Here is a 550,906-nt window from a genome sequence, read left to right on the forward strand (position 1 = left end):
ACAATGGGATTTTGTTGTCTCATGGTTCCGGAGGCCAGAAGTCCAAGATCAGGACGCGGACCCGGCCGTGTTCCTTCCAAGACCTGTATGGAAAGAATCCCCCCCTTGCCTCTTCCTAGCTTCGGGTCGTTTGTCGCGACTCTTCGGCCTTCCTTGGCTTTGCAGATGCATCACCGAATCTCCCCATGTTTCCACGGCCTTTTTGTCCCTTCGCTTCACACTGTGTGAGTGGGTGTCCACATGCCTCTCTTTTTTTTTTTTTAAACGTTTATTTATTTTTGAGACAGAGAGAGACAGAGCATGAACGAGGGAGGGTCAGAGAGAGAGGGAGACACAGAATCCGAAACAGGCTCCAGGCTCCGAGCTGTCAGCCCAGAGCCCGACGCGGGGCTCGAACTCACGGACTGTGAGATCAGGACCTGAGCCGAAGTCAGACGCTCAACCGACTGAGCCACCCAGGCGCCCCTCACATGCCTCTTTTGATAAGGACATCAGTCCTATTGGACTGCGTGCCCCTGAGGAACTCTTGTTAGCCCGAGTACCTCCGTGAAGGCTGTTTCCAAATCAGGTCGCGTTCTGAGATACCGGCGGTTCAGGCCTCAGCTTTTCTAAATTTCTGATTCAAAGGATCTGGGAGCATCGTGATGTGGTGGCTGTTTTCCATCCCAGGTTTCGGGGCAATTTGGTATTCATCCATAGTAACTGCAACAGGTGTTCAAATGGAAAGACTGTGAGCTCAAGCCAAGCACCTCCCCTTGGTGTGTGTGTGTGTGTGTGTGTGTGTGTGTGTGTGTATTTTTTTCCCCTCCACTTGACATTTTAATCCATCTCATTGACTTCTCTGAGCCTGGTTTCCTCATCAGAAAAATGGGCGATTTTCATTGCAGGAATATCTCTCAAGTTCCTGGCATCCTAGTCGGCCTTCGAGAAGGCTCTTTCCTCCCTAGGCTCTCTTCCTAAATTACCCTCCACCACAACGCTCCTGGGATGTTTGGGAGCACATCTTGAGTTTCTGAATTCTGTGGGAAGCCCCTGGGTCCCCGGAACCAGATCCTTATTTCATGCCTACTTGGAAGCCCTTCTCCGCTCCGACTTTCAAGACAATTTAGTCTGAGCTAACCTTGGTTTTTTGTTACCAACGAGACCCAAGCCTCCTGCGAGGGCTCCTCCGACATCAAACGGCAGCGGCCCTACTGCCTTCGGAGGGGCTGAGCGTAAAGAAATTGAAACCATACCCACTCCCTTTCCCTGTAAGCGCACACGCGTAATTTCATTACAGCCGGAATGATGTGCCGCGGGCCAAACGCGTTTGGGGCTTGGCTGAACCCAGCACGCTCTTGGAGGACCCGGATCTGCGGGGCCAACAACCAAGGGGAAACTTTGTTTGGTTCTTTCCCTCCGCCCTGATCGCTGGGTGATCCGCGCGCACGGCCCGGAGTCAGGGCCTTTGGTGTTAGAACGCGTGCCTGGGTGGTGGACTTTGTTTTTTTATTTTTTTTTTCACTTAAGGAAAAAAAAAAAAAAAGAAAGAAACCCGTGGTAAGCTACATACGTAACACAAAATCGATCATTTCCATTATTTTTAAGTGTTCAGAGCCGTGGCCTCATTCCCATCGTTGGCGGCCGTCACCGCCCTCCGTCTCCAGGACTTTTTCGTCTTCCCAAACCGAGACTCTGTACCCACCGAATGCTAATTCCCCATTCTCCCTCCCCGGCCCCCCTGGTAACCACGGCCTTTCCTTCCACTTTGTCCCCGTGAGTCTGATGGCACTAGGTCCCCCATATCTGTGGAATCATCTGATGCTTGTCCTTCTGTGGCTGGCCGGTTTCGTGTAGCCTGGTGTCTTTGGGGCCCATGCACGTAGCAGGTGCCAGAATTCCCTTGCTCTGTGTGTGTATACCGTTCTGCTGTATATAAACACCACGGGTCGTTGATCTATTCATCTGTCTGTGAACGTTTGGGTTGTTTTCCCCCTGTGGGTCATCGTGAGTCATGCTGCTGTAAACATTCGTGTGCAAATACCTGTTTTGGGTTCCTGCTTTCAGTTCTTTGGGGGGCATATACCCAGAAGTGGGATTTCTGGATCAGGTACAGATGGATATTTTGAGAGTGCTCAGCAGCATTGAAGATCCTGGATGCCCTTGGAGAATTGGACAGTAGCTCTGTGAACTCCCCTCCTCTCTCAGTGATGCCACCATATGCACCCGCTCTCCAAATGTCATGCAATATTCGTGGCCCAAAGTCTCCCTGAAGCTCAGGTGCAGATCTCACGAATTGAAAAAGCCATGGGGCACCCGGGTGGTTCAGTCGGTTGAGCATCTGATTTGAGCTCGGCTCGGGTCATGAACTCACGGTTTGTGAGTTTGAGTGCTGACAGCGTGGAGCCTGCTTGGGGGATTCTCTGTCTCCCCCTCTCTCTGCCCCTCCCCACTCACTCTCTCTCAGAAATAAACATTAAAAAAAAAAAAAGAAGAAGCCAGGATATTTTTTCAATGATTAAAAGAATAGTCATATAGTAAGAGTAATAATACGATCTAACGTGCATTAAGTGCACTGGGTAAGGCAGTGTCCAAACTACTTTCCATTTACCATATCATTTTATCTTCACGACAGTCGTATAGGGGAGGTACTGTTAACACCCCCACTTTACAGATGAAGAAATGGAGGCCATGTAACTTACCCAAGGCCTAGAATTATCGATTTCGATCAATTATCGAAAGTCGGAGCGGAGAAGGGCTTCCAAACTCACATCTGGCTGATTCAAGGGCACCCTCTCCGAAACACTGAACACTATAGTTTCCATCATGGTGTCAGAGACGCTCTCATGAAAGTGTGAGGTGACCTGCTACATTGAATGTTGAGCATCACCTTGACTCCAGAAATTTCACTCGATAACGCTAACTGGCGACGCCTATGCGCTATCCCTTGGGATGTAGTGATGGATGGGACTTGGTCCTTGTCTTCAAGGCACTTAAAGGGAGACAAGGAGGCACAAAATCAAGTTATTTCAGTTGCACACCATCGGTAGAAATGCGGATCCCGCCGGCTTATGTCTGAAAACTGCTTACACACCTTGAAAGGAGAGTAGGGCCCCTTACATGATAGAAAAAAGAAAGACAGGAATCAGGGCCTGAGACTGAAATCAGGATTCATTGCCTCCTTTTCTTGTTCCCTCTCCCCCTCTTCCTCTCTCTCTTCCATTTGCCTCTGTCTGAATTATTATCTCAGGCCCCCACAGTAGACACCACCCATGTTCTGGAAGAAATGGTTTCGAGCATCTTCAAACAGCATCTTGATCCTTGATCCATGTGGGAAGAGAAAGAGCCTTCCTCCCAGCAACAATATATGAGTCCCAGGGAAAGGCTCTGATTGGCCCCAGTTTTGGTCATGTGACCTTCTTCATCCAGTCAGTCTCATGGCATGGAGTTCTATGTGGACCAGGCATATGGAATGTGCCCATTCCATGGTCAGAGAGCCAGAAAAAATGGGAAGGAAAAGATCCCTGGGCAGACATAAAGCTATGGCACCCTGCTCCAGAAATAGTCCTTAATATCTTCATTGAGGTTTCTTGTTTGTAAAAAATAAAACCCTCTAAGGGCACCTGGTGGCTCAGTCGGTGTCCGACTTTGGCTCAGGTCAGATCTCACGGTTCGTGGGTTCGAGTCCCACATCAGGTTCACTGCTGTCGGCACAGAGCCCACTTTGGATCCCCTGTCCCCCTCTCTGCCCCTCCCCTGCTTGCACTCTCCCAAACATAATTAAATATTTAAGAAACAACCCCCCCTCCCGCCGTAAACTAATGAGTTTGTAGCAAGATGAGGCTGTCATTGGAAGGGATAAGAATGGGGAACTGTAAGGCCAGGATTAGATGTTACTTTCTCTGTCTCTGTAGGATCATACGGCATCTGATCTTTGTTTCTCTCTGTACATCTGTTTGTTTTTTCTTGTTCTTTCTTTGAAGAATAGTTTTCTCTGGTTCAGCACCTAGCGGATGGCAACGGCCGCTCCACCCCTCTAACTAACATTTGGCTGTGTCTGGAGACAGTTTTGGTTGTTACAGCCGAGGGTACTCTTGACATCTAGTGGGTAGAGGCCAGGGATGCTCTTAAATACCCTATAATGAACAAGACAAGCCTCACAATGAAGAATCCTCAGTAGTCATTAGAATGATCAATTATCGATAATTATCAATGATCAAATATCAATATCAATGATCACCATTGACCAAAATGTCAATAGTGCTGAGGTTGAGAGATCTTGGGTCAAAAGAATACCTTAAGCAAAGGGATAGTCATGAAAAATACGGTGGGTTGGGAGAAGTAACAGCACAGTAGTTAGAAATTTGGGTTCTGGTATCTATCAGTCATGGGTTCAAATCCAGCCTCCTCTACTTACTAGCTACGTGACCTCTGGTGAGTTGCTCAACATCTCTGAGACTCCTTTGCTGAGAATAATGGTAGAATCCACTCGGCACATAGCCTGACGTTTGGAAAGTCTCAGCCATGGCGGCTGTGTTAGGACCATTTACATTTTTTGGTTCAAATCTAACGAAGCGTGTCCATAAGAAGCACATCTAAATGAGGAGTATACAGAATGGTATATAAAAATATATAAGCAAATACAAACTAAATAAAGCTGGCTTACTCGTATTGAGAATACACGACACAGACTTTGTAGAACCGGTGTTATTAGGAAGGGAGAGGGCCACCATAATGACCATTTCCTCTTGTAACTTAAAGTGTCTGAAGCATAAAGGTGAGGGTAGCCATGGGAGATGTGACTGGGGAGATCGGGAACCGCCAGAACTTGGACGAGGGAGGGGCAGTTCTTGAACACTACCTATGAGAGCTGACTTTTTGAAATTCAAGTGAAATTCACCTAACATGGCGATTTACCATTTTATTTTATTTTTTTTAACGTTTATTTATTTTTGAGACAGAGAGAGACAGAGCATGAACGGGGGAGGGGCAGAGAGAGAGGGAGACACAGAATCGGAAACAGGCTCCAGGCTCTGAGCCATCAGCCCAGAGCCTGACGCGGGGCTCGAACTCACGGACCGTGAGATCGTGACCTGAGCCGAAGTCGGATGCTTAACCGACTGAGCCACCCAGGTGCCCCACGATTTACCATTTTAAAGTAGACAATCCAGTGGCATGCACACAGTGCATCCATCACCTCTCTGTAGGGTCCAAACTTCTTCGTTATCCCAGAAGAACACCCCATGCCCAAGTGAGTAATCACTCCCTATTTCCCCTGCCCGCAGCCCTAGGACACCACAAACCTGCTTTCTGCCTCTATAGATTTCCCCGTCTCCAACATTCCATGTAAGTGGAATCGTACGCGACCACTTGTGCCTGGCTTCTCTCACTTAGCATCGCGTTTTCAAGGTTCATCCATGTCGGAGCATGTTCCTTTTTTATGGATAGATAATATTCCATTGTGTGGACGAACCCCGATTTGTGTATCCGTGCATCCATTGACGTTGGTTTGTCCCCACGTTTTGTCTCCGAGAAAGAACGCTGCCACGAACAGTCGTGTACAACGCGTGGGGATATGTTTTCATTGCTCTTGGGCGTGTACCGGTGGGTGGGCTTTGTGGGCCATGTTACAATTTTATGTTTAATTGTTTGAGCACCTGTTACACTGTTTCCCCCAGGTTTTGAACTTTGTCTGTGCCAGGCACTGTGCTAAATGTATCAAGTGACTCCATTCTCATAACAGCTTTGTGAAATTGGTTACTATGTGGGGCGCCTGGGTGGCTCAGTCAGTTAAGCATCCGACTTCAGCTCAGGTCATGATCTCGCGGCTTGTGAGTTCGAGCCCCACATTGGGCTCTGTGCCGACAGCTCAGAGCCTGCTTCGCATTCTGTGTCTCCCTCTCTCTCTTCCCCTCCTCGCTCCCCACCCCCCCACGCTCTGTCCCTGTCTCTCAAAAATGAATAAACATTTAAAAAAGTTAAAAAAGAAAGAAATTGGTTACTGTTATCATCCACACATCCTAATTAAGGAAACTGAGGCACAGAGAGGTTAAGCAACTTGCCCAAAGCTGCACAACCGGTAAGGGACAAAGGCCGGAAAATGGGAGCCATGGAAGTGTTTCGCTCAGAGAAACGAAAGAGTCAGATTTAAATTCTTCCTTCTCCTCTCACTTTTCTTTATTTTCAAGGACGAGCGCTGGGGTGGAGGGCGGTGGAATTAGGTTGGTAGGGATTTGAGGGCCGAAAAAAGAAAATCATGTCACCCCTCCTGGAAGACTTTCATTTCCTCTCATGTGCTGGGACACAGACGCCCGGGAGGTGTGCAGATAAACATGGGGAGACCTTGCTTTCTTGCTAAATCACCAGGCTGTTTGACAAGGCTGGGAAACAACTCGGGGCCCGGACAGAGCCGCCCAGTCAAGGCAGGCTCACTCGGGGAGGGAGTGACGTCACCAACACCCCATTTTCCTCTGCCTGTTTATAGTTTCCCCCTCAAGAGCCCCCAGGGTGTTGGGACACTCCTCAGCTGTGTGGATTTCAGCATGTGGATTTGCGTGCAGATGTGGGAGGCAGGCGTGCACGGAGGCCTGGATTCTGTCTATTTCCCCCAGGGTGCAGGAGAGTGGGGCTGAAGGGTAGATTCTTCTAGTTAATGTTCACGCATGGACTCCCTCACCCCCTACCCCTGCCAGACAGAGCCATCAGTCACTTGCAAGCCTTTACTGGGCGCCTGCTGTGTGCCTGCATTGTTCTAAGCACTTGGGGGGTCAACAATGACGGAGAGTCAAGGTCTCTGCCTCCTGGCATCCCTTCTTGCGAGGGAGGAGGGAGACTGACGCTAAGCAGGTAGGCAGAGCTCCAGGATGCCCGCAAGGTGCCAGGTGCTCTGGAGCATACGAGGAGTGAAGAACGAGAGACGGAGGGAGGATGCTGGTTCGGATCAGATACAGGCATCTTCTGGTAGGTACAGTGATGGCCCTGAAAAAATATCCAGGTCCTCATCCCTGGGATCTGTGACCGTGTTCCCTTCCAGGACAGCAAAGGGCTTTGCAGGCGTGATTAAGTTAAGGGCCTTAAATGGGGGGATCACCCTGGATTATAAGGAGGGGAGCAATGTCATCGGAAGTTGCTTACAAGAAGGGGGGACAGGGTGGGTCAGAATCAGGGGAGATGTGGTGACAGAGGCAGAGGTCATGGTGATGCAGGTCCGTGAGCCCAGGAGAGCAGGCAGCCCGTAGAAGCTGGAAAAGGCTTCGGTCAAACAGATTGCACCCTGGAGCTTCTAGAAGAAATACCGCCTGGACAATCCATTCTAGACTTCTGATCGCCAGGACTGTGAGAGAATAAAGTTGTGTTGTTTCGAGCCAGAGCAGGCATGGGGAATTAACACAGACTTGATTGAGGTGTAGGCCTAAGACTCTCTGGAGAAGAGCATTCTAGGTAGAAGGAGCAGCAAGTGCAAAGGCCCTGAGGTGCAAAGTCAGGTAGCACAGCAGGTGCGGCGTGCCGTGCCAACACATAGGATGGCCCGTGCATTTAAGAGTGGGTAACCCTGGGGCGCCTGGGTGGCTCAGTCGGTTAAGCACCCGACTTCGACTCAGGTCATGATCTCACAGTTCGCGAGTTAGGGTCCTACATTGGGCTCTGCGCTGACAGTGTAGAGCCTGCTTGGGATTCTCTCTCTCTCTCTCTCTCTCTCTCTCTTTCTCTCTCTCTCTCTCTGTCCCTCCCCCTGGCTCTTGACTCCAGTTGGTCTGAGTTCCAATCCCGGCTCTGCCATTTATAAGTGGTGTGGCCCCGGGCAAGCCACCTTCTCTTTTCGACTGTTTCCTGATCTGTTACAAAAAGGTTAACAAGAACACCTCGTGGCGTGGTTGGGAGGGAATCAGGCAAAATCCTCAGCGCTGTCCGTGGCACATTTAGGTCCCCAGTTCACGTCTCGGTTCTTGACGACGGCCAGGATGACGAACAGGGTAGCCAACTTGGTTGCAGGGAACAACATGGGAAAAGACCAGGAGGTGTGACAGCACCCCTGATCCCGTGGTTAAATGAATTTGCGATGCATCTGTAGGTCTCTCTTCTCTGCTTTCCCATCTGGTGGTGTTCACGGGGTCTGAGGCTGCCCTCACGCACCTGCCCCGGGAGAGAGGTTTCTGGCGGGGCGGGGTGAATGTAGGAGGAGCTGTTGCAAGCCGGTCCCTAGAGAAAGGGCGAGAACGTGGGAAGGATTCCTTGCAACCTGGCCCTGCTGGTGAGGGGAGGGCCAGAAGCATCGTTGACCAGGCTGTGCCTTCACAGGCTGGCCACCTGCCCCAGGCCCAGGGCCACCAACCTCCGAGCAAACTGCCCGCCTGGAGGGCAGTTTGGGTCCAGGCAAAGGCCGGCCAACTGTATGCAAACATATTTCAGCCCTTTTGCCGCCTTTGGGCTTTTATAGGCAAATGCTGTGCCTTGATCCTACTTTTCTTTACAGGCCTTGCAAATACCCCTTTTGAGATGCGGCCCTGTGGTGGGTAGATGAGTTTGTTGGTGTCCCACAAGGACAAGGGCAAATGTTGAAGGTGGGTCTGCAGGTGGCGGGGGGGGGGGGGGGGGGGGGGGGGGGGGGAGATCCAAGAGAGAGGGTGACTGAATTTGAGGAGGGGACAGTGTAAACGACTTTCGTAGCCCAGCTACTCATGGCCAGTAGCACTGGCCGCCTGGGAATCCGAATCTGCCTTTTAGCAAGATGCCTCGGGGTTGTGGGCACCTGTTAAAGCTCTAGATCACAGCTTCTGGCGGATCACAAACTTCACGGCTCATTAGAAATCCCCAAAGAGCTTTGAAAAGTACTCACAGGTCCTACCCCAGAGATTCGGACTTCATCGGTCTGCGATGAGGCCCTAACATCAGCATGCTTCAAAAACTCACCAGATGGGGTGCCGGGGTGGCTCATTCGGTTGAGTGTCCGACTTTGGCTCAGGTCATGATCTCACGGTTTGTGAGTTCGAGCCCCACATCAGGCTCTGGGTTGACAGCTCAGAGCCTGGAGCCTGCTTCGGATTCTGTGTCTCCCTCTCTCTCTGCCCCTCCCCCTCTCATGCTCTGTCTGTCTCTCTCTCTCTCAAAAATGAATCAATGTTAAAACAAAAAACAAAAAGACTCCCCAGATCATTCTGAGAATCCCTGATTTTACTCAGAGCAGGGGTTCTTAAACCTTTGCATGTTTCAGTCACTTGGAAAGCATCTGAAAGCACAAACTGGTGGGCCCCACCCAGCATGGTAAATGTCGCTAACCACAGGCCCTCCGGGGTGGGCACGGGTTGGGGGGAGAGGACCTGATCTGTGGCCAGTTTCCGTGGTGTAAATATTCCCACGGTGGCTCTCGTGGCTCTCGTGGCTCTCGTGACCCAGGGCAAGCGGGCCCCACTGGCCACACCAGCAGGTTTCCGATTCGGTAGGTGTGAGGTGAGACCTGAGAATTCGTCACCCCGAGAATTCGCATTTCTAACAAGTCCCCAGTTGATGCCCATGCTATGGGATTGCCCCAGGGGCCCCACTTTGAGCACTGCTAGGTTAGGTGACAGGCTGGAAACATGGCACCCCGAGAGCCAACGCTAATCAGTTTATAGGTACTTGGAGGGCGATGTCGAGTAGGATCCTGAGGCTGTAAGAGGCTTTGTGAGGAAAAAAGCTCGGTGATCAATTAGCCATGTCTGCTGCGGGCACACCTTGGAGGCACGGGCCGGATCTCTGCGTGGGACTTTAAGATTCTTTCATGGAAAAAAGAGAGCGAGTGAGGGGGTAGCTAGAGTTCCATTTCCCAAGGACACTGGGGAGTTAAGAAGGAAAGCTTGCTGTGTGATAGGTCATATAGGTGCTCATGAGTATCCGAGAAAGCATACCCAGAAAATCAAGTTCAGAGGTGCCCCGGGAGATCTGTTGTAGTGAAACCCCTTTCTTTCAGAGAAACAGCCTCGCAGAAGGGACGGGCTCCATCCAGACACACAGCACAGCTCATTTGTGTGGATTCATGTGGGCTAAAGCCAACCTATCTCCAAAAAAACGCGGGAGAAGACATTTGCCTAGAAAATCAGGCCTTCAAGTGCACCAAGCCGAGGAGGGGAGAAGATCAGGCAGAAAGCGTACAGGAAGTTTTTCCAGCCTTGGTGGGCCGGGCCTTGAACTCCTAAGGCATTCCAGGAGCAGAGAGCTGGAAAAACAGAAAGGGTGTGTGTGTGTGTGGGGGGGGGGAACCCCCGAAGGCGGGGGTGATGGGAGATAAGCAATCCCCGATTTCAATCTCCTTATTTCCTCTGCTTCCTCAGACCCAGGCTGTGGATACACTGTATGCAAATGTGTTTACTTTACATTTTATTTCAATCCTCGTCACTCAGCTGTCAGGAGCTATATCAACATGTCAGTGGGGTGGAAGAAACAAGGGTTTTGAGTGGAAATATTTCAGATAAACAGACACAATGTTATGACATATCAAAACTGCCCAAACATGGGAAGCGGAGGAGGAAGGGGGGGGGCGATGGTGGGAGAAGGAGCGGAAAGCCGCAGAAAGGGTATCTGTTTACCCTGGTACACGCTCTGTACGGTCAGCTGAAAGCAAAGTACGTTTTTTTTATTACTTGTGTTGCACGGGGAGGCAAGTTTCCCTCCTCGGTGGCGTTAATGCATTTTGTCAGCTGAAGGGAAGGCCTGCTTGGCCGGTGACCATGCACTTTTCTCTCTGGTGTCCCTGCCGATTCCGAGGGAGGAAATCAGGCAAGAAAGGAAAAGACAAACCCATCGGATTAACTTAATTAGCGATGGGGCGACCAGTTGCTTGGCTAAATCCGACAGCCTGTTCCAAGGGTGTCCTCACTCCTGCCTCTCACTTGGGCTCTTGACAAACGGAATCGAGAGGAGGCACACAGAAATGCCCTCTAGCTTCTGGTCCCGGGTAGGGGCGGGGAGGGGCACACGGAAGAAAGAATGATCTGGGCCCCAGGCTGTTCTCCCAGGTCCTGTGTGCTTTGTAATTCCGTTTCCGGAGGAAGTAATACCCTTTGTCTGGCTTCAGTATTCGGAGAGATGTTTGCTTCTCTTTCCCGGCCCACCTGTTTTTCTGTCTCTTACCACCTCCAAACACACACACACACACACACACGCACACGATTGTATTCTGTCAGCGGTGTTCGTGTTTTAGTTCCCACGCCATGGGTTGATGGGGGCCTGTCGAAAAGAAGAATCGTGCTTTCCTTCAAAGACGAGTTCCTATTTATTGAGCACCTACTATGTGTCAACTGTGATGGGCTTAGGTCACAGCCATGCCCAACCGTAACTCTGCGAGGTTGGAGTTACTCAGGCCGGGCTGGGGGTGAGGCGCCTTCGCTCTCAGAAAGGGGAGGGGCCACAGCCATGGCCACACGGTAAGCCGAAGAGCCGGACTCAGCAGGTCTGTCTGGCTCCAAAATCTGGGGATTTTGTGTGTGTGTGTGTGTGTATGTGTGTGTGTGTGTGTATTTTCCCCAGCTACATCACGTGCTTGGCTAAACTTGAGAAGGAAAGGGGGTGGGTGGCAAGGTGGCTTGGCTTCCCCCGGCGGGGGGGGGGGAGGGGGTGGCTCAGTGGTGTTGGAAGCTGTCAGCCAGCTCAGCCAGGCTGAACTTGTCCACCCCCGAAAGGAACTTGCTTAGGAAAAGAACCACGTGCTTTTCCAAATGTGGGACAAGCCGGCAGCTGCCTCGGGGGGTGTGCTTGGAAGATGTTGGCAAGGCCCCCACAGCGCAGAAATGTCTCCCCCTGCCACCTGTCACATGGCCTCAAATTCCAGCCACCACAGAGGTATGCCCCCGGGCTTCAATTAAAGCCTTTTTTTCGGCACGGTTTAAGTGTAGACACTTCCCCCAGAGAGGATACACCTACACCGTCCTCTTAAACTCCCGTGTCTGAAGGGCAGCCAGCCAGAACTTGGCCTTGCCGGGTGGCTTTGTGGTATAGGTGTTCTGAGGGGCAGGGGGGACCCGGGAAGAGGTGAGGGCCGTGGGGAGGTAGGCAGGCCAGCGATGGACCCCAGGGCTGCTGGCGACCATAATGTGGATTGTGGGGCCATTTGCAGAGCAAAGTCTGCGTGTTTCCAAGAGAGAGGGCCTCTCAAGGCCACACCTGTCTCGTTGCCAATCCCGACTGGTGCATTTTAGGCTGGAACCCTAAATAACCGTGCTAGGAGCAGGGGAAGCCCAGAGTTTGTCGCCGGGTCGCAGAACGTCACAGCTGCTGTTCAGCAAGTCTTGAACTCCGGCTAGTCATGTTTTTTCTTGGCCTTTTTTCCTCATGATTACACCACCTGTAGGATTATTCTCTTAATATTTTCCTCTAAAATGACTCACTTGAAAAAAAAAATAAACATCTATTTTAAGGCTGGCACGTATGAGTTTCCTCACCAATAAAGGATGCCGACGAGTCTGAGCCCTCTAGCTTTTGTGTGGCAAATGCAAAAAAAATAAAAATAAATAAATTTTTTTTTTTTTGGAGGAAGACACACATTTGTGAAGCGTTTTAAAAAAGGAGCACATTTGTGTATACATCCTGGAGTCTGTATTGCTCACGGTTTGATTTGCAAATTGTATTTTTTTTTAAGTTTATTTATTTATTTTTATTTGAGAGTGCATGGAGGGGCAGAGAGAGAGGGAGGGAGAATCCCAAGCAGGTTTTGCACCCGCAGCACAGAGCCGGATGCGGGGCTCGAGCTCACGAACCGTGAGGTCAAGACCTGAGCTGGAATCAACAGTTGGTCACTTCACCGACTGAGCCACCCAGGGGCCCCTGTAAATTGCTAAAATAACCTGTTAAAAAAACAACTGTTAGAATAAAAATTAACTATTTTTTACATTAACATCCCATCTGATGTATGGCAGATACGACCATACATCATATGCTCTGGGTATCTGTCTTGCCCTAAACTCCGATTCTGTGTATAGAGAAACTGAGGCTCTAAGAGAGATAACTTATGCAGGGCGCACAGCTGACTGGGGGCAGAGCGAGAGGTTCCAGGAGCACCCTGGAGAGATGTCAAAAGAGCACTGGACAGGGAGTCCAGAACCCTGGCTCTAGCTCCAGATCTAAGAGCAAAAGCATCTTCTGTTTCCCGTCTGGGCCTTAAATTTCCCCAACCATGAAAGACCCGAATGATGTTCTTTGGGGTTCTTCATTTGAGGGTCTAGGAAGAGGGGCCCCCTAGGAATGAACTTGAAGTTCTCGGAACTTTTTTGGTTTTTTAATTTTTTAATGTTTATTTATTATTGAGAGACAGAGAGAGACAGAGCATGAGCATGGGAGGGGCAGAGAGAGGGAGACACAGAATCTGAAGTAGGATCCAGGCTCCAGGCTCCAGGCTCTAGCCTCTAGCTGTCAGCACAGAGCCCGACGTGGGGGTCGAACTCGCAAACCGCGAGATCATGACCTGCACTGAAGTCAGATGCTTAACCATCTGAGCCACCCAGGGGCCCCAAGTTCTTGGAACTTTTTTAAATCAAGGTAAGATTCGCATCACATAAAAGTCGCTATTTTCGAGCAAACGATTCAGTGGCATTTAGTGCATTCACAATGCGGTGCGTTGTGCTACCCTGACCTCTGCCTAGTTCCAGAACAGTCTCATCACCCCGAGAGGAAACCTCGTACCCGTGAAGCATTTAGTCTGCATCCCGCCCTCCCCCAGCCCCTGGCAGTCACCGGTTTGCTTTTATCTGCACGGGTTTGCCTGTTGGGACCATATGTGGCCTCTTTTGATAGGCATCTTTCACTTACCATCATGCTTTGGGGTTCATCCACATTATAGCACATATCAGGACTTTATTTCTTTTTGTGGCCAAGTAATATTCCATTGCAGGGACAGACCACGTTTTGTTGGTCCATGCCTCTGAACAGTGGCTGGTCCCCACTGTTTTGGCTCTGATGATCAATGCGGCTATGAACATTCCTACACAAGTTTTTGCGTGGACGAATGTTTTCGTTTCTCTTGGGTGTGTTGCTAGATGTGTTGCTAGGTCCTGTGGTAACTCTATTCTTATTTGTTTTTTAATTTTTTTAATTTTATTTTTGAGAGAGAGAGAGAGAGAGAGAGAGCGCGCGCGCAGGGGAGGGGCAGAGAGAGAGAGAGGGAGACACAGAATCCGAAGCAGGCTCCAGGCTCCGGGCAGTCAGCGCAAAGCCCGACTCGGGGCTCGAACCCACGAACCGTGCGATCGTGACCTGAGCCGAAGTTGCACACTTCACCGACTGAACCACCCAGGTGCCCCTGTCGTAACTCTCTTCTTAACTTTGGGAGGGCAGCCCCTGAGAGTTTTGTTTCTGTATTTGGGCGTGTGAATTTAAGGAGATGGGTCTGAGTTTTTTGTGTTTTGTTTCTGTGTTTGGTTTTCTGTTCTTCGCTTTTAAATCAGATGCTCAAGAAAGGGCAAGCAGCCTAGGGAACAGTGAGCCCTCTCGACCCCCAGCTCAGCGGCTGCACACGGAGAAGCCCTCCTCTTCTTTTCTGTCCCGTTTTGCTGGCCTTAACCAGCCTCCCCCTACGCCAGGCAGCGTGCTGGGCCCGAACATACGAATGGAAGGGCTTCTTTCGGCTTCTTTCGGGAGCAGAGGTGGGAGCGCCGGGGTTGGGGAGGCTTCCTGGAGAAGGCCGTGCCCGCAGAACCTAGTGAGAACCAGGCAGGCGTTTCTGAGCCTGGAGGTGCTTCCCAAAAGTCTCCTCGGTGGGGCTGGGGCTGCCTTTCCTTTCCCCCGTGGCTCGGAGATTCTGGAAGCCTAAGTGCTTGGAAACCCACCCGCTCATCAGTGTGGCAGATGCGGGCCATTACTCTGATTGCCGCTGAAAGCGGTGGCTGGGGCCCAGGGCACGTCTGAGGATTACTCAGGGCCCCCGGGGAAGTGGGGGCCCCCGCGGAGGGTCTGCCCTCATGCACCCCCGAGGCAGGTGTTCCGCAAGCTTCCCACACAGGCCTGCCAAAATTGTCCTCACGCTCTGCGGCAGGCACACACGCACACAGGCGTGGTATTTCATCCCTGGGTCTCCCTCCCCTCCCCACCCCCCGCCCCCCGGAGCAGCTGGCAGGGCCACTGGGTGACCCGCCGGTGCTGAGCGGGGTCTGCTGGGCCCCGGCTGACCCTTGGGCCCCACACTTCTCCCGCTGGCGTATCCCGCTCGTAGATTTGGGGGGGGCCACTTTCTTAGTCGAGGACAGGCAGGCTCGGGTTTCGCAGAGACTTTGGAGGGACAAAGCCTCGCGGTCCCCGGCCGGACGCCTGGCCCTGCAGAGTCGTGTGGTTAACATGTTATTTATGGCGCCCTCCTGACTCTGGTCTCATATTAAGCCTCTGGGTGGGGCATTGTGCCTTGACCAATCAATCAACCAACCAACCCTCCGGGCTGATGAGCCAGGGTCAGCCAGCTAGTTTTACGTTCTCATACGGAGGGCCAAGTGCTGCTGCAGAAGCTATGGCAAATGGGGCCGGTCCATATATCTGTGTGTGTGTGTGTGTGTGTGTGTGCGCGCTGCTTTATGAAAGTAACTTTTCATGTGGCGTGTTTGTTACTGTGGATCTTCCTTTTTATTTATTATTTTTAAATTTCGGTAAAAATCACCAAACATGAAATTCACCGTCCTACCCGTGGTCACATGGACAGTTCAGGAGTGTGGCATCTATTCCCCTAGTCGTCCAGTGGATTTGTACAACCGGCCTGCAAAACTTGCAGTACTGAAATCGCACCCGTTGAGTAAGAGTGACTCCCTCTTCCTCCGCTCCCCACCCCCCCACCCCCATCCGGCCCCCAGGGGCCATCATTCTACCTTCTGTGTCTATGAACCGGACTACTCCAGGTACCTCGGAGAAGTGGACCCCAGCAATATTTCTCTTTTTGTGACCGGTTTATTTCACTGAGCACAATGTCCTTAAGTTTCATCCACATCATCGTGTAGGATAGGGTTTCCTTCTTCTTCTTTTTTTTTTTTAATATTTATTTATTTTTGAAAGACACACACACACACACACACACACACAGAGCGTGAGCAGGGGAGGGGCAGAGAGAGAGGGAGACACACAATCCGAAGCAGGCTCCAGGCTCCCAGCTGTCAGCACAGAGCCCGACGCGGGGCTTGAACTGGCGAACTGTTGAGATCATGACCTGAGCCGAAGTTGGACACCTAAGCAACCGACTGAGCCACCCCCAGCCCTCCCGGATTTCCTTCTTAAAGGCTAAATACTCTTCTAGTGTATGGATGTACTACATTTTGTTTATCTATTTTATCCATCCATCGATCTTTGGGTTCCTTTCACCTCTTGGCTGTTGTGGATAACGGGGCTGCGAACTGAGGTATGGAAACCGTGGATCCTTTTCTTAATATGAAAAATTTAGCTGCATAATTGATGAAATTCATAACACTTCTTTTCAATTAATTGATTAATTGAATTTTTGTTGAGGTCTAATTGGCAACAATATGTTAGTTTTGGGTCTATGACATAATAATTTGATATTTGTACATACAGTGAAGTTTAATAGCCCTCTCATGAAAAGTTAAATCTATACAGATAAGACTGAAGTCCTGTTAGCTAGGACCTTCTCCAACCACCCCCCTCCCCCCATGCCAATGACAAAGTAACTGCCATCCGTTTATCGGGCTTGATTCTGTTTATCTATCCACCCACATACACACACATCTATGCATATAGATGTGTGTGTTTGTGTGTGTATCTTTAGAAACAAATACCACGTGTGCAGTCAATTCTGCTATACTGTGACATCTGTATTCTTTTTTTTCTTTTCTCTAGCTTACTTTATTATAAGACTATGGCATATAATACCCATAACATACAAAATACGTGTTAACCAACTGGTTATGTTATCAGTAAGGCTTTTGGTCAGAGGCTATTCGCAGGGAAGTGTTTGGGGAGTCAGAAGTTACACGTGGATTTTCTTTTTTTTTTTTGTGATATCTGCATTCTTCAAATCACCGCAGTAGGCAAAATGGCACAGTAAAAACAGGGCTTAGGAGAAAAGTAGGGTGAAGGGCAATACTCAAAAAAAAAAAAAAAAACCAACTTCAGTGACACACACACACACACACAAAAGGAACCTAATAAAAACAATACCGCCATTTTCTACATTCCGTGGTTAAGAAATAGATAAATAACACAAGAAGTATGTCATGCGACTTTGGAGAAGTCTTGAACTTTTCTTGTGGAGGTGGCATCAGAAGTCTCGGAGCTTGTCAACTCTCCGGAAGTGATAGGAGATTGGTCTGAAATCGGAACACTGTAAACCAGGTGGGGAGGGGTGTGGCCCAGCACACACGGATGCTCCGAGGCAGCTGGTGCCCGACGGAGGGGGGTTTGTTTTGTGTATTCCTGTGTGGTCAGTTCAGCTGGGTGCAATTTTCTGCAATGACCCCCGTGTTTTGGGTGGATGAAATCATGCATGAGCAAACACAAAATTTGCTTAGGCTCAGATTGTTCCCAAATGTATCAATCCCATTGGTACGAATTTATGTCTTCAAAACAAACAGAGCTGACTGCATCCACCTTCACAAACAACAAGGACAAAAGCGATACGTTTTCCGGGGGGTGGGGGGTGTTAGTATTTTTGTGTAAGTGGATTCATACTGGATGCAGAAGTCTGCGACGGGTTCTCTTTTCTTTTCTTTTGCTTACCAGTATTCCTAAGAGACTTTTCCATGTCAGTAACGCAGACCCACTGGGTTTTCTCTGCTGTATAGCTTTTCCGTGCATGAACACTTTCCATATGGCTGTTGCCCCACGGAGGGTCACGGGTATTGTTTGTACTTGCTGGTTAACACTGCTACAAGTGAATTTGCTGCGATATACCCTTTATACTCCTTTTCCTTCAAGAATGATGTCTTTCATTAATTATAGTCTGGTGACATTTACATAACAAAATTTACTATTTTAACTACATTTTAAGGGTGCATTCGCATTGTGGTACAACCATTCATCCCCAGACCTTTTCCTTCATCTCAAACTGAAACTCCATACCCATCAAACAGCAACTTTTTTTTTTAAGGGTTTCTTTTTTGAAAATTTTTTTACATGTTTATTGTTTATTTTTGAGAGACAGACAGAGAGAGAGAGAGAGGGTGGGGGAGGGTTAGAGAGAGAGCGAGACACAGAATCCGAAGCAGGCTCCAGGCCCTGAGCTGTCAGCACAGAGCCCGACACGAGGCCCGAACCCACGAACCGTGAGATCCTGACTCGAGCCCCAGTCACATGCTTAACCGACGGAGCCACCCCGACGCCCCAAATAACTTCTTGAGTTCAAATCCTGGCCCATCACCGGACTTTGGGTAATACCCGTGCCTCCCTGAGCCTCAGTTTCTTCCTCTGGAGGTAGAAACTAAAAGTACATAGCTCCTGGATTGGGGCTGAGGATTCGTGCAGTGACACAGGTGATGAGCCCGCTGTAGGTTCTTAACAAGCAGCTTTTATTATCCTGGGAAATTGACCACGTGCCCCTGCGCGCTCCGTGCGACGTCCAGTTCCCGGGAGTGGGGACGTGGCAGGGCATGGTTTGCTGGGACCTGGTGGGCGCGACGTTCACCGCCCACACCGCTCTTCCCGCTAGCGCTTGAGGAGGCCAGTTCCAGGCCCCTCCCTGCTCACCCCCTGCCCCAGCCCAGGGCCCAGGCCAGTCCTCGAGGCTCTTGGGAGTGACCCATTTTCAGCCTTGGTCAGTGCCAGCCGGCCCGCTGGGGCTGCCACTTGCAGCGTGCACGGTAGCCAGTGCATTGAGGTCACAGAACAGATGGCAGTAACTTTCGGTTGAGATCTGCCAGGCTGCGTTGGAACCAGTGACCCGGAGGCAAATGCACGTGCGTCACCCTTTCTCCCCCTTCGGTCTGTAACCCTGGGACCTTGCGCCTTTCCAACGCCCGCTCAGGCTTCGCCCAAGGGCACCCGAGTGTCCTTTCGGGCTTCCTGGGCTCCACATTCTCTGGGGGCCGCGGCCACATCCCAGCCCCGCCCCCCACCAGCTCCTGGCCCCGCCCTTTTTTCCAGGAAGCTCAAAGCACCTTGATCTCTTCCTCTCGTTAATCTGCTGCTGCTCTCCTTTTGGGGGGTTGTCATGATCCCATTTTATAGATGGAGAAATAGAGGCAGGAGGAGGGCGGCCCAGGGACCCATAATGCCTGTGTGTCAAGAGGAATTTATGTGACTTCGCCTAAGCACACTGCTTAGCGCATGGGGCAGAGGAACTATTAAGCCGCATTCAATCAAGGAAAAACAGCGGCCAGAAACAGTACTCTTAAGACATGCTTCAAGATGCAGTGTTTTTCCGCCTTGTAATATCAGAGCCTCACAGCTTTGTGTCCACACACTCCTGGAGAATCTGAAGGAAGCCGGGACAGTCTGCCCACAGATCCATCTTGCTCTTGACTTTATCTCCAGGGCCTACAGCAGCCCTGGACACATTGTAGGTGCTCAGAAAACCTTGAATGAATGAATGAATGAATGAATTGCTAAAGCCGTGGCAAAGCGTCCTTAGCTGGATGCAATTTAAGCAGGGGAAATTAAGAGAAAGCATTTTTCTCATGCTCTTAATCTTTTTTTAAAGTTTTTTTTTTAAATGTGTCTTCATTATTTTTGGAAAGAGAGAGAGAGCGCGAGCAGGGGAGGGGCAGAGAGAGAGGGAGACACAGAATCCGAAGCAGGCTCCAGGCTCTGAGCTGTCAGCGCAGAGCCCGACGCGGGGCCCGAACTCACGGACTGTGAGATCCTGACCTGAGCCGAAGTCGGTCGCTTAACGGACTGAGCCACCCAGGTGCCCTCCCCCCCTGCCCCGGGCCTCAGTGTCTTGACCTGTAAGTCAAGTCTGGGACAATAGCACCGAACCTTCAGGGTTGTGACTCCCGACGGGACCTTAGACACCATCCCGGGGAAGTGCTGGGCTCTTAGGAGGTATCTACTCCTGCTGGTCCAGAGGAGTCTGAATGCTGGACGGGGGCTGGAGCTATTTGGGGTTACGACCATGAGACTTTCTTCAGGGTGCGGTGGAGGGCACTTTTATGAGCAGTCCTCCGGGTGAAGGCCCAGCAAGCTGCTAATCTGAGGCTAATGATAGTGCTGATTAATCACAGCTTGGCTTTGTAGGCCCCCTTTCATGCAGAGGGCTCCCCAGGTCTTCTGCAGCCACTGGCTGTGGCCGGTTCTAGCTTTCATCCCGGCATCAGGCAGAGCTTAATAATTATGATCTCTGCCCCCGGCTGCACCCCAGCCCCAAGTTCAGTGACTGCATTGTTAACCTTGATATCTTCCGCCCTGGGGGGATGAATGAGGGCATCAGAGGAGCCCTGGGACGCGCCCCAGGCTCTGCTGCCAGCCGGTCCCAGAGTCTGGCCCCCAAATCAGCTCCTTCCAATGCCCAGCCTGCTACTCTGTGTTGTAGGCGCTCCCGTGGGAGGCGGAGAAGAGGCAGCTAATGGTGCTTTTTGTACACGCGTGATTTTATATGTAAGCGTCATTACTGGGGTTGTTTTTGGTTTGCTCTATTGTTTTTTATTTTAAACAATTTCTACAGTTTATTCATTTTGAGAGAGACAGAGAGAGCGAGCGGGGGAGGGGCAGAGGGAGAGGGAGAGAGAGAATCCCAAGCAGGCTCTGCACTGCCAGCCCAGCACGGGGCTCGAACTCACGAAATGTGACATCACGACGCGAGCCGAAACCAAGAGTCTGAGCCACCCAGACGCCCCTGTTTTTGTTCTTTTTTTTTTTTTTTTGAGATTGATACAGCTTATTTAATTGCTTACCTATTGATTCACCTTCTTCCCTCTAGTAGATTTAAAATTCTGTGAGCTTGGGGACCTCATTACTCTTATTCTCTGTATTTCTGACCCCTGGAAGTGTCACCGGCACACAGCAGGTATTTAGTGAGCCCCCAGATTCATGAGGGAATGAATGCAATATAGACGTTCCTATGGGCCAAGCCATTGACAATGGGGAGCCTGAAGGGAGGAGAAAGCATCTCAAATAGGGTTTGAATGTGGACGGAGTGCAGCAGATGGGAGAAGTCTGAGCATTGGGCAGGAGGGGACAAGCACTGGGAGGTGTGGCTTGAAATCTGTGTTAGGTCCAGATTCTTCAGTGGGGAGCTTGGAGTTTGCTTTGGAGGGAACACAGAACGGCATCGCCAGATCTGAATTCCAGCCACACCTCTTGGGCTTGGGTGGTGTTGATCACTTGGGGCCCACCGCAGTGGCCCAGGAGAGAGGTGCCGAGGCTCTGAGCCCAAGGCACTGGCCTTGAGAAAGGGGTTGTCTCCAAACTCTGTAAAATTCTAATCATCCCATGCACATGGGGGTCCATGCTTGTGTGACCTCAGTAGCCACTGGCTTGCAACCATTTCTTTTTCCCTTCTCTGTGGGATTGGAAACAATGGTTGGTGACTTTTCCAAATTCCATGGTCTTTCAGGGGAAAAAAAAAAAAAATATATATATATATGCACTTGTCAGGCATTTAGTCTATAAGCACTGAGTGAAAAATAAAAGATACCCTTCTTTATCTTTCATTTCTTGGAGCCGAGCTCCAAGGCCATTGGGCAATGGCCAATGTGGTGGAAAGAGATGGGATTCTGGTATTCTAGCTCTCTCTCTGTTTGATGTATGAAGGTTCCCATCCCCTCCCTGGGTCTCAGTTTGTCCATCCATAAAGTGAGGGGATTGGGCCACCACTCATTTTCTGAAGTGTATTCTATGGACTGGTTCTTCTGATAGATACTCCATAAAAAGAAAGGAGAAGGGTTGGTGATCCGTGTTGGGGACACAGCGCATTTGCTCTTTCCCCACTGAAGTTTGTGAAAGATCATCGGTGTATGAAAAGCTCCCAGATCTGAATCCTATAGCCAAGGAACCCTGTTGAATTTTGTTGAAGTCACCGTTCTTTAGCAGTGGGACAGTCAGACCTCAGCACTGACAGAACTCTAAAATCCTACAGGGCTCTGGTTTTGAGATGCTCTGGTCGTGTCTAGAATGTTCTATCAGTTCAAATAAGCTGAGATTCCGTGAGCAGTTGGCCTGAACTCCTGTTGGTTCTCTGTTGCCTGAGTTTTACAGAACGAACAGAGTGGCCTTAAGGATCTGTCTGTCCCCAAACTACAAGAATTCACCACTAACCACGATGACCATCTACGGCCAAGGAGGGAGGTGAGGGTTACCTCACATATCTCCATTCCAGAATCTCTTGGTTTCTCTCTTGATATTTCAAATATGAGTGTCTTTATCAACCCAAGTCTGTTCGGGATAAAAATAAATGAGAGATCGTATTCTGATAATGAAGTTTTCTCTAATAGGGCTCCACCCCATCCATAGTATTCCCATATTCTCCCAACATCTGATAACAACTTTCCTTTCACAGATCACTAAGGATGGGGACTGTTACATGAAAAATGATTCCATAGTGAATAAATTTGGAATTAAAAAAATCTAGCAGGTTTTGTTTTTTTCCTACAGACCTTTTCAGAGCCTTTAGTGTACCAATGTTTAATATGAATCTCTACAAAGGGACGTGTCAAGGATGCAAAGTTGACCATGCAGCCTTTCGTCCCTTAACAGAGTATCAGAAGGTGCTGGTTAAATGGATGTCCATTTTTGGAAACTCTGCCTTCCCAGGATTATTTAGATCTCTAATGCTGATTTCTTGTGTCTTTACTCTTCCTCGTCTACCAGTAAGAAACTCTGCTGAGGGCAGGGACCAGCCTTATAGTCTCGTATCTTCTTCCGGAGCTATTTGTTCACAAAATCACTCATTAAGGGTGCTTTTGGGGGGTCTGTGTTCAGGACTAGTTATTTCTTCACTGCATTGTGCATTTCTTATTTGTTTTGTTTTGTTTTTTTGCTATTCCACATCTAAAGGTATTTTTTTTTAAATTTTTTTTTTAACGTTTATTTATTTTTGAGACAGAGAGACACAGAGCATGAACGGGGGAGGGGCAGAGAGAGAGGGAGACACAGAATGGGAAGCAGGCTCCAGGCTCTGAGCCATCAGCCCAGAGCCTGATGCGGGGCTTGAACTCACGGACCGCGAGATCGTGACCTGAGCTGAAGTCAGACACCCAACCGACTGAGCCACCCAGGCGCCCCTCTAAAGGTATTTTTTATTTGGGAGAAGTCCCAAAATAGGAGGGATGTAGTCCCCATCTCTGTCTACGTAAGTCAAAGGGGACAGATTCCTTCTCGCCATCCCCCAGAAGCTAGGGGGGATGACTGTCAAGTGATGACTGTCGTGTTCATTAGACGTTCCTGCCCAGGACAGAATTTTGGAACAGCATTGACCCTGCTTCGCGTTGACTCCAGGGGCGATGGCACCGCTGGTGATGGTGAGAGCTGGAACATTCTGACTTGGCTATTGCTGTGCTGAAGCATTGTTTGGGGTTTTAGCCTGCCAGCCTCCCTTGTGTCTTACCCACTATCCCTGCAGATCCTACGAGCGATCCAGCATTCCAAACATATATTTTCTGCTTCAGTTGGAGTTAGTTGCTTGGAACCAAGACTACTGACCATCCTGTCAAATCCATGCATCCATCCACGTATCCATCCATCCATTCAGAACATCTACCCATCCATCACTGACCCGGCCATCCTTCTAACATAACACCGAGCTAGGCACTAAACATATGCAAAGCAGCAGGAAACGGCAAAAACAGATGCTGTCGTTAAGTCTGGGAATCTGAGCGGAGTTTCACAAAGGAACAATGAATGGAAGTGTGCGCCGGGTTTAGGAAAAGGAGGCCTTGGCCTGAGGGATGAGGGGAGGGAGTGGTTTTCAGGATCCGAAGATTATGTGGTGAGGCCTCCTGATAGCAGCTGTGGGCTTAGGTAGAGGGACACAGTCAACCTAAGGCGACCTGGCAGGAAGGAGACAGGAGGATAAATACCTCGTCAGCACACTCCTCCCTCCCTCTGATCTCCTGCCAGCGCAAGAGAAGATAGTGAGTTAGCTTGTGCAGGTCAGCTTCTCAGTTGCAGAGCAGGTTGGAGAAGGGTGGAGAGTGCATCTGGAGGGCCAAACAGAAGACCCCAAGTGCATCAGTGTGAGGAGGTTCGTGTCATTTCTCTGTTCAAATCTTTCTTGTACAGTATCCCAGACATTTATTTTCTGCCTCTGTTAGTGTCAGTTGTTTGCAACCAAGAATCTTGACTTCTGTGGCAAACCCATCCATCCATCCATCCATCCATCCATCCATGCATCCATCCACCCATGCATCCATCCACCCATGCATCCATCCACCCATGCATCCATCCACCCATGCATCCATCCACCCATGCACCCACCCATCCATCCCATCCATCCCATCCATCCCATCCATCCCATCCATTCATCCATCCATCCATCCATCCACCCATCCATCCACCCATCCGTCCCATCCATCCATCCATCCATCCACCCACCCACCCATCTATCCAAACATCCATCCATCTCCAGTGGATTTATACAACACTCACATAAAAGCCAAAGTATTCATGACCCATCAAGCCTTCCATGACTCGCCCCCCGCCGCCACTCCCTCCCCCCCAACCCCAGCCGCCCCACACTGCCCGCTTGTCTTCATCTCCCTTTCTCTTCTCAGTTTTCTCCATCCCAGCCACACTGGCCTCCATGCTGCGCTCTAGATAAACTCCTGCCCCAGGACCTTTATGCATGATGTTCCCTCTCCCTGGAATACTCTACCCTTACACGTCCACTTGGTCCCTCCCTCCCTCCAACTTTTTACTCAGATGTCATCCTCCTTGTCCTCTGTTCATCAGATGGTGACTTCTGTCTACCACTGTCACTTACTTTCCTCCTTGGTACTTTACACTGTCTCACCTTCTCTAGATAATGCTTGTCCATCTTGTTTAGTGTATATACTGTCCTCACCCCGCCAACTGGACCCTCCAGCGGAATAGAAATTCTAGAATGAAGGGTTTTTTGCTGTCTTGTTTATTGGTGTATTCTTAGTGCTCCAGAGAATCCCAGCATACAGAAGGTGTTGGATACACATTTGTTGAACAGATAAATGAACATACGGGAGCGGCTCTGTGAGAGTTTCTGACCCATTCTCGGAGGGGAATTCAGCCCAGCTGCGAGTTTGTGCAAACTCATTTTATCCCTACTGTTGCACAGGCCAGGACGCACGTAAGAGTTAATATGCTGCTTGTGCCCTCAGGAAATGTCCTGAACGTTCCATGCAAGCCGTGGACTTGGCTCTCGGTGACTTCTTGTCCTGCTTAGGAAAACCTGAGGGCAAGGGAGGGAAAAAATGAACACTTTACACATTTCATCTTCAAAGCACTTACTAAACGCTCAAGTAATTAATTCCCCTGGCTCTCTGGGAAGTGGATTTTATTGTCTCTGTTCTGGCAATAGAGGCATGGGTGTGCTGAGAAGTTCCATCATTTCCCCAGGACCACAGAGTGAGCCACGGGTGGTGCCAGAACAGCATTGACACGCTTGGAGTTTCTGGCCGGGAGGCCTCCTACTTCCCCTGCTGGCGGGCAGGGCAGTGGACTCAGATGGGAGGTGGCGGTGTGGACAGTCTTAGGGGATGACTTTCTTCCCCTTTCAGAGGACTTTGGGAACTGGGCACTTGGGGGCTGCAAAATCACCGGGGCCCCCTGGGCCCCTCTTTCTTCCAATGTTTCAGGTCCAAGCTGAGGCTTAAGTGTAAACTGAAAAAAAAAAAAAATCTGAGGACGTGAACTCTTTCCCAGTGCAGGCTGGGGCAAAATAGATACGTCAAGACTGCCTTTGGTTATGCCCGGCTAATCTGAGTCTGACCACGGTCCTAACTCCTCTGCTCCAGGCTTTGGCTTGATCCCTTCTCCAGCAACACGATCCCGCCTGATTTTCCATATGGTCGGTTTCCTACTCTCTTGGAGAAAGGCCAGCGGAGAGGATAGCTACTTGATATTAACGATATTGATGGGTGCTCCAGGGAATTAACATTCTTACCGGCTAATTATCTCCGTGCCAATATTTTCCTGTAGGCTTTGGACCGAAAGTCGGAAGACCTGTGTGTTCGCTTCTGCTACTAAGCTGCCACGGATCAGGTTGGGTCTTGGTTTTCCCATGTGTTGAATAAAGATAATAAGAACAGCATATATAAACACTTACCGGGTATTAGACAATGCTCTATGTGCCTTAAATATAGTGTCTTATTTGAACCTCACAACTCAGGAAGTGTTTTGCTTCCGGTTTTGCAGGTGAGGAAACTGAGGCATAGAGAGGTTAAACGATTAATCTGAGACCCAGGGCTGGAAGGGGTCAGAGGTGGCAGAATCTAGGGGGTGTGGCCCCCGAGTCTGGGCTTATAACCACTAGAGCGGTTTGAACCAGGCACAGGAACCGACTTCAGTGCCAAAGGCAAGTCCAGCGTAGTTTGTATTGAAATTACCCTTCCTCCAAAAACACGATAAAAGCTGGACAGAAAACCATGAAACAGCTACGTATAGAAACTGGAATGCACCAGCACAGATTGAATTTGGGACCTGAAAAAAAATCTCTGAAATATTAATTGCACATATGGTTCTTTTTAAAAAAAAATGTTTATTTATTTTGAGAGAGAGAGAGAGGGAGAGAGAGAGGGAGGGCTTGTGCACACAAGCCGAAGAGGGGCAGAGAGAGGGGGAGAGAATCCTAAGCAGGCTCCACGCTGTCAGCTCAGGGTCTGATGTGGAGCTCGAACCCACGAACTGTGAGATCGTGACCTGGGCCGAAATCGAGAGTTGGATGCTTAACCGATGGAGCCAGCCAGGCGCCCCTGCATAAATGGTTTTAATAGCTGATTAGACTTAGCAGAAGAGAAGATTAGTAAACTGAACAAAAGCTCAGTAGAAAATAAATACGCGGGATTGGAGCAGAGAAAAATAGCGGTGAATAGCACAGAGAAGGGCGTAAGATTCATAAGGACACAGTGGAGAGGTCTAAGATACGTACCATTGGACTTGTAGAAGAGAGAAGAGACAGAATGGGACAGAAGCAACCTTTGAAGAACTGTGTTTTCCAAAGCTGAGGACAGTAAGCCCATTTGAGAAGCTCTGGGAAACCAAAGCGCATGAAACACAAGAAACCGCATTAGCACGCCATAGTGAAACTTCTCACGACCAAAGACAACGAGAATATCATAAAAGCCGTCAGGAAATAAGAGACATTACCTTCAAAGGGACAACAGCGAGCCTCGTGGCCGACTTTTCAAGAACACGAAAGCCAGCTGTGATCAAATGTTAGGGGGGATTCTCACCTGGGTTGGGAAAGATGCCAGGCTCAGACTGAACTCATCTGAGACGCCCTTGGTGGTAGATTAGTAATGTCTGCCACGTGCATGGAAGGAAGGCGTGACAGCAGCCATGCCACCTGCTGGCTTTGGCTTCGACGTCTGCCGCGATTTCCTCCCCTGGGTAATCGCAGAATGCCTCCTCCTTCCGAACCACTTTTCGGGTACAGGGAAGGAATCAATCCAGAGACTTAAAGAAGATTCCAGCCACTCAGTTGTAAACCCGAGTAGCAGAGTTTTGGCTATAGGAAGGTTTCATTTCATATCCTAGTGAATTCTGTGTGACCTTGAGCATGTCCCTTTACCTCCCAGAGCATCAGTTTCTTCAATTTTAAGGTCGTTTCAGTAATGGTACTTAATTCACAATGACATTGGAGTTTTCAAGGAATGAATGCATGGAAAACATCAGACATAGAGTCTGAAACACAATAGGTCCTCAAAACCAGTAGGTGCTCCTATCTTCTGCACAGGGGCCGTGGGTCCCTGGCTGGCTGCTGAGTTCCTGCTCCTACAAGGGACACTTTTTCCTTGTCAAGCGCCTCCGTCGTTGAAGGAAACATGTCGGGTGGTGGGGACCGCGAAACCCATACAGTTCTTGAAATGCATGGTTCTTAGCATCGAATGGGCTTTGAGAACAGCTGAATGAGGCATCGGAGTGACTGTTTTTCCTTTGACTCTTGGGGTTTTAAAGAGCCAGTGGCACCTCTTGGGGAAGAGACATTCACAGGGACTGCGTTTTCCTTCGGTGAATTCAGATGTCCTCCTCTGGGACACGTTCAGCAGTAGCCACCAGTGTCCCAGACTTCTTCCATCGAGGAGGCCAGGGTCTGAGGATCCAGAAGGATTCTTCATGCCTGAGACCCATTTGGGTTATCACCCAAGGGGATTGCAGTCCATTCCTATCCCCAGCTCTGCCACCCCCACCCCCACTGCTTATGGGGCCTTATCCAGTATCCCCTTCCCCCTTACAGGTGTAGTATTGACCAAAGAGAGTGAAGGAGGACATTCCAGTTTCCCAAAGGGCCTGGAAAGCTTGTTGGCAAACGGGGAGTTTTGCGATGTCCTCAGAGTGGGATGACAAAATGCCCCAACGCGTGGTTAACTTAGAGAAAGCGTCGTCGTATGGGGAAGCGAGAGGGGGCTTTGGGTCGAATCCCGGCCCTGCTCCTGGCCGAGGGGGCTTTGCCGGTTCCCCCCCGTCAATGAAAATGGGTTAATATTGCAGCAACATTGTGAGTCAGAACAAAGACGCGTCTCGAGCGCTTAGCCCAGTGCAGGGCCATATTTTTGTTATTAGTCAGCGTTGCATGTTCAGGGGATCTGGAAATCCCTGCCTCGGGAAGGCCTCCCCCCGCCCCCGCCGCCCCCATGAGCTCTTACCCAAAACACGCATTCATCCCCAGCCGTGTAGGGACTTGATGTAAACCCACCCACTTTCCTGTGAACAGAAAACGCTAACAGAATTTTGGCCCCGAGAGCCGGTTCCGCAAAAGTAGTAAAATTGTTGTGGTTAAGCCCCTAGAACTGTTTGGGAGGCCTGAGAGGTCTTTGGGGGAGCCAATGGGAGTGGCTGGGCCGACCTCAGAATGGGGCAGCGGGAAAGCTGTGCTGGCATTTTGCACTGTCCGGCTGCACCCGGCTGGGCTCCGCTTCTGGGGGACCAGGAAGTCAGGGAGGACGGTTCCTCGACTCTGCCGGGGCTGGGGTCGGCATCTGGGTTTACAGGTGTGCCACAAACCGGGGTGTGGCAGAGTTGGCTGGGCGTCTGACAAAAATCTGTGACCTCTCGCCGTTCCCTTAGCAAGGATATGTCAGTTGGAGGTGACTGCACAGGCAGGGACAGTTGTCCGGGGCTCCCCGCAGCCTGGTAGGGCCATGTGACTGATCCTGCCCGTGCAACATGAGTGTGTCCCTCCTGGGCCGGGGATTTTAAAAAGCAGTGGGATTCTTTGACGTTCTCTTTCCCCTTTGGCCATCGGCTGCCGAGGACCTTGAGGTCCCCAGGGGAGGGGGAGGTGACCCACAAGATGTAACCTGTCTGGGTCTCTGAGTCATCATGGCGGGGAATACCCCCGGACCTACATAAAAAATAAATTTCCGGGGCGCCTGGGTGGCTCCCTCGGTTAAGCGTCCGACTTCAGCTCAGGTCACCATCTCACGGTTCGCGGGTTCGAGCCCCGCGTCGGGCTGTGTGCCGACAGCTCGGAGCCTGGAGCCCGCTTCCGATTCTGTGTCTCCCCCTCTCTGCCCCTCTCCCACTCGCGCTCCATCTCTCGCTCTCTCTCAAAAATAAATAAACATTAGAAAAAAGCAATAAAAAAGAAATTTCCGTTGGGTCGAGCCACTAGAAAGTTTTGCTGTATTTGTTACAGCAGCTCGTGTTGCCCTGATACACCATGTTAGGTATCCTTAAATTCAACAGATACCTAACCCTCCTGCTCACGGTGACCCGGGGCTTCTGGGATGGCAGCTCCAGTGCCCTCTCCCCCACCCCCCTACTCCATCGGCTGTATCTTGTCTCTCTACATTTGGACGAGTGAAAATACCAACCGCACCAGCTGTTGGTGAAGATGTGGAGGACCTGGAACTTTCCTACGCTGCCGTAAGGAAAGTAAAACGGTACAACCTCTTTGCAAAGCCAGCTGGCAGTTTCTGAAGCATACACCTGCATTAGGACCCGGTCACTCTGCTCCTAGGATCTACCCAAGAGAGACAAAGGCATGTGTGCGCACAGAGGCTTGCACACGTGTTCACAGCAGCTTTATTACTAGTCACAAACTGGCCACGGGTCCCCCAGTATTCCCCAAAGCCCCGCTACATGTCCTGCCCGCAGTTTCCACGAGATGTCCGAGAATACCCCTGTCTTTAGGCTGCACTCTGCATTGAATCCTGTAGAAAAAGTCCCGAATCTTCTGGCCTCTCTCCATGTCCATCTTGGCTTCTCGTCGAAGCCACCGACATTTCCCGAAGACGGTGACCACGGCCTCCTCTCCGGTCTCCATGCCTTCCGTTCCCCGCCTCCCCCACCCCCGCCATTCCTTTCTCAACACAGCGGCCAGAGAAGTTTCTTTCAAAACAGATCCAATCGTGTACTTTCAACTGCTTTCCCGTCAACTTAACGTAAAATCCCAAGTCCTTGACGTGAACCTCAGGGCGCAGGGTAATCTGACCGTTGACTCCATGGCTCCTTCCACTCTTTCCTCGACCACTGGTTTCAGCCACACTTGTCTCCTCGCTTTTTCTCAAATATGCCAGACTCCTCCCTTCCTTCAGGAAACCATGCCCTTGCCATTCTCTTTCCTTCTAACACGGTTCCCTCCGCCTTTCCAAGTAGCTTCTTAATGGCCTCTGCTCAGATGTCACCCACCCAGAGAGGTCATCTCTGGACACCCCCATGAAATAACCTTCTATCCACATCTTGTTTCTCTGCTTTGCAGAGGAGTGAGGGCCTTGGCTTCTTACTCACTGCCAACTGGAGGCCACTCCCAGTTCCTAGAAATTCCTAGAGACTGTCCACATGGCTGCCTTTACTTCATCAACTCAGCAAGAAAGGTCTTTAGAGAGAGTGGCCGGCAAGATGGAACCTTACATAAAGTCACAGAAATGACATTCCACCACAGCCGCCATATTGTATTGGGTAGAAACAGGTCATAAGTCCTACTGACCCTAAAGGCAAGATGGGGATTCCACAAAGCTGTGAATACCGGGCGGCCAGAATCACGGAAGGGGTAACTTAAAGTCTGTCCATCACAATGATGTTCTATATTTATTTAGTGGGTGGTTTATCCTCTGCCTCCGTCACTAGAACATAACCTTAACCTGTACAGATTAAGAGTACAGAAGAGTACAGAACCTTAATCTGTCTTGCTTGTGACTATGTCCCCAGCACCTGGAACAATCCTTGGCACACAGTAGGTGCTTATAGTATATTTCTTGAATGAATAAAATAAACTTGTTATTATTATTTATTCAATTATTTTTTACATTCACATCCAAGTTAGTCAGCATGTAGTGCAACAATGATTTCAGGAGTAGATTCCTTAGTGTCCCTTCCCCATTTAGCCCATCCCCCCTCCCACAACCCCTCTAGCAACCCTCTGTTTGTTCTCTGTATTTAAGAGTCTTTTTAAAAAAAAATTTTTTTTTAACATTTTTTATTTATTTTTGGGACAGAGAGAGACAGAGCATGAACGGGGGAGGGGCAGAGAGAGAGGGAGACACAGAATCGGAAGCAGGCTCCAGGCTCTGAGCCATCAGCCCAGAGCCCGACGCGGGGCTCGAACTCACGGACCGCGAGATCGTGACCTGAGCCGAAGTCGGCCGCTTAACCGACTGAGCCACCCAGGCGCCCCTAAGAGTCTTTTATGTTTTGTCCCCCTCCCTGTTTTCATATTATTTTTGCTTCCCTTCCCTTATGTTCGTCTGTTTTGTATCTTAAAGCCCTCCTATGAGTGACGTCATACGATATTTCTTTCTCTGACCGACTAATTTCACTTAGCATAATAGCCTCCAGTTCCATCCACGTAGTTGCCAATGGCACGATTTCATTCTTTTCCATTGCCGAGTGATACTCCATTGTGTATAGATACCATATCTTCTCTATCCATTCATCCATCGATGGACATTCGGGCTCTTTCCATACTTTGGCTATTGTCGATAGGGCTGCTATAAACATGGGGGTGCATGTGTCCCTTTGAAGCAGCACACCTGTATCCTGTGGATAAATGCCTACTAGTGCAATTGCTGGGTCGTAGGCTAGTTCTATAAAATAAACTTCTTTTCATTGAGCTATTTTCGTGAAGTTTCGTTCCTTGAAACAAACAAAATGCCACGTTGAGATGTATTGCTTTGGGGTTTAAAATGTGATATCAGCAAAAAGTGGTTTGTAAACTGTAAAACATCCTGTAAGGGCTAAGCAGTCTTCTCTTTATGGTCTGACCAGTTTATCTCCTTGGAAAATAATTTTTTAAATGTTTACCTACTTTTGAGAGAGAGAGAGCGCGCGAGAGAGCACACGAGCTGGGGAAGGGCAGAGGGAGGGGGGACAGGATCCGAAGCAGGCTCTGTGCTGACAGTAGACAGCCCGAGGCAGAGCTCCAGTGCAGGAACTGTGAGATCGTGACCTGAGCCGAAGTCGGACACTTAACGGACTGAGCCACCCAGGCGCCCAGAAAATATAAATATTTTTTTCAATTAGTGTTGTCTAGCAATTATGTCTCATTGTGTCCCTTCTTGGGCACTTGGGATGGATTCCCGGTCTCTTTTAAAAAAAAATTTTTTTTAACGTTTATTTATTTTTGAAGGAGAGAGACAGAGTGTGACTGGGGGAGGGGCAGAGAGAGAGGGAGACAGAGAATCCGAAACAGGCTCCAGGCTCTGAGCCGTCAGCACAGAGCCCGACGCGGGGCTTGAACTCACGAACCGCGAGATCATGACCTGAGCCGAAGTCGGACGCTCAACGGACTGAGACACCCAGGTGCCCCTGGAGTCCTGGTCTCTTAAAGTGGCCATGGACGCGCATTGGCCACTGGAAAGCAAGTGGCTGTGATCCCCATCACTGATGGATGGAAGCTCTGAGAGCTGGTGTGCAAGATGACATTCGTCATGGGGACCCGCGATGTGTTTGGCAGTGGCCTCTACTTTCCCACTTCCTGTCTCAGCTTGGGTCCCTGACTGTGGATGATGCCAGGCAGAGTTCCCAGCTGAGTCCCAGAGAGAACACAGGTAACGCGTGAAACAAACCACCGATGATTTAATCCACGGGGATCCGGGGGCTGTCTCTTACTGCTTCATAACCTGGCCCATCATGACGGAAGCAGTACCCAGCCTTCCTCAGACAATCAGCTCCTTCCCGCTTCTCAGCCTAGAAAGACACCAAGGAACACGGGAGAAGTGATTTGATTAAAAAATCCACGTCTGGCCTTGGGACCGTGAGTTTGCTTTGTTCAAGGTTTCTTAACAGATGTGTCGGTTACGTGGCCTCACTGTGCAGCGGTTTTATTATTCTGAAGAATGACTTCCCATCCCTCTGCTCCTACCACCTTCCCAAAGTCAATTTTGGGCATCGTCACGATGATCGTATTCACCCTCTCGCCTCCGACTGCTTGCGTTTGCCAAGCAGGTCCCTTGAATTGCAATGCTTAATGCGGTTCTAAGGGACACTTTGCACCCACCTAAGCTGAATTCTCAGGCATCACTCCGTATTTTAAGACCATCCCCGACATCTCCTTCCTTAGTTTTCAGCGAGAGCTGCAGTTGTCCAACAAACGGAACACAGAATGCCGTTTTCCAAGAAACGCGGCTTGGGATAAGGCAACCTCAAAGTCGTCCGAAAACTCGTCCTGGCGGCCGACTTGGGGACAAGAAGGACCCTTTCTCACTGTGGCCTTTGTGATGAACACACCAGATTCATAAATTCGCATATGTGTTATCCACACATCCATTTCATATCAATAGCAAATGCTTTCCAGATGTGTGTTAGAGGTGCTAGGCGTTGCGTTGCTGGCTTCGTATTTTCTCCGAGGTCTCTGCCTGGCCTGGCACCCGGCCTGTTGTTTTTACATCAAAAAGATGGGTCGTACCTGCTTAATAAGCCGGAGGAATTCACAGCAACCTGAAGGAGCTAAAGGAATGTGGTTTTCTGATCCGTTTAGAGAGATGTGGCTGGGTCCCCAGGGTTCTCAGGTTCAGCTGCCCCAGCCTACAATGTCATTCATTGTCTTCTGGGCCGTGTGCGCAGTGATTCGGGTTTCTGCACCCCCTTCTCTGAAGCCTTGTGTGCACAGCCCCGGAGCTCACCCGGAGTTGAGTTGACCACTAAGCTTTTTCTCTGTTGGCTTTCCGTTCTTCTGCCCTTCCTGCAAATGTTCTCTGTGGTGGCCTTTGTAGGGGCACAGAGAAGCGAGCCCCAGGTTTGAGTCGTTCTTAGGGTAGTCCAAATCCTCCCCACGTTTAAGAACCTTTTGCCTTTCGCTTGTGGGGGTGGTGGAGAGTTCTGGAACATGAGCTTTGAAGTCAGAATCCCGGTGTGCCCGTTTACGAGGCTGTGTGACCTTGGGCAGGCCTCTTGACCTCTCTGAGCCTCCGATGGCTTATCTGGATACTCTAGATCTTAACACTTCATATCGCTTGGGTTATTGTGAAGCAGAAATGAGCTAATGCACGCAAAGCTCTTGGCACAGAGTCTGGAGTATAGCAAACCCTTAATCGCTGGTAGCTAATATCATTATCATTATTGCTACTACTGTAAAAAAAATTTAACGTGAGCCTGGACCCACACTGATTTTCCCATGGTGGAATGCCTTCTGGAAGTCCTCCCGGGCCCCACCTTAAAGTTTCTCATGAAATGTCCCACTGGGCACAACCCACAGAGCTCTGGAAGCAAACATTATGGCCTCATGTTCTGGACTCAACCTCGAGGACTTTGGACTCTAGGTCATTGTGTTTTCTTTCCTTTTCAGAAAGAGCCATGCTGAGTAGGGTGTAGACCCAGATCAGAGATTTAGAGTGAAGTCCTGGGCTTTGGAGCCAAGGCTGGCTCAAGATTCTTCTTTGGTGTGTGCCTTCCTCTTTCCCCAAGGTGGGCTGCTGCAGGGCATGTGGTAGGCGTTCAACGCGTGTTGAATGAGTGGCTGGAGAAGGGACTTAACCAGTAGTTATCCTCGAGGAAGCAATAACACGATAATGGTAATGACTTTGATCTTGGCTATTTTCTGGGTGCTTAGATCCTCTGTGCCAGGCAGCAGGCTAGCGTATCTGAAGTTGTTCACTCACTACTCAGGGAATAGCCTGGCGGGTAAACACGCAGGAGTCCTTTTGAGAGGTAAGGGTATTAGTGATTTCGCCTTGGGACCTCATGAAGGCGAAGGGGAGAGCCTGGATTGGGGGTCAGGGAATGCGGGGACAGAGTTCTTGCATCCGCCCATCGGGTCACAGCCTGCCTGGTTCAGTTGTCCCAATGCTCACAGTCTGAGTCGGCTTCCTGTCGAAGTCCCCAGGGAGCTCCCCCACCCCCTTCCAGTTTGGGACGACACAGGCAGAAGCCTGAAGTTGGAACAGTGATGTGTCAATCCTCTCCTTCATTTTTTAATGTTTTTATTAAAGTTTTTTTTAACGTTTACTTACTTTTGAGAGAGAGAGAGAGAGAGAGAGAGCACGAGCACGAGTGGGAGAGGGACAGAGAGAGAGGGAGACAGAATCGGAAGCAGGCTCCAGGCTCCGAGCTGTCAGCACAGAGCCCGACGCGGGGCTCGAACTCATGAAACGTGAGATCGTGACCTGAGCCGAAGTCGGATGCTTAACCGACTGAGCCACCCAGGCGCCCCTACAACTCCCTATTTCTAAATGCAAAGAGAAAAAGTCTACAAGAGACACAGCCACATACTGAAGAGATAAATTTTACGCCTATCATTTTAGTTCAAAACCCTGTTACTTTTATTTTAAGTTTACTTATTATTTTTTAAATTAGAGAATAAACCAGGAAGTGTGAAAGGATATACAGCAAAGACTCCCTCGTTCCCCTGTCCAGAGGCACCCACCTCTTCTCCCAAGGAGCAACCCAGACTTTCAGTTTCTTGCGTGTCTGTCCAGAAAGGGTCAATTATCAGAGGCTTCAGTAAGGTTGGGCAGAATTTTCCTTTTAATGCATACCTGGTCTGTATCTATTGTTTGAGCTTTTGGCCACGAGCTCGGTGTAAAGAGAATGAAAGGCAATAGAAGTCATTGTGAAAGGACACCGGTACCTTCTTTCGACCCTGTCCTCTGTCCCAGCTTCAGAAGCAGACACTAAGGGACTGTTCCTCGTCCCACCAAGACAGCTGACCGTGTTCTCTGGTTCTCCAGTTGCTACAACAATTGAACCTTCAACTCCCAAGGCAGGAGCAAATCAGGGGCAGGCCTTTGATCTCTTGTCCCGTCACTCCCCTCGGTCTCCATGGCAACCACTGTGCCCCAAGGGGTGGAGAATACACCCCATTGTTCTAGCCTCCCTGCCTTCATTCCATCTTAATTACCTGTGCCCATTGGGTCCCGTGTGGTTTGATGAGTCCCTTCCCTCCTCAACCCTTTCCATTTCTTTATGTACCTACCCTCTGGGGGCACGGGACGCCTCCCGTGGCTCCCACGGGCCTGGGTCCACCTCTCGGTTATGTGAGTCACTGAGTCCTATGAACTCTGTACCGGGAGTGAGTCACTTTGCTCCTTAAAGCCTCGGATTTCTCATCTGTACGACCGGGATAAAAGTGGTCTTAGGGCCGAAAACCCGAACACCTTCAGGGCACAGCATATAGTAATTAATGAAGGCGATGTGTCTTTATGAAACGTGAGTGGCTCAGGGGCCTGGTGACTTCTCTAGATTGGGTTATGGGGGTTGACTTCTCACTGGTGATTGAACCTTTACTGTCAGTCTTGGACAATCCATCCATCCGTCATCTCTTTATTAATCACCCATCGTCTATGTATAATAGCCCCTTGCCCCCCGCCCCCCATCCACGGTTCCCGCTTCCTGCCGTTTCGAACCTGCTCGTCAGCCGTGGTCTGGAAGCCGATGAGCCTCCTTCTGACATCTGGTCAGGCCAGTAGTAGCCTAACCCTTCATCACATGCCTGTATCGTCCACTGCCCTTCATCTTGTCCCGGCTGTGTTTTGTCATCTCGCATCATCACAGGAAGGAGCACAGCACGAGAAATTGGGAGAGACCACATTCACATACTTTTATGATAGCATGTTGTTAGAATTGTTCTATGTTATTATTGTTGTTGCTAATCTCTTACTGTGTCTCATAAGTTGAATTTTATCCTAGGGGCACTTGGGGGCACTTGGGTGGCTCAGTCAGTGAAGCGTCCGATTCTTTTTTTCTTTTTTATGTTTATTTTTGAGAGAGAGAAAGAGAGAGGAAGAGTACGAGTAGGGGAGGAGCAGAGAGAGAGAGGGAGACACAGACTCGGAAGCAGGCTCCAGGCTTCGAGCTGTCATCACAGAGCCTGAGGCGGGGCTCGAACTCACGAGCTGTGAGGTCATGGCCCGAGTGGAAGTCGGACGCTTAACCGACAGAGCCACCCAGGCGCCCCATGGACGTTTCTGATTTTACCCTTTGCTTGACCATGTGATTAGCTCTCAGAGACTGGTGGGTGGGGCCTGGTCTGGGGGATGCTGGGATTATCCAGAACCATAGAAGTGACAAGTGACCTGGTGGTACTTTTAAGATCCCCCCGCCCCTGCTGCTAAATAACACGTACATTGCTTATTAACAACACTGATTGATTTTTCTGCGAAAAGAAGCATTCCTTGCCCACAGAGAGAGTGTTTAAGTTTTGTTGAGAAGCAAACATTTATGCTATTATAGACGCACAACTGTGAAATTTTTTGGAGGGGGAAAAAGGATTTATCCAAGGCTTAAGAGGCGGTGGGGATGGGCGTCGAATAGGGAAACAGAAAGAGAAAAAGCTGGGCATGGGCTCTCCTTCCCCTGTGGGGCTCGGAAAGACCCCATCCGTGGCCACAATACTTTGCACGATTGCATTTGGTGAGAGCCCAGCTGTTTTTCTCCTGTTTATGCAGAGACTGTCTTTCCGAAGGGGGGCATTCTGCCCAGAATCCAGGACTCCTGGCTCCTGTTCCAGTCCGTCCTTCCTTCCTTCTTTCCTTCCTTCCTTCTTCCTCCCTCCTCCCTCCCTCCCTCCCTTCCTTCCTTTTCTTCCTTCCTTTTCTTCCTTCCTTTTTCTTTCTTTTTTTTCCCTTTCTTTCTTTTCTCTCTTTCTTTCTCTCTTTCTTTTCTTTCTTTCTCCTTTTCTTTCTTTTTTTTCTTTTCTTTCTTTTCTTTCTCTTTCTTTCTCTCTTTCTTTCTTTTCTTTCTTTCTCCTTTCCTTTCCTTTCCTTTCCTTTCCTTTCCTTTCCTTTCCTTTCCTTCCTCTTTCTTTCTTTCTTTCTTCCTTTCCTTTCCTTTCCTTTCCTTTCCTTTCCTTTCCTTTTCAGTGCTCTTTTCTTTCCTCCATGTAGTCTTTCGACCCAAGGACATGATTCCAGACGTTGCTTTTTTTTGTTGTTGTTGTATCAGAGTTGGTCTTGTCAGTCCTAGTGGTAGGGAACAGAGTTGTCTGAGAGCCCTGATAAAGTCACTGGGCTCCTCTTGTGCAAATTAACTCGAAGATCTCCTAGGGCTGGGCAGCAGTGCAGGTGAATGAAGCTGTTCAAGGACGCACTTGGGGTTCTTGGCAGGAAACCGATGACATTCTCCAAGGAGGCCTTTGGGTAGGAAGTTGCTCGAGGGACTGGTTGCAGGTGTCTGGGAAACTGAGATGTAGGGAAACTGAGGAGGCAGAGGGAAGCCACGAGGAATCGCACCCGTTGGCTAGTAGTGAGGGAGCACTCACCTCTCCTAGGTGGGAAGAGACGTACCTGAGGACAGCAGGGGTGTGGAGAGGGGCTGGACAGGAGCCCTGACCTTGGGTGGAGGGACTCAGCCGGCTGTGGGGGTGCAGTGACCCCCCCCCCCAGGGAGGGGGCTGGGGACTATATACCCCGTTTTCACTTCTACTCACATTTCCTCTTGTGTCCTGTTGGCCAAGTTCAACAGGAACCCAAAGAAGGCACCTGACAGATCCATAAGGATCAGCCTCAGAGGCAGAGAGTAGGGTGGGGAGGAGAGAGGGGGGGATCTGCAGGGACACATAGACGGTGTTTAAGGTGGTACATAGGACAGGTTTCGTTTCCATGGAGAAATGTATCCCGAGTTCCCTGAACAAGATGGACTTCTGTGTTGACCTTAATTTCTCTGTGTCTCACTTTCCCTTTCTCTAACACGGGACTAACGACCGCAAAATTAATCAGAATTACAATCACATTACCAACTGTCATGAGTTGTTGTCAGGATGTAATTCATTAATTCACGCCATGCTCTTAGACTATCCCAAGTAGTAGCTTTTATTTCAAGATTACACCATGACGATCCTTTGTTTCTCCTCTTTTAATTTTTTTTTAATGTTTATTTATTTTTAAGAGAGAGATAGAGTGAGAGGAAGGGAGGGGCGGAGAGAAAGAGGGAGAGACAGAATCCGAAGCAGGCTCCAGGCTCTGAGCCGTCAGCACGGAGCCCGACGCGGGGCTCGAACCCACGAACTGCGAGATCATGGCCTGAGCCAAAGTCGGAGGCTCAACTGGCTGAGGCACCCAGGCGCCCTTGTTTCTCTATTTTTAGAAACAGCCGTGGGTACAAGGCCTATTTTACTGTCCCTTTAATTCTTCTACGAGTAAAATAACAGTGAGGTCTCACTGCTGAAGAGCCAGTGACCCTGAGCACAGTCTAGGGAGACAATAGACAATAGGCGGGGACTGTGGCAAAATCACAGTGTCTCCCCTCAAGGGACCACCTGCCACTCAGCTCTAGCAGATTATGACCGTTTAGGAATGTAGGCAGCGTTTCCAGAACTTTCGGGTTTGCAAGAAAAGCTGAACAATTAGAATTTTTATGTGAAAGCTTCTGATTTTTAAAGGTTGGCAAATGGTTTCAAAATTTTTAAAAAAATACATCATTTGAGCCAACACTCTGCGAGCCAAGCAAAACAGATCTTGGGGCTGGATTCAGCTCACATGTGGCCAGTTGTGATCTTGGGTTAAGCTTATGCCTGGGGACCAAAGGAAGCTGTTGGCTTCTTAAGGAAGACAGGACGTGACCTTGGCTCCTGGAAGAGACTTCTTCAGAGAGGCCTCAGCTGAAACCCCAGACATAAAGCAAAGCATCCTTGACTTAAGATCTAAGAGCTGGAAAAACGCACAGGGCAGGGGTGGGGGCGGGCGTTCTCATTAAGGGGACCCGCGCGTGGGATTTTATAGGAAGCCAGGACGGTTCTCAGATCACATTCACGAACCAAAGGTAGCCCGAACCCAGTTGCCTCTGCATCGCGCCTCCATGAAGGGATTTTCGCTTTGTCCAAAGTTATCTAACCTGCTTTTGGGGCCAGGGAGAGAAAAAAACCCAACTCCGTGATATTATATACATTCGAGGAATTAACATCAGCACGCATCCCGGGATTCTTCTCGGGAGAAACCAGGCTGCGGGTAAGGCAACCGTGTATTTCGGGGCCTTCCCACTTCTTACGCCCCTGGCGTGGGTTCAAGCTCTCCTCTGCTTCCTTGCCTTTTAAAAAAAAAAAAAATACAAACGCCGATTCGAATTCCCCATCTTTGGAGACAGCCCCGAGCACACAAGCACGTATAGACACCCTCTCCCTGCACACACATCTGTTATACACATTGCCACGGTATCCTCTGGTTGTTCAACAATGAACAGAATTATTTCCTCTTATTACTTCCCATGTTGCCTCAAAACCACACTCGGAAAAGTAAAACCACTGAAGGGGGCTCGGCCAATCGCGCTGCACGGCTGGCTCTTCTCGGCACATAGGGATTGGGGGGGTGGGGGGGCAATGGGGGAGGTGCTGGGGTCCTGAGGGGCGGCTTTGGGCCGCGTGGAAGGGAACACGGCCACTGTTGCCATGGAATCCACCGCGGCCCGCGTGTCTCTGTGCGTGCGCGTCCGTGCGTCTGTGTCTCTCTGTCTGTGTCTGTCCGATCGTCTGTCCGTGCGTGTGGGTCTGTGCGCTGGGTGTCGCTGGTTTCCTTGCACTGTATCTTATCGTTGTTTTTCAAGCTTTACTGAGATCTTGTTGACGTAGCACGTGTACACACGGAAGGTGTACCATGTGATGATTCGGTGCATGTATGCGTGGCCAAACGATGCCCACAAGAAGGCAGTTAGCACTTCATCCCCTCATCTAACGACCTTTTGGATGTGCGGTGGTAACATTGCAGATCTATTCTCTTTACAATTTTTTTTTTTTTTGGTCGGTTTTAAGTTTATTTATTTTGAGAGAGACAGAGAGTGGGTGCGAGCAGGGGAGGGGCACAGAGAGAGGGAGACAGAATCTGAGGCAGGTTCCAGGCTCCGAGCTGTCAGCCCAGGGCCCGAGGCGGGGCTCGAACTCACGAACCGCGAGATCATGACCCGAGCCGAAGTCGGACGCTCAACCGACTGAGCCACCCAGGCGCCCCGTAACAGCCTTCAAGGACATAATACAGTGTCATTAATTATAGCCACCAGGCTGATGATCGGATCCTCAGAGCTTACTTATCTTACAGCTGGGACTTTGCCTCTTTTGGCCAACCTCTCCCCATTTCCTCCACCCACCAGATGCAGGCAGCCCCCATTCTCCTTCTTCTGGGAGTCTGGCTTTTTCGGATTGCACATATAAGGGAACCTGCAGGATGTGTCTTCCTCCGTCTGCCTTATTTCACTTCGTGTGATGCCCTCAAAGTTCATCCACGTTGCTGCAAAAGGCAGATTTCCTGCTGTTAATTATTGAGCAAGATTTTTCTTTTTTTTAAATATTTCTTTTAACGTCTATTCACTTTTTGGGAGACAGAGACAGAGCACGAGTGGGGCAGGGGCAGACAGAGAGGGAGACACAGAATCGGAAGCAGGCTCCAGGTTCCAAGCTGTCTGCACAGAGCCCGATGCGGGGCTCGAACCAGCCGTGAGACCCTGACCTGAGCCCAAGTTGGACACTCAACCGACTGAGCCACCCAGGGACCCCCATTTTAAACAGCACCTATTTGCCAACTGCTAATGATACACCAGGCCCCATACTAAATGCTTTAGCACACACAGGCTTCTCTATTTAATCTTTACAGCAAGCACCTAGTGGAGACCGGAATCTTAATTGTGCGGATCACTAAAGTGAGGCTGGCTTGTGCCTTCGTCCCTTCATTCAAGTATCTATCTGGCACCCGAGAGCCAGGCGCTGTCCCGGGCATGGGGAAATGACAGTGACAGCGATGCGGCCTCTGGAAGCAGGAATCTCACATCCGAGTGAGGAGAGGTGTGTTATAGATAAGTAACAAGCACATTTTTTCGGGGCTCGTGAGTGGCTCTGCCGGGCGTTCACAGAACTCGCCAAGGATCAGGGCTGTCGGCTCAGTCCCTGAGCTAGCATTCGAGAGACCTGGGCAGGTGCCCGGGTCAGGGCCACCCTTTTGCAAAAGGCACATCTTTTCCAGGTGCAAGGGGGGGGCCCGGTACGGAATGCTCCTTTGGGGAGTCGCCTTAGTTATTTGCCTGTAGGAAGGATAGACCCTTCAGGATCGGGGTCTTGGAAAAAATTACTTGGCTCCAAACGGCTGGGGAGAAGATGCTGGGTGGGACCCGCTCTGTGCCTCTCGCTGCAGGGGTGATGGTTGCATGTGTGCAGGCACAGACCTCTCATTTTCTGTCCTGGATTCCGTCGGGGCGCCGCCGTGGGAAGGCACGGGCGTGGCCACCACACGCTTGTGTTGTGTTGGAGCGTTGGCTCAGCCCCTCGTGGTCGTGTGCTCTTGGGGTGCAGTGATCCGGGCATTGGGCTTGAGGTGGGTAGAAGGCTGGAAGGCCTGGAACGAAGTCCTGGCGGGACGGAGCCCCGAGCTCTCTTGGGGCTGGTTCCGACCACAGAATTCCTTCACCAAAGCCGAAAAGCAATTGTGTGTTTCAACAGCAGGCGGCTAGTATTTATGGAGCCGCCGGGGTATTTTCTTAGCACGCTGGAGGTTCTGCCTCCCAGAACACCCCACGGCACGCGGCAATCCTCTGCTCTGGTAGATTCGGGGCATTATGGGGCTGGGAGTAGCCCTCGGAGACTGGCTTGGCAGGGAACCTCCGTGAGTTCTGGTATCATTTCATCTCTTTAGGGCAGACATCACAGTGTTGACTTGCGCAGACACATCTGTATTTCTTGTGAAGCACCAGGGACGAGGCCTCCTGTTTTTTTCTTCTTAGTTCCAAAAGGTGAAGGAGGGGCAACCCGCCCCTTCGAACCGCTCCAGGTACTTGCAGTAGTGAGCCTCCCGTCCCCGGAGGCATGTAAGCAGAGGCTGCGTGATTTCCTGGAAGGGAGTTTTCTATTGGGTAAGAAGCTGGACTGAATAGTCTCTGAAATTTTCTGTTCAATTCCAAGTTTCTGGGACATTAAGGAACTGGTTATGTTCAGGGCAAATCAACAGAGATATATACGCAGCGTCCACCAGGTTCTCTGAGGCTTGACCACTCAAGAATCAGTTGGTAAGGTTTTTATTTATTTATGTCTGCCTTGAGTCTGACTCGAACTTCTTCCTTTTTTTTTTTTTGGCCTAAATTTAGGCACAAAGGTCAGCATAGTCAATTGATGAGGCGTTTGATTTCTAGGTAGTTGTACAGTGGAGATTTAACTTCTGAGCCAGAGTTAAATCCCGCTCTCCCACTCCCCAGCTGCGTGATTTTGAGCAAGTGATTAAACTACACTTCTCTGAGCCTCTGTTTTCCCATCTGTAAAGTAGGACGAGTAGTAGAACTTACCAGATAGGATAGTCGAATGAGATATCCCAGGTAAATAAAGAATTGTCATAGGGCTTAACACAGAGTGAGCGCTTCGTTAACTCTGGTAATTGTTCTTACTCAATAGATTTTTTTTAAGCTTATTTATTTTTGAGAGAGAGAGAGAGAGAGAGAGAGAGAGAGAAGGGGACACAGAATCCGAAGCGGGCTCCAGGCTCCGAGCTGTCAGCACAGAGCCCGACGCGGGGCTCGAACTCACGAACCGTGAGATCGTGACCTGAGCCGAAGTCGGACGCTTAACCGACTGGGCCACCCAGGCGCCCCCTCACTCAATAGATATTAACTGAAGGTCCATTAATTGTCAAACCTGGGGAGTCGTGGGCAATCTGTAGGAAGACAAAAGATCCTTCTGCTGTGACTGGAAACTCTTATATTTTCTTACCCTGAATGGATGGCACCAATATGGATGGAGGAAACACACACATGCCTCCTCTTGGCTTTCAAAAAAATCTTCCCACGAGGTCACATTTGGATGAAATCCAAGGCTCGGGTGATGCTCGGGCCGTGATTTTATCAGGATCGGCTTTTCCCAACCAGACTGCACATGCTATTGATATATAATATAGCGTTATTTATTACTTGTTGAATACCTACAGTCTGTTCAGCCCTTTACAAGAGATAAAGAAGATAAGCCCGGGCCTCGAGGGGTTTGCGATTTGGTTACTCAGATTCAAAGTGCCCCAGATGAGAGTGAATTTGGATGCCCATGGCACGTTAACTACAAATTCGTTGATTCTTCCCATAAAGAGGACAACTGTGAGAGGCTGACCTGAGATCTTCACAGGTTTTCTCCATGGGGGGGGGGGGGGGAAAGACAGCAGATGGTATTAAAAATTAATTGAAAAAAGAAGAGCTCTTTCTAAACTCAAAACCATGGAGCAGGAAGCCATCACAAACCATGAAATGGACTGAGTTTGCGTTTCCTGGCTTCCTCTGTTAAGACTCGGACTTAAAAAGAAGTTGTTTTTTTTTTAATGTTTATTTTTGACAGAGAGACAGAGTACAAGCAGGGGAGGGGCAGAGAGAGAGGGAGACACAGAATCCGAAGCAGGTTCCAGGCTCTGAGCTGTCGGCACAGAGCCCGACGCGGGGCTTGAACCCACGGACTGGGAGATCATGACCTGAGCCGAAGTCGGCCGCTTAACCGACTGAGCCACCCAGGCACCCCGCCCCCCAGTAAGCCTCTGACTTAAAAACATTACCGGCCAACTTACTTCCTCTGTGGGGGTGGGTAAGGGGTGGCCGATGGCCTTTTGAAGGCGGAGAAGGAAATATAGATGGATGTCGTTTTGCCTGGAATTTCGGCATAGTTAGGAACATTTCCTTCTGTTCTGGAGGCCCCACCCCGAGGTCCCAGTAAAGCCCGGGTGCTCTTACTGTCGCCCTTGCTCAGTGAAATCATGAAGGCCCGACGGTAAGAACACATTGGCTCATCATCCTTTCATCCTTCTGTTTCAAGAAGGGAGACAGACCCCACCGACCCAGTGAAAGAAGGATCTGGATGTTTGCTAGCAAGGTAATGAACTCGGTCCCCAGTTGGCCGATTCTGTCCAGAGTTGCGGGGAAACTGGACAGAGGAGTTCTTCTGAAATGGGAGCCTCCCTTCTTGCCGTCTGTCCAATCCCACGCCCCAGAGAGGAGCTGGGAAGTTACCCTGGACTCTCTCCCTTCCCTTTTTCCCTCCTGTCCATGCAGCCACGGCACTCAAGATTCTAGGTAGTTCTTCTGTCCGTTCTGCTGACACCTGGTCGAGGCCAGCCTTCTCTTTGCATCTAGAAGGCAAAAGCGACTTCCTGACGATTTTCTTTGCTGTTGCTCTGTTTTCTTTTAGATGCTGTTTTTATCATTGCGTTCATTCATTCCCAGTAAACGTCTGCTTGCAGTTTGACGCACGCAGAGCAAAACGCCCTGATGGTAATTTCCACGTTTCCACCAAAGAAAACCAGCCTGTGAGCCGTGCCCCCAGAAACGCGACATTCCCAGCCCCCTGGGGGCACCCTGGTTGCCCCTGTCGGCCATCACCTTCCCCCACCCAAGGGCAACCTGACTTCTTACACCCAGACAGGGCTCCGTGTGGTTCTGAAACTTCTATACCATGGAACCCTCCAGAGTGTAGAGGCTGTTTGGCCACAGCGCGGAGTCTGAAGATGCGAGTGTGTTCCGTGACTGATCCATCCGGGAATGACGGGGACGTCGTAAGGCAAATTTTGCATCGGCTTGCCCGTGGTTTTGCTGTAGACAACAGCAGCCAGTTGAACCGTATGGTGGGTCTCCAGCATCTGCCCCCTACCCGTCCGCACCTGGCGTTCCGACTTTCTCATCTCAGACACCCCCCTCCTCCGCCCCTGCGCCAGACCTCACGGCTGCAGCCCTTCTCCCGCTGCTTCCATGGGCAAACCGCGAGACTCTTCTCGAGTGCCCCCGTATTGCAATATTCCTGTGGGTCCCTGCTCAGTGCGCGTACGACCACGCTACCCTTTTCATTAGTTTTGCCTTTTTTTTTTTTTTAACGTGTCACCGACAGAATGTTCGCGTGTCGTCCCCCGACCCCGTTGTCTCCCGAAGCCCTGGGGGTCTCATGGAGCAACTTTGCACAGGGCAGTGATCTCGAGATAGGAGCGTATCTGCCTCATGGCAGAACGGATTGCGCTCTCTTGTGTCTGGCTTCCTTCCTTCGTTTGTGCCTGCGTTTGTGAAATCTGGCTATGTTACAGCCCGCGGCTGTGGACCTGTCCTGCTCCGGGCTGTCTTTTACGACATGGTTGCAGGACAACGCTATTTATCCGTCTCCCCATGGCTGGGCGTTTTGGATTATTTCCCATTTTTGGCGACTGCATACAGGGCGCCTATGGATGATGGATTGTCTTTTGGTGACCACGTGCGTCTTGCAAGTGTTGGCTCCCGGGGTAGGAGTACAGGCAGCTTTAGTAGAAACTTCCAGTTTCCAAGGTGGTTGTACCGATTTGCCCTCCCGACAAAAGTTAATGAGATGTCCTCGGTTGTCTGTGTTTTGCCAACTCTGGTATCCCCAAAAAATAAATATTTGGTCTTTGTCCCTGGTGCTTGGCACACAGCTCCTAAAACCCTTGGAGTTTCCCGTATGGTGATTGTCTTTCTGGTGAGATGGCGGGTGGCTGGGGAAGCTTCTAGAATGGGGGATGGTCACCAGAAAGACCGAGGTATGATTTTAGGGTCGGGAAGTTCAGCCCCCCTCCGACCTCTGGGGAGGGAAGAGGGGCTAGAGATTGAGTTAATCGCTCATGGCCGGCGGGTTAATCCATGCTGCCTTTGTGATGAATCCTCCATAAAAATCCCTCAACAATAGGGTTCTGAAAGCTTCTGGATTGGGGAACACATCAGGATGCCGGGGAGGGTGGAAGAAACAGAAACAGCGTGGAAGCTCCACGGACCCCCATCCCCACCCCAAACCTTCCCCTAAGGTGTCTCTTCTACTTAGCTGTTCCCGGGGTGTGTCCTTTGGGATAAACCAGTAAATGTAAGTAAACTGTTTTTTGAATTCTTTGAGGGATTCTAGGAAAGAATCCGATGAATGTCTCACTTCTACTCTTTCTCTCTCTCTCTCTCTTTTTTTAATATTCATTTATTTTTGAGAGAGAGAAAGTGCGAGCAGGGGAGGGGCAGAGAGAGAGGGGGAGACACAGAATCCGAAGCAGGCTCCAGGCTCTGAGCTGTCGGCACAGAGCCTGACGTGGGGCTCGAACCCACGGACCGCGAGATCGTGACCGGGGCCAAGGTCGGACGCTCAACCCGTTGAGCCACCCAGGTGCCCCTGACCTCTACTCTTGACCTATCCGATACTATCACCCTGCCCAACGGCCAGGATGAACTTAAAATATGCACCTGTAATCATGTCCCTTCCTTATTAAAAACGCCTGGTCACTCTAGGTTGCCCCGATGACAAAGTACAGACCCCTAAGGAGCCCCTGACTTCCGCCTCCTGCCAGTCTCCATGCTGGTTTCACTCCATCCTATCTGGATTCCTTCAAATTCTCTGAACACGCTTGACTCTGTCTCGTAACCCCATCTTTGCAATGATGTACCCCTTGTCTGGCACACTATGCCAGCCCGCTCCTTTCTCCGGAATGAACTTCTGATCGTCCTTCATGCGTCCTGTTAATAAAAGCATCCCTCCGGTGGCATCTAACTCACCTCTCACGCGTGCTTACGTCCGGTGGCAGCAAACCATGACCTGTGTGCCGAATCCTGTCCACCATCTGCTTTTGCAAGTAAAGGTTTATTAAAACACAACTCTGCCCTTCGAATATATGTTCCCTGTAGCTGTTTTTGTGATACAGTAGCCAGAGTTGAGTAGCCGAGACAGAGACCATGCAAAGCTTCAAAAATGTATTATCTGGCCCTTTGAAGGCGAAGTTTGTCAACCTCTGGGTTAGGTCTCCCAGTGTCTGTGCTCCAGTGGCCCTGTGTATTTTAGAACGCTTTATTACACATGATTTATCAATGAATTACCAAAACTACCCTGAATTGCTAAGGAAGATGTGGCTAGTTGCCTTTACAAAATCCTTTCTCTTAGGGGCGCCTGGGTGGCTCAGTCGGTTAAGCGTCCGACTTCGGCTCGGGTCACGATCTCGTGGTATGTGAGTTCCAGCCCCGCGTCGGGCTCTGTGCTGACAGCTCAGAGCCTGGAGCCTGTTTCAGATTCTGTGTCTCCCTCTCTCTCTGACCCTCCCCGTTCATGCTCCGTCTCTCTCTGTCTCAAAAATAAATAAACGTTAAAAAAAAAAATTAAAAAAAAAAACAACAACAAAATCCTTTCTCTCCTATTTCCATAGAAATAGACCCCGATCTCATGGTAATGGCCACGCACCGGTTAAAAAGCTCTGTTTCTGAACTTGCCTTGTCGCTCATTATGTTCGTATGACTAAGTTTTGACCGTTGGTAGGTAAGTGGAAATGTGCATGATGCCTTGGGAAAACGGATTCACACAAGGGACTCAGCTGCGAATGCACCTTTTTTGTCCTCTCCTGACTAATTTCTGTACCGCAGTGTGGAATACTGATGTGATGGCTGGACCTCCGGCAGCTACCTTAAACCATGAGGTCACTCAGTTATGGTGGAGAAAGATAGAAGGAGCTTACCTCTGCCTCCCTGAGAGCTTGCTGGAATTGCCATATTGTTCCTGATCACCCCCTTCAGGGATTCTTTATGCGAGAAAAGGTGAAATCTGAAGGATTTAAGCCGCTTGTAGTTGGGCTTCAATACCCAACCAATATAATTTGGGACCTTATTTCCTTTGATTTCTTTCCCTTTCTCTCCCCTCCACCTGGACTTCTTTTGGTAAGACAAATCTAAACATGTCCTTCCTTCTGTGATAATTTTTCCAGACTTTCATCTTGGTCTGACACTGCATTTGAGCTCCGATGTTGCAATGAACCTCTATCTGACAGACTACCAGCAAGGCTTCTTCTTTTTCTTAATCCTGCTTAAGCCTCCCAGTTTTTGACACCTGTCCTCTACCTTTCTTCTAGAACACTCATAGCTTGGAGAAAGAAGTGTTGCTAATGTTTTTGGGATGGGAATCAAGTTCCCTTTCCTTCGACCTTTAGTTGTTCACTTAGGAGACAGAAACTTACTAGCCCGTACTAAGTGCCAGGCATCAGGCGCACAGCCCTCAGGGGGCTTTCACTGTAATATCCCAGATGGACAACAGCCATTTCTTTTGCTTAACCGCCCCCCCTCCCCCCCGCCCCTGACACCACCAATTTTCTACCTATCGATATACATCTGTCTACCTGCCAAGGTTCTAGAACGAAGAATGGTTTTTGCCCTTTTCAGTGGTTGACAGTAAAAAACAAAACGAAAGCAAAGGGAGATTAGCATTTTGGCCCGCGTGAAATGCATATGAAACTCAAATGTTAGCATCGCTAATAAAGTTTTATTGGAACGCGGTCACGTCCATTCGTTTGTGTATTATTTATGGCCGCTTTTGCATTATAACGATTGAGCTGAGGAGCTGTGACAGAGACCATAGGGCCCACAAAACCTGAAACATTTACTCTCTGACCCTTTGTGGGGAAATTTTTGCTGGCTCCTGATTTGATGGAACCCTCCCCCCACCCAGCCCCAAATACAGTGAGAAAATAATCACAGGGTTTGGCACAGACACTAAGATGCCCGATGGTTCTTTGTAAGGGACTTTCATAGTGAGTAGTATTTCCCCCATCATTCAGTTTTCCTCCTCTAGCTCCGATCCTGGGGAACAATACCATGAGATCCTCAGTTCTAGAACCTTCACCTGGCAAAATTCAAGGGACCTCCCCAAGGCGAGATGTGATTCTCTCATGGGGGAGGAGAAAGGGACCCAGGGAAGGATCGTCAGTCAAGAACTTGTGCCGAGGACTCAGGGAGCTCAGGCAGATCTTTGGTTTCGCCAAGGTTGAGGAGTTCACCAGTGATGGGAATGTCCAACTGCCCAGCTCTGGGAATGGGGACGTGGAGGGAGCCCAGGGGGACTTGGTCAGCCCCCGGCTGCACACGCTCCTGGGGTGGCCGCGGAGGCCAAGGGTCGTAAGCGCACCAGGTATTTGCAAAGTCAAAGTCCCGGATCCTAGTGGCGTTCCATGGGAACTTGGTGTTTTTCACTGTAGTTGAAGTTGATTTGTTTTTTATTTACCCCGTGAGGTCAGGGGAACCAGGATGCAACATCAGTCCATGCCCTTTCCCTAAGTGTTTCTAATCCCTCCGCCACGACGTGAATGCTCCGTGCTTTCTCCCTCCCCTTCGCACCCTAAATTTTGTTCCCGCCGTCAGGCCAATTTGGAGGAAGCCTTCGCTAAGCCAAAGAGGCTCTTGATCATTGGGTCTGCGCCTGAGTGAGGCCAGCCAGTTTGTTTGACTTTAGGACCCTCCGTATTGCTGCCTTTATTTCGGTAACATCGTGTACTAATAGAACCTAGTATTTTTCTTAAAAACAAAACAACCGACAACTTACTTGTTTCACGTTTGCTAACATCAGTGAATGGATGATACCCGTCTCAACTAATGAATTTTCTTGGGACAGGAAGTGCAAATGTCCAAGACGAGAGAGCAGGGAGGGGGCTATGCTTCAAGAGGGTGGTGGAACAAGAAGCATTTTATTCTTTACTGAAACGGGAGTTCTGGGCTCGGGGTTGAAAAAATGACGCAACGTTTGCATTCATTCTTCATGTGAAAGATTTATATGATACAGAAGAATATTGAGTAAAATGTCCAGAGCTCTCCTTTTTAGTTCCCACCCCTCAGGACCTCCCTGAAAACAGTGACACCAGCAGCCTGGTGTCTGTCTTTGAGCTCCTTGATTTTGTGATGGATTTTTTTTCCCCATGGATGGTGGCTTATCGTTGGCCATGATAAGCAACATGGTGGGGGGCATACTTGTAAATATGCAAGCAGTTTTGCAGGATGGAGTCCTAGAGGTGGAAATGCTGGGTCACACAAGACGAATAGGGGTACTTGGGTGGCTCAGGTCACGATCTCACAGTTTGTGGGTTTGAGCCCCGCATCGGGCTCTGTGCTGACAGCTCAGAGCCTGGAGCCTGCTTCCGATTCTGTCTTCCTCTCTCTCTGTCCCTCCCCAGCTTGCACTCTGTCTGTCTGTCTCTCTCTCTCTCAAAAATAAACATTAAAGGGGCGCCTGGGTGGCGCAGTCGGTTGGGCGTCCGACTTCAGCCAGGTCACGATCTCGCGGTCCGTGAGTTCAAGCCCCGCGTCAGGCTCTGGGCTGATGGCTCGGAGCCTGGAGCCTGTTTCCGATTCTGCGTCTCCCTCTCTCTCTGCCCCTCCCCCGTTCATGCTCTGTCTCTCTCTGTCCCAAAAATAAATAAATGTTGAAAAAAAAAATGTGACCAGCCCTAAGGGAAATATTTAAAAAAAAAAAAAAATTAAAAAAAAAAGATGTAGAGTTTAGATTTTGATAGAGAAGTGCCGATTTGCTTTCCAGAAAGATATTCCGCATTTTAACACACCCAGCAGTAATGGTCTCCCTGCACTTTCACAAATATTGGATATTATTATTATTATTATTTTTTAAATGTAATTTATTGACAAATTGGTTTCCATACGACACCCAGTGCTCATCCCAACAGGTGCCCTCCTCAGCGGCCATCAGCCACATTCCCCTCCCTGGATATTGTTAATTGAAAAACCAACTGCCCCTTAGCCAAGAACGATGGCTTACTGTTATTTCTTTTAGAGGGAAACTTATTGGAATATAATTCATATACAAGAAAATTTACCCTTCTTAGGATAAAGTTTGATGAATTTGATACGTATCCATTGCCACAACCAAGAGACAGAACACTTTCATCACCCAGAAGTGTTTCCTTGTGTCCCTTTCTTTAAAGTTTTTATTTATTTATTTTTGAGGGGGAGAGAGAGAGAGAGCGCGCACACAAGCAGGGGAGGGGCAGAGAGAGGGGGGCGACAGAGGATCTGAAGTGGGCTCTGTGTATACAGTAGAGAGCCCGCTGTGGGGCTCGAACTCACGAACCATGAGATCACGACCTGAGCCAAAGGGAGACGCTTAACTGACTGAGCCGCCCAGGCACCCCCCCTTGTGTCCCTTTCTAATTGGTTCCCTTCCCCCACCTCCAGCCTCTGGGAACCACTGATTCATTTTCTGTTTGTTTAGACTTAGCATTTCCAGGATGTCGTAGAAATGGACATTGTATCACGGAGTCTTTGGTGTCTGGCTTCTTTCACTTAATAGAATGAATGCCTTTGAGATTTCTCCATGTTTCTGTATGTGACAGGGGTTGGTTCCTTTTTATTGCTGTGTCGTATTCCACCCCACAGATATACCGCGGTCTGTTTATTCAGCCATCAGCTGATGGGCGTTTGGGTCATTTCAATAGCGTAGGTGATAGTAAAGGGTTACGATGGAAATATTAATATTCATTTTTAGGTCTTTGTGGCAATACGTTTGAGTTTCCCTCGGGCGAATGAATACCCAGCAATGGAGTTTGTGGGTTTCATTGTTAGTATATGGCTAACTTCATAATAAATGGCAAACTTTTTATTTATTCTTTTATTTTTATTATTTTTTTAAGGTTTATTTATTTTTGAGACAGAGAGAGACAGAGCATGAACGGGGGAGGGGCAGAGAGAGGGAGACACAGAATCAGAAGCAGGCTCCAGGCTCTGAGCCGTCAGCCCAGACGCGGGGCTCGAACTCACGGACTGTGACCCGAGCCGAAGTCGGATGCTTCACTGACTGAGCCACCCAGGTGCCCCTGTCAAACTGTTTTTAAAGCGGTTTGTAGCGTTTTGCCTCCCCACCTTGGATTATTGGCTGGGGCTGCTGTAACAAAGTACCACGGGTGGGGGGCTTCGACAACCAAAGTGCGTTGTCTCACAGCCCTGGAGGCTACAAGTCCAAGTCCGAGATCAAGGTGTTCGCAGGGTTGATTTCTCCCGGGGCCTCCCTCCCTGGTTTGTAGATGACTGTCTTCTCCTTGGGGTTTTACATGATCTTCCCTCTGCGGGTGTCTGTGTCCAAACCTCCTCTTCTTATGAGGACACCAGTCATTATAGCCCACCTCCCGTGACCTCATTTCAACTCAACCACCTCTTTAGAATATATATATTATAAGTTTATTTATTTATTTTGAGAGAAAGAACAAGAGAGCGAGAGCGGGCAGGGGCAGAGGGAGAGGGAGAGCGAGAATCGCCGACGTGGGGCTTGAACTCAGGAACCAACTGCGAGATCAGGACCTGAACCAAAACCAAGAGTCAGACGCTCAATTGACTGAGCCACCCAGGCGGCCTTCATCCACCTCCTTAAAGAGCCTGTCACCAAATTCAGTCACATTCAGATTGCTGGGAGTTAGAACTTCAACCTGTGGTTGGCAGGTGGCAGGGTGGGGGTGGGGGGACGACGACACAACTCAGCCTGTGACGTCCATCATCAAGATGTGAGTCTTCTGGTCATCCGACACCTTCACCAACACTGGGTATCATCGGTCCTTTTACCTTTTGTCATTCTGGGAGTGTGTCGGCCTCATTGCTTTTTTACTGTGCCCATTTTTATTTTCTTTGCAAGCCAAGAACAGCACTGGTGTCTGTAAGTTAGCTCAGTGCTGTTAGGGAGAAGGCCAGGGTCACTGTTCTATCCCCATAATGACCAGCCGGTGTGCCAGACCGGGTCATTGTGTGGAGTCCAAGGACGTGTGGATGGTTCAGTGCAAACCTGGTGCCACTCCTTGAAAAGTGAGCTTTGTCTGGCAGACACTGGGAGGCTCTCACACATTCTTGGACTCAAGGAAAAATTGTGAAAACATTAGAAGTCAGATGCGGTCAACGCTTGGCGGGGGCTGGTGGTTTCGGCTTTCTCAAGATAACACTCCAGAGGGCAGACTGGCAAGTGGGAGGTTCTAGAAAAATAGAATCCGATAAAATGAGGGAGAGATTTATTACCTGGGAGGGAGCTGCTTTGGCTGTGGGAGGGGGCGGGGCAGGGCAAGTCATAGCTTACTGGATTGATTATGATCAAGGTTGCTTAACCGGACACAGTGTCATTCAAGGTGACGTTAGACATTATCCTTGGACGCTGGGCTTCAACCGAGCAGAATGAACTGATAAGTGACATACTTCTTAATAATAACCCTTCCAAGTGGTAGGGGATGTTTAGATACAGATATAATTATCTATCTATCTATCTATCTATCTATCATCTAAGATGTCTATCTATCTATCATCTAAAATTATCTATCTATCTATCTATCATCTAAGATGTCTATCTATCTATCTATCTATCTATCTATGTATCTATCTATCTATCTATCTATCTATCATCTAAGATATCTATCTGTCAATCATCTAAGATATCTATCTATCTATCTATCATCTAAAATTATCTATCTATCTATCTATCTATCTATCTATCTATCTATCTATCTATCATCTAAGATGTCTATCTATGTATCTATCTATGTATCTATCTATGTATCTATCTATGTATCTATCTATGTATCTATCTATGTATCTATCTATCATCTAAGATATCTATCTATGTATCTATGTATCTATCTATGTATCTATGTATCTATCTATCATCTAAGATGTCTATCTATCTATCTATCTATCTATCTATCATCTAAGGTATCTGTCTATCATCTAAGATATCTATCTATCCATCATCTAAGATGTCTATCTATCTATCTATCTATCTATCTATCTATCTATCTATCATCTACCTAATTATAGAGATAGATAGATAGATAGATAGATAGGTAGATAGATGAATTGATTATCTATGTGATGTGGGACAAGTGGCTTTACCTTGCTAAGTCTTAAGTTTTCCCATATGTTAAAAGGGAGGATATTTTGTATTTCTTTTTGGGTTATAGTTTTAACAGGTAGGTAAGTAGGTAGATAGATAGATCGATGATAGCTCGATGATAGCTCGATCGATAGATCGATAGATAGATATCTTTTGTAATAGAATCTGTTCTTTTCTGTGTGTGGGGATGCTTCCATTTCAGAATCAACGCACAAAAATTCTCTTCCGCTCCTTCATCTCCCCGTTGCTTCCCCTTGCCCCCGCCACGCCCAGACCCAAGCCCACAAAAGCGACTCGGAAAGATGTAGAGGGATATTACAATTGATTGGCCTCCCACGGATGGTGCGTACATGTCTTGTCGTTAGTGGGGAGGCTGACAGGGGGCCGAGTAATAGAATGATTCGGCCTACAAGACAGCTCCTCCTTGATGAACAATCAGACACAAATGTCAATAACAATTAGATTGTCTGCAAGCTACAGTCACTTAGGGCTCCCCGAGCCTGTCCACAGGGCCTGGATTGAAACCCTCAGCCTCGTGAACTCCAAATCAGGTTTGGCATCGGGAATGAAAAGCCATCAGCTGTAATAGCATTAGGAGGCTGTTGGTCGAAGACGTGCAAAGGGCTTCGAATCAGGCTCTGGTCCTCGTGGGTCGCAAGGGCAGAGAGCGACTGCCTGGAAGGAGGAGATGGGAGGGGAAGCCGGAGAGGGGTGGGGCAGGGGGCACCCAGGCGCACATGGGGGCTGGCGAGGAGCGATGCCGCTTACCAGCGAGGGGTCCAGAGGAGCGGAGTCCTGAATGTGAGTCCTGACTCTGCCATTTGTAAGTCGCGTGACCTCGGGCAAATGCGGTTTAGTGTCTGAGTTTCTTCATCTGGAATTAGGGATGTCACAGGACCTAAAAAGAGGCGGCGTCATGTTACAGGGTTGTGCGCTAAGGAATCACCACAATGAATTATTATTATTGGCAGAACAGCAGGTGGTCGATAAAGTTAGCTTCTGCGTGTCTGGTGTGGCCCTGGTTTATGCGCCAGAGCTCAGAGTCCCCACGATGCCCCACTTTGACGTGGAGCAGACAGCATCGTGTATATCAGGCACTTAACTCCGCGCCTGGCATTTAATAAATCATGATTATCTTCACAAAACCTCCCCCTAGGGTGGTGCAGGGGACGCCAGAAAAAGAGAAAACCAGAGAGCGACATGGCCCGGAAGATTAAAAACTCGATTTTCTCAGTCCCTAACCTGTCGAAGGGCCCCGTCGTTCAGGCAAGAGGGAGACGGACATGGAAAGTCATGGGCAGCAAAGGGTTCTGCCCTCGTGTCTGCTTCCTCGGCGACTCACCTGTGTGATTCAGGCTCTGTGTGTTTGGAGGAGAAAATCTGGGAGCAGAGGAGAGGAGGGGGCATCAGGATTTCAAAGACAGGACCCCTTCCGGGTTGGAGGAAGAGGTGGGAGGGAAGAGATGAGATACTTCGCAGTCACGCAGACCTGGCTCTGGAGTGCTGAGCAGTGGGTTCCCTTCTGGTAATTGTAGGGCGGGGAGCACCCCTAGCTGACCCAGGTAGAGAGTTTGGCCTTGAAGGATCTTAATTTCCATGGCGAATCTGCCTGTTAATTTCGGCGCGCCTGAAGCTCATCCCTTGGCCTGTCTCTTCCACTGTGTTCCATTCTTTCCCATCTCAACCCACACCCTTCGCCTTGACCTGCTGACCATCCCGTCCGCAAAGAACGTGGATTCTGAGGTTGGACAGACGTTGGTTCCAATTCCGGCTGCAGAATGGTTAGCTGTGTGATGTGGGACAAGTGGCTTAGTTTTCCCATAGGTACAAAGGGGGAAAGTTGCGTATCTCCTGGTGGGTTGTAGGACGTCCTTGGGCTCTTGTCGTCTGCTGCTGCATAACCAACAGGCCTGCACCTTAGTGGGTTGAAATGGTGAGTCAGATTTGTTTTGCTCATCAGTGTGACGTCAGGTAGAGCTCACTGGGGACACCCCGTGGGCTCCACTTGGGGACCATTGCAGTCGTCACCCTGCTGAGAGGCTGGGGGCTGTCATCATTTGGGGGCTTGCCCCCCTTATGTCTGCTGATTGGTGAGGCCTCTGTTGGGTCGGGTGGCCAGAACACCCACGTGGGTCTTCTCCGTGTGGCGACCTGGCTTCCTGACAAGATCAGGGCCAGGTCCCCACGATGGGCATGCACAGAGAGAAGGCCCGGTGGAAGACACATTCACTGCCTTTTATGAGCTCCCCTGGAGGTCACAGAAGGTCCCTTCTGCTGCTTTCTGTTCATCAAGGCAGTCACACAATTCCAGCCAGTTTTGAGGGGAGCAGAAAGACTTCATCGGTTGGTTGGGGCGGGGGGCGAGTGGCAAAGTTCTGGAAGGGCATATGGGCCTGGCAGTATGCTGTGGCCGTTGTTTTGAAAATCCACTGTGACAGTTAATATACGTATAGATCTCTGAGTAGTAGTTGGCACACAGGAAGTTGATTCTATCTCAAGTTCAAGTTCTTCCCGCAGCCAGAAATTGCAGGATCTTGGACAGCGGAGATTGTATAATTCCCAGTTACTCTGCACTGGGCAAGACCCAGGGGGGGATACTTGGAAAGTGTTTGCTGGATGATTAATGAGTGATTTTTTTTTTAATGAATAGCATTTTTAAAAATTTTTTATTTTTTAGTGTTTATTATTTTGAGAGAGAGAGAGAGAGAGTGAGCAGGGGAGGGGCAGAGAGAGAGGGAGACACAGAATCCGAAGCAGGCTCCAGGCTCTGAGCCATCGGCACAGAGCCCGACGTGGGGCTCGAACCCATGAACCGTGAAATCATGACCTGAGCCGAAGTCGGACGCTTAACCGACTGAGCCACCCAGGTGCCCCAATGAGTGATTTTTTAATACTTCGATGCAGTGATCCTCAGAACTGATGGCTGATCAGAATCACTGAAGAAGATGGTAAAAATATCTCCAGGTTCTACCTGGGACCTACTCAATCTGAATCTCTAAGGCTGGGGTCTGGGGATAAGCATTTTTTGTGACCTCCTCCAGTGGTTCAGAGGTAGTCAGTGTGACGACGGGCATTTCCAAACCATTGGTTTTCCGCAGGAGAATCCAAGATTCCAAGGATGAAAGAGTCGACCCATTTTATAGATGGACAAACTGAGACTCTGTGGACGAAAGCACTTGCCCAAAGGCATACCGCGAGTCAGAGTCCCTTCTGAAAATCAGTGGCGAAAGCACTCCAAGGCACTGTGGCTGGTTGGGGAGGGCAGTATTTTTGGATCTGGAGTTCAGTGGTGGTGGCGAGAAAACTTGGGGGTTTCTCTACGTTGGCAGTTCTCACATTTGACTTTTTCATTGGTTTCTCTCCCTTTTATTCTTTTGCCGCATTCGAGTAACATCTGGCAGTTAATTCGCCTCCTATTTTTTTTCTTTCAATGGGCTCACTTTTTTCTATAAACAAACTGAACCCCCTCCTAAGTCACAGTGGCCTCAAAACCAGGGGGCTGTTGCCTTAATTCCACGCTTGTCCCTACACATATCGAAAGGGGCACGTAACTACTTACCTTAACGAAAGCTTTGCCTGTGTGGCACCTAAAAATCATCTCCCGCGCAGTGAGAGGCACGTGCCTCCGGCAGGATCGGCTGCAGAATTGGTGGGCCCAGTGCAAAAATGGAACGTGGAACGTGCAAAATGAAAACGCGGGCCCTCTCGTCCACGAATCACTTGGAATTTCAAGACCATGGGCAGGGCCTTCAAGCCAGCGCTGGGCCCTTCTGAGTGCACAGCCACTGCAGGCCCACGAGGCCAGCCCCGGTCCGGGTTTGGGAAGCGCTGTTTCCAGTGGGACTGATTGTCTAGCTCAGCTCAGGTTCCTGGAGCAAAGGACGTTGGGCATCTGCCCCGCCCTCTCCCCCCCCACCCCCCGGCAACATTTGAGGGGCACCCGGGAATCAAAAGCCTGGTGGCCAAGTGTGGGGTCTTTATGCGGCCAGGACACCTGTTAAGCCTCTAGCCCGGCAGGAATCCTGAGCCCAGTAGGGCTGGGAGACCTGTTTCCTCGACGGACCAGGAAAAACGTAAGAGGGATGTTCTCCAAAGTGGAGCTTGGAGGGATGTGTTTGTTCTCTGTGTGGCCAATGCTCACGTGCGGGGATAAATATTTTCCTCTCGGTGTCGTGGAAGGGGGTGGGACGGAGGAGCCAGAGGAACAGAATGAGCTGGAGGAGGCGGGAGAGAAGGGACGGATAATAAACAAGAAAATTGGGGAAAAAAAAAAAAAGGAAAAAATTTTAGTGGATTTCTAGAGCCCTCAAAATAGTTTCGACATCCTTTCTGGCCCGGCTGTTGCCTTGTTACCTTTAGGTGCCTGCCAATATCTGGGAAAAACTCGGGTTCCTGGCTTCGGGGATCAAAATACTGGGCGTGTGTATCGCTTAGAGCAAAGCGTCAGGGGACCCGGAACGTTCTTTGGGTTTTGAGCTGTGGGACATCGGCAGCAATTTTAGAAGTGTTGCTATTTCAACAGGATTGGTATTTCACACTCCTTTTAAGCTAGAGACAGCCAAGCCCAGAGCACCAAAATACCCCTGGCAGGGCCAGCTCTCCCTCGGAAGAGACACGAGGTCGGCCACAATCGTTTCTGCCGTTTGGAGGGAAATCAGTGAAAGCCGTTTCCAATTCACCATGGAGAGTCTGTAGGAAAATCGTGCTTTGTTGTAACGGATCCTAGCTCTTAACAGGAATCTTGGGCCTGATTCTCTTTTTTCTTGCTCTCCAAGACTGGAGCCGAAACGGGGGAGTATGCGAAAGTGCTGTTTAATGAAGATGAAGCTTATATAGCCCGATGGGAAGGGAGTGGGACATTTTTATACAGATGGACGGGCCAGTCATGGCACCCGGCACCACCCTGGGTGCTTTGGGGAACTTAGTTCCATTCTCCACAGAAGGAGGTAGGTATGTTATTTCCCCTTCTAGAGGCTGAAACGGAGGTTCTTTTTTTTTTTTAAACGTTTATTCATTTTTTTTGAGAGAGAGAGAGAGAGGAAGGGGCAGAGAGAGAGGGAGACCCAGAATGTGAAGCAGGCTCCAGGCTCTGAGCTGTCAGCGCAGAGCCTGACGCGGGGCTCGAACCCGTGAACCGTGAGATCATGACCTGAGTTGAAGTCTGATGCTTAGCTAACCGAGCCCCCCAGGCGCCTCTGAAACCGAGGTTCCGATGGACCGAGTGACTTCCCAAATTACACAACCTGTCAGGTGCTCCCATCGAGATTTGAATTCGTGCTGGTCTGACTCTTGCGTCCCACAAAGAAGCAGGGCCACCTGCATACCCCGAGCCACGATGCTTTGCTCTCGTTCACTAACGCCTGCCTCCGACAAGCATTTATTGAGCACCTGCTGTGTGCCAGGCACTGTCTTGGGCACTGGTGACACAGGGGCGACCACCCTCCCTTTGCTCTCCTTCTCCCCTGCGCGCAAACAGCGCTCTGCAAAGTTCCCTCGGAAACTAATTTGTTTTCCTCTTTCTCCTGTGGGAATAGCTGTGTACTGAATTGTAGCTGTGTGTTGACTCGTCCTTCTTCTCCATCGCACGAAGAACCCCAGAACAAGGCGCTGGACCCCCCCGCACGAGCCCAGGACCCGTGTTGTGAACCACAGGTGTTCCTCTCGGCTCAGCACCCCCTCTTCCAGAAACATTTCCAGGCAGGTCCTTTAGGGAAACCGCTTCTCCCCAGCTCCAGATACGGGACTCTGGCAGGAGCAGCCAGTCCCAGCATTCTGTCCCTGGCCACGGTGATTGGTCGAGGCGCCAGCCCCGTGATTCGTGTTTGGCCAATCAGATTGCTTGCCTGGGATTTTTTTCTAAAGGGGCTGGTAGGGAAGCAGCAGCTATAATTCTGGCTTCCTGGTGGGCTCTGGCTTTGAAAGAGAGAGGAGACAGGACTGCCAGGGCTGGATCCTTGATTCCGGGTTGATGTGTTTGAGCGAGGTGTCAGCCTTGGGCGGCTGGGTGGGTGCTCAGAGGTGCCAGGAGTGGGGGCGGCGGTCCTGCGGCCGGTGGCACTGCTAGGGCATTGGTGGGTTAAAAGTCTGGGCTTTGATTTTATTATTTTCTTATTTAAAACATTTTTTAAAATAGTTATTTTTGAGAGAGAGAGTGCGAGTTGGGGGAGAGGTGGCAGAGAGAGAGAGAGAGAGGGAGACACAGAATCTGAAGCAGGATCCAGACTCCAAGCTGTCAGCACAGAGCCCGGCAGGGGGCTCGAACTCATGAACTATGAGATCATGATCTGAGCCGAAGTCAGACGCTCAACGGACGGAGCCACCCAGGTGCCCCAAAAGTCTGGGCTTTCAGAGACTATAGGTCTTAGATTCAAATCCCAGCTCTTGTCCCAGGCTAGCTGCGTGATCTTGGGAAAGTCGCTTAGTCTCTCTGAGCCCGTTACTACGAATACTGATAGAAATGGCGAGAGCACAGCAAGATGGGATGTGACTGAGTCCAAATCCGTGCAGTTGGTGAGTGCCTCAACCACCCCTGCCTTAGCCTTCGTGCTGGTGACTTTCCCCGGTCACCTTTCGGGTGACGTTCGCTCAGCAACACTGGTGGAAAGCGCGAGGCACCGGGAATAGAGTGTCGAATGAAATGGACATCGCCCCTGTTCCTTCGGAGCTTACGCTCTAGTGGCTGGACCCATAAGTGAGCCATGACAGAACGACCGAAAGACCGAAGATGCTCAAGGTGGGGTGGGGGCATTTGGGAGGGAACTGTGATCTAGAACCGAGAGTTCAAGGAAGGCTTCCAAGGGAAAGGGAGGCACATAGGTGGAGGCATGAACCAGGCGCACACATCTGGCGGGTAAAAAGGGAACTGAGGTGAAGGGGTGCTCCTGGAAGAGAACCTGGCATAGACTGAGCCAGACTGAGAGAGCACCCCTTTGGGCAAAGGGGCAGTGACTTAGCATGGCTATGTACGCGCGGCACGAGTGATCACTAACGACAGAAAGAAACAGAGAGGGAAGAGGAAGCCGAGTCTGGGGTCTCATGCTGAGACGGTGGGACTTCACCTTTAGGACCAGCCCATTTTCCAGATGGAAAAACCGAGTTCCCGAGGACAAACGTGACCTGCCAGGATACCACGAAGCTGGTGAGAGGAGGGGCTGGAACCAGAGCCTGGTTCTCTGGATCGGAAACCGGTGTTTTTTTTTTTTGTTTTTTTTGTTTTTGTTTTTGTTTTTTTTTCTGTCCCTGGAGTTCTCTACTCCAAAACCCCCACCTGGACCAAATCCGGCCCTCGCAGCTCTTCGGAATTCGGGAAAGCTCCGATTCCTCACGTCTGCACAGCCACGCTGTCTCAGGAAGGTCGCAATAAATTCTTTTTTTTTTTTTTTCAGCCAACGCCTTGCTCCCATCCCTGCAAAACAATGTATTTATTATTGCTAAGCCTTTTCCATCTTGGAGGAGAAAATGCATACCACATGACTCCCCAAAGCCGAGCGGTCCTGGTTTACAAATACAGTACGTTAATAGCTTTGTAAACATTTATTCAGGATGACAGCTGAGGGAAACATGTGGCATTAATTAGAAAGCTCAGCAACGCGGCCTATTAAGAGGGAGGTTAAATCTGAATTAGTTGGCTTTGCCCGAACAAGAGGCTCTGGGGTGCAAAAACTTCGCTCTAATACGTTCTGACTCTGTTGACGTGGGGTGCGTTGGGGCACACGGGGGTCTCGGTGCCCGGGGAGGAAGTCTGTGTCTTGGCAAGGTGGTCGCTGAGTCATGGGGCTGCGGCACTGTCTGGGTTGGCCTCCCCAAGGGCCTGTCCCCTGGGTGCTGTGACTTGTCATGACGTCAGATGGTGGGCACGTCAGGCTGTGGGAAGCCAAGAGCTCGCGGCCCATCAGGGGAACAGAATGAGCTTCCCTGAGACCCCTGGCTTGTTGGGGGGGGGGGCAGGGGAGGGGCCTTTCTGGGCCAGGAGTCACCTCCTCCTTGCTTCGCCAGTCTCCGTCCTCTGTGCTTGCTCAGTATGGTTCTTCGACGGTACCGCCCTGGGTTGTCTCTGCTGCGTGGTACCCAGGAGGCTCTTCAGTAGACTGGATGCTCTGGGAGCCCAGAAGCTCTCTACCTGCCCGGTCGGGCATGACTTAGAGTAGATGCCCGAGGGGCTATTTCATCGAAGCGTCCCGTCTGTGAAGCCTGCAGGTGGGGCTGCTCGAGGTGACCCCCGAAACCTATCCACACCCGGAAACGTTCCCCACCGCACTGAAAGGAGGGGACACCTGTCACATGACTCTAAACTTCTGTCCTGTGCTTAAAAGGCATCCCTCGTCTACAGCTATGCAGGAACGTCCTTTTACTTCTCAGGAGTCCTGTAATGACCTCGTGAATACCACGCTGGCATTGCCTTGTGGCTCTCCAGCTGTCTTCTGTGTGTGAACTTGTGACACGTGAACGTTAAACGGCACCCTGATTTGCTGGCAATCCTGTTTGGATCTCTCTGCATCTGAGAATATTCTCAAGAGCCTCTGGATGCAGAAGGGAACCCCCCCGCCCCACCCCGGTCTCCTGCACGCTCCGAGAACCTGGCTGGTGCCCTGCGAACCTAGCTTCAGTAGAGGCAGGGAAGGATGAGGGTGAAAAGCCGTGTGTCTTCTCTGTGGCTCAGTTTTATCATCTGTGAAATGGGACGGTGGGCAGGGAAGGGGGGCTGGCTGGGTGAGGGCCCGAGGACGTGGTGAGCTGACCCGCAGCACCAGGCAGAGGTCTGGTTTGCAGTCTGTTGGCTCTGCCCGCAGGACCCTCTGGTCCCTCTGTCGTGATGCCACCACGTGTCCCCTCCCTCACCACCCCCTGGGTGAGCCGCATGCCCATCTTTCCGCTGCTCTGCACCAAGTCTCTCTTGGTGTCTCACATTGACCCAGGAACGGATCCGACCCTCCTGGATGGAGTGGAGGCCTCCCCCTCCCTCTCTAGATTCTGGGGGGTGGAGAAGCCGGTTGCAAAGCCCTGATGTCATTGTGACGTCCATTTAATGGCGGGAGTGCCTGTGGTCCCGGAGGGTCAGTGCTTAGCCTGGTGGGGCGGGGCGGGGCGGGGCTAGAACCTGGCTCTTTCCGCTACATCTCATCTACGAGAGCGAGAGTTTAGAAAAGCCTTAGCAGTGACTCTGGTAGGGGGTGATCGGGGGTTGGTAGCACAGAGGTTCGAGGGTGGCCAGGAGCCAGACTGCCTAGATCCCCGTCCTGCCCTCACCACTTAGGTGTGATGTGCCTGGGCAAGTTGCCTTGTCGCTCTGTGCCTCAGTTTCCCCATTCCCCCAACGGGGGTAAGACTAGCTGGGTTGTCGGGAGGTTCAAACGAGATGGGATACCTGTATTGGAGCCCGGCCCATAGGAGGCGCTCAATAAATGTCGGCTGTCATTATGAATGGGACACAGTTTGGGGGACTGCCTCCAAGGACGGACAGTGTGGTAGAGATCAGACCAGTGGGGATGTGAGCTTTGCAGCTAAACATTTGGGTTCCAGCCTGGGTCTCCGTGATCAGCTGTGTGACCTGGGGTGGGTGTCTTCACCTCTTGGAGCCTCCTGCACCTCCCCGGGGACAATGAGAATCAGCTTCTCTGGGTTCTCACGAGGACCCATAGAAATGAAGCGTGAAAAGCCCTTAGCTCAGTGCCTGGCGTTCAGTTTGTCCCCAGATGAGGGTGGCTATTTACTCAGGGCTGTGTTTTTATTCTTTCATCTTGGTGGAGGATATAGGGCAGAAAGGTGCCCTCTTTCCAGTTCGTCTATGTCTTTCTCAGTGGCAATAATGACTGCTTTCATCGTTAGGACTATTACCAACTCACACACGGCTTGGGCTGAACCATCACTCTGCCACTTCAAAGCTTGCTCTCGTTGAACATCATTTTTCCCATCTGTAAAATGGGTTGATAATGTACCTTCTTGGGGTGGTGAGGAGTAAAGGGACGGTATATGAAAAGTGCTGAGGCGTGAAACTTGCAGCAAGTACGAATTATGACAGTATTCTTTTTTTTAAATTTTTTTTTTGACGTTTATTCATTTTTGAGACAGAGAGAGACAGAGCATGAACGGGGGGAAGGTCAGAGAGAGAGGGAGACACAGAATCCGAAACAGGCTCCAGGCTCTGAGCCGTCAGCACAGGGCCCGACGCGGGGCTCGAACTCACGGACCGTGAGATCGTGACCTGAGCCGAAGTCGGACGCCCAACTGACTGAGCCACCCAGGCGCCCCAACAGTATTCTTATTATTGCTTACGGTTGAAAGAAATCCACAGCACTGCTGTGTTTCGTCTTTAGAGCAGCCTTGTGGAGGCGTCCGATGATGGTAATGGTTTGTACCTTTTAGCGACACAGGAAACCGAGTCTTAGATCGAGACACTTGTCTCAGCTCATCAGGCCTGTAGGAAGCTGTACTGGGGTTTCAGCTCAGTGGCGTGGCCCGTAGAGTATGGAGTCGGAGAGCCTGCGTTTCTCAAACGCTCCCAGATGATGCCAGTGCCCCAGCGCTGCTGGTCCGCGGACCGCTGTTTGAGTAACAACAGTTCACGCTAGCCCTGTGCGCCAGAAATACGTGAGCCATACGTGCAGCTGTAACTTCTAGCCACCACCTTGAAAACGTAAGAAGGAGCTGGGGACTTTCCTTTCAACGTATTTTGTTTCACCCACGATAACGCAAATACCATTCTAACCCGGTATAAAAACACAAAACCAGTATGAAAAAGAAAATACGTAGAGAAGGTAGTTTACGTTCTTTGTCAACGTACTAAGGCTTGAAAATCCAACGTGCGTTCTCTGCTTACGGAAATCTCACTGCAGACCGGCCGCCTTCCAAGCATTCTATCGCCACCTGTGGCTGGTGGCCACCATATTGGATCACATGGTTCTAGAAGGGACGATGTGGTTTAGGATTGCCTGGCTTACGATTCTGGCTCTGGCAGGGAGGTTTGGGTACGCTGCTCAGTTGCTCCAAACCTGAGTTCCCTCATCTATAAAACAAGACTGAATCTGAGGTCACGGTACGTGGCTAGATCATATACTCCCTGGAGCCATCCGGGTCTCCAAATCTGAAACGCAGCCCGCAGCGGAAGATGGGGAACGCTCCCAAGACTCTAAAGGCGTTTCCTGACCGTTCCATGATCTACTCGCCCCTCCTTGGGTCTGGGTAAGAGGGGATCACCTGGACTCTTGTCGCTTGGTTCTCCGTTGGGTGGCCCACGAGTGGCATTTCGCAGCTTCTGGTCGGCTGGCTGGCTGCATTGGAGGGCCAGGCGAGGGCTCCGGGGCTGGAGAGGGAGGAGCTGGGTGAAAAGGCAGTTCGGCCTCTTCCGTGCCAACAGTTGGTTGCAGGTGCATTGAGTAACAAAGTCCCAAGTACTGGGCTGCTCCTGGCTTTTCGAGAAGATTCCAATAAACATTAGGTAAATGCATGGTGGGTGAGCCAATTAATGGGAGACGAGGCCAACCCACTGGGGAAAAATAGCTAAGACTCATGGGCCATAGGGTCTGAAGGGCTGCCTTTATAAACCCGCCTGAGGAACCACCATTTCTTTTCTTTTCTTTGTTTTCTAATGCAGGAAGGAGGAGGTTGCTTTTGTTTAGTCTGAGTATTTAGGCATTTCTTGTGGGTCCCGTTGGGTTCCAGTTCAGAGTCCCGGGACTGTGTCTCCCAGCCCCACCCTGATTCCCCAGCAGTGCCCCATGGAATCCTGCAGATAAGGCTTAAAATTGACAAGCCCTCATCCTTTCCCCAAAGAAGCAGGGATGCTTGTTGGAGCCTGGCTCCAGATCCCTGATGTCTGCCAGGCTCTTGATGTAGCCGGGGCATCAGAGGAGACGGAGTGGGGTGTGGGCAGCGTGGAGGCATCTCCTGGAGTCAGAACGGACCGTGACCCACTGCCGCACGCTCCCGTCTGCTGGGTCTGCGGCAGAGGTGGGGAAGTCACCTTACATTTTCTTTCTCTTCCTCCCAAAAGTCAGAGGAAGAGCGTAGCGTCTCCACAGCTCATGGGGTTGGTAAAATGGCGGAAGGGGTTTTCCTTCCGTTTTCTCTGCCCGGGTCCCTAAGCAAGGATGTCGCTAGAAAATGCAGGTGTTGGCACTCTGCTTCCCCAGCTCCCTGATGCTAAAGAGAAGGGGTCACGTTGATGGGAACATTGTTGAGCAGAAGCGCAAGGGGAGTAAACGCGTTCATAGGATCCAGACTGGACGTTGGAAGCCTTGACTCCAATTACAATTCCGCTGCCGACCACTGTGCGACCCGGGCCAAAGTCGCTCCTCTCCGGGCCGTTTCCTCATCTTGGAGCCGGGAAGGAGAGTTTCTTCTGCCTGGAAAGATTGGAAAGAACACCCACAACCAAGCCCACATCTTTATGAGTATCGTCAACCCCCAATGTGCTTGTAGATGGGGCGTGCTTCGCCTTCAGTGTTTCTTTCCTCTGTAATTTGGGGGACCTTGAGGTTTTCCTCTTAGGAGGTTGGAGAGATAGAAGTTAATGACCGTGGGAAGGGGTCTTGGTTAACAGAAGGGAGGGATGTGTGAAGTGTTGTTAACCATAGCTCAGGCCGGGTTCGTAACCGGATTCGTGGGTTCATGGCCAGGTTCATGACCAAGTTCACGGCCATGTTCTGAGAGCAGTCTCTAAGTCCTGTGCTTAAAAAGAAAAAAAAAAAGAAATCATTATTGGAGCTGCCAAACCAATATTAAAACCAGTGGCTTATGAAAGGGCCTGGCAGTCGGGGCTGAGAATCTTTTTGCAGAGAGCAGGAAGCGTCTCCTCTGGGGCAGGTCTTTCAGTAACACCAAAAACAGAAATGGAAGAGATTTTCCCCGGTCACCTGGTCTCATTTCTTCAAGTCTGAGATGGTTCTCTTTGGAAAGGAGTAGGGAGGATCAGTTTCCCAGCTTGCGGGTGGGAGACGCTCACAGGACCGAGTCAAGGAAGATGACCTTTTCGAAACCCAACGGTGATCGATAAACAGCCTGGAAGCCTCTGTCTTACGCTTGTTTTTTTTGAAGATATCTTTTTTTTTTTTTAAATCATTGTCAGTGAAGGAAACCCAACACTCCTGAACACTGCCAGTGAGAGGGAAAATTGATAAATCTTTCTGGAGAGGAAGCTCCTTAAAAACACACAAACCGTCTCGGAAATTCCACTTCTGGGGGTTTATCCCAATGACGTGATCAGAGAAATGCACCCAGGACAAAGGTGGTCAGCACAGCATTGTTGATGGCAGTAAAATGTGGGAAACAGCTCGAACATTAGCAGTAGGAGATTGGTTATGACGTTTAGCTATATTCACACACTGGAAGATTCAGCAGCTGCTAAAATTATTTCTTCCTTCCTTCCTTCCTTCCTTCCTTCCTTCCTTCCTTCCTTCATTCCCTCCCTCCTTCCCTCCTTCCCTCCCTCCCTTCCTTCCTTCCTTCCTTCCTTCCTTCCTTCCTTCCTTCCTTCCCTCCCTCATTCCCTCCTTCCCTCCCTTCCTCCCTTCCTCCCTGCTTTCCTTCCTTCCTTCCTTCCTTCCCTCCCTTTTTTCCTCCTTCCCTCCCTTCCCCCCTTCCTTCCTTCCTTCCCTCCCTCCCTCCTTCCCTCCCTCCCTTCCTTCCTTCCTTCCTTCCTTCCTTCCTTCCCTCCCTCCCTTCCTTCCTTCCTTCCTTCCCTCCCTCCCTCCCTCATTCCCTCCTTCCCTCCCTTCCTTCCTCCCTTCCTTCCCTCCCTCATTCCCTCCTTCCCTCCCTTCCTCCCTTCCTCCCTGCTTTCCTTCCTTCCTTCCTTCCTTCCTTCCTTCCTTCCTTCCTTCCCTCCCTTTTTCCCTCCTTCCCTCCCTTCCTCCCTTCCTCCCTTCCTTCCTTCCTTCCCTCCTTTCCTCCTTCCCTCCCTTCCTTCCTTCCTTCCTTCCTTCCACAAATGTTTTTTGAGTGCCTATGTCCCAGACACTGTATAGCTAAATGGGTTGAAATAGAACAATGTTTACGACATATCAAATAATAAATACATAATTAAATAAAATGAAGGGGTGCCTGGGTGGCTCAGTTGGTTAAACATCCGACTTCGGCTCAGGTCATGATCTCACCACTTGTGAGTTCGAGCCCCGCGTCGGGCCCTGTGCTGACAGCTCAGGGCCTAGAGCCTGCTTCGGATTCTGTGTCTCCGTCTCTCACTGCCCCTCCCCTGCGCATGCCCTGTCTCTGTCTCTCAAAGATGAATAAAAACGTTAAAAAAATTTTAAAAAAATGAGTTAAATTAAAAAGCCAGTTTCATGGATGTATTATCTGATCTTATGCATATATATATATATATATATATATATATATATATATATATATATTTGTATGATAGGATATGAAATAAACTGTTTGGAAGGCCAAGCACCAAAATATCATGGGTCAGTTTTCTCTAGATGTTGGGATTATGGATGAGTTCTCTCTCTTTAGATCCTTTACTTTATTGGCACTGTCTACCACATGTATGGTGAGATTATTTCATAGTGTCATTCAAGGTCAATGATTTGGCCCCAAGTCACCCCTCCCTGCCTTCATCTCCCATCACGGTTCAGCTGGCCTGTCCCACTCTAGACACAGCATCCCTGTTCTTCAAACTGTCAGACTTATTCCCACCTCAGGGCCTTTGCACATGCTATTCGTGCTGCCTGGAACACTCTTTCCCTAGGCCTCTGCTGTTTGCTCCTGGTCTTTCTGTTCTCAACTCAGGCATCCCCTCCTCAGAGAGAATCTCCTTGCCTGCTTCATCAGAATTGGCTTACCCCTGCCCATTCTATCACATTTCTCTATTTTAGTGTCTTCTTAGTGTTTATAACTCTGCAATTCTTACGGTTTTTCTCCACCTTGTTAATTTCTGCTCTTTTCCATTCGACTAAGCTCTATGTGCACAGGGACCTTGTGTTCTTGGCCTCTGGAATGGAACCTGGCACACAACAGGAAATCAGTAAATATTTGTTGAATGAACAAATGCTGGGATGTATATTTAAAAAAAAAAAAAAGTGGGGCGCCTGGGTGGCGCAGTCGGTTAAGCGTCCGACTTCAGCCAGGTCACGATCTCGCGGTCCGTGAGTTCGAGCCCCGCGTCAGGCTCTGGGCTGATGGCTCGGAGCCTGGAGCCTGTTTCCGATTCTGTGTCTCCCTCTCTCTCTGCCCCTCCCCCGTTCATGCTCTGTTTCTCTCTGTCCCAAAAATAAATAAAAAACGTTGAAAAAAAAAATTAAAAAAAAAAAAAAAGAGATCATTTTAAAAATGAAAAAAGAAATCCCTCGTTTTCTTGCGTGCCAGCGACACGTAGGCAACCGGTGACTTTCCTCTGGAGGACTCTCTCTGCTCTGCCGGTTCACTGCCTCGGACCTGGTAAGTAACCCCATGCGGGCCCCTGTCGCTAAGCGTACCGTGCCCATATGGTCATTCGGGAGTTGGCAACCACCCAGCTGGAGGGGGGCATCTGCGTTCTCATCCATGGAGAGAGAGCCTCTTAGGAGCCTCAGACACCCACGTTGCTGTTCTTGATCCGTGACTGATGTGCTGTGTGACAAGTATCAAGTTACTGACCCTCTCTGGACTGTGCTTTTGACGAAGCTCTGAATGGCCAGCTCACTCCCCCTGTCTCTGTCAGAATTCTTTTTCTGGTATAGATTTAAGGGGGAAAGTTTGCAAAAACCCGAGCGTCTTGCAGGTACCTCCGATTAAAACCCACCGAGTTGGGGTATTCGTTAGTGGGGCCCACCCCACTTAGCCCCAAGGGAAAAAAATGATCGTGCGCGGGAGGCCACCTCCAGGGAAACTTCAGCTAATGGCATTGAGCTGGAGGCCAGGATCTTTAAGGCAAGGTCAAGTGCTCGTGGTCCCGGCAGGTGGAGGGCGGGAAAATGAGCTCCAGTCTGTATTTTCTTAAGAAAGTTTTATTGAAATTCACATAACATAAACTTCAGCGATTTAAAGTGTGCAGTTCAGGGGTGTTTTGTGTATTTGCAGGATCGTGCAACCCCCACTCCCATCCAGTTCCACAGCGTTTTCATCACTCGCAGGGGAGACCCTGTTCCCTGTTAGCCCCACTCCCGTCCCCACCCCTTACCCGCAGCCCCTGACAACCACTAATTTGTTCACTGTCTCTATGGATTTGCTTGTTCTGGGTATTTCGTATGCATGGAATTCTACAAATACGTGACCCTCTGTGTCTGGCTTCTTTCATTTAGAATAATACTTCTCGGGGCCATCCATGACGTAGCAAGTGTCTGTCCTTCCTTCGTGCCTTTTTATGGCTGAGTAGTATTCCGTGGCGTGGATAGAGCCCACTTTTGATGAACACTGGGTTATTTCCACCTTTTGGCTACCGTGAACTTCTTTGCTCTGAACGTTTGCGTGCAAGTATTTGTTGGGATATGCATTTTCAACTCTATGGGGTCTGTCCCTAGGCGTGGCTTTGCCGGGTCACATGGGGCCTCTGTGTTGAACGTTTTGGGGAACTGCCGAACTGTTTTCCAGGGTGGCCCTACCAGCAACGTACGAGGGTTTCTGTTTCTCCGCATCCTCGCCGAGACTTGTGATTTTTGTTCTTTTCTCGATTGTGGCCATCCTGGCCGGTGGGAAGGGGTGTCTCATTGTCATTTTGACTTGCATTTCCCTGGTGACCAATGACGTTGAGCATCTTTGCATACGCTTGCTGCCCATTTGCATATCTGCTTCGGAGAAATGTCCTTTCAGATCCCTTGCCCAGTTGTTAACTGGACCATTTGTCTTTGTGTAGTCTCTGCCAGATGCAGACCTGCCCAGATAATCCCCGGACACAGCAGTCAGGAAGTCACTTTACAAGTTTGGCCAAACTCGCGGGGAAGTTTAGGGGTCTCCCTATAGGATGCTAGAAAGACCTCTGTACTTCTTGCTGGAAAGTACTCCAGTTTTGGGACACGAGCCGTTCGTCTCATTATGAGAACATTCCACACCCTTAAGTTTCTTTAATCACTTAAAACACTCTTTATCTCTCATATGGAAGCAATATGTCCTCTTTTCCACATGCGGTAATTATCCCCCCTTTGATAAAACCATGTGCAAAGCCATGCACGACAAGCCAAGTATTATCCACCTGGCCAATTTACATACATTTAATTTACTTTTTTTCGACCTTGGATTTCGCTTCATGTATTTTTACAGCCACGTTACACGGCATCCGTCAGAGAGACTGTAAATGGAAAATGTAGAGTGTTTCCAAATGTCCCTCCCTCTTTTCCTCTTCAGCTTCTTCCCTGTAATTCCCTTAACCCGGCACAGCAAGAAAACAAAACTTTGGAGTCAGGGATATCTCTCAACACCTCCGATGGAGGGTGTGGGGCCAGTTCTGTCTTGGCATCGGGAAGTCCTTGGAAGTTCTGGAAAAGGGCCCTTCTTAGCCCCCCTCCAGCCACCTGCATGCAGCTGGAGGGAGGCCCTCAGTACCAGCCTTCTTGGGAAGTTAATGCCAGGTCTCTGGAGTTTGACCAGTTCTGTCGGACTCTTGACTCCTTTGGGGGGAAGTAGAGGGAGTGAAGCAGAGGGTCCCTGGGCCGTGGGACCGTAAGACTTGACGTCAAAATAACGGGACGGATGTGGGACCAGGCGTGCATCTCTGAATCATTCTTGGACTCAGTTTCTTGGCCTTTGAAATGGGGACAGCAAGCATGCTCCTTCCTCAGAGTTTGCTTACGATTATGAGGGCGAGTCCTGACCCAGTACTTACCACGTGCCAAGCACTGGATACGAGGTTTCGCAACCATTTTCCAATTTTAACCGTTGCCACAATGCTACCGTTGAGCTGTCCCGCGTAGTTCCATTTTACAGATGGGGAAACTGAGGGCTGGGGACATCAGCTTGTCCACCTTCACAAAACCGGTCCTTGGGGGAGCTAGGATTAGCACCCCATCTCCTGGACGTGACTGTCTTCCGTACCCTCCCACCTCTTGGATGATATGAAGTGTGTCCCCCTCCTGGAAGGGCTCCCGCCAATGGTACCTGCGAAGTGCAAAGGTCCCAGCACGTAGTAAATGTACTGTGTTTATCCCTATTCTTCCCTTTATCGCTCAGAATGAATCCTGCAGCGGGGGCCCCTCTGGGAGACTGAAGTTCAGGAGGGCAAAGCGGAGTTCTGGACGGGACTCGCCTAACCTTGCCAACGGCTTTCAAAGGTTTCGGGGGTCTACAAAGCCCCTGAAGAATTTGGCTTTGAGAAGTTTCCCCTTCGTTTCTAAATCCGTGGGCAGATTAGGCAAAATGGAATCCGTATGTTTCTGATTCATTTACACTTAACTCATCAAAATGTTCCTTTTTATGAGCTATTTGATGTCCAGAAAGCCTTTTGAGTAGATTTTATAAGCCTTTTAAAGACTTTTCTCTTAGAAACAGGCGGTTGCATTTTGCCAAGAATAAACAAACTTGAACCTCAGAAGTGCGGAGCTTGCCAAGGATCTCGATGCCAGAGGGCAAGTCACCCCTTCCTCACTCCTGGCACCTTCTTCCATTTCTTCTCCCCCCCTCCCGCCCCCCACCCCTTGCCCCCAATCTCGGCCCCTCTGGTTTCTTTGCAGGAACTTGTTAACCCCAGTTCCAAACATTTGCACCTCTTCCCAAATGTTGTTTTGTAGCCGCTCATCTTAGCGGGGGCAGAGCCCCAATCACCCTGTCTCTTGCTGCCCTAGTAACTGCCTGGGGGCAACCAAGAACACATGAAAAGGTAGAGTTCCAGTCGCTCGGAAATCAATACCAACGTGTGCATTCCTCACCTGGCCATTTACAAAGAAGTCTCATTATTCCTTGTGAGTTTTATAACAAGGGCTGGGGGGATAGCTTTTCTGATTTCCATGTTAGAGTCAAGGAAACAGAGGTTCAGCGGTCCTAAGTGATTGGCTAAGACCATCTAGCTCAAAAGATGCTGAGTTCTTTTTTTGTTCCTAATTTTTTAAAAATTTTATTTATTCATTTCGAGAGAGAGAGAGAGTGGGGCAAGGGCAGAGAGAGAGAGAGAGGGAGACAGAGAATCCCAAGCGGGCTCCGCACTGTCAGCGTGGAGCCCGATGCGGGGCTTGAACCCACCAAACGCGAGGTGGTGACCTGAGCTGAAATCAGGAGCGGGAAGCTTAACCGACCGAGCCACCCAAAGGTGCTGCATTCTTGTCTTAGTCCATTCAGGGTGGCTTATAAGCAAGAGAAATTTATTTCTTACCGTTCTGGAGGCTGGGAAGTCCAAGATCAAGGTGCTGGCAGACCGGGTGCCCGGGGAGGTTTCCAGGTACGTAGATGGCCATCTTCTCCCTGCGTTCTCACCTGGTGCAAAGATCAAGGCAGCTCTGCGGGGTCTCTTCTGCGAGGCTCTACTTCCATTCGTGAAGGTTCCACTCTCGTGATCCCTTATCCCTGCCTCCCCAGTGCCATCAACGTATGGATTTTGCAGGGGACACAAACATTCAGTCTGTAGCAACTCCAAAGGCTTTTTGTTTGGTTTTGTTTGGCGGTTGTACCACCGCAGAGAATGGCTTGAAAGGTCATCTCCAGAGACTCTCGAAGGTCTTGTTTCCTCCAGGGAATCCAGTCTAAAGAAGGATGTTGGGGGGAAAAAAAAAAGGACCTTGGAAATCAAAGCAAGGTTAAATATGTTTGCTATTAATTCCTCGTAGCAGTTTTGTGTGTGTGTGTGTGAGAGAGAGAGGGTACAAGCGAGTGAGGGGCAGAGAGAGAGAGAGAGAGGGAAAGGGAGAGAGAAAAAGAACGGGGCTCACCCAGGGCTCGTGTTTTACGCGAAGCGGGGCTCGAGTTCACCCGGTGTGGGACTCAAACTCAAGAACTGTGCAGTCGTGACCGGAGTCAACGTCAGATGCTTAATGACCGAGCCACTCAGGTGCCCTGTTTCCTTGTAACCACCTTAAGGGTTGGGTGTGTTCTTTCCATTCCACAGAGGAGGCAACTGAGGTTCCTTCCGTAGATGAGAAGATGATACCGAATATTTCTGCGAACCTCAGTTTAGAAGTCATGTGAGTCATTTCTATGATGTCACGCGCTAGTCCTGTGGAAGAAGGCACTGGGAGTTAGACGCCCTGGTCTGGTTTCCAAAGGATGGTGTGCATACCACTGATGGGTGCGATTCACCCAAGGTCACCCCGAAGCATGAAAATAAATGACGCTGAGCCTCACGGTAAGAGTGTTTCCCTTGCAGGGGCGGCCTGGTGGGTTAAGCGTGTGACTTGCGCGACTCGGCTCAGGTCACGATCTCGAGGTCCGTGGGTTCGAGCCCCGTGTCGGGCTCTGTGCTGACAGTCGGGAGCCTGGAGCCCGCTTCAGATCCTGTGTCTCCCTCTCTTTCTCTGCCCCTCCCTGGCTCACACACTCTCTCTCTCTGTCACTCAAGAGTGAATAAACATTACAAAAATTTTTTTTTTCAAGAAAAGGAAAACATACAGGGAGTACATGAGTGTACAGGCAACGAGTAGGGCAAAAATGTTGGAGGTATCACTGAAATGACCAATGTTTAGGAAAAACACATCAAGTCCATTTTTACTTATTATTATTATTATTTCAAGTGTTTTTTGAATATTTATTTTTCAGAGAGAGAGAGACTCACAGAGTGCGAGCAGGGGAGGGGCAGAGAGAGAGGGAGACACAGGATCCGAAGCAGGCTCCAGGCTCCGAGCTGTCAGCACAGAGCCCGACGCGGGGCTCGAACCCACGAACTATGAGATCATGACCCGAGCCGAAGTCGTAAGCTTCACTGACTGAGCCACTCAGGTGCCCCTGGAGTTCATTTTTAGTTGACGAGGCCGAGTCCTAGGGAACACGTAGCTGGCTCTGGAGCCAGTGGGAGGGTCACTGAATGAACTCAAGAGTTCTGGTCAACGTTGGGAGGGCAGAGCGTGTCCTAGCCGGTATCTGCTTGGGCATCTTTCGTTTTCCAATTTTTATTAAAACCATTTTTAAAGTTTATTTACTTATTTTGAGAGAGAGAGGGAGAGAGAGAAAGAGACAGAGAGACAGAGAGAATCCCAAGCAGATTTCATGCGGGACCGGGCCAGGCCGGCGTGGATCCCAAGTTATCTTCGGTACCTCCCAAATATGAAAGTGCTTCTTTAGCTTAAGACCGGTGGTTCTTAACTGAGCGTGATTTCGGTTCTTTAGCCTAAGACCTAAAGGTGGTTCTTAACTGAGCGTGATTTCGGTCCCCCCCCTCCCCTGGGGACATTTGGCAATGTCTGGAGACATTATCGACTGTCATGATGGCGGGAGGGGTCTATGCTTCTGGCGTCTAGTAGATACTGGTTGCGGATGCTTCTAAACATTCTGCCAGGCGCAGGACAGCCCCCACAACACAGAATCATCTGGCCTGAGAACCGCAATAGTGGCCAGCTTGAGAAACTCTGCTTTTAAGGACCCGGCGGAGTCACGGACTCTTGAAGGCAGACAGGATCTGAGGGTATCTTGAAGAGTACAGTCTCGCGGAGTGCTTCAAAGTACGTTTTTCTGGGGCAGCTGGGTGGCTCAGTCGATTAAGCTCCCGACTCCTGATCACGGCTCGGGCCGTGATCTCACCGTCCGTGAGATCGAACTCTGGTTTGGGCTCCGCACCGACCGCGCGAACCCTGCTTGGGATTCTCCCTCTCGCCCGCTCTCTCTACACTTCACCCTCTCTCTCTGTCTCTCTTTCCCTCAAAATGAATAAATACACCTTTCAAAAATACATGTTTTCCTTCCTGGCCGTCTGTCATTTAGCAAGGCTTCCCCACATCTCGCTTTTGCTGATTGGGGCATAGACCTGCAGGTGTGTCTTTATAAAAAACCAAGGTATCGATCAACACAAGTAGTAACTTGTTGCCGTGATCATCTTTGATCATTTGCTGCGGTAGTCCAAAAGCGGGTTCGATTCCCGTATCCACCATTTCTGCCTGGAACGGCCTGGCAGGAGCTCTGCGGATTTCTGCAAGTTCTCTGTTTTGCTCTGCGTCGGAGGGGAGTATTTATGGTGGGATCTTGTCTAGATCACTCTGAAATTATTTTGTCTGTTAGCCAGGTGATGGTCAGGATCTGAAGCCTACCATACATGACCGACGTCAAACAACAAACCACAGTCCTTTGTACCGATCTGTGTGCCGACCCCTTGCACCAGACGGCGTGCTCCGTGAGTGCGCGCCCCGTGTCATTCTCGTGGCTGTTCCCTCAGCGCCTAGCATCTTGCCAGCCACCTGACAAGGCATTAGTAAATATTATCTACTGAGTAGTTAATGAATTGTAACGAAAATATTATTTACACGAATGAATCCTACTTCTTAAGGGGTGGTACGAAACTACGATCTTCCCTCTTATAGATGAGAAAACGGATATTCAGGTGGGTTAAGTTACTTACGCAAGGTCACACGGCTCAGGAGTTATTTTCCGGGCCCTGGCTTTGAGGGCCCAGAGTCCTGGATCATACTGAGCGTCTTTGTTACTCTCTAAGGATTTCAGTCCCTTCATCCCACCGATGGGCACAGAATACCGGCTTCGTCGACCTGCCATGAAGGGAAGTTGCACTGCTCTGTGCCAAACCCGGGTCCCGGTTAAGAACTCTGGAAAAATGGGAGGTTTTAGTAACCTGTGCATGTGCGTAACATTCCCCTTTAAGGAAAAAGAATAACATTTTGCCTCTGTGGGGATTAGTAGGGAAATAGCAATCGAGAGGCAGAAAGAGAGCCAACCTCTCGTCCCTTGTAACACTGTGAAAAATTAGCTCTTTTGCTTGAGAGCACACAGACCCTTGAGAAAAGTAAGACGTAAAACATAAGCAGAGACCAGATGCTGGGAAGATGTCATCTGTTTATTGGCACTATTAGAGGGAAATATATGAACTGTATAATACCGTCATAAATGCAGTTATTTGTAACGTCAAAGTAACAATGCCAGCCACAGCGCGTGCCTCTTTCATTTTCTTCTCTCGAAATGCTTCCTATCCAAGCATAAAATCACAGGAAAGTGTGAATAATATTTTCATTCATTAGGGATTCATAATGATACACTGGCGATGTCACCCTGCATTCTTCCGTATGAGGTTCTCTGCCTCTCTGCGAAAATATTTGTTCCTCTTTCTGTCTAAGTGGCAAAGCTTTTCCATTTAAAAACATTTTAAAAAGAATGAGGTCCTGGAGTGCGTATCTTGACAAACCATCAGGTGGGCTCTCAAACCTCCCCCCCCTTCCCTATTCCAGTTGGCATGGGAACCTACTGTTCCCACCGAGGAAGCAGGTGGGGAGGAAATCGTAACGTAGTAAGCAGAACAGAGAGTTAGCAAAGTTGCTTTGAAAAGACAAAATTGTGAACGTACTTGGCCCTTTTTAGTTCTTCTTTTTCTCTGCTACACACACACATACACACACACACACACACATCCAACCATCTCACCAAACAACACAGTGAGGGGTGTCTGGGCTCCTGGAAGATGTTGACCATGTAATCATTTCTAGAAAAAAGGGACAGCACTCCCACATTCTGGGATTAACGTGGCTTGTTTCCCTCTGGTTTTCTGAACGTAACATGCGTTTGCCCCCTGCGACTGAATCTGTTTTGGATTTTATTCTAAAATGGAGCAGATTGTAATTTTTTCCCCCCTCGCGTTAAGATTTCTTTTATCCTGGGACAGGGAGCCTGGCAAACTAATTTCGCTCGTGGAGGGGAATTGGTTTTTCTTCAGGTTTTCAGCTCAGTTGTTTAAGACCAGAAGTGAAATATCTTTATGGACAGAGGAGAGAGGGAGAAGGGTGGCAGTTGTATGTATGTGTGGATGGGGAGTAGGTTTGGATGAAATTAACTAGAAATTAACTAAATTTGAAACAAGAAAGAGGCTGGTTTTTCTGTCTGTTTGCCTTCTGTTTCTCCCAATCTTTCCCCAAGTCCCCGTTATGAAAAGCGTAATGCTGACTCTATAGAATTTCGAAAATAGGCACAACGTGAAGAAGAAAAAAATCACCTGTAATCTAACAGTAAGAGATAATCACTCTTAAACATGTTGATTGATTTCCTTCAGGCTGACATGATGCTGCAGAGAAATACAATTTCAAGTCATTTTTCACGTACCGTTATCTCATGAGCATTTTCTCCTCACGTTAAATATCCTTTAGGGTCCTAATGGAACATGTTTTTGCAGTTCTTGATTATGCCATGATTTTACCTGACCATTTTTAGTTGCCGAATATTTAGCTTTAAACGTTTTTATTATTGTAACCATCAGTGCGACGATCGTCTTGAGGCACAAATCACTGCCCCGATCTGAATGCAACGACCGTGGGCGTTCGGCCTGGCTGTTGCATAGAACGTCAGTGGCGAGACGAGGTTGAATAGGTAGGTGAGAAATACATCTTGCCAGCCCCGGGATCCCACGCTAGGGACTTTGGACTTTATTCAAACAGTAACGATAGTAATCATGGCGAAAATGATAACTAGGTAGTATTTAGTAAGTCCTTGCTTCTCACTAGACACTTTTCCAAGTAATTGTTATTTATTGCGTCATTTAATCCTTGCAATGACACTGAGCCATATAGGTAGGGATTGCAAAACCGAAGTATGAGAAGTCAGGCCATGTGGCCAAGATCCTAAGGCTACTGGGAACCCAGACTGCAGAGCTGACCTAGTTTGCCACTTTGACCCATTCCCTCGTAGCACTGGGGAGCCACTGAGAGATCTGGGTGGCGGCGGGGGCCACGGTGAACGGACTTGCATATTTAAAAGCCTGGTCTCTCTGTCGTGGGAGGAGGGTTGGAGGACGGAAGCCTAGAAAGAGGTAAGGCCGAATCCGAGAGAGGGGTGGAGAGGGTGAAAGCTGGTGTCAGTGGGTACAGATGGAAGTGGATGGATACGAGGAATGTTCGGGAGGCAGGGTTGCTAGGCTTGGATCTAGAAACAGAGGCGAGGAGACTTGAAGTTGCCTCGCAGAGTCTGGCAGCTGGGTGGAGGGTGGGGCACGTGTTGAGCAGAAGGGACAACTGGATGGCCCGCCCAAGATCACTTAGCTTCTAAGCCAAGGGGGTGGCATTTTGACAACTGAAGCCAGGAGTCTATGGTTCTGGAGATGGTCTGGGAGAAGCAGGTTGGGCTGAATGAGAGTCTTTTCAATAAATGGAGGAGAGGAGAAGGGAGCCAGAATTTACACAACACAGACCGGAGCATTATCGTGCCATGAAGGTCATCCCTTATCTAGAGGGACTGGAGGACAGAGCCTAGGGACAGCAAGGGGTGCCCTGTGCCCTCAGACTGCTGTGGGACACGCAGACACGTCTCTGTGTGCGGGGAAGGGTCAGGAGCCAGGAGGAGATGGGAGGTCAGGAGGGGGTCACTTCTTTCGTTGCCTGGCTCTAGGAAGCCACCCAGACAGAGGCAACCAACTCCATTTAAGGACTCCTGTAAATTCTGTGGCTGAGAATTGGGGCCTGTTGGTTTTGAGGAGATGGGTCCTTACCACAGGTTAGGCCTTTAAACGTAAACCCAGTTGAATAAGGTTTCTTTTAGGGAGTTCTTCTGGCAAGTGAGGTGACAGAATGGGGGAAAGATATGGGTTTTGGAGAGTGGCCATTCTAAATTTGAATCCCGGTGGTTCCATTTTTTGGTCTGGTTTTACTTCCTTGGCCGCTTAATTATTGCAGCATAAAACAGGGATAATATGGTTACCCCAAAATGTAATACACAGCTGGCCCTTGAACAACGTGGGGGTGAGGGGTGCCCACCTTCCCCCACCCTCTGAAGTTGAATGTCCGAGTATGACTTTTGATTCCCGAGAAACTTAACTACTGATAGCCTACTGTTGAGCAAATGTCTTACTGATAATACAAACAGTTGATTCACACATATTTTGTATGTTACATGTATCGTGTGTTGTATTCTTACAATAAAGTAAGCTAGAGAGAATAATCTCTTTCTCTCTCTATCCGTATAAACCCCAGGGCTTGTGATAAATAAACTATGTCAACATGAACTCCATTTTCTTTTCCCTACTGTCTTTTTTTTTAAGGTTTTTAAAATTAATTTACTATTATTAGCTTTTAAAGTTTCTTTGCTTTGAAAGAGAGAGAGAGAGAGAGAGAGAGAGAGAGAGAGTTGGGGAGGGGAAGAGAGAGAGAGAATCCCAAGCAGGCTCCGAGCTGTCGGTGCAGAACCAGACACGGGGCTCGAACTCGTGAACTGTGAGATCATGACCTGAACAGAAATCCAGAGCCCGACACTTAACTGACTGAGCCACCCAGGCGCTCCTCTTTTCCCTCCTATCTTGACCTTCTTCTCCACTGTGAAGGCCTTGACTGTCCCGCCAGTGTTCCTGGGCTCGTAGTTTTGTAGTTCCTAATGTGACGGTCGGTCCCTGCCAGGCTGGTGGATTATCTGACGCTTGGGCAGCTCTTTATAATATTCTCACGCAGAACATTTCCGTTTAACTGACGAGGAAACTGAGTCTCAGAGAGGCAGAATGACCAGCCCCGGCTCCGGAAAAGGTACAGTGGAAACTTAGACCCGGGTCTTGTAAGCTTGGATTCCTTGTTCTTTATATAACCCATCCTACTCGTCTGCAGTCCCGGGGGGTGGGGGGGGAGGGAAGCCCTGACCTCCAATGCAAACTGTCCCTAAGTTTAAAAATAAAGGACTGCATTTTCCATTACAACAGTCCTCTCTGGCCTGGGAATGGATTGCACTAGCCCTTGTTCCTTCTCACATGCTGGCAATGGCCCTCAGAGCTCAGAGATGCCAGCTGTAATCCAGCTAGCCGTTGAACTTCGACCCCTTCCTTTCCATCAGCCCTCTCTTTCAGGACTCAACAACCCCATCCCGCCATGCACACACGCGAGCCTACAGAGGTTATACACTGGTATTTGTGTTTCCATCAAATGGGCCATGGCCAGACAACAGGCATCCTGAGATGATAGTTGACATCGGAAGCAAAAACAAAACCCAGGAAACCAGGGTAAGTCAGCGCGTCCTGAGAGGGCGAATTAGCGACTTTCCTGAAGGTAGGGTATACGAAGTCGGCACAACCACGGCTTGGGGTTTAAGACGGTTTCGGGGTCCGTGTCTGAGCTTCGCCGCTCACAGCTGGGTGGCTTTGTGCAACAGTCTCCACTTCTCTGAGACTCAGTGTCCCCATTCCCTAGATCGGGATGTGTGCAGGCTAGTGGAGATTTCCATCCGTTTTGCTCACGACTGCAACTCCGGTGCGGAGAGCGGTACCTGGGACGTCGTGGTTGTTCGGAAGAGATTTGGCCAGCGGCCTGTTGCGTGGACCTGTCACACAGAGCTGATCATCCTTCCCTCCCAGGGAGGTGTCGTGGGGATGCGAGGGGAAGAGGCACGCACGGTGCCGAGTGCAGCGTCTGGTCCGTTGTGAGCGCTCCAGTAAGGCAGCAAGGATTGTTGTGATTGCCGAGGCCGAGAGCGGTGTTCTCGTAAAAGAAGGGAGAGGTCTCGTTCTGTCGTCTCCAGCTCTCGGGGCGGGACCCCCTCCGCCCCACGTCCTAGCGAGCTGGAAGAAGTGTTTTTGAAGTGCACAAGGGGAGCGGCAAGACTTGAGATTTGGCGAGGAGCTCTGTGTATTTAGAGGGGAGGCTGTCGCAATGAAGGAAACCAGAGAATTCGGTAATTAAAGACCCTCCTGCATCTGCAGAAAAGCGCCAAGGATTTGGATTTGGTGTCCAGCCAGCTGTCAGCTTGGGTAATTGTGCTCTGATGACCTCGAGGTCTCTCTGGGGATTTCAGGGGACGTAGTTCTGTCTCACGTCTCCCGCCAGCCCATAGCTTCTGTGTTGGAAGGGCCGTGTGGCAACGGTGGGAGGAGAGGTTGGGTTTGTCTTTGGGAGAGTCGGCCAACACCGGAGGGTCTCACTACACGGCTGTCCCAACACAACGCCACCCTCCAGTGCTACCTCACAGTCCGACTCAACAACACCCCTGATCAGACCCAGCATGGTGTGAGCCATTCTGAAATGGTTCCATAGCCCAACATGGCACCCGGGGGCAAAATAACGTAAGACGACGCAGGAGGACAAGCTAATACTCCACCGCGAGAGTTGCGCAAACCCAGCGATGTCTTCGACGCAGCATGCCTCGACAGAAACCAGTCTTCGACCCGGTGTGGCTGCCCGAGACAACGAGGGCCCAACAGAGCCCCAAGCATTGGGGCTGGATCCCAAGCCGGATCAGTGCTGATCCAGCGAAGCATAATTGGCCCAAGGCGATGGAAAGAGGACACCAAGTGGAAAGAGCTAGTGCTTTGGAAAACCCGGTCTCCCTCCCAACCACGCTTTGTGGCCGTGTATGACTGGGGTTTTCCCAGCCTTGGGAAATGAAGAAAGCCAAACTCCCTGGGGTTCGCCAGTATGCAATAATTCCTCTGACCTTGACTGTTGTCTTTCTTTCTGCTTGTCCCCTTGGCCGCCATTCGGCTTGGCTAACCGTGATGGGGACGTCGGTGCCCTTTGGGGCCTTGGAGATAGCTCAGAGAGAACACGGAGGGAAGGTGCCAGGCCTGGGGGGCGCGGTGGATGGGAATTCGCAGCATCGCTGGCAAGGGGGCGGGGGGCTGTCCACTGGCACCTCTGTGTGGTCTCCTGGCCCATCCAAGACAAACCCCAAACCCAACACTTGAATTGGCAGATGGGGAAACATAGAATAAAGTTTGTTCTCTTTTCCAAGACGTGGGTGCAGGGATCCCAGGCTCTAGACTTCCACTCTTGGTCATTTTCCTTTTTAAACAAACCGCCTGGCTTTTAAGATCTTCAAAATCCCATTAAAGGCTTTTACCCCTTCATATATGGGAGGCGTCTGATGAAAGGGGGTAAAGGGAAGGGGAAAGATAATGGGGCCTCAGAGAACAGAGACCAGAGGCCTTAATTTCGCCTGTCTCCCCTGCCGGTAATGGTGTTGGATGTAAACAGTGCTCTGGTGAATGCTGGAGCGTGATTACAGGATGGCTGGGGAAAGAGGAAGTGTTTGCAAACCGCAAGGAGGAATGTCGCCCTTTGAAGGAGTTTGGCATTTATTTTTTGCCCCCCTCCGCTGTCCCCCCACAACCCCAACCCTACTGCTTCCCTGCACCGCTTGCTTCTCTGGGTTCCTGGTACTGTAAACACAGTGACAGAAATTAGATGTGGGCAAATCTGTTAAACATTTCAAGTCAAAGCGGGGCTGGTGGTTGTCTCCCTCCACGGGACATGCGAGACGAAACTAATAACTTCGTAATGGGTCTTTTGTTTTTGTCTGGGGACGGGAGGGAGGGGAGCGGAGGGCAGGGGCCAGGGCCGCGGAGGGGGCTGCCGGCTGGAAATTGGGGCCAGGCTGCTGTTATGGAAGCGACCCAAGCTTCCAGGGTTGTGGGGCCGAGAGGCCACGGCCGGTCCGGAACCCTCAGTGCCGTCGGGTGGGGGCGGCCAGTGCCCGCCTCCCCCACCCCCTCCCCAGTCCGAAGGCTTCTCGCCCACCACGTTGTGGGGCAGGCACCCTCTCTGGTCTCCCAGGCACGAAAGCACCCCTTCTTGACAGCTTCACGCCACGATCTTCTGCGGCCGCGTCTTTATTCGTTTCAGCCGTGAAATTCCCAGTGACGTCAGCGGGGTTCCCATGTGCAAGACACGTGCAGTCCGTGGGACCGCGGGGCGACACCGGGGAGCGGAGCGTTGGCCCTGTGGATTTTATGCCTGCATGTCTGGCTGTCTGGAAACGTCTGCCTGGGATCAAGTTCATGTTCTTAATTCTGCTCAGATGGTCGGGGTGGGAGCCTGCAAACCCGCGGCTCGAAGCTCCGTCCGGCCATCCTCTAATTAATTCAACTGATCCACATACTGGGGGCGCGCCCTGTGGGCGGTGGGACTAGGTGTTGGGGATACGGTGGGGAGTGAGAGGTGCCTGGCCTCCGCCTTCAGGGGAGTGTTGTGCGTGAAACCAACAAATTCACGAATGATGATGGAATATTCACAGCGTATTAGGAGCCACAAGGAAAGCGGGAGCTAGGTGGTATAGAATGGGGTGCCAAATCTAGTCTGGGGGAGCAGGTAGGTCCAGTGGCCCATTCTCTATCTTTAATGGAAGCTTGCAACAGGCATTCGTAACCCGGGGTCTAAGGACACTTGGTTTTCAGGAGTCTTACGAACTCCAGGGCACCAACTGTCCTCAAAGGAATCCAGAGTGGATGCTTCCCATCTTGTCCTGGACTTTTCCAAGGATGGAGGTACCGCACGCCCCCCTTACCAGAGCCCGTTCTGGTGTTTTAGCCCTCCTGGCTGCGTGCCTCGCGTCATTTTGGTGCTTTATTAATTATAACTACAGTTAACAAGAGGGGAGGCATTTGATGTCTACTTAAATAAGGCACTGTGCTTAACGAGGCATGCTGCCGAACATGATTGGATGTCATTTTCACGGAAGCCTTCAACGCAGAAACCGCAGCTCAGAGAGGGGGTCCGTTCCCCGAGGTTACACAGCTATTAAAGGAACGAACCCGGGTTCCGACCCAAGACTTCAAACTCCTAGTCCGCAGTCTTCCCTAGCAATACCCTGCCCTCCGTAGCCTCTCATGTCTTCTGTTTCTGTCTTTTCCGTCAGATTTTAGATCCCTAAGGGCAAGGAATATACATTTTAGCCTCACTGCTATCAACATCCTTAAAAATACACATGGAATTGACTATCTGTTATCAATATCCTCAGAAATACACACGGATCACTGGGGATACGTGATACCTCCTTAGGTCCAATTACTGCCTCTCCTCTGTTGCTGTCAAAGTTCCATTTATGCGGGTGATGCAGTTTTTTTTATTTTTTTAACGTTTATTTATTTGTGAGACAGAGCATGAACAGGGGAGGGGCAGAGAGAGAAGGAGACACAGAATCGGAAGCAGGCTCCAGGCTCTGAGCCATCAGCCCAGAGCCCGACGCGGGGCTTGAACTCATGGACCGCGAGATCATGACCTGGCTGAAGTCGGACGCTTACCTGACTGAGCCACCCAGGCGCCCCCCGGGTGATGCAGTTTTAACCTGAGTGCCAAGCCCTTCTCTCCCTCAGATTCCATGTCCACATTCCCTTTCGTTTCTTCTCAGGACTGGCACCTCGTTGCCCATTTCTGCCGCTCCCGTACTTTCCTTTGGATTCTCTGGTTACTGCTTGCACGCATGGAACTTCCCAGAGGGACCCACGTCCAAAGGAGATCTTTACAAGTATTAGCACAGTTGAGATGCAGGCTGCTTGTGGGCTCCGGGGGCTCTCGGGGTCTCCGGCTTTGTCCAGTCACCCAGAGAACATGGGGTAGATATGTGATTGCCACTCTTTCTTTGGACTCTTACTGAGAAGTGGACTCTCATTGCCGTCTTCTTGAACCGGACCTGACGGTACTGACTTGCTTGGCCGATAGAATGTGCTGGAATGCTATTTTAGGACTTCTAGGCCTAGGTCAGAAGAACCTTGCAGCTCCCTCCTGAGCCTCTTGGAATACTTGTTCTGGGAACCGGCAGCCAGGCAGTGGGGGAGCACAAGCAGTCCACGAAGAGGTGTATCTGGAGGAGACCCAAGGTCCCAGGCTGCCATGACAACCTTGCCATGTGACTGAGTCATCCTGGAGGGGAGTCCTCTACCCCCAAATGAACCGTGCCATCTAACTGATGACCACGGAACAGAGATGAGCCATCTCCTCTGAGACCTGCGTTACTGGATCGTTCGTTACACGGGAGTTGATAACTGGCGTGGAAGTTTCTTCTCCTCCAAGACTGGTTGTCGGTCTTCCCGAAGCAGGGTAGGGTCGGAGGAGAAACAGGAAACCTTGGGCTAGTGTGAGCAATTTTCAAGGTTCCCTTCGTTGGACCTTGTTTTTCAAACATGCCTCATCCCTAAGAGCTTTTTCTTTGGCGGGGGTGGGGGGGTGGATTGATATAGCAGATCAGTTCCACAATTGGAGCTCTGAGTGTGCCCTTTCTTCCTTTACTTTAACTTTTATGTACTGAGATCATCATCAGAGCCAATAGCTGGTCATTTATAAAAAGCGCTTTTATATATGAAACGCACCATCCCAGGCACATTCCATGCCTTAACTCTTTTATTTTTCATAGCAACCCTCAAGGAAGGCGCTATTGTCTTTCCCATTTTACGGATGAGAAAATGGAGGCATAACGAGATTAAATAACTTTCCCCAAATTATTTCCTCCTACTAAGTGGCGGAAGCAAGAATCAAACCCCGAATCAGTGCTCTTCAAACGGCTCTCCGTACTCTTTTCCGGGGCCTGTCACAGTGCGAAACGTAGGGTTTAGAAATACACTGGTGATAATCACAGTTAGGCATCGTGCTGAATGCTTTGCTAAAATAACGTTCTCTCATTTGAGCTTCACAACCATCATGCAAGTCAAGGGCTATTATTTTCCCCATTTTACCGATGAGAAAAATCAAGGCTTAGCGACATTAAGGGACTTGTTTGAGGCCACATGGCGGGCCGACCATAGAGGCTGTGTCCTTGGCCGCACTGTGCTTGATTGTTGCCCTCTGATTTTTCAGTCGGCTGGGGGAGGACAGACCAATGAGCAGGTACAGTATGAAGCCACATAAACTCTATATGAGAGATGTATCAGACGCTGGGGCAAGAGAGAAGAGAAGAGCAGGTACCCTCCTTTGCCCAGGGAAATAGGAGAAGGTTTTTTTTTTTTTTTTTTTTTTTTTCCTAACAGGTGGCAGTAACTCAGCGACCCCCTGAGGCATGGGATTCTGCCAGTCACACGGAAGAGAGAGAGAGAGTTCCAGATGCAGGTGGAGGTGAGGCAGGGAGAGGGTACAGCAAGAAAAAAAGGTGAAGAAACTACGAAGAAATGCACAGAAGGAAACTTGCAGTGGATTCCTATCGCTGGGGAAACCACCGGACAAGGAGGCTGGATGGAGAAGGGAGTTTTGTGCCGTACCAAGTACTTTGGGCACATCTCTGCCGAGGACAGTGCTTTTAAGGGGGTGGGCACTGACTCAAAACTAAGGGGATGTCGACGGGAGCCTGCCTCTGATCCAGCCACCTTGGCTCCAGCCCCTCCCCAGCTGTATAAGAGCAGCATTTGCAGAAAGCAGAGTTCTCTGCGATTCATATAAGCCTGTCTCACGCCCCAAGAACACATCATTTATTTCCTATAAGTGCCTGTCTCCCTCTTCCTCCAATATGCTCAGGGTTACAACTTTCTCCGCTTCCTGGGGGAGTTGCCCACCCCACGCAGTCATTACTCACTTCATAAAGGCTGTCTCCAACCCTCCTTCTCAGCCTTTTTTTCCTGACCCTTTGCAATGACCAGTTAAAGGGCAAGCATGCTGCCTCTTTACTTGTGAAAAACAGCCGCCATTTTGGATCTCACCTGGAAATGGACGCCCCTAGGGGAAAGCATCCTTTCCCTGCCCCTTCCTTTTCTTAGTTTGAAGTCGGCGTAATTTATTTTGTGCCTGCCCACTTCTTTTCTACACGTCCAACCAGGAAAATGGAGATTTATTTCCTTATAACTTAATTATAAAATTGATCTCATGCTCATGCTCATGTGATGCTGGGATGGATTAGGGGTGGTGAATACAGGCTCCCAAGTCAGGACTATGGCTGTGAATACAACTTCATTTCATCTCTTTGGGTGTCATTCTTCTGGTGAGATGAAGACGTGATTCCTGCTCAGTTCGTCTCTATCGCGGCCGGTGAGGTGGACGGAACCGATAGGCAAATGTGGTTCATCTCACACACCTACAGATAACAGAGTATCCGTACTCATGATGTTGGCGGTAGCCGAATCAGGGATAATGGTGGCGGTTGGAAATGAAAAAGAATAATTAGATATGAGCCCGATTGCATGAGTTTGAATGCCACCCCCTCTATTTGATAGCCGTTTGACTTTGGGCAAGGTGTTTGGCCTCTGTGTGCCTCAGTTTCCCCAACTTTAAAAAAGATAACAGTGTCTGCCTCCAAAGGTTGTCGTAAGAGTTAAATCAAGGAATACGGAAGGGCTTGGAGTAGTGCCTGGTGCATATTAAGCACTATTGAATGTATGTAACTGTTGTTATCATGATTTACAACTTGTTTCTACATTTGATTACGGAAACATCGACTTCCTCTTTTGATGGAAATACGTCTTCAGTTTCAGAAGCTCGCATTCTGTAATTCATTCCCGTGAACAACAAAAACCAGCAATACTAAGAACTTGGTGGTAAATGGACCCCTCCATCCTCAGAAAAGCGTATTATTTACAAAAAGGGAGTTTTGGGGCGCTGGGTGGCTCAGTCGGTTGAGCGTCTGACTTTGGCTCAGGTCATGATCTCGGGGTCCGTGAGTTCGAGCCCCATGTCTGGCTCTGTGCTGACAGTTCAGAGCCAGGAGCCTGTTTCTGATTCTGTATCTCCCTCTCTCTCTGCCCCTCCCCCCCCATCAACAATAAATAAACATTAAAAAATAAAATTAAAAAAAAGGGAGTTTTGCCATCAAGGTCCTAACCGCACCAGGCTCTTTCTAGATTCTTTGTTGCACAACTTGAAGGGACAAAGCAGTGGAAATTGAAGGAATTCATCCTAATACGTTCACCGATTTGCTCTTAGTAGGGGGTTAGTTGATAGGCGCTGCACACGCAGTTGTAGCGAGAAGCCCCTTTGTGGTTTTTGTGAGTGTGCATTTTTTTTTCCTTCATGAGAACCTCGCTGGTCACAGCTCTGATAAAACTACCTGATGCCGTCCGGGCTTAGACTCCCCAGGAACCAAAACTAACGCTTTGAGAACTCCGGCGTTTTTGGAGGAGGGAGGCATGTTCTGCTTAGCCATCACCTGGTACTCACTCAAGGGATGGTAAAACTTGAAAAAAAGGGAAAAACAAAGAAGCAAAAAATGTATGAAAGAGATTAAGGCCCGGTATGAAAACTATTTTTATAGGCAGTTTGGTCTCAGCTTTGAAGTTCAATAGGGAGTGATGTATTGCTATCAGCATGGATTTCACACCTATTCAATTCTGTAGCCAGGTAATGATGAACGCGTCCTTCGGGTATAAAATAATGGAACAAAATTAAGGCAAGCTGTGAAATGGCTCCCTTGCTTCAACTGCATCTCCGGGAGAGAGGTGGATTTGCCCGGAGTGTGTTTAAACGTTTCCCCCTCTTTGAATTAGAAAGGTAGTGTGACAGCATTCATTTCTTTCTTTCTTTTTTTTTTTTTTCCAAAGAGGAAAAAAAAAAGATCGTTCAAACCCTAACACCCCAAGACCAACATATTTTCGTTTCTCTTAAAAAAAAAAATTTTTTTTTTAAATGTTTATTTATTTTTGAGACAGAGAGAGACAGGGCACGAACGGGGGAGGGTCAGAGAGAGAAGGAGACACAGAATCGGAAGCAGGCTCCAGGCTCCAAGGCATCAGCACAGAGCCCGACGCGGGGTTCGAACTCACAAACCGTGAGATCTTGACCTGAGCCGAAGTCCGAGGCTCAACCGACTGAGCCCCCCCCCCCCCAGGCGCCCCGACATATTTTCGTTTCTATGCGATGCTTCTTAGCCTTGGTCCACACCACGTGATTACAGCATTGCAGACGGAATTTACTCTCCAAGCGGTTTTCATTCTTAACGGGGTATTTTATCACCCCGCCTCCCTTTTCCCCGGTGAACAGGCAAACCTAGAGCCCCCACATCGCGGCCTTGCTTGCGAGGCGAGAATTGTTGCTTCTTTGCTGCCAAGTGTCCTGTCTGAAATGGTACCCAGCTTATCGGGTTCCCGCTTTGCTTTTTGTTGTGAAAGGTTTTAAAAGGGAATGCGTGAGGCACGCCCCCGGCCCCGTCTCTGCAATAAGCAAGGTTCATTTAGACCCTTTGCCCACACGGAAAGCCACTGCGTCCAAGTTTGGACGCATAGTCACTGGCCTTCAGGGTTTTCCGCTAGGCCACCACCACCCCCTCCCAGATCTGCCTCTTGCACCTGAGTCCCGGCAGAGGACCCAGCCTGCTTCTCAGGGGGCCATGGGTAGCTACCACCAGCACCTGACTCTGGAATTTCTCGGGGGTCCCCTCCCCTCAGCCTGTCAAGCTTGTCTGGTCTTAGGATTTCCGTCTCTGTCACCCCCACCTCCTGAGACCCCCCCTTTTTACACCCTTCCTGTCACTTAGGTCTCTGCTCCAATGCCTTTTCAGAGGCCCTCCCCGGCCACCCTAGCCACCATTCGGTCCCCCATCGCCCTGTGATTTCCTCTCTTGGACTTGCCCCTCTCCGAAATGACCCTGCCGGTTTATCTGTGCATGTGGGCAAGTGTCTGGCTGTCCCCTAGCCCCGACATTTGTTTCCTTCATGTACATCCACACCTGACATCATACTCGGCACACATCGGTTTTCAATTAACAAATTGGTTTTCAATTCAGAAATGCTCAATGAACGAACGGCAGCCTAGCTCACTTACTCAGATCCCCGCCTGTTCCATTTCAAAACACCACTTAAAAAAAACTCATGGCGCCTGGGTGGCCTGGTCGGTTAAGCGCCCCACTTCGGCTCAGGTCACGATCTCGCGGTCCGTGTGTTCGAGCCCCGCGTCGGGCTCTGGGCTGATGGCTCGGAGCCTGGAGCCTGCTTCCGATTCTGTGTCTCCCTCTCTCCCTGCCCCTCCCCCATTCGTGCTCTCTCTCAAAAATAAATAAGTAAAGACATTAAAGACATGAAACAATAAACTAAATTTTAGAGCAGTTTGAGTTTCACAGCAAAGTTGAGTAGAAACTTCAGAGACTTCCCATATATCCCCCCCCCCCCATCTACGTTCCCACTGGAGGGGCACATTGGTTGCAATCGATGAGCCTGCATTAACAGGTTGTTGTCACCCAGAGTCCGTAGTTCCCGTCCGGGCCCCCTCTCGGTGTTGCACATTCTGTGGGTTTGGACCGACGTACATTGACACGTATCCATCGTTTCGGTATCATTACGGGTTAGTTTCGCTGCCCTGACACTCAGACTTCCCGATGTGAACAGTGATTAGCATTTATGTGGCACCAACGGGTGGCGAGCGGGCCCTGTGTGCGAGCGGGCCGCGCGAAGGGGCTGGCGCGCACGGTCGTGTTTTGTTCTAACAACCCCGAGTTGTGGGGGTCCTCCCCATATGCTTCTCCTTCTTTCCAGTTTTCTCCCAACCGGCTCCCTCCTTCATGGTCCCCGCTGGCCCTGCCGTCCAGCTCCTCCTCTGCTACTCCCTCCAGCCTTGACTTGGCTTTTCTGTTTTCACCCTCGGGACGTCAGGGTCTGCGGACCACTGGGGCCAGATCTCGCTGGGGAGATCTACCGGGCCAGCCCCTGAAGACAGAGGAAGGAAGCGTCTTTTAGAAATTCAGTGAAGCGTTTATTGAAGTCTCCGCGAGGTGTTGGTGACAGGGAGGACTCCACCGTGGTCTCTTCTGAAACCTGTACAGGGTTTCCCTCCCTCCCGCCTTACCCCCTTCCCTCTGTGCTCCTCTGAGCCTGCGAACTCCCTTTCTGCAGGCTTCCCCAGAAACAGGGTGAGGGAGGCGGGAGGCAGCTGCTGTGACGGCCAGAGGAAGGCCACTCAGATGCACAGACAGATGGCAGAGAGATGGGCCCTGGGACTGAGTGGAAAGCTCACTGCCTAAGGTGGTCAGGGGGAGCATGTCCCCGCCCACCACACGCCTCCCTGACCTTGGAGAGTGTCCCCACCCACCACGCGCCTCCCTGACCATCGGGTGGGAAACATGGCACCAGGCCCTGGGTACCACCGTTTGTCCATTCTGGAGAAAGGCTCCCCATGTGCTCTTAATTTTGGATGCTCAGAAGTTGCTAGAGCACCCACAGATCCTTGCATTAGAGGGGTGTGTGTGTGTGTGTGTGTGTGTGTGTGAGAGAGAGAGAGAGAGAGAGAAAGAGAGAGAGAATTGGTACAGAACGAAGACCTTCTTCATCTCCAAGAGCTTTCTCCTCCCAACAAGCTGCCGTCTTGGGACACCATCATTCCCAGACTCGCCCTGTCTACCAACGGCTGGAGGCTTGATCAAAACTTACCTGACGTCCTCCGTACCACCCCCCAACTCTGTTCCTCATGTTTACCGCTTAGCTCCCCACCCCGCAGATCTTGTATCAGCAACAGTGTATCTCCCTGCCCCTCAGCTGCACCCTTTAGGCTCACGTGAGGCTCCCAGACATTGAAATCCAGCAGGAATCTCACTTCCCTCTTGTCCCCAGTTGGCTGTACTGATGCTATCCGCTAACTGCGCCCCCCCACCCCCACCCCGCCCCGGTGCTCCAGAAGGTTAATTTCTACTCTTTGTTTCACATCTGGGGAAACTGAGGCACACAGTGGTTCTATAGCTTCCCCATGGTCACACAGTACATGAGCAGCCCAGCCTCAGACACAAAACCCAAATCTGTGTGCCTCCAAAGCCCCTTTGTTACCCTGTGGCCTTTTATTATATATATAGTATATATAGTATATATAGTATATATAGTATATACTATATATATTATATATAATGTATATAATATATACTATATATACTATAGTATATATATTATATATAATGTATATAATATACACATATATATACTCATATGTATATATAGTATATGTAGTATAGTATATATATTATATAGTATATAATATACAGTATATTATATGTATATATAGTATATAATATATAATGTATATACTATATATACTCTATACTATAGTACATATATTATATAATGTATATAATATATAGTATATATTATATATAATGTATATAATATATAGTATATATTATATATAATGTATATAATATATACACTATATATATACTATATACTTACACTATATATATATACTATAGTATATAGTATATATATATAGTGTATATATATATATATATACACTATATATATAGTATACAGTATATATAGTATATAGTATACTATAGTATATAGTATATATATAGTGTATATATATATACACTATATATATACTATATACTATAGTATATATATGGTATATATTATAGTATATATATATAGTATATATATATAATACACTATTACACTCTCCAGATGGCTAGGAAATTAGAAGCAAAAAGGATTGATTACTGAGTGCACAGATGCCCCCCTCATGGGCCTCAGTTCCTCCCAGAGCCTGCCATTGAGTTGGAGATGGGGCCACCAACTCATAGCTCACCTGGCTTCACTACACGCCTGTTTCTATATCTGTTAAATGGGCTTAATAATAGCCAGGGTGTTGTGGGCCAGATGAGGTAACGTTTGGACAAGTTCTTTGAGACGCCTTGGATGAAAGGTGCCAGAAAAGTGCCAAGGGTTATTAAGGCGGAGACATATGCTGTGCCTAATTTAGGATTCCCCGTATTTTCCTACTTGGCAGAGGCCACGGTGATCACGGACTCAGAAAATATTTGCCAGGGCGGGCAATACCCCAACGTCAGGCTTGAGCCGTTGGGGATGGGTTGCGGTGGCTTTACCCAGGAACGTCGCCTCATTTCTTGCTGGTGGTCTGTCCTCCCACGTGATCCCGCGGATGCACGGCCCTTGGCTGGGGCTGAAGGCTGTACGTGGAGGGGAATACGGGATGTGTGGAGGCTCCGCAGAATGGCTTGACCCCAATACGGTTCAGCCCCTGTGGGGAAAGATGGTGACGGTTGTGTCTTTAGCCGTCCCACGAGCCTGGAAATCAAGCAAGTGGGGAGCAGGTGAATTTAATAGCTACCTCTGAGTGGAATAGATGGGTGATGAATATGTTTTACACAGTTGTGCCTGTCCCATCTCAGAAAGGTGCAACCTCGGTGGGAGAACTAAAAAAGCCAAAAAAGAAAATAATAAAAGATCCCTCTCATCGTTCTGCTTCTCTTTTCATCATGCTGTCCAGTTACACAGGTGATTATTTATTTTTTTTAACGTTTATTTATTTATTTATTAAAAAATTTTTTTCCAGTGTTTATTTATTTTTGAGAGACAGAGAGAGACAGAGCATGAGCAGGGGAGGAGCAGAGAGAGAGGGAGACACAGAATCCGAAGCAACTCCAGGCTCTGAGCCATCAGCACAGAGCCTGATGCGGGGCTCGAACTCATGAACGGTGAGATCATGACCTGAGCCGAAGTCAGACACTTAACCGACTGAGCCACCCAGCTGTCCCGATGATTATTTTTAAATAGACTTTTAATTTTAGAACAGTTTTATTTATTTTTTTTAAAGTTATGTATCTTGAGAGAGGGAGAGAGAGCGCACGAGTGGGGGGAGGGGCAGAAAGAGAGAGAGAGAGAGGGAGAGTGAGAATCTCAAGCAGGCTCCGAGCTGTCAGCACAGAGCCCCATGTGGGGCTCGAACTCACAAACCGTGAGATCATGATCTGAGCCGAAGTTGGACGCTCAACCGACTGAGACACCCAGGCGCCCCAATTTACTTACTGTTTTTAAAGTTTATTTACTTTGAGAGAGACAGAGCATGAGTAGGGAGGGGCAGAGAGAGAGGGAAACAAACAGAATCCCAAGCAGGCTCCGTGCTGGTCAGTGCGCAGAGCCCGATGTGGGGCTCGAACCCATGAACTGTGAGATCATGACCTGAGCTGAAATCAAGAGTCAGACGCTCAACCGACTGAGCCACCCAGGCGTCCCTAGACTAGTTTTAGATTAACAGATAATTGTGAATGGAGGGTTGCCATATATCCCATGCCCGCTTTCTCATAACATTCCGTCTCATGTTGATATAGTACCTTTCTTGTAGTCCGTGAACCATTACGGGTGTATCATCATCACTGAGGTCCATACTTTATTCAGATTCACTGATTTTCCCTAACGCCCATTTCGTGTCCCAGGGTCAACTCCGGGGCAACACATTACATTTAGTTGTCGTGTCTCCCTAGGCCCGTTGACAGTCTTCCACACTTCTCTTCTTTTGGATGACCTTGATGGTTTTAAAGGAGGGCCAGTCCATCGTTTCTCGGCCTTTTGGCCAAGATCAAGCGTAGTATCTGTTCTTATCAGTTTAAGGGAGCGCTAGTCAGGGATTTCGTAGACTCTCCCTCAATTGGGGTTTGGAGGATATCTCTCAGTTGAGAATCTCAAATGATTTTCTCATGATTAGACTGAGGTTATGGGTTTGGGGCAGAAAGGCCACATAAGAGGTCAGTTGCCGTGCTCATTACACCCCATCAAGGGTATGACCACGTAGCATATTTCTCCCTGTAGTGGAGGGAGCTGCCAAGTGCCATCGATTTTCACCCAACCTGCACCTCCTTGCTTTATCTCCTGTGCACCCAGTGCCTTCCTGGTTATAATTCCTTAAGGGAAGGGAATGGGTTGATTGGTTAGCATAAGCCTGCTAGTTTTCTTGGATGCTCTACTCCTTACATTAATGAAGACACTGACACTAGACGCGTTCCTTTTTCCCCGGAGAATTTGGACTTTGCATGCATGACTCTAATTCCCCTCGACAAATATTGGTGGAGTGCCTCCACCAATGTGACAGGTACCGTACTCGAACCTGTTTGCTTAGGGGCGCCTGGGTGGCTCAGTCGGCGAAGCGTTCGATTTCGTCTCAGATCACGTTCTTGCGGTTCGTGAGTTCAAGCCCCATGTCGGCTGGGTGATGACGGCTCGGAGCCTGGAGCCTGGAGCCTGCTTCGGATTCTGTGTCTCTTCCTCTCCATCCCCGCTCCCCCCCACCCCCAACTCATGCGCTGTCTCTCTTCTCTCTCTCTCTGAAAAATAAACATTGACAAAAATTAAAAAATATTGAAAAAAAGAACGTGTTTGCTAAGTAAGACCGAGATGGCCGCATCCCCAGGGAGCTCACAGTCTCCCCAGAGAAGGTTGTCATGGCCGCCTTTGGATGCATGATTTGCTGAACAGTTAAAATGTCATCAGGAGACGCCTTCCCTGCTCTTCACTGGCACGCGGTGCTGGAGTGAACAGGAAGCGCCTTGTGTCATTTACAGCCTTGGTGTCCTTCAATAGTGACAGAGGAAAAGAGGCCCACCTATGAAAGATGGTGGGCATCTTAGATAAAGGGGCCATCATCACTGACTCCTATCGGAGGAGACACAAAATTAGAAACAAAACTAGTTTCCGATTCAGCTCCTGACTTCATCTGCCCTCCTGCCTTACTGGACAGTGTGATACACGCCTCTGTCTACCTCGGTTCATTCCATCAGACTTGCTGTCTTTCTGGTATAACTGAAGTTTTACTCTCGTGCTCCCATGAAAATCCACTGCAGTATCTTCATCCGTCCGGCTATTTCATTAGCCAGCTCACGGGTCACTGGTGGAGGTGCTTTGCTGCTGGATGAGGATTTGCAAAGCCTTTCACCCGATCAGGACGCTGGAGGGATTTTCCCTGGAGCTGGGAAGACCGGCTCAGGAAGGATGCTGCAAAGTGTGAAAGTGCTCCAGGCACGCTGGATCCAGACCTTCGTTCTGTGATGTGGCCTGGTGCCCAAGTCTTTCTTCAGCTATCAGATAGGAATAACCCCCTCCATTTCATGGAATCTATAAAAGGTAATGTATTTGTAAACTGCAAAGTCCTCCAGTAATGGAAAAGAAAGTGGTTTGGAGAGTCACCAGATGGGTGGCGAGGACTTTGTCTTGGTCGCACTTTGCGCAGTGCCTGCGCCTGGCAGGATGTCAACTAATGCACGCTAAATGAATAAATAAATGAACGGAGATGGATGGATGAATGGAGGAGTGAATGGATGGATAGAAGGATGGATGGATGGATGGATGGATGAATGGATGGATAGAAGGATGGATGGATGGATGGATGGATGAATGGATGGATAGAAGGATGGATGGATGGATGGATGAATGAATGGATGGATAGAAGGATGGATGGATGGATGGATGGATGGATGAATGAATGGATGGATAGAAGGATGGATGGATGGATGGATGAATGAATGGATGGATAGAAGGATGGATGGATGGATGGATGGATGGATGGATGAATGCAGATGGATGGATGGATGGATGAATGAATGGAGATGGATGGATGGATGGATGAGTGAAAGGATGGAGAGAAGGATGGATGGATGGATGAATGAATGGAGATGGATGGATGGATGGACGGACAGATGAGTAATGAATGAATGAATAAATGAATGAATAAGAGTAATCATCAGAGCCCTCCTACAAATGAATCTTTTCTCTCCAGCTCCTTGTGATTAGAGGAGGGCAATCATCCCAAATTTGGCTTCTGCCTTACAACTGTTTTGTGGCTTTGAACCAGCCAACTAACCTGTCAGTTGCCTTGCTCATAAAGGAATGATAATGACATCTTCTTTGGGGGCTGGTGGTGTAGTGGGTGTTGAGAGAATTAATTGGGTGGTGGTAAACGGCTTTGAGATCTCCAGATGAAAGGTGCCGTCGCGGTGAGCTGTTATTAACCTTGTTACGTTGGGTTTCCTCTCCCTGCTTCTGCCTCCTCAAGAGTGACTCCTCTCAGCCTCCAGGGGACTCATGGTGCCCCAGAAGCAAGTTTCACTTGGAGAAGGAACCTGTCTTTCATTGGACTGACTCTTCCCTGGGGTCATTTGGCAGAAGGCTCCCAGGTGCGAGGGATATAATCCTAGGAACTTGGCTGTCCTGCCTCATTTCCCTCCAGAAGGATTGATCTTCCCAAATGCCAGCCAGGTGCTGCAGTACACAGCAGCCTGAACACAGCCTTTTTCCTCTTCCTGGCGTGATAAAAGGGGGGACCCCTCTAGATCCTATTTTCAGGGATCTCACCTGCTGGTAAGGCCAGGCCTTAGAACTAGGGAACAGGTGTTTACCATCTGGTGGCCCAAGAGATGTGGGATTCATTTACAGCCGGGACCAGATCACAGCCTCCCTCCTTTCCATATGTGGTACCCCAGGATGAAGGCATGAGATACGTGTGTCTTTCCATTTATGCCTTTCTGAAAGAGGACAAATGTCACAGGCAATGCTGACCGTGCAGGATTTGGGGGAAGATTTCATTCATTGGTGCTTTTCCCCTCCTCCTCCTCCTCCTTTTAATTTGAGAGAGAGAAAGAGAGACAGAGAGGGAGAGTCTTAAGCAGGCTCCATGCTTAGTGCAGAGCCTGATACGGGACCTGATCCTGCAACCCTGGGATCATGACCTGAGCCGAAATCGAGAGTTGGACGCTCAACCGACGGGGCCACCCAGGCGCCTCGTGAATTGGCCCGTCTTAAAGTGTCTTCCTCTACATCCGAGGCTGCTCCTGGGATTCCTTTTGCTTCTAAAGAGTCCGGCTTTGTTCCTTGCCCTTCCCATCCCAGCCGACATCAAGTTCCCAGATCCAGAAGCACGGACACAAGCCTGCCCTCATTTTGGACCCCCGTGGCCCGTCACTGTCCAAGGATAGACTTTCTTGTGCTTCCTGGATTCTGTCCCCTCTCTTCGATCTCCATCTGCCTTGCCCTGGATGAACCCACGATCTTTCCCTCAAGACGATGGCAACAGCTCCCTGGGTGTTCTCGCTTGGCCATGTTCTGCCTCCTTCTCTGGAGAAGACAGAGAGGTCTTATGAGACCAGTCAAATCGACCTGCTGTCCCACTTAATGCTCTCCAGGGCCTTCCCAAAGGGAGTAGATGACTTCCCAAAGCAGCAGCATTCTGCACAGCACTTCCTCTCTCTCCACTCGGGGTTCCCTCTGATCTCCCTCTCCCCCTTCCTCTTTTCCTGTCCCCTCCTCTTTGTCTATTCTTCTTCCCCTTTGGTTCTGCCAATCTGCTTATCTCCCTCTCTTTACCCCTCACTCATCTTTCTCATGGAGGCCTCTTGGACTGACATGGCAGAGAATCCCATATCTGTCACCACCACCTCTTGGTGTGGGGCGTTTGACACCAGGAGAAGAGGCTCTATAATGCATCCTTCACCATTGCCATAGCCATGCTTTAGGGGGAGCCACTGAAGTTACCAACATCTGGTTTGCCCAGGTAGTTCTGATCGGAGAGTGACCTTGGATTGCCCCCACTTTCCTCTGTCTCCATTCTTTTTGCCAGGAACATGGCACCTTCAAAGGGTGTCTTGTCTCTTCAGAAAGTTTCATAACTAGGCTTTCTCTATCGTTGTAGAACCTTATTCTCTGAGAATGGAAACTGGTCCTGTTGTTCCTTGACTGTAAATTTCTTATGGGGAGAGACCATATTTCGTACACGTTTGCATTTTCCACAGGGACAGTCCAGTGGCTGGGACATCATTGGAGCTCAACACCTGTTTGTTGAATTGGATGGAGTGGGGAAATGATCTCCTCCCAACTAGGGTATTTTAGGCTAAATTCCCTCTGGTTTTTACCCCCCTCTAAATGGGTCTGAGTAGTCCAGAGCCAAAAGGGAGCTTGAGACTTCCTTTGCTCGGGGTAGGACAATTCTAGGCTGCTTGATCAATTGTTTGATCGTCCTGCTCAAGATGTCTCGAGGGGGAGTGTTCACAGATTTGCTCAGCTGCCCTTTGATGTGTTTTCTCTTTGGCCCTGAGTATGTTTTTTCTAAATGTCCGTTCATACCTGTCTTGTCTTCAACTTTAAATCTGCTTCTTGTTTGCATGTGGGGAGTGATTTCTTAGAATCTTTCCCTTAAAATGATTCCCGGGGTTGAAGACAGCAGCTGAGATTTTCCTCTCCTTTTATTTCTTTTGACTACCAGCCTCTTAACATAAAAGGGAGAGCTGGCTTCTGTTTTTGGCCCAGCCCCCAGTTCACCTTGAGCACATCACTCCTCCTCTAGGGTTTATTTTCTCGTGTTGACTTAAAGGCTGGGTGAGAGTAGGGTCCCATGAGCTATGGCCCACAGCTTGTGTGTGCAAATAAAATTTTATTAGCACATAGCCGCAGCCATTGGCTTCCTGATCGTCTGTGGTTGCTTTGGCATTGCAAGGGCAGAGTTGAGAACTGGTTCATTTGCTCTCTGGTCCTTTATAGAAAAAGTCTGTTGACCCCTGGAATAGAAGGTTGGTTGAGGCCCTTTTAGTCGGAACGTTCATACCATGATGTTTATTTAGCTAGTGCTACTAAGCTTGTCCCATAGGCAGGCATGGCCCCATTTGTGCCGTAAGTGCTGCTGACGTTCCTGGATGTGACTGAGACGGTCCCTCCCCGGCATCAAACAGCATCGAAATCCATCCTGAGCAAGTTCCTGCCTTTCTGTTTCTGTCTCACCGCTTCCGGGTACATCTGGAAGACAGGCACTGGCTGGTTCTAGAATGTTCTAACATGCTCATCCCTGGCTCATTTCTTTAGACGTGGCCAGCTGGACCGCAATCCTACTGCTCTGCCCCCACTTTACAGGTTTATAATCCCTTATGTGAAATTCCAAAATCCATAATTCTCTGAGACTAGATTGTTTTTTCATACATCATGTGATGGCCATAATGAACCCAAGCAGCCATGAGATTATTGATAGCCTTTTTTAAACCCAAATTAATGTGAATGTTAAGCTGCAGAAGTATGAATGCGTTTAATCCTGGGTGCAGTCCTGGGGGGGGGGGGGTGTGTGTACCGCGTTCCGTTTCCAAAGTCTGGAAGTTTCTGAATTCTGAAACACGTCTGGCCCTGGGCTGTTGGATTACGGATTGTGGACCCGTAGTGATTTTTATGGTTGCCCCTTATTTACGGCAAGCGTTTAAAAGTGTTCCCAGTGAGTTAATTTCAACAAGCAAATGAACAAAAGGGGCACCAAGTAAATAAGAATGAGGAGCACTGAGATCTGGCTTAAGCGTAGCATGGTACCAAAGGGATAAAAGTTTAGGAAGCCCTGTCCTGCAGGGTATTTTCCATCCCTTTAATGGCCCCTCAACTCTTTCTTCTCGTGCTTTTTCTACTCTGCTCTGCCGTCACCAAGCCGTTCCTTTAGTGTCTCCAAACCCAGAGCATCTCTGCGTGATGGTTAGTTAATGAGCAATCCTGTCTTACCCATAAAACAATATGTGGCACCAAGAGCTCGTTTGACATTCCCGACACTTGCGGAGACCAATCTCGGGGTCACCCAGGACCCCGGCGGGACCGAGTTTCGCTGCAGAACCGGGCTGGGGGCAGGAATCGGGAATCTCAGAGGTCAGGGTCCTGGGGGTGGGTGGTGGGGAGGGATGGTGGCTTTGGGGCCGGACTCACCCGAGGGCTGTGTTCTGAAAGGGGCTGGTTCGACCCTTTCCAAGGGCAGTATCCCTGGCCTTAAGTAGTTCTTAAAACACCAAACAACATTAGCTCCCACAAATGAGGGAGGTTTAAATGTAAACCCAGTTATAACCAAGAGTGACTAGGCGGCCAAGGTGCTATAAAGAAATGATGTTATTATGTCCAAGGGATGCCATTAAAACTCTGTTTACAAACCAAATGTGCCAGAGAATGGGTCAGGGAAAGAATTATTAGCAAGAAGCTATTTGATCTCTTTTATGATCCAATGAGTCATAACGTTAGCTCCATGCTCTAGAAGGTGAACGGTGAAAACCTCAAGCCTGTTGATTTATAAACAGGCCCAGAATTCCCTGTTCTTTAACCTCAGATGCCCTCTTAAGTATGACTTACCCTAAATCAAACGTGACATCAGATGCCACTGGGCCTCTCCCTCCTCCCGAGAGGTAATTGAGGAGTTGATTGGCGTATAGGGTGCATAAAATCCCCGTTCAAGATGATGGATAGCTGTGGGAAGGGTCAATGGCCAAGACTCGGAGACACAGCCTTGTTTCTACATGCCCCTTATCTGCAAGGCTGGAGGCTCCAAGGCTATCTTTGTTTCAGGGCCTCGGATTCTCAGCAGACCAAGGAGAGGGAGTCTCAGAGGTGGACGTACCGCTTTGCCCTGAGGGCCGTGGTTTGGGCCCCTCTCTTTCCCCCTATAAAGAGGTCATGAGGGGCAGGGCCAATCCGGGTTTTTCATTCGAACTCCACCCATTACTGGATACAACCCCAGGGCAAGTGATCTCAGCCTTCTGAGCCTCAGTTTCCACATCTGACAGATGACACAGCCGTGGCTTATTCTGTGCCCTCGACACCGTGCTGAGCTGCCTTATACGTGCCGTGTGCCAGCCCACGTCAGGCCTCGTGACAGTCAAGCCGATGTTATCACGACCTGACTGTGCGGAAGATGCCGTCCTGAGAACTTGACCTCGATTCATTCATTTCATCCTTATATTAACTCTCCGGGGTGCGCAGTGGCCGTGATGGATCCCACAGGAGCCGAACGCTGGATGGAGTCGGGGTGTAAGGGGTTCATCTGTGAGGCATCTGGAAGGATCACCAGGAAGTGAGACAGCAACACTGGAAAGGAAGCAAACTGGTCGAGCCACAGCCCTGGCCCCATAATATCCGGATCCCTCCCGTGGGCAACTGGAGGGAAGTCCCCAGAGGAATCTTCAGGAAGAATGCATAGAATGGGCCCCAGCGTTGTCTCACCAGAGGGGGGAGGAAGTTGGGGCCCTTATGTGTCAGCCCTAGTCCATCATGAGGGGGCTCCTCCAGGAGCCTTACCCTAACCTAGCATTCCCAGCCTGCCCCGTGAGCCGGCCAAGTGGATCCTGAGGGCCAAAGACATCCCTCAGGCGAAGAACCACAGGTGTTCACAGTTGGAAGCCATTGGGTTAGCCTGCATGGGAATGGTGTCCAAAGGCACGGGCTTGACCCCACAGTGTCCACTACAGGTCTATGCGAGGGATGAGAAGACCGAGCCACAGACAGGTTGGGGTCTTCCCAAAGGCTCCCCACCTGGCAAGTGAGCTAGCCGGAGTCTGTATCTGCTCGTCATCTGACTTCGGGATCCACAGTAAAGCTTCTAGTCCGCACGTCCCAACGCCTCCCAGAAGGTATCGCTCACCCATTCCGCAGACAAAGAATCGGGCGTTCAGAGGGGTGAACCGACTCTGTCCCCCGGCAAATTAGCGACTGAGCCAGGATGGAAAGTTGGCTCCCATTGGCTTCAAAGTCAAGGCCAGCCTCAGCGTGCTGTATTCCTTTGGCCTGCCGGGGCTCCCCCGAGTTGGCCCGGCTCGGAGCAGTGTCCCGATACCTCGAACCAGGCGACAGGGGCAGGCCCGAGGTTCACGCTGTCTCCTTAGGTCGGCATCGTGGCTGGAGGCGAGGGGAGCCGTTGTGGGCACTTCGCCGGTGAGCCCACGCCCCAGCAAGGCTCTCTCCGAGGGGCTGACTCATGGCTCTTGTCCCGTCCACGCTGGCTCCGGTCCCTAGATGCTGCCTGACTCAGCTCTGATTGCTTCCGCCTCCTGTCTTCACCCAGGTTGTCCGTATGCTCTTTGGGCACCATCAACAAGGATGCACCTCTGAAGCACGGCTGGCATGAAAGGCCGTAATTATGTGTCCGAAAATGGAATCTTTGAGGCCGTTAAGCAGAAACCCTACCTCCCCTTCAAGGAACGGTACGGATGCTTAGAAAGTCCCCCCGGACCCACGAGCACCCCGGCAGAGAGGGCGGATCGCTGCATTAGGAAACCACACGGCGCTTACAGGCGCCCCCGACGCGCTGCGGTTTTCTGGTCCGGTTGGCTAGACCGTGCCCGGGCCATTCCCGGAGCAGTTTGTCACTGTACTTACGACTCACATCACACCCCCCAGTCTGCCTGTTCCCCCCGCAGAGCCAACAGCCTGGCCCTTTTCATGCAAAGCCAGCAAACACAGACCGCCGGCCGAGCTGGAAACCGCGCAGGCTCCCGAGCCTCTCCCTTCTTGCAGAAATAATAAATGATAATGGCACTGAGATGGACGGGGGCCTGGTGACGACAAGAAAAAGCCAGCATCTCCCAAGCCCCGGGCTGGGAGAGGAGGCCAGGCGTGGGCACGCGTAGCCTTGGTGACCTCGGGCGCGTGCCTTCCTTTCTCTGGGCCTCCTCTGTGTTCTCCTCCACAGAACGGCAATGCTGGGCTAGAAATGAACCTGAAGTTCCTTTTCAAAGTTCGGGGCTCGTGTTAGTTTTCTGGGGCTGCCGTGACACAGAACCACAACCTAGGGGGGGCTTCAAACAACTGAAATGTATTCTCCCGGTTCTGGAGGCCGCAGGCTGACATCACGGCATCTGCAGGACCATCCTTCCTTGCCTCTTCCAGCCTCTGCCGGGCCGGCGATGCTCGGCATTTGGCTGCACGGCTGCAGCCTCTTGCCTCCGGCTTGGCACGGTCTTCTCCCCTGAGTCTGTCTGTCTGTCTGCTTGTGTGCGGATACCTTTCAGTCATATTGCATCAGAGCTGATCCCACCCCCGCACGGCCTCGTGTTAACTTGACCACGTCGGCGAAGACCGTGCCTCTAGATGAGGTCGTCCTGACGGCGACTAGACCCTTCCATATCCTTTTCTTGGGAGGCCACCACTCAACCCCTAGCAGGTCTCAGCGAGTGCCTTCCTAGTGAATGGATTTAGGGAGGTGCCTCTTTGGAGATGTCAGTCCTGGCGGCTGCGGTCATAATCAATGCCGCCAGGCCACGAGCTAGTGGCTTCGGCGCCTGCTGTGGGGAACTCTCAACTTGGCAAGTGGGGAGACAGGCAAGCAGACATTTACACTATAGCCTGAAGCAGGGTATCGGCCTGTGCAGGTTGTATGGGAGGCAAAGGCCTACGCGATCACAGAGTGCTGAGGACCGTCTACCGCCGGCTTTGTCGGCCTTGGTTCCGGCTTTAGCTACTCTGCCGGGCTGATGCCTGTCCCTTCTTCTGACCTCAGGACCCCCTTCCCTGTGGGGCTCCTCCCTCCTCCGGGCTTTCCTGGAGTGTCCTCCCACCCATCTTCTCCCCCAGGATCGCCTTCTCTCTTCTTTCTGTTCTGGATGGCGGTCCCCTTGGGAAATGTTTCCATAAGTTAATTCAGATATTCACCCTTAGAGATTGTTTTAAATGTCTAGCTTTGGGGAACACCTTGGCTTCCCAGAGCAGGTGGCTGGAAGGCGGGCCCTGAGAACATGGCACCAGAGCGGTCTGGACTAGGAGAACGGGGCTCTCCGGGGAGTTGGGCGGGGGAGGGGGTACTTGGCTTGGCTCGCAGCGGCTGATCCGTGCTGAGGGCTAGAGTGGCCTGCGTGACCAGCTTGGGAATATTCGACTAACTTTTTATGGGACCCTGGATAAGTCCCTCCCTCCCTCAGCCTCTTCCTGTCTGGACTCCGGCATGTTGGTCCCTATTAGCCTCCCCTGTACTGACTTCAGCAACGGTGGGAAAGGGCTCCAGGACCGCATCCTCACGTCAAGCAGAGGACCCTCCGGTTAGGGAGGTGATTTGAAATCCTCTAGAGGACTTCAAACTTGCATGCTGGATCACATCTTTTCGCTTTCAAGTACGACAAGAGAGCGCACGGCGTCTAAGAAAAGAGAGAAGCGGGCCAAAGTCGGCAGTGGACCAACGTGGCACATTGAGGAGAAGCTTGGTTCCTAGTGGGTGGTCTTCCGGCCAGCACATCCCTCGGGGCAAAGTCCCGTGCCTGTGTGTGCCAGCTTTGCAGGCAGGTGGCCCCGGGGGACCTTGCGCCCAGTTGGGAAGGGTGTGTGTGTGCGTGTGTGTGTGCGTGTGTGTAATCTTTTTTACCCCACACTGGGGATAGGTATGAAATGTCCTACCAGTTACAGCAGCCGCCGCTTACAGAGCACCTGTCATGTGCTAAGTGCTGTGCTTAGTGCTTCCCCAGGGCTACCTCACTCGTGTCCCCCTGCAGTCCCGGGAGTGAGTAGCCTTACTGTTCCCCTGCTGGATGCCTGAAAACTGGATTTGGTGAAGTTGGTGACTTGGCCGAGGTCAGCCTGCTTCTCAGCGGCTGCACCCAGATTTGAACCCACGTCTGTCTGGTTCCTAAGCTTGTTCTTCTAACCACGATGCACCCTGTGTGGAACCAAAAGAAGCCCCGAAAGACCGAGTCAGGGAGCTTCCAAGTTGTCATGTTGTTGTCCTGCTGTTTATTTGTTTCTTGGGGGAAATTTTTGTTCTCTAATAATATGATTTGCATGGATTTGAATGCATTAATCAGAGGGAAAGGGAGGAAGCTCTGGTTAAAGCAATGGTCGGGGGGGCCGGGACTGGGTGGCCTGACCCTTTCTTGAATGTTTCAGGCTCAATACAGTTTGTAGATCAACCTTTCCTTCCTCCTTCCCTGGCCCCTCCCTCCCTCCCTCCCCTACCCCCTCCCTTTTCCTTATCTCCCTCCTCATCCCTGCCTCCCTCCCTTCTCTTCCCCTCCCTCCCTCCCTCCCTCCCTCCCTCCTTTGGTTTCTCTCCCTTATTTTCTTCTACCTTTCCTCCCTTCTCTTTTCCTCCTCCTTCTTCTTCCTCCTCTCCCCTTCTTCCTTTCTCCTCTTACTTCTTTTAACAGTCTCTCAGTTAAGGAAACTTGCAGAGGAAAGAAAACTTACCCAAGGTCTTTGGCTCTCCATCCAGTGCCCCTTCTTGGGCACCATCAGCCCAGAAATGGCTTTTCTATGGTTGTTGGGAGGGGGAAGGAGGAAGCCCAGGGTCCGAGGGAAGCGGCTAGGGGACTGTGATGCTCTATTTCCTTGCAGATTTTCACTCTGTGTCTGTTTTGAAGCAGCCCCCAAAGCCTCCAGGGGGTGGGTTGCTCCTTTCCTCTCCTCGCTTCTTTTCATCTTTTTATTCCATGTGGTTTCCTTTTGTCTCCTTTTCTCCCCATTCACAGAAAATCTTCACCTATGGACAAGTTAGTTTCACGGGGGGGACGGGGGGTAAATAACAGCAACGTGTTCTTATAGGGGGCTCCTCGCGCAGACATGCTCATTTCGTCTTCAGAGCCACCCTGGGGGGGGTGTGTTCTGCTTTGTCCCCATTTTACAGATCAGTGAGCTGAGGCTCAGAGGTAAGTAACTTGCCCAAGGCATACTGGGGCTATTGGGAGAGCTGGGACGCGAGCCTCGATCATGTGATCTCTTAAGCGCTCTCTTCTGTAGCCCCTCCGGATATTCGGAATTGAGTGAGGTGAATTTAGGATGTGGAGACCGCTAGGCTCTGGAGAGAACAGGGTCAGACTCTCACCCAAGAAGAGCTTTGCTGGAATGTTAGTCTGGAGAAAACTCCCAGGTGGAGGCATTTCTTGGATTTGGCATCACCATCGGAGTCACCGGAGCGCCCTCCCCTCCCTCTGCCCCCGCAGCCCCTGCCCCACATCATCTTGGTGGCTGGCAAGTTCTTTCAAAATTTTTGTCTCGTGCAACGAACATGTTTGGGAGAGCAGGACGGCACCCACGAATTCACGTAGCGCATAGTTGGTATTCAGGGAGGATGTGTCGCTGCATCGACGACACACAGAGAATGCTTCTGGCTCTTTCGGGGCTGTTTCCGGGAGCTCCTGCACCATCTTGCAGGTCCTGTCCTTCGCTGCTACACCTGCAGAGCCTGGCCTTTGGGCTCATAACTGCCCCTTACCCTGTCCAGGGTAAAGACAACTCTTGGACAACCCAGTCTTTCCCCCGTGGTTGTCAACCAATCCTGCTCTCGCCCCGCTTTGACAACTGAGACGTCGGTCCCGAACCAACTAAAACCTAACTCCATCAGCCGCTGCGACATGACTTTGGGCAAGTCGCTTACCCTCCCTTCGCCCCAGTCTCCCCATCTGTAAAAGGGGAACCATTACGGTTCCTACCTTCTAGCCCCAAGGATGGGACAGAGTCGGTGCCGCGTTCGACATCCGGAAGCGCTTTATAAATATCGCGTGGGTTACCATTGCTATTGTTTTTATTATGTAGGTGCTAAATCATACCTCCTCTGCCCCAAAGATTCAGTTCTCGTGGGAAAGATGGCTCCGTGAAGGATGACTCTCGGTCTTCCTTCCCACACATACCGTACACGGTGCTCCCTTGAACTTCAAAGAGAAGTCGCCGCCAGGAAGTCTTACTGTGCCAAGCGGGTGCAGCAGGCCGAGGGTTGGCCTGCAGAAGGGGGCTCTGGGCAACTGTCTGATATCACACGGGGGCGGCCGAGACTTCAGGGATGGGCCTGTTTACTCCTTGCAGATAATGTCTCCAACGGACTTGGGGAGGGATGGGAAGGACGCTCAGGGGAGGGATGGGAAGGACGCTCAGGGTCAACCTTCACTTTTGCAGTTGTTTAAATATCTATTATCAGGCCACCGAGGCAGACTGGGGCGAGGGCGAGGAGCTAGAGATGTCTCGGAAGATATGCCGCATAGCCACTTGCGAACTTCATTTAGAAAAGCTTAAATCTCTTCCCAAAGCGGGTAATTCGCCACCCCACCCCCCGCCCCCCGCCGTTGTTCCGGTTAAGAAAGCGTTAAGGAGCTCTTCGTTAAGCATTCCCATTGTTGAAAACTCTTTCTGAGATGCTGGGGGCTTTCTCTGTCTTAATCACATCTTCCAGGGAATATTAATAGGAGACCGAGCTTTCTCGGTGATCAGAATGGGGCCAGGATGCTAATCGGATCTCAGGAAATAAGGATTCCGTGGACAGAGATGTTTGGGAGACACCCTGTTAAAAAAAAAATGCAGTGGTTTTTTGTAACTGCAGGACTTCCCGGGGTCTATCATGCCCTTATGTGCATTTTGATTTTTTTCTTCTCCCTGAGAAGGATCCAGAAGTCCACATTTCTGCAAATTCTTTGGGATCATAGAGTTTGTAACTCATGGGGGGTATTGTGGGGTTAACATTCTGGGCAACACTGTGGACAAGGCCACCATATGAAATAAAAAAGGATAAAATCCTTAAAACAGTGCACGTGGTACCTAGTAAGTGCTTGGTACACAGCAAACGTTATTGTTACAGAGGCGGTTGAAACTGAAATTCACCTCCAAGGCTAAAAATCTCTGATTCGAGTTATAATGTCCTCACGAAAAGTGATATAGGCTTCTTGGGTTGGAAGAAATGAAAAAAAAAAAAAAGAAATCAAGCAGTTAATAAGGCAAGTCAAACAGTCTCCAGTGTAGATTTCAGGGCACACATCTCAGTATTTGGAGAAAATGTGTTGTCTTGAGAAGGTGGCATACTTCAGTGGAACATGGGTTGGACCCATGTCCTACCTTGGACGTGTGTTAGTTATGACCATATGGAAACCCCCTTACTGCCTGGGCCTTGGGCTTCTTCTTCTTCTTTTTTTTTTTAATTTTTAAAATGTTATTTGAGAGAGAGTGGTGGGGGAGGGACAGAGAGAGAGAGAGAGAGAGAGGGAGAGAGAGATTCCCAAGCAGGGTCTACACTCAGCGCTGAGCTCAATGTGGGGCTCGATCCCTCGTCCCTGGGATCATGACCTGAGCTGAAGTCGAGAGTACGATGCTTAACCGACTGAGCCACCCACGTGCCCCATGGGTCCTGGGTTTCTGAGCTGTCAAACACAACCTAGATGAAAACACCACCTCACCGCTCAAATTGTGGTCCGTAGAGGTCGGTAGCCTTGACATTGCCGGGGAATCCTTCTTTTTCTTGGAGAGCGTCAGGTCCCTTCCCACCTACTTACCACTTCCTGGTTTTGTTTGGTGACCTGCTAAAGCGGCCACTTGCTTAGCCCAATGTGCCTAAAGAATTAGGAACCCCAGGTCAAAACGGCAGTTCCTGTTCTAGGCAGAAAGCTGCTGCTAACTTTAATTTTCCTTTCTAGTTCTGGTTCAATGACAAAACCCCCCTCAACCTGGAAGACTAACTTTCCTGCTTTCCATCCCGAGTCCCCTGTCACCTTTCTAAACCCCTTGCTCACTCTTTCTGTCTTCTTTTCCATAAGAAAACAGCAATGTGATCAGACCTGGAATGTGCCTTGGCACGAGGAGTAAACTCAGGCAGCTTGGCTTATTAGCTGTTTCCATGGGAGAGAACTCTTGGACCAAACAGATATTTACAAATATTGAAAGCACTGTGCTGATCCCTAGCAGCGCCCCGGCTGTCCCGAGATAGCTGGCTGCTTAGAGGAGTTGCGTTTTTGTCTATGCCCTCTGTTCTTCTGTCCTCCTCATCTGTCCTGCTCTCAGCTGGATCGTCTATAACAGGAAGGTCTCTAGATGAAATTCTTCATTGCCTTTGGGGTGTTCAGGATCTGAGGGCTTGGGGTTCTCTACTTTGGGGGACCAGACTAAAGATGGGGTTTTGAAAGATGAACGTGTTGGTATATTTGGTGGTTCAGCCAGCTGTGAGCCTTTGTGAGCGGAGGCAAGTGCCCCATAAGAAGCAGGTTCAGCCTTACGGGTCTTCAGAACGGGCAGAGGACAGAGCTCAGAGGAATTACGTTAGCATCTTGCCCGTCGAAGCATCCGTTCATTCCACAAACGTGCATTGAGTACCCCGCACATACAAGGTGGTGTAATTGGCACTGAAGTTGCCATGTCAAATCTGTCAAGGTCTGGACTGAAAGCAGACATCATTAAAGGTCCTTCAAGCAGAGAGAATTTCATGCAGGGGGATGAATCCATAGGTGACGGAGGAGGCGAGGAGGCAAACAGCTCAGAGATTACCAACAGCAAGAGATCAGTACTATCCTTAGCGGAAAGGGACAAAAAGAGGAGCTTAGATTTCCAGAGCCCAGGTGCCAGGAGCTCCAAGTGGAACCAACGTCATGGAGGGGCTGCCAAAGTCGGGTGGGTGTGTGGAGCGTGAAATCCCCACTGGTCTTCCACCAGTGCCTCCCATTGGCTGAGCTTATCAGGAAGCCATAAGGCAAAGGAGCTTGGGAAATGTAGTTCCCTGCGATTTGAAGCAGGTGCCTGCTGGCCCAAGTGGACCCCTGCACAGTCCCTTGCTCTCTTGGAAAGATGTGGATGCTGACTGTTGCCTGGCACTACACGTGCCCTCCACACCCATCTCCCAAACCCAAACTGACTAAGAGATCATGGTCTTCCAATGTTTTTTTTTTTCCATATTAGAACTTGCCAAAGGGAAAGCAAGTCCACATTTCAGAAGGAAATCCACATAGTGGATGAGAAAAACTTTGGATGAGTGAATTCCCAGTGGCCTTGCTTTAGCTTTAGATCCCCAAACCGAACTTAGCACTGGGGCCTCTTCCAGCCCTGGAAGCCCTTTTCCCTGTAATAATAAAAATAATAGCATTTACTGAACGCTTGGTTGTTACCGTGGTGACAGTGCTACTCTCACGCGTTCTGCCATTAAAGCCCGATATCAGGAAACCTTGCATCGGTCCCCTGGGGTGGCTGCTCTTAGTATACTCAGTTTATGTATTAACAAGCCAAGGCTTAGATACACTGGATTATATTCACTTATCACGTCCGTCAGAAGGCGCTAGAGCTCGATTCGATGCAAGTTAATCCGACTTCAGCATCCCTAGGTTTAGCCTCTCCTCGATATGGCCTCCAGTTTATGTCTCCTGCCCGTGGGGGTTGCGTAAGGAGAGCATGTTCAGTTGCGTGGCAGGTAAGAGAAGAATGACACTATCGTAGATACGATACAGTTGGCCGCTGGAGAAGCAACTCTGAATAAGGCAGCTTCGACGAGGTCCACGTTTACTCCTCTTGCCCATAAGACGCCGTGCTGGCTGCTTGTTTTGTTTTGTTTTCTTTTGTTTTGTTATGTTTCCCCATCATGCTTAGGGTGTTTCCATGGTTTGACACTTTTGTAGGCATTTCGCCACACGGTCTGGGTCCCTGGCAAGTCTGTAGTCCCGCTGGTGGACAAAAGAAAAAGAAAACGAAGGAAGGAAATGCCCCTTCACTCTAAGGGCGTGGCCTGGGAATTGCGCGTAGGTTTCCCGGCCCGGGGGGGGGGGGGGGGGGGCAGGACACAATCACCATGCCAACCTAGCTGCAAGGGAAGCTGTTCTTGGCGGCCCTGCCCAGATGTGATACAATTGCCCCATCGCTGCGGCAGAAGAGAACTGCTATCGGGGGGCAACCGTCTGATTCTGCTCGCGGGCGCCTTTCTTCCTACCTCCGTTGTCGCGACCCATGTGCAAATCTTGCATTTGCCCCGATTTTGTCTTCAGTTTACGTGGGAGGCAACTGAGGACAGGAGACGTGATACGATTTGCTCTGGCCCACCGAACGGGTCCATTGTGTGCGGAAGGGGGGCTTGACTGGGGATTGAAGTTAACTTATAAGTGGCCATCCACTTACGAATTCTTTTATATCATAAGTGGCATTTTGCTTCCAGATACAACCTCATGACCGCGTTGGCGTTGGGTAACAAATTTTTATGTAATGAGGACGCTGTGTGCCTGTAAATGCCCTTTGTTTCATGGTCTGTGCTGTATTAGAAGTTGTTACTGAGAACATTACCAAACCTGCTTTTTTTTGACATTTACACAATTGCAGCAAGTCTGAACTAAATAATTCATGTGAAACAATACAAAATTAGTGGGAGAGCTTAAGAGTCTGGAGGATTTAGCCAAGAAAGATTTGTTTTTGTGGACGGAAACTCACCCCATGCAGCTCGGGCCGTACACACTGGATAGGATCTTGCGCGTTCCAGGGCTAGGAACAGAATCTGGGGGATCCTAATAATCGGGAAGTCATGGCCTGAGCCCATTTGTTGTACAGAGCTGTGTAGACAAGCAATGGTTGTCATGATATAAAAATAATGAGCCATGGGGGTGCCTGGGTGGCTCAGCCACTTAGGTGTCTGCCTCTTGATTTCAGCTCAGGTCATGATCTTCCGATTCGTGGGATCGAACCCCCTGTCAGTCTCTGGGCTAACAGTGCGGAGCCCGCTTTGGGATTCTCTCCCTCCCTCTCTCTCTGCCTCTAAACAAACAAATAAACAAACGTTAAAAACCGAAACAATGACCGATCCACTCATCGTGTGTTCACGTGTTCCCTCCCCAGACATCCTACCCCACTTTCCGCGAGCACCATGACCCACCCGCTTGTTGGACGCTCCCTTCGTCGGTTGCCAGATGCTGTGGGCTGTCGAAAGAATGAGGCAAATACGATGCCCACGGATTGCAAAGCGGAACCACAGATCTTGCAAAAGATGTAGGATTTCATAAAGTGGCTGAACGTTTTGCTGGAGAGCGGCTCTAATTACAGGCAAAGCGTTTGATGGATGGGAATGCGGTAGTCAGGCCAGTCGACAAGACAGGTGCTTCAAGCGAGAATGATTTGTGTATCAAAGGATTAAGAGAGGCCCTTAGGAAAACTGATGAAGGCCTCCAGTATTTCTGAAAAATTACCCTCTTGATGATCCTGGTGCAGAAAGTCAAATGTGAAGGGAATGTGTCATATGCTGTGGTAATCATCCTATCGATCTACGTGTCTACACCGTGGTGGTATCGTCTTATCTATGTGTCGCCGCGTCTCTATAGATCCGTTCAGAAAACCTGCCAAAACTTGATTCAAGCTTTGTTCTTTCTAAGAACTAGGACATCACCGCTGGACTGTTGCTAGATATGAGAGAATAGCTTGTTTTTATGAGTTTCAGTTTGAAGAGTATTCAAACCCCTAGGGCCCCTTGAATGTTTTATTAGATCGTGAAGTTTATTGACTATTCCTTCTTCCAAAGCGGGTCACGTCGGCCGTTTGGCGTGAGCTGGCTGGAGGGGGCTGCGGGGCCGGGGGGAGGAAGTGATACTTGGCAGCCTATCTGGGCACCGGAGTCAAAGCACGATACCACTGACAATCAAAACAAAAACAACCAATGCCATTGGTATGTGTTAGTAGTCGTATTTGTATTTGTTATTGTTACTAATTGTATTGTATTCGTATTGTTACTAATGCAATTAGTATTTGTTAGTATGTTCGTATGTTCCCTATGTTCCCGCCGTTCGTATGTTCCAGGCACTATGCCAAATACTTTGGGTTCCGTCATTCAATTCTCAGATAACACTATAAGGTAACTACTCTTTTATACCCACGTAGCAGTTGAAGGTATTAAGATTTGGCAAAGTTAAATGTTTTGTCAGGAAGCTTCCACCTTTAGTCTTTTGGGAGCCTGAATTCTCCTCCCTTTGTTTTAAATTCTGGGAAGAACATTTAGCATGACATTGAACAAATTCTGTTTTGGGACATTTAACAAAATTTTAAGTGTATGATATGATATGGCTATGACCCTAGGCACGATGTTGTACCCTGGGTCTCTAGAACGTATTCATCTCGTATAACTGAAGCTTTATACCCATTGAACAGCAACCCCAACTTTCTCCCTCCCATCCCCCAACCCCAGGCAACCATCATTCTACTTCTGGCTTCTGTGAGTTTGGCTATTATATGCATGTATGTATGTATGAATGTATGTATGTATAGACAGTCAATGGGGGAGAGGGGTGGAGGGAGACAGAAAGAATCCCACGCAGGCTCCCAACCTGGCGTGGAACCCACTGTGGAGCCCAATGTGGGGCTGAATCCCAAGACCCGTGACCTGAGCCGAAATCAAGAGCTGGACGCTCAACTGACTGAGCCACCCAGGTGCCCCAGAGTTCGGCTGTTGTAAATACCTCATGTAAATACTCATTCAGGATTTGTCCTTCTATGACTTGTTTATTTCACTTAACCTAGTGTTCTCCAGGTTCATCCATGTGGTCACGTGTGGCAGGATATCTTTTTTTATTTTTAAGGCTGAATAAGTAATATTCCATTGTGTGTATAGACCACATTTTTAAAGGCTGAATTCCCTTCTGATTCTGGCAAGTTGATCAAACGCAGGAAAGGAAATGAGAGAGGCTGTAACGTAGATTTGAAATCCAAATCGGTCAGGACTCACGTCTTAGCTTGCTACTTATTAGTTTAAAAACTTTGCCGGGGCGCCTGGGTGGCTCAGTCAGTTAAGCGGCCGACTTCAGCTCAGGTCATGATCTCGCGGTTTGTGAGTTCAAGCCCCACGTCGGGCTCTGTGCTGACAGCTCGGAGCCTGGAGCCTGCTTTGGATTCTGTGTCTCTCTCTTTCTCCGTCCCACTCATGCTCTGTCTCTCTCTATCAAAAATAAATAAACATTAAAAAATTAAAAAAACAAAACAAAAAACCTTGGGAGAGTGACTTAACCTACATCACATAACTGCCATGACTTTTCTTGTGTTGAGAACATTTTTAAAAAAAAAAATTTTTTTTTTAAACGTTTATTTATTTTTGAGACAGAGAGAGACAGAGCATGAACAGGGGAGGGGCAGAGAGAGGGAGACACAGAATCCGAAACAGGCTCCAGGCTCTGAGCCCTCAGCCCAGAGCCCGACGCGGGGCTCGAACTCACGGACCGTGAGATCGTGACCTGAGCTGAAGTCGGACGCTTAACCGACTGAGCCACCCAGGTGCCCCTCTTGTGTTGAGAACATTTAAGACCCGCGGTACGGTATTATTAACTATAATCACCGGGCTGTGCATTAGATCCCCAGAACTTAGTCATCTTACAACTGGATGTTTGTGTTCTTGGTCAGAATAATTTTGATATGGTTCTTCTTCGTATGGTCTCATGACCGGATCTGGCCAAAACTCTCCGCTCTTCTCACCTCTCCCAAGTTTTGCTCAACGTAATAACTCACATATGCGCTGCGCTTGTTTACATTCATTCTCCTACTGCAGACCCACACTGGCTCTGTGACGTAGGAACGAATAACCCCACTGGCAGATAGAGAAAGCAAGGTTCAGAGAGGTGAAGTCACTGGTGTGGGCTGCACAGCGAGAACACGTTTTTCCAAACGGCGCTAAACTTCTGCTCCTCTTGCTCATCTCGGTCGCCGTAAGTCTCCCGGCGCCTATCTCCTAGCGTCGCCGACGGAGGCAATCCCTTCTTTATTTCTTGCGTGTCTTCCTACCAATGTGAGATGGAGGCATGTGAATACAGTGAGCGGTAAGCTGGTTTTCTTCGTGAGGGCGCCCTTAGGTCACTTGGACCCGAGGCTGTCGGGAAAGGCTAGGCATGTCTCTGTAAACCCAACAATCATCCTGCTGATGGCTTCCTTATGTGTCACCCAAGCATAGCAAATGCAGTTACCCAATGACATCCATGCCCAACGTTGAATTTATTTACAGCAACTACACCTGCTTCTCCAGTAAGGAGCTCCTGTGTAATTGAGTGGACCGGGCAGGAATTAGATCTGGGCCGGTGATCTATACACCCAGCCCGTAGCTTAATCTATGTCAATTATTTCCACGGATGGCTGTTCTGTAGCAAAATGTAACCACGTGGCTTTCAGAAGGCCAACAGACGGGAGACGGGCCGGCGGCAGATACATTCACGAGAGGGTCACTCGGGTGGCATGACCTGTCAGTCTGAAACTCGAAGAGCTTTGGGTGGGCTTGGGTCTTTTTTCTCAGAAACTCCAAGCGCCCTCCTCCCCTTTCCCCCGGTGTCCTGGGCGCCCTCTCCAAGGGGTTTCCCTTCCCCTCGCGACAGTATCCACCCTGTATTGGGATATCTTTCTTTGGCCCTCTCTCCGGCCAGAGTTTCCGGGACACAAGGGTTGTGTCTTGTTGATTTCTGTGTCACTGGCCTGTCATTCGGGGCTCGGCACCCGGGAGACACGCAGGCATCGCCGAGTAGTTGACCTGGAAGTAACAGGAGGGAAAGAGGCGGGAGAATATCTCCGCACGCACTCCCTGGCCATTAGCTTGCCTCTTGTCTCCCGCTGATGTCAGCCCGGGCTGCAACGTGATTTGTCGCCAGGAATGAACTTGGTGCTGGAAGTGAGATGGGACGTGGAAGGGAATCTCGCCTGGCCCCCAGACGAGACCTGGATCAATTTGTCCAAAGCTTCGTCTCCCTTCCTCCCTCCCCGCTCCCTTCCAACCTCCCTCCCTGCCTCTCTCTCTGTCTCTTTCACTCTCTCTCTCCTCTCCCTTCCTTCCTTCCTTCCTTCCTTCCTTCCTCCCTCCCCCCTCCCTCCTTCCCTTCCCTTCTTTTATCTTTTCTTTTTTTCTCTCTCCCTTTCTCTCCCTCTTTCTTCCTTCCTTTTCTTTTTTCTTTTCTCCTCTTTTCTTTTCTTTCTCCTCTTTTCTTTCTCCTTCCTTCTTTCCTTTTCTCTTCTTTTTGTTTTCTCCTTCCTTCTTTTCTTTTCTTTTCTTTTCTTTTCTTTTCTTTTCTTTTCTTTTCTTTCTCCTTTCTCCCTGCTTCCTTCCTTCCCTCTTCCTTCCTTTCTTTTCTTTCTTTCATCCTTCCTTCCTTCCCTCCCTCCATCGCTATTTCCTTTCCTCTTTCTTTCTTTCTTTCTTTCTTTCTTTCTTTCTTTCTTTCTTAACTAGGACCCTGGATATTATATTTCTCTTGGGAGATTCCAATTGTATACTTAACAAAATGAAGGCTCTGAGAAGTCCCAACATACTTAGAGAAACTGGAATCCTTTTCTTTAACTCACTATTTTACAAATTATACCATTTTCCTTATCCCCTTTAACAAAACCTAGTTGAAAGTGTTTCACTCTGCTCTGGCCTGTGGCAAGGTTGAGGGCGGGGGTGGGATTGGTCTCCTTTGGGGACTTTTATTGTTCTTTTAGTGAAAGTGCAGTTTCCAGTTCATCTCTGGGTTTTGTTTGTTTGCTTGTTTGTTTGTTTGTTTCTTTTTAATTCAAGGACTCTCAGACTAACCTTTATCAGCCGTGACTGTTTTGGTTGCAAGTGGCAGAAACCCAGTTAAAGGGAAAAAGACTAATAAACAAAAGTAATTGATTAGCTCATTTGACTGTGATGTTCAGACATAGATCTGGCTTCAGGACCATCAAGAATCTGATAGTTGCTTTCTTTCTTTCTTTCTTTCTGTCTGTCTCTCTCTCTCTCTCAATCTTTAGCTGTTTTTTTCTTTTTCTTTTTTTTTAATTTTTTTAAATGTTTATTTTATTATTTTTGAGACAGAGAGAGACAGAGCATGAACGGGGGAGGGGCAGAGAGAGAGGGAGACACAGAATCGGAAGCAGGCTCCAGGCTCTGAGCCATCAGCCCAGAGCCGGACGCGGGGCTTGAACTCACGGACCGCGAGATCGTGACCTGAGCCGAAGTCGGATGCTTAACCGACTGAGCCACCCAGGCGCCCCATTAGCTGTTTTTTTCTATATCGGTATCCTTTTCTGTCACAACGAATGAGTTTCCTCCATCAGGGAGGGAGGGAGAAGCAGAGGGTCATGGTCACAGGACGTTTCAAGCTTACATTATCCCAGCTTAGTAACTCCAGAGTAAAAAGCTCCCTTTTCTCTCATATCTTTGTAGAAATTCCAGGCCAGGGATATGATTGGCTGGTTTGTGTTAACCACCTCCCCCCGCCTCCCTAGGTCACTGGATCCATCGGTCGTGGGGATGGGATTCTGGAACTCCCAGTTTGGGTGACATACCTACGCCAATGGACGGGAGGCTGGGATAGCTTCCGATTTTCAGCCCATCGAAAGCTTATGGAATGAGTTTCCCTCCAAAGGAGGGAATAGGGCTTCTGGAAAACAGGTTCGGCCATGGCATACGAGGCAGGCAGAAACAACAGATTCCATTATACCTTCTTGTGCGGTCATCTCGTCCCTTTTGACTTCCGTGTGGTGACCATTCAGGGATTTACATTATAGAAGGTGACAGAAATCGTCATTTGGTCTCTAGCTGGGCCACGTGAAGTGAGTGAGTCCCACACAGTTTCTTTCGGGACATGAAGTGAGTCAACATTCTTTGCCTCTGAAGCTTAACCATCTTGTGGAATTGAGCTCTGCTTGGGGAGAACATAGGCGTCACAGCCTAAAGGTATCGTATCCCAGAAACTCATTTTACCTGCTTTCTAAGATTCTATGAAATGGAGTAGATCTTTTTTTTTTTATTTTTTATTTTTTTTTATTTTTTTATTGGGCTTGGTGAGGGCACGTCACAGAAACCCCTCGATGAGCTCGGTTCCTGGTCCTTGTTACTTTGGGGCCCCAGCTGAAACGAGGACAAGGAGACAGGGCCAGGTTGGCACCTCTGTCCCCTCAACGATGCTTCCCCAGTGCAGATAAACCCCTTTGGGTATTAAGGAGAAATACCTGAAATTCATGTTCATGTGCTGGAAGGTGCTGGTGATTGAGCTACTGATGACAGATGCAGTTTATTGACGATCCCTGTTTCGCCAAATTTCAGGCAAGGCATTGGCCCCTACTCGTGCGATCCTACTTGACAATTATCCCAAGCAGAGGAGGTAGAAACTATTATGCCTACTTCGTAGATATGGAGCTGAGACTCAAGAGAGTAAGGCACCTGGCGAGGACCACACGGGGAGTCAGTGGTCGAGGTGGAGTTTGAACGTAGGCTCTCATCTTAGGGCCTTTGTTGGGATGACCGGGTGAGGCCCACGCTCAGAGCAGGCCTCGGGCTGCTGGGTTGTTATCAGGAAGTGTCTGCATTTATTTCTCTGGTGATTTATTCCCGCAAAGACCTCGCTGTCAGAAATGAGGCCCGGGCTTTCCCCCTCTTCCTTCTTTGTGGAGGGAATTCAGTCTCTGTCCACGTCTGTGCCTGCCTATGTCCGTGCTCGTATCCATAACCACACCTGCCCCTGTGCCTGGACCTATACATACACCCACACCTGCACCTGGCACGTCCGTCTATACCTCTGTCCCTATATCTATATGTGCGTCTGTATCGATATTTGAACTTACCCTAGACCACTGGGCTTTCTCAACTTTGCTACTGTGGATATTTGGGGCGGGGTGACTCTTTGTGGTTAGGGACTGTATTGGGCATTATAGGATGTTTAGCCACACCCCCTGACAGTTGGGACAGCCAACTATGTCTGTAGACATTTTTAGCCAAGCATCCCCTGGAGAGTAAAGTTATCTCCCTACCTGGCCCCTCCCCCCCCCCCTCAACTCCCATGACTCTCAGTGAGGAGTGAAATGAGATGAGAAACCAGGCACTGGCTCAGTTTTGGCGAAGGCCCTGAGACCACAGATTTCAAAGGACCTTATGTCTCAGGGCTAAGTGCTCCGGAGCAAGCCCAAGCAAGACTTTCAAAGGAAGTGGCTGGAAACCAGATGGTCGTCCCCCATGACCTCTACCAAAGAGGCAACTCAGAGAAGTCACCTGCCAAGCAAAGCCTCAGGGCAAGCCCCCTTCGCCCCCCCTCCCCCACCCCCCCACCTTTTAGTCTGAAGCATCACCTTCTTCCTTGATTTCTTCTGTCCATTTATTCGTGGCCTGGCCAGGAAGGAGATGGTCAGCAGTGTCCACGGTCCACCCATTTGTCATTTGAGTCATTTTGTTTTTACTCCATAAGCAGCCCCGTCTCTATCTAATCAGGGGGCTGCTTCCTGTGTTTGTTCGCTGCTATTTGTCCCACTGGAGCGATTTTTATCATCAAACAGTATGAAAATAGAATGTTAGGAATTGGCACCCCTCTCATCTTGAGAGGCCATGGGGCCGGCCAGTTGGCTTGGGCAGAAGATACGGAAGCAGCTTAGGACCCGGGCATGTATTGTCTGCAGGACAAACCCAAAGCATGCCCCTCACTGCCTTCACATGGACTCCCCTCACAAAATAGAAACCATGATGCAAATTGTTTAAACCTCACGACGTGTATTTACAAGCACTTTGTGATCACTCTTCCTGGCGAGCGGGGGGAGTTTTCATAGTTTGATGAATGGGTTCCTTCTGCCATGCAGAATGAGCACAGAGGTGGGCATTCCCATTAGGAGTGGCTCTTGACTTCCTCCCTCGTCATCGTCTACAGCCCGGAAGGAGCCATGGTTCTTGGAGTTGCGGCCGAATGGCGGTGTGTGGGTGACGGGGCACCGATTCCAGATCTCTGGGCAAGCAGGAAGGCTCAATGATGGGAGTGCCCCAAAGGGCTTTCTCTGTAGGCCTCACAGTTTAGCCAGCGCATGACCACAGGTTGTGTACCACCTGCCCGGCGGGGAGGAAGGGTGGCGATCCAAATCTGTTCTATTGCTGTGACTTCTAGTTCAAAGTGTTGGGTTAGTGCTCATGTGTGAAAGCACCTACTGGGGGCCCTGTCATCAGGAGAGCTGCTCTGGGGAAAGAGTAAGACACAGAAGACCAAGAAAGAGAAAGCACAGTCTCTGCGTAGTGAACAGTTGCCTTCTTTTCAAGACTCAGCCACATTTCCATTTCTTCTACCCCTTCATTGACAACCCCCCTTTTCCCACCCCTTCTTTCTCATTAAGGAAAAGAAAAAGGCAAATGGCCAGAGTTCAACACCCCAATTACACATCATTCTGAATGTGACCTGTGGTTGTAAATAAATACCTTCCTGGCGTAACTTCCTTCTCCGTCCTGGACCCACGGCAGACATTACTAGTCAATCATGACATCCTTTCCCATAGTTACTGCTGGGGCTTTAGAATCCTACCTCCTAATCTCCATCGGAAGCTCCCATTCCTTCAGAAACTATCGTCAGCTACACGTCAAACAAAGAGCGAGTGAGTAGAATTTATTCACACCGATGACGTACAAGCGGCTCTTAACTGCTTCCGTACTTTGGAATTGCCAGAAAAAATACAGGATGCCCAGTTAAATTTGAATTTCAGCTACATACCCAAGAATTTTTAGTATCCGCATGCCCCCTAACTATGGCGTGGGACATACTTTTACTAAAAAATGATCTCTTATTTGTCTGAAATTCGGATTTTACTAGGAATCCGATATGTTGACATGTGTAATCTAACACCAAGATCTAACGTCACCTTTTAAAAACGGAGTTGGGAGGCTCTGGCCTATCTTAATCTGCAACGTGGATGTTTCGGGCCTGGGCCACAAAAGCGTGAGGCTTTTCCTAGCAAGCAGGTCGTGGGAGCGGGGTGTGTTTTGGGGCCTTGGCTGTGGTGCAGGATGAGAGCCTTTCTTTGTCTCGAAGTTACACCGCATCTTCCAGTCATCTTAGCCTAGAAGACAGGTTGTGGGAACGGAGACACATCGGGCTCACCAAACTCAATGGCTTTTGGATGACCAGCCCCTTCAGCATCGCGCTGGGAACGGGAGCTGGTAAGACAGCCTGGAACTAGCCGACCAGGTCTCTCTGTCACCCATCCTGTCTTTGAGGGTGTGGATTTTTTTGTTGTTGTTGCTCAAGAGCACAGTGGTAAGGACCAGGGAGGAGGGAGAGCGGCAGAGCCCCCAAGGGATCTTAAGATACTTGCACAAGATTTCCGATGCTGACGTCCAATATTAAAACGCTCCTCTGCACTTAACATTGGCTGTGTCCACATCACTTTCTCAGACAGGGCTGGTCAGTACCCGGCCCATACGGGTACGACCCTCCTGGTTCAGGTTCTCTGCCTCGGCCGGCCGTTCCCAAACTTCCCCGGCCGTCCGGGTCCTCTGGAGAAGTTTTATAAATCCCAATGCTTGGGCTGCTCTCCAGACCAAGGCAACTCAGGATGTCTGGGTGTGGGGGCCGGGCGTTGGCCTTCTTTGAGGATTTCTAGGTGATTCCAACGTTTGTCCACACTTGGGAGCCACCGGTCTCTGGTAGACATGTTTCTTCTGCTTCAGAAAACACGTTCTCAGCTAGCTAGACACCCGGGGATGTGACTGGGGGAAAGTCGCCCTTCCTTGTCCGGCCAGGGGGAGGAAGAGGGAGGAGGGAGGGGTCCCCTCAGGATAGAGTGGCATTGTTTTGTATCAGTTTCTGGCTTTCTAGCTTGGCTGGGCTGGGGGAACAAAGAAGGCTTCATGCAGGACAAAAGCGCACTGTTTCACCTAATGAGGAACAGTTGAGAGGTCTGGAGACAGCACCCCATCAGTGAGGGACAGAGGGCGGCAGAAGAGAGGCTTGTGGGGCCCCCGCCTAATGAAGACCAGTTGAGAGGTGCCGGCCAGACACCAGACTCGCCTTTCTTTGTGAGCCCCCAACGCCACCCCCTCCCACCTCTCCTGTCTCAAGAGGCCTCGCCCTCCTTCCAGTGAGAGAGAGAGAGATGCTCGGATTCATCTGTCACAGTGACGGGTCCCGACCTCGTGACCTCTTGAGCCGTGCCCTCCGGCCTCTGGATCTGACCTTTGCAAAGAGCCCCCAGTCCTTGGCCAGAAGGTCCCTATTGACGACCTACTAGTGGCCACCTGCTGAAGCAGCCCCTGAGAAATTAAAGCCAGCAAATGGTTCACCGGGGACTCTTTGAGGCTTTGCTGGATGGAGTGCTGTGTCCGGGGCTGGCGAACCAATCTCTCTAATTGTCTGTCGCCAAGATGCCTTTCCGCTCCCTTGGAGGACTTGGAGCTTCGTTGAACTTGGGGGCTTGTAAAAAGCAGCCCTGTGTGACCAAGAGAGAGGAGGAGAATTGCGGGGAGGGTCTCTGACGTCCCTGGCTGGCCTCCAGGCCTGGCTGGCAAGAGGACAGCATGTGCAGGCAGCTGAGCTGGAAGGAGTGTTACTCTCCCGGCACATGAGCTTCCAGAAGCACAGCCGGCTTCTGCCGAAGGCCGCATGTTTTGACTTGCACGGGACCCAGGCGCTCTACACTCAGGCCTGCATTTATCCGGACCGTTGAGTCCCTCCCTAGGTCAATGGAGAGGTCATCACCATGTGTGGGTCAACACGGTCACACGTTGGCGACTTCATATAGTTTAAACTAAGAACTGAATTTGCATGAATTGGAGCTTCTCTAAGAAAGAAGTGATGGTATGTCAGTTATCTATTGCTATATAACAGATTTTCCCGAAACTCAGAGGCTTAAAAAAGCAAACATTCATCATCTCACAGTTTCCATGAGTCCGGAATTTGGGAGCCGCTTAGCTGGGCGGGTCTGGCTCATGGTCTCTCCTGAGGGTATAGTCAAGATGGCAGCTGGGGCTGTGGTCTCATCTGAAGGCTTGGCTGGGGTTGGAGGATCCCCTCCCAAGGTAGTTTGCTCACAGGGCTGTGGGTGGGAGGCTTCAGGTCCTTGCCAAATGAGTCTTTCCACCGGGTTGCTTCAAGTGTCGCCACAACATGGTGGCTGGTTTCTCTTGAAATGAAGGATTCAGGAAAAGAGTGAGAAGGAAGCTGTATTAACTTTTGTGACCTATCCTTGGAAGTCATACTCTGCCGTTTCCGAAACATCCTATTGGTTGCACAGGTCAGTCCTGTTCAACATGGGAGGGGGACATACAAGTATGTGAGCACCGGAAGACGAGGGTCTTTGGGGCCATCTTGGAGGCTGGCTATCACCACAGAACGTCAATGCAATGTAATGGCTTCCTGGTCCCCTGCAACTTGATATTATTTGAAGGCCGAGTCTCTTTGTCACCTCTTTCCTCTGCCTCCATTTTACTAGACAGGAGTCTAGTTAGCCAGGAGCTCTTAAAAGTTCAGCTGGAGAATAGCAGGGGCAGACAGTATTGGCAAAGCAAAGACGTCCTTTGCTGTCTGGCTTCCAGGATTTTGGTGCCCAAATCCCTATTTAAGGGAATCTCAAGTCTGGCAAGAGGAGCATGAGAATAGCATGTATTTTTGTGATTAATTTATCAGACACAATTAAACCTCCCGAGAAACTCTAGCTTATACATTTTTTTCCACCAGCAGTCCTATAAATTACCTACTAAGCACAGAAGAAGTTAGCGATAGCTGCTCATATGGATCCGGTGACTACCGCGCGTTGGGCCCTTGGCTGAGGGCGTTGCCTGGCTTGTCTCATTTGATTCTGATGATAACCCCGGACGGCAGGCATCGTGATTATCCGAGTTCCTAGAAAAAAGAGATTCAGAACAGTTGAAGCCTGTCTACGCTCACGTGGCTATCGAGAGTTGGGACTGGAAAGCAAATGTGTGACTTTGGAGTCTGAACTGATAACAATGGTAAGGAACCAATTTGAACGAAGGGGCAGGGAGGCTCTGACAGGTGGCCCCTAATATCCATCCTATGTTCTGATTCAGTGATGTCAGCCTCGGTTCCCACATGTCATCGCAGGCTGGGCTCTCTGGAGGCTGACTCTGAGATGGAGATTAGGACACAGGGAGTTTATTAGGGATAGCTTGCACGCCTGCACACAGACACAGATACAGTCCATTCGCACACACGGTCCCCCGGGCGCGGGCAACATCCATGCACGTGCATGCCTGTGCACAACACACGTCGGCCCCTTCCTACACCACGCGTAGCTGCAGGACCCGACACGCCTTCACGCATACACAAACGTAGACAGCGGAGTTGGTCTCCAGTCAGTGAGGAAAATCTCCTAAAGGTGGAATTATCTTTGAAAACCTATTACACGGACACCTCACAGGGAGATACACGGGGAATGAGACGAGGTTGCGGGCACAACAGAGGTTACACCTTAGCATCCTTTGCCCTCCCTGGGGGGTAAGATGCTCGTTGGGGAGGATGTTAGGCAGAGTTCTGCTTGCGTTATTAACGTCATCCCTCTCGGTCTCGCTGTCTCGCTCTCCCTCCCACGTTTCCCATCCTCTCAGTAGTTGAACGAGTGTCCGATAGACAGGTGATATTTCTGCACTATCTCACATTACCTGAACACACACACACACACACACACACACACACACACACTGCAGCAGGGGAGGAGAATTCCAGGAAAGGTGGAGAAGGAAGGATTTCTGCCTTTCCCCTCTGATGTCTCTTCATCTGAGCTACGGCTGTCCTCACCGCACGGGGCACCCAGTCCGCGAGCCGAGTTGTCGGTAAGAGGAGAGTGTAGAGAAAGACCACGAGGTCCGGGGAAGGCCTCTGTAGTAATTGCCAGGGGGCCTCTTACCCCGGAGCAGACACTGTGTAAGTCTGAAGGGGCCCTATCAGATCGAATAAGGCTGTCTCCTCCGCGTCACCCATGGTTGGAATGGTGCTTTCTTTTCCCTTTCTGGTCTTTTCCATAAGCAATGAGTTTTTTCTTGCCCGTTCCCGCTTCCCTGAGCCCTCTCACTTTGCCGGTTCAGCATCCTTTGTTTGGAACAGGTCACCTCCTGTCCCCCATACCCTAAGATCGCCCCTCTTCTCTCTCTGGAAGATCCCTCCTCACTGCGGGCGGCCCATCCGTGAGTTCACCCTTCATTTTTCATCAAGAGCTTCTTTCCGTCCCCAAGCCGCATTTCAACAGTCTGCTCCTGCTTTCCTACAGCCCATAATTCTTAGGCCAGGGGATTAACATGGTGATTTATCTGCAGAATTCCTTGAGTGAGGGATGCGGAGGGAGGAAAACCCAGAGAGACCCTTGTCCTTGAGTACTGAGTGGTTATTCTTTAGCGAATGATAAAGCAAACTCTAGGGGTCCGGGATGCAGGGGGGCGGGAGGAGGTGACTGTCTGGTTTGGGTTCAGTTAGGGGATAGTGTCATTCTGGAAAGTTCTTAGATTTCCTCCCCATCCTCTATGCAACCCATGCATATAGTCTGGCCGCCTTTTGTAGGCAATCTAATTCTCATGTACCCTGTGCTGCCCCACCTCGACCTTCTTTCAAGACCCCCTGACCCATATGGCAACGAACAGCATTGGACAAAGCACTTCTATTTATTTATTTATTTATTTATTTATTAAAAAAAAATTTTTTTTTAACGTTTATTTATTTTTGAGACAGAGAGAGACAGAGCATGAATGTGGGAGGGTCAGAGAGAGAGGGAGACACAGAATCGGAAGCAGGCTCCACGCTCTGAGCCATCAGCCCAGAGCCCGACGCGGGGCTCGAACTCACAGACCGCGAGATCGTGACCTGAGCTGAAGTCGGACGCTTAAATGACTGAGCCACCCAGGCGCCCGGACAAAGCATTTCTAAAGAAGCCATCTTCCTGTACCCCTATCAAGGAAGAGGTCAGGAAGAAAATAGGACGAGGGGATGGAAACCGCATGATCAGAGTCTCGCCTCAGCCTGTTTTGGCCGTGATAGTTAACAATTTGAGATTAATACCCCTAAAGAGTTCCACACAGAGGACTCTATATATCACTACCGGAAGCTCCTTCTGTTGTAAATTCCCTTTCTACTAGTTGGGGAGCACTAACCCAACGACACTCGCTCTCTCCCGGGTGGCTCCGAAGCCCGCGGCATCTGGAAGCCAGCCAGCCTAAACCAGAGGCACGGTGTGCTGATGTAACATATAGAAGGGCTGAAGGCACTTTTTCCCCCGTTCTCTTTAGCTTCTGCTTGATTTTGGCAGGTCGAGGGTTCCAGGACATCAGGGAAGAGGGAAGTGGCTTTTGGAAATGGTTCAGGTGCAGAGGGAATGCCTGGAGGGAGATTGTGGCACCTGGATTGTGTGATCCCTAATCACAACTGAGACACAAGTTGGAGACCCCCCACCCGCCCTCCCCCCAAGAAAAGGAAATGTGGAATTGGCCGCAGGAGGACTGAGATCTTATCTGAGTAGCTTCTGGGACCTGAGTGGTGTAACTGCTGTTGATGTACGTAGAGGCCGGGGAAGCTACGATAATGAAGGAATACAAATAAATATGTGAGAGTAGAGAAGGGGGCAAGGTGGTGATGGAGACAGCCCTCCCCCCGCCCCCCGCCGCCCCATACCCACCGTTTTTCCTTCATTTCCGCTGTTGGCCCAGAAAGGCTTCAGTGTGACGTTCTCAGCGGCAGCCCAGAGTTCACCAACAGAGTCCTTGGCCCAGAGTGGCAATCCCCCATGGTTTAACCCTTTCCACTTAAAGCACTCCCCCAATGCCTTTCATTGCCTCTGTTTCAAAGAGTGTCAACAACCCGCTGGAGATCAATACACATTAGTCCATCTGTTTTCACATCGAGACACACATTCAGCATATGTCTGGCAATGGATTAATTGCTGCAAACGCTGCCATTTTGATTTCAAGTTGGAGTTCCCTTGCCTTATCTCCAGGCGCAATGTAAACTTGTAACCAACCGAGTTTTCCCTGACGGCTCCTGCCGAACATCGCTCCTCGCCCGCGTCAGCCCAACCCGGGAATAAGGTAGCGCGCTCCGGTCCCGAGGGATCAAACCAGCACTCTGTTCCCTGGTTCCCTGACTTGGTTCGTCCCTTTGGGCGCCACTGGCTACTCGACTTCTAGCCCAGTGCAAATCCATCGATTCCTAAGGCGTTCGCGGAACCGTTTCCACTCTCCGGCCAGACGCCAGTGCAACTGGTTGACTTGGGAAGATGAGCTGGTGCATAATGAAATCAGGGAGAATTAATGCAGGTGTCGTCTCCCCCGAAGCGTGAAGCTAGCGGTTGATGATCAGACTGCGGAGGGCACCAGCAGCTATGCTCGGGTGGACCATGCTGGATGCACAAAATATACTGGCATTACGTAACGGGGATCATCTCTCAGTGCCCCAGCCATTAATTCCTGACACCAGTTCCTGACGGTAATTCTGACGTGGGGTCAGATGACCAGGGTCTGGGATATTTCCATGGTTGAGTTTGTGGACGCAAAGTACAAATTACGGAAGGCTGACCAAAACCACGCCATGAAACCCTTAATTATCCGTGTCTGCCAAGAGGCATGTTAGCACGAATAATACAGAAACGAAATGTCATTTATCTTGGGTTTTGGATTATGTGCTAGGACTATTTCTTTTGTGCATCAGATTTTCCATATTCAGTATTCTTTTTATTACTATTAATTTTACATAAAGTTAACAGCGTTGCAGAATTGTAAAACCAGAAGGCGGTCGAGGGGTTGATGAATCTCGTGGTTTTCAGACTGTGTACAGGGAAGATCTGGGATCCCAGAGAGGAGCCCTGGGCGGGAGGTGGAGGACAAGTGGATCCAGGTCTCCCATTGTACAGATAACAAAACCGAGTCCCAGGGAGGGGCCGAGAACTTCCAAGCTGGTTAGTACCAGAGCTAGAACTCTGATCTTCTGCCTCTTAGAGAAAACAAATATCTATGAGAAAGATGTAAGAAAATGACTAAAAAACTGTGCACTGGTCTCAAAAACTGACCAATATAACTTATATAGCTCCGAAAGGTTTGGTCCAAGACTTTAAGATACCGTAAAGATTTCGGATATAGAATGTTTAATAGAAATTTTAGGAAGTTTAGTTATCACCTACTGTACTTTATCAGCTTGACCTACAGACTGGGGTCATAAAAATGCAGAGGACAGGTGTACCAGCCAGACTGCTGGTCAGTGCAGTGTGTGTGTGTGTGTGTGCGCGCGTGTAACAGTGAAAGCCAAAAGGACTGAGACACACATTGAGAGACATAGAAACAGAATGTCACAGGATAGATAGATTAAGACAGAGATTTGTAATAGAAGTTTCAAAAGGGGGAAAAAGAAAGTCAGCCTCTCGGGGACTCTGAACTCCCCAGGATAAGAGCTCAGGGTCTGGAGCGAGAAGGATCTAGACTGTCACCCTGTTTCTTCGACTGCCTACCAGAACCTGATTTAGAGAGACACATGCTACCTTTTCAAAGTACACTTTCCTCTTCAGTAAAATGCACTCATACCAGTAACTTTCTCAGGGGCCTGCACTGAGAATTGCATGAGATAGTATATGTATAACGTGTTTAGTAGAATGTTCAGCACCTACTTCGTATTTAAGAAGTGGGAGTTAATCTTATTTTGGTTATTTCTACTTGGATTGCTAATATTGCCCAGTTATATGCCAGCTATGCAAAACTGAACATTTCCCATAAGGTGGAAATTTCTGTCTCTGCCCCTATTTTTCAGGCCCCTTTTTGTTTCCAGGATTCCTAGACTTTGTGTAAATGTCTCCAGATAGTCCGGGAATGATTTTCAAATACAGCTGTTTCTCAAAGATAGGGTGGCATTGCTGTTATTGCTTTGAATATTGAGAGAGGGAAAATGTGCCCCAAATTATTCAAGAATGAGAATGATAGCTCAGTTCCCAGATCTACGGTCTTCACCCACTGCAAAGAATAAAAAAAATTCTCTCGTCGTTTCAGATGCAGCTGATTAAAATTATTTTCACCAGGTTGCTCCTGGTAGTTAAGAAAGGATTTGGAGTCGGGGAGGGGACAGAAGAAAGGAGAAGGAAGCTGATATTTGCTTCCCTTCCATCAGACCCTGTGCATGATTTATCTCATTAACTCTTTAGAATATTCCTCTGATTCTCATCTCCATGTCACAGACCCAAGACTTTAAGAGATGACAGTTTTCTTGCCTAACGCGGCACAAGCAGTAAGTGTCAGGGACGGGATGCCATGTTCTCTGTGGCGACTGAGACTCCAGTCTTCCCAGGAAGGAACATTAAGAGTACAGACCAACAAAGCACCCCAGCAGAGATAAAGCTCAAAAACGTACAAACCCCAAATGTACCCAGCCAAGGAGCACCCAAAAGACCAACAACTTCCTGTCTCCCTAATTTGGCTGGGAATCCTTTTCTTTGGGAATCACTCCCAATATTCCCCCCCCCCCCATTTTTCTTTTTCTCGCACGTAGCCTTTGGCATGGTTCCACACCAGCACGGGCCCCCGCAATACAAAGGATATGAGATTTCCCCCCAAAGCCAAATTCCTTGGGTGTTAAAGCTGCGTTTTCTTGAAAAGGCTGGTGGTGGCTTTGCCACAGGAGAATGAATACGAGCTTGCCCTCCGTGCTGGGAAGGCGCCTGTGGGATGGTGTCACCTGTCACTTGGAGACAAAGAAAGTCGTGTTCTGTCACCTTTGAATGGCAACTCTGTTGGAGCTGCTGACCTTGTTTGTTCAAATCCTGCCTCTTGTCTGAGAGGGTGCAGGCGTTTTTTGTTTTGTTTTGTTTTGTGTTTGGCCCTTTTCGAGATTTCTTTGGTGAACACTTACCCTCACAACAGAGATTTGGGGCTTTAGGATACCTGCTTCTAGAAGCTTCCAGGATTTCATCTTTCTGCCTGTTGCTCCTGAGAAAATGGACTGAACACAATAGAGAGATTTATGACTCTACCCAGAAGCTTTCATAGAGTTAGCAGACTGAGTGAGAAGACATCTTTTTCTCTTACACCTGTACCAGAATTTTAGGGTGTGAAGAAACCAGACCTGTCTTTCCTTATCTGTTTACCTTCCATCAAGCCCACAGATAAATGAGATCTAGCTTTATTTTTAAAGGAAGCAAACAGTTTAATTAGGAGAAACATGATAAAGTGAAAAAAATTAATGACTAACAAAAAGACCCATATTAACATGCGGAGAAATTTCTAGAAGAAAAATTCTAGAATCTAGAATCCTAGGAGAAAATTCTAGAATCTAGAATCCTAAGAGAAAAGTCCAGAATTCTAGGAGAAAATTCTAGAATCTAGAATTCTGGAAGAAATTTCTAGAATCCTCCTGGGTGACACCCTTCACGTGTAATCCGAAGCCATGTTGGGATCGCATACTACACGTATTTATTGACTACCTCCTACACGTTCGGCACTGTGACAGGCTATAGATGTACAAGCGCAAATGAGACAGATGTGGTTTCTCAGGGAGCTGATAAGCCATTGGGGAGGACAGACATCCAGACAGGATTTGATAAATATGAGTCCGATGAAGAAAGGTGTATAGTGGGAAGAGAACTTGTAAGAGGAGGTCTTAACTTTGGGAATGAGTGGAATGTCCTGTATGAAGTGATCTTGGGACCTCCCTGCACCACATCTGCTGTCTCCATTCTGCTAGACCCACATTTATACGGTACCATATGAAAACTTAATTCTCCCTAACCCCAGAATTCTATGACCATGACATGGATGATGAGCCTCGTTAGCCCCAAGTGTCACATGAGCAAACATCAGTATCAAATATTCATGTGCTGTTGGGAAAGCTGACTTCTTTTTATACCTTATTTTATAATTTGTGAAACCAGGAGGTTGAGCTAGGTAATCTCAAAGTTCATTTCTACTCCTGATAGTTCATGCTGATGCCTTAGACCTTAAAGCATTGCATGACCTTAGGATATTCTAGTGGATTTCGATGTACGATACCAGCTAAGGCAACTGGGCGAATTTAGAAATATGACCTTATGTAGAGCTGCAGAGAAACCCCATAAACGGTTCCATCTCTGAGGTACCATCTTGTTTCGGAAGACTAAGGGAGTCTCCTACAATTGAAAGTGTGAAAATAGTATGGGGGCAGTTGGCGAGACAGACGGGGCAATGTAAACGACCTGCCAGAGGAGGTACACAATGAACGCGCAGTGATTGATTGTGTGGATGATTCAGTAGATGGATGGATGGATGGATGGATGGGATGGATGAGGAAGTCTTCTTCTCTGAGCTGGGAAGTAGTTGACTCACAAGCGGACCTTAATAAGGGAATCCATCTCTACTAAGATCAAATGAATGCTGTAAGTGGTGTGCAAAGCTCCAGGTTGAAATCCTGCCCCCTCCTGCCATGTATGCTTAACTTGCTATATGGACGTGATGGGCTTAAGTAACCTCTGTGACCTTCAAGTTATTCAATTTTTTATGAGGACGCATGAGATCCTGTGTCTAAGAGTTACGGCTCCTAGCGTGTGCTCAGTAAGAGTGTTGACTCTGATTAGAACAATGATTTCTTCACTCGATCCCATGGAAAGCAGTTGGCCAATTTGATTGTAAAGGTAACCAAAATTGGGGGTGACCAGTTCATTTTTTTGTAGGCAGCCTGCACTTTAGAGAGAAAAAAATTTTTTCTCACCTCACCCCAGGGTCCTGTTGTTTCGTTTACTCCAATGTGCCCTTTGTCTGTCTTTAGAGCTTTTGCACATGCTGTTCCCTCCACCTGAGACACTTTTGCCTGACTTTGTTTACCTCGTGAGCTCTTACTTTTCTTCCCCAGGCCTTGGTTTAAATACCTCCATCTTTCAGGAGCCTGGGTGGCTTAGTCGGTTGGGCATCTGACTTCGGCTCAGGTCATGATCTCATGGTTTGCGAGTTTGAACTCTGCATCGGGCTCTGTGCTGATGGCTCGGAGCCTGGAGCCTGCTTCAGATTCTGTGTCTTGCTCTCTATCTTCCCCCTCCCCCCTCTCTCAAATAAATAAACATTAAAATTAAAAAAAAAATCTCCATCTTTCTCTAGGGTTCCTCTCCTGCCCTTCTCCACCAAGCCCAGGTTACCTCCCTCATTGGGGTCTCCTGCACCCTATGCTTATCCACCTCAGAACACTTAGTCTATCCTGTTGCAACTGTCTTTTCTGTGCCTCTCTTTCCCACCAGACCTCAAGACCTGGAAGGAGAGACTGGGTGTTCTTCGCTGTTAGATATCCAGCATCCGGCCCAGTTTGGGAACGGACCAGACTTTCAGCACAATTTGCTGGTGGAGTGAAGAATGCCTAGATAAACAGACAGTGAAAGAGTCTAGGGAAAGGATTACAAAATGGCGGCCACAGATGAGTCAGGAGAGAGACTGAGACGCCGGGGCCTGCTAACTTTGTGCCCTCTCCAGTGGACGCTCCAGGGAGGGTCCTGTTTCAAGTCCTGGTACCATCAGATAATGAATGGCCCAGTGGAGGCTCCCCATTAAAAGCAGAGAAAGCCCCCTGGCTGGCCCATAGGAGGCCTGCTTTTCCCTGAGACTCAGGCGTCCCTTCTTGCCTGGGGTCTTTCTTCCACTTTCCAGTCTGGGGCCCTGTCTGCTTTTGGAGTCAGGAGGGGACTGTCTGCACCTTCTGCGGAGACAGCGAGGGAACATGACGTCTCACTCTGGCCCCAACCCCGAGCGTCATTGGTGTTGGCTGGGGATCAAAGCCGCTGTTCCATTTTTAACCTTCATCGGGCTCCACCTCACCCTGAACATGTGTTCCCGACATTTCATTGTGTGCCAGGGGATAAACAACCCCCATCCCCTGAGTCTAGGGAAGGATGCCTTCGGGGGAGAGCTCTGAACCCGGCTGAGGCAGATAAGTGTTTTTCCCACCCAGGGCCCCCCTTGAGCACTGTGGTTTTTCCTGAGCTTACATGACACCACCATAAGGGAGATGGATGGCTTTATTTTTGTGCAGAGCAAATCTACAGATGGTGACCCCCGACCAAAAAACAAAACAAAACAAAACAAAACAAAACAAAACAAAAAAACCCATGCGAAAAACAACAACAAAAAACCAGAACCTAGTGTGTGCGGGCGAAGAAGAGGGTGGGGGCCGGGGATTCTCTCTCAGGCTGTGCTGTCTGTCTCCTACCTTCCTTCTTCTCCCGAGTCGCCTTATAAATATCACCAGCGTCCCCCCGCCGCCATCGGGGGTTATTGGGGCTATTGACAGGAGACCGTTTTATTTTCAAATTCGCTGCGAATCCAGGTGCCCGTAAATCCATGCTTCTAGAATTCTCAAGCAATTAAACATAGGCTGAAGGAAGAGAGAGGGTGTCTGGTACAAAGTGGGAGCTCAGTACATATTCGTGGAAGGAAGGAAGGGAAACACAGATCCCCCAATGGTCCACCACTGTTAATGTGTTGATGGACATCCGTCTATGTTGTTTGGGTGTGTTTAAGCAACATGTACAAATAGGATCATAATATAGTCACACATAATATATTCATACTTCCTATATACGCATAATAAAAATGATACTATATACTATCACGGGCATACATAGTCCGTTCATGGTATTTTACAATCTGCTTTTTTTTCACCATGCCCTGGACGTCTTTCCGCGTCTACGAATGTAGAACAAATTTATCACAGTTTACGGCTGCCAAGTAGCCATTTGTGAAGCTATCCTATCTCTGACTTCACCAGTTCAAGAGAGCTGCTTTTGAAATCCCCACCTTAAAGGAGGCTCATACTTTATTTTTTCTCTTGTGACTCTCTCTCTCTCTCTCTCTCTCTCTCTCTCAGCTGTCTTCAGGCCACACGGAGTTGAGGTCAGAGTTTTCTGCTTTCTCGATCGCCAGCTCGTCGGCCACGGGAGGATGGACGTTACATTTGCAGGGATCTTATGGATTTCTCTGTTATGCTGCAGCTTGGACCAAACAGCCCTCTCTTCTTCGCCTCTATCGATCTAAATGTTTCCATATTTGTTTCCTTGTGGAGGCATTTACTGCATCAGACTTTCAAGAGATGGGGCCTGGAGATTTACAGAGCTCTTTGTGTGTTCCGATGTACAATCGGAGCTCAGAGACATGGAAAGACATGGAAAGAAGTGCCCTCTGATGTCCGAAAGGGCCACAGCATCGTTCTGCCTCTGACCTTGCAACACTGACTTACTGTGCATGAAACACAGCCTCCTCGTCAGCCAAACTGGGGAAGTTATCATCGAAGCAGCCTTCCTGGATTATTACGAGGACGGAAGTAAGTGCCTGGTACACAGGAGCCGCTTAAAAAATGTCAGCTTTTATTATTTTCTGAGAGGGGCTGGATGGAGCAGACGGTAGGCTCTGGAATTGGCCATTTCTGGGTTTGGATCTGAGCTCCAATGCTTCGCAGATGAGTGACTTAAATCCGAGTTTCTATGTGCTCGTCTGTGAGTTGGAGCTAAATACTTAGCAGAAATTTTGTCGTCGTACAGCTTACAGATAATGCGTACAAAGAGCCAGGTCGAGGGCACTCAAACGGCAGCCACTCTTCGGGTTTGCTAAACTCTGACCCTTTGTCTCCAAAGGGTTCTAGGAAAGCCTTGCCTTGTCTACTGTTCCTGCATCCGTGGCCCTGTTTTCAAGGCTTTCGTGCCCTAAGACGGGGCCCATTTGTATGTAGAAAATATGGGGACGAGAGTCAGAAACTTCACTCGAATCCCGCCTTTCCTATTTACTTCCCGAATGACCTTGGACAAGGCACACACTCTCTCACTTTTCTTGTTTCTTGTTCCTTGATGTCATCTAAAATGAAAACAACTCTGAGTATATTCTTGGTACTTGGCAATTTACAAAGCCTCGTCCATGATCATTATTCAACCTGAACATCCCAGTCAATGGTTGGGGCTCATAAACACGCATTTAACGCATCAACATTCCGTCAAATCCGGAGTCCTTTTGGAATATTTTTCTTTTTCATAAATTTTTTTAATGTTTATTTATTTTTTGAAGGAGAGAGCGACAGAGCGTGAGCGGGGGAGGGGCAGAGAGAGTGGGAGCAGGCTCCAGGCCCTGAGCTGTCAGCACAGAGCCCGGTGTGGGGCTTGAACCCACGAACAGCGAAATCATGACCCGGGCCGAAGTCAGACGCCCAACTGACCGAGCCACCCAGGCGCCCCATGGAATACTTTTATTTTTCTTAATTAGGAAGCAAGCTGTGGGCAGAGGGGCGGAAATGGATGTTACTACTCACTGAGCTAGTAAGCGTACTCAGTTAGCGATGCATCCAACGAGCCTCGTGGAATCCCTATAACGCACTAGTCTTTGTATTATGATCTAAGGATAAAATAAGGCACTATCATTGCTCTCGCAGTCTCGTTGTCTGATGGGAGAGGTGTACACGGTGGGGAATGGTGTTCACAAGACGTTGTAAGGCAGGAAAGCCTTTGAATGCATCCTCTGTGAGAAGAGTTCACTAGATCAAAGTGAAGTTGACGGGCTGAAGGGCCCAGGGGTCAGCGCTTGGCAGATGATATCTTGTGTTTAAAGACCGAGAGGCAGGACCCATTATGGTGTTTTCAAGGTACTCCGAGTTGCCTAGAGAACGATACGCATAGGAGGGCAGGAGACGAAACCAAAGCAGTCCGCGGGACCCCCGAACTCCCCACTTGGGAATCTGCCTGTTCAGAGGTCAAGGATGGTTTTTCCAGGGAGGAATACGGTGGGCCAAATTGTGTTCCTGGATGACCAGACTTCGTGGTTTCTCTGTTTGAGCTCTCCAAAATGTAGATCCCGAGGCAAGGATTTGGGTTGAAGTGGTCTAGTTGGGATGTGACCCCAGGAAGCACGGGGAGGGAGTGAGGAAGTGAGGCAGGGCGCGGGGAGAAAGCCAGTGAAGACAGGGTAAGCTATGGGGCAAGTGGGGTTCCATTCCCTCAGGCCTCTGGGCGACATTGTGGAAACATCAGGCTTCTTCCGCTGTGGCTGAGGAAGCTGGGGGATTTATCCATTGGATCCCCCCACCCCCGGTGGAAGGAGGCCCCTGGGGCATCCAGTCCCTGGTGCTCCCTGTATGTCCCTAGTGCTCCCAGCCAGAGAACCTCCTTGGACAGAGATGACGCGGTTGGGGTAGGAAGCCAGGCACAGGGATCGTCACCGAAGTTTCAGGTGAGTTCTGGGGGGTACGGAGGGGAAGCGGGCAGGGCACTGACTGGAGCCGTGTGGAAGGCGGGGGTTGGGGGGGGAAGGTGCCAAACCAGAGGGAGACATGATAAAAACCCAAATTAGGGCCGTTGAAGCAGAGACGGAGGTCAGAGGGTCACTGATGCTACTGAGTAGCACCCCTAACGGTCCCAAAGGTGACAGCGGCCGTTTAGAGTCACTGAGGAGGAGGCGTAGTGATTCCCCAGCCTGCTGGCCCGCTCTAGAAGGGCACTTGCTGCATCCCCCCCCCCACCTTTCTCCACTCTCTCTGCCTCCCTGTTTCCTGGACGTCGAGTGTGCTGACTGCCCGCTGGCTCTTTTGCCCCGTCCTTCTGGAAAATACAGGCTGCGTGATGGTCAATTTTCTGTCAACGAGGCTGGGCCAGAGTGTTCAGTGATGGCGTGAAACGCTAACCTGGAGGTTGCTATGCAGATACGTTGTAGATGGGATTGAGATCCATAATCAGTTGACTTTAAGTACGGGGAGATTATCCCAGGGGATCTGGCCAGGCCTGACTTAATCAGACCAAAGCTCTTAAGAACAGAGTTGAGATTTTTTATTTTTTTAAGAAACTAACTTAAAAAAAATTTTTTTTTAATGTTTTAATATTTTTATTTTTGAGAGAGAGAAAGACAGAGCGTGAGCAGGGGAGAGGCAGAGAGAGAGAAGGAGACACAGAATCGGAAGCGGGCTCCAGGCTCTGAGTTGTCAGATGTGGGGCTCGAACTCACGAGTTGTGAGATCATGACCCGAGCCGAAGTCGGCCACTTAACGGACAGAGCCACCCAGGCGCCCCAAGTCTTTTCTAATGAAGAGACTCGCCCTGTGGCCAGCAGCTTCGGTTCATGCTGGAGAGTTCCAGCCTATCCTTCCTGCTGGCCTGCCCTTCCCTTCGGGATTTCAGAATTGCAAAGCCAGCACCCACAGCCTTGTAAGCCAGTTCCTTGCCACAAATCCCTTAATATGTATCTCTTACTGGTTGTGTTTCTCTGGTCAAACCTTGATGGATCCAGTGGCCTTCTAGGAAGCGTGAAGGTTAATTTTGTATGTTGGTGTCGCTGGCCATGCTGTGCCCAGAGAGTTGATCAAACGTTATTGTGGATGTTTCTGTGAGGCTGTTCTGGGATGAGATTAACTTTTAAATCGGTGGACTGGGTAAAGCAGGTTGACCTCTTGAATGTAGGGGGAGGGGGGCCTCACCCAATCAGTTGAAGGCCTGAATAATAATAATAAAAAAACCCCATGTGGATGCACCCCCCCCCCCAGTAAGAGAGAATTCTTGGGGCGCCTGGGTAGTTCAGTCGGTTGAGCCTCCGACTTCGGCTGGGGTCACGATCTCACGGTTGGTGAGTTCGAGCCCTACGTCGGGCTGGCTGCTGTTAGCCTGTCAGCGCAGAGCCTGCTTCGGATCCTCTGTCCCACCCCCCCCCCCCCGCCCCTCCCCTGCTTGTGTGCTTTCTCTTTCTCTCTCTCAAATAAATAAATACATAAAAATAAAACATTAAAAAAAAAGAGAGAGAGAGAATTCTTTTTGCCTGGCTGCTGCATCAGCTTTTTTTCCTGCCTTTGGACCCAAATTGAAACATGGGCTCTTCCTGGGGGTTGAGGCTGCCGATCCTTCGAGGAGAACGACACCCTTAGCCCTTCTGGTTCTTAGGTCTTTGGACTCAGACTACAACTAAACTCTGGCAGCTCTCCTGGGTCTCCGGCTTGCCAACTCACCCTGTAGCCCTGAGGATGGGTCAGCCTCCCCGGTTCTGTGAGCCGATTCCCTATAATACATCTCATTATTAATCTCTTTATCAATACATTCCATTGGTCCTGACTCTCTTGAGAAGGTGACTAAGGTAGAAAGTCAGTGTGCTTGGTATGCAAATCTCCCTGGCAAGGAAGGGGTCACATGACCCAAGCCTGGCCAATCAGAATTCTGCCGTAGCCTAGCCCCTCTTTGGTTTTTTCAGTCTTGTCTACCGTTGCCATTGGTGCCCTCTGACTGGAGTCTGGCTTTGCCACGGAATCGGGACTTGGGTTTGGCCAACCTGGCGCTCCCTCCAAAACCTTGCGTCCTCCACTGCTCTTTAGATTCTGGAACTGCCTTTGTGTTGAGTGAGAGTGATCCCGTAGAGGGTCAGGACCGGCTTTCCTCTGCTTTTTCTGTCTTAGGGATTGGAAGTTCCCCGCTGGATGGACAGAGACACCGGTTGAACTTTGCTAGACGCCTACTGAGTATCTGTAGTGTCACGTTATTACCAAAGTGTCAGGGGAGGTCAACCAACAGACAAGAGAAAGGTCATGCTCTCACTCTAAGCTTTTAGCTGTTGTCCCTCTCAGCCGATCTGCGGGACCGCCAGCCTTGCTTGGAGTAATGCCTGTCACCAGATACCCTTCCCATCTCAGCGTTTCTGTATACAGTCTGATTTCCTGCCGCGATCGGAACCTCCATTATGAAGGCCATGACAAAGTCTGCCCCATCAAGAATATACACATAAACTCTCTGTCTCCTGAGTCGAGAAATCTAGACCATCAGGCATACTTATCCAAATAGCTCCGAAAGGTTGGAAACATTAATCCCGTTTGCTCCTAAATCCTGGGTAACTTCACGCACCAGGGGCGGGGCGGGGGGGGGGGGGGCGGTGAGGGGAAGAGCCCTGGTCTTGTGGCTTTTTCGAGATTAAAGATTTTGGCAGAATTGAGTGGTGTCCAGCCATTATGGGTCCAGTGACCTTTTAATGGAGCTGCTGCACGGCCGATGCAGAGTTAAATACCAGAGCGGGGCCCAAATCAGTAGCTGCAATCAGAGATACTCAAGTCAGTCCAGTATTCACAAAAGAAAAAAAAAAAAAAAAAAAGAGAGAGAAAAAAGGCTCCCAGCCAACTCAGTGTTGATGGTCTGTTAATAGTTTTAATGGCTGCTTCTATAAATATGCAAAAATCCCCACTTCTGTTTCCCAGTGTGGTCTTATCGATTTTCTGAACAGCTGCTTGGGCAAGAAAAAGGATAGGGGTGGGGGAAGTGATGGCTAGAGGCCCAGCAGGATGCCACTGGATTTTCTGTGACAAAGCCAACCTGAGGGGGGGAAAAATAAGGTAGAGTGTAGAGAAGCTGGGGTTGGAGTCCCATCCCCGCCTCCGGTTGGCCTTGGACAAATCAGTTTCTTTCCTCCAGCCTCAGTTTCCCCATCGGTTGCAACTCAGCTGGATCGGTGACCCCAGAAGGCTACCCTAGAGCCTTTTGTTAAAATCATGTTAGAATCACTTGTGGCAAAAGATGTCAAAATGCAGATTCCCAGGGGCATCCTTATTGCATTAGAGCCTCCAACCCCCCCGCCCCGGGGCTGCGAATGTAGCTTTCAGGGTCCTCCCAAGGTGACTGTTAATCAAAGCCAGGTTTAGAAGTCACCAGGCTTGTTTAGCCCCTGGTCCCTTCCAGCTTTAGCGTTCTTGGAGGACGGCCTGGGGACAGATTTCTGGGTTTTCCTCTTTTCTGTGGGAAGAGAGACAGTTCTCTTGCGGGCTTCTTGGCTCTTTGTGTCTTAGTGACTCCTGCCAAGCGCTCCCAGCTTCACCCCCTTTCCACAGAAAATGTTATGGGCATCCTGACGGGAAATGAGAATAAAGAAACCCACCGTTGCTGGTTTCTAGACAGAACTGAGCCTCTGACTTTCACACAGCGGTTGTTTTGGGGCCTGTAGCAAAATGACCCGCGTCGGCTTTCTCGAACCGACCCGGCCACGTGGAAAATCTGCTGGACAATCTGTAGACCTCAGGTTGGTAGTTCAAAAAAGAACTAAATCAGAAACCCCAAGCCGCGTGTTACCGTTTATTGAGCACCTACTCCGGGCCAGGCACTTTACCTGAAAGGAATCAGCCTCTCCATCCTAGGAGATAGGTCCTATGATTACTGCCCGCGTTTTACATTCGAGGAAATCGAGGTGCCCGGAGGCTGAGTCATTTCCCCAAAGTTCTCTGGCCAGTAAGCGGAAGAGGTATGATTATAAACACAAGTGGTCTGCTTCCTGATGCCAGGCTCTCTGTCCCTATTGCTGCTGTGAGCAGCTGCGGTTTATTTAGTGTCCCCTGTGTGCTTGGAATCTGGCAAAATCCTTATACTTACTGACGCTTCATGAAAACCGTGTAAAGTATATGTGTGTGTGTGTATATTTACATGTATGTATATGTGTATATAGGTATATATACATATATATATACCTATATACATTTCCATTTTAGGGATTAAAAAATGGAGGCTGAGAGCTTTTCTCCATTTAGCGGAGTTACACAGTAGCTAGACTCAAATATATGTGCTTGACAGGAGAGTCCCACACATAACATGAACTTCGCGCGCGCGCGTGTGTGTGTGTGCGCGCGCGCGCGCGCATAGCTGGACCACAAAACAACCCTTTTGTGTAGAAAAGGATGGATTGAGCATTGTCCAGAAACATCTAGAGGGTGCAGGCTCCGATCTTTAATTCCCTGTTTGTAAGAAGTGTCGTCCAGATAAAATGAACAGACCCGGGGATCACACGTTGTGTTGCCAGCCTCAGCCACCTTGCACGTCCAGCATCCTGTTATCTCCTGTTATCCCTCTGTCCCTTCTGGCACCTGCTCCCTTCACTAAAGGGAGCTGGGGACATTAGCAATGCCATATACATATATATATATATATATATATATATATATATATATATTTTTTTTTTTTTTTTTTTTTTTTTTTTTTTTTTTTTTTTTTTTTTGAGTTACAGAAAGGATTGTTGAGACTGATCTCGGGGCCGTAACATGGAATCACAGAGTGACAGGTTGAGAGCGATTTTCGCCAGACCCAGAAAGGACTGATTTCACGACGATTTTCACGATTCTGCTTCCCCACCACGTTTCACATAATGCCGAGATTTATAGTGTAACGGGAACTAGGTGGGATTTGATCACTCTGGGCTTCAGTTTACCCCTGACCAGAGCACATGCCTCGTTTCCTCAGCAAAGTCTGACATGGTGGGGGGGGTGCGGAAGGGAGGGGAGTGTGCCGAGCTGAGGATGTGGACCTTTGTTCTCGGTGGGGGTGGGAACCACGGTTTCCCCCTCTGGGAACCTCAGTGTGTCCATCTATACAATGGGATGGTTGGGTTGGAAGGTTCCCAAACCCCTTTATAACTCGAATGTGTATTCAGGTCTCACCTTCGTTCTTCTCAACCCACAGTCACAGAGTGGCTACTCCATGCCAGGTTTTTTGTTTTGTTTTGTTTTCTTTTTTTTTTTTTTTTTTTGCTAGGGGCCTGGGGACCCAGAAAAGCAACAGCAACAGCCAGCGCACCTGCTTTGTGGGGCAGACGTTGCGTCGCAGCTTCTCTGCCGCCACCCGGCTGGGTGACCCTGAGCTGGTTCTTTGTGCCATGAGGTTTGCAGAAAGACGGTTCTCCAAGTGTGGCCAGATGACCTTTTGGCTCAGCAAAGCCCGGGGTGCTTGTTAACAACTTGGATCCCTGGATCCCAGCCCAGATCCGCTGAATCAGAATCTTTTGTGGGAAGGAGAGGGGGAAATGCATTGCAGCAAGGACCCCAAGGTGATTCTTAAACATACTGACATCAGATAATGTGTTAAAGTGCCTCACAGTTTGTGAGTGTGCTTGCTGACTTGTAGGGATCCGTGCTCTAGAAAACCCTGGACTTCAGCTACACTCGACTCCATTCAGCATTTTCTTTTTATTGCACCCGTAGGTTTCCCCTTTACTGAGAAATGTGTGTGTGTGTGTGTGTGTGTGTGCATGTGTGTGTATGTACACACGCATATATACACATATCTATTAAACCTCTATTTATTGAAGTCTTCCCTATTTAATCTTTACATGTCCCTAGGAGCTGAGTTCTATTAAAAGTGAGGCACGCCAGCTTCAGAGAGGTTAGAAGCTTGCTCACCATCGTGCCGTGGGTGAGGGGTGGAGCCAGGGTGCAAACCCGGGTCCGTCTGCCCCCAAGCCTCTTTCTTAACCTCCTGCTCTTTCTTAACCCTGGGGCAGCTGGAATGTACCTCCCTCAAGGGCACCATTCACGGGAAGACAGCATGAACAGTGCCCCCTGGAGTCTTGCCTTGAGGATGTCCTATAGCCACGCCCCCTCCTCTGCTTCTCTCTGGGCTGCAGCCTTCAGTCCTGGGCCATAATGCTCTTATTTTCTCCTCCCCTTCGTTCCTGCGCGGAACCGGAGTGCTTATGGGGACCCAAATGCGAGGGACCCCAACCTCCTTCCCACCCCTCACCCTCCCAATTTACTTCTGGTTCCACCTCTTTTGTGCCACGTATCTATGGCTGTGGGCACACAGTGCCCAGAACTCAGTGACTGAAGGTCCGTTTTATTTTTTAGTGATTTTTCCGGTTAGGAATTTGGGCAGGGCTCAGCCAGGCGATTCTTCTGTTTCACGCGGCATTATCAGAGGTCACTTGGGCTGGTCTAGGGCAGGGGTCAGAAAGCTGTGGCCCACAAGGCACACCCAGCCTGGCACCTGTTTTTGTAAATAAGGTTTTATGGGAACACGGCCATCCCCATTTTGGGGGCATACCGGTCTGTGGTTGTTTTCATGCTACAGCAACAGTGTTGATTAGTTGAGGCAGAGACCCTAGGAGCTGCAAGGCCACACATGCTTATTACCCGGCATGTTACAGAGAAAGTGTTCTGACCCCTTGTCTACGGGGTCCAGAATGGTTTTACTCACTTCTGGGGTGCCTTGGAGGGCCTGGCTCAGCTCGGACCATTACCAGACTGCCTACAAGAGGCATCTCTCTAGCACAGAAACCCCAGCATACTTGAACTTCTTTATGGCATCTGAAGGATCAAAGAAAGCAGGTAACAAGTGGCCTATGACCTAGCCTCAGAAGCTTGAGAATGTTCTTAGTGCCCTACTACATTGGTCAAAAAGTTCACAAGACTTGGTACAGATTCCAAGGAAGGGAGTGAGATTTTATCTCTCAGTGGGAGGGGTAGCAAGAATTTTTGGCCATCCTTAATCCACCACACCTCATTTCTGAAAACCTTTTGAAACTAGTCTCCCTTCTTGCCTTGGCCAGTGACGATCACAACTGAAGTCTTTCTTTGATGATTCAATATCTAGGAGATGCTTGGCTGGGGAGGGGGTGTCCGCCTTGATTCAGTGAATACTTGCTGCCCTCCTACTGCGTGCTATGCACTTGGCTAGGGATTAAGGGTGCAGCAGTGGATAGAAAAATGTGGCCTCTGTCTAGATGGGATGCACAGCCCAGTGAATGTAGATGCAAGTGTTACCGAAGACACTGGGAGTTAAGTCGAATGTGCTCTGAGCTCTCCTTTTGACTCAATTTCTTTCTTTCTTTCTTTCTTTCTTTCTTTCTTTCTTTCTTTCTTTCTTTCTTTCTTCTTTCATTTATTTATTAAATAAATAGTTTTCTTTATTTTTGAGAGGCAGAGAGAGAGAGAGACTGCGAGTAGGGGAGGGGCAGGGAGAGAGGGAGACACAGAATCTGAAGCAGGCTCCAGTCTCTGAGCTGGCAGCACAGAGCCCGATGCAGGGCCTGAGCGCACGGACCGTGAGATCATGACCTGAGCTGAAGTCGGACGCTCAACCGACTGAGCCACCCAGGCGTCCCTCAGTTTCTTTCTTTTTTTAAAAAAAATTTCCAACAGGCACATGAAAAGATGCTCAACGTCGCTCCTCATCAGGGAAATACAAATCAAAACCACACTCAGATATCACCTCACGCCGGTCAGAGTGGCCAAAATGAACAAATCAGGAGACTATAGATGCTGGAGAGGATGTGGGGAAACGGGAACCCTCTTGCACTGTTGGTGGGAATGCAAACTGGTGCAGCCGCTCTGGAAAACAGAGTGGAGGGTCCTCAAAAAATTAAAAAGAGATCTACCTTATGACCCAGCAATAGCACTGCTAGGAATTTACCTAAGGGACACAGGAGTGCTGATGCATCGGGGCACTTGTACCCCAATGTTTACAGAAGCACTTTCGACAATAGCCAAATTATGGAAAGAGCCTAAATGTCCATCAACTGACAAATGGATAAAGAAATTGTGGTTTATATACACAATGGAATACTACATGGCAATGAGAAAGAATGAAATCTGGCCTTTTGTAGCAACGTGGATGGAACTGGAGAGTGTGATGCTAAGTGAAATAAGTCATACAGAGAAACACAGATACCATATGGTTTCACTCTTAAGTGGATCCTGAGAAACTTAACAGAAGACCATGGGGGAGGGGAAGGAATAAAAAGAGAGGGAGGGAGCCAAACCATAAGAGACTCTTAACAACTGAGAACAATCTGAGGGTTGATGGGGGGTGGGAGGGAGGGGAGGGGGGGTGATGGGTATTGAGGAGGGCACCTGTTGGGATGAGCACTAGGTGTTGTATGGAAACCAATTTGACAATCAATTTCATATTTTAAAAAAGACCTTGGAAAAAGATTTTTCTAATGTTTATTTATTTTTGAGAGAGAGAGAGAGAGAGAGAGAGAGAGCAGGGGAGGGGCAGAGAGAGAGGGAGACACAGAATCCAAAGCAGGCTCCAGGCTCTGAGCTGTCAGCACAGATCTCAATGCGGGGCTTGAACTCACAGACCGTGAGATCATGACCTGAATCAAAGTCGGATGCTTAACCGACTGAGCCACCCAGGTGCCCCTTGACTAAATTTCTGAATCCAGCTTCATTTATTTTTTGGATCCATTCTTCCCCCCACAGAAGAAGAAGAAAGGAATTCTAGTTCATCGAAGGTTCCAAATAGTCAGAACTTGGGTTAGATGCTTTTTTGTTTTTCATAGTGTTCGTGTGTAGATGATATTTCATCATTCATATACTTTACAATCTACCTTCATTTCATTGTTTTTTTGAATTCTGACAGATGGGTTTGACACGGTCTCCATTTGTATTCTTTTTTTTTTAAAGCTTATTTATTGAGAGAGAGAGAGAGAGAGAGAGCGCAGTGGAGGGGCAGAGAGAGGGGCAGACAGAGAATCCCAAGCAGACTCTGTGCTGTCAGCACAGAGCCTGATGTGGGGTTCGATCCCAAGAGCCGTGAGATCATGACCTGAGCTGAAATCAAGAGTTGGGTGCTTAACATACTAAGCCACCCGGGCTCCATTTCTATTCTAAGTCCCACTGTGGTGATGATCACGTGCCTGCTCCCTACAGTCCATAAGTTGGAACCTGAAATGGTGGTTGAGTAAATGGTGTTGCACCCACGTGGCTGCAGGTGGAAATGCCTTCTGGGAACCTGGCATAAGAGGGATCGATAGATTCCAAAGCTCAGCTCCATACGTCTCATTGACACTTGATAACTGTTCGTTGTCACGGTCTCATGGGGCAGGTTCTCCATGTATCTGTTAGTTTGGCCCATGGGTATTTCTGACCGTCCTGACCTCGTGGCCCACTGGGAGCTGATGTTCCCAGGTCACATCCTGATGCCTCGGTGGCCAAGGTCTCAGGAAGAATGGAGGCTTTATTGGCCTTTTCCCACATCTATCACATTTCCATCAAATCTCTCCCCTCCTTGGACCTTTCAGCGTTGCCTATCAATGGCTTCATTGTAGTGGTAAGCTCTCATTATCTGAAAATTCCTTGCTGCTCACCTTTGTTTTTCCTGTAGCTGTGGAGGAGGATGTTGTGTGTGTGTGTGTGTGTGTGTGTGTGTGTGTGTGTGTTAATGAATCTACTCGTATATCCATGAATGTGTTTTAGTGGAGTATGTTATACCCTGAGAGCTAGCACTTTTTACTGGGGTGTAACTGGTTGGAATCTTTTTCCTTTCAAACAACTTTATTGAGGCAACTGATACACAAAAAGCTGTACGTTTATAGTATATACGACTTGACGAAATGAGATCAGCATACACCTGTGAAATCATCCCTGTATGTGTACCATAAGCCTACCCATCACTATAAAAGTCCCCTCCCCCTGCCTCATTCATTCATTCATTCATTCCTGATAGGATAATCATATCCGAACACAAGATTTACCTTCAGCAACCTTTGAAGTCTATGGTACAGCATTGTTGACTATAGACAACGTGCTGTACGCGTCTCGGATTTATTCATGTTGCTTCACTGAAACTTTGTACCTTTGACCAACACCTCCCCGTTTCCCTCTCTACGGAGCCGTTGGTAACCACCACTCCACTCTCTGTTGTTGAGTTTGACTCTTCTAGATTCCTCATATATGCGATATCATATTGTATTTGTCTTCCTGCGTCTGGCTTACTTCGCTTGGCATAACGTCTTCCAGATTCATCCAGTCATGGCCAGTGGCAGGACGTCCCTCTTTTTTAAAGGCCGAATGACGTTCCATTGTATGCGTATGCTACCTTTTCCTTATCCACTCACCCATCGGTGGACATTCAGATTGCTGCCCTATCTTGGCCACCTTGACTAGTGCTGCACTGAGTATGGGGGGGCAGATATCTCTTAGAGATCCTGTGAAATACCCGGATGTGGAATTTGGGGAGCGTCCGGTGGTTCTATTTTTCATTATTTGAGGAAGCCCCATACCGTTTTCCACCCTGGCGACGCCAATTTCCATTCCCACCAACGGCGCACATCCTGGCTGGCATGCGTTATTTTTAGTTTTTGTTTTTTTGAGAATAGCCCTTCTACCAGGTGCGAGGTGATAGCCCCTTGTGGTTTTGATTTGCATTTGCCTGATGATGAGTGATGTGGAGCGCCTTTTCCTGTGTCTCTTGGGCATTCATGTGTCGCCTTTGGAGACATGTCTAGTGAGGTGTTTATATATACTTTGGATAGTAGCCTTCATCAGATACATGGCTTGCGCGTACTTCCCTTCATTCCATAGGGATGAATGTTCATTTTGTTGATTGTTGCTTTTCCCGTGAAGAAGCGTTTCAGTTTGATGTAATGCCACTTGTTTATTATTGCTATGTGTGCTTTGGGGGAATACTTCCCTCAGGAGGTGGCACTTGACTCGAGTCTTCTCACTGAATTCTCACACCAACTTTCTACGTTAGCCCCGCGATGAGGATCTCGTTCTCCAGACCCTGACAGCATAGGCATCCTTTTCTGGTTCTGCCATTTACTCCATGATTCGGGACAGGTTGCTTCATTTCTTTTCCTTTTTTTAAAAAATGTTTATTTATTTTGGGAGAGACAGAGAAAGAGAACGTGAGGGAGGGGCAGAGAGAGGGGGAGAGAATCCTAAGCAGGCTCCGCACTGTCAGCGCAGAGCGTGATGCGGGGCTCAATCCCACGCACTCTGAGATCATGACCTGAGCCCAGACGAAGAGTCAGATGCTGAACCAATGGAGCCACCCAGACGCTCCAAGTTGTTTCATGTCTGAGCCTTGATTTTCTGCAAAATGGGGATGAGAGCTCAAAGATTTGTCTTGAGAATTAAGTGAGCTAATGGCACATGGTAAACATTCAACACACATAAGCTATACTGATAATAATAATAATTATTATTTTTAATGTTTATTTATTTTTGAGACACACACACACACACACACACACACACACACACACACACACAGAGTGCAAGTGGGGGAGGGGCAGAGAGAGAGGGAGACCCAGAATCGGAAGCAGGCTCCAGGCTCCGAGCTGTCAGCACAGAGCCCCACGCGGGGCTCGAACTCAAGAATCGCAAGATCATGACCTGAGCCGAAGTCGGACGCTTAATCGACTCAGGTGCCCCAGCTATAATTATTATTTACCACACACTTCCTAATTTGCAGAAAAGGCCACCGAGTCTCAGAAAGGTGAAGTAACTCGCTTAAGGTCACACAGCTAATGAGAGCGGAGCCAGGAGTTTAGCGTAGCTCGGTCTGATTTTACTCTGTGCTCTTACTCCATGTTCCATGAATTCCTACCACCCAGTCATGCACACGTGGCCTCTGGTGATGGACAGAGCACGTCCCTGTAGGTGCCACGTCACCCCTGATTTATTTTATTTTCCTCTCATTGTATTTTCTGTCGGAGAAGCTTCTCTTTCCTCTAGATGACGTTTGTTCTCTTTGGTGGGTCTCCTAGATGGACCAAAACACACACAAGCAAACTAAACGGGGTCTGTATTTGCAACCGAGAAAACACTCCACGGATGTCCGCAACTTGGGAAGAGTACAAAACAGAGAAACAATTGCCCAAGACTTGGAAAATCAGTGCTTCCTTGGCTAATATTGCCCAAGACTTGGACAGGCCATGCTTCCTGGAGAACCAGAGTGGCCCAGCATCGTTCCTGTCCACGAGAGTAGCCCCTCGTGAGAAGTTGCTGCTGTGCCTGGAAAGCCTCTTCAGAATCTCCACATTAGGTGGGTGGGAACTGGTAACATCCCTCCAATGATCCCAAAGTATGGGGAACATCACCCATCCTTACAGATGGTCTTTGCTGCACACCTGAATCTCAGCCAGTAACCATCTCACTCTCCATTCTGGGTCACCTAAAGGGGGGTCCCCAAACTTTGCTCCACGGTAGAGCACTACTCCCAAGAGGTGGTCCTTGACCAACAAGGTCCTGAGGTCAGAAATGACTAGAAGCCCCACCTACTGCTCCTCTGACTTCGAGTTGCTCGCTCATCTGGAACTCAGGTGCCTTCTAATTCCCCGCTCTGTGAATCTTAGCACATCACTTGCGTTTGGGAGAACAGCGAGGGAGAGGAAGGCAGAAGAGAAACCCCCTTCCCTCTAAGAGAATTTCCTGGAAATAGCACACAGCCCTTCTGTCGAAACTTTATTGATCTAAACTTAGTCCCACGGCTTCTCTTGGCTGTAAGAAGCTGGAGAGAAGTGGCTTTTAGCTGGGACATAACCCCCTTGTTAAAAGTGAGGGTGCTGACATTGAGGAAGAGGAGAGATGTCAGAACAGACATCTAGCGCCCCGCGGCCGGCCACAGTCCACTTCTTACCAAACACTGGACACAGGAATGACCGACACTTAACATATTTATTATTTACCAGGCACTGTGGTATACACTCTGCATCTCATTAGTCCTCAGATCAACCTGTTGAAATCAGTACTGCCATGTTACAGATGAGGAAACCAAGGCTAAGAGAGGTTAAGTGATTTTCCCAAGGATGCACAGCTAGAAAGTAGCACAGAAACAGTTGGATTCCACCTTGGTTTTGCAAAACAAGTGAACACAAAACACCATGCCGTTAACATATTAATCCATTTATAACCCAGGATCTAGGTTCCAGGCTCTTCCTCTGTCTTTACCTTATTTGCCTGAAGGACTGCTATTCACCTGTGAAGACCTATCACAAATGTCCCTTCTGTGAAATTTTCTTTAAAGCCGCCAACCTCTATGATGTGACACACCACCGTTCATTCATTTTTCCAACAATCGTTTGTTGACATCGCTCGTGTATTAATCCTGGCTCTAGGGGATACAAGAAAGGGCAAAAACACATGCCTGTCCTCTACATTTGTTAATCTCTTAGAACACTGAGAGTAACACTTCACCCAACAGAACTTTCTGGAGTGTTGGAAATGTTCTATGTCTGTGCCATCCAATATGGTAGCCCCCAGCCTGTGAAACTACCGAGCGCCTGAAGAGTGGCTAGTGAAAGAACTGAATTTTCAATTTTATTTAATGTTGATTAAATTCACACTAAAAACTGACAAAACCCGGCAACTGGAAGGTTTTGCGGTACGTTTGGAATGACTTTCGCTGGCGAAGCTACCCCTTTCACCTGTAAATTTATGAATTCCAAATAAAGATCAAGAACGTTGCAATGCAAAGTTAGCAAAATCAGGTGTACTGTTAGTTTTAAAATACACATCCTTGTGAAGGCTTAAGGCTGAGGAAAGAATATAAAGTAGCTCATTATGTTTATGCTGATCACGTGATGAAATGATATTTTAAATACATTAGGTTAAATTAAAGATTTATTAAAATTAACTTCACCGATTTTTCCTTTTTTATTGTTTTATTTTTATCATTAAACATTTTTTAAATTTTATTTTTAATTTTTTTTTTAATTTACATCCAAATTAGTTAGCATACAGTGCAACAATGATTTCAGGAGTAGCTTCCTTAGTGCCCCTTCCCCATGTAGCCCATCCCCCCTCCCACAGCCCCTCCAGTAACCCTCAGTTTGTTCTCCATAGTTATGAGTCTCGTCAGTCTTGTCACCCTCCCTGTTTTTATATGATTTTTCTTCCCTTCCCTTATGTTCATCTGTTTTGTCTCTTAAAGTCTTCATATGAGTGAAGTCATATGATTTTTGTCTTTCTCTGACTGACTAATTTCACTCAGCTTATTACCCTCCAGTTCCATCCACGCAGTTGCAAATGGCAAGATTTCATTCTTTTTGATTGGTGAGTAATACTCCTTTGTATATACATACCACATCTTCTTTATCCATTCATCCATCGGTGGACATTCGGGCTCTTTCCATCCTTTGGCTATTGTCGATAGTGCTGCTATAAACATGGGGTGCACATGCCCCTTCGAAACAACACACCTGTATCCCTTGGATAAATACCTCGTAGTGCAATTGATGGGTCGAAGGGTAGTTCTGTTTTTAGTTTTTTGAGGAGCCTCCATACTGTTTTCCAGAGTGGCTGCACCAGCTTGCATTCCCATCATTTAAAAAAATTTTAAGTTATTTTTTAAGTTTATTTCTTTTGAGAGAGACTGAGAGAGCGTAAGTGGAGGATGGGCAGAGAGAGAGAGGGAGACAGAGACTCCCAAGCAGCCTCTGCACTGACAGTGGGGTTCAAACTCATGAAACCGTGAGATCACGACCTGAGTCAAAACCAAGAGTGATGCTGAACTGACTGCTGTAACCGACTGAGCCACCCAGGCACCCCATGGGGCTACTGGAACTTTGAAAATGACAGATGTGGCCTGCCTCGGACACAGCTGGGCTAGACTGTCGTGAATTACCGCAGCATATGCACGAGCCCGCGTGGCCAAGTCTGACCAAAGACCATTTTATAGTCCGTCCTTTCTGCTGATGAACAGATACCTCTTTGTACTCACCTCTGCTCTTCTACACCAGGCCCTCATTTCACAGCCAGTGGAAGAACGAAGGAAGATCTCTGCACAACCTGAATGAAGTGTTCTCCCCACTTCTGGGCTTCACCACTCCTTCCGGAAGCTTCCGTCTCACGTGGGAGGCTTCCCTAGCTGTTGCCCGCTTCGTCAGAGAGCCCGTAGTTTCTGACCCGAGATATTTTTCTTATGTTCCATCTCCAGCCAAGATCTCAGAGCTCACGTCCACCTGGAGATATGGAAGTCAAGGATCTTCCACTTGACTTCATTCATTCATTCATTCATTCATCTGGCCAATAGTAATGGAATGCCTACTGAGTGCCCTGCACTGCTCTAGGGGGGTGTGGATGCAACGGTTCAGGAGCCCCTGACACTGTCCACATCCTAACTGGGCGAGGAAAAACCCAAATCACAAGAAACCTGTTGATCCTTTAATGAAGGATTTCCTTCCCTATGATCTTTCACTTGTTATTCTCCTGGAGAGAGAGAATTCATTCTCCTTTTGTTGTTTGCCCTTTCCCTCCGAGGCAAGGTTAGGGAGAGCCAAGATTTGTAAGATTTGTGATGAAGTCCTTGTTGTCACAGGGACAGGTTCCGGGATGTCGGGGGGTGGGGAGGTGGGAGGAAAGATCGCTGCAAGCCGGGCCCCAGAAATTAGCCAATCCACCCAACGCTCTTAACGACCTTCTCCGTCTCCAGTTCTTGACAGATAATCAAGATTAGTCAGCAGGAGAATTGACTGTGGTTCTTTAAAGTAGCATATAATTATAATGGTTAGTACTTAAGGGGTATCTTTTCTTTCACGCTCTTTTAGCACCATTAGGAGCCCTAAGTCCATAATCTTGGCAGTTTTCACTACATTACTATTATTTTTTAAAATTAAATTGTATAATGACCTACTTGAACAACACTTAAAAAAATGTTAATGTTTGTTTATTTTTGAGAGAGAGGGAGAGACAGAGTGCCAGCGGGAGTGGGGCAGAGAGAGAGGGAGACACAGAATCCGAAGCAGAGTCCAGGCTCTGAGCTGTCAGCACAGAGCCCGATGCGGGGCTCCGAACCCACACACTGTGAGATCGTGACCTGAGCCGAAGTCGGACCTTAACTGACTGAGTCACCCAGGCACCCATTGAACAACAGTTTTAACGAGGCTTTTTATTAAAACAAAACAAAACAAAACAAAACAAAACAAAACAAAACCCTAATCTTCTACTCAATGTTCTTCTCTGTCCCCTCTGTTTCAGTTTGCTAAAACTTTATGACCCTACTGTGTGCTGCTTGAAGGCCCGGACATGTCACCGTGTCATGCTTATATAGTGCCATATAAATGCTTTTCTTTTTCTTTTTTTGCTTTGGTTTAAGAGATAAGGCTGTTCCATTCCCCTATCCATTCATTGCTCCATTCACAGTGTGTTGAGTTAGCCAAGGAATTTTTAGTTTTTGAGAGTAAGGTTTACCATAAATCATGCAAAGAAAAGATCATGTTTGGAGGCCACTGAAGGATGTGGAATGTAGCAAGGGCTGTGCCAGATGTCACAAGGTCTTGGAACCAGGATCTCCAAAACTCAGGACCCAAGATGACTTCGTCCATCTCTTCTGATTCACGTGGCTTCTCACCTCGGTTTCTCTCTCTCTGTATATCAACTTGTTCTCTTTTCTCTGACTCTTCTGTTTCCTTGCATAATGGCCAGACATGGCCCCAATACTGAGATCTCGAGAAGGAAACACTGATTGGTTCCATTGGGGTCATGTTCTCCCCTTTGGCCCAATCAGCTGTGGACATTGATAAAGGTGTGTCCGGCCCATAAATTCCTTAGGAAAAGAAGTCGATGGCTCAGCCACTTTGGGAAACAGTTCCACAGGTTCTCAGAAAGTTAAACAAGGACTTGGCTTGTGACCCAGCAATTCCGCTCATGTATTTACCCAAGGAAAATGAAACGTGCATCCACATATAACTTGCACAAGAATGCTTGTAGCAGTCAATAAATGCAAGAAATGTCCATCAGCTGGTGAACAGAAAAGCCACGTGGTTTTGCCAGGCAATGGAATGCTCTTGGGCAATATACAAAGACATGAAGCATGGATGTATGCTACAACCCAGGTGAACCTCAAAGACACTACGTTAAGTCAGAGAAGCTAGACGCAAAAGGCCATACGTTGCGTGAGTCCACTTACATGAATGTCCTGAAAAGGCAAATTTATAGAGACAGAGGGTAGACTCCTGGTGGCCTGGAGCTGGCAGTGGGAATAAGGAGTAACTACAAATAGAGATTGGGTTTCTTTTTGGGTGGAGGGCAGTTTCAAAATTAGATTGTGGTGATGGTTGCACAACACTGTAAATACGCTAAAAGTATTTAGTTGTTTACTTTCAGTGGGTAAATTTTACGATACGGAAATTATTTCTCAATAAACCACCTGGGGAGCCCCCTCCGTCTGCATCCCTGGTAGATGGGGTTCCCTCCAGCTGCGCCAAGCTGCAGGGTGAAATCCTGCCTCTGTGTCATTGTTTCTATCATTCCTTCCTCCTACCACACCCTCCCTGCCCACATTTGAATGATGGGCCTTTGTGCCACACCTCATTGGTCATTAGCAACTTTCGGCATCAGAAATTTCTCTTTTCTATGAACTGCTTGCTCTTCAGGACCGCCGTTGCCTGGACTCATGCTACTTCTTTTTAAAATAGTGTCTCAGTCCCAAATATCTTCTGTTTCCCCCCTTTCCCCCCAGAACCCAATCTACCCTTCCCACCCTGTTCTCAGCCCCTGGAATCTGATATATATGGACAGCATCAATGGGCTCCCTTGCCCTCTGGCTTCTGTTGGGTTTAGCCAACGGGCTTCTGTTGGGTTTGGCCCCGGTTGGGGTCGGAGGGAAGGAATTGAATGAGGCTAGACTATTTAGCCCCTGGATCCAAAGTGGTAAGATGGCCTGTCCTGGATGTCGTGCTCTTCAGCCGAAGACCACTGTTCTTCTCAAGGGTTCCAGCTCCACACGATCTCCTCCGCCCCATCCAGCCCTCCCCTGAGACCTTCTAGGCACAGATGTGGTACCAACTCTTTGCAGCCCTGCGTTACTGTACTATTCTTTATGGTTCCCAACCATACAAGCCTTTGTAAATAGTCTCTTTGTAAGTAAATCTTCTTCACGTAGTCATATTTCAAGGGTGCCATTTCCTGTGGAGATTTTGACTGCCACAGCCTTCCTCTCCTTCTCTCCACCCCCTCTCTACTTTCCTTTTCTTCCTGGCTTCATATATTTATGTCCTTGTTGTCGGTTTCTCCCTACGAGTCAGAACAACTGCTTCTGGTTGCCACAAGAGAAAACCCCCGAAACTCCGTGCCTCGCTCCATAAACTTTTATTTCTCTTTCATGTCGCAGTCCTCTGTGTGTGGGAAGCCCTTCTCCATCTTCTTGCTCGTCCACGGGAGCACGTGGCCCCTGAAAGCCGGCCATTTTGGCCCATGTTCCCATTGAGCAGAGCCGAGTCATGTGACCCCAACCTAATCGCAAGGGTGGCTGGGAAACACGGAAGCGCACACGGAAGTCTGCTGAGCACCATTGCCTCCGCCATCCTCCCCTATTAGAAGGTAAGCTCCCTGAGGGAAGGGACTTGGGCATCCTTGTCACCACTGTCTCCCAGCAGCTGCCACGTGTTGAACACCTGCGAGGCTCGGATGCATGAATAAATGAAGACGGGCATGAATGACGCCTTCCTCTCTGAAATTTTCATCCAATTCTCAGCAAGATGCTCTGATGTAAAGTTCATCGTGAGGGCTAGAACCCTATCTCGCTAATGGCGTTTTCAGTCTTATTCGGATAGGGACTAATCTTGACGTGCTTTGGATTCACACTTTAACCCACCCCCAATCCCTTGCGGATGTCCTTCTCTTTGACCCTGTATTTGGGATAATGACTCCTGTATTTCCCATAGTTCCCCAGAAGAAGCACTGATCACAAGACCCTAATTTATTCTGTGTGGTTTCTGTTCTTTCATTATTTTAATGATGTTACAAATACTTCTTTATTTAATGCCCTTACCATGTGCCAGGAATTAGATTCCTTGTTTCTCTGCCATGCTTTCTCTTCCTAGTTCCCTTCTTCAATCTTCTGAAACTTTTAGGGCCTCGAGGCAATGACCCCCGATGACCCTAACATCCATAGATAATGGCTTCTAAGTACATCTGAGAAACTCCCGCAAGTTACTTTTTCTGGGATGGTTTGTGAGGAGTCTGTGAAACTACGGCTTTGTGGCCAAAAATCCAGTTTCTTGGTCCCGGACTCTGTCTCTAGATTTGGCCTTGGTCCCAAGAGGATTTGGGGATAGAGTGTGGACGCCTCCATAAGGGCTCAATACCCCGAGTGGAGACATAGCTCAAACCACAGATCCTAGGCCCTCATTTTGCATGCTGTGTTCAGAGAGAGTTCTATACGAGGTCAAAAAGTGTTCTATCAGAAAGGTATTCCTGGTGAAAGAAATTTGGGAAAAACTGCTTGGTCCACCTCCCTTTTGGAAACTCACAACTTAAAGCAAAGGCTCTGAAAAGGCCTGGAAATAAACAAAGCAAAAAGCAAGCAAACTTATTCGCTTTTGTTTGGCCTAGTTTATCCCACACGTATTCCACCATGGATCCCATTTTCATGCAATGTGTGTTAACATCTTGTGGACTTACAATCCTTCTGAGCAGTTTTGGAAACTCTGTCTCTACCTCTGTGATTTCCGGTTCTTAGGTCCATCCTGCAACCTTTTCCATATGTCAGAATTAAGGCTCCGAGATGTAAAGTAGCTTTTGTACGGTAACTTAAGCTCGTGAGTAGCACAGCTAGAACCTGAGCCCCTGCCCAGTGGGTTGAAAGCCCATATATTTTTGCCTCTGTCCTGTACTCTCCCCCCTGCATGGTGAGCTGCCTGGGATCCATGTTAATTATTCGATAAAAATAATTTGTAATTAATCGTCGATCGCCTGTCAGTGAATACTATTCTGAAGAACTCGAAGACAGTTTCTTCGCAGCTCCAACGGTCTGCTTTGCATTATCAATTTGTTAAGAAACTCTCTTTTTGGTCGAGCTGTGCAAAAGGAAACTTCCATCCAGACTGTCTGAATTATCCCCAAATTCTGAACTGATGGCATCCAAATGAATAAGACTTTACAGAACTGCACTTGGAGAGTTGATTGGATTTGTCAGTTTTCCTGTGGATATAAAGCCCTGGGTGGCTTGACTGCAAGTATGCTAGAACATAAATAATCACCAGATTTTCAGGTGAATTCCACAGAGTCCACAGGAAAAAGAAAACTCAGGCTATTCGTTTGGGAATCTACAGGCTATCTGAGAAAACCCTGCACATAATCCCAAAGTATGAGCTCAACGATGAGCGTGTTTGAAACAAAACAAAACAAAACAAAACAAAACAAACCAGATTGATCTCTTTCTTTTCTTTTTTTGTTTCTTTTCTTTTTTTGAAGCCAAAGTACTTTGCAGCAACCAGTGTTAAGATTTAACAGCCAAGAAGGTCAAGGTGATGAACTTCCAAGTGTTCTTGGACACCAGGCAACTAGTCAACTCCCCAAACCCCAAAATGCGAGAGAGGGTCAGAAAGCAAGGAAAACATGTTTTCATAACTAAAAAGATTACATCTTGGGTCGGTCCATTTATTTATTTATTTCCCGCAAAGGGGTTTCTAGAATGTCACGTCTCTTGGCTTCCGGATGGCTTCTTCCTATGTTTCAAGGAGGGTGAGCTATGGGGCAAGGCCTCGCAACACTAGACTTGGACTTCTCTCGTTTATGTTTTCCAGAGGCTCCGTGCTCTGATGTGATGAAAGATCTGACCCGGGAATTTCAAGTTCATGAGTGGGGCGGGGAGGGGAAGGGGGGGGGCCCGGAGGCTTCCCAACCCCAGCTTCCGTCTGCCCCCATTGGCTGGACTCCAGCGACGTTCATTCTTGAAGGGTTAGGTCAGCGCTGCAGTTCTCTAGTGGATTCATGTTCCCTTACAAAGAAACGGCTTGTGCTTCTTTCTGGAACTTGAGGTGTGCGAGGCGTTTATAGTTCATCCTCAGCAGAGCTCGCAGTGGGCGTCACCACCTGCTCTTGCATTCGGTGGGCACTAACTGAGCATCTACTCGTGCCAGGCACTGCCGAGCACTGAGGGTGTCAGGAACAGACGACATCATCTCTGTCCTCTTGAGAATTCCCGTATTGTTTTGAATTATGTGACACCCGCTTCTGCCGTAGGTCACTTGGCCTCAGAGGCAAGGATTGTATTAGGAGTCATCTCTTCCAGTCTTCTCATTTGATAGGTGGGACGACAAAGGTCCAGACAGGAGGAAGGGGCTCGCTCAAGGTCACCCAGTGGATTAGTTACAAAACCTAGAGAAGGATCCAGTTTTCTGGCTTTCCAGCCCAAAGCTCTTTCCCTTGTACTCCGATGCCTCCCCAGTTCATTCAGTTGGGCTTTGCTGAGCTCTCTCTCACTAGGCACCACGAGCCGTGTTCGGCGCCCCATGAATCCCAAAGTTGTCACTCAAGAAACTGAAGATCCACACTGGAGGTGATGGATCCTTGAGCCATTAGTTGGGAAACGCGGAGAAAGGTTAGACGTGGGAATCCGATAGTCTTGGATTTAAATCCTCGCCTTCCATTCACTCATCCTGTTCTTTTGGGCAAGTAGTTTGAGCTTTTATGAGGCTCAGTTTTCGCATCTTTGAAACAGGAGTGTTGATAGTAACTCCCACCTATGAGTGTTGGGCGAAGAAGCAGTCCTATATGGAAAATGTTTTGCAAAGTTCCTGGCACAAAACAGGGAACCCTGCGTGGTTGTCATGAATCATAAGTACGGTGATAAATGCTATAGATGGTTATACGTAGTGTTCTGGAAATACATAGGAAGGAACAGCTAATTATGTCCCCAGGCTGGGATAAGAGAAAGGGACTCTTTTTTTTTCTTTTTTTTTCTATTGGATTTTTCTGCCTGATTGATGTGCAGGCAGGGTGTATATTTTACGGCTGAAGTCTCTGTGTAGACATTTCTACACTGAGAAGTTCGTTTTCCTGTAAGAAGCGACAAAGCTAAAAACGGACGTTGAGTGCACAACAGGACCCTTCCGTTGCTGACTAGCCAGATAACAGGCTTTTTTAATGGCTCTGTCCACTTGCTCTAAGTACGTGGACAGCCCATGTCCAGAGGATGATCTAAGACATAGAAGTTCTTAAAAAGGTTTATGAATCATCAGAGATCAAATGGGTTGAGTCATCCAGCATTATATACTTTTTTTTGTGTGTTGGAATTGCTTTGAAAACGGGTAATGCTATCAAGGTCATTCTCTGGTGTTGCTCAAGCAGTTGGTATTGACAAACATTTCCCAAAGCCTGCTTTGTGGAACACTAGACCCGTGATGTGCTTGGGAACTTTGGGCACAACGCATACCCGGATTGTCCCAGGGTATCTGAGAGCGAATGCACCGTATGATCCATGAGGAAAGAATCCAATTTGTGTTTTTAAACCCAGGAGAATTGTCTTTAATCCCCAGATTATGAGGTCTGTGAGTACAGGAATTATACCTCCCTTTTTCTCTGTTGTAACCCAGCAACTAGCACAATTTGGGATGTAGCACAAATGGGATGTAGTGTCCACTTAATACATATTTATTAAAAATAAGTACATGTTTCCCAAACTTGCCTGACCACTGAAGCCCCCTTTTTGTCCATGGTATATGTAACAGCATCTTGCTGAAGGAAAGGAAAGTTTCCTTCAAACCCAAATAGCAAAATTGGCTCCACGAAGATGTCTTAGGGTGGAATTGGTGGGAGGGTTGTATTGGTGGAGCTCTGGACCCCCAACCCTTATCTCAACCTGCGCATCCTTGCCGTCATGGTAACCGCTTTGTACCTTAGGATTTCTTCTGAATTAAGAGTTAGGTGTTTATCATACACTTGAAATACACTATTCCAGAAGGAATTGGATTCCCAGGGGATGTTCATATAACCAAAGGGAATGATCAAGGTTGGGCTTGACAGATTTAGCTAGATGTGTTTTAAGAAAAAGTGTGCCTCTAAAACTCATTTGATTATAGATTCACTCGTTTGTCTGTATTTATTGAATGTGTCTAGGGCCAGACACTCTTCTAGATCTTGAAGATACAGGGAAGTCTGGTAGATAAGGTCTCTGACCTCAAGGAGCTGGCAGTTGGCGGGACAGGGGGATACTGGTTAGGAAACCAGGGGGCAGTCACGTGACAAGCATGCTTTCCCAAAGACACACACGATGCGAGGGTGGTATAATGGTGAGATCAGAGTGAGGGCGCTCACAGGAGGTTAGCGGTGTGTATAGAAAGACCTGTACCGGAAGGAGCCACTAGAGTTCAGACCCAGACGACATCTGAAGACCAAAAAGGAGGGCATCCGCAAGCGCAAAGACATTGAGGCGGGAACAAAATTGGCGCACTCAGAGAAGGTGAAGCAAAGCAGGGTGGCCAGAGGACAGCAAGCTAGGGGGCGAAATGAAATCGAAGATATTCACAGCACCTTACCAGTGCCAAGCACGGCACCGTGGATACCTGGTGAATGTGCACATTTATATAACGAATTAATTGCACTCTTCCATCCCCGTTCTCCATAATCTTTGGTTCCCTTGTTTGTTCATGTTTTAGAAGATAAAGCTATTTTTTTTTTTTAAGAGCTAGATACCGTTTTTGCTCTTCTGGTGAGTCTGACCATATCCGATGTGATATCAGGTGATAAATTTTGCCGGTTAACTTCCTCGCGAGGCGTCTATTACAGAAGGAAGAGGCCCATGAAGGACCCGTGACGTGGCCAACCTCGCGCAGGGCACTTCTCAGAAACCAGGGGTGGGGACCCACCTTCTCACCTTGCGATTGAGCTCCTGGCTGGAAGGATTAACTGATCCACTTAACTCCATTTACTTTGACATGCTCACACTTGAACTTTCCCCAGTATGACGTGCTCAGTTCCCCAAATGTGGGATTTTAAGTGAAACCCTGACATTTAGCTCTAGGGCTCAACAGCAGTACTTAAATCCCCCAATTAGAAGCAGAAATGGAGATGAAATGGTCCCAAGGAATCTGGAGACACAACAGTTTCAAAAGGCAGCAACAGGCCGGGGCAGAGAGAGAGAGAGAAGTTTTCGATCTCACACCAAGAATGTGGAGCTAAATGAGAGCCATTGGAAGGCTCTGGGGGTTGTAAAATGGAATTCTCTCTTGTACAGTACGCAAGAGTTATTAAGTGTGTATACGAGACTCCTGTTTTACTTCACGTACATGATTATTTTATACTGGCGAGTTTGGAAAGAGTTATAGGCTGAGAACTGGCCAAGACACAAGATGAGCAGTGGGGAGCGGGGTGAGAGCTGCAGGGTTGCTGTTGGGGGCTCGGGCTACTTGGGGAAAGCCAACGCGAGGTCCATCGTGGATCGGGGGGGGGGTTGGGGAGAAGTGGAGTGCGGCACCGGGCTTTGTATAGGCTCATCTCCAAAAAGGCATCCCGGGCTTGGTCTTCGTGGGACAGTGCCAGGTGTGAGAATTGGGAGAACAGAATCTGGACCCAAGCCCAGCCAACTGGGTTTGGCCCACCAAGGTCTAGAGACCAGGAATATAAAGAATTTGGATTGGACTTGCTTGGCTTTAAGACACGAGAGGGACCATGAGCCGTTCTCAACACACTCGGTGACTTCCAAAGTGAGAAATACATTATGTTTCTGAACGACGTCCAGGAGGCAGGGAGCTGGGGAGAGAGAGCTGCTTTGGGAGAGGCCCAATTACCAACAGCTTGGGCTGGTTGCATCTTTCGCGGGTTACATTCCTTTTTAAAGGAGGCAGGGCTCTGGCATCAGAACAATTTGGATCCCTAGTTTTGCTTCTAAATTCCGTGACCTTGAGAATGTTAATTAATCTCTCTGGCCTCAGTTTTGCCGATTGTAAAATGGGGGTTAGAACGTCTACTGGGGCGCCTGGCCTGGGTGGCTCAGTCGCTTGAGCGTCCGACTCCTGATTTTGGCTCAGGTCATGATCCCGGGGATGTGGGATCAAGCCCCGTGTCGGGCTCCTCGCTGGGCATTGGAGCCTGCTTAGGATTCTCTCTCTCTCTCTCTCTCTCTCTGCCCCTCTCCCCTGCTCTCTTTCTCTCTCTAAAGTAAAAACAAACAAAGAATCCCCCACATCTACTTGTACTGAAGATATAATATGGCAGAGGATACACAAAGTTGAGCCATCACTCAATAATAATGATTTATCTTAATAGTAATGTGAACAAAGGACAATCGATTGCGCTGGGTGGGAGGCCTGACTGGCAGTGTGTATGAAATCTCTTGTTTGTTGAGCAGGACTCTCTTCCTCTCTGTTCTTTGTGCCCTAGGCTCACTGTGGCACAGCTACAAAAGCCTTACAAAACCTTGTTGAGTTGACAACGTGGTTTTTATAGCTTGGAAAGAGGCTGTCTTCCTGGGGACCTGCCTCCCACTCCTGGGTGACTTAGGTGCTGTGGTCTTCAGACTGGCTGAACGCCAATCATATCGGGCCCAAAGCTTGCTAAGATACGCTTCCATTTAAGATATACTTGTAGCCCTAATCCTTCGAAGTGACAACTTTCCTCAAGGGGAAAAAAAATCATTTATAACTATGTGTTCCGGAGACACGGAATCCACCTCTTGACGGAGCTTAAACGAGATAGACGTTTATTTCTCTCTCACGCAAGGTGGTTTCCACTTCGTAAGGGCCGTGCAGAGACACAGACGCCTTCTGTCTTGCCCCTCGTCCCACGACCCAAGATGGTACGTGACCACCTGCATATTCTAGGCAGAGGAAAGAAGACAAGAAGGCGGAGGCATGACCCTTCCTTTTAAGGGCATAACCGTTGGTCAGATTGGAGTCGTGGGACGGGTCCGACTGCAAGGGAAAGTGGGTAACGAATGTAGTCTTTGTTCTCTGTCCATGTGCCTTGCTAACCATCAGGGATTCTTAAGAGGAAAGGGGCAATAGATTTTGCCAGGCAATTGGCCATCCAGGCCTTAGTTTCCTTCTTGACCAAGCTGGGTTGTAAAGTAGGTATAATACTGTAATAATTCCAACTTCACAGGGCCATCGGGAGCTGGGGCGATACATGCAGAATACCTATTCCAGAATCTGTGGCTCGTAGCCAACCTTTGGCCCCCTCCTCTCCCTCCTTATCTCATTGTGCTCTACCTAGACGGTAGCAGGTCCTGGAATGTTTCTTGTCCTTAGCTTGCTACATGCCTGTTCCTCCCAGACTGTGAGGTCTTAAGAATAGGGACCATGCTCAAAGAAACACTTGGCATTTTGAGTAGATTGCATTGTGTCTGGAACAGACTAGGTTCTTGGTAATGTTTGCTCTAATAAATACATACACACACGCAAAAATGGAAAACCACTGTCGATGAAGCCAGACATGACCATGAAGGGTACATGTATGCTGGCCCAAGAAGGCACCCTGCATTCCGGATTCTGCACTAAAGTTTCTTACATGGGTTAACTTATTCATTCATCATTAGCAGATACCGTCGTTACTTTGCTTTTCAGGCAAGGTCTTCTCAGGTTTTCCAGTCACCTCTACAAGGGTCCCTTGGAATGAGGTCCAGCATTTTATGCGACATACTTTGTAAACTACCAATTTCATTTCCCTCCTTCCAGTACAGGGGGAAAACCAAGGCCAGCGCTGGAAGGGATCTGTTCGAGTTTAGATCGGAAGTGTAGAAAGTGTCCCAGTGCCCAGTTTAAGACTATATGCCACGAATCTCCAAGAAAGCCGTCAGACACATTCAACCAGGTCACCCAAACTCAAGAGTAGGAGGTCACAGTTCAGTTACTGTGAATTACAGCTTCAGATAACTAAAGAGAACACATTGATTATTTAAGACTGTTGTGGTTAGGCAAAAATATATGTGGCCAGTATTTGGAGTCAGAACTTTTGTTGCGATCTGTGCTTTGAAAGGCAGACATGTTTATTTATCCTAAGAGCTTGCAAAGTGCCAGCTCCCCAGCAGCGAATAATTCAATGACTCAGATGCAAACCCCAAACTCCAAACTGGCTCAGGAGAAGTGGCGATTATGGAAAATCCTGCTTCATCTAGCCCACGGAACTGACCACCCGGGAGCTGGCAAACAGACCTCAAAGCAGGAAAGAAATAGAAGTGTCCAAAGAAGAAATGGAAAACACAACCTAGAAACAAACCGAGCCTTGAGCAAGACCATGAGTGAGCTGAGTCGGGGGTAATATTCCAGGGTGGTTTCTCAAGGCTGCTGGGCCCCGGCGTTCTCTGTGGGGATGCATTGTGAAGACAAACATGTCTATTGTAAAGGACTTCAGAGAATTTGTATCCCAGGAACGTTGGACGATTGTCTTAAATCTGCGATTGCAAAGCCCATGTCCACTTTGGCCGGGCGGGGAATGTAGGTGAATAAGTGAGCCGGGCGTAAGATGATCAAATGCAGCTGGTCATAAGGCCCAGGGTTGATGGGGAGCTGTGGGGAGCGTGGCAGCCACAGCAAGCTTGCCTCAATTAGAGAGAGCAGCTGCCCGCCCCTAGCCAATTGTTGCTGCATGGAAATGTGGGTCCAGTGTTGATAGATCCTGCACCTTGTCAAAAGAATCTCAAAACCTTAGATTTTCATGAGCAATCTGCTTTTTAAAAGATTGTCAGCTAATGCACAATTCAAAAGCCATCTGGAAGCTCTCTCCTCCTGTGCATCCACATGACCGCCAATGGTGGCCGTGGACCGTCTGTTGTGACTCCCTATTTAAGACCCCTGGAGTAGACAGAGGACCTCTGATTCTACCCCTACATTCTATACAGGTGACAAATGGACCTTGGGATTCATCTTAAGTCCCACGACCGTGGCAGTGGCAGGGCTGGGTTCTGCTTTTCTTTCCCTTGCGGTGCAGATTCTGGACCTGTCCGTCTTCCAGAATGGAACAACTGTAGGTACTGACTAAACACAAGCTAAGTCTCCTGCCTTTCATGGAGAAAAGCAAATCCCACCCTAGTTCTTAACGATAGTGATGCTGGTGGTGACAATGATAATAAATACCCGGTAGAACGCTCTGGGTGGCAAGTAACAGGAAACCCTGATTCAGGTTGACTTAATACATGAAATTCTTATCTGTCGTACCTGGAAGATCAGAGGAAGGACGGGTGCCAGGTTCAGTGTGATCAATGACATTATCAAGAGTCTGGGTCCTTTCTGTTTTTCTGCTTTGTGGGCCTCATTTTGCTTCATCCCCAGACTCCCTCCCTCCCACCCTTCCATCCTTCCCTTCTCTTCCTCCTCCTCCTGCTCCTTCCTTCCTTTCTTCTTCTTCTTCTTCTCCTCCTCCTCCTCCTCCTCCTCCTCCTCCCCCCTTCTTCTTCTTCTTCTTCTTCTTCTTCTCTCTCTCTCTCTCTCTCTCTCTCTCAATAAGGCTGCCAATACCAAGTGACTCTGTATGCTTTATTGTTCTATCTGGAAAAAGAGAACAAAAAAAATCTTAAAACTTCTCCCTCAGACATGGACTATAGATCTTCTCTTCCATCTAGTTGAGCCAACTGTCCATTCCTGGACCGATACCAGTAGACAAGGAGAGCTGTGTGCTGACTGGATGAACGGTGCAGTCTCCTTTAGGAACTGCGATGGGACCAGTGGGAGAAGGGTTGGTATGTCTGTGGTTACCTTCCTCTTCAGCTAGACACCTTGGCTCTTCTCAGAGGCCAGTGAGCCAACTTATGAATCTTCAGAATAGCCTCGTGGTGGGCTGGACCCTGGGCTTTCCCACAAATATCCCAGAGGCCTGGCTCTCTGTTTTTCTAGCAAACCTACTTTAAGGCAGAATTTCTCAACCTTTCATAGTACCAGAAGCCCCAAGGAACCTGATAAAAAAATGAACATTCTAGTTCCCCATCCCAGAGAAGTCTGGTTCAGGAGGTCAGAGAATCTGTATCTTTCACAAGCTTTCCAGACAATTTTGATTTGGGTGGTCAGGTATCGTACTTTAAGAGATGCTTCCCTAGACTATGAAAACTGGATGTCCCGCAACTCAGGAGTATAGAAGGAGTAGCCATCAGGGAAATGCTTAGGCTCGTGAAATTTCTTTCTTGTGATTCCCTTTGAATTCTTGGAATAAGAACACTTCATCGGAGTTTGCACGCGTGGTTTTTCTGGAGTGCATTGAAGGAACCTTTGGAAAAGAGTGAGGAAGTGCTGGAAGGAAGATGAGAGGAATGTCCTCTGTCCCTTCAGCTTCTACGCGTGTCCGGAATCATCCTCGGTGCATGGGTCACAAGATATTGGAAACCGGGATGTCTTGATTGTAATTCATCAGTGGAACCCTATTTGTGGATGCTAGCCACTGCGTGAATTAGGTCGTTCTGTGAATAAATAGAGCTGAATCCCCAGTGACAAAATGCTTTTATTTCCATTCTCACTTCATTGTTCTGATAGCTGGAGGGAGTTTGGGGCTAGTATGTAAGCCTCTGCACAACCTGCTATCTCCCTTTTTGACGAAGAGACAGCAGAGCTTGGGCTCAGGGGCTTGAAATGTAATATCAGCATAATTCTATTAACTTTAATATAATTAAAAGCATTGAGCTATCATTTAATTACACTGCTTTGCTTCCATCAAGTGTCTGATAGGATAGATGCTAGATTAGGCAGACCTAAAAAAAAAAAAAAATCCCAGTGGCCTAAAACAACACAGCCTTATGTGATATTTAGACTACTGAACCAATCGCTCAGGGCCCTGGGCGGATGGAGTGGCCACTGTCTCAAACATTGTCAGTTTTCCTGGTACAGCAAGAGAAGTCTGAACGTTCTCCTACTGGCTGTGAAATACCGTGGCCTGAATATGACACCCGGGGCTTCTGCTCACAGCCCATTGGCCAGAACTAGTCACGTGGCCCCACTCAATGCCAAGGGCTCATGTGACTAGGGTGATAGACACGGAAACATTTGATCAAGAGCACAGACGTCTACCGCCCAGTGTGGTTGTTTGGTCTGTCTTTCAGCCACTTTTCTTCCACTGTTTTCTTCCGGATTCTCAGGGCGGGCACCTTGCCTGGGGCTGCCTTAACATAGATGTTCATGCAGGACTGTAATGGGACAGCCCAGGCCTTGCTTCTGGGTTCAGTCCCTTCCGGTCTATGTAACTTTGGTCAAGTCACTTCACCCCATTGGTCCTCAGTTTCCTCATGTAAAGCGGGATAATAATCATAACAACACCGACTTCAGCCGTTCGTTGAGAGATTGGAAGTGTTAATATACAGAAAACACAACATTGTGGCCCATAGCACGTGCTCAGTAAATGCTCATTATGGCTTGACGTGCCCTGCATCCAATTAGTTCCGTAAACCATTACAATGAAGTGTGATGGGGCTGTCGTATAGGGGTGCACAGGGTGCAGGGGTGCCTAGCACTGGGAAGGGATCCAGTTTCGGGCTCTGTGAGACACTGTTCTCCCTAAAGAAGCAGGGATTGAGGAGGAAGCATAGTTAGCCAGGTGAATAGTGTGGCAATGTATGTTCTAGGCAGAGGGAGCGGCCAAGGTGTGGACAGCTCCTTTCCCCAGATGCTCTGATGCTTTTCTTTTGATGCCTTGTGAGCGATGCTGGGTTCTTGGCTCTTGCAGAAGTCCTGATTCTCAAGAAGGGTCCTCGGCTTCCAGACCAGTCTATGTCTTTCCCATTGGATGTTAATTTCCCGTGGCCCAAGACCAGTTTGCTGAGATCTTGGAACTACTCTCTCAGGATAGCCGGGGCTTGACTGCCACCCATGGTGTACTGGGCTTTTCTTAGAGGATTTTTGGAAACATGGGGACTAGAGACATTAGGGATTGGATGACTCTAGTGAGTGAGGGATTTTCAGAGCCTAGAAAGCTGGGGTGTTTGTGTGCCTATCGTGGCCAGAGTTAAGGAGAAGCTAACTGAGGAAGATGCTAGAAGGCTGTACCCACAGGCAGTTCTTATAAAAGGCAAAAAATGGCCAAGTTCTGGTTAAGAACTAAGTCATGGCCTCGCTCATTTCATGCCTTTACCTTCCCCTGTCACTTTGGCTTGGATTTGTTCACCAGGAACCCTCCACTAAGCGTGTGGCTTTAAGAAAATTGCCTTGAACCCTGGTCTTGGCTGCCACAGCCGCCCCACTGAAACTCTGATGGGGCCAGTGGGTGGCATCATTTGGCTGGCAGCCCAGTCGGAATGTCATTCGCTGAACAACACTGACCTTCTGGGAGGAACGTCCACTTGACCGCCAGGCAAGAGCAAAGGACACTGTGGCGAGGCACATTGGAAGTTTCCTGCTCTCCAGGAATCACGAGTCAAACAAGCGTGAGGCGGACCAATTAACGAAAGCAACAATCAAGGCAGCGGGATTTGCCATCATGACTTGAATCCCTGCTGTGCGTCCGTCACTGCCACAGGGCCTGGCTGTAGATGATGTCACCCAATTCCCACAACAACCTGGAAAGGGAAGCATGATTTCAAGGATCCTCTGCTCTATCTGATTTGACACAGCTCGTTTGAGGGAATAGCCATGGCCAAATGCAAAAATCACGGTTTGGGTTACTAAGAAACATGCATCGTATGTGCCCCAGACCTCCACCCTGTCCCTGGCTGTGTCACTCGTCTCCTCCCCCAAGAAACAGTTTAAGGAGTTAATATTTTTACCGTTTTGACCTTGTCCCCCGAAAGGAAATGTCCTGTACGTTAGCACCGATGTCCCCATTTTGAGATGACTGAGCTGAGGCTGAGAGATGTCAAGTCACACAGAGTTCCCAAGAGGCAGAGCTGAGATCGTTTTCTTAATGTCATCCTTTTGTTTTGACATCATCTCAGACATGCCCAGAAGTTGGGAAGGATCCCTTTCTTACCCCTTCCCCAGTGGACCCAAATGTTAATGTTTTTTCGCATTCCTTTTTCTTTCCCCTTCCTTTTTTTTTCCCCCTTCTGAACCATTTGAGATTCAGTTGCAGATTGAATGCTCCCTTTTACCTCTAGGTATTTTTGTGTTTATTTCCTAAACACGAGAACAGTCTCTTCTGTAATCCCAGTGCCGCTGTTCAAATCAGGTAACGGATATTGATACAGATACGGTATCATTATCTAGTCTACAGACTTTGTATTTCACCAATTGACAAATCGCCCCAATAATGTCCTTCGCAGCAACTGATAAGAAAGAAGAAAGAGCAGAGAGAGGCGGGGGGGGGGGGGGTGGTGGGGAGAAGAAAAGAACAAAGGCAAAAAGAAGGAAAAGAAAAAAATTCTTGAACCACTCGATGTATTTATGTGTCGTTGCCTCTGGAGTCTCTCTGTTAATCTGGAAGAGTTTCCTTAGTCTTTCTTTGTGTTTTGTGGCAGAAACAGCTTTGAAAAAGGACAGGCCAGTTATTTCGTAGAAGGTCCATGGGTTTGGATTTGTGGCGTGAGATCTATGTTATGTGCTTTTGGCAGGAACACCATAGAAGTGTTGCCGTGTACTTCCCAGCACATCATGTGGGAGGCACATGACATAAAGACTTGTCCTAGGATTGGTGATGTTGGCTTTGGTCATTTGGTTAAGGTGGTGTCTATGATTTCCTCTGGGATCAGGAAGTATTTTGGAGCGAAATCGTTTGAAACCCTGTGAAGATCAGAGCCGGGACTTTCCACCCAGTAAGTCTGACTCCAGAACCGACAATTATCTGTTACGCTTACCATCTCCCTATACAGCTGGCATTTAGTCAGGATTTACCAGGCACTGTGCGAAGCAAATTCAATGCATTCTTCCTTTCTTTTTTTTTTTTTTACGTTTATTTATTTTTGAGACAGAGAGAGAGAGAGACAGAGCATGAACGGGGGAGGGTCAGAGAGAGAGAGGGAGACACAGAATATGAAACAGGCTCCAGGCTCTGAACTGTCAGCCCAGAGCCCGACGCGGGGCTCAACCTCATGGACCGCGAGATCACGACCTGAGCCGAAGTCGGACGCTTCACCGACTGAGCCACCCAGGCGCCCCAATGCATTCATTCTTTTTAAAGTTTGTTGATTTACGTTGAGAGAGAGAGAGAAGGAGAGAGGGAGAGCAAGCATGAGCACGGGAGGGACAGAGAGAGAGGGAGAGACAGAATCCCAAGAGCCCAACTTGGGGCTCAAACTCACAGGCCATGAGATCATGACCTGATCTCAAGAGCTGGACGCTTAACTGACAGAGCCGCCCAGGGGGCCCCGTGCATTCTTTCTTTTAACTCAGAATAATTTGCAGCGTGATAGGGACCCCATCTATCACACTCAGTCTTCATCGGCATTATACACTGTACTCAGGATGCAGAAGACTTCATCAGCTCTCGCTAAAATAGACCCCAGTTTTATCCGCTGGCCAGAGAATCCAAACTGGGAGCTCAAATGGCACTCACAGATTCCCAAGGAGCAGATGTCCCCAGAAGTCTTATCCAAACAAAACCCGGGCCAGAGATGTGAACTAATAGGGGAAAATCCATGTGCGTGCGATGCCGAAAAGTGTCTGGATGTACCAAAGGAATGGCTTTTTATGAGATTTAATATTCCCCTCACTGGAGACACATTGCTATCAAATAATAAACAGCAGAGTCTACGGTGTTGATCTTTAAAGTAAACCCTATCCCTATTAGCTTATCTACCCAAGTATTAAAACTAATAAAATAATAAACTTTATGACATAGACACTTAGCTCAATTCCATTCTGCCCCCACTTCTAACTACAGTTTTCTCCTTCTATGACTGTTGGTTGTTTCAGCCATTTCCTGCTTATCATTAAACTATCTGGAACATTTTCATGTGTTTGGATGACAGTTTTCAGTTGCCCTGGGATATTTTTATCTTTCTTTCTCTCTCTTTCTCACTATCCTCTCCCCTCTGTTCTCTGACTCTGTCTCTTTCTGTTTTGCTTTACATTGAACCTTATTGTCTCTCTTTCCTTCGCCCCATGTTTGACTTCTGCAGCCTGTCAATCCCAGCAGGCAAGAACGTCTCCTTATCAGGTTCAGGATCACCTGCATCTTGGGGGCCCTTGTGAGCTTACTAAAGGGAAAGGAGAAAGAGTAACTGAGGAGGAGCATGGGAGACTCAATATTCATTCAGGCAACATTTGGTCTGAGGTCTCTGAAGGCCTGGCAACGTCATGTTATAAGGTTGAGGCAGGTCAAGGAGGAGAGGAGAGGAGAGGAGAGGAGAGGAGGGGAGAGGAGGGGAGAGGAGGGGAGAGGAGGGGAGAGGAAGGAAGAAAAAGAAAAGAAGAAAAAAGAAAGAAAGAAAGAAAGAAAGAGAAAGAGAAAGAAAGAAAGAAAAAGAGAAAGAAAGAAAGAAAGAGAAAGAAAGAAAGAAAAAGAGAAAGAAAGAAAGAGAGAAAGAAAGAAAAAGAAAGAGAAAGAAAGAAAGAAAAAAGAGAAAGAAAGAAAGAAAGAAAGAAAGAAAAGAAAGAAAGAGAAAAAGAAGGGGGAGGAGAGGGGAAGGAAGGGAAGAGAAGGAAAGGGGAGGGTGGGGAAGGGGAGGGGAGGAAAGGGGAGGGGAGGGAAGGGAAGGGCAACAATGTACAGAAGGGTTGCTTCTTACATGGGTGGTTAACTCCATGAAGAGCGAGGGCGTAAGTCACGCGTGCGGAGAAGAAAATATCCTTGACTCTCCCTTAGGATGTAGCTTTGTTGGAGACCGGTGTCTCATCTCTCCATAACCAGATCCAGATTTGCTTCCACCATTAGATGGCTTTCTGTTATTGAGAACCAGCAAAAGTAGCTGGCTGTGTTTAAGAGGCATGTTGCATGGAAACACGTATCGAAGGCCCAGAAAGACACCAGCATGGGAGCTGCTCACACACTAGGGCAGCACTGGAGCTGGGCCTGAGTAAATGAGGACTGATGTTTTGGCCTCAGTCTTTAGAGCATCTCCAAGAGACAGGTAGATGTGGACGCCAGAGACCCATCTCGTGGCCGAGGCATCTTGTGTTCCATCTCCAGCCGTCCATACGAGCAGCGTTCTGCCAGTGGCCACAAAAGCATAGTATCGGGTAACAATCGACTGACTGAATGGTAATTTGACTCACTGCCAACAACCCACAGGTCTTACACCTTCCCCCTTCTTTTTAACTTTGTGGATTTGTGTATGTCTGCGTCTGGATGAGGTGAGAAATATGTTATTCAGGCAAGAAGAAAGTCGTGCTCAGGAAGATTTTTAATTTAGCTTGAGTACTTCCGTGCTCTGAAAATGACTTTTCTCCACACCCTGCCCCCACCCGAGCGTAAAGGAAATATATATTCGTTCCAGAAAATATGGAAAAAACACTACCGGTCAGGGGACTTGATTGTTAAGAAACATAAACTCGCTATGACTGCCTTAAGCAAAACTTAATTTATTCGATGCAAAGTCTGGATCTCTCAGAATTGGCAGGAGGTTTTGCAAATTAGGTTTAGAAAGTGGGAATGAATCGTGGAAGCTGTAGGAGGTGGGAGGGGCAGGGACAACAGCTACAGTGTCATGGTAGGAAGGCTCAGGATAGCATACCAATGCTATCTGCCTTTTTTTTTAAAATTTTTTTTAATGTTTATTTCTGAGACAGGGAGAGACAGAGCATGAGTGGGGGAGGGGCAGAGAGAAAGGGAGACAAAGAATTCGAAGCAGGCTCCAGGCTCTGAGCTGTCAGCACAGAGCGCGACGCGGGGCTCGAACTCCCAAACCGTGAGATCATGACCTAAGCCGAAGTCGGTTGCTCAACCGACTGAGCCACCCAGGTGCCCCTCTCCCTTTTTTTTTAATTACATCATTCAGTAAGTGTTAGGGGCTGGACTGTGCACCCTAAAGATTATGTGTTTAAGCCCAAATTCCCAATACCTTAGAATATGATTGTATTTGGAGATAGGCCCTTTAAAGAGGTAATTTAGTCAAAATGAGGTCACTAGGGTGGGCCCTAGTCCAAGCTGACTTGGTGTCCTTTTAAGAAGAGGAGATTTGGACACACAAAGAGACACCAGGAATACACACACACACACACACACACACACACACACACACACAGAAAAAGCCACATGAGAACATAGCAATATGGCATCCATCTCCAAGCTGAAGAGAGAAAAAACAACCCTGAGGGCACCTTGATCTTGGACTTCCAGCCTCCGCAAGGGTGAGAAAATAAGTTTCTGTTGTTTAAGCTCCCCAGTCTGTGGTATCTTGTTTATGTAATCCCTAGCAAACCAATAAACTAAGGAAGCGAAGTTTTGGGAGAGGACGTCCTATTGACTGGACCGAGATCACAGGACTGTTTCCCAGTTGTATCTCTTGACTTCTGCCATGGAAGGTAGACCCCTGGAACTGCCTGGCCACTAACGCACAACAAGGCAAAGATCAGCCTTCAAAATAAGATCTGGACATGTGGCGGCCGGCCTTCTTGATGATCCCCAGTGAGGAATGATCCTCCCTTCTGGCATTCACACCTGTGATAGGTCCCTCCTCTGTTGAATCAGATCTAGTTTGTGTGACGAACAGATTATGCCAGAGGAAACCATGTAGAGTTAGGTTATGACAGGTGTTATGCATCTTCCTTGACCCCCCCGCCCCCCAGCTTGCTGGCTCTGGTGGAGGTAGTGGCCATGTATTGAGAACACTCAGGCAGCAGGTGGAGAGGCCCCCGTGGGGAGAAACTGAGGCCTCCTGCCAACAGCCAGCGTCACATTGCCAGTCATGTGAGTGCCCCACTTGGGAGGCACATCCTCCAGCCCCAGTCTAGCCTTCGGATGAGACCACAGCCCCAGCCAGTGAAAACTGCAACCTCACGAGAGACTCTGAGCCAGAACCACCCAATGAGCTGCTCCCAAATGATCGACCCACAAAAACCATGAGGCAAAGTAAATGTTTATTATTGCTTTCAGGAGCTGGGTTTTGGAATGAGTAGTGACACAGTGCTTGGTAACTAAAACAGCATCCCACCCGCCTGGCTGTTGCGGGTTCATTTGCAATGCCTGGGAGTTATGTCTTTCCTCAGCAAGTAGGGCTTGATGCAAATATTGGACTGGTTCATGGGCACAAGGGCCCTTCTCCTTTTTTCAAAGAGGGACTGACTCCATGTTGCAGTTTCTCGTCCAGAACTCCGTACAGGCTCAAGCTGGGCCAAGACTGCATTGGAATTTTTTATTTTTAACATTTTTATTTATTTTTGAGAGACAGAGAGAGACAGAGCGTGAGCAGAGGAGGGGCAGAGAGAGAGGGGGAGACACAGAATCTGAAGCAGGCTCCAGGCTCTGAGCCGTCAGCACAGAGCCTGTTGCGGGGCTCGAACCCATCAACTGTGAGATCATGACCTGAGCTGAAGTCGGACGCTTAACCCCAGGTGCCTCCCTACGCTGCATTTGAAAGCAGCCCATCTTTGCTGTGTTTCTTCCTTCCTACATTGCTTCTGTCCCTCACGTCACCTGCACAAGACTTCTGATGTCAGGTTCCGCTTCTAGGGAAACTGACCTCGGATGGACTGCATCCAGGAGGGAACAATGGATGCCAAGCAGTCAGAAACATGATATGACTAATACAGTCCATCCCTTCACTGGCCCGGCTTGTAATTTTTCCATACACCCACTTTTTAAGTGGATGTATGTTTCCATACACCCGCACATCCACACCTCCTTATACAAACAGACACAAATTTACCTTCTCCCTGAAGGGAGATAATTTGTGTCTGTCACTGGCTGCATGTGCCAGGAGTGTGTGCTTCCCGGATCACCGTATACTCTTCTGTTCTTTTGTGACTGGCTTTCGATATGTTGCAGCCTAGGAAATGGTCATTTTAATCACTGCCATATGCCATAGAAGGGAAAGGGAGACGAAAGAGAAGTGGAGTTCTTTAAAATACATAAATACATATCTCACGCCTGAAAATATAACCGGCTTCTGTAACTACTCGTAATGTTGTGAATAATCTTTCTGACTCCTGTGCTTCCGGGCCTATCCTCCCTGCTTGAGGTTATTCCCCCAGCAAGGTGACCCAAACCCTTATTTCTCAGGGGGTTTAGTCCTCGGTGTCCTTGCATGTAAGGATTTGCCGTGGCTTTGCATGAGCTTGGACCCCTGGGTGTGGCCACGTGGGCGTGGCCACGTGGGCATGTCCCATACTCGAGACATCCCTTAAGTTCTATACGTACTCATGTGGCTCACGGTGGGAAGCAGAATTTCTATTTGCCTTTCGTAGGGTCATCACTGCCAGCCTGCCGGCACTAATAAGGGAGCCTCACCTCCCAATTCGGTGGGATCATAATTGAGTTCTTTCTTAGCAAAGTCACAGGTTAAGATTGAGACGCAGAGTTGTTAAAAATCAGCCTGAGAAATGGTGCCCGAGGAGGGGGGTGGCGCAGTGTGGTGGAGGGGTCCATGGCTCGAATTCCAGATCTATACTTCTATTCTTTCAACATATGAAAAGCCATTTCTTGAGTCCCTTCTAGGTGGGAGGCAACGTCTTAGTTACCGCCAACAGGGTAGCATTTATAGGCCTAGTCCTACATTTTCCTTAGTCGTAGAAGTCATAGAAGTTATTTCACTTCTCTGGGCCTCACTTTCCTGACCTGCAAAATGGGCTGTTAATACCTACCAGGGGAGGGAAATCACTTTGTTTTGTCACCAGGAAAATGGGGACACTAATACTTGGTTTTGCTGGGAGAATCGAATCAGACTAATGTATAGAGATCCATTCATGCAACAAAGAGTTACTGAATATCTAACCATGTACCAGCGATGACGGTAAGCTCTGGGAACACATCAAATGCATTTCCTGCCCCCTTGGACCCTACACTGAATGAAATTAGATGTCAAGCAAAAAACAACCACTGTGATTAGGGTTTCTAATAAATAGGCAATCAACCACGGGTACTGCTAGAATTCTTCCTTCGTCATTGCCCTGTTGGCCCTCGGGACCCACTTAAAGACCACCAGGCTTCGGAGAGCCTAGAATACCTACCCTGTTTCGTTCGCTGAGGCCTGAGAAGGAAAGTGACACGTCAGTTCTGGAGCAGCAGGGACAGGTAAGAGTTAAAAGTGAAAAGTTCCTCGAGGAACAACCACCAATGTGTTTGCTGCCATGTTGGCTGAGCCTTGTCACTTCGCCATGACTTTAGGTTTATGGAAAAAAAATAAGCCCGACAGGGAGGAGGAGAGGAAGTCATTTTTCCTACAGCACAGCTGAAAATCCCATCGCTCCATGGAATTTTTTTTTTTTTCTCCTTTAAAGTGCACAGTTTTTGGATGGATTTTGCTCCTCTGTCAGCTTCCTTTAGACATTTTATTGTAAGGTGTATTTATGGACTTTGAAACCCACTATACATGGCCAAGCACTAATTCTGGGGTTCTCTGGCTCAAGCTGAGTGTGCCTAGCATAGTGGCCGGTGTGCACAACGTGTCATATCTACTCGACAAATGTTTGCCGGATGAACCGTTGCCTGGAGACTCCAGGTCAGTCATAACTTTCTGGAAGTTGTGTCCTGTTGACTTCATCTTGCTTGCAGAAGAAAAAGGTGTCAGTCTGTTTTTCTGCATCCGGGAGTCTGGTTTTGATCTGTCAGGGTAGAAACCCATCAGGACTCTGAGGCAATTCATGTTTGAGGAGCACCTATTAGATGTAAGTCATTGCCTTGGTGTTTCGAATGTCAGATCCTCGAGATATTCAAGAAACAAGGAGGTGAAGGCATCACGTCCCTTCCCCCCCTCCCCTGAGAAGAAGTTATGAATTTGTTCAGCTTCGACCCTTAATTCATTTCCACGGGGATCATGCTTTCTGGTCGCTGCAAGTCTCTTGTATCCGCTGAGATGTGTCTGTCTTCTTGTTGGCTGATGGTTTTGCCATTAGTCTGATGAATAGACTCAGCCTAACATTCTTCAACTCCGGGGTAGGAAGAGATTCTCGGAGCCACTCTGCTGACCCTGTCATGTTACAACACAGAAAGCTTCCAGTGGGGGCTTTCTCGAGGAGGCAGATCAAGCAGGGAAAGGCTTTCCTTTTCTCTGGCCAGCTCCTTTTGGACGGAGGGAGGACAAACTTTGCATTGTAGTCTGAAGACTGTCCAAGAATGCAAGTTTCTGGTTTACTGCCATGGTTAGAATTGCTTGGCTAGGAGGACATTGTAAGTAACCAGCGCTTTGCCTGTGTGTCCCGCCTGTTGTAAACCCCAAGCCAGCCGGAGGTATATTTATTGAGTAAACAGTTACTGAATCGGTGGGAAAAATGAATGAAGAGAAAAGAATGCTTGAGGGTGGGCACATAGCAGATGCTCTATAAATACTGAGGCATGAAGCAAGAAAGGAATGAGTAAATAAAGCAAATGAAGACACGAATGAGGGTGATTTCCAGGAGGAAATAGCAGTAAACAGCCGAGTTTGAACGTGCGAGACAGTTGTGGGGCGGCTTGTCGTGGCGAATGGCGCCCTTGACTTCCCGCAATTCACAGGGATGGTTGCTCTGTCCCTGCCATTGTCCCCTGTGAGTCATCCTTTCGGACCAGGTGTCTGGACCAAGAGCGGCATCTAGGCCAAGGGGACAAATCACAGCGTCTTCTCCGGGAGGACGGGCCTGGGGCTGAGCCAGAGTCTCAGAGGCCGTGTTGTGAAGATGCTCCCGGGGTGACCGTGGGCGATCTCGCTTTCCCCTTCACCAGGGCGGTAAGGAAGAAGGAAAACGTGGCCTGGCAAGAGGCGCAAGGGTAAAAGACAGAGGGGAGGGAGGCAGGGAAAGAGAAAGAGAAACGGAGGGGGAGAAAAGAAATGGGGGAGGAACGCCCAGATTCTGGAGATTCTTCTGGTTCCTGCAGAACTTCTAGCCCCCGTGGTTCCTCCCAGAGCCCGGAACCTGTATCCTTTCCCCAGTATTTTCCCGGAACCAGCGCCAACTCCTTGAGGCCGGCACCCTCCCCCCCCCCCCTTCCCCAACCACCAAACAACCTTACTGCGCATGCCCAGGGAGAAGACGCTCCTGGCCTCCTGGTCAGGGCGCGGGGGGCCACGGCCGGACCCGTCTGCAGCTCTCTTCTTTTCCTCGCTTCCCTTCCCACTTCTTCATCCCTTGGGATTTAAAGATGGGGGTGGGGGGTGGGGGGAGGAGCGGAAGAGGGAAGACAAACAATATGGGACACCTCTGCCCTCGTCCCTTCAAGCTGGTTGGGGGTGGGGGGGGGGGAGCTGTCGTGGGATGTGGTGTCCATTCAGGGCTGAGGTTTGTCATCCCTGCTTTTAGCCCGGGGTCTCAGTGGCTGTGTCCTGGCATCTGGCCGCTCACGGGGACCGAAGGGTGTCCGGGACAAGCTGCTGGGTAGCAGAGGGGCCTGACCTCAGCCTTGCAGTGAGCTCACCGGGCGTTTCCTTCCCGGGGGGCCGGGTCCCGGGGGGTCGGGCAGAACGCACCCACGGCTGAGTTTCAGGGCAACCCGGCCGGAGTCCCCTAGCAGGCCTGCGTGTCGTGGGGCCGCCACAAGGGATCACGGGAAAGATGTGGTTCTTGTCCTCCCTCTTCTCCCCGGCGAGGGAGGCTGGTGGTTTTGGCTGCCTGGGTGGAAAAACAAATACCCTTCCGCAAATAAGTTCTTCTCACAGCCTTGAATTAGTGTTGGCAGAAAAACACCTCCGAGTGGGGATTCCACAGAGGCGCAAGCCAACCACACCTTTGAAGAGGGATGACCTCCGAGGGGTGGGCTGGACGGGTTGGGCGGAGCGGGGTGGGGGCCGAGGGGGCTGTAGGTGCCCCTGAGTGGCAATGTCGTCGACGCCGAGAGCTGGGGAGGCACGGAGGGACGGGGCGCCCGGGCCCCTTTCTCCGGATCGGGCCGAATGCGTTCGTTTCCCCGTTTCCTCGGTGTTGGCAGAGGGATCTGCGACTCCCAAGCAGCCAGCGAATTCATGGCTGTCTGGGAAAAGCACCACTGCAACAAAAAACGAGGAGAAAGGAACTTGCTTTGCAAATGAACTCGCAGACCCTGGAGACTGCACATAAGGGAAAGTTTAAAATCACGGCACTTTGATGGAATCTCTCTCTTCAGCCTGAAACACACCTCTTTTTTTTTTTTTTTTTCCCCCAGCATCCCTGAAAACCGGCCCATTTTCAGCATCACTTCCACCCTTTGGCATCCTGACCCCCTTGGCCGGCCGTTTCCTCCCCTTGCCCTCTCCCATGCACCGGGCCTGCCAGTCTGAAGGCTGGGGCATGATATCTCTGTGCCATGCGTAAACACCCCTCGCCATTAAGAGCTCCATCTAATGAGAAACAGAACCACGGAGGGGAAGCTTCAAAGTGGTTAACGGAAGGAAGTGCCTGGAACGAAATCCGACTTGATGTCCCAATTAATACGTCCCCTAATTCTATTTCCTGCCCTTGTGGGCTTGCGGCTGCCTCCCTGTAATTTCTGTGGGCGACGGAGGCTTGGCTGATGGGGAGGAAGGAACCTGGAAATGGGGCGGCTTCACAGATGGCTTCATATGCAGGCAATGGGCATATTAGGACAAATTAGGGAATTAAGGAGGAGGAAAAAAAAGAGACAACGACAGTCAGAGGAAATGTCATCCCAAGTAATAGTATTAATGGAGACGGGGGCTCTGCTGGAGAGGGTGGCTGGAGAAATTGAGAGCTAAGAACAGCTGAGCAGTCTTTTCGTCCAGCCTGGGAGTGGGGAGCTGTTCCCGGCGTCCTTCCCCCGTGCCCTCCCGGACCTTGGGGTGGAAGCAGCCGTGTGGGTCTGCTCAGGAGGATGAAGGACAGGTGTCTGGACTTCAGCCAAAAGCCTGTTGAATTTAGGTGAAGACTTTGGGTGCAACTAAAGTGACCTGGGAAGACGGGAGCCCGGGAAGAGTCCAGTTAGAATGCATGGGGGGCTCTGGGAGGGGTGTAAGCTCTTGGACATGATCGGCCCAAGTGGGTCCACTGTTGGGTCATTCTTGGCAGGTAAGCACATCGACCACCACAAGGCAGATGCTTGCAGAGGGCAAGGCACATCATCACTGATGCCCGGGACCAAGAGTCTATCAGAGGCATTGGGAACCCTGAGAGACATGGGGACCAGAAGAGCCTCAGCCAGTCCGCTGGGGGCAATTTGGGCAAAATCCCTGGATTGGCTTCCCTGACTCCAGTCTCTGCAGCATTCTGGTCTGTCCTCAGCCCACCTTGCGTGGACCCACCTAGCGATACTTCTAACATACAGAATCTGTCTCATCACCCCTTTTCTTAAATGTCTGCTGGGCGTCCCAGTGCCTGTGTGTGATCGAGTCTGGCCACAGCAACATGGCGTTCGTGGCCTGTGAAACCCCCGGTGAGCTTTCCCTGTGACCTTGCCACCCTTCACTCTCCTTCTAGACCTCCACCCTGCCCCACCGTTGCCCCAGCCTGCCAAGCTCTTGTCTCTTATGTGGCTTTGCACATGCAGTGCCTTCCTCCAGCCTTGCCCCTCTCCCTCTTCTTTGCTCCTGTGTAGCCATCAAATCCAAGTTAAAAACATTTTTCTTTAGTCTATTTTTATCTATTTTGAGAGACAGATATAGAGCCAGTGGGGGAAGGGCAGAGAGAGAAAGAAGGAGACGGGATCCCAAGCGGGCTCTGAACTATCAGTGCCGAGCCCGGTGTGGGGCCCGAAGCCACGGACTGTGAGGTCATGACCCGAGCTGCAATCAAGAGTCAGACAGACAGACACTTCACCAACTTAGCCACCCAGGTGCCCCCATTAAGTCCATGTCTAAGTGGCTTCCCCTTGCTGAAGCCTTTCCAGCCTGTGAGTTACCTTCTCTGTGTTCCTGGGGGGACTGTCTTTGGGCTCCATGGCGTTGTAATAATTTGCTTTTGTGTCTGGCTTTCCTCAGAGAATGTCTCTCCAGAGAGACCCAGAGGACAGGACCAATGGTATACGTTTCTCTACATTCACAGTGTCCAACATAACATAGGAGCTCAGTAAATGGGGAGGCAGGAAGGGAGAGAAGCAAGAGGGTGTAGACAGAACAGGAGACATGTAGAGCTGTGCTACCCGTGACATAGGGATATTATCGGTATGGAATACAGATGTCCGAGTGGACATGAAATGAACCTGAGTTCACATGGACCAGACTGCTCGATGCACCTGGTGATTAAGAGCCTATGCTGGAGCCCTGGGTTCAAATCCTTTTGCAATCTCTCAGTCATGGGGGAGGTCACACCCCCTCTCAGAGCCTCTGTTCCATCGTCAGTGACATGGGGAAAAGGTGGTCTTGAGGGTCAAACAAGGGAAAGCACTTAAAACGCTCTGCCCCGTGCCTGGTGTGTAGTAAGCAACGGACAAAATCTAATATCCGTGGAAGAGTCGAGCCTGGGAACTCCGTCATTCTTTTAGACTGTCTGTGGTTCTCTCTCCTTCTCCTCTTACTGGTCTCTATCTGCACAGGCCCTGCCCCATAGTCTGAACCGTTCACTCTTTTCACCGTCGGGATAGACAAGCCAGGGTGTGGCCCCAGCGTTCATGCCAATTCATTCATTCAGCTCCCGGCATCTTGGTTACTGGGGGACAACGTCACTGCTGTGGCTTGGTTCCTGCAGGTCTGGAATCCGATGCCTGGTGCTTCTGTTCTTTTACTGTGGTTTGTCAGCCCGTGGGAGACATGACAAAGCTGCTGAGGTCACACCGGGGGGGTCTTTTTCATCAAGATAAACCTCTACCCAGTCCACATTCCTTTCACGAAGTCCCTAGGATCTGGTGTTCTTGCCTGGAGCTGAAGCCATTAATCCCTGGTCAAATAGTACCTATGTAAATATTGGTGTAATGGCCACATCAGTCTGGGTTGTCGTTTCTCCTTAGGAAATCACTGAAGATAAGGAGAATGGCTCGAGGTCCGTGCAGGATGGTGTTAGGGCTTGCCAAGGCTTTATCCAAGTCATTCTCTAATGGGCTGAACAGGGTGCCGGTGGCTTGAGAACTTGCTTAAGACAAGACCGTTCCATCTGAATCATCCGTGGAGGTGATGTGGCCCCATGAGTTTCACTCTTGACAAACTTGGAGCTTGATATTTCAGGACATCTGCCAAGTTTTCCTTCCTTCTCCTTCTTTTTCTTCGTCTTCTTCTCCTCCTTCTCCTTCTCCTTCTCCTTCTCCTTCTCCTTCTCCTTCTCCTTCTCCTTCTCCTTCTCCTTCTTCTTCTTTGAACCATTTCATATCCAGGATTTATTTTGGGTCCTTCCTTGGGGTTTGAGAAGAGAGTGTCATCATCTCCATTCCACTGATGAAGAAAAGAGGCACAAAGATTAAGGCCATGTGTCAAGGATGCATGATGTGCTACGGAGGTTCCTTTCAGAAATGAAAGTCTTGTCCCACCCTGCCCCCCTCCCCCAGATTCTAGGAGTGTTGCCAGTTAAACGTCTTTAGCTCCCAGCCCTGTGTGGGTCTGGTGCTGAGCTGAAGACATCCACCTTGCTTATGATTACATCCCCTTCCAGGGACAGCCTGCACATTAAGACTGGCAGTACGGGGGAATGAAGGCCTGGCTCCTCGACCCCAGGAGAAGGGTCATCATGTCTTTAGACCATCCTGTCTTCAAGCTTAAGTCAGCCGAAGCCTCTGTTGAGACCGTCACAACTGGACGTTTCCCTTTACCCAACCCCCATTGCTTTCCTTCTTTTCCATCCCCAGTAAATGTGTTCATTAAACCTTACTCCCACCTCCATTTCCTAGGGAACCTGCCACACCAAGGTCACACAGGGTGAAAGGGGAGAAGGTGAGGCTGGAATCTAACGTGCTTGGCCAATTTCTGTGTACTTAGTAGGTACTAGGTCCTGAGCCAAGAGCTGGGGATGATGTGATGAACAAGGTTCACAGGATCCGTGCCCTCATGGGACCATGTCTGGAAAGACAGCAGACATTGAATTTACAGTTTTACAGGGGTGACGGGTTTTAAGAATGAGAGGTACCAGACGCTAGGGAAGTAACAAGAGCACCACACCAATCTGGGGAATCATGCAGGACTTCCTAGAGACAGTCATGGCTGAGTTAGGAGGACAAAGACAAGTTATCTAGACAAAGAACAATTTGCTCGGGGAGCTAGATATTGAAGGGGGCATGGCATCATAGTGGAACTCACAGGACTGTGAGCATGAATGGATCCTGGAGGTGGGGGTGGGGCAGTGGCTTGGACCACTTGGGTAACCAAGAAGGCTCTGGACCCTCTTTGTGGTACATAGCTTCCAAAGGTGCCCGCGTGTAGGACTTCACCTCTAAACACACCTACTGCTCCATCCAAACTTTGAATCTGGGCTGGGCTGGTGGCTTGCCTTGGCCAACAAGAACACAGCAGAAGTGATGTTCTGCCAGCTCTGGACTTAGGCCTGGAGAGGCTGGCAGTTTCAGGGTTCCCTCTGAAAACCCATCATTGGGCTGAAAAGAAGCTCACACTATTACGGAATGATGAGATGCCGTGTGGAGAATGAGAGGCTGCATGGAGAAGCCTTGGGGAACCAGATGTCGGAAAACATCTTCCTGAACCTTCCAGAATAGCCCGAACACCAGCCGAATGCAGTGCGTGAACCCAGCCGATACCTTGTGGGGCTGAAGAGCTGTTCAGTTGTGCCTTACTTGGATTCTTGACCCACGGAATTATGAGAAATAACAAATCATTTGGGTTTTTTTTTTTCAGTCTTTCAGTTTTGAATTAGTTTGTTACACAGCAATAGCTGACTGAAACATTTTTTTCCCAGGGCGGGGGGCAGTATCCTAGATACACATATATCCCCCAAAGCTCACACTGAACATCAATAATGTGCTAGTCTTTGTGCTATGGGTTTTCACAGCTTGTTTCATTTAAACCTCAACAGAAACCCAGTGAGGTTATCAGCATTTATGTCCATTTCACAGATGAGGATAGTGGAGACTCGGGATGAACAGGGCTTGCCCACCAGGCACAAGTTAGAAAAATGGTGGAACATGGACTTGAACTCGGGCAGTGTGGCCCTGACACCCACTCTCCATCACTATATGGATTGCTCTTGCACTGGGTCATTAAGATCTGCACTTCCATCTGTTGATGGCCAGTGGCAAGGAGCCAAGACGTGTTGTCCAGAGAGTAATCCCTGCATCTTAGACACTTCCGTGACCACCCAGTGCCTCTCTGGTGGCCTGGCTCCTCAGGCAATAGAGCTAGTCACACAGAAGTCAGGATAGGGGCAGACGGACCCCACACTGCAGCTAGGAGACCTGGCTGTTAGCCTCGGTTCTTGCCCGAGTGACATGGGGTCATGACTCCCCTCTCCTGTATGTCTCTTTCTCCATCTGTAGAAGGAGAACAGAGCTTTCCAGCCATTTCCAGATTTGTTATGTTGGCAAATGACCACATCTATTATCCACTTGCTTTGTAAATCATCTCACATTTGTCACTGAAAAATGCTTGTCCGGGCTATAAAATTTGTTAACCAGAGGATTTCATGTGCTGGTTATAGATCTTTTGAAAACACTTGAGAACAAGTATATACTTTTAAAAAACTCGCCTCCATTGCCACCTAGAATTATGCCCCGTGCTGGTGGGATGTGGGTGCTACTTTGGAGACCTGGGGTTGGTGGTCCACATGGTCATTTGTTCTCGGCAAGGACTGAGGCCTGAGCAAACGAGTGGGTTTCAGGCTTGGGTCCCACTAGACTGGCTAACTGTCACCATGTGAACAAAGGTGCTCTCCAGGCCTTCTGTGCCTCATCTGGCCCCACCTTCTCCTGTGGGTGGGGTGGTCAGTGGGGGTTTCTCCTGCCATCGCAACACCTCATTATGGAACAGGAGACTTCACATTAGGGTGCAAGTCTGGGCTTGGGAGAAAGACCTTCGGCAGGGAGGCAGAAACAAGTTGACAAGAGAGAGTTCAGCCCCTCCAACTGGTCTGTAGGAAATTTCTCTTAATCTTTACTTCTAGACAATTTCTAGATTTCCTTCTTTGAGTGTCTCTGGTCTGAGGCTTGGCTCCCAGAGATGGAGAAGGTCAAGCTTGAGATTGGTCTGCTGTTAATGGAGTACCATAGTTGGAGAACAAGGCTGCTGGGAGGGTTGTGTGGCATTCCCTCCATCTCTGGCTGAGGTCCTGGCATGTCTCAGAGCCAGCTGAATGGAGGAGAAAGAACATTGGATCGAGAGAGAATAAGAATGCCTAATAATTAATAATAACCACCCCCACCACCATCACGACCATCATCACAGGTAACATTCACTAAGTGCCCATACTCTTGACTTAACTCATCTGACTGCTCCCCACCACAGCTCCGTAGGAGGTAGATCTACTCTTCTCTCCGTTCTATCGATGAGGAAACTAAGATTAAAGAGAGTACGTCACTTGTTCAAGATTTCACCCATTGTAAGGGACAGAGAGGAGATGCTCAAATCCCTTCCTCTCTCTGGACGTTTGGTGGTCCATTCTGTAAAATGAGGACATTGGGCCAGATTGTTGGCAGTTTAGGGATTCTGGTTTTCAATCTCAGACTCATCCTTCCAGGGAGCCCAGTCAGAAAGCCTGATACATAAGAGAGAGGTAGGTGGGATTGCTGGGTTATTGATGCAGAGTGGAGGGGAGGGAGCTCAAAGTCGTGCTAACAGAGCCAACCCTTGCTTTGCTGAGACTCCCCCCGGGGAAACTTCCAGGATCCTGTGGACTTTGTCTGCAAACCAGGAAAATAGGAGCTTCTCCCAGGCTGCTTTCTGGCTTTGTTGGTATCTATTTCTGAGCGTCCGTTCTCTGGAAACCTCAGAGCCCTGCGGACAGTTTAAGGTATGGTCCTTAGTGCTGCTGGTGGGGTTGGCAAATGTCCTTGATTGCAGACTTCTTCCAGCATTCCTTCCTTCAACATCTGGGGCCCCTGTCTGTGTGCCTACACTGATGTTGAATAGAAGGAACAGAAGGAGAAGGGATGCTTTGGCCACTTTCTAAGATGCTGTATCTTTTGGGGAGAAGGGAATGGGGAGACGGAGACAAGGTCACCGGCAGTTACAACGCTGAGGGATAGGGGTTTTAGCGGGAATGGGCACGGAGCTCTGAGGGATGGGGCTTTTAATTCAGACCTGGAGGTTCCGGAAGGCTTTTTGACGGGACAAGATGGGCCATAGAAGGAGCAAAGTGGAGTGGTGGGGGGGGTCAAGAATGGCCATTCAGGCCAAGGGAGACCCTTGTGGAAGTCTGCAGAAGAGAGGCATCGAGGGCCATGCTCTGTATGATGTGACTGGGAACGTGAGCAGGGCAGCTCTTTTTTTATGACCCCCTCCCAGCTCAGTCCCCCCCAATCCCCCGCCACCTGCAAAGCTTTATCTACCCCACCTGGGGCACAGTGAGAAGCAGAGGGGTGAAAGGTAGTAGTTTGGCAATTCCTTGGCTCTTGGTTGAATACGTTGCAAGAACCCACGAGTGATTACCGTTTCCAACAGGCTTGGCTCTTGGCCTCTTAATAAAAACAAGAAGCAGGAAACCGCCACCCGTATTCACTGCAACCTGGACATTTTCAGAGGGAGAAAATACGAAGAAGTGGCGAGGCGGGGGGAGAGTCAGGGCAGCATGGTACATTCCGTTGCTACGGAATTGCTCTGTCTCATTGCCTTGGTGGGGGGGAAGCTGGCCCAAACCTCTCAAACCTGTACCACCCGCTTCTCTCTCCATGTGTCCAGTCCTCAGGCTGTGTCTGCGACTCACCCTTTACGAGGTGGGTCGCCTGCATCCCCCACCCCCCTCTGGTGACACACCATGAATGAAAACTAGGTCTCAAAGGGCGGGATGGAAAGCCAGAAAGGCAAGGGGTACACAAGAAAGTGATTACCCAAAGCGTGCCTCGTAAAAACTCAGCCATGAAATTTGAGTCCAGAGTCCTGCTTGCAAGGCTCCTGTGGGTCCGACCTGGCGTCCACACGGGCCTGGACACGTCATGAATGTAGGCAGTGAAAGCCCATGCCTGGGTGCCGGAGGGAGCCAGCTTGCCCCAAACTCTATTTTCTCTGATATCCCTATCACCACACCAGCTTTCTTTTTGTTAGGGTTTGCTTAGAATATCTTTTCTCTTGGGGCGCCTGGGTGGCTCAGTCGGTTAAGCATCTGACTTCGGCTCAGGTCCGGATCTTGTGGTTCGTGGGTTTGGGCCCCTGTGTCGGGCTCTGTGCTGACAGGTCAGAGCCTGGAGCCTGCTTGGGATTCTGTTTCCCTTCCCCAGCTTGTGCTCTGTCTTTGTCTCTCTCAAAAAATAAATAAACATTAAAAAACATTTTTTTAAAGAGTATTTTGTTTCTAGGCTTTAATGTTCTACTGTTGGGTTCACGTATGTATGCCTTGGGAAAAAAAGCACACAGCTGGTTTTTTTAAAAAAATAATCCATCCCCAAGGTCCCTGTCTTTTAACTGAAGAGTTTAGTCCCATTATGATTAATGTGATTACAGATTAGTAATCTAATGGATTTATCTCTATTACCTGATTGGAAGATTTCTATTTACTGGGGTGCCTGGGTGGCTCAGTTGGTTAAGCATGCGACCTCACCTCAGGTCATGATGTCGCGGTTCATGGGTTCGAGCCCCGCGTCGGGCTCTGTGCTGACAGCTCAGAGCCTGGAGCCTGCTTTGGATTCCGTGTCTCCCTCTCTCTGCCCCTCTCCTGCTCGTGCTCTCTCTCTCTCAAAGAATAAATAAACATTTAAAAAAATAAAAAAAAAAGATTTCTACTTTACCATATTTTAGTATATATATTTTTCTTTTTGCCTCTGCTTCTGTCTTTCTTTATCTCTCTCGGATTATATACGATTTTCTTGACCTTCTCTGTACCCATCTTTTTGCCTCTCCTTGTTTAGAAGCTGTATGTTTTGTTCCTATTTTTGAAATGTGTATATTAAATTCTTCCTATGCACATGACTAACCACTGTAATCAATCTAATAATCCATCTGGCCTCCTCTTGAACAAAATGAAGCTTTCAGAACATGTAACCTCCAACGCGTTCTCCTTTCGGCATTCATATTGCTTTCGTGTAAGCCGGACTAGAGTCCCAACGCTACCCCCGCCCCCCTCTTTCTCTTTCTCTCTCTGTTACCTTGTCAGTAAGTTCGTCTCCCCGATTCTCGGATTCTTCAACCGTAAAAAGGTGGGAGTCGAGTCATAAATCTTCCTGGAGCATCGTTGGATGGCCAGAAACCACCTAGGGGCGGTGGACACGTTCCGCCTGTATGTTGATCCCCACATCTAGAAGTTGGGGAAGGCTGAGAATTGTTGCAGTGGCCTTGAAGGGCATTGGGTCCCTTCCCTTCGTTATTTGGCCATCTTTGGATGTGCTCTTCGGTTGAAAATCGGTGCGTGCTGGACCTAACCGTGCGTCAGGGCGGTGTCGTCTGCTGGGCTGACGGGAACCTCACTCCCCACCTGCGTGGAGATATGCCACCTCCTGTCTGCCTCCACTCTTCTCTCTCTGCTTCTTTGTCCCCATCCGTTTCTTCAGTCTCCAACCCTGTCTCCAGGGGTGTCTCTCCCACGTCCTGGTTCCTCCTGCTTGTAATGGCTAGAGTTTCTGCCTGACCCCCTCTTTCTCGGGGTCTCCGTGTCCTCCCTTCTGCCCTTCTCTGGCATCTTCCTGCCCGTCCCTGTGTTCGCCTCTCCGCCCTAGACTTCTCACTGCCCCCCACCCCCCTCCTCCATTTCTCCAGGCCATACTGTCACCTGTGTTCCTGCCTCACCGCCCAGCCTGCACATGAGGCCGGGCCCCCGCCTGGGGTCTCTGGGCTCCAGGAAGCCGGCCACAGACTGTACAGGCCGCGCCATAGCTCAGGAACTCTGCCAGCAATCATTTCATTAGGCAGGAATGGTGTTCCCATTTACCAGATAGCGGGTCCACTCCTTCCCCACCAGGGCCCCCTCCCCGCCACAAAGCCCCGCAGAGCTTCCTGCCCCGCGCGGCCACACAAGGCCTCATTCTAATCCTCTGACTTGTCTGTTTAGTGTCTTTGCAGAGGGGAAAGGAGCAGAAAAGTAGCTTGTCTTTTATTTTTATTTGCCCTCCTTTTTTCCTTCCTCCAGATATCCCCTTGGGGCACCGGCCTAGAACAGAGCAACAAATATTTACTAATTCCATTAACAGAAGAGTTTTTTTTTTTTTTTCCTTTCCAACAGAATATCTGAGGCCCCAAGTTCATGGTGAGCCTCCTCCCCCGCGTGGCCCCCTCCCCCCTCCCCCTCCACACGCCCAGGACTTATATATAGTTCACTCAGTGCCATTTCCCCAATTTTTTCTGAAGTTCAAGACAAGTTGAAGGGTCAAAAAGGCAAAGGGTGTTTTAGAAGTTTAGCAGACAGCTTTTGGTACAAGAAAGAAAAGGGGAGCGGGAGAGAGGGAGAGAAGGCAAAGAGGCAGGAATCTGGCTCACATTAAGCTGGAAAGTTCCAACCATTGATTCGGTCTGGAATTATAGTTCTCCACCCCCCCCCCACCCCTTTTAAATCACAAAACATGGTTTATTCGTTTTTGTCTTTTTTTTTAAATAGCAACCAAAAGTTACACTTTGGTTCACCAACATGGAAACCCATCCTTCTTTTTTTTTTTTTTTTTTCCCCCCTTCACGTCTTTCAGGTAGGACGGAGAGAAAGGGGGAAGGGAGGATGATAGAATTCCAAGGCAGTGAGTCCTGCTGTCTTTACCCCAGGCCCGCCTGCCGGGGAAAACCAAGGACATGTCCTCATTGAGGAAAGAGTCTGTCTGAAGTGGCGATTTCAGGGGAGAGGAGAAAAGTCTCGTGAGGTCGTGCTGACAGATGTCCCTCTGGGAACGGCTGCAGTGGTTGTGTTAGTGCCCCAGGGCTGCTGCTACCAGTCCCCACAAACCGGGTGGCCAGAGACGACAGAGATGTATTCCTGCGTGGTTCTGGGGGCCCCAAGTCTAAGATCAAGGCGTCGGCAGCGCCGCACTCCCCACAGAGGCTCTTTGGGGGGAGTCGCCTCTCCCAGCTTCTGGTGGCCCCAGGCGTCCTTGGCTTGTGGCTAGGAATTCCAGTCCGTCTCTGTCTTCACATGGCCTCCTGGCGTGTTATTCGGACGCTGGTCATGGGGTTTCGGGTGATCTCCTTCTGGGATGCTTACACCTGCAAAGACCCTACTTCAGATTTACATAAGGTCACATTCACAGGCACGGGAGTTAGAACTTGGACACCTCTTTTCGGGGGGACACCGTTAAACCCACCACAGTGATCACAGCCTGCGTCTCAACCGTGTGGCATAGGAACGTCTACCTGGACCGGCAGGGCGGGGGGGAACGCCGTGCTGTGTTCGTGCACTTCCCTCTCGGTCCTGCCCAGCACAAGGGCGAGACCCCAGCTGGTGCTAGGGTGTCTCTGTCCCCTTCGTGTTACTTGCTGAGCCTTGTCATTGTTCTCGTTTTTAATACTTATTTATTTTTGAGAAGGGGGCAGGCGGAGAGAGAGAGGAAGATAGAGAATCCCAAGCAGGCTCTGAGCTGTCAGCGCAGAGCCCGACGTGGGGCTCGAACTCACGAACCGTGAGATCGTGACCTGAGCTGGAATCAAGAGTTGGACGCTTAGCAAACCGAGCCTCGTCTTTCTGAGGAAGAAGGAGGGCGGCCCTCAGGCTCAGAACCTTTAATAAGCACCTACACCCAGTGTTTGCTGCACGTCTGACCCATGGGACTGTCTATTTATGAATATAGATACTGGTCTTTTCTTTATGGACATAAAACTTGCTTTTGGATTGAACTGCAATTTGAGCCAACAGTAGGAGGCTGAGTTGGGGAAAACGTCACGTAAAGAAATAATACAAGAGATAACCAGACACGGGGTGCTGCACAGGTGAGGGGAGACTGGGAAATGCTGGTGCGGTGACTGGCTTCCTGCTGTTCAGGGGAGCCAAGGTTTACCAGGAAGAGGGCGGGTCATAGAGGTTCTAGAGTCCTGGGGTTTGTTGATTTCTCCCTGAGCACCAGATGCCATTCGCAATAGTTGGGTGCGTTTTTGTTTGGAGAGAAAACCCAGACAGACCCCAGAGTTAAAGAGAAGAGTTAACGAATCAAGCACCCCTGCCACTCGGCTTCTATTTTATAGATGAAGACATGAAGCCCCAGAAAGGAACAAAAAAAAGGGTTGTCCAAGGTCACCCTGGCGTCTGGACTCCCCATATGTTGAGCGGCCACTATTTATGGGCCAGCTGCGAACACGGATTCTTTGGTACATGAGTTATTGTGTTAAGTCCTCACGGCGGCACTGTGAAATTGCTGGAATCTTACAGGGGAGGAAACTGAGGCTCAGGGAGGTTAGGAGCTTGTCCAAATGACGGAGCTGATGAGGGGAGGAGCTGGGATTCCCGCCCACATCTGGCCGACTCTCCATCTGGTGTTTTTACCAGAATAGCCCGCTGCCTTCCCCCTACTCGCAAATGTCCACGTGCCGTCACCTACACACACACACACACACACACACACACACACACAGCATTTATTTGGGTGAGAACATGCTGGGCCTTGGCTGTTTCTGCAGCCTCTACCCTCACACACCTCATCCAACTGACATTTCCCTGCTGGATCGGCTTGCAAAGCCTTGCAGGTGACAATGTGTTTCTGGCTCCCTCTGAAGGGAATGAGTGTGAGGGAGACGTTCCTCCTTGGGGAAAGAAAGAAAGGGGCTGTGTGCCGGGAGGGACCTTGAGCTCATGGGTGCCAGGTCATCTCTGTCTATTCTGGAGGTTCCTGGATACTGGAAGACCATTGGATGAGGCCAACTATTTGGCTTTTTGTCCCCCGCTACCCAAACGACCAGATGTCGGATGCCATCAAAGACTCTGACATCAAGACCCCAGGAGTGACCTCCCTCGGCTTCATTAGCTGTTGGGTGTCTCCGTTGCTAGATTCCTGGAGGGTTCCTTTTAAAAAACGTTGTCAACTATGAATTCCTTATCCCCATCAACTGGGCGCCCACACGGCACGCTTTTCATACAATTTCTTCGAGTTTGCATAGTCTCCAAAGCTCGTTTCGGAGTTTCAGTTTAAGATTCCCCCCCCCCCCCCCCCCATCCACCAATCTGAAGAGGAACATCCCAGGATATTTCCATGAGTGATTCCCTCAGCTCGCAGACGGGGAAACTGAGACCCACGACCCAAGAGCGGCAGGACTCAGAAGCCCCAGGGATGGTTAGGGCCAGAGCTGGGGTTTGGATGTTGTGCCTCTTCCGCTGTTTCTGCCTCTCTCTCAAAGCACCTCACCTTGCACCACTTGTGAACAGACCTAAGCAATCCTGGGAGAACAGCTCATGGGAACCCAAGGCGCAGGGACTAAAGTATCCTCAGGTTCGAATCCCAGCTCAACCACGTATAGGCCATGAAGCCGTGGGTAACTTACTTACCTTCTCGGAGCCGCAGTCTTCTCATCAGTAAAATGGGAAGAATACACAGCACACGGTCAGTGAGTAGTTGGTGCCATTACCATCATTATTTTGATTCGTAGCAGGTACCGAGGGAAAGCCTCTTGCTGTGGTATAGACACTGACAACAGGGACCACCCCACCCTCGCTCTGAGCCAGAAGACGTTCTACCCTGGGCTCGAATCCATTTTGGTGCTGGGATAGTAGAACTGAGAGGTGGTTAGAGGAGAAGGGGCTGGATCTTCCGATTTTTAGGCAAGGAAATGAACTCTCCGAGAAATTCAGCGATTTTTCCTGAAGGTCCCAGAGCTACTTAGAGCCAAGGCCGGGTCTGCATCCCCACTGACCTCCCACTGCTTGGGGCACATCCCCCTGGGGATATGATTCTGTAGTGCGGACACTGGCCGCTTCTGCTAATTCCCAGGCCTTTTTCCTAGTCGCTAAGATGCCGATTTTGGTCTTTTGCCGGAAGCAGGCCTTCCCAAGACCCCTAAGTGCAATGCCGTTGTTGAACAACTGAGGACCGCTTCATGGCTGACAGAAGCTTCACGTGGCCACTCATTCATTCACTCACCAAATGCTCACCCACCTCAAGCCTTTAGCGGTGGATACAGACGCTTGTACCCTCCCAGCCCTTGAGGGGTGTGGACAGCATTCTTCTAGCCTGCTCAGACCTACTCCAAAAGAGAGGTCCGCACAGCTATTCTCAGAGAAGAGCTAGGAGCCTGGAGCCATCAGGGAAATAAATGCCGGTGCAAGGGGAACCCAGGAATCTTTCGGGCATGAGAGCTTTCCATGAGCTGAAAGTTTACCATGTGCCGGGTTTCACCCTAAGCAACTTTATAATTATTATCTCGTGCTGGCCTCGCGACCCATCGATGTGGTGTTGTGGGTCATCCCTTTTTTCCAGGTAAGCAGCAAAGGGCAGCGAGGTAAGACCACCACATGGTCAGAGACTTTCACTGGTGAGCTGGAGAACAGGCTTGTCCCCAGACTAAGGGCCTCCAGATCTCAAGCTCTTCTCTTCTGCTTCATCCATGTCATTTCTTCCCATTGGGCACATGAAAGATGGGACCGGGAAGACTCATGTCCACGGTGGATTTCCACAATATCTGGAGGAAACCCAGATTCTGGGGTTACAGCCACTTTAAATTACTGTATGAATGCCCTTATGTGTCTGGGGCTTGGGAAGAAGGGGGCAAGAGAAACGCTAAGCATGCTTTCATTTATTCTGAGCAAATCGTGTCGTTTCCAGCTGTGGCCGATGCCGAGGATGACCTCTGTAGCGTGCATTTCCCTGGTTTTGCTCTCAGATCCTTGAATTAACCAACCCACAGTGGGACGTGCAATGTGAGAAAGAAATCTCTCGGTGATAGTTTAGGCCACAGAGAGTTGGAGGCAGACAGAATGGGAGAGGAAGCATAAGCCGTGGGAGCCCTGACCCTCACCTCTCTGTCCCCAAACTCCACCTCCTGGCCTCCTCAGAACTTTATCCTGGGTTTTTAGGGTGGAGCCTGATGTGGAGGGTTGAGTTCCTCAGGGAGAGAGGGGAACGTTGTGTTCCTTCCGTGGCACACTTAATTAAAGGCATCCACTGCAGAGGTCCTGGGGCAACCAAGGACCTTTGTAGCTCTTTGAATTCTCATCTGAGAGATCCCCTGAGAGAGACTTGCCAGGGTCACTCCCTAGATCAGAGGTTTCTAGATGCAACAGCCACAGGTACCCAGAGCCCATCGTCCTACTGACCCCGGCGTTGGGTTGAGTCTGGGGCAACTGGCCTGACCCCCTCCCCCTCCCCCTATGACGTGATCTCCTTTTGGACCCCGTTGCACTTTTTTTTGCCACTTGACCTTGCTAGAGACCACCCCAGCCTGTGAGAACATACTCTTCTTATCTTTGCAACCTAGTAGGGGAAGAAAGCGCATCTATGTCAGTTAGGTTGTAAGATGCACACAGAGGGGTCTTGGGGGGCTCAGTCGGTAGAGCATCCCGCTCTTGGTTTCAGCTCAGGTCATGAGCTCACAGTTCGTGAGATCGAGCCCCGAGTTGGGCTCTGCGTTGACAGCTCAGAGCCTGCTTGGGATTCTCTGTCTCCCTCTCTTTCTGCCCCTCCCCTGCTCATGTGCACGTGCTCTCTCTCAAAATAAATAAACCTTAGAAAACATTAAAAAAAAGACGCATATAGAAAATTGAGTGAGAACTGGCTTACGCTTAAGGAAGCTCATTGATAAGTGCGCCTGGAAGCCAGAAGCAGGTGGCTTCAGACCTGAGTCCACCCACACAGTCTGGTTTTACTTTTCTGAGCTGCTTCCGTTGGGCCATCCTCCATGATTTTTCTCGGCCATCGTACAGCGGTGGCCCCAGGTCTGTTGACTGCCCATGATCTCACTCAGAGGAATAAGAGAGTAGGCTGCTTCTGGGCACTCTGCTAGAAGATCAAAGAACTTTCATAGGGACGCTCCCCTCTCCACGCTCCGGCCAACCTTCTCTTGCATCTCGATGTACGGAAGAGATCAAGTGACCATTCCTGCGGCCATCACTCAGGGTACAATCAAGTTACTCTTAGATTTACTGGGTCGAGCACTGGAGCTGGGAATAGTGTTGCCTTGCCTGGAGGAACCCAGGCTGTGTGGAGGAGGGATGTGACACACGGATGACAGTGAGATTCTATTAGGAAGAAGGGTGGAGAGGCGGATGCTGGCGAGGCCACCAAAGGTGGTTGTCCCAAAGCCTTTCTGCTTCCGTCCCCGGGAGTCTTCTTATCCCAGTATGATTGTATGGATGTGAATGGAAGGGGCAGCTTGGTAGCAATGTCCTCAAACCCAACACAGACCTAACACAGACGGTCATTTTAGGAGACGTACCTCTGACTCTGTCCACCAGCAGTATCCACCCAGGATCTGGTCACGGCGGGGCCATTTCGTTCTTGTCTTTTCTCAACCACAGCTTTATGTTTTCTTATGTGATCAAGCTCAATTTGATGAGCACCTTGCTTGTGCCCGTTGAGTCTTACCGGGGAAGCAGATGTGAAGAGGGATCGAGACATGCAAGAGAGTCGTTAGGGGTGGATAACCCCCCGGGAAAGACAAAGGGGGAAAGAATCAGGATCGGGTAGGAAGAGCCTCAGACCCCAATAAAGATCGGAGAAAGTCCCAGCATCCGCCGTGCGGAGGGCCAGAGCAAAGGCGGTCCACGAGAGGGGTCCTGGGCTCGGCAGAAGTGTCACACCCTCAGTGTTCGGCTGGAGCATCCCAGGAAGCACGTGACTTTGACTGCAAAGCTGAGATAGGTCCCCGAGGTGCTGCAGCAGGGGGGCTGTCTACCAACTACACTTCTGACAGCTGAACGGTAAATTCTTGAAGAGAGACCTGAGCGTCACATCTTGGTGGCTATGTCGTCCTTCTGCACCTGCAGCGGACTAGGCCACTAGGTCCTGGGAGGGGGAAGGAAAGACAATACGTGGCCCCTTCCTCATGCCATCTGCGTGGCCTAGTGTTGCCGCTCCTCGATTTGCGAACAAAATCGGGTCTAACGTGTCCCTTTGCGGATAAAAAGTCCTCGGAAATAGCCGTTAATTCCCACTACAACCCCTGTAAAGTCCGCAGCATTCTTGTTAATGGAGAAGTCAGTTCAAGCAATAAGCGGGGAACACATAATACGGGTTATAATTCCGTGCCGCAGTTAGCTGTAAAATCTGTTATTATAGTAATAATTTGTTAAAAAAAAAAAAAAAAACCCAACCCTGCAAGACCTTGTTAGCAGCTGCAGCCCCAAATGCTTACCATTGAATCGGCCATTTGCAAGCTCTGCAAATGTCTGAATATCGTAAACACCATTTGATATTTGCTCGAGAGTACTTATTTTCGGGTTCGACAATATATCGCGGCGCAAACACTCGGTATATGAAAATGTGTCAGATGGATATCTCTACCGAATGGCGCCCGGAACAAAAAGCCGTGACGGTGATGATGTTTGGCATTTCGGCTCTCTATTGCTGCTTAATAAGCCCCCCCCAAGCCCGGTGTCTGAAGTTATGAACCATTGTATTATGCCCATGGGTTCTGTGGGTCAGGAAACGGATAGCATAGAGCTCTGATCTCTGACCATATTTCAGCGGGGAGATTCTTTTTTTTTTTTTTTTAACTTTTTTTTTTTTACGTTTATTTATTTATTTATTTTTGAGAGACAGAGAGAGACAGAGCGCAAGCGGGGGATGGGCAGAGAGAGAAGGAGGCGCAGAATCTGAAGCAGGCTCCAGGCTCCGAGCTGTCAGCACAGAGCCCCATGCGGGGCTCGAGCTCACAAGCCGCAAGAGCACGACCTGAGCTGAAGTTGGTCGTTCAACTGACTGAGCCACCCAGGCGCCCCGCAGCGGGGAGATTCTTAAAGGCTGGGGGCTTGAAGCATTTGGAAGCTCCTCCAATCACGTGACTGATAACAGAGCTTGGCTGGGACTCTCCACCAGACAGATGGCTTACGCACAGCCTCACGTAGCTTGGGCTACCTCACAGCATGGTGGCCTCGGGATAGACCTATTCTTTTCGTTCCAGTGATCTAGCGAACAAGGCAGAGACTGCATGGTCTTTTATGACCTAGCCTTGGAAGGCAGAGGGCATCATTTCTGCATTCACTTTTGCCGGAAGAAGTCAAGCCCACCCAGATTCAAGGGGGTGGGGCACAGAGCCCACCCCTTGATGGGAGAAGTGGCAAAAACATGTGGCTCTTTTAATGAACTATCACAGTTGACAATGATCGTTATCAGTAGCTATGTGCCAGGCTTTGTGCTAAGCTATTGTACGTGTAATTTTCACAATAACTTTACAAATTGGATGTTCCAATCTTTTTTTTTTTAAAGTTATTTATTTTGAAAGCGAGAGAAAGACAGGGAGAGAGGGAGCAGGGGAGGGGGAGAGAGAGAGAGGGAGAGAGAGAGAAAGCGAGAGAGAGTCCCAAGCAGGCTTCCCACCCAGCTCGGAGCCTGACGTGGAGCTCGATCTCACGGTTGTAAAATCATGACCTGAGCTGAAACCAAGAGTCAGATCCTTGACTAAGTGAGCCACCCAGGCGCCCCTCAATCTTTGTTTTATAGAGAAGTTAAATAACTTGCCCAGAGTCCCACAACTAGAAAGAGAGGAATCCGCGATGAGTGCCCAGATCTGTCAGAAGCCTGTAAGTGTTCCCGCTAGTCATAATTGCGTGCCCGAACGTCACCTCATCCCTAACCCCTGTGCCTGGACTCTATGGGGAGATAAGGCAATTGAGAGATGTTTAAAGGTGAATTAAAGGTATCTCCTTGCTTGTAATTTTGTTAGACGATGATTTCACTATCATTTCTCATTCGTATCCAAATTCCGGAGTTGCAAACTACCGTCAGGGGCCAAGTCAGAAGGTCCCATTGCTCCCTCGTGGGCGGTGCTGCCCCATCTTCTGTGCTCAGCTCCTGAAGACGAACGGTAGTGCGGTTAAGGGGGCTCCCACTGGGTGAGAAAAGGGGCCGGCAGGCGAGGATACGAGCTTCAGCCCCCAGGGCGTTCTCCTTGTGTCCACCTGCACGGGGTGGGCTGTGTGTCCTTGCGGTGGGCAGGACCCGGCAGACTGTGAAGTCCTGGGGGGCAGGGGGTCCCATCCAGAGAAGATGATGATGTCATCGAGAAAAGAGCCAATGCCCTGGTCTTGACAGGGGGTGTGAGTGAGTCCAGCAATGAGTAGAGACAGACGGGAGACAGGCAGACAGACAGAGGGAGGCGGGAATATCCCTCAGTCCAATCAGCCCGTCTCATCAACTGTCCACACCCTGGGAGGACCCAGGCATTTCACCGGGAAGTGTGAGATGTTCGTCACGCGTGGCTGCCACGGGCCCAGAGTTTGAGGTGACTTTGGACAGCACCTCTTGCTTGGTCCATTTCCTACCATCGTGGGGCCTCCCGAGACCCTGGCCAAACCCCCCTGCCCCCTTCCCACCCCGTTACCATACTCTCCCATCCTGGGCATCCTCCTGTTACCTGCCTGGCACACAGTAGGTGACCAGCTGGTGTTGTAAAAAGGTCACTTTGCACTCTGTCCATTCCCAAGTGGGTTCTCTGTCACACGTCTTTCTGCTTCCTTCCATCTTTGGTCCACAATGTCATGCTTGCCTTGGGTCCTGTCCTCACTCTCCAGCTGCCCCCTAACCCTTCTCATTCCCAGAGAGAGATGCTTCAAGACTGACTTAAAGTCTTCTTTTCCTCCGTGAAGGCTTCCTGTAGCTAATCTCCCAAGCCTGGGTTACAAGCTCCTCCCACTTAACCCTCTATTTAAGTGGCCCCTGTCCCCTCCGCCCAGCTCCCCATGGTAATGAACTCATGTGCAGGGTTCAGTTTCACACTCCGGGATTCAGACGTGCCCAGAATTTAATACATAAAATACGGCTTTCTTCATTTTCTTGAACTGATTTCATTTTGCCCTCGAGTCTCCCTTTCCATTAATGGCAGAAAAAAAAATTAAATTTGCCAATTAGAGGTAATGATGTCTTTAGTAACTATTCAGCCAACTCAGAATTCAAACTCTCTTTTCCCCAGATGTCTCCGCTCTCCTGCCTCATTTCTAGGGTGGCGTCTGGGTGTGGGGACAGCAGATGTGCCCTCACAGTGACAGGGGGACCCCCTTTCCTTGTTCTTCATTCTTCCCCGCTGTGCGGTGGCTGGCCTCGCCTGTCCCCGGGATGCCACGCTGCCATGGGTCCTTGGCTCTTGTCATTACCGCTTCTGATCCCAGGCTCTTTCTGGTTGCCTAGCTTCTTAGCGCTTCCCTCGGGAACACACGGAAACTTCTAGATTCCTTAGATGCCATGCTCAGGCCATGGGTAACCAAACGCCCCCCTCTAAAGCCATCTAACCAGCACTGGCCTTCTCTGAGTGAGTGGAGCCCCCATCCTAGTGAATTAGGGTATCTAATCCCAGATGTGGTTAGATTCCCCCAAACCCATGTAGATGTTTCTACCTCCCCTGACCTCTACAGTGTGCAGAGTACTGCTGGGGGAAGGGGGTGATCAAAGTCTCTTCTGTGACGGATCACTGAATGAACTTTCTCTTTCCCTCTTCTTTTTTTTTATTTTTAATTTTTTTTAAAGGTTTATTTATGTTTGAGAAAGAAACAGAGTGGGAGCAGGGGAGGGGCAGACCGAGAGGGAGACACAGAATCCGAAGCAAGCTCCAGGCTCTGAGCCATCAGCACAGAGCCCGATGCGGGGCTCGAACCCGTAAACCGCGGGAGATCGATCGTGACCTGAGTTGAAGCTGGAGGCTTAACCGACTGAGCCGCCCAGGAGTCCCTCTCTTTCCCTCTTCTTAAGGACTCTTGGATCCTTTTCTCTTCCGCTCTTCGAGTGCTTTATTCTAGGCGACAGCCACCTGCCCACACTCTGGGGTGGTCATGCTGTGACTTTGACAGAACAGGTGTAGCAGAATTTTAAAGAGAGAGAGAGGAGGCGGGGGGTGGGGGGATGGGGGTGGGAGGGGGTAGGAAACATACATCAGTACAGAGTTAATACACACACGTTTTCCTTATTATGCCGACTGCTCTCTGTCTCTCCTCCACCGTGACTCCTTGAGAACAGGGACTCTGTCTGACCCACTCCCAAAGCCCCAGGGCCTTGACTGGATCTTGACGCAAAGGAATGCTAAAGGAAGGTTTCTTGAATGCAACCTTGATTTCTCCGAGGTTGCCCTTGACTTGGGACTCCTCAGCGCCAAGCATGGGATGCTCGTACTGACCGCTGGCTTCATGTTTCACTGGGGAAAACGGAGGGGATAGAATGCTCAGGATAGACGCTAGATTTGGAGCGTTCGGTACGTATCAGTGAAGCGATCTGTAAACTTCCTGCTACCCTGTTGCTTCGCCTTGATACACTTTCTGCAGAGGCAGAAACCGAAGTCCGGAGAGGTTAAATCTCTTCTCCGGATCTGCCGTACCAGTAAGAGAAGGGGCGAGGATTTGAACCCAGCAACCTGTGGCCGCAAAGCTGGGGGTCTTCTGACCAGGCCATGTGAGAACTAAGATACCCGCATGCAAACCTTCGTTCTGAACCGAAGGTCTGAGATGTGCTTGCAATCCACCCTAACCCCTGAAGACCCACATCTCCAGGAGGGCGGGCCCGGGAACTGCAGGTTAGAGTTTGCAACTCGTTGGTGCCAGGTCTCTGTTATATGGGACACACCATATGGAGCCTAGAATCCATCATAACCTTTGGCAGGCAGCCTGGCCTGGAAATCACCCCAGAAGGCGCTACATTTTGATCAGGAAGCTTGCAGCTGAGTTTCAAGGTCATCGCTGGAATTTTTCATTTAATTTTACTTTTCGTAAACCCCTCGTTCTTCAGCCGGTCTTTCCGATTTCCTTGGTGTTCTGGGCTACCCCGGTTGGGTACATGGCACATATTCGGGCAGATATGGGGACGTTCGGAGAGGCTAGCACACCTCCTCGGGCCAAGCAAGGGATGGGGCCTCCAGAAAAAAAAAAAAAAAAAAAAAACCCTGAGGAAAGTTAAGCACATAAACAGCTGTGGCCTCGTCTCTAAGTCCTAAGGTTGCAGTGGGGGGAAGAAGTGGGGTAGAGAGAGGCCCAGAGGGCTCTCAAACATGGGCACTGCCTCTTTCCTTAAAGTGCGGTACGGGGAAGGCCGGGCAGATGCCCGCAGGATGGAGAGTCCGGCCAGTGTGCCACGGGGCCCCAGCAGGATGCTCTGGCCTATGAGAGCTCTCGGTGTTTGATTTTCTAAGTGATTCACCAGATCCCCGTCACGCTGGGGCCGAATTCTTGAAAGCGAAGCCACATTTGAATTCTCCAAAGTAAAGCCACGTTTTAGTCTTTGGCTGTAAGGGGCTTGGAATCCAGCCACCCCGGGACTTGAGAGAACAGTGTCCATTTTTGAGGTTTGAGGAATCCTAGAATTCTGGGCCCCGCCTGAGAGAGAAACTGATTTCGGTCTGATTTAATCCCCACTCCCACCCTCCATCACCCGGGTCCGGGCTTATGTAACAGCATAGCCCACGGTACGTTGTTATTTACGTGAACTGTGTTGTGAATCCGTAAAGCGTCAGGCTCTTGCTTCGTGGGGGAAAAACTTCCAGATCACATGAATGCCCCAGGAGAAATGGCGTGCGTGTGTTTCTCTTCCTCCCCTCCCACGCCCCGGGATGGCAGTCCTCCTGTGGTTATGTCTATACAACTGGTTGAGAGCGGGGAGAGGGAGAGAAAAAAGAAGCCACATGTAAAATTCAGGGTTTTGTTATTTTCTTTTGCCTGTACAATACCACACAGATCGTGCGGTTGACTTATTTTTAACTGGGTGTTTGTGTGAATGAACCAAACTGGTCAGTTGCTTGGGCAATATGGAGATCAGAAGCATGCTGATCAAAGGCACCAAAAGCAACCACTAATTTGACCAAAAAAAAAAAAAAAAAAAAAGAAAGAAAGAAAGAAAGAAAGAAAGAAAGAAAAGCCACCATCGTTAGACAAAGACATGTCAGTTTGGACTGTGCATAGACGTGGCCTGCCTTGATGTTTGCTGACTGGTATAGAGCGCTACCAAAATGAATAATACCACTGACCATTGAACTAGCCGACCCCGTCCTTTCAATCTACTAGTGTAGCTTGTCTGAACCAGTTTTCAACAGATCCTGGAGCAAACGGCACTCGTGTTGGTGGGGTGTGGCCGTGGAGTAATGGCTGGAAGAACGATTATGACTGTTGACTTCGATGATCAATCACGTAGCGCAAAGCAGGAATCCAGTCACTTGTTAACCAATTTATTACACAGTGGCCGGTCCAATTAGTTGTAGGATTTGTTATGCCTCATTTCTCTGGACTTGGGTAGCCTTCTTCCCCCCTCTCTTCATACCTCCGTTGAGATCTGGGTTGAATGTGTGTTAAATATGTCATGGGCGGAATTGCATCCCCGCAAAAGATATGTGGGAATTCCCAACCCGGGGTAGCTCAGAACGTGGCCTTATTTGCAGATGTAATTGATTAAGACAAGGTCATACTGGAGTAGGTGGGCCCTTAATCCCAGACGATCGGTGTCCTTGGAAGAAAAGGACAAGAGACGTGGAGACAGAAAAGCCACATGGCGACAGAGGCAGGAAGCAGAGTGACGGAGGGACAAGCCAAGGAATGCCAAGACTTAGCGACCACCACCAGAAGTGAAGAGAAAGGTATCAAACAGCCTCTCCCCTATAGGAGGCAGGATGGTCCTGAGGGCACCTCCCCTTTAGGCTTCTAGCTTCCAGAACTGTGAGGCCATAAATTTCTCTTGTTGTAAGCTACACAGTTTTTGATACTTTTTATGGCAGTCTTAGGAAACGAACGCAACGTGTCCGCGAAGTGAGGAAAAATGTCAAGGGAATAGAATACTCAGAATCATAAAACTGTAAAATATTAGAGGTAGAAGAGGCTGTATGATTCATCTGAGTCATGTTTTTTGACATGGGTTCTGCACTGCTCTCATTCCCCCAAGAAGCACGCACAACACATTCCGCAGTCAAACAAATTTGGAAAATGTTGCGTACCACCATCTTAGAAAACAAAAAGTGACTTCCGTGCCTTAAAGGCACTGACAAGTCCTGCAGCCAGGAAACCTCTTTCACCGTGAACAAGGCAGCATTTTCCAAATATCTCTGGCGTTGGAACGCTTTTAGATCCAATAGGCCTGTCTGCTTGCCATGAAGCTAGGCTTTCATGGATAATTCTTTCCGTCACCTGTGATGGCTAGTTTTACACATCAGACTGACTGGGCTAAGAGATGCCCAGGTGGCTGACAGGGCATGACTTCTGCACGTGTCTGTGAGGGTGTTGACAAGGCAGACGGTTGTCCCCAGTGGGGGTGGGCACCATCCAACCTGCGGAGGGCCCCAAAAGAACAAAAGGGCAGAAGAAAGGTGAATTTACTGTCTCTCTGCCTCAGCCAAGACACCCATTTTCTACTGTTCTTGGACATTGGCCCTCCTGGTTCTTGGGCTTTCAGACCGAATGATACCACGGGCTTTCCTGGTTCTTCAGCTCAACAGAGGGCAGAATTCTTAGCTTCTTAACTTCTATAACTGCATGAGCTGATTCCTGTAATAAATAAGTAAATATAGATACATCCTACTGGCTCTGTTTCTCTGGAGGACCCTGACTAATCCAGACACTGAAACTTTTTATGTTATAAAGAACTTGAGAACTAGGGAGATAATAGTAATAATCATAAAACGGTGCCCAGACTCCTCCAGTGGCAAAGCCTGGCCTCCAGTTGTCCTGTGGTAAGGATTGTAGTCATGGACCACGGGCCTCCCAGCTGAATGGAGAAAGCCCTCCTCAACCAGCCAGCTCTCCCCTTAGTTGACTTTGTGACCTGAGGAAGAGTCCTGACTCTTGGCCGCTCTCCAGTTTCCTCAGTTGGAAAGTCAGAGGCCTGAATCAGTCACAATTCTATGGCCCCCCGCCCCCCCCCCCTCCAATTCACAAGTTGAAACCCTAACCCCCATTGTGATGGTATTGGGAGTTGGGACCTTTGGAATTCAAGTAGGTTTAAATGAGGTCGTGAGGGTGGGGCCTCCGTGGTGGGATTTGTGTCCTTCTAAAGAGAGGAAGGGCTACAGTGTTCTCTCTCCCTCTCTTGCTGCCGTGTGGGGACGCAGTGAGAAGGCGGCCGTCTGCAAAAGCCAGGAGGCGGGCTGTCACCAGGACCCAGCCATGCTGGCACCCCGATCCCAGGCCTCCAGCCTCCAGAACTGTGAGAAACAAACTTCAGTTGTTTAAGCCGCCCGTCTCTGGTATTTTGTTACGGCGGCCCCAGCAGACCAGGACAGATCTCTTCCAGTATGAAGATTATATGACTATTGATCCTGCCTGTATGTGGCTAAAAGAGGTAATTTATCCTTGGATGGAAATCTCTATCCGCAGGGCCAAATTATTATTTTGGCCAATGATGTATTACACTTCCCTTGTCCATTTCTCATCTTGGCCCTGTCAGCGAATTCAGTGCTGATGAGTTAATGTATATGAAAGTGCTTTGTAAACGGCAAAGGCATTGCTCACATCAAAGGACTTATTTTTATGCCATTTAGAGTTGAGGGCGTTACAGCCGGGCTGAAAGCAAAGTGGGCCTGGTACGCAGTGTGGGCGGTGAGACCCCGGGTGTGAGGTATTGGTGTGAATGAAGGCACGACGTGTGTGCTGCACGTGTGTTTTAGTGTCCGTGCGAGTGAACATGTAAGAAACAGCCGAGGAAGATGTTTCGAGCCATGCGATCTCGAGCAGGTGCTCGAAGCCCCTACCGGACTCTGAAATGTAACATCTGTGTGGTGTTGGGTAACTTCTCCTCTCTTGGACTTGATTTCTCCTTCTGGAAAGTGGGTGTACTATTCACTCTTACTTCGTGGGGTTGATGAGACGATCCAGGGAGGTGACACACACGAAGACCAGATCGGCATGCGCTAGCCACACGTATAGACGCACGTCTATTTTATGTGCATTTCCTGTACGAAGCATGTGCAACTGGCATGTGCCTTTGTTGCGTCCTCCGTCTGTATTTTACAAATTGTTTTGTTCCCTGTGGTTTGGCTTGTGTTCCCCAAGTAAACCATCAGAAACAAGGAATACAAGATGACACATTGGAACCATAGCATGGGGCGACCTGGGCTTTGGAAGACACTGGAAGGGTTTGGTTGCCCTTCCCAGCCCGAATCCTCCTCTCCGACATCTTGTAATCGTACATTGGAGACAAACACTGGGAGCTTTGAAGCATTACCCACAAAGGCCTGGATTGCACATTTCAGCCAATGACCCGAAAGAGTGGCCTCGCTTTGAGGAGGGTCAAACCTCGTCTGTGGTAGGGGGAAATTAAAGATGTGAGGGCCGGTTGCATTTCAGACCACTCTAACTTCTCTGTCTCGGGCTCTGTCCTTGGCACGCTACGGGGGAGTTTGCTCGAGGAGGGAAACATTTGAGTCCATTATTTTAAAAGCAGCAGAAAATAGACTCTGGGAAAAGAAAAAAAAAAAAACAGCTGTGCACTGGCCACAGGAACTTAATGGGCCATTTTGATCTCAGCCTCCTGCCTGGCGGAGGGTGTCAGGAACCCTGCTCTCAGCTTGCAAAAGAAAAAAAAAATATCATAATGAAGTGTTCGAGTCATGGAGAGTTAATGGAATTGGGGGCTGGAGTTATAACAAAAGGGCCTTAAAAGGGGGGTGGGGTAGAATTTATTAACAGCAACCTATGCAGCAGGGAACCTGCAATATTTATGAGAAAAGAAAATGGGACCTTTCACATGATGCAAGGTTTCTGCTCCCCGCAAGATCGAGCAACACTCATTGGAGAGACCCAGGGGCCTCCCCTTTCTCGGCTAACACCAGCCCCTCTTATTAGGGAGGAGTGTGGGTTCTCATGGATCCGAGGCACCTGCTCTGCCTCCCCCACCCCCGCCCCCCATGGAGAAGTTTCTGTTTATGATAAGGAGGGTCTTTGTCAGTGGAACACGATTCCAGTGACTTCCAGTGCTTGGGGTATGTCTCTCGCGATCTGGTGTATCAGTCAGAGCTCTGTTGGGTGTGAGGTGCAGAAACACAGTTCATGCTGGCCTAAGACTGAAGGAAAAATAGGACGTGGGGCTTATTATCCTTATCCTAGGACGCCAAGGTTGGGGAATGGAAAAATGAGGCAGGGGAGAGAAAGAAGTTAATGAGGGGCACTCATCAAGCCGGTTGTAGTGTGGGCCTGTAGAGTTTACCCATTTGCCAGGAGCTCCACAGATTGCCAGGAGCTCCAAACTTTCATCCAGTTCAGTAACCCCAGTGGAAAAGAACACCTCCCCTCCTCGCCAGAACCATTTCAGTAGATGACCTGGAATGCATTCTCATTGACTCAGCTTGGTTAGCTCATTGTAGGATATCTACCAATTAATTTAATCTATCTGGGCCTCCTGAGTCTTTTCCGGTACAAGGACGCTGCAATGCAACACCGTCTTCAACCGGAACCATGTGGTTCGGAGCGACCCCCATTCTGTCTTGCTCAAGGGAGTTTTATTTTCAGGGCACATCTGTGCGAGCCTTACTTCAAGGGTGATCCTCTGACTGGTTCAGTTCTTCCTGTGCATGCCCTTCCTCAGTGACTCCTCCCTTCCTTTTCTTGGCTTCCCCTCCCGAGTAGATGGCCTTCCAAGTTGACCTCGTGGGGCTATTGCGTCAAGACTGTTTGGATTTCGAGTGACAGAAAATCCAATTAAACTTGTGTTGATAGACTTATACCAGCGCATATCCACTTATCTATGCATACACTTCCACATATGTGTTCATGTAACTAAAAAAAACCCAGGGACTGGCTGTGGAATTGTCGTGGCTTGCTTCCAAATGTTGCACGCGATCACCCATCCGTCCACTTGGCCTTCCATTGGTTTCTCCGTCCTCAGAAAGCACAGCTCCTCACGGTGCCAAGAGCCCCTGGACCTCCCTCCCCACATTGTCTCACTGCCTTTCGGAGAGAAAAGGGTTTGTGCAGCCAAAAGAGCAAATGTCTGTTGGAGTGGATGCTATAGCATCCAATCTCACTTGCTCTGATTGGTCTAACTGACCACTCCTGAACCAATCACTGGTCTTGGAAGAACCCAATGTTCTGATTGGCTAACCCTGGATCACCTCTTCCCTCCTGATTCTAAAGGGAGCTTCATTCGATCTGAGTCCCATAGACTAAAAATAGGGAAGGATTATTGTGGGAGATAGGAAGACCTCTGTTCTCCTCACTTCTCTGCAACATTGTGTGCATTTTCACTCTTTTCTAATACATACAGTCATCCCTAAACCAGTGTGTAAAACACATTCACATCCCTAAATGCACCGTCTCCGGGAAACTCCCCTGGGATATACTACCTAACATGTTACATCACAAGGTTTCCCCCATCCGTCCCACCTTTGACTTCCACATCAGTCTGTGAGATCCTTGAGGATATATATGCCCTTATCATTTTTCATACCTTCAGCACCTATCAGAGGCTTGCTTACATTATGTATGCAGGAAAAGGCAAAAGTAGAGTGGAAGAAAGAAAGGGAAGGAAGAAAGAGGAAGGAAGGAAGGAAGGGAGGAAGAAAGAGGAAGGAAGGAAGGAAGGAGGAAAGAGGAAGGAAGGAAGGAAGGAAGGAGGAAAGAGGAAGGAAGGAAGAAGGAAAGAGGAAGGAAGGAAAGGAAGGAAGGAAGAAGGGAAGAGGGAAGGAAGGAAGAAGGAAGGAAGGAAGAAGGAAAGAGGAAGGAAGGAAGAAGGGAAGAGGGAAGGAAGGAAAGAAGGAAGGAAGAAGAGAGGAGGGAAGGAAGGAAAGAAGGAAGGAGGAAGGAAGGAAGGAAGGAAGGAAGGAAGGAAGAAGGAAAGAGGAAGGAAAGGAAGGAAGGAAGGAAGAAGGGAAGAAGGAAGGAAGGAAAGAAGGAAGGAAGAAGGGAAGAAGGAAGGAAGGAAGAAGGAAGGAAGGAAGAAGGAAAGAGGAAGGAAGGAAGAAGGGAAGAGGGAAGGAAGGAAAGAAGGAAGGAAGAAGAGAGGAGGGAAGGAAGGAAAGAAGGAAGGAGGAAGGAAGGAAGGAAGGAAGGAAGGAAGGAAGGAAGAAGGAAAGAGGAAGGAAAGGAAGGAAGGAAGGAAGAAGGGAAGAGGGAAGGAAGGAAAGAAGGAAGAAGGAAGGAAGGAAGGAAGAAGGAAGCAAGGAAGGAAGGAAAGAAGAAGGAAGGAAGAAGGAAGGAAGGAAAGAGGGAAGGAAGAATTGAGGGAAGGCAGGATGGATTTGGATTGGAAGTCCCAAATTCCCTGCTAAGCTAGAATTTTTGACATGTCAATGTTGCACTTCCAAAATAGCATGTCCCAGACTGAATTCTCCAAACCATACCCAACACATTACATTGTCACCACTTTGCTCTCTTTGACCTCAGGACATCCTACCAGAGGTTGAATCTGGTGGCCGTTGACTTCGTGTCAAATTCTGAAATCATGTAAAAAGTTTTATGCGTGTGTCCCCATGGACTGACTTGACGTGTTGGGTCCCTAGGACGTATCAGACTGACCTAGGGATCCAAAATCCCAAACTATTGAGAACCAATTACTGAGGCCCTAAAATGGAAATGATTTAGTTGCAAGGAATCCAGCATTTGATAGAACACAATATAGGCGTTTTTCCTTTTTCTCAGCAGATACCAAAAGTAAGGGTCAAATCTCAAGGTACAATTTTTTTTTTTATTGATTGCTTTATCACAGGGCTTAGTCACATTTATCGGGGCAAGGGAGAAACGATGATCCTTCCTCCTACCCTCAGCTTCCTCTTTTCTTAACTCGACCCCTTCCAGGCCCGAGTGATCAGTCATAACAACTCATTATATCTGCTTAAGAGTTTCCAGCTATTAACCCCTTTTTCTCTAAGTTGTTCAGCTTTGTCGGCCCACAAAATTCCACGTTGGGGGTAACGATTCATCCAAGTAAGAATCCCCTTGGCTTCCAAATGCTCTTCTAGTTATTGGCTCTCTGAGATCTGATTTCCTACGAGATCCATCAGGAAAGTGACCAGCTGCAAGAAAAAGAAAACCCAATATGTGGCTCCAAGACATATTTCATGTTTTCCTGGCCTCACAAGAAATTAGACCGTAGATGGTGGTTGTGGATGCTGGTTCAGCTGCTTGGTGATGCCCTTGTAGGCGAGGCTCCACATATCTTCCTTTGCTTTACAGGTTGACTTTTTATCCCCATGCTTGTGGCCTCAGCTTGCAAGATAGATGCTGAAGTCCTGGGCATGTGCTTAACCCAGAGGAAAAGAAGCAAGTGGAAGAAGGGCCGTGTCAGTTCTGGGATCTCTTTTTTTCATGTTTATTTATTTATGTGGGGTGGGGGGTGTGGGGCAGAGAAACAGAGAGAGGGAGAGAGAGAATCCCAAGCAGGCTCCACGCTTAGTGCGGACCCTGATGCAGGGCTCGATCCCGTGATGGTGAGATCAAGACCTGATCTTATCAGTCCTTATCGACCTCTGTCTTATTGGTCCTTGCCCGGTCATCTTTCAGCCTCTGCTAGCGGCAAGGAAGGCCGTGGAAGTGGAGGATGAGCTGGTCGCATTTGGTTTTAGCTTTATTTTTTTTTTTTAACTTTTATTTATTTTTGAGAGACAGAGAGGGACAGAGCATGAATGGGGGAGGGGCAGACAGAGGGGGAGACACAAAATCCAAAGCAGGCTCCAGGTTCTGAGCCATCAGCACAGAGCCCGATGCGGGGCTCAAACCCATGAACTGTGAGATCATGATCTGAGGCAAAGTCAGATGCTTAACTGCCTGAGCCACCCAGGTGCCCCGGTTTTACCTTTAATCCATCGGGCATGGGGTCCAACCGTGTCCTGTCAGGTCCTCTGAAATATGAAAGCCTGTCATTGAATATCGCTCAAATCCCTTCTAGTGGCCTGGGAGACCTACAAGATCTGGCCCCTGTTTGTTCTGTTGCTGTTTGTTCATTCCGTCCCGTTACTCTGGCCCCACTGACCCTCTGGCCCCACCTCAGCCCCTTGGCCCTGGCTGTTCCCTCTATCTGCCACCTGCAAGGCTCTTCTCCTCGATTCCCACAGGGCCGCGTCACCTCCTTCATGTCTTTGTCTAAACGTTACCGGTCAATGGGACCAACTCATAATGCCCTTCCCAGTCCTGATCGGTCTTACTGGTCAATCCATTTCCTGGAGGTGTTGTAACAAAGTACCACAAGTAGGGGGCTGAAAATAGCAGAAACTCACTGTCTCACAATTCTGGAGACCAGGAGTGCAGAATTAAGGTGTTGGTAGAGTTGTTTCCTTCTGGAAGTTGTGAGAAGTACTTTTCCTTGCCTCTCCTTCGGCTTCCGGTGTTGCTGGCCATCCTTGGCATTCCTGGGCCTCGCAATCTCTGCCTCGCCTTCACACGGCCCTCTCCTTGTGTCTCTGGGTGTTTCTGTCCAGATTCCCTCATGTAAGGACACCAGTCATTGGATTAGGGCCAATCCTAACCCAGTATGACCTCTTTCTAACTTGATGACACCTGCAAAGACCCCATTTCCTATCAGCTCACATTCTGAGATTCTGGGTGGGCGTGAATTTGGGGAGCATCATGTCAAAGTCAGTGCACCCTGTTTCCTTTTTATTTTTTCTACAGCCATTATATGCCTTCTAACTTTCTATAGCTCTACTAAAATGTTGCTCGTTGTCTGTCTCTCCCCACGAACAAGGACAGAGGACAGCTCGTCTTCAGTGAGGTACCCTCCGACCGAGTGGGTGCTTGTCAAATATGTACTGAGCGAATAAGTCGCCACTCTGAACAAAATCAGGATTCTGGTAGCAAGGACAAAGGGCAGAAGGGATAAGTGAGTAGGTGACACTCAGTGTCCACCATTTTTCTTCCAGGTCTCTCACTTTCCTATGGGAGCCCCGTCTCAATAGCTGTTACGTGTGTCTGTTAGGGGTTGATTTGTCTCCTCAACATTTGTTATCTTGAAGCCCTAACCCCAGCACCTCGGAATGGGACCTTGTTTGCAGATAGAGTCTTTACAGTGGTAATTAGGTTGAAATGAGGTCGTTAGAGTGGGCCCTAATCCAATATGACGGGCGTCCTTTCTCCTTAAAAAAGAAAATTTGGACACAAATGTGCTCACAGGGAGAATGCCATGTGAACATATAGGCAGAGGTCTGAATGATACTTCTATGAGCCTGGGAACGCCAAAGGTTGCCAGTAAACCACCAGAAGCTAGGGAGAGAGAATCGAACAGATTCTCCCTCAGCCCTCAGAAGGCACGAATCCCCACTGTCCCCTCGATCGTGGACAGGACAACAACTGTCTGTCGTTTAAGCCACTCAGTTTGTGGTAATTTGTTATGGCGGCCCCAGGAGACCGACCCAGTATCCGTGCAAACTGTCCTCACCGTTGAGGCAGACCAAGGGAATTCTTGCTCTCATAAGCCCTGAACTAACTCACATACCAAAAAAGGGCTTGGAGGTGGGAGAGAGGATGGGGCCACAGACCCCAACTTCCCAAGCATCTCCATGCGTCATGAGAAGCAGACGTTGGCTTTTCCCTTGCGCCCACATCCAGGGGCCCTTATCTTATGTTCCCCGCCCCCACAGAAAGTGAGGCTCAGGAATTCATATGTTTGTTGTTGCTTGTGTTACTGAATATCCATGAAATGCAAAATGGCACCGTGACCTAATGAGGTATTAACCCTGCCTCATTACTACACATCAACCGTGAAAGCAGGCCCCTCTTGGCCAGGACTATTTCAAGGAGATTTAGGAAATATTTGAGCCTCCGGAAGAATGGCTGGAAGTCAGGGACTCTTCAAATGGACCTTTCTGTGAGCTCCAGGCATTGGCCTGCCCTCTGTGAAAAACTTGATGTGCCTTATCGCGATAATTCCAGCAGCGACCCTCCCTGGTAGGCATTATTAGTCTCATTTTAGGAAACAGAGGGTCAGGGAAGTTAAAAACCTTGGAGGCGTCTGCAGCCGCCTTGTTCACACGACATCAAATGCCACGTTTGTCCCCCGACACCAGCTCCGACCCCTGTTCTGTGTGCACCTTAGTCGTTATCAGTCTTGAGGGTGAAAGGTCAGGGGGCCTGGTGCCCTAATCCAGCCCTCGCTCTGGTTTTGATCGCCCTGTGTGTCCACCAAGCCCAGTTGCTGGGAGGTCACCGTCCCCCACTACCTGGGGGACTCCAGAGTCCAGGAGCTGTGTGGGCTGCGCCTGTAAAGCAGTTTGATGATGTGTTAAGTGTCACTGTTTAATGAGCTGCAGGACCGAACACTCAGGGTAGGGGCGAGGGAGGCCGACGCGGCCCCCAGACGCGGGCTCCTGCCCAAGTTCAATCGTAAACGTCACCGCCAAGGGCGGGTCTGGAGTCCCCGCGCCCAGGACCCCGACTTCCGCTGCCCCATTGGCCTCTGCCTAATCCTCGCTCCACTCCAAAGCGCGCCCCGACTTCCTCCCCAGCCCTCCTGCCCCGCGGCCAGTCCTCGGGGCTGTCATCATGGGAGGTCTTTGCTTACCACAGGACAAAGCAATTACAGCCAGACGGGGTGAATTAAACCAGAAAGAATGAGTTTCCTCCAGCGCCAGAGACAAATTTGGGGCCTTGCTTGGGAGGAGAAACCGGTAGGACCGTGGTGAGGACAGAGACTGACGCGGTGACATCAGGGAGCAGGGTTGAGAGAGATGTGGGACACAGAAAGTGCATGGTCTTCCCTGGGCTGTCTCCACACCGGTGGTCAAGTGGACAGCAGGAGTGAAGGGAGAGTGGCAAAGCCGTCCATCCTTCCACCCACCCACCCATCCGTCCATCCATCCGTCCGTCTGTCCATCCATCCATCCATCCTTCCACCCACCCACCCATCCATCCATCCATCCACCCCCACCCATCCATCCTTCCACCCACCCATCCACCCACCCGTCCGTCCATCCATCCGTCTGTCCGTCCATCATCCATCCTTCCACCCACCCACCCATCCATCCATCCATCCACCCCCACCCATCCGTTCTTCCACCCACCCACCCACCCACCCATCCATCCATCCATCCGTCCGTCTGTCCATCCATCCATCCATCCATCCATCCATCCTTCCACCCACCCACCCATCCATCCATCCACCCCCACCCATCCATCCTTCCACCCACCCATCCACCCACCCATCCGTCCATCCATCCGTCCGTCTGTCCATCCATCCATCCATCCTTCCACCCACCCACCCATCCATCCATCCACCCCCACTCATCCATCCTTCCACCCACCCATCCACCCACCCATCCGTCCATCCATCCATCCGTCTGTCCGTCCATCATCCATCCTTCCACCCACCCACCCATCCATCCATCCACCCCCACCCATCCATCCTTCCACCCACCCATCCACCCACCCATCCGTCCATCCATCCATCCATCTGTCCGTCCATCCATCCATCCTTCCACCCGCCCATCCATCCATCCATCCACCCCCACCCATCCATCCTTCCACCCACCCATCCACCCACCCATCCGTCCATCCATCCGTCCGTCTGTCCGTCCATCCATCCATCCTTCCACCCATCCATCCATCTACCCATCTGTCCATCCATCCGTCCATCCATCCATCCATCCATTTATGCCAAACATTGACCTAGGAGTTTGGAATCCAAGTGCAAACTGGAGACTAGTGAACACGGATTAGGAGCCAGGGATTTGGAATAGAGTGCTTATGGCTGGTTCCATCCTTCATTAGTGGGGTAGCCCTGGGCACCCCTAACCTCCTGGGTCTCTGTTTCTGTAAAATGGGGACAAAAAGGCATTCGTTGTGTCAGGGCTTTGGAAGAGAATTATATGGTACAATTTATACAAAATCAAGGGGCACCTGGGTGGCTCATCAGTCCATTGAGCCTCCGACTTTGGCTCAGGTCATGGTCTCATGGCTCAGCTCGTGAGTTGGAGCCCCGCATCGGGCTCTGCGCTGACAGCTCGGAGCCTGGAGCCTGCTTCAGATTCTGTGTCTCCCTCTCTCTGCCCACCTCCTCTTCTTGTCTTCTGTCTGTCTGTCTGTCTCTCTCAAACTAAATAAAAGTTAAGAAAATAAAAAAAAAAGCATTGCTTTGCACATAGACATTTGAGAAAATAAGTTCATCACATAGAGGGTCTTGTATGTGTGTCTTTTGAGTGAATAACTGATGTTTTTCTCTGTGTTTTACGTACGTTAACTTGTTTAGTTCTCAAAAATAGGTGAGGAAGTCATTCCTGCCATCTTCCTTTCTTTCAAAATAGAAACTGAAGTATCCAAGTGACCCCCCCCCCCCAAACTCACACAGCTGTGAAATAGCAGAGGTGACATGTGAGGCCACGGAATTTAGCTCTAGAAATAATGTGTCCATGGACTCAAGTCCACTGCCTGCTGATAATGCTGGAACAAGAAAGGAAGAGAGAAAGGAATTATGCTTCATGTGTTTAAATTAAAAAATTTCTTTATGTTTATTTATTTTTGAGAGAGAGAGAGAGAGAGAGTGCAAGCAGGGGAGGGGCAGAGAGAGAGAGAGAGAGAGAGAGAGAGAGAGAGACAGGATCCAAAGCAGACTCCAGGCTCCGAGCTGTCAGCCCAGAGCCCAACACGGGGCTCGAACTCACGAACCGTGAGATCATGACCTGAGCTGAAGTCGGACGCTTAACTGAGTGAGCCATCCAGGTGCCTTGCTTTATCGGTTTAAGAGCTAGGGGTTGGAGCAGAGGGTCCTTGGAGATCTCTTGAAAGAATTCTATTCAGGGACTCTCTCTGCCCCTGGCTGGGTACAGACACACACACACAAGCACACAAACACACGCTTGTGTGTGCATGCTGTGGCCTCTGCTGACCTCCAGCTGCTACCCTCTGCACGCCCTGCAGCAGTGGCTGTTTCCTGGGAAGGGGTGGATGGAGTTGCTGTGTGGACGTCTAGAGCAAAGCCTGCTGACCCCTGTAACCACCCTCCTCCTCCCTGCTTCCCCCCTTCCTTCCCTCCCTCCAGGGCCCAGTGCAAACACGGCATCCAATTTGTTACCTACACAGGAAGGTCAGGGCCCTGTTGGCCCCTGCACTTTTCTCAGCGTGGGTCACTTGGCTGTGGCTTGCTTGTTTTTCTCTCTGTTCTTTGAAAGCATACTTGGGATCTGGGGAGGGCACTGGCACCAGCCGGTAACTTCTGACTGTTAAGAGATTCATTGGAGAGAATGCTTTTCTGGAATCCTGAATGGGGGTCAGAGTCTTCTAGGCGGAGGCTGGGTGGATGGATTCTAGATGGAGAACTTGGGGTCCTCTGTAGACCGTGAGCTAGACAGATTGTACCTTGGAGGCTAATTAGGGTTCACGGACAAAGCACTAGGTGATATTATGTGCATACGTGCATGTATGGCTACATGTGTGGACACGTGTGCTCATGTGGGCATTTTTCTGGCCAGAGAATTCATAGACGTCTTTAGGATTTCAAATGGATTGGAGTCCCCATAGGGTTGAGAACCTGGCTTGAAGTCAAGGGGAGTTCAAGGGAGAGGTTCTGAAGTGTCTTGGGAAACCAAGGCACCAAGGAAAAATGCTGTGGATTCACAGAGTCCACGCTCCACGTTATTTGGTTCAGGGGCCCAGTTCAAACATCTGCCGTGACCAAAGGTGAATATAAATGAAGAAGTCCCAGCCAAGTGGAAGGAAAATCTCAGTGCCCAGAAGCCAATATGGCGCCAGTGAGACTATAGTAAAACCGGATGGAAAAGAACAATTCATGTGCCCGGTGAGGAGCTCCTAACCATTGCATCTATTGTTGCTATAGTGGGATGTTGTCCCAATTCTGCTGAATCTTCCAGATTATTTGAGCAAAATCACAAATCCTGACTTCTACCTGGACTATCCCAAATTTAAAAATTTAAATATTTTGTAAATTTAAAATAGAATACTGTGAAAGTCAAACAAAAGAAATGTATAGGCCTGATCTAACCTGTGAGCTTCTCTTTTTTGACATCTGGCATTTTGTCTTCATCATTTTCCGTCAGGGAGAGAATTGAAAACCAGAAAAGGGAGGTGGTCTGTCCCTTCGAGATCATGTAAAATAAATGCGTGATGGAATCGGGTCTTAAAAGTCTTACCTGCTAGGTCATAACCCTTGCTTCTCCTACTCTTAACAGACTGCTTAGGGAATAGCTCCTATAACGGGCAGTCACCTTCTTCAAGGGAGACCGGCAGTTATTCAAACCTCGATAATAGACATAGTTACTTTCAGTGTATCCATTGTGGGATTTGTGGGTGATTTATTGCATTTCTTATTCTCTCATTTAGGGAAAAGGCCTTTTTGCCTCACACCTCGATTCTGGGTTTAGCCATGTAACTTGCTTTGGCCAAGGGGAACTTAGCAGCTGTGATACAAGCCAAAACCTAAGAAAGACTGAGTGACTTCTTGTTTTTCTCACTCTTGGACCCTTGCCTTGACCCTGTGTACTAACATGAGCTGGCCTGCTGGAAGCATGTGAAGAACACAGGGAGGAGAGCCCAGTCGTCCCCCTGGAGACCATTCTAGACAAGCCAGTCTCCAGCAAACCCCTATCTGACTGTATTCACAAAAGCAAGGCCAGCCTAAATCACCCAAACTCAGCTCAGGTAAATGAAACTATCCAGCCTTCTCGTAGACTCGGGAGAAATGAATATCTGGTTGTCATCTTAAGCCACTGAGTTTTGGGGGTTTATGTTACACAGCAGTAGCTAACCAATACAAGGAGAGGTTGTGAGGATTATTCACTTCATGAATTCATGGTGGGGAATATTGAGTACGTTCTTTCTCTCCCTCAATCTTCGATTTCAATCTCCTGCCTTTACTTAGTAAAACTCAGAGAGGGAACACTCATTTGAGCACGGTCATATTATCTTTTGTGTGCCAGGTACTACACTGGCTATTCTCCCCTGTTAGGTTTGTTCATTGCCCTAAGAAATTTATATAACATAGCCATCCAGGTAGTCTGGCTTCTTATAAAGAGCCCTGAACCCATACAGACCCGGTTTGGAATTCTAGTCCCACTACTATTTAGATTTGTGATCTCATACAAGTGACTAACCTCAGTCTCCTTACTTAAAATTGGAATAATAGTTACTATCATGTTATGCAGAATGAATCAGGCAATGGATCTGATTACGAATTCATTCGGTTGCAAGTAACAGAAAATTTGGCAGTTGTGTAAGTCATAAAGACATGTAACAATGTCACACAAGAATGAATCTGGATCGACGTCTGCTGGGACTGGTTTAAGGCAGAACATTATCAGGGTAGCATCCTTGTGATGCTCTTGGACTTTACCTCATGGCAGTAAAGTATTTGCTGCAGCTCCAGAAATCATGGAGGTACAAGATGGGGGAAATTTTAGACTTTTCAGGGAAGTCAAGTCTTCCTGGAATTTACCAGCAGCCTTCCCTTTCATTTTATTGATGGCTGTATGACTCTTATGAGTAGAATCTGCAAGGGAGCCTAAGAAAAGAAGTATTTGTAATTGGCATCCTCTAGAATTGGAGGCATGAGCAGGAGATGACACTGGGAATGGATGTTGTGTTGGCCAAACGATGATGTTCTCCTCGTTTTCAAAGGATGCCTCGTATAGAATGGGTGAACTGGTTAGGAATAGAATGGTTAGGAACTGTTTATTCTCCCCCATCATGCATTTCTTTAACTTGGGACCTGATCGTAGCCTTAAAGGAAAGCAATGGGATTTTTTTTTTCTACTCTGTGTTTTAAGGTACGTTAGATTTCAGAATATTTTCTCAGCTATAGAAGAACAAGGCTGGGACATCTATTGAGCTCACAGCTTCTCCCCATGGCCATGTTTATCCTTCATGCATCCCTTCCCATGATCCCAACTTTGGGGACTCTGTGCCTCCCTCACTGCAACCCTGTGAGCCGAGGGGAGCGACCCATGCTACTGCTTCCCCACTCTTGCCCGGCTCTTCATGGCCATTCATTGGATTGGGTCTGCACCTTTGGTTATGAATCCTTGGGGAACACGGTGAAATGCAGATTTCTGGGCCAGACTTTCAGATCAGTCTGGCACGTTGGGGGGAGCTGGAAAACATGTATATTTAGCTCACACCCCAGATGGTCTTTGGAACACACTTTGAGAAATGTTGCCTTAAGGTCTAAGGTCTAAGCTGCACACTTTGCAGCTAAAAGTGCACTAGCCGAGTGCAATTTCTTGTTGCATGGGGAAAGTCAGTCTGCAGTAAGAGAGCCAATGCAGATTGCAGAGAGAAGCAGAAATCAAGAAATAAAGGGAAAGAGAATGGGTCCTTAGACCCACCCGTCTCTGAGGCCAGTTCCATCCCACCTCTTCTGGAGGTTTTGGTAACACAAACCAGAATATTCTTTATTCTTTTATAAATCTTGAGCTCCTATAACTTTAGTTTCTTCCTCTGCTACGTCTTTTGCAACTCCCCCCAACGCTTCTTGTATCGATGGGATGTGATGTCCTGAGAGGAGGAATGACTTCTCCAAAGTCATAAAGCTAATGTAAGGCCACACTTAAAGCCACAGCCCTCATTCTCTGGCTCCAAGGCCACTTTTGTTTTGTCCTTTGCATTCTTGGGGTACCCTGTAGATATGGAGAACTTACTGGTATATGGGCAAGCATAATTGGCTTATATATAATGTAAATCTTTCTGAAAAGATGAACCATAATATTCCATAAGTAGACCGAATTTAATAATACCAAGTGAATGAGGCTGACCACTACCAACATCCAAATCAGTGGCTAACACTTAATATAGCAAGAGTTGGGGCACCTGGGTGGCTCAGTCAGTTAAGCGTCCGACTTCAGCTCAGGTCATGATCTCGTGGTTTGTGCGTTTGAGCCCCAGGTTAGGCTGTGCTGACAGCAGCCTGGAGCCTGCTTCAGATTCTCTCTCTCTCTCTCTCTCTCTCTCTCTCTCTCTCTCTTTCTCTGCCCCTTCACCACTCATGCTCTGTCTCTTTCTCAAAAATAAATAAATGGTAAAAAAAAAATAGCAAGGGTTTATTCCTCTTGAATAGACAAGAGTTATTGGTACATGTACAATGCATGTTTGCCTGGGTAGTGGGCGGGGGTTGGGGGAGGGTCTGCTCCTTGAAGTCATTCAGAGATCTAGGCTGATGTAGGGTTTATCTTGACATGTTCTTCCATGGTCACCATAGTAGTGGAACATGAACATGGGGAATCACTTATCCTGGCCCTTGAAGCTCCCGCCTCAAAGTGACCCACGTCCCTTCTGCTCATATTCCATTGGCTGAAGCAAGTCACACGGCCATGTCCCACTTCAAAAGGGGCAGAGAAGTACAATTATTCCAGGTACCTGGAAAGTAGAGAATGAGAAATATTTGGTGACTAGCTCTGTTAGCAACTGCACCAAAGGACTTCAGCAATTTAAGAAAATCTTTGAGGGGCGCCTGGGTGGCTCAGTTGGCTAAGCGTCCAACTTCAGCTCAGGTCATGATCTCACGGCTTGTGAGTTCAAGCCCCATGTTGGGCTCTGTGCTGATGACAGCTCACAGTCTGGAGCCTGCTTTGGATTCTGTGTCTCCCTCTCTCTCTCCCCCTCCCCCACTTATGCTCTGTGTCTTTGCTCTCTCTTTCTCTCTCTCAAAACTAAACATTAAAAAACGAAAATCTTTGCATAAAAATATAAGCTAGAATATATTGATAGACTAATGTTGACTAGGCACTTTGCTTACATGATCGTACTTAATAGGCACCCTGAAAATTAGGTATGGTTATTTCCATTTCAGAGAGGCGAAAACCAAAATTGGAAAGATCCTACCAATGCCAAAAGTCATCAGCCAGCAAGTGATGGTTTTAATTTCGAACCTGGCTCTTTCCAACGTCCATACTCTTAGTCACCATTAAAAAAATGTTCTTCAGCACTTTTAGAGGCACCATATATTTTCAAAATACCAGAAGGGGTAAAGCAGTATTAAGAAAGACACAAAGATGACTCTTAGGGAGTTCATTGTCTGGCCATTAAAATATTCATGATTTGTCTTCCATTGGATGAGAATTTCCAAATCAGCCTTTCCGTAAAGTGAAGAATCAGCAACAAAACCAGTGAGCCAGTATTAACACTATAAATGATTTAGCGTTCTCAAGGATCAAGTGTGATGTGCAGAAGCTTATCAACTTCTCTGGTGAGAGCCTGGTATAATCTGGCTGGTGTCTATATCAGTCTTCACTGAGGGCGTTCTTTATAATTTTAAAAGCCATTTTTATAGTTTACATTATCGTCCAGCAAATATTCACTCCCCCCTCCCTCCCTGCTTCTCCTACTGTTGACAGAGAATATTTTCTCCAAGTCGGGGAGTTTGGGCTTCGTCATGTGACATGCTTTGGTGAAGGCAGTTCTGGGGACATGATGTAAGCAGAGTCCTTAAATACGCCTTCACGCTCTGGCTTGACTCTTGAGCTCTTTTACGTTACTGTGAGAAAAGCATCACTCAGGTAGTCAATGCCCCTTCCTTTATCCTGGACCCCAGAATAAACATGGAGCAGGCATGGAGTCACGCAGGCAAACCAAGCCTGTGTCAGCTGAACCACAGCTGATTGCAGATCCATACATGTAAAAAATAAATCCCTATTGCTGTAAACGACTAGACTGAAATGGTTTGTTATGCAGCATCACTATGGCAATAGCTGACTAATACACCTTTTATCTTACATGCTGGTAAGAGGTGAACGTTGGCCACTGGGACATTTAAAGGATCATTTTTTTTAAGCCTATTCAATCAGATAGGTGGGGTGCATCTTCAGAGACTTCAAGGTGGTGGGATGATGAACTCTTGTTATGGAAGGGCATAGGACTGGGAATTAGAACATTTGAGTCCTAATCGGGGCTCTAACTTACACAGGCTATTTGAAGGCTGATAGGTCAAGTCTCTTTGGACTTTCGTTTTATTTTATATAAAGGGGCTGTTCTAGATCAGAATGATAAGAAATGAATCCTATTATAGATCAGAATGACAAGACTAAGTGGTCCCCTGAGATTCATTAGTAATGGTGGTCTTGAGGACTGCCACAAATTTGGAGAATGGGTCCTGGTCCCAAAGGAAAGTTCTGTGATTGATTATTGATTCCTGCCATGGGCACACATTTGTGGGGTTTTTTTTTTTTTTGGTTTGGTTTTGTTTTTGCCCATACCTTGCCCACTGTATACATCTGGGACTTTAGGAGTCTAAGAAGCCAATCTATTGTCCTTGTGCTCTGACAAAGATTGAGTCAGAGAGAAACCTGATCTTCTGTGAAAGAACAGGGAAGAAAAGGAGAGACCAGAGTTCACAGACTCTGTGAGGTTAGGGTGACTATTTTGTAAAATTCCTTGCATTTCCTTAGCAGAGCTTCTGGGGAGAGTTGCAGCTGTGATGGTGAACTTGGCGGGCCACTTGGTGCGCACATCCCTTTGCCCACCAAATGGCGGGGAATCTAAGCTGACAAAATCCAGGGCTTTAAGAATTAAAGCTGATAAGGGGTATTCGTAGGAGTTGAGGGGAGCTGGCAGCTTTGGTCCCTGTAAGAGCAGGTGCAAGTCCTCATAATGGGGTGACGGGTACCATTTGGTCAGTGAAACAAAATTGCCAAACCTGTGGCCAATCCAAGTTGAGTAAGAATCAAAATGAAGGCAACCAGACCTTCATTTGTCTGTGCATTGTTCACTGGGAAATCTAATTGGCTGCCTTCAGGGACTAGTTTTGAAAGTTTCTGCCTCACCCTTTTAAAAAATATGCTTACACCTGCCATCAGAGCTCTTTCTACAGCCTTTGGATTAATCACCAAGCTTCGTATTTTGAAGCAGCTTAGAGAACATGGATTCAAAGATTAGCCTGCCCACAGGGCGGCTGTTAAAAAAGCAAGGGCATCTTCCTGGAAGGGTGGAAAAAGATCAGCCGGAAGTTTGCTGTAAGCCGGAAATGCTTATTGGCTCCGCTCCCTCAAAGCCCAGTTTAGCTGCCTGCTTGTTCACTGTCTTTGATGGGCTGGCCACCCTGATGACTGCCAGATCAGTGGCCTGTCGCTAGGCAGGCAGTGCAGTCCGCCTTGTTTTCTCTTATAGGTCCAAACCTATCATGCATGGGTCTGAGGAATCATCTACTGATGGAATGAACACCTGCCATCGCAAATGTGCACACAGACTTGTGCCTATCAGGGAATAAATAGCTTTAAGCAAAAGGCAAAAATTAAAAGCCCATTATGCAAACTTTGTGACCAAGGTTTGGCTCTCAACTTGATAAACATAAATGAAAGTTTTCCAAGTATTCACTGTGGGTCAGACACTGTTCTAAGCCCACCACGTAGAGGGTCTCCCTCCTTTGGTGCTCACGTCAAAGCCCGTGAGTTAAGAACTATTGTTGTCCGCCCCTTGGCATCCGTATCTGCCAACATACTGAAACACAGAGAAGTTACATAGCATATCAAGGTCACATAGCTCATAAGGGCCATGGCCGGGATCTGAACCCAGAAAATCAGGCCCTAAATCTCACTCGTAGGCACTCTCTTGCTTAGAGTGGTAGTTCCCTCCAATCACTTGGAGGGCTGGTTAGAACACAGATTGCTGGACCCCACCTCTAGAGCTTCTGATTTAGCCCATCAGAAACGGTTCCCAGAAATTTGCATTTCTTATAAATTCCTTAAGTGATATTGATGCTGCTGCCTCAGGGATTCATACTTTGGGAACCATTGATTTAGGGTAATGCTAAATGGCCTTGTCCTTAATGCTAAATGTCCTTAAGTTTGTATTTTGCTCATACGACAGAGGTAAAGGTTCCTTGTCATTGGGTAGTTTGTCTTCAACTAGTGATTCAGGAATTCAGATTCCACCCCCCCCCCCCCCCCCCATCTTGTGGCCGTGCCTCTCTTTAGGCTCAGCTGAAGCAAATCCATAGCAAGGAAAAAATTCTTAAAAGGTTTGGTCTGGAAGTGACACACATCATGTCTGCCCAGGTTTCATTGGCAAGAACTAGTCACATGACTGCACCACTGGGAAGAGGTTGCTGGGAAATGTAGTCTTTTTCCAGGGAGTGGCTTCCTGACCACAACTTTATATTATGGTAGAGGGAGTATGAATTCCGGTGGATAGCTAGAAGGCTCTGCCAGAGGTAACATGGCGTCCTGCCTCCATCTCTAAATGTACCAGCTCCAGCCATTGGGAGTTCAGATGATTGCTTTTCCAGCTCAGAAAAGTGATTTGCTTTTCTCACTTGGACCTAACAATAGGCTGAATATTTCTCACCTGTGCTTTGGCTACCAGAATGTGACAAAGACGGGGCTTAGATGAACGCCTAACGCAGACACTCATGGAAATCTGAACAGTGTGTACTTTTTTCTGGAGAGAGGGTCTATAGACGTGAGATTTTTTAAAAGAGGTGATGGAGGCTTAAGAAAAGTTGAGAACCACGACTCTATGAGAATGTGCATTTTTCTCCTTTCCACTCAGTCCCTCATCGCTGTCTACTATGTCCCTCTTTTCATTTTCTAACAAATACCAATAACTGATACTGTGTTTTATTTGGTTCCTGTCTGTGCCACGGGTTGAATATCAGCTGTATTGTCTGTCCTCTTCATTAATGTATCCTCAGTATCCAGAGCAATATCTGGCTCGTTGTAAACGTGCAGTAACCAATAATGAGCATATTAGTGAATAAGAGATAATGAATGTGGATTAAAACATTCTAGTGCTATGCTTTGGGTTACATGTGCCCAAGATCCCCTCCCCATTTTATTGAGGTATATTTGACATGAAACTTGTGTAAGTTTAAGATGTACGGTGTGTTGATATGATACGTTTGTATATTGCAAGATGATTACTACCATAGCCCTGGCTAACACCTCCATCCTGTCACATAATCACCATTTCATTTTTGTGGGGAGAACATTTTAGGATCTACTTTCTTAGCAACTTTGAAGTATATGATGCAGTATTATTGGCTATAATTACCATGCCATACATTAGAGCTTGTTATTCTTATAACTGGAAGTTTCTACCTTTTGACAAGTGTCTCCCCATTGACTCCACCCCAGCCCCTGGTAGCTGCCATTGTACTCTCTGTTTCTCTGAGTTTGGCTTTTTAAATTTTTTTTTCAACATTTATTCATTTTTGAGAGACAGAGAGAGACAGAGCATGAGAAGAGAAGTGGCAGAGAGAGAGAGAGAGAGAGAGAGAGAGAGAGAATCCAAAGCAGGCTCTGGGCTCTGAGCTGTCGGAAAAGAACTTGACGTGGGGCTCAAACTCATGAACCATGAGATCACGACCTGAGCAGAAGTTGGACACTTAACCGACAGAGCCACCCAAGTGCCCCTGAGTTTGGCTTTTTAGATTCCATACATAAATGATATCAAACAGTATTTGTCTTTCTTTATGTGACTTATTTCCTATAGTGTAATGCACTCAAGTTTCATCCAGGCTGTAGCACGTGGCATGGGTGTGTGTGTCCATGTGTGTTCGCTCACACACCATATACATACACACAGACAAGAATAAAATGGACCAAAATAACAATGGTTATCTCTAAGGGATGGTACCAATCAGGCATTCAACATAATCAAGTATCTTGTGACACATATAAATAATTCCGCTATATAATTTTATTAATGTCTGGACGTAGACACACATAAATAATTCTGATTACATGGCACAATTATAAATGCAGATTTTGGAAGGCTGAAATTGATCAACATTATCTGCATTGACAATAAGCCCATAATGCAGCATAATGGATTTTTAAAATGCAGCATAAATCTGCTTAAAACAATATCCAGGCAGCCCAACATCAAGACACGTTAAAAACGGCCACCACTTTCTGGACTGTGACTTCCACGCCAGCACCTTGCAGACACAGCAAATGCAGGAAATTACACAGTGGATGCCTTGCCGCGGTACAGAAGATAGGTCCAGCATCTTGCTAAAGTAACGCTTCTATCCACGTTGAGTGACTGGGATGATTTTTCTGTCTTTAAAGCAAGAAAGAAGATGGAAATGTTCAGCCGGATGCTTTCTCCCAAAATGTAGAATTTTTCTTGGAAAAGCTACAAAAGGCATGAGTTAAAGGAAGTCCCCTTTTAAGGAAAGGCAGACAGATACAGCTGCTGATGGGACAGACAGATGTGGGGTATATCAATTAGCCAGAGCTGTTCATTCTAACCAATCTAAGGCTTTGTCCCTATGGAAAGTGGGGCCGATTTCTGAGACTAAAGCAAATTAACTGAATGGATTAATCTCTAAACTGAAGACTCAAGAAATAATGAAGTAAAGAAGGAGGGTTCAGGGTGCATTATCATGTAGCTTCCCACCCTGCTACTCTTTTAGAAAGCCAAGTGGAATCTTACTGAGTTATTCACACCACTGCTGTCCTGCTCTCAGCATCTGAAAGATGCAAAGATAGATACAGAAACCATAAAGTAACTTCAGATCCCCCATTCATGCCTATAATTGAATGCCACACAATTATTGTGCCCGAGGCCCAGATGGGGGACACTCAAATTATGCTCAATGCGCTATTCAGTTTTATAATTCTCAGGTGTCTCAGTTGGTTAAGTGTCTAACTCTTGATCTTGGCTCAGGTCGTGATCTCACAGTTGTGAGATCGAGCCCCATGTTGGGCTCTGTGCTGACAGTGCAGAGCCTGCTTGGGATTCTCTCTCTTCCTCTCTCTCGCCCCTCCCTCCCCTCAAAATAAATAAATAAACTTTAAAATTCTCAACATATCACTAGAAGTGGGACCCAGAAGAATAATTCAAGAATAGACAAAACAAAGACAGATGAAAAATGTCAGCAGAACTAAAGGCAGCTGGCAGATTCCATACTGATGTATTAAGCACATTCAGTTCGATTTACGACAATTAATTGGGAAGACTCCTTAAAGTTAACCAGGTCCAGAATGTAACCTAGTAAGTACCTGTCAAGGAGTACTGCCGTTAAAATGTTTGACTCTGCAGTGTTTGGGCGAGTTAGGAACAGGCGTGGATCTTTGGTAAAGATTTTCTGAATTGAGTGAATGAATGAAAGGACATCTGAAGGAATAAACACGGTTGATAAAGCCAGATCTCCTTAGTGAAGGATCCAGATACATGATAACCAATTATGTGGAAATGATCGAACAATAGTACACACAACACACATTTAATGAGGTCTCAGTGCGTGCCAAGTTTGCTCTAGGTAGTTCACACGAGCTAACTTACTTCATTCCCATCTAATAAATCGATGAAATACACCCAGTTATGATCGCATCCCCACTTGTTGTGGGAGCAAGTGACACACAGAAAGATGAGGTAGATTTCTTAAAGTCATGAAGTTAAGTGTGGCAGTCGGAATTCAAAATCCTGCCGATGGTTGCCACAGCCCCCCATTTTATTCACTCTTCTCTGCTTCCTCTCGCTGTTTCAGTTAATTCTTATAATGACTGTAGGAAGTAGGATTTGACAGAACAGAAAGCTAAGGCACAGAGAAGTGATAAAGGTAGGATTTGTATCTAGATCGAAACCAAATGTTACGTCTCTCTTCACACCAGAAGGCATCATCCCTTAAGGAACTTTTGGCTCATCTAAAACTGTCACTCTACAAGAATTTTATGCAAGAGATCTCTGTCGTTCCTGATGTTTCTTGGATTCCTCACCCTGGAAATCCACAGCACACCTGAATTCATCTAGAACCATGGACAGCACCCAGGGTTTGGGAATGTCTTCTCAGGTTTTCAGGAGTAGGGTGGTGCAGGTTCTTTCCTTCTTGAATCAAACCAGCAATCATGTATCAATCAGGCTTTATTGGTGAGAAAACAGGTTGGTTCATCTGGAGGTTTATTTGGAAGTAGCTGCTTTACATCACTAGCCACGGAGTCTTTGATGTTGACTTGGTTTGTCAACCTCATCGCCAGACATCATCTAGCAAATCATCAAATTGTTTCCAGAGAGCTGGGTGTTTTTTAGCTTGCTGGAACCACACTGAAGGCGAAGCCAAGGATATAATTTTGGTCTCCCAAATCATTTTTTCATTGATACCCTCGGTCCTCTACCAGGAGTAATCTTAGCCTAGGAAAACTGTTTCAAGTTACACAAATGCCTGGCAGAAATAATGCCATTTAACCAATCTCTTACATCTTCACATTCATTCATGAAAGAGAGAGAGGTCAATATGAACCCATATTTTTCATATGGGTAAGGGAGAAACAGTACTCAGAGAAAACACACATATTCTACTTTATCATGTGACCTAGGAACAGCCCTAAGTAAGCTCTTTGGATTCCTGCTCCTACAAAATAACTTGACATTTATTAATTTATTAATTTAATGGATTATTTACTGGGCTTTAATGAGATGTTTCTGACACACAGCCCCCTTCGCTTCTTTACTCTTACTATATTGTAAATGTTCTTAATATTAACTATTTTCTGACTTACTGTTATATGTTCTTCTTCCTGTTTTTGAGTGTGAGCTCTTTGGTGACAGGGACTATGTATGTTTTCTCATCCTTCATGCTTGTTTCAGTTTATAGCATATGAAAGACAATACAAAAATGTTTTACGTTCTACTGGATGAATCACATTTTTAGTGATTGTGCCTGGCATTCTTTTCTTTACTGATACATTCATCTGTGTGCCTTTCTATCTGCTTGCTCATCAATTAATCAAAGTATGCATTTGGCTATCCATCCATCTATTCATCCATTCATCTATCTGTCCAGGCATCCATCCATCCACCCACCCACCCATTCACTCATCTATCCATCCATCCATCCATCCATCCATCCATCCATCCATATACCCATTCTTCCTCTGATCTCATCCCACTAGCAATTCAGACAAAGCAATCAGGCAAATTCACCAGAAGAGCTGACAATTGATAAGGCCTTCCCATTCATTCTTCTTTCTTTTATCCTGTACTAATTTGCTTTCATCCAACATCTTTCTCCTGTGCTATCCCGCTTCTCTTCTTTTTCTCTCAGGAGAGTTACAGGAACGAAAATGAGATGGCTCCTGGGGGCTGGAGAGGGGAGTAAATTGCTTGGTGACAGCTTGGGTCCAGGGACAGATGAAAACCTTAGCCTTAAGCAAAGTTCAGGGAAGCCCAAGGAGCGAGCTGATGGACAGTCTGACTTGTCGAGGGTGAAATCAATTAAAGTACATCAAATCCAGAATTCATGCTTTCTCAGAGTGACAAATCTATGCTGGAAACTGAGAAAGACGAAGGGAGAAAAATGTCTTTGACCTCTCGGAGACCGGCTGTTCCTTCTGTCAGGGGAGCCAGGCTTGGAGTGAGATGCGTTCATGATGAATTATAACAGCCAGCCAGCCACCTTAAAAAAGGACGGGGTGAAAAGGTTACCAAAGAGATCCAAAATGTGAGGAATTCAACCAAACACCAAGATAAATCAACTCGGGGCCAGGAGTGTTTGTGCCATGCCTGTTCAAAGTGCCATGGATAAGCTCACTTAGCCCCACACTTTCAGGCTTGATATGCACCAACATTTACAACCACATGCACGCTGTTTACCAAGTCATGGGAAGGCAATCAGAAGGGAAGAGCCCCGAAGACTGTTCAGTTTGGCATCAGAAGTCTGGAGGCATACCATCTCTGGGCAATGCTGTCCAATAGAACTTTCTGCAATGATGGAAATGTTCTGTGGTGCCATCCAATATGGTAGACATTAGTCAAAGTGACTCCTGGGCACTTGAAATGTTTTACATTTAAAGAGCCAAATGTGGCTAGGGGCTGTCACATTAGAGAGTAAAGTTCCAGGGCAAATGATGTTTTTGTCTGTGACGGTACCATCACAGAAGCAGGGATGGGTTTAATGTCGGATTGCAATGCCTACTGGTCAAGTTGTTCTGAAAATTGAAAGCATACCATGGTTTGTGCACTTCGTAGAGCAATGACAATATCATTTATCCCTGTATATCAGGCATCTGCCATAGCACCTGACACATAATAGGTGTCTATCCATGTTGAATAACTGATTAAACAAATAACAATAGCCAACTTATTGAACACTTGTTATGTGTCAGATATTGTGCCGAAACTGTGTGCATTCTCTCCTTGAATCTGCCTAGGAAGGCCATTGGGTAGGCACTAGCAGAAATAATTATAGTAAACATAGCTTACAACATGGCAAGCTCTCCCCAGAAAGGTTTCCTTGTATTAACACACTTGTTACACCGATTCAACAAGATAGATACTATTATTATCCAATTTGCTTTGGATGAAGAAACTGAGGTGCCAGGAAACCCAAGCAATGCATATTATTATGATTGTGATTAAAAAACAAGTAGGTGCTGGAAAACACCCTGTGTGACTGGTGATGTGCCGGTGATGTGTGTGTGTTCCTGTCTGTCTGTTTAGCCCAAGATGTTCTGGTGAAATTAATGTCCTGTTGGGTGCCCCAGATACATACTCAACTGTTCTAGCCCAGGCCTGGCTAACACCGTGATTTTGAGAGGTGAGAGGCCAGTGAGCATGACTTTTTCTTACCCTAAATGTGCCTGGCCCTGTACCCCAGAGCCCATCATAAAGACCCCAGAGAGGGAGAGGTCAGGAGTCAGGTGTACATGGCTTATAGCCGGGGTGCAGATTGGGGTTTCATGTCAACACTGCCTGGTCTGTCTCTCTCGTTCCCTCACTGTTTTTGACCAGTTGTCCCAGTTTCTGGGTCTTAATGAGATGAATTTCCCAGATAACTATAATTTGCATTCTTTAGCATCCACATTTACATTATTATTTCCAAATTTGAGCCATTCTGCCTGGAAAACCATCTTCTAAGCTTTAATACTTATGTGTATAAAAACAAGATATGGAACTAGACTTAATCTTTGCTCTTTTTTCCCCCCGAGTATATATTTATCCTTGAAAATTATGCACATATAAAACAAGCAGCAAACAAATGTATATTTATAGATGCTTGTGAAATTCACATAGCATAAAATTAGCCATTTGCGAGTTAAAAATTCGGTGGCATTAGTGCCTTTGTGTTTAGTGTTGTGCAGCCACGATCTCCACCTAGTTCCAAAACATTTCCATCATCCCTAAAGAACATTCTCTGCTTTGTAAGCAGTCACCTCCTAGTCTCCCTACCCTTGAGTCCCTGGCAACCACTAATCTGCTTCTTGTCTCTATGGATTTACCTGGTCTGGATATTTCCTAGAAATGGAATCATGCAATTTGTGATAATTTGTGTCTGGCTTCTCTCACCTAACGTGATATTTTTGAGTTCCTCCACATTGTGGCGAGTGCTGGTACTTCATTCCTTTTTATAGCTGAGTAGTATTCCAGTATACAGATATACTATCTTCATTTGTCCATTTGTCAGTGGATGAACAATTGGGTTGTTTCTGTGTTTTGGCTAATATAAAATAGTACCACTACGTGTATTTGGGTAGAAGAATTTGATTGGCGAGGATGTGGGACAAAAGGAACTTTTGTGCACTGTTGGTGGGAATGCAAATTGGTGGAACCACCATGGGGAACAGTATGGAGATTCCTCAAAAAATTAAAAATCGAACTACCATACGATACAGCCATTCCACCTCTGGGTATTTATCTGAAAAAAAACAAAAACAAAAACAAAAACACTAACTTGGAGAGAAATCTTCCCATGTTCACTGCAGCATTATTCATAATAGCCAATATATGGAAACAAACTAATGTCTACTGACAGATGAATGGATAAAGAAAATGTGATAAATATATATACTTATATAGATTATATAAATATACAATATATGATATTATATAATAACATATATAACATGTATGTAATAGCAAATATATATAATACAATATATTAGAATTTAAATATTATATATGTAACTTATCCATAAGAAGAATGAAATATTGCCATTTGCAACAAAGTGGACTGATCTTGAGGGCATTATGCTAAGTAAAATAAGTCAGACAGAGAAAGACAAAAACTATATGATCTCACATGTGCAATCTCAAGAAAAACAATCTCACAGATATAGAGGACAGACTGCTGTTTGCCAGAGATGGGTGGTAGAGAGCGGGCAAAATGGGTGAAGGAGGTCCAAAGACACAAAGTTCTAGCTACAAAATAAATAAGTCATGGGAGGTAATGCACAGCATGGGCACTATAGTTGATGATGCTATACTGTGTATTTGAAAGTTACTAAAACAATTTGAGTATCTGTTTTCCATTCTTTTAGTATATACTTATGCATGGAATTTCTGGGTCATAGAGTAATTTTTGAGGAAGCACTACTCTTTTTTCCACAATGACTGTACCACTTTATATCCCCGATAGCAATGTCTAAGGGTTCCAATTTCTCCACGTTCGTTCTAAGACTTGTTTCCTTTCCTCCATGCCTCTTTCTCTTTCTTTTTTACTTTCTTTCTTTCAATTATAACCATCCTAGTGGGCATGAAATGGTATCTTATTGTGATTTTGATTTACATGTTCCTAACAACTAATGATATTGAGTTTCTTTTCATGTACTTATTGGCTATTTGTGTATTTTATTTACAGCAATGTCTATTCAAGTTCTTTGCACATTTTAGAAAGACTTAAGAGGTCTTTGTATACCCTGAATGCTAGACTCTTATCATATATATGATATGTGAATATTCTTCTCCATTCTGCGGGTTACTTTTTCACTTTCTTGGTAACACTCTTTGATGCACTGGAGTTTTAAATTTTGATAGAGTCCAATTTTCCTATTTTTCTTCTTGTTACTCAGGTTTTTGCCATCATATATAAGAATCCATTGCCAAATCTAATGTCATGAAGATTTATCACGATGTTGTATTCTAAGAGTTTTATGGCTTTAGCTCCATATTTGGATTATCTATCCATTTTTGAGTTAATTTTTACATATGGTGTGAGGTAGGGATCTAACTTCGGTCTTTTCCATGTAAACATCCAGTTGTCCCAGCCTCATTTATTGAAGAGATACTTCTGTCCCCACTTGATGTTCATGACACTCTTGCTGAAAATTATTTGGCCATTGATGTATGGTTAATCTTTTTTATTCTTAAGTTCCTCCATTACTGCTTTCTTTTGTGTTTAGTTGATATTTTGTAGTTAATCATTTTTTGACTTCCCTCTCATTTCTTTTCCTGTATTAAAAAATATTTTTGTAATGTTTACCATGGGGAGTACAATTAACATCCTGAAATTCTAACAGTCTAGCTTGAATTTGTATCAACTTTGCTTCAATAGCATACAAAAATCTGTGGTCCTATACAACTTTACCCCCTTTGTGTTATTGTTGTCACAATATATTGTCTTTATACATTGTGAGCCATTAATGTCAACTTATAATTATTGTTTTATGCATTTGTCTTTGAAATATTATAGGAAATAGAAACAGAAGTCACAAACCAAAAAAGGCAATAATACTGGCTTTTATGTATACTTATGTAGTTACTTTTACTGGAATTCTTTATTTCTTTGTATGGCTGTGAGTTACTGCTTAGTGTTTTCTCGTGTCAGCCTGAAAGGACTCCCTTCGGCATTTTTTGTTGGATAGGTTGACTAGTGATCAACTCTCTCAACTTAAGTTTATCTTGAAATGTCTTAATTTCTCCTTTGGTTTTGAAGGGTAGTTTTGCTGGATATAGAATTCTTGGCATCCCATTGCTTCCTGGCCTCCTTGAGAAACTGAGAAACCTCACTGAAGCTCTCTTGTAGTCATTGTTCTCCTGTGCTTGTCAAGATTCTCTCTGCCTTTGGCCTTTGGTAGTTCATTGTGATGTGTCTAGGTGTGGATCTCTTTGTATTTCTTTTTCTTACTATTCATTAAGTTTCTTGGATGTGTAGTTTCTTTAATCAAATTTTGGAAGATTTTGACCATATTTTTTCTCCTCAAATATTCTTCTTACCCTTTTCTTTCTTTCCTTCTCCTTTTGGAATTCCTGTGATGCACGTGTTAGTACACTTGATGGTATTCCACAGGTCTCTTACACCCTGTTCATTTTTCTTCATTCTTTTTTACCCCCTGAGCCCTGGATCAGAAAATTTCAATTGACTCATTTTCAAATTCACTGATTCTTTCTTCTGACCGCTCAGATCTGCTATTGAAACCCTGTAGTAAAGTTTTCATTTCATTATTTTACTTTTCAACTCTAGAATTTCTTTTGGGCTCCTGTTCATAATTTCTGTCTCCTTATTGATATTCTGCATTTGTTGAGACACCCTTCCCTTGGTTTCCTTTAGTTCTCTGCCCATGATTTCCTGTAGTTGTTTAACCCTATTTAAGACAGTTGATTTAAAATTTTTTGTCTCGTTTGACAGAGTCCTTTGTCTGTGTTTCTTCAGGGATATTTTTTGTTACTTTATTTTGTGCATATTCCATATGTTATTTCTTGCATGATTAGAATTTTTGTTGAAAATTATACATTTTGAATATTATGATGTGGTAACTCTAGAAATCATATTCTTCTACCTCCTCTACATTTATTTGCGTTGCTGGATTTGGGCCATAGCAGTTTATTTACCTAGTGATTTTCCTGAACTATTTTTATAAATCCTATAGTCTTTGTCATGTTTGGTCTCTGAAGTCTCTGTTCCTCTAACTTGTGTTCGGGTAGTGCTTTGACAGGAACTTCTTTAAACACTAGGACCCCCACTCAAAAGAGAAAGAAATAGAGAAAAGGAAGGAAAGAGAAATGGAAAGGAAAGCAAAACAGAAAATTCTCAGTCTTTGCAGATGGGCTGTATGCCGGGGCACACTTTCACGTGTAGCTAGGCTATTTACAACTTTGTCTTAGCCTTCATTCCTGTGTGTACGAAGCCTAGATATCTGCTAAAGGAAAAAGTCTGTAATCTTCTCAGGTCTTTTCTGAGGATCCATCCTTCCACGTGCCATGCCCTCGGCATGCGCATGGCTTTTTAAATTCCCAAGTCTATGTGGTGACTCTTGAATGCCCTAATCTCCCAAGGAAACTCTCTTTCTAGTTTGTCTTACCAGGCTCTCAGGACATTTACTGTTTGTGTTAAGTGTAATCTTTGGGTCCAGATGGCAGTGAGTTATTCATTTGCCTTATGTTTTGAGGGAGGACCTTCTGTGTGGCCACTCATCTGCGTTGTGTGGGTTCTGAGTTAGCCAACACAAAGGCTGCAACATCTCGTGTTATTCCTTCAGTAACCTCCAGACAGGTTAGAACAGACAAATACAATTCTTTAAGAATAAGGTCTATCCTTACTATGGTTTGAATTGTGTCCCCTGCTTTCAAAATCACATGTTGAAGTTCTAACCACCAATGTGATGGTGTTTGTTGGTGTGGTTTGGGTGAGGTGTTTTGGTTTAGATGTATTCATGGGGATGGATCCCTTATGATGGGATTAGTGTCCTTACAAAAAGAGGAAGAGACCAAAGCCACCCCCTCCCCCCCACCACGACTCCACCATGTAAGAAGATGGCATCTGCAAGCCAGAAGGGGCTCTCATCAGAGCCCGACCATGATGAAACCCTGATCTTGCTCCCCCAGCCCCAAGAACTATGAGGAATAAATTTCTGTTGGTTAAGCCACCCAGTCTGTGGTGTTTTGTGGTGGCCGCCCAAGCCGACTAAGACAATTCTGCATCCTCCAGAACCAGGGACAAGGGCCCCTCACTGGGAATGCAGCTCTTTTCAAGGCCACCCCCAAGCAGAGGAAGAGGGTGGGACAGGGTAAGTCAAGAGTCACAAAGCTTTCCTACCAGTTTTAAGTTGCCTTCTCTTCTCTCTTGGTCGTTGTAAACCTCTGACCATTTTCCAGAGTTGAGGAAAAGTTGATTCTGCCCATTTTTGCTTGTTTTTCAATGTGTCTATGGAGTGACAGGTGTCTGGGGCTACCTGCTTCATCATTTTCAGTGACATCACTCCAAGACTTGGTACATACTGTCCCCCGAGAGGCCCTGCTGGACCTCAGTCACTGTGTGGTATTGAAATAAACTCAAGGATGTCCACAGTCCAGATACGTAAGGCTGCTTGCTGTCCACGCAGTGGCCTTGCATAGGTAAGCTTTGTATGTCTTTGTGAGTGACTTTTGAAGCTCACTATCTTTTTTCTTTGTTAACAGCCATCATTTACAGAAGTACGTATAGGCTGTCTCTGAAAAGCCGGTGTTCTCCCACCAGCATGACCAACTGTTGGGATTCACCGGAGCTGTGGGGTTTCATGAGACGCAGGATTTTCAGTGCTAAAATCAGATAGCCTTGAGCTAACCAGGATGGTTGGTCATTCTACCTCCCATCCTTGAAATGTCTCATACAGCCCCAACACATTTACACACAGCCCCCCTACACTGTTACAATATGTTCCTTTTGATATAAGTAGTTCCTCTAGCTGATCGCATTCTTGGAGAAGCAGAATATAGTTAGGCTCGGGGTGAGTGTGAATGAACGCCTTCGATGCACGGTCTTGATGGCCGCTCTTTTGACCACACAAAGGTAGGTTTGCCAACCCCAGGCTCTTGGGTGGGTTTCAGATATTTGTGTGGGTTGGCCGTGTGACCCTTCAACATTACTCGAATGAAAAGTATATAATAATGCAAGTAATGATCTGCATATATCTTTCATTGAAATACCAAAACTCAGTTATTTCACTTGGATTCTCTTATTCGAAATCAACTTGGGGGCGGGAGGTGCTTGGGTGGCTAGGTCAGTTAAGCGCCCGACTCTTGATTTCAGCCCAGGTCATCATCTCACGGTTCGTGACTTTGAGCCCCACATCGGGCTCTGAGCTAATGGTGTGGAGCCTGCTTGGGATTCTCTCTCTCTGCCCCTCCCCTGCTCACTAGCTCTCTCAAACTAAATAAATACACATTTTAAAAAGTCAAAAGCCAATGTGGTTTTCTTGCATGTATTCACTAATTCCCATCCTCTCACTCCAATGTTAAGGACTCTAGAACATTCTAGGTTAATGAATTGCGACTCTAGAAAATTGGCTTTCAGTGGAGAGGGCGGGCATTTTGGACCCTCACAGCTGGGGAGAGGGCAGCCCTGGCCTCTAGGGGTAGAGGCCAAGGATGCTGCTGGGCATCCAGCATTGGACAACCCCTACCAGAAAGGATCACCTGGCTCAAGGGTCAACGGTGCCCAGATCGAGAGGTCCTGCTTTTGAAGCATAAATTGGAACCTGTGATTCAAGTGAAGTCAGCGAGGCAGTTAGAACAGACTTTTAAATGCATCTGTGGAAATGTTTTCCCTTATTATTATTATTTTTTTATTTAGTTTAATAAGAGGCAACCTCTCTACCCAAATATGCTCTGGCTTGCAATAAAAGCTACATTTTTGGACCTTGGAAACTCAAGTCCCAGATTCAGTGAAACCCAAACCACTTGCCACTTCTGCTTCTCTCTCTTGGCAGAAGGTTTTGGTGCAAGAGAAGAGCAGGAGGCATACACCGTATGTTTTTCATTCATTTATGCTGAAGTCGTCGAAACGTTCCTTCTTTTATGAGCCATTTGATGTCCAAAAAACCTTTTGAGTTGCATTTATAACCCTTTAAAAAGCTCATTCCTCTTCGAAACAGGAAGCCACTTTGTGAATAGAGTAAACACAGCCAAAAGCGTGGAAGATGGGAGAAGAGAGACACCCCCCCCCCCCATGTTAGGAGCCTTTCGTGGGGTGAATGCTTCGCCCACCCCTCAGGGGACCTCCTCGTGACCGTGGTGGGGGGAGGAAGTGGCAGGACCAGACGGGACATCAGTGGCCTGTGATGATGGAGCGGCTCTGTACTGGGCGCACCTGGGATCGGTCATCCTTTGTGTGTGTCTATCACGGGACCGTGGAAAGGATGCTTTGCCAGTTCTGGACCCATCTCTGCCTCCTCAAGGGACTCACAGTCTGGTAATGAGCCTTTTCCACCGACCTCAAATATGAATTCAGAACCCCTTTCAACAGAGTCCCCCAAAGTGGCCCCTCCCAATAATTTAGCGCTGGTCCGCCCAGAACAAAGCAGACCACAGGTCAACCACGGCCCAGGTAATAACAGGAGGTACAGTAACAAGTCCTCTAGAGAAGAAGGCTTAGCCAGGACCCAACTGTAGAGGCAGGTGAAGTTTAAAAAGAAAATAAAATATAGGGGTGCCTGGGTGGCTCAGCCGGTTGGGCGTCCGACTTCCACTCAGGTCATGATCTCACGGTTCGTGGGTTCGAGCCCCGCGTCGGGCCCTGGGCTGACGGCTCCGAGCCTGGAGCCCGCTTCGGATGCTGGGTCTCCCCCTGTCTCTGCCCCTCCCCTGCTCATGCTCTGTCTCTATCTGTCTCTCAATAATAAATAAACATTAAAAATTTTTTTAAAAATTTTAAATAAAAGCAGTTTTTACGTACACAAAGTCTTAGAATAAAACAAAAGATGGGAATAATTTCCATTTGCATAATACGTAATGTAGTCCTGACAGTGTCCTAAGTTGTCACGACGGCCTATAAAGCAAGTATTTATTAACATTATATGTAGTAACATCTTTTTAAAAATTTTTTTAATGTTTATTTATTTTTGAGACAGAGAGAGACAGAGCATGAACGGGGGAGGGTCAGAGAGAGGGAGACACAGAATCTGAAACAGGCTCCAGGCTCCGAGCTGTCAGCACAGAGCCCGACGCGGGGCTCGAACTCACGGATCGTGAGATCATGACCTGAGCCAAAGTCGGACGCTTAACTGACTGAGCCACCCCGGTGCCCCTATACATTTTAACATCTTTGCCTTATTGAGACGCAGACAGGGAGATGCTGGAAGGTTCTCTTACTTAAGGACACAGGGCCAAAGACAGAGTTGGGATTTGAACCACGGCCCTCTGGTACCAGGCTTACCCTCGACACCAGCTTTCTTGCTTTGGCCTCACTTAACCCTGGGACGGAAACTGGGGAAGTCTCACTCTTCTCCTTTCTTGGTGCACCAATGGAGACTCTGGCTGTGACGTGACTTTGTTTGGGGTCGTGTTGAGAAAACATTATGGATCCTGGGGCTCACAGCTAAATAGGAAAAGTAATCACAGTGTTCTGTAACTTATGATGTTAATCTCCCATTGATCGTTGGCTCTGGGACAGAGACTGTGCCTGAGGGCTGCTGCCTCCTCCCCAAGTTTTAAGAGGCCCAGGGGAGCCGGGAAGGAAAGACACTTCAACTCGTTGGAAAGTTGAACAAGATGTATGTTCCCAGGGAGATTTCAGCAGATGGTCTGTGACATTTGTTCATTCGTTCAGGAGGGCAGTTATTGAAAGTCCTCTGGATGTCTGGTCGGGTCAAGACACTTGGGTGAATGCGGGGCTGGTGGGTGGGGCTGGCGGGTGGCGGGGGGACAGGCTGGGAACTTACAAAGCGTAAGTCACGTGACAGGGAACAAAGCAGATTGGAAGGGCACCAGCTTGGAAATGATCCTCAACTCCAGTTGAAGGCTGGCTGTGCCACTCTTTAGCTGTGTGACCCTGGGCACATGACTCCACCTCTCTGAGACTAATTTCCCCTCTGTGTAAACCAGGGCGAGCAGTAGACATCTACTCAACTCATGGGGCGGTTGTGCGGGCTTCCTTGAGATGCAAGATGCCTATCAGATTGCCTGGCACGTGATGGGCACCTCAGAAAGGAAAGTTGAAACCATTTAGTTGTGCAGCAGATGTTTACTGAGCACCTACTGCGTACCAAGCACAGTTCTTAGCACCGGATAGTGCTATCAATCGTTATTACTGTCTCATAGCGAACTGTGGACCCAACTTCCTGGGGTTTCACTGAGGTGTCCTGAGATTTACGTTGGCTCTCAACCCAGGAGGCGAGGTGTCGAGGACTCGTGAATTCTCCAGAGATGGAGAAAGGAGGTTTCCAACGGAGAAAGGAGGTGAGGCACATTTCACCTTGTGTCTGGGGCCGTTCGGATCCCTTCTTCCTCACGGTTTTCCCTCCTTAGATGATTTTTGACCGGAGTATTAATGACGTGGCGGTGGATGGCGTCGGGAGGGGGCACAGCTGGAGGGAGGGGCTCTTCCGATCCACCGCTAGCCCTCACACCACCTGTCCAACCTTCCACGGCTGCCCCTGGGGCCACCATGATGCAGTGCATTCTTACCTTGAACCTGGACCAACTCCCTCTGGCCTAATGACAGGGATGATGATGTCGATGTCGTGCTAGATGACGGCGATGGTGACTTTGGTGAATTACCAGAGGCTGGGTGTCCGTCAACGTGGTTTTGCGTACCTTCTCTCCGACCCTTGCGGTGACTCTGCAGAGGAGGCCTTACGCTGCAGGAATCGGAGGCAAACAAACGCCAAACCCCCAATTTTGCCGGTGAAATTATAATACCGAGTCCACAGCGTTCGTCCGCGCGCCTGGTATTTGCCAGACTCCCTTCACATGTATCACCTCGTGTAAGCCCACCGCCCTATGGGGTGGGTACACTTGTTTTTTACAGACTCCGAAAGGGAGGCACAAGGGTTAGGACACTTGGCCACGCTCAGAGAGCTGGTTGGCTGTGGATCAGAGATGTATACCTAAGCAGTGTGACCAGGGAGCCTGCACTGGTCTCAGGCTTATTTAAAAATACGTGTATGGGGGCGCCTGGGTGGCTCAGTCGGTTGAGCGTCCGACTTCGGCTCAGGTCATTATCTTGCAGTTGATGAGTTTGAGCCCCGCGTGGGGCTCTGTGCTGATGGCTCGGAGCCTGGAGCCCGCTTCGGATTCTGTGTCTCCCTCTCTCTCTGACCCTCCCCCGTTCATGCTCTGTCTGTCTCTGTCTCAAAAATAAACAAACATTAAAAAAAATAAAAAATAAATAAAAATACGTGTACGGAAGTCCTAATTTTTCATGGAGGTATAATGTGTGCTAATGAGCTGAGTGAACGCCTATGCCTACGCAACCCCCACCGCTAGATAAGCCTGAGCTACTAACCCCCTCGGCCATGCTGATCTAATCCCCCGTTTGATGTCAGAATTACCTGATGTCACTTCACCTTCCAGATTTATCTTCTGCACGCATTCACTGTGTTACTACTAATTGCCAGCCCATGTGGTATCTATTATGGTCTACGCCCTGTTCTAAGTGCCTCACGTATATGAGCTCGTGTTGAAACCAGCCTGCGAGGCTGGCGCTATTCCCGTGGTTCCCGTTTTGCACACAGGACGATGGGGGCCCAGGGAAGTTAAGTGACCTATCTCATGTTACACAGCTTGGGAGTCACGGAGCCACTAATTCAAGCTGGACGTCTGGTTCTAGAACCCTCCACGCGCTCGGTTTCTTGAATGCACCCAGAATCCCTACAGAGAAAGGGCACTGATCAATCTCAGTTCACAGGTAAGGAAGTGAAGATTCCGCAAGGTTAACGTAAGTGGCCCAAATATCTCTACGAGGAAGCCACAAAGTGAGGACTGCACTGACTTCCGAAGACACGTCTTTTTTCGCTGTCCTGACAGGTGCCTGAAACTTCTCTGCTTTAGATAAGAATCACTGACATACCTGTTCATCCCCTTCCAGGAATACCAAGTTTATGAAGAGCAGAAGCTCTCTCTTAGTGGTCTTTTGTCATCTGTGGCCCCCAGTCCCGGACCCCACGCTCGAGTGGAGCCCTGTGAGAGGAGGGAAGTTTCTGGAAGAAACGTGCTTGCTGTCAGAAATGCCGGAGTCCCAGGCCCCCGCCTTGATGAGGCTCTGACCAAATAAATGTTTGTCTCTCCAACTCACCTCTGCAACCCCGCTCCCCACCGCCCCCAAGCTCCTGGGTCCACCCCTTCCTAGCTTTACCTAGGGGGATAGTAAATCTTGACTTTCCCATTTTCCTGCAGCTCAAAAGGATATGAATTCCGTAAATCTTGGCCTGAGTGACCATCGGGATGCATGAAATATGACAGGAAGAGGCCAGGGAGGCAGAGTTTACGCAGAGCGCAGCATCCAGGGCCGGGGATGGGCAGGCCGGGGGGGCCCCTAGGGACGCCTTGGGCTACAGAGAGACGCCTCCACGGTCTGGGCTGTAACAGACGGTCAGGGTCCCCGTCGTGCCGAGGTTCTAAGAGCACTGCCGCTGCGTGGGGCAGAAGTGACACGCCGCGCAAAATCCATGCGGTCCCTGTCCTGGTCTTCACTCTTGGCCGCTGCCTCCAAGGATGTGGGGTGGCAAAGGTGCCCCATCCGTTAGGGCTGACAGGGCAGCAGGAAAGACCTAGCTGTGATGAAAGGAAGAACTTCCTGCAAGGAAAGTTTATTAAGCCCTGCCGTGAGTTATTGACAGAGGCGGGGCAAGTGACTTCCTGACTTCGAGAGCAAGATGGATAGTTCTCGGTCTGCAAGAGTCTGGCCCAGCCGTCTGCTGTGCGGGCCCTTGACCCCTTTCGGGGGGACTGTGTCAGCTGCGTCTGCATTTGAGGGCATTGGAGAATGCTCGGCGGTGATAAAATTCCTCTTTGAAGGCAGGTTTAGTGTTTTTCTTCTTCTCCCTCCTCCTCCCCCTCCTCCTCCCCTCCTCCTCCGTCTCCAGAATGGAATTACTATATGTTCCTTCCAAATGTTTAAAAATCCAAATAATCTGCAAATCCCATTCCCCTTTCGACTGCTAACGGTCGGGGTACACCTTCATGGATGTTTTGAGCGTGCATTCACCCACACGCTCATGCGAACACATCTCTGTTTAACCACACGGACGGGCACATACTGCACTCATTGGCTTCGGGTTTGCTCTCCTCCCGCGCAAACATCGTGGGCGTCTTTCCACGGCGGTACGCACATTTCATTCCGTTTGTAAGCCAGTAACTTCATATTCCATAATATGGCTATGTCATAATTCACCTAATCAGTCCTCAGTGGCTTTACTTCCAAGCTGGTTTTGCAAGTTTTTTTTCAATGCAGAAACGCTGTACTAAACCGTCAGTGTTTTCGTCCTTCTGCACGTGTAGGGGCGTGTCTTCCAATGGATTTCTTTTTTAACTTTTTTTTTTTTTTTTGAGAGACAGAGCGTGAGCAGGGGAGGGTCAGAGAGAGAGAGGGAGACACAGACTCCGAAGCAGGCTCCAGGCTCCGAGCTGTCAGCGCAGAGCCCGACGCGGGGCTCGAACTCACGGACCGTGAGATCATGATCTGAGCCGAAGTTGGATGCTTAACCGACTGAGCCACCCAGGCGCCCCATAGAACAGATTTCTAAGTGAAACTATTAGACATAGAAGCTAAAAGACCTTTGGGTATTGCCCAGTGGGATGCAACTGCTTTCTGTGAAGGTTTAAAGCACTTGTCCGCAATTTCGTGGGAGGCGTGCGGAAAACGGCTCACCCTTCGCCAACAATGCTTATGAGCCCCTTGTAATGTTTGTCAGTGGGCCATCCGGTTTCAGTTGATTTCTCGTATTTCTTCTAAGATTGAGCTCTCTTCGTATCTTACTGATTATTCATTTCTTTTGCCCATTGCTTTCTTTCTTTCAGCCCTTTGTCTTTGTAAGGAGACTCGCAAGCCATTTTTAAGCCTTTTGTCCTCTTGACCACCTTACAAGGTGCCACTATGTATCTGCTTTTATTTTTCTTTGTGTCTCTTCTGTTAGCCACTCCTTCCGCTTTGCAAATGTATGAAAATATGTTTTGTTGTAATATGTTCACAAAAGTAATTTGTGCCCATTCTGGGAAAATGTAGAACATAAAAAAGGAACGAAAGGGACCAAACACACAATAGGAATATATTTAACACTTTAAAAAATTTTTTTACTGTTTTTATTTTTGAGAGAGAGAGAGAGAGAGAGAGAGAGAGAGAGAGAGAGCTGGAGAGGGGTAGAGAGAGGGGGAGATGCAGAATCCGAAGCAGGCTCCAGGCTCTGAGCCGTCAGCACAGAGCCCCACGTGGGGCTTGAACCCACAAACCTGAGCTGAAGTTGAACCCACAAACCTGAGCTGAGCTGAACCCACAAACCCATCCGACCGAGCCACCCAGACGCCCCTATATTTAACACTTTTGAACTGTACTCTTAAAAATGGTGAAGACGGTAAGTTCTATGTTACATGTATTTTATCACAATTAAAAAAAACAAAAACAAAAACGGGGGCCCCTGGGTGGCTCAGTCGGTTAACCATCTGCCTTCGGCTCAGGTCGTGGTCTCAAAGTTTGTGAGTTCACGCTCTGCATCGGGCTCTCTGCTGTCAGTGAGGAGTCTGCTTTGGATCCTGTCTCCCTCCCTCTGCCCTCTCCACCCCGCCCTTTCAAAAAATAAAGGTTAAAAAAAAAAAAAAAGAACAAAAGAAGAAAAAAAGCACAGTTTCATCTGCCAGAGAAAGCAGCTCTTTCCCCTAGGGATGGTTTTCTCCACATTAATACACCGAGTTTACTAATTTCTAACCTGCTGCATTACTGAATATGTCATGATCAATTTTTAGCATAAAAAACTCACAATGATTGTTGACGGCTCCCTGGTACTGCGTGGTAACAATAAACTCAACAGTAACAGTGTATCATTGAGGGTTTACTATATGCCAGGCACTGAGCTTGGCTCTCTCTTCATGTATAATCTCATTTAATCCTTATAACAACCCTATGATGTGGTTACTATTATGCCACTTTTTCCAGAAAAGGAAACTGAGGCTTATGGAAGTAAAGCCACTTGTCCAAAGCCTTAGAGCTGGTTAGAGATGAGAGCTGTACTTGAACACAGTACCCGGAAGCCTCACTGTGTTCTTCATATTGTCTTAAGGGCCAGGGGCTCTGGGGTACTAAGCAACCTTCAGTTGCTCAGGGCCTTTCTTTAGGCTGCTTTCAGTGCCCCATCCAACCTGCCAAGTGTGAATCGTCCTTCATTCCATTCCTTCTTAACACCATCCCATCCATTCCGTATTTCGGGGCCACCCTCCTTCCCCTACTTTCCCCAACATTCATAAACCCCATGAGGGGCAGCACAATGGGGGTGAGTCTAGACTCTGAACCAAGATTCCCCAGGTCTGTGGCCTGGGTTCACCCCCTCTCCGGCCGGGGTGCTTGAAGCTGAATATCTAAACTCTTCTGTCTTTTAATGTTCCCACCTGCGTACTGGAGTTAATTCAACCAGTCTCTATTTCCAGGTTGTGTGCAAATACACACACGTGCACACATACACATTCATACGTACGTAGGCGTCCATACATGCATATTTAATGTGTTAGTTTCCTATTGCTGTTGTAATCAATCACCATAAACTTAGTGGCTTCAAATGATAGAAAGTTCTGGAGGCCGGAAGTCCAAAATGAATCATTTGGGGCTAAAATCAAAGCGTTGGCAGGGCTGGCTCCTTCTAGAAGCTCCAGGGGAGAATTCGTTCCTTGCCTCTCCCAGCTTCAGGTGGCTGCTGGCATTCCCTGGCTTGTGGCCCCATCCCTCCAACCTCCGCTCGTGTCTTTTCATCACTTCCTCCTCTTCTGATGTCACATCTCCCTCTGCCTCCTCCTTATGAAAACACTTGGGATTGCATTCGAGGCCCCACCCATATAATCCACCCAGGATAATCTCTTTCTCGCAAAATCCTTGATTTAATCACACCGGCAAAGGAGCGCCTGGGTGGCTCAGTCGGTTAAGCGTCCGACTTCGGCTCAGGTCATGATCTCGCGGTCCGTGAGTTCGAGCCCCGCGTTGGGCTCTGTGCTGACAGTTCAGAGCCTGGAGCCTGTTTCAGATTCTGTGTCTCCCTCTCTCTGACCCTCCCCCGTTCATGCTCTGTCTCTCTCTGTCTTAAAAAAAATTTTTTTTAATCACACCGGCAAAGGCCTTTTTGGCATATTGGGTAAAATTCACAGGCTCCAGAGATTAGGAAATGGATATGTTTGGGGTCCTTCATTCGGCCTCAACATACACTTTTTGTTTTAAGTAAGCAGTTGCTATTATTGGGAAGGCAGACACCATTTCCGATTCTTCTAATTCAGTATCTAGATAGGAAAGACTCAGTGTACTTCTATTATTAGGCTGTAGTCAAAAGAGTTTTTGAAAATACAGACTACCAGGGGTGCCTGGGGGGCTCCGTCGGTTGAGCATTCGACGTCAGCTCAGGTCATGATCTCATGGTTCGTGAGCTCCAGCCCCACATTGGGCTCACTGCATCAGTGCAAAGTCTGCTCGGGGTCCTCTGTCCCCCCTCTCTCTGCCCCTTCCCCACTTGTGGGCTCTCTCTCAAAAATAAATAAAACATTTAAAAAAGAGAAAGAAAATACGGACTACCAAATTCTGTAGAGGTCTTTCAAAATAAGTCCTTAGAGGACTAAAAGATATAGAGTTGGTCATTAGTAAAAATTGATGACGATATTTTCTAAAAACTCAGGGGACTGTGGTCGTCCTCCTTTCTCTTTGCTGACTTTCGCCTTCCTCTGCCCCACGGCCTCTCTGGCCTCTTCTCTGGGTCTCTCGGGCTACCTGGTACCTTATCTCAGGGCAAAAATGAAAGCCGTGGTTTCCTGGTTCAAGTTCCTCCTTTTCTACTTGGATCGTACCACCAACCATTACTAAAATTCTAACATTTCCTCCTTTCCTTCTTCCAAAATAAAGGGAGTGTCTCTTCTCCAGTATACAGCGACTCCCTTTACTTCCACATCTGTGAGCATCACCCCCTCTCGACTTCTGTAGGGCCTTTGAGGCATTATTTACACCAGATTTTCTCAAATTGTGTTTTGCAAAATACTAGTTGCCTAAACATGTCGAAGGAGGCTCTGAGGGGGTAAATGCTATCTCTCTCTCTGTCTCTCTCTCTGTCTGTTTTTCTATCCATCCATCCACCTGCCCTTCCTTCCTTCCTTCCTTCCTTCCTTCCTTCCTTCCTTCCTTCCATCTATCCACCCATCTACCTGCCCATCCATCCATCCATCCATTCATCCCTCCTTCCTTCCATCTATCCATCCATCCACTTGCCCATCCATCCATCCATCCATCCATCCATCCATCTATCCATCCGTCTGTCTGTCCATCCATCCATCTATCTATCAATCCACCCATCTATCTATCCACCCACCTGCCCATCCATCCATCCATCCATCCACCCACCTGCCCATCCATCCATCTATCCATCCATCCATCTATCTATCCATCCATCCATCCACCTGCCCATCCATCCACCTGCCCATCCATCCACCTGCCCATCCATCCATCCATCCATCCATCCATCCATCCATCTATCCATCCACCTTTCTATCATCTTCTATGATCACATATATGGCAGCTTACCTGTTTCCCCCTCTCACATACACCCTTACCTGTATCCTTCACCTGGGTCACCTGGGAAATCTACAAGAGTGCATTCACATATTAAAGGCCCTGAGAAGAACTGCCTTAAAAATACAACGAAGCAAAGAGTGTTTATTTTTGTTTTATCCAACATTTCCCAAACTGAATTGTAGATACGCCCTCTTTCTCATGTACTTCCCCTCACAGAACACTTTCCGAAACCGTGCCCCTTGGGTCCCCTGCTGGGAAGTGCTGAGTTGTACACTTTCTGACTAGAATTCCAAACAAGGCCATTGCCTGTTTCCTACACTGCCTTGCCAAGCTCTTGGAGCTTCAGGTGTGACCACAAACTGAGCACATATTATGTGCCAGCCACGTTATGCTTGTGATTACCCTAGATGGGGCAACCCCATGCAATCCCCATCTTACAGATGACAAAGAACAAGCTTGGAGATTAAGTCATCGGTCTTGGTTAAATTCACATTGAGTGGCAGTTGGGTTTGAACCAAGGCTTCTGTGGATCCAGAGTCCATGATCCACACCCCTCCATTTTTCCCCCCTAGAAGCATAAAAGCCAAAGACTATGCTTTTATCTTTCTCTAAGGAGAGCTAATGTCCCAGTTAATTTCTTCAGAGAACGCCAGTTTCCGAAAATCCTACCTGCCTTAGTTCACGAAGAGCCATAAGCGTGTTTTAAATCCAGAGGGAAAGACCAACAACAACCCCTCTCCTTTGGTGGCACATTTATAAACAGACGCAAGGCAGGAAATAGGTACCCCCCACCCCTGCCCCAGGGTGTCTGCAGACAGAACAAAGAACAGGGTTCTGTGCCCGGGCCGTTGTGCACAGCCTGTAACGTGATTGCTGCCTGATGGTGCGAAATGGATTCAAGGCCCAGGTCCATCTGGTTTGTGTATCGTGAACGAGCTGTTAAAGTGTCAGGACTTAACTTCTCTGGATTTGAGGAAGTCTCATGAGGTTTTATTGAGCAGTTAAGATGGGTGTAAACCTCACGGGTGGGACCCGCTTCTCCCCTGTGATCTTAGAGACATTCATGGTTCACAGGTTGGAGAAGCACAGGTTAAAAATAAGAGGATGGACCCCCCCCCCCGAATCCACCTCCCCCCCCTCCAATTAAAGCACTGGGGACTTGGGATCCAGACTCCAGGGATTATGCACAGTCATGAGCAATTCATTCTCTCTAAGCCCCAGGACCTCCTCTGGGACGTGGAGACAATTATCTTGCCCAACTCACAGAGCTGCTTGGATATGAAAGATAACAAGGGCTGTCGAGGAGTCTGCTAATGGGAGGGGTAGTCCTAACTTCTTTGATTTCCTTTTCCAGAAGGAGCCAGAAAGAGCTACAGGGACCTTGCGTCCTGTTTCCGCGTCCCCTCTCTCCTGGTCACAACTAGGCAGCATTTCTATTTGTCGAACTAAAAAGTCATCGGGAACGACTTGCTCTGGGTTGTGCGGTGATGGCTGCTTCCAAAGGCCCAGCAGCCTTGGAAAGAATCGAAGATCGCGGCCCCAGGCTGAGTCAGGGGCAACAGGAGGCGTGGTGGTTTTAAAACATGTTCGTAAATTCCCGAGACGCTTCTCAGCAAGAGTTGGGGTCTCATCCTCCTCTCCCTGCACACGGCCAGGCCTCGTGGTGCGCGGGCGACCAACAGGATAGGGCAGCAGGGATGCTCTAGGACTTCTGAAGCCAGGCTAGGAAGGCACTCCAGCTTCTCCCTGGCTCCCTTGTTTGGAGCGCTTGCCCTTGGTCTTCTGGGACTTGAAGCCTGTCTTCTAAGGACTCCGTGACTCATCCCGAAAACGGGTCTTCCTTGTGTGGCTGGGCTTGAAGGACAGGTGTCTGTAGACAGACGGTCCCATCGCTACATCCCGACCATGTCCTTTCTCCCCGTGTCCTGGTGTGAATTTCCAGGCAAGTGCTCTCATTGGTTCTGTTTGGGTCGCGGATCCATTCGTGACAACCAATCACTGTGACCCGAGGGATGAACCCCTGTGATTGGCCAGTTACCTGTCCTGCCTTTGGACCTGGACTTGGGGAATGTCAGGATGAACAAAACCACTTGGCATGGAGAAGAGATGGTCCCCCTAAAACGTAGGTGCTTTTTGCTTAGAAGGGGGAAAGAGAGATACTAAGCAATGAAAAAAAAAAGCAGGTATCTATGTCCAAACATTCCACACATACAATTCTGTTTGTTTCCCGGACTCTGCTAGAAGTTTCTTGTATCAGAGAGCTACGTCCCCAGGCCTCGCATCAGTAGGCGCTTAAGAAAACCCCAGTGCTATTTCTACCATGTCAATCTAGGATTGCCACGAGACCTGTAAGAACAGGTGAGGATTTCACCGGTGACGTTGGCATTGCTGTTGCACTCGTCGGTGTAGGAACCACTTACTGGGTGCAAGACTTTAGCTTTTGACCTGTTTTGTCACCTGTCAAATGGGGTCAGTGGTGAAACTTACCTCAAGGGGTACGGAAAGGATCCAGAGGGAATGTGTGCGGATGTGCTAGAATGCTTTTTTGGTTTTTTTTAAATCAAGTGTGTATTATCGTCCCTGAGAGGTTCTCTGGGCACAAGTTTCCACCCTTTTCCTGGAACTCAGTTAACAGACTAGCTTTGGGCGATAAAAGCCATCCGTTAGGCTTGCTGAAAATCGCTTCGTTTTTTTCCCCCAACCTTCACGCCTGTCAAATGGGAATAATAATTCTGTTTCTTGCCCCAGGCCCTTGGTCAAGGTGGATGCCTCCTGGACGGAGAGCGCTGACTGGGGTCGCTGTGGCCTCTCCCTGTAGTGATGAATCAATAGCTTGTAAGCGTGGCTCTTTGGCTTGGCATCTGCCGGCTGCCTGGGAGACAGGGTTTGAGGGGGAAGGACGGGTGCATACTGTGCTTTTTAATTTCCTCCGGCTCTCCAAAACACCAGGAACCCAGCGTACACGGTGAAGCAAGCGGGTCGCTCGGGGGATGGAGGAAATTACAGAGGGGGCATTGCCAGGTTCAAGGGTCTGCATGATATCGTCGGCGACCTCTGGCTCTAGCCTAGGAGGCTCACATTTTGCCCTAATTTTTTTTTTAAATTTATTTTGGGGGGGGAGTGAGATCTTGGCTTCAATCATGACTCTGTCACTTAGGAGCAGAGAAGCCCTTCAGCAAGTCGCTTTACTCGTCCGAGCCTCAGTGTTCTCATCTGCTAAATGGGAGTAATCATCTCCACTCCACCTGCATCCATGAGGACAGACAGCCCCAAGGACAGCTCCCGCCCCTCCTCCGTCAGATGTCTGCAGGCAGGATGCTCGCAAGCCTTCCAGCCAGCTCTGTTCCTTAACCTTCTCTAATGTAGGGAGGATGGAGCCTTGGATCCCACAGGCAGTGGTCCTTGGCCCCCAGGGGCTGTTAGCGGGGACAGGCCAAGCGAGTCATCACTCAAATGGATAATTCTAGACGTGATGGCTGCTGACATGGTTATCTGGTCTTTTTCTTGCTGGATACCTTTCCCCCTTTCTTCAGCCCAAAGCACCTCACCTTCTTCAGGGGACCTGCCCCTTTCTCCACACTGCGGAGTTCTTCAAGGCTGGCTGATCATGCCCCTGGCCTTACCTTCAGGGTCCCAAGGGGAGGGTCATGTGACCCGTGCTGGCCAATCATAGCTGTTCCTCCCTCTGGCTGCAGCGGTTGGCTCCAGGGTGGGCACATGACCCAAACAGAGCCAATTGGGAGTTCCTTCCTGGGAATTTATAGGGGCGAAAGGAAATGGAAAGGATAGAGGTGTGGACGGAGCTGTGTGGCCGCACACATACCCTCCTCAACTGCAGCCACGTGCAGAAGCATTTCTCAGGAGGAGAAAAAATAGGGTCAACCTGTAAGGCGGCAGAAGGATCCAGCTTTGAGCAGGGGCGGGGTAGGGAGGGGAGACACAGAGAGAGAAGAGACGGAATGAATGGGATGCCAAGTCCCAGACATCTGTGAGTCGCCTCCTCTCTGGGACGTGGGTGTCCCGGGAGCTAACAAAGCATCTTTCTTGGCTGGGATGGCTTAACTTCAGTTTCTGTTACTTACAGAATCAAAGGGTTCAGACCCCAGCAAGTTCTTTGCAGGAAACGCACACAATGCTATGGAGAGAGGCTATAACAGGAAGAACTGGTAACCTCCAAGGGGGGTTGAAGGGTCTCCTGAGGAGGTGAAACCTGGCTCAAATGAGCAAGACGAGTAGGGATCGGCCAGGCCAAGGGTAGAGTCAGGGGAGGATAAGAGCATTTTCCAGGTGGAGGCTGGGACACCTGCTTAGGGCCTCAGTCGGGAGAGAGGCTGATTATCCACGGCCGTTAAGCGAGCCGTTAACCAAGGCTCATATGTACGTATACAAAGTCCTATCACTTATATGGATAGATACGGATAGAGAGAGATGGTTGGACTTTACAGAGGGTCATTCTAGCCCGAAACCGGAAACAGCCTCAAACTTGATCTCCAACCTGCCGGTTTCGAAACATGTATCACTCACGTGTTGCCCTAGGAAATTTCTAACTCTGTCTCCCCTGCCACCAGCCATGTCCTCAGGGCCCCTTCTTTCCTGAGCTTTCTCTCTTCTCGCCTGTTCCAACGGTCCTTGGTATCGTCCCTCCTAACTCTGGTCTGCCTGCCCCAAGGAAAACCACTGGTGAAGAGCCGTCGTCTCTCTCCCGCCAGCCAGCCCTTGCATTCTGGCCCCCCGGTCCTCAACCAAAGGGCCATTCCCCTCTCTCACACACGCATGAGGCGTCCCTTTGCCTCAGTTTACTGACCTGTAACATGCAGACAACAATGGCACCTAAGCTGATCAGCTTATATGCTGTAAAGTGGTTCAAACAGTGACTGGATAGCAAGCACTCCTCAGGTGTTAGTTGTGAGTGTTTTGGTATTTTGTACTTCCCAAACATGGCCACCACAGTACCTCCCATCCCATGTGTTTGTCTTATAATGCAGCTTTGATGCTGCCCCCACCCCCATTGCGTGTAGACATGACATCTCCTTGAACTTGAGTGAACGCTTGCGATGGCTTTAACCAATAGGGTGGAAGACGCGGTGCTTTGTGACATCTGAGGCCAGTTTAGGAAAATGCCACGCACTTCCTCCTTGTCGCCTGGGTGGCTCACTCATGCAGCCCGGCCACCATACTGTGGGGAAGCCCACACAAGCCCGCGTGGGGAGGCCACGTGGACATGCTTTTCGTCTGTGTCCCGGCCAACTGCCTAGTTGCTGTCCCAGCCAACAGCCAACATCAACTGCCAGACGGGCAACGGAGAGACCCTCGGATGATTCTAGCCCCTGGCCATTGGATCACCTCCAGTTGTCAAGAGCGTCAGATAGTCCAGCTGAGGCCCCAGATGTCGCGGGAGAGACAAGCTGTTCCCACTCCGCCCTGTCCAAATCCCTGACCCGCAGAATGAGTGAACGTTAACTACGGTGGTGGTTTTGTGCCACCAAGTCTTGGTGTGGTTTGTTGTACATCCATACCAACCGGAACAATTATTATTATTATTATTATTATTATTAGCCATTTGTATTACTTACCCTGAGACAAATTGCCAAACAGTGCCGCTCCCCAAAAAACCAGAATGAGCTCTAGTTGAATTTTATCGTCAGACCAGCTCTTGCAAGAGAAGGTGGCCAGCCTTGCTTCTGCCCTCAAGAGTTCCCCGCCTCAGCTCAGCCTCCAGGGAGAGGCGGCAGGCAGGAGGCAAGGAGAGTTTGCATGACTCTGCTTGGAGGTTTCGAGATTTCCGGCTGTTGTGTCACCTTCGAGGAAAGGCTGGAACGGCATCTCTGGCGCCCTCTCTGTGCGTGCCTCTTGCTGTCCCTGTCACCTGTGGCCAGGTGGCCAGCCGGCCCTGCCCTCTGCTCCCTGCCTGTCTCCTGTCTCTCTGGTCCTTCCCCGGGTTCCTGTCCTGAATCTCCTTGGTGGGAGTGGCCATGGATGGTGACTGCCCAGCACAGGACTGAGAAACCCAAATCTGCTGCTCTGAGCTGGTGACTGATCTGCTTAAAACCCTCCGAAGCCCCCCCACCCCCGATTGCCCCGAGGACCCCTCCTCAGGATCGCCCGGTCCTGGGGGTCCTGCTTACCCATCTGCCCTCGTTTTGTGCCTTAAGGCTTCATGTCCTCAAGATTCCAGCTGTACTCACTGCCTTTCAGTACCTTGAATACCATATGCTCTCAAACACTGGGCCTTTGCACATGCTGTTCCCTCGGCCTGGATTGCCTTTCCCTCCCTGAGTTCATTGCCACACCTCCTTCCGATCGCAGAGCAAGGATCCCTGCTGCAGGGCCTGAGGGGGCCTCATCCTTCCCTTCTCATCACGCCTTCGATTGCGCACTGAACCCCGGATCGATGCCTGTTTGCACCGTTAGGTTCTAAGCCCCACGAGGGCAGGACCGTTGCTCCGTTCCTTCCCTTCGTCTCCCAGTAAATATGCACAGCGCTCGGCATAGTGGAGGCGCTCGGTAAATGCGGAATAAATGAATGGACAAGCAAGCATCGCCCTTTCTGGGGCTTGAGCTTCCCGTCAGATTTTTAAAAGGAAGCGGTGGAACCCTTCCAGAAAAGACAGAACAAAACGCCGTTGCAGGCACTCCTTCCGTATCTCGGGAGCCTGGCCTACAGTCAGGACCCTGAGCTGGCCGTTGTTGTGGTTGTTATATTATGAGAGGCTCCGCCCTGCCAGCCTGGTCTGCCTCCGTTCACCTGCCTCGTCTAAGTGCCTGCACACAAGTGGCCTTGTCCTCATTACAGCCTCGCAGACCGCGAGATCGTGGCCTGAGCCGAAGTCAGGCGCTTCACCACCGGAGCCACCCAGGCGCCCCTACTGCGCCTGGGTTGAAATCCCAGCTCCGTCACTCCCTCGCTGTGGGAAGTCTCCTCGCCTAATGGCAGTCGTAAGGATTTGAGGAGTTCCACGTTCATAGGCAAAGATGTGTCACAATATATGTTCACTCTCACTTCTGTCATGATGAAGATGAGTAAACACGACCCCGGCCCTTCAGGGATAGACAAATCTAAGGGGCGGGGGGTGGGGGGTGGGAGGCAGAGCAGCATAGAGTAAACCGTGGCACCGCCCGACCACGAGAGGACTTGAGGCCATGTCTTCAAGGAATACTGTGGAGTGGATGGCTTCTTGTTGCCTTTGGACTGCAGGGAACGCTTTAGGGAAAGGCACACTTGATTTGGATCTCGAAGGATGAATAGGAAGGATGAGCAAAGCCACAGAGATGGGAAGGGTCACAGCACAGTCTAAGTTGATACAGAGGTTTTGGAGATGTGGCTGCGAAGACGGGAGGGTGTCCAGTGACGCCCAGCCTTGAATGTCTTGAGAGAAAGCCAGTGCCCTGCCATAGTTTCCTAACGTTGCAGAAGATCTTCGCTGCTCCAGCCTTCTTCCACGTTGGTGGATCTTTCATTCTCTTTCCCTGTTTGTTGTCTTCAAGCAATGGTTCATCCTCACCTTTCTCAGATGAGGTTCCTCAGGAACAGACTCTGAGATGAAATTTGAGTTCAGGTAATGTGTCCGGGAAGTGCTCCCAGGAGAGCAGAGAAAACAGGGCAAGGGGAAGAAGGCAAGAGGATGCGGAGTCCAGCAGAAGAGGCTCCCGATCCCCTGAGGGAGCTCTGAGTGGAAGCTCCGTCTCAGAGTTTGTCCCTACCTGAGGCAAGGACCTTCCCATTCCTGCGCTAGATAGACAGGGATGGGTTGAGGGCTTTGCAAGATCTCCCAGACACTGCTCTCTCCTCCCTGTAGACACAGGGGTTCCAAGGACACGAGGACCAGTCTCGCTAGGAAGGTTGGAAGGGCAGTCTTTAGAAACAGAATTGCTAGACGCTGGGAGAAGGGCATGCAAAGCCTGTAACCAGATTGGGGACACTGCCAGTGCTCTACCACTGACAGCCAAGAGCTTGATGTTCTCCTGCGTTTGGCATGACAAGGTACATAACACTCCAGACCTTCTGACTGAAGGTCATATTATCACCCTCCCCTAGCCCAAGTCTACCAAGGTGAGCAAAACAAAGTGAAAAGCTCTTAAAGGTGGGGCACCTGGGTGGCTCAGTCGGTTGAGCAACCGACTTCGGCTCAGGTCACGATCTCACGGTCCGTGAGTTCGAGCCCCGCGTCGGGCTCTCTGCTGACGGCTCGGAGCCTGGAGCCTGCTTCGGATTCTGTGTCTCCCTCTCTCTCTGCCCCTCCCCCGCTCATGCTCTGTCTCTCTCTGTCTCAGAAATAAATAAACATTAAAAAATTAAATAAAAAAAAAAAAGAAAAGAGCTCTTAAAAGAGCAGTCAAGCCCAGCAACAAACTGGCCCCAACCCCACATCTTAGTTTGATGTTCCTTTGAAGCTAGATTCCTTGTTACATCCCAGATCCCTTCCCAGGATGCTCCTTCTGCTGTCTAATGAACCCTGGTCCCCCAGTCTTCAATTCTGACTTCAGAGTTAACTTTTTTCTTCCAGCTCTTCAGTTGACACTGTAGGCTCAATGGATGTGTTTGGTGTGGGTTCATGAGAGCACGATTTAAAAACTTCCTTATTGTTTGTCATGGAGCAGAGATTTGGTACCTAAGGAAGAAAATAGGAAAGCTTGGTAGCACATCACAGCATACCCTGCTGCTTTGTCCACACCAGATATTGTTATTCCTATGGGTAAGTGAGGGAACTGAGGCACAGGCAGCTGAAATAAATAACCCAGGATCTCTTAGTCAGGGCTAGAGTTCGAATCTACTTTGTTCTTGTTACTCTCAGAACTTGCTAACCATGGGGGCAAATTCGGAGATGGCTAGTAGGGAAATCACGATATCGGGTGCTCTTGGCATCTAATTCATCACCCAGACACCTCCATACACCCCTTAGTGTTTTTCCTTAAGGGTCCCTTCTATAGATCTATCATCGGATGTTCTCATATTTGCTTGAGGTAAAGAAAAGACCAAAAATGAGGATTGTGTAACATAATGGTTAAAGAGGAGTCCCGCAGCCTGGCCCACCTGGGTTTGAATCCCGGCTCCGCTGTCTTTGCTGGGTGACTTGGGTTGCCCAGCCTCTTGGAGCATCTGCTTTTTCAACTTCTCCAAAGGTGCTAACGGTGTCATAGATTGTCAGGAGGGTTATATGAGGTGATGTCTTAAAGTGTTTGCTCGATAGATGATGGAGATGAGGAGCTGATGATGACCTCAGTGCTGATGGTGTTGATGTTGATGATGATGTTGGCGATGGTGGTGATCGTGGTGATGGCCATGATGGAGACAGACACCTTGGACTTGGCAACATTTATCTTCAGTCCCCATCTCTGGTTGTTGGAATTACTGGTACCTATGATGAAGCATCCTTTTTGGCACGGTCATGCTTGGGGGGACATGGGAGGAACTTCCCTGGGACACACAGATAAGGCTGCAGACCACGCACGAGAAGAACACGCTTGGGAATCAGAGGATCTGCTTCTCTCGTTTGTACAACCAGCACCAATTCCTGGGTGTCCCTGGAAAGTCAACCCTCATCCCTTGTCTGAGTCTGTACTTTCTTCCTTCTAAGTTGACTGGGTTGGACAAGATGGAGGGAACTCAGTTCAGTGAATCCTGCTGGTGATAGCCTTTAGCGGAACTTACCGCAGAACCCGTAACTTGGCTCATTTGAGTCACCCTTTCAAGAACTTTCGATGTTTTAAATCTTTCCCTCTTACCTTTTGTGCTCAGAACTGTACCCAGCACATGGACGGAGGCCATTAAATACACATTTTCCAAAATAAAGAATACCAATGGCCAGCAATGAATTAGAACTTACTTTAAGGGCTCTGTCACAGGAGCGATTCCCCGGGAGGAGGACCCCGAGGTGGAGGTTAACAAGCAGATGTCTATGAGGACACTTTCAGAATCACTGCCTGGGCAACTGAAATGACAGTGCTCTAGTGACCAGAAAGATCAAACAACAAGCAGGGTTGGGCAAAGGGAGAAGCTGGGTTGACACAGTCAGAGCAAAGGCCTCGGTCAACCCCGCAGGGAGCCCTAAAGCCGCGATGACCCTTTGGAGTCTCTGTCGCCGCGGCCAGGGACAAGCTGTCTTGGGAAGGCGGGGCGCCCTGGGGTGAGCTGGCTCTTTTCACAGCTGAGGCGACCCCAAAGAGACTGACAGCTGAGGTCTACCAGATGACAGCATGCCTGGCAGCTGAGACAGTTAGACCTTTCCTTCCTGAGAGGGGAGCTGGGCAACACGTCATAGCACCCGGTACAGATTCATCTTATTTCCGTTAAAAATGAGGAAACTGAGGCACAGAGAGGTGATCCACATTGCTCACGTTTTCAGAATTCATAAGGAAAAGCTCTAGGATTCAAGTCCAAAGTCTATGGGGCTCCAAACCAACTTTGTTCTTGTTATGCTCAGAACTTGCCGGGAGACATACTTTGGGGGGCATCTCTGCTCCCTTTGTTGGGAGATGGGGACAGCAGGGTAGGTTGCTCAGAGAGCCACAGAGGAGGGAGGAAAGAGGCGAGGAAACTCGTTGGTCCAGAGGACACATTTTAGTGAATGACAGTTGTTTCTGCAATAAACTAATTCGCTGGCTGGGAAAGATTATTCCCCTCGAGGAACGGTAATACCATCATTTACTTCCTCCTCAAGAAAAGTCATCCTTTGTTCCCTTTGAAGAGTAAATTCAGAGTGAGTGGTGGCTAAGAGCACTGGCTCTCGGACCCCAAAGACGTGGTTTGGGTTTCCGCTTTCTAGCTGTGTGATGATGGGTTGCTTTCATTTCTTCATCAGGAAATTGAGAGTAAAAACAGCATTTACCTATGGCCATTGTCGGGAATAAGCGACATAAAGTCTCTAAAGTGCCTGGCGCATATTAAATGTTAAATAAAGTTAATTAGCTCTGGATTCCACGCCTTCACATTCTGTACCTGGACCTGTTCTTACGTATCTTTGGGGTGCCGTCTCCCAAAGATTGCTCCCCAAACTGGGACTCTCTATGGGGAAAACAGAGCCGTCGTTGCTTTCAGAGATTCGTAGATGTTTTGATTTCAGCCGTATCTGCGGAGAGAGGTGACATTGTTCTAGAGCCCCGAAAGACTAGATGGCAAACCTGTTGTTATTCCGCGTGCATTTTCAAGAGGAGAGCATTAGGGAGGCTCTTGGCATTCAGTCCATCAGTGTCCCGTCACCGACCAACGTGGCCCTTTCGTGAGTCTCCTCTGGCATGCGGTGCCTGACGATTAGCTCAAGACCCCGATCCCTGGAGGCATAGACACCTCCAGAGAAGGATTTCAAATACCAGTTGTCTAACTGTCACACCTACAGTGAACTCGCTTTCTTTCCTTCCAATGCCACCGACGCTCACTGAGGACCTGCCGTGTGTGGGAAGGAGGAGAAGAGCATCTAGAAAGTAACAATCGGATAAGCAAAGGAGAGGGATGGGGGCCGTGCTTCCTGCACAGGCAGGGAGCCCTCTTTCCCTAACTGTGTGATCTAAGCACCTTCCTGAGGGTTTCCAAACCTCAGCTCCCTCACCTATAAAATGAGAAGAAAACACCTACTTTGGAAAACATCCAAGAATTCAATGAGATGATATATGTGATGCTGAACGTGATGTTCAGCTCGGGCTAGCTGCTCACTGGTATTTCTGCCTTCTCTACAATCACCTTAAAAAAAATTGTTTTAATGTTTATTTATTTTTGAAGGAGAGAGAGAGACAGCGTGAGCAGGGGAGGGGAGAGAGAGAGGGAGACACAGAATCCAAAGCAGGCTCCAGGCTCTGAGCCATCAGCACAGAGCCCGACGCAGGGCTCGAACTCACAGACTGCCAGATCATGACCGAGCCGAAGTCGGGCGCTTAACCCACGGAGCCACTCAGGCACCCTCTATAATCACCTTTTAACATAACAGCGTGGCTCCACAGAGCATCACCCAAGACCGGGGTCTCTGTGTAGGAACGTCTGCATAATTTGAAAGGCTGGTGCGAGAGGAAAATGCATGGTCCTTGTTCTTAAAATAAAACCCAGCCCGGATACCTGCAAAGGCTACATTCAAATGCGGAGAGAGGAAGGGGCGCCTGGGGGCTTAGTTGGTTGAGCCTCCGACTCTTGATTTCGGCTCAGGATCCCCAGGCCACGGGATCCAGACCAGGGTGGGGCTCTGTGCTAACTAAGCATGGAGGCTGCTTGAGTCTCTCTCCCTCTCCCTCTGCCTCTCCCCTGCTTGTACACTCTCTGTCTCTAAAACAAAAATAAAAATAAAAAATAAAATAAATAACATAAAATAAAAGCAGAGAGAAGAAACGGTGGGTTTGGGGTCGTATGAAGTGGATGTCCTCGGCCATCTCTCCCTTGCTCGTTGTCCCCTCGGACCTCGAGTGCAAAACACAAAGATAAAGCTGTTAAGAATTTTGAGCGCTCAGAGGAGGGAGGTGAGGCAGAAGGAGGTGACAGGATCTGCCCGGAGTCACTGAGCGGTCGGGCCAGGATTTGAGGGTGACTCCCCCTATCCGGCTTGGGCACAGACACTCCCCACCCCCCACAGGCCTGCCCGCACCTGTACACGGCCAGTCCCCACCAGCCCCTCTCGCCCAGCTCTGAACTTCTCAAACACAATAAGCCGGAAAAGCAATACATCTGGTGAGTTCCAAAAATAAAATGGAGGCCTTGTGGATACGTCTATGATTGGCACAACGTATTGGCTGGTTCCATTGTCAATTAATGCAGAGAGGAATCATTAAATCAGATCAGATTCATTTTCAGAATGTTCGGCTGTGCTCCGCTCACGTCTTCGTGCCGTTGTGAGGGCTGTATGGGGGGCTGGGGCGGGGGAGGGCAGAGGGTACAGGTACCGCGATGTAATTTTTCAAGTAACACGGTTCAAATAAAAATACATTCGTTTGAATGAGATTGCCCTGAAACAGTGTTTGCATTGATGGTCTGGGGGTAATTCTATTAAGCCGAAGCATATTTTTCATCAGGAGGCAGGAAAACAGGGTGACGGAGGGAGGGAGGGAGGCAAGAACTGAAAGCAGAATGTAATGTTTTAGAGCCGCAAAAAATGGAATGGTTTAACCCATTTTATCTGGGGTTTCTCCGCTGAAGTTGCCAAGCCTTCTAGAGCGTGCCGTGGGGTTCGGAGGGCTCCTCCCTGTCTCACATGTGACTGGGCTGTGGGCTCCGGCCGGGCAGGCGGCCCCAGCTGGGCGTACGCGCGAGGTCTCTGCCCTGGCAGGTGAGCGGGAAATCATACACGCCTTCAGAATTTACTTCTCCGTTGCTCCCGGAGAGAAAGGCGGCTTGAGGAAGCACTTCGTGTGGGTGTCCATGTATGTGCACACACACGCGTGCTTGCAAACACGTGCACACACGGATGCGCATGAACACGCTCAGGCACGCGCACACAAGCCACACGGGCGTGCGGGTGTGCACACAAACGCGTTTGCACAAGGCACACAAGCGCACGTGTGCCTACGTGTTGCACGCGTGCACAGTATACACGCATGAACACGCATGCATGCACACAGAATGCACACAGATACATGCATGCACAGCTGAACGTACAGAGTGTGCACGTATATAGATACATAAATGCATACATATATGCATTTATATCACCTTTGGATGAGCTTAAAGGCGTATGTATACACATGTACATATACAATGTGCATACATGTTTACATATGCATGGAATCCACCCATCCATCCATCCATCCAGAAAATCATCTTAGGATGAGACTGTGTATATATGCACCCATATACCCACACATATATACAACATACATACACACACCACATGCATGCACGTATACAACAAACGCGTAACATGAATATACACACATGCTTCCTTCGGTTGAGACCATGTGTATACACACACATAAACATACAACACACATAGACATTGGATGCAACATACATATACATGCATGTGTATCCATATATATTATATAAATACCTTCAGATGAGACTGTGTGTATACGCACACGTTCGTCCTCACATATACCTTTGTCAGCGTCCGAACAACTCTGCCAAATAAATCCAACGGTCACTTGTGACGTGCTTGCCATTTACGGGAGCCTGTGCTAAGTGCCACACACTAGGTCCCCACTCTAACCTGCAGGGTACATGTAAGGTATTCTGATCTCCATTTGACAGACGAGGCAACAGACTCACAGAGGGGAAGGGATTCGCCCGAAACTACAAGGGGTGAGTGATAGACCAGGGATAGATCCTAAAAGTCGGGTTCCTCATCTGTTTTGTGTTTCTGAGTCGGTTGACAAATCCCCAGGAGGTCTCTGATGAAATCACAATTTGCCTATTTTCTCAGCTTCCTTGTCTGTTCAGTGGGAGAAATGGTCCCTGCCCTCGGCCTAATCGGGGAGGAGTGGGGGAGGGAGGGGGGCAGTTAGAGACCTGGAACAATCCCCTGATGCCCCCTCCCCCCACCAGAGAAAAGCAGTGCCCTTTCTCTTTGCTTCCCTTCCTTCCCTGTGCCTTCTCCCCTCCTCTCTTCTTAGAAGGACGCTCCGTATTGGGTTTAGGCCCCACCCAGGGAACCCAGCATGATCTCATCTTGTGAACCTTGACTTAATTACATCTGCGGAGACCTTTTTTTTTTTCTCAATAAGGTCACATTCCCAGGTCCTGGGTGGACACGTACCATTCAAGCCACGAGGCTCACAGAGACTCGTTTACTCTCTTTCAGTTTCTAATCCTTCTTTCCTCGCCGCGCTGTCCCCTTCTGACATATTATTATGTATCTGGTCTATTTATTTTTCTTAGTGAACGTTTATCTCCCCCTGCAGAAATAGAAGGTCCCGGAGGGCAAGGAAGTTTGTCTGTTTTGCTGACTGATGCGTCTCAGATATTCTAACAGTGCTGGCACACAGTAGACCTTTCCTAAATATTATTATTCCTTCTGTTGTTGTTATTATTATTATTATTATTATTCTCTGCTATTATTCCCTCTGTATGCATCTGACCCCTCGACTGCTCAACGGTGCCAGGAAGGGTGGCAAAGCCAGGGCCTCTGTCTTCCTCCTCACGGCACCTGTCGGACCACCTGTGGTCTGGCGCGCAAGAGGCGTCCGATTAAAACGTGTTAAAGAATTATCTTTATGGAGACCTAACTCTGTATCAGACCTTAGCCTCAGTGCTTTATGTGTGGTGAATCACTTAACCCTTACAATGTGACGGGAGAGGCAGCATCCATGTGGCCATTTTACAGAGGAAGAAACTGAGGCTCGGAGAGGGGAAGTAACTCATCCAGGTCTGTGGAAAAGGCCGTAAGTGTAGATCCTGAATAAATCGCTGTAACACCGTTGCTTTAGTACCTCGAGCTTTAATGTCTAAGTCTTTAAAAAAGACGACATACACGCATGTACATCAACGCGGGCAGCCCATGTGTGTGCTCACACGCGCAGTTACCTTTGGATGAGACCATTTGTGCATACAAATGCACGTACATACACCTATGGACGCGTGGAAGCGGTATTTGGCCAGGGGGAGGGACAAATGGCTTCATTACTCCACTGGAGGTCAACACCCAGTCGAGCATCCAACTCTTGGTCTCGGCTCAGGTCATGATCTCGCTGTTTGTGGGTTCGAGCCCCGGGCTGGGCTCCACGCTGTCAGTACAGAGCCTTCCTGGGATTCTCTGACCCCACCCCCTTCTCTCTCTTCTCAAAATAAACAAATGCTTAAAAAAATAAGAAGTCAACGCCCATCTGTCTGGTGGACAGTCTGGAGCACGTGCCACACTTAGTTCCAAACATGTCACCGTTGTTTTTCCCGGTCCGGTCCAATAAGGGCTTTTCTCTGGTCGCCCACCTAACGCGGCGGGGTGTGATTCAGGTTCCCACGGCGGGGCTGTAGGGACGCCGTGACATCTGGAGTAGGAACTGGAGGCTCTTGAAGCCACATGTGACATTTGAAATCAGAGGCGTCTTCGGGGTATGTCAAGAAATAGTCCTGAGAGGGGCGCCTGGGTGGCTCGGTCGGTTGAGTGTCCGACTTCGGCTCAGGCCGTGATCTCATGGTTTGTGAGTTTCAGCCCCGCGACCGGCTCTGTGCCGACAGCTCGGAGCCCGGAGCCTGCTTCGGATTCTGTGTCTCCTCTCTCTGCCCCTCCCCAACTTGTGCTCTGTCTATGTCTCTCAAAAAAAAAAAAAAAAAAAAAAAGTAATAATAATAATAATAAATGTAAAAAAAAGAAAGAAAGAAATAGTCCTGACAGGGGACCAGACAGAAAAACGGAAAAGGCTGAGCGTTGGAACAGCCTTTGTGGAGGGAAGAGAAGGTGAACTTCATTCATCACTCACTAGTGAAAGTCCGCAAGATGAAGGCTATGTTGGAAATCTCTTTATTGGATGGCTTAGAGACAGCCGCTCAATGTCACGTCCCATGTACTTCCCTTAAGGCAGTTGCGGAGAGGTTTAGAAAAAACAGGTGCGGGGGAGAGAGAGGTAAGATCAAAACTCCCGAAATCCCTGCTGTGTCCCAGCCTCGGAGAGCGCCTAGCAATCGTGGTGATTTTCAGCTCTGTCTGCGCAGCAGCAGCATCCAAGGAGATTTAAAACCATACAGGACACCCAGGACCCAGACCCAGAGATTCTGAATCCATTGTTCTCGGCTCGGCTCGCTGTGACAAAGGTATGTTCCAGAAGTGTCTCAGATGATTCTATTATGAGGCCGGAGTTAAGGATCAACAGACTAACCAGGTCGACCTTTGCTGCGACTCTCCAAGGTCGACACTATCTGCACCTGCCTTTTAGGGATGATGAAACCAAGGCTCAGAATGACCAAGAAACCAGGCCAAGGCCACACACGGTGGGGCTGGGATGCATGCCCGGGGGCGTCCCGCTCCAAATTTGGTGCTTTTTCTAGTGCCAAAGTGACCAAAGGGAGCTGGGCCCCTGGACACCTTCAGCCTCGCTTGCTATGGCTCCCAGTCACGTAGGCCTGGTCATGATCGATGCCATCAGAGTCCAAGTGGCTCTTCCCAAACACTCCTCCCCAGAGGACTGAGCCGTGGGGACGCTACCTTGCACAAGTCAGACGGGACTCCTGAAAACTGAAATAACTACGGAGGCAGGGCTGGATCAAGAGGAGGAGAGTTCCCCTGTGTCTGGATTTCAGCCTGGTCTCTTTTCTGACCCCAGGGTTTGCCGGGACCTTTTCCAATATCCCCTTGCGCTGTATTTCCAGACAACAAGGAAGCACACGGGTTCCTTCAGGGGATTTCAGGCTCCCAAGGCGGGGGGGGGGGGGGGGGGGGGGGAAGGGGCAATTTGGCCTTCTGTCTCTTTATTGCCTTAATTAGCTGTTTGGTGACCCGGCAGTCTCTTTGATGTACATCCAACATCGGCCTGTGAAATATGGGGAAATGTCAGCCTGTCGAACAAGGGTCAGCCAGACTGTCGATACTGTCGTCCGTCAGGCTGAGCCAGGCCGGGTGCTGACCTGCAGAGAGACGATTGAGCCACCTGTCCCCTCCCCCTGGCCACAGTGTTGGTGGCGTGTGGAACGTAGCCGGTGGCTGGAGGTAAGGTGACAGTGTCGAGGCCACGGGTCGGCCGACTTCAAACCAGGGGCCCAGGGCCGCAAACAGCAGGGAGAAAACAGAGGAAGCACAGTCCAAGTTAAACAAACTACAGAAAATCCAGAGGAAGACAAAAAGTCAACAAGTCAGGATAAGAGGAGGATCTTTGGGACACCCAGTGGGTGGTAAGGTTAACCCTGTCTGCACTGTTGGCTTCTGGGAACACCGAAATGTTCTCTGAATCACTGCAGTGATATGCAACACACAGAGAGAAACCCAAACCATTCGGTTTTGGAGAACGAAAACATCAGTCTACGCAAGTAACATGACTTGGAAATACATCAAAGGGGTTGTGGATGCACTAATAAAGGCATCCTTATGACAGTAAAGGAGGTGAGTCATTCATTTCCCACGTTATTAATTGAGCAGCTGTTATGTGCCGTGGATTATTAGAGTTGCTGGAGACGTTGCAGCAAACAAAGCAGGGACACATCCTTGCTCTCATGGAACTTTCACAATAACGAAAACAGATTTTAAAAGAATAACGATGAAATTGTGTCACGGGCTAAAACGTGCCATAAGGAAACCTAAAAGATAGACTTCAGGGGTTGGGAAGCGGTTTGTCACTTTAAATAGGGCTATAAAGAGAAGTCGTCTCTGAGAAGGCGACATTTGAATACGGTTCCAAAAGAGGTTAAGAGAGCAAGAGACAGAGTAACACAAATACCTGTGGGAAGGGTGTTCTGGGCAGAGGGACAGCACGTGCAAAGGTCCTGAGGTGGGAGTACCCATGGAACATCCGAGGAATTACACGGAGGCTACTGAAAATGGAATGAACCGAAATGCAGGACAAGGGCTGTCAGAGATGACGTTAGAGAAATAACGCAAGCTAGGCTTTACGGAGCCACGCGGACCACGGAACAGCTTGTACCTTCCATTCTGAGGGAGACAGAGAGTGGTGGGAGGGTCTCGGCCGGGGGACTGATATGCTGTGATCCCTGGGAGGATATGGGAGACCAGTTAGGAGGTTTCTAGGTGGGCTTCTCTGAAATGACATGGCTTGAAGTCCGTGTCTGTGTCTGTAATTACATTTGTATGTATACTTCTTTTTATATGCAAACACTATATACCTATATATGCAAGTGGATGGAGGGATGAAGGGATGGACAGGTGGATGGATGGCTGGGTGGATGGATGGATGGATGGATGGACAGATAGCTAGCTAGCTAGATGATAGATAGTGGTTTCATATAGATAAGTATCTATATAATGTTATAAATATATATATTTACATATAAATATACACATACACACACGCACCCACCATATATATGATGTACCCAAATGTATATACACACATATATGGTATATTTATTTGGCTAATTGGAAAGAAGAGAAACAAAAGTTCCAACGTGTGAGGAGTTGGGAAAAAAGAGTCTTTAGGGAAGCATTTGGGCGGGCAAGGGAAGCGGAGACTGGGCCGGAGACACCCTTGGGCAGCACCTGAAGGAGTTTGGACCTGATCTGTGAGCACAGGGGAGCCACGGTAGGTGTGAGAGCGAACCAGCGTGAGTAGCCTGCTTTCAGAAGGATCCCTGACTGCAGAGCAGAAGAGATTTGTAGGGACCACAGCAATGGCTTTGGGAGTCGTGCAGGTGGAGGCCCAGTAGCCTGGTCTAGACTAAGGTGGTGGTGAGGACAAAAACAGGTACGCAGCGTGGAGCTGGTAAGACGACGGTGGGCTGAAGTTACCCTGGTGGGAGTTTATGATGTAGTCACATGTCCTCTTTGCAATGCCAGACGCCCCCAGCCCCTTCCCACCCTCTTCCGGACCCCCCTCTCCGCTCACATGCTCCTCTCCGCCTAGGAAGGCCTTCCCTGTGCCCCGTCGCCTTTTGTCTTCCTCTCTCCACTTGCTCCCCTTTCAAGACGGCTTCCATTTCCTCCTCCACGAAGCTTTACTTGACACCTTGATACGGGTTTCCTCCCTGATGTCACTTAGTCTGCTTAGATCCCACTTGTACGCTGTAGCAATTTTTCTCAGGGCTGCCACACAAGGTTGTGCAGGTTGGGCACTGTGCAAACAGTCTGACCAGAGTGGCAAACAGGGGCTGAAAGCTATCAATATGCCAAACCTTGACTTCCCAGATGGGGCACCTTTTCATAGAAAGCATGGTGAAGGCTAGCCCTGAGGGCCACCCTGAATCTTAATTCTCCATCCACTTGTCAACCTGTCCCATTAGACTTGGATCATTTCTCCATTGTTAGTACAGTGCCTGAGTGTTTACTGAATGAATAAATCGGTGTATAGACGGATGGGTACAAGAAAAGGTGCTATTCTTCCCGCAGGATAAGCAACTCATCACAGAAAAATAATCAAGTGGCTCATTAGAATCCTCTTGGAGCATCGTGTCAAGATAACCACCATTCTGGGGCACCTGGGTGGCTCTGTCGGTGAAGCCTCTGACTCTTGATTTCAGCTTAGGTTCTCATGGTTTGCGAGATTGAGCCCCTCCTCGGGATTCTCTGCTTGGGATGCTCTCTCTCCCTGTCTCTCTGTCCCTCCCCCACTCGTGCACACAATCTCTCTCTCTCGAAAAATAAACTTTTTATTATTTTTTTAAAAAAGATATCACCATTCCTCCAAACCGGGGGAGGACAATTTTTTTCCCAAAAGGCCGAAGAGTACTCAGCTCTAATGTTGTGTATAAAGGCAGAGTGGTCGACCATGAGTCAATGAAGGGGCGTGGCTGTGTTCCAATAAAACTTTATTGGCAGAAACAGGCAGCAGCTAGTTTGTCTACCCCTGGTCTAGATGTCTGTCTCGCCAAGAAATTCTCCCCTCGATTTGTTTCTTCCCAACAGTGCCCTTTCACCTTGTAATGATAGATGATGATGATGGTGATGGTGATGATGTGATGAAAATGGTCATTGCTAACATTTAGTCTATGTCTGCCCCGGATCAGGTACTGGCCTCAGCCTCTTGTGCGTAGAATCTCAATTAGCTCCCACAGCCACCCCACAAGGTGCTGACGCTATCCTATGCCATAGCACGGTGAAAAACGGAGGCACAAAGAGATAAGACAGCCCGGGGCACATAATTTTAATGGGCAAAGCAGGCGGTCTGGTCTGAGCACTGAGTCTGGGGCATGAACAACTCGACTCCACGTGTCAGAATAACCATGTTAGTAGTAAGAACAATAACAACCTCGGCTGCAGGCTCTCTCTGTTCTGAGCACCCAAACACACGCGAAGGGCTTTGCGACGACCTCTCTGAATTTTCTCAACCACAAGGCAAGGTTAGCACCTCGCTGTGACAGCTACCCAGGGTGACACAGTCACAAGGTTGGAATCGTCCGTACCACCTGCCCCAGGCCCCAGTTGCTCGGAACCTTCCAGAAAATGGACCGTTTGACTCGATGGCCTTGTTCCCCCGACGCCTCGCTCCATCCCGAGTTTTTCCTTCCTGCGGGGGGCTGTGCCTTTGGACTCTCTGGGGGCCTTTTATCTTATCGGACCCTTTCCCCTGCTCACTTTGCTAGCTGTCACGTTTGTTATTCTAGGATAAACTTTCGGCCGATGTAGCACATACTTTGGGGTCAATGCCCTGTGTTATCCCCAGGATAGTTCAAATATTTGTGGCCTTGTCAACCTCCATCCCGCTGGACATGTGCGGTGGCGGAGTGGGAGGGGTGTTCCATGCCTGGAGACCAGTGTGGGCCAGCGCGTGCAGGAGACCCTGCCTGGGAGGCCACTGAGGGCAAGTGGCAAACACATCGTTTCTTGGCCCCGGGTTGGATGCGTGCAAACGTGAAGAAGAGAGAGAGAGAGGCGAGCATCGGCCGACCCTCTCCTCTATGCCCGGTGCTTTCACACACGTTGAAATAAGTGATCTTCCAAATCCACCTGAAGGAAGGCATTCTTCATGACCATTTCATTGACAAGAACACTGAGGCCAAGAGAGCTTAGTGGCCACCACCAAAGGGATTCTTAATACTGTGCGTGTGTGTCTACACCGTATGCCGAGGCCTAGGAACCCCTTCTCAGAGTAGTGCTTCAGGATTCATAAAACAAAACTACATAGGATTAGGGGTGCCTGGGTGGCTCAGTCAGTCGAGCATCTGACTTCGCTTCGGGTCGAGTCATGATCTCACGGTTCGTGAGCTGGAGCCCCGTGTCGGGCTCTGTGCTGTCAGTGCAGAGCCCGCTTCAGATCCTCTGTCTCCCTCTTTGAGCCCCTCCCCCACTTGTGCTTGAAACGACAAGTCCTAACAACCACGATGGCGGAGGTGTCCTGGGACTAAGGAGTTCGAAATTCTCTGTGACACCAGTGAGGTAGTAGGCCAGGATCTGTGATCTGTACTGGTGACAAGGTCGTGGGGACGCACGGTCCATCCTGCCATGCGTCTGTTGCCTGCCTTCGTCATGGAAAGAAATTTCACTTTGATGTTCGTGATAACGAAGATGTGATATATTTTCTTCCCGATCAAGGTCACAGATGCCCTGAGTTGTATCCACGGAGCCCTCGGGGGTCTGGGGCCCCAGAGCGAGACCCTCCGAGCTGGGAGAAGCACGGCGGGCTGGGCCGGGCTCCAGAGATGCACACTTGCCACTGTGAGGTCCCCCCCCCCCCCCCCCCCCCCCCCCCCCGGCTCCTCACATCCTGTCCTCTGGCTTTGTCCCCAAGTGAACCAGTTAGCCTGACTGCTGGCTGGGAGGGCAGGGCGGCCTTTGAAGCCATGCCTCTCTTTGATGTGCACATTCCGTCAAGGCCCTTCCTCGAGTTGGGCAAATCTCCGTTGCCCCCTGCAAACCCTCCCTTCGTGAACATCCCCCCCCCCACCCCCCGTCCCCGAAACAGTCCAAAGACCTCTCTCACACGGTTTCTGTTAGTTTTATTGTTTTTGTTTTTCCGACCGAGTAAACCGGCGGCCTGGGGGGGGGCTGGACTTTCAGACAGAACTTTAGACTTTGGAGAATGACGTCGTTTTCAGAGAAGTCTTCATTCCAGGCCGGGCTTAAGAAACAGAGTGGCTTCGCTTAAGGAAACCATACACACGATTCAAATACAGCGGCACAATGACCGAGCCACGAGGGTTCTCAGACGTACACGGGGTTGGATTGAAACTCCTTGCTCTGTGGCTCTGGGGAAGTCACATACACTTGCTGAACAGAGAAGAGAGAGAAACCGAGGCAGGCTCAGAAGGGGCACCGACTGGGTACCCGGCACTGTCTTAGGCATTTACAGGTGTTTTCTCGAACCTTCCCAACAGCCCCCAAACAGCCCTACTTTCTCCCAATGAGAAACCCAAGGTCAGAGAAGTGATATGGCTTTTCCCAGGTCACACAGCATGAATGGCGGAACCCAGGCCTCGCTGGGCCTTAACGCTCCGCGGAAGCAAAGCCCCGGAGATCGCTCTGGGAGGCAGGGGACTGTCCCTTCCAAGGCAGGACTCCAAATGGTCCCACTCCCAGTGGGCTGACGGTGGCAGCTTCTCCTCCAGGATAAGAGTCAACATGGGCGGGGCATCTGGGTGGCTCAGCCCGTTAAGCAGCCGACTCCTGATTTCGGCTCAGGTCATGATCTCACGGTTCGTGGGTTCGAGCCCCACGTCCGGCTCTGTGCTGACAGTGCGGAGCCTGCTTGGGATTCTCTCTCTCTCTCTCTCTCTCTCTCTCTCTCAAAATAAAGAAATAAACTTAAAAACAAGTTTGTTTTTTTTTTAAAGTCAACATCGGCTACTCGCAAAGATGACACGAGGGAAGGGCTCCAGGATCTTCGAACAGGCTGAAGAAGGAGGGGTAGTGGGGGCCTAACCCATTGGAAGAGGCAGCTTTCTGCCGACCCAGCAGATGCTCCAGAGCTGGCTGGGCTGCAGGGATGACACAGGGTTGTGGCTTATGTCCACGCCGATGCGGAGGCTGCAAGACGAGACAGCCGTTGCCCGGGATGTGCTCGGACAGCTACCCGCATCACAGGAGCGTGACCGTATCTTCAGCACCACCTTCCTGTTGCCAAGACTCTGTGAACTTGAACTCCCGGGACCCCCGCATCACGCTTCTGTGGCCTCCCGGGACCAGGCTTGGGGCCCGACATCCCACGCAAGGAGATGAGCTTTGCCTGTCCCCTGGCCTCTCTTGCAACCCGGAGCTCACATCTGCAGCCCATCTGGAGGGGCTGGGGAGCACAGTCCAGTGTCAAGGGGAAGGAAGCCTCTCTGTGGGTATTTCAGGCCTGGCCTGGACAGCCTGACCCGCCTCCTGGGCCAAGATCAGTGGAGAAACTCAGCCCAGAGGGCCGCTTGACAGAGAGGCTTCTGGCCTTGACTTTCAGATTCCTGAGTCATCTCTCCTTGGGCCCATCCTCGGCCTGACTTCCTTGCAGGGGCCTTTGATGAACAGATGAGATAATGGATCTGCTTTGAAAAAGATAAAATGCTGAACAAAAGGTTGTGCTGGCCACAGCAATGGGTGTGATGGGCGGGCTAAACCTTGAACTTCCTTCCTGTCCCAGGGCGAAGACGGCTTCCAACCTCCACACATCCGGGGCAGCCAGCTTGCCCGGTGACCCCGCCTCTTCCCACCCCCATTAGAGCGAGTCGCATCCACGAACCGGCGGAATCATCAAAAAGGGATGATCGGTTTGGCCGGCGTTTGAATTTGCCCATTTTACAGATGAGGAGACCGAGGCAAGGAGGACTTAAAGAACGGGCTCCAGATCGGACAGCTACGTGGTACCGGCCCAGGCTTTGGACCCAGGCTTACTCATTCGAAACCCTGACCGGACACCAGGCATTTAGTTAAAACGTCTTCAGCTGGAACAAAATACAACAGAACCATGGCAACAACAAACATGCGATTTTGCAAAAATGTCCGTGTCGGCTCCTCCAAACCTGTAGAAAAGATGACGCCCCCCCCACCCCCCACCCCCCACCCCTCCCTGCAGCTGGGGCTTTTGGCGTGAGTTGTACCAAGCAGACGTCCCACCGCAGGAGGAGGAGAGATTGTAGGATCGCCCACGTGGAAGGAACGCCAACGACTATGTAGGGCCAGCACCCCCTCCACCGCAGCTACGCCAAGGGGCTGTCCGGCCGATGCTTGGACGCTCACGGACATCCTGCAAAGTGGCTTACGCTATTCCCAGACAGCTTACCTTTGGACAAACTGACAGGACCTGTTAGCACAGAAAAAGTTCTCTTCCTGGAGGAGCATCTGGAAATGCGTGAAAGAGGGATGGGGGTCTCACACGGTAACAGCAAAACGTCTGAACCAACCTACGTATCTCCAAACAGGGCAATACGTGCATAAAACGTAGTACAATTAACCCTTGAACAACGTGGGGGCCGGGGCGGGGGGGACTGCCTCCTGGTGCAGCTGACAATCTGCACGTAACTGTGGATCCCTGGAAACGTAACCACTGATCGCCGACTGTTGACTGGAAGCCCTACAGATCACATAAGTAGGTGGCATTGTATCACATGTTGTATATGCGTTACGTAATATACGCCACATTCTTACAATGAAGCAAGCTGCAGGAAAGAAAACATCGTTGAGCCAATCCTAAGGAACCTGGCTGTGCTTCTTGAAGAAAATCTCACTCAAGGGGACCCGCACACCGCATACCCGTGTTGTTCGAGGATCAACTGTATCATCCTTTAACGGAATATTATATAGTCGTGAAAAAGAACACGCTAAGTCTAGCTGCCCAGTCTCTCCGTAACCCCACCCACCCACACGTAGTGTCGTGAATTCAGAATGCGTATCCTCGTTTTCGTATGAGTTTCACAGACTGTACATGAATTCTGGAAAACATACGGGGCCTCTCGGGGGGTTTCAGTTTCTTAAATGGGCTACGGATCACTTCATGATCCGAATTTTCTCTCTCTGCCACGGTTTTGAAAGATCCCCCCCGTTGACACACAGACCTCTGTTTCATCTACTTTGATTGCGATCTTTTTAAAAAATTTTTCTTTCATTTATTCATTTTTGAGAGAGACAGACAGAGTGTGAGCAGGGGAGGGGCAGAGAGAGAGGAAGACACAGGCTCGAGGCTCTGAGCTGTCAGCACAGACCCTGACGTGGGGCTTGGACTCATGAACCACAAGATCGTGACCTGAGCCGAAGTAGGATGCTTAACTGACTGAGCCACCCAATTTGTGGGTGTCCCAATTGTGCTCTTAAAACATGTGCGTGCACAGAATTACCTGTGTCCAGTCCCCTGTTGGTGGGCATCTAAGTCGATGCCGATAAAGATTCTATAGTGGACATACTTGGATATGTCTCCTTGGCCACACGTGTGAGGTTTTCTCCAGGGATGATGCCTTCGTTCCCCACGAAGTGACCTGTATGTCTTTCTCCTAATAAGCAAGGGCGTCCAGAGTGGAATCCAGTCTTCCAACTGTGGCCTCATCAGACTAGAACCTGCTATGTGCCCCTTTCCTAGGCATAGAGAACACAAGGCAAACATTCCGCCCACCCCCACCCCCGCCTCGTCAGGGTTTATGATCTCATGCAGGAGAATGACAGTAAGAGAATATTCCAGGCTGTTAGGTAAACATAAGCATGCAGTGTTTTGTGATGAAGAACGGGGGCAATGAGAGCAAGGACGGGGGGACCTGGCCTAGCCTGGTTCAGGGAAGGCTTCCTGGAGGAAGTGACGATTAACTATGTTCCAAAGGTTGGGTGAGTAGAGAAGCATTTCAGCAGAGGAGACCTAGAAATGCAAGAGAATGAGTATGGTCCTACCTCAGGACTTTTGCACATGCTTTTCCCTCTGGCTGGAATGTTTCCCATCCAGTTTCTTGGTTGAGATCTTTGGAGATTGGCAGCTCCCCCTCATTTATGATCCATGTGGTCCCGTCTGCCTCCTCACATCACCAGGTCCTATTATCTGACCGCCGAATGCCGTGTTGGTTCCAGCAAGGAAGAGCAGAGGGTGGGAAGTGGCTCTGGCTTGGCCTCCAGCCCCGGCCAACAGAACCCCTGTTAAGGCATAGACTCTGGAGCCACACTGCTTGGGTTCAAATCCCAGGTCTTCTACCTTCCAGCTTCGTGACCTCAGGAAAGTGAATTCCCATTCCGAGCAGGCTGTAAAAAAAGGATGAAAATACTCTCTAACCCTGAGAGTTATAGCAAGGACTCAATGAGGAAATGCATGTAACACAGTTAGCTTAGGGCCCCGAACACAGTGAGCACTCAATCGATGGTGGCAAAAATAATAACAGTGATAACAGTAATGACGTGGGCTGCTGCTTAAAGGAGTAAAAGGAAGTGGGCACTCTCCCTGGGAATGAGGAAGGAGAACTTCCCATGAGACAGCTCCAGACTGTCCCCAGAGACAAGGTGGGCAATTCCTGATGACTGATGACCTTGAGGCCCAGCCACCTTGCCTGGAAGCCTTTCGCCTTGAACCCAAGGGTGTCTCTCCAGCCGGACTGTGGGCGTAGAGCTAAGTAAATACTTCATCATCGATCAGCCCCCGCGGTCCAGATGTTTCCCCAGAGGCTCAGATGGGGGTGAGTGGGAGGTCCCGTCCAGGTCTCGTTAGCTGTGCCTGCAGAAAAGGTATAAGAGGAGGTGGGGTGGGATACATCTCAGCCCTGCGCCTTGGGACCCCTGGCCTCTGATGTCACGATTGGACACCTCGTAACTCCTGACTGATGCAGGCGGGGAGACCTCATATGGCAGGTCCTTGGGACCTCTGAATCAGTAAGAACAAAAGTGTATCGTTGATACACTTTTAATAAATACCATGCACTGGGGCGCCTGGGTGGCTCAGTCGGTTAAGCATCCGACTTCGGCTCAGGTCATGATCTCGCGGTTCACGAGTTCGAGCCCCGCGTCGGGCTCTGTGCCGACGGCTCGGAGCCTGGAGCCTGCTTCGGATGCTGTGTCTCCCCCTCTCTCTGCCCCTCCCCTGCTCTCTCTCTCTCTCTCTCTCTCAAAAATAAATAAACATTAAAAAAAGTAAATAATAATAATAAATACCTGGCACCATACTAATCATATATCATCTTGCCAAAAACTTGCTACGGCTCTGCGGTGTGGGTCCTACTTTACCTCCATTTTCTAGAGTGGGGAAACTGAGGTTCAGAGAGGTGAAGTCATTTCCCCAAGGCCTGTTTGGTCAGCTGCAAACGCAGGCTCTTATCACTTAGGTACTTAGAACAATCCTTTTCCCCTTTACTGCCTGTCTCTTAGCAGCTGGGATCTTGGGACAGGGACCTCAACCCCTGTGTGCCTTAGTTTCTAGAGACACTACCTCCTACTGTCGCAGAAAGGATCAAAACCGGTTAGTGGGTGCCCAAGGCTCGTGTCAGTATCTGCCTTGCCACAACGATGCTGTGGGGGATTATCTGAATGATGAATGTATTTCTTCTTCGGTGTTTGTTGGTCATTTTATTTCTTTATTTTGTGAATGGTCCCTTCATGGAGTTCCCTCACTAGATTGGCATTTTGATAAGGTGTGTTTTTTTTTGTTTTTGTTTTTGTTTTTGAAGACTGGAGAAACTTTGTGACAAAGGACATATTGGTACTCAGCACCAGGCCCCCACCCCACGAGTATGGGATGGGGATCGATCACAGGGGCTACGTCAGGCTTTGAACCCCCGCAGCCTTCAAGGACCAGGGGGTGGCTTCCACACTGGGAGACAGCAGACAGACTCCAGGGGAACAGGGAATCAGGAGTTCACACGAGAATTAGAGATTCCCCTCTTAGTGGACCACCCGGACTCATCGAAAAGAGCCAAGGTCTTCCAGGAGAAGATCTGTCTCCCTTCTATTACTGAAGAGGTCTGAACTCCCAAGGGGCCTCTGCCGGGGTGGGGGTAGGGGGGCTGACTTCCTGCCTGGGACCTTTCCAAACCTTCCTCTTGAACCCTGGCCGACCAGCTCTCCCTCCCCGCTCTCCGTTCCCTCCATGCCCCCCTGCTGTGGGCCCTGCCCCGGATCCTGGCAACATCCTGTTCTTCCCTTGAACGAAACCCCCCCTCCAGCTTCCCAGCGCGATAGGAATCTTAAAGAAATGCTTCCTGTCTCTTGACCACCTTATCGCCCATTCCTCCCGAATGGCTGACGTTCAAGAAACACACAGGCAGCCCTGCACTCCCTTCTAATTTTAAACCTGCCCTCTGAAGCTCTCCCCTCTTCCTTCTTAAGGTTCCGGGAAAGGCCAGGGGGTGTCAGAGGTCTCCGGTGACCCGCTGAGTCAGCAGAGACTGAAGGTCTCCTCCAGTTCCCAGGGAAGGAGTCTGGAGCTGGGAGATCCTGGGTGAGGCCACTCACGGGCCCGGCCCCGGCAAGCCTGATGTTCTAGGGGCAGCAGATGCTTACGTAGGGTATCTTTCCTGAACACATAAACGAGGTTAGGAATACAGGCCAAGCAGGGGTATCCGAGAGGCTCCATTGGGTAGGGATGGGACTCTTGATTTCAGCTTAGGTCATCGTTTCGTGGCTGGTGGGTTTGAGCCCCGCTGACGGCACGGAGCCTGCTTGGGATTTCGCTCTCTTCCCCTCTCTCTTCCCCTGCCCCCCTCCTCTCTGTCTCTCTCTCAAAATAATCATCATAATAAAAGAATGAACGGGGTAGAGATTCTCAAACACGTGTATCACGTAAGGAGCCAGGAAAAACTCGGGCACGGACATACCGGATGGTCCTTTGACTCGTGCAACACTGTGTGGCCCAGGCCCCAACATCCAGGCATTCACGTTTGCTGGCAGAATCTGACCACTCTTGGACCTTGGGAGGCTGACTTCCGGCCGCGTCACGTGACCCAGTCAGGCCCCCGCCAGTGAGAGCGCGGCCGGCCAGCGATTGGCTGCGGAGGAAGATGTGACGCAAGTCGGCCCGTTTGGGACCAATGGAAAGCGGAGGCTGAGGCTGACTTTTCTGAACTTGGGGCAGAGTCGCCCTTTCAGGCTCCGGCCGCTGACGTCCCTGTCGGGCTGGAGCCTACGGGAGGGGCAGCGGCGCCGGGATCCAGAAAGGACAAGCAGAAGGCCTGACCTCACCTGATTCCTCGAGTCTCTCTCTGAAGCCAGTTTTTATTTATTTATTTATTTAAAATTTTTAAAAAAAAATTTTTAATGTTTATTTTTGAGAGCGAGAGAGACAGAGCATGCGCAGGGGAGGGGCAGAGAGGCAGAGAGAGACGGAGACACAGAATCCAAAGCGGGCTCCAGGCTCCGAGCTGTGGGCCCAGAGCCCGACGCGGGGCTGGAACTCACGGACCGGGAGATCGTGACCTGAGCCAAAGTTGAATGCTCAACCGACTGAGCCACCCAGGCGCCCCACACATTTTATTTTATTTTTTATTTTTTTATTTTCACTTATTTTTGAGACAGAGACAGAGCATGAGCAGGGGAGGGCCAGAGAGAGAGAGGGAGACACAGAATCCGAAGCAGGCTCCAGGCTCTGAGCTGTCAGCACAGAACCCGACACGGGGCTTGAACTCACAGACTGCCAGATCATGACCTGAGCTGAAGTCAGATGCTTACCCGGCTGGGCCACCCAGGCGCCCCCGAAGCCAGTTTTCCTCTTGGAATTTTCAGTCACCTGAGCCAATAAAATCCCTTTGTCTTTAGTTTTCTGTTGCTTGTAACCACAGGCAATGGTCACCTCCCTCCCCCCCTGCACACCCACACACAAGCATACACAGCAAGGTGGGGAGAAAAAAGAAAAACGTGTACTGAGCCTGTATCACATGCCAGCTTTCCGAGCGAAAGATCATTAGTCCCATTTGACGGATCAAAACCCCGAAGGTCAGAGAGGTTAAGAGGCCTACCTAAAGTCACACAGCCAGGAGGTTGTAGAGACCAGATTTCAATCCAGGTGTGCCTATATCAAAGTTCTCACTTTTTTGCGGAACGCTGAGCTGTCTTTAAAAGAAGATGAAGGAGGGGCGCCTGGGTGGCTCAGTCGGTTGAGCGGCCGACTTCAGCCTCGACTCAGGTCACGATCTCGTGGTCCGTGAGTTCGAGCCCCACGTCAGGCTCTGTGCTGACAGCTCAGAGCCTGGAGCCTGTTTCGGATTCTGTGTCTCCCTTTCTCTGACCCTCCCCCGTTCATGCTCTGTCTCTCTCTGTCTCAAAAATAAATAAACATTAAAAAAAAATTAAAAAAAAATTAAAGAAGATGAAGGAGGTCTTCTAGCCGAGACTGTGGGAAGTGACTTTGGCCACTGTAATTAATTGCAAGCCTTCTGTGTACCGCGTCCTGCGAGAGATGCCCCTTCAGGCCCTTCTTGCCCTTTCCTGATCTTGCCATAGTTCTGTGAAACAGTAGAATCTCTTCTTTCTCTTCCTTCTCAGGAGTTTTCACTCGCTTCTCTTCCTCGGCTCGCCTCCAGCCCGGGGATGTCCGGCGGTTTACCCTTCGTCGACTCCTCGGCTCTTAACGTGCCTCTTCCCTAAGCCTCAGGCCATAAACACCTACGTGCGTCTCCTCACATCTGCTCCTGGATGTCCCCCAGGCACCTTGAGCTCGGGACGTCCAAAATGAAGCTTATCACCTGCCCCCAAACCTGCACTTGCCCCTCTGTTTTCCAGCTCCTCTGTGGCGTGATCGGCCATCCACTCAATCAAACTAGAAAAATCTCGGAGTCCTGTCCAACCTCATCTCGTCCTGCACGCGCCCCACCTGTCCATCATGCAGTCCCGTGACTTTTACTTCCCACCTAATCCCCGAGCTCGCCCTTGCACTCCATTCCGGTGAGCGCTGTGAGCACCAGCACATGGGGGGAGAAATGATGGCGTGCCTCCTGCTTTCAGAAACCAGACCTGGGCAGCACCTTGTGGGCACCAGGATCTAACACAGAGCTGGATATTGTTGTCCGTGCTGCTATCTTCTCGTGCTGCTGATATCTCATAACCGACACGACTACAGGCTCGTGGAGTTTACCCTCATGAGATACAAACTCTTTCTTGACCAGACCATGGTGTGTGTGTGTGTGTGTGTGTGTGTATCTATACACGTATGTCTGTGTGCATATGTGTTTGTGGGTTTCCTTCCTTTTTTATTTTATTTTTTTTTGGAGGGAGAGAGAGAGAGAGCTCTAGTGGTAGAGGGAGAGAGAGAATCCCAAGCGGGCTCCACACCGAGCATGGAGCCCGATGTGGGGCTCAGTCTTACGATCTTGAGATCACGACCCAAGCGGAAATCAAGTCAGACGCCTAATGACTGAGCAAGCCAGGCGCCCCTGTGGGTTTCCTTCTTGATACTTATTCCTATCCCCCTCCATTTACAGAATCCACAAGATATGGAGAATCCCACAGGATGTTTCTCTCTGCGAACCCCCAAACTTGTCTTTCACTGGGTCATGGTTAGTGTCATTTCCATAGCCTAGCACTCATGTGCTACGAGACGAGTTACCTCTGCTGAAAGTCGAACGCAACATCGAGATTTACCGGAAGGACCATGGCAAGGCTTAAATAAGGATCTGCCTGCAAAGCACTTAACCCGTACCTGGCACACAGAAGCATCTAGTACCTCCTAGGACTGTGGTAATCATTATTACCATTCTTATAAGGAAGAGGCTCTTTTTGTTATTCTCATGTTCTTTCTGGGTCATGTCCTTAAAATTTCACTTCTTGATAAATGATTACAGACAGCTCAGACAGAGCAGTTCCCTTTTCATCCTGAAAATGAGCACCACCTCCTTAATTAGCAGCCGCTGGGAATATCACAGCGTTGTTCTCTCACTGTTTATATTAACAGCTTTCATTCATCACACATAAGATAATAGACATCGCATCGCACCACACCACGTGTGGAGAAAAAAAAAACACTCGAGTTAATTTGGTCTGAGTAGATGTCTGCACCCTCCGAGGAAGTGCTCAGAACGGAAACTAGTTAAGCCTCTCTTTCTTTATACCGTCTGGAAGTTGAGCAGCGGCTCCCTGAAAAGGGTCTAAGAGATGGGCACTCACTTTAATTGTGTTCCCGTCGTGGAACAGTGACTTAGCCAGCGTTAATGCTTGTGCCTGCTTCACCAGCTTGGAAACTGAGGCTCAGAGGGACCAAGCCAGCTGTCCGAGGGGACAGAACTGGTCACTCCCCATACAAGGCAGTCGGCGCCATGGGTGAATGGTTGTTTGTGGGGATTAAGTAAAATAACACAGGCAAAGTGCTTACAGCAGAAGCGATCCCAGAGGACGCATTGTGTATGTGCTGGTCATCGTGCCCTGGAAATGAAAAAAACAAACAAACAATTGTGGATGTTTTGCCCCGTCCTTTTTTAACAGCTGTCTGGGATTCTGAGGTGGGGGCCAGCATGCTATGGGTTACTGGCTAAATCCAGTTCCCCGCCTGTTTTTGTAAATAAAGTTTTATTGGCACATGACCACACCCATTCGTTTGCACATCGTCTGTGGCTGCTTTCACAATAGAACGGTAGAACCGAGCCATTGTGGTTGCAACAGAAAAGCTAGATGTCCGCCAAAGCCTAAAATATTGACTCCACGGCCCTTGACAAATATTTTGCTGACTTTTATTCCTCTGTTCTAAACAATAGACATTCAGATTGAGTCCTTTTTTTTTTTTTTGCAATTACCTCCGTATCCATGCATATTTGTACATTCATGCCAACGTAGCCGTAGGATCTATTCTTAGGTGTTGCCTTGCTGAGACAGGTAAAAAGCAGGAGGTCTCTGAGAACAGAGGGTAGTAGCTTTTAAAGTGTTGGGGTCCCCCGCAGAATTGGCACCTGACCTTTGTTGTTTGGGAAGGAGAAGTAGCTGTGAGTCAGGTTTGGGGCTTTCAGAGTTCCTCACTCATAGCTGCAACGACTCGAACCCCAAATCAGAGCAACTCAGCATCCCTGGACCACATTCGCGTCACAGTTTTATGCAACAGTGCGGCGACAGACATTTTGCATGTGTCTGCCTTGGGCCGGGTGACAGCGATACAAAATCTCCCAGAACTTAATTTTTAGTGCAGTGGATTCTGAACGGGTTTGAGTCTTGATGTTCTTTGGCGACTCGGGAAAGCTACGGAATACCTGTCCCTTAAGCTGCCCATTCACGTAAAATTTTGCAGAGTTTCAAAGGATTGACAGTTTTCCCCAAAGCCCTTCCATTGACTGTCATCTGTAAGCTCTTGGGTCAAGAATCACTTCTCTAAGGGAGAGACTGAGCCATAAAGAGCCAAATAGTATAAAGTGTCACAAATGTGTGTTTGAGGTACACACAACCTACAGTGGGTGTGTAAGAAGTGAGAAAGTCAACATTGCTTTGTAGAAGAGCATGGAGTTGGGGAGGTCAGGGAAGGGTCCTCATAGGAAATGGGTCTTGAAGGATGTGTAGGGGTTCCCTGGGCTGTCTAGAAATAAGGGAGGCAATTTCATCCAGGAAAAATCAATTGGGGTAGGAGGAGCTCTGAGAAGGTCTTAATGTTGATGCCTGAAAGTCTGGACTGTCTCCGGTTTGTCAACTGACTCCGGAAGGCAAGGGCAAATGTCTTAGCCTCAGTCCTCCCTCCCATCCGCCCTGGTCCCCCATGCCCTCGTCACACGAGGAGCAGAGCAGAACTCACTCCCTTTTAAAAGTTGTCTGGAATCCAGAAATAAAAGGCTACACATGAATAAAATATCATCACCAACGCTAAAGAGGTCCAGTTCTCTGGTTTCGCTTTTCATGTCTGAAGTTTATCTCCATCCTGCCCCCCCCACCCCCCCCCCCCCCCGGCCTGCGTGGTCAGAGTTACAGTAGCAACTTGTCTGTCTTTCTCTTTTCATTCCCTTCTTGAGAGTTAGTAGTCATGTCAAGAAAGCGCTAAGAAGGCTTCCTGGTCATTCCGCTTCTCTGAAGTGCATGGTGCCCACGCGTGCCCACACGCGCGTGTGTGCATGTGTGTGTACACGTGCACATCTCCTAAAAACCAAAACACTCTGGGTGGTTGAATTTTGGAGGACGAATACATTGCCCTAACACATTGGAAAGCACAGAACGGGTTCTAAAGGCGTGACTCGTGGGTTACTGATAAAGAGTTCGGGCCGACGCTTAGGTTCAAATCCTACCTCATCCACTGAGCTGGTTTCCTAGAACTTCCATAACAAATGACCAGAAACTGGGGCGCCTGATATGACAGAAATTCCCTTACAGTTCAGGGCTGCAGACGTCTGAAATCAAGTGTTGGCAGGGTTAGCTCCTTCCGGAGGGGTTAGCTCCTTCCATGCCCCTCTCCTAGTTTCGGACGGTTGCTGGCGACCTTTGACATTCCTTGACCTACAAACACATCACTCCCAATTTCTGCCTTCATCTTTCCATGGTGTTCCCCTCTGTGTCTGTGCCTCCAATCTCCCTTCCCCTTATAAGGACGCTAGTCATTGGATTTAGGACCTTCCTAAGTCGAGGATAATCCCCCCTTGAAATATTTAATCACATCTGCAAAGATCCTGTTTTTAAATAAGTTTGCATTTGCAGGCTCTGGGTGGACATGTCTTTTGGGGGCCACCATTCAGCCCGCGATAGCCGCATACTCCCCGAGTGCCCCTGGATGTGTTCCTTCCCCACTGCTGAGCCTTAGAGGTGCTCTCCTCTGGAAGTCGGGGCTGCTGGTAGAACTTCACTCGACGGTGTAAGATAATGCGCGTAAAACCCACCGCGCCAAGCCCAGCACCCTCGAGGCGCACACACAAAGGGCGGTGCTGTGATTCATAGTAACGAGTGATATCAGCGTTGCTGTCTCTCAACCAGGAGCTCTGACACGCAGAGGGTGGGGCAGCGCGACCTCAAACATCTGGATGACAAGATCGTGGTGCTTTCCGGCTCCGGCTGTTTGACATCCCGTAGACCCCAGAAGCAGATGACGGAATGTCAACACGAGGGACTACCCTCTTCCTTTTCCCCCAGACGCGCTTTGGCAGGTCGACTGAGCCTCCGTCTCGTGGACACCTGCCACCGAAGACACACGCTGTGTTTTTTCAAAGTCAGTTACCGATGATTCCCATTGACTAGGCGGCTGCCTTGAGATGGTGTGAAATATACGCAGAGTCTAGAGGCCCCTCTAAAGGGACTGGCCGGGAATGTCATGCACCCGGGGATCACGCAGAACTACGGGTTTGAATCTCAGTAGTGCTACTTGGGAGCTGAGAGCCTCTGAGCAAATCTTTACACCCCTTTGGCCCCTCGCTTTCCTCTTCCTTAGCCTGGAACCAATTATGCCTCTTGCAAGGTTATTCTTACCATTAGCTGAAATGATATATATTATATATTACATATCACGTATTAAATACTACATATCATATATTAGATATTACATATTATATGTATACATTATGTTGTATAAACAACATATAATATAAAGTATATATTATTATAATATATAAAAGTATATCTATGGTTTCTATATGCTGCAAGCTCTCAGTAAGGTTGGCATCATTATTATAATCACTATTCATAGTAAATTACGCAGCGTATTGGTTCAGATGATTTGTATGGAAAGTTGGTGAATTCTGTCGCACCCCAGTAGCGGACCGTTTTGCTAGGCAGTTGACTTGACAGTCCCCAGGCACTTGTGGCTAGAAAATACAGATTCAAGCCCTGCTTCCCCTCTCCCGGCTATGAGACTTCCCCTCTCTGAGTTTCAGTGACTGCCTCTATAAAATGGAGGTGACAAAACCCTCTCTTTTTTATGAAACAAGGCTTAAGCCTCTGAGGCTTAACGGAAGCCTCTGTTCGTCCTCGTCCAGTCAACAAGTATGTACTGAGCCTTTACTAAGGTGCAGGCCTCGGACAAGGATGGGAGCCGTGGTGAGCACAAGATGAGATTCGTTCTTGCTCTCAGGGCGCTTGTAGTTCGGAGAGTATCGTAAGCGAGGAGGGAATCTATCAGTGTGACAGCCTCTTCTTCTCATTCAGCCTTATTGTGCCTTTTCCTCTGATAGATGAATGCAGGTGGGAGTGCATCCTACGAGGCGTTTTCAAATTTGGCCTGACTTGGGGCAGGGCTCGTGTCCTACTGGATGTGAGGGCATGCAGCTGGCGGATGCTTCCGCAGCCCCGGCCTCCTTGCCTGCCCCTCCCCCACCCAACCAGCAGCATTCCTGGTTTCGGGGTGGGGGGGCATTTTCCAGAGTCTGGAAAACCGCTGCGAACCCAGAGCTTCTGCTTTGTAGGCATCTGGGCTTCCGGGTTTCAAAAACTCCAAGCCCTCTGAATTGCACGCTTAAAAATGCTTAAAATAGCAAATTCCGTGTTATATGTATTGTATCAGAATAAAAAGAACGTTGAAAAAAAAATTCGAAGCCCTGACATACTCTGGGCAAAAAATTTCATCCAGAAACAGAAGACTGGAAGGCATGGGGGGAGGGGGGTAATTTGTGGATGAGCTGGCATGCCTTGCCTCAGAGCTGGGCAGTAGAAAGAGGCTCTAGAGCTTTCCGTGACGGCCGTGTCCCTGCTGTGGGCTCGCAGGATGGAAATCCAGCCTCCAGAGGAGCTTAGAGAACAGAAGGAAGAGAAAGCCTGTGCCTCCCCCAGGCAGGCAAGGCATCTGGAGTGAAAAATCGGAGATGCTCGTTGTCCGCTGTCCAGCATCCGCTTGCAAGGCTCTGAGAACATCGCATCCTTGAGTTTTAGGCCCTGGGCACTTCTCTAAGAAAACCCTTTTCATCGTGGTAAAATACGTATAACATAAAATCAACCATTGTAACCATTTTTGACTGTACAAATCGGTGACATCAATTACGCTGATGATGTTGTGCAACCATCGTTTCTCGTTTCCCAACTTTGCCATCACCGGAAACAGACGCTCTGCAAACATGTGGCAGTCATTCCTGATTCTCCCCCTCGCCTTGCCCCTGGTAACCTCTTACCTACTTGGCGTCTGCATGAATTCACCCGCTCTAGATATTTCGAGTAAGTGGAAGCATGCAAAGATCTGTCTTTTTGTGCGCTAGCTTGACGTTCTCGAAGTTCACGTGTGTTGTAGCATGTACTGAAATTCCATTCCTTTTTATGGCCAGATTCCATGGTGCGCACAGGCCACCTTTCCTCTATCCATTCATCTGTCGATGGACATTTAGGTGGTTACCACCTTTTGACTCTTGGGAATGATGCTGTTGTGAACACGGGTGCATAAATAGCTACGTGAGGCTCTATTTTTCAATTTGGGGGGCGATCGTGGGGGCCGGAATGGTTGGGTCATCTGGTATTTTCCATATTTCGCTTTTTGAGGATCTGCCACGCCGTTTTCCATGCAAGCTGTGCCATTTTATATGCCCATTTTTTGTCATTTATATGTCATTTATGTGTCATTTTTCTTTCTTTTAATTGCAGCCGACCTAGTGAACGTGAAGTCGTATCTCATTGTGGTTTTGATTTGCATTTCCCTAATGACTAATTACGATGACTAATTACATTCCTTAATGACTAATTATAAAGCACTTAGTAGCCATTTATATATTTTCTTTGGAGAAATGTCCCTTTAGGTTCTTTGCCCGTTTTTAAACTGGGCTGTTTATCTTTTTGTTACATTTTAGGAGTTCTTTATATATTCTAGATCTTAAGCCCCTGTCAGATATCTTACTTGCAAATATTTTCTCCTATTTTGCAGATTATCTTTTCATTTCCTTGATGATGTCTTCTCGTGCCCAAATGTTTTAAGTTTTGGTAAGGTCTAATTTGCTTAGTTTTTTCTTTGTGGTTCGTGCTTTTGATGTTATGTCTAAAAATCTGTTGCCAAATCTAAGGTCATGCATGATTTTCCACTACGTGTTTTTTTTTAATGTTAATTTAACCCTAACGTTTCGTGCTTTTGATGTTATGTCTAAAAATCTATCCCCAAATCTAAGGTCATGATTTTCCACTACTTTTTTTTTTTTTAATGTTAATTTGTTTGTTTGGAGAGAGAGCGTGCACCAGCGGGGGAGGGACAGAGAGAGAGGGAGAGAGCATCTCAAGCAGACCCCACGCTGTCAGTGCAGAGCCCGATGTGAAGCTCAATCCCGTGAACCCTGGGATCACGACCTGAGTGGAAGCCAAGAGTTGGATGCTTAACACACTGAGCCACCCGGGTGTTCCAATCCTGCCCACCCCCCACTCGCTGCTATGTTTTCTTCTAAGAGTTGGTGTCATTTCAGCTCTTACATTTGAGACACGGATCCATCTGTTTTGGTGCCACACTCTTGAGAAGGCACTCACACTCAGGGTCGTGCAAGTGAGAGTTGGTATCTGACAGCGAGTTGCGTCTTCAATTGTCCACCCTCGGTGCCTCCCATCCCTTCCCTGGGGGAGCCCGTGGCGGTGGCAACCCTCCCACACCTCACCTGAACCAGGCACAGTGAGGGAGGTCAAGAGCAGGCTAGCCAGACTACCTTGGCGGATGGGTCTCGGATGATAAACACACGAAGGAGGCACCAGAGCCCCATCCTGCGTGGCCCCAAGAGCGGCGTGGAAGCACCCAAGGAAGGTGACAAGGTCCAGACAAACTCTGACAATGAGACAATGCAGGAGACACCCAGGCACTGGGATAACTCAGCGCTTGCTGGGAGGGTGGAATGGCCATGGCCTCAGAGCCTGTAGATCTTAGCCATGACTTCATAATTTCAGAGAATGTGGGGGTGATCAGGTTCCAGACAGACTAAGCCAACCCTGGATTGACCGTCATTAGCCTCAGTTAACAGAAGGGAAACTTCTGCGACCCCGTGGGATCGAAGCTCTACCTAGGAATTACGTTCCGCCATAGAAGAGGCAGGAAAGATCCATGGTGGGGCGACGCTGACACCATCCCTGAATAGAATGCGTGGAAGTGATACATTTTACCTCAATTTCCCACGTTCTACGTCACTCATTTTCCCCAGGAAGGGAGGACTGCTTTCCAGCCTATATTTCCACTTTGGGGCAACCGTGTGCAAGCAAAACTTTTACGAAGAGGCAGAAATCTCTTTTGGCGGTGGTTTTCACTTGGGGAAGGGGGTGAGGGGACACTCGACAGTGTGTGCACTGAGGAGGAGATTCTACTGGCATCTAGCAGGTAGAGACCGGGGACGCTGTTGGACACCCTCCTGTGCACAGAGCCCCGCCCCGCCACGATGACAGAGTCCATCCCCGAATGTCAGTCCTGCTCAGGTGGAGGACCCCGGGGTCCAGTGGCATCTGTCATGCTCTCTGCACAGGCAGAAGGCAGCACGTCTTCACGCTTCTCATCGTCACGTCTCAGGGAGAACGTAGGGCTGGGGGGTGTCAGCTCAGGTGTCTCTGACTGGCTAGGAGCCTTCGGCGGACCCTTCCACCACCAGGAGACTTTCATTCTGCATAGCTTTAAAATTCCAAGACGCCTCCTGATCATAGTCAACGGTAGTGGGAATGAGCTGATTATCGAAACAGCGATGGAAAGTTCTCAAAAATGCTTCCAAACACTCTAGGAGACCAGGATCCCAGCCCAGACCGCCTTTCCTCTAGACGTTTGTGTTATTCAAGGTGATTAGCGCTAGCTGCCATAACGACCCATCACACGTTGGTGGTTCAGTGCCATAATGGTTTGGATCTCGCTGGTGCCACAATCCAACCTGGTTGGGTGACTCCTTTGGGTGAGCCTTCATAATTAGCAGCTCAGAGACCCAGGTGCCTGTCTTCCTTCTTTCCTTCACCTTCTGTATCCTCCGAACTTTGGAGTACTTTGCCTCCAGTTTCATAGATGGAGAGAGAAAGCAGAGAAGTTCAAGAGGGAGGTTTTCTTAGGGGGCAGACCTAGAGGTTGTGGGTTGTTTTCCAATGGCTGACCCTTGGCCACGTGATCCCACCTGACTGCAGGGGAGGCTGGAGAAGGTCATCCAACTCTGTGCGGAGGGCGAAAAAAAATGGGTTTGGAAAACACGGAGTGGCCTCCTCTACAACGTCCTTTTTTACCCACACAAACATATGCGGGTTCGGTCTGGATTGGGTTTTGAGTCATGCAGACTGGGAGTTTTATCTTCCATAAGCACCAGAAGGGTGTTACACCCGCTCCCCATCAGAGGGTAAAGTGCATCCACCCTAGAGCTTGTCTTCCACACAGCAAGGATTTGTGGACGTCTTGCCGAGTGCCAGGAACCGTCCTGGATCCTACGGCACTTGAAATCTAGTTGGGGAAGACAGTGCATGGGCACATGTAAACACACAGACAGACAGACATGTCTTTGAGGGCATTCTGCAGTACAGACACTAGCCTGCCTTTATTTAAACAAAATTTTTTTTAACGTTTATTTATTTTTTGAGAGACAGAGAGTGAGCGGGGAAAGGGCAGAGACAGAGGGAGACACAGAATCCGAAACAGGCCCCAGCTCTGAACTGTCAGCACAGAGCCCAACAGGGGCTCGAACCCACGAACTGTGAGATTGTGACCTGAGCCGAAGTCGGACGCTTAACCGGCTGAGCAACCCAGGCGCCCCATAGCCTGCCTTCATTTTAAGAGGGTTTAGACCAAGTGCTTAACTCTTTTTTTTTTTTTTAAGCTTATTTATTTGTTTTGAGAGAGAGAGACAGAGAGAGAGTAGAGGCAGAGAGAGGGGGAGAGGGAGAATCTCAAGCAGGCTCCGCGCTGTCAGCACAGAGCCCAGTGCGGGGCTCGAACTCACAAACCGTGAGATCATAACCTGAGCCGAAGTCAGGAGTTGGATGCTTAATGGACTGAGCCACCCAGGCACCCCCTTAAGTGCCTAAATCTAACTGAGCTGGGCCAGTCGGAGTTTTCTCTCCTGGGAATTTGCAGTGGGGATTTGGAGACTGAATTTTCCACCCAGTTTTGGAGGCCGGAAGTTCAAGATAAAGGCATTGGCGGGTTTGATTTCTTCTGAGGCCTCGGTCCTTGCTGTATGAAGTGGTTGTCTCTCCACGCGGCTACATCCCTGGTGCCCTAACCTCTTCTTATAAGGACTCTAGGCATATTGGATTAGAATCCTACCTTAACAGCCTTGTTGTAGCTCACTTACCTCTTTAAAGGTCTTCCTTCTCTCCACTTACTGTGACATTCTGAGCTGCTGGGGTGGGGGGCTGCGACTTCAACATCTCCACTTTCGGGGGCGGGGGGCACAAGTGAGCCCGTCATACCCGGCTAGCTTTTCTGTCCTCCCATTGCGTGAGAACGTGATTTCCCGCCACCGGCTCTTCTCACTTTCCCCCCCAGCATCTTTAGTTGGTGTCTGTCCCCGTCCGTTGCAGAATCCCGGCCCGTTCGATTCCTTCCTTCTTCCGTGCTGTCCTCAACAGGACATTTGTTCTGTAGCAGACATGGTCTTAACCTTTGGGACACACCCAGAGACCCGAAGATGAGTGAGACCTGGGTGCCGCCCTCAAGGAGTTAGCACTGTGGCCTTCTGGCAATTGCGGGCTGGAAGTTTCAGGCAGGAATTAGTCCCTATGGCCCAGACACGGATGGTATATGGCCACATCATCTGCTGATTTGGCAGTGGTCTCTCCAGGCATTGCTTCTTTTAAAAAAAATGTTTATTTATTTATTTTGAGAGAGAGAGAGGGGAGGGGCAGGGAGAGAGGGAGAGAGAGAATCCCAAGCAAGCTCCGCACTGTTGGCTCAGAGCCCGACAGGGGGCTCCATCTCACAGAGTGTGAGAGCACGACCTGAGCCACAATCAAGAGCCAGACGCTTAATGGACAGAGCCACCCAGGCGCCCCATAGGCACTGCTCCTCTTGACTAAGGGACAGATGACACACCCTCAGACAGGTCTATGGCTTGGCCACGGGGTAAGAACCACGTGTGCACAGGCTTTGAAGAGATGTAATCTCACAAGCGGAGATTTCGATTTGCTGTGGGCTCGTCTTAAACTGATGAGCCTTGCTTGGCCTAACATTTACCCAAACGTGCATTATTATTTCTAGGTTAGGAGGCAGTCTAGCTATGGAACTGTAGATCTCAAATGGACAAATCAGACCCGTGATGAAATTTCCGGCTTCCTCAATGATAAGGACAGTGTAGCAATGACTTATGACGTCTCCCCAGCAGATTGGCAATTTCTGTTTCTTTGTCTTTAATGAATTAAAAGGTCCAGTGCAGGGCCACTGTTTGGGAAAATGGTCCACACAACAGGCCGTGACGGAAGGAAAATGTTGCTCAACCTGTATTTATGAAGATTCAAGCATCTTCAAAATTTTCAAAGCAGCAGATTTACTGCCAGGAATTCTCTTAGGAAAGTCACAGGAGAACGTAAAAGTCCAGCGACAAAGATGTTCCTTTCAGTGAGAGTTGCAAGAGTGAAAGTGGGAAAAAGCCAAGGGCCCAGGAACCGGGAGTTAGCAGATAAATTATGTTTCTGGAGGATGGAATGTTCGACCATTATAAACCATTGCTATAAAAGACTGTTTAGGGGCATGGAAAGATGTTTGTGGTGTATTTTTGAGTGAAAAAATGAGCCCATCATGCACCATAGAGAGGAATACCCCATTTAAAAAATTTTTTAATGTTTATTTATTTTTGAGAGAAGACAGAGAGAGAGACAGAGTGCATGCAGGGGCAGGGCAGAGAGAGGGAGACACAGAATCCGAAGCAGGCTCCAGGCTCCGAGCTGTCAGCACAGAGCCCAACGCGGGGCTCGAACCCACAAACCCTGTGAGATCATGACCTGAGCCAAAGTCGAACGCTTAACCGACTGAGCCACTCAGGTGCCCTGGAAGATCCCATTTTTGAAGAAGAAGAAAAAAAAAAAGGTGCCGAGGAAAAACACACACAATGGGTAATAAAATAGAAATAATAGGGGGCGCCTGGGTGGCTCAGTCAGTTAAGCGTCCAACTTCGGCTCAGGTCATGATCTCACTGTTCATGAGTTCGAGCCCCGCGTCGGGCTCCATGCTGACAGCTTGGAGCCTGGAGTCTGCTTCGGAATCTGTGTCTCCCTCTCTCTCTGCCCCTCCCCCACTCATTCTCTGTCTCTCAGAAGTAAATAAATGCTAAAAAAATATATTAAAAAAATAGAAATAATAGGTATCTCCAGGTGGCAGGCATGATCGTTTTCATTTTGTTCCTTTTTTATTTCACTGAGATAATGTACAATGCCGCTCACTGCCTGACCCCGGGAATCACTAAATAGACGTTAACTCTTGTTATTCTTATTCCCCCTGCCCCATCAACTGAATGGAGTAAATATCAACTTCTTAGATTTGTTGTTATAAGTAATCAAGATCATAAAGCCTCTGGTACACAGTAGGCTTTCAATGGATAGTGTTTTTCTATTTATTCCTTTTTTTCTTGTCTTCCCCGAAGAGAGGGTGGTATATACCACAGGGGTGGAGAACGAAGATTCCGCGGGCAGGTAGACTTAGATTCACATCCTACTGTTTGGCTGTTGGCAAGCTGATCGAGAACGGGCCAAGTTTCTTACGTCCTCTGAACGTAAGTCATTTGAAGTTCATTTGAAGATAGAGACAGGAGTAGTTTCGTCGTGTGATGACCGTCCACGTGAAAGATCGCGTATCTAAATCATGTAGCGCGTGGAGTGTTAAGCGTTAGTCTCTGTTTTCCACCATCTTGTGGGACAAGGATATGGATGAGATTGTTAAAGCAGAAAAAGTGCCATTTCAAACGTCAGAAATACACGGATCTTAAAGCATTCCACGTCCTTCCTTTATCTCTCTGCTGCAAAGAACAGCGGAGATACATTTGGCATAGAGCGAGGCTCTTAGCATTTTCGGTAAAGAAAAAGGTGGAGAAGGAGCTCAGGAGAGCCAGGAGTTGCTGGTGGGAGGAACAGAGGAGAGAGGCTGATGTGAACTAAAAGGAATCTAGCTCAGACCTTTTGCAGCAAGGCTTCAGGCTAGCACAGGGAGGGTGGCAGGAGCGTGAGCCTTATCCAGTTTCCGAGGATCATCTGCTTTTCATATCTCACAAATCCCCCGTGATCCCTGAAACAAAGCCAGCTCAATTAGCAAGCTGCCCTCATTTGATTGGTAAAGAAGTTATTTGCAAGCAAAATGGACAAATGGATAAAGCTGTATAGTTACAAGGGGCATCATATATTATGGATACGCACGCATCGTATATATAATTCTACGCTATCATCACTCCTTTTTCCTCTTTGATTGACCTCTTTATTTTTTTTCTGGCTTTATTGAGATGTAACTGACACAGAACATTATATATGTTTAAGGTATACAGTGTGTTGAGTTGATACTTTTATATATTACAAAATGATGACCATAATAAGGCTAGTTAATGCATCTGTCATCTCAAAGAGTTGACGTGTGTGTGTGTGTGTGTGTGTGTGTGTGTGTGGTGTGAGGGTTTTAAGATCTATCCTCTTAGCAAATTTCAAGTATCCAAGATCGTACTGTTAACTATGGTTCCAGATCCCTGAACTTTTTCATCTAATAACTGGAAGTTTGGACCCCATGACCTACGTCTCCCCATCTTCCTCACATCCTCGTCCCCGGCAACCACTAATCTGCTCTCTTTTTTATGCCTTAACATTTGTTGGATTCTCGCTATACATGATGTCATATAGTATTTGTCTTTCTCTGATTTATTTCACTTAGCATAATGCCCCCCAGTTTCATCTGTGTTGTCGCAAATGGATACATCTTGGAGTGTCAAGGAGCTTTACCACTGTCCTTTCTTCTAGGAGTTTTAGGGTTTTAGGTCTTATAATTAATCACTTAATCCATGTTGAGTTAATTTTTGTGAGTGATGTAAGATAGGGTTACAATTTCATTCCTTTGCGTGGGAACATCCAGTTTTCCCAACACCGTGCATTGAGGAGAATATCCTTTCCCTATTGGGTATTCTTGGCTCCTTTGTCAACTTTTAGTTGACCATATATGCATGCACTGATTTCTGGGCTCCCAAGTCTGTTCCACCGGTTTGTGCCATATTGTTCCGATTATTATCGTTTTGTTGGACGGCTTGAAATCTGGAAGCGCGACGTCTCCAGCTTTGTTCTTTCTCAATATTAAAAAAAATTTTTTAAGTTTATTTATTTATTTTGAGAGAGACAGAGCATGTGAGTGGGGAAGGAGTAGAGAGAGAGGGAGAGAGAGAGAATCCCAAGCAGGCTCTGAGCTGTCAGTTCAGAGCCCAACTCAGGGCTCGATCTCATGAATGGTGAGATCACAGCCTGAGCTGAGATCAAGAGTCAGTTGCTTAACGAACTGAGCCACCCCAGCCCACCCCCCCAACCCCCACCCCCCACCCCCGTTCTCAAGATATTTTTTTTTTTTTGGCTGTTCAGGGGCTCGTGTGATTCCATGGGAAGCTGAGGGTTATCATTTTTTTTCTATTTCTATAGGAAAAAAATACCATTGGAATTTTGCTAGAGATTGCATGGAGTCTATAGATGGATTTGAGTTGCATGGACATTTTAACAATATCACTCAGCCGGGAAGGGGGAGTGTTGCACCCAAACCCAGGTCTAGGACTTTATAAATCTCACTGTCACATTCTTCTAGAATTCGTGCTCCAAGTTGATGGTGACTCTTTCTATCCTTTTGCTTGGAGTCTCTTCCAGGGGGCCCTCTTTTGATTTCAGCCTGATGGGAAAACTTGGAGGATGAAGATATGGAGAGAACTCTTAAATTGTTCCCCCAGGTGTCAGAAAAGGCCAAGGACTTGTCTGGTCCAGGGCTTGAACCCAGGTGTCTCGCCTCCCTGCCGTAGCCCCTGTAGTATCCCTCAAGCCTCGGGAGGAGGTGAAGGCAGAGACCCAAGCCAGCTGCGTTTGATCCAGACAAGCCCAGGAGAGCTGCCGGAGGAGGACAGATTTCCCAAAATGAGGGCATTTATTATTTAAACATTGATTGTTCTGTTTAAATCATACAGATGGAAAAGGCTTTCCATTTGTAAAAGTCATTTTTTAATGGCAGATCAAAGTCTGCCGACATTTTGCTGGACCCAGTGTGGTCGTAGATGCCAAGGAGGTGTGAGGCCAGCTTGCCAGGGCGGGATGGGGAAGAAGCGACTCGGGATAGTGCTGAGTCCCCCTCTGCCGTCTGGCAAATGGCTAGATCAGTGTCATTAGCTCCCGATAGCGGTCAGTGCCCTGCCAGGAAGACGGACACCTTTCCAGACCTTTCACGTGGAAGGAATTTCACGTAAAGAGGGAATGACCCAGGTGACAGAAGAATGTGGAAGCCAACAGTCAGCGGCAAGGCAGCTCAGGGATTAGCAACGTCCTCAGGCTCGGGGAGTGACCGTAGGCGTCAGGGCCGACTGGCCAGAGTCCATCCATGGCAAGGACTACTCTCCAAGAACTGGACCGACATGAGAAGCTTGGTCAAGGTATGTCATAGGACAGCTCAGATCCAAGGGAAGGAGAAATAGACCACTTCCTGACATGTGGAGGGACATGTTACCTCTAAGGAAGGAAAAGAATCGATGGCGGCCATCTTTGGAGACGCTATCACAATACACATTTAGTATTAATTTGTTTCAGTCATTTGGTATTTTTGACACTCTTATCAATGTAACATGCTCTGGTTTAGCTCTAATAACACTCCTTATCTGGAATTATGCTTCATCGGATGTTAATACAGCCATCCTAACTTCTTTGTTTTCAGCTATCTGTGTCTTTTGACTCGCGATGTATCTCTTGTGACACAACAGAGTTGGTTCTGTTATCCAGCTCAATGATCCCTGTTTTATAATTAGGATATTCAGTCCATGTATATTCGATGAAATCATTAGCATGGCTGGGTTTGTCTATCATCTTATTTGTTTTCTATTTATCCTAGCTGTTTCGTTGTTGTTGTTTAACCCTCATTCCTGCATCCTTTTGCACTAACTGAATATTTTTGATGCACCATTTTAAGTTTTTGTAACGTATTTTTGGCACTTAGGTTGAAGATCATAATATGTACCCTTAACTTAACCCCCACGGTCATCTGAATTCGTGTTTGGACTTACCGACACCTACACTGCAATTAATTTTAATGTCCTACCTCTCATATAATGTAGGAACCCTCCCACAGGACACTTGTATTTGTCTGTCCTGTCCTTGATGCTATTATTATAATTTATTTTGCTTTTATAAATACCGTAAAGTGCACATTTTGTTCCCATGTTTTGCTATAAGCCATTTTCTTTTAAGGAAATTAAGAAATTGCATATTTAAAAAAATTTTTTTAAACGTTTATTCATTTTTGAGAGACAGAGAGAGGCAGAGCATGAGCAGGGAAGGGGCAGAGACAGAGGGAGACACAGAATCCGAAGCAGGCTCCAGGCCCCGAGCTGTCAGCACAGAGCCCGACACGGGGCTCGAACTCACAAACCGTGAGATCATGACCTGAGCCGAAGTCGGACGCTCAACCGACTGAGCCACCCAGGCGCCCAAGAAATTACATATTTTTAAAGTCATTTGTGTGTATCCATATATTTCCCATATCTGGCCCATTTCATCCTTTTGTGTAGATCTAATTTTCTGTCTCAAGAACTTCCTTTAACGTTTCTCGGAGGCAGGATGGCTGCTGATGAATTCTTTCAGTTTGTTTACATTTGTCTTTCGCTCATCCTCATTGTTGAAGGATATTTTCAATGGATATAGCATTTCAGGGCAACTCCCTTTCTCTGCTCTTTAAAAATGTTATTCTTTGTCTGTGATCTCCACGGCGTTTTATGAGAACTCAGCATTTATTCCATTCTTTGTGCGCCGTGTGTCTTTCTCCTCTGGTTGCTTTTAAGATTTTTTTTGGTCTCTGTGTTTCATTTTCAGCAATTGGATTATTATGTCGCTAGGTGTGTTTTTCTTTGTGGAGACGGTATTGTTGAAAATATGAATCACTTTCTCTTCCTCTAAAGAGAACGGAGTGTTGTTTGGGCAAGTAGTTAATTCGCGGGACGCTCAGGTGGATCTTAGTGAGTGACCTGGTCAGGCTTTGTTAGCAGGGGTGCAGAGCAACTCTGGCTCCAAGGCTGGAAAGTTCTGCTGCTAAAGGCATGGACATCTGAGGGCACCAGGTCAATGCTTGGGTTACCCAGCATGCTCTGTTCCTTTGCTGGCCAGAACCCCAACATCTCCTGGCCCCGGGGAACCTCTGGGGTTGCTCTGCAACTCTCTCCCTCCCTGCCCCTGCCAGCTGCCCTTCTCTGTCAAGCATCAGAGTCTTGTCCTGCACATCCGCCATTACTATCTGGCCCAGACATAAGAGGACCTCCATGCAGGTTGTGGTGTTTCCTGTGGGTACAGCTTCTCGTCTCTTACTGTCCTGTTCCCCAAATTCCAGCTGCCTCACCGAACTCCAGTCTCTCTTTTCTCTGCCCGGCAAGGTCACTGCCTGTCTGCTTCAGCCACACTTCTCTGTGCTGGCGATGGAAAACAGGGTGAACACGGGGGCGGTCCCAAGCGTTCATTTCCCTCCAAGGTCGCAGCTCCTCACTCTGTGCCGGCCCACGTCTGAAAACAGTTGCTTCCCATGTGTGTCGACGAGGGAGAGGGAGGCTCGTATCCGTGACTCCGCTGTGGCTGGGACCAAAAGTCTCACGGGGTTTTGAGAATACACGATAGAATGCTCATGAAGTCTCGGGTACACAGTAAATGATTAATAAATGCAGCTGGGGTTGCTTTCCTATTTTATGACACATTTAACTCTGTTTCTAGACCATAGATTCTTGAAGTGAAAGACTTTGTCTTCATCATTTTTATGTCCTCAGTACCTCGCCCGGAGCCTGGCAGGCGGTGCCTATCAGCAGACGTTGCTTCAACTCGCGACACCTGACCTGGGAAACAGGCCGGCGAAACCCCTGCATGGGCGCGAAGACAGAGTTCTAGAAGCATAATTGTCAGTCGGGTGTCGGTGCTTATCTTGAACGCATTCTGGTGTTAAATCGGGACCAAGTATCTCAGAATCCCCAGGAATCTTTCATTTACTTATTTCCCCATTTTGAATGTAGTGTTCAATATCCAGGCTCCTCCTGGGGCACCCGGGTGCCTCAGTCGGTGAAGGGTCTGACTCTTGGTTTCGGCTCAGGTCATGGTCTCAGGAACTGTGAGTTCGAGGCCCGTGTCGGGCTTTGCGCTAACAGCGCGGAGCCTGCTTGGGATTCTCTCTCTCTCCGTCTCCCTGCTCCTCCCTTGCTTGCATTGTGTCTGTCTCAAATTAAATAAATAAACATACCTATATCTATATATAGATATATATAGGCTCGTCCCAAGCCCTTTGACAGGGCTGGGGTGGAGAGATGGAATGAAACTGTGGCCCCGACTCCCTCAGTCCCTGTATCAGAGATGAGTCAAATATGTGCACGAGACTTTAATGAAAACCCAACTTCGGTCAGTCTTTGAAGTGAAGTGATCAAAAGACTTCAGGAATTCCAGAAATGGGAGATAATGCATATATTCCAAAGTGTGAAGGCATGGGGTGAGGGGTGGGAGATAAGACTAGGTGAGTTACTGGTTGGGTCAGATTTTATTTCGGGTCTTGACTTTCCCACTAACCCTCAAGCACAAAAGCTTGGACTTTTGGGGCGGTGTCGATGGGCAGCGCCTTGGAAGGCTTCGTGTGCAGCGAAGCAATCGACTTTGACGTTCTCATATATGTTGTCTTTTTACCGGACGGTACTAAAAAAAAGAGGACAGTAAGAGAGCTAGAGAGAGCCAGCCCGGAAGAGGAAAGAGAAGAGCCCAGGTGCCTCAATGTCTCCTAAAGGATCCATAGAAATCTGACACAGGCTTCCAACTCTCCGATTCCTTGTTTGGGCGATCCTGGCTTCCGCTCATACATTTTCTTGTTCTTGGGCGCCTGTCTCAAATTCAATAGGACAAGCCTGGTGTGTGGACTCACCAGCAGCCGCCGGCTGATTTAGGATCGGTCCTGTGCACGGGGACTTTATATGGCCATATTTGCCCTCACAGCACACAAAGTCCAGATAAAGGTCCCCTTTGTGTTTCCCATGGTCTGATTCCCGAACACTTTTCTTGGGACACCAAGCTTGATTTGCTGTTAACTAGTAGGACTTCTAACCTGCTATTTGCTTTCTTGTTTTGGCCCTACTCAGAAAGGCTCTTTTTGGGTCTCCTGCCTTACCTCCATTCAGTCTTCCAATCTCTCATCTGGTCTCCCGATGGAACCCTTCCTCTTCCAACAGCTCTGACCCGCGTATTCTAATCCCAGACACACTGTTGCACTTTCCTCCAGCCCCTTCCCACTTCGTCCCAGATTCTTATGGAGAATCTAGTTGGCTTCCTTCAGGGAGGCAAGAGAACACTTTGGTTAAAAACCATGGGTTTCAGGGGCACCTGGGTGGCTCGGTGGGTTAAGCGTCTGACTTCGGCTCAGGTCATGATCTCGGTTCATGGGTTCGAGCTCTGCGTTGGGCTCTGTGCTGCCAGCTCGGAGCCTGGAGCCCGCTTCAGATTCTGTGTCGCCCTGTCTCTCTCTGCCCCTCCCTCTCTCTCTCTCCCTCTCTGAAAAATACATAAACGTTAAAACACAAAACCAAAAAACCACCACGGGTTTCAGAGCTAGGCCTGGATTCGAATCTTGGCACTGAAATTTTTGTAGATGAGTGCCCTATAATGCTCTGTTCTCATAGCCTCAGTTTCCACATCTGAGGGCGGGGCGGGGGGGGGGGCGCGGGGAGGCAGCTCTTATGGGGATTAAATGGGATATCGAACACAAAACCCCCTAATTCGGGATTAAGCCAAGGTTGTTGTCCTTCAAAAACTCCTTCCCTTAGCTGCAGCTTTCGCTTAGCTAGGTTTTGGGGATTTTTCATCAGTGCCTTGGAATATCCAGACACGGCATCTAGGTTGCCCATCTATTATCCAAATGGATTTTTTCATCAGAATTTCTTAAGGCCTCGCTCCCTTCCCTTGGGCCTGGGTCTCCTGCTGAAAACAGCGCAATCCTTTTCCAGGATTGCCCAGTGACATCTGATTATGCCCAAGGCCCCAAGTGGTATCAGGGGCACAGTCAGAGACAGGCAGTGTATCTCCATCAAGGGGATGGCGATTTACTCTTTGGGGTTTTTCTGGCTTCTTTCAGGAAATGGTTCCCTAAACCATCCTCTAGATGAAGTGTCAACATTTCTAAAACCATCTCCTAAACACTCTCTCTACGGTAGGGCGTGAACATCCGTTGGGGACCTATCTTGCGCCAGTCATTGGACTAAGCCCCTTAGGTAGAGGCTCCCTCTCTCTCTTTGATTCTTCACTCCAGTCCCAGGAGGTTTCCCTTAGCCCCCTTTCACAGATGAGGAAATCTGAAAATGTAGGTTATTTGCCCAAAGGTGAATGCAGACAGGTGGGCGGAGCCAGATTCAAACTCCTGTTCTGTTTACATCAACCAGCCTCTGCGGGCCCTTTTGAAGGGAGGCTCCTTTGCATTGGGAAGGAGCCTACACACTGTGACGGTTTTATTTTTTAAAGCTGTTGGTTTTCCTAGCTTCTTCCCCCCCCCACCCCCGCCCACCCCTCCCATTACTCTTCGATAGAGCATTCAATACACGCCCGCCTTTGAAAGGAGAAACAAATCTAAAAGCTCCAGTGGAAAAAAAAAAAAAAAATGCAAAGGCGTCTTCAAACTTAAGTAGCATTAGAAGCAATTACATTTGTGCAAATGTAGAAAGGTTTGTTGCTATTTCTGACTCCCTCATACCCCAAGGCAGGAAACTGGGAGGCAGGGCTGTTAACCCTTTCAGGGCAGAGTTCAAGGTAGCCAAGGCTCCCCCTTGCTCTGCTGTTTGCATCCCCTATGGTGTAACACGGGCACCTCTCTTTTCAAAGCGAAACCCACGCCTGTTTACTCAGAAAGAAATTAGTGTTTTCATTGCAAGGTATGTTTGGGTGAGAACAGGATTGCCTGGCAGTCCATTAGAAAAAAAAAAAGGCACGCTAAGAAACCATAACCTCATACGTCTTTGCATGTAGTGACAGCTTTTCTTTCTAGGTGTAAGTAACATCTCTTGCGAGTGCAAAGAGTGCAAAGATAGAGGCTAAATCTGAAGGAGAAACAAATTCTGCCCAGCTGACTCCTTAGGAATCCTTTCCTTCCATCTGTTGTTACTTCCAAACCACCCGGAAATTTAGGAGCTTCAGAGGACAATGTATCCATTCTGATCCTTCTGCAATCAGAGCTGGGCTCTGCTCTGCCATTTTTCTGCCCCACCTGACCTCTGCTGGGGCTAGAATGTTCCAGATGGATGTGGCACCTAATAGCTGGTGGTGGTCCTGCTGGCATGGCCGGAGGAGCCGAGGTGTCCTCCTCGGGCATCGTGCTCTGTCCCCACGTGGGTTCCTTGGGCTTTCTCCCAGCGTGGTGAGCTCAGGGGCAATGAACTTCTTAAGCAGGGCTGGCTTCAAAGAGGCAGAAGCCGTCAGTACCTTCATAAGGTCTGGGTTCCGGAGTCTGAGGGCTTCATTTCCTCCGTCTTTTATTGGTCACACCAAGTCACAAGGCCATCCCAAGTTCAGGGGAGGAGAACAGACCTCACCTTTGGAGTAGGTGCTGTGCACGTAGAGGTGGGGAGGGATTCGTGGAGACCACTCCTGGGGACTTTGCCCTACACCAGCGCTGGCAGGATGCGTCATGTCAGCTCTTCCCTATTTCAGTTCCGATTCATGGAATATTCTACAGCAGTGAAAATGGAGAACCACAGCTATACGCAAGAGCTTGGTAAGTATTGCAGATGCCACAACGATAGAAAAAAGACGCACACTATAGGATTCATTTGATGAGGTTCGAAAGCAAGCGAAGTTAACTGTATTGTTCATTGGTGAGTATATAGGTGGCAAAATTAAGAAAAATCGGATAATGATTGTCATAAAAATCAGATTAATGGTTAATTCTAGATAGAATACAGGTGGTTGTAATCAGGAAGGGACACTAGAGGCTTCTTGCTGCTGGTAATCTATGTATATTTTTTGCTTGATGTGGGTTATGGCCACGTGCATGTTTCACTGAATTGTGTCCTTATGCATAGTTTGTACTCGGAGGCTCTATTTCTAAATTTTAAAACATTGCGAAAAGTTAAATTTTGGCCAAATTCAAAATCATCATCGCATACATACCTGATGTGCACGATCAAAACGCTGGCTAATTTCTGTTTCTGATGAAACCGAAAAGTAATCTCAGGTTCATTCACGGGGAGGATAGCTTGTGATCTTCGAACAGGTGATCCGTCCCAGGCTCTCAGCAGGTGCTTGAGTATATGATTGTCCATAATCCAGAGAAAACTCTGAGAAGTAGGTATTCAGCCCATTTTCTAGAAAAGGATACAATGGCTGGCTACGTGTAGCTCTAGGGTCACTCGACATCCGAACCGAGTCTGACTCTGAACTTTCTCTGTAAAAAAGCCCTTGGCACGGGGGTCCTGAACATCAGCAAATTTCACCCATCCCCCGCGCTCCGGCCGGTCAGATCCAGAATGGGCCGCACGCAGGTCCCCACCGGCACAAAAGCAGAATTGTTCAGGGCCTGTTCTCACCGGACAAGCGGCCCATCACAACCACCATCGGACTTGGCTGAGCGTCAAAGCCTGGGTGGAGGCCTCTCCCCTTGGCTCCTGGCTGTTGACAGGCAGAGTGGCTGCCTCAGCCACGCCAGGTTGTAATAAAGCCGCCTGGCACCCAGGATCTGCCAGCGAAGGGAGTGCAAGGGCAGTGGAAAGAGCCGGCCTCCGAATTCCAGGAAGCACATGGTGTTTATTCTGAGGCCAGCCTCCCATCACCCACCCCGCTGGAAGCCGCCGCTGCCCGCAAGGGCCGAGTCTGGAGGGAATCCAGATTAAATAATAGTATAATAAGGAGCACGTCTCTGTTTGGGTTTTTACAGATTGTGCCATTTCAAAGGGACAAGAGCAAAGTCTCCTAAGGCCCTTATTGGGGTCTACTGAACCGTGACCTAATTAAATCTATTGGAGAAAAGTCTCTTGTTGAAAAAAAGAGGTGGGGGGGGGGCTGTCAGCATTGTTTCTTCTGAGAAATTATTTAGTCCTATGATGGTACTTATTTTTATGGGTACTAGAGAAACACAGACTGAACACTGTGTTGCCATTAGTGACTTCAAGGGGGCGGGGGAACCGAGGGGATGTTCTGGGGTAATGTTCTCTGGTAATGACAATGCTCGCATTGTCAGAACTCTTTCACATCCATTATTGTCTTCCAACTGCTGGGCAAGGCTAATGGGTCAGATATCATTAGATTCGTTTTAAAGGTGAAACCAAGAGTTAAAGAAGTTGTTGTCTAAAAACTCAAGTTTAGAGACCGTGTTATGTTCCCTTTTCTTCACATTCGTTCGTAACTGAGGAGGAAGTTCTGAGGAATGATGATGATGTTAAAATGAATACAAATACGGGTACTAATATTAAGATGAAGATTAAGGGGAACAAGGACCATGGCAAAGGGAAGAAGAGAGAGAGGGAGAAGGAGGGGGGGGGAGGGGAAAGGGGAAGAGGGAGAGGAGGGAGAGGGGAAGGGAGAGGAGGGAGAGGGGAAGAAAGGGAAAGGGAGAGGGGAAGGGAGAGGAGAGAGAGGGGGGAAGGGGAGGAGGGAGAGGAGAAGAAGGGGAGGAGGGAGAGGGGAAGGGGGAGGGAGGGAGAGGGAGGAGGAGAGGAGAGGGGGAGGAGGGAGAGGCAGAGGAGGAGGAGGGAGAGGAGAGGAGGAGGAGGGAGAGGAGAGGAGGAGGAGGGAGAGGAGAGGAGGAAGAGGGAGAGGAGAGGAGGAGGAGGGAGAGGCAGAGGAGGAGGAGGGAGAGGGGAGGAGGGAGAGGAGAGGAAAGGGGAGAAGGAAGAGGAGGGGGAAGAGAAGGAGAATACACAGTAAAGGTGCACCTCGCACAGCCCCCATACACAATTTATCGTGTGGACTTCTTCTCACCTGCTCCTCCCTTGGTGGAATTGTCCCTCCGGAGTCCCAGAAGGGACCGCCATGTCTCTCCTAGGTGATCATGCGTGGAATACCTGGCCCTTGTTGGTTCAATTCGAGATGAATCGTTGAGACTCTCTCTGAGCCCTTCACCACTTCAGCCAAATTTTACAGTTTGATAGAAAAAGCAACAGGAGCACAGAGCGCGCTCAGAGGCACACCATTAGCAGGGCAGAACTGAGATAAGAATCAAGGTCCCCCAGAGTCTGAAATCTTTACCCCTACTAAAGATGGCTGGGGACATCTATGGGTGTTTGTGCTCACATCCTTATTACTTGGCCACTCAATTCAAGGCTCCTTTGGTTCCAAAGGGGGGAAAATAATCCCATTCGAGGTCATGTGCAATTATTTAAAAAAATAAGTGTATTTCTCGTATAAACTAGGAAGTCCATTCAAGGGATATAATTGGCTTTAGCCGTGACTGCATTCAGAGGCTTAAGCTGTTGTCAGAACCTATCCTCTCTCCCTCAGCTCTGTTTCCTCTTAGTTGGCTCCATTCTGGAACAGACTTTCTTTACTCTGACAAACGTGGCTATACGTAAGCTCCCGGTGTGTGTCTTTCCGGTGAGTCAATCCTAGCTGGACAAGGGAATCACTCACTATTGCAGCCAACCTCCTAGGAATGGCTCTCATTGGCCGGAGTTGAGTCACATATCCGTGCCTGAGCCAATCGCTGGCCAGCAGGAAGGAACGCTTTGATTGGCAATAATGAGGCCCCACTCTGGGACCCAGTTGCCATGCGTTCAGCCCACGCTCACCACATGGCATGAAAATAGGAGAGGGGTCATAGTTCACAGGGAAGACTGTGTGTTGTTACGCGAAGGAAGGTGGACGGGGGTGCGTAAAATCCACAGACGTTCAGCACAGACGTGTGCAGTTAGTCCTGACATGGAACCTATCACTGTACAACACTGTCTAGATTTCTCTAGAATTGGATCAGCAGGCTTGGTGGGGGATTTTAGGAATTAGGCAATTGTAGATGTTTTGAAATCGATTAGCTCACATTCACTTTACAGCTGAAAAGTTAAGTGACTTGCCCCAGGCACCCATCTATTGGGAAAGAGACAAGCTTGCTCCTCATACCCAGGCCGGGACACCAGGTTGTCCTTGACCCCAGCGTCTGTCTTCCTTCCCAGGACTGCCTTGACTAATCCAGCAACCCGGCATCTGGCAGCCTCCAGGCTTCTCGCCCTTTCCCAACAAGACTTCTGGCATTGCCTTGACCAAAGGGGATGTTGCAGACTCTGCAACGAGATGATATCAGGAAGCCAAATGCAAAACAGGCATTCCCACATCCCCGTTAGCCAACGTGAGTGGAAATCACAGAGCATTTCTTTTTTCACGTTTGTTCATTGCATCGTTACCAACGAGTCCTCTGTAAAAAAACGTGTAAATGAGGAAAGGGTCAGATGGAGTATCGATGCAATTGCTCTTATCGGTGTAAGAAGAAAAGTCGCCCAAACGTGTTAGCAAGTGAGAGCTTGAACTTGATCTAATAATCTTAAAATAAAAACCAACTGTTCTTTGCTTTTGACGGCGGTCTGCAGGCCTGTGTCGAGAGTTGTCCGTTACTAAGGACCAGGGTCAGCAGAGGGTGGCCCAGGGGCCCAATCCAGCCCCCCCACCTTATTGTAATGTTCTATTGGAACAGAGCGCACTCATCCATAAATGTGGTCTGAGCCCGTTTCTGTGCAACAATGATTGTGGTACAGACCATACGGCCTCCAAAACCTAAGGCGTTTACTGTCTGCGCCCTCATGGAAAACCTGTCTGGCTCCTGGGTTAGAATACTAGATTTTCAGAGCTAATGGTAATCCGAGCATTCATTGCATCTAGAAGTCTTTAACTAGGTGTATTTTTCCCCAGTCTGTCTGTCTGTCTGTCTGTCTGTCTCTCTTTCCCCCCCCTTCATCACCGAGGCTGAGTCTCAGCTGTTGTGAATCATTGAACTGCCCTCTCAAAGTCCAGAGAAATCCATCTGTGGCGATATCCTTATACAAAGAGGTAAAATAAAACAGCACCTCGGGGCGCCTGGGTGGCTCAGTCGGTTAAGCGTCCGACTCCGGCTGAGGTCACAATCTCACGGTTCGTGGGTTCGAGCCCCACGTCGGGCTCTGTGCTGACGGCTTGGGGCCCAGAGCCTGCTTCGCATTCTCTCTCTCTGCCCCTCCCTGCTCATGCTCTCTCCCTCTCTCTCAAAAATAAATAAAAACATTTTTAAAAATTAAAAAAAAACCCAAAAACCCAGCACCTCAAATTGTTGCCTGCATAGGTGAGCCTTGAACAACACGGGACTCTGCAGATCCTCTGATATGCAGATTTTTTTTTTTTTCTCAATAAATACAGTTCAGCACCATAAGTGTATTTTCTATCCCTTATGATTTCCTTACTTATGTTTTGTTTCCTCTAGTTGATTTGATCGTGAGAATACAGTATATAAAAAATAGAACATACCTAATATGTGTTAATCGACGGTTGATGTTATTGATAAGGCTTCCGGTCAACAGCCTATCAGTAGTTAAGTTTTTGGGGAGTCAAAATTCTACAGGGATGGGAGGTCTGATGCCCCTAAACCCGTGCGTTGTTGTTCAAGGATCGACTGTATCGTGTAAAATGGCAGAGGGCACATTCCCCTACGGAGTATAGCGAAGGATGTTCTCCTGAGTTTCATACGCAGACGTATGGTCCTTTTCACTCACTACATTTGAGGGATTTAAATTTGTGGCCCAGCGACGAAGTCTAATGTTCTCACGGTTGGCGCTGGGGGGGGGCGGGGGGGGTGGGAGATGGAGGCTCAAATCGGAAAGGAGACTCATTCAGGATCCATCCCGCACAATCAGCCAGTGGTGGACACAAACCGCATCGGGGGTCACTACCTCTTGCTTCCACGTTACTTCATGACCTGGCACTTCTGGCTCTGGTCCCCATGTCACACTCAGTGCCAGCTTTTGTGACAAACGTTTTGTAACCTCCCTTTAGCAGAGTGAAGTGAAAATCAGAGATAACGAAACGTGCACACGCGACTTGGGGCTCAAACAACCTACCTACCCTTAATTCACATGCACACGGTCCCGTAACCGCGGTCTGAACGAGAAGCAGGACAAGGGGGCGCGTGACCAACAATCCGTGTTGCATCTCCGTGTAGACCTGTTGTGCATCCCACCGCTACCGTTCCAGCTCCCGTGGGGGAGCCGTGTGGCACGGGGCGGGCCGCTCCGGGCCTGCCAATGGCATTGTCGTGAGTGTCGTTTCTCCATCCTGTCACCAACACGGCCAAGTCCGATTTTCCCCTGGATGTGGCGGGGATGGAAAATCCGGGGCACGTTGAAATGGAGGAAAAAAAGGACTCGTGCTCTTATATACACACAAGGGTTAGGTTCTGGGCACAGCTGATCATTAACAGGCTTTTCACCCACATGAATGCCTGTCCAGTGGCGCATTCGAGAGTCCTGCGGGAACCAGGGCCTTTTTTTCATAGAGTGAGCTTGTTCTGTTTAGTTCAGGACCTTTCACATCCCCAGCCCTTGCCCGCTAACCACCAGTAGTGTGACTAAAGGACACCCGCACGCCCCACCCCCTTAGCGGGGTGCCATTGAAAACCACTGTTCTAGACCTTTCCCTGCGCCACTCTGGATTGTTGGGATGGATCTGTGCAGCTGGAGAGAGAGCCCGGAGGACCATGGGATATTTGGAACCACTGGAAGCGATACCTAATGACCCCACTCCCTGAGAATTTGCCCAGCTTGCTTAATAGGGAGCATCCTGCAGTGATTACTTGGGAGGGGACTCAGAGGAAACTCAGCAAGACCTGGGAATAACGTTCCAAGTACCCACATATGTATTCCCAAGCGAAAGCAAATGTCCCAACGGAAACCAGTCAGATTGGGGAATACAGGATCTGTCGCGAAATCCTTGAGCGTGGACAGAAAAGATGACCCCAGTGGGGTACCTCAGCCCCCAAAATAGGTCCAAGAGGTCCGATGAGGCCTTGGCCTGTGCAACAGACAAGGAGAGCCAGGGGTGGTGGTCATTGTTATGCAAATGAGATGCAGAAAAAAATCCCGACCGCTCCCTTGAACAGTGGCTTAAGAGAGTCCACAAAGATGTTTTTACCACATGTGCAAGAAATTAAAATTAGGCTTAAGCTATCTAAAGAGCCACTTTGACATTGCCATATGGTGGGAGCAGAGCTGCTTTTTGGATTTAGCAAACATCTTAAACTATTTTTCAAATGATTTAGGTTCAGCAAGACCCAAAATGTAGTTTTTTCTTCTCCAAGTACCTTCCCCACCACCGCCCCCCCCCCCCACCATTTTAAACCCTAGGGTATTTTGAAGGGAATTCAAGCCACATGTTTCTGATTCATTTACACTTAACTCATCAACATGTTGTTTTGCAAGAGTCATTTGATGTCCAAAAAGACCTTTTGAAATATATATTAAACGTATGTATACACACACATTTATATTTACACACACACTTTTAACAACTTCTTCCCGCAAGGAGCTGCATTTTGCTTAGAATTAACCACCTCTAAACACCAAAGAAGTCAGACAAGAAAGAAGCATCCCTCAAGTTCTTAACTTGGCAAAAAAAAATTTCTCCCTTCCCGGCCAAAGGTTTGTGTGCCAGAAGAGCCTAGTCTGAGAGAGGGAGAGGGAGGTCCACTGAGCTGCAGGACCATGACCAAAAGGTGCAGAGTGCCTCCTTGAGGACAGGAGGCTGGACACCAGCAGCATGTGGACCCTGCCTGCTGTGCAAATAGGTGCTAACCAAGGATTTGGAACTGTGGTTCTATGTAAATCTATCTTGTTTGCTATAGTTTGCTTTGCAACCTCTTTCTCTCTCAATGGATAGATGATTGATGGAAAGATAGATAGATAGGATAGGTAGCTAGATGATAGATACAGATATGCCTTTAAATGCATATACATGTGTATATATATGTCTATATGTATGTGTATATAAGTATAAAAGTGTATATTATTTGAAAAGAAACCACTCTAGGGAAGTCCATGTGGAAATCGTTACTGCTTTTGGGTTAATAATGTGTGAATCATTTACTTTTTCAGAATTGCCTTTCTCTAAGCTGCATTTAGGAGAGCTGGGGCCTTTGGAAGGCCATTTCTCCCTCTTGTGCCCAGGGCAGACATCACTAATTGATGTCTGAGTGCTTCCCTGGTGAAAAGATAATTCTCCAGGAAGTCTCCACTCAGGAGTAGGAGTTGATCAAAAGAACCCACCTCTTTGTCGTCCCTGTGAGAACATTAAGAAGCACGAAGGGTTCTTATTTTTTATTTTTAACTTGTTTATTTATTTTTTTAAATTTACATCCAAATTAGTTAGCCTATAGTGCAACAATGATTTCAGGAGTAGGTTCCTTAGTGCCCCTCATCTATTTAGCCCATTCCCCCTCCCACAACCCCTCCAGTAACCCTCTGTTTGTTCTCCATATTTATGAGTCTCTTCTGTTTTGTCCCCCTCCCTGTTTTTATATTATTTTTGTTTCCCTTCCCTTATGTTCATCTGTTTTGTCTCTTCAAGTCCTCCTATGAGTGAAGTCATATGGTTTTTGCCTTTCTCTGACTGACTAATTTCACTTAGCATAATACCCTCCAGTTCCATCCACGTAGTTGCAAATGGCAAGATTTCATTCTTTTTGATTGCCGAGTAATACTCCATTGTATATAGATACCACATCTTTATCCATTCATCCATCGATGGACATTTGGGCTCTTTCCATACGTTGGCTCTTGTTGATAGTGCTGCTATAAACATGGGGGTGCACGTGTCCCTTCGAAACAGCACCCCTGTATCCCTTGTATAAATGCCTAGTAGTGCACTTGCTGGGTCGTAGGGTAGTTGCATTTTTAGTTTTTTGAGGAACTTCCATGCTGTTTTCCAGAGTGGCTGCACCAGCTTGCATTCCCAGGGTTATTTTTAATTTATGACAAGAAAACAGACCACATTAGCTCGCTTGCTCAAGGTCGGCAGCTGGTAAACGGCAGATGTAAGGTTTGAACCCAGGCTTGAAAGACCTGTGAGTGTTCACGGGTGTGTTTTCAAACGTTCTCATGGTCATTATCATCTCTCTCACCATCATCGTTACTGCTGTCATCAAGCAGAAAGATCCTTCTTAAAAAGAAAAACAATCTGGGGGAAAAAAAACTTCACAGGGAACATCAATAAAGAAAGTAGATAATATTTGGGCGCCTGGGTGGCTCAGTCGGTTGAGCATCCGACTTCTGCTCGGGTCACGATCTCACAGCTCATGAGTTCGAGCCCCGCGTCGGGCTCTGTGCTGGCAGCTCGGAGCCTGGAGCCTGCTTCGGAGTCTGTGTCTCCCTCTCTCTCTGCCCCTAACCCACTCGCATCCTGTCTCTGTCTCTCTCAAAAATCAATAAACATTAAAAAAATTAAAAAAAAAGAAAGTAGATAATATTAGTATTTTTTTCACCTCTTAAATTTAAGACATTCAGAATGTTAATATATACCACACGTAAGATCAGACGCTGGGGAAACCAGCCTTTTGTGATGATGAAAACGTGAAATTAGGTATTCTCGGTGACATTTGAGTCTTGTACAATGTAATTCAACTTCTTATTGTTTCATTCTTAGTCATCACCATGTCAGGATCCTATAGATCGAGAGACATTTACAGAAAGGATACTTTAGGATCTCAAGATACTCTCAGTCAGCTCAATTTAAATGCTTGGAGAGGGCAATAGGAAATTTATGTTTTGCGTTGAATCCCTGAAACATTCGGTAACTATTCTTTAAGTACATGCAAGCCAGCTAAGGGTTCCTTAATTTACTGCCAGAGCAATAAACACCCATAATAAAATGTTATCTCAACATAATATGTTCCACATTCAATTTTTCTTATAACCCAGTGTCTTTTTTTTTTTAATTTTTTTTTAATGTTTACTTATTTTTGAGACAGAGAGAGACAGAGCATGAACGGGGGAGGGTCAGAGAGAGGGAGACACAGACTCTGAAACAGGCTCCACGCTCTGAGCGGTCAGCACAGAGCCTGACGCGGGGCTCGAACTCACGGACCACGAGATCATGACCTGAGCCGAAGTCGGACACTTAACCAACTGAGCCACCCAGGCGCCCCATGATAACCCAGTGTCTTAAGGCAGATCCTAGTCAAAGGTATCTCTTCCCCCAAGACAAAGAAAAAAAAAAAAAAAGACCCCAAGCAAACAAAACAAAGGGAACACAGAGGACCTCAAGCTACCACTCATCCATCGGCATACCTTTGATGAACATAGAATGCTTGATGAACAGCCGCACAAGCAGCAATGATATTTACTTATCTCACAAGTTATTCTTAAAGACAAAAAGAAGAAATATAACAGGATTCTTGTCCTTAAAAGCACCCTATCTGCTGTCTGCCGAGTGAGTGAGTTTCCGTGTGTCGGGCACACTCCGCCAAAGTGGGGACAGATTTGATTTGACAAGATGACCAGGTGTTAAGAGCGAGAGACAGAGAGGCAAGAAAACATCAGCACAGCCTCCAAGGTGCCCCGTGATCTGGCATTTCCAGATCAAGTCCCCCTCTCTTCCCTCGAGTCCCCTCCCACCTGATTAACCGCTTCGCTCTGGGGACCAAAGCCAAGCATTCAGCAGCACCAACAAAGCTCCAAGCCTTTGCCTGGGCCGTGCTGCCGGCTGGCTGTCTTCTGGAAGATCTGACCCAGCCTTCCATCTGTTAAGTGCCAGCTCACATGCCTCGTCCCCATCATGCATTCCCCCCATCGTCCACGGCAGAAGTAATCCCTCTGAGTCTCTCCTTCCTAATGTTACCAATACTACGAATATTGCTCCTACCAACCATTGCCTCGGGTGTCGCCATGACCTGTGTCACACCCTGTGCTGAGCACTTTACACACATTGACTCATTGAGTCCCCACAACGGTCCACTGATATTGTTTGCCTCTCCTTCACTCCCCCTCTTCCTTCCTCGTCGTCATCGTCCTTGTCATCGTCGTCGTCATCGCCGTCATCATTTTCTTCCCTTCTTCCTCCTCTTCCTCCTACCCCTTCTTTACCATCGTCATTCCCATTTCGTAGACAAGGAAACTGAGGTCTCGGGTGCTCTGCCTGGCACGCAGTAGGCCTTGGCAACTATTGACAATTTTAAAAACTACTTTCTTTTGAATGGGGAAAGCCTTCACGTGGTTGAAAAATCACAAGGCGCAAAAGGGAACAGAATGGAAAGCCTCTCAACCTTGGCGTCCAACCCTCCCCTCCTCCTGTTCCCCTGTCCTCTGAGCCAATCTGTTCATGCTGGTTTCTTACCTATCCTTCTAGAAATGTTTTATGCACATACAAGGAAATAGGTAAACGCGAGCTCATCCCTCCTTTTCAAATATAAATGGTAGGGCACTATAAATGCTGCCCTATGCTTTTATGTTAGCTATTTGTTGCTGTTGTTGGCTATTCAACTTATTGCAAAGTTACCTAAAAAACAACAAAACGAGAAACCTATTACCCTCCCTTCTACACTCAGACTAAAAACGTACTGAGGTTTGTCTCAAGTTGGAAGGAAAAAAATAATCCACTCCTGCCAGCCTCTCCCTATGTTCATTGCTTTTCTTCCCAACTAGACAGAAGCCCCCGTGGGGCAGGCCTAGGGGTCTACTTTTCCAGTGCCTTCTACCGGACCAGTGCTCCTCAGTGTTTGACAGACCCGGCGAGGCCCCAGAGGGAAGAGCCGAGGGTCCAGGCCCCAGCGTTTTGATCACAGGCTGACCACGCTAACCCATGACGTTCACACATTTCGGCAGGCAGGTCTGGGTACGGGGCAGTAGATTCGGGAGTCTGAAACTACACAGAGGCTCTTCGTGAATCTCCGGTGGCTTCTGGGTCTCCATATGGAATTCTAGCCTTCACCTTCTTTAATCTTGTAAGTTCTCTCTGGTTTTATCTCTGACCAACAGCCTCGCTTCTGCTTTGTGTTCTGCTCGTGCGAAAGCCAGAGGGTCTCCAGGCAAATTGGTACCTTTCTGCCCACCACCCTCCCCATCAGATGGTGCCCTCGACACCACTTGCGTTGGAGGAAGGGGTAGGCGATGTGTCATCATTTTTTGGTTTCTGGAAGGACATTGCCCTGTTTTGTTCCCACGGCGACTTCCTACAATCCTCAGAATTTCGTTGAGGCTGAAAGGAAGGGTCAGCTATGGGCAGCCGAAGTCCCAGGGCCCCACTGACAGGCGACAAAGGGGGAACGTGTCCTTGGGTGTGCCTTCGTGCTAGGCTTCTCTCTCCCTTCCCCAAACTTCCTTTCTCTTTCCCCTCCAGTGTTTATACCATATGCCCCTGGCCTACCACCCAAGATGCCTGGCAGTCTCTGACTCAGAGACTCTTGGGTTTTCACACTCCTTCTGCCTCTTGGGTCCAGCTGCTTTGCCCACACGAAAAAACTGATTTTACCATCAGCCGCCTACACGAGGTTCCATTTTCCGGTGCAATTTCCTTCAAATAATCCCTCTCTCCCCCAAGCAATCCTCACGACTAGAGTTTACACCTCTTTTCCCGGCCCTTCTCCCCGTGTCCCTGTCGGCATAATTCCCCGTCTCCCCTCCCCACGATGAGCCCACTTTTCCAGTGAGAATTTCCAAGTTGTAATTGTTCGGGAGAGCTGATGTCTAAGCTCGAAGCTTCTGTTGAGCAGGCTTCAGGGGCCCAGACGTTTTTATATGAATTCAGACTGCTGGAACACCCAGCCACGAAGGGTTTTATGTTCTGTTGGCATAGGCTTCTTTGCCAACTAAGCTTCAAGAAGTTTATAGGTTTGGTCGAGTTTCACGGCAAGTCTTGGAAGGATTTCTCAGAGTTATGTAATCACTGGAAGAATAAAGGGTGTGTGTGTGTGTGTGTGTGTGTGTGTTTCCTGATGCTGTGCTTTTTCTTCTGTAAGGAAAAAAAAAACCCTTAATACAAAGGAATGTGTGAAAGGCACAAATGTAAAAGCTCTAGGGCCTTTGGAGGACTGCTAAGGAGTAAGAGGGCCAAAATGTGTTCAGCACAATTGTCTCCGTTCGAGCACTAACACGATGCAACAACACTTCCAGCTCCCCGGGGATTCCTGGCAGACCTGTGCGCTGGCTCGTTCCTTCTCCTGAACCTCTTCATAACATGCATCCCCATAGGTATTCGTGAATTAATGGTGGACCTATTCGTGTCCTAGCTGCCTTTCCTGCAAACATAGGGGCCCCATGAGGGGAAGATTCTTCCCCTCATGTGTGGTGCTGTACTCCAGTCCAGTAAAGGAGCTGACACCGCAGGGGAGCAGGAGGGGCTCCACGAACATGTGATCATGAGGGAGCAGAACTGGGTTCGTAATTGCATCCCCAGCATTCAGCATGATTGGCACCTACGAGGAGCCCAGCAGGTGTTTGTGGAAACAAGTGAAGGGAGAAAGGCTTATTTTAGGTCCAACTGGTCATTCGTCTCTTGAGGGATTTTGGACGGCCTCCTGGACCTCGTCAATGCCATCTTGTGCAAACTCGGAAGTCTGTTCCGTTCTACCGGGCTGCCGGCCTCTCCACCTTTGGGAGGCAGCAGCTAAAAGCCTTCGCTCGGCTGCTTGGGATCTTCTCCTGCGTGTTCCGGGGTCCGCCACCCATCTGGGCAGAGGTGATACACACAGTGCAGGGCGCTTCCTCCCTGGGTTTTCCTTTTCTTGGGTTGGTGCAGGTCAGTGACTGCTCCCAGGCTAGAAGCAATGGGAACAGGACGGTCACCGAAGGCAGTTCCTTTCTTTCCACAGTCAGTCACTCTTCAGTGCCTTCAGGTAGCTTTTCTTCCCAATATTTTGTTTAGGGTTCGTTGTTATCTGCCAGAGGGGTAAAAGACCTGTCCACCTAGCTATCTATGCATCTTTCTATCTAATTACTGTTGTTGCTTGCGAACGATTGAGACCAATCTAGCTGGTCTCGGCGGAATATACGTCTGTTAAAAGATACTACGTGACTCACAGCATCTCCAGGAGGGCCGGAGGGTCGAACCTGTAGCATAGATAACCAAGGATAACGTCCAGACCACACTACGATGCCCCAGCGAGACCTGCAAATCCTCTCTTGCTACCGATAACTACAGCTCATGCTCACGCTCCAGTTCTTACTCTACTGTTCTCAACTCTACAATTCTTACTGGGGAAACTGGGAGCCAGATATCAAAAGCTCTCCTTGCCTGAAAATTGGGACATTTTCACTTCCACCCTCACAAAATGATGGCTTTTATGTAAGCCTGCTTTTTTTGTTTGTTTGTTTTTTTATGTTGGGAGTGTTTGGTGGAACGTGGGCCAAATCTCTAGCTGCAAGGGAGGCTGGAAAATGAGTCTAGCTTCTGTCTTCAGAAGGGGCTTATCATGTGGGGAATCCTCGAAACAAAGGTAAATTTTTCAGGTGATGTTAGGTCGCCGAAACCATGAGAAACGCCAAGAAACAAACCTACATTGGGGCGCCTGGGTGGCTCAGTCGGTGGAGGGCCCGACTGCGGCTCAGGTCATGATCTCACCCTCTGTGAGTTCGAGCCCCGCACGGGGGCTCTGGGCTGACAGCTCGGAGCCTGGAGCCTGCTTCGGATTCTGTGTCTCCCTCTCTGCCCCTCCCCCTATCATGCCCTCTCTCTCTCTCTCTCTCTCTCTGTCAAAAATAAATAAACATTTTTAAAAAATTAAAAAAAACCCCAAACCTACAATAACTAGTAGTTTTAACTAGTAGTTATCCACAATAACTAGTAGTTATTGTGGTAGGTAACTAGTAGTTACCTACATTAACTAGTAGTTTTAACTAGTTAGCTACTTTAAATAGTAGTTTTAACTAGTAGTTTCCTACATTAACTAGTAGTTTTAACTGGTAGTTACCTACATTAACTAGTAGTTTTAACTAGTTATCTACTTTAACCAGTAGTTTTAACTAGTAGTTACCTACATTAACTAGTAGTTTTAACTGGTAGTTACCTACATTAACTAGTAGTTTTAACTGGTAGTTAACTAGTAATTAACTAGTAATTTGTCCATCTCTCCCTCTTACCATTCCTCATCTATATCTACATACTTTTCCATCTTGGGGGACAGAAGCTCTGTCTTGTTCATCAATTCATCCCTAGCATTGAATCCAAGCCACGTAGTAGACAGTCACCATAATCATGATACAAATGCACTTTGCACAGTGATTTATAGCTACAAAGAGTTTGACACAACTACATATTACTTGTCACAATGCCCCGGGGGATAGGTTGTGTTGTCGTCTCTCTTGTACGGATGGGAGAACCACTGTCCAGGGAAATAGAGGGAAGCGTCCTAGGGCACAAGGGTGCATACGGTCCTGGAACTAAGCATTCGCCTGGAACACTCAGCCTTTAAGTCCCGAGTTTTTCCTGTTAGTGTAGTTGGGAAGGACTAGGCTTTACTGCTGTATCAGGCTAATCTAAAGATCTGTGATATGGGGCACCTGGGTGGCTGGGCCGGTTAAGCGTCTGCCTCCATTTTGGCTCAGGTCATGATCTCGGGGCTTCGAGGGTTTGAGTCCTGCATCAGGCTCTGCACTGGCGGCTTGAAGCCTGCTTGGGATTCTCTCCCTCCTCGCTCTCTGTCCCTCCCCCACTCGTGCTGTCTCCGTCTCTCTCAAAATAAATGAATAAACTTAAAAAAAAAAAAAAGATCTGTGCTATGAGGGTGAACAGCATACAACTTTATTCTTGACTCATTTAAGTGACCAGCTCGTTGCACTTCCCCCAGGACTGTTGTATTCGGAGGTGTAAACAGCTCTGCCCCGGGGCCCCTGGTTGGCTCCGTCAGTGGAGCCTCGTAACTCCTGATTTTGGTTACGGTCCGATCCCGGGTTGGTGGGATCAGGCCCGTGGCAGCCTCTGTGCTGACGGCACAGATCCTCTCCCTCTCTCCCTGCCTCTCCCCCCACTTGTGCATGTGCATTCTCTCTCTCTCTCTCTTTCTCAAAATAAATAAATAAATAAAAACTTAAAACAAAAAAATTACTTGCTGACAGTCCTGAGACCCGGAACTCCAGCGTCCCAAGGCAAACCGGGGTGTTGGTCATTCTGTTCATTCAGGCAGGTTCAGGCAGGGCTCCACCATTTCGCAGGCCTGCCCTCTGGAATTCGTGGCCTCTGAGATCAAAACAGAAGAGAGGACCAGAGAGTCACAGGGAACACGTTTGGGTGGTGGGGGGGGGGGGGTCAGATGGGAGAATGGCTTCCACGACTCCTGCTCGCTGCCCATTGGCCAAAACTCAGTCATGTGACTCCAACCTAGCTGCAAGGGAAGCTGGGAAATGTAGTTTCCCTGTGTGGACCGGAAGTGCGTTTGCCGCCGGGAAGGCGCACTAAATTCCGACTCTCGGCAGTGTTATCTCTTTTATCATGGTGTTTCCTACAGGGTCCGGTATGGTCTCTTGTAATCTGGTGGGCAAGGAGTGCTTCCCCATCGGGGATATTGTGATCTGTAATAATGTACTGCAATAAAAGGAGCCAAATGAATTTTTTGGTTTCGTAGTGCATATAGAATTTATGTTTAGGGGAGCCTGGGTGGCCCCGTTAGTTGGTTGAGTGTAGGGCTTCAGCTTAAGTCATGATCTCGTGGTTGGTGGGTTCGAGCCCCGCGTCGCGCTCTGTGCCCACAGCTCGGAGCCTGGGGCCCGCTTGGGATTCTGTCTTCCCGCCCCTCCCGCCCCTCCCCCCTCTGCCCCTCCCGCCTCTGTCTCTCAAAAATAAACATGAAAAAGACATTTTTTTAAAAGTTGCATTTACGCCACCCCGTAGGCAGTCACGCGTGCCATAGCGTTACACCTAAAAAACAATGTACACACCTTAATTTAAAAAATACTTTATTGGTGAAAAATGCTAACCATCGTCTGAGCTTTCAGTTAGTTGTAATCACTGATCACAGATCACCAGGACAAATGTGATGATGAGAAAAACGTCTGAAATATTGCGGGAATGACCAAAAGGTGACACAGAGACACAAAGCGAGCAGATACGGTTGGAAAATTGTGCTAATAGACTCTCTTGTTTTTTATTTTTTTTGAAACATTTATTTATTTTTGAGACAGAGAGAGACAGAGCATGAACGGGGGAGGGTCAGAGAGAGAGGGAGAGAGAGGATCCCAAGCAGGCTCTGTGCCCAGCACGGAGCCCGATGCGGGATTCAGCGTGACCAACAGCGAGATCCTGTTCTGAGCTGAAATCAAGGGTCAGACACAACCCACTGAGCCCGCCAGGTGCCCCATATATCCTTTTTTTTATGGTGGAATAATATATACCTTTATGGATGTACTACAATTTATTTCGAGAATCTCATCTTGAGGGGCACGTTAGTTAAATGGACAGGCTCTGGATGTAGGTTACTGGGGCCCAAATGCTGGCTCTAACATCATGGTTCCACTTGTGTAAAGGAAATGCATACTCTGGCCTCACACTCGAGAGGATCCTGTGCTGCTCCCCGCCCCCCCCCCCCCCCCCCACCGCCAGCCCTCCCAGGGGGTGGTTGAGTAGTCTATGCAGTGAGGAGATGCACTTTTGCAGAACCCACATCCCCTTCCAAACCACACTCCTGTACCTGGGGTCTCCGAATCTCTTGCCCTGGCAACCCCGAATCGTCTGGGGCCTGTGCTTGTTTTTATCTGGGCGTGGCCTCCTGAGGAACAACTATGCTTCCAGTGTGTGTGCTCATAGATCTGAAGGATGTCAGGGGCCCCTGTCTAAGACGGAGGGGTCTTGGGGTGCGCCTGGGTGGCTCAGTCCGTTAAGCATCCGATTCTTGGTTTCTGCTCAGGTCACGATCTCGCAGTTTTGTGAGTTTGAGCCCCATGTTGGGCTCTGCGCTGGCAGCACGGAGCCTGCCTGGGATTCTGTCTCGCTCCCTCTCTCTCTGCCTCTCTCCCACTCACGCCGTCTCTGTCTCTGGTGGAGGGGTCTTGGGTAAAGCTTGGATATGCTGGCCGGCCTGTCCACACACGTGTGCAGGTGGCCCCTCAACAGCGTGGGTTGGAGCCAGGGGTGGGAGGAGAAAGGGAGCAGGTAGCCGGCTGTGTCCATCCGTGCCACCACACCCAGCCACAGAACTCCAAGGAGCCTAAGGATTCGACACTCAGACGTGGCCTCACCTAGTTGTCCAGACTTGAGGATAGAAAACCCAAGACTTGACGGTTGATTAGCTAGATGTGTAACTTTCCCAATGGCCTGTAGGCCTCCCGTGTTTTCTCTTGCCCCGGACCTGGCACACGTTGAGCATGAACTTCCCTGGCTCCGTGCTCACAAGCTGTGCAACTTTGGGTAGTTGTCTAATCTCTTCGTGCCTCAGTTTTCTTACCTCTAAAGTGGGCCAACTGAGGCTACCAACCTCACAGGGTTGTTGTGGGGATGAAATGAGCTAATACAGGCAGAGTGTCTAAAATAGTGTCCGGGCACATGGGAAACGCTCAGTGTTGAACACGATCATTGTTATGGCTGTTATTATTAGCAGTGCCATGATCGTTTTTTGTTATTAAATCTTAGATTCGTTCCCAGTCTTTGCTAACCGAAGCAATAATTCAGCGAGCACCTTTTGAACTGCATATTGGTGCACATCCATAATCATTTCTTTAGGGCAAAAACAAAAAAAGCCATGTGCTAGACAGGAAATTTTAGGGTCAAAAAGGGTGCACTTTTTAAAGTCTTTTGATATGTTAATAAGCTGCTTCTAGAATTAAATTAGCTGAACATATTATTCATTAGTTATAATTCCCTGACCGTTGAGGGTTTGGACCCTAAATTACCCAGGTTGTTAGTGACATTTTTAAAAAAATTTTTTTGTTGTTGGTGACATTTAAATTTAAACTCTTAGTGGGAGAAAATAAGTCCGTGAATGAAAAGCTGGATTAACCTGAACAAAAACTAATTAATAGCCGTCTGCTACCCAGGAAATCAAAAAGCATATAATGAAGTCAAATGCAAAGCCCAGAAGTTCTTTCATTGACTGTAGACTGTATTCAGTATAGAGAACATTCTTTAGATCTCTTCCTTGCCTCGGAAAAGCCTGTGGCTGCAAGGCTTTATCCCAGCCTCCCCTGCCCCCTTTCCAGCTTACCTCATTTTCCTTCCTGGACAAGGTTTTTCATCCTGTGCACGGAGGAGTTCTGTATTCACTTTGCTCATCTTTCCCCTGAGAAATCAATATGCTTCTGTGACTTACTGTCAGCCCCTGGCAGCTGGGGGTTCAGAGAGGTGGCCGTGGCAGGTGGAGATTTGGGGCAGGTGTTATTTCCTTTTGGAAATGAGCTCTAGGAAGGTGACAGAAGCCGATGGAGTTGAGTGTGGGGTTTAGTTACTCCATAACCCCCAAGAGGACAATATAGCTCATGTATTTTCATCAGCGTTTGGGAAGGTCTAATTTCCACCTGTACCAAGTGTGGGAAAGAGGGAAACCATGACCAGCTGGGGCTGTGCTGTTGGCCTGGGGTCCACTCTGTACCCTCCTCCTTTCTGCTCTGTGCCCAAGGAACTGGCCAGCACGGGCTGCCTCAGTGTGCTCCTTTACCCTGGGGTTTCTATGTGGGTTTAGCCAATGGGAGGCACCAGCTGGGAAGGAGGAAGGGGAGAGAGGCTGGGGTATTTCTTCCTCCGGCTCCTCTGTTCCAAGTGGCAGGCTTGAAGTGGCTGTTTTTCTGTAAGAAAAGCCGCATGTCCTATTGTAGCTCTCCCTGATGCTTCAGTTCTTGCCAAGTGCTGATGACCTTGCAGGCTTAAGAAGGGCAGATAGCATTTTCCTGATTTTCCAGAGTGTTCTGGACCATGCCTGCCTAGTTAGTTGCTCTTAACTTTGTCCACAGGGCTATGAATAAATTCTCCCCTTTGGAGTAGGCTGGGTCCTGCCAGGGGTCTGTTTAAGACAGAAACTGTGGTTTGGACCAAATGTCAGAAGGGGGTTAACCTGCTGTTTTTCACAGCATAATCAAGGGACAACAGAGTGTGGTGGCTAAGGATCCGAGAGGCTGAGGTCCTGATTCTATTACTTCCTAGCCGTGTGACCTGGTGCATGTGACGTCATCTCTCTGATTCTTGGTTTCCTCCTGCCTCAAGTGGGGATAACAGGAATACTTCTTGGGCTTCTTGATGAATCAGCAAGATGGCGTCTCTTAAGCACCTGGCATCTGGGAGCCACTGAGGAAAGGTGAACTGTTACCACCGTCTGTTCCACTTCTGTTGCACATAGCCAACCACCCTAAAACCCGGGGGCTCGTGAGTCTGCCTATGAGCTTGTTATTGGGGCGGGATTCGGTGGGGATGACTTGTCTTTGTGTCACACATTGCCTGGGGTCTCTCTACTGGCAGGCTGGACCATCTGGGGGCTGGTTGGGCGTTACTGTCTCTTCATGTTATCTCAAAGCTTCTACGTGTCCCCCCATCCCCACCCAGCACAGAAGTCTCAGGGCAATCAGACTCCCTCCACAGCAGGAACAGAAGCTGGGCAGCAGCTCAAGGATTCCTAAGATGGAGTCTAAGCCATCCCAGAATATCCCTTTCACCACTTTCTGCCAGTCAGACAAATCAGTAGGGCCAGCGGGGAAATTCCAGTGTGGAGGAATTCGATGCCACTTCTCAACAGACACAGAGAGAAGAACCTTTGGTCATCTACACTGTCATTCACTGAGGGGAGCAGTGTGGGTGGTTGTGGGCTATAAATAAAAAAGGGAAATTTGGGGATTTTTAGCCAATTTTTCACATTTTAGAAATACGCCTACCATGGGTGAATATTTACCATATGGAAGTCATGATGTCAGATACCATAACAGTCAGGAATCCTGTTTGGCGCTGATAGAAACCCAAGTCCAATTACTTTCAGCAGGAAAGAGAAAGAAAGAAAGAAAGAAAGAAAGAAAGAAAGAAAGAAAGAAAGAAAGGAAGGAAGGAAGGAAGGAAGGAAGAAATGGCAGAGGTGAATTTATTGGTTCATATAACTGGAAACTGCCCCAAAGTACCACCTGACCCAGGACTCCTGGATTCGTCAGGCTGTCCTTTTCTCCGACCCTGAGACAGACTCCCTCCATATGGCCTACTTGGTGGCCAGTGGAGGCTCTCAGTTCACATTCTTCAGCTGAGAGCCACCCTCTTTCTTGGAGAAAAGACCAGGAAGAGTTTGAATACTTTGGTCTCAGTTAAGTGCCCACTAATGTGGTGATGGGGAGAGAAGATTGTCAACCCTGACCAAACCCCATGAAATGGGTTGCCAGCAGAGAAGAGGGGTTCTGAGACCACGAGAGGAGGGAAATGGGGGAAGACAGGCCACAAAGGCAAAACCACTGTGGCCACAGTCTCTTACGGGCACCCCATCTGCTGCTGTGCTGATGTAATTCTGATGCTAACCACCTGGAGTTAGTGCAGACCCCACGAGTGGAAGGTGCATTCCCCAACAGGGCTGTCCTCCCTTCAGTTGCCAGCCACAAGCTTGGGGATCCCCAGGTCACCCACACTTCTGACAAGCTGGCTAAAAATAAGGGATGGTTCCCATGCCTTCTTCATATTTGATAATTCATAAGAATGATTGGCAGATTGCTATAGCTAAGAAAGTGCTATACGCCTGATGGCATTTTTCTCATTAAGGGTACAGATCAAGAGCAGCCGAACAAAGAGACCTGGGGGGGAAGCTGGGGAGGATTCCAAAGGCAGAACTTTGATGCCCTCTCCTCTTGGAAGCGGGGTGCATCACCCTCATCGGATATTACTTTGTTCACCAGACAGAAACTTCCACCAAGCTTTGGTGTCCAGAGTCTTTATTGGGGTTTCATTACATAGGCATGAATGATTGAATCACTGGACATGTGTCCGAGCTCAGTCTCCGGCTGCCCCCCTCTTATACCAGGTGAGGCAACCCTCTAATCACGCGGTTGGTCTTTCCGGTTGACCGGTCCCCATCCTGAGTCACCTCAACTCTTAGCATAAATTCAGGTGTGATCCAAGGGGCTCATGAATTACAAAGACATTCCTCTGACTCAGGAAATTCCAAAGATTTAGAGTCCACCACTCAGGAATCAGGGAGAGAGGTCAGCCAAGTTCTTTATTCTACAACGCATGCGTTCGTGCGTATAAAATACAAAATTCCTAAAAGAAATGATCATGTCACCCGCTTAAAAATGAAGACATTGCGGTTATCTTAGGATCCACAGGATTTGAGCCCGTATTTTTTTGTAGCCCGTGTTTTAAGTTGTTTCTTGCTATAGCCCAGGGCCTGCCTCTAATGAGAAAGCTACTTTGTCACAATTCACCACCTCCATGTCCTCTGTCTCCAGTAGGGGAGTCCTAATTATTCCATGCTAAATGAGTAGTTGACTTTAGTGAGAGAATTCAACTTTTTTTTTGTCTTTTGGAAGATTCTCAGAGTTCTTGTCCCCCCTCTGCCCGTTAAGTGCAGTGGGATGAATGGCTCTACCTCTTCAGGCTCAGTTTCTCCATATGAAAGGCAACTAGGGCTTTGTAAGCTCTAAACGTGGCACCACCCACTGCTGCTACACTTTGCAAGGTGGAGGTGCCATTTACCATCGAGATGCTGGGAGAATATAATACCTTCCAACAGGGGAAATCCACACACAGAAATTCCCTCTTATTCATCTGTCCACAAATATTTTTGGAGTACTTGGAGGTGCCTGGCACTGCATTTGATACTGGGGATATGGGAAAAGAAGGGCAAATATGGAGCTTCCCTTTATGGATCTGGAGAATGTTGAAGTCAGAGATTAACTCTGTCATTCAAAACAGGGTAGAGGAAGTAGGGTGTGGGGGGCATAAGATAGAGGGATCTAACTTAATCCAGAGTCAAGGATGGCTTCCAAGAAGAGGTGGCATTTAAGCTGACACCGAAAGGAATTGAAAAGGTTAGCAGGCTGTAAAGGAAGGGCAGTGGTGGTGTCCCAGGGTGTTCGGGGCAGAGAAAGGAACCCGTATGAAGGTCAGAGCACAAAGCTCTCTATCTAATAGAAGGACTAACCACCTAGTCTGGATTTGGACCTCAAATTCCTTGAATGAGCGACTTGATGAGGATATATTAATTCTTCAGTTAAAATTTAAGCATCCGAGGAGCAAGGCCAATAGATGCTTTGGAAGCCTAGAACCCCATGTGGGGGACACTTGAGGTTTTCAATAAATTCCATTTAGCCAACAGCTCTTGGTTATCGATGGGAGCCAGCGGAAGGGGGAGGCACACATTGAAACCAACGCTTACGGAGCGCTTGTGAGATACCAACCACCGTCCTAATTGCTGATATGAGAATTCATTCAACCCAAATAATGACCGTCTATCAAATGTCCCCATTTCACAGATCAGGAAGCCAGGTCACAGGGAAGCCAAATAACTTCCTAATGTTCACGGTCGTTAGATTGTGAAGCCAGGCTTTAAATGCTGGACGTCTGCTCTGACCTACTGCATCCGGCCGGCCATATTGAAAGAGTAAGATAAAATGAGGTCTTATCCTTCAACTCAAAGCACTTAAAATAGTGGGCAAAATATTTGTGGGCAAGTCTTGTATAATCAGATATTTGGACTCTGAAGTCCACCTGGATCAGCTGTCATGAGCCAGACAGTAAGGAAACATATCAACTAAAAATTTTTCAATGTGCCTCTGCACCAGCTACTGCAAAAGGAAATGGCTACTTTGGACAGTCTCATTTAGTTCTCCAATTAACCCTGGAGAGAGGGGCTCTTATTGTAACTCCCATTGAACCCGAGGTTCAGAGAGGTTAAGTAACTTACCCCAGCTCACCCAGCCCAAGGTGCAAGCTCTCACTGGTCCCCCTGAGTGCTAGGCTGTCTGTAGTCAACGATTCAGCAGTAAAGCCCATGCAGGTACAGCTCTAGGTGGGATAGCATTGGAAAAGTGGTTAACACGGCTCCACGTTTCATATGTGTGTGAGGACTGATGTTCGCTGGAGATTGTAGGCCGGGTCCAGACACAGTCTGGAGTCAGGAAGGTGTCTGCCTCAGTTGATAAGTTCCTCCCAGCTTTCGTACAGACAGCCGAATGCCTCACACCCTCCCCTGGCTCCTAGAGGAACGACTTTCACACTGAAGGGAGGTGGAGATGATTCTTATCTTGACACTTCAAAGAAAGCTTTCCCCCTTGACATCTTCCTGCCCTCAACAGTGCTGATGTGGAAACCTGGTGATGAAGGGGTTGCCTCGTCTCTTTGATCCTGGGACAAGCTGGGCAATTCCAGCTCTTCTAGGCCTGAGGAATGCTGGGCCCCACTGGCCTTGCTTAATACAGCTTCCAATGGCTCCTTGACTTATTCAGTTTCATCCAGAAGAAATTGCTAAGAGGCAGGGACCGGATTTCAAAAATGAAAAGAACTCTATCTGGTGGCAGAGTCTGAATTGGGTGGACCATCTGGGTGGTTCTGATGTTGGCAAATGCTTCTTCTCCCCGGGTGCCAATTCTGGTCCTGCTCACGGTTCCTAATCTGCACGTCACAGACCCCCTTGATAATCTACTGAGGACTCTCCCTCAAAACAAACAAACACACAAAAAATGCACACAAACAGGGAAATTAGTGAGTGCGATTTCAAAGGGCTCACAGAGCCTCCGAAGTCCATCCCTGGGCTTGTTGGGGGTCTGTGGATTCAAGTTAAAGACCCCCGCGAGCCCAGCCGCCATCACTCAGAACACAGAAGTGCTCAAACATGCTGTTCTAGAGTTGGGCACACCTGAGTTGGAATCCTTGCCGTGACCGATCCTACCTTAGTCAAATTGCCTCATCAACCTGCCCCTTGGTTCCTCCATCTGCAACTCCTAGCCCAACCCTCCTTTAGTTGTTGTGAGGATGATAGGAGTTCATGCCTGAAGAGAAGAGTGTCCAGTGTCTTATTGGTGGCAATAGGTCCATCGGTCATAACATTATTACGATACGATTTTCTGTCTCTTCTGATCTTGATCCAGGAAGGAGACTCTTAGAAAAAGAGGTACTTTAGGGGGCACCTGGGTGGCTCAGTCGGTTAAGGGTCTGACTCCAGCTTGGGTCGAGATCTCACGGTTGGTGCGTTGGAGCCCCGCGTTGGGCGCTGTGCTGACAGCTCAGAGCCTGGAGCCTGCTTCCGATTCTGTGTCTCTCCTTCTCTCTGTGCCTCTCCCACTCACACTCTGTCTGTCTCTGTCTCTCAAAAACGAATAAACGTTAAACAATGCTTTTAAAAAATAAGAAAAAGAAAATGAAGCACTTTATATACTCAGGCCTCAGTTTTCTCATCCCACAAATGGGTTGATTGCAGCCCAGTCTTGCCAGTGGTTGTTCTTATTAGGGGGTATGACCGAGCTAAAAGAGAATGTTCTTTAACTACAGATGCCATGAATATGTGGCTCCAAGATCATTATTCTGTTATATGGAAAAGTTTCTAGCTCACTCTGGAGTCAGAAGGGGGTCTTCTAAATCCATAAGCTTCGGGTGGGGGCTTCTTTGCTATTCCAGGAAGTCTGGAACCAAGGGAGCTAGCTTCTTGGTAGATTGCTAATCCCAGATATTTGTATAGTGTTAATTAATATTTCACAAAATTCATCTAGTCCAACGCATATTCAAGGCTTCTCGCCCTTGACTTCCTGGAAGAAGAAGATAAAAAGGAGTCCCCTCACATTACAAACGAGAGAGCAGAAACACTTAAATATCCATTAAGACCGCACATTTATCCGACCCCAACCCAGCACGCCTAGGCAGCTTGAGACAAGGGTACAAGACAAAGATGCCGAGGCCTAAGAAAATGACCCATAGAAGGAAGAAATTCTGGTCCCCAGAATGCACCCAACATCCATCCATTCCCTAGTGGGTTGATGGCCCTTTGAACGACAGGCACGAGTGTAGACGGTGGAGAATCAGGGATGGATAAGTCTCCGTCTTGGCCTTAAGGGTCTTCCTGAAGAGGGAGACTGATGGCAGTGATCGTAGTAGGTGTCCTGTCACGCTCTTTACATGCACTGCTTCATTCAACAAACGTGTGCAGAGCACCTACTACGTGTCAGGTGCTGAAGCCAAGCCGCTTACCTTTCCCTGGCATCCTGAACCCTGATGAAGTCCTTTTACCTTTGGCATGAGTGCATGAGGGAAGATAAAGACAAAACCGGACAGAGAGGCATAGGAAAGCCCGCAGGGGTCAAGCTGGGAAAACAGGTTCCGATCGCCAAGAAGGGAGAGGCTGGGACAAGCAACGGGAGAAGGGACAGCGTGGGGAGTCGGGGGGAGGCAAGAATCACCAAGGAACAGTAACCATAACTGTTTGATGCCCAATTGGGCTCGGTAACGGTGGAAGAGTGAGAGAGGCCAAAGGAATGAACCCACAGTTCATCAGCACACTGCCTTTCATTTAACCTGCATAATACACTCAGCAGATCCAATGTGTTTAACCATACGTGGATTTAAGATACGAAATTTATTCAATGTACCCAAGAGGACAAATGACAATATTGCATATATATGCATATGTATGTATACACATCCCCATCTACCCCATAAGCCGGTGCATAGTACATTGGTTCAAACAAATAGTACATGACAGTTTCGGTTTATTTTATTTTATGGGACAGACTCTTTAAGGGTTAGTTTTTAAAAAGCTCTCGGAAAGTTATGGGTCATATGACTACCTAGTTATATCGATCTCTTACATGTACTACACTAGTTACTGTTAATTAAATCCGTTAAGCGCTGCACCCAGGGCTATCTATGTAGCATCTCATCTGACGGCCAAGAACAGCCTTGCAAAGGGGATCGAGTTAGCCCCTTCTACAGATGAGGAAACTGAGGCTCAGAGAGGAGATTTTCCCACTAACCCTCTCTGCCTCTCTATTTTCCCATCTGCTATATGGGTATAATACTGTCTGCCTTGGGTATATTGCAGCCCCCCTCAGAATGTCAATTTCATCGTCTCTAAAATGAAAGATGGTAGGGAGAGTTGGGTAAATACAATCAGATTCTGGGCCTGGATGGGGAGCAAGTGACTTTCCCAGGAAGTCGTGGTGCCTTGTTCAGTAAGCCACATGTGCAACAAACCATGTGACTTTGGGGCACTTCCAGAAAATTCTCGGCAGGTGGCTAACCTGGGTATAATCCTAGCGAAAAGGGATCATTTGCCCCCTATGTTGCAGAACCAGAAGACAGGGATTTTAACTCCCAGCCTAGAGACCTGTATTTTAAAGGTTAATGAGAGATGTGGGTAGATAAGGATTAAGCCTTCAGGTCATACTATACCCCATTTAACAGAACAATACACTGAGGTAGAAGGGTTTCAGCACCCAGGATGCCTTCCAGACCCAACGACTTAGATTTATCCCTCGGAATTTAAACATCTGCAGATCTCCTCTTTATCTCTCTTATCAGTATGAATTCTGATGCCCTTTCAATTTTCAGGTAGTTCTGGCATCACATCTTTGATGCTCTTTATCTGGGTTCTCTCGCCAGCAATGTCTGGAACCAAGGCTCAAACATCATGCCTATAAACCAAAATAATCATGTGTGTTGCAAACTCCTCCCTTCCTTTGTTCCGATCCACTGTGCTAGTAAAATTTGGGAAACTGAGCCACAGGACAGCTGAGTTCCGAGGGGAAGCTATTGCTTCCATTCTTACTATGTGAAGAAATTCAAAGCCACGAATTAAATCCCGCCTGCCTTAACCTCATCAGATGGAGCGTGAAAGACAGGACACTTTCCCCAAACTAAAATCTGAGACACAAACCTGGCCTGGTGCTCCGGTTTCCAGATTTAGCAAACAAAAGTACGAGATGCTAGGTAAATGTAAATGCCGATCAACAATGACAAAAATTTTAGTGCAAGTATATCCCATGTCATATTTGGGATATCCTTATACTAAACCAGTTAAATTTTTGTTTATCTGAAATTCAGGGTTCACTGGGTGTTCTGTAGGTTATCGGCAACTCTAGTGGGATCCAAAGCTTGGACACTGGTGTGGATTTAGAAGAAATTACATGAGAATGGCAAGCTATAGAAGATGGGTACCCCCATCACAAATATTTCAAGCTGGACTACTGGAGGAAACTTCTCCTGTGGTTACTTCTAGTATAAAAATCACTAACACTGAGCAGTTCCCAGACTGCAGCTCTAAAAATGGAGGGGCTTTATGACTCACTGTAGATCCACAAGGTGGACGCTGTGGGCATGCCCATTTTGCGGAATGGAAAACAGAGGTCTGGGTGTCTTACAGACAAGAAATGGATTACACCACGGCTAGAGGTCCCACACTATTCCTCAACAGTGCCAAGGTTCTGCCCCCGAGTCTGTGGTCTTCCCCGTTCACCAATCCTTTCTAATTCCTTCCACACCCGCTTTGATCCAACTCAAGTCCTATCGAGCCAGCTTTAGAGAAATTGAATTTCCTTAATCGGTTTTCCTAGACAAATCACTTGAGCCAGGAAAACTCCAAGAGAGAATTAGGGGGAAGCTAGGAGCCTTCTCCTTCGGGCACTGCCACAGACAGGCTCTGCACAGTTGGGCCAGCCCCTGGCCCTCTCAGAGCCTCAGTGTGGGCTCTGGAAAACAAAAGAGGCCATACTCCGTGACCCCCAAAGGTCCCTAACACAGTAGCACTGAAATTCTCAGATGCCCTGTCTCCTGCAGGCTCCAGCTTTGCAGCCTAGCCTCACACGCCCAGCGTCTTAGGCTGATACAATAGACAGCAGACAAATCCCATTACAGACCACTCTGTGAGTCTCCACTTTGTCACTGACTGTTATGTGACCTTAAATAGGCATTCTCCCCTAATCTCCCTAGGCCTGGCCTCTTCTATTAGCAGCTGGAGACAAGGATATTTACCTGTAATAAAGCTCTTTGAGCTCCTCAGATAAAGAGCTTTGCATCAACAAAGCTCAAGCGGATTTTTTTTTTTTTTAATGGACCAGCATCCCTGCTTTGTTTTGTGTTTTTGTGTTTCTTTTCTCCCCTACACTCCAGAGAAGTGCAAAGTCACGTTTGCCCTCCAAATTCTCTCCGGATTAATTCATGTGTTTGCCTCTGGCTTTGAATAGGGTCTTTTTTCTAGACCAGAGGTTCCCAAACTTTCCCAGTTCGGGGTGACTTGAGTGTCTCAGTAATTTTTTTTGTTTTCCATTGTGCCCCACACGATTCTGTTTAGGAAGTCATTAGTTCCACAAAACTAAGTAATTAATTATGCCCTGGCAAGGCTGCATCCCCAGCAGTTAGCACAGTGTCTGCAACATAGTAGGGACTTAATAAATATTTGTGAAGCATCTATTTGAATAAATGTGAAAAATGGTGACTCAGCCTCAGAAGGTCTATGGCTCTGATTCCACATGTAGACTGAAGGTTTAAGAAAAAGGAAAATATCAGAGATTCATGGGTGGGGAAAATGAAGTGGAACGAATTGTCTTTGATATTTTGCTTCGTTCCTAACACGATTACTAGTAATGATCATAACCTCGCGCTATGGAGCACAGACTCTGTGCTCAGCACTTTCCACACCTGATAATCAGTTTACCCTCACTGATGATGCAGTGAACTTTCCACCTAGAATAGTGCCCGACATAGAGTACGCAGTCAACAAGCATTAGTTGAATGGATGAATGAATGAATGGTCGTAGGTTTCAGTTAATCAGATTGTTTGCTCTTAAGAAAGGAAGGCACTGTGAGGGGTGCCTGGGTGGCTCAGTTGGTTCAGCATCTGGCTCTTGATTTCGGCTCAGGTCGTGATCTCACAGTTTGTGGGATCGAGCCCCGCATCGGGCTCTGTGCTGACAGCTCAGAGCCTGCTTGGGATTCTCCTTCTCCCTCTCTCTCTCTCTGGCCCTCCCCTGCTCTCTCTCTCTCTCTCAAAATAAAATAAAAAAAGACTCTCTCTCCCTCTCCCTCTCTCTCAAAATTAAATAAAAAAGAAAGGAAGGCACTTTGTATGTTATAACATCAACCATGTTCCTATATTCTTTCCGTATCTAGAAGGCACTCCTACCATCACCTACCTTTGTACTTGGACACCATTCCAATCTGGGATGTATTCATCGTCACCCACACATTTTATGAACAATGGAACTGAGACAAAGGAAAGTTTATGGCTTATCTAAGGCTACACAGCTTCTGAGTGGTAGTCCAGAACTTGTTCTAGCAAAACATGTCTTTTTAACAGGAAGTATGGTGTATTTTAAATGTTTACACCTAAAAAATGAGAATATTTACATGAGAGTGTAACGCAAAACAATCATGCTATATACAAAATAATCAGACCTCATGTAGAGCAAATGCTTAGAAAAGACACACCTGTTCAAGGTTACATGAAGGTCAGCGCATCAATGGGAGTCTGTGTTGAACCTCATTTGAAGATAATGCCAATTTTTTCTTTTTAACATTTACTTATTTTTTGAGAGACAGAGACAGAGTGCAAGCAGGGGAGAAGCAGAGAGAGAGGGAGACACGGAATCCGAAGCAGGTTCCAGGCTCTGAGCTGTCAGCCCCGAGCCCGACGCGTGGCTGGAACCCATGAATCCATGGGTCGTGAGATCGCGACCTGAGCCGAAGTCGGACGCTCGACCGACTGAGCCACCCGGGCGCCCCGAGGCCTCTTTTTAAAAAATGGAAGTATAGTTATTTCCAATAACATTCACAGATGTTAAGCACACAGTTTGATGAGTTTTGACTAATGTGTATGCCCACGTAACTAACATCCCGATCAAAATGTAGATCATTGCCATTGCCCTGTTCTATCCTATTTGTTCACCCTGCTTCCCAAAGGCAAACCACTGTTCCGATTTTTGCCGCTACAGACTAGGTGGTCTGATCTTGAACTTCATACAAACGATTCCCGCAGTAACTACTCTTCTGTGCTGTCTTCTTGTGCTCGATACGCAGTATTGTAGAAACGGTACTTATTTGAACGGTTGTACTCTGTGTTAATGTTTATGGATTTCTGGATGTTTTTAATGTTATTATTCAGAGTGAGTTAAAATGCACTTAGTTAAAAATAATCTTATTAAGAAAATCAGAGTACAGGTGGTGTGCGTGAAGGATTGCCATTTGAGAAATGCTGAATTCCGGCGCAGCAGTTAAGAGCATAGACGTTATGGCCACAGATCCTTGACGTTATGGCCACAGATCCCTGCGTCTCTGGGTCTCTGCCGCTCACTAGGTGAATGACTGGGTGATAAGCCAAACCCTCATGTTCCTCATTTGCAAAATGGCTGTGATTTTACTAATCCTTACACGATTGCTGCGGGAATAAAATAATTGAATACATTTAAACCTTTTAACTCAATACTTGGTGTAGACCAGTAGCTCACTACACGGCAGTTATTATTCAATCCTGTATGGTAAGAGGTTAAATTATTCGGATTTTCTTTTCGGCCTTAGATCTGGAACCAGTAGGACAACAACTACAGGCTACAACTTTCTTGGCTACTTCTTCCTGCTTCCCTTTGGATGAGCTCAGAGTACCCTCACCTGGAAAGTCAAAGGAGCAACGTGGGAGGACGGTCATCCTTCCAAAGATTCCCAGGGAAAGAGGAATTCCAATTTCTTCAAATTGTAGGCATTGGTTTCATACCCAAGCTGCGAGGGAAGGGGACATTTGTGTATAACGTATTTGTCTAGTGTTTTATTGCGTAAGTCAAGTTTCTTGCCGCGGCTGGAAGCTGGAACTCTAGCCTCTCCTCCCCCGATATCAGAAATTTCTCTCTTGGCTATTCTCTTGAGTGTAATGTCACCTCCCGCCTTGAATCTGAGTCTTGCCATCCAGAATAATGTAAAAGTCACTCTGTCTCAATCTTGACCCGCCCTTCCCCTTCCCCACTGCCACAGTTTGCACTTGGTCCCCATGCAAGACTTTAGGGTCCCAGAAAGGAGCATCGCCATCTGTGGCGTCCAAAGCTTTGAGGGGCTTTCTCTCTGGCCTCGTCTGCCTCCACCCTGCGCCTATCAGCATTGAACATGCAGGCTCCCATCAGCATTGAACTACTTGGAGCTCTTTCCTTTCTTGCTTTTGTTTTTTGCCTACGGATGGGAGCCTTTCGCCTTGTTTGTTCGGCCAACTCACCTTCATTCATCGTAGCCCTACTTAGCTATAACTTTTATTAAGCTTTTCCCATGATGACTGTCTTCCACCCCTTCCAGACCCTCGATGAGTGTCTTCGAGCACTTCAACTGGTTCAGTGAGTGCAGCGTTCGGTGTGACTGTCTATCTGCCTCTCCACTGATATTAACAAAAGCCAACATCGAACGATTACCGTGGATCAGGACTGTTCTAAGCACTTTATAATTTTACCTCCTCATTTTACCCTCGTAATATCCCTTTAGGTTAAATTGCTATTATTATTCTGGGGCGCCTGGGTGGCTCAGTCGGTTCAGCGTCTGACTTTTGATTTTGGCTCAGGTCGTGATCTGGGGGTCGTGGGATCGAGCCCCACGTCGAGATCCGCACTGGGCCTGGAGCCTGCTGAGGATTTTCTTTCTCTCCCTCTGCCCTTCTCCCCCATTCACGCTCTCTGTCTCCCTCTAAAGACAACTTCTCTTATTATCACCCCCATTTTACAGATGAGAAAACTGAGTTAAGTCACTTTTCCAGGGCTGCATGACTTGCCAGTGAGTTCCATGACGGTATAAATGTACCAAATATCAGACACCCACCCTTACTATTGGGATTAAGATGGTTGGAAGGTTGAGAAGCCTCGAGATTTCTGCTTTCTTACGCTTCTCCTTCTTTCTTGGCATGACTAGAGGAAGGAGAACTGGAAGTGTGGACAGCACATGTATGGCATCCAATTCAAATTTCAAATTCTTTTTTTTTTTAATTTTTTAAAAAACATTTATTTTTGAGAGAGCGAGCGAGAGAGAGAGAGACAGAGAGAGACAGAGCATGAGCGGGGGGTGGGGGGGGCAGAGAGAGAGGGAAACACAGAATCCGAAGCAGGTTTCAGGCTCTGAGCTGTCAGCACAGAGCCCGACGCGGGGCTCGAACTCACGAGCTGTGAGACCATGACCTGAGCCAAAGTTAGACACTCAACCAACGGAGCCACCCAGGCGCCCCTCAGATTTTCAAATTCAATCTTTCTTGGTTCTGTGGTCAAAAGCTGACATCAGAAGTTTTTTGGTCTCAGCTTTTCCATTTATTTGCCAAATCAAGCAAACAAAAAAAAAATAGGATATCCAATTAAATTTGAATTTTAGATAAACAACACATAACTTTTTAGTACAAGTATATCCCAAATATCGCATGGGACATACTTATACAAAAACACCATATTCATTGTTTACCTGGATGTCTCGTATTTTATCTGGGAGCCCTACACTTGGGATGATTCTCCCTCCCTGGCTGGGAGAGAGCTTACTTTTTACTTTGCGCCTGCTTTTTGCCAAATATTCGGCATCGTCCTTCATATTCATGAACTCCTCTCAAAAGCCTCGGGTAGGTGGGTGGGTATTAGCTGCCTCATTTAATGTTTTTTTTTTTCCTAAGTAAAAGCTACCATTTATTGGCTTGTTGTTATCATAAGACGGATTAAAGACGCCTACAAATCCTTTGACATTTTTTCCACTGTGAGGGGTCTCTATGCCTCCTCCAGGTGAAGCAAGAGACGTCTGTGGTCTGTGATTGCTTTGGCCAATAGAATATGGCGGAATAGAATATAGAATATGCTTCCCACTTCCTGTCTCTTGGAAGACTCGTTCTGAGGGCAAACCAATGACCATACGAGTCGTCTGACTACTCCACATTACTATGTTGGGAGCAAGCCCAGGACACCCAAAGAGGCCCTGGAGGCGGGGGTTTGGGGGGGGGGGTGCCATACAGAGAAGGAGAAGCCCAGGTGAGTAAAAAAGCCATCTTGGAAACGAGTCCTCAGCTAAGTGCGGGTGGATCATAGGCAAACTGCCCAGCTGAGCCATCCCCCAACTCTTGACCTGTAAAATCAGGTACGCAAGGAAGCGGCTATTTCAGACGACTGTGCTTCAAAGTTACTCATGATGCAGGAATAACTAACTGGACCAAATCCAAGACCGTCCAGTGCTCCGGCCCCCCCATTGGTTAGCCCTGTGACCTCGAGCCTCAATTTCCTCACCTGTGAAATGGGGATAAGCCCCAATGCGTAAAAAAAAACAAGAGAAACCGAGGCTGTGAAAAGTTTGCTAACTTTCTTGAGGCCCTGTAGCCAATAAGAGGATGGGGGGGAAGAGCCATCATCCGCCAGACTCCGAACCCTGGCTAGCACTGTTCCGTTCTTTCTCATTCTTGCTAGCTTTGAAATAGAAGCCTCTGTTTCCCCCCTCTGCAGGACACGGAGGCTGATAGGACCTTCTTTATAGGGTTATTGTGTGTATTTAAAAAATGTAAAGTGCTTAGCATAGCGCCGGGCCCGTGGTGAGCCCGCAGCAAACCCTCGGGATTATTATTATTTTATTATGTCCTCTGCCAAGGCTGGCGGGACGCATCCATCCTGTGCTGCCTGCTTTCTCCGGGCCTCTAACTTGCGGGAAACCTCATCAGGAGGGCATCTTTAACTGAACAATCCAGAGCACTACATGTTAATATTTAATGCATTCCTGAGGCCCTCGGAGAGGAACGTGAGAAAAATCCTGTAAAAATCTATCAGTGTTAATAAAATACCACCCAACAGGTTGGCCATTACCAGCAATTAAAGTTTTCAAGCCCGTCAAGTAACTCTCGGTGATGATCTGTGCAGCTCCCTTTTCCGCCCACCTTTCTGCATCTTTTATGGAAGCGGGTGAACCCCAGGCTCCAAGTGATAGCCGAGAAGTTCAAAGTTGGCTTCCAAAAGAGGAGACCCTTTCAAAAGGAGCTCTCCTACCTTTTCTTGGCTTCTGAAGGTCAAGGGAAGTGAGGGAGGAAGGAGCAAAGTGCTGTCTCCCTGCCCTTTTGATGGGAGGAGAAGGGAATTCGGGTTTCCCTGGAGGTTAATACATGCCAGGACCCAGGGTTGGTGCCCTTCCCATAGATCCCTTATGAAATCTTCACAGTAAAAAAGAATGGCTTCACGGGCTCCTTTGCCAAGTGGAAAGAGGTTCAGAGAGGTGAAGCTACTTGCCTTAGGTCACACAGCCAGTCAAGGGCCGTGCTAGGATCGGAACGTAGGATTTGGAGGTCCCAGAGCCTCCAGTGGTCATTAATGAGAGGCGCTCTTCAGAATCATCCGGGGAGCATTTTTGGCATTTGTGTGCCTAGCTCTTTGCCAGCCAGACCTACCGAACCAGAAGCAGCGGGGTAAGGGTTTGCCGTCGGAACGCGCTGCCCTGGTCATTTTCGCCGCTCTCCCTGCCGCATAAGAACAACTGAACTGCGTCGAGCATGTTTGGTGAATCGTTCAAGGGCATCCTTCCTCCTGCCACCGAGCTGCGTGTGCCCCGTGACCCGTTTCTGTAAGGACTCCTTCAGCCGCTCACTGTGGGAGCTGGTCCCAGAGCAGAGACACTGGTGAAGGCGCCCGGACCTCAGACCAGCTTGGGTTTGAACTCCCGTCCCTCACTTCCCAGCCCTCTGGCCCCCTGACTCCATCCACCTGAGTGTGTTCCCACATCTGCAAAATGGGAACATTCAGCTGTAAGAACTGAATAAAATAACATGATGTTTGTAGAGAACTTTCCAAAGCCTCCTGGTGCAGAGAAAGTGATTAAAACCCGGTAGCTACGGTGACCCCACCGAGCTGAACGCTTTCCTGTAGGTCTTCCCTCTTTCTTGGGGGAAAAAAAAGACTTGGTGTTTTTTAAATTCTTTTCTGATGTCTGTCACTTGGAAAACAGGTGTGCTGGCTTTTAGTGGTCAACTTGAGTCATGTTTGGGGTGTTGCTGAGTTAGGCGATGAGTCTCCTGGCCTTCCCGAGGCTCCCACTGTAATACCAGTGTCAAATGCAGTTGACCGTGGGTGTGTATCTTGGCACACTCAAGTGTTGGCCTCTTAGCATCCACCAAATCCAGCCACATTTAGAACAGCAGAGCTGGAGCGGAGTTCCCAGCTCATTTACAACCCTCCCCCCATTCTACGGGTGGAGAGACTGAGGCCAGGGACTGAAAACTGAGGTTCTGTGTCCATTGGATGGATGTGATGAATCGCAACCAATTCTCTCCTTCCTTTCTTTCCCTCTCTCCCTCCTCCCCCCTTCTTCCTCTCTATCTCTCTGATTTTTGCCCTCCCCTTTCTTCTGTTCTGTCACACATCATTCCTTCATCACATTATACTTACAAAAGTCCTACTATATGCCCACCACAATGCACCGTTGAGACCTTTTTGGTTGCAAACGACCCAGATCAGTTTCAGCTAGCTTACGAAACACAAAAGAAAGCCATTTGTTGGATGGCGTGAAAGGATCTCAGGATATCCTCATTTAGCGGGACAACCAAGATTCACCAAAGGAAGGGACAAGGGCAGCGGTGGGACTTCAGTCGGAAGGATCATGGTCTCTGCCCCCCACGCTGCCATGACGCCTGGCCTCTCACCTTGCCAGCTACCGATTTCCAATAGAGACTCTCATCGGCTCAGTCAGGTGACTGCCCCTGGACCCATCAGCTATGATCACATGGGCAGGGTCACATGATGCATCACTTAGTGTGCATTTATAAGTAGCACAAGGTCTTTGTGGAGAGGCAAGGATACCCAGGGGGCTGGTGGCCACCTCGCCAGGTGCCTATGGGCGTCTATCCTGGGCTGCTGGGAAGGAAATGAAGAGTCTGTCCTGAGCCTGACAGGTGTCTGTCATGGAAGCGGCCACGGTCACTCTTCATCCATTCAAGCCTGCGTACATGCAGCCCCAGCCCCCACCCCCAATGGCAAGTTCAAGGGCCTCCCCCAGAGCCTCGGCATCGTAGGCATCTGCCTTAGTCAAAACGTGCTAGGTCCTGCTGTGGTAGCACGCTTACCCCTTCGTCCCCGCCTCTTCCATGAACAGGGACTCATTTCTCACGCATCCTTCCTGCCTCATGCGGTCACTCAGGGATCCAAGCCGAAGGAGGGTCAGCACGTGGGGGTCGCTGATTCCCGCAGCCAGGCAGGACAGGAGATGTTGCATCGCCTACAGGATTTTCCCCCGTTCAGCCTCGCAGACACACGTGCCACTTTTGTCCACATTTTCTCGGTCTCAGCGGGTCACGTGGCTCTTCCTAAGGGCAAAGGGGCTGGGAGATGTGGTCTCCTACAGAAGCACCCACCAGCGGTGATGTCGGTCACAGGACGCCCCCCAACATTTGTTCCATGGAAGGCTAATCACGGCTGATAGCTTTGAGCCCTCGCTCTGTCTCAGGCGTTGTGCTAAAGGCACAGCAGCTGCTCGGTGGCCGGGCAGGGGGACGGAGGCAGGCAGGAGGCCAGGAAGCATGAACTAGAGCGGGATGGAGTCCCTTTGGGGCAGGGGTGGGGGCAGAGAACGAGTTGGGGAGGCGGCCGAGGTCTTGGAGCCGCATCTTTGGTTCTGGAAAGAAGAAGCCATCAGGCAGATAGACGAGGGAAATCCACCCGGTTCGGAGAATGTCCACCCCACACGGCCGGGGCCTTTGCCCGTTCCCTGCCTCTATCATCAGTGCCTAGACGGCGTCTGGCACGTAGAACACGCTCACGAAACACTTTTCTTTCCACGGCCTGTGAGTGAAACGAAATGAGTCACGATACAGCATAAGCTCTACAGGGATCCAGTTTGCTAATGTCAGTGCGGCGAAGCGGGGACATCAAATCATGGCCGACAAGCGGGCAGGGGATGTCTTTCTGGTTTTCCAGAAGTTTGCAAGAATGTCGATCCCGGGTCCCGGAAGCGTCGCGGAAATCCAGGGCTGGCGTCTTTCCGAGCAAGCCACGAGTTGGAAGAAAGCAAGTCAGGCAGTCCCCAGTGGCTTCCCGCTCTGAAGGTGCGGGGTTTGGGGAACAGCCGGCTGTTCCTAACTGGGAGCGAGCTGTGCGTCTGCCCTGTCAGTGTCCTCCTGTTTGGGAGACAAGAACAGATGACGGGAAGGCAAAGGATGGACGTGAGCAAGTGTCACGCTTGCAAAGCGATTGGCGGAGGGTCCCTGAGCCGGGAGACTGGAACTTTATCTCACTTAAATCCCCCTGCGTTTTCCCAGATGAAAAAGGTATCCTTTTCTTTGGAGGGCTTGCTTTTCCTTTTCAATTGTGCCTTCTGTGCCCACGGCATTCTGTCCCCATCGCACTAAAAAGAGAGAAGCGACGGCTGTCTCCCGGCCTCTTCTTTTATAAGGGAATTTTACAACATCCTTTCAAAATATGATCTGGGAATTGGGTCACCGGTCTTTGAGATCCTTCCCAGGAAAGTGAGTTGTTTTTATGTTGGTGTTTTGGTGCACACTCCTCTTCTGGCAACTCTTTCACAGATGATGTAACAGATAAGAAATGTGTCCCAAGCCTGTGCACGCCATTTTCCAAACTTGATTTCTCAGACTCGTGAACCCTTTGGTTCTGCAGCCCCTGATCGTGGATCCTGCTCCAGCTGGATCGTGCCCAGGAGCCCACCAACTGGACGCGGAACTTTTTCTGTGACGTGTTCTTTCTGCCTCAGGGTCCCCTTTTCGGTCTTTACACATGCCACCCGGCAAGCAAGCTCATCGCCACCCTTCAGTGTGTGACTCAGCTGTCCCCTCCCTCTGAATCGGTGCTGGACCCAAGGTGAGGTGGTAGAACTGAGAACCTTGAACGTCAAGACCCAAGTCCTTTCCATCACGCCGCACCACACGAGAGTAAGAGAGCGTCACTCCCACGATCCTCCTGGTGCACAAGAGAAACCCAGATCCCCGTGGCTGACATCTCTTACGCTCCCAGTTGGTCCTAAAACAAAGGCCCAGACTGGCCACCTCGGGGACAGATCCAACCTACTTGGGAGGAGGACGGGGCGGGGGGGGGGGGGGGCTACAGCATGATTTTCTTTTTAAATAAAGGATTTGGGGCAGCCGTAAAAATCATGAAAATTTCACATGAAAAACAACTCACCCGCGTTTCTGATTTCTCTTGAAAAAACAAAAAAATCCGTAGCCGTGATGACACCTGGCATTTTCCATAGCGTAGGAACCGAGGCAGGTAGCAACTTCCTCTTCATTTTTATGTCATCAGTATTATCTTTTCACTGAAGTAGGGTCGACACACCACATCCTTTTAGTTTCACGGGTAACGTCAGTGACGCCATATTTCGATTCGTTGTGAAATGATCCCCGCAGGAAGCCCAGCTGCCATCTGTCACCAAACAGGGTTATCACAACACTATTGACTAGGACTGCCCGTCCTGCACATTACGTGCCCGTGACTTACTTGTTTTGTAACTGGAAGTTTGTACCTCTTAGCCCCCTTCCCTACTTCTCCAACCCCAACCCCTCCCCGCTCTGTTAAACCAACTTTGTTTACAGGATCTGTGAGTCCGTTTCTGTTTTATTTTGTTTGTTCATTTTTTTGTTTGCAGCTGAAATGAGAACTATGCTCCAGAGCTCAGCGGAGGCCCCATCTGGGCCACATTAATCATTATGTCACCTTCCTGGCTCTGAAAGGCGTTTGAGCTTACGACCCTTGCTTACATGTCACTTCTTCCTTCAATTTCCTTATTGAGTCTTTGGGGCATTTTTTTTTTTTTTTTTTTTGCTCTTGTTTTCTTTTCTTCCAGGTTTTAAACACACTTATTTACTGAGCTTCCTGTTTATTTGTAACCCGTCCCATTGTACTTCTTCCTTTCTCTCTTTTTTAAATAGCTCTGTTTACGCTGCGACTCCTCCTCCGTGGGACATGCACGGCAGACATTGCTAATCGATCCTGACTCCCCCCCCTCCCCCCACCAATAAGCTGGAAGATGCTTCCATTGCCCGTTGTTCTACCGCACAGCAGTAGGCAGCCACTACTAATCGATCAGGGACGGAGCCCGCAATGAAACCCATTCGTTGCTCTAAATGTGTATCCATTGAAACTCCCTAAAGGCTGAGGTGTAGCTTTTATTCTTTTCTACTTATCCCCTATCCCTTAAGGCGGATCTAACCTGAGACTTTCCCAATGCAGTGGGAGAATTGAGCTCTCCAGGGCAGTCCGTCTCTGAGCCCATCCCTCTGCCCACGGGGGTCTGTTGGGCTTTAGAAAAAGGGGCCAAGCTCCCCGAAGGGAGGAGAAGAGAAGGAAGAAAACAGCTCCAGGAAGGAATGTCTGGTCTCCTTGTTTTTCTCTCCCTCTTGCAAAAAGGAGCAGAGGAAGAACAATGCAAGCCAGCCAAAAGCTCACTAATGCACTTGACCCTCCAACAGAAAATTAATTCCGACCTCACACCTGCCGGCTGTGTTGCCCAGCTTTGTCAAAATGTTGGCATCATCAGACCGGAGGTGATATGGCTTGAGGGCACCCGGCTTCTGCCACTTTCCCAGGCTGGGCTGAGTTAGCGGGAGCTGGCAGGAAGCACGCGGAGGCGCCGGCCCTGTCAGCTTTTCACTGTGGATTAGGCTCCCCTTCTGTGGGCTCTGGAAATTGTTATCACTGTCGAGCCGATCCCGTGATTCTTACCAGGCTCCCTGACTGCACAGGCTTGCAGAGGCGCAGGCTTCCCCGGGGTCTTATGCTGGAGGGTCCGCAGACCCTGTGTGTGTGTGCGGGTGTGTGTGTGTGCGCGTGTGTGTGTCTATGCGTGTGCGAGCACAGCCACGTAGGAGCGTACGTGTGAGAACGCGGGCATCTGATTGTGTGTGTGAGAGTGCGGACATGTGGCAGGGTATGTGTGAAAATTCAGGGCTCCGGGACCAGCCAGTGTGTGCGGATGTGCACGGGTGTGCAAATGGATATATATGTGCACGGACACGGGCATGCTTGTGTGGGTGTGAATGTGGGTGCACGAGCGTAGGTGTGCACAGACATACCCAGGTGGGCGCCTGCGAGGGTGCGTGTCTGTGCGTGTCCATGAGGGCGTGTGTTTGTGGGTCTGTGCACTTTGCCACGTGCACACATGTGCACGCATGGTTAGGGTGTAGGTGCTCATGTGCACGAACGTGAACAACACACAGGGGTGGTGTGTGCAAGTCTAGGTGCTTAACAGTGAACATTTGTGCATGTGTGAGGGTTATGTGTGCCTCTTTGGGCACGCGTCCACATCCGTGCGTATGTGGGGTTGTTTCTAGTGCTATCTGAGTGCGGAAAGCATCTCAAGGCACGCTTGGGCACCAGCAAATCATAGACACCAAACTCCCTTCCCCCCTTTGTAATGATGTTGAGATCTGTTTAAGGTAATTAAAGTGGCAAATCCCGGAAGGTTCTGGATTTCTGGACTCTTATTATTTCGATTTTAGATCATTATTTTGACGTTAACGAGGTTGCAAAGAACATCATCTTCGCATTGTTTGGGGGCTAATCTGGCCTCACTTTCATGGATGTGATTGTGTGTGTGTGTGTGTGTCCACATCCATATCTGCGTGTTTATTCATATGAACGGTAATTGCCTGCGCAGGTAGTTCTCTGTGCACATTCTTGGTCCAGTTTGGTTTAATTTGAAAATATACACTGGGGAGAGAGGGGGAGATGAGTAAAACCCTGTCCCTGACATTAAGAGGTTTCCTTTCATTGGCTGACTCTAAACATCTGGCAGTACACCATCGTGGCTCTGCGCAGAGTTGGATTCTGAGACCGTGTCCGCACTCAGCAAGAAGCAGCCATGATTGATTAGTGATGTCTGGCACAGACATGGGACGTGGAGCTGGTAACAAGTGTGTCATTTGTTTGCCAGAATCAGAATATCACACCCAAAATGGTTCTTTGTGATCCTGGATTCAATTTTCTCATTTTATAGCCAAGAAAACCATGACAGAAAAGGAAAGGAATTGTTTAGGCAGGGCTGAGTCTGGAGTGAAGGAAGTGAGGAGCCTAGGGCATGCAATTTAAGGAGGCACTCACGCTCAGGTCCGTGCAATCCCCCCCCCCCCCACTCATGTGACCCTGAGTGTGAGGGTGTCCCTAAATTGTGTGCCCTACGTGCCACCTTGGTCTCCCCTTAATCCTGGCCCTGGCTCAAAGTCACTTTTTAAACAAATCACCATACACTCCATTAGGAGGCATCACTGCTTTTGTATAGGAAGTTCTGTGACTGCGTTTGTTAACATTCTTCTGTTTTAAATTAATAGAAATCAACTGAAGCTTAAGAAAAATGGCGATGGGGTGTGTCATAGAACCCAAGAACAGGGGTGCAGACAGGATGAAGAAAGCCAAGGCCCTGGAGAGAATTTTGTTTCTCACGGTTGCTTCAGTTATTCTTTCTGGGCTCAATGACTTTCCCTGATCCACCAGTTATCAACTCTGTGCACTTGGGAAATGTCCTTGCTTTTCTCATCGATACAAGAAGAATAATATTCCTCACTTCCTTACCTCCTTATCTCATAGGGGTGTGAGAAGTAAGGTATTGAAACCACCCACGTGGCTGACAGAGAATACCACTCAATACATCCTGGCTGTCATTTTGCCACCATCACCACCATCATCACCACCACCATTACAATCATCATGATTATCATCACCACCGTCGCCATCACCAACATCAGCACCACCGTCACCATCACCACCATCACCAACATCACCACTACCATCATCACCACCATCACGATCACCACCATCACCACCATCACCAACATCACCACCACCATCATCACCACCATCACCACCGTCACCAACATCACCACCATCACCGTCATCAACATCACCACCATCACCGTCACCAACATCACCACTACCATCACCAACATTACCACCATCGCCATCACCATCATCACCACCACCATCACCATCACCAACATCAGCACCACCGTCACCATCACCACCATCACCACCATCACCATCACCACCACCACCACCATCACCACCATCACCACCATCACCATCACCAACATCAGCACCATCATCACCATCACCAACATCACCACCACCACCATAACCAACATCAGCACCACCATCACTATCACCAACATCACCACTGTCACCAACATTACCACCATCACCATCACCATCACCAACATCAGTACCATGATCACCATCACCAACATACCCACCACCACCATCACCATCACCAACATCACCACCATTGCCATCACCACCACCACCACCATCACCATCACCAACATCAGCAGCACCATCACCACCGTCACCATCACCACCATCACCAACATTACCACCATCGCCATCACCATCATCACCACCACCATCACCATCACCAACATCAGCACCACCATCACCATCACCAACATCGCCACCATCACCAACATCACCACCACTACCATCACCAACATCACCACCACCATCACCACCACCACCACCAACATTACCACCATCACCACCGTCACCATCACCACCATCACATCACCAACATCAGCACCACCATCTCCATCACCACCACCATCATCACCATCACCACCATCACCAACATCACCACTACCATCATCACCACCACCACCACCATCACCACCACCACCATATTCACCATCACTGTCATCATCACTATGGCCACCATCACCACTGCCATCACCATCATCATTGTCATCATCCTCCACTTTCCTTACAAAAGCACGTTGGTCCATATTGGACTAATTTTTACCCAATTAATTATGGTCATGTTAGATGTGAACCTTCTTAGATCCAATTCCTGTTGACTGGGGCAACTGGTAGTTAAGGACGTGAGCAAGGCAGACACGTCCAAAGTTGTCTAAATTCGGGAATATCCTTGGTTTGGTTTTGTTGAACAGTGCTGAGGTTAGTGGGGAGTTATTTTCTGCCCTGTTTTAATGTTATCCAGTCCAGACCTGTTGAAGGGCCTAATAATGGTTCAATCTGCTCTATCACCTCACCTACCTCGCCCTAGATTTTGAGGTTTGAGCCCACTAACTAAGGGCTGCAGTGAGTCCACAATTTGTTCTGATCTAGGAGATGCCACTGAGCCATGGGATTTAGGGTAGGTAGGGGATGGCATTTAGGTGCTGGGATGGCAGGAGTGAAGGGATAGCAGGATTAGGGAAGGTCTGAAGTTCTGAATGTTGCTGAATCATGATGGAGGTGGGAGAGAGGAAGAACCCCAAACCCCAAGTAGAATGAAGAGCTGGGAAGAAAGATGGAAACAATGTGGCAGGAAGTCTGCAGTGAAGTGGCATTGTCTAATGATGGTGGTGAGGGATGGGGAGGAGGAGGAGGAGGAGGAGGAGGGGGAGGAGGAGGAGGATAAAAAGAAGAAGGTGGGAAGGAGGAGGAAGAAAAGGAAGAAATAAACAAAGGAGCAGTAGTAGCTAATGGAAAAATAGATCTTGTTAATGTGATGATGACCATAATTATAATGATGATGAAGGTAGAGATGTTCCCGAGGGATACCAGCTTCAGGGAAGCCAAATTCTAGTTGTGATAGACTTAGGGACATGGCCTCCCTCTCCCTCATTTTGCTCTAACCTGTAACGCACACCTCCTTCCCCCGGACAAGAAGGAAAGAAAGGGCACCGGGACCCCTCAAGAACAATTCCAGAGTTCTGGTTCAAAGGAGGGTGCTTGGGCTCAGAAAGCTCTGCCCTGAGGTGGAAAAGGGGGGTTAAGAGCAGTTGGTAAATAATTTACCTGGATGGCGGGGTGGAGGAAATTGCTGATCCCGTATCACCAAGCCCAGGAGGAGGGGATGGGGCCCCTGTGACACAGGCACGTCCAGGAGTGGAAAACAGCGTGGGAGCTTTGCTTCCAATGCCGATATGGGTCCATCTCACGTCTTCCTTTATCCGCCAAAGCCATGGACATGATAACTAAGCTAACTCCCCTGTGTTTATTGGGGGATTACCATTTGCCAGGTGCTGTGCTCGGTTTTTGCATATCTTTTAATCCTCGCACAAACTCTATGAGGAAGTTGTTTTTATTGAGTTGTTTTTATTGAGGTTATGACATCGCTGTGTTCAAACATTGCTAACGTAGGAAACTGGCAATTTCACAGGATTCAATTTATTGTGGTTTTTGTTCTTAGTGAAGTAACGTCCCCAAAGTTACCTAGGTCCAGTGTCAGGAGGAACTCCCTATCAAGAGTAGAACCTCATGTGATCTAGGGGCGCCTGGGTGGCTCAGTCGCCTGAGCGTCTGACTTCGGCTCAGGTCATGATCTTGCGGTTTGTGGGTCCAGTCCTGCGTCGGGCTCCGTGCTGACAGCTCAGAGCCTGGAGCCTGCTTCGGATTCTGTGTCTCCCTCTCTCTCTGCCCCTCCCCTGCTCACGCTCGATCTCTCCCTCTTTCTCAAAAATAAACATAAAAAAAATTAAAAAAAGAAAGAAGCTCATGTGATCTGGATGCCTTGATTCATAGGCTCTTTCCACCCTTCCCTTCCCTCGTCCTCAGTTTCCTCACTTGTAAACTGAGGAGAAACCAAAGAAGCTGCCATTCATGGAGCATTTACGGTGCTAAGCCCTGTGCCCCGATCCACTGACCTCCTGTTCCCAGCCCCTCTCTCCAAGCATCGTCCTTGCAGGGTGTAAGGAAAGCTAAGGGAGCTGATGCACCCAGAGGCCTGAGTTCAGTGTCCCACTTGGGAGAAGCCCAGCTAATGTTGCCTTTACGATTTCAACCCCTCTCTTAGGAGCCCCCACACTGGAACAGGAGGGCAGAGTACATCCTGTTACCGGGAGTTAAGCCATCTTTCCTCCTGGCCCATTGCGAACACGTGCCAGTCAAGAAGAGGTCTCTCCCACGGCTCATTCCCAAGAAATCAAAGGCAGGAGAGGAACCCGGGTCCTCCGGATGTCTGCTTGACGATGGTCAACATCTCTTGCAAGTACAGATGACGCCTCACGGTGAGTTAAGGCGACGTGACGCCAGAGCCTCTTGCTAACACGCGAGGCAGGCAATGAAAAGAGGGGCCAGAAGGAAGCAAACGCTCGTCCCGCGCATTGGTGTCTCTTCGATGACTTCATTCTACTGTTGGTTCTTTGACCTGATCATTCGTTCACTAACCATTCACGGAGCAGATACTCTCTGCCGGGCCCTGCTCTGGCTGCTTCCAGTGGCCCCAGTCCCTCCTTTTGCACACGCGTGTGTGTGGCACTTTGAAGGCTGACACAATCGCCCTAAAGAGCCCCTCCTCTGCCAGCAGCTGGCCCAGCGCCGAGCACGCAGTAGGCGCTCAAACACTGGTGGGTACGTAAGCGATGAATCACCGGGATCCACTCCCGAAGCCGGGACGACACCGTGTATGCTGTATGTGAGCTAACGTGACAATAAATTATTTTTAAAAATTCGATTCAATCGTATCGTATTCGGAAAATATCTGTCAGGTGGAAGGGAAGTGGAATATCGAAGTTCCCATTTATTCTCAAGTCTGGCTGGGCTTTGGGGAGAGGAGAGGTAGGGCCTGTTTTTATTTGCTGTCGCTTTGGTTTGATTTTTCACTGTATCGGCTTCCCTGGAAGGGAAGGGGCCCCTCAGGTGAGCGGCGAGGAACCCCAGATCAGGCCTGGCTTATATTCTCATAACTTTCTCATATTACTGGCTCTGGATAACCACTGCAATAGGCCACCTCATTGTGTAAAAGTCCCCCAAGAATCCTGGCGGACCCTCTGACCATCCTAACTTCCCCCAAACGAACCCCCCAAACATAACAGCCAAGAATTCCCTAAAGCGAGTGACCCCAAGCACACAAAAGGTGCACAGAAGGCAAAAAAAAAAAAAAATAATAATAATAATAGTTCTCCTTCATTCTGCCTACGGGCCCGTGATGCAGCGCCATAAAGCATGTGATTTAGGATATTAAATGCCGTTGGTGATGAGAACGTCATGTAAGATTTGCTTTGCGACTTCTTTCTTCTCAAACTGTCATTAAAAATGATTTATAGGTGAGCCCAAGTCTAAGGAACACCGTGATTAGAATTGAGGGTCTGGGAGATCAGGTTTCCAGGACAGCTTTGCTTTGCTTGGCTGTCCAGGAGTCTTAGAGACAGAAAAGGCTGTACCAGACGGTAGCTACGAGTTTCAAAGACAAGCGCCCACGGAAGGAACACGCGCTCCTCGCCGAGGTGAAAACAATGCAACTTTGTTGGACGTTGTCAACTGTTGGTTTCAAAAGGTGGATTCCAGAAGGCCAGGCTGGGCGACGCTCCTTCTGCGGAAGCCCCCGGAAGTGAGATTTCACCCAACACAGGCCAGGCTTGAAATTACGTGGTGCTGTATGGGGCGCCTGGGTGGCTCAGCCGGTTAAGCGTCCGACTTCGGCTCAGGTCATGATCTCGGGGTTCATGAGTTCCGGCCCCGCATCGGGTTCTGTGCTGATGGCTCGGAGCCTGGAGCCTGCTTCCGATTCTGTGCCTCCCTCTCTCTCTCTGCCCCTCCCCTGCTCGTGCTCTATCTCTGTCTCTCTCTCGAAAAACTAAGCATTAAAAAAATAAATAAACAAGAAAGAAATTAGGTGATGTTGTCAGATTTTGGTTCGATAAGGACATCCAAGTGTCATCTGTATTTTACCTTTGTTCCGTGTCTGACACTTGTCGCGGCAACCCTAGGAATCAGCTGCTGTTGGTATCGTTCCTGTCTTATGGGCAAGAAAGCAGAGGTTCAGAAAAGTGAAGGATCTCGCCCGCAGTCACACAGCTGTGGGTGTTCGAACCCAGGCTGTCTGCACCCAGAGCCACAGGCTTAACTCAGGATTCTACACGGGGTCATCGCTTCTGATTCAAAGTGACCCTAAACACCCCTTTGCTTCCCCTGGCCCTCCTCTCTCTCCCCTCGAAGTTGCCATTAATTAAGCACCCACCACGCACAGCTAGGATGTGGCTAAGCAGGGAATGGAATCAAGGTGGCCTGATTCCCAAGCGAACCTGCTTGCAGGGAGGCCGTTTACGCAAAATGACATCCAAGCATCTTTTTGGCATCTGCGGGTAAGCGTGACCCCTGTGGCTCAGAATTTCGACGTTAGGGTGGGTTGGGGTTCGGCGGGCGCTCTGGGGTATGAGTACTTTGGGGTCTGGACAGTCTCCACCTGTTGGACCAAGGAAGGGGAGCTGCTCTATCCACCGAAGAGGATGCATCCCCCGTCATGCTAGTTATTTGTTGCTGTCGCCGTGGTGTGGTTGCTAGGGGCTGGTTGTAGCGGTTGTCCATGACGGGGGCTCAATTTGTGCTCGGGACTCACATCATCGCCTTTTTAAATTCTTTCACCGACTCTAGATAAGAAACAGCGTTATTCCCATTTTGCAGATGGGAAAACTGAGACCCAGGCTAAAGAGGCCTGGCTGTTGTGGCTCAGAAGCACCCGCTGCATCCCAGGGCTGCACCGGGGAGGAGCAGACAACCCGGTCCCGCAGTCTGGTAGAGAGTGCATTATTCTCTGTTTGCACATGACCTCTTGTCTGCTGGGGAGATGGGGCGAGGCTCCCGAGACAGAGAGGCAGCCGATTGAGGCTAGCAGAAAGGATGGGCTTGGAGCCTCTTCCCACCTCCATGCACCCTCTGGGCTAAGGGCCTGCTGGTGGACCCCCAAAGCCTACTGTATCTTTCCACACTGACAACTCTGGGGTCTGGGTCCTGTGATAGAAGACCCCTCCAAACCTAGGGATTAGTGGTCGGGAGAGAAGACACACCCCCAGGAGGCCAAGTTGAGTTCTTTGCCATGAATCATTGTTTCCCCGCAAGGGGACACTGCAGGGAGGTCAACTTCTGATCAGGTAAGACTCAAGCGCACGCCTTCAGAGTACGTTAGCTGGGGAGGTAAAAAGTCACAATTCAGTACGTGGTTTTGTACTCAGATAAACCTGGATCTGGATGGATCCAGACTCTGCCCCTCGCCACCTGGCAATGGACTTAGCCTGCCCAACCCTCAGTTTCCTCACCTGTCAAATGCACATAATAATGAGGACGTTGTAGGCTTGTGGGGGAGGATCGCATGTGACGATGCCCACTAGAACCCCTAGGCTGGTTCCTCACCTTTGTTGGTTTCCCCCTGGAAGCTAACTCTTATCTCAGCCATGCTTCCCTATCTTCGGCCGTGAAAAACGACGGTCGCGTGCGTGACACCCTCATAATGTACATACCAGACCTCCCATGAATAACAGCTAATGCATTTGCATACTGCCCTCGGTCTTTCAGATGTCGTGCTGTGTTACATAGTCAAATTGCACAATGGTGTTATGAGGTAGGCATTAGCTTCAGGCAGGGTGTCTGCCATTGGATCACGATGCGTCCCACTCAGGAAAATGCAGTGGGTTGTAAGTGAGGGACGCTGGGGTTAGCGTCTGATTAATTTAAGGAAGGAAGAGAGGAAGGAAAAAGGGAGGGAGGGAGGGAAGGAAGAAGGCAGGGAGATGGGAAACTCTTGGTAATTTACTGGAGGTTGCAAAATCCTTGCCAAACATTTGCAACCAGCTGTTCTATACCAGGGTTTCAAAACGCAGCCCTTGGGAACCATCGCCCTAGTTTGCCCTGGACGACCTTTACCAACAAAAGTCTGAAAAGGGTTCATCTGTACTCATCACAGCACTCACCCCATGCTTCTTTGTTCTCTGTAATCGGGCCTGCCTCTCCCATACATCGTAAGCATCACAGGGCAGAAACCAGGTCTGCCTCCCTCCTTGCTACACCTCTAGGAAGCGTCCACTGGCGGTTGCTGAATGAGCCCAATAGAAATGATGAAGGAAGGAAATGTTTGAAATAAGGAAAGAGAAAAGGAAGGGAAAAGTGATTCATCTGGATTGCACATCGCAGAACCTGGCCACAGACTGGTTCGGTGTCACGTGTAGAGTGTTTGTATCAGTCATGGCAAGTTAGGCTGTGCCGCCGTAACAAACATCCCCCACATTTTTAGAAGTGTAAATAACATTTATTTCTTGCTCGTGCAATATGCGCAGGGTGTTTTTGCCGGCGGGTTACTCCGCTCATTTGTTTTTACCGGAAGCAAAAGACCCAGCCAGTGCCCTAGCTCTTCACGTGCTTCCACGGTGACGGAGGCAACAGGAAGGGCTCGGGTGGATGGCGCACTAGCTTTTATAGTGTCTGCACGGGGGCGACGTGTGTGACCTCTGCTGACACTTCATTGGCCAAAGCAAGTCACGTGGCCATGCTCATTCTCAAGAGGAGAAGGAACATGCACGTCCACCTTATTCCTGGGGAGGGGCAGGTCTAAAAATACTCGGTAAAGAGCCCCAGTGAAAACCGTGGTGTGGTTTAGCTGACAGTACTTTATAATCAGATATTTTATGCGATCTAGATATCTGGCTTCTGTGCACGGAATCGGAATGTCCGGCTACCCTGCCCCGCTGGAGCCAAGCAGCGCCAGCCGGGCACCCTCCCCTTCGCCGCTGGCCCCGCCTGGCCCGCCTCGCTCGTTTGGGTTGGGTGCCTGGCTCTCGGGAGCATTCGACGTGCGGACTTCTCTGGTTTAGGAGGACGAAAGCAGCGACTCGGTGCCCGTCCAGGCATTTTGTTTCCATCACCAGATGCTTGTAATCTGTTCCCGTCCCAGAGATGAGTAATGCTAATGCCCCAGAAGTGCCTTGCTCAGCCCAGGGATCAGGCTGGCTGGCTTGTTGGCCGCGGGGTGATTGCAGAAGCCCACTAAGGGAATATTGAAGGGATTCGTGAAGTTGAGGGAGGGAATGTGAGCGTGCGGGCCCCTGGTGAGGGGATGCCCTGGCTGGTGGGGGCTCGGGCAGGCTGCTGCTTCTCCTGGGAATCTCCTATTTCATGTGAGCTGTCGCTGCCTACGCAGCTCCTCTGGGTTTCCAGCATCTCTGTCTGTAAGAGCCGTGGGAACTTGCCTCTTCAACCAGCAGCTCTTGTCACCCTGATGGTTTGTTCTCCACTGTGACCTCAGCCCCCTGAGGTGGAAACCCGGAGGTGGAAAGGTGTGAGGGGTGCTCAGCAGAAGTGAGGGAATCAGGGGCGTCTGGGTGGCTCCGTGGGTTAAGCCCCCAGCTCAGGTCATGATCTCGCGGTCTGTGAGTTCGAGCCCCGCGTCGGGCTCTGTGCCGACGGCTAGGAGCCTGGCGCCTGCTTCCGATTCTGTGTCTCCCTCTCTCTCTCTGCCCCTCCCCTGCTCACACTCTGTCTCTCTCTCTCAAAAATAAATAAACATTTTTTTAAAAAGCTAAAAAAAAAAAAAAACAACTAAAAGAAGGGAGTGAATCGGTCAGGATAGGCTAGATCACGTGCAGTAACAAACAACCCTCCCGTCTCAGGGATGTAAAGCGACTAGAGGTTATTCTCGCTCGCGGTTTTTACTCACGTGTCGCATCAGTCCCGGGTCAGCCGGGTGGCTTTCCTCACGGTGGCCGCTCGGGTGCCTAGGATCATGGGTGAGCCGCCCATCTTCAAAATTGTTGGTCTCCATCCTGGAGCGAGGGCGCTAATCTAATCACATCACGCATCTAACGCTGTTACCCAGCAGCGATACAGCACTTCTGCCCTTCGTGTGCCCCACTGGGGCATCAGGGAGAGGAGATGCAGAGAGCCAGAAATATTTGCTGAACAAGTGAGCGAGTGGCCACGGTACTGGAGGGTTTTTATAAGCACCACGCTATAAATGCAAAGGCTCTGTTAGACAGGGGCATCCCTGCCATCAATAATTCAGTGCGTCCATCTTCAAGGCCACAAGGCCTCCGTACTTGTTGTTCCCTTTGCCTCAGACACCATTCCACCTGCTTTTGGCCAGCTCCTTCTCACCATGCGGGTCTCAGTGGAACTGTTACCACCTGTGCAGGCCTCCCAAGCCACCCTATCTAAGGTGACCCCTTCCCCCTCAGTCTTTTTATCGTGCAACACTCCTGAAAAAATGTTCTTCCTAGCCCTTATCATTATCCGGAACGACTTTTTTTAAAAGAATTATGTGCCGGTATTGATTTCTTGTCTTTGTTCGTTCTCCCGTAATACAGTGCAAACGCCATCCCACCAGGCACCATTAATCTCCTCCACAGCCATGTCCCCGCCATCCTGGACGGTGACTAACGCACAGTAGGTGCTCAGTAACTCTGGGTGAAATATATATGAACTAAACACGTGCTCACTAAATCTGCATGGGGGAGCATATCAATAGCTACAACTAAATTAAAAAAAAATTTTAAAAATATTTATTTGAGAGAGAGAGAGAGTGCAAATGGGGGAAAGGGGAGAGAGAGAGAGAGAGAGGGAGACACAGAATCCGAAGCAGGCTCTGCACAGTCAGCACAGAGCCAGAGGCGGGTCTCGAACCCACGAACCGTGAGATCGTGACCTGAGCTGAAATCAAGAGTCAGATGCTTAGGTGACTGAGCCACCCAGGCGCCCCTACAGCTAACTTAAGGCAGGCAGTGTGGCTCTGTACTCCTATTGTGCTATACAAGCACATCTGCTTTGCCAGGCACACATTAGGATCGGTCCCATTTTGCAGGGGAGATTGTAGCTCGAGGAGAGAAAACCACTTCCGTGAAGCCAGAAATAGAAGATTGGCAGAGTTTGCCAAAACTTAACGCCGTTTCTACTGGGCAGCACTGGCCCACAAAGGGCGCTATTGGAGAGGCTTCTTGGGTCAGCTGCTAAGGGGACGGACACGTTCTTGTTCGTGGTCTTTGCCTGCAACTCAACAGAATCCCACTTTACCACTCTAAGGTTTCCATGATTCCCCTTCCCTCCTTCCTTCCTTCCTTCCTTCCTTCCTTCCTTCCTTCCTTCCTTCCTTTCTTTCTTTCTTTTGAGACAGAGAGGGTGCAAGTGAGCAAGGGGCAGAAAAAGAGAGAGAGAGAGAGAGAGAAGTGGGGCTCACCCAAAGCGAGGCTCGTGCTCACCCAAAGCGGGGCTCGAGCTCGCCCGACGTGGGACTTGAACTCATGCACTGCGAGATCATGACCTGATCCGAAGTCAGGTGCTTAACGACGGAGCCACCCAGACACTCCGTGATTTCGTTTATTTCATGTTGTAGTGGGCCGAATCGTGGCCCTCCAAAAATGATATGTCCTCATCCTAACCCTCAGGACCCGGGATTGTGACTTTGCTTGGGAAAAAGATCTTTGCAGATGTAATTACGTGAAAAGATCTCAAGGCGGAACCATCCTGGCTTACCTAGGTGGGCCCTAACTAACCCCAATGGCAAGTGGTCTTACAAGGGATGGCAGAGAAGCAGACACGGACCCAGGGAAGACTCTGGAACTTGGGGACAGATCAGAAGCATGGAGCCATGAGCCAGGGAAGCCAGCAGCCATCGGGAGCTGGAGGAGACCATGAAGGTTCTCCCCTAGAGCTTTCAGAGGAAGCACGGTGCCCTGACACCTTGATTTTGGACTTCTGGCCTCCAGGCTCTGAGGGAATAAATCTCTGGTGTTTCAAGGCATGAAATTTATAGTAATTTGTTACAGAAGCCCTAGGAAACGAACACCCTGGTGGGTACCTAGGGCATTTTTAACGTTGTATGTTTTGGACCCTGGACTGTACGAGTCAGAAATATCAGAGCCCCGCTCCTTTGCACAGTTCCTCAGCGGCTCCCTGCCCCACGCCCAGCCCTGTTCTGACGTCATGTGCCTCCGCACGATGCCGGAACCGTGTGCTCAGGAAATCTAATAGCAGACTCAGTTATCTGTTCACTACAAAGTCCTTTCTGACCTTCTCTGACGACGCGTGCACCCTCCCACCCCAGCGCCTGGGCTCTGTTAGAGGTCTGGCGTCCTGACCGACAGGCCAGGGTACAAGTGAGCTGCAGGGGACCTGATAAATGGTGACTGCTTCTCATCCCAGCTCTGCCCCTTGCTAAGCCTTGCTTCCCGCCCCTGTAAAATGGGTGCGCTCATCGCTGTCACAGGGATGAGACGAGGCTCAGAGGAAAAGTGTGTTCAAAGCTCTAAGCAGAGTGCCGGCATTCGAGACCTGCTAGCAATTATTGCTATTACGGGACCGATCTGAGAAATGTGATTATTGAAAAGCTACATTAACTTCCCCAGCTCAATTTAGTTTAATAAAGTCTGCCACGGTGCTGTGGGGATGCACAGCGAGGCGGGGGACCGCGTCCGTTCTGGAAGAAACAGCTGTGGGGTTCCTCACAAAGCCACGACGCGGGGCTCAATGGGACGGCTGAATGAAGGGGAAAACCTCGCCAAGATGGCCTGTCTGGGGAGGAAATCTGGGTTGGAGTCCAGATCAGTAAAAAGAAAAGGACCACATCTTAGACCGGGCCCCATAAGGAGCATCCAGAGAGTAAAAGTACTTCCATATTTCTGTTCCACAAACCAGATGGCAAGAAATGTAAAATCAAACCTATTAGGAGAAGACAGAAGAAACACATTTAAATGGCTGTTTTCATCGATGTGCAGCATGACATTGATGAAAATGCGAATTATAGTCGCTAAAAGGAGGATCTTTCACCAAGAGACGTCTCTGGTTACACGGTTCAACATTCTTATTTTGGTCCAACACTAAAAGAAAGTCCGTGTGACATGTCAGTGTCTTGATCGGTCTTTGAAAATTAACGGCTGAATCCAAGGCTGTCAAAAGGCCCTCCTCTCCTCTTGGCCCTGAAAAGAAATCCATTAATTTGCACATCATGTCGTTTCTCGGCATGCCGGCTGCCATCTCCCATTCTCCCTCGGAAAACAAGAATTCTCCAGAATGCCCACGAGCGGGAGCATCGCTGTCATTTCTCGTTGGCTGTTGGTTTGTGTCCCCGGCGGTACCTGCCCAGGATGTGTAATATGGATTTTAGTGCCTTCTCGTTAATAAAGCCAGCCCTCAAACATGTGGCGGCTTTAACCCTTACCGACCTCAGCCCCGTGCAAAGACGCTGTCCTCTCTTGCGATTGGTTCCCTCTGACCCCCCAACCTAATTAACCTGAATTCCGCCTCTCCTCTCCCCAGGGGGAGGAGAAGCCTGCCCGCCCTTCATCCTCCTTACTCTTCTTCCTCCCCGCAGTCTGGGACCAACCCTCTGGAGAAATCCGCGTGTGTCAGGCCCTGCAATCACCAGTTGCCTCAAACGGTGCTCCGCCTAAGATGATGGGGTGTGTTTTTCATTTGAGACGAATCCACATCTGGGACTCACTTAACTTGATTTGGGAAGTCCTGTGTTTCTGATCCAGAGGACAAAACAAAACAGAACTAAATTGGTGAAAATAAGCCCGATTTTTTTTTTTCCCTTTCCTTTTGCCGTGGATTGATCTAACTTCCGTTCGATTTAGCTCGCAAGGAAGACAGGGAGAGGAAGAGAGAGCGAGAACAAGGCATCCCCTGAGTCGACTCGGCTCCACGACTGCCTTGCCTTGTTGGATGACGAGGCCGTGCACAGGCGGGCTGATTGAATTATTCCACTGCCACTGCGGGGGGGGGGGGGGGGACAAGGCCAGGCTAGAATCCTCTTCCTTCGGGTTTCCTGCCCAGGAAAAAATGGTGCAGGATGAGGGAAGGCATTAGAAACCACAAAGAAGCAAAACCTAGCTGTGTATTTGGCTGGCCTGAATTACCAGGGTAAATACTTGGAACTGTGTTCCATAGATCTGGTGGGCCCCAGAGGATATCTGGTTATAGAAAAATATGCAAGAAGTCCCCACCCCCCCCCCAACGCCCCCATTTACTAGGCATGCATAGGTGATGGACCCAATATGAGAAAATCCAAATGTGAAAATCAGATGTATGTAGGGTGTGGGGGGGGGAGGGGAACATACAGAGGTGATTATTTACTTCCTAAAAAATTCATTTTTTCCCTGCAAGAACCCACTCTATGTTTTTAAAGTAGCTAAGCCCTCTACTTAAAATGTATCTGATTTGCAAAAACAATGAGAGAAATGTATTTTTTTCTCTATAGTTTCAAAATAGACGAACCCTCTGCTTAGATGTTCATTGCATTTTCCCAAAATGAGTGATGCATGTTCTTTTAATATAGTTTTTTTTGATTTTTTGATTCTTGATTTCTTTAAATTTTTATTATTTATTTTTGAGAGAAAGAGACACAGCACAGCAGGGAAGGGGCAGAGACAGAGGGAGACACAGAATCCGAAGCAGGCTCCAGGCTCCGAGCTGTCAGCACAGAGCCCGACGCGGGGCTCGAACTCGCGAACCCTGAGACCATGACCTGAGCCAAGTCAGATGCTTCACCGACTGAGCCACCCAGGTGTCCTTAATATCGTTTTTGCAAATAGCCAAACCCTCTGCTTCAAATTTTAATCTAATTTAACAAAAATGAATGATGCGTGATTTTTAAAGAAATTTGCCTCGCGTGTATGTGTATCTGGGAGGCACAGCAACCGCGTCTGACCTTCGGCTTAGAAAACAAAATGTGGAGGGGCGCCCGGGTGGCTCAGTCGGTTAAGCCTCGGACTCTTGACTTCAGCTGAGGTCACGACCTCATGGTTTGTGGGTCCAAGCCCTGCGTGGGGCTCTGTGCTGACGGTGTGGAGCAGTATAGGATTGTCTCTCTCCCTCTCTCTCTGCCCCTCCCCCACTCGGGTGCACGCTCTCCCTGAAAATAAATGCATACGCTTTAAAAAAAACTAAAAAAAAAAAAAAAAACCAATAAAACATGTAGAGATCATCCATGTGAGAAAAACGTGCGTACACACACACACACACACCACGCTTTTGGGTCTAACCTACCTGAACTGTGCATGTCAAGACTCCCACTCTTCAACCAATCATAGATCACTTTGGGTATAAAGTTTATATATTGCTTGTGCACACGAGTTGTTTACACTTTTTCTTCTTATTAAATAAGCAGGGTGCGGGTGGGAGGGTTGGAAATACACCACAGGCTCTGGCATCGGCCAGACCTGGGTTCAAATCACAGTCCCCCCCCCGCCCCCCGTTACTGTCTCTGTCATCTCAGGAAAGTTAAACCACCTCATGTGCAATAATAATAACTGTTTCATAGGGTCCTTCCAAGGGTTAAATTAGCTAAGACACTTAACACAATAACTGATGCTTGATACGCTAAAAAATTATTATTTCAGAATCAGGATTGTGATTAAATATGATGAAATAAAATAATACATTTAAGCATTTAGTAGAATTCCTGGAACTCAATAAATATTCAGTAATTTGTAAGGACGTAGCCAAAGAAATAATCAACCCAGACAGTCTTGAGTACATCTAATGGAAAACAAGGCTTACATCAGTTGAAACAAGCCTATAATTAGGACAGGAAATAGCAGAGTTTAAGCTCCTTCACCAAGAAAACTGAATTTGACTTTTGTGGCAGCACCAAAATTTCAAACTGGGTTAGATCAGCTTTGGGAAGAAAATCAACCAGTCATCATGCTGTGAGGACTTTACAAACGCTCTGGATAGTGCTCTTCGCTAACATTTGTGAAGGGCTCGACGTGTAGCAGGCATTGTTTCAAGCTCTTGATGCGAATTAAGTCTGGTTAAGGCTCACAGGGGCCCGATGAGCTGGGTACAGTTCTCAGTCCCATTTTCCAGATGAGGACACCCTCAGTTACGTGCCCGAGACCACACACTTAAGTCAGCAGCAGAGCGGGGTGGGGGCGGGGGACCCACGTGCCTGCACTTAACCATGAGCTTTACCCCCTGTCCGTGACAGATTCTGGCCAAGGAAGCCCTTTATCTACAGCTAAAACGTTGCAGACGTCACACAATGGCCATTCTCGGGAGCAGAAGGGTGGAAAATGAGAAGACGCCACAGCCTGGGAAGCCACGAGGGAAGGGCGGGTTGGAGGCACCTGCCGAGCCTTAGACGCTTATCTGTCACTGCGGGCAAGAGGAATGCTCCATATTGGATGGTGGCAAAAATAAAAAACAAACAAACAAACAAACAAACAAACAAAATGGTCCAATAGGAGTGCTGCGTACTAACCGAGGCAAATCGAGCCAATCCAGTTATCTTTTGTAGAACTTTACCTGGAGACCCTAAGTGTATATAAAGAAAAAAAAAACCCGCTTAATTGAGCTGCAATCTTTGTTGCTGTCAATGCTGAGTTACTTTTTCTTCCAGGTAGTGGCTCTTTTGTGTATTTAATAACTGTTTACTGGGGCCTGCCATATACCAGGCATGGGCTAGGGACAGAGGAGACAGTAGTGAGCCAGACTATCTTGGTTCCTACCCTCTCTCCAGTGGGAGAGACCTAATTTGAAAGCTTTTTCAACGATGCAATTAAATTTCAGACAAGAGCATTTGGAGGAGGAGGCTAGGTGGCCATAAAAGTATAAATATCCAGAGGTGATATTCAAATAACTTAGCAACCCGTAAACCCATCCAGGGTAGGTCCGTTCTGGGTGAGACTAATCTAGGCAGCGGGGGACAGGGAGAGTTCTGTTGAGGAAGTGAGTTAATTATTTTTAAATGAAACCTTTTACGGGGCACCTGGGTGGCTCAGTCAGCGTCCAACTTTGGCTCAGGTCATGAGCTCGCGTTTGTGAGTTCGAGAGCCGCGACAGGCTCTGCGCTGCCCGCGCAGAACCGACTTTGGATTCTGTCTCCCTGTCTCTCTGCCCCTCCCCTGCTCGCACTCTGTCTCTCGATCTCTCTCAAAAATAAATCGACGTTAAAACAATTAAATGAAACCTTTTGTTTTGAGACAATCATGGAGTCACCTATCACTGTCGGAAATAATGCAGGGAGATCCTGTGTATCCTTCACCCAGGATCCCCCCCCCAACAATGGTAATATCTTGCAAAACGAGAGTACAGCTCACAACCAGGGAGCTGAAATGTATTTACAAGGAAATTTAGTAATCTGAGTTTTGAACAGGTTGTCCATGCACATGGAATGAGGGTTAATTTTTGCAAAGGGGGACACAAGGGGAAAGTGAGTCTCCCTTATTCTCTGTCCCTCACACTCCCTGGAGTCCAATATTGTTATAATTTTCTTATGTATCCTTTCTCAAATATTTGACAAATGTACAAACATGATACCTGTGTGTCTTGCGTATGTATAGTGTGTGTGTGTGTGTGTGTGTGTGTGTGTAATTTCCCTCCGTACCTATGAGAGCATACTGTATCCACAATTATGCATCCTGCTTGTTGTACTTAACATCTTTCGATAAGAAGTGACCTTTCGGGGTGCCTGCGTGGCTCAGTCAGTTAAGCATCTGACTTCGGCTCAGGTCACGATCTCGCGGTCTGTGAGTTCCAGCCCCGCGTCGGGCTCTGTGCTGACGGCACGGAGCCTGGAGCCTGCTTCCGATTCTGCGTCTCCCTCTCTCTCTGCCCCTTGGCTCTGTCTCTCTCTCTCTCTCTCTCTCTCAAAAATAAATAAGTAACATTAAAAAAAAAAGGAATGACCTTTCAAGATGAGTCTGACGAAATGGTGGAGAGGCATTGCTGGCAGAGGGAACATCCTGAGCCAGAGACCAGGAGGATGGAGGCCACCGTTGGTGAAGAGAAAAGGAGGAGGATAGTGGCAGGTGGAACACTGACTCTCGGACTTTGAACCCACCCTTCTGTTCTCCATGTGGCCTGTACCCTGGGGTCCAGAGTCACCCTATGGCTCATGGGCACACGTCCCACCTCCGATGACAAATGTCCACCGCTGAAGATCAGCTCCTCACCGGTTGGCCTTACCTAATGCAGGGACACTGCTTGCCTCCCCAGACCCGGAGAAGTGCATTTTTGTGACCGAGGCTAACCGCTGGTTTCCTCCAAAGCCTGCCTTCTTTCTCCTCCTCGGGACGTTTCCGGCCTCCACAGGTCTTTCCAGACGGCCAAGGACGAGGAAAGAGAGGAACGGACGAAGACCACAATTCTCGACTCTGTTTTGCTCCACTGTGCAAGACAGCAAGGCGGGAAAATGTGCCTCTGATTATGACCCCCTCTGTGCTTCCTAAAAGCTTCTTTCTGGACTTTTAAGTCTTCTCAGGTTTCAAGTTCTCTCTTTCTCGTTCCCCTGTTCTGTTTTCCTCTATTTAAACTAATCTTAAAAAAAAAAAAAAGCTATAAAGAGCCCCTGACACTATAAATTCTCCTGTAAACCCAGGTTTTATGGGTTTAATTGCCCCTTTTTACAACACTGCGTGCCTGGGTCCTGAAACACTTCAGTTTTGCAGGACAAGTTCAAATTCATAGCAAGAGTCTGGGCCACCCCGCGAGGGGGTTTTGAACCCTGGGAGCCCGCGAGGCGCTTGGGGCTGGGCTGGGCCGAACGATCACTTCTCAGGCCGCTCCAAGTTGCCCCGAGTAGCCAGAGCGAGGCTTGTTTCTAAGCGAGAAGGGGACCACATCCTTAGAGAAGGCCGAGAGCCGTGAGGGCCCTGGGTGAGTGCTGGTTGGAGAGGACGCCCGTAAAAGCCACAGCGACACCGACGGTATTTACTATAGCCGCACAAGCAAGCAATCACCCTTTATCGAGGGCTAGTAACTATGCAAAAGCATTTTGCGTGCACGGTCCTCACTACCGCCCAGTGGGTAGGGTGACCGCCTACGGTGTAGGAGACCACTGGTGTAGCACTTTTTATTACCAGAAGCCACACCTAGGCTCAGAGGCTGACGTCATTTTTGTGAGCTCACACAGCAAGCCCGGGATGACAGAAAAGCCAGGCTTCTCATCTTTAGATGCAAAATCGAAGCTGTGCCGAAACCCCTCGTGATCCACGTAAATCCCGTTTTAATGCCAATATTAAAAAATAAATTAATAAATCAGGGGCGCCTGGGTGGCTCAGTCGGTGACGGGTCTGGCTCTCGGTTTCGGTTCAGGTCATGATCTCCCGGTTCGTGGGTTCGAGCCCCACGTCAGGCTCTGCCCTGACAGCACGGAGCCCGCTTGGGATTCCCTCGCTCTCCCTCTCTCTGCACCTCCCCTGCCTGCTCACTCTCACTCTCAAAATAAATAAAGAGACATTTAAAAAATTAAAAAAAAAATCAAAGTGCCAAATGATGTCCCATACGCCAACCACCTGATTTCGTAAACCCAGTTTTTTCGGGTCCGAGGCAGGGATTCAGGGCAGTCAGGGGAAGCTGAGTGGTCCCAATGCGGGGCTGAATCCTGTCGTTTTTTTTAAACTTCTGACATTTTTTTCCTCCTGGACGCTTTGCATACTTGCGGGGGAGGATTTTTGAAATAATGCCTTAAAATGTTATTTATGCCAGTTATGGAGTTTTTTTGGTGACCCCCTTCAATCTCACACCCAAGAGGCATGCCTCACTTGCCTCACCCTAGTCCTAGCCCTGTCACCCGGTGAGGAGCACAGACCCCAGGGTGGGGGTCTGTTCCTCCAGCTGACTTCCAAGGCGATTGGGAATTGTGACCTCGCAAGCACAGTCATGGCCGCTTTGCGCGGTGATCGTGGCAGGTCGGGGCAAGACTTCACTGTGGACCCTCCCTGCTCAGGCTGGGGAGGGGCAGTCTCCTGCATAAAACGGCCCCTGGAATATTCAGCAGCTTGAAGTGTCATTATTTGCTACCCCCTTAACACCATGTGCCCGTCACCACCTTCCGTCTGGGAGAGAGGACGCGGGGACACCTTCAAGGCAAACTTCCGCACCTTGTACGTTGGCAGGTTCATATCTTAAGTCCATGCACATTTGCCCCTCGATCGCCAATCCTATTCCCCGTGGGAGCTGGAGCCCTGGATGCCAGTTCTGGACCGGCTGCTGATTCCCCCTCTGGCCTCATCTGTCAGCTTATCTCCTCCAACCATGCAGATCTTTCTTTACCTCTTCACACCTCATGCCCCTTCCTGACTCCGAATTCCCTTGACCTTGAATACCAGCCCCTGCTCCGCTCACCTGGATCCCTTTCCTTCCTTGTATTTCTGTTCATTCATCTCCTCCTCAGGAAGGCCTTCTTTAAATATTTATTTATTTTCCAGAGAGAGAGAGAGACAGAGAGACAGAGAGCAAGCAGAGAGAGAGAGAGGGAGAGAGGGAGACCCAGAATCCAAAGCAGGCTCCAGGCTCCGAACTGTCAACACAGAGCCCGACGCGGGGCTCGAACTCACAAACTGCGAGGTCGTGACCTGAGCCAGAGTTGGACGCTTAACCGACTGAGCCACCCCGGTGCCCGAGGAAGGCTTTCTTTGAAGGCTCCTCACTGGCGATCCAGACAAGGCCCTCTCACCCCTACGACCTCTCCTTTGCTACCCTTGTACATTGACATTGATTGACTTCATTGTTGGCAGTGGTTGGGTTAATGTCTACGTTTCCTGGCAGCTGGTAAGTTCCAAGTGGCGGGTCCAGGTTCCAGCTTGTCCAACACCTCATGGCCAACGCCCACCGTAGACCTGGAGCCCAGCGGGAACTCAAGAAATATTTGTTAACTGAACGAGTGACTCTTTGACCTAGTATATTGCTCTTAACTTCCCCGAGCCGAAGGGTTCGAAGATGTAGAATGAGTACAATTTGATTTCAAAGGGCCTCTGACATTCTGTTGTGAGTCTGCGATACCATCAGGGGCCTCGTTAGGGAGGACACAGTGCATTGGAGTTCGTCCAAGGCCTGGGGCTCCCATGTTCCCTGTGAGATGAGATGCATTCTTACTGACCACTGAGGCAGGGAAATGGAGGCCGGTCTGGTCTTTTCATCTCAGTCAAGAGATTGGAATCTCCGACAATACCAGAGATTATCTGCCCTCCTTGATTAGTCTGCCTTCAGCTTGGGGGCCAAGCAAACAGCTTGAATATTACCCAAATCCATCGAGGTTTCTCTGGAGTCACTTTCCCATTGAGGGCTTGATTCCATCTTGAGAAAGAGGATGATGTCATTTTTCGGAATTAAAGGCATCGGAAGATATCTGCTGACATACATTCGTGATCGGAGAGAAGCTAAGCTGTGTGCACGTAACAACATTTCAATATGGAGTCGCCCAGGCTGGTGAACTTCCTCGAGGGCTGAAGGTCCACAAAGACTTAGCTGCAAAGCTGGTTTATGAGGAGTGGAGCATAAGAGCATGGCAACACTGAGTGAAAGGCCTTCCGGCCGGGCATGGGTCCCCCATCACTGTCCTCCTGCCCTGTCTGAACTTCAGTGGGTAAAAACAAACACTCAGGAGGCAGATTACCAATGGGGCCGCGGGCCTTCCTCAGATCTTCCGAAAGACTTTGGGCAAGACCTTTATCTTCTTCTCGTTTCCCACTTGGCACCATTTGTGGTGTTTGGGAAGGTCCATGGGAGAAAATTCCAGAGTAATTCTTTCGTAAGTTCAAAAATGATGATGCTGTTCATTTGACCTTTAGGGATGAGACATCGTTCTCACCACCCTCCCGGACTCATTCTTACTCCAGAAGACTGACCTCGGATGCCTTCTGCCTTTTCAGTAGCATTGGGGAGCTTCTCATTGCCTCCCCCAAAGAAGAAAGCCAAAATGGCACCCTAGCCGCTCACACTAGGGTCCTGTGGCCCGAGGTTATGCTGCCCGCTGACCATGCAGCGTCGATCAGGTCACTTATGTCTCAGAGTCTGTTTCTACACCTCTGCAACAGGCATGATGGTGACGATTGTACCTGCATCCCAGTGCCTGCTGTCAATGTTAAGAGAGAGGCCGCACGCCAGGGCCCCTTCCCTGATTCACACGTATCGGCCGTCATAATTGCTATTTTCCACCATCCGTTTCCTTTCATGTTCCATACTGTGTTCTTCTCTTCTTTGCTTTGCCACACCAACCCCCACCCCCACCCCCACCCCCACCGCAGAAGCCTTTCTCCCCATGACCCCATTCCTACCCAGGAACTGTAGGCTTCTCATAGAGCGCCTCGTCCCATTCCGCGGACCCTTCCGTACTTGCCAAGCCCAGGTCTGAGATTGCTGTGAGGAATAAGCAAAATCGCACTTAGCCTGGCACCTGGCATGTATTAACAGCTTAATAAACGGCTTGCCGAAGCTTCTGACTCTGAAAGAAATGTCTTACGAGAAATCTGTGGCTATAAAAGGTCACATTTCCTGCGTCTCCCCACAGCACGACCTCTGTTCTGGAAATTCCGCAGTTAAAGATGTGTTTCCCTAAGAGAAGTAAATATGGGATTAAATGCAAATGCGGGTTTACGCTTGATTACTGATTTTGCAAAACGCGTCAAGTTCTATTTAGTCACTGTACCCTCGTGTGGGCTCGTTTCTGCATTCCTACTTACCCTGACAAGTAGCTAAGACTCTGCTTTTAAATCCGTGGTAGGAGGAGGAATGGCAAGAGAGAATTGAGAAGCTGGTGATGAGAGAGGGAGAGAAATCATAAAGCGATACACATGTACCGAAAGAGGATACGGAAAAGCTCTAAGGACAGACTTCTCCCATCTCGTGGTATGGCTGAGACTTAACCCATGTATTTGTTGAATGAATAACTGATTGCTCTCAGAATTATCTCTATACTTTCTCTTTGGCTTTGAACCCGGTGGCTACATTTTTTTTCACTGACCACGTCAATCTGTACCCGCTTAGATTTTCTATAGGGTTATTCAAGGTCCGGGTTCCTCCAGATTTCCCCACGTGATGTAGGCTCCCAAGAGCAAGGGAGATTCTGTGTCCTGTTTACTTTCCTGAACTCAGCCTGCCACACGACGATTGTCATGTATATAGTTGGGACTCATTCCACATTTGTTCAATTGAATACATTCAACTTGTTCCGTCACCAACTTATGTCGGTGTTTTCTCCTTTAAAACTCTGGTCTTCTCTTGGAACGCCTGGGTGGCTCAGTCGGTTGAACGTCCGACTTCGGCTCAGGTCACAATCTCCCGGTCCGTGAGTTTGAGCCCTGCGTCGGGCTCTGGGCTGACGGCTCTGAGCCTGGAGCCTGCTTCCGATTCTGTGTCTCCCTCTCTCTCTGCCCCTCCCCTGCTCATGCTCTGTCTGTCTCTGTCTCTGTCTCTCAATAATAAATAAATGTTAAGAAAAAATTATAAAAAAAAATGAACACTGCGCCTCTATGTAGGTTTCCAACAAAACCTTTGAGAGGTTATGCTTTCACCAACCCCCTCCTGGTTTGTTGTTGTTGTTGTCTTGTTTGTGTTTGTGTTTGTGTTTGTGTTTTCGTTTTTTTTTGTTTTTTGGTGCTTTATGTGAGTCCTTTTCCTGCAAAGCCCTGGAAACTAACCAGGTGAGAGATTTGCCCGGATGAGGTGCCACTTTGGCGAGGCTGCTGGTGGGAACCGGCTTATTACCAGTTTGGAATCCACACCTTCAGCAAACATTGATGGAGCATCCACCCCGGGGCCAGGACCTGGACGCTGTCCTGGGGGCCCAGCCCCTGTCCCGTCACAGCTGTGACGGCTGTCTGTGGGGGAAGGCGGACAGTTCAAGGAGCAATGACGATACATCATGACAAGCGGGCTGGCCCGAGGTCCTAGAGCTTGGCTGTTACACCGAGCGCCCCATGGGACGCCCGGCCTTGTGCACAACTGTGTTACAATTATGCCGACTTGAGTCTTCTCTCCCATGAAAGGGGAGTGCCACGGGACTTATCTCACAGAGCTAAACTCACGAGGACTTTTAGGGCCTTCGTTGCGAAAGCGCTCAGAAGCGCGCTGGCATGTGAACGTGTGAGCTCACGGGGAGTATTTACACACCCCCATTTTACAGATGCAGAAACTGAGGCTCGGAGCCCTTCAGCTGTTGGCCTTGGGCTCTGAAGGCATCGAAGAACATGGGGAGGACTGAGAAATAGAGCTCCGTGCCCCGCCCCGCAGGCTCCAGGCCCGGGAGCTTTCTTAGGCTCGTGGATTGTGCCCCAACCTCTTGCTGCCTCAGCCCAGACCTGCGGGAGCTGCCCCGGGGCACAGTCATTGGACTGTGGAAAAAGTCCAATCTGGCCCAAGAGGGACAAAGTAACTACACACAGGCTAAATTCAACACCGGCTATGGGGTTTTTCTTCTTCTTTTCTTCCCCCCTCCTTCTGAGCTCTCTCAACTCTGAAAAACCAGAAACCCCATTTACTAATAATAGGTCTTCTTGTATGATTTCTGGATTCAAGGCAGGTAGGAAATCGGAGAGAGATAAATGATTCAGAGTCCCCAAACGCAACCATTTGGCCTGCGGTTTGGAGAGGGTTTCACAGCTGTGAGGGAGACCTCAGAGCCCAGCCAAACCTGAATCCTGCGTGCAGTCTGGCAAGACCACAAGTGCAATTGATCTGGAAACATGGGCAGACGCCTCCTCTCCCCACTGCCAGCTGGGACCCCAGCAGTGGAAATACGGAGAGCTGGCCTCATCTCCCACACTTCCAATCGTGCCTACTGTGCCACAGGAAAGCAAACAGACAAGCAGGGGGTCCAGAGTCTTCTATTCTCCTGTGACCCTGTCTGCTCGAAGGAAGAAGATGGAGAAGGAGAAGGAGGAGAAGAAGAAGAAGAAAAGAAAGAAAGAAGGAAGGAAAGAAGAAAGAAAGAAAGAAAGAAAGAAAGAAAGAAAGAAAGAGGAAGGAAGGAAGGGAGAAAGAAGGAGAAAGAAAGAGAGAAAAAGGAAGGAAGGAAGGAAGGAAGGAAGAAAGGAAGGAAGGAAGGAAGGAAGGAAAGAAGGAAGGGAGAAAGAAAGAGAAAGAAAGAGAGAAAAAGGAAGGAAGAAAGAAAGAAAGAAAGAAAGAAAGAAAGAAAAAGGAAGGAAGGGAGAAAGAAAGAGGAAGAAAGAAAGAAAGAAAGAAAGAGAGAGAAAAAGAGAGAAAAAGGAAGGAAGGAAGAGAAAAAGGAAGGAAGGAAGGAAGAGAAAAAGGAAGGAAGGAAGGGAGAAAGAAAGAGAAAGAAAGAGAGAAAAAGGAAGGAAGGAAGAAAGAAAGAAAGAAAGAAAGAGGAAGGAAGGAAGAGAGAAAGAAAGAAAGAGAAAGAAAGAAAGAAAGAAAGAAAGAAAGAAAGAAAGAAAGAAAAAGGAAGGAAGGGAGAAAGAAAGAAAGAAAGAAAGAGAAAGAAAGAAAGAGAAAAAGGAAGGAAGGGAGAAAGAAAGAAAGAAAGAAAGAAAGGAGACACCTCCCCCTCCCCAACTCAACTCTATGATGACCCAGAAGCTCTCCTTCCAAATAATGAAATTTGGGGCAAAAATAAACACGCAGCTCAGGGATGGGCTGTCATGAATTCAAAGAGTACATCCATAAGGCAGATTATTGAGCTACTGCTGAACCGATCATTAAAAATGTTTCCAGTACAATGCGAAGTTTTCAAAAAAAAAAAAAAAAAAAAGCAGAGACTTGGGTGAGCTCAACCACATAAGGAAAATAAATACAGATGGGGAGAAATGACCAGAAGGAAATACCCCAAACCATCACTCCAGAGCGTTTGCCTTTGGGTGGGACGAGTCTTTGTGACTGCTTTATTTATCACCCATTCCGTGAATGAGGCCCAGCCCTTCTCTTGGCAGAAACATTCTGGGAGTAAATCCCTGCAATGATGGAATTACTCTAAGTCTGAGCAATATATCAGGACAGATCGCAGCCCTTCCGGAGCGCTCCAGGTAAGAAGGAACTGCCTGTGGCGGCTCCCTTTTCTCTTTCCCCCAGAAAGGCGTCCCTGATGCAAACTAGCATAAATTCCTTAATCCCAGAAGTACTTCCCACTATGCATTTCACAGAACACGAACTCTGGGAGATGTTTGCCTCCAAAAGGGCAATCCACACCAGCATTTGGGAATCACCTGGACTGCCTGCTGTTTTCCACTCTTGAAGGCTCACCAGGCACATTGGTGATTAAAGGCCCTGACAAGTCCTGCACGGAAGCGTATTTACTTTGTCCAGCCCAACCTTTCACAGATTCTTTGATCACGCACCCCTTTACTTCCTGTCATCCCTATGCTCCTTCCATGGGACTGGAGTCCCAGGAAAGGGCCATGGGAAATAAACTGTGTTCGACTACAAAATGGCCACAGTCTTTCCCCTTCCCCGGTATCCACACGCTTTGTAGTGCGGCTGCAGCGTGTCCCATCAAGCACTGGAGAGTGTCCCCGTCCGTGAACCTAGGCAGGCCTTTCGACCTGCTTTAGCCACTAGAATATAACAGAAGTGACAGGTGGCAGTTCTGGGCCGAGGTTTCAAGAAGCCTTGCACACTTCCACTTCCCCTTAGAACGGACGCGGCCACCACCACGGGAGTGAGCCCCAGCTATCCCGCTGCAAGAGGAAAGACCAGTGGGAGGGTGGGCGAGGGTCCCGAGCGGAGGGTCCCCTGGACCAGCCAGCGCCCAGCCAACCCCCCAGCTGACCGCAAGCACATTTGTGCGTCCGGCTTGGGCCGGAAGAACAGAGGTGGCGGTTTTGATCGCCACTAAATTTGGGAGGAGCCTGTCACGCAGCGAGAGCTGGCGTGTGTGTGTGTGTGCGCACGTGTGTGTGTATAACAGGGATCGCCTTGAATTAAGTGTATATTTTTTAAAACGTTGATGATCTGCAACTTTTCGGACTTTATTATTCGTAAGGAATAAGGATTCTAATACACAGGTGTATGTCAACCAGGCTGGGTTGCTTTCTCAAGGAGAAAAAAAGTCCTGCTGCCTCCGCACAACTGCCCATAAGGCTGTCTTCCCAAATCTCATCTCATTCAACAGGCTTCTTTTCTGCTTCCGGCCTCACGGAGAACTACAAACCTTACTGTGTCTGCCCGGATGGGAGACGCACTTTGCTTTGTCTGCGGCTGTGTGGAAGGCGGGGAAAGTGAGGGTTTGCTAGAGCAGAGGCAGGGACTGGGGCTGGGGCTGGGGCCCGGGGGCCAGGGGCTGGGCCAGGGCCAGGGGCTGGGGCTGGGGCTGGGACAGGGGCTGAGGGTGGGAAGAGAGGTTTTCCAGGGCCGTGCAGCGCTGGAGCGAGCAACCCCGAGCCGGCCAGTTGCAGAAAGTGAGATCTGGAAGGGACGTATGTTAACAGGCCAAGGAACGTACCAATGAACTGGTTGTTGATGGAGTGGCTGTTGCACGCAGCCCTGCCATCTTGTAAAAAGGGTTTTATTTGTCCTTTTTTTTGTGAGAGTCCTGGGAAGCGGTCATTAAAGGAGCAGAGCCCAGGCCGGCAGCGCAGGTCTGGGAGAGTGTGTGCCTGTGTGCGTGCCTGCCCCGCCTCCCTCTGGCACCCGCCCCCCGCTTTTACAAGGGCCAACTGGGTTGCAAGGTTAAAGTCAGAGGGGACCGATTGGTGTTGTGGGGCTTTTTTACAAAGTGCAAAGGATCAAAGTAATTAGCAAAGGGCGAGAGACCAGGCCTGTTAGAGAAAGAAGCCAGCCACCCCGCGCCTTCCGCACACACTGCCCCTCGTCCCCAGGCCCGCTGCTAATGCCTCCTTAGAGGGCCAGGAAAGGGCGCGTTGCGGGGTGCGGGGTGTTGGAAGGGGCTCCTTTGGTGTCAGGCAGGAAGTGCGCCCAGAAGAAGCCAGCTCTGAGCCTGGTGAGCTTTGGGGGATCTTTAGGTAGCCCAAGACGTTTCTTGTTTCGGGTGGAGTCCCCCGTGGCTAGACCCAGACTGGGAGAACAGGGTGAGAGTAACGGACTCTTACAGAGCACTTCCAAAGCTTATCAACTGTGATAATGTCAGGCCAAGACTTAGGATCAAGTTAAGTCATTGTCCAGGGCATCATGTTAAGTCGCCTACAGACAGGACTTTAAATTATATAGAACTACTCGGTGAATAGCTTCCTTCCTTCTTCCCTCCCTCCCTTCCTCCCTCCCTCTCTCTCTTTCTGATTCTACCAAGAAGTCTCTGTTTGGAGCTAGGGTGCTGCGGGAGACAGAATAACGACCCTAAAAGCTCTCCACACTTGTGACTATGTTCCCTTACCTGGCAGAAAAGACTTTGCAGGTGTGATTAAGGTTAAGGTCCTTGAGAAGGAGCGATTTTCCTGGATTATCCAGGTAGGGGGGACCGCTCTAGTCACAGCAGTCCTTGAAATCCAAGAATCTGCCTTGGCTGCAGAGAACCAGGGAGCGTGAGAAGTCTCCAGTGACCCTGTGGCTGGTCCCGAGAAGTAAGGGTGACATATGTTGGGGCAGGAGAGAGGCCTCTGGAGGTAAAAGCAGTCCCCAGCTGACAGCCAGCATGGAAATAGAGCCTTTGGTCCTATAACTGCACAGAACTGAATTTTGCCAGCACCCTAACCGGCAAAGAAAGGATGCTCCCCGGGGCTTCTAGAAGGGAACGTAGTCCTGCTCCAGTGGGACTTCTGACCCGCAGATCTGTACTGTAATATGTTGTTTTAAGTGATTAAATTTGTGATAATTAACATTTACTCCCCTTTTTATTTACACACACACACACACACACACACACACACACACACACACAAATTAGCGAGCGTGAGAGAGAAGCCCTCCCACTCAGCTCTTCCGGAAGGTCGTAAGACTCAGTTAAGACTTAATACCCTTGTAAGGTTTCCACTGCACCCATTTCGAGGAAACCAATAGGAAGAAAAAAGGTGGTTGGAGTTGGGATAACGGCTAGGCTTCAGAACCAACCAGAACTGGCTTGGAGTCTTGGCTCAGCCCCCTTCAAACTGTGCGCCCTGAGTGAAGTACCTTGACTTCTCCGAGCCTCAGTTTCCTTATCTGCGAAAAAAAGGAGCCCATGGGAAAGCCCTCACTGGGCGGCGGTGCGGATTAAACGAGGTACCCTCTGTAGAGAGAGCACAGCTCGGGAAGTGCAGGAAACAATACGATCCATTATTATTACTCTTAGCTGCCCTCCCAGCGGCCGCCAGCCCATTCAGTCATTACAGCCTGTGATCTCCGCCTCTGGTGTTGGAGGACTGCCCTGAGGGGGGCCTTCTGGGCAAGGCTGGGGCAGACAGTGTCCAGGCACAGCAGGCCTGAGCTGGTCTCTGTCACCCTGACACGCAGAGAAAAGCCGGGAGGAAGGAACCCGCAGAGCGGTAGGAGGCTGGGCGGCCACGCCTGCCCGCAGACCCTCTTTCTCCTCCACCGCGAGGCTCTGGCCCTTTTCAAGGACGGGGACCGAAGAGAGAACACGCCGGGCTGGGAACAGAGCAGTGCAAGGCTTCTCAGCCCTGACCAGGGAGGTGGCATGCAAGGGCATTTGTGCCTGGGGGCAACTGGGGAGAAGGGGCGGGGCGGGGAAAGGCAGCAAAAGGAAGTACTTTGTTCTTTCGCTGCATTTTGGGCCGTGCTTGTGATAAGTGTCGCTTGGGGTACCAGACGGGCTGGGGTCGGGAGACCTGCCTCTGCCAGTTTCTCGCTGTGTGGCTTTGGACAAGTGACTTCCCCTCTCGGATAATCACCATCGCTAACGCTCATCGAACCCCGGCTTCGTGCCAGGCTCTGTGCGGAGCACTTTACAAATATTAAATAATTTAAGCCTCACAACAACCCGCTTGTAGGCGTGATCACATCAACATTTTACACGTGAAAAGACAGAGGCGCAGAGGCACTCTGCAACTTGCCCAGGGTCACACAGCTAGTCGGGGGCAGATCCAGGATGCGATGCAAGGCAGTTTATACTCTGCTAGTGTGGGGGGATATGTTATTTTCAAGATTTGTGCATGTGTTGTTGACTGTTTAAATCTTTAACGGCTGGGCTTTCTTTTCTTTTTCATTTTTAAGTTCATTTCTTTATTTTGAGCGAAAGAGAGAGAGAGAGAGAGTGAGTGAGTGGGGTAGGGGCAGAGAGAGATTGGAGAGAGAATCCCAAGCAGGCTCCACCCTAACGTAGCACAGAGCCCGAGGCGGGGCTCGAACTCACGGACTGTGCGATCATGACCGGAGCCGAAATCGAGAGTCGGATGCTTAACCGACTGAGCCACCCAGGCGCCCCTAAGGACTATGCTTTCTTAACTCGATTTTCTAGATTCCAAATGTAACCGTAAGATTCTGAGGTCGCACGAGGGTGCTTAGCAGTGTGAGACTGGCTCCAGACCCAGGGATCCTGCCTTATAGAAACCACATCTCTTCCTCTGTTCATTAAGCCAGCACACGCTTATTTGTTGCCTACTGTATACTCCACACTGCGCGTATATTATGTCCCTGCTGTGGCACTTTCGCACCGACCCATACTCTGTTCCTCGGCATGCCCTCGGGACCCCCATCCCACCCCCATTCCTGTGCTCAGGAAGCCAAGCCCTTCTTGGACCAGAACCCCAAGCGGACAAAACTGCCGGCAGATATCCCCCAGCATTCAGGACCCCGTCAGCAAGCCGCGGCCCCGCTGAGAGCTGGGTTTTCTGCCAAAGTAATGGCAGTCTGGATCAGCCGCGGCTTGAAGGAGGCCGTGCTGAGACCCTCCTTGTTCCCGGACACCTGCCAGACTTCCGGGGGTCTTCGGCTAAAAGGGCAGACCCCACCCAGGCGAGGCTCCTGGGCTTACATACTGTCTTAGAAGAAATCCGATAGATGTGGAGCCAAGAAGGAGGCTGTGGGCGGGGGACTGAGGCTCAGACTGTGTGTGTGTGTGTGTGTGTGTGTGTGTGTGTGTGTGTGGCAGGGAGGGGGAGGGGTGTTCCCAGAGAAGATTCTGCCAAGAAACCTCTGAGTGTGGGGAGAGCCCTGCCTTTGGGCCTGCTGAGCCAAGGGCAGTGGCTCCAAGCCCCGGACAGCCTATGGATCTGTCAGGGTCTGCAGGTACGACGGTGACATCCCCGGCCGTTCTCTTCTCCCCTCCCCCTTCCACGTGTGCCTCCCTCTACTCCTTCCCAGGCGAGATGCTCTGACTTCATGCTCCCAAGTCCCTTTCAAAAGAGAGGCGATCGGTGAGAGTGAGACGATACGGAGGGGGTAAGGGTTGCACTGCAGCTCGGCCGCTTTGCTCCGTGGGGGACTTAGTGCCCCCAAGCCTCAGTCTTGGCACCTGTGAAATGGGCATGCTGGGGGCGTTCTGTTCGCGGCTAAGTGTCTCTGAAGAGAATCCCATGCTCCTTTGTTTGGCCTCCACCTGCCACTCTCAATCCGCCCCTTCCCTGGCGGTGGTTCCCCCGGAATGCTTCCCTGTCCTAATTGCTGCCTGATGACCGAAATGCAAAATCTTGCCTCGCCTTCAAGGCCCCGATGAAATGGTTTTTCTTTCGAGGAGCTTCCTTTGGTTCTGTCCCCTCTGTGGTTTTCCTAGCCCCTTCGAAGTACCGAAGAAGAATAATCAAGACAGCGAGGACAGCAGGAAGAGCAGGGGCACGTGCCTGCTGCGTGATGAGCGCCCTTAAGTGTTCGTCATGATTAAGGCACGGCTTAGTTGTGCCAACGGACTCCCCGGCGCCACGTTCTTTGCCCTGCCGCTCTGTCCTCCCCTCCGATTCTAGACTCAGTCACGTGACTGACTTTGACCGACAGAGTAGTAGCAAATTCGATATGAGCAGAAGCCCGAAAAAGCACGCAAGCATTTCTTTCCACGGACTCTCCAGGACCCCTGCGATCACTTGGGCTAGCCTGGCTAGAGGATAAGCAGCTCTCTGTCTCCTTTCTAAGGAGAGGAGCATGTTATTCCAGCCAAGGCCATCCCCGATCTGCCAACGGTGAGCCAACTACAAGACACGTGGGTGAGCCCCAGCTGAGGTCGGAAGAAGCACAGAGCGTGCCCAATCAAGACCAGAAGAAATACCCAGCTGACCCCAGGACTCACGAGTAATCATAAGTGATTAAATCTTGGGATGCTTTGTTACGCAGCAATAGCTAACTGATACAATCATCACCACTAAGCACTTCCTGTGTGTCAGAAAACCCTAATGAATACTCTATAAACGTTACGTGATTGGTCCTCACCTGAACTGGGCACGAGTCCCATTTTCAAGATGAGGACACTGAGGCTTAGGGAGCTTGCCCCTTCTCCAAGCCAGTGGCCTTAGAAAGTGGCTCCATACCTGTCCGGGGAGTCTGATCCTGGCTTCCCTTTCTGGCGATGTGACTCAGGGCAAGTATCTTTTATTTTTTGTGCCTCAGTCTCCTAATCTATGAAGCAAACATGATGACAGTTATCATGGTTATGGAGTTGCCATACCGAGATCGCTACAACCTGCTGAGATGAGAGACTGAGCTGAACTCATGGTTGATGCCCAGTAAAAACGTTAGACATTCTGTTTCTCTTCCTGTTCCCTTTTCTTGACGTCTGAGAAGCTGATATTTTTAAAGCTGTCGTCTCCCATGGAGGTGCAGTCTCCTTGAAACCCTGCGTCCAGGTCTAACTACTCTGGGTCCCCCCACCACAGTGCCTTGCCCAGACTATCGGCTTCCGCAAATACATACTAAAAAGCTATTTTAAGTCCTTTCGCTGGAAAATGAAGCGTGAACTTAGCGCCCTCAGAAGAGGAGGTGGCCAAGAGCACATGGGGGAGAACGATGAGACACAGCTTCGTGTGAGCGCTTTAAGTTAGACTCCGATCAGAACTTCCCGGGAGGGGAGAGAAGCCATGGGTTTTTTTTGGTGTTGCTGTGGTCTTGGTCTGCTTTGGCCTCTTGCGAAGGACGTGCCCCGCCTGGAGCTCTCTGAGCAGCTCTGGACGCTCTCAACCAGGCATAATTTTCAGTCTATTTAGAGACTCGGGGGCGGGCCCGAGATCGGTGACCCCTCCGTGCCCTTGCCTGCGCCGGGGATCCTTGCGAGACTCGCGGAGAAAGCAGCCCGCTCTCCTGCCCGTTCCTCGCCACTATTTTCCTTTGCAGCTGTCTCTGCATTTCAGAGTTCACATCTCTGCCAGGGACTCTATTTTGGGATTTGTGGGAACAGGCGGGTTTCGGCAAATAGGAAGCTCTCGAAATCTCGGCGAGCCTGTTCCCCTGGGCCTCCCAGCCGACTCCGAGGGCAAGGAGAGGTTCAGAGGGGCCGCCCCGGGGCCCCGACATGTGCGGACGGGAGGGCAGGATGGCCCTTTCCCAGCAAAGCCCCGCCGCTGGGGGCCACGGCCTCCGACGCAATCAGCAATCAGCGCTCAGAGAAGCCTGCAGACACGGAGCTCGTTTATGTGCAAACTGACACCGAATCCCCACCACATCCCCTCTCCCTTTCCACACGGAGACAAGTGACAGGTGGCAGCAGGAGAGCCCCGCTCTGTCTGACTCAGAGGAGCCCCGGGGCCGAGGCCTTAGGATTGCACGCGTCCGTGTGTCCGTGTATTTGAAGATCTGTCCTTGCAGGGACCCAAGGCCGCGCGTTGGCGTGGGCGGGCCTGGCGCGTGTGTGCACCTTCCAAGCCGTGAGCCTGCATCTGTTGATCTGTACGCGTGCGTCCCTGGTGCGGGGGCGTCTGTCGTCATGACGTTCCAGAGGCCCTCGTCTGTACATTTTGATACGTTTTACCTATTTGTGAGAGACAGCATTCTGTCTCTGCGAGACCGCTCTCTGCGAGAGCGACAGAGAGGGAGGGAGACGCAGAATCCGAAACGGGCTCCCGGCCCCGAGCTGTCAGCACAGAGCCCGACGCGGGGGCTGGAACCCACGCTGGTGAGATCGTGACCTGAGCTGAAGTCAGAGGCTTCAGGGACTGAGCCCCCGCACCCTCCTTATCTGTAAATTCGTAATTCACCCGATTCGCACTGGTAATATGCGTTCATTGTTTACGCTAGCTAGACATCACAGAGAAGCAGCACATGCAAACACATATATATAAAAGCTAGACATTGATCGGATAACCCCCATATCTATATTTGGTTATATCTAATATACAATAATATAATTGTATCTGATTCATACGTATGACAATACTATATAATTTATGTAAACAACGATGCATGAACCCACCACCCAGAGAAAAACACTGTTCATGCATTGTATATATATTTCTTCGTCTCTTCCTGTTCACAGAGATGTCCTAAAGTGTAAGCTCCGTGACAGCAAGAATGGTGTTAGTATTAGTCACCACTGTATACTTTATATACAGTGCAGCAAATACTATATAGATACATACATAGGTATATATACACACTCTATATATACTGGCAAATACACACACATACACACAAATACGTATGTAGATATCACTTGTATATATAATATATGCCGATATTTTATCATGATTGACTGTATGATGAAAAGTTTACATAAATATGTATCACACGTGAACGCATGTTTGAATATATTTCAGAATTTACCCAAAGTAAATTTACCAGAGTAGTTTTATAAATGTTCACAATATATAATTTGTCCAAGTAGAGCCACGATTGGCAAACAGTTCTATATTTTTTATCTTTAAAACAAAAATTTTAATGTTTATTTATTTTTGAAAGAGAGAGAGACAGAGCATGAGCAGGGGAAGGGTGGAGAGAGAGGGGGAGACACAGCATCCGAAGCCGGCTCCGGGCTCCGAACTGTCCGCACAGAGTCCGACGCGGGGCTCAAACCCGCGACCTGCGAGTTCATAATCCGAACCAAGGTCGGATGCTTAAGTGACTGAACCTACAGGTGCCCACAATGAATCACTTTTGAATGAACCAACTGGCAATCGCATTAGCCCAGCTCTAGAGAGACAGACGGCCTCACTCAGAGCCCATCTCCTCTGGCTCTCAAAATCCCAGATGAACTCGTGGGGATAGGAAAAGAGACCAGGAGAGGAACACCCCACGGAGGGCCCCTTGCTGCTGACGTTGGGGACAGAGTAGGTCTCCGGGAATGTGTTCCCTCTCCCGGCATCTGCCCCTGGGCTGGCTCCATCAGGGAAGGGAGAAGACGAAGGGGGACTCCAGGTGCGAAGTCCCAGCCCTTGCCATCCATCAACGGCCTCCTAATGAGATGATAGCCGTAATGTGTGAACATTGATTTCTGGGGTGACAGCAAAGCCAAGATGATTTACATTCAATTTCCCATTGGTGATGCACCATTGATCTCCGTGGGCACTGAAATATTTACTAGAGAGAGCAGGACTAGAAGGTCCCCGGCCAGGGGGAAGCGGGCAAGTGACCGGTGGGTTAGAGATTCAGGATGTGAAGCATCTTGCCCGAGGAAGAAAAGCCCAGGAAGCAGACTAGGGCAGCCCAGGGATGTTCGGAGCCAAGGAAACCCCCCCGTGGACTCCGGGCCAGAGAAGGGGATGCCAACCTGAGCCTGAGCATGTCCCTCCGTTCTGCCGACGGTCTCCGTCACTCCACATCCGCGTCAACGCTGACACCGCCCCGTGTTTGGCTCTCTGCAAAGCACTGACTCCGATGTACTTTTCTCTGGGTATGTGTGCATATGTCTGCTTCTCCCCACTGGATTCCGAGCCCCCCACCCCCGCCCCCGGAGAGCAGGGACATGTCCTCTTGGCTTGTCGCTGTGTCTGCACATTCTGCTTGGTGCACAACAGGCACCTGCTAATTTTGTAGGATGACAAGATGGGCCCCTCCGGGCTGGCGTTCCTCAGCGCCTATGGGATTCTCCTCAGCTCCAGAAGACGAGGTGTCTCTCCTAGACTTTTCCAACACATTCTCCCAGGAGGAGGAGACATCTCTTGCCCCAGGTGGTGGTCCTTTCACCCAGCACTCCCGAGTCTCCAAATCCAGGATACAAAGGGCGCTCACCCCAGCTGAAAACCTTCCTCGGACTCCCATCTCTTCCGCCTCGCAGCCCAGACTCCTGAACCTGCCGCTAGGGTTTTACGACCTCGATCTTCACCCTTGTCCTGTTGTGTCTCGCAGCCGTCCTCCCTCCCCCTCGTGGAATCTACCCGGGTTAGAATGCGTCATGGTTTTCTTTTCCTCCGCATCTCTGGGCCTTTGCATAAACGGCTCCCTTCCCCCCAAACCCTGTCCAGCGCTGAGAAGGTCTGGAAAGGGAGAAAAAATGATGTTAACAACAGCAACCAGTTGAAGTTCAATCATTGACTGCTCTAGGTATTTACATGTGTCGATAAGAGAAGGAATCACACAGACATCAGTGACCGGCTTTTACTTTACGTACTTTCTTCCATGTCTTCCCCCTCCAGACGCCATGGAAGAAGTCCCACTCTTGACCCGTTTTACCAACGAGGAAACGGAGGCACAGACAGGGGAAGACACCTGCTCCAAATCCACAGCTCACCAGTGAGAGAGCTGAACTTGGCACCCAGCGGAGTCTAAAACCGAGGCCTGACTGTGATATCTTTAGGGAATTCATGGTCTCCAGCGGGCGGAGATTATTCGGGGGACGGGGGGGGTGAAGTGAGAGAGTAGACTCTTATCGCTGCCATCAGTTGAGCGGCTGGCATTGTGCTGGCGAAGGTGTTCTACTGGCTACCCTCCCAGTGGCCCCAGAGATACACCTACTGTCCCCACGTTGGGGGTGAGGTCAGCAGGTTCAGGAGGGATGGAGCATCCTCCCCAAGGCCACATAGCCTGTGAGTGGCAGAGTCAGAATCTGGACCCTGGTTTGACTCTCCATTCCTCCCGGCCTCCCCACTTTCTAGGGTGCCCCATATGTTTCCAACTAATAGATGGCCCCTACCCTGCCCAGCGCTCTGGGCATCACCCTCCAGGCCTCTCCACCCCTCAGAAGGAGCCCGAGTCAGCACCCTCGGGGTCCATCCCCAGAGGACATCGTCCACCTGCATCCAGGCAGATGACAACTGAAGTCCCATCAGGCCTACCTGAAAGGTTGGCCACCCAGCCCCGGGCTCCGCCCCCCGCGGGTGAGCGGTGTATCTCTTGCAGGGGAACATCCACTCGCCAAATGGAAGGTCAGCTCTCAGCCGGGCCAAAGCCCTGGGAGGGCCGACTGGTAACTTGTTTCCAGTTCACGGGTCCCTCCGGGTCCTGAGGTCAGGCCCCTCCAGGCGTCTCGAGGCCAGACCTTCTGTCTCTGAATAAACAGGTGGTGGAAAATCGCCCACAGACACACACACACACACACACACACACACACACATACGTGCGTGCTTGTGCAAAATTATTCTCTCCGCCACCCCATGACATGAATGCGATACACAAACAGACCTGGAGATTCACATACTTCCCCCATAGCCCCGCGTAATACACCTGCTTGGACATCTGCCCACCTACGCCCTCCCACACGACACAGCTTAAGGTGGGCCTGCACACCCTCGCAGCAGGTGCACGTTCCTACCTAACGCACGCTCACGCGCAAACACGCTTGCACAGGTAACGGGGCAGTCCCACACTTATGCAAAGTCACACGCACACTCTCCACACAGACATACGTCCACACGTGTAGAAATACCCCCATACGTCCACACTTGTACAATATGCATCTGGAAACCTTCATATGCCCCAAATAGGCAGACACGCACACGTGTATCCACATACACGCACATTCGCAGACATCCATCCTTAGACATGTGCCCGTTGGTCCCGTGCATGCAGACACACGTACGTCATATACAGGAATCCACATGGGCACAGCCCCCACGTACCGAGTCAAGGGTAAAATGTACCCATTTCTGCCAACACGAACCCCAACATACAGAAACTTGCACACCTGTGTGTACCCATATGCCATATGTACACACATACCCCCCCCCCCACACACACACACACATAACTCGAGATCTTTCTGGACCTGATCCTCTCTGCACATCACAGCGTCTGCTGAAACTCTCATTTCCTGCTTGGAATATCCTAGCGAAATGTCCTATCACGACGCACTTCATTTTGGGAAAACACTGGATACTCTTTGGAGGTGTGCAGGGTGCCCTGGCGTATCCACTGGAGGTCCCGTGGGGCCAAGGCTGGGTGAGCTCTGGGCGTTGCCGGCATCCATTCGGCAGCCTCAGTGAGACTGATAAATGCTTTATTTCTTTGCAGGCATTATCGCGCCTCCTCCCAGGGCTTTTCATCTCCTACCCAGAAATTCTCTCTCCCTCTCTGTCCTTACACTGCCCATTATTTATATCTGTGCCAACACCTTTCGGGGCGCCTGGGTGGCTCAGTCCGTCAAGTGTCCGACTTCGGCTCATGTCATGATCTCACAGTCCGTGGGTTCGAGCCCCGCCTTGGGCTCGGTGCTGACAGCTCGGAGCCTGGAGCCTGCTTCGGATTCTGTGTCTCCTTCTCTCTCTCTGCCCCTTCCCCACTCGGTCTCTGTCTGTCTCTCTTGTTCTCTCTCAAAAATAAACATCAAAAAAATAAATAAGTAAAGGCCAACACCTTTGCCCTGTGTCAGAGTCTTCTGGAGACTGGGCTCCCAGAGGGCAGAAGATGTGTTTAAATTGTTTCCTTTTCCCTGGGCTGGGCTGTCTGATCCCCGGTACCTGTGGGCGCTTAATAAAAGCAAATCCAAACGACTGCTGTTTTGATGCTTCAGTGTATGAGCATGTATGATCGGTCTCAAGACGTTCATCAAAACTTCATCAGGCAAGCCGGCCAACCAGCACCTTCCGGTAGATGGCAAACTACCATATTTCCTGGACTCGAACTTTCCCCTGCAGACGGACCTGCCACTATTTTGTATCTCACCAGGGAACGGGAGGCAACGCTGTCGTTCAGTTTAAAAATGCGTTTCCTTCGTCACTTGGCATTTTTATTTTATATTCATTGAAAGAGCCCTTTGAGATTTATGTAGATATGTATTTTCATCGCCTACCACACTGGTGCATGCTTAAAAAGAGACACCTAAGCAAAATAGATTGATTGTGGGTTTCCTTACATGTTTCTAACGAAGTCCAAGATTTTCAGATCGCTTTTTAACTTTTTTAAATTTTTTATTTTCTTGTCTCTGTTCAATGTTTATTTTTGAGAGAGAGAAAGAGAGACGCGCTTCTCTGTTATTTCTGGAATTTTCTTTCAAGGTGCTGCCACTCATTTGCAAGTTTGGATGCTAGTACTCTCTTGATCTTACCAGAAGGTGCCCCGCGAGGTTCTCAGACATAACCAGGGCACGCACACTGGATGGGAATTGTCTGTTTTCCAGCAGGCCTACCCCGGCAGACAGAACAGGGACTGTTTTATTTGCTGTCTTTGACTCATCACAGGTAATCAAAATAAAGAATGTGCCCAGGACAAACTAAGGGAGTGGTAAGGCATCTCTGGGTCCTCCCGCATACCTGAGTGGCTCCCTGGGCCAGCGGGCACCTTCTTTCATCACGAGACTGCGATGACCACAAGAAGGGAACTGGCATCCTCTCAGACTCTTCTGGATGACACCTGCCTCAGGAAAGCAGGTGGAGAGGAAACCAGGAGGTATTCGGGCAGAGTGGTCTAACACTCCATCCCTGCCTAGTTTCCCCTCTGAGTTCTGCCCCACTATGTGGCTGGACGGCGACAAGTTACAGCATCTCAGTCTCCTTGTCTGCTGGAGGGGTGTAGACACATTCACTTCACAGGAATGCCTTGAGAGTCACCTAGAGTTTTCTTCCCTTTCTTTTAGTTGGCAAATGTTTGCTGCACCACTTACTGTGATCCGGGCACAAGGGACACAAGGCTGAACAAAAAGAGGTGTTGTCTCCCTATATAGAATACAGCAATCAGGACAGTGGGTCCTAAGCCTCAGTGGGCATCAGAATCACCCTGAGAGATGAGGTAAAATGCTGATAATCCCCCTGCAACCCCCCTCCCCCACCCAAAGTCTGAAGTAATTGGCCAAGACAGCAGGACGCTCTCAGGGGCATTTTTTAAAAAATGTTTATTTATTTTGAGAGAGGGAGAGAGAAAGTAAACAGGGGAGGAGCAGAAAGAGAGAGAATCCCAAGTTCTGTGCTGCCAGCATAGAGCCCGACTCAGGGCTCCATCCCATGAACGGCGAGATCGTGACCTCAGCTGTAACCAGATGCTTAACCAACTGAGCCACTCAGGTGCCCCGTCAGGTGCATTTTTTTAAAGGCCCAGGTGGTTCTGTGGTGCATCGGCATTTAGGATCATGGAGGAATAGCCAATATGTGCAAAACGCTTAGTAAAAATACACGATGTCGTTATTATTTGTTTGTTTCACCAGCGTTTCACTCCTCCTCCGCCACGCCCCAAATTCCTGCACCCAGGACACGTTAGTGAAGGACAGATTCAGCACAAGAACATGTTAATTAGAGCTGGGATCTGAAACCCAGGCCTGTCTGGCTCTCTCCCCCCCCTTTCCTCCCATCCCCTCCCATCCCCTCCCCTTCTCTTCCCTTCCTTCCCCAACCAAGTATTACAAGCAAATAAAATCATACAGAAAAATGTAAAGGGCACTATGTTTCCAACATTCAGAGTTTTCCAGTTCATTATGCATTCAATCAACAAATATTTATTAAGCACCTGCTCTGTGTAGACCCACAGGGCAGTAGATGGACGAAACAGCCCTGGCTTCACGGAACTTCCATATTTGCTTTGGATTTTTCTCCCCCCACCCCCCCCCCACCCCCGAGGATGACGTCATTACTAACATAACACAAAGCTCCCCATTAGCCCTTCCTTCTCCTGTTTCCCTCCCACCCAGCTGGGACATAAAAACTACCCCAACGGTTGCAATGATGAACCCACAGGCTTCTCTCACATTTATTCATTAATGCCTTATAGCGTTGCTTTGTAGGTTTTCGAGCTTTTTATACACAGTGTCGTTATATAATTATAATATATATATATATTCCGTACATCATATAACATATCTATTTCGCTCACTATTTTGTTCTGCAGTCATCCAGGTCAATGCATGTAGCTTTTTGGTTCCACTGGGTAGAGTATTTAATTATAGGACGCCGTAACTGTGGGTTTAACGGTTCGTTCTCTTCCTGAGGGACACCCACCTTGTTCGCCCGTTTCTAATGTATGCAGTGCCACAGTGGACATCTTCCTATGTGTCCACCAATACCTGCCCGTACGCTTAGAAGTATGATTGCTGAGTCATTCAATCCACACTTTAGCTTTGCAGGCTACATCTAGATTGCCCTTCACCTTGGGTGGAAACCAACCTACTCTCCCAGTGGCAGACTATCTGTCGCTCAACCACACTTGTCTTTCAATTTCTGTCAAGCAGGTGGGTCTGGGGTGGGGGCGTGGGAAGATCTGAAGGGAAGTAATTTTCTTCTTTTGTTTATAATTAACACCTGCTTGGTTGTTAGTGAGAGTGGACATCTTTGCTGATTTTTATCGACTTTTTGGATTTCCTTTTGCTGGGAAATGCTTGTTCTTACCCTGGTTCCGTATTTAAGAAGCAGCTGATTTAATGTATCATTAGGTCCGAGCTCTTGGCCGCTCCACCGGCCGGCTTCTCCGACGGAGAAAAACAAATGCGTTTGATAAAGGGAGTCAGAGGCAGCAACCTTCTTCCTCCAAGGGCCGAGAAAAAAAGAATCTCTTATTGACTGGCTTCTATCACTCATCTGATTAAAGGTACCACTTACTTCCAAATGCTTAGAGCTGGGGCCGGAGCCATTCATAAAACTCATATTGAACGATCGGCTTTCACAAAGTTTGCCTTAATGTTTTTGCACGGTATTGATCTGCGGGGGGAACTATAAAAATTGACACCAGAATAAACTTTGAAAGACGGCTCTCGCTCCGCCGAACCGGGATCAATGCAAATCGACCGGGGCGATGAGGGAGGGGGAGAGACAACCCCTTCTCCATTAGCTGCTCCCCACTTGACCAGCAAAACTCTTCTGGGTCTTTCCCGGCTGGGCTTAGGGATGCAAACGCAGAGGCGGTGGTGGTCAGGGGAAGCAGAGGAGAAGGTCCTCACCCTGAAAGGGGAGATGCCTTAGTCAGCAGCGCCCGGGAAATGTCATTTTCCCTTAGAAACCTCTTTCCCCCACTGTGGTGGGAGTTATGAGTGAAGAAGCCTTGGAAAGGAGGGAGTAAAATGAGCATTTACTGAGCACTCGTTGTATGTCCCAGGTGTCAGCGCGGGACTCTTTGCAAACACTCAGGAGGCAGTGTAAGGTTAGCACCACCAATAACTACCAGATGGCTGGGGCACCGATGTGGCTCAGTTGGTTAAGCGTCTATCTCTTGATTTTGGCTCAGGTCGTGATCTCACGGTTTGGTGCGTTCGAGCCTGTGTCGGGCTCTGTGCATGGAACCTGCTTGGGATTCTCTCTCCCTCTCTCCCTCTCTCTCTCTCTCTCTCTCTCTCTCTCTCTCTTCCCCTCCCCACCCCACTGGCACACTTGCTCTCTCTCTCACTCTCTCTCAAAATAAATAAACTTAAAAAAAATTTTCTAACTGCCAGATGACCTCAGACAAGTGACCTTTGGGAACTTCTGTTTACTCCCGTGAAACACAGAGCAGCGTTGGGACAGCTGCCCTACAGGACTGTCTTCTGGTTTCAAGGGGTCAGCAGGGTGCCCAAAGCGGAGTGTGAACCTGTAGAATGTGTTTTATTACCCCAGTCGGTCCTAACAGCAGCCCGGCCCTTAGAACATGGTCATCCCTACGCTGAGGAGGTAGAGACAGAGGCTCAGAGACGTTAAGCGACTTCCCCAAGATCACACAGCCAGCAAGTGACAAAGTTTGAACTCTGGGCCCTCTGCGTCCCAAACCCATGCTCCCTCCCTGAGAGCACACTTCATAATTATTCATCTCGGGGTCGGGGAAGCACACGGCTCTCGGATGAAAGGCACGATGGCTCCCAGGGTCTGCGCGAACTGTGGGTGACTCGAGGCCTCCTTACATCATCTGTCACCCCGAGATGAGCACCGTCAGCCAACCCGGGGAGACCTCAGACAGAGGGTGCTGTCTTTGCGGAGGTTTGGAAGTCAATTCGAAGGAGGTGCGCGTGGTCAACGTAGGAAGCGGCAGTGAGATCATAAAGGCGTCATAAGCACTGACTCATTCCGACAGTGCAGACGGAGGCCTTACTGTATGTGGGGCCCTGGGCTAAGGGCCAAGGAAACAACGCTGAACATCGCTGACGTGCAGAGAGAGGTACAAACAGTCACGACACAGAGTGAGGGATGAACTGACGGGAGGCCACGTGGGGCGGGATGTGGGAGCAGAGGAGAGGCTCCCCGGCTTAGAACCCCAGCCCAGCTTTCCCACAGGGCCCCTCGATTAGAAATGAGAAGGGCTCAAAGATCATCTTAAAACGCAGGCTCAGAGGTACTTTCTTTAGGGACTCTGATTCAGTACTCGGAGGGTGGGGAGAAGGGAACCGTCCCCAGGTGAGCGGACAGTCAGGTTTGGCAAACTCTAGGCCAGCTGACCTCCTAAGATAGTCTTTCTCAGCGCTGGCTGCACCTTAGAACTACCTGGGATGCTCTAGAGAAATCCCAGTGGCCAGACCCGCATCCGGATAAAGCGAACTCGTTTCCGGGGGCGGGGGGGTGGGGGCCTGGGCATCGGCCTCCTTGCAAGTTTCCCCAGTTGATTCTGATTCACAGAGAAAGTTAGGAATCACGGCTTTAGAAGGCAGGTGCAGTGTTTGGACCAGCAAGCAGGGAAACATCGGGCTGCCTTGAACTTCCTTTGAACGAGTAAGAAGGCTAACAGCATGTATTAGGCACTTCCTGCGTACCAGCCCCTTTCCCACCTGCCAGTGAACTGACTTAATCTCTACAATGTCGGGGCATTACCGTCATTTCTGTTGCCCGGATGAGGCCATCGAGACTCAGAGACGTTGAGTTGCAGCCCTGAGTCACAGAGCTCAGATGACTCCCACCCAGCGCACCCCCTCTAAACGTCCCTGGACGTGTGTGGCCACAGCGACGGTAAGAACATCACAGGGCAAAGAGAGGAGGGCAGTGGCTCCCTCAAACCTATTCCTGGGCCACCGGCCAAGTATGGCAAGGAATATCTCGCTCTGGACATAGGCGGAGGTTGGAGTTGGCGGGGCGGGGGGCCAGGAGGGAGCTTCCTGGGTGTTAATGGATGCCACGTGAGCAGAAACACCCCACGGTTAAGAGTGCATTTATTATCTCCATCTCTCCCACCAGAAAATTTATGACCTTCCAGTTCTGACTTGAAAACACACAGCACAGAACCATCAGCGGCCGCTTCCCGGAGCCTCTTCTTTCTAGTTATTTATTTATTTATTTTTTTCCCTTTCTCTCGGGCCCGTGGCGTTTGCTTTCTCCACGTACCCTGCTTCGGTGGAAGCTGGGAGAGAAAACTCCCTCCCGGAGCTGGGGTTGGGGGGGGCGGTGTCGTCACTTACTGGGGAGACTCAGGGGCTGAAGGTTCCTCCCCCCACCCCCCACCATAAATAACCTTGATCCCTCCCCAACCCACAAATCACTCCAGATTTTTGGAGTAAATAGTAATTGCTGTGTTTTTCCCCCGTGGGCATAGCTGAGGGTATATGTACGAGCGTGTGTGTGCTTTGCTTATTTATTTATTTATTTATTTATTTATTTTTTGAGCCTTGTAAAAGCTTCTGTTCCACCCACCAATTCTAAACACTCTCTTAGAGGGATTTAAAGCCTCTGGAGTCAGGGGCTTGGAAAAGCACTGTAGGCTGGAGATTTGCTGTGGCTCCAGGGACCCCAGAGATGCACCAGCTCAGTTCAGGGCCGGAGGAATGTTCTTCTATGGTTTTGCGTTGGGGACAGACACTGTGACATCCTTAATATCCTCCCCCACTAGTAGGATCTGTACAGCCCTGTTCCCTCTGATCTCTCCTCCACACCAGCCGGCCCTGGAATGACCTTTCTGAGCCTCTGGTCTGACCGTCGTACAATGCTAATCACTATTTCCAGTTCCTGCCTTCACACCTCCTAGGGTCCTTCCGTCTCTGAGTTCCTCCTAAGCAGATCTGGGGACAGGGATTTGGATGTAGGTATTTTATCTGAGGGATGCGAGCAGGAGAGCGGAGGGAGGGTCGTTAGAGCTGGTTAATACTGTCGGTCCCTGGGGCTCAGTCCCCCGGGGAAGCTCAGGCCATCTGTGTAGAACACGCCTCTGGCCACAGAATTTTCCCCTCCTTGATTTGTTTCGAGTCGCCTCCGAGGGTGTTCCCTCCTCTGCCCTTCTGGGTTGTGCCTGTGCCTGGCTGAGCAAGCCTTTCGCAGCTTTGGAGGATGCACAGCACAGACAAGGCGACGCGAGGTGGATGTGGGGTGCAGAGGCAGGATCCCGGGGGTGTGGGGTGGGTCATGACCCGCACCTGCCACCCCCCTGGTCACTTTTAGGATAGAGCCCAAACTCCTTAACGTGACTCGAAGCCTCTTCAGGATCTGACCCTGTCTGAAGTTTCCAGCCTCACTTCTTTCTCTGGCTTTCTCTCCATCTGGAGCCTTCCGTTCTGGCAGCGTTGAGCTCTCCCCACACCCACCAGAGTCAAATCCTACGGGATGGGACTGGTGCTGTGGGCACCAAGACTTGGCAGGTACTCAGTAAGTGTTGACTAAATCGATGGGTTGAAACGCGTCATTCTGCGTAAAAGGCCCTTTTGGTGGGCTTTCCTCTTTCCCAGTTGGGACACAAATCCTTCACCCCTGGTCTCAACGCACCTCCTGTCTGGGTAAAGAATAACGCTGGGGTACAGTGGCAAATGCAGGGAGTTCGGGGTCAGAACGCCTGGGCCTCGGAACTTTCTGGAATGAGAACTTGCCACTTGTTGGCTCCATGACCTGGAGGGCGCCCTCCCCCTCTGCAGCTGTCTGGAGGGGGTCAGACTCCACTTGACCGGACTCTCATTCCGCCATGGCTTTCCTTCTCGGACAGCAGAAGCGGTGTCCGCATGGTGTGCTGGGCGATTACTGGGTCCCACGTGTCTCCACTGTGCTCTGTGCTCGGGGACATTGACCTGCATTGCCTGTCCCGATGGCTCCCGTGCCCTGTGGGTTCCGGGTGGGCTCAACCAAAGGAGAACATTGGTGGGAAATCAGAAAGGGAGTACAACGTTAGGGTGTTTGTTCCGCTGACCCTCCCGTGGCAGGATTGCGGTTGGGTGGGGATCGGGGCTGCTATTAACTGTCCCTTCCCAGAACCGCACTCCTTCTGCCTTCTGACCACCTCTCTCTGGCCCCGGGGTGGCATCAGCATCCCGCTTCGCTAGCCTTGTGGGACTGCGCCTTCCCTTGTGAGCTCCTCAGCCTTTCTTACCCCCCCCCTCATTAGCCCTTTACTTACCGCTGCTCAAATCACCCAACTTGGGGTGCCTTCTCCTCCCCACCACGATCCCCACCCGTGGTCCATACCTGTCGATGATGTAGAGGTGAGCCACGAGAGGAGGGTCACTTGCCGTCACAAGGACTCCCAGGCCCGGTCTCGCGCTGAAATACCCTAGGGGAACCAAGGCATCCCCTCGGGGCAAGAGGGCGAGAACGAAGGCAGCACAGAACAGTGTGGGATGCCAGCGAGGAGCTCGGGTCTGGAGTCAGACAAACCCTAGGTGCGGTTGCCACATCTGTGTGGTGTGGATAGATGTATCCCTGTGGCAGGGCTACGGGGAGGACAAAGCGCGTGCGTAACACATTCAGCCCTGAGCGGGCAGGTGGAGACACTCGTCATGAGATGCACGGGATCGCCGCTCTGCTCCCAGTGCCACCTGCCACGTTATGGTTGTAGACATCCTTGTGCGTCTTTGTCTGGCCGTCTTTCCAAGTAAAAGCTCCACGAGGCTGGGGTTTCTGTCCTACCTACTTCTCTTTTTTTAACGTGTATTTATTTATTTTGAGAGAGGGAGAGAGAGCGTGAGCAGGGTGGGGTGGGGGGCAGAGAGAGAGGGAGAAAGAGAATCCCGAGCAGGCTCCGTGCTGTCAGCGTGGAGCCCGATGCGGGGCTCGCTCTCACGAACCACGAGATCACGACTTGAGCCGAAATCAAGAGTCAGACGGTTAACTGAGCTGCCTAGGTCCCCCGTTTGCCTCACACACTTCCATAACGCCCTCAATGCCAAGCTCAGGGCTCGGCAGACAGGAGACCCTCACGATGGGTGGAAGGAGACCAGCATGTACCGGGAATCCGGTATTATTCTCATGTTGAAGATAAAATATGGAGACTTGAATGACTGGTGAGCTTAACGAGGGCACACAGCTTGAATTTAGAACTGATTGGAACTGACGGACCCCACCACCTCCCTGTGCTGTTTTACACGGACACACCTGCTGATGCTTTGACCCCTCTGATGAGGACACAGACACCAGTGATAAAAATCTTCATCGGGTTATGTGAGATTGTAAAGCAACAGAAACCCATTCTGGCTACCCTGTGCACAAAAAAGGTTTTATCGTTCAGAGAAGCAAGTCTTGCCCAAAGGAGCAGAACCAGATGTCAGAAGGGACATGGAACTTGTCGAGGGCAGGATCTGAGTAGCGAGAAGCGATGGACGGGCCCTCCCGGGAGCTGCTTTGAAAGTAAACGAGCGCCATTAGGATCTGGCCTGTGAATAACTCTGCTTAAGATTCAGATCCTGGGGAGGAAATGTCTGATTAGCTCGGCTTGGGTCACGTGGCCTCTTGGCAGAAGGCAGGGATGGATTGATGGGCTTTGAGACCGCATGCAACGGGGGTGGGTGGGGTTGGTTTCCAGAAGGGAAAACCAGGGGCCTGAGATGAGAAGGGAAGGGAAGAGACCCCAGATTGGTCCCAAACAGCTGATGCCCCCTGCAGTGATGGTATCAGCTGTCTCTCCACAGTAGATAACATTTGCTGGGTCTTTCCACGTGTTACAGGGCTGCTGCGTACAGTTGTGCGGTCTGTGCCCTGCTCAAGGCCATTTGGCTGAGACAACGCGGGGCTGCTGAGTCCCAGCCTGATCTCTGCTAGCCCAGTGGCCGCATCTACCCACAGGAAGGGAGCTCTTTCGTTATGTGCAAAACTACACTAGGCACTTTGTATAAGTCATCGTATTTAATCCTCTTAACAACTCTGAAAGGTAGATTAAAGACAGTAACAAATCCTTTGTTTCTCCTGCCAGCAAGGAGCTAGTCTAATCCCTGGGGGACGGGATTCATCCTATTTGCATCATTGACGGGTGGTATCGCTTTCCCCACCCCTTGAATCTGGAACCACCCCAGTGACTTGCTGATCAACTAAACGGTGGGGATAATGTCCTAGGATTTCCAGGGCTAGATCAGAAGAATCCTTGCTGCCTTTTTTTCTGGGTTTCTCGGACCCCTGTGCCACCATATACGCGGTCCGGCTATCACATTCTCTTGGTCAGTTGCCGAGCTCGGATCCAGGGGGAGGAGCAAAGACATGACCCCCTCCTGGGAGGAGGGCCGAACAGTGTGCGCACATCCTCAATCTACCAAAATGTGAGTTGAATTCATTCGACCAATATTTGTCTGTTGAGCACCTACTCTGTGCCAGACCTTGGCATAAACACTGGGGAATATCATGGTGAGCAAAACAGAAAAGGTTTCCTTCCGCACGCCGGTCGGAGTCTGTGTTCCGGCAGGAATAAATGGATTCGTGAACTGGCAAGAAAAGTTAAACATGTCTGGTCTGCAACTTTCAGCCTGATGCATGTGCCCCATAAAATCATCTCACTGTGGTACAACATTGGAGAGATTTCGAAGTTGCAAGAGGCAGCGTTCCGCCTCCTTCTTTCCGAGAGAGGCCCTGCACGTCGCCGGGCTTGGGAGCAAGGTGCTGCCTACGGTTCTCCGGGTTGACTCAAGTCCCCTGTCAACTAACTCCGGATTGAGGAACCTGCCTAGTGGGACTCACAAAGAAGGAGGGCACTCGGGGAGGGAGTGGGGTTGCATCATTGTGACTCAGGCCAGCCAGCGTCCACATGGGAACTGAGCTGCAAGCTTCGGGATCCATATGGGGAGGTTACTTTGGGCCCGAGGGCTGGGGCTGGGTAGCACTGAGGAATTTCACACGTGGTGCAGCCAGCCTGGGTTCTGTTCTGGAATAACGCATGTCAGTGGCGGGGGAAACTCGTGAGTCACAGAGCTAATCTGAGCTCCTTTGACCCGGGTGCCGAAGAGATGAGCAAAAGCCAGACTTCAGCGCCATCCAAGTGGTTGAATGACAAAATGAACAGTTTCAACGGGAGCAAAAGGCTGAATCACGCAGGCCATTGCCTTCCCTTGCCTGAGTCAGGCGTAAAGGATTAAGTGTGCTATTTTGGGGAGTTCCTAAGTGCTCCCTCGGAGGGTTTCCAGCAGAGGTGTGTGAGTTCCCATTAACTCCTTTCGAGTTACAGTCCATTTATTATTTTTTTTATTTCCATTATCGGGCAGCCGACCAATTACTATTTGTTGAGATCTAACTCCGAGCCCCCGTAGATGCGTTTTGTATTAATCACCTAGGTTTACTTTTCTCCGGATGTGTTTTGCAGAACAGTAACTTTCGATCATGCTTCATAGGTGGTCAGGGGCGAGGATGTGGGGAGGGGTGGTGACATGCATAAAAAAAGAAAATTCCCATCACCAAATACACCGGGGGAAATACTTGGTTACTTTTTTCTTCTACCGATTCCTGCACTCTAGAATTTTAAGGTTTCCAATGTGCTCGTGTACGTTGAAAATCTCTAAAAGGGATTTCGATGATTAATTTTCCCCCAAACTCATTTTAGGCCTAGAACCCCCTCTTGTAGAGAAAAGGAATTGTGTTTTTGACGAAGATGCTTTGACAAATACTGTCCTTGAATTACCAACTTAGAAAAATTCTTTCCGGGCACCTGGGTGGCTTAGTCGGTTAAGCGTCTGACTGGCTCAGGTCATGGTCTTGAGGTTTGTGAGTTCGAGCCCCGCGTCGGGCTCTGGGCTGACAGCCCGGAGCCTGGAGCCTGCTTTGGATTCTGTGTCTCCCTCTGTCTCTGCCCCTGCTCGCACTCTGTCTCTCTCAAAAATAAAGAAAAATTCTTTCCAATTATGGGTGCCCTATTCACTGGAGAGCTTGCTATAAAAATGCAAATTCCCACCCCAGATGTCAAAATTGGGTAGGTCTTGGGTGAGACTCGGAAATATTCATTTAATAATCATCTCAGGTGATTCTGATATGGGTGATTCGCGATGCCCACTGGGCGCTGAGAAGTGTCTTGTCACACAACGAGTTTTTGTAGAGTTGGGAGACTGGCCCGGACTCCCTGTTCAGAAAAAAGAAATCTGCCCATCATCTGCCGAGGCATGCAGGGCCTCATATGCATTAGAGGTTTCCATAACTAGGTGTTCAGGGGTGGTATCGAACTCATGGATAGATATGGAAGAACTAGATGACTAAATTAATGAATATATGTCCCTTATACCTCTTTTGATGCAACCCAAGAGCATCAAATTTGCGTTGGTGAGTTCCTCTGATGACAAAGAAAACCGAGGTCCAGAGAAGTTCAGTAATTGGCTCGAGGTCCCACAGCGAGTTAAGGGTTGAGTCATCGTTGTAAGTCGGTTGTTTCCCATCGCAGACTCCAGCATCTCCGTCCCACAGCCCCCCTTGGACTCTAGAGCCCGACTGGATTGTGGTTCGTGGATCTTTCGCTTTTCAACTGGGTAGCATCGAACCACTCCCATGACCTCTCTGGGCCTCAAGTGTAAAGTGAAGAAAATATTAAGTTGCTTGGTCACATCCCTCGGCATGGTGCCCAGCATGCGGTAAGCCCTTCGTAAGTATTGACTGACTACTACCGGTAATAATATCGATAACCGTGAGTGGTGCGTAAAAGAGGAGACCAGTACCTGTTGAGAAGGAAAATGAATCCCCTTTTGTTGGATAACAATGCCACACTCAGAAATCCGTAAGGTTTGGCTTTTCTGGTGTGGCCGGGTGTGGCCGGAGTGCAGAGGCCCAGAATCCCAGAGTAGGAATGAGCTCTGGAATTCACCTGATCCAACAGCCAACCCTCCGTAGAGATGCCCTGTGAGAAAGCCCCAGCGGCCCCGTCTACTCTCAGCTTATCACCTCCGCCGACCGTGAACTCACCACCTCGTGAACAAGCCCAGTTGCTCCCTAGAAAAATAAGTGATTCTGAGCACTGTTCCCCGGTGCTGGCCAAGCATCACTGCTTCCAGAAGCTGTTCCTCAAGAAAAGAGTTCTGCGTCCAAATAAGCTCGTGTGATGTCACGTGCTCTAACCGCTTCCCTTCCTTAGAGATACCTGTAATGTCTATCGTCATGTCAAAGGCTCTGAGAAGTCCTGCAGTTGAGAAAGAAAAAAAAGTTAATCTTTGTGGACCCCAAGGCCCTCTCCAAACTCATTTGACCAAAAAAAACCCTACAGACAGCCCCTAGAGCCTTTTCCCCCCTGTGGAATCACTTTGAGGCCTTCTCCTATGTTAGAAAGTAGTTCCTAAGTGATTTTTTTTTTTTTTTTTTTTGGCAATCATGCTGAGAAGACGTTGGTCCAGAATCATTGGAGTTGAAATACTGCTCTTGTCCTTCTGAACGTGGATACTTCCCACATCCAGTGCTGGTCACAGCTGGCACACACAGGTGCAGGGGGACCGATGGGTCCCAGCTGGTGTGTATTCCGATTGGCCCGTGTCTGGACCATACTGCTTGCGAAATATTGTGCATATCGCTTCTGCTGACCGTTCCTTATTTCTTGAGCCAGTCGTCTCTCAAAACCCGCCAGCCTCCTTCCCTGGCTGCTATCGCGCCCTCCTCTTCTCTCGGGGACCCTCCACTCAGCTCAGACTCTGCATCTGCCCTCAACTTGCTTCTCGAGCTAGCCAGTGACTTGAGTTTCTCCCTCCTGTCCCCCGAAAAAAGTGTGCCTGGGAGGAGAGGTTGGTGGGAAGCCAGAGGGCCCAGCACGGTGTTGGTGCTCCCAGGTTGCTATTTGACCTTGAGATTCAAGCATGTGTGAGCACACACACACACACACACACACACACCCCTGCCAGACTCCCCCAAAGCAGATACCCAACCCTCGCCCCTTCCCTGTTGCGGTGGGGGTCTCCCTCCTCTGCACCAGGCAAAGCCACTTAGAGAATTTCCAGAGCCCTTGCTTGGGGAGGGGAGGAAGGTTAAAAGTGTACACGTAGCATTCTTTCTGGCTCCGCTCAGAAGCCGTCAGGGCAAAGGGAGTGGGGTTTCTGGTTTCAAAGGAAGCCCGGGTAAAGCTGCTTCTTTTCGTTGCAACCCCTCTTAGGAAAATGGAGCGCTTTCTTTCTTTTTTTTTTTTTTCCTTGTGCAAGCAGCACCATAAATCACGAGCTCTCCTTCGGTCCTGTGAACGGGGGCGGGATTAGGGCTGTTGGGTCGGATTTGTTTGAGTGTGTGTCTTTTGGTCTTTATCGCCCTCCCCCTTCATAAACATCAGCTTGTAAGTTCCCATCCTCCAGAGGACGCACCGAAGGCATCACGTTAAATATTTAGAACAGGAAACCGCCTCATGCCGCTGGATGGGAAAAAGCAATCTCAGGAAAGGCGCTTGTGTGCGGGGGTGGGGGGGGGGTGTCTCTCCCTGGACCCCGTAAGGGAGAAGACACCCTTTTGATACCCAGAGTGTCACCCCAAACTCTTCCCGAGGAAAGCGAGAGGCTTGGCAAGGCCGGCAGGTGAGGGCTTGGCTGGGAAGATGTCTCCTTGCAGCAAGGTTTTGTAGGCCAGGGATAATCGATAAAATACATTTTTAATAGCCTTTTTCTTGTGAGTAAGGTGGTTGTGAAGGGAGGAAAAGCACGGTCTGCCAAATCATCTGCCAAAGCACCACCCGCGTCCAGGTGCTTGCTGGTGTTGAAATGCAGCACTGCTCGCGGTGCTTTCCTGTGCACAATCTTCTATGGCTCCCTACTGCCCAGGGAAGAAAGGTCAGGTTGCCACAAAGGGAAGAGAAGACACTTCAGGACTTGGCTCGAGTCCGTACTTCCTTTTCTCGTCATCAAAATTCTCATCCCTTCTCTTACTATCGATGCATTTTCACGTCTCATATCCTTTTTATATTTTCTGCTCTCTGTGGCTAGAATGATGTGTGCTTCATCATCCCTTCATATTCCCGGAAGGGTCTGGCCTGACGGGTATCAGTTTAGAATGCTTTCATAGTAAATAGCAATAACCAGTAAAGAAGATACCTCAACTTGTGGCACTGAGAAGTCAAGGTACAAGGGACTTCAGGTAAGGCTAGATCCAGCAGCTCAAGCAATGGCAGGGAGGGCTCAGTTTCTCCCCTCTCTCTCTCCCCACGGGAACTCTTAGATCTCCCTTACCCGCAGTAGAGTAGTTCTACCAGGTCTAGACCTCACATACTCACCCCGTACCACCCAAGAGAAAAGAGATTCCCTTTAGGTAACTCCTTTACAAGTCTTGGGACTCATTCCTTCAATGGCCCAAATCCATTGGCCATTGGCCCAAGAATGAGTCTTGGGACTCATTCTTTCAATGGCCCCTCCACCAATGACTGGGACTGAGGGGATCATATCTATTTGTCTTTATACATGCCATTCTCTCTGTATGAAATACTTTCTGTAAAACTCCTATTCAACCCTCAAAACCTGGGCCAGATATCCCATAATGTCGTTAGGCTTCCCGGTCCATTCCAACCTCTCCCAGGTGAGTGAGTGACTCTTTCTGCCATGTTGCCAATGCCCTCTGATTCTTTTCCTTTGTGCACCTGGCACATCGCCTCATGGTTGCATTTTTAACATGTGTGACTTCCCCCGTGAGTTCTTCTAGGATACTGACCACCCTGGCTTTATATCAAGAGCCCGTATGTTGACTCAGGTACCGTCAGACACACAGAAGGTCTAGAAATACCCGCTGAATGAATGTAGGTACAGTGTTCACGGACATCTGGTGTTATCACACCTCGGTTTTGAGTCATCAGGCAAGGTAGAGGTTCTTGAACTCTCCGAATCAGTTTCGGCTGAGAGCTTGAGTTGATCTTAAGATATGGCACTTCCCTGGCAAGCCCTACCTCACTTTTGCAACACACACACACACACACACACACATCCATACGCACACACACGCACACACACTCACACACATCCCTCTCAAGGATCGTCTCAGGATAGACTCCGTCCTGAAAACCTAATCCCAGGCTGGTTCTAAACATGGATGGAATACAGGTCAGACTCTCAGCAGGATGCAGGTGGGCGCCCCCAAATAGGGTAATTTAGGGAGGGTTTAACAGAGGAGTGTTTACAAAGGTGTGACTGGCTTACAAAAGTGTGAAGCAGGCCAGAATTAGCAATAACAGGACGCTGTTAACAACCTCGAAGGGATCCGGAGAAGAGAGAGCTGGATACGGACTGGCATCTCATAGAAGCAGGGGCTCCGGAGGAAGGGGAGACAGACAAACCCCAGCGTTCCGGCAGGGAGGAAACCAGGGAATAAATACCCGATCTCTTTCTTCTCCCGCTGGGAGCTGCCATTGCCCAAACTCAGGCCGACAGCAGGGAACCAGGGACCTGCTGAGCTAGTCGGCACGGCTCAGCCTCCTGGGACAGACAGCAGAGCGCAGAAGGGCGGACGGGCACACGGAAGATGTCCACGGGGTGAGGTCCTGGAAAATGAAGCCGCGATTAGTAGGGGACACCGGGGTTTCCTACACCTGCTAAAATGGCCTCGTTGCTTCTTTCCGGATCAGGGAAGAGTGCGGACTGTCTGCCTTGGTTTCAACTCAATATCTGACAAGAGTTTCCATGATGTGTTTTTGGAAAAGACGGCTAAGGGTGGGCCACACGTCTGAACCGATCCATGGGCTTCCTCGCAGATTGGATGATGACAACGCAGTGGCAGTGACTGAAGACGCGGAGACGGTCAGAGGGATGGCTGTGAACCCGGACCACGGGCTCCGTCCGCAGCCCCGCCTGCTGATGTTACCAATGCGCTGGTTGAAAACGGAATACCTCTCTGTTCATGATGCTTCCCAGGGATCAAAGGTTGGGAGAACTCCCTAGCAATCTGGAGAACAGACCAGAATGGCAAATGGATGCAGTGATGAGCTGAGTTAAACGAAGCTGAGTGAGGTCTTGAAGCTCACAACGTGAAACGCAGAAATCCAAGACCAAGGATGGTTTTTTAAGGGAAGAGAACAGGTTGGCCAGGCAAAGCTGACCCGAGTTCATCCCGGCCGGAGGACCGAGCGTGAGCAAAACAGCATCGAAATGAAGCAACCCACAAGTAGGGCTGGGTCTAGGCTGCTAATGGATGTGTCAAGAGGCAGGAAGCGAGGAGAGGTAATGCGGGGGAGATGGAAAATGCCCCGCTCGAGCAGGGTTTGCTGAAGAGCATCAGATTCACCCAGGAGGGGATGGGAGCTCATGCACGCCTTTTTAGCAGGTGCCTAAATAGACCAGATTATTTATTTATTCCCTCATGCGTGGATGCGTGCGGTTACGTGTTTGTTTTTGTTTTAATCTGTTGAGTGGCGCAGTTTTACGTCCGGAAGGTTTGATCACGGGAATTTTCAAACACGCAGAAAAATCGAAAGGATTGTGCAGTGAACACCCACACACCCACCTCCTGGGTGCTGCCGTTGACATCTGGCTACGCTGGCTTTATCACACGTCCTGCCCTTCTTCCGTACTTCTCATCACCCACCAACCCACCTTATTTCTTTGTTCCCCCTGTAAGGAAGTTGCAGGCATTGGGACACCGTTCTCCTAAATCCATCTGGTTTCGTAGCCTTAACTATGGCTCATGCTTTGGTCACATGGGTTTGATTTCAAGGATGAAATCACTGCCTATCACACCCAGTAAGTCGATCCAAACCAGGCAATCCGATTTCACTGTGGCATCTGGTTGGAGCCAGCCAAGAGTTTTAAGTAGAGGACTGAGCTAACAGGTGATGGATGGGTCGGCGGATGGAGTCTTGATAAAGGAATGAGGCATCCCCACAGGTACCTGGGCTTGCCAAGTTGGAGGGGCCCCAGGACCATGGAGAAGGGATGCTCAAAGACAGGCATGCGAGTTCTCCCATCAACCCACTGGCCCATGACAGTCGAGACACTGGGCTCAGAGAAGTCTTTGAAGACAGCGGAGATGGGCAATGGATGCTGTGCCTTCTGGTTTTCCTTAGATCTTTGACTCAGCCCAGGGCACTTGCCTTGGGAGGGAATGGGCAGGACTCTGAGTCATAGGTCAGTGCTAACAAACTTCCTGAACGTTCTGAAGAGGATGAGATAAAGTCCGGGAATGTTCATCGCAGAAACACTAGAAAACCACAGTGGAAGAAGTGAGGACTTCACGTTAGCACTTGGGGCTGGAGTCCTCATGCTTCCGTGTTTGGCTCTGTGATCAAACCCAGCCCAGTGTCCCCGGTTTACTGATTTGTGTATATATGGAAAACTCCAAAGCGCTCACTTCCTTTTATATCGGTCCCGGTTTCTCAAGGCATCAGGGACTTTCCTCAGGACACACGGGAGTTTAAACAGGGCTCCTATCAGAGCTGTCTTAGCAATGAGTTAGGCATCATCTGCCATCAATACATGATTAAGTGGCAACTTAGTAGGATTCCAGTCAATGGATAAAGATCAGCTAATTGAGAGGGGGAAAAAAGCAATTAGTTAATTCTTGAATTAGTATTCCTTTTCCCTATCAACTGTCGATGCTGACTTTGTGTGTGTGTGGGGGGGGGGGGGGGGGGGGGGCAGGGTATCTTCTCTGATGTAGCAGAAAGCTAACTTGTTCAATGGTAAATAAAGCCGTGTCTGAATTTCCACAGCCAGTTTTGCATCACGTAGCGGGTGTGACCAGACACAGACCCGACATAACGTTAAGACGCTAACCTTGCAATCAACATGTAAATTCGCACTTCAACATGGTGGGGGAGAATGGGAATCAGAGAGAAGAATCTCAAGGAAAAATGTCATTAGTTTTCTTCCTGGCCTGGCCTTAATAGTAGAATGTAATTTGGCTAATGGAGTCTTGCGTTTTTCATTAAATTACATGGGCATTAAAAATATCTCTAAAACAATAGAAAGATTCCAGGGAGTTAATTGCTCTTGGAGTTACTCAGCCGTCCTTGCCCTGTTCAGGAAAACCCCGCAGATTCTCTCTGACGTGAAGGAGGAAACTGAGGGCGAACCTGTTGTATCGTGATGGGACCTGTGATTGGACCTTTGAAACGTACTTCGAAGATGAGGTTCGGACGGCTCCTAGGAAAACGTCTTTCTTAATACTTTTGCTTTCGAGACGGGTCGGAAACGCAGGCACACTGAAATAATCTGATTTGTACTTTAACCTAGAAGGAGCCCCTGTGCTCCAGGGAGAAGGAGAACACTGAAGAAAGTACCAGTGGCCATCGATCACTTCTTTATTCTTTTACTCCAGGAGTATATTTTGAGATCCCATTGAATGCCATGGGCTCTGCGAACGGAGTTTTTCCTGGAAGTGAAGGAATGTGCCTCTGTCAGGCTTATGAAGCCAGGCCCTTCTGATATCAAAATAGTTTTTTTTGGGGGGGGGCGCCTATGTGACTCAGTCCACGAAACGTCCAACTCTTGATCTCAGCTCAGGTCATGATCTTATGGTTGATGAGATCGAGCCACATCTCGGGCTCTGGGCTGACAGCAAGGAGCCTGCTTGGGATTCTCTCTCCCTCTGCACCTCCCTCCCTCTCTCTCTCTTTCTTTCTCTCAAAATGAATAAATAAGCAAACATTAAAAACAATCGTTTGAGGTCTTGCAGGACTTCCACCTGTACCCTAATGAAAATTGCAAGTGAGCTGTTAAGTGTCCCTGACTTATATCCGGGAATGGACCGATAGAGTGCTTCCTGCCGCCATCCATTTTTAGGCAGTGGGTTTGATCTACAACAGATTTGCTCCAACTCTGCTCTGCGGAGATGTAATTTGATGAGTCATTAATAGATGTTTAATAGATGACCCCAAAACACAGCCAGATCAGCCTGGAATCCCTGCACACTGTGCCTCGCCCCCCGGAGAGTTGCTTATTAATGCCCCGAAGAAATACCGAAGTAAGATGTCTGTTGAACTGGGTGAAACCAAGATGTCTCAAACATGCTGAACATCCACACACCCCACGCACGCAAACCTTTCCTTTCTTTCTTTCTTTTTTTCTCCCGGAGAAAGCATTTAGGCAGGATGCTCAGCTGAGTACGCCAGTAATCAGTGACTGTATCCGGGAAAAAAATCACAGCAATTCAGGAATTTCCAAACACAGAATCTGTCACATCAACCGATATTCCGTGCCTGCAAAGCTTGGCAAGACTATGGCTGTACGACAGCATGGGTGTCGCTTCCTGGTTATTGGGCGTTTCGCTTTGTTCATTCCTTTGGGTTCCTCCTAAGAGGACGGCAGAGTCCAGGACAAAAAAAAAATTCAAGATGAGTGGGGCCATAGTCATGAGGGTAATGACAGCCACCATTTACTGGGTAGGTAGCGCGTGCCAGGCTCTATTCTCGGTCATTCACATGTGTTGGATCGCTTAACTCTTCAAACAATCTGATGAGTTGGGTGGGGATTGTTAGTATCTCTGTCTTAGAGCTGGGGAAACTGAGTCACGGAGTGATGAAACCACTTGGCCCCCAGTTAGTGAGCGACGACTAGGTTGGAGTTGAGACCAGACACTCTGGTCCCAGTCCATGTGCTTTTAAGTCTTCTGTCTTCTGCCTCGTTTGTAAAACAGCCGCTCATAGTTCTGAGGGATTACTGTGTGTCAGGCACCGAGCTAAGCACTTGACAAGCATTGTCTCATGCACGCACCTGGTTCAGAGAGGCTTAGCCACGTCTCCAAAGTTGCTGAGTTAAGCAACTATTCCAGTTCCACTCTAGCGGAATGTGGAGTCTACTTTCTTAACTGAACTGTGAAAACGAAATAAAATGGTAGATGTCTTGAGGAAGGCAGAAGCTGAGTCAATATAAGGAAGACCTTTCTAAGAGCCAAGGTTGTCCCTCAGTGGAATATCTGCCTGCCAAGGTAAGAGCTCCCCATGGCTTGGCAGTGTTCGAGTAGGGAGGGGCGATCGTCCGCCCAGGTTGTTGTAGCGGGGTCCCGATTCCCCGGGGGGACGGCCACTTGGATACCTTTGACCTAAGATCGTATAACTGTGGGAGGACCTTTGGTTGGATGTAGGATGACAGAAATTCTGATCATCAGAGACTGAGCGTATGCTAGGAACCAGTACATGCTTTTTGTTTGGATTCATGGGCACAGATTTGGCATTGCAAATGGTTACCTTATTCATTTATTTATTCATTCATTTATTACCTAATATTTATTGAGTACCTACTGGGTGTCAAGCCTTATGAAAAGCCCTGATGAAAATCTTGTAGAGTTTACAACCTAGTGATGGAGTCTGAAAGTTTTTTTTGAAGGTTTTTGTTTTTAAATGATCTCTGCAGCCAACACAGGGCTTGAATTTACCACCCAGAGATTAAGAGTTGCATGCTCCACTGACTGAGCCAGCCAGCCGCCCCTGAAGTCTGAATTTTGTAATGAGACAAGTAAACAAAATAAGCAAATCATTGGCAAGTGCTAGAAAGGCTACAAAGAAAGGAACCAGAATCCAGTGATGGAGAGTAGCAGGACACGGGCGACAACCTCTTCAGGTTGTCGGGGAAAGACTCCATGAAAATGACATCTGAAGCAGAGGCTTGAATTACAAGAAGGGGCCAGCCATGGGGAGATCTGGAGAAAGAGCGTCCCCTCAAGAGGGAAGAGCTTATGCAGGGCCACAAGCAGGAAAAGCTTGCTCAAGCAATTGGCCAAAGACCAGTGAGACTGGAGTCATCAGAGAGGGACACTTGTGTGAGACTGTGAAGAAGGAGTTTGCACACCAACCCAAATGGTTGACGTCAATTACAGTGGAAAGCCATTCAAGAGTTTGAGAGAAGGAGGGTAATGTTATAGCATTTAGGTTTTTAGAAGATACCTATGGCTGATGGGTCAAGAATGGATGGGAAGGGAGAAGACAAGAACAAGAGAAGAACAAGCAGTTCAGGAAGGGGGATGCGACAGTCACTTAAAGGGGACATGGTGGTGGTGGCTTAGAGCGGCGAAATGGTGATGGAAAGGTTAAAGACCTGGCAAGAACGTGATAGATACCCGTATGTATTTTTGGATTGGAGGTCGGGCCAAGAGGATTTGTTGATGGGTTGGCGGACACTGGGATAGACTGTAGGGAAAGGAAAAAGCAAGAGATCAAGCGTAATCCCCCGATTTCCGGCTGGATGATAGGATTGTTCACTAGGATATAGGAAAACCCTTTGGCAAATATGACTGGCCTGTAATTGCCAGTCCTTTTGACTTGATTGCCAAATTCTTGGCCCAGAGGATGTTGGGAAAAGCAACATTTATTTATTTGAATCCCAAGGAACGCGGACCAAGGATGGTCCACCAAGGTCTTGTGATCAGCGAAGACCTGACGACCATTGGGGGTCCACGGTCATCCCCCTAGACGAGGCAACTTAACACACACACATACTCCTAAATCGTCAGGGCTCTCTGTCAATTACCGATGGTAAACCACACGCTGGATCTCGACCAATCCCAGGCTCCCACAAAAGCCAACAATTAAAAGGTGTATCCTCGGTGGATGACCAGCCACTCTGGAGACCCTGCTGTCCCTGGGGCTTGTCTAACAGCTTTCAAGAGCACGCCCCAGCTCTATCTAGCTCCCGAAACCCTGGCCCCGGGCCCTAGGAAGTGCTTCAATAATGGATGATCACCAATAAACAGCCAGTGATTTGCTGGAAATTATGAGCGATAAATAATTGAGAGGTAGGGAGCCTGACCAGCGGTACCCTAGCCTCCTGCCGATTCTTCTTAATGCATTTTCTTGATGTAGGTCCCTGCAGCGTAGGGCTCAGACGGACCCATGCCCCCCAGAAGATGCTGACCAGCGAGCTCGGAGGGTTATAAATATATGGGCCTCTCTGCATTTTACTACGGGGGAACATCAGCCAACCGCCCAGCAAGGATGGGGTCCGGCGGCAAACTCTACTTAACCCACTACTTAACCTGGACCCCACTGGCCATGGTGTGATGCACAATCATCCCCAGCGGGCAGCCAACCTCTGAGACCCTGAGAAAGGCTGCAGGTTGACAACCAACATGAGTTTAGGGAGAGATGAGAGGGACTGAGTCACCCATGAGAAGGAAGGGAGGGGTGTTTTGAGATTATCTCAATTGCCCAGATCATAAAGAATTCAAGCTATGTTTTCTCATCAGGCGTCAAACCCTCCTCCCTCCACGGCCCCTCTGGGCCAGGCACGCGAAAGCGCCCCAGGTGCACGCCGCTTCTCGTAACCTCTGCTGTTCCGATCCGGTGCGGGCCACGCTCACGATCACCTGTGGCATTGCGATAGCCTCAAGCAGCAACCCCCTCGCCTAGTTTCAGTACGAGAGCCAGAGAAGGTCCATCATGGGTGAATCACAGTGTGTCTGTCTTCTGCACGAAGCCCTCCAATGGACTTGGAATGAAAGTCAAAGTCCTTCCTGATCTGGGCACCAGTTAGTTCCCCGGCCTCACCTCCCGCTACTCTCTTCATCGCCGCCTCTGTTCCCACCACACCAGGCTCCCTGCTCTTCCTTGCAGGCACCAGACACACCCCGACCTCTGAGCCATCGTGCCTGCTGTTCCTTCTCCCTGGAGGGCTCTTCCTCCAGATATCAACATGGCTTTCTACATCCCTTGATTCAGCCCTTCGTTCTTGTTTATTTTTTAGGTTTATTTATTTTTGAGAGAGAGAACACAAGCTGGGGAGGGGCACAGAGAGAAGGGGAGAGAGGATCGAAACAGGTCTGCACCGACAGCACAGAGCCCGACGTGGGGCTCGAACTCACAAACCCATGAGATCACGACCTGAGCCTAAGTCGGACGTCCAACCCACAGGGTCCCCCAGGTGCCCCTTGGCTCTTTGTTCAAATATCACTGTCCTGGGGAGGTGTTTTTTGACCACTGTGTTTCACACTGAGTCCTTCCCCGTGCCATACAGAGCGGGCACTTCTTCTGACTTTATGTTTCTGTCAGTGCTTACCTTCATCTCTGTTAGTTTTCGATAGCTGCTGTACGTTACCGTAAGTTGAGCAGTTCAAAAACCATAGCTTTACCGTCTTCCGGTTCTGTAGTTGAGAAACGTGGCGTGGGTCTGTAGCTGGATACAATCGAGGTGTGGCCGGGGCTGCGTGCCTCCTGAGGGATGCAGGGGAGTAGCTGTGCCCTTGTCTTTCCCGGGTGGGTTCCGGAGGTGTCTTCCGTGGCTCGGGCCCCCCCTGCCCCCATCCTCAAAGCCACAGTGCTGTGCCTCTCTGCCCACACTTCCGCGGTCACATTTCCCTCGGAGCTCTTTCTTCCCTGCCTCCCTGTTGAGTACATTGTGCCCCCCCTACCTAGACCATCAAGAATAATCTCCCTATTCCGAGTCAGATGCTCAGCAAAAGCAACTCCATTTGCCGCCTTAATCTTCCGGTGGTCATGCAGCCCAACAAGTTCAAATTCCAGGCATTAGCATGTGGACAGCTTTGGGGGCTATCGCTGAGCCCATTAAGCCATCCAAGGGTCAACTTTGATAATGTTGCTTACTGTCTGTCTCTGACAAGTAGAATGTAAGCTTCAGGAGGGCAGGGCGTCTTTGTGGGATCGGTTCATTGCGTTATCCGCACTGAGCACCTGTAACAGCGCCTGGCATGGAGCCGTTGCTCAAAAAATATTCAATTTTTGAACGAAGGCATGAACCCATGGCGCTCTGGGATCATTCTCTGCCCTTCTCCACTCACCTTTGGGTCCTGGAGGCCCTGTGTCTATGCTGTCCCCTGTCTGGAATATTCTCTTGCCTGTCCTGTAAGTTTTTAACTGAAGCATCCTTAACACCTAACACTTTGGCTCCCTTCTGTGAAGTGTTCTGATTCTCTCAGGAAGAAGGAGATTGCTCTGTCCCTCGCCTCCTTCCGGCGCCTTCTGTATTCCTGAATTTTGTGTCTTCCTCTCTGGAATGCTACAGGAAGATTGCCATGATGTCTTTTGGTGTTTCGTCTTTGTACTCTCTATCCAGCATGTAGTAAGTGCTCCAGATTTCTTTTCATCGCGTGCCTTTACTTGCTTTCATGGAAAGGTCCGGATTTGGTGGAGAGGAACTCTACGATTTAGAATTCAGTCGTGACTGGGGCAAGAGGCTCTGGAGACAGAGTGTATATTACATTTTGGAAAGTAATAATAATAAAGTTGCTTTGAGTGCTTACTACTTGCCAGGAACTGTGTCGAGTATTTTCCATGCATTATCTTACTTGATTCTTACAACAAAGCTACTCTGATGCCAACGTCCATGCTTTTAACCATGGGGCTAAATGCTTAGGACAGTTGGAACCAGAAATAAGTCATGGTACAACAGCCAGGGAGAGAGGCTGTGAGTTCTGGTGCATACCTTTACATGGTCATTTAGAGTAGCAGGTGTAAATGCGGAACAGAGGAAAGAAAAATAGTAGAAGCGGGAGATCCAGAGGGCAAGAAGTAATGGGTGTTCCCAGCACAAGGTGACATTTCCTGTGGTGGTGCTTCTGTCGAACACAATGTAACCTGGGCATCGACCTCTGGGTCTGAACCTAACTGAGGCTAATGGGATTAGATAGGACTGATACTCGGGATGCGGAACTTGACTCAGAGTCAGGAAGTGACAAGGGGACTTCGGACGCGTGGGGAGGTTCAGTGGGGGAGATCTTTTGAGGGGGAGGCTTCTCTGAGTCCTGCAATGTCGTAGGAACATTTGGGTGCACGTCCATGTGAACCTGAGGGCTTTCCGGAGCCTGATCCCGAGGGAGATGCCCAGCAGTGGGGATCTTGGCCTGCCCACCCTCACTGAAGCGGGGTGGGCTAATTTTCTATGTGCCGTGTTTCGAGCCTGCTCTGTACGTCAAGGCGGGGATTGAGGATCAGAGAGCTATTTGTGTAAGATGTCTTCTGTGCATGCCTTCCGATCCACTGTTCCCCCTTCTCCGCTCGGCTTTCCGCCCTGAGAAACGTCCCTATGCGCTTTTGGAAATGTCAGCGATCTCCTGGTTTCTGTCTGTATTTGGCCGGCGGGGGTGCTGGCAGATCAGAGAGAGAGGTGGATGCGGGAAGGGGAGAAAGGTCAGGGTAGTTCGTTCTCCTGCTCTGTTCTTGCAGGGTCATCTCAGACCTCTGGCCCTTCACCTAAAGGACACAGCTCCTGCTGGGTGACCCTCTGGGCACAGCGATTGGCTCCAGGTTGTGACCCGCTCCCTTCTCTTACGCTTCAGGTCTGGGCTTGGTAATGTCCCCTCGTGACTCGTCCCCTGCCGAGGCTCTGCCCTGCCCCTTGCTGCTTTCCATGCCTCCTGCACACGTCTCTGCAGAGAGGCTCTTCATTAAATTCTTCCCAAACTACCCGGACCTGAGTGTGTCCTTTGTTTCTTGCCACGACCCTCACAGACATCCTGTGACTTACCCAAGATTGCATGACGGACTCAGCCTAGAGCTCTAGTCCCTCTACCTTCTTAGATAAATGGCCCTTTGGCCAGGTGGGCCTCAGTGGGCACTCTCTTTCCTAGGGAAGCACTTTGGGGGGAGAATCCCATGGATCAAGCCAGGATGGGACAGCGTCTGCTTTGAGGCATGCCGGAAGAGAAGAATGAGGACCCTTAGGACTTGGGAAGACTTCAGCTCCCAGAAAGTCAACAGGCCAAGTATCAGCTAATGCTAATAGAGCAGGCATCGTAGACACGAACCGGTTAGATCCATGTAACAATCCTACAAGGAACTTAATCTCTTAACAACATTGATTATAATACATGCCTGTGCCCAGAGTCTTTTAAATGGGAACTTAAACGTCAAGAAAATAGGTATGACTTCCATTGTTTGCTACTGAGGAACCTCCTCCTCATTAATTGTGCTATGGTTCTTTTCTGTATTATCATCATCACTCGTGTTATTTTTATACCCAGACCATGCATCAGACCTAGGGCATCACTGTCTCATAAGACTCCCTAGGAAGGCAGCCTGGTGAGGAGAGGCGTTTCTCCAGGATGTAAGCTCTATGCAGGCTGAAGAGAGGGACTCATTCTCATTAAGTGGCATCATGTCTGAGTGTGGCTTCTGGTACACAGTAGATTCAGTCATCAAGCCTTCATTGAATGGATGGAGGAAGGGATTAAAGAAAGAAAGAGGGAGGGAAGGGAAAGAAGGAAGGAATAAAAGAAAGGAAAGGAAAGGAAAAGAAAAGAAAGGAAAGGAGAAAAAAGGAAGGAAGGAAGGAAGGGAGGGAGGGAGGGAAGAAGGGAGGAAGGAAGAAATGAAATTGTGAGGTCATGGCCTTTGGGACATCAGGGCCAACTCCAGCATTTTTTAGCTTAGCTTTCTGAATTCAGGGTCCTCATCTGAAAAAGGGGACTGACAGTGGTGCCTGTCTCACAGGCTCCTTGTGTCATGTATAAAGTGCCTGACTCTGCACCAGGCACAAAGTAGGTGCTCACTAAATGCCGGTCCCCCATCCCGCTCCACCACTGCTTGGGAAAGCTGCCAGCACTGACTGAGCAGGAAGGAACCAGTTCATTGCCTCCGGACCCTCCCCCACTGGGTCACTGCGGACGATCGGCACGAACGTGGCCCCACGTGGCCGTGGTAGGGAAGCGGCGTACGAGCTGAGGTGTAAGGAGATTCCTGACCTTGACTGTTCTCTGTAGCCTGATTTATGGGGCAGTGCCGTTTCTTGGATGAGAGGTAGACAGTGTGAATGAGAGACCCGAAGAAAGCCTTAATCCCCCAATGCAGAAAGAGACACGCTGGAGTCCAGGACGTGTTTGATTACATAAATCAGGTGGGGCATCATTCTCCCAAACAGAATCCCATCAACTGTCAGTCCTATACTGGCGTGTCTGAAGGAGGAATGAAATACTGTCTTCACTTAGCTGACAAAATCCTCCGCTGATTTGCTCAAAAAAAAAAAGGGAAAGCCTGGCCTCAGAATATTACAGTCATGTCATTGACCCAATCCCGGCACAGAGGGGCAGGAGGCCTGGGGGACGGGGGACGGTGGAAAGAAAAGCCCTCTTCGGGGGAAAAAAAAAAGATATCCTATCTCTTTTTGGGGGGTGAAGGGGCATGGGCTGACTTGATGTGAGCGGCCCGCGAGGGCCCCGGCTTCCAGGGGGTCAGGCTGGGAGAAATGGAAGAGAATTTGCTATTTGCCTCTTTTCCTGGTGGCCGAGCAATCTCAGGGTCCCTGGGAACAAGGAGCGGCCGCCCTGTTGCAGAATCCACCGTGCTCTGTGGCTCCCCTGCTCCTGTGCAACTGGCCGTCCAGACTGTCAGAACTCAGAACATCCGGAGAGGATGATGGGATTCCCCATAAGGAGAAGACGACCATCCACCAGCCGGCGAACGAGGCTGCCGAAGAAGCCAGTCCTGCTCACGCCTTGACCTCAGACTGCCAGCCTTCAAGCCCTGGGGCGGCTCCAGCTGACTCATTCAAGGGCTCAGCAAACTCTCTTTTTGTAAAGGGCCAAGTAGTGAGTATTTTCAGCTTCACAGCCACACGGTGTCTGTCGCGACGACTCAGCTCTGCCACAGCCGGGTGACAGCAGACGGTACGTTAGCGAGTGGGCTTGGCCGTGTTCCAGTGAGACGTGACTTCCAGAACAGGCAGCTGCTTGGACCTGACCCCCAGGGAAGCCACTTGCTGACCCCTGTGTGAGCTGAAAGCCCCACGAGACCGGGGTCTTTTGACCACTTTATTTTATTTTCATTTTATTTCTAAGGGTGGAGAAGAGGACTGAGCACACAGTAGGTGTTCAATTGAGTATATATATTGAATATATATATATATATTCAATATATTCAATATATATACTCAATTGGTATGTGTATATACACACATATATGTATCTATATCTTATTAATTGTTTACACTTTTTATGTTGAAATAATTATAGAGGTTGCAAAAATGCTACAAAGAGTTCCACGAAGCCTTTACGTCAGCAGCTTCGCCCACATCTCAGGCATCAAATCAGTATACATCAACCTGTTTAGAGATGCTAAAGCCAGAAAGCCTTGCTCTGCCTATTTCCAGCTATGTATCCCCGGGCATGACACGCGACTCCCTCGGAGCCTCAGTTTCCTCAGCTGTAAAACTGTGCTAATAATCGAAGCTATCCCCTGGGCAGCGAGAATTTGAATAGAGAACACATAAAAAAGAATTTCGCACAGCGCTCAGGACTCGGTAAGCGCTCAATAAATGCCGACGAGGACAAGTATTTACCGTTTCACTTGGCATCGATTTCCTGATGTTTCCAGACCCAAACAAACCCCTCTGAGATGTACATATCAGTCCTCCAGGTGACTCTGGGGAGATGAGCTTAAGACCTTTTCTAGGATGGCCCCTTGCTGTTGGCGTAGAAGAATCCCCTCCTTACAGGAGGTCAAACTGCAGGATACTCTGACGGGCAAGGGCAAATGGAATGACTCCAAGAAGCACGGAGTCGGGGCTAGATGAGGAAAGGACCATCAATGCACCTTATGCCACGTTTCTGGACCAACCTATTAAATAAGACCCAAGACTTGATGAACTCTTTGAGGACCAATGGAAGGTCCAACCCGTGACTTTCCTTGCTCATATGCAATCAAATATTTACCGTGTCTCACTCCCAGATCTGGCCCCCCCTCAGAAAGGCCTTGGGGCCACTGGGTGGCTCAGTCGGTTGAGCGTCCGACTTCGGTTCAGGTCATGATCTCAACAGTTCGCGGGTTCGAACCCTACGTCGGGCTCTGCGCTGACAGCTCAGAGCCCGGAGCCTGCTTTGGATTCTGCGTCTCCCTCTCTCTTGGTCCCTCCCCCGCTAGTGTTGTCCTTCTCTCGGTCTCTCAGAAACAATAAACACACACACACACACACACACACGCACAAAGAAAGGCCTCGAGGAGGCCAGTAATAAAACTGCAGAAGAGAAAGAGCCCCAAACCAGGAGCTGGGAAAGAGAAAAGTGGCCAAGCCCCAGGAAAGGACAGCTAATAGACCCAGGGGCCTCGCTTAGCTCTGCATTACCGTAGCTTGAACCAGGCTTTTCAAAAGGCGATGATAATGATGATGATGGAGGTGATAATGACAATAGTAATAATAGCTAACATTTAAATAGCACCTCCTTACGTTTATGTTAATGAATTTATACAAATGACCTCTCCGCGCTCGCTTAGGTAGGTACAGTTATTTTTTTTTTTTTTTCAATTTTACAAATGAAGACACTAAGGCGAAGCGAGGCGAAGTAACTCGCCCAAAGTCGCACAGCCAGTAAGAGGCAGGGCTGGGATTCGAATGTCTGTGCTCAACCAGCAAAAGCGACAAATAGCTCTTCCTCATAAAATAGCTCTAGCCAGTGGCTATGGAAGCAAGTTTCCGGAACAGTCCCTCTGGCCCCAGGGGTCAGCAAACTTTCTATCAAGGGCCAGGTTTACTTTCTGTAAATCTGGCTTTGTAAGCAAGAGACCAAACCAATGGTGTTATGTAGGGACACAGGAAAAAAAAATTTTTTTTTTCTGCGAGGGGAAATCGTCCCACAGTGATGTTATTGACACGTTTCCGTTAATGATGCTAATTGAGTGGTGCTTCTTTGCTTGTTTGTTTGTTGTGGCCGTCTTGTGGGCATATAGGCCTGCTAACAAGGAAGGAATTCTTTTTTGAGTCGGCTCACCGTTGGCACAAATGGGGTGCAGCGTGCTTCCCACCATCGTGATAGAAGCATGGTCCCATTTTGCAAAGCCTTTCCTTGCTTCTTTGAAACACCGACCGTCCCTCTTGGGAAGTCACCAGAACACCGGCGGGTGTCTCTCTTTGGCATTGGCATGCCTCCCTCACAGGGTCTGAGCACGCTCATATGGGGAAGCAGTTAGGAACAGACATGGCGGGGGCTGGGGGGGTGGGGGGACACTTCCTGAGTCTGAATTCCAGGGAAACTCATCATTCGCTGTGTGATGTCCTACTGGCTTTACCAATTTAGAACAGAGGCTGTTACCCAGCACCGATTCTGTCCCACAGCGGACACTTGGCTGGAGATATTTTTGGTTGTCACAACTTGCGGGAGGGGGGGTACTGCTGGCATCTGGTAGGTAGGGGCCAGAGACGCTGCTTGGGGAAGGCCCCCACAACCAAGACTTATCCAGTCCCCGTGTCAGCTGTGCCGAGTTTGAAATACTCTGTTCTAGAAGCTAAGCTTCTAGAAGCTTCTAGAAGCTTCTAGAAGCTTCTGTTTCTTCCCCTATCCGCTGCGTGTGTTAGTGCCTACTCCCGTAAGCCGAAACAAGCTATGAAAAAGCAAAGAGACAGAGCAAGCCATGCCATATTGTGAAGCACTTGGGAGAAATATTCTTCCAGTTTTTATGCAATGGTTTAGGAACGTAAAACCACTCTTAGGGGCCGGATTTGGCAGCCCCCGCGGTAGTCTGAGGTGGGAACAGAGGCTCTCAGAGGAAAGACCATTTTGTTATTGTCTCTCTTCCAACTCATCCGCCAGCCACCCCTGCCCTCCCCTCTTCGCCACGCTCGGAGACCGGATGCAAAAGCCATTATTAAAAAATGAACATGAGTTGTTTTTTCCCCTTTTTGATCAAATAATCCAGTTTGCTGCCTCAGACAAATCATTATTCATATGGAACCTGCCTGCGCCGTCCCTGGGGAGGAAGGCCAAATTGATTTAACATCTAATCCAGTTTGTACCTTCTGCTAACCCCAGTGGTATGCTAACTTCACCCTTGCAGGATGAGGAAGAAGGGGTGGGAGGGAGGGGGGCAGAGGGAGGCAGGAGGAAATTAACCCAAGGCCTAGTCTCAGAGCAGCTCTCCCAGAGAGGGGTGGCCACTGTGGCACCCAATCCTGCTGCCTTCCTCAGAGGGAATTTTCCTCTTTTCTCCCGCTCACTGTAATAACAACTCCACCATCTAAAGGACAGCCGCCTCTCCGTGGGGGGGGGGGGATCCCTGAGGACACCCTACACAAGAGACCGCACGGCACCCATCGTACAGCTGGGGAAGCTGAAGTCAGGGAGGTTGAAGACCACGCGGAAGCACATAGAAAGTTCTAGAACGGGACTCAAAGTCAGTCCTGTCTGCCTCTGGAGCCGTAATGGACATAATAGCGGGCTCCCGAAGGTAGGAAGGTGTTCAAGTTTGACAGCTTTGCTGTTACCATAAAGGTCACCTGAGTGACAGTCCAGGCACCTTGGGGTTGCCTAGGCGTGGTGGGTGAAGAGTCACGTCTGGCTCTTCCGCTCCTCGCCACAAAGCCTGCCTGTGCATCCTCCACCTGGGCCTCCGGGTGGAGGCGGGCGAAGTGAAAACAGCTTCCGATAGCCCGTGGAGCGGAAGGTGGCATCCCAGGGCGCCGGGCAGTGACACGTTCTTTTTATAAGTTTAGTTTTAATTGTTAAAATTTTTAATTTTTTTTTTTTTAATGGCAAACGTGCACGCCGGTGAGCGGTAGCGTGGATAGGAGTCCGGGCATCGGAGGGAGCCAGGGAACCGCAGGCTCCCAGCTTTGGCCCAGCCCCGTGGAGCTCTGAGGATGAGTGTCCCGGGCCGGTGCAGCCTTGTCGGGCACTGCAGGGGGCTGGCGGCTTCTTGAGGACCAAGAAACGGTGCCGGTGACAGCTGGCATCTTCATGGTGGACTCCAGCACCCTGGCTGTGTGCCACCAGCCCTCCGGACCCGGCCAACAGCCCGGTGGAAACGCAGATTATTCTCCGTGAGCATGTGTGAGGCACCCTCTGGGGATTCTGGAATAAACTGAAGGCCACTAAACGGGGCGGGGGGGGGGCGGGCGGGGAGGCAAGCTGTGCAGGTGGGAACTCAGGGGCAGCGGCATTTGAGAGTCAACGTCAGGGGACCTAGTTTCCCGAAGCACTGGTGACACCTCAGCCCCCTTCCCTGCACGATGCACGTTCGCAGAATTATCGCCCCGTGGGCACCCCGTGGGTGCTTCAGGAGCCAATGCTCTGGAAGGAATGGCACCTGTTGGTCCGAGCTCCCCGCGTGGGCGCCTGTGGGGGGGTGTCGGCTGTGCACTTGTGTGCCTGCGTGTTGCTGTGCGTTCGCAAGGGGGGGGGGTCTGTGTTCGTGTCTGAACTTCTGCCTGTGCCTCTGGGGTCTCCGTGCCTGTGCTCTTGTGCCTCTGCGCATGTGTCTGTGTTTCTGGATGCTTCTTGTGTCTGTGTTTCTTTGCGTGGTTGTGTTTGCCTTTCCGTGTGTGTGTGTGTGTGTGTGTGTGTGTGTGTGCTTCAGCTTGTGCTTCGGCGGAAGGATGCGTCTTGTGCTCAGTTGGGACTGGCAGACGGGCAGGTGGCTGGTGTGGGAAGAACGCGCCCACGTTGCCTAAACGACACGGCCAGTGGGTGATGGGGACAAGGAGACCCCACTGCATCCTGGTCGCCCTGGGAACGGAGGCTTCAGCCCAGCCCCCACCCTCTGGGTTTAGGGCCCGGATGGCAGCTCCTCCCCATCAGCCTCATGGCCTCCATCCTGCCGGGTCGACGCTGGCTGCTCCGTGCATGACCTTGTCTTCCTCTCCTTGCCTACTGCCTGACCGCCCCGAGTTCTGGGGCCGCACCACCGGGCCCCAGGGACAACCCCACACAGTCCGTGGGATGGCGACTGCACAGCACCTACCGTGCTCCCTCCCAGCCTCCGCCCCCTCATCCCCGTGCTCAGATTCCAGGCCTGCTTCTCCCCCTGGGCCCTTGAATAATTCAGACTGGAGAATCACACTGCAGGCCTGGCCGGTCTAGCGACAGAGGGGACAAGGCGGAGGGTGGGATGCACCAGATGGAACCTGTCCCTCGAGCTCTGGGTGAACAGAGCCCCCGACACCAGCCTGAGTCTTGTAGCCAAACCCACCAGCCCTGCCGGGTATGTCACGGGTCGATTCAGGCCACAGACGGAGCCTCTGACCCCTGACACGCCCCGGAGGGCAGGACCCGAGGAGGGGACGGAGTGAGGTTGACAGGGACCCGCGGCCTGCGCTGGGGGCATTTTGCAAAGAAAGTGAGAACCGCCGGCAGCAAGTTAGTTCCCCATCTGCCTCTGTAGCCACAGGACCGGAAGGTCCCTGACAGGGTCCAACCGAGACACGAGGCTGCCCTCTTGGCGTGTGATGTGGCAGGCCACTCGGTCGCTGACCCTCGCTGGAGAGACAGAGGTATGCGGGAATCGGCCAGGGCCAGCCTGCCTGCCCCCCGGGGGCCACAGCCAGGGTCAGAGCGGTGGGGAAAGTGCACTGCTAGGGGACCCTTTAGGGGTCCCCTAAAGCTGCCTGGATTTGGGTGTGTCCCAAAGGGGTTTATTGGGAGGGGGGACCCCAGGAGGCAGGGATGGGGGTGGGAGGAAGATAGGGAAGAAGAAGGGCCAATAAAAGGCACATCACCGGGCGGGCGACCGCTGAGGGCGCTCTGGAAGGAAGGCTGTGGGGCGCGCCGTCAGGGCAGGGGGCCGGGGCACTTACCCACCGCTTCCCATGTGTCGTGGGCTCGGCTGGGGGGCGCTGAGCAGGCGACAGGGAAAGGCAGAGAGAGGCAGACGCTTGAGCCCAGATGCCATCGACACAGGGGGAATTGTCCCCTAAAGCTGCAAGGGGCCTCGCTGTGGCCAAGGGGCCGCGGAAGGACGCTGCTGGTGTTTGCTCCGTGGATGGACAGGGTCACCGTTAGCCGACCTGCCTTGTACATTTGGTGTCTTGTTTTCTGTCCTCTGGGAACACCCAGCTTGTCCTCACCTCAGGGCCTTTGCATCTGCTGTTCCCTGTGACAGGGACAGCCTTCCCAGCTCTGGGCCTCCTCTTGGAGAGAATTTCCTGGCCTCCCCCACGCCCACGTCGCCCCCTCTGCAGTGGGATTTCTCTACTCCACTTGGGGTCGGGTGATCCTCTGTGATGCGGCTGCCCCGTGCTCTGGAGGACGTTATGTCATAGAGTCTGTTAGTCTGTTTGGGCTGCCATGACCAAACGTCGAAGGCCGGATGGCTTATGAACAACAGAAATTTATTTCTTACCGTCCTGGGGGCCAGAAGCCCAAGATCTGCATGCCAATAGGGTCGGGTTCTGGTGACGCCCTCTTCCAACCACAGACCGTTGTCTCAGGTGACAGACGGAACAAGGGTGTTCTCTGGGGACTTGTTCCTAGGGACCCTAATCTCATTCTCGAGGGTTCCACCCTCATGACCTCATCAACCTCCCCAGGGCCCCTCCTCCGGATCCCATCACACTGGGCGTTGGGATGTCGACATTGGAATCTGGGGGGACACAAACATTCGGTCCGTTGCCCCCAGTTACAGCCAACCCTTGTGCGGAAGCGTGCTCAGGTCCCAGCGCGTGATTTCGTATAATTCTTACATGAACTTCGTGCGACGAGTAAGATCATCTGTCTACAGTCACAGCCAAAAACCAAAGTTTAGAGACATTAAGTTACGTCCCCACGGATTGAATGAAGGAATTTAAGAGATGCCTCCGTGGCAGATGTGATGGCCTATTGATTCACTTACATCAGGGGGTCGGCAAACTTCTTCTGCAAAGGGCAGAGAGTGAGTAAATATTTTAGGCTTTGTGGACCCAGAGGCACGATGGAGATTGTTATGCAGGGATGGATAGAACCATTTTAAATGGGTGCATTTGAAACTGTAAAAACCGGGGCGCCTGGGTGGCTCAGTCGGACGGGTGGCCGACGACAGCTCAGGTCATGATCTCGAGGTCTGTGAGTTCGAGCCCCGCGTCAGGCTCTGTGCCGACAGCTCGGAGCCTGGAACCTGCTTCCGATTCTGTGTCTCCCTCCCTCTCTGCCCCTTCCCTGCTTGCTCTCTGTCTCTCTCTCAAAAATAGTAAACATTTAAAAATTTTTTAAAAAATAATAAAACTGTAAAAACCATTCTTAGTTTGCTGGTTGTAAAATAATCATAATCATAATCATAATCATAATCATAATCATAAGAGGCAGCAGTCAGGATATGGTGACTCCTGGGCCATTATCTCCCTGCTCCTGACCTAAGCATAGGCAGTTAGAGAGATAATTGTGCACTAGAAGGCACTCAATTGGGATTTGGAAATAAAGGTGGATACCAGATTTAAAAAGGAGGGCACAGCGTCCTTGTATATAGTGGGCCCCGTGCTGTTCCCTCCAACCTGTCCATTTCTTTTTTTTAATGTTTATTTATTTTTGAGAGAGAGAAAAAGAGAGAGAGAGATCACGAGCAGGGCAGGGGCAGAGAGAGGGAGACAAAGAGTCCCAAGCAGCCTCCAGGCTCCGAGCTGTCAGCACAGAGACCGATGCGGGGCTCGAACTCCCAAACCGTGAGATCATGACCTGAGCCGGAGTCTGATGCTTCATCGACTGAGCCACCCAGGCGCCCCCAACCTGTCCATTTCTAATCTTCTCACCCCTACGAAGAGCTTTTCACGGTCTGACTTTGAACTGAACAAACAGGCAGGCTGGGGCCAGGATGGGTGGCTTTGGGTCCCAGTGCCGCGCACACCTGTGTGGGTTGGGGACAGTGTAGGAAAGCCGGGGGGGGGGCATTGCTCCCATCAGACCTTAAGGGACACGTCCCTCCCCCATGCTGGCAAACCCAGCTGCAAACTCAGTCTGCTGGTAACCTAATTTGCCTCTTGCTGCCTTCTGTTTTTCCCTGGGTCCACTCTTTGGCAATTGATGTTCTGGGATTAAAACAGGGCTGGAGGCATTTGCACATAAAGGAAATGGAGAAGCCCAGACGATGCCTGTTCTCTTTGTTGTCTAAGGATGTTAATGACACTGATTAAGAGGTCCCGTGGTCGCCAGAGTCCCCTGAATCAACACTGCTGTTTATGAGAACTTCAATCCTGTGCCAGCACCCATGGCAGATAGAGACCCAAGAAGCTTCCCTGACTCGCCACCTTTCAAGACTCCAGAGCCAGCTAGATGGTTCCTGATCTATTCTGACTGTAGACGGGGTCACTGTGCAGACAGAACCCACTCAGTGCCAGCAACCCCTGGGCGAGGTGGTCATTCGGAGGAACGGTATTCTTCCCCCGCCCTCCCCACCTTCCTTGGGACATCCTGGTATAACCAAAAGCCAGGCAGGTGTCACGAGACCTGACTCACAGACACTCTCCTGATCCCTGACTTCAGAGTGGGGGTTGGGCAATGACCAGAGCCCTCTTCTCCTCACTCTCCCCATCCTATAAAATGGGACCAAACGCGATCTCATAGTGGGTGCTTTGTCGGTTGGCAAACTGTTACGGCCTTTCTTGATTTTGATCCGCGCAGACCCTCCGCTGAATTTTGGATACAGATGAGCTTAAACTCGAGGCTGGAGGGGTCGAAAGCCTGCCGACGACCACGCGGCAAGAAACGCAAGAGATCGGGGAGAAGAGTCTGGGTTTTCCGACTCCAACGGCCGTGCCCTTTCCGCTGGAAGAAGAAGAAGAATGCCTCCAGTTTGCTCGCCTTCCAAGGCTGTGTCGAGTGTCCAAAGCACGTGCAGGCAGGTTGGGCAGTGCAGGGTCACGACCAAGGGTGTTGCACCAGCCACGCAGCATAAAGTTGTACGGAGGCAGAAGCGGGGGGCTAAGGGACTTTGGAGCCTCACTGCCTTGGTTCACATTTGGGCTCCACCGTGACTAGCTGGGTGAGCCCAGACAAGTGAGTTAACCTCTCTGTGCACCACCTTCGGCATCTGTAAAAGGGGGCGGTAATGACAGCCTACCTTCCAGGGTCATAAGGATTAAACGAAATCAGTGCATTCACCCCGCAGAGGCCGGGCCCGGATGTCCCTGTCACAGGCAGAGAAGGCTGTAGACTGCGAACCCCCGAAATGCTAAGCGTTTCCCCTCCTATGCTCTCTAACCATCCCTAGGAAGCCCCAAAGACCTGGCACCTTGTCCAGGCGCAAAAACATCTCAGCGCAAGAATCCGAAAATCAAAAAACTCTAACAGCTGGGGAACGCCTGGGTGGCTCAGTCGGTTAGGCGTCCGACTCTTGGCTTCGGCTCAGGTCATGATCTCACGGTTCGTGAGTTCGAGCCCCCGCGTCCGGCTCTGCATTGTCAGTGCAGAGCCTGCTTGGGACTCTCTCTCTCTCCCTCTCTCTCCCTGCCCCTCCCCTGCTGGTGCTCTCTCTTTCTCTCTTCTCCCCCCTCCCCCCCACCTCTCAAAATAAATACATAAACTTCAAAAAATTATTAAAAATATTCTAACAGTCAGAGTTGATTTCTATTGAATAAGATGCGATTGCTCAGCCGACTTAAGGATGGTTTTCTCCCCGTTGACTCATACCGCAAAAGAACTTGGCGTCTGAGGCCGTCCGGGTTTTCTACAGGGAGCGAGAGGGTGGCAAAGAGGATAAGAGAGGACGCTCCAGGCTAGCAGCTGCCAGCTACCCTCACCCAGCTCACGCGGGCTGAAGGTCTCGCCAGTGGCCGTTGGGAGACAAGGCAGTAGACGGGCCTGCCTTGTCTCCACAGAGGCTGGGAGAGGCTTGTGAGGGGGAGGATGGAAAGGAGGCTGTGGACACCCATCCAGAAACTGCCACGGGAAAAAAAGCAGAAGCAACCTAAATGTCCAACAGCAGGGGATTGGCGTAGGGGATCGTTTTTAGTCCCTGTGTTCCAATACGTGCTCTGAAGAGCTCCACTGGAGATATCAGGCGGTAAGATCATCGTGGGAAATACCAAACCTATGCCTCGGTTTGGCTGCGTGTGTTATTTAACGTGCTGACGTGTCAGCTACCCCCTAGCCTGCCCGCTTTCCCGTCTAGTCTCTGCCTTCCTCTCCTCTGTTCTGTATCACAGGGAGCTGATCCCTACAGACGGCATTTGCCAGTCTCGCTTGGTTTCCAGTTAGTTTCGGCCAAGGGCAGGTACTCGCGAGACCCTGGAGGGTGGGAATTGGGGAGGAGCCGGGACATCTGTCCATCCTGCTTTGGGAGGCAGTGACTCTGTCTTCTTGGTGATTCCAGCTCCTCCCCCCCCAACCCCAGGACAGCCTCTCCCTCCGTGCCCCCCAGGTCCCTCCCGGCAGCCCCTGGAGGAAGGAGGGCCAAGGGAAGAGGAATGACAGGCCGTATCGCAGGTTGGGTTCTCTGGGGGAAGAGACTCTGAGACAGAATTTAGCATGAGGGTATTTATCAAGACGTTCCTACAGAATCCACGCCCGTGGGAAAAGTGGTGCCCTTCTTTCCGGGGAATTGGATACCACCTCGAGGGATTAGTACGAGGAAAGGTATTTTAGTAGGAGACAAAACAAAATTGCTGAATGGCACTGCGAGCCAAATTTGAGACCCGTCTACAAGACCTAGCTTGGTTGAGTTACGCCAAATTCTGTGTGAATGAACCGGGGCTGGGAAAGGCCGTTAGTGACACGAAGGCCCAGTTAACAGCGGTGTTAAAGGGAATGAATGAAAGGCGCCTGGGGGCTCAGTTGGTTAAGCCTCCGGGTTCAGCTCAGGTCATGATCTCATGGTTTGTGAGTTCGAGCCCCACGTCGGGCTCTGGGCTGACAGCTGGGAGCCTGGAGCCTGCTTGGGATTCTGTGTCTCCCTCTCTCTCTCTCTCTCTGCCCCTCCCCTGCTCATGTTCTCGCGCGCGCTCGCTCTCTCTCTCAAAAATAAATAAACATTTAAAAAAAGGAACGAATGAGATTCAGAAGAATAGGTGTGGGCACTAGAATGCCAGGGACCCAGGGTCCTTCTGTCTGTTTGCTCCTCTGGGCCCATCCCTCATTCACAGGTGCACCCTCATATTTCTGTATGGTGGCATCTGGGTTTCAGGTCAGGAACAGCATGAAGGAAAGGAAAAAAAAATGGGTCCTGGAAGCTGCACTGGGCACTTCCCTTGACGCTGCAGTGGCCAAGACGTAAGTCATATGACCACGTTTAGTAGCAGAGGAGGCTGGAGAGGGTGACATTTATTCAAGGAAGTTGTGTGCTCACGTGAAACTTATAGCGCAGCGCTGTTCAAGAAGGTGAAAATGGAGTTTAGAAACTGGCTGGTAGTCCCTGTTATGGTACATGCGTACTATATGCACATCTAACGCAGTTCTCCTGATAATCCTGAAAAGCGAATTATTCCCATGACACGGATAAGCAAATGGGACCCAGAAGCGCCAAACTGATACAGTCGGTTATTAACAGCACTCAGTTCTCAGCGTCCTTTCTCAAGGTCTCTGTTGCCTACATTCAACTCACGGGGGGTTGATTTTTCTATTTCTTTGGGGTTTCAAAAACAATACGTAGGCAAGACGGCCCGGCCCTCCTGGCTGACCTTGCTCTTTCACCATAGCACTCCAGCTTTGTAAGAACTCAGAGCTCTGTTTGTTTTGCAATTACCATGGGTTAAGGGCCCTCTGACATTTTCACAGGGGGCAGAGGGAGGCCCAGATCCTCACCCCTCCCCTTGATTCTTTGACTGTCATTTCCTCTACCTTGAAAAGAAAAATGCATAATGGCCATCACTTAGGCACCTTTCCAAAGTACTTGAACTACATTAATGCAAAGGGCCACGGGAGGAAATAGCCCCAGATGTCACACGCCAAGTTACAGAGTGAAAAAGTGGATTCAGAGCTCTCTTTATCGAGATCCCTTTGGTGAACAGGACCGCATGGGCACATGAATTGTGGTTATGACCCATTCTCCAGGACCCAGGGCCAACGCAAACAGTATCAAAGTTGTTAATGAGATTTGGCCCCATTAGGCTCATGTAAACATTTGTAATAAACCTTCAAAGCCTCTGTTAAATATGTGTGTGTGGTGTGTGTGTGTGCGTGTGTGTGTGTGTGCGCGTGTGTGTTCGTTCCATGAGAATGTACGCAATTAAAAGAGACTAACCACAGCCCCTTTTACATCTGTCCTTCATGGGACCGATCTGGGACAGGTATTGGTCTACATTAGGGGTGGAAGGCCACAAAGGTAGTGTCGTCACTTGTTGAGTGGCAAGTCAACCTCCGTCGTCGCCTTGTCAGGACCGGCACTCTCTCGGCTGTCTTTGGTAATGGTGCCTCATTTTTTTTCACCGGGGGGCTTACCTCACCCTGTGCTCGGTCTGTGTGGTTTGGGCAAGGCAGACTCTCTTCCCTTGACTTTGGCTAATTGGCACACTATTCTGCTGCTTATAGTGCCATGATTCGAGTTCAGTACGATTCGGTTCCGGAACTGTGGCTACAACCATAGGGAAAGGGGTGACGCGGGACCACATCCCCCTGGGTGCTGATGGTCCCCGTGCTTACTGGCACTTCCTACCTCGAGCACTCGAGACTCTCTACCTGAGGGTTTTCTCTGCTGCTCTCAGACCTTGCGGGGGGCAGACAGAAGTGCTGTGGGGTTCATGCCCCTGGGAGCAGCCCTCGGCCGATCACAGACGGGTGTTGGAGAACCAGCACATCATCTCCCTTGTCCCTGGAATGGGACACGTGTTCTGTACTATCCCCCAGAAGTCCCCAGGGAGGTGTGGTCCCTGTGGTCTCACGGGGGTCCCAGTGGGATTGAGCAGTGCTTGCCTACAGTGACAACCTGCTCATTAACGCCCCTCCCTTCCTTTCCTTCTCCTTTCCGGGTTTCCAGGGGCGGCTTCCCAAATAAACCATTTCCGCTTGAATCCTGTCTCAGCGTCTGCTTCGGAGGGAACCCAGCCTCAGAGAGAGCTAGCGAGCCCCCTTGACACAATAGGGCGAGAACCTGCCCAAGAATGCAGTCAGCACAGAAGAGGCAGTGCAGAGAAACAGAGGGAGAGATGCATTCTGGATGGTATGTTGGGCATCGGGATCCAGCCATGCCTGAAAGTTGAATTGCCCTCAGATGTGCCCGAAGAAGAAGAAGCACATAAGGACAGGGATTCCAAAGTCTTTGTTGTGACTTGTGTTATTTTTCCTTTCCATGCTTTTCTGGATGGATCCAAGTATCGAGTCCCACGTACTTATACAGGCCAGTGGCACGAATTTGTCCCCAGGTCTGTTGGGCCTTATAACTGAGAGAGGGTTAAAGCCACCAGGGTGACAGTTCAAATCCTTCACTGCAATTTCATGCAAATAACCTTCTGGCAGCTTCCTTTTCACTGCTGTGCTCTTGTCTGCCAGCCAATCTGAGGCCTGGGCATCCCCCAGGAGATGTTAAGTCATCTCCCTTATCTGCTTGACTGACTGTCATCTTCACACATCACTGAGCTGGTGACGAAGCCCTTAATTAGTACATGTCTCCGGGGCTCGCGTTTTGCCACCCTTCATCTGCCCTCCCCGCACCTCTCTCCTCCCTGTCTCTCCACCGCGTCTAAAGACGGAGCCCCACCTCCTCCTTAGCAATGCTGTTCCGTTGACTCGCCTCCTCACTCACCGTCGTCCTCCCGGGCCACACGGTCATTGCCGTCTGCACTCCCTGCGGACCAGATTGGAAGGCGAGCATCTTGGGGGGTTACCCCATCTCACCCTCCCAGCCCCCGCCCCGTGATGGCACCTGGGATGCCCGATACGCAGACAAGGATAGGGCCCAGAAAAGTGCACTTACCGGTTTTGGCCCCGGGCAAGGCCTAGTTCGAGTCGCTGCTCAGTCACTGACCAGCCCTGTGAGTTATTTAACCTTTTAACTTTCATTGTCCTGCAACATAAGCATGAGGATATGGGCTTCTTTCTTTTTTTATGGCTGAATAGTGTTCCATCACGTGTGTGTATAGGTATGCATGTACATATATATATGCAGATATGTGCAGTAGTCAGTCGTAAACAAAAAGGAAACCCTGCCATTTGCAAAAAAAAAAAAAAAAAAAAAAAAAGGTTGACCTCGAAGACACAGGGAGTAGAATGATAGTCGCCAGAGGCTGCAGGATGGGGAAGATAGGAAGGTGTCGGTCAAAGGGCACAAACTTCCAGTTATGAGTAAGTCCTCATCAAATGTACCCATGGAGACCAGGCCTCTTTGAATGACTCCTAATTTCCAAAGGAAAAAAGGCTGTTTTCTCCGTGTGCTGTTGGCAATGGAGGAATCCCACGGAAAGTAGAATTGTAATAGGCATGATCGTGTTTAGGTAAAGGGCGCAGTAAGTGAGATAAGCCCTATACAAATGTTTGCACAAGGAGTTCACGTAGTAAATGCTCAGTAAATGCTTCCTGTGATTATTGTAATATCAGTTACTGCTGCTGAATGGGTCATACTTTGTAAATCGTAAACTGCCATTTCATCTATTAATAAACACATTAACAAATATTTATTAGCTGTCACCTAAGGGCTAAACATGGAGGATTCTGGAATACGTCAGTTGGACCAAGTCCTCACGGTGTTTGCGTTCTAATGCAGAACTATCCAATAGAACGTTCTGGGGTGATGGAAATGTTCTGTATGTGCCCCGTCCAATATGGTAGCCACTAGCCCCTGTGACTACTGAGATGTTGAAATGTTGCTATAGTATAACCAAAGAATTGGACTTTACATTTTTATTTGATGTTAATTAATTTTAGTTAACTTTAAATTTTTTTTTTAACGTTTTATTTATTTTTGAGACAGAGAGAGACAGAGCATGAATGGGGGAGGGTCAGAGAGAGGGAGACACAGAATCTGAAGCAGGCTCCAGGCTCTGAGCTGTCAGCACAGAGTCCGACGCGGGGCTCGAACTCACAGACCGTGAGATCATGACCTGAGCCAAAGTCGGCCGCTTAACCGACTGAGCCACCCAGGCGCCCCAATTTTAGTTAACTTTAAATACCCACGTTTGGCCAGTGACTACTGCACTAGATAGTACAGGTCTAGTGGATGCAAACAGACAATCACTTGTGCGTTAAAACGTCACACTGAATTTAGTAGCCAGTGAACCAACAATGATCTATCCAGTATCCACAGAGTGCTAAGCATGGCGGGGGGGGGGTTTCAGTGTTACGAAAGTTGGACAAAATGCCAGCACTGAAGATAGGATATGTAAGCCCAAACCCAAATGGGATGGGCGTAGTCTTATCTTGCGATGCTCATGTCCTGTGATGAGCCGGAGGAAAGCATTCCAGACAGAAGAATGAACAAACTCAAAGGCTGTGAGGGAGGAACCATCCTGGGATATAAGAGGGACATTGCAAAAGGCAAGAAGAGGGTGGACCAAAGTGAGAGGTGGAATGAACCTCTTGGCGTGATACCAAGATGGACAAGGACAGATCATGGCAAGGCTTTTGGATTCTACTGGGGCTCTGTGGGAACCCGCCAGGGGCTTTGCGTGGGGACTGACATGATGAGAATAATCTGCATGAAAAGTCCCTTGGCTGCTCTATCAATTAATGGCCTGTCCCAAAACCACAGTAGATAGAGATCGACGGTTAAGAGGTTGTTAGAGTCATCAAGGTAAGAGATAACGGCTTAGACTGGCACACTTACAGAATCCTCAGTCCTGGTCATGAAACAAGTGTTTGGAAGAGAACTATGGTTGTTTGGGAGGCTACGGGATTCCCATGATGAAAACAATAGTTTACTTTTGTCAGCCAACCTGTCCAAGTGTAGTATTCATGGAACACTGTTATGGATCTTGAGTTCAAGGGCTTCCGGAGTCAAGTTAGACAGAGGCTCCTTCTTTGAGTAATCCCAACCTGACTGGGGAGAGCAGTCCAATGCTCTACAAACAACCGAGCAGATCCCAAACTAGGGCACGGCCAGTGGCTGGAAGACAAGGCCCTCCGTGAGAGCCCGCTAGCTCAAAGGAAAGAAGCTGCCAAGAGAGACATTGCACGGTTTATCCCCCACAAGAATCCTCCTTTTGGAAACGATTGCTTTTTCCATTTGGAAAGCATTGGTGCATCTTCCAGAAGAAGCTGAAGCCTGAGCACACACAGATGGGCGGCCCTGCCATTTCCTCGAGGGGTGGAGGAGAGAAGTATGGATGTGTCCCAGACCCAATGAATGGAGACGATTTTTTTGCGGGCAGCGGGGCGGGTTGGGGGGGGGGCACACTGGGAACCGGGTACTGGAGGCCATTAAGTCTCTTGAGTTAAGGAGCCATCTGTGATGTGAAATGCCACATCCTGTCATGGGGAGACGAAAATGGTCAGCGGCTGCATTCCCCCCCCCCCCCATTCCACACCAACCACCGACCCTCTTGAGTTCTACTGTGTTCAGGAATAAGAAGGCTTTCTCTGCGACCTCAGCTGAAGGCATTAGTTCCTCCAGGTGCCCAATACACAATATGGACAAATAGGAGGAGAAAACAATTCATGCCCGACTCTGGGGCAGGAGAAACCCATGGTTGGCTGCACTCCACCTCCATTAATTCCCCTTCGGTGTGTGGCTTTTCTTGTTCGTAACCACCCCTGGCCACGAATGGAGGATGAAGAGTTTGGTCCTCTGTGCCCCACGTGGAGATGACGGTCCCACAAACCACGCGCAGACCATGCGACTCCGGGCAAACGAGATCTGCCTTGTCTTCCGGTCTTTGCAGCTACCTTGGGAGACCGGGAGACATCCTGTCTACTTTAGAAGTCCGTTGTAAAGATCGGTGAGAAAGCGGATGTAAGAGTTGAACACAGGGCCGGCACACGGTGAGGCTCAGTGACAAGTGGGGACTCTATGAATGACGTGCATCAAAACATCGGAATAGCAAATACTAGATCAGGAACCAGAGCAACGCCTGCCACATTCCAGGCCATGGTGCATGTGGCACTCAACTGAATGATTATAGTTGCCTAAAGACCCTTCTTTCAAGGATAATGGGTGTTCACAGGAGAGAACGGGGTCCCGGAGAATTGGCTAAGCTAATGGGGGCAACCTTGCCTTCGTGCAATGCTTTCTTAGCCGGAGTCACCCGGATCTGGGTTTGAACCACAGCTGAGCCATTTGGCATCTCGATGGCCTTGAACGGCTTCCCTTCTCTAGATTCCTGTTGCTAAAATGGGGGAGGGTCACCCACCCTATCTTGTAGTGCTGTGACTTAATCTTAACCTGGTGCTTAACAGATCCAAGTAGAACCCTGGCTGCCTCTGTCATTGTTATTAATATAAAATCCATATTGCAATAATAGGGTTATTAGCGTCAGTAATAATAGTGATGCCCGTAGAATATTTATTTAGTCAGCATTGATGCAGCCTGGCCCAAGACCCAAGAGGAATGGGTAAAATTACTTGAGTAAAAAATTACTACCAGCTCTGCGCATTCATCCACTGAAAAAATAGTTATTTATCCTCCTACTACGTGCCACACACCGGTCGAGGAACTGGGGACACGGCAGTACATATGACAGACAAGATCCCTGGCCCCCTGGAATGCCACGAAGCGAATATTTGGGAAATAAGGTAATAGAGAAACCATGAAGCGTAGAAATGTCGAACGTGTCAGGTAGTGATCAGTTCTAAGAAAAAAACTGCAAGGTCAAGGGAAAGAGTGATGGGGGGCGCCTGGGTGGCTTAGTCAGTTAAGCGTCTGACTTGGGATCGTGTCATGATCTCGCAGCTCATAAGTTCAAGCCTTGCATCGGGCTTGGTGCTGACAGCTCGGAGCCTGGAGCCTACTTTGGATCCTGTGTCTCCCTCTTTCCCTCTGCCCCTGCCCTGAGCATGCTCGCTCGCTCTCTCTCTCTCTGTCTCAAAAATATTAATTTTTTTTAAAAGAAGAAAGAGTGATGGACATAGGACATGAACAGGTGGTCAGGAAAGGTCTTTCTGGTAAGGTGACATTTGAGCAGAGGCCTGGAGGAAGTGGGGGAGTGGCCTGGTGGATATCTGAGGGGAAGCACACTCCTGGCAGAGGAAACAGCAAGTGCAAAGGCCCTGAGGCTGGAGGAAAAAGAATGGAAACCTAGTAGAGCAGAGGACGTCCGGACAGGCCCTCACATAGCACAGTGCACGCCGCAGCGTGGGGTGCACAACCCATTGTTTTCCAGATCATTCTCAGAACGCTGCTTTCTAGCGCCGTGCGCCCGAGCCATCGTGCTGAGCAGACACCGTTCTCATTTTCGTACGACTGAGGGATTCCAACCAATGAGTCTTCTGGTCCCCCTGCAAGTCACACCCGAGACATCTGCAAGAAATGGTCACGTCGAGACAGAAGGCGCCAGAACCCTGGCCACAGCCCCTGGCACACGGCCTTTCTGCGAGGCGTGTTAGGCAGATCCTTGGAAGGGTTTCTTCCCCATGGCTTCCCCGGGACAAGATGCCAACCGCTCCCCGGGCTCCCTCCCTGGGTTGCATCATCAGTGACGTCTGCGACCAGAGAGCCCCAATTAGCAGCAGGCTTCTGCTGCCCAGATGGTTGGGGGACACAGGAAGGCAGAGGGGTCAGCAGCTTGGGTGGCTTTCCTGGAGTAAGACCCTTGTCTCTGCTCGGCGGGCGAAGGCCACAGCTGGCCTGCGGGTAACAGCTACCGTCCCCAGCACTGCGACGCACCATCTTCCAGAAGCTGGGGATTTCCCTTACGAGAGCAAAGGTCTGAGATGTGCAGAAAAGGATAATTGGATGGAATGTGTCCCTGCCTCATGCTAAGGGCGCTCCAAGGGGTTTGGGGCCCAGAAGCCCGGGAATGCACTCAGTACAGCTGGGCAGCTGTGTTGCTAAGCTATGTCCCCCGGAAGGCTCTCGAAGATGCCTTCACGAGGTGGCAGAGTGAACTGAGTATCTTGAGCATTTGCAGAGCGCCAGCTGAGTGATTTACAAATGGGGCTTCCCTGAATGCTCACAAGAGACCTCTGAAGGAGTCACTCTTGTCACGCTGCCTTCTTTCTGCAGAGAAGGACGCTGAGGCCCAGAGACGTTGAGTAAGGAAGGGCCTGGAAGTCCCGTATCTGTCAGAGACAGAGGCGGGACTTGAACTTCAGTGGTCTGAACACGGAGCCCGGAGCCCTTATACACTCCCACACTGCTGCCCAGTCCCTCTTTGTCTCAGCCATGTAGACTAGGGGACAGTTAACCCTCACGGGAAGGGCCGGATACTAACTGTCTTTGGCTTTGCCAACCCTGTAGTCTCTGCCACAGCCATATACAGCTCTGTTGCCGTAGGGCAAAAGGAGCCGCTGACCACAGGGAGACGGACGTGTGGCTGTATTCCGACAGAATAGAACTGTAGAACTGTATCTACATGTACATCTAAATGTAGAACTGTATCTACAAAGGCAGCCAGAAGACCAGTTTGCCCTGATGGAGACGGCCACCCACCAGTGTCTCTTCCTTGGAGCTAACCAACTGACTAAGCATCTCCACAATGTCCTCCAAGAACCCAGATTCATTTCGCATTTTGCTCGGCCGTCCTTGTTAATATTATAGGCCTCCCGTGATCATTCTTATTGCCTCATGGTCACAAAACGGCTGCAGCAGCTTCAGGTAGGATATCCCCAAACTGCAGGCAGTAGGGGCAGAGGCTACGTAACCATTGCATAAAGTTTTGCCTTTCTTTCTTTCTTTTTTTCTCCCCCCCCCCCCCACACCGGAGAGGGAGGCCTCCTATGTGCACCAGGTTTCCTCCTTCAGTTCATTGGCCAGCACTGAGTTCCACATTCACCCCAAGATCAGTCCCTGGAAAATAGGAAGTATGAACCCATTATACTCAGCTCTGAGGCTCAGGCAGGGTCCCACATTCCCTCCAAATCTAGGGATCACCAACCATTACAGAATCAGGTGAGGCTGGCAAGGAAGAAGGGAGTGGAAACTTTTGGGTAAGTGACAGCACCCAGTCATTTTTAGGAAGGATTCATGGAGCGTGGAGATCCGTGCTGCTGAGGCTCCACGAAACCCTCGGAACTTGTGCTAAGCCTGTGAGGTATGAGGTGTGGTAAGAGCCTGTCACTCACTGTTTTTTTTTTTTTTTTAATTTTTTTTTTACCTTTATTTATTTTTGAAAGACAGAGAGAGACAGCTTGAGCAGGGAGAGGCAGAAAGAGAGGGAGACACAGAATCCGAAGCAGGCTCCAGGCTCCGAGCTGTCCGCACAGAGCCCGATGCGGGGCTCGAACCCACGAACCTCGAGATCGTGACCTGAGCCGAAGTCGGATGCCCAACCGACTGAGCCACCCAGGCGCCCCTGTCTCTCACTCTTAATACCCAGCATGAGCAGTGCGGGGAGCAGGCGTCAGCCCCCGAGCTGAGACAGGGGGCTGGGGAAGACGGGGTGGGGGAGACAGGTGTGAAAGGGAAGGAGGTTTTAGCAACCAGGTCTGGCCCCCTCCCAGGCAGCAAGATTCCTGCAGTTTCAAAGCCCCGGGACCTCAGTGCTGAAACCATAGAGGGCGGGCCCCCAAAGTCCTACTTAGACGTGATCTTCCAGACCCTGAATGGTTCCCCCCCCCCACCCCCACTTGCAGACGAGGTCTTCTGCTGCAAGAAATGGACTGTGGAGAAACCAGAAGCCTTTGTGAGCTAAATTAAGCCTGTGGCACTCATACATCCCCTCCGGTGGGTCGGGAACGCCCCGCACAGTGTGGGGTGCCCAGAGTGAGACATTATCCCCTCCTTTGAGAAACGTGGTTTGAGACCTGAAGGCAGGAAAAACATGAGATGTGCATTAAACACTCGCCATTCATTCATTCATTCAATGCTTGAGTCATTCAATCACGTTATTGAATGCTACTGTATGCCCGGGACCCTTCTAATTGGTGTGGACTCCTCAGTGAAAAGAATGGGGAAAAAAAATCTCCCCTTCTTGTAAAGCCCACTTTCTGCTGCAGAAAACAGGCAGTAAGATGAGTAAGAACACTTCATAGCTGTTTCCTCGCGCTAGGCATTTCACTTCTCTCAACCCATTTTCGCTTACGAGACGGTTTCTTGTTACTCCCTATTTATTGTGGTTAATTTCATGCGTCCACCTGACCGGGCCGGGGTGTCTAGATATCTGGTCAAATGTTATTCTGGATGTTGCTGTGAGGGTGACATTTTGATAAGATTGATGTTTGAATTGGGGGGGCTTTATGAGCAAAGCAGATTGCGAGCTAGAACGTGGGTGGGCCACGCCCGATCAGTTGAAAGCCTTACTAGAACCAAAACTGACCTCCAAGCAAGAAGGCATTCTGAAGGACTTGAAATGCAACATGAGCTCTTCCCTGGGTTGCCAGCTTGCCGAACCACCCTGTGGACGGGGGGCCGAGCCATTTCGTGGTACCGAGGTTTATACATTCTGTTGGTTCCGTTTCTCTTGGGAATCCTGGCTAATACACTACGACACAGACGTTGTGCAAAGGACCTCACAGTGATTGTATTTCACGCTCAGACAACCCCGCGGGGTCAGTCTTCTCTTTGCCGTCCCCACTTTATCGCTGAGCCACACGAGCCTCCAAAAGGCTGAGTACATTGCCAAGGCTACACTGCGGGCAAGCGGCAAAGTCAGGATCGGAACCCAGAGCTGGGTCTATACCCGAAACCCAACACACCCACTCGGGCCCAGCAGCCACAGGCTGCGGCCACGTCGCACACTTGCTGGGGACTCCCATGTGCGACAATGTAGAACCCTCCACTCTGAGCCGTGGGGAAGAGTCTCGAGACCGAACAGAAAGTCACGGAGTCAAAAGCTATTCTGCTTTGGCGCAAAAAAAAAAAAAAAGAAAAGAAAATTCCGTGATTTACTTCTACTGAAATTGTGCACGGCACTGCCACGTGCCTCCTATGATCCGGTGAAGAGCAAAGCCTGGGTTCAGATCCTGGCTCTCCCATGTGCTGGCTGTGTGGTCCCGGCCAACTGCCTTCATTCGCCACTCAGAACTTCGCTATCTTTGCGGTGACCGACAGTACTGTTCCCCTTCCAAGAGCCACGGTGCTGCTTAACTACGGCCGCCCCTGTGAAGCTGTGAGTATAGTTCACGGCGACACATGTTTCACGAACATCAGCTCTTATTTGTGGGGGAAGCAGAGATGGACCCGGGTTTGACAGAAGAGCTAAAGGGCCCCGGAGCCTGCGGTCTGGGACTCAGTCTGTCCGTTGTCTGTGGCGGCACTGATCGCTTTAACATCACCAAGCACCCAAGGTGCCAACTGTCTTATCGCAGGCTTTTCCAGATGCCACTCCGTTATTTTCCTGCCAGGGGGCCCTCTCGGGGGATTGGGCCACGTGTCTTGCGACGAGGTGAGGCCCCCCGAGCAAACAGCACCTGTGATCCCCTCACCCAGTCCGAGCGGCTCTCCCGTCCAGGAATTCCACCGGCTCATGAAAGAATTCCTGAAGGGACAGGGTTGGGCTGGGGGCTGAATTTTTTCTTTTCCCCCCACGAGGTGGTTTCAGTTTTGTAATATTGTTCTCCGGGGTGACAGAGGCATGTCCTTCCTCGTTGCATTCACGACAGGGGGCGCGGCAGAGAAGTACGGAGGAAATGGGAGAACGCTCCCGTTCCCTGGCGCTCGCGACCACTGTCGTTATTTACGTGTGATCGGTTGCCGTCTGGGTGTTTGTGTTCCTACCCTCCCGGCTGACCCTCGCCAAAGTCTTGTGACATCACCTAGGCTGGGGGTGGTAGTCTGGTGTCACTGGCGGGGCGGCTGAAGTCCACGGGGCTCAGGGGCCCTTCCGTAGGTTCCAGAGTGACACGTCTCTCAGTGACGAATCGTATGCATTTTCCATTAAATCGCAAAGATCCTTGGGATGTTTGGGTCTTTTTCGCGCCATTTTACAGATGAGAAAAACTGAGCCCTGGAAAAGCGAAGTGACGTGTCCGAGCTTGTCATCCCCATCATCGTCACCATGAGAATTGCAACAATTATTAGTAGTAGTAATAGTAGCCGGGGGCCGTGTCTACTTGCTTTAAGTACATGAATTAGTGTATTCCTTACAAGAATTCTGTGAGATGGATATTACCATTATTCCCATTTTATGGGTAAGCAAACTGAGGCACAGAGAACTTACTATACTCACTCTGGTGTGGCAGAGCTAGGATTGCGGAACAACTCTTACCCAGTCTATTAAGCCGGTCAGCATGAGCTGCTATTTGACAAGCCTGGGTCTCCAGACTTCCAGCCCAGGGTATTTTCTACCATTTCACTGGGGTCACCTCCTTCTTCCTCCTGGTGTTTCTTCTGCCCCCAACGGAACCCCCTTGCCTGCCCCTCTGCCCATCTCACCTCTCGCTAAGTGAGCACCATTTTGCAGGAGCCTGCTTTGGATTCTGTGCCTCCCTCTGTCTGCCCCTCCCTTGCTTGTGCGCTCTCTCTCTCTCTCTCTCTCTCTCTCTGTCTCAAAAAAAAAAAAAAATTAGAATGTATATTGGTTGGGGGGCCTGGGTGGCTTAGTCAGTTGAGTGGCTGGCTCTTGATTTCGACTCAGGTCATGATCTCCTGGGACTGATCTCCGGGTGACTGAGCCCCACGACAGGCTCTGTGCTGGCAGCGTGGAGCCCGCTTGGGATTCTCTCCCCTCTCTCTGCCCCTCCCTCACTCTCTTTGCCTTATCCTCTTCCCACCAATGAGATTACTTGACATTGGTCCTTTAAAGGAACTCGTTTCTGGGGCGCCTGAGTGGCTCAGTTGGTTGAGCGTCCGACTTCGGTTCAGGTCATGATCTCGAGTTTCGTGGGTTCGAGCCCCGCATCGGGCTCTGTGCTGACAGCTTGGAGCCTGGAGCCTGCTTCTGATTCTGTGTCTCCCCCTCTCTCTGCCCCTCCCCCACTCTCACTCTGTCTCTCTCTCTCTCTCAAAAATAAATAAACATTAAAAAAAATTTAAGGAACTCATTTTTATAACCTAAGTGAATTTACGTTCTGTATTAGTTTGCTCAGGCTGCTATAACAAAATAACCACAGACTGGGTGGCCTAAACCTACGTTGGTTTTCTCACAGTCCTGGAGTCTGCAAATCCAAGATCGAGTATCAGCAAGGTGGGTTTCTTCTGCGGCCTCTCTCCTTGGCTCGTGGATGGCCTTCTTCCCGTGTCCTTATGTGGCCTGCCCTTTGTGTCTGTGTTCTAATCGCCTCTTCTTATAAGGACACACACCGTCTTGGATTAGGATGCATCTTAATGACCATTTTTCACTCCTTTTCCTCTCTAAAGAGGTTATGTCCAAATGCGGTTAGATCCTGGGGTGCCGGGGGTGTGTACTTCAACATGAATTTGAAGGGGCAGGGACACAGCTCAGCCCGTAACGTGTTCCGAAGAAATATCGGACCGTAATCGTGTCGCACCGTGACACCAATGTCACCATAGACAGAAGCCGCTCTCAGTTGCCGTACAAAGAAACACCCACTGCTGGTGCTTGGGAAGGGCTCTGAGCCTGAACTTCCTCTCCCTCGGCAGCAGGGAGATCCCAAGTTCTAGAAAGGCGTTGAAGACACGTCAGCACTCACCGAAACTTTCCCCTCCATCCAATTAGAGGCCCTGAAAGACAAAGAGAATAACTTTGTATGTGATTTAGTGTTGTTTTTTTACCCCCTAGAGCGATCTCCTCTCCCACTGACGAGTCTGTTCCACGCCTCGGAGAACGTTGACCTGCCCTCGGGACAAAGCCACACTGTCCCTGGGGCACGATGGAGTTCTCTTGACCTCTCTCCCACCCCTCTCTCTAGCCACATGTTCTGCCTCTTTCCCACCACCCTGCACTCCAATTCGTCCCGTCCTTCCCCATGTCTTTACACAGCCCTCTCCTTCTGCCGGGAACATCTACCTCCTTCCTGCCAACCCGGTGAACTCCTCTTCATCCCTCAGAACCCCCCGAAGGATGCCCCTGGGAGATGGGCGAGTCGAAAACGTACAATACCAGCTAGCACTTGCACTGCAATTGCATAGTAAAGGGGAAAAAATACAAACATCCTTCTGGAAGCCGTACATACGAACCTGCTAAAAAGCGATGGGAAGATGGTGATTTATTTTCTTTCCGCTTCTCTGCGGCTTCTGGTATTTTGACAGCCGACATGTATTCTGTAGTCGTAACAAAAAAGCTACTTTTGATGTCTGAAAAGAACAAGCGTCTTCATGTTTTCTTTGGGGAACTCTTTTCCAATCTTATCCTGCTCCTCGAGATACGTGTGCGTGTGCACATGTGCCCCCGGCAGGCAAAGACAGTCACCTTCGGCCAACTTTACATTTCGCACGGAATTCTGTTCTTTTATTAATCGTGCCAGTTTGACATTATCTACTTCCTTAACTCTTTCCCGCCGCGGTCCGCAAGGCAGGATCCTTTAGATGTTAAGAGCGTGGATCCTGGAGCCACGACCCCCCTCCCCCCCGCCACTGGCTTGAATTCTGGACCCACCACTCCGTCCATTTCTTCACTGACCATGAAGCACAGACCCTGTGCTTGGATACAAGCGTATCCAGACCAGACAATGGCCCCCGCATCCGTGCAGTGACCAAAACAGTCACCAGTGAGCATAATACATCAGCGAACTCAGGAAGATATCAGAAGGTGTACATCTTCTACAAAAATGACGATGGGGCGCACAGTGAGAGAGAGATTAAATGTGAAAGAACGTCTGAGGGGGAGGAATAAGCATTTCTCTGGAGCGGCGGGTCTAGGCATCGCAGAGAAGGGAGCCGTTGGGGCGCCTGGGCGGCTCAGTCGGTTAAGCGTCCGACTCTTGATCTCCGCTCAGGTCTCGATCTCAGGGTCCTCAGTTCAAGCCCCACACTGGGTTCCTTGCTGGGCACGGAGCCTACTTACAAAAAATAAAAATAAAAAATAAAAAAAAAAAAAGAAAGGAACTTTTGAGTAGGAACCTGCAAACACGGAGGGTGTTATCCATGCAGATGACGGGTGGAAATGCATCCCACGTGCAGGGAAGGCCAGTACAAAAGCACAGGAACAGGAGTGTGCCTGGTGCCGTGGACTGAAGTGTGACCCCAAACCTATGTACTGAAACCTTAGCCCTGTAAGGAGGTAATGAACGTCAAGTGAGGTCCTAAGAGTGGGCCCTGAGCCTCTAGGACCCGTGTCCTCATAGGAGGTGGGAGAGATGCCAGGGAAGACAGTCAGAGGCCGATGAAATAACTCCAGGGGAGCTGACGGTGGCTGGGGCCGGCGTGGAGGGGAGAACAGCCGTCGGATCCCTCATGGGTTAGGCGTAGGGGTGGGGGGGGGGGAGAGAGAAACGGCAGGGATGAGTCCAACGTCGGTGAGACGAGCAATCAGAGGAGGCAGCAGCTGTCGACTGAGATGGGAAGGCTGTAGCTCGGTGGTTCTCAACCTTGGGCGATGCTGCCCCCGGGGGACACGGGGCGGTGTCCGGGGCGGGTTTGGGTTGCCATGAATGGGGAAGTGCGGTTGGCATCTGGCGAGGAGAGGCCGGGAATGCCCTTAAACGTCCTCGCACAGGAGGGCCCTCCTTCCGCCACAACGAAGAATGATCCAGCCCGGAAGTCAGGAGTCCTGAGGTTGAGGAACTCTTGTATGTTACGCAGAATGGGGTTGGGCCGGGAGTGAGACACGTCACAGACAAGATCAGTGGTTCAGACTTGGGCGTATTAATTTCTCTTCCCGGCTCTCTGTACCCTGGTCGGGACCTCGGTTTTCTCGTCTGTAAAATGGGGATACGTTTTTCGCTTACCTCATAGGGGTGTCACCGCAAAACACTTGGAATGTTACCTGACACTGAGTAAGTGCTCCATACCTCTTATCCGTGATTGGAAGGGACAATGTGCCTTATGCGTTGTGAACCCCCAGCACCAGAACAGCCCCGGCGGGCAGGAGGCACTCAATGAACGCTCGCTGAGTGAAGCAGCAAACTGATCGCAGGGTTTCTGTCTGACTGTACGTGGCTTTTCTCCAGGGCCCACTCCAGCTGGAAATTAAGAGTGAATATTGAGGGGCACCTGGGTGGCTCAGTCGGCTGAGCATCCAGCTTCGGCTCAGGTCATGATCTCACGGTTCGTGGGTTCAAGCCCCGCATCGGGCTCTGTGCTGACAGCTCGGAGCCTGGAGCCTGCTTCGGATTCTGCGTCTCCCTCTCTCTCTGACCCTCCCCCGTTCCTGCTTTGTCTCTCTCTGTCTCAAAAATAAATAATAAACGTTAAAAAAAAAAAAAGTGAATATTGAAAGTCAGGTTTGTGAACTTATCTGCCCAGAGCCTGGGTAAGGACGCGCAAAGTAAAGTTTCAGTTGAAACTTACTAGCAGGTGGGCCTGGAGGTCGAGGGGCCAGGAATAACCGAACCCTCATGGTCAGTTCAGACAGGCTTTCCAAGAACCTTCCACTGGCTCTCCCCGAAGCCTGGGCTTCGTGTTTTTTGTTTTGGGGTTTTTTTGATGCAATTTCGTTTATTTACGGTTTCATAATTTGTAATTCAAGTGGCTTTCCATGTCAAATGTTGTTAACTTATTAGTTAACAGACAAAAGTATGATTAGGTCCAACCGAGAAAGAGATCACACAATCTTTCAATCACGATGCACGCAGTGTTAAGCTATTCTTGGTTACTAGAGCTCATAGATTTGTTTCTGCCCAGTGACCCGAGAGACTTTCTCTTGGATTCCAGTCCCTCCTGCTTGGTCATCTTCTGGAGCTTGCTATGGTTTCCTTGTCCCCCTGTCCCCTCACCTTGTAATCCATAGGGATGTCTTCACATGCCCCAAGCTTCAACTTGATGATGGGTGACTACGTACCAAACACATGGGGTGTGGGGCTCTCTCCACGAGCCAAGCAAACAAAATCCCTGACCTCGTGTTGCTTGCATTCCAAAGGCTTGTGTCTGTTAGGAGGACTTCAGGGGCAAGCAGCAAAGTTGATTCAAACTTCACGTGCAATATTTAGAACGTTCACATACATTTGCATCTGTAAGGTATAAAATCTGGCAGAACAGATCACCCAGAGATAGAACAATCCCAACATTGGCTCACTCGGTGGCTCAAACTAATCATCAAAAGCCCTGATATTACTCACTATTGTATTCGTGACAGCCAGCACCGTGCTGGGCAGAGAGGAGCTCAAAGAACATTTGTTAAAAAAATGAGAAGAAAGAGTAGATGTGATACGAGCTTGGCGCCTTCTTACTCTTGCAAGGTGGTGGCCGCATTTCCCAGGATCCCACCGGGATACGATAATGTCCAGGTAAAACAGATTGTTTTTTCCTGTGTTGGGATTTTTTCATATTTTTGTTTGGAATTATTTCATATAAACAAGTATAGACATACACATATACGTATATATTTTATTTAATTGTATGTAACTTACACATAAGGTACATATTAGGTTTAAGGAATAATAAAATTAATGTTCCTGTAACTTACCGATCGGTGTGAGAAACAGGACTTAAACCCCTGAATCTTTCTGTGCGTCCACCTCCAATCATATTTCTCTCCCTTCCCACGCACTCCAGAGAGCTAATCATTAATCTGAGTGTTGTATCACTGCTTCCTGGTTATCCCGTCTATATTCCTTTGTAAGCACAAGACAGCATTCCCATGGACACTCAAGACTCTCCCTCATGTTTCATTGGCCAGAACGGGGTCATATGCCTGTCCACTAATTGGTCACAGGCAAGGGATTGGGGTTGGTTATCATCTGCTTGAGTTAATCAGGATTTTCAGTTTTAGTCTTGAGGGGAAAATTCCAAAGGGTCTATTGGAGATTAAATCAGAACACATATGTTACCCCATCACGATGTTCAGTTCCTCAATTATCCAGAGCTATTTATTCCAATCTGTAAGTCAGCTAATCTGCCAGTTGCTATCCTGAAAACACACACACACACACACACACACACACACACACACACACAGTTGCACACATACAGACACACAACTCTGGAATTGGATCGTCCTGAGTTCATATGTCCCAGATCAATAATCAGGAATACATATGTTTTTTTAACTCTCTTTGCCCTTTTCCATCGACAGTGAGTTTCTATGTGCCAGACATTCAGGTGCCCCGAATATAATGATGAGTCAAAAACAGAATCCTGTCCAGTGGGGGAGAATAACCATTATCCAAAGACTCCTACAACCAAATACAAAATTATAATTCTCATTAACCTATGTAGGGCGAGTTGTGTGCTGTGAAACCGCGTGAGGGGTGCTCTCTGGAAGGCTTCCCTGCAAAGTGATTGAATTGGGACCCGGAGGAAGACCAGGCATTGGTTGGGCGGCAGCTGTGGTGTGGAAATGGCCCATACGCCACATGAGAAGCAATAGTTCCCATTTTCAGGAATTTTGCAAGCTCTTCATTAAGCCCAGTCATTAATAAGAATTAAATTATATGGGCATAAAATTAAATATGCCGTATTAACACAAGTAATAAATTCTCAAAACTCATCACTTCCCAATTATCATGTTACATCTATGCCCTCAAGATCACGTGTGCCCGTTATAGCCATTTGGTGGGAAGGCCCCCTAACGATGAGATGAGCTCCAATGGTTTTCTTCCCGACTCTGTGTTCAGTGACGTGGCCTCAGTAGCTTGACGTCGGCCATGGCGGCCATATTTACACCACAGAAATTGACAAACGCTGCAGGTCAGTTTTTGCTTTTTGTTTCTGCCTCCCTCCCGTTGTGAAATGTTTACCGGTATGCCACTGGACCAAGGGGTCTAGGGAGAACATTCTAGGCAGTAGGGACAGCTTGTAAAAAGGCCCCATGATGGAGAATAACACGACATACTTGAGAAATTGAAACGAAGTCACTGAGAATATTAAGAATCTCTGCTTCAGGGCGCCTGGGTGGCTCCCTTGGTTGAGCTTCTGACTCCGACTCAGGTCAGGATCTCACGGTTTGTGGGTTCGAGCCCCACATTGGGCTCCGTGCGGACGGCTCGGAGCCTGGAGCCTGCTTCGGATTCTGTGTCTCCCTCTCTCTCTGCCCCTCCCCTGCTCGCGCTCTGTCTCTGTCTCTCAAAAATAAATGAACATTAAAAGAAAAATTCTCTGCTTCAAAGGGTTTTATGGACTAAGCGAAACGAGCTGTGTAGAAACCCATTTAACACCGTCCCTGGCACGTACTGTCCCCGGTGATTGTAGTTAATTTTTTTCAAATGTTCATCAGCGCTCAGTTTCTTCAAATGGTAGCTTGTTTTAGGTCCGGCAGCTTGAACAGCACGGCAACAGCTGCTACTGGCTTTACTACCCCATACCCACCCCCAAACTGCAATCGTGCTCCGTTAGTAATATTTGTGATCTCAGGCTCTGGGGGGTCAGGGGCCGCCACATCACTCAGTGCTGCCTAACGTGACATAAGCCGGAAGATCTCTGACAAAGCTTGCTGTCTGCTCATTCTTTCTGGAATGTTCCCCCCAGACCCGGAATGTGGACCATGCACCTTGAAGGTACAAGAGGTGTTTTGCGTTCGTGGGGCTATAAGCATGACAACGCATGGAGAGGGAAAAGTGGAAGAGACCGGATCAGCGAGCCACCGAAATTGCCCTGGACTATTTATCCATTAGCTTTGAAATCCCCGATCTAAGCCACGGGGGCTGGCTGTTCTGTTGCCTGCGGCCAAACACGTTCCTCCCCGATGCAAGTGGATGGTCCAGCCATACAGTAGAAAAGGCAACATGGCAAGAAGAGGTCAGGAGTCTCTGGAAACTTGCTGCGGAAAGTATGGGCAAGAAGAAACAGGATCAGCACCACGTGGGAGTTTGTTACCAGTGTCCTCAGGTCTCTCCTGGTCCCCCACCCGCCGTCTCCTAATCAAATAGACCTTAAACAAGATCTCCAAGCATTGTGTTAGGAGACTCTCACGAAACGGTTAGATTCTGGGTTCGAGGGTGCCTGCCCGGTGGGCATCCTTAGATGCCCTAAGGATGCAAAGCCAGAACCTTCCACATTAGCAGATTTTTTCGACCCCATGCTGGAGCCCAGCCCAGCCCTCAAAAGGCAATCGGCGTTAGCTCTGAGCAGCCCTCCAGAGTGACTTCCAGATTACCCAACACCCAGCAATGAAGCCTAAATATCCATCCCTCGATAAACACGCTCAGGCCCTTGAAAGTTCAAACTCCATGTTGGGTCCTGACCTCTGAAATATGTATACACAGTGATGCACCTCCCAGATAACATCTCCCGGAATCTGCTTAGCAGCCTGGTTGCAAGCGGCCGGAGTTAATGAATGTTCGCCTTGTCTATAATTCAGTAAGAGAGCTTTCGCTGAGCCCCCAGACGCGGCTAAGAATAGGCAGGTTCCTTCTCGTCTTCGAGAGCGCCAGCATCAAAAATAAGTTTCCCGTTTCTCTCCTTCCTCCTCCAGACTCCACTTCAGAGGCTCTCTGGGTTGGTGCACCCTGGCACATGCCCAAGAAATACCCTTGTTTGTTGGAATGGGTTCAGCTCTTGGCCGATTTCTTCCTTGTACTATTCCTTGCCAGACTAGTTCAATCTTGGGTCATCCCTGTTTGGGTTTCTTGATTAAGCCCAAGCCTCCCAGGGAAAGGAAGAGACAACACGCTTTGTGAGGACAACAACGTCGTGGGCCAAGCCAGCCGAGCTCGTCTTCTCTCCCCCCCACCCCCCAGACCCTTCCTGAACTTGGACAGTTCTACACCCTGCCTCGGTCCCTGCCCGCCCCCCAGACCGAAGGAGAGTCCGGAGACCAGGAGCCTCAGAAGGTACCAGAGACCGAAATCAAAGCACAGCTTGGCCTCTCACCGGCTGTGTCACCAAGACTAAGTGACCCAACCTGTCCGAGCCTCACGATCCCTGTCTGTGACACGGGGGAGGAAGACGCCTGTGGACAGCTCATGCCGAGAACTTTGCCCACACCCACTGGAGTATGTCCGGAGAGGGCAGGAGGGTTGCCTGTGTGGGCTGCTTTCATGTCTCCAGAACTTAGAACAATGCCTGGCCTGTTGACGTCACTCAGGACACGTTGTTAGGATAATCGATCTTGGCAACAATCGGATGAGGTGGGTTCTAGAACTCTCCCATTTTGCAGATGTGGATACGGAGGTTCAGAATGGTTAAGTCTACTGTCCAAGGTCCCGTAGCCTGCGGGGGACAGAGCGAGGATTGGAACATACACCCACCTGACTCCAAAGCCAGTGCCAGCCACCCCACTGATCCGTAGACAATTAGATAACTGACCAAGTGCACATACGTACTTCATACGTCATGGGTGGCGAGGGCTGCTCCCTCTTCCTCTTGACCTCCCCGCCCCACTCTGCCTTCTTCCCCCCGCCCTCCCCCAAACTCTATTTCACGTTGGAGAACGATATCATGAAGGGAAAAACAAATCCCTGGGCTTGGCTTCTTCAGGTCCCACTGGTGATGGAAACAGGCCTTCAAGGAAGGCTTCAAGGAAGCGTAGAAATGGGGCATATTCATCTCCGGGGCATCCCAAGGCCTCGGCATTTTTGCCCAAGACCTTCGCCTTCTCTTTTCCAACCTTGACTTTTCCATCACAGGTGAGTTGAGGCCGTGCATCCACATAGTATGTGTGATCTTTCTCAACGTGTGCTCTGTGGGCCAGCTGCTTGAGAATTCAGATCCCTGGGCCCTGCCCCCACCTCACTGAATCCAAATCTCTGGGGGGGGGGGCGGCGCACACAGGGGGCACTAGAGAGTGCATTTCCCACAATCTCCCCAAGTGGCTCTTAGGCAAAGCCTGGACATCCCTGGCGTAGACCTGGGCCAAGTTGGGGAGAAAGGACGGCTGCTGGGACACCCGTATTCGCCTGCCCTCGGATGTTGGTGCTCGTGGCGCCTTGGGTCTTCAGGCCTAGGACTCGGATCCGGAAGTACACCGTCCACCTGATTCTCAGGCCTGCGGGCCCAGACTGAATGACACAACCTTCTCTCCTGGGCTGCAGACAGCAGACGGTGGGATTTATCAGCTTGCGGTTATATAACGGTCTTCTCACACCTCTATCTGTCACCTATGCTGATTCTTGCGCCTGGTTATATCTGTACCTATACCTGAATTTACACGTATAACTATGTCTGGATCTACCTATATCTACACCGTCTATATCTATATATGCTGAGACCCATCGATACCTGTCGATATCCATATTAGACCCGCATTTACACCTATACCTGTACCCGTCTGTATCTCTGGCTGTATCTACATATGCTATTAGTTCTGTGTCTCTGGAGAACCCTAACACACACACACACACACACACACACACACACTCATACATGCCGATATTCGGTTTCAACCCTTCCATCCGTGTTTCCAAGTCCTTTCCCAAATCAGCCGTCTGATGATCTCAGTTTTCCTTGGTGGCTCTCGGCACGTGCCTGAACCTCTCTGAGCCTCTGGGGCTATAATCCTGGGAGAAGAACCCTGCCTGACCCACCGCAGAGGGTGGGAGCCAATTAAGGGGCGGCCACTTTCTTTGAAAACACTCAAGGACGGTACCAACAGCACAGTTATGAGGATCGTTTGTCACAGGCGGGCGGCAGTTTCCGGGGCCCCTGAGACGCCCAGGCCAGCGTGTCCCAAGCCCCTGTAGCGCATCTGCACGAGTCCGTTCTGCAGCGGGGCAAGCCGACCCACTCTGGGCTTCAGCAACACGACAGAGTAAGTGGACGGCGGTTGAAGTCCTCGCCCAAGGTTGCTGGCCCCTTTCCGGTGGCCTCTGTGAAGTTCTGCGTGTGAATCTACGTGCCTTTGTGGGGGGAGCACAGGGAAACGGTTGGGAAAACTTGAGAACCTTTGCTCCCAGGTGCTGCTTCCTCCCGAGAGGCACTTTGCTGTTGTAGGCACCGAGGGGATCGAATGATCTCGCGCGATTGGCTCAGGATTCTCCGCCTGAACCAGTTCGGACAGACAATGGCTTGCTTTCAGTGCCATATTCCCAGAGCTTTGCCTAGACACCTGGCATCCAGTAGGTGCCCAGTAAACGTGTGCCGAATACATGAATAAGTGATTAAAGCAGTGAACGAAGAAAAGGATGGACAAGCGCCTCTGTGGGACCCAGCGTCGGCAGCACGTGTCCTGTCTGCCCCCATCCCACACCCGTTGCCGACGTTAACCGACAGATGAAACCTATGTGCCACCCGGCTCTTCCTGGAGTGGCCAGGGGAGGGGTCCCGTCTGAAATACGTTCTCCCCGCAGGGCAAGCATTGCTATTTCACCTCTACGACAGGCACGTCTCGTGCCCCACGCCGGAGTGTCTGATCCGTTGCTGAGTCCCATGACGTGCACATCCTGCTGCATTTGGAATCTGGTCACCTGTCTGCATCGTACTTGCGGGTCTGGAGCACCACGGGCGCTCACCGGGCACCCCTCATCGCATCATCGACACAAAGGCCTCGGCACAGGGCCTGGCACGTGGAGCATTGGCAAGCCCTGCTTGGTGCTTTCATTTGGACAGCGGTGAGCCAGTACGCGGTAGGCCAGTGCAATACTTTTCTGCACTTATGACCAGGGCTAAACCGGCAGGCTCTGGGGCTCAGATGTCCCACATCCCAGTGTCGCTCCTTGCCCCTCTCCGGTGCCATCCCAGCCTTGACCTTGCCCTGTCTGCGCCTCGGGCTCCCCGTCTGCCAAAGAGAAATAAAAGCTATCCTGACCTTACGAGGCCTATGGCGAAGTTTCCGCACATGAATATATGCAAAAGGCTTAGAACGATGTGAAGCTTGGGGTACAAAGCACTATGTAAGTGTCATCCATTATTGACTTGTTTATCTGGCCGAGTGTTGTGAGGGAATTAAAGAAGACAGAGGACATCAAGTGTGGGACACACAGTGCTCTAGCGTCTGGATGGATGCAACTGTTAGTTTCCCTGGTCGGGCCGTTTAGCAATTTTTTTTTTTTTTAATGAACTACTCACACGTGGGAAATTTGGAGTCCTCTCGCGTACAATGGGCGAACTCCACGGGGACGTGCCGAATTCTCATCTGTGCATCCAACCGATGCCTGTCCCTGGAGTTCTCTCCCTATGAGCCACAGGAAGGGTGTTGTCTCTTGCCTACCAGCTCCAAGCTTCTGCCACATATCGAAGCCTCCTCTCTCTGCTCACGGGCGTCCTGGCTCCTGACAAGTCTCCTTACGATGGGAGAAGGCCCCTGGTTGCTGACCTCCATCTACAACCGTCGGCCGATAAATTCGGGTCCCTCCCTGACTTGCCTTCCCTCCCCCACCCCCGACTATTCCTAAGCCCTCTGTCAGTGTCCGTTAGATTTTTCATTGGAGAAAAAAAAAAAAAACCCTACTTCCTAAAATGTTCAAAAGTCTTTCCTCAGTTTGTTATTAAAGCAATTATCTAGCATAACACACTGAAATCGCAAAAGGTATTCTAATGGGAAACAAATGCTCCAGACAAGCGACTGACTGGACTCAGAATCTTTATTGAAAAATGAGGGGAAGGCGATTAGTGGGGGGAAAGGCAGGGGAGGAAAGATTTTCCACCTGGCCTTGGACAGTACATCAAACGGCCGTCAAAAGGATGCTATTTATAATCATTATTGCTCTGTCTTTGGAGCCCTGTCGGTCTGACCGTTCCTCCTGCCTGTTCCTTCCTTCCCTACGCACTCCCCGCTCCCCACCTCTGCACGCAGCCTGGTTCACGTGGCTACCATGTTTTAGAGCTGGGTCCCTAGGGGCCGCGTCCTGGAGACAGCTTATACGGCTTGAGGCCCACGTGCCAGCCAGACAGCTTCCCGTGTGTCTCCATGTGCTCCTAACATCTTTGCAAACTCATTTCAACTTCCCTCTACGTAGCTTTCAGCAACAAAACTCAACACCTAGCAGAGATGCCTGACCGCCCACACGTCCAGGGGAAGCCAGCTTTCCGTGGACGTGGGCTAAAGAACGGCGAGTGCCACAGGAGAGAAGGCCAAGGGGAAGATCGAGTCTTCCACAAACATCCATCGGGCGCCCATGATGGGCCTGTTGCTATGTGCTCAGCACTGGGAACAGAAGGGTGGAAGTGGAAGTGCCACAGAGCTCTCTTCAAGGGTTGACACTCGGGTAGAAGGTAGATTTTAGTCTGGAGCCAACTCCCATTGATTGGCTCGGGCTGCCTGGACCCGCGGCCTGAGAAGATTCTCCACTCAAAGGAAAACAACGCTATGATTGATTATGGAAGCCTGCCACAGACACAGCAGACAGGAATGACAGCACTCCGTGTCTTTGACCAAGCCGTCCAGAGCCGCTCCTACAGGTCTTGGGTGTGCATTGCGGATTCGTCGGGATCCCGTGAAACGGCAGATCCTGAATCGGTAGATCTGGGGCAGGACCCAAGGGTCTGCATTTCTCACCTTCTCCCAGGTGCTGTTGACGGCTTCCGGTCCGTGAACCACACGTAAGAGTGGCCAATGGCTACCGAAACACACCAGGGAAACCGCCACATTCCCAGATCGGTCATTCCCATGGTCAAATGACTTTGTCTAAATCGCTGACCCGGGGAACAAGAGACTCCTAGGTATATCCTGAAAGGACAAGTCAGCAACTGGTCTTTAAGATTCCCCCAAATCGAAGGCGGTGGTCCAGCCAGCTCAGCCCTTGAACGGGCGGCTTCCGTTGATTGGCTGAGAGCAAAAGAAGGCTTCCAGGGGCTTTGGCCTCGGCTCGGATCCCCAACCAGAAGTTCAGATGTTTTTCCAAACCAACTCTAGGGCTTTCACATGTCTCTGGGGGCCTCCTAGGCGCTCCGTCTAAAGCTCCAGAAGGTTACATTCCTGGGTGAGCCTTTGGGCAACACCACCTCCCCCTTGGCTGAACCGACGAGCCCTTCAAAGGTCTTCTTTCTTGTGGTTATTTCAGCACCTCTGACCTTGGCCAAGAACCACCAGCCCAGAGGCGTATGAAAGTGAAAAAAGAAAAGGGGAAACATCGTTCACCGACTCCCCCACTCCGGGCCAAACAAGCTTTGCCAAAGTGTTTTGCTTGGGCTCAAGTTTGAGTTTGGATGAAGATGCAGTGGGGCCTTGCAGGGTCAGTTACCCCTGGGTTTAATTCCGCACTTGAACCCTGTTCTTAGAGGAGCGGAGGGCACGCACGTACCAGGTGGATAAGACAGTATTTTAAACACGGCGGTTGCTCAGAGAAAATCTTGTGGCCACGCGGTGAGTGGAGTGACGCCGTGTACAGGAAATCTGTTCTTGGTGATAAGCTCATCATCCCCTGAGCGTGGATGGATAGGGAAGAGGACTTAGAAATCCAACTTTTGGGGTTAAGGCCCTGGCTTCACCACTTACGCGTCGTATCTCCTACTCTCTCCTGCTCACACGCTGCAGCCTGTCTATACTGCCCAGCTGTCTGTTCCTCTAAGCTCATTCCTACCCCAGTGCCTTCGCACCTGCTATTTCTGCCTAGAAGGTTCTTCCGCAGATCTTCATGTGGCTGCTCTCCTCTCATCATTTGAATTATCCCTTCTCGATCACCTCTTCAGAGAAGTCTTACCCGACCATACTGGCTAAAGGAGCCCTCGCCCCGCTCTGGACATTCTCTGGCACACTGCCCTAACTTAATTTGTTTCCTGGCACTCAGCTCGATCTGGAATAGCATTGTAGCTTTTCATTCGTTTGTACGTTAGTTGTCCATATCTCCCTCTAGAATATAGGCTCTGTGAGTTTACGAATTTGTTTTCTGTTCACGGGCGTATCTCCATACACCCTGAAGAGTTCCTGACACGTAGAAGGTACTCAGTACATGTTTATTGTTGCTACTGAATAAATGACCTCGCGGCCATAGCAAATGGCTCAGGGGCAATGATGTGATCAGACAAGGCCGATATGAGGGTTCGGGGCTGTTGACAGAAAGGGTCTCAGGTCTTGAGTTAATGGAAAGGAGTGCTGCTTTCCACCGACTCAACTGGAAGGATGTGGGTGTGGAACTATTAGAAGTTGTCTTACTGCTGGGTGGAGAAAGCCTGTCCAAGGGATGGGTTAAACCCTGACCACAAAGCGTGAGCCGTGCTTGAAACCACGAAGATCTACCTTTTTGGCCTTTTCAGTGACAGGGACAAGACGTCTGCTCCCTTCTTCTACCCCACAACCACCCACAAAGCTTAAACCGGTCTTAGTTTCTATCGGGCAAAACTGACAGAATCCTGGGCACTGCATCCTGGACTGGGGCAGGATGGGGGTTGAGTACTCGCCTCTCTACCACGCCCTAGCTATGGGACACTGCCATTGATCAGATGACGGTCCCTCCAAAAATACGTCCACCCGGCATCTGAACATGTGACATTTGGGAAAAGGTCTTGGCAGATGTAATTAAGTCAGGATCTTGCAATAAGATCATCCTGGATTATCTGGGTGGGCCCTAAACCCAACGACAAGAGCCCTTACGAGAGAGGGATGAGGGAGGTTGGAGACGGTAGACCGAGAAGGCCACGTGAGCTAGAAGCATAGACAGAAGCGATGCGGCCGGCAGCCACGGAATGTCCGGAACCCCCAGAAGCTGGAAGAACCAAGGAACAGATTCTTCCCCTGGAGCTTTCGGAGGACACGCCGTCCAACTGACACTTCCGTTTTGGCCCAATGACACTGATGTCAGACTTCTGGCCTCCAAAACCCTGAGAAAACAAATTTCTGTCACTCCAAGCCATCGAGTCGGTGGCAAAATTCTTCCAGCAGCCACAGGCAATAGTACGGACCTCCGAACTCTTCTTGCCCTCGATTTCCTTCTTAGGAAAATCGGAATAATAACTCCTGCCCCGTTTCGATCGAAGAAGGGATCGAGTGAAGTCGAATTAGCCTGGACCCCCGACCCCAGCTCTGTCACCCCACTGGCTGCGTGTGTCATCTCGAGCAGCCAGAGTTTCCCGGGAGCCACAGTTACCCTATCTGGGAAACGAGTCCATTTGTAACACTCTCTCCATTCATTTGCGAAAGGGTGAAATGAAAGAACACACGCGAAGTTCTTCCTGCCTAGTTAATGCTCGCTGAATGACTATGTTAGACAGTGAAACATGCTCGTATTTGTCTGCACTGATGGTGATCCTGCCACCTTACCGTGTGCACTGTCAAAGACAGCCTTGCGTTATTATTTCAGGAAACTTCCAGAAACGCCAATGAACAGTGCCATTGTCATTAAAAAAAAAATAATAATGTTTATTTTTGAGAGAGAGAGAGAGAGAGAGAGCGGGGCAGCGGCAGAGAGAGAGGGAGACACAGCATCCGAAGCAGGCGCCAGGCTCCGAGCTGTCAGCACAGAGCCGGACGCGGGGCTCGAACCCACGGACCGCGAGATCCTGACCTGAGCCGAAGTCGGACGCTCAACCGCCTAAGCCACCCAGGCGCCCCTCATTGTCATTTTTAGATCAGTGATTTTTCAGATATCACGGTTGGTTGCCACGGTGGCTGAATACGGATTATTCGGAGAGACGGTTAAACGCACGGATGACTGGACCCTGCCAGACGCTCCTTCGTGGAGATTCAGGAAGTAGGGCCAGGAGCGTGGGCTTCCAGTGAGCAGAGCTGCATGTGGGAGCCACTCTCTTACGTCCATATTTGTATTATTATTACTTAGGAAACAGTTGCTGAAATGTGCCAGATACGTGCTACCCGGTGCACCCTTCTGAGCGTCCACGCCTGGATCTCCTCCTCACTCCCGGCGTCTACGGCCAAGTGCGCTTGGAGGGGTCAGCCGGAGACAGCCTCTCCCCAAGGGTGCGTCCCGCCGGGACCATTTTCAGGAAGTCAGTGAGAGTTTTCTTCAACTCCCACAAACCCTGTGATGTGGTGTTCCCTGTCGGGTGAGTCGGAGGGAACACATGCAAGGCATCAACAGCGTAAAAAGCAATGGAATCCATAAATCTCGGGCACGTTGTCTGCTTCCTTAATTCCAGTTGTGGAACAACGGCCAGGGCCAGACATCACAGCCAGACCCGCAAGCCGCCCCATCTGCCTTTGGAGGCCGTTTGCTAGAAGGGAGGTTTGTGTTTGGAAAAGCTTTGCATCTATCTCTTATTTATCATCGTCTCAATCTTTTTTTTTTTTTTTTTTAATGGAAGAAGCAAAAACTCGAGAAGCTGAAAGACGGCGTCTAACATTCCTGCCTGTGACCTTGGGAAACACAGGTCACGGGCGATGTCGCGCATGGTGGTAGGAACTCCAAGTGTTTTCCGAAGGCAAACAGTTTTGGAGGGAAGCCGTCCCCCCCCCCCACCCCCCGAATGCAAATTCTGCCTCTGTGTCATAGACACTTGTTTTCTGGCTCACTTGGGGCTGGATTAAGACGAGAATAAACTATTTCACGTCTATAACCGATAAAGAACAACTCAAAGAACATTGAACAGGCCCCCTGTCCCGGGAACAATGGAAAGTGCTAGGCCTGTGTCGCTCAGGTACAGAGCAGATTGTTTTGTTTTCTGCAAGGAGCGGCGGGTATGGCCGAGCTGCTGGCCAGTAGAAAAGAAAGGACCCTCTGCCCCAGATGGGAAACCACATCGCTCAGTAATCAGCGCCGAAGGGCAGCCGTGTGCCTGTGATGGCAGGAGTATGTGACACAACGGCATTCGCGGGCGACGTAGCGGTCTGGAGCCCTGGGCCACCCTCTCCGTGTTAGGTCCTGTCCTCCCGGGCCGCGGGGACCCAGTAAGTTGTTGCTGTCACCGTGCCAGGTCGCCATTCTCACTAGACAGAAGGTCCGTGACCACTGTGTACTTGTTCTCTCGTAACAGGCTGTCCTCAGCCTTCTCAAGTGATGATTTAAGGCTTCGAGCCTCTAAGACGGGGGCCTCAACTGGCCGGGGGATGAGGCACGGAACTAGACACAGCAAGGTATTAAGGGAACAAAAGCACGTGTTCTGCCCAGTTTAAGAGTTCCCTTGGTGTCTTTAGGGGCCTGGCGCCAACAGCCGGCTGGGAAACAGAAGTTTCCGAGCATTTCCAGGGCGGCAGGAAGGTATTTCCCTGAGTAACATTGCAAACGATTCTTTCCTCACATGGGGCGCCTACTGGGAGCGCAGCAGTGAATGCAACAGAGAAGGCACCCTGTCCTCTTGGAGCTGGGGAGGGGGATTAGGAAGAAATGAAATGGTGTTTGTCACTCCTCCGGGTCCCGGCTTTTCTCTAATTGGAGGCACGGAGCAGAGGGTCTGCGGATGGTTGTTCCCGTTGTGCACTGCATAACCCCAGGGGCGGCAAATCGCTCTGAAGACTGTCAGTGCCCCTCCCTAGAGTCAGGCAATGCCCAACCTGTTGGACCATACCCTGCAGCCCTGGGGAATGGGGAGGGTGACAGTGTTTGGGTTATACTTAGATGGAAACCAAAAGTGTCAAGTGAAGAAAAAAAAAATACATACAAGAAAAGCCATTCCTAACGGGTCCTACTCCTCTTCTGCCTGGGTTGGTCTTAATATCTAACACCTACAAGAACAACATCCATCATCTACGGGGCAGTGACAATGCGTCATACTTGGCATTAGTTTTTAAAACATTACCTCATTTAAGGCCAGCACATCAGGGTTAGAAGTGCCAGACGCGATAACAAATACGTCCCGTCGGTTCAGCGGCCCCACCAACACAGCTTTGTTTCTCACTCACACAAGAGTCCGATCAGGTATTCTAGGCAGTCTTGAATCCACCCAAAGTCCTTCCAGATTGAGGTTCTGCCGCGGCGTGGAGCCTCACGACATCCCGAATCCATCCATCACAAGGGGAAAGCGAGAACACCACGAGGCACAGAGAGCTGCTTATTAAGAACGTCTTTCAGGGTGGGAGGGAGGGGAGGGCGGGTGACGGGCATGGAGGGGGGGCACCTGTTGGGATGAGCACTGGGTGTCATACGGAAACCGATTTGACAATCAACTTCATATTTAAAAACAAACAAACAAAAAAGAAGACCGTCTTTCCGCAACCGCGGCGGCGCAAACCTGCTGCTCACACTCCATTGGTTAGAGGTAAGTCACATGACACATCTTGCTGCAAGGGAGGCTGGGAAATGTAGTCCGGCCATGTGCCCGGAAGTGGAGGAAAGCATGCACCGCACCGTCGCTACCTCTGAAACCATCAGATTGGGAAGAGAGGTTCAGAGATGTTAAGTGACTTGACCGAGGTCACACAGGTAGCAGCAACTGGGAGCTAAAGCCACGTGATTACGAACCAAGAAGACTTTTTTATTAAATAAGGGCGTGAAATGTTGAAATGGAGAGAAGCGCTTTTCCATCCGTGTCCTTGGGTCTTACCATCAGCTCTCCGCGGAGCGCAATTTCCTGTCCTACTTCCTCCCTCCCAGAAAGGTTTCTCTTTCTGTCTCCAATTCTCCCGGAACTCATGTCGATTTCAAACGTTACTTCCTGCGTGAAGCAGAAAGTCTCCTCTGATCCATGAAACAAACCCTTAGGCATTTAGCTCACCCCCCAAAGTTTTAAACAGGAGGCTCTGAATTTCACCCACCCCTGGATTTTTGTAACGGCCAGCAGGTACCTGGTCCTGACCAGTGGAGGCTCAAAGACCTTCCTCAGTTTGAGGTCAAAACAAGCAAAAGGCTTTTACGAACACGTCTTCCTTACCTTTCTTTGTAGCTTTCAAAAAATGACGCTAAATCCGAATTCAAAAAAAAAAGTTCCTAGTCTTCTGTATGATTTAGAAGTAAGTTTCGTTGTGAGTAACAGAATCCCAAACTCACAGCGATTTACACAAAGTAGAAGTGTATTTCTCTTTCACACACCTCTGAAGGTAAGGAGCCCAGAGCTAATATGAATCTTCTACATCCCAATGCCCCGAGAGGCTTAGGCTCCTTCCAGACTTTTCTTCTGCCTTCCCTAGGATGTGGGCTGTGTTTGCAGAATCTAAGTTGGCTGCCGGTATGGTAGTTATTTTATTCACTTTCCAGCCAGCAAGAAGGTGAAAGGGACAAAAAAAGGGGGGGTGACAAACATACATCTAGGTTTTAGGGGAAAGTTCTTATTTTTTTTTAAATTTATTTATCTATTTTGAGAGAGAGAGAGACAGAGCACATGCGTGCGAGTTGGGAGGGTCAGAAAGAGAGGGAGAGAGAGAATCTCACTCTCACTGTTGAGCCCGATGTAGGGCTTGAACTCACCAACTGTGAGATCATGACTTGAGCCAAAATCAAAACGCTTGTGGGGGCGCCTGGGTGGCTCAGTCGGTTAAGCGTCCGACTTCGGCTCAGGTCATGAAGGTTGTGATCTCGCAGTACATGAGTTCGAGCCCCGCCTCGGGCTCTGTGCCAACAGCTCAGAGCCTGGAGTCTCCTTCAGATTCTGTGTTTCCCTCTCTCTGCCCCTCCCCTGCTCGTTCTCTGTCTCTGTCTGTCTCTCAAAATAAAACATTAAAAAAAAAAAAAGAATCAGACGATTAACCGACTAAGCCACCCAGGCACCCAAGCCACCCAGGTGTCCCCGGGGAAGATTCTTATAACCTATTTGCTACAACTTAGACTCATGCCTAAACCTCGTGGCAAGAGAGGCTATACTCTTTATTCCTGGTGGGTATATGAGGAAAATGGTGCAGGTGTATTGGTGCTTGGGGAAGAGGGGGCTGCTGGGAGGTGCTGATGAGAATAAACGAAACGAGAAGGCACGTGGAAGGGAGGCTTTATGGGAGTTGCCACACTCTCATTCTAGGTATCTTTCTTGGACTCTCTTAGGGCAGGAACTTCACTCCTTCTCCACGCTTCTTACCCTCATTAACTCCTCTGTACCACCCGCCCTAACTACATGCGTGAATTTCTCATCTGAATAATCGAATCCCCAGAACTTTCCATTGGGTGATATTTACCAGAATATGGCTCTGCTCTACCTGCACCAGCTCCCTCTCTTACCGTGTTGTTTCCATATGATAAGAAAATTATCAGCTTCTATAGGGAAGCCTTAGCTAGATTTCTTCCTCCCTCTCTTCTTCCCTCCCTCCCTCCCTCCCTTCCTTCTTTCCATCCTTCCTTCCTTCCTTCCTTCCTCCCTCCCTCCCTCCTTTCCTTCCTTCTTTCCTCCCTCCCTCCCTTCCTTCTTTCCTTCCTCCCTCCCTCCCTCCCTTCCTTCCTCCCTTCCTCCCTTCCTTCCTCCCTTCCTTCTTCCCTTCTTTCCTTCCTCCCTCCCTTCCTTCCTTCCTTCCTTCCTCTCTCTTCTTTCTTTCTTTCTTTCTTTCTTGCTTTCTTGCTTTCTTGCTTTCTCATTCTTTCCCTCTAATTCTTGTTCTGATTCTTCCTTATCCAAAACAAGGAAGCAAATCTGGAAGGAACTTGTCATTCGGGTAGGGGATCAGGAAGCCCATTTACGTCCCAAGCACTAGTCAAGCTCTACCAGAAAGTTCAATGTCTGGTGTCATTGGGCCCTGGCTCCGTTACTAACCACTCTTGTGTGTTAATAAAGCAGCACCCTTGTTTCCTACTTGCTGTGTGGCCAGCCTCCTCTGGAAGGAACCTTTCTGGGAGGAGAGGTGAATGCTGATGCATTGTCGTCTCAAGCTTGATAACCATTCGCCCCCATTGGAAACTTCACTCTTACCTTTAATAAGCACCTATGATGTGTAAGGTACTTCGTAGCACTGCTCTCATGCACTCATGACAAAATCCCCCCGCAATTTTTGTCCCCTCCATTTTACAGATGAGGAAACAGAGACGCAGGAAGGTAGACTATCTTCCCCAAGCTCATGAACTCGGAAGAGGCAGTGGTTCCAAAGCTGGCTTCTTGATTCCAGCCCCTCATTTCACCTCTGGGCTACAGTTACCCTTTATTGTCTCATTTCCCCCTTGTTTCATCCTTTTCTGCCTTTATATATTTTCTGATTCATTGAATCTTACTTAATCGTTCCTGTTTTTATGGTCCTTTTTTTTTTTATGAACCCATTAAATTCTTACCAGAACAATAAACAAATTAATAGTCCCATGTAATTGTCTATTGGTTTTCATTTCTTCCTCTGCTGGACACCAAGTTCTTTGAATTCTGTGACTGGCTCTCCACTTCTTCAACCTCAGAACATTCTTCCCTAGACGTGCGAATCCTCAATCCATGTTGGAGGACAGAACACAGTCCCAATTCCTCCCTCTCCAGAGCTAACCAGCAAATTGGAATTCTGTTCCCTGGGGGAACAGTCACTGGTCTCTTGAGCAATCTGTGGCTGGACAAGGATGAGTTTTCTTTGATCTGTCTGGGTGATCTTGGGGGACTAGTGAAGCCAGCTGGGCCAGCAGATTTGGTCAGCATCTGGGTCTATGGTCCCATGTGGTATTTAGAGCATGATTCCCAAGGAGCTGCGTCTGTCCTCATTTTGTGTTGGCAGCCGAGCTTCCAGAGTGTCACAAGCCCTGACGCCTTCACACCGATACTCATGTGGGAGGGTCTCAAGTCATTGTCTCCCCTTGCATTTGGTCTGGGTAGCTCAAAATAGTGAATATTGTTCAAGAAATTTTTTTAGCATGTAGGAATTCATTTGACCTGCACAATAACCCCTTGAGCAAGGAACTAATTTATCTGCGTATCTACAGAGGAGATAAACGCCCACACTTAACTGGGGTGGTTAGCTTTCTCAAGGTCACACCACAGTAGTGCGGGGGCTCCAATCCAGATATTCTGGCTCCATAGCCTATCCGCGTAACCACTCCACTAGATGGAGACTCCCAAAATGTAGCAGCGACACGGAACATCGATCCCTGCTTAGTGGGCTCCCTGGAAATGTTGAGTTGACCACATGGAAGGCACAAATGACCATGTCCAGGGGCTTCCTTGGCCAGTCTGGTGCTGCTTTGAAGTGATACAAGGTGAAGAATTGGTTGCCCACTGTAGTGCTATGAGCTAGGTTCACTTGGGGCTGATTTCTGGAACTGTCTGTTTCTGGGGGTGGCGCCATCTTTCAAGCTGTCTGTCCCCCTTCCAATGGCCAACTTAACTGAGTCATTCTCCCACAGTGATCAACCCTGAGAAGCCATATTGTATAATATGAGCCCATCCACCCCCCCCCCCCGCCCAGTCTCTGGTGTTTGATCAGAACTAAACCCTTGAATCCAGCGAAGCCAAGAGCATTTCTTGCCTAAGAATCTGGACTTGCATTTGAGAGACAGAAAGAGAGAGAGAGAGGTGCTCTATTTCAGTGTCAGAGTTTGCTGATGGCCATCTTGGGTCACTGTATGGTTGGGGGAAAGGGTCAATAAACTAAAGGGCAGAGAAGAGAAAAAAAATGTAAGTCACGTTTCTCTCGTTCCTCATTCTTTCCCCTTCCCCAAACCTACCTGCAGCCTTGCCTTTGGGGTATTCCCCCCTTAAGGTAGCTTCTGGATTCCATGACTCGCGACCCAAAGCACGTGGGCTCTGTTCCCTCCACTCGGAACATAGTTTCCCCAACTTTCTGCACGGGTGGCTCTGCCTTTAACTCATCTTTTAAAATGCTGTCTTTAATTCATCATTTACATGGTGTCCTTGGCACACTTAAGGGCGTACTAAATGGATGAATAAATGAAAAGAAATCTGACGACTCCCTGGTGTCACTTGGAGAAAATTCATTCCCGTCTCTGAGTCTCAGTTTCCCCAACTGCGAAATGAAGCACAGAGGACAAGGGGGCTACAAAAGACTAAACGTAAGAGGTGCAAGGTGCCTGACACGGAGGAGGTGCTCCATGAACGGCGGCCATGCCGGGAGGCAGTGCCGGACGCAGACATCCATCCGTCGTTTGAGCATCCCCAATGGTAGGCATTGGATTCCTGCCTCGGGTCGTGTCCCTTCTCTAGGTTTTCCCTCAACCCCCCAACAGGGTGAGACTGTGGAAAAAGAGTAATCTGAAATTAGATTTGCCACTATGATTCCCAAATCAAAATCCATTTTCATTGACTGTGTCTCTAACGCCCTGAACAGTGCAGTTGTGTAGGAGATTAAACACGGACAGATCCGTCTCTGAAAGAAGGGAGAATTCCCTGCACTGATCTGTCAAGATATCTGCTTTCCCACCATCTGTCTGGGTTGGATCCCAGATGCCCCCTCCCACTGGCCACCTCCCTTGCCATGATCAGAGATAATATTAAGCATCGGCTCTTGGAACTGAGAAGACAGATGGAAACACAGGAATGTCAAGATCTCCAGGGTTTTTCCAAAATAAATATAATTCTCTCCCCACTCCCCGGACCACATGCTGGGGATACCCAGGACTTATCTGTCCACTCTGTCGGCAGGTGTGCAAGGAGATACCGTGGAAGAAAACGGATCACGGACACGGAACATATCCCTAGGGTGGGCGGCCGGGGGCGGGGGGATTAGGGCTCATCACTCAAAAATTAACAAGCAAAAAAACCCTTTCTCTTGAGTATCGCCTATGAAAGCCCATCACTATTTCATAACAATCTTTTAAAACTAAAAAAAAAAAAATTTTTTTCAAGTAAACTTCACCCCCAGCACGGAGTCCAACACGGGGCTTGAACTCACGACCCCGAGATCAAGACCTGACCTGAGATCAAGAGCCTGGTGCTTAACTGACTGAGCCGCCCAGGCGCCCTTGTTTCATAAGCATCTCAATCCAACTGTGTAGATTCAAAAGGCTCCCATGGTTCGCGAAGGACTGGTGCAAAGTGGGGCATTAAAATGATTTCGACATTGAGGCCATTTGCAACGAAAACGAAACGGGGGTGGGGGGGAAGAGGGCTTTAAAATGAGCCACATCGTGCGACGACGACCCGATCTGTTTATTTAATCGGCCTGCTCTACTCTCGGGGGTGATGGGAGCTGAACCTCACGGTGGTGCAGTGGACGAGACACCAGACTGGGCATAACAAGTAGCATCTTATCTAATTTGGGGCGAGTAACCTTCACTTGGGACTCAGCTTCCCCATCTGGGAAAGGGGGCAGTAGCCCTGTAGGTAGGAAAGTGGATATTTGGCTCCTATTTCTTGACTGTTCTGTTCACAGCAGACGGTATTAATCTACCCCGTCATTTTTTCTTGTTTACCCAGATATGGTTTCAGGATGCATTTCAGCCCAGAGTTTCAGGAAGCCACCACCAGTTGATCAAAGATAGCCTCTGAGGAGAAGTTTCTCTGTCATTCCCACACCGGGGGACTTTAAAGGTCTTTATATTGTGCAAGCACTTATATTCATGTAGGACAAGTGTGATGTCGCCAATCGTCACCCTAAGTGAGTTTATAGAGGAAAAGTTTTACTCTCTTGCCTTCAGCCAAACTCTGAGCGGCTTTCGAAAGAATATCACGAAGGGTTAAGATTTCCAAATAATACACTAAACTCAAGGTTGGGTTTTTGTTTTAATGGTTGAATCCCTCATCCCATAAAAGCTTCACAAAAACAAGGGAGAACGAACTGGGGGTGACCTCAAAGTGATTCAGAGGACTGCTCCAAATTATCAGCGAAATCTGCCCTAAAACCATAAGAAAAAAAAAAACCAAAAAACTGCATTGGACTCAATATGGGAGGTTGCTTTCCAGACCCGAGCTCAGTCCTTACCCGCTTGGTAATGACTCATTTTTCTTTCAGATTATGCCCGATAAAAGCATTTGCCTGCCTCTCAGAAGTCTCTAGAAGGAACATGTGAAATCGTAATTAGGTCTGAGAAGGTTTTTACGCAAACATCCTGGGAGCAGTAAAATCCGTCCTAAACCTGGCTCATCTGCTGAGGCTGACGTGTGGCGAAGCTATGCTGCCCCAAAGTACTTACACTTTGGACAAAGAGAAACCGTTCCCCAGGAGAAGAAAATACAGGCCGGACCCCCATTCGTGTGCTGATGTTAGGGGACATAGCTGTGCCTGGGCTCAGGGGCATCAAAATACATCTCTAAGGGGGTTCCTGGGTGGCTCAGTCCATTAAGCGTCCAACTTCGGCTCAGGTCATGATCTCGCGGTTCGTGGGTTCAAGCCCCGTGTCGGGCTCTGTGCTGACAGCTCGGAGCCTGGAGCCTGTTTCGGATTCTGTGTCTCCCTCTCTCTCTCTGCCCCTCCCTGGCTCAAGATTTGTCCCTCCCTCCCCCACCCCTCTCAAATAAATAACTATTAAAAATTTTTTTAAAATACATCTATGAGCTTTTTTCTCCGCCAACCCCAGTATGAAAGGTCATGAAACCAGAATCCCATAGAAGGAAGTTGTCTGGTACTATTCCTTGGGGACACAGGCCATGAAACTCCCTGTGGCTCATCATCCAGGTTTCCATGGTACAGAATCTTCTCTGGTTTGGGCAAATGCCCTGCAAAGTAGGGGCAGCAGAATAAGGTTCGAGGTAGCAATAGAACCAGGGTTTTGGTCGGACTGGGGGAAAGTATTTTGAATTCTGCTTGCTTCCACTTTCTTTAAATTTTTTTTTAATGTTTATTTTTGAGACAGAGGGAGACAGACGCGAGTGGGGGAGGGGCAGAGAGAGCGGCAGACACAGAATGCGAAGCAGGCTCCAGGCTCCGAGCCATCAGCACAGAGCCCGACGCGGGGCTCGAACCCGCGAACCGCGAGATCATGACTTGCGCCGAAGCTCCACCCACGGAGCCACCCAGCCACCCCTGCCTGCTTCCACTTTCGTCTGATGTACACGTACCTCTCAGAGCGATGTTACCTGAGATATTGCACAAGCGCCGGCGGGTGGAAAGAGCTCAGTAATGGAAGCGGATAATTACGAGAGCATCGTAGGCAGGCTCCCTGCCCCTAACTACCTTCTCGGGTCCTCTCTCCCCATCTCGGGAGTGACGGCGACACTCAGTCACCCACTTTGCTATACTGTCTCTCATTCACTCACCCAATGACGATTTACTGAGGGTTCAGTACTACAGTCTAGGTGCCCCGTTTCTGATTCTGGGGACACAGCGGAGAATGAGACAAAGAAGACCCCCTACTCTCATACCACTTATGTGTTCATCAAAGAAGACAGATAATGACGGGGGGAAAAAGGGAACTAGATGATTTCAGATAGCAATAAGGACTCTGGAATAAAGACAAGAGTGAGATATAATATGGGGAAATGGAAAGAGGAAGGACAATTGCATTGGGTGCCGAGGAAGGCCCCTCTGAGGAGGACACGTTGACAGCTGAACGTTGGAAGTTGTTCCCATAGAAGGATCTCAGGGTAGATCATAGCAGACATGTGCAAAGGCCCTGAGGCAGAAATGACCTTGGCATGTTTAGGGACAATCAAGGCAGAGTGGCTGGGGATGAAGGAAGTGATTCTTCCAGCAGAGGATGAAATTGAAGAGGTAAGCAAGCGTCAGCATTTGACCACCCCTAGCATTTGACACAGAACTTGGCACATACGAGATGGCCGATAACAACTGGGCAACTTCTCCTTTTCATTAAACCGGTTGCTGACCAGACTCTCTTTCTCTTTACCATGGGAAATGCGTTTCTGTGTTTCTTCCAGCTCAAAAAGCAGTTTGGGCCGGGAAATTCAAGAGTTACGGCTGAAAGGACTGGAAAGAATTTCCCAAGCGAGGCTCAGCTCAACTCATTCACAAGACAAAACATTTCTTGAACGCCTACTTGGTTTCTTCCCTAGGTCACTACGATTCTGCGTTGCCATTTGGAAGGTAAAATCGGTCCTGTTATTCCTCAGAGCTGAGAAGCCCGATTCTACCCATGAGTCACCCTGGGCTCAGGCAAGAAGTTCGAAACTCCACATGGGTTATAAATGTACATGAGTCAGAAACCCTCAGACTCACTAGATGAGTAGTTGAGGAGGTCAGTTTAAGAGTCTCCCAGACCTTGGTTGGAATCCTGCGTCTGCCCGTTTTTAGCTAAGTTATCCGGGGCCAGCCACTACTATCTTTCTCAGCCTCGATTTCCTCATCTGTATTATGGGGATAATAATACTATTCTTACTGGTGAGAGGTTACAGGCCTTCTTAGCTTATGTGTGGTCTGCTCTGGGGTGTCGCTAGGATGGGAAATATTATTGTAATTAATTATGACATAAATTACAAAATTAATTATCACATAATTATTACAGATAAAAATTACCTAAATACTAATTTTCCTTCATAAAGGAACCCGGAGTAATTATTTGCCCCGTAAAGTGCAGCCAGCGTGCTTTGAAAGAAGAATGCCTTCACCTCAGAAGCCATGAATCCCAGGTTCTCGTTCCAGCTGGGATCCCTACTTGCTGTGTTATCTGAGGCAGGTCATTTCGCCCGTCTGGGCTCTGGGCTCCACGGTTTGCCTCTCAGAGGTTACAAGACCTCTTGCCCCTAGAGCCGAGCGTCAAAGCCAGCAAGGGCTGTGTTTCCCCCAACCTGCACTGCCTTCCCTGGCGGAGCAAAGAGCCATGCAGCAAACCTCACACCTTGATCCTGTGTGTGCTGGCATGCGTACAGCTTCCTCGTGGGGATGACTCTGTCCAAACAAGCTTTCCTCTGCCCCATGGGGTCAGCCTCGCTTCTGAAAATCAAGCCGCCGACCCAGTCTGGGTCCAGGCATCGTGGGAGTCAGAGCACGGGGCCAAGCACGCACTCACATTCCGCGATGATCGTGTCCAGGGATGTCTGAACCAGCTCCTCGACGGGGAGGAAGTCCCTCCAGGTTGGGGTGACCTTCCCAGCAGTGTGTTTATTTCACAGCCCAAGGCAACACATTCAGGGAGGAAGGGAAGAGAGGAGGAAGGGAAGGGGGAGACGAGGCTATTGAAGCAAAAGAACATTCTCCCGAGTCCGCCGAAAACACGTAAAGTTCTGACAACAGGAGACTGCTACGAGCATGTTGAGAAAACAGAAGACAATCAGAGACAGAAAAGTCCAAAAGTCTACAATACGGAGGAAACTCGCACTTTGCCCGTCTCAGCGCCGAGGTAGATTAGTTGTTATTGAATCCACTCGGCACATGATAAACAGTCAAGAATGATTTGTGAAGTGATTGAATGGCAGGAAGGCATCACTGCTGGCCGGACCCACTAGTGAAGGTGTCACAGGTTAAATGGCTTGTGGGAGACGGGTAGGATTGGACTTGCTGGCAGAGGGAAGTATTTCAGGAAGGACATCAGCTTCAGCAAAGGTCTCTCGAGAGACTGAGCTTGGGAGTGTTGGAGGATGTATTAGTCAGCTGAGCCCAGGCTCTGCTGCAGTGAATTTCCCTGGAATCTCAGCGACTCGGTGTAATAAACGCCGCTTTCTCACTCGTGTTGTATGCCCAGTGCAAGCTGGCCGCGGGCTCTGCTCCACACGGTCACTCCAGGACCCAGGCCGACATCAGCACTGACATCTATTACCTGCATCTTTTGCGACATGAGTTCTTGAAGGTCCCCAGAGTAGGGGAAGAGATCTCATGGAGAACTCGCACGTGCTCTTTGGTGCTTTGGCATGGAAATGACATAGGGGTCTTCTGGGCACCCCCCCCCCTCCCCGGACAGAACTGGAGTTCTGGCTCCACCTGATTCTCGGGGGCTGGGAAAGGTCATGAGCTCATTTCACAGGCATCTGTGAGCCGCAAATGGCTCTGCTTCGTGGCAACGGTCAGAACGGCCCACGCAAGTGGCAAACACATTCTGAGTGAGGCAGAGAAGAATGAAATATTTGTAGCTTTGCCGTGGACAGTGTCTAGCCTGAGAGTCTCTCCCATCACATAGGAAAGCTCCCTCTGCAGTGTCCTAAAATGTGTCAAGTGATCAGGAAAGGACGTCTCCATTATTTTATTTTTTTTATCCTTACAAGTGTCAGGGTTATCAGGAAACCTCTCCACCACCTTGTCTCTTGGGCTCTTCTCAACAATATACGAATGAATTTGGGTATCTGCAGAAAGGATTCTTAAGAAGGGCAGACATTCTACGCATACCTAGAACTGAGTCTGAGCCTTAGCGCCCCCGTACTTGTCAAGGCCCTTAATCTCCATGTCTATATTTATTCCTTCAATTACAATTTATTGAGTATCTACTACACACCAGCCTACGAGGCGGGGAAGATACAAAGGGGATCCACTGATAGGATTCTTGTCATCAGTAAGCTTTCAGACTAGTGGATGAAGCTTGCATTATATGGCCTGACAAGAAAGCAAGAGAGACAGATGTTAGACCATAGGGAAAAACTCCTGGTCCTCGGAGTGGCAAAGGTCCCTGAAATGGGGGAAGGCGATGAGCCTCCTTCCTCAAAACCGTCAAAGCACAATGTGGATATTTATTTCCATGGATCCCTCAAAGTTTTCCGAAATATGTGGGGATGGGAGTGGCTGAGGACAGCTAACGGAAGGTCCGGTCTCCTTACCACCGAGCAGATTCCCCACTTCTAGAAAGACACCTGCTATTCTTAAAATGCCCATAAATCACCCTAGAGATCTTTGATAGCACCCAAGATCAAGACCACTGACCTCAAGAAAAAGATGACTCTCTAATTATTAGGAACCCACTGGGCATGGTAATCAGATTTAGGGAATGAGGACAAATAAAATAGAGGCACCTGGGTGGCTCACTCGATTAAGCAGCCGATTCTTGGTTTCAGCTCAGGTCATGATCTCACAGTTCGTGGGATCGAGCCCCATGTCGGGCTCTGTGCCGACAGTGTGGAGGCTGTTTGGGGTTCTCTCTCTCCCTCTCTCTCTGACCCGCCCCTGCGCTCCTTTCTCGCTCTTGCTCTCTCTCAAAATAAATAAATGAACTTAAAAAAAATAGAATAAATAAAATACGACCCACCTCACTGAACAGAGATGAGCATTAAGGGTCATCATGGATATCCCAGACTTTCCAACATATGGCTCCTATGGCAGATTGTATTTTCCAAAAATGGCTGCAATACCGTATCAGTCTTCTCGGTTATTCTTACAGTATGACTTTGACCATCCTCCCACTGAAAGGACGTGGTGAGATCCCTCCGTGTGAATCTGGATACACTCATGACAGTAAACAGTAGTGCAATGGCGTCGTCTGACTTCCGAGAATAGGTCACAAAGGACAACACAGCTTTGCCTGCTTCTCTTGGGATGTCCCCTTTTGGAACCCAGCAGCCATGCTGTGAAGAAGCCAAGGACCTTCATGGCGAAGTCACACACAGGCTTCCCAGCTGAGAGACCCGGGCTCCTGGAACTAGGTTCTATGCTTGTGAGGAAGCCTGTGCTCTATTCCCGCCCAGAAAGACTGTGGGGAGAAGCCACGTGCATGCGTTCTGGCCAACAGTCCTGCAGAGGTCCCTGAAAATAGCCAGCACCAACCACCACGCATGTAAATAAAGATGCTTCTAGATCCTTCCAGCCCCACTGTCACGTTATGCTTAGCTTTGAGTCTTTCCTGAGAAAGCCCAGGCAACCTGGAACAGAGACAACCAATTCCCATAGTGCCCTGTCTGAATCCCGGAAGAACAAAATGGCGGTGTTGCACCACTCAGATTTAGGGCAATTTGTTCTACAGTGGTAGTGACTGAAACCAGTTCTCAGTATAGCTGAATCACCTAAATATTTAGCCAAGTGATAACATTCTGGTTACCAGAGCGTTCTAGGTAGGTGACTGTTGACTGAAACACTCTCATGCCAGGATTGGCGTGTCAAGTTGAAAGTTTATTAGTCTTTAGCGGCAAAGTCTTTCCGTTTTTGCTCTGTGCAGGGGCAGCATTCCCTGAAAGATCACCCCATGATGTTCTGTGGCCTGAATTTCCCCCCCCAGAAGCTGCAGTACTGGATAGACTTTAGGTCATATCCGGGGCGATATGCCTAATTTCAGCGTCTGTTTGCCTAACATTAGATCTTCAGGTAGCTGGTCTTATTATTTCTGGGAGTTCTTCCAGAGCTGCGCTTCCTTATTAATATTGGCATTGAGTTATTACTCATGTTATTTGCTGCCCTTCATTTCAGATCCCATTCTCTGGGAGAATTCTACATCCCTGCCCTGGGGCTGTCAGACTCAGGCTTGTGACCTGCCTTGGCCAATGGCGTATAGACCGAAGTGGCATGGGCCGTTTCCAAGAGGCAGCTCTCAGATCCGTTAAGAGCCACTGGGTGGTAACACCATGTTCTTTCCCCTCCACCCCCCCCCCGCCCACCATTAGTCCACGAAGGCCCAGGATGTCATTTATTTCATAACCCTCGGTCCCAAAATAAGGAAGACATACAGCCAACACACGATGGCTGTATCATGTGAGGAAGAAAAAAAATCTCAGTTGTTGTAAAGCCCTGGGATCAGGGGCATTTGTCACAGCAGCACAACTTAACCTAAACTGATTAATACAGCTTCAGTGCCCCACTCCTGAGACAACAGTGATGTTAATACCAAGAGTTAGCTTCCTGGAGCTTCCAAAGCAGATACTTGGCTGGTGGCCACATGGGTCCTTTGTTCCTGGCTGTCTCCCCCAAGCCACGTCCATGTTGAGTTCCGGAAAAAAATAAGGAAGCATACCTTTCGCCTCTACACAGTGCCACATCTTGTCACCTGGGACCCAAAGCAGATTATTTGTGCCTCACAGATCACAGAAGGTCCCCTAGATTTGCCTCTATCCCTTCCGTCCCAAGGATTCAGAGATAGATCCCATGGAGCTGTTCTGAGAAAGAGACTTTCTGCCACCTGAAAGTCTTTCAGCTTTTCGCTGACATGTTCTATTTCCTCATCAAAGTTCCCTTTCTTCTATGCAAATCCAGATATGCAAAATCACTCCTGTGGGCTTGCGCCCTATCACTTTATCGGACACTCCCAGACATATCTGAGTCCCAGGTTAGTGGAGACAAGATCCTATCTCTCCCTCAAGAGCAGTCTCTAGCTCTCTTCCCAGATATCCTTGCGGGCACCTCCCTGGCTCTCTGTGATAAGGTTCCCATATCAAGGAGAGAGACGCCTCTCCCATTATCCTTCGTAAGTGGCAAACTTCATGCCCGCTCAGCCAATCCCACTCCTCTCTTTTTCTTTTTCGTCTTAGCATTCACCGTCATCTGACATGATTCGTTTATGCTCTGTGTCCTCCGCTGGAATGTGTTTGTGTTTATTTATCGCTCTATTACTCGCATCTTGAATCGTCCATGGTATACAGTTTGTGCTCAATAGATACGTTTAACTCAAATAATGAAAGCCCTAGAGATTTAAAATAATATCGGTGACGAAGCCTTGGGTTTTCAAAGAGGAATCTGTGGAGGATTCCACTCCCTCCACGGGGAGTGGTTTTTAGATCCTTCTAGTTGCAGGTGCTTCAGAGCAACTCGGGTTCTATTTGCTGCGTCAGGTTCAGGGTTCGAAGAAGATTTCATCGAAAAAACAGGTTCAACTTAAAAAGAGTTGGGAAATCATGGGTACGGGCCAGATCGGTCATTGAATGGATGCGTAGACTGAGGTCTTGCAAGCTGAAGACTGTTTACCAGCGCACTCCACCAACGAATGATAGAACGCAGCTCACGTGTTGATTTACTTTACATCGTTGGCATGAGAAGATTGGGCAAGATCGCTTATTAGGTGCTTCTGCTTCCACGAACTCTGAGTCAGACCTCTGATATGAAACTGAGTGCAAGGACAGGAGGGGTGCCTTGTTCATAAATCCTGCCTTGTGAAACCGAGGCGTTAGATTCCGAGGTCTGACTCTTGACAGCTGGAAATATCCACAAAGCTGACTTCGTGCACATGTGCATGTACTTACACGGTGGCTAAGTATTGTAGGTGGCAGAATGTGTCCAACTGTGGTCAACTCTTCTTAGATGGGCGGCCACTTGTGGTGTGGGTCCTTGTACCAGTGAGGGCTCCCTCATCTATGAGTAAGAACCACCCAAAAGGATATTGATCATCTCACAAGGGGGACTGCGAAAGGGAACCCCCAGGGCCGGCAGATTCAGCAGTTCAACGACATCGTCAAACCAGCTCATGTGCTCGTTATCCCCAGTGACACTTTTCAGCAAGTTTGTCTTGGTCGGCCTTCCTCGTGACCCCAAGATGGCTCCCAACTCGTGAAGAGGCCAATGAGTAGAGGCATAAAAGGGAACATCTCTTTCCTTGTGTCCCCCCCTCTTATAAGCAAGGCACAGTTACCTGAGAGCCTCATACTGAACTTCTGTCTACGTGCCCATGCTGCAACCAATTTGTGTGACTCGCTCACCGATAGTCATGCTGCTGGGGGGGGGGGGGGGAGAGGGGGTGGGTAACCAAAATCAGAATTCTGTCACGGTGATGATTCCTTTTTCATGTCAGCTTGGCTAGTGAACACTAATCTAGGTGTGCTGTGAAGGGATTTTGCAGATGGGGCTACACTGTACAATCTGTTGCCTCAAGGAAGGATTATCCTTGATCATCTGGGTGGGCCTCGTCCAATCAGTTGAAAGGTCTTTCACACAAATGTGAGCTTTCCCCAAGAAGGGATTCTGCCTCCAGACCGGGTCCTCAGCTCCTGCCTCAGAACAGGCTGGTCTGCCATAGAGATATTGGACCTGCCAGTGTCTATAATCTCAGAAGCCAACTCCTTAACCTTTCTCCTTCTCTATTTCTATCTCTAATAAAACTACTTAACAAGTCTTTTTAATATACACTATCTATCTATCTATCTATCTATCTATAGTCATATGTATATAGATCTATAGATCGATCTACAAATACATACATACATACATACATAGATATATGTGTGTATGTATAATACATATTATATTTCATATACAATTGGCCATTTAACAACTCGGGGCTTAGTAACACCAACTTCCACACAGTTGAAACCCACCTCTAACTTTTGACTCCCCCCCCAGAATTCAACTACTAATAGCCTATTGTTGACCAGAAGCATTATGTATAACATGAACAGTTGATTAGCACACATTTTTTTGTTATATGTATTATATAGTGCATTCTACAACAAAGGAAGCTAGAGAAAAGAAAACGTGATTCAGAAAATCGCAAGGAAGAGAAAACACATTTAGAGTCCTGTGATGTAGTTTTCTTTTTTTTTTTTTTTTTTTTTTTTTTTTTTTTTAAATTTTTTTTTCAACGTTTTTTATTTATTTTTTTGGGACAGAGAGAGACAGAGCATGAACGGGGGAGGGGCAGAGAGAGAGGGAGACACAGAATCGGAAACAGGCTCCAGGCTCCGAGCCATCAGACCAGAGCCTGACGCGGGGCTCGAACTCACGGACCGCGAGATCGTGACCTGGCTGAAGTCGGACGCTTAACCGACTGCGCCACCCAGGCGCCCCTGTGATGTAGTTTTCAAAAACATCTGTGTAGGGGCGCCTGGGTGGCTCAGTAGGTTGAGCGTCCGACTTCGGCTCAGGTCACGATCTCGCGGTCCGTCAGTTGGAGCCCTGTGGCGGGCTCGGTACTGACCGCTCAGAGCCCGGAGCCTGCTTCTGATTCTGTGTCTCCCTCTCTTTCTGCCCCCTATATATTAATAATAATATATAATATATAATATTATATAACATATCACATATATGTAGAATATATATATTCCACCAACCTGTTCCCTCTGACAGGTAATGGCTACTGGGTAGATAATCAACATTCTGTTTTGAGAACATACCATTCTTTTATTGACTTAACAAATACTCGGAGCACTCACTTTCACATTTATTCGCAAATATTTTTGGGTACTTTCTAGGTACTCGGGAGATATTACCGAACAAAGCAGATAAAAAATCCCGCCCTATTCTAGATTGGCATATTCTGACATATGTTTTCATGCCATCGTAAAATTTTCCTTCATAGTGCTCATCGCCATCCGTTTATACAGTATTTTCTCTACCACCGGACCTTAAGCTTTTTTTTTTTTGAAAAAAAAAACAAACAAACTTCAAGAGGCATAAGGCAGACTAAACCCCAGAGTAGATGTGGTAGGCTCCTAGTGCTCCCACACACCCGTTTCTCCCCTTCTTCCCGAGCGTGTGGGAGGGCGGTATTGTCTCCAATCCCCTTGAAGTAGGTGGGGGCTTGTGACTGGTTCTGTCCCAAATTCATAAGATGGAAGGACCCTGGATCCATGAGTCGCTTCATGGACAGCAGCTGGCCTGGAAAGTTGTCCAACCTGATATAGGACTTGCATGAGTGAGAAATAAACCTTTCCTGTGTTACGGAAATGAGGTTCCGGGGTTTATGTGTCACTGCAGCATAGCATAACCCATCCTCACTAATACGGTCGAATTCCAGATCCAGACTGGAGGCCAACGGGGGCCATATTGTTCTCATGCGCCACGTATCTTCGGCGCCCAGCTCGATACCTGAAACAAACTAAACGCTCAGTAAGTACTTTTAAAAAATAACACCACAAAATCCCGTCCATTAAAAGATATATAAGATAATTTACACCTTAACGGGTTAGTGATCTTGTAAGTGAGCTTGATTAAAAAAAAAAACATAACAAAAACCTTTTCGACTTTCCTGTCAACCTAAATAAATTACCATGGATGAATACAATTCATGAAGACAGGAGTCATCAGCCAACAACCTGTTGTCCTTGTCATTCAAATGCAAATGAATGACACCCTAATTTCTTCCAAGTGTAAGGCACTGTATGGGGCCTCCTTAGTAATTTTAAATTATTCTGTAAAGTGTGGGTTTCTTTGTTTCTTTTTTTTAATGTGTATTTATTTTTCAGAGACAGAGACACACGGAGCGTGAGCAGGGGAGGGACAGAGAGAGAGGGAGACACAGAATCAGAAGCAGGCTGCCAGCACAGAGCCCGACGCGGGGCTGGAACTCCCGAACTATGAGATCATGACCTGAGCCGAAGTGGGACGCTTAACCTACTGAGCCACCCGGGCGCCCCGTTCAGTATCTTTTTATGGGGCCCCTACTCTGTGCAGGCCGTTTGCTAGGTGGTGAGTATGTAGACAGGACCACGGACCTAGTACAAACAAACCCTGGGCCAGGGCGCGTGTCCTCAGTAAACGATGGCTGATTGCATGGAGAACTGCTACGATGAAGTCAGCACAGGAAATGGGGGAGGCCGGTAGAGGGGCATTGGCGAAGCAGGCCAGGCCGATGGCCCTCAAAACGTGGTCTCATGACCAGCAACCAAGGCATCACCTGGGAAATTGTTAAAAGTGCAAATTCTCAGCTCCCCAGTCCAATCCCATCGTAGCAGAAAGTCTGAGGTTGACGCTCAGGAATCTGCATTGAGGGGCGCCTGGGGGGGGGCTCAGTTATTAAGCCTCTGACTTCGGCTCAGGTCATAATCTCGCGGTTCCTGGGTTCGAGTCCCACGTTGGGCTCTGTGCTGACAGCTGGGAGCCCGGAGCCTGCTTCCGATTTTGTGTCTCTTTCTCTCTCTCTCTCTCTCTCTCTCTGCCCCTCCCCTGCTCACACTGTCCCTCTCTCTCTCTCAAAAATGGATAAACATTAAATAATACCTTTAAAAAAAGAAGCTGCATTTTGACAAGCCTTCCAGGCGATGGTGATGGACCCCAAAATTTTGAGAACCGTTGCTCTAAGACCTTGTTCCTGAGGCCTCCTTATTACCTGAGAGCAAATGGGGAACACAGGGGCTCGGATCCCATCCCTGACGGATCCCCTGCATCAGAATCTCTGAATGACAACGTCCCCAGAGGATTCATTTGCAAGTTCGATTGTGCGAAACGCTGGTCCAGACCAATGGTGTTCAAACTTAGCTGCTCAGTGGAATCGGCGGGCGACTTTTCAATCTGGCTGATGCCTGGCCTCTACCTCCAGAGATACTAGCTTAGTTGATACGGAGTTTGGCTTGGACGTCAGGGATTTTTTAACCGCCCCCTCCCCCCAGATGATTCTGATGGGTGGGCCAGTTCCAGAACCAAGGGCCTCCAGGACTCTAAGAAGGCTTCCCAGAGGGGCAGCATCTAAGCTCAGCTCTGGCCCCCAAGGTGGGGTGTTTCCCGGAGGGGAACAGAGAAAGCCAGAGTATTTTCGGTGTAACTTCCGCCCCTGTGGTTACCTGTCTTCAGTCAGAGAGGGAGGCCTCCCAAATCAAAGGCTGTCAATCCCCTTCCTGTCAACAGCCTCAAATTCACTAAAACACTCGAGGCACGGGTTCAGAGGCAGGGCAGAATGAGGGAGAGGTTTTATTGCATAAAGCCCGCATTCTCTGCGCTGTGCGTTAATTAATTTCAAAGTAGGCCGAGTGATGAGGGAGATTTGGGGCCGCAGCGTGGGTAATAAAAAAATTTGCTGAAAGTCCCTCTTTGCCTCCCGGAATGCCCTCTGCCCCGACCTACCCTATCACGATCAGAGAGAAAGGCCAGCCCGTGAGCATCACGACCTGCTGAGACTGGCCAGGGATGCTGCTGAGAAGGTACCCCGTCCTCTCCTTTGTTGGGAAACATGAGATGTGGCTGGTGAGCACACAGAACTCGAGGGGGTCCTCAGGAGGGCCAGAGGGGGTGGGGCAGAGGAGATCCGAGGGGGTGCCCCAGAGGGCAAAGGTGAGAAGGACGTGGAGGGAGCCCTTTTTCGGAAAGAAGGATCTAGATTCTTCAGAGTTGGCCTCTTCCGGTCTCCCAACACTGGGACTGTTTCCATGCTACCCACTTCCCCACCTCCTCCCCCTATCGTCTGTGACTAATGATTCTGACCCTTCCCCAACCCGATCTGCAATATCTCAGGCCTCTGTCATAGTCGGCTTCCGGCCATCCGCAGGTCAGATGGCTCTGAGCACGGGAGGGCCAGCCTTGTAGCAGCAAAGGGCAGCAGAACTCGGCCAAAGGCAGGTTCCCGAAATACCCCCAGGGCTCCTTTTTTTTTTCCCCTGTCTTTCCTTCCTTTCCCTCCCCCCTATCTTATTACAATTAATTAACTTAATTGTTGATTCTTCTCTCACTCCGTAGGGTCTCTTTCCCAGCACTAGCCCAGGGGGTCCTAGGAGGCAATGATAAAGTGACCGTAGGTTCTTACTTACATTAGCCGAATGAGTTCATCACGCGAGGACTTCTCAAGAGAGACCCCTTCAGCATTATCTTCTAAAAACGAATATGGTGCCGTCACCCCAAGTGTTCCTTGAATTCCTCTTGAGGAATGGCCTTAGGAACGGTCTAGATGGGCATTTCAAAGTGAAATAACAATAGTATTATTATTATGCTAGTCATTCACCTTTTTGTTGTTGTTTTAATAAACAAAATCCTGTTTGGGGCGCTTTGGTGGCTCATTGGGTCTAGCGCCTGATTCTTGATTTTGGCTCAGGTCATGACCCAGGGTTGTGGGATCAAGCCCCGCGTCCAGCTCCGTGCTGCGTGTGGAGCCTGCTTAAGATTGTCTCTCTTTCTCTCTCTCTCTCAGATAAAAATTATATATATATATATATATATATATATATATATATATTCTGAGAAGTCACGCTTGTGTCTCAGTTGTTTGACCCAAAATTAGTGTTAACCAAGTGAATCATCCATTTTATTCCTAATAGTTATCCCTGAGTAATAGTCAACTCTTTCCCCCAAGTTAAAACTACCTTCAGAGTTTCCAGATCTGGCCACCAATAAAGAACTTGTTCAAAAATAAATAAATAAAAGCAAGCAAGAATCTGAAGATGACAGTCCTTTACCACCCCAGCCCTGGCCCCCAAAAAAGAACTTCGAAAAATACTCTGAATAAAGACAGAATCTTCAGGAGAAGTGTCCAGCTTCTGGAAGAGAACCTTGGGCAGGGTAAATACCGACTTGAGGGGCCGCTCTCTATAGTCACGAGCTGAAAAGAAGCGAAAAGGGTTTTCTTAGTCACGATTAATGAACTCGGTCCCACTTTCTTTTGTATCTTCCTAGGAGTATCTGGGACGATCCCAGCTGTTAGCAACTCAGATTTTCCAGGCATCTCTCCTCCTCGGGGTAAACAAGAAAAGGAACAAGTACATACTTGACTCAATATTATAGGATGTGGTTTTCTCCTCTGTTTTATTTTTCCCTTTGACTCCTCTCCTCTCGTACCTTGAAAGGAAAGACTATTTTAATGCCAAGGGAAATCAGTTCGACAAGTATTTTCTGCATGCAAGGCCCTGTTTCACATGGTGTGTGGGAATCCTTGGCCACCTAAGATGTGCTCTCTCACTTATTTTCTCTAGAGCGCCAACAGAGCGAAATGGATTGGGAAACTGGGGGAAGAAGGATTCTGTGTTAAGAAGGATCCTGAGGTCCAGATTCAGTGGGAAAATGCACATATGGCTTCTTTCTCCTTACACTTAATGCACATTCAAATATTTTGAATGAATAACTGGAAAAAAAAAAAAAAGAACCAGAGTGAGTGAATGCATCCAAGAGTGATGAGACCCACCACTTGGGCAAGAGGAAATGAATCACATTATGTCCATGCATCCAAGTGAACTTTTAGAGTAATATCCATCCCAGATGGCTGCCAGAACACAATCCTTTCCTCCTTCCACCCAGCGTTGAAAGTCACAGTGTATGTGGGATCTGCACCGAAATCGTTTATTTTGAAGTATATTTTGCCCCATTCTGTTGAAATAGATTGGCCATACATGAAAATGAAGGAAAGACGGAGGGAACGCCCCAAGACTAAGGGCAATGAAAGGCACATGAAAACAAACAAACAAACAAAAGGAACCAATGACTCTGAACGAGAGCCTCTGACTACAAACAGCGTTGTGTGGAAATTGAATGGGACCTGAGAACTATCTGGTAACAATTTACCAGTGCACTTTCCCTGATATTGATTGTTATATTTTGGTTATACTGGGAAGTGCCTTTGATTTTAGGAAATAAACATTAAGTAGCAGGGCTGAAAAAATTTTTTTTTACCTTGTCCACACGTATAAATGTACAACTCCTTCCTCCTGCCCCCATTATGAAGACAGGATTTACCTCTAGCAAATATACGCAGAGTTTCCCAATCAACAGTGCCCCCCCCCAAAAGAAAAGTACACAAAAACATGTAGGAGAACTGAATGAATATATTTAGGTCCAGCTTGATGTTCTTGGTGGTTTCTGCTAAAAAGGAATTTTCCAGCTCCTGTGAAATGTGCTCCAAAAAGAGAGTGTACTTAAAAAAAAATTTTTTTTAATGTTTATTTTTGAGAGAGAGAGAGAGTGTGAGTGGGGGAGGGGCAGAGAAAGAGAGGGAGCCACAGAATCTGAAGCAGGTTCCAGGCTCCGAGCTGTCAGCACAGAGCCCGTCGCGGGGCTCGAACCCATGAACCGCGAGATCATGACCTGAGCCAAAGTTGGACACTTAACCGACTGAGCCACCCAGGCGCCCCGAGAGTGTACTTTTTAGATGCCCATCAAACACTGCAGCAAAAGAACAGACTTAGGATATTATGAGGTCTTAGGTCTTAGAATATTATGAGCTGCTACATCCTGGGGCGGTCATAGAGATTTCATGGCTTTGACCCTAGAAGAGAAAGAATCCTAGGCATGTTTCTAAAATAGTATCTTACCATGGGATACACCTGTCAGAGTTCTGATTCCTTGAAAGATGTGCTTAAACAAAAATACCCCAATGGAAGAAACGTCCTCAACTTAGAGTTCTCAGGGTCAGGTTTGTATAAGAAGGTTTTGGTGTACAAATAACTGAACAGATGCCGGAAAACCCAAGACTTTCACTTGAGTAGAAGAGAGGGATTTATTAGACCACGAGATTAAAATTCCTGTATTTAAGACATATTTCACAAACACTTAATGGGGTTTTCCCACCCGTTAAGAGCAAACCAAGGGCACAATGTTCCGTTTTAATAGGGGGCAGTAACTCCATTTCATTTATAGACTAAACTGACAGAAAAAAAAAATACGTGTATATATGGGTAGTTCTCGCCAGAGAAAACATGACTTAATGCAAATGCTCAAGCAACACATTAGAAATAAAGGTCTGTCTGTAGCCTTGGCGATTTCTTTTCCTTTTTCTATTTTTGGGAGGGGGTGATGATTTGGAATTAAAAATCCTGTGGTTGGTATCCAATGAAGTTAACCCTTCTGGCATAGGACCTCTCTTACACGCAAACATCATGAATTATAATTAGAGAACAGCGTATTTACACATGGAGGTACACAGGGTCAAACAGGAAACGCTGCCAACAATCTCAGCGTTTGGCTGGGAACTCTTGGCGGTTGGCATAAGCAAATGGTCCTGGAATGGGGCAGAGCCGGGAGGAACACGGAGGTCTAGTTTTCAGTCCATGTGACGTTTAGCAAACACACATCAAGAGATGCATCATAAAAAATCCATGCAGATTTATCATTTTGATCAAGAGGTCTCAAAAGGGGGCCACATCTGTCTCCTAGAATTCAGGACATTGAAGCTGTCGGTATACAAAGCGAGTAAAAACCCTTTCTCGAGGAAATTTGGAAAAGCCCGTGTTAAAACCTTTAACGATATGAGCGCCCGTCTCGAGTAGTGCATCCTAAAGAGAGAACTAAAAAATGTTCCAAAACAATATGGGTTTATGTTACAAGGATGCTTCTTGCAACGCTGTCCACCAAGTGTAAAATATTGATCTCAGTGTTCATTGATAGGAAATTGGGTAAATCAATTACAGCAGATCCATAAATGGGACACCATAGAGCCTTTGAGGAGGATGACATATATTTATATGTATTGACTTGGAAAGATGTCCCCAATATATTAAATTAAAATGGCAGGATATTAAGAAATGCACAGGATGATTTTATTTGTCGTTAAGAAAACAAAATGCAAGTGTGTGTGTGTGTGTGTGTGTGTGTGTATTTCAAAAAGCAGGCTAATACAGGACTACCAAAAGCAGTTATTCTTGGTGAGCAGAATCACCAGAAAATGTCCGGTTACTATAAACGTCACATTTCTACGTTGTTCGGATTTGTGCACAAATGCAGATCACATTTTTATGAGAAAAGACTCTAAAGTTGTGTCCGGGACGCTGTATCTCAGAGAGCTGATCTCATCTTTCCTAGAGGAACACCGGAGACAGAACTCGGGACGCACCGGCTTCCTCACCCGGTTCTGCCCTTTGCCAGCTGTTGACAGTGGGGACGTCACCCAGTCGCCCAGCCTCTCCGTGGCTATCTTCCACGCTGTTATGTAAGGACATTCCTTTCCTCCTGGGCTGCTGGTGAGCACGAGATGAGGTAATGTTTTGCACAAGGCCTGGCCTCATTCTTGGCACACGTAGGTGTTCGGTTAAAGAAAAGAGTGGGTTCCTTGTCTCTCGAATAGTGACAAAGCGCATCATCCAAACTTGAGCCACAAGTGGCTTTAGTCAAGGGGAAGCACTGAGAGGCCCACAAGCGAGCCAGACGATGTGGATCTCTACCTAAAGTGCCTGACCTCCACCCGGGAGACGAATAATTGTGATCAGTGACACGACTACGGCACCTACTATGCGCCAGGCACCGCTCAGGCTCTTGAATGTGCCAAGTCGTTGAATTGTTAAAATCACTACTGACTCGTGATAGACTAACCTTATTCCCATTTTGCAGGTCAGGAAGTCAAGGCGCAAGTAAGTTATGGGAGCTGGGTAGGGTCACGCAGCAGCCTAGAAATCAGACCTAGCTTCTGAGTCTGAGCTCTCGCCCACCAAGGCACACGGGTGTCAAAGAACTTAGGGTGAGGTCCAGGCTAGAGAGTGGCATTGAGCGGAAAGGGCGTGCCTTTGTGTGGCAAGGAGGCAGTCACCAACACCTTAGAATGGACCAGATGTTTGGGAAGTCCTGGAGAGCTTGTTGGAACGCGATGGCCACACTCTGCCCCAGAGCTTCCGATTGGGGAGGTCCAAGGTGGTGTCTGAGGACCTGCCTCTCTAACAAGCTCCCAGGTGATGCTGATGATCCCAGGGCCTCACCTAGAGCCACAAGGCCCCTGGGGAGCAAGGACAGGGCAGGACAGAAGGAGAGCAGCCCCCTGCCTATCTCCTATTTAACTAAGTGTCAAGTCATAGAACGTTTTTAAAGAAACCTAAGTAAAGACACTTGCCTCTGAATACAACCCTACTGCCCTTTGATTTCCACCTCTGCGTGAGGCAGCATTCGCGAAGTATCTTTCAGAGGCGTCTGGGTAGCTCAGCGGGTTAAGCATCCGACTCTTGATCTTGGCCTCGGTTATGATCTCATGGTTCGTGAGCTCGAGCCCCACGTCAGGCTCTGTGCTGACAGTGTGGAGCCTACCCTAGGATCCTCTCTCTCTCTCTCTTTCTCTGCCCCTCCCTCACTTTCACGGTCTCTCTCAAAATAGATAAATAACCTTAAAAAAAAATCTAAGTGACGCCTGGGTTTGTCAGTTGGTTAGGCATCCGGCTTCCGCTCAGCTTGTGATCTCACAATTTGGGGAGTTCGAGTCCCGCGTCGGGCTCTGTGCTGACAGCTCGGAGCCTGGAGCCTGCTTCGGATTCTGTGTTTTCCCTCTCTCTCTGCCCCCCCCCCCCGCTTGTGCTCTCTCTCTCTCTCTCTCAAAAATAAACATTAAAAAAAAATTAAAAAAGAAAGGAAAAGAAAAACCCCGAGGAAGTCTCAATCCTTGTGATTTTGACTATTATTCTGCTAACAGAACTCCCCGTGATGAAGTCAGGAGATGCACATCTCCCATTTTTGTCAGCTGATTTTATTAGATAATCCTACCCTGGTCATTTATGGCTACAAGACCTACCCTAAATTGATTTGGGGGTGGGGGGGTGGGGAAGGAGGGTTGCTGTAGTATTTCGAGAGTGGGACAGGGCGGCATGAACTCTACGAAATTCCAGAATAAAAGAATTAACAAGTCTCCATCGCGGTGTAAACGGTGTCAATGAAAGGTTATTCCACAAAAATTAAAGAGATGTTTAAAGCACACGTCTAGTAATTCCGAGGCGTTAAAATAGATGTAGTCTGAGATCTGATATCCTGTTGAAAAACCTGAATGCTGCCGCCATGTTGTGACTAATTGGATTTCCTTGAATAATAACCTTCTGGATGGGGAAAGTGGTGCCAATGTTCTCATTGACTTTTTTTGACGAGCCCAGAAAGTAAGTTCATAGTTTGCCACTCTGTTCCCAAGGAAAGCTTTTATTGTTTCAAATATCAATGGGAAAGTGACCCACTTATTTAAGCTTTAGGTCTTTCATGCTCTGTAGTCAGGGTGACCTTTCTTTCATATGTTATACGTTGAGGTTTGGATATAAGACTTCCCTTGAGAAGAGATTAATACTGCGAAAACCAGATTGAAGACAACCGACAAGGGTCATGTCAATCGGAAAAACAGACCTTTCTCCTGGTGGGACCCAATGAAACTATTTTCCATGTTAGTGGAAAAAAATAAGCCGTAAACATTTGTACTTTTCTGGACTTCTGTCTTGTAAAGTTTTGTTTTTGTTTTTGTTTTGTTTTAATGATTACTGTCATCGCGTGAAACCGTGGCGTTGTGTCTTTGGGGTTTATAAAAGGACAATAGCAAGCTCTCTCACTGCCCCCCCATGTCAGCAACCCCCCAAAATCCACAGTCCACTGGCCCTTGTTGAGGGCCCCAAGGATGATGTCTGTCTTCTCTTATGTCTATTTCAAAGATAATAAACAAAGCTCTGGTTTCCACAGTTCTCTGAATATATTATGACTTAAACACCATGAGTGAATTCACGTATATCAGTGGCTCTCCATCCTCCTTGTGCATCCAAAGCTCCCGGGAGCTTCTAGAACATCTAGATTCCCAGCACTCGGTCCAGATGTACTAAATCAGAAGCTCCAGGGGTAAGTTCTGGGCATATTTAAGGAGCAGCAGCATGAACACGGCTTTCTCACCCTTTATCCCGAAATCAGACCGCGGTCAATGTCACGGGGCGAAGCTGGATGCCCAGAGTCTGAAAAGTGAGTGCTGCTCGTAGGTGGCCAACAGGGAGGCGTGTCGCGGAGCCCAGGAGCTACTGGGAATGCCCTCAGCCTTCGTGCGTAGGTCCCGTCAGTGTCGATGTTGTCTCCTGAGCATCATCTTGGTTTTTTCACTGCATGCCCTATGCTGTCCATTCAAGTAAGGCTCCTGGGGAGAAAGGTCATGGTCTCCTGAAGCAGTATTTCCCAAGTATGCTCATCCTAAGCAATGCCCACTAGAAAATGGACCTCTGTGGTCAAGCTCGGGACATGCTACTGACCCCGAGCCCTACTTTAAGACCTGCCATGCACCCGGGCTCTGAAAAGTCGTGCAATAAAGAAATCTGTTCCGCGAGCATTCTCCACCCATAATCCACCTTGCAACCATTTTCCTATCACCATCAAAGGACTACCCTTTGGCAAAGGCTGATCCAGACTGGAAACAGCCGGACATCAAGTCCAATGTCTCCTGATCTCCGTACCCCTTAAAGCACTCAGCGAGGGAGCGGAGTCCTGCAGCCTGACTGCAGGGACAGGAAAGACGTGGGTTGACCGAAGGGATTTAGAAGCATGATAGTAATCAGAGAACCTGAGTGTGATTTGCTCACGTTGTTCCCGAAAGCGTCGCAGCCAGGCCGGTGGTCCAACATCCTAATTAGCTAATGGGCAGAGGAGGGTTTTACCTGTTTAGAAAGGAGGGCTCATTGGATCAGCACTCTAAGATACTCGGATTTTGTTTTGTTTTTCTTTTTTGACTTTCCATTTTCCTCTAAGATTGTGATTCTCCTACTTCAGCGTGCATAAAATCCCCTGGAGGGCGACCCCCGCCTCCAAGCGTCTGATGCAGCAGGTCTGGGGCGTGATCTGAGAACCAGCATTTCTAGCAAGTTCCTGGGTGATGAGGATGCTGCTGGTCTGGGGACCCCGCCCTGAGAAGCACTGTTCTGGAAGGTGGAGAAGAACCCCAGAAGAGAGGAATAGAATGAGACAGGCTGGATGGAGAGGGGACAGAACAGAAAGAAGGGAGAGAATGTAAATAAGAGAGGGAGGGAGGGAGGGACACGCGCGCGCACACACACACACACACACACACACACACGGGGCTGTTTGGACAAAGGCGTGACGCTCCCCAAGGTGTCAGAGCTGGAATGTGGGCAAAGGACCAGTGGCGGCCGAGGCTCCGGTGTTTGGGGGGACGACCTACTGTACGCACAGCTAGACGCTTTTCCATCCATAGTCTTCGTGGATATGCCTGGGTTGTGAGTTTCCCTGCCTCAGCCCGGTGACACCAGCTGGTCTGGAAGCAAGTGTGGCCCCAGTGAAAGGGAAAGCCGTGAGAAAGTAGGGCAGAGTTCTCCAGCGGCCTCCGTTCCCCCTCGTACCCGCCTGCCTCCCCCGTCTTGCTGGATCCCCGATCTCCTTCCCAGGCCTCCCTCTGACCCAAAAGCACTGCCAGCTCGAGCTGGAACCGACCCTTCCACTCCACACTCCCTGCTGCTGGCCTGGGCACGTCCTCCAGCCGTCCTGTGCCCAAGACCCCTTAGGGCTCCACATTGAGGCCACGTGGGTCCCCACTCCCCCCCCCAGATCAGGCAAACACGTGGGGTCTGGAGGGTCAGAGGAGGCCGCACCAAGGGCTGCCGATGAGATTCACATGTTGTTGTTCCTGGGGCCGTCTTCCCAGCAAGGAGACGTTTATCATCAGAACCTGGGGCCACCTCCACGTGAGGAAATCCAAGTGGGTGGAGAGGTCCCGGGGCTTGGCTATGTCACCCCGTTCAAAAGAGACACGCAATGGCCCCTGGCGATGGGCCGTGTTGTAGCGACGGTGGGGTAAACAGGCTGAGGAAATGTGGGCTCAGCCTGGGAAGCAGGCAGGCAAGGCAGTGCCTCTCTCCCCTGGAGGTGCGAGAAATCCTCGCTATAAATCAAGGAAATTAAATAGAGTGCTGGGCTTAGGGCCATTGCTCAAACCCCTAATCCCCATCCCAGGGTTGCTCAAAAGGCCGCCACGCCCAGCAGCTCAGAAAGAGGAAGACCATTTCACAGGCTTTGCTCTCCCGGGAGCCCGGCGGCGAGACCGGACCCGGTGGGAATTCAACACTCAGAGGGGCCCTGCAGTCCCGGGGCAGAGGGAGGCCGGAGTTAGAGAGGGGCTCAGAGACCCTTGCCTCTTATGGCTTCCTTTTTCCAGGCAGAGAAACTGAGGCCAGATGAGAAGGAACTTGTAGCGAAGCCTGTAGGAATTAGATATCCACGGGATCCACAGGCAGCTACAATTTCAACTTCAAGTGTCAACAGGCATGGTGTCTGGGAACAATCCCCCAGTGGTTTGCTCTCAGAGTCCTGGGACTGCAGCTACACAGTGACAGACGACAGTTCTAAACTTTTGAAGATGCGACTCGGGCGCCTGGGTGGTTAGGTCGGTTAGGCGTCGAGGTTCGTGGGTTCGAGCCCCGCTCATGCTCTGTCTCACTCTCTCTCCCTCTGCCAAAAATAAATAAATGTTTGGGGCACCTGGGTGGTTCAGTCGGTTAAGCGTCCGACTTCGGCTCAGGTCATGATCTCACGGTTCATGAGTTCGAGCCCCGCGTCGGGCTCTGTGCTGACAGCTCAGAGCCTGGAGCCTGCTTCGGATTCTGTGGCTCCCTCTCTCTCTGTCCCTCCCCTGCTTGCACTCTCTCTCTCTTTCTCTCAAAAATAAATGGATATTTAAAAAAAATTAAATAAAGATGTGCCTTTAAAACCAATAGGCAAGCAACAAATGCACCTCCATTCACACTGTAAAGTTACGCAAGCACGTGCATCATGTTCTCTAAAGTTTTGCAAAACACTTAGACTACGCGGGCTAGCGAAGTGGCGACAATGAAAACCTTACCACATGCAAGATGAAAAAAGCATGACTTTGGAGTTTTGCGCATTAACGATGCATCCGACGTGCGACCTAGCCCTTGACTGGTCATCTCCCTTAATCCTTACCGATGCCCAAGGGAAGTGTTTTGTTTGCAGCCATTTTTCAGATAAGGAAACTGAGGCTCAGAGGAGGTAAGATAATTGCTCGAGATCGAAATCTGGCCCTTGCTGTGTTTTTCACTTAATTCTCCAGTATGAGTGTTTGTCAGTGGCTAGTTGCTTCCAATTCCACCATAGAGTGGACGGCAAATCTTTGGTGGCAGGGACTGTGGCTCGTCCTTATGGTGGAGATCTGTAACCTTGTTTTTTGTTTTGTTTTTTTTTTAAATTTTTTAAATGTTTATTTATTTTTGAGACAGAGAGAGACAGAGCATGAGCAGGGAAGGGGCAGAGGGAGAGGGAGACACAGAATCGGAAGCAGGCTCCAGGCTCTGAGCCATCAGCACAGAGCCTGACGCGGGGCTCGAACCCACGAACGGTGAGATCATGACCCAGGCCGGAGTTGGGTGTTTAACCGACTGAGCCACCCAGGCGCCCCTTCGGTGGAGCTTATTAAAAATGCAGAAGGGAGAGCCCACACCAGAGACTCTTGAGCCAGACGGTCTGAGTGAAGGGCCGAGAATCTGCGATCATGGTGAGTTCTTTCAGGTGGCCCTGGTGAGCGGGCTGGGCGATGTGTTTAGAAAAGCACAGCCAGGTGGATCTTGGACTGGGACGCTGGCAGGCACCGTATACAGGGGGAGCAGCCGGGGGAGTCCCCATCACAACAGCCCTGGGAGCCACGTTTCTGTGTCCCAGGAAGGGACAGAGACTGGATAAGCAAGAGCGAGTGGTAAAGACAAGAAGTCATTGGAAAATCACCTACAACCCAACAACCCTAAGACCCTGCCACCCCCCCCCCATTAGAATGGCGACAAGGGGGGTTTAGCATGCTGGCATCTGTTTGTAATCTGGCCGCACGATGGCAGAACCTGAACACAGACCTGAGGGTTTGAGACCCTGGAAGACTAGGACAGAGAGGCTGAGTCAGGCTCTAATGGATGGACGATCTTTCTGGGGTTTCAAAGGCCAAGTACGTCTGTAGCGGGGAAGGCTGGGCTGCCCGAAGAGCTCTTGGTTCTGGGGACTGGCTGCTTTTCCAGTAGCCTCTGGGGCAAGTTCCAGGACTTCCAGTTCCGGGCAAGGGAATAATGGTGCTCAGAATCAAGGTCACATGACCCACTCTACCCATATGCACCTGCATTAAGATTCAGGATCCTGACCCTTGGTGATCCTGTTGTAGTTTGGGAAAAAGATCCTGCTCACCTCACATCCACTGAATGGGTTACCCTTCAGGATGCAGTCGGCACTCAATAAATGCTTGCTGGGTCCTCTTGGTGCCCAAATAATCTTCCTTTTTCTCTTACACTATTTTTAAATGTTAATTTATTTATTTTGACAGAAGGAGAGAGAGAGAGAGAGAGAGCATTCCTGAGTGGGTGAGGGGCAGAGAGAACGGGAGAGAGAGAATCCTAAGCAAGCTCCGTGCTGTCACTGCAGAGCCCGACGTGGGGCTTGATCTCATGAACCTTGAGACCATAACCCAAGCCAAAATGGAGAGGCAGAGGCCTAACCAGCCAGTGACCCAGGCTCCCCTATCTGAGAGTGTTTAAGCACAGATAGTAATCAAAGCAAATACAGCTGACCCTTAAACAACACGGGGGTTAGGGGCACTGACCCCACCAAGTGATCAAAAATTTGCATGTAACTTTTGCCTCTCTCCAAACTTAAATACACTAATAGCCTACTGTTGATCAGAAGCCTTACTGATAATACAGTCACTTAACACATACTTTGTATGTTACATGTATTATACGCTTATTCTTTAAAAAAATTTTTTTTTAACATTTATTCATTTTTGAGAGTGAGAGAGACAGAGCCTGAGCAGGGCAGGGGCAGAGAGAGAGAGGGAGACACAGGATCCGAAGCAGGCTCCAGGCTCCGGGCTGTTAGCACAGACAGACCCCGACGCGGGGCTTGAACTCACGAACTGTGAGATGGTGACCTGAGCCGAAGCTTAACTGAGTGAGCCACCTAGGCGCCCCTACACTGTATTATTAGAATCAGATAAGTCAGACAAGAATGCAAAATGGTGCAGCCACTCTGGAAAACAGTATGGAGGTTCCTCAAAAAATTAAAGATAGAACTACCCTACGACCCAGCAATTGCACTACTCGGCATTTATCCAAGGGATACAGGTGTGCTGTTTCGAAGGGACACGTGCACCCTATGTTTATAGCAGCACTATCGACAATAGCCAAAGGATAGAAAGAGCCCGAATGCCCATTGACAGATGAATGGGTGTATATATATATATATAAATATATATATATATATATTGTCCTAAGAAGCTCTCCAGGCAATTTCAATGGACATTCAAGTTTGAGAACTGGCGCAGAAGGAATCTTGTTTTTTCTAATCCTACATGAGGGAACATAGGAACAGAGAGGTTTATCAGCTTGTCTGAGGTTGTGCAGAAAATGGTCACCGGGCTGGACCCGTCTCCGGGGCCGGAGCATCCAGATCCGCATGTTAAGAAACTCCCAGGTGACTCCAGAATTTGAGAACTAAGCTCAGAGAATTACACAGTTCTTGCCTCTTCCCGCACCCCTGGACCGGGTACCTGAGTTCGTCTGGTTTCTCTGCGACTAACCTGGGAGGTACCCTGCCTTGTACCTCTCGGTTGTTAAGCTGTTTAATTTTTTAAAGATCACAAGTCAACCACAACTATGTTTACTGTAAGGCTTCAAATACTATAGAACTTTATAGATTTTTAAAAAGGGAAAGCTGTTTTTCTTCTGACCCTCCCCCTGCCCCAAATCCAGACCACCCTCAATTACCGTTAACTGTTTGGTGTGGAACTTTGCAGGCGTTTAAAATTCTTATTTAAATGCCTATATGCATGTATACACTCAGATGATAATTCAAAACAGAAAGGAGCTACATTATGATTACACTGTGGCATGGTCCCCTTAATGGGATATACTTGTACCTATATCTCTGTGTGTGGTGTTGTCTTTCAGGACATAGAAATCCAGCCCGTTCTTGCTTCTGGTTCAAGAGTATTCTGCTTCTGCAAATGTCTTCATTGCCTTAGTCACCGATTGATAAAGATTTTTGGTGACCCTAAAAATCCTTAGAGGTACACTTTTTTGAACACGTGTCTGTCGGAAAGGTTGACCACCTTGAATAGGAAACCCTGCGATCCTGCCTGCCATTCATTCCACTTTTTTACTCTATCCTTTTCCAGCCAGACTTTTCTATGGGGAAGGGGGGAATTGACACAGAAAGACCACTTGTAGCTGTTGCCATTGTACTTTTTGCCAGCGTCAGAGGGGAAGGGGCAGGTTGAAGACAGAAAAAAAAAAAAAGAATGTTTTTCTTTCTTTCCTTCTTTCTGTCCCAAGGTGGGGAGATCAGCCCGAATGCCAGTGTGAGCTTTCAGATGGAAACTGTGGGATGGTGTTCTCCACACGATTCCTAGAGGGACGGAAGGAGTGGCAGTTCGCAGGGACCAGGAAGGTTGGTGACTTTTGCCATGGCATTCGCGTGGCACGTGAGTCACGCAAGACCGGGGTTGGCCGCGCCCTGGCTCGCTACTGCTGGGGACCGTTTTCTTCTCATCCCCGGGTGACTTCCGTAGATGCTCCACACTGCCACCCCCCACCTCCCCAGCTCTCTGTGACTCAGTCGCACACTCATCCCTAGTCATCGGAGGATGGAAACCATGAGCAAAGCCTGGCTCGCGCCCAGGGAGTGACAGAGCACGTCCAGAAAATCAGGGATTCCCTACTCTGCCAAGGAGGCGCGAGTGGAGACAGCTGATTCTCCATGGTCGGGAGGGCGATGTTTCAAAGCTCCCGGCGGCCCCTGAGGTTGGCAGGGTGTGTGTTGTTTTGGAAAACAGCGCGTTGAAGCGACTGCGAATTGCTTCCAAGCAAGAAGAACGACCACGGGCATGTGCCGTGCAGGAGTGGTGACCGATGATGACCCCCAGTCTCGTTGGGGTCATCCTCTTTTTCTACAGGTAGCATTTAAAACCCATGTTCTCCTGGGGCGCCTGGGTGGCTCCGTCGGTTAAACATCCAACTCTTGGTTTCGGCGCAGGTCATGATCTCGCGGCTTCGCGGGTTCGAGCCCCACCTCGAGCTCTGTGCTGGCAACGCGGAGCCTGCTTGGGATTCTCTCTCCCTCTGTCTCTGCCCCTCCCCTGCTCGCACTGTCTCTGTCCCTCTCAAAATAAATAAATGAAAATCGAGAGAGAGAGATCGATATCGATATAGATTATAGATAATAGGTAGATCCCTGATTAATGATAATAGCTATTTTTTTTGGTGTTGTTATTAAACGGCTACTCTGTTTGGGGCACTGTGCTAGAAACTTCGAAGACTTTATTCCCTCTAATCCTTAGGACAACGCTTTTGATAGGCACGGTTATGATCTTTCTTGTAAATGGAAGGACCAGAGACCCTAGACGGGCGCTTTGCTGCCCAGCGAAGAGAGTCTGGCCCCCGGGCCTGGTGACTGATGGTGGTCAGAACAGAGTAAAAGATCCCAATGTGCATTCACCATCCCTGCTGCAAAGCCTCGAATGCTCCTGGTGGATGATTGCCTGGTGTCAGGAACCACACCCGGTCACTTCTGGTCGCAGAAACCCACCCTCGTCCAGCGTGGGAGTGGAAAGGATCCTACCCAGAAGCGTGGGATCACCGGGGACCACCTTGGAGGCTGGCTGCCAACTGGCGACACAACGACGCATGGTCTTAGCTAGAAAATCGTCCAGCAATACACCCTACAATACAACACGCAGGATCCTGTGTGCGCTTTTCCCCTCCGTCCAGCCCTCAGGTGCGTCACATAGAAGGGAGGACTTCTCACCGAAGCGTGGGGGAGATTCTGTCTCCCTTCGGCACGACTATCCCACCCAGCCGGCGTCTAGCTCTGGGCTGGCAGCTCGGAGCCTGGAGCCTGCTCCCCCAAGGCTGTGTCTCCCTCTCTCTCTCTGCCTCTCCCCCACTCATGCTCTGCCTCTCTGTGTCTCAAAAATAGATAACCATTAAAAGAAAGAAAGAAAGAAAGAAAGAAAGAAAGAAAGAAAGAAAAAATAAGAAAGAAGGAAGGAAGGAAGGAAAGAAGGAAGGAAGAAAGAAAGAAGAAAGACAGAAAGAAGGAAAGAAAGAAAGAAAGAGAAAGAGAAAGACAGAAAGAAAGAAGGAAAGAGAAAGAGAAAGATAGAAAGAAAGAAGGAAAGAAAGAAAGAAAGAAAGAAAGAAAGAAAGAAAGAAAGAAAGAAAGGAAAAGAAATGGCTCTGACTTTAACCATCTGAATGGAATTCTTTTTGTTCTTCTGGGAAGAAGGATCCAAAGAGACTGAAATGATCTCTCTGACTTGCAGGCCTTGGTTTCTTCACGCTCGAAACCAATTCTTGAGGCATGCGTAAATGTAGAGAAGGGCCCGGAGCTCGTTTTAGTCGACACAAGATTTGAGAAATCCCGAGACAAACATTAGAGAAGACGAGTACTTTGGGTTTATGTGGCCGCGACTACCTCATCGCAAAACTGGTACCCTTTTGAGTCATCGAGAATTTTATACGTTTTTAATGGGAAATGCATGACTGTAGGCTCTCGAAGGCTTCCCAGGGGACGGTTACCTGGGGCACTGAGCGTTGGGGAACTTGAGAATGTCCTTCCACAAAATACCCCTACCAAATCAATCGCAGTTTGCTATTTGGGTTCTATCATGCTGTGTATGACCTCCTCTTTATTGTACTTTTTTTTTTTTAAGTTTTTTTTTTTTAACATTTATTCATTTTTGGGAGTGAGAGAGGCAGAGCGTGAGCAGGGGAGGGGCAGAGAGAGAGGGAGACGCAGAATCCGAAGCAGGCTCCAGGCTCCGAGCTGTCAGCACAGAGCCCGACGCGGGGCTTGAACTCACGAACTGTGAGATCATGACCTGAGCCGAAGTCTGATGCTTAACCGACTGAGTCACCCAGGTGCCCTGACTCTTTATTGTGCTTTTTAAAAACAAGAATCTGTATCATTTTTTTGTTTTTTTCTGGGGAAAGACAGAAGAAGCAATCCAGGTTTTAAAAGATCCTCTCCTCCAATGATGCAATGCGATGGTTCTCTGTTACTACTTGGAGGTGAGAGAAGAAAATAGCAAAGCTGTACGTGATTTTGCAAACCATCCACTCATGCATTCATTCACCCATTCATTCTGGAACCCTTACCCTGGGTCAAGGAAGGTCCCGAGGGTGCAGAAAGAAACCAGGCTTCCATCGAGAAGCCCACAATTTAACGAAATTCAACAGACAGAGGGGCGCCTGGGTGGGTCAGTCGGTTAAGCGTCTGACTCTTGATCTCAACTCCGATCTCGATCTCAGGGTCATGAGTTCAAGCCCCGCTTTGGGCTCCACACTGGGCGTGAAGCCTATTTAAAAACAAAAAGCAAAGAAATTCAGCAGGCCAGAGCAGAAAGAGCCCAGAGAGGGTCACGCTGAGGGAGCATCGCCCATTCACTGTGTTCCAAAGAGAGCAGGTTAATTGGGGTAAATCTGTGTGGTCACATTTGAGAAGCCATTTCTCAGGCAGGCTCTTCGAGGAGGGGGGAGAATGAGGAAGGGGGGGAAAAAACGCCTGGAGAAAAACCTTGTAATTAAACTCTATACCTCCAGGTTAAGGACAAAAAAAAAAAATTGTTTTTAATGAAAGCGGGGGAAAAAAAGATCCTCTCGCCCACTTTGAAGAATCCTCGCTCTGGAGAAGCTCCTAGAGCTTTGCCACAGTGCCCGGGACCATTAGTCCGATCACCAGCTATCAGGTCACGCTGGCCAGAGACAAATGAAGTTGGTGCCTGGGGTTCCCACACACCTTTAGCGCCGCACGGACGCACAAGGAGGTAGACGGGCTCCTTGGACTGTGGTTGTTTGTGTCTCGGGGGAGGTTCTGCGACTCTTGTCCTTGTCATTTGAAAGATCTAAAGGCATCCACCTGGAACGATGCTTGTCCTTTATTATGGAGTGTAAACATTTGAAGTTAGTCACCAAAAGGTATATACAGGTTCAACTCTCTGTCTCTTTCTCCCTCTCCTTCTCCCTCTGTCTCCCCCCCACTGTCTCTCTCTCATACTCTCTCTCTCTCTCTCTCTCTCTCTCACACACACACACACACACACACACACACACATTTTTATACATACATACACATACATGTTTAGGAAACACTTGGTAGGATAGAAGAAGGTAAACATTTTCAATTTAAGTTACAAATTACAGTCATTTTTGTTTTCTTCATTGTGTTTATATGCATATATTTTTTCAAATTTTTCTCCTCCTCCTCCTCCTCCTCCTCCTCTCCTCCTCTCAAATGATCCAAACTTCCCATGGTAGCGTGGGGAAGGAATACTGGAGTGAAGGCATTTAAATAGGTTCTTGTCTTACAGGACTTATCAGAGCCTTTACTGCTCTAACATTCACTGGGACTATGGATGATCCGTGAATATATAATAATGTAGTTGCCATGTACTGAGTATTCCAGGCACTGTGTGGGAGCTTTTTCAAATTTCGAAACTGTGTTTTTGCTACCATTTCTGGAACGCTTTCTTTATGCCGGGGTCTCCCATCAAGCCTCTTTACATCTGCTACCTCATATGATCCTTTCAATTACCTCCCAGAGGAGATGCTGTCACTGCTCCCATTACACAGATCAAGGAAAGTGAGATCCAGAAAGGACCTTGTTTTTGTTCGCATAACTGGTCGAAGTGGTGAATTCAAGGTTTAATCAGAATCTGCATGTGAATATTTTTTTCAATCGTCTAGAAAAAAGGACTAGGGAATTGATTCCCAAGAAATTCATTTGTGGGGTTAAAGGGACGGGTAAGACTCACGAGAATCTGGGAACTACCTACCGTGTCTTCTGGAAGCCAGGTCCTTAGGCAAAGTGGCCAGATATTGGTGTGGCTGACGTGAAGTGAAATGCATCAGACCCAGAGCAAAGAGTATGAGGGTGATTTTGCAAGCGTGTGTGTGTGTGTGTGTGTGTGTGTGTGTGTGTGCGTGTGTCTCCTTTATCATTTTTAAATTCTAAGACGCCTTTCATTTCAATACTAGTTTGATGTCAGCTCTCAGCGCGTGTGGGGTCGATGCCGTGAAAGGCTAGATGCCTGTACCTATCGCTGATTTTCATATGCTCCCCGATCTCAGAAATCAGGAGAGGGTGTGTCCCTTGCAGTCAAGAAGATACTTCAGACACATGATCTTGGCAAAAATGAGGGGCGGAATATCCCTCATTTCCTCTGCATTTCCCACATTGGCTACACCGAGTATTTGGCCCTTCAGTAAGAATGAAAATAAAATGAACAGATCTTTAAAAAGAAGGTCGTTGTCCCTGAAAAAAAAAAATCTTTCTGCGTCGTACCCTGTCTCTCCTTGTCCCCTGTACGAACCCTCAGAGGTGGGGATCCGGGAACCTCCATGCCTGCGGGGAGGCGTTAGCATTTTACCTACAGATGACCTATGTTACAGACGAGAAAAAAGGGAATCAAGTCAAATCCAATCTAGAATTCCTGACCCCTCCCCCTCCCAGGATCTTCTCCCCCCCCCCCCCAACCGCAACCTTGTCCCAGCTCCTATGGCCTCAGCTTTGCCCCAGCCTTGTCCCAGGGCTGCCTTCCTGTCCCCAAATATCGCCATCACTTCCGCTCAGCGTACTCCAACCTCAGTTCAGAAAGAGGGAGCATCACCTCCCATCTCTGTCTCCACCAAGTAACACCGTAGGCTGGTGCCCCTCGTGGGATGGGTCCCACTCCTGGGGGGTCCCCTGGTATAAAATATGGCCGGTCCAGGAGGGGGGCACTGAAGCCTGGCCGGTTCCTGCACTGTGGCCACCGTGGTGACTGACGTATCTCGGACACTCTGAATCCTGCCCAGGACACGATCTTCCTTGAGTCGCACTCATCCCATTTCCTTGCCTATTGACCGCACTCGCTTGCTTATTTCTTCGTTCATGCATTCATTCAACAACCGAGCATTGATTCTCTGACCGTTCTAAGCCCTGGGGACAGAGCAGGAGGTCAAACAGCCAGCAATGCCATTATAGTGACACTAAAGAAAACACACAAGTAAATGATGTAGCATGACCCCCAGGCTCGAACAAAACAAAGTGAACGCAGCGGGAGGGTTGGGAGTTTGTAATTTTAAATGGGGTGGTCAGAACAGACCCCCATGAGGGGACATTTGAGCAAAGAGTTGGGAGTGAGGGAGCATCCCCTGCAGCTATCCTGGAGAAGAGGGTCCCAGGCAGAAGCACAGCCAGCGCAAAGGCCCTGGGGTAGGAGCCATGCCTGGTATGTGTGAGGACCAGCAGGGATCCCTGTGTGTCTGGAGGGGAGTGAGGCAAGGGGGACACATCAGAGATGAAATCACAGAGAGAACAGCAGGTGTAAGGCGAATGGTGATGTAGAGCCTTCGGGTCCCGGGAAGGGCTTTGATGCTCATACTCTGGTCTGACGACAAAGAACATTTCCGCTAAACACTCAGAAGCTCTCTTGCTGCATTAGGGGCGTGCTGAAAGCAGAAAGAGTTACAGTGATTCCTCGTTTGGGGGGGGAGAAGGGCTGACGTCACGACGCACACGAAACAAAGAGGAGGCCTCGGCTCCGATGTGCACACGCACCCGTACGTGCGCGTACGAACGCGCACGTATGGACACGCGCGCGCACGCGCACGCACGGCCTCCTGTCTCAGAACCCGGGAGTGATAATCGACAGAGGAACGGTGACCGTGGCGGCCTGGGGCCTTGGGGTGATGTCGAGGGAAGCCTGCGCACTAATGCTAATGACTTCTGATGATGCAGAGCGGTCATTAAACTAATAAGCCCATCTCCAAATTAGCACAGCGGCTGTAGCCAGCGAACATTTAATCAAGCCGCCTTCCGGATTGTAGACGCGGCGCATTCGGTGCGAGCGACCGCAGGAGGCGGGATGGGGGGGCCCTCATCTGACGATTTTATCACTTGCCTGCCGGAGCGTGAAGCAATCGGCGTGATGAAGTTGCTCTGTTGGTTTTTTCCCTGCCAGAAGGGGATGCCAGCAAAGGGAGGGCCTGTTTCTTCCTCTTTAAAAAAATAAAAAATAAAAAATCTCGTGGTGGATTCGTTATGTCCTAGGTCGAGCTTATTTTTCAAGGTCTATTATTGGATGCCCGCCTTCTGAAGAAGGTTCTCTTTCCGCTTTGGTTCCTCCCGTTTTTCTCCCCGCCGGCCTCTCCTCCCCCAGAATGGACACCCCCACCCCCCCACCCGGTTCTCAGCAACCCAGACCTTGGAAAGCTCAGCTCAGGCAGGTGCACACAAGCAGGGAGGACTGTGGGTGCTCCCCCCCCCCCCCCCCCGGCCACGAGTTTCCTGATTCCTCTCTTGAAACGTTTAGCCAAACCCTGCTTTCTCACCCGTCCCCTTATGCCTGAAGCACCCCCCCCCGCCCCCGTTTCTGGACAGTTAGTATTATTAGCTGTGGCCTAATCGGATCAGGGTGACCGCCCGGTCCCAGATTTCTCAGGACTTTGCTAGTTTTAGCCTTGAAAGTCCCACCTCTGGGGAAAAACCCCTTAGTCCTGAGAAACTGGGGCAGCTTGTTACCACATCGGAGACTGCCCAGCATTCTGTCTCCTGTTGGGGTTCTGTTGCCCATGAGTGATCCGGCTCTGTCTAATGTCCATTGTTGGAAGGAAGGAACGCCCACAGTTCCTGGTAAGCAGCACTCAGGCTCTCTCTCGCTCTCCTCCTCTCTCTCTATTTCTGTGTCTCTGCCTCTCTCCCTCTTCCCTTGACCTTTTTCTTCTCTCTCTGACCCTCTCTCCATTGTTTCTCCCACCAAGAGGGTTAAACGAGCCATGTGCAATGCCTGTTCCTTATAATATCCAATCAGGTGTTTGTCATCGTCACTGGAAGGTTCCATAAGGATTGTTGCATCCAGCACTCTGATTTTTAAAAAGAATTCATATTGGCTTTCCCGAGCGCATGGGGGGCGGGGGGGGGGGGACGGGTTCCCAGCTGGAGGACCTGATGTGGCCTTGTTTGAATGTGGAAACTGGGCTTAGAGAGATTAATAGCACGTTCAGGACGCCCCGGGGTTCATCCTTGCCGGTCCGTGGCCTGGTACCCTGGCCTGCCCAGCACGAATGCTACCTTCTCGGTCACCACTCTCTATGGCCTTAGGTGAGCCGCTCAACTTTGGTTTCTGCTTATTACACACAAAAAAGAAAAAAAAGAATAGTCCCTGCATTTGCTTCCTCGCAGGAAGGCTCGGCATGGAATGAACAAACATGCCATCGAGCATTTCTGGAGAAGGAAAAAAAGTGGTGAAATCTGATGATCGCTGTGCTTACCCTCGGGTATTTCCTTTTCTCTGCCTTGGACAGAAATGGAGAGGGTGTGTATGAATGCACGTGTGTGTGTTTTTCCTCCTGTTGAACGATTCCATGCCCCCCCCAACCCCCCTGGTTCTCAAAGGTAGTGGCCCCATGGGGGAAGGGTGGCTACCGAGGGAGAAGTAATCCTAAAAAAAAAAAAAAAAAAAAAATCTGAAGCTGACAGCTGTTCTTACCTTTGCAAACATTTCGGTCAGGCCTGGGGAGGTCTCCTGCTTAGAAGATCAAAGAATCAGTCCTCAGAGCTGCAGAAACAGGGCAGAAAAGGAATTAAGTAAATAAACACATCATTTGAAGCTGATGGAGTGGCTGACAGGAACCTCGTTGTGGGTGGGTGAATTGATCAATATTTGCGGAATTCTTATATTAGATGCCGTCCCGAGTCTTTAGAAGATGTCACTCTCGTCGCGGAGGAAAACGTCTTTAGAAAGCCAAGGTTCCAGTCCAGGCACGCGGCCATTTATTCCCTTTTTTTCTTTTTATTTATTTGGCGGGGGCGGGGGGGGGGGAGTGGTAAGATGCAGAGAGAGGGAGAAAGAGAGAGAAAGAGAAAGAGAGAGAATCCCAAGCAGGCTCCACACTGTCAGCACAGAGCCCGAACTCTGTGCTCGAACTCACGAACCGTGAGATCCCGACCTGAGCCCAAACCGAGAGTCGGATGCTCGGCCGACTGAGCCACTCTTCCCTTTCTGAAATGAGGACGCCAGGTCTCACTGGGTGAGCGTTCACGGGCACCGGGCATGGGATGTGAGTCATTTCATCGGATCCTCGCATCGGTCTCAGGGAGAAGCCCGACACCCGGTGAGGCTGGGTGGCTTGCCAGCTGGAAGCCAGGCTTCTGCACACACGTTCTTGACCTCCACGCTCTTCTGCTTTCCCTCCCCCTGAGTGTCAGTCAGGATGCCGAGGGAGGCACGCTGCGACCTTTCATGCGCACACACATCCCTCAGGGACCTTGTCAAAATGCAGATTCTGAGCCAGTAGGTCCGACGGGGGAGGCCTGAGATTCTGCGTCTCTAACAAGCCCCCAGGTGGGACTGATGCAGCCGGTCCGTAGGTCACCCCGTCAGTGTGAAGGGGTTACACTATGCAGCAGTAACAAGCATCCCCCAAATCTCAGCGGGTTAAAATGACAAGGGCTCCTTTCTTATTCATGCCACATGCTCACCACGGGTCAGCCAAAGACTCTGTTCCCTTTTTTTTTTTTTAATTTTTTTTTAACGTTTATTTATTTTTGAGACAGAGAGAGACAGAGCATGAACGGGGACGGGCAGAGAGAGAGGGAGACACAGAATCCGAAACGGGCTCCAGGCTCCGAGCCGTCAGCCCAGAGCCCGACGCGGGGCTCGAACTCACGGACCGCGAGATCGTGGCCTGAGCCGAAGTCGGACGCTTAACCGCCGGAGCCCCCCCGGGTGCCGCTTGAACCAGAACTTCTCAGCGGCCAACACTGAGTGAGGTACCCAGGGGTATCCACAAGCTCCTCTCTCTCCCCTTCCTGTGGACCCCGGCTGCTCGAACAGTGAAAAGGAAAATATGTGAATGACAGTTCCTGCACGCACGCAGAACGCCCCTCAAAGGTTTTGCAACCTTAAAACACGCGGTGATTACAGACAAGCTTTTCTGAGTTATGCAAAATCTCAGTTGCACAAGGCTTTCCAAAATAAAACTATTGTGTAAGCTGGGCGTGTCAGTGTGTTACAGAGATCATTCTGGGGGCACAGTTTTGCATACTGCTCTCCCTTGCTTTCTGCTTACCATTGTCTGTATCTTGGGTTTCACACCTTACATCTTTTTTCTCAGGCTGTAATATTCTACAGTGTGCTCAGCCAATTAATATTGTCGAATATGTCCTTTGTTCCTGCCTCTTTTTTTTTTTTTGCTATTATGTCAGTGGTACCATGAATAGGCTGGTCACCAAAATTTGCTGCACCTCTCCATTTATTTCTCTAGAAGAAACTCCTACAAGAGGAAGCATGCAAGGAATATGAATAGACTGTGTCACAGCAATTGTAGCTCGTGTTTATAGCTTTGGTAACCGATACGTATGAATAGTTAAAAAAGAGATTCATTAGTGAATGTTTCCTACTCTGTCACATATCAGCCCATAGCCCTGTGCCATCTTGGTTTCCGGTTGGGACTTAGAACTTGGCTTCTTCTATGGTGACTTTATGTAAAAGAGCTGGTAACCCTTCGTTTGACACATACGGAGGTAGAATTCTCTCTGATGTTTCTCTTGGGTTTTAGCTGTCTTTCGAAAAATAAATACATAAACGTGACGGAAGGAGGTCTGAGATGGGGTTCACTTGATGGGAGCCATTTGAGAATACGTATCAAAAACTTTGAAAACTTCATAGGTCTTGACTAAGCCATTCTACTTCCGGGAATTTTTCCTAAAGGAATCCACACGATTGGTGAACGATACTTAGGTGCCTGGTTATTCATCGTGTGGTGGTGAATGAGAGCAAAATGAGCGAGACTTCCCTAGTCTTTCTTCCTCTGTGTTTCTCCTTTTCTGTTTTCGTCAATGTTATTATGTCTTAATTTTAACAGAGAGACAATAATAATAATAAGAGAGACGAGCACGTCATTGTAACATTCTTCCGGGATTTTCGTTTTTGCTCGATTAAAAATGGATATATAAATAAATAAATGAATGGACAGGTGAATAGATGGGTGGGTAGATATTTTAGACAGATAGATCAGAGAGAGAGAGATGATTTACGCATAGATCATGGTTAGAGAGAGAGAGAGAGATCAGAAGGAAAGAGAGAGAGCCACACTGGTTCTCTACATTAAATGTGCTTCAAAATCACTTGCAAGGCTTTAACTCACACAAGTCCGGGCTCCTCCCCCAGAGGGAATGACTCAGTTGGGCTGGGTGAGGCCCAGGGAAAAGATCAGGAGAGGCTCCACTGGGAACGGAAGCCAAGAACCAGAGAGAAAAAAAAACCAAACAAACATGGAGCACTGACTCACCACCCAGGCGAGAGCAAGACTGCAGAATTACCAAGTTCCTGCCTAACTCAGAAAAAAGCCCGCGCTCCTCAGCGTGGCCCTGAGGCACCTTCTGGGCCAGCATGGAGTCTGAGTTCACCTGGTCCCAAGGGCCCCAGCCCCAAGGCACCAGGACTTCTGGCCTTTTTTTCTGTCCCGGAACATGCCAGGCCAGATCCCTTCCTAGGGCCTTTGCTGTCACTGTTCCCTCGACAGGGACACTTTTTTATTTTTTAATATATGTATGTTTACATTTATTTATTTTTGAGACACAGAGGGAGACAGAGCATGAGCAGGGGAGGTGCAGAGAGAGAGAGAGAGAGGGAGACACAGAATCTGAAGGGGTTCTAGGCTCTGAGCTGTCAGCACAGAGCCCGATGTGGGGCTCGAACCCATGAACCATGAGATCATGACCTGAACCGAAGTCAGATGCTTAACAGACTGAGCCCCCCAGGCGCCCTTTGCCCGGGACACTTCTCTCTGGCACATAGCTATCTCTCCTTGGTTAACAGTTCAAAAGCCACGTCCCCCAAGAGGCCCTACCTGGCCTTCATCACAGCCCCAGTGACCAGGTATGCCTCAGGCACCTTTGGGCTCTGTCTTCCATCCGTCCACGTGGCTCAGCCCTCTCCACACCTTTCTCACCTCACCGGAGCCCCCTCACCTGCTCATCCCCTGCCGCAGGTTGGCCATGATTCGGATCCCCCACGGCCACCGCCGGACGGGACGCGGCGGGGCGTGGGGGGAAGCGTCACCTCCAAGCATGGCTGCCGGTCCCTCTAACCGGTCCCTTCTGCATGATGCCGAGAGGGTGTCTGTCTCCCTTCGCCTTTAGCTGTGTCGTCAAGCACCCTGCTTTCCCGATCCTTGGTAATCTTGGTCTAGGACACACTGGGGCAGGTGTAGGGATCGTGCCGTACCCCCCACGTGAGCTGCTCCGCTGACCCTTTGGAAACCAGGTGAGACCTGGGTCCCTGCCATAAAAGGGAGGTGGCCTGTGTGGTGATGATGGATGTTAACTAGACTCATTGAGGTGATCGTCCCATGATGTGGACAAACACTGAAGCATTCTGTTGCACACCTGACCCTAATATAATGTCCTTTGTCGATTGTCTCAACAAGATAATAGGAAGTAGACAATAAACCTGAAATAATGCTCAGCCTTAACGTAAGGAAAAAAAAAAGAAGAAGGTAGCATATATTTAATGAGGACTGACCAGGTTCCAGGTCCCGTGATGACAATGAAGACAAAGACCCTGTCCCTCCCGAGAAGGGTCTCTCCGGCGCCTTCCGGCTCTCTCCGATCCTCCAGATTCCTCCTTGTGCCCTTAGCTTGCCTCCCTCATTTTCCCCTCCCGGGACCCCTTTAAGCATTTGAGATTCTAATCCCTGTTGTCGAAATTGTTAAGGAGGTCGGTGCAGGTTCGTTCTTTCTATCTATCTGTCTATCTATCTATTTTGAGAGAGTGGTGGGAAAGGGATCAGCACACAGCCCGACGTGGGGCTCGAACTCACGAACCACAAGATCAGGACCTGAGCCAAAGTAGGCTGCTCAACCGACTGAGCCGCCCAGGCGCCCCTCCACTCGTTTCTGTCCTGACGGCACCCCTCTGGCACCTGCTGTCAGGGCGGACAAATCAGCAGAGGTCAGATGCTTCCGACCCTTGACGGCCACGGTAAGGAGACGGGCCTTTTCCTTAAAGGCCATGAAGGTCTGTTGACGCGCTGGAAAGAGAGGGGCGATGGGTTTTTTGTGATTTCAAGAAAGCACTTTCTACCGCACGCACGTGTTCCCCAAAAGGTATGACCTGCACCCTTCATAGCAGTGGTACTTTTAAGAGTCCCAAACTCCCCACCTGCCCACGAACAGTAGGATGGAGGGATAACTGACACAGTCACACGATGCGGAATCTGACGCGGTGATGAGAAAGAATGATCGACCGCTCCCCGCAGTAACATGCCAGATGATGCTTACACAAATCACATCGTGCGACAAAAACGCAGACAAAAAGGAGTGGAGACCTTCGGATTTTAGGTCAAGCCTCGAAAGAGGATCCACCACCATATATATATATATATATATATATATATATATATATCACCCATTCAGCACCAGCCACGCGGATACGCGCCCTCTGAAACCGAGTCAGCACCAGCCACGCGGATACGCGCCCTCTGAAACCGAGTCAGGGTTCCAGGGGAGTTCCAAGCAAAAGGGAAGGTGAGATCGGCCGATGAAACATTTATTTGCCTAAGAAATATGACACGATTATGAGACACGTGTAGCCGGAATGGAGCCGGGCCGCGGAAAGCCGCCCCCCATAAATTTCCAGGAAAGGTGCCTAAAGCATCCCTCCCCTTCCTTCAGGTACCATCTGCTCCGGGACTCTCCCCGCTTCCTCCTCGCCTCTCCCACCCACCCCACCGACGTCTCTATCAAGTTCTTGCTGAAACCTGGAAAAGGCAAAACAGTTCCAGCAGGGAAAGCTTTAACTTGTCACCTCCTGTTCTTCTTGGATTTCCAAAGCACGGAGGCCTGCGGAATATGTTTCCAATATCCTCTCATCTTTCGGTTCGAGTGTGCTCTCTTCCACACCGGGGAGGTTCTGACCCCTGGCGTCTCTGGGGAAGAGGGGTTTGGAGTGGGGTCAGGCTTGTCAGAAAGAGAGAGGCCACGGCGCCCTGAGCAGCCCCCCGCCCCCCGCTCCTTTAATGCATTTAACCTGGAAGAGGCACTGTTCCAGCCGAGATTAGATTACGGGGTTGGTGAAGGTGGCCTAACAAATGGCGAATGGCGGCGTGTGGGGCTGAGCTAATCTCTGTTGACACGCATCTAATGCAAGGCCCGTGTTGAAGGCAGCGGGTCCCGTCTGCAGCCCGAGTTTGCCTTGATGACCGGAGGGGGAGGTGAGGCCCAGCCAAAGCCGCTGGGATGCCTGTCTCTTTCAATCTTAGAGAGCCTGGAGCGTGCACGTCATTATTTAAAGGTCTCCTGGTACCAGCAAAATGTCCCTGCTTCCTGTGGGCAATGAGGTCAATTTCATCTGTTCTCGGAGAAGCGTTTGATGATTGCATTTCTGTAAAACGTTCCCGGGGCTCACCTCCCCGAAGTGCGCGAACTGTATCGTTCCCTGACACAGCAAACTCGGGTTGGTTCTGTCTCTGTGCGGGGTGCTTATGTGGGAGCCGTGGGACCCGGTTTTCAATTCGCTGTTGAGACTCACACAAAAGAGGGCACTGTCCGGCTCTCCCACCTCCTCACTGTGGGACACTGGCCGCATGGAAACTTCCCAAGCCTCGGCTCCCTCATCTGGGGCTTGTTTGGTCCCCTACTCCAAGGACCAGCACATGATAGTTACTTAAATATTTGTAGAATGAGAACAGCTATGGAATCAAGAAAGCTAACTGGAAATATGCACAGCAGGATCGAAGAAAACTAACCATTTACCCAAATGCCATGCTCTACACTACTTTTTGGCAAGAAGTTTTTCCATCTCCTTCCTCCCCCTGCTCCCAACCTGATGGCTAAAACGTAAGGGTCACCAGGGTAGGGACTGTTGCCTGTTTGCTTATCTAATGCATCTCAAACCCACGGATGAGTGCCCGGATCATTACCAGAAGCACAACAAAGTTCTGATAAATATTTAGCAAATAGTAAGTTGAATGGATGAATGAATGAAGTGAACATGAAAGTCCCCGGGATCAACTCTCCTGAAAGGTGGGGGAAGGCAAGCCATCGAACTATTTAACAGTTCCGTTATCATTTTACTCTCCTTCTGCTTTTCAGCAACATCAATTGCTCTACGTTTAAATTTGAAAATATTCACTGACTCATGGCATATCAGGCACTACGTATCCAGGCTCTTAAGTCAAGGAATATGGGCTTGGATTCCAGCTCCATCACGTGTTGGTTGGGTGACCTTGTGCAAGTCCCTTAACCGCTCTGAGTCTCTATGTCCTCATCCGTAAATTGGAGGAAACAATACCACCTAGCTGTTAGTATTGTTGTGAACTTCAAATGAGTTCTTACGTGTCAAGTTTTAAGAATGGTGTCTGGAACCTTCGTAACTGTTGTTGATATTTGTTAAGCATTGGATCGTGTTGGTATTTACAAACTAGATCCGGTTGAGAGAACAGAGAAACTGTAAATAATATTCGAAAAGAGAAAGAAAGATATAGAGACATAAGGGTCTTGAAGTCACTTTATCGAGGAATGACTGACATACAAAAAACTGTAAGTATCTGATGTGTGCACCTTGACGAATTTGAAATGTACACCCTTGCCATCACCAGCCGAATCTATGCCGTAGACATAGCTGTCACCTCCAAAAGTTTCTTCCAGCCCTCTTTGTTATTTGTGTGCGGGCGTGCGCGATGAGAGCAGTTCCCATGCTCTTCGCAAATAAATATTTAAGTATACGATGTAGTATTGCGAACTGTAGGCGCTATACTCTACAGTAGGTCTCTGGACTTCCTAATTTTGTGATGGAACACGAGATCATGACCCGAGCCGAAGTCGGACGCTCAACCCACTGAGCTGCCCGGGTGCCCCAAATATCACACATTCTTTATCCATGCATCCACTCGTGGACATTTAGGTCGCCTCCGGGTCTTGGATACAGTGAATAATGGTGCGGTAGACATGGAAATGAGGATGTCTCTTTGAGATCCCGATTTCAATTTCTTTGGTTATACACCCATAAGTGGGATTGCTGGATCATACGGTAGCTCTATTTTTAATTTTTTTGAGGAACCTCCATACTGTTTTCCACAGTTGGCTACACCAATTTACGTTCCCACCAACCAGTGCACGAGGGGTCCCTTTTCTCCGCATCCTCACCAACACCTGTTATCTTTTGCTTGTTTTGGTGACAGCCATCCTCAGAGGGGTGAGACGATATCACATTGTGGTTTTCAGGGTTTCCATTTCCCTGAAGATTAGCGATGTTGAGTACCTTCCCATGTACCCATTGAATGGCCATTTGAATGTCTTCCCCGGAGGATTGTCTATTCCGTTCCTCTGCCTATTTTTTAATTGAGTTGGGCTTTATGGTGTTGAAGTCTAAGAGTTCCTTATATATTCTGGATCCTAACTCTCAGATATATGGTTTGCATGAGACTATTTTTAAAATACACAATATACCGGACAAACACAGACCCCTAATTTACGTCTCAACAAAAGGGTTAACATTCTGGGAAGTATCAGACTGGCTGGAGAAGCAGAGAGCTAAAATAGAACAAGTTTCTTGGAGAACAATATTCAAAAACATTCTCTCCAAGGGAGATTTAGCAGCCAATTTTAAAAGCCAGTTTTGACCAATCTCGCCTAGAATCACAGATGTCAAAAGCCTCATTTAATTAATTAATTTATTAACACTTAGTTTATTAATAATTAATTTAAATACTATATTACATACTCTATTAAAAGGATGACCTGTCATGTCTAAGGAGAGTTTATTTTAGGAATACAATGTAAAATAGCTTGTTTAACAGGCAAGGTAGAAATGTATAATAACCCTAATAGGTTCATAAAAGGCCATTGCAAAAAAAAAAAAAAAAGACATCCATTCACCAAAAATCCTTTCAGAAAACTTGGAACGGAAAGATGGCTTTAAAAAAAAACAACAACATTCTAATGATTATCTATCTCAAAACCACATCCACGATGTCATTTAATGGTAACTCACTACAAGTATTTTTATTGGAATCTAAATAAGACAATGATGTTCACCGTCACCATTAACATTTAACATTTTTCCTGAAAGGCCTAGGCTATGTAAGAATTTATATAGCCAAAATAAAAAATAGACAAATAGACATGAAAAGGAGGAAAATATCAGTTGCAGATGACAATATTCTACCTCTGAAAACATAAAGGAAACCATTAAAAAACATCAAAACCCAATACAGAGCTCAGTCGTGTTGCCAGATACCGAATTAAACATTCACAAATCAATAGCTTCTTAAACAGCCGCAAACAGCGGTTAGGAAAGTAAAAAAGATTCAGCCAAAATAGCAACAATTTTCATAAAACGCCTAGAGAAAACCATAATAGAACACGTATCCGACCCACATGCAGAAAACTACCAAACCTTCTTAATGGACACATTAAAAAATGGGCTCAAATGAAGTGATTCAACCTTGTAAAAGATGTCATTTCTTCCAGGCTGCTTAAGCTACAGTGTGATGCTTTGGTGAGACGCAGGTTAAGGATGGGACAATGCCAAGGTACCTTGTTCGCAAGACCATCTAGATGGCTAAATGCATGGGATTGGCCATTAATTTCTTTCCAAAGGTGAAAGTATTTGCCTTTCTTGATACTCATGCTATCGAGGTACAATCATCAAATTGTATGCATTGGCCGAAGAGTCTGCAGAATGTGCTTGAAGGGACAAAAGAGTGAGCCCAGAAATAGACTTTACGCAGCAGGTTAGTACATTATAAGACGGCGGCATAGATCAGGGGGCAAGAGGGTTTATTCAAAAACAAAATGAAGACATCACTTGTACCTGCCTCATGGAATTGCATGGAAATGATTTCATATATGTGAAGGTCTGAGGACAGTTCTGGAACACGGCCCGTGCTCACTATCTACTATCAGATATTTTTATCATAGTCAAATCCAGGCATATGTTAAATAGTCTACAGATATGATTATAAAGAACAATTCTTGATATTATTATTAGTAGTAATGATGTGTTTTTATTATGTTAGTATTTAATATTTTTTATCATTATTTATAACTGTTTTTAAGTGTATTTATTCTGAGAGAGAGAGAGTGAGAGGGACAGAGAGAGAGAGGGAGAGAGAATCCCAAGCAGGCTGTGCACTCTCAGCACAGAGCCCGATGCGGGGCTCGAACTCACGAACCGTGAGATCATGACCTGAGATGAATCCAAGAGTCGGACGCTTAACTGACTGAGCCACCCAGGCGCCCTTACAATTGTTTTTTGGTTTTGGTTTGTTTTTTGTACCTAACACACTGATCTCCACGCTGAGCAGATTCCTGTGTTGCTTTGTAGCCAAACGTTCAGGTCCCCAGTGGCAGCCAGTAGAGACAGAAGTTTCTTGGGGCTGCTCTTCCCTTTCCGATTGGCTTTCCACCTCCCAAACCCTAGATTTCAAAACGCCATGCAAAGAACTTCCCAAGCACTCACCAAGCCAGGTCTTCTAGGGTGTTTAGTCAAGAATCCGCCCACCTATTGGAGCAAAGATACCTTGGAGGTCATGATAGCCTGTGAGGCCGGCAATCTCAAGCAGAGAGCTCTGCTGTGTTTGGGAATGAGAAGGAAGACAACAGTAACTCACGGGTAATGTACTCATAACCGACAAGCCCCCCCACACACCCCCCCACCCCACGTTCCCACCGTATCTTCACCCCAGCTAACGACATGGTCTGCTTTTCAAGTTAATGTGAGACCAATGCTTTCCCCACCCAGTGTTAGAAGAAGGAAGGTGATGGCTTCCTACCCTATTTCTTGGTGACCTGTACTTTCCCCTGACCCAAGGGGTCCACATCTTTCAGCCATGGGTGAAGGCAGCAGAAGGGAGTAGCCTAAGTAAGCTTTTGCCATCGCTTTATCCATGGGACCCTCCAATATATATATATATATATATATATATATCCCATTGAAAGGAAGCCTTGGGTCCTCAACATGATCAGGGCCTCCAAACTGGTCTGTTAAAATCATTCCCACAGCAGAATGCCCTAGAATAGGGAAACATGTCTTACTCGCCAATTAGTCTATCTACCATGTATTGCCCCAGAAACACAATCAGAGAGAAAGCTACCTTCTGAGATACCGCAGGGTTTCTGGAAATAAGGGGGATAAAACCATCCCAGTGAAGACTTCAGGGTCTCCTTGTCTTCCAAAAAACGGCCTCTCAGGGCTGGACATTTCCATCCAATGGCTTCATTAGCGCTTCTCTCCTTTGAGAAAATGCTCCAGAGGGATTGGATTTCAGGCGGTGAAACGAGCAAGTGGCCAAGATTAGCTTGAGGCCTTCGTGTGATAGGCTAGGGGAAAAAAAGATCGAGAGAGGTAACAGAGAGCTCCCCAGGATGCAGGGGCCATTCCTCACCGACTCTCCAGGCCAAAGTAAACATGAAACCCGATGCTCACAAAACCCGAAATGCCTGATCATTTCTCAGAGGGAAAAATACAACTGGTCTGGAAAAAGATAGCCTTCATGTTCCGGGGGGGACCTTGTAGATTCAAGGAGCTCTCACCGGGGCCCTGCTGTGTGTTAGATGTCTGCAATTGCTTTTCACGACCTCTCAGTGAGACACCGGCTACTTTCCTCCTTTGACAGATGGAACGCAGAAGTCAGCGTGCCCCAGATGGTCTCTCTGTTTTATCCGACGCCAAGATCGATGCGGAACATGGCCACCTGCAACAAGAGCATCTGTGAGCCGCGGAGATTTTACTGAAGGTCCCACAGGGCAAAAGGAGGAGGGCGTTTATATCAACTCCCAAAAAACGACCGAAATCTTCCCATCAGGCGCGTCCTCTCTCAAGTTGGTCCTCCCATCGGTGCCAATCCTTCGTCCTTTGTCAGTGTGCTTCGAGGCTCCTTTTTCCTCCCTTCCGCCTTTCCTCTGGTGGAGAATCAAATGCCTTCTCCCTCCCCGTAGCGGACCTGCCCCCAAGCATGTACACCTACACTCACCACGACGGTCAGCCAACCCCTCACTCCCAGAACGTTCTCCCACCTTCCTTGGATAGTATGGGTGGGGGGGAGGGGGGCAGAGTAGAGCAAGTTCTCCTCTTGTCAATCTGAGCAAACAAAACCCAGGAAGAGTGATGCAATTTCCTTACTGTGGCCATAAGGAATGTTTCCAAAGTCAGACATTTTCACTTCTAGATCAGCCTCTGCCTCCCACCGCGCCCCCCCCCACCGCCCCCTCTGCCCCACCACCCATAGTTCTGTGAAGTTAAGCGTTGGTTACGTAGAGATAAGGCACGTGAGTTGGAGAACCAAAAGCTCGGAGACACCAAGAGGCAGAGATCTGAAATGGGAGTCAGAAGTCAACGCTTGTCCACAGCGCCTCCAATTCCCTTTGAAACATCCAAGAACATGGGCTCGTGTGCCTTGTCTTCGATACTTGGGTGAGAGAGAGCTTAGTCTCTCCCGACACAACCCAGCCCGTTGTCGGACATTTGTGGGAAGTGTTTCCTTTGCATTGAGTCAAAGTCCATCTTCTTGTAACTTTGTCCCAGCACTGCTGCCTGTTCCTCCTGGATCAATCCGGAATAAGCCAAGCATCGCTTTGGCATTATGTCTTCCGAATGCTGGGGGGCAGCCACGCATCATCTCACTCAGAAGGTTCCTGACATCAAGCAAGGGAGTGGACTTTTTCACCCCGTTTTACCGACGGGAGGCTCATCTGTTGGAGGTGGAGAGCCGAGGCAAAGACATAGAGAGTGTCACAGGCTGGGCTTCAACTCAGCACCTGGAAAGTTGGGTCTCACAGGGAGAGGCAGGTTGAATGGATTCTCTGTGCACCCTTGGAATTGGGTTTTGCCTACTTTTTAAAATGTTTTTAATGTTTATTTATTTTTGAAGGAGAGAGAGAGACAGAGCATGAGTGGGGGAGGGGCAGAGAGAGAGGGGGAGACACAGAATCCGAAGCAGGCTCCAGGCTCCGAGCTGTCAGCACAGAGCCCGACGCGGGGCTCGAACTCACGAACCGCGAGATCATGACCTGAGCCGAAGTCGGACGCTCAACCGACTGAGCCACCCAGGCGCCCCAGGGTTTTGCCTACTTTATGAGCACCTCCTGATGTCAGAAGAACGGATCCACAAAGGGATGCTCTTGAGAGCATTCAAATGAGAAAAGAAATAAAAGAACAAAATGGAAGGAAAAAGAAAAGGAGAGAGACAGAGAAAGAAAGAAAGTCCAGGAGGTATAACATGAGGAGGAAGAACAGAAGAGGGAAAGGAGGGCGCCTGGGTGCCTCAGTCGGTTGAGGATCCAGCTCTTGGTTTCAGTTCAGGTCACGATCTCACGGTTCATGGGTTCGAGCCCCACCCCGGGCTCCTTGCTGACAGTGCGGAACCTGCTTGGGATTCGCTCTCTCCCTCTCTCTCTGCCCCTCCCCTGCTTGTGTGCGCTCACTCTCTCTCTCTCTAAAAATAAATAAACTTTTTTTAAAAAGAATAAAAAAAAAAAAGAGAGAGAGAGATAAATATGATGCCAATGACCCGAATGCAGCTAGCTGCCTCTCTCTGTGGGATCCGGAATGGAACTCAGAGATGCTGGTCAATAGACACTGGTGGGTTATACTGAACCGTTAGAGACGCCCAAGTTGTGAGTTAGCCACGTTCGGCCCTGGGAGCTTGGGTTCGGCCAAAGGGAACTGTCTTAGGAGTGGAAGGGAAGAATGCAAAGGAGGCGAGGACAGGGTGAGACCTAGAAGGTAGAGGTGGGGGGGGAGGGGTAGAAAGAAAAGCAGAGAGAGACGGAAAGATAACACATCCAAATAACAAAAGTTCCCCGGGCTGGTGAGATCGCGTGCTTTCTCCTCACTTCCCCGTATTTCTCCGTCTCGTCTGCATTTTTTTTTTTTTTAACAGCGGTCACAGATTAATTTTACCATCAGCACGCACGATGAATCTATTTCCATTTGGGGAAAATTTCCTTCAAGAAGAATGCATCTGGGGACACTAGCGTTTTCCCCCTGCAAAGCCCGAGGGAGAGACGGAGCTGGTGCTCAGGCCTTTGTAGTAAATATCTCCAGACCACACTAAATCCAATCTTCTCATTTGGGGTTATTTGCTTTCCGGACGGCAGCGCTGTGATGGATCCCAGATTCGGCACTCGTGGCATCTCAATCAGCTGTGTTTAGATGCCGCTGTGACACGAGATTATGACGTTTTGATGGGATTAGGAGATAACTTCGCTTTAATCTATAAAGCCCTGGATGCTTTGGGCTCTGATTACCCTGGCAATTCCCTTTCTCAGCCCCAGCAATTAAGATTAGCCAGAATGCTCCTGTTAATGATCCCCATATTGAAAGTTCAGGAAATCAGAAATGGGTGGTTTTGTGTTGTGTTTCTTTTTCTTTTTCTTTTTTCTGGTTCTGTCCCTGCTTTTCCTTTTTTTTTTTTTTTTTTTTTTTTTTTTTTTTTTTTCTGCTGAAGGCTCTGGCTCTCCCTAAGGCCCTTGTCTTCAGATCTTCGTGGGCTGCCTGGCTTTGCTTCCTTCTCTCCTTCCTGGGGACGCCATGTTGGGTGTGCCGCTGTCTCCTTCTTTAATCCCACGGAGTTTGCTTCTGTTTAATTTAATCAGCGACGCTTGTGCTTGGTACCATCAGTCCCCGCAGTGATGAGCGGATTTTTAAATCTGTCCAAGAGATGAGGGAGCTTAGAGTTACAAAGACTTTAATGAAACTCCTTCTGCCTGAGGAAGTTGGGTTGGTTCCACCATAACCACATTGGCTCGAGGTCATATTTTCCAGAGAGATCTGCTCCCAGAATCCTTCAGCTGCAGAAATTGATGGTCTGTGGTCACAACGTTGTTACATTCGCTCATGCTTTTATTCCCACTAAAATACAGTTGCATGAATACAGTACAAAAAAACAACAAAGGTTATTGGAAAGTACACAACCCATCTACCATCATTTAAATTAGCTGCATGATGGGGCGCCTGGGTGGCTCAGTCGGTTGAGCGTCCGACTTCGGCTCAGGTCACGATCTCGCGGTCCATGAGTTCGAGCCCCACGTTGGGCTCTGGGCTGATGGCTCAGAGCCTGGAGCCTGCTTCCGATTCTGTGTCTCGCTCTCTCTCTGCCCCTCCCCCGTTCATGCTCTGTCTCTCTCTGTCTCAAAAATAAATAAACGTTAAAAAAAATTTTTTTAAATAAATAAATAAATAAATTAGCTGCATGGGAGAAATAATAGATCATTATGCTGGATGTTCTGGCTCACCCTGCCAGCCCAGCCCTCCACACTGACTTCTGCCCTGGAAGGCTGACCTGGATGGTTAGCATCAACTGACCCCCTTGCCTTTGGGATTCCAGTTGGGTTGGACCAATGGGAGGCCTCTGCAAGAGATATAAAGGGATGGAGGAGAGAGAGGTGGGGGTATTTAACCTCTCCATCCTTTCCTGTGGGGCCTGGGTTTGGCAATGACCCAGTCCCTGTACCAAGGCCACGTCTCCTGTCTGGAGGTCTTTTCTTGCACCTACAGCTCCTTTCACCTTCTGGTAATTTCTCCCTCGCCATGCTTACCTCTTCTGCCCTATGGTGGGGAACACTTCAGGCTATTTTGCCAGTCTCGGGGTATTTCACTAGGCTCATTAGCTCCCTTGAACTCTGCTGACGCTTCTGCAAATGGCCCCTTGTTACACTTTCCTCCATTCTTCCGGTGGAGTGAGCCTTCTCTCTCCTGCGGGGACCCTGAACAAATGCCAGCGCTGTGGTTGACAACTGGGTTTCTGGAGTCAGGGGCTCTATCCCTTCCTTGGTACGTGAACTTAGCAAGTATTCCGCCTCCCTGAAACTTCACCGCCTCACCGATAAAATAAACACACAAATAATACCCAATTCATACGGTTGTCATGATGGTTAAGTCTTTTAAAACGGGACGGTGAGTTTGGCACATAGTGATCACTCGATCAATGTCAGGTTCCTTCCTCTGCCCCCCATGGCCAACGTTGACTTCGTAATAGGCCTCGTGTCCATTATTTTTAAGGCTATTCTTCTCTGAGCCATTTTCCCCCCCAGTGGCTGACATGATTACGACACACTGGCACGGTTGAGTAGCACAGGATAAAAAATGAGGTGAAAAAGAGAGACTCCATAGCAAGGCGGGCCACCCAGAAGGCTATCGATTGTCCTGCCATCTTTTCGAGGCTTATCAGGATAAACCCAGGTCTGGTAAAACAACAATGGCTGTTATTTATTGAATACCGCCCTTCCCAAACTGGATCATTGATCCCTATCTGTGTTTCCACAGCCTTATGGGACATTGATTACAATGGGTTGTGATGTCTAGTTTTTGTTCTATTTGTCTTACCACGCTTTAGGATGGAGTGTGGCCTGGGAGTTTTCCTCTCCTGAGTGCTCAACAGAGTCCCTGACATTCATGAAAATGCTCACAAAATATATTAAGAGAATGAGTGAATGAATGAATGAATGAGGGCAAGAGATACTATGGGTCTCTTTTTTAAAAACATTTTTTAATGTTTATTTATTTTTGAGAGAGAGAGTGCAAGCAGGGGAGGGGCAGAGAGAGAGGGAGACACAGAATCCGAAGCAGGATCCAGGCTCTGAGCTGTCAGCACAGAGCACAAACTCAACTCATGGCTCAACTCAACTCAAACTCAACTCAAGCTCAACTCAACACGTGGCTCAACCTCATGGTCCACAAGATCATGATCTGAGCCAAAGTCAGACGCTTAACCAACTGAGTCACCCAGGAGCCCTGATACTATGGGTCTCTTGAAGCCTGTGGGAATGTTTCACCAAAGAGATGGGACTTAGGCTTTAAAGACGAACATAGCTTAAAATAGGGAGGAAATAACTCAGACTGTTCCAGACCGAGGACACACAAGCAGGGATGGGGGAGAGAGGACGTATGCAAATTCATTGGACTAGAATAGAGACGTTGGGGACCAGAGTCAAGCAACAGGCAACTCAGTTCCAAGAGGTGATTCTGGAACCAGGTTTCTCCCATCTTGTGGTGCTCACGTCTGGGAAAGGTAGCCTAGGTGCCGACCAGGAGGAAGAGGAAATGTATTTGGAGATCCTGGCACAGATAAGGAAGGTTGGAAGACATCCTGGACAGCCATATGTGCTAGACTGAATTCTGCGTGTATTCTATGGCTGGATCCCATCAAATGAGTCCGTTGTTCCCAACGTAAGGTGACATTTTGGAAAATGGAGGATGATCTATGAAACACGATTATAGGTCGAGAGACCGCCAGGGAGGGGCTAGAGAAGGTTCTGGGGAGACGCTAAGCCCACCGAGGAGTAAGCCAGGTCCTGTGCATCTCAGACATCGTCAGTCTTCAGCAACCCTGGATCGTCAGACCAAAAAAAAAAAAAGTGCTGCCAGCCCAGCCCCTTCTGCAGTCGACCATGCAGGAAAGGAAAAGGAAGGAAAGAGAAGGGGGAAATCTTGTTCTTCAAAGCCATTCAGAATTTGTAGTATGAGGGTTGGCCTCATTGCTTCCTCTGATGACAGGCCATGATGGGTCTCCCAGGCCTGAGGGCTTTCCCAGGGCTCCGCCCTTGTAGCACTAAAACCAGGCGAGGCCCAGGCAAACTGGGACCAGTCAGTCACGGGAGCTCTGGCATCCGAGAAGCCTGGATTCGAATCCCAGCTCTGCCACCAGGTGAACCTGTGACTTGGGGCAAGTCCGTTTATCTCCACGAGCTTGGACTTCATCATCTTTAATAAGGGAACAATGAAACAGCCAAGGCCTTGGGTTGGGTGCGAGGGTTGAATGCGATCGTGCCTGGAAAAACACTTAGCAATATGTCGGTGCATAGAGCACGCCCGGTCAAGGTGGAGTGGGGCTCTCTTCCTTGACTTACAAGGGACTGGTTTACCACAGAGCCCCCGAGAGGGTGGAGGTTCTTGCTGGCGGCGGTAGGGGTCGGGGAGCGAGGCAGGAGCACACGCCCAGGGTGGGAGACTCACTCCCCAGTCTGGTCCCGCGGGCAGGGCTGGCCAGGTGGTGCTCAGATGCGTGGGGCAGGAGGGACTGCTTGATAAGACCAGGGCCATCGGGACTCAGAGGAGCGAGGAGGGCGGCCCGCCCGGGGGTCTGCGATCCCCAACTCTTGCCACCAAAGGAGGAAAGGCAGGGGGTGAGGGGGAAGTGATAAGAAGGCCCCGAGGAGCGTTTTATTCCGGAGCTTTTCAAAGTTCACCCCTTCCTCTCACAGGAACCGAAGTTTAATAACCAGAGCCAGGGGGTGAAAGAGAAAGAAACCAGACAAGCAAACCGTCCCCTGGAAACAGGTCACGTTGTGTTCAGAAGTAGGCTTTGAAATTGCGCCTGGGTAACCACAGCAGAGAGGGCTTGGGCCCCTCCGTTCCCGCCTGAGGGTGAGCTGGAAAAAAAAAGAGAAGAAATAAAAGGGGGGAAGAAAAGCGAGGAATTAAAGCAAAAGGAAGGGGACCCGTTGAGACCATCAGGAGAGACGAGAGAGGAAACAAAACCATTTTCCTGCACTTACGCAGGGCACAGAAAGGAGCCCGCCGTGGACCCCCGGCTTCGAGAACTTCATGGTCTTCCTGAGGTTGTTGGGATGGTGAAAATGCACAATTGTTTTTGAAGTGGTCCTCGGGGCTCTCCTTCCTGTGCCTGCTCATCCGTACCCTCAAAACCGGCCTTTGATTTCAGAGATGAGGACACCGAGGCTCAGAGAGGTCAAGTAACTCATCCGAGGGCACACAGCCAGTAGGGGGCAATGCCAGGGTTTGGACCCATTTCTAATGAGCATGGAGATGTGACCAATAACTGCTCCCCAGTGTCATCTGAAGGCGAAAGGGAATGAGGACCCCAAGCATAGTACAGGAATGCCAAGGAGGAGGACGTACAGACGAAAGAACGAGCCTGCTCGGCCTCACCGCTGTTGAAACGTGCTGGTGGGGGTTGTCCTGTGCACGGTGGGGTGCTGACCAGCATCCTTGGCCTCTCCCTACCGGATGTTAGTAGCGCCACCCCAGTGGGGACAAAAAACCAAAAATGCCTCCAGACATTGGCAAACACCTCCGAGGAACAAACTCACCTCCCTGTTGAGAACACGGGCGTAGACAAAGGTGTAAAAACTAGTAATTACTATGAACTGAGGCCCAACTGAATGCACCGTGGGAGACACTTGAGCTCCTTGAATTTCTCTGGGAGTCCCCAGAAGAACCCGACGCGGCGGGCGGGAGCACGTCCGTTTCACGGACGAGGCATCTTGGGTCTCAGAGAGCTTAGGGTGCACACAGCCGGCGAGACCCAGAGCTGGGACTTGAACTCAAGTCTGTAAACCGCTCTCCCCGACACTGTTCAGAGAGGGAAACAGCAGATGGGGAGGGGAGGAGCAGAGGAGAGACACAGAGCACCCCGACGTGGAAAATGGGTCCACCACGTGGCCTGGCGGCATCCTGCCACGGCTGGGTGGGGATCCCCTTAAGCTGCTCTGTCCCAGACAGCCCCCAAGTGCTGACCTCCTCCCCCTGACGCGTTCCTTCCTGTGAGAGTGCCCTGCACGTGAGCCCAGCCTCTCTCTCTCTCTCTCTCTCTCTCTCTCATATCTCATAAGGAGAGACAACACATTCCAAATGCACAGTGATTTATGGGACAAAGCCACTTCCCTTGACCAAGCATCTCTCTTCACAGGAACGCATATGTTGGGGAGCATCTATTCTAGAAACGACCCACATTCATTGTCTGCCAGGAGCCACTGGCCTCGGGGAATTCCAGAAATGCCCCTAAATTACAAACGAACTGGGGGGGGGGAACCTTCCCCCAGAAACCTTTACCCAAAGCCTGAGCAGAGCTATAAATCACCCGCCCGGCAGCACATACTGCCGTAAACCACAGATGTGTGGAGAACGGCAAGGTGAGTGTCTGAGGACAGAAGGCAAGGTTGGCCAAGAACTTGGAAAGGGTGGCTGGTTGTTCGAGGAACTCATCCTGACCTTTCCCACTTGTAGCAGCGTTTAGCCTGACATTGCATGGCCGATACCTTTAGGGCAGGAAGCAAATTTCTCCCAAGGAGTTTTCTTTTCTTCTTTTTCTTTTTTTTTTTTTTTTTTATAATCACCCCCCTCCCCCACCCTCCCCCCACCTTGCCCACCTCTCCTGCAAAATAGCACAGCTTTTGTTCTTAATCTTCCAGGGGGTGAAGGTTCCCTTTGAAAATGTGATGACAGGCACGGGCTCCTCCCTTCATTAAATAAATGATTATTTACTTGCGCCAAAGGCTTCACAAATGGTTAAGACGGGTTTATGGGGGCAGAGGGGGGGGGGTGGGTTCTTTTTTCTTTTTTTTTTCCTAGAAAGATAAAGGGCTTTTTCCCTCCTGTCATATTTTAAAAAAACATTTTTTTTTTTTGAGTATTGATTTTTTTCTTGAACTTTTACGGACTGTCGAATACCTGCCGAAGAGCGCACAAATCCTAAGTGTTCTGCTTAATGTGGTTTCACAAACAAACCGGTGTAACGTGTGCCCAGATCAAGAAAAAGAGCAGCGCTGTGGGTAGCTGGGGTTTGTTTCTTCCCATTAGCATAGAGGGTTCCAGTCTGCCAACGGGCCCCAGTTTATTTCCATCCTCCTCTCGAGAGGCCCTTGGGATTTATTCATTCTTACCGAAGTTGACTGAAATCCTGTCCTTTCGCGCTGGAGCATTAACCTTCCCTCTGTGTGTGTGTGTGTGTGTGTGTGTGTGTGTGCGCCTCACTCTCCAGTTGACGATAGGAATGCGTAATATATTCTTGTGGCAAAAAATAAATTCCATCATTTCAGGTGAGGACAGGCAGCGAAGGTTCTTTTCCTTTCCTTTCTCCTTCCCATCCCAGCTTAACTCAGCTCCGTTCTTCCTGGTTTGCTGAGTTTTGTTCAAGACATTTCTCTCTGCATCGGTGCACAGATCTAGGCAATGCACAAGGGGAAGCTTTTAAATTGTGTTTTTACACGGATGCAACTGCTGTGCCATTCGGTTTGGGTTTTTTTTTCCCCTCACTTATCAACATATCCTGGAGAGCCTTCCCCAGATCACCTCTTTAAACTACTGAACGGTCTTCCCGTGCGTGGGCAATGCCGTGATTAACTTGACCAGTGTCCCACCGATGAGCATTTAGGCCGTCTCGTGTTTTGTGCTCTTGCAAATACGATGGCAGCGACCATCTTTTTTTTTTTTTTTTTAATGTGCTTCTTCACGACCATTTGCAAGTAGTTCTCTAGGAGAGAAACAGAGAGGTAGAATTCCTAGGTGCACACATTTGCCTTTAAGTGGTTTTTCGGAGGTCCGATGGACCGTCCAAGCCACCATGAATTCTGGGTAGAGCTCACGGTATCTGTGAAGGCATTTGGCAGAATGACCCGAACTTCCTCGGCTTTTTAAAGACTGGCAGATGCCCGCATTTGGAGGGAACAGAGGAGGAATTTCATGTAGATTCTATCTAGTGACAGTTTCCCCGCACCTTGGGCCCTTGGGATGGGACACCGTCCAGAGACTCCATGAGAGGAAGAATCTACTTGCTGTCTGCCTGGGGTGGGGCTGGTTCGAAATGAATATGCTGAGATTCAAGGGGGCAGCCCTTCAGGGACAACCCCAATAGTTATGGTAATAACACGACGAACATGCGCTGAATACTTACCCCGGGTCCAGTGGTGTGCCTGGATTGCCCATTCAATTCTTGCCATTCTCTTAGGGGGAGAGTACTAACTTTTGAATCTCATTTCTCCAGCTGGACACACAGAGCCTCGGACAGTCGCTTGCCCAAAGTCACACGGATGCAGATTACTGGGAGACTATATCGTGGGGCTCTTGCCTACAGAAAGCTCACGAACTGGTGGGAGAAACAAAATAAACCACCAGGGGATGACAGTACCATTGGATGAGTCAGATGCAGCGTGCTTCACAGACCATCTCGAAGGCTGCCGAAGAAAGACCCCTTCTAGAAACAGGGAACCTAGAATCAGCCCCTGGACGAGAAAACCTCTCGGTCTCTCCGGGCCCTCCATGCTGCGGGACCAAGTGCCGACACCCTCTGAGGTTCAATCCAGATCTAACACAAATCTTTCCCCCGATCCAAAACCTCCAGGGGTCCGTGGGGCCGGATATGCTTTGGTCGTGGATGGGGCCGAGAGCTCCTTTGGTTCCACCTCCCCCCCCTTCCGGTCCCTCCTTTAACAATTAAAACTCTAAACTCATTGGCCCTCTGTTGGGTTGATGGATTACAACTTTCTCCTTTTGGATTGATGCCTCCTGACTTTTGGATGCGGGAACAATTGATTATTACCCTTTTTAATTTTACGCCCCACCCCCCAAGTCTGCTAACCAGGCAATCGCTGACACGGTCCATACATTATGGGCCTAATTCAGCAGAGGTCTGACACACCCGCCCAGGGGCAGAAGATTAAGCTCTTCCAAATTGCATAGATCAAGGCGAGCCCAGATTGGGTGCTTGGAGACAGGGGTGGGGGTGGGGGTGGGGGGGCACCCTTTCCTTCCTGCCCTTTGGAGGCCTCCAAGACTAAACAGTTTAGGCCACATCTTGAAGAAAATTGCTTTATCCTTTCACCTTTAAGTGGATTCAGGCGCAATCGGTTGACTCAGGAGCGTGCGGAGGTCAGCACACACGCACGCCGGGATGGGAGGGGGGCGTGGGGGTTGTGGGCAGAGCTTCGGGAAGAGGGGGGGGGGGCGAATAAAATAAAGGAAGATGTGAACGCGAGGGGGGTCGGTTTCTAACCTCTAACATCTGGTGTCAAATAAGAGTGGGGCGAGGGACAGCATCCAGGCTGGGGCCGGGAGAGTGCGTCGGGAAGGAGGTGCGGTGCAGGAAGCTTTCAAAGACTGTAACCGGGACACACGAGGCCTCCTGCCCCTCTCAGATGTCACGGGAGGAAGTAGAGGGGGGTGGGAGGAGGAAGACGGTGGGAGGAAGAGGTCAGGTCTCCAATCCCCAGAGACAGGGGACACGCAAATGCTTTGCAGATGGAGGCAACGGGGAGCAGAGAACAAATCGCATCTGGTCGCCTGGGAGCACAGCACAGAGGCAACGGGGGTTACTGGAACTGGGACCCCCTTTTGCAGGAGGAGGAACGCACGGCAACGTCCCCTTGACCGAGAGCATCCTACCACCGGCGGGCTGGTGCGGAGGGGCCCCGAACGCAGGGAGCTCCCCCTACCCAAGTTCCCAGCCTGGGCTGCACTGGCGGTGGCTGGCCACGAACCCGCGGCCACTTCCTCCTCAGTGGGACCTGCCTGCCACCCCGGAATCAGACCTCGAGGAAAGACACCCAGCGAGAGACGTTTAGCTCCCAAGTCGCACAATTTGGCCTCCCGGGCACAGCAGGAAGGGTGCCTGTGCGGGAGCTAGACGTGGAGTCAGAGGACCAGCTTCGAAAGCGCCATCGGCCAGGAGAGCTGCGTGTGCTCAGAGCCCTCGTAGCTCTCTGTTCCAGCAAACGCATTCACCCCTTCTCGCTCCGTCCTCCCAGTACCACCGAATACAACCTCGTTGCCACATCTCTCCTTCTTCCTTCGTCGTTCTCAGGAAGTGTGCCGAGAGACCTCCCGGACGCTGAAGGGCCCAGGCGCTAAACTTAGCAGTGACACCAGTCAGGATTCCTTCAGCTGCAAGGAGCAGAAAAGCCCACTCGCCATGCACTAAACCTTAAAGATACTTCATTTGGGCATATTTTGGACATCCGTAGACGAGCGGTTATTTCCCAAGTGCGAGCAGCCAGTCAGCTGGGCACCAAAACAAGCTCTGCCCATCTGTCCTTTTCTAGGGCTCAGTATATTGACTTTTCCTGCTGAGCCACTCCTGCCTACAAGATGGCGGTCACAAGTCCAGGTGTCGTGACCTCAGCCAAAGGCACAAAGTGTAGGGGGGGTGGGGGTGGGGGCTCTTTTCCTGGAATTACCTTTTCCTTTGATCAGTGTTTGTAGGCAATGTTTCCAGTCATCGTTGTTGCCCCATCCAAGTCTCATGGATAAGAATTGGGTCACGTGACCACAGTTCTGCAGCGGTAGGACCAACTTCATGAACAAGGAAGCTCCCACTGGAAAACTCAGGTTCCTGGGTTCCAGTTATTACTTAAGAACAGATTTGTGGTCGAATGTCCAGATATTGGAGTCACAGAGCCTGGATTCGAACTCCTGCTCCACTCCACCTCAGCTCGTGGGGCCCTGGGCAACCTGCTAAAGCACTGCGGACCTCAGTTTTCTCATCTGTGAAATGGAAATGATAATACAATTCATACGTCTTAGGACGAAGCTATGGTTAAGCACGCTAATACATTCAGGCGCTTAGCACAGCATAAACAAAGGGTATGACGGTTATGACAGGTATTTGTTTATGCAGCAGGACCCTTCGGCCAACATCTCCCTGTGGCCCCGGCCTCCCTGCCCCTGGTGACCTGCCCACTTTCTGCTTCTACGGACTCGACTTTTTTAGATTCCGCACATCAGTGAGATCGTGTAGTATTTTTCTTTCTGTGTCTGGCTTATCTCACTTAGCGTAGCGTCCTCCAGTTCCATCCGTGTTGTCTTCAATGGCGAGATCTCCTTCCTTTTTAAGGCTGAATACCGTAATGTCTTGATTCATCCGTCCCTTGATAGGTGGGTATCTTGGCTGTTGTGAATAATGCTGAAGTGACCAATGCAGGCTTTTCTCCCCAGCCGGCCCTCGGGACACACGCTAGAGGGGCGCCGGCTCCCCACGGCAAAGTGGGGATCACAATTCCACGCTCGTCAGCCCTGGGGGCCAGTGAGGGGGCTCGGTGACCGAGGCTCATTTCCATTGCTTTAGACGGAAATGGGGCAAGAGAGCTCTCGACAGCTTTGCTGATATTTATTTCTGGCCAGATCAAAGGTCCTGTCGGCAACCTGTCCTGATGTCTTGATTCCTGTTTTTCTTAGCAAAAAATTTTTTTCCGGATGGTGTTCACTCCAAATAAGCTACTAAGAGGCCCCCAGGGAGCGAGAGAGAGAGGAGAGAGATGGGGCAAGCGGGACCGGATGGGTAGAATTTAGTTGTGTCTTGCATTAAATAAGACTGGTACAGATCCCCCTGGCCTGAGATCGATCAGCCACCGTCCTCCGTGGTGGGAATAAGACAAAGCTCGGGGTTCTTTCTGGGTTCCTGGTGGGACGCACACAGCTTACAGGGCACCCAGGAAAGACTGGATGAGTAGAATTTTAACAGGGATCTTTTACTGAAAGGGAGCGTTACCTAATGGTTAAGGACGCACGACCCGGAGCCAGGCAACGTTTGAATGTCCATTCCACCACTTAACTAAGTGACCTTGGGAAAGTCTTCACCTCTCTGTCTCTTTCTCCATCTATAAGATGGAGAGGCTAACAGCTCTTACCTTAGAGAGGCGGTGGGAAGAGGAGAGGAATTTATGAAGGTAGAGCCTTCAGAACAATGCCTAATTGGCTACTTAAGTATTAGGGCACATGTATTTGCATCCAAGCCTTACAAGAGCCTTTGACCTAGACGTTGCCATTTATAGACGTTAACTGTTTGCAACTCGTTTTGCAAGAAGAGGAAATCCAGAAAGAGGGACTTGAACAACTCGCTTTCAGCTACTAAGTAGCAGGGCCAGGGTTCACAGCCCGGGGTTGCCTGACTTGTTTGCAAGATGCCTGTAGTCTGCCTCACCAGGCTAAGAGAACCAACAGGGGGCCGCTTATTCGCCGAGGGCGCAGAGAGCAAGGCTCACTCTTCACTCTTGAGAGGGTTATCCCCGACCGAGCAAGTGAGGTGCTTTGAGCACATCGTAGTGAAGGGAGATGACTCACCCCTAGCCCTTCGCTTCTGGATTCCTGGTGATGTCTACAGGGAAGCTCCGAGCCAGCCAAGGCTGCAGTTAATGGAAGCTTTCGGCAACTTACCAGCTCAGGGGAAACTTTGCCTACGAACTGGTTACGCCGCCCCGGGGGGGACTCGGACAGGCGCTCACTTCCTGCCCGGCTCCTGCAAGGTCTAGAGTTGGCATCTGGGATGATGTCAAAGCCCCCGTGGGCTTGGGAAGAGAAGGTTCCAGTTCGCTTAAACGTGCCTTGATAAAAATACAGCCCCCCAAGCACATTCACCCCGGGCACGTCCACATCCCTCCCCAAATGTCCCCCATTGCCCTGCCTCGGCCAAAGCAGATTTGTTGGGGAGCCTGAAAGCTTGAAGAGCCTCAGGATCCTCCCAGGGAACATCGGAACCATGTGTCCACACCAGACGGGGAACGGCCTGGGCTGCCTTCCTACAGACCCAGAAAAGGGCTTTGTTCTCTTCTGTTCTGTTTGGCTTTGCGCTTTCCTCTCCCTGATTTCGAATGCGTGCGTCCCCTCTGATTCTCTTTCTCCTCCGGAGAGCTTCCCCCGGGCTCCCCGCGTGGCCGCGCAAATAGCGGCCACTGACATTGACCGAGCGGGTCCTAGGAGCCAAGAGCTGTGCCCCTTCCTTTACACGTATCACCCTCTTTACATTCACAGCAAACATTCGCGTAAGCACGTGACCCCACACGCTACGATCTTTCCCATTACGCGCCTGCTGCGCTCGCGAACAGTGAAGTTAATCCTCACAACCACTTACTAAGTGAGCCCTTGTGCGTGTCAGGCATTGTGCTGGAGCGGTTGTGCGCATCTCCTTTAATCCTGCCGACAGCCCTCGGCGTTGATATCAGGTGCCCCATTACACAGACGAGCACATGAGTTCAGAGAGGCCAAGTGCATGGCCCCAGGACAAGGACCTGGTGAGTACGGGAGCCAGTTTGGGGAATCAGGCTGGATGGGTCCAAGGCCCAAGAGCTTTGTTCCGGGTCGTGGCGACTCCTACCAGGTGTCAGCTTCTCAAGGGCTGGGCCGGCATTCCAGGCTCTTCGTGCCCCCCTTGGCGTCTGGCTGTGAACGGGATGAACTGAAAAAAAAAAAGGAGGGGGGGGTGAGGGCGGTCGAATCAAGGAACCTGTTAGCCACGCGTCTGTCTGCTCAGTGTGGACGTTAGATTTGCCAGCTGGTATACAAACGGCAGAAACAAGATGTTTCTGGTTTTCTTTTGAAGTTTGTTTTCAATGTGTGTTCACTTTTGAGAGACAGAGAGAGACGGAGTGCAAGCAGGGGAGGGGCAGAGAGAGAGGGAGACGCAGAATCGGAAGCGGGCTCCAGGCTCCGGGACGCGGGGCTCGAAGTCACGAACTGTGAGATGATGACCTGAGCCGAAGTCGGACGCTTCACCGACTGAGCCCCCCAGGAGCCCCCCGAAGATGTTTCTTTTTTTAATGATCAACCAAAGAAAATTGGAAATAAGAACGAAGCTACTGTCAGTCTCTTATGCCCAGGGTGACTAAGTCCTGACAGACACCTGGTGAGCGGATGCACTTGCCTATTCAACTCCCGTGGCACTTGAGACCATCGCTCAGATATTCGCCACGCATCTTGGACTTGTGCGTCCACAGCTAAGGTCCTGACCATTCCCCACCTTGCAGTTGCCCCCGCCTTTCCCATCTCTGTGAAAGGAAACCCTCTCTTTCCAGGTCCTCAAACCTTTGCAACTATCCTTGACCCCTCTCTTCCTCACATCCCACATGAACCTACCAGAAAAATCTGCTTCCGAAATATCTCCTGAAATCTGACGACTTCTTGCCTCTCCCACTGCTCCTGTCGCGGTCTGAGCCGCTGTCACTTCTCACCGGGATTACAGCAACCCCCCCACCCCTCCGCCCCACCGATCTCTCTGAGACACCTCTCTCCTTCCCCCTCTGGTTCATTCTCCCCTCACCAGCCAGAGGGGTCCTGCTCAGAGCCAGTTAGATGATTTCACCCAGCCGCTCAAAACTCTCCAGCAGGCTTCCACAGGGCCTTTGCACAGTGGTTCCCTCTGCTTGGAATTCTTTGCCCTTGGAAGCTGCAATCTTTTTGTTGTTGTGATTTGATTTTTTTGCTTTTTGAGTGTTCTTGTGTTCGTTTTCGTTTTGTTGTTCTTGTTTTTGGTTTTTTTGTGTTTTATTTGTTGTTGTTTTTTGTTGTTTTTGTTGTTACCTTCCTGCTGACCCAACTCTGACTGCCCTTTATATACCCCTCTCGGGGTGCCTGGGTGGCTCAGTTGATTAAGCATCCAACTCTTAATTTCGGCTCAGGCCGTGATCTCACTACTGTGTGGGCTCCAGCCCCGTGTTTGAGAGTGGATGGAGCCTGCTTGGGATTCCCTCTCTCTTCTCTGCTCACTCTCTCTCAAAAATAAATAAACATTAAAAAAAAAATAAAATAAAATAGACCCCTCTCCACTTTCTTAGCACCCAGCATTCTCTAATCTCCCTTAACCTGCTTCATTTTTCTCCAGAGCTAAATTCTATTTATATCTATGGAACACTTTTTTTTAAATGTGTATTTATTTTTGCAAGAGAGAGCAAGCGGGCTAGGGATACGAACAGAGGGAGACACAGAATCCGAAACAGGCTCCAGGTTCTGAGCTGTCAGCACAGGTCCGGATGTGGGGCTCGAACTCACAAACCGCGAGATCAAGACCCTGACCGAAGTCGGACACTTGACCGACTGAGCCACCCGGGCGGGCGCACTATTATATACCAGCATATAAGCTTCATGAGGACAGGAGCTGCCTGTGTCAAGCAAATCTTAAGCCTGGCAAAGAGTAAATATTTGTTGAACGAATGAATGAGTGAATGGCTATGAGGCATTGGTTTCCTTTCACCCCAGTCCAGAAAGGTCTGCTATTTCCTAGACCCAATTCCTCCAACAGAACTTTCTGTGATGATGGAGACATGCTGCGTCTGAGTTTTCCCACCCAGTATCCACCAGCTACATGTGGTTATTGAGCACTTGAAACAGAGCAAGGGAGGTACCGTACTGAGTTTTGATTCACAGACTTTATTTTTCGGAGACATTTTGGGCTTACAGAAAAACTGAGCGGAAGGTACTTAGAAGGGACTGCATTTTCCCTTTGATTTCACGTTCGTTAATTTCCATAGTCATCCAGCTACCATCTTGGGCGGGGCAGGGCTAGCCTGAGACCTCGTCCTGCCGTCACCGCCCGTCAGCCCCCCCAAGGGGTTCCCGCAGAGGGTCCCGGGGCAAGGCAGCAAGGGTTTTCCCCCAGAGGTATTCACCAAAGCCCCGAAGGCTGGGGCAGCCTCCTAAGCAGAAAAGTTTGCGGATCAAGCTTTCGGAAAGAAGGAAGCCGGATCGCCCAGCAACTCCAAACGTGATGAAGACAAGCCGATTGCAAACAGAGAGGCCCCTGGCCATCTCGTGAGTCTTCTCAGGAATCCGCTCCTGAGCCTCCTGCCTGACCCGCCTCCTCGGGGGCTGCCTCTTCAGTTCGCACTTGCCTTCACCTCCTGTGCTCTCCTGGGGGCCCCAACCTGCCTCTTCTGCTTCGCACCCCTATCCAGCCAGGCCAAGGGCTACCTTGGGTCCCGCTGATCATTCTTCCTCTCCGGAGCCCCCGCTCTGTAATCTGGCTTTTCATCTCCATAACAACCAGGAAAGCAAATACCCCCCTCCTCCCCCCCAGCTACAACAGAGATTTTTTTTTTTTCTAAAGGGTGAAGTGAATGAAGAGGAGAGAGAATAAAATCCAAAAAGGGGGCGGGGGGGCGGTAAATAAACCTTGCCAACAAATAAATAGAGACCTTTCTAAGGGAGAGCAAAGGGACACAGAGAGCTGCCTGTAATTAGCGGCCACCACAGCCCCAAACAAAATCAGACATTCAGCCTCTGCCACTTCGTTGCCATGGAAATGGGACCCGAGATCTGCCAGGCTCGGGTCCTGCAGAAGTGGTTCCTTCCCTGACCGTGCCCACATCAAAGAGGGTCTTCCCATGCTCGCTGATGGCGTGGACCGCGCCCGGGACCCCACCGAGCCTCTAAAGAGGGCAGGCAGGGGAGGAAAACAGTAGGAAAAATTCCCAAGTGTCCCAAGCCAGACGCGGCAGGGGAAGGACCGAGCCAAGTGTGACCTTAGGGGGTTTCCGTGCCTTGGGGCTGCGTGCCAGCCATCGGAGGCCGCCACTGGTCACACTACTTTTGACATCTGTTTTCATTCTTTTTTCTCTATGCTTGAAAAAAAAAAAGGTCCTCTTGAACACAGAGAACGGACTGGGGGTTATCAGCGGTGGTGGAGGGGCGCCCTCCGAAATAGAAACTTCCAGTTATAAAATTAATAAGTCCTGGGGATGTAATGCACGGCATGGAGACTACAGTGAATACTTCAGAGTCCATTTGAAAGTTGCTAAAGGAGGAGATCTTAAAAGTTCTCATCACAAGAAAAAGAAAACTGTAACCATGTGCGTTAATGGATGGTAATTAGGCTTATTGAGAATTATTTCGGGGCGCCGGGGTGGCTCAGTTGGATAAGTGTCCGACTTCAGTTCCGGTCATGATCTCACGGTTCGTGGGTTCGAGCCCCACGTCGGGCTCTGTGCTGACAGCTCAGAGCCTGGAGCCTGCTTCAGGCTCTGTGTCTCCTTCTCTCTCTGCCCCCTCCTCCACTCACGCTCTGTCTCTCTCTCTCTGTCTCTCAAGAATAAATGTTAAAAAAATTTTTTTAAAAAAGAATTATTTCACTCTTTATGTATCCATATATCAATGTCGATAGATATCTACCTATTATATTGTTTCAGGTATACAACACAGTGATTCATCTATTGATATCTATCGATATCTATATATTAATATATCGATATCGATATCTATATATCAATAGATATCAATAGATGAATCACTATGTTGTATACCTGAAACCAATATAATGCTATATGTCAACATTCTATACATTGCTATATGATGCATATATAATGCTATATGTCAATAATTTTTGTAAATTTTTATTTTCATATATTTTTAAATGTTTATTTATTTTTGAGAGAGAGAGAAACAGAGAGCAAGCAGGGGAGGGGCACAGAAAGAGGGAGACACAGAATCCGAAGCAGGCTCCAGGCCCCCACCTGCCAGCACGGAGCCTGATACGGGGCTAGAACTCACCAACAGTGACATCATGACCTGAGTCACAGTCAGACACTTAACCGACTGAGCCACCCGGGTGCCCCATTTTTTTAAATTTTCAGTGAAAACGGAGACTTTATCTATATATAAAAAAAGTGGCTAAGGAAAAGAAGATAAGGTTCTGGTCATATCGTTCTTATGGTTTTACTTCCCGCTTTTTACCCATTTCATAGTAGAAAGTAAACATGGTCACATGTTATTTATCTTTCACATTGCTGGTCAGGGTCCAGGCTGGAGACAGAAAGCCTACTGGTTATTTTAACAGAGATAATCTAATTGAGATATATTAGGCATTGTGTTGTTTGTCCTCGCTCTGGGGGGGGTAATTAGCTCATTGGCTATCACTTCAAAATTGCTTCACAAGCCATCTTTTTAAAAAAACTTTTCTAACGTTTACTTATTTTTGAAAGAGAGACAGAGCATGAGTGGGGGAGGGGCAAAGAGAGAGGGAGACAAGGAATCCAAAGCAGGCTCCAGGCTCTGAGCCATCAGCACAGAGCCCGACGCGGGGCTCGAACCCACGAACTGCGAGATTATGCCCTGAGCCGAAGTCGGACGATTAATCGATGGAGCCACCCAGGCAGCCCATTTCACTCGCCGTCTTGCAGGATGAGGGTCATGCTAAGTGGTGACCAGCGACGGTAAAGAGAGAAGACAGAGCGTGGTGAGGCATCACATGATGGTAACTGTGGAAAGACGGGGAAAATGAAAGGAAGAGATTGAGATCATTCAGCTCAGTTGGGAAGTCCCGGCAGAGCCCAGACCCAGACCCCAGAAGACAGGTACCGCCCGGCTGGCACGGGTACCTTTGAGGGAGCGCAGAGAGAGCCTGGCTGGCTCCGACAGGGTAGGAAAGTTGCAAAGTGGATCCACAGGCTGCTGCTGAAATGAGTCACTGCGGGGGCGCCTGGGTGGCTCAGTCGGTGAAGCATCCCACTTCCGCTCAGGTCGTGATCTCACGGCCCATGAGTTCGAGCCCCGCGTCGGGCTCTGGGCTGACAGCTCAGAGCCCAGAGCCTGTTTCGGATTCTGTGTCTCCCTCTCTCTGACCCTCCCCTGTTCATGTTCTGTCTCTCCCTGTCTCAAAAATAAATAAAACGTTGAAATGAGTCACTGCGGCCGGGGTGATCTGATAGGGACAGGAGGCAACCAGGAAGGAACGAGTTCCTCCCTCCTCCCGCCTTCCATCATCCCTACCAGCCACCTGCCGGTAGAACGTTTCACAGACTCCCAGCCTCCGCATCACAAAGCCAAGCCTAGAAGGATGGAATTGGAGCCGAAAGGCAACGACGCCCTGTCGCTATGTGGTTGTTACCCACTTTGATGAGTCCCCCACGCTGGACGTTAGGGTGTTGCCAATCCTTTGCCATTATAGATATGGCTTCGGTGGTGGTCTTCTGCACCTGCAGCTTTGAGTGCCCGCAGATGACTTTGTTTGTGAAACATCCGCCAACGTGGCAGCAGCTTGCTGAACACCATGGGCCTTTTTAGGGGTCCCGATGCCTGTGGCCAAAACGTCTCCCTTAAAGACCGGGTCAGTTTCAGGGCTCTCTATCAATCAGCGTCCTAAATCCACCTCACTGATTGTGAAATGACCGAGTGTGCCTTCACAGATGCGGCCCTCCCCGAGCCCCGAAACTTACTTTCCGGGTCCTTCTCTGCTCATCGCCAGACAGCAGCCCACGGTCACATTTCCTCTCCTCTGATTAACTAGAGGGCCTCTCATTCATCGGCCGCTCACCTCATCCTCTCTGGTCCCGCCTCCCTTCTTTCTCCACGCAGTCAGCAAAGCATATCGGGTAAGAGAGAGGGCTCCGGGACAGACTGCCCACATCCACACCGGACTCCATCAGTGGCTAATGGTGTGGGCTGCAGGGGAGTAGCCGGGTCTCCCTAAGTCCGGGTCCCTAATTAATCCGATGGCAGTGACAACCCTGGGTACTACAGAGGGCTGTGAGGCTCAGCTGTGATCCTGCAAGGGACGTGGTCTATATAGCATGAGTTCAGAGCGTGCTAGTCATTGCTGTTGCGATTACTGGCATCATTTTGTTTAGCTAGTAAGCTCATCGAGGGCAGGAATCGTGTTCCTAGAATTTTTTTTTTTTTGATCACTTTTCCTGTATTTCATGAGGATGCTAAGAAGTAGATACCCAGACAAGCTAGCTAACGCAAAAGGGGATTATGAAAATCAGGAGAATCTCAACAAAGTTGACTTGAAGATGTAAAGCCCAGCCCCACGGGTCCCCAGCCCCTCTCTCTAGGGACACATACCGCCCATCTCTGCTGTATGCTACCTTGGGTTCTCTCCCTCTGACCACCAGCTGCGTTTAAAGACTCGAGCAGCTCCTTCTGCAATCAGGGGGCTCTGGTCCCAACCCTGGAGACCAGACTGTCCCTTCCCCCTTAGACTCATGCTTCTTGGATCAATTCCCCAACGTGAAGAATTGGGTTGACTGTGCCTCTGGACTACACTTGGACGAATCAGATAAGGGTCACAGGGCCCCTAACGCAGACATGCCTGCCTCAGTTTACTGCTTCAGAAAGGGTGGGAAGGAGGGACAGTTCTGAGGAGGAAGCATGAGCTGAGATGCTCACGTATGCCTGCCGTTCTCCCCATGTCACAATGCCCAGCAGAGACCTCTCCACGTAGAAGGGACACAATCACTATTCGTTGATTAATATCCAGTGAGGGAGTTTCACCCCCGTTGTCTTCAAAAGCTCATTGCCACCCCTTTCCTGACAGTGCTTTTAAAATTCTCCCCAGAAATGTCCCCAAACGTAGAGAAGACCCTTCTGGTTTGAGAAGTAGCCCCAAGAGGCCGATTCAAGAGGAAAGACCTTTGAAGTCCTGCACTTTATCTTGGAAGTTCTAGTGACCTCTGGATTCTACTTTACAGTCAATCTCCTTTACAGTAAAAACAGTATTTTCCCTACTTACTATTGAGTAAAATCACGTGCCAGAAAGCTTTGCCACCTTTCTCGCGCAGAATTTTCTACTCCGCGATAGCCTGTGAATTACCTGCACTAAACGGTGAGCTCCTTTGAAGAAGAACCTATATCCATTTTTATCGCTGTGGGATGGTCTAGGTCATAGCATGAAGCTGATTATAGAGCAGATGTGCAACAAATGTCCCTTAAATGGAAAAATGGATGAACTAGTGAGTGAGTGAGTGGGTGGATGGATGATACAGTGGATGGAGAGGTGAGTGGATGGTTGGATGGATGGGTGGGTGGGTGGATGGATGGATGGATAGATGGTAAAGTGGATGGATACATAAGTGGATAGATGGATGCATGCATGCATAGATGGATGGTAGAGTGGATGGAGAGGTGAGTGGATGGATGGATGTACATATGGATGGATGGATGGATGGATGGATGGATGGATGGATGGATAGACGGACGGTACAGTAGATGGATACCTAAGTGGATAGACAGATAGATGCAGGGATGGATGGATGCATGGGTGGATAAATGAAGTATATGTGTCCCATCTTGAGAAGCAGCAAAATTAAAGTCTAGCCTGCTCACCCTCTCAATTCTCAGGTCACTTCTCATTTTCCATGAGTTGAGGCAAATAACATCTGAACCAAGGAACAACTGTCACACTCATCAACCACCTCCCAAAATATAAATATACTTTCAAAGGAAGCACTGAACTGGGCCACCCCCCATAGCACTGGTTTCTACTGCTGAGTTTAACCAGTTCTCCCCAGAAGTGATGATCCCCTGATCTTATGAAAAGAAAGAAACGTGATGATACGTAGGCTGGACAAGCCAACAGCAAATCAGAAACCCAGTAGTGAGAGCTGCTTTCTGGTTTCTTTTTCCCAAACCCAAGAGCAGATACTGGAGGAGAAGGGTGAAAAAGAGGGGAATGGAACAGAGCAGGGGAGGAAGAGCAAAGAAGAAAAGAAAGAAGAAAAGAAAGAAGGGGGCTGCCATTTTCTAAGGGCCATCATACACTGTATACATATGTCATTTATTTATTCAGCAAATAAATAGCGAGCTAGGCAGTTTCCTAAGTCACCGGGGACACAGCCGTGAAGACTCTGCCCACATACCTGCCTTCCTGGGGCTTGTGTTCGGTAGGAGATCAGCCTTGGCTCCATCAAGAGTTGGGTCCAGATTGATGTGTGGCATTCCAACCCTCACACGGGAGGAAACCAAGGCACAGAAAAGTTAGGCGACGTTCTGGGATGGTCATCAAAGCTTTTCCAAGTGATTTCTATGTAAGAAGGAAAAGACAGCGTGGATGCATAAATGAAGGGAGGATGAATGAATGCCCCCCCCCAAATAGAACAAGCCCACTCAATTTCATGGTCCCCCCACGCTCACATCTTGCAATACTCCATTTCTCAAGTCTACAACGGGATGGTAAAGGACTTCATACATTCACAATAAATCCATATCGTTTTGAGCTCTGGCTCTATCCCCAGGGACATAAATAACTTTCCTCCGATAAATGTGCAGCCACACTCTTGAGTGTTTTCAGATGAAATAATTAGCAGCAATAAAATGACATGGAGATTTATTCTACAGCCAGTCCTTCTTCACATGCTAATCAAATGTCTACATAGTGTGTTAATCGTGCTCAGTAGCCAGGCAAATCCTCAACTGCCTTGCTCAGGGGAGGTCAGAATGACCCAGACAGAAGCTGGGATCAAAAGACTGATTTCCGCTGCCGTTTCGAATCTTCCCAGACTCATCCAGAATGTTCTGGTTCCCTTAAAAATAACTCTAACCGTAAACCTTTTTCTCCATTTCGACAGATGATTCTACTTCTCATTCTCCCTGTGTCCACTCTGTCATCAAACCCGGGCCCTCCCACCTCCAAAATAGCTCTTGAAAGTGTCCGCTTCTCTGTGAGTCAACCATCAACTCTGGGCCCAAGCCACCGTGGCATGTTTCTTAGTCATCCAAGGGGGTCTCCCCACATCTACCTGTGCCCCCCTCCATTCCATTCTCCACTGCAACCAGAGTGGTGTTCTCAAAGGCAGATTTCATCAAGGTCACCGTTGCGAAATTTTCACTGACTCCCCAGAGTTCCCAGGATTAGTGCCAGAATCTGTTCTGTGGCTTCTGTGGGCCTGTGGGACGTGGCCTGGGCTAACCTTCCTGCTTCACAGCTCAGCACACTCTTGCTCTCATGTTCACTGCGGTCACACCAACATGCTTGTCCTTCCTCCAGCGCTCTGACTGTCTTTATTTCACCCCCTTTTGCATATATGGTTCTGTCTTCCTGGAATAAATTCCTGTTCCCTCTTCATATCAGGGCGCTATGCCGTATAACAAATTAATCACGAACTTAGTGGCTTAGGGTCAAAATACATTTATTATCTCCCAGCGGGTCAAGGGTCTGAGCCTGGCTTAGCCGGGTCCTCTGCTTTGGGTCTCCCACGAAACTACAACCAACTTCTCACTCAGGGCTGAGGTCTCATCTGAAAGCTCAACGAGGGAAGAGCACAGTTCCAAGCCCACTGGGCTGTTTACAGGATTCAGCTCCTCATGGGCTGTTGGACTGAGAGCCTCAGTTCCTGGCTGCCTATTGGCTGGGGGCTGCTTTCAATTCCCTATCACGTGGAACTCTCCAGCACGGCCCTCTCATCTGCGCACGTAAGCTAAGACAGCAAAAGAAAGGGTCGGCTTCCGAGGCAGAAGTTACAGTCTTACATAATATAATAATGGAAAGGACATCGCATTGCTTTTGCCTTAAGCTATGGAGAAAGTCACCAGTCCTGCCCACCCTCAAGGGCACAGACACCAGGAGGCAGGGATCATGGGGGCCATCCTGGAGTCAGCCATATTCTTCCCGTAGCCTGAAAAACAAAACAAAACAAAACAAAACAAAACAAAACAAAACAAAACAAAACCATGTCCCCTCAGATCTTTGCTTGCATGTCACTTCTTTAGAGAAGCTTGAAACTTCCAACCGAAATCCCTCCCCACCCCTTACATGCCCACACGGTAACCTGCATTTCCCTTAAATTACACCTGTGCCCTTCTCTTCACTTGCCTTAATGATTGTATTCACCAATAACCCGTTAGGTTCCATAAAGGCAGGGAAAACATTTGTTCATAGCTGCAGACCCAGAGTCTCGCACAGAAATTGGCTGGCCTATTGGGATACACGATAAATATATTTTTGAGTGGATGCATGAGTGACCAAACAGAAGTACCATGGGCACACCCTTGTCCCAGACGGGGCGACTTGCAAAACTACCCAGCCCCTCAAATGTTGACCCCCTCAGTCTCTCTCCCTGATCTTATCCTTCCTGCCCCCTTATCAATGCCGAGGTGACAGAAGCTCCTGAAACGTTTTAAGATCTCTCCTGGGAAAGCCGAAAACAGTCCCTCGGAAACAGTCCCATGCTTCACCCTAAAATGTGTATTCTTTTCCTGCTCAGTGACATTTATTCATCAACCCATAAATCCAAAGGAAAACTGAAGCCGTTGTTTACTTTCAATATTAGTTCAGGAAGGAGAGAGAGGGCTGGAGAGGCAACTAGTAATTCCTGAGCACCTGCTAGGTGCCAAGCTCCATTCTGCGTCAATACTTGGGAAATGGTTCAAGGTAAGGATTTTCATTCCCGTTTTTCAGGTAGGGAAAGGGCCTCAGAAAGGGGAGGTGTCAGGGTGCTGGATTCTAGTGCGTGCTGACTTTCTCGATATGTATGTTCCCACCGTGGCCAACCTCAAGCCACTGATGGTTTAACAAGTGGCTCACGAAATTCCTAAATGCTTATCAACTGGCGCTCGCAAGCCCCTGGCTGCTGGCTCGGGCACACCGTGGCACTTTCTCAGGAGCATGCCCGTGGCTCGGTTTTCTTTCACCATCCCTCTGCTTCCACCGGATAATCACCCCACTGAGATCTTCAGCCCCCCCGGAGGCTGACGCCTGGTCCAGCCCAGAGCATTGTTGGGAGAGTAATGCTCAGTAAATATTTGTTGTGTGGCTGTGATTGGGATTGTCAAGGGCAGCCCGGGGGGAGCCAGATCACCCCCCTGGCAGAGCCTAAATGAGAATAGAGGCAGATGTAAAGGCAAACATTGGGAGGGACTAGAGACCTCCCACGGAGATGACTGAGGAGGCGGGAGCCTGTGGTGATGGCCCCCCTCTGGCTAAAGCAGCTGAGCAGGAAAATAACCAAAGCAGGGTGACGCCGGCTTGGTGGGGGACTGGCGGGCGCACCTCTCATCTCTCTGCCTTCCCAGCTCCTGCTGCTTCTGAGCTGTTGCCCAGCAGATGGATATGTGGACTTAGGATCTTGGGAGTCCCAGCGAGAAAGCTGGTGCCTGCGAGGTGGAGACACCTGGATCTTTCTCACCTGCCCCAAAGCTCCAGGGATGAAGAACCGTAGGAGGCCAGAGCTGAGCAGGATTCTGGAGGGCACCTGCGTCTTTATTTATTCATTCCACAACCACCTCCTGAAGGTCATGTCCTAGGCAGAGTGGAGCAGCGATGACTTAGACAAAATCCGTCTTTGACTTCATGGAATTCGCTGTCTGGTGGGAGGGAGAGAGAAATAAACACAGCACAGCATCAGGATACTTCCCATGCCTGCTGACCCCGGGGGGAGAAGGGGAAGAACACAAGGAGGCATCTAATCCGGACTATAACATCAGGGGAGGCTTCCTGGAGGAGGCGATGTTCAAGGTGAAGCCAGTTTTTTTTTTTTTTTAATTTTTTAACATTTGTTTACTTTTGAGAGACAGAGAGAGGCAGAGCATGAGCAGGGGAGGGGGAAAGAGAGAGAGAGAGATACGGAATCCGAAGCAAGTGCCAGGCTCCGAGCTGTTTGTTAGCACAGAGCCCGACGCGGGGCTCGAACCCACGAACTGCGAGACCGCGACCTGAGCTGAGGTCGGACCCTCAACCGACTGAGCCACCCAGGCGTCCCCAGGGGAAGCCAGTGTTATTGAGGCCAACAGAGGGGAAGGAACATGCCTACTGTACGCGTCATCTAATTCCACACATCGAGCCACTTTTCATCAGCCTTGCCTGTTTTTCTTTAACTGAGAAGAGTCTATCTTATTTTCTGTTACTACATAGCAAACTGCCCACAACTTAGAGGCTTCCAACCATATTTTCCTATGTTTCACGATTTCATGGTTCAAGAACTTTTTTTTTTTTGAAGTGTAATTGACACAATGAGAGCGAGTCAACATTTTTAGACATTACAGACTGATCTCCCACAATAAGCCTGGCTACTGTGGGTCAAGAGCTTCAGCAGGGCTCAGCCGGGCATTTTCCCGCCCTGTGTGGTGTTGATGGACGTCACTCGGTGCTCATCAGCCGGAGAATGGGCTGGTCTGGAGCTTTACTCCCCTGGGGCTGGCAGTTTAGCAGGGACGGATGGAAGGCTGGGTTCATCCGGGCTCATTGACTAAAATGGCCACACCCGTGGCTCAGGACTTTTAGAGCCAGTGCAGGGAGACGGAGGCAAGGAGGCTTCCAGGTTCTCAAGAATCGAGCCTGCGATCTGTCCTGTGCGCCCCCCGCCCCCGATTCCATATGTCATTATAGAGCCTTCCCAGATTCAATGGGAGGAAACAGAGATCCCATCTTTCCACTGGAGAAGCATCAAAGATTTTGAAGGCCGTTCTTTTTTTTCCTGGTAAGACTCGTAAGAAGTTGCAAAATAGTACAGAGAGTTCTTTACTCTTCACGGAGCTTCCCCCTCCATGATAATATCTCACAGAACCATAATATATTGTCAAGAACAGGAAATCGGCCACAGGGCTTAGTAAGTCGGGTCCAGACCTTATTTAGATTTGGCCAATTCTCACACGTACGTGTGTGTGCCTGTGTGGTGTATACAGAAGTCCATGAAATGTTATCACATGCGTGCATTTACGTAACCGGCATCCTGGTCCAGATAGGGAACCGTTTCATCAGCACAAAGGGCTTTCCTCAAGAGGACAACCTCAGCCCGCGACAAGGTCTAGCGCTGAGATCAGAGTACTCAGGTGGAAGCCAGACTCTGCCACCTGACGGCTGAGTAACTCCATCACCGATTCTCAGTTTCTTTATCCGGAAAATGGGTCACCACCACCACCCCGAGGGTTTGTGGCGGGAATTCGGGGAGAGGAACTCAGATTTGGTTTGACCTGAGCCCCAGCTTCCCTGCGAACCCCGAGAGATGGGCTTCAGCTCACCGTAGGGCGGCTCGTCGGCCAAATCGGAACGCGACATCGCACGCACTGTGAGAAGTTGTTGAGCGGCACGGGAGAAAATGCGTGTAAATCCTTCAGCCCAGCGCCTCGGAGAGACTCTCAGAGCCTGTCTGCCACTCGTCTGTGTCTCTCAACTTATTCATAACCCTGGCGTCTCGAAGACTCTGTGTATTTACATACCGGGCTTTGTGGTCAATTGGCTTGGTCGGTTGCGTAATCGGTGAGGTCAAACCCGACGTTGATTGTGTGCCGCGTGTTGTTTAAAATAGTCCATTTTTCAAATAATTCCAAATCAAAGCATCCTTCTCTCGTTACTTTGAATAATTACAGACCAGGCGGAATAACGGTCCCCGAAAGGGTCTTAACCCCATGAGAGAAAACCCAATGCCAACAATCCAACCGTCCAGTTTCCACACGTCTGTAACGAAAATGCTACACGCAACTCTCAGCCCTGAGTATCCAAATCTCCTACTTGCCCGCAGTGTCGCTGAAGGAAATGGGAAAATGGAACATGAGAGCAATTTTCCTCCCGAGACAAAGGAAGGATCCCCGCCCCCCCCCCCTTTACTTTCCTGCTGCTGGCACTTTCTCATTCTCAAGAATTCCCGCTCGGATCCCTCACACCTCCTCTCTCTCGTTTTCAGCCCGAATCCATTTCCGAAATGGACACGCATTGGGTCTGGAATCAAAGCAGAGTCTTGCCGAGGTCCTAAGCAACGGGTGTTGGTCTGAGAAGTCCCCCAGGCTGTCCCCCTTCCTCTCGCCCACCGCCTCCTTCCTTCACACGCTCCACGTGTGTGTTCCTAGACTCACAAACACACTATCGGTGTGGCTTTCCTCAGGGAGAACTTGGACAGAAGCAGCCACCTTGTAGGACTTTAAAAAAAAAACAACACCAGCTTCTGAGCTTCTGAGTGCCTGTGATGTCCCCGGGCGACACTGCACAGAAATCAAATTAGGACCGTTTTGAAGGAAACACGAGTATTCCTTTGTTCATCCACCCTTTTGAGGGAGCCTTGCTCCGGATCCTTTCCTAGAACACCGTGAACTTCTCTCTGTACGTGTTTGCTGGAGAAAACACACAGGTGTGTGGTTTCTGCTCGGCCTGGAAACGACATCAAGTGACTGCTAAGCCTCGTGGGCGTCACGAATCAGACCCCCAGCACTGGTGACCGGGGGACACACCTTCTGCTTTTGCCTGCCTGCTCACACTCGGACCCACCTCTGGTTTATTTTTAAAAAGGGAAAGACAGGGGCGCCTGGGGGGCTCAGTCGGTTGAGCGTCCGACTTCGGCTCAGGTCATGATCTCGCGGTTCGTGGGTTCGAGCCCCGCGTCGGGCTCCGTGCGGACAGCTCGGAGGCCGGGGCCTGCTTCGGATTCAGTGTCTCCCTCCGTCTCTCTCTCTCTCTCTCTCTCTCTCTCTCTCTCTGCCCCTCCCCCGCTCATGCTCTGTCTGTCTGTCTCTCTCTCTCTGTCAAAACATGAATAAACCATAAAGAAAATTAAAAAGGAAATGACCATTCTATGCTCTCTGTGAGGACTTCTGGAGAGCTGGGCCCGTGCTGTCAAATCTCTAAAACGGCACATCACAAACTTTAGCACACACATCAGTCTCCTGGGCATCTTTCGACCATGCAGACCTCTGACTTGGTGTGTGTGGGCCGGGCCTTGAGATTCTCTGTATCCCCTGCTGGTTTGCCCAGAAGATACGCAGCTTCCGGTCTGGGGACCACACTTTGAGCAGCAAGGCTTTGAACCACTTCGATGAGGAAGCACAGACAGGCCCCTCCCCATATCTTCTCGTGAGAAACATTCTCTCCTAAATATCGAGGCCATCTTGGGTAAAGCTTCAGAAGCCATTGCAACCAGCTTCCAGGTTCGGGCTGCCTCCGAGGGAACAGCCCGTCCGCAGAGTTCCGAGGGCGGCCGCGCGGAGAAAGTTCGAGAATCCAAGGCAGCGGAAGGTTCTGGAAGGCAGAAGTCAGAGCGCGGGTCTCGCTGAACTAAGAAGCAGGACAGCGCTGTGTCCCTTCTGGGTGCTCCGGGGTGGGGGTGGGGGTCTATTGTGTGCCTTTTCCAGCCCCCGCAGGCCACCTGCATTCCGGGGCTCCAGGCTCCGTCCTCATCATCAAAGCTAACTGTGCCGTTGTTGGAGAGGGAGCCTTTGTGATCTGCTTCTGCCGACCCCTTCCCTTCTCTGACTCCGACACTCCTGCCTCCCTCTGATCATCGCCCATCTCGAGATGGGCGCATTACAAAGGCCCTTGTGTGTCAGGGAGCCCCGGTCCCTTGTGGCAGGGGTTACGACTCGGCCATGTTTGGGCAGCCATTTTGCTACCTGCTGTGCCTTCTACCCCTTTGTGAGTCTCGGTGGGACGATCTCACACTGGACGGAGCTGTCGTGCAGATGGTTTCTCCAGGAGGCGGTCTTAAGACTTTGATTCCAGGAGTGATGAAACAGATCTGTCTCCAGAGCCAGAAACTCCCTCTTAGACCAACTTATTTGGTTGAAGTTGGATAGTAGATTATACTTTCCAATGAGACCATGGCGATACCTCATATCCCATGCGCTCCTTTTTTTTTTAAGCTTATTTTTATTTATTATGAGAGAGAGAGAGAGAAAGAGAGAGAGCGCACGTGCACGTGAGCAGGGGAGGGGCAGAGAGAGAGGGGGAGAGAGAGAGAATCCCAAGCAAGCTCTGAACTGTCGGCGTGGAGCCCAGCGTGGGGCTCGATCTCACGAACAGTGAGATCAGGACCCAAGTCGAAATCCAGAGGAGGACGCTTAAGCGACTGAGCCACCCAGGCACCCCATCCCGTATGCTCTTCAACGGTGCGGCCTTGCCACGGTCCTCTCCGGCGGTGGGGTCTGAGCCGCCCCCCGCTCTGAATCTTGGTGGGTTGTGCGTGCTTTTGGACAACGGAGTTCCAACAGAGTGTGGCGGAAGTGAAACCGTGCGACTTCAGAGCTTAGGTCTTCGAGCGATCCAGCTGGCTCCCTGGGACGCTCACGCTGGGACCCCGAGAGCCCACCCAGGAGGTCCAGCCAGCCCTGAGGCCACCAGCCTGTGAGGAAGCCCGGGCCGCAATGCCCAGCGAAGGCATTTCTAAAGGAGCCCGGCTCCCCACCTGTAGAGTCACTCCCAGCCATTAGACTCTGCCCAGTTAAGACATCAGATGACCCGGAGCAGATACCTGCTATCAGCACCGTCCTCAGACCAAACCCTGACTCACACAATGTTGCCAAATAAAACGGTTGGTTTATCCCCCACCCCCACCCCCCCGAGTCTGGGGAGGCTTTGGTGCCCGACGAAGACAACAGGAACAAAACACCTTTCCTCGGAATACAAATGGGCGCTGGGTAGGCGAAACCATCAGGACTGTGGCTTCTATTCACTCATTCATTCACTCCCTTCCTCGCCCACCATTAATAGGCCCAGGCTCTCCTAACTGATCCACGTCATTCTGAAAAAGCGTGTTGAGTTCTGCAGCGATCGGTACGTGACTGCTCTCCACGAGCTGGTTCCTTTCACGGTGGAGATTGGCTCATTCATTTAATAGACGTTGACTGATCGGCGGGGAAGGGCCACGGATGACTCTCGACCAGGGGTCAGCGCACGACAGCGCCCCCCCCCCCCAGGGCAAATCCAGCCCTCTCCCAGTTTTATCTGAACGCAGCCACACGTACTCATTTGCCTGTTATCTGTGGAGGCCGTGGCTTCGGGCTCTGAGTCACTGTTCTGGCCGACTTCGCAGGGGGACCGAGTTGGGAAGAGAGAGTAGAGATTTCACCAAAAGAGGATTTCAGAAGGTCGAATCCGCCTGAAGCGTGGTCAGTGCGTCAGGTGAGGTCCTGCGGCGTGCAGCAAAGGCAAGCTCGGAAACCAGAGGCGTAGGGCAGGGATCGTTTTTAAGGAAGAGGGGGACAAACCCGGGGCGTGGTTCCCTTTCCGGGGCACGAGCTCTCCCAGGTTGCCCACTGCAGCGGGAGTGAAGTTAGCACGAGGTTCCCAAGAGGTCCCTGCAAGAGTGAGGCAAGGAGCCGGACAAACACTAAGCAGATACCCCGGGGCGACCTGAGCCGGGTGGTTACAAGCCCCGGCTTCGTTATCTGTGCCTATGCAAGGTCCTGACCCATCCAAGTTCAAATCCACTACTCCCTCCCTCTCTGCTGGGCTGCTTGCTGTGCTAAATTCATCCCACCTGCTGACCTGTGTTTCCCTGAAGCCGGTCTGAGCCCTGGAGGCTACCCAGCCCCCCCACCCAGAGACAGCTCACCAAACAAATCTCCCCAGATCCAAGCTTCCAGGGACTAAAGGAGAAGAAAAAAAATACACGTCTAGGTTTAGGACTCACTTGCTTTCAGAAAAAGCAACAACAGAAGCCCCAGTAAACATTAGAGCTGTTTACGCATGGTTCCAAAGGCCAGAGAGGCATTATCAGGATAAGGGACTTGTGTTCTCTCAGCTGACCGATAACCAAACACTCCTCACTAGGGTTGTGAGCGCCCAGAGGCTCACCTTTGAGAACAAGGATGTTTCTTCTCCCCCCCGCCCCCACCTACATATAGCATCTTCCAGGCAAGCATTTTATCACTGAGATTTTTCTTAAGTCCTCCTACAGCAGAGATCCCGGGCCAGGGCTCAACATCCTTGCCCCACGCGGAGGCGAACCATTCGTAATGAGGTGAATGCTTCGTGTATTCCCGTTACCATGCCAGCACCCGGGGGACATCATTCTCACCCTGAGAGAATGCTCCGTCGTCGTTGGCACGTTTCTAGAAGAAAACTCTAAGCCATCCGGAAATCACATCCTCCGACAGAAAGAAACCCAAGGAGCACAAGGGAAAAGGCACCGGAACCAGGCTGGGGTGTATTCTGGTGGGGGTTCCCAAAACCCGCTCCTCGTAGGGCGGCGTTGATGTCTCAAAGTCAAGGCTGCTTCGTACTCTAGGCCACCAGACTATCCCAGAATTAACCGAAGCCTGAGGGCCTTGAGTTATAAACCAGATAGGAGTTGGCAAGGGCAGCGCATGGGCCAAATTCGGCCGCCACCTGTCTGGTCAGGTGTTTTCCTGCCTGTTTTCCTGCCTCAGCGGAGAAATCGCGTGCATGATGTATCTGAAAACCAGTCTTGGTAAGGACGAAACCGACAGAGGTGAAGGCCTGACCACCTTGCACGCGTAACAAGTATGCGTTTAGGATGTGCCGGGTCATGTAAGCGGTAAATAGGTGAGGAAGGTCCCTTCCTTCCAAACCTCAGCCTGCCCCCTCCCCTTGGTTCCGTGGCTTCCAACTTCATACCACGGGACCCTGGAGAGGGGCGCTGGGATGTTTGTACCCAGACCCACCCCACTCCACGCAAGATCAGGTGCCTGCTACCCAGGAAATCCCTGAGCTTTGGTGAATGCCTGATACGTTATTAAATGCCCACAGCTCCGTGTGGGAGGAGATAAAGCAAGATACATTAAGTGCAGTCTGGCTTCTTTCAGAAGAATGTGAGTCTCGGGGCACCTGGGTGGCTCAGCCCCTTAACCGTCCGACTTCGGCTCAGGTCACGATCTCACAGGTTGTGGGTTCGAGCCCTGCGTCGGACTCTGTGCCGACAGCTCAGAGCCTGCAGCATGCTTCGGATTCTGTGTCTCCCTCGCTCTCGGTCTGCCCTTCCCCTGCTCATGCTCTGTCTGTCTGTCTGTCTGCCTCTGTCTCCAATATAAATAAAAACAGTAAAAAATTAAAAAAAAAAAAGCAGCGTGTGAGTTTCATGATGACTTCTCACTTTTCTGGCCCCGCCCTCAGCAGACGTCCACTCAAAGTAGGGACCTTCCTTCAGGAAGTGGCCACTCTCAGACTGTCTCTACTGTCCTCGTAAGCCTAACGCCAAGAGCTAAGGGTCATGGGCACACGTCAAGGCCAGTGGATCTGAACTGAACTCTTGGCTCATCATCTGCCCCTCTCCATCCCGAGCTCTGATATTTTTGCTGAAGGCGAAGGTGCACCTGTTACCGTGTCACACGTCTGCTCCAAGCACAAGGGTGACCCTTAGGATTCAATCTCAGATTTCCAGTGCAGCCCAGTTTTGGCTCATGTAACCTTCCCTAACGCTGCCCCAACCCACGCCCCGCGCCCCCCCCCCCCCACCGTCTCTGAGCTTGGGCCACACTGAGCTTTTGCGAGCTCTTCAGTTGAACTCTTTTCTGCCTTAGGGCCTTTGAATGTGCTGTTCCCTTGACTTAGAATACCCTTTTCCCTATTCTTCCCTTGGCGAATTCCTATTTGGTTTTTGGCAGAAGGAGACCTTTAGACTCTCTCCTCTGTTAGTCACTTAAGACTCTCTCTCTCTGCCTCTCTCTTTGGAATGGCAAGTAATTTTTTTTTAAATACAATCTCATTTATGGAAGACAAGACCTAAGAAGGAGATTGCCAACTCAAAAGCACACAGAGCCTAGGCAGCTAATGTCACAGAGTCCGAAAAGGCAAAATATGTGAAAATACCCACTCCCACACACATAATACAAAATTACTCGCTTTAACAGAAGTATCCTGCATAGGCACATAAGATACTCCAACCAGGGATCTTATTAGATGATATTTAAGATTAAAACATTTTTTTTTACATTTTACTTATTTTTGAGAGAGAGAGAGAGAGAGAGAGAGAGCACAAGTGGGGGAGGGGCAGAGAGAGGGAGACACAGAATCCGAAGCAGGCTCCAGGCTCCGAGCTGTCAGCACAGAGCCCGATGCGGGGCTCGAACCCACGAACGGTGAGATCACGACCTGAGCCAGTCCGTTGTTTGACTGAGCCACCCAGACGCCCCTAAGATTAAAAAAATTTTAATGGGAAACTTAAAATAGCCTTGATGGTCAAATTTTTCATCCTTCACTGCCGTTACATTGATTTTTAACTGGAAAGCTTACACCTTTTTTTTTTTTTTCCTTTCTTTCTCCCATCTTATTATTTAGTTATTTAGGTAAGAACACTTAACACAAGATCTACTCTCTGAGCAAATGTTTCAGTATTACAGTTTGGTTAGCGGCAGGCAGTGTGCTGGACGGTAGACGGCTGGGGCTTCTTCATCCCGTGTATCTGAAACTTTGTACCCTTGACGGGGACCTCCCCACTTCCCTCTCCCCCAGCTACTGGTAACCGCCATCTTTGCTCCAGTGAGTGTGGCCCCTTAAGGCGACATTTAGTGGCATCACGTAGGAGCTGTCCTTCTGTGTCTGGCTTACGGCACTTAGTGGGATACCTTCCAGATCCATCCATGCTGTCACAAATGGCAGGGTTTCCTTCTGTTTTTGTTTTTCTTAAATTTTTTTATTTATTTTTGAGACAGGGAGACACAGAGCATGAACGAGGGAGGGTCAGAGAGAGGGAGACACAGAATCCGAAACAGGCTCCAGGCTCCGAGCCGTCAGCCCAGAGCCCGACGCGGGGCTCGAACTCACAGACCGCGAGATCGTGACTTGAGCCGAAGTCGGACGCTCAACCGACTGAGCCACCCAGGCGCCCCAGGGTTTCCTTCTTTTTAAGGCTGAAGAATCGTCACTGCCTGTGACTACCACATTCCCTTTATCCCCTCAGCCACTGATGGACATTTAGGTTGCTTCCGGGTCTTGGCCGTGGTGGATACTTCCGCAGGGGACCTGGGAGTCCAGATAATCCCTTCGAGGTCCTGATTTCCATTTCTTTGGAGACATAGCCACGAGTAGGGCTGCTGGATCACAGGGTAGTCCTATCTTTACTTTTTGAGGACCCTCCGTCCTGTTTTCCCACCGTGGCGACACCAATATCCATTACCCACCAACCGTGCACGAGGGGTCCCCTTTCTCCCCGTCCTCGCTGACCCCTGTTGCCTTGAGTCTGGTTGGGGTTTTGTTGTTTGTGTTCGTTTGCTTTTAATTAATAGCCATCCTAAGCCGTGCGAGCTGGTATCTCCTCCCCCTACTTGATTTGCACGGCCCTGACGATTTGTGATGCGGAGCACTTTCCCATGTCGCCGTTTGGCCGCATGCGTGTCTCTTTTGGAGAAAGGTCTCTTCGGTTCTTTTGGCTCTTTTTAAAATGGAGTTCTTTGTTTTACTGGAATGGAGTTCCTTATATATTCTGGATATCAGATATACGGTTTGCACATATTTTCTCCCGTTCTGCAGGCTGCCTTTTCATTTTGTGGATCATGTCCCCCGGGTGGGGGGCGGGGGCAAGAAGCTTCTTAGTTGGAGGTAGGCTCTTGTCTGTTTTTCCTATCGCTGTCTGTACTTTTGTGGTTACATCCAAGAAAGCATTGCCAAGGCCAACATCAAGAAGTTTCTCTCCTGTGTTCTCTTCTGGGAGTCTTACAGTTTCAGGGCTTCTGTTTAAGTCTTTAATCCACTTTGAGTTGATTTTTGTACGTGGTGCAGGATGAGGGTCCAACTTCATTCGTTTGCACGTGGCCATCCAGCGTTCCCAGCATCGTGTATTGAAAAGGCATGCTTAGCGTACCTCAGTTTTCTCCCCTGAGATATGGGATGATATTCTTTGGTGAATATTGTGCTTTATTGCCCTGTGGGCATACCTGAGTGAGGCACATAGTCCAAAGAGTCTGGCACGCAGGACCATGCCCCCGGTAAAGATTAGCTTCTGTCGCTTTCAGAAATAAAGGAAGAAGGATGGTGATGAAGAAGCATAGAAAGGAATGCATTGAAAAGACAGGCTGATACATCAAGGTGAAAGCCAAGGGACGTCCTTACGTAAAGCTCTGCAGAAACGCTACGGACACCACGGTTCCTGAGCGGCTCGGTCGGTGAAGCATCCAACTTTGGCGCAGGTCGTGATCTCACAGTTGGTGAGTTCGAGGTCCGCGTCGGGCTCCTCGCTGACAGTGTGGAGCCTGCTTGGGATTCTCTCTTTCCGTCTCTCTCCAACTAAGGAAATACACTTAGAACAAGAATGCCACAGATACGAGGTGTCATGGAACAGAGAGGTTGAGAAGCAGGTGAGGGCTTGCTGTAAATGGGCTGCTCCAGGACATGGGGAGTCAGCTACGAGGCAGGGAGAGATTTCTGACGACTTTGAAACGTTGATAAAAGCCACATGCCTTCTACCAAATGAAGTAGATACAAATTTCCACGTATCATTTCACGGGCTTCATGGTCTCTTAAAGTGGATCCACATCCACGAATCCCTCCAAAATCCATAGAATGCAGGACAGGAATTTCTAATTGAGATGGTTTGTCAAAGCACGTGTACAAACTCGCAGTTACCCTTGCCCTTGACTTGGACCTAGCACGTTCTCGGTTATAATAATACCTGGTGAATGTGGACCATGTGCCAGTGAACATGTTAGGACCTTTACCTCCAGCATCTGAATCATCCTCAGAACAGCCCCATGAGCCAGGAACTATGATTATTATTAAGGCTATTTTTTTTTAATTTTTTTTGACATTTATTTATATTTGAGACAGAGAGAGACAGGGCATGAACTGGTGAGGGTCAGAGAGAGGGAGACACAGAATACGAAACAGGCTCCAGGCTCTGAGCTGTCAGCACAGAGCCCGACGTGGGGCTTGAACTCACGGACCGTGAGATCATGACCTGAGCTGAAGTCGGCTGCTTAACCGACTGAGCCACCCAGGCACCCCAAGGCTATTTTTTAAAGCAAAGTTGTACATTTAAAACCACATTGAGGGGGAGCCACAAAGATTTCCCATTATTACCCTCTATTTTGTTGAGGAGAAAGCTCAGGCACTGAGAGATTACATGACTTTCCAAAGGACACTATTTACTTCTAACAGTGGATCAAGGATTTAATCCAACTGGTTTCACTGACTTTGTGTGTTTATCAATGACATCATGCTTCTTGACTGTCAAGATATGAATGGCAGATCAGTCAAGACTCTCGGGTTGCTTGCAAGTGACAGAAAGCCCAACTGAAGTCAGCTTAGGCACGAAGGGAAATGTACTGGAAGGCTCACCCAACTCAAGAAAGGCAGGCACAATGGGGAGCCTCAGGAAAAAGCAGAAGCAGGAAAAGTCAAATGCCTCCTCGAAAATTCTGTCTTCATTTCTGTTCCCCTGTCCTGTAAACCAGTTCCTTCCATGGGGTGGAGAACATCTTACCCCTCACAGATTCACCAAAATAAGGACAGGATGCGTTTTTTTTCCTGCTTTGGCTGAGAAAAATCCCAGGGAAGTGCTCTCATTGGCCCTCTGAAGTCACATGTCCAACTCTGCACCAATCAGCTAAGACAGGATGGGGAGGAACTAGGATGGGCAACTTCCATGCAAGAAAGGAGGCAGGACTAATTTATCAAAGGGGAGGAGCTATCTATCCTTAATGAAGTGAGAATGTTGGCAGCCCAAACAATGGCAGGCAGCCCCTTATAGAAGATTCCTTTGTCCTACCCTTATTATTGTGATCATGCACCGTCTTTTGTGACTACCAGCTCTTCGTTCATCCACCTGTTCTGGACTTAGCTTCCAAACTCTAAGGACATCTCCTGATACTTTGAAGAAGATGGAGTAGGAGAATTTTTAAAAATTTTTACTCAGCCAGGGAAGAATTTCTTAAGCAAAAGGAAAATTGCTTTTCCTTTAAATCGACCTTAAAGGAAAAGACTAATAAAATTTAGGGGCATTTGGCTGGCTCAGTCAGTAGAGTGTGCGACCCAGGGTTGTGAGTTCAAGCCCTACATGGGGGATGGAGCTTACTTTAAAAAAATGAGTAAAAAAAAAGTCAAATTTAAAGATTTCTAATTGTAAAGAGACCTCGTTAAGAGGTAGTCACAGAGTCAAAAGTTACCTGTAACATTTATAACCTGGTAAAAGTTCATTTTCAGAATATAGACAGCTTGACAAGTCAGTCAAAGGAGAAAGAGTGAGAGAGAGAAATAACATGATAGGAAAATGGGCAGAAGACTCGAACAGGCATTTCATAAAAATGAAAAGGCCTTCCACCTCAACAGTAGTCATTAAAATGCTAGTTTAAAACACAATGAGGGGCGCCTGGGTGGCTCAGTCGGCTAAGCGTCCGACTTCGGACTTTGGCTCAGGTCGCGATCTCACCATCTGCGGGTTCCAGCCCCGCGTCGGGCTCTGTGCTGACAGCTCAGAGCCTGGAGCCCGCTTTGGATTCTGTGCCTCCCTCTCTCCCTGCTCTGTTCACACTCTGTCTCTCTCTGCATCTCAAGGATAAATAAATGTTAAAAAAAAAATTTTTTTTAAAAACACAATCAATCAATTCGTTGACCATAAAGAAATAAATAAACGGTGAAAAAGATTTAAGACACAGTGGGATACCCCTGCACACTTCCTAGAATTGTGACCAGTCAGAACGACCGATGATAGCACGTGTTGGCAAGGGTATGGAGCAAAGGGAGCCCTTGCATTGCTGGGCAGGGGACAGAATTTGGTGCAAACACTGTTGAAGACGGTCTGACGTATGTAGGTTTTCATGCCGCAATCCCAGTACCACACGCGGACCTGACAGAAGTCAATGCACCGTGAGACAGGGAGAGGAACCTTCGTGGTGCCATCACAGCTAAGACTCCCAAACTGGCGACCCACCACATGCCCATGAACGCTGGAATCCCTCAACGCGTCGTAACATACTTGCGTGATGGAATGACACCCAACAAAACACGGACAGCTTCGGCCGCGGCAGGGACAGAGCCACGACCCGTTCTGCACCGGAGAGACCAGCCGCGGGAGAATACGTGTTAGTAAGAGAACCAGGCAAAAGTCAAGGGGGGGGGGGGTTCCTTCGAGGAAGGGGTCAAGTCTAGCGGCTCGGGGGGGCACAGAAGGGAGACTGCTGGGGGGCGCGGGCGACATTCTGTTTCTCGGCCTGGGTGTGGTTGGACGAGTGTTCACTTTGTGATTTTCTGAAGCTGTACCTTTAAGTTTTATGGGGTCCTCCCCCCCCCAGATACACTACAATTTATGAAAAGGTTTACAGACATCGGGGGGCCTCCCCTGTTGCTTCCTTCCAACATCAGTGGGCAATGTCCTCCCTGCCTTAGCACTGGGGGCATAAGTGCCCCGGAGCCCCCTGTCAGACCCCCCTCCTCGGGCCCAGCCCCTCGGGTACCTCCGGTTGGCCTCAGGCCAGCTTCCTCCACCCCTGGGGTCTTTTGTGCTCCTCAGGTGGATGTGTTTTCCCAGCATGCTCCAGTCCCTTCCGTCAGAGGCCTGGGGGGCCTGGATTCTGTTTCCTCAGCGACACCCCTCCCTGTGGGCTGCCTCAAATGAATCCTGTGGAAGACAGAGAAACGAGAGAGTATTAAAAATGTCAACGGCAGATCCTGAGATGCACAGCTGGGTAAACAGGGCCGGTGGAGATGTTTTTATTAGTGGCTTTATGGTTATGCTCACTTAGAGTTGTGGATTTAAGGTAGGGGGTGGGGTAGGGGAAGCGGCCTGAGGGTCCTTCCGTCAGTTTCCGGACCTGCTTGGCCCAAAGCATCTGACGCCCTCAGATTGAGGGGGGGGGCTCCGTCAGTTTGGGGGACCCGTCCCATTTTGGGAAATTGCATTCCTTGGAGTCACCTCTTTGTAAGGAAGTCCCCCTGCCCGTGATGGAAACTTCCTTTCTCTCAGATTTCTCCGGGGAGCTTTACCCCCTATCCCTACCTCTGGAAGAACTGATATCGGATTGTTGCTGTGGCACAACTAGGTTAGTTTTGGAATGGGAAGTAGGAGAGGGGGGGTGCAGAGGAAGAAAACATCCTATCAAGTGTCACAGTTCGTGTCGCCACAGCCACCAGAAATAAATGCTGTCTCTATAACTACAACGTCCAGCCCGGACATGCCACGAACACTCATTATGCGGGTCAAAGAGAGGAGGGTTCAAATGCAAGTTTACCAGCTTCGTGGCTCCATGACTTTGAGGAAATTATTTACGTTTCTGTGCCCTCATCACTGAAATCTAAGTAGAATAGTACCGACCTCACAGTGCTGTCGTGAGATTAGATGACTATAGACCCATAAAGCTCTTAACACAATACCAGGCATACAGCAAGCACTGAATAAATGTCAGATGCTATCAGTGTTAGAACATGTCTTCCCCACAAAACCATCATCTTGCAGAAATGTCTGCATTCCCACGTCCGTTGCAGTATTATTCACGATAGCCAATGTCTGGAAGCAAACTAAGTTGTCCATCAAGGGATGAAGGGATCAAGAAAATGTGGTGTATACGGGGCACCTTGGGTAGTTCAGCTGGTTGACCATCCGACTCTTGGTTTCAGCTCAGCCACGATCTCACGATTCATGAAATCGAGCCCCGCGCTGCGCTGGGCTCTGTGCTGACCCAGAGCCTGCTTGGGACTCTGTCTCTCCTTCCCTCTCTGCCCCTCCCCGCCCCCAAACAAATAAACTTCAAAAAAGGCAAGAAAATGTAGTGCATACATACAGTGGAATATTAGTCAGCCTTGAACAAGAAGGAAATCTTGTCATTTGGAACGACATGGGGGAAACTGAAAGGCATTATGCTAAATGAAATAAACAAGATACAGGAAGACAGATAACGCACGGTGTCTCTTACATGTGGAGTCTTAAAAAGAAAAAGCCAAACTCATAGGAACAGAGAGTAGGAGAGTGGGGGAAATAGGGAGAGGTTGGTAAACGGGTACGCCTCTTCGGTGATAAGATGAATACAGTCTGAGGACCTGATATAGAACGTGGAGACCACAGCTGTTAACGCTATGTTGTAGAACTGGAATTTGCTGAGAGTAGAAGTTAAACGTTCTCACGCACGTGCACTCACATGCACACGCGCACACACACACACACACACACACACATCAGAAAAGATACATGCGTAAGGTGATGGATGTACTAATTAAATCAGCGGTGGGGGTCTTTTCACAATGTACCCATATACCAAATCATGAGAGTTTACAATATATACATCTTACAATTATGTTAGTTACACCTCAGTGAAGCTGAAAAAAAAATGTCTTCCCAGAAGACCTAATATTTGAGTGTCGCCTCAAAGGAGCAGAATAATACTAATAGTTCAGGGTGTTCTGTATCACTGCTGTAGAATGTTCTACCTCCAGACATAGCGGCATGGAACCACAACTGTTCCATCGTGTTCCTTTATTCCGTGAGGCAGGCCTTGGGACGGGGCACAGAGTGGGTGGCTCGTCTCCGCTCCGTGATGTCTAGCGTCAGCGGGGAAGACTTCAGCAGCTGGGACTAGACAGCCTGTTTCTAAGTGTCTGGGACCTTGGAAGGCTGGGTTCAGACAGGCCTGTTAGCCGCCCCACCTTCCAGAGACTTCTCCAATATGGCAGCCTCAGGGTAGTTCGGTTTCCTTCCCAGTGACTAGTGTCCTGGTGAAGAAGGCAAAAGTTGCCTTACCGTGTAGAACGTAGCCCAGGAGTCACCCAGTGTCCCTTCTGCCATACTCTCCCAGTTGAAGCGGTCACAAACCTACCCAGAATCCACCGGAAAAGTCATAGATATTATTTCCCCACGGGAAGAGTATCAAAATATTTGGGGGGCTCAGTGTGTGTGTGTGTGTGTGTGTAAACAAGGTTTACTCTGTGTCAAGTCCCGAGCTAAGTTCTTTGTAATGTGTAGATAAACCTGAGCTATCAAGTACTGAAACAGCTACTCATTCGAACACCCATCTGTCTGAAACATGTTATTTAATTTTGGAGTCAATTAACCCCTTAGTATTGAGTCCCCCCATAAATATATCAATAAATGAGTGAGTAAATGAGTGATAGCTATGAGAGGTAGACAAATGATATATAGAGATAATAGATTGATAGACAAATAGAAGATAGATAAGATAGATAGATAGATAGATGCCAGACCTACAGTGAACAAAACTGAAGCCCAAATTCCTAAGGGACTGTAGGATCCCCGCAAGCCTGAATCCATATGAACTCTCTGAGAGAAAGAGGAATAGAATCCTTGGAAACCTAAAAGAACACAAATACCCCTGAGAAAGCCACCTCAGAGCACTGGCAAAAGCCTCCGAAAGGGTGTCTACAAGATAGTAAACATCTGTCTACTTCCAAATATTTGGATGATGGACTACCATATTTTGTCCAACTTTTCTTCCATTTGTTTGATAAACACAGCTGGCTTAGAAACGAGTAGTTGATCTAAATGCAGGGAACGCTTAGAGATTTTCTCACCCAAACCTCCTCTCTATACCAATGAAGGGAACCACAGAGAGCAAGGGGCTTGGGCAAAGTTACCCACCAAGTGGCTTTGGTATCTTTACTTCAACACGAGTTAAATAGAATCCATCTTGATTTAAGTACGATGTAGCTTAAGACCCAACAATCTACCTCCAGGAAAAATCTGACACAGATCTCGACCGTGCGGGTTGTGGTGGAGAATTGGAAGTAAGCTAGGTGTCCAACTCTAGGGGAACGATAGAGAAAATGGGGGGCGGGTGCCCTACGGAGCCCCGTGCATTAGAAACAAATACACGCACACACGACATACACACTTGTGTCTTAATACGTTCACATGGCGACAAGGAGGGTTTTCAGCCACATGGTGTTGAGTTAAAAAAATGAACAAAATGAGATCATTAGCTCACTGACTCTTATGTAAAGTAAGTTCATGCACAAAGACCTATTACATATATTTTTCTTTATATATATGTTTTTAAGTCTAACCCTTCTAATATCTGTCTTTTTTTAATTTTTTAATTTAAAATTTTTTTTTTATTTTTGAGCAAGAGACAGAGAGAGCCAGCGTGGGAGAGGCAGAGAGAGAGAGAGAGAGGGTGAGAGAGAATGCCAAGCAGGCTCTGCACTGTCAGCACGGAGCCTGACACGGGGCTCGAACCCATGAACTGTGAGATCGTGACCTGAGCCGAAACCAAGAGTCAGACACTTAACCGACCGAGCCCTGTCGCTATGTGTTTTTAAAGGGAAAATATTTAAGGGCATGTTCGGACATGAATGTGAATCCTTTTAGATGCCTTTAGCGGGGAGGGAGATAAGAATGGGGAATAGAACAAAGAGGGAAAATACAATGTACACAACACAACACAATACAATACAGTGCTTACAATAGGATACGATATGATACGATACGATACAATACGATACGATGATACGATACGATACGATAAAGCAAGAGGAATGTTTGGCATATTCTAAGTTGATAAAATATTATCAAAGGAGGAGCGTAATTGCTTCTACCCTGCAGATGAGGTGAAAAGAAATTCCTCCTATGTTTCAGCCCAGTGACATCACAGGAAATACCAGAAATTCTCTGGAGGCACACACTACCTCCAGCTCTTGGCCAAAGGTCCGCTGAATGAGGTTGAAGGGGTGAAAGAAACATGTCCTTTAAAAATCCTGTTTTCATCAGCCATAATGGGCTTAAGCCACATGTGAACTATGGAACCAGTTTCACCTTTCAGGACTCCGGGAACCTGGTTTCCATTCGCATGTCTTGGGGATTTACGTACATCTCAGCGGGCAATCCCGCTGTGGTCAGCTGGGGAGATCACCTTTCGGAAATGACGGATGAGTTTCCATCTTCCCCAGACGGAGCCCTTTCTTCAGCCATCAGACATGCTTTCTGGATGGCACCGATCCTCCTCCAAAATACCACGGAGGAAAAGCAGTCCCTTCCACGTCTCGACTGTTTCTTTATCCTTTGCAAAGCGCTCGCAAAATCAGCACGTAAAAAACACGGGTGGCTGAGAAATTACCAGCCCTGCATAAAGAAAGCAAAGGACGAGGGGCATCGGTGGCATTCAGCCATGTGCCCCAAATCACACGTATGCCTTTTGAACCCTCTCCTCCAGCTTTTCAAGCTATTCCTTCTCATGTAATATTTGTCACGCTACTGTAACGAAGAATGATCATTCCTTTGATTGATTTAAGCCTGTGTGGCACGTACTTTACACAGAGGACGTCACTAAATCCTTCTCTGTGCGGCAAACTCTTTAACCCATTTTACGGACGAGGACACCAACCTGTAAGAGGCCGGGTACTTTGACACGCGGCAACAGCTACTATGCTACCCAGGTAGTATTTGGATCCCGCTTCTGAGCTCTGGAGTCGTGACCCGAAACCACTACCCTTTGCTGTCTCGTTCCACAAATCGAATTTGTCCTGGGCTCTGATCCTGAGATCTAAGCATCTCATTCATTTATTCACGCGCTCAGAAGTGTTCATTGGGCACCTGTTATATGTGAGACACTGTGTGTGGCCCGTTAGCGGGGCATACACGTATGAGTGGCGGTGGGGACAGTCCAACTTCCAGACTCTAGATTCAGCCCTACTGAAGCCTGGGGTCCGCGGGAAACTGAGGCCAAGACGTTTGCATTAGCACACCGACGGCGAGTATGATCCCAGAGAGCACGTGAAGGAAAGAGCCAACGCAAGAACGCGTTACCGTCGAGCCACCATGAGGCTGCCATCGTGTCTGAGAAACCACACGAAATGGACCTCGGGCCCATCGGTCTGCCAGGAGGTGGAGGGGAGTCTCATCTCACGCTCCCATCCCCCCTTCGTCAAAAGGGCCATCCGAACGGGTCACGAATTCCCGCCGTCTCCAGGATGATGCGTCCTCTGCCGCGTCCCACGCTGTGACACCCAGAGGACAGGCCTGCGGCCGGAGGCGAGAGGTGCAACAGGGCGGGCGGGGCGGGGTGGGGGAGCCACGTGCGTTGCACCTGCGTGGAATGTGGTCAGACTCTGCACAGAACTGGACCCCAAATGGTGGCTGGAGTCAGACAGGCGAGGCAAGGGGGTTGGAAGCGTGCATCAGCGGTCTCTGAGTGAGTTCCGGAGGCAGAGATCAGATAATAATAATGGCTGTAGAAATAACTCTGTTGTTCTGCACACGGGACTTGCCACCGAGGACAAATACACCGCTGGCTCCATATAGGCGTACCTTAGACCAAGTGCTTCTGCGTCTGCAGACTGGCTCCTGCCTCTTCATTGTGATCACAGGAACCAAATGGAGACGGGCGCGTCTACATCTGCGGATGAGGACAGAGGCCGAGGGGCAGAATCGGGCCCCGGCGTTACCCGGAGCGTGACGGATGGGCCGGGATTCAAACCCGGTGCTCCAGCTCCAAGACTCTTCCCCCGCTCTCTGTGAACATTTCTAATTCTTTCCCGATCCTATTTCAGGAAAGGACAGCTGGGTGGGGGTGAGAACAGCTGCCCTCAGCCTCATAAAAGATGAGTTTCTTGCCCCCCACTGCTACAGAAAGAAGGGAACGAATCCTTTGGTTCTAACCAGAAATTAAAAAAAAATTTTTTTCTTAGCTAAAATATTGTGGGACGGGGGGGGGCGGTGGGGGTGGGGGGGGGATATTTTGCTCAATTTCATCCTGAAATAGATTTAACCCGTTCAGGTATTCGTTACCGCTTACGGGATGTGTGACCCTGGGCGCGTTAACGTTTTTCTCCATGCCTCAGTTTCCCCCACGGCTGTAATAACAGCACCTCGTTCCAAAGCTTGCCCAGAGGACTTAAAAAAACATCGGCACCAAACACAACACGGGAACGTAAAATTTCGTTACAGAGCCTAGTTCGCTTTCCCCCTGTCACTGGACTACTGCTGCCTCTATCCAGGTTATACGAGCAACTCCCATCATTGCCATTTCCTTTCTCACATGCCTTCAAGGGCTTGCATTCAAGGGCATCCAACACAGGGTCTTTTCTCCCTCTTCGTTCGTTTTTTTTTAATTTTTTTTTCAACGTTTTTTATTTATTTTTGGGACAGAGAGAGACAGACAGAGCATGAACGGGGGAGGGGCAGAGAGAGGGAGACACAGAATCGGAAACAGGCTCCAGGCTCTGAGCCATCAGCCCAGAGCCTGACGCGGGGCTCGAACTCACGAACCGTGAGATCGTGACCTGAGCTGAAGTTGGGCGCTCAACCGACTGCGCCACCCAGGCGCCCCTCGTTCGTTTTTACAGCCTGCGTGCTGTTCCCAGGCCACACGCTGCAGTGTCCTGCTTCCAGGATCCCGCCTAGCCCATTCTTCCCACCTGCCATCGCCCCTTCTCGGCCCTCATTCCTTCCTTCCTTCATTCAGTGGTTCTCAAAGCCATCCCTGAGCCAGGCCCACGGCCTCGCCTTTCACAAGCTACGCATCTGCTGAGGCCTGCTCTCTCATTTAGGGCGAGCAGACGGCGTTTATCCTGAAAGCCAACTTTAGTGCGCTGTAGGTGGTTGGGCCCCCGGGAGCCCTGTCTCGAGGTGGATTCTAGGGCCACCTGCAGGCCCGGTTGGTCTGCTGGGCTGAATGCTGGCTCTCCGCCATCCGCAGAGGAAATGGGGTAGTAAGAGCATCCCAGTTGCCACTCCTGGTCAAGGGTTGGCACGACCGGACGCGATTCGACATCCCCTTTCGCGTTCTTCTCAAATTCTACCTCTTCCAGCAGGATGACCGGCGTTCATCTAGCCCCACCTCCGGGTAGATGTGTATCGTCTTTCGGGAACCCTGATTCTTTGCCGCGGTTCACGAAGGCCATTTTCTTTTGGCCAAATACCGTACACTCTTGAGTAACCGACCGTCCTGTTCTGCTTCCGAGGAAAGCTCAGGTCGGCTGCTGAGAGCTTAAGAGAGGATCCTTGCAGGAAACACCGCAGTCCTTGCAAACGCCCTGGGGTTGGGTCCTATTTCACCCATTTTACAGAGGAGCAAACTATGGCCCAGAGACACTAGGGACTCTGCCGTGGAGCTTCACGCGGGTCTGTCTCATTCCAGCACCCACGGTACGTTTCTCTTGCCACAGGGAACCACAGCACCTCAGAGGTGCTTGGACCCTGGAGGGAAAAAGACGGACCTACTTCGGGTCTCCCTTAGAGTGTCCCACGGTGGTCCCGACGCTCCAGGCCACCAGTCTGTTGCCATGCCGAAGTCCACGGTGATGCTCTCAGGTCACACCCCTGGAACCCCGCCCCCCTGCGTCACACCCCAGCAGCCTCTGTGCCTCTGGTCCCTGATGAAGCCTCGGCGGGGCGCACAGCTGTCCAGCTAAGTCACCGACCACAGCACCCTCTTGCCCATAGTAGGCCCTCAATAAATAGCTATAAAAAGAGAGGAGGAAGGAAGGAGGGGGGAAGGGAGAGAGGGAGGGAAGGACACACGGGAATGGACAAATAAGTATGAGTAAGCAAAGGATTCAGACGCAGCCCTGGGCCCCAGGAGCTCCCAGAGGAGTCCCAAACCAGTTCCTTCAAAGGATCCCCTGTCACTTGACCTCCACCTGCCCTGCCCCCCCCCCACCCCTACAGCTCCCTCCCTTCTTTCCCCTCCCTTTACTGCCCTCCTCCCTCCCACCCCCACCCCTGCCCCTGCCTCCTTGGAAAACAAGAGCCACCCTGGCCTTTACTGACTGTCAAACACCTCCGTGAGTTTCCTCAGAACAAACTGACTCGGCCGACTGTTCGGTTTGTTTTCTTCCTTTTTCTAAGCTGCTGAGTTGTCCCTGGCCATTGTGCAAGAGGTCAGATGGGGGGGCTGTCAACAGCTCCCGAAGGTAGGCTCCTACCCCAGAAAGGGGGTCCAGGGTTTTACAGGCCTAAGTGGCTGGGCTGGAACACACACACACACACACACACACACAGAACGTCTGTTTGTTTTCGCGGACAGGTCTGGTATTTCCCTGGTGGGAGAGGCGGAGCTTGAAACACAGAAGGTCCTCCTTCCCTAACTGGACGCGAACAACAATTTGGGTAAACAGACCCACGTCACCCCAGGTGTGTGCGCCCCTCCCGGAGAGCGGGAAGGCTGAACGCTTTGAGGGAAATACATTTTGACTTTGTTTTTCAAGTTTACCGTTCGTGTATGTTATATCGTAAAACAGAAGCCAAAAGTCCCCCTCCAAAAATCTTGAATCGCACACCTCGAGGTAAATAGTGACTAATTTTTGCTTTCATCATCCATTCATTCGCTCAGCAGATATTTATTACATGCCTACTATGTGTCAGACACTGTTCTAGGTTTGGCGAGGAGAAGCGGACCCCGGTTCTTCTAGAAAGTTTCCCTCCGCAGCCCCAAACATCGGAGCGAGCTGCTCTCACGAGGGAAGGGCCCTGGTTACATCCGGGCATCTCACACCCGCCCCCCCGAATGACTGTGCCAGACACACGGGTCAGCAGCTTAATTTTCTATATTTAAAAAATATATCTTGAACCCTTCGCTATCAGCCCAGGCACTTCTGCCCTTTGCGTTTCAAAAGTTGCACATATCCTACTGTTGGGATGTACCGTGACCCATTTGAACAGTTTTCTGTGGCTGGAGATGTGGGTTGTCTCCGAGCTGATTTCTAGAAGTCAGGTTGCTAGAAAAGGGAACCAGTTGAAAAGCCAACAGACGTTGTAAAAGGGGCTAAGGAGTTTGAAGGGACAAGTTAACTCGCCGTCTTCCCCCAGTCGTACGTGCTGCGTCCCTTTCTTAAAAGTA

General features: G+C 49.3%; 4 long non-coding RNA genes and 1 pseudogene across 7 annotated transcripts; 3 read left to right on the top strand and 2 right to left on the bottom strand.

Moving 5' to 3' along the window:
- Window positions 1-24,932: 24,932 nt before the first annotated feature.
- On the bottom strand, window positions 24,933-36,175 carry LOC122232530. Of its 2 annotated transcripts, none has more exons than XR_006209868.1 (3): window positions 35,801-36,175; window positions 25,943-26,047; window positions 24,933-25,228 (listed from the first exon to the last, which is right to left on the bottom strand). It is a non-coding gene; the product is annotated as an uncharacterized LOC122232530 (long non-coding RNA). The 2 variants fall into 2 exon arrangements; XR_006209869.1 differs by having other exon boundaries at window positions 36,005-36,158.
- Window positions 36,176-36,267: 92 nt separating this feature from the next.
- Window positions 36,268-279,425, top strand: LOC107179397. Of its 3 annotated transcripts, none has more exons than XR_006209867.1 (5): window positions 36,268-36,582; window positions 41,949-42,136; window positions 135,290-135,742; window positions 156,018-156,226; window positions 278,313-279,425. It is a non-coding gene; the product is annotated as an uncharacterized LOC107179397 (long non-coding RNA). The 3 variants fall into 3 exon arrangements; XR_006209865.1 differs by having other exon boundaries at window positions 36,269-36,549; XR_006209866.1 differs by lacking the exon at window positions 278,313-279,425 and adding an exon at window positions 183,052-183,137 and having other exon boundaries at window positions 36,269-36,549.
- LOC122232866 lies at window positions 95,858-96,020 on the top strand (annotated as a pseudogene).
- Window positions 268,954-285,545, bottom strand: LOC122232531. Its single transcript, XR_006209870.1, has 4 exons — window positions 285,381-285,545; window positions 272,815-273,622; window positions 272,274-272,426; window positions 268,954-269,235 (listed from the first exon to the last, which is right to left on the bottom strand). It is a non-coding gene; the product is annotated as an uncharacterized LOC122232531 (long non-coding RNA).
- A 235,826-nt stretch (window positions 285,546-521,371) lies between these two features.
- On the top strand, window positions 521,372-523,281 carry LOC122232644. The gene is made up of 3 exons (XR_006210016.1): window positions 521,372-521,864; window positions 521,944-522,129; window positions 523,095-523,281. It is a non-coding gene; the product is annotated as an uncharacterized LOC122232644 (long non-coding RNA).
- The last annotated feature ends 27,625 nt before the right edge of the window (window positions 523,282-550,906 follow it).

This window comes from Panthera tigris, chromosome D3 (assembly GCF_018350195.1).
Source record: "Panthera tigris isolate Pti1 chromosome D3, P.tigris_Pti1_mat1.1, whole genome shotgun sequence".
Taxonomy (NCBI): Eukaryota; Metazoa; Chordata; class Mammalia; order Carnivora; family Felidae; genus Panthera; species Panthera tigris.